This window comes from Panthera tigris, chromosome B4 (assembly GCF_018350195.1).
Source record: "Panthera tigris isolate Pti1 chromosome B4, P.tigris_Pti1_mat1.1, whole genome shotgun sequence".
Classification (NCBI taxonomy): domain Eukaryota; kingdom Metazoa; phylum Chordata; class Mammalia; order Carnivora; family Felidae; genus Panthera; species Panthera tigris.
Window position 1 is genome coordinate 106,832,041 of NC_056666.1, and position 576,716 is coordinate 107,408,756.

Sequence of the window (576,716 nt, forward strand, 5' to 3'; positions counted from 1 at the left end):
TGGTCACTAGCCACATGTAGCTACCTGGTACTTTTAATACAGTTAGTCTGAATTGAGAGATGATGTAAGCATAAAATACACAGCAGAGTTCAAATATTTAGCATGAAAAAAGAATTCAAAATTGCCCAATAATTTTATGTTGATGTGTTAAAATAATAGTATTTTGGGTTAAATAAAATGTATTATTAAAATAATTTCTTTTTTATTTTTTAAGATGTAAGCACTTGAAAATTTTAATTGTAAAGTAATTTAATGACATGTATATTTAGCATTGTATTTCTATTGGATAGTATTGATTCGGAGGCTATTGTGTGACATAACTTAGGTAGGGTGTATCATTGCAGAAAATAATTGGGAAGATAGTAGACAAAAGATAGTGACCAGAGAAAACAGGGCACAAAAATTCTAGTTTACAAAAAAAGGAAACTTTGATTCTGCTAAACATAGTGAATATTATGAAATAAGAAGGAAAAATAACCTCAGTTTTGGTTCTAGACTTTAAGATGGTGTAATTACATTTAACTCTGCGTTAAAATTAACATATATATATATATATACACACACACACACACATATATGTATATATATGTGTATATATATATATGTACATTTAAAGTTTGTTTTGTATTTGTTTTTAATAAGAGACCATCTCATAAAGTCCGGTCAAAGTCTTTTATGTTACCAGTGGTAAGAAATAGAATTAGCACCCACCTTGTAGTCTTTATGTTATCTCAGGCTTTACATATGTATAGCTGTTAATTTTCAAATGGCATGACTTGAACTGTGACATAAATAAGGTCTTTTAATGGGAACCATATTATATTTGGCATCTTACTGTATTATAAATCCAGTTTTAATCTACATAAAACACAAAAGCCAATAACAGTTGTGTAAATGAATACATTCGGAAACAGTAAATATAATGTTTATAACTTCTAAAAAGCATGTAGTCAAAAATGCTTTATTTTTATTTTAAATGTGTGTGGGGGGTTTGTTTGTGTTTTGGGGTGGGAGAGCACAAGCGGGGGAAGGGCAGAGAGAGACAGGGAGACACAGAATCTGAAGCAGGCTCCAGGTTCTGAGCTGTCAGTGCAGAGCCCAGTGTGGTACCTAAACCCATGAACCTGTGAACCACGAGATCATGACCTGAGCGGAAGTCAGACGCTTAATCAACTAACCCACCTGGGTGTCCCAATCAACATATGCTTTAGGTGGTACTACCTGACCACCATCTTTCCTTCCCCTCCAAATAGTATGCAGTTCTTCTGCTGTTCCTAGGAACCAGAATTTTACCTAAGTCAGAAATTGAAATGAAACCTTCCATATGACTTTTCACTTATGGCACATCCCTGCCAGCACTTTAGAGCAAGAGCCCCCTCTAGTAGATCTGGAATGGCCACCTGCAGAAGGGATCATGAAGACTCTAGAGCTCTGTGAAGAAGAACGCGTGGAGCAGCATGAAAGAAGGCCACTACTAGGAAGGTCTGCTTTAGCATTAGGAGTTTAGAGTAAAGGCTTCTCTGGTACTTGTTTGTCATCTTTGTTTTCAAACAGTAACTAGCCAAGGAGCTACAGAAGATCCTTTATAGGAAGCTTTCGAGAAAAGTGAGCTAATTAATATCACTACAGGTAAAGTTTTCCTTTTTTTTCTTTCTTTTTTTATTATTTAATAATTTTGAGAGACAGAGAGAGACAGAGCCTGAGTGGGGGAGGTGCAGAGAGAGAGGGAGACACAGAATCTGAAGCAGGCTCCAGGCTCTGAGCTGTCAGCACAGAGCCCCATGAGGGGCTCAAACTCACAGACCTTGAGATTATGACCTGAGCAGAAGTTGGACGCTTAACCAACTGAGCCACCCAGGCGCCGCTAAAGTTTTCCTTTTTGTTTTTATTTGTATTTAAAAATTTTTTAACGTTTATTTATTATTGAGAAACAGAGAGAGACAGAGCGTAAGCATGGGAGGGGCAGAGAGAAGGGGAGACACAGAATCCAAAGCAGGCTCCAGGCTCCCAGCTGTCAGCACAGAGCCCCACGTGGGGCACAAGCTCACAAACTGTGAGATCATGACCTGAGCAGAAGTTGGACACTCAACCGACTGAGCCACCCTGGTATAACCACTTTTTCAATGCAGAGGACAAGATGAGAAACTACTTCAAGTCTATGATTTCTTTATGGAGAACTGAATGCATCTACCAGAGGTAACCAGGTGAGTAAATGTAAAGCTGTTTTTTAAATAAATAGGTCATTAGAATTTCCTAAAAATAATTTTCTCTTGTGAAAGCTATAATAGAAATGTCAAACTTATTTTTGTGATACATAGAGAATTGTTATAGAATTGTTTTAGATCAGCATTCTACAGTACAAATATAATATGAACTACTTATGTAATTTTAAATTTTCTGATAACCACATTACAAATGTAAAAAAATGTAACTGATAAAAATTAATATATTTTACTTAGCCCAATATCTCCAATACATTTCTTTTATGAAGTGGAATTATGAAGACATTATCTTACAGGAATAAAAAAAACTTCAGCCATACTAGACCCTAAAATTACAATGTTTGAGAAAAATAAGATGATTTCTCACTGATATGTATCAAACATAGAAGTAAAGGTAAATCTGTTTCTTATCTCTCCTTGAATCATTCAAATTTTGTCTAGCCACGGACCTTCTGTTAACTTCGGAATGAATCTGATACTTAGAATAACTCAATATAATACATAGAACAAAATAAGAAATCAGCACAGCAGTTTTGTTCTGCTCAGTACATGTTTCAGAATGAGGCCTATGGAAGAAAGTGAAGAGATCATATTTTTTGTAATCTGCCTTGTGTTCTGATCCTTACTCTGTTATGTCATTTCAAACAAGTAGCAAACTATGAGCCTGCTTGCTTACCATTAAATTAGGATCTTAACTCCCAGGGTGCTGTGAGGTCAAGTGACAAAGTATATGAGAAGCCCCTGGCTCAGAACCTCGGGTATCATGAGGACTCATTAAATGATAGACTTGGCAAAGAAAATCTTTCCAGATCCATCTTCCAAAATTAAACCAACAACTGGATCAATTCCGCATACCTTATTTAGCAAGTATTTCTATGAAATGATGGAAAATATTTTTCTTTTTCTTTTTTCCTTTTTTTCTATTTTTTAATTTATTTTTTTCCTTTTTCTGTTTTTTTTTTTTTTAATTTGAATTCAAGTTAGTTAACATGCAGTGTTGTCATGGTTTCAGGAGTAGAACCCAGTGATTTATCTCTTACATATGACACCCAGTGCTCATCACAAGTGCCCTCCTTAATATCCATCATCCATTTAACCCATCCCCCTCGCACCTCCCCTCCAGCAACCCTCAGTTTATTCTCTGTATTTAAAAGTCTCTTATGGTTTGCTTCCCTCTGTGTTTTTATCTTATTTTTCCTTCCCTTCCCCTGTGTTCATCTGTTGTGTTTCTCAAATTCCACAGATGAGTGAAATCATATATCTTTCTTTCTCTGACTGACTTATTTCACTTAGCATAATACCCCCAGCAATTGCACTACTAGGTATTTGTCCAAAGGATACAAAAATGCTGACTTGAGGGGCACATGTACCGCAATGTGTCTAGCTGCGCTATCAACAACAGCCAAATTAGGGAAAGAACCCAAATGTCCACTGACTGATGAATAGATAAAGATGTGGTGCATATATATATACGTATATATATATATACATATATATATATACGTATATATATATGTATATATATATACACACACACACACACACTCATACATATATGTGTGTATATATATATATATACATGCATACATACACAATGGAGTACTGGTGATGAAAAAGAAGGAAAACATTTTTAAAAGATCTTTAAAACTTGCTTCTCTAAATTTGCCTTGAAATGGCAACAGAATTCAATGCTTCAAATACATATATGTTGAGCACTCTCCACTGAAAGGATGTAGAATACTTAGGAAATGTAAAAGACATACATTTCTAATAGCATGGTCATTTATTTTTTCACATGGATAAGTAAAACAAGCATTTCTAGAAAATAGGTTAAAACGCCACCACCACAACTCTGTAGGCAGTGTTCTGTGTTCCAAAATAGATCCACAAAATGTTTCCACTTCAAACCAGGTCCCAAAGGGGATGCCAGGTAATTGGCTAGACTGGTGCACTTTTCCACTTGTCATCCCCTTCCCTTCAAAGGGGGATAACTGGCTCATTGTCTCTCTAGGGAGACAAAGAAAAGCATACCCATCCCTTGATTTTTTTTTTTTTTTGATTAATCAGAAACTTGTGTTTTGGGGGCACGTGGGTGGCTCAGTCAGTTAAGCATCCGACTCTTGATTTTGGCTCAGGTCATGATCTCAGGATTCCTGGGTTCAAGCCCTGAATCAGGCTCAGTGCTGGCAGTGCAGGCCCTGCTTGGGATTCTCTCTCTCTCCCTCTCTCTGCCCCTCTCCCGCTCTCTCTCCAAATAAATAAATGAACTTTTAAATAAAGAAACTTGTTTTCTTATCTTCATAAATATAAACTAACTTTAAATATAAAAAGAAATGTTTTGGGCATGGGGAGTATTAGTTTCAAATGAGAATGGACAAGAAAAAGGTGTTTTCATATTCTATTTAACTGCCCTTAAAGGATGAATTGATATCAAGGAAAGCATTTTAGGCAAAGGATACAGCCTGAATAAATACCTGGAGACAGCCAACAGTGACATGTCTAGGGAGCGGAAGATAGGACAGTCCAGAGACTGGATTATTGGACAGAACTGAGAAAGCCTGGTGAAAGAGAGGGAATTAGTAGGAAATGTGATTGGGAAGTAAAATTGGATAAAGTACCCTGAGATCTGTCCTGCCTATAGATTTTAGATGGAAAACTGCTATGTGATGGTTTTCAAAAATAGTAAGACAATGTTATTATTACTAATAATTACAGAGATAATCTCAAAATAAAAATAGACATGATCAGGGGGAAATTTTAATCTAATTCAAATATGAAATGATCACAGTAAAGTTACCCCCTCAAAAGTCCCTGATTAATGGATGCACTATTTTTTTTTATTAAGTTAAGGGGGAGAACACTTGAATGACCTACAAAGGTGTTAGCCTGTGGAAGTCTGTTGAGAGTTAGTTTTACATATGCTGATGTTCTTAAATCTAATTGAAGCCACTTCCCAGTATAGACATGGGCTGAACTCTGTAAATGCTTTCCTCACAAGGATATTGATACAGAGAGTGATATCCTAAATAACCTGCTCTATGCCAGGGAATGGGTTCGTTCCATAAAGGCTTCAGGAACACTATGCTGAGTCTTCTAAATTTAATAATTCCTAGAAAAAGCTAGAATTTCTATTATTTACTTGGAATATATTAAGATCAAAGAATTGTAAGGCCTCTGTCTCAGTTGGCTTGGGTTGCTGTAATAGAATACCATTTATTTGTCACAGTTGTGAAATCTTCAGTTCTGAGATCAGGCTGCCAATGTGGTCAGGCTCTTGGTGAGGGGCCTCTTGCTGGTTTACAGATGGCCACCCTCTTGCCATATTCTCACATGGCAGAGGACAAGACCTCACCTCTCTTCATCCCTTTATAAGAGTATTAATCTCATCATTAGGGCTCCACTCTCATGATCAAAAACATAACTCTAATCACCAACCAAAGGCCCCACTTCTAAATACTATCACATTGGGCATCAAGGTTTCAACATATGAATTTTGAGGGGACACAAACATTCAGTCCATAGCTGAATGTTTATAGTCCTAAAACCATGGTTTTATAGTCCTAAAAACCATATAATTTATTTAAATGATAAGAATTGTATTTCTAATAAATAACTTCAATGTACTATTTTTTTTGAAGTTTATTGATTATTTTGAAAGAGAGAAAATGATTGGGGGAGGAGCAGAGAGAGAGAGATTGAGAGAGGAGAGAGAGAGAGAGAGAGAGAGAGAGAGAGAATCCTAAGCAGGCTCCACACTGTCAGCGCACAGCACCAAGAGGGGCTCCATCTCAAGAATGGAACCCTGAGATCATGACCTAAGCTGGGACCAAGGTGCTTAACCCACTGAGCCACCCAGGCGCCCCCGGTGTAGTCTTGTTTTCAATACATGACTCATAATGGAAATATTTTATTAGGAGAAGCTGAGATTTTAATAGTTAACTGTATTTGTTTTCGGTTCTACGGACCGATGGTTAGTGATAGAGCTGGGAACAGGACCCCAGTCTCCGGAGTCACAAAAATCCTGGAAAATTTATTAGAGATGATACTTATGTTTACAACGTGACCGACTTACAGTCTGCAGCAAATGCACTTACCTCAAACCAGTACACATGTCAGGACAGAAGGTCCTCAAGGAGCTTTGTTTCACATATGTGATCCTCTCTCCTTCTCTTTCTTAAACGATAATAATTAGAGGTATCATTTTATTCATTTAAATAGTCAAGTTTTCTTTTTTAAAATCACTTCTGATTCCATAGCACAACTTGTTTATTTCTACTATGTCCATAATCCTTACCAAGTGCCTTCCCATTCTGAATTTTAAAAATCGTAACAGTAAAAACAGTGCTTATGATATGGCCAAGCACTGTCTCCAAATGTTTGAGATACAATAACTCTTTTTATATTCACTCTCATCCTTTGAGGTAGGTATTATTCCTGCCCCCCCTTTACAGAAGATGATACTGAATCATAAATGGTTACATACCTTTCTTAGCATCACACAACCAGCAGGTGGTAGAGGTGGACCCAAACCTAGTGAGTGTGAATCTAGCCTGTATTTTACTACACTTTTGATGTTATAAACAAAATGGATATGCACATATACGTTATCACCGACATTGCGGGTAACCAGTTAGCCAAACTTGCCATCAATAGGTAAAAGTTACCTAAATAACAACAGTACAGGCAGGCCAGAGTGATATTATGGTAATTTGACAGAGAACACTTGCTTTAGAAGTGTAGTCTTCAATTTCAGCTCATAATTAAGGCAAAATATGAAAAAACATTTTTCTCCTTCGAGAAAACTAATCCTAATTTTGAAATTAATAGCACAGTAATTTGTTGTGAAGGAATCTTCACAGATGAAATACTATGTTAAGCGTGAAGGACACCATTCAGAAGCTTTGATTTGGAAGAGGCTCGTACAGCACAGATTTACCTCTGTCACCTCTCTTGCCCAAGAGCATGCAACTTTGAGAATCAGCTCACTTTAATCACAGAGAACTTTCTTGTTAAAACACTTGCTTTTTACATTAAAAAACCTGTTTTCTAACTGAAGCCAATCCATCTGGGCCCACCACTGGGGCTAAACTGAAAAAATGTAGTCATTCTTTTGCGGATGTTCTCTTCGCTAAAGATCACTAAGTGCTCTAACCATTCTCTGCATGACATCTTTTCCAAATGCCCTTTGACTCCACCCACTGTACACTAGAGAAGCTCAAAATGCTCAATTTCTCTTGGTAAAAATAATGTTAGGGCGCTTCTTAGTTCTCTAGACTTCTGCATAGTAAAGTATGTAGTGAGGATTGATCTTTCTTGATAGGGGGTGCTTTCTTTCTGCTAATGTAAGTGAAGTTTCTTTTACCTGCCTTAGCAACTAAATCATGCTGTTAGACTCAAAATATCCTCAGATCTTTAATGTATGGGCCCTTATAAGCCTTGCTTCCCCTCTTCTGCATTTACTTTCTTAACCTTAATTTTAAACTTTGTATTCGTCTCCGTTGACTTAATTCCACTATTCCACCTTCTCCAGAATATCTGCCTCCCAATTTTTCTTGTATTCTCAATCTTCATTCCTCTTAAGAATACCTACTTTATCAAACTTTGTAAGTGCGATATCTATAGTTGAGCTTTTGGAGAAAATATTGAATAAAGGACCATGTTTAATAGAAAATACTTGAGGGAATTTTTTAAAAATGATTTAAAGGATTCTAGTGTTCACTGATGGAACTAAAAAGTTGCATGAGATACTTAGAGAAGCCCTTCATTCTACACCATCAGCCTCCACTCTGACTCAGCAGTTAGAGACACCCACAGAAGCTTATGTAGCTTAAATGAGACATTCATTGCTTATAGACCGATTTTATTTCATGAAAAATAAAATTACACTGATAAAGCTTCTCTTATTCATTTTCCCAAGATTTATATTACTTTTTAAACTTGGAGACAGTATTCAAAGTTGTATTAACCTTAGAAATGCAGTTGTATTAACATGCAGAATTAAAGGATGTTCTTAAAACAGAATAATCCCTTATTGAGATTTTGCGTAATTCAAGTGTTGAACAATTCTTCATGCAGCAAAAGAATGACTGTAAGTCCCTCTACCCAAAAGTAGCACATGTGAATCAAATACAGTGCCAAAGAAATAATTTCATTAATGTTAATCAGAAATGAACTTTATTTGAAATATTTGAATTCCCTAAAATAACTGCATTAAAGAGATTCCCCCCCCCAAAACAAGTTCCTTTTAAAATTAAAATCTTCCTTAAGAACACAGCTGATCCTACATACATATATATATATTACATATGTATAATATATATATTATGTATGTTATATATATAATATATATATAATATATATATTGCACAAGTGGTCGAAATCTCACAAAAAGTCTAATGTAAATGAATTGTTTACAGCCATTATTTTCTTTTTGGTAACTTGAAAAAGAAACACTCCCTTAAGTACTTGAAAGAATAGCAGTAAATTTTCAATGCTTGTTATACTTGAACTTTATTGATAAATTGTGCATTCATGAGGTTTTGTTATCTCAGAGCGCAAACTGTGAAGGTAGCAAAGTGTTTAATTGCTCTGACTTCATAACAAAGGAACATGTGATGTGGAAGCTGAAAAAATGACGTAATCCGCTGATGTCCTGGGGATTCCTTTTTAGCACAAGCCTTTGAAAGTGTTAGGCTATCCCCTGCTCTAGGGGTAGTGCGTCAGCTCTGTTTAACAAAAAGGATATCAAAATTACAGTAAAGGTTAAGAAACGCTTACTGTAAATCAGGATCTTAAAAGGGACTAGACTATTGCCTGCTGTTTAACGTATTCACCAGGAACCTCTTGCAGTCAGGCTGAAACCTGGCTTTCCCCAACCAGGAGAGGGGCTCACTCGCTGTGGAAGGCAGGTAGAAAGAAGAGTGATGTGTGCGTTACTTTACACACATGCATACACGCTGTCCAGAAGGGTTAGTTACAAGTCTTCTGCTTTATCCCCTAAATCTGCAGCAATTTGCGATATGGATTAATTCTGATCGCCAACTTGTGAAACAAAAAGGGCACTGTCCTTAGCAGGGGACGGTTGGATGATCTATTTGCCAATATCAATATTTGGATGGAAAGCTTAAAATATGTTGTTTTTCCAAGAGTTAGACTTTAAAGGAGGGAAAGCACCACTGGTGAAATATTAGCAGCAAATCGGTTAACCACTAACTTCTTTCTGTAGTCGTGGAGGCGCTTTTAAGTTTGCAGGAGAAGCGAAACTTCATTCTCTTTGCTCAGAATAGAGACTCCCCCACACATGCGCTCCTAACCGAAGCGTCGTCCCGGCCGTAGGTGATTTCGCACGCAGCCTGGAGGTCAAAGCAGGCGCCGTTTGGAGACTCTGACTTCACCCCGCTGGGCAGGCCAGGGCAGTCCCCTGCGGCTCCCCCGGGCCAGCAGCCCGGACGGTCGTCCTACGCCGAGGTGCGCACCAGGTGGCGGCCCACCGGTGTAGGGGGGCGCCCCGACTTGCCCCCGGGGAGTTTGCTCCGCTCACAGCCTGTGCACAACTTCCCGACAGGAGAGCTTTGGCGTGAGGCCGAACTGCGACAGCCACCGGGCTAGGTAGGGCACGGGATCCGGGGTGCGGTCTGAGGGGCAGGGACGCCGCGAGCGGCCACTGGTCGCGCCTGCATCCCAAGGAGGGGCGGCCCGCGGGCTCGGCTTTCCTTCTGCGAGCCGCAGAGTGCATTTGGTTCCCCAAATCTGCGTACGACACTTCGCGAATTAAAGCACACTTATCAAAATTCACATCAGGAATCCACGTTTGCCAGGGGCGGACAGGACAGGTTGGGAGGAGAGGAGAGTGAATCATCTTTACCTTTCCCTATAGTTCTTTAATGGTTTTTCGAATAAAAAGAGTTGGCGCTCTCTCCCCTCTCTCTTAATAATCCTGGGTGTAACGAACACGTTTGTGTTTTTCTTCCTTCTGTCGAATCTGTAAAGCACCGCCGCAGAGAGGTTAATCCAGACTGCGCGTGGTTTTCAGCAGCTCCCAACCAGGTGCGTTCTAAGCGCACCGCTTGGTCTTGCGAGCCCTGCGCTTTTCCGGTCCCGCGAGGTAAAGGGTACTCGTGGGCGGGGGACAGGTACAGTACGTGGGGGTCTATCCCACAGAGAGACAGCTGCTTTCTCTTTGGACCTGCGTCGATTTCTTAATCGTAAGAAATTTCTAAATCGTAAAACGACCTGCTGCGTCGTCTCTTAATCGTAACCCCTGGTGGGGGTTGCTTAATGACCGTGGACTCTTACACTTACGTTGTATACAATTCCAGGGCAAAGGGGTAACGTCCGTCGTGTTATTTTGCCTCTGTCTATATTGAGACGTGCTTTAAGTCGTTACCTGAAACGTGAAAACGTAATGCGTGGATGTGTATGCACAACATCTCAAAGAGAAGCAGCCCTTGTCTTTAAGACTTATCCACATAATCAGCAGGAAAAATGGACCTAAAATACATTGGATGGAACTTTAAACAACTCCTGCCTCAGATGAAATGGTGGGCGGCGTGTTATAGGCGAATGATTAATTGCCAGTAAAATCTGAGCAGAAATTCAATACAGCTTAGTGTAATTATAAACGATTTAAAAGCACATATGTCCTAGAAGAGATCTTACTTGAACGCTCTTTTATTTTATTGTATTCACAACTTCCTGGAGCGATGGTAACAGCTATAGTGAGAAATAAAGGTGACTCCATTATCGTGGCTGAATTATGACGTTTTTATGTTTGTAATAAAATACATTTCTCTAGCAAATGTAAACAATGTCATAGTAAATGTAAACCATGACATGTTGGATAAGTCAAAATATTTCCACGTGGGGAAAATAGTCTTAGATTTTTTTAGATTTAATTTGGACCCTTTAAGAAAACAGAAGTCAAATCCATTTCTCTATTTAAGAAAAGGGCAACTATGTGAAAAACTATTACTGAAACAAGTTGAAACTCAAAAACAAGCACAGGTCTTTGAAAAATCACGTGAGTTTCTAAAATACCAAAATACTTAATATTACTATTGAAATCACAGGTAAATTTAATCTATTGTAGTTGAGAGCTTTGTAACAGGACACTTGACAGACTGACAGGATTGATTAAAATCCAAATAATTTCCTTTCAGATTGAAAGACAGAAGCTTCAAAAACGTGACGAAGTTACAAATTAGTCTGTAGGTATGTTTTCTGGAGTAGATGATGATAGATTGGGACATGCATTTAAAAGAAAAGCTTAAATAGTTCTTCGTGCATGTATGTATTTTTATTTTGATGGAAACCTCTTGAGCTGCTTCGTTGCAAAATATATTTCTGTATCTGTTATGTCTTCAGAGCTGTGGGGAGGCTGAACATGAAGCCAGGAAGGGAAAACAGCAGCAGAGCACACACAAACACGAAGCCACCTGGCTTCTTGCCATCATACATGACATTCAATTATTTTAGTACTTTTTCATGAAGTATTCCCTCCACCCATCTTTCCCTCCCCTCCCCAGACCCTTGCTTTTCTACATTTGGCATGGTTCATCTGATTCAGCACGCATTGTTCCTAGCTGTACTTAGCAATATGCCTCAAACTCTCGCCACAAAAAGAAAGTGCTAAGACTAAAGTTCTTGCAACGCTATCTTGACAGTCCCACTATTGCTATAGAAGTGTGACGTTTCTTTCAATACGTTGAGAAAGAAAGGAACTAGAGTGATCTACACATTGTTTCAACTGCAGCTTTGATGTATGTACTCAAAATATTTTTCATTTCCCACAATATATTCTCTTGGGGGAGGGGAGCATTAAAAGCAGCTTTTGGACCGTGAGAATTTTTTTTTTAATATAAAATAAGTCAAGCTGACAGAGAGCCAATCTCTTATCTGAACTTGACTTATCTGAATTTACATGTGTGTGTCCCTGTCTGAGGGAATCAAATAGTCATTTCAGTGGACCTCTCAACGAGTTTTAACTTATTCAATTACTTCAATTCTAGGCTCCAAAGGGAGCTAAATAAAGAAAAAAAACCCACCCCAAATTGCTGTGTTTGGGGAGTGGGCATCTAACAACAACAGCAACAACCACAAACTGATTGCAGGAATGTTAGATGTAACTTCAAATCAGAGCGTCAGAGTCATTTCGCAAAATAACCTTTCCCCTGTTAGCATCTGATGGTGCCAGGGGAATGAGGAGAAAACAGTGTTTTGGAAGAGGGTGGCACTTGAATCTACAGTAGGTCTGAAGCCCATCCTTTGGCTTTCTGGACTGGACACATTACATATTGACGCCTTCCGCAGGCACTGCGCTTCATTCCCATCAAGGACATGTGACCGAACCAATGTCAATGTCTACCCAGCACTTAGAGGGCTGAAGGAGCTGGCATCCTAAGATGTTCTAAGTTTTGTAAGGCTTTAAAAGAAATTGCTGGCTCCCCATCTCCGTCCCTTTCCTACCCACACTTTCCACCATGCCCATTGAGAAAGTTCATATTTGAAGGAAGCAAAGGAGAAAAGGAGCTACAGAAGCTTTATTCCTTATTTCTAGTAGATTTCTTGACTGACATGAAAGATGGGGAGCAGAATCCTGAGTTTAGAACCAGGCGTAGAGTGTAGAGAGAAACAATACCCTCAAAGACAAAATAGAAAGGTGGGGCAAAGAAGGGAACGGTAGCCTGGGGGTGTTGGACTGAGCCTGCTGAGATAAAATCCCTATTAGGACCTGGCTTAATAAACTGGGTCTTACTTGCCAGCTGATGGTTCCTCAGAACACTGACCCCTGGAGTCCTGGCCAAGCTGACTGGTTGGAATTCAGAGCTGGGATAAGGAATGAGGATTAGGAGGGGTTTTAAAAGCCTGCTGAGGAGAGAAGAGTTATGCCCGGTTTGGGGAGAAAGTATGTATGGAAGTGTTAAGGTCAGTTGCCAAGAAAGTTATCCTCAAAGCATCAAGCAGAAAAAGCCTAGGTAGATCTCACAGAAGGAGAGAGACCCTCCAATCTAATTTCAGCTCTCTTCATTTAATGAGTATTATTTTAATTAGTATTATTCTAAATGTATTATTAATGCTCCAATGGCTAGAGCTGTGTCATTACCATAAACTCCTTCTCAAACTCTCAAAATCTATTTAATGCAGCTTTTGGCAACCAGAGACCCAATTTCTTGCCAAAAGCTGCAGATTAAGCATTCGTTATGGGAGTCTGCCATTAGCTGTTCCTTCTGTTATGGGCACAAGTGGTTACAGGTCTCAAAACACACAGCATTCCGTGTAACAGATTTGCATTTGCAGGAGGCTCCAGGGATATTAAGTGTGGTTGGTAACACCTTGCACCCATCGGTCCAACCACTACCATCAGAAATGCGTTTGAGGTATGGGATAGGAACGGTTTACTCAACAGCTATCCTCCTTGGCTCCCCTGTCGTTTCCTCTATGAGCTGGATCTTTACTGGTATACGAGTACTCTAGAGCTTGCATCATATGTCTTTCATTTAAACTACATCGAATGTTTTTCAGGAAATTTAGGGCTCTTAAGACGCATATTTATAAACAAGCTGACAGAGCTCTAGGACATAACTAAGTTTATAGCTAGGAGTTGTTTGTATATTTCCTCAAGTCAGCAAGGCGTTATTCTTGCTGCTGTTAAAAATTTAAAAACTTATTAAATGACCGTTTCTTTTATCCTCTCCATGTTTATTATAGAAAGTCAGACTTTCAGAATATCTCTGCAGGTAAGGTACAGAGGGGATTAGGAGAGAATCAAAAATCATCAACCCACACAGAAATGAGTGGATAACTCGACACCCAACTTTCCGACTGGGGCAGGTAGAAAGTGCCCAGGAAACACACTGTTGCTAGTCAGTCTTAAACGCGGTCCAGACGCCTAGGGCACCCGCCTGCGTTTCCTTTTTTTTTTTTTTTTTTTTTTCCTTCTGCCGTCGATGCCAGGATTATTCCCGCGCCTCCTTGCAGTCTGGCTATCTCCTGGAGCGCAATCCCGGAAATTTTTCTTTGACCGCTCCCACTTGAGATTTAACATTTTGCTGTAGGTGCCGGTTGCAAGGCTCAGAAGATAGCAGTAACAATACAGAACGAGCCATATAATTCCAGGAGCAGTGTCAACTCTCCAGAACCCGACAGCTCGCTCAAGGCCATGCTGAGCGAGGCGCCACGTGAACTGAGCTGGTGCCCCCACCCCTCCTCGGAAGAAGCGTCCTGGAAAAACAGAGGCTGCTGCTCCGGGCCACCCGCTCCCGCTCCGTTGGTCCCGATCTGGGTGTTCAGGGCCGGCACGCTTCTAGGGCAGTGCTAAGGGGCAGCTCAGAGGTGCGCAGCGTTCCATGGTCGTTCCTCCGAGGCTGCGGCCTGCCCTGGCCTCGAAGAGGGTCTACCAGGGAGTCTTGGGCCAGCCAATGCCCCAAAGAGGCTGGAAATTCTCGAACCCATCCGACGCCTGCCAGAGTTGGACCTGGCCTCACCACTCGCAGAATCGGGGCTGCCCAGTTTGCCCAAGGCCGCGGCGTCGGTGCCAGGCTGGCCTGGGGAAACGCTACGGGTGCGGAGGCCTGTGCGATAAAGGCTGTCAGGACCCTCGAAAAGAGTCCTCCCTGGGAAGGTGCAGTCCACAGACCCCAACTTGTGGGACCTTTTCACCAAATTTGCCAGTTCAAGAGCCTGTTGCAAATGGCTGCCTCTTCGTGCCCAAGGCGCTGAACACATTTCCCTCAGACGCCGCGGGCTTCTCGGAAGCCAGGGTCAATCGCAAAGCCACACGTAGGAGGTTTCAATCCAGCAGTGCCTTCCTGCCCTCAGGGAGCTGCCAGCTCCCCACCCACCCTAGCATCACCCCGGTGCCGAGCGAGGCCCCGGCCTGGCCGGCGCCCGGAACGCCGCCGCGCTTGTGCGCCCAGGTCTTGCGCGCCCCTCGCTCCCCACACGCGCTGTTCACAGGGACTCCGCCGCCACTCTTTAAAACATAATTGTTTTAAAAACCGGGCGGAAGGCCTTCCTCTTTCATAAGCCCCTTTGTGTAAAGAGCCTCCCCCCCCCTCCCGCCCCCGGCCTATACTAAAGGGCCCTTTGGAGGAGGCACTTTTCCTAGTAGGTTTTCTTAATCTGGATCTAATGATAAAACCGTGGACCAAGGGGGAGCGGTGGGGAGGAGAGTGAGGAAAGGGATTGGTATTGGCATAATGCTTTCAATGCCCCTTGCTCGGCTCCCCTCTCCCACCCGTCGCCAGCACGTCCACACGCCGCGGCATTCCAGAAAGAAAGGAAAGGCCATGGGCTCCTAAGCGCCAAGAGCACCGGGACGCCGAGCTCCTCCGGGTTAGAAGCAGAGCGGCCACTCCACCACCGCCAACCCAGTTAAGAGCTGCCAATGTTTCTGGCTTCTAGGGATTCCGATTTATGTGGATCTTCCACATAAACGATTTACGGATGAAATGAAAGCCCTTTAAAGCAATACTTCCTTTCAACTTCTTAAGACGCCTCTAAATCTTTCTGGTAGTGAGTGGCCGGCGTGGGGGCGGGGTGGGGACCGGGTGTCGGGCGGGCTGCCCGGAAGGGCGCAGAGAGTGGGGAGTGGAGGGTTAACTGCTTTGCGATCTCACCAAGCTCTTCCGAAATGCCATTCCACTGTCGCGGCGACAATGTTTCTGGGTGTCGGGGCCTCGTCCCTCCTGGCATTTGTCTGAAATGGAGCTGTCTGTCTAACCTAGGCCTGGACGCGCCCTGCCCGGGGAAGTGAGGGAAGGTGGGGGTAGGGTGGGGGCGGAGGGGGGGGCGGGGTGGAGTTAGTCGCCTGCCTATTTTCATATTCATTAGAACTGGGAGGTTGCCCGAAGAGCCCAGCTGAGTTTCAAGATATAAAAGCGACTTCGGGTGCCCCCTTTCCAGCCGGGACGTATTAAAGGGCTCGGAGCCGGGCAGCTCCCGGCGCCGAAGCGCTCGCTTCCCCTTCCCTCCTCTGCCCTCCCTTCTCCCGCCCACTTGCTCCCTCCCCCAGCGCGCTCCAGCCTCCGCGCCCCTGGAGCTCCGCAACAACCTTCCAGGATTATGGAGTTTCTGAGCGAGAAGTTTGCCCTCAAGAGCCCGCCGAGTAAAAACAGTGACTTCTACATGGGCGCAGGAGGCGCATTGGAGCACGTTATGGAGACGCTGGACAATGAGTCCTTTTACAGCAAAGCGTCGGCGGGCAAATGCGTGCAGGCCTTCGGGCCCCTGCCCCGCGCAGAGCATCACGTGCGCCTGGAGAGAGCCTCGCCCTGTCAGGACAGCGGCGGTGAGTCGCCAGCCCGAGCCACGGCCGCCCTTCCGCACACCCAAGTGCGGGGACCGGTGGGGAGCGGCTGGCAGGGAGGAAGGGAGGAAGGAAACGGGGAGAGAGCTGGAGGGCGGAGGCGGGCGGGGGAACTGCGAGCGTTTTAAGGAGTAGTGTTTTGGCTGCAGCCGACTTTAAGGGGCAACGGAAGGATTAGGCACCGGATCGCGTCTGCGCGGTTCTCCTTTGGCTGTCGAGTGTTGTCCCTTGTGGGTCCCGGAGACCCTCTATCTGGGACCCAGGCGTAAACTGATAGGGCGGTAAATAGAGTGTAATTGAGTCAAGACAGCGCGCTTCCTCTGTGAGCCGGCCGCGCTGCCCCCGCAGGAGCTGAAATCGATCACCGCTCCTTGAAGGACGTCAGCGTCGTCTGGAGTAAGACGTCTTTGAGCTCCTTTAGATGAAAAACCTTAAAAAACAGTTTTCCCAAGACGTATAGGTATTTTTCTTTGTGAAGCTGGAAGGTTGCTATGCTGGGTTAGCTTGTGGGAAGTTGTGATTTCTGATTGTTTGGGTTTACAACACAACGCACATAACATTTTTGTTAAACACCAAATCGCTTTCAGTAGCTTCGGGTAAAGAATCTCCAGTATAATCCCTCGCTCCCCAATACCGTATTGTCTATTTTTCTGACTCCACATTCAAAGTCACCTAAGAACCCTTTCGGAATGCTTCTGGGTGAAATCTTCAACTTTGAACGGCCAAGTATCTCAAAGTCAAAATGTTATCAAAACAAACCATCTATCTTTTCTATCTTGTAACCCAATACAAACCTATTTTTTTTCAGATCGCGACAGCTAAAGCAAGTTTACAATTCCAAGAGGACTTTTCCTTATCATTGTATATATTCCACAGTTAAGCTGTAAGGAGCGGGTTGCTTTAGAATAACAAACGAATTAAGTGTGAAATATTTACAACAAGCCTCCCGCCCCCTATTTTAATGGAGGGTCAAAATCTGGCAAGGTACTGGCTCATAGGGGCTGATTTTCGAAAACTTGTACACAGTAAGTTTAAAAAAAAAAAAAAAGAAAAGAACTCCTATATTTTACTTATTCAGCGTTGCGGATTACTTTTGACTTGCAAAGTTAAACCAAAAATATAGGCGGGAACGATAGAGAAAATCAGCTAAATCGTTTCCAGTCAAGTATATAGACAGACAGATGCAGTTTTTATTTTTAATATGCTAAACTTTGCCTTTCTGGTTGTATTTCAGACTGCACTATCTTTATTTTTGGAATTCTTTTATGTATACGTAAAGTTATTTAAATGGACAGGATTTAAAAAAAAAAAAAACGCATGACTCTCTTGTCCTCTGTTAACTGCTGGGTAGGACTTCATCCTATTTTAAATTGTCGGGGATCCAAAATAAGAAGAGAATAGGTGATTGTTGATACGTTGACAACTTTTCAAGGAACATCACACTTTTAGGATGAATTTTAATAGGACAGGATTAAGTAAGTTGGATGTGTGCAGCAGTTAGCTAAATTCAGGAAAGTTCCTGTCTTTCTCCTGAGATGCCCTCAGCCTCACGACTGCTTCCCCTCCCCCCTCCCTAATTACCGAAGTTCCCTATTTCATTCTGCTCAAGAAGACAAAACCGTATTGTTAATCAGTCATGGTTCTTCTTTATATCTACTTTTACATCACATCTTTTACATAAAGCATATTAGGCATTTAAGTTATATAGTGATTAAAGTTCAAGACATTTGTGTAATGATTAGAGCAGTTGCTAAGATACATTACGAGAAAATTTAAAAACAGACAAAAACGAAAAAAAGTGTGACAATTCATTGGAAATTATTGTTCTGGCTGGGTTCACTTTTTTTTTTTTTTTTTTTTTTTTTTTTTAGTTTTTCCAGTTTCATTATATGCACCCATTGGATTTGGGTGTGTGTGTCACCATATGATGTATTTTTGTTTTATATCATACAGCAAGCATGCAACCAAAGCTGGAGGGAAATCACTGAAGTTAAAACACCTCTAAACAGACTGGGAGATGACATCTTTTGTAATCTTTTCATAGATGTTTTGATTTCTCTGCTTTAGGGAAAAAAATAAAGCTTTCTGTCTTATAACATATTTCATGCACGAAACATAAATATCACATATTTAGAACCACCAAATGAGCTTTTACACTAAAGTCTACTTAAATCTTAGGCTGTTCTATAGGAAGCACTTCCAGAAACTGATATGAAATTCATTTTTTAATTTAGTAGGTCACTTTTTGAAAAAAAAAAAAGATTAAAAAGCAGAAAGGAGTATAAGTCAAAATATTCAAAGCATAGTGGAGACAATATCATATCTTAAATCTATAGTGTGTACATTTTGTGTGGAGCAGAAAGATAAGTTGGGAAGAGTCTGGATTTGTGTTTACAGATATTCCTTAAAATTGAAATATCTTTCTTGAGCCATGTAAGTAGCTTGATTTTGTCTGCTGTGAATAAATTCATACATGATTTACATTAAATTTGGTTCACTTTTCAAAAATTGTGCTCATTATTTTTTTAATCTAGAGCATCTTTTAATTTGATCACCTTAATGTGATTATAAATTATGTGCATAAACATTACATTATTCCTGTAAAATAGAACTGTAAATCTGGCAAATAATGACTTCCATGTACACATTTTTAAATGGCCTTAACCCTGCCCAAAGTGGATTAATAATTGTGCACAGTGGGATGACTGAATTAATACTGGCACAAGAAATCATTAACAGACTGCTTTCCTGATGCTCTAAATTCTTTCAACGTAATTTCTTCACCGAAATGTTCCACAAGCCTGAGAATTGTTGTTTTCCCCCTCTGGGTACAGTGAACTATGGCATCACCAAAGGCGAAGGACAGCCTCTTCATCCCGAGCTAAACAGAGCTATGGACAACTGTAACAGTCTCCGAATGTCTCCCGTGAAGGGGATGCCAGAAAAGGGAGAACTAGATGAACTTGGGGATAAATGTGACAGCAACGTATCCAGCAGCAAGAAGCGGAGACACAGAACCACCTTCACCAGCCTGCAGCTCGAGGAGCTGGAGAAGGTCTTTCAGAAAACCCATTACCCGGATGTATACGTCAGAGAACAGCTTGCTCTGAGGACTGAGCTCACGGAGGCCAGAGTCCAGGTAGGAGCCAAATGAAGAGCGTGGGTGTGCGTGTTGGGGGCCGGTGTGTGGAGATACTGTTAGAATAATTCAGTGGTTGCATTTTGCCAAAAGGAAGAAACTGATCCTCTAACTAAAGACTAGAACCATGTACTATAGGCATGTAGGTCTACTAAAATGTCTTTTTCCTTGCAAAGGATTTAATCATTCACACAAATACATAAAAGAACATTGGACTGACTACATAGATATACAAATTAACGATTATTTAAAAAGAAGGGAATTTCACAAATAAATCTGATTAAAAAAATTTTTTTTAAAGTGCAAAAAACCCAGAATCATAGCTATCTATTTACTAATACATTTGTTTTATTTTATTTTATTTTTCTATTTCATCAGCCATTAAGGTTCTTTTTAGGTTATGTACCAGGTGTTGGTAAGTTATTTGTGCAATGTCCCATTAATCTGTAATGTTATTGAGGTTGGAGTTATAATAAATCAAAGAGAAAATGAAACAATCTCACAAATTCTTGACTGTTATATATACCGTAACTTATTTTCACTATGCATAAAGATCATATAGCTCTCTTATAATTTTTCTAGATCCTGTAGTTACCAATAGTGCCGTTCCATTTTAATTTTTGAATGTAGATAGCTTACATCCCTTTTGCAGAGGCAATAGGAATAAGGATCTTGAAATGATATTAAAATATATACTCAATTACATTTATAAGTTACATTCAAATTATCAAATTGGATGGTCCAATATACTAAACTTTTAAAATCATTTGAAAAAGGAAAGTTATACTAGGTAAAGTTCTATTTCTTAGACATATTTTTATTTTTACTAGAGTTGGTATGCTTAAACTATATTTTATTACATCTCAAGTAACATCAATTTCAGGGAATGGCCTGTTTCTTTGTTTTTACTACGCTAAATGGGAAAATACTGAATTTTGCAGTTCCCATAATATGTAAGAATAGACTAATAAATAAAATAGTGAGAAATTTTGTTCTGGAAGAGAGAAGAGTAAGAGTTCTTCTGAAGATTAAGCCATTGTAAGGCTTTACATCATTAAGATCACCATCTGGGGGTGTGGTATACCAGGCAGCAGGATTTTTCTTTAGTTTGTGGAGACAAATAGCTACTTTATCGTAGTTCAGGAAGTAAAGATACAGAAAGGTGATGCTAATGAAGAATTTTAGAATTGTCAAGTATTAACACTAGTCCCACGTGTGTGGGTTTTTTTTTTTTTTAGTTTGTCTTGTATTTATATATTTAAATTAGTTCTACTTGTAACCATAAAAAAAAAATATGTTTATAGAGTGATCAGCTGGGCACAATGGATGTTTTCTCCTTAACGTTTCCTCAACTCCTGATTAATTTTTGTCTAGAAACATGCACAGAGAGCCAACCTGAACCTAATTTACTCAGGTTTTCTCTTTCCTGCTTTTCATATCAGAGTGGTAATTCACACCTATTTTAAGGAGATTATAAAGACCTTTTTCTCAGTGAAAAACCGAAAAACAAAACAAACAAACAAACAAGAACCATTCAATACTAAATTCCTTTAGTTTGCTCCTGGTGCCTCTGGAGACAGCAAGAAAATGTTTTGTTTTGTTGTTGATGTTGTTTTGAGCCCTGGGCACTGTGTGTAATACATCTTTCCCATCAATGTCCTAAGAAACCACACTGAACAGATAGCTCTCATTGCCTTCTTTTAATTGCTGGAAAGTATAAAGTCCCACCTTAAATTCTCAATACGTGCTTACACATATTAAACTGAAGGTTAATATGTTTCTATAAATGTGATGGTAAAGATATAGAAGATCACAACTGAATATGAAAAAAGAAAAAATTTCAAGTAAATTTTAACAATTTGCATTTTCACATTTGACTTCCAGCTTCTTTTCTGTTTTTTGTATTCTGGATACAGTTTTGTAAAGACTGAAGAGCTTCTTGACAGCTGCTTGTGAAATGTCTACTCAGAAATATCAAATGATGCATACTGAATATAATTTTCTGTCTTTCTTTAATTCATTAAAATATTAAAGTGAAGATTCTGGAGAGCTCCAAGTGTGAATTAGTGATTATTTAACCCTCTGAAGGAGGTGGTTGTTATGATAAATATCATTAATACATAATTAGAGAAATTTGGATGACAGCTTCATGACCTTGTAGAGGCTGTACTAACTCATAGGCTTTCTTAATACTTGGTTATAACTTCCGTTGTTCCTTTATTGTCTATATTACCTGTAAGTCTTTTAAATTAGGGAAATGATTTTGAAGATTTCTGAGCATTTTCTGTAAGGGAAGATGAGTATTATAAGTGGTATAATTTATGTAATAAGCACCCTTGTATATTTTAGAACCAGAGTTCAATTTCAGATGGTTCCATTTACCTGTAGTCTTTTTTATGCTCAATATAGTATGTAATCTTAATATTTTCTGTTACTGAATAATCATGATATTTCTGCCATTGCCGTGTGTTTTGGATGTAATCTTGGTGTTTAAATTTTTCTAAGATTATCTAAGTATGGGTACAACCCAGAAAAGGCGTCACTTTGTGACATGTTTTAAACATAATTGTTTTGACAGACCCAGATATTAATTTGGTTATAGTTTGGCTGGGTTAATGTTATGTGCATAACCCCAAACTAGAAAGTTATGAATGTCTTCCATATTTGCAGCATTCTCTAAGAGGAGCATTATCTATAATAATTTGGAGACATAAAGAGTCTTCAAAATCGTATAATCGAATTCCTTTTTATTTTCCAAAATGAAAAAAAAAAAGCCCAGAGCTGAGACATATTAAATAATTTTTAAAGTATTTCATCCCTTTCTATTAATTTATATTGCCTCTTATCAGGTTAAAATAAAAAGTAAAATTTGTGGATACTTTTCTGACATAAATTTCTTTATTAGTGATTTTGTTGACCTGGTTTGTGTCTTTCCAATTTATGTCTTTTAATGTCACCATTGCATTATCAAATATTTCTCAGCTGACATTCTACTTTTTAAAAAATTAGGTTTGGTTTCAAAATCGAAGGGCCAAGTGGAGAAAAAGAGAGCGTTATGGCCAAATACAACAAGCTAAAAGCCATTTTGCTGCCACCTATGATATATCAGTTTTGCCAAGGACTGACAGCTATCCACAGGTATGGTAAACTTCACAGAATACTGATCGAGAGAAACAGATGTGGTTTGTACATTCTTAAAAGGGCTATTATGATTGGCTTCATTATAGCTAATAGTCAAGAATGAAAATTTTAACCCCCAGAAGAGTTTTTGCATGTTTTTAAGATTTTTATTAGACTGAAATATTTATTTTGTTATTTTCTTTCAGAGCCATTCATTCAAAACTATTTTAGGGTCTCTTCCTTATTGCAACCACTGAAGTAGCCTCACTCATGGTCTAAGGCTTTTAATTACTCTAGATTTTTAACTATTCACACTCACTTCCTTTGTTAACTTTTAAAAATAAATAAAGCGTTGCTTGGCATGCTGTCTCTGTGGCTAACGTTTTATGAACTATCCCATAACCTAGTGTCAAGTGTGGTCTATGAAACATTCCGTCCCATTTTAAAAAGATCTCTTTTCCTATGTTGTCTTTTCAGCTTTGAAGTTACTCATTGTTTCAAGGAAACATTTAGCCCTTTGTTACTTAAAGCATACATAGAATTAGTACTGGACATAATTTTAAAAATTTATCACATTAAAAAACACATCCATCCTTTTATAATGGGAGCTCTCATCTCATTTTAAAGAGTATTTAGACATTCATTTTCTTCTAATTTTTTCCATTTAACTTAGAAGGTTTTTTTTTTCTTTTCTTTTCACACATATAATTAAGACAGTTTTTCCTAGTACTGAGTAATAGTATTCAGAACTGTATTTGATACATGATAAGGAACACTTGTATTCTAAGGAACAAGACATTTGTTATTTCATTCCTTACTGGTGAAGGATATGCATTGTTAGAGACCATTTTGGTTTTTTTTTAAGTTTTTTTTTTTTGAACGTTTATTTTTGAGAGACTAAGAGAGAGTGTGAGTGGGGGAGGGGCAGAGAAAGAGGGAGACACAGAATCTGAAGCAGGCTCCAGGCTCCCAGCTGTCAGCACAGAGCCTGATGCAGGGCTCCAACCCATGAACCGTGAGATCATGACCTGAGCTGAAGTCAGATGCTTAACTGACTGAGCCACCCAGGTGCCAGGAGAGCATTTTAAACACAAATACATGACATATATGCCGGTGGAATACTGTGATAGTTCAGTAACCGGTTCTTCGCAATCCCAGACTTACGGGTATTCATTCTCTTCATCTATAAATTCATACCTTGTGAGCATGAATTCATCCTTAAGTTTTGTGGGTCCTTGTATTCTGATGCCTTTTATGATTCTTAAAAACTTATTCGGAGACCTTCACTCTTCCACATAAATTCACCCAATTTATTAATGTAATATTATATGTGAGTAAAAGTCTTAGAGATCACCTAGTGCAATCTTTCTAAAAGTCCGAGACCCATGGGAGTTAAGGAATCCTTCCATGATTCTGTTCCTTCTAGGACAGTCTATAAAGGGCTGTTACCGTTAAGCCTTTCCACTGCAGTTTACTAGAAGACCAGCAATACCTTTTGAATAAATGTCCGTACCTGCCTTTAGAAGAACCTTGTTTTACTTACTCTTCAAAATTTATCTGAAAGTAGTTCCTTTATTTTTTTTTCTCCAGTTTAAAGCATGTGCATACTCCTACTTACCATCATAGGGCTAATGAACTTGTATTCACCAAATACTGCTGAGTATCCTAGTTGAGTTCTGAACAAAGTGCCATGAGGAAGTTTCCTTGGTTGGCTACAAACTCCATGAGAGCAGGCAGTACAGTGGTATCCTAGTTATTAACACACCATAGTCCTGACTCTACCAGGCATTGTTCTAAGCAGGTTGTATATATTAACTCATTTAATCCTTACAACAACTTTATGCAATAGGTGTTATTAATTATCCTCATTTATCGTATGAAGAAACAGAGGCACAGAGAGGTGAGGTTTTTACTCACTTTCACTAGTGGAGAAGCCCAGATTTGATCAGAGGCAATCTGGCTCCCAAGTGCAAGATCTTAACCCTCACAATAGACTGTTTCTCCCAATGACTATGTTTAAATGGTTGAATAATTAATAAATGAATACCAAAGGAGCATAAGGCTTAAGTTGCATTATTCAGGTCTGCAGTTTAGTTCAGGTGAGCAGACACTTTACTCAGAATAAGTGAAATAATGAAAATAATAGAGATAGCATATAGTTTATAAAATTTTGAACTTTCACTATGACGAATTTAGAAATAATAAAGTTACAAACTAGTGAACTCCTTTCAAATGGACTTTAGTCTTACTAAATCTGTTTGACAACACCTATGATATATATATGTATGTGTGTGTATACATATTTTTTTGCAGCTTATTATTTTCATCTTCATTCCTTTCCTTGCAAACCCCATTTCAGTTTATGTGTTGTTGTTGTTGTTTTTCCCCCCACTTCTCTGTGCTTTGCTGGTGTTGCCTTATCCTTAACTTCCCTTTCTTCTTCTGCACAACATAGAACATTTAGAACAGTGCCTGGCACAAACGAAGCTCTTTGTAAGAGCTTAATATTATTTAATACACTTCGTCATGCTTTTTTTCTAGGATTGTCTTGCCATCATGTTATTGTGCCTCACAACTTTAGATGTTGTCAGTTAACAGAATGAGGTAAGTAGATCGAGTAGGAAGGGAGATGGTAAAATCACATTATACATTTGATAGTCTTTTTCACCCCCACAAAGAATCAATTAAAAATATCTCCTCACACATCATGGGAATTTTGCATGAATTCTCCCTGTGGTTTTTCTGTAATTTATGTTCATTGGTTATACCACCTCATAACTTAAGTATGGCAGCAAAGATATCACATGTTGAGGTTGTTTTGACAGTATAATTCATCAACAGTAATAAAAATCACTACTGTAAAATCCATAGTAATTTTTTATATTGAGAAGTCATTAAATGTTTGGTTGCCAAAAATACTGAAATCAAGTGTCTCTCACTCCCCATTGTGGGTATTGGATAAAGTCAAGAAAAGTCCATTTTAACTTAAATATGTGGTTGGCTTTCTTATTTTGCAAAAAATAATTACGCTAAGATCTTGTCTCTCAAGCTTTAGCCTGAAGGAATTTTTTTTTAAGTCATGTGTCTTAAAAATAGAACTTATAATCAGAAAAATAGGGACCAAAGTAGAACTCAACAATTCAATGCCATAAGGCACTGATCTTGGTTACTGTTTCTAACTATGGAAAAACATTATTAATTACCAAAAAGTTGGAAACAAGAAAACTGTTTTAGAAACAGGACAGAAATAAAAAATTAACAATTTGGCAGGAAAGCAAAAGCATTCACAGAAATACTTGAGAAAACAGAATTGGGTGAGAAAATTGTATCAGGTCTGCTCTGTGAGGATAATAATCTTGTCAACTATGGAGGTATCTATATGTATAACATATAATAGGTTTAGTTATGAATGCTAATTAACATTTTCTAAAGTGTTCTAAATACTTCGTTTCCATTCCTCCCATTACAAAATAGTAACAACCGCCCTGATAGTAAAAACAATACCTACCAATTGAGGGCTTATTTTAGGTCAGGCTTCTTTCTTACAGCTATTAGTTCATTAAATTGAAGTCCACGGGTTCAGAGCTCTTTATGCAACATTATCTCTGTGACCCATCACTCAGCAATGAAATAGTTCAATTTTGACCCTAAAGTACCAAATCACTTCAGAAAGCAAAAATGCTTTCATTTTTTTTAAATGTGTAAAGTAATGATATAAAGCAGTTTAAAACCGTAGACACTTTTCAGACTGTTTTCAGGTATTTTTCTTAATCTTGTCCATATTTGATAGCAAACAGAAGTGTGATACCAGTAGTATACTTTAAGGTAGTATGTTTTGATGTACTGTTTTTTTTAAAAGCCCTTTATTTGGGCTCACAATATCAGTTGTCATTTGGCAACACTATGAGTTAGTTAAATGAAAGTGCTTGACTACTTGGTGTTCTCCAATATTTTAAATAGCAACCACATGCTGAACCTATTCCTTGTGCTATGCTGAATCTGTTCCCTCTGTGTTGAATTCCCTTCCCCTCACCTAGACTGTATTTCCTCCAGGAAACCTTCTCTCAATTCTCCTTCAATCAGCACATGACTTTCTCCCTGGCAAAGTGGTAGACTGTATACGGTCCACCCCATTTATAATATAAAGTATTTATATTTTAAAAAGATTATTCGGTACTTAACTTTGTATTACAACAGTATTAAGCAAATTATGTATACACTCAATAGATGTGAAAAAAAGTAGTTTCACTTCAATATTCTGGGGTACATTATGAACCCAAAATTAATCAATTCCCAGGAAAACAGCTGATTTCTGAATCTCTGCCATTAACCACCTCTGTGGTGTTAAGCAGTTAACTTCTCTGAGTCTCAATTTCTTCCTCTGTTGAACAGAATAGATTAAGAAGATTTTGCAGAATCCTTTCGGCTTAATTCTTTTTCTCCCAGAGTTACTCGTATTTAGGCAACAAATATATGCTAGGTACTGTTTTAGGCATGGAGGTTATATAAATTATCTAGACAAAATCTCTTGCTTTTTGGACAGATTACAAACTAGGTCATATTCATACCAAATTCTGCAGACACTTCCTGATGCAAACTATACCCAGCAGATCAAAAAGGCCTTTGTGTCTTTGAATGAAAAAAGCAAGCATCTATCAACAGTAGATTCTAATTTGCTTCTAATTCATTAACGCCAAAGCATTTCTTCAAATAATTATTTTGTTGAATAAAATATTTTGTCAAGGTATAAACATCTCTAGAGGATGATAGCCAGCCTTCATTCTTATAAGAAACCCTAGTTTCATGCCCTCAGGTTTGGCTCAGATCACATGTGCATTAACTTGATCATTTACTTGCTGGAAACTTTGGATACATTTCCTGACTTCCTTATCTTCAGATTTCTTTATTGGTGAAATGGAGGTATTGTTGGTGCTACAGCTGGTGGTGCGGATGATGATAAGGACCATTATCCTAATACTTTTTCTGTTAGTGAGAGGATTATATTAATTTCCTGTCTGTGTAACTAAATCATGGGACTTGAAAAGGGCTAAGGTGTTAATGTTTGACTATGAGCTTCACAGTCAGGTACTTGTGGGTCCATATCCTGCCTCTGCTACTTAACAGATTTTAGACCTTTGGCAAATGAATTAACCTCTAGGAATGTTTCTCCTCATTTATAAAATGGGTATAAATGTTCATATGATGTTTGTGAGGATTAAACATAATAGTTTCTGCAAAGTACTTAGGACATTGCCTAGTAAATGACAAGTACTCTATAAATAGAAATAATTCTATAATAGCCATTAGTCATTATGAATTCTACAGTAGAGATATAGCTAAGTGGTGTGAATGTTCTGTTATTGTAGCATTTAAACTAATCCAATTTTTTAGTAACTTTACTATTTGAGGATCTAGGGAAAGACCAAATTCAGTTATATGTACTTTCCTCTTTAAATTGGGACAACCAAATATGGTAACTTAAGGAATGTTTGAGTATATTCTTAATCCACCAAAATTATTTTCTCATGAAGAAAAATATTTTCATCAAAAATTTTAGAAGGTTTGAAATTTTTTCCCACCAAAATTTTCGATGTGGTTTTACTTAGTGGATAGTGAGAATCACAACTAATTCAATGTTTACCTAATATCCAAGGGGACCCGTGCAGTACCTTGCTTTCTGTTGTTTAATTGATGACTTTATAAATATATGCCACTTGGAGTTAGAATATACCAGAAGTGGGATTCAAGTTATAAATAACTGGTAGTCATTGGAGTAATTTAAAACACCAATTAAAGCTGTACAACATTTCTAGTTTAACAAAGTCTGTTTCAAATGTTGTAATCATGCAGTTTTTTTAAAGGAAATGTTAAAGTTTCTATAAGCTAGTGATTGCGAAAATACTGTTCACTCCCCCCTTCTTCCATCATCAGTGCTTTCTGTTTTTTCCCCAAACATTTGAAAAAAGTAAATAACCAAAAATCTTTTTTAAATGTTCAAAATATAGCTATACTTGATGCATTGTATAATAAATATTCTCATATCTATGTAACAACCAGTGAAATGGTCCCATAGTGATACAGTGAGGCTTCCCTTATGAGGGATGGAGGGGTAAAATATTAACATCATTAGGTTAGCAAGTCATATCGATATAAAATTGATGATTTAATTAAATGTATAAAAATATGTACATGTTGTATATAAATTTGTATGAAGAATATTTCATATATATGTATAAGTGTATATTTAACTTAAGTTCTGTGTAGCATAAAGGCAGGTCTTCTCAGCATCATTTAAATGAATATGCAGCTGGACACAAACGGAATAATTTTTATTTTGTTGAAAACACAAACACTTTTTTCTTCAGAGATGAAAAAAATTACCCTGCAAAAGAAGCAAAGTGCATTCAAGTCTTAGATTATGACTATAGACATACTTTTTGAAAAACGTGATATTCAATTTAACATGACTTAATGACTTTAAACACTAAGAATTACTTAGCTGATTGTTTTTTTGTGGTTTTTTGTTTGTTTGCTTTTAATAGGCAATTGGTGTTAAAACATTGAATTTATCTGAATTGGTCATAAGTATTTTATATTTTGAGAGGAAAGAACAAATTAATAAATTGAATAGATTTCCAAAATAAATAATTAGAAAAAATGTAAAAATAAATTATTGAAGAGTGCCATTGCTGTTTATACATATAAAAACTACTTTGCGGGTGATAGAGAAGGACCGGGGCAAAATTAAACCTGGGAAATCTGTGGGTTAAAACCTGTAGTAGACATTGTTATTGTTAGTGTGAACCTACGCTATATAGTTTAATACAGAATTTTATGCTTGCCATATTTATTAAGCCTCATGTTTGTGTGTTTTTTTAATTCTAAATCAAGGAGCATTAAATAAAAAAAATTACACAAACTCACAGTTGATTTAAAATCACAAAAATAAAATTCCGACTTTGTGGTTAACACATATACAAGATGAAAATAATGGATAAATTTAGTCAGCATTTTAACAATAAATTCAAAGCTCGTATATGACACCAAGTGGTAATCTCTAAGTTTCAAAATATTTTGCGCAAATTAAAACATTTGCATATTTGATTCATGTTTTAAGTTATTAATTCACAAGGAAAACTTGATTTATATTTTAATCTTTGTTTCTTATAATTGTGGATTTTGCTTTAATTGGGAAATTGTGTCATTAAAAATGAATCAAGCACCATCAACAATGGCTGTCATGCATGTATTAAAATACATGAAAAATAGTGTTACAAACAATGGAAATGTGACTTTAATGGAAAGTCACTCTTACTTGTCCTAAATCCCTATACACATTTCTAAGATGGAATTTTATTTAAAAAATCAAAGTAGTAGTCAATACTTAACGTATGACCCTTTCTGATAAATAATTACTAATCACTTTAGCATAATGATGCTATATGTTGAAAAGATGTATTTTTGAAATTTTTGAAATGTAAATTGATTTTTTTAAATTAATAATTATATATTATCTGAAATTTTGTATGTGAAAATTACACCTAATAAGTAGGCACTGATGAAAATGTACCCTTATTTCTATCTTAGGTAGTATCTAAACATGCTCAGATTAATGCTTTTCCCTTCATAATTAATTTCAGTTGAGATTTCCGCCCCCTCTCTCCCCCCAGATGGACAAAGTATCAGTGTTTGAGACTTATTCACTTTTTCTCTGATAGCAAGTGAGGCTTACTCACTGGCAGTAAATTCACTATTTATAAAAACGTTTATACTCTTTCTCCCTGCCAGGAACTTACTGATGTGGTGACTATTGATGTAGTTACTATAAAAGTTAATGGGACCCTGAAATTAGTCAACAGCTAAAGTATCCACAAGTTGCTAAGCAAGTTATTAATATTATATCACCTTAATTTTAAAGGAAGTGATATACTACTAGTAAGGAATATAATGGCCTCTTAAAAAATTAAACTGCTTTTGCAAAATGTGATGTTGGCATTTTTTAAGAGACCATATAAAAAATCTGGTAAATTAAATTATATAAGTGCTAATGTGGTAATAAATATATATAGTAGTATTGAATAATATATAAAGTGGTCAGTAAATGTAAACATTCTGTCAAAAAGGAATAACCAAAATCAACTTTTGGATTTTAATGCAAAAAGTTATTGTTTAAACATTATTACAAACATAACTTTGTGAATCCCTGATTTATATCTTTTTAAAGCAACCTTTAACTCCCACAGGGAAGTGTGTAGGCATATGATGGGAGGGCATGAGGGTAGCATGGTGTGTGTGTGTGTGTGTGTTTTTGTGTGTACATATGGACGTCAGGGCCAGGTAAGAACAGTCTATATATAGAGGAAGAGTAAGGTTAAATAAACTTGCTTTGGTAGAAAAATATTAGTTTTATAGTGCTTTAAAATTAAGGAACGGTTGTTACTCATTTGTTTTCACGTTATATACTAAATTCTGTAGGGTAGTGTCTTCTAAATAGCACAAACATTAGGATATAGAATATATAATGCTGTCATGAAACTATTTGATGTTTTTTATACATCGTGATACTTTGCAACTAACAGAAAGACTAACAGACTTGCATTGTTTAACATTCTTTAAAAGTACATAGTGTTGCTTACTGCAGTAAAGATCAGCAAATATATTAAAAATATACACCAGGTTTAGTTATACTAAATTTTTCTTAGTAGTTTTGATTTTACAAAGAATATATTTGTATCAAGTTTCTAAGGTAAAGGTAAATGAGATTTATAATTTTTATCCATTGTTTACCATATACTTCAAGTCATGATGAATATATATCCACAGTGAAGAATTGTGTGTGTGTGTGTGTGTGTGTGTGTGTGTGTGTGTGTGTAAAATACACATATATATTGACTCATTCCTACGTGTTACTTTTAATTCCTCAGAAGGAAAATGAGTGTTAAATGAATTTGATTTCTGTTTGGAAAGAATCAGACAAAAAAACCAGCTTTCCTCCAAAACTCAAAGCATGGAATAATTAAGTGTTAACTTTTTATTTGATTAGAAAAACATTAAGGAGCAAATGTTCAAAGTAGAGTATAGTTAAGTCAGCTGAACTTCCATTCATGCTAATGGGAGGCTGTTGGCTACGTTCCCTGGACAATGCTTTGAACGTACCCCTAGAACTTTTTAAAATGTTGTGAAGCACATTAAAGCATGGAATGTTTTTTAGATTTTCTACTCCTTTTAAACAGAATAAAGAAGAAAAAATGTAAAGGCAGGCAGACTTTTTTTTTCTTTTTTTTTGGCACATGGGAAAGAAGGATGTGGACATTATTTAATAATGGTGTTCCTGGTTGTGAGTCTCTTGAATGTTATACAGTTAGAAGCCCATTAAAACACCCCCAAATTTATCTGATACTGGACATTGCCATTGTAGATGTCTTAGAAATAGTTCAAAAATGAAAAGTAGTGATCCTATTCAGAAAAACATTCTTCCATTTCAAAATTTAACAACAAATACAATATTTCTTTTAATGAGTCAGCAAGGTTTTTTGTGGCTTCTCTGTTGACAACAGTTTTAGACAAAATGACTTGTACATTCCAGCACATAGTTCTAAAATGACCACTTATATAGGGTGGCAGAGGGATGGAGGGGCCATAGACTGAGCCCGCCTTTAGAGCACTAGATTTCTTAAACTGTAAGCTCTAACAGCTTTGTTCTTTGATCAAATACTGCCTTTGGGGAAGCTTAAGAAAAGAGATTTGTGTCATAATTGCCTAAGATATTTGAAGATTTTCATGTGTAAGAAGGATGCTGCTTATTCTGTATCATTTTAAAGAACAGAAATAGAATCAATAGACAGAGGAAGATAACAGCTCACTTTTTTACAGAACTCTCCAAAAGGGAATGAAACATTTTTAAACAGGTGAGCTTCTTATCACAGGAACCAAACATAGTTGAAAATTTACAAGGGCTTCAGTAGTGTCTCCTAATCCCAGGTGATTTTCAGAATTCATGTATTATTGTCATTATTTTAATACAGATCCCATAAACCACACCCCACGCTTGATGAATTAGAATCCTCAAGATATATCGGTAATGAAGAATAAGTATTTAGTAGGAAAATAAAACAACCTAGGGAAATACAGTCAACAGGGTCTGGGGATGAAATTTTCACAATAATTGTCAAGATTATACAGAATGGTGATTATAGAGCTCAAATCATGAAACAAATTTAGATATACAGTATTAGCATAAATTGTCCATAAAATTTCCATTACACCTCCAAGATGGATCAGTTCAAATTTCATATTCTTAAAGATTTTAAAGTCCTCTAAAAAATTGTATTAAGTGCTTATCATATATTGTGTTAGGCTGAAGGATGAGAAAAGGGTTACGAGCAAACATCGGGGATTTTGCTTTCAGAGAATAGAATCTATGAATACCCCAAAAGTTGGGATTATGAATGTGTAAATAAGCAACTTCAACCTATAAGACTAGTTTTTATATCATTGTAGCATTTCTTAAGATTTCCTGGGTTCATATTTTACCTCCACAATTGGAGTTACATGTCTTGGGTAAGGTTATTAAACTCTCTGTTCTGTTTTATGTTTTACAAAATGGGGATACTAAAAAACAAGGAAACATCTTTCAGTGTATTGAAATGATTAGAAGTCTTCACAGTGCATTTAATACCATGTCCGACATGGTAATTAATTAATAACCATTAGCTATCATGAGCATGATTTTGATTGTCGTCATCAGATGTTTAATCATCCAGAGGGAATGCTTCAGAGGAAGCAAAGTCTCAATTCACTGGGGATATTGTCTTTTATGCTTTGCATCGAACTTTCGATATCAAAACCAACGAAAACCCTAAAGTCAAATGAAGACATGCCAGAAATTTTTAAATGAAACAAAGATATGGGAGTGGAGGAGATACAGATCAAGGAAGTAGGACACATCAGTAAAAATGTGCGACAGTATTACTACCCATGGGAATACCTGGGTATCTTTTCAAATCCAACTAAAATATTGCTGTAGTAACTTGCTTCACCAATCTATTCTGTTCAGAAAACATTTCTTTCTATATGCTAGAAATTCTTTCACCAAAAGTAACACATTTAACTTGCTAGATCATGTCTAGGTAAGAAGTTTTGATCAAAGTAAAAATATTTGTCCAGGTCATCAAAAGTGGAAAATTTATTTTCAATTTACAGGTAGATTAATGTGAATTATTTTAGGCATAGAAAACTTCTTAAATTTACATTCATAGATTACTTTCCTTGCCTTTACTGTCCTAATTTTCCTTTTTTTTATACCTACTTAGTAAATATGTTTCTATGCATTTGGAATATGAATAGATGGTTTTAATAGTAGATTTCAGCAATACTATGTGTAAATTGAGGAATCTTTTAACAAACTTAAAATGTAGTCTTTCTCTACCACTATTTTGCCTTTCATTTATTTTTTTCAAAAATAAGCAAGCAAGTTCACTTTCATTTCCTGAAAGCCCTTTTGTCAGACATGTGACTGTGGTTTTTGCAGTGTAGCACAATGTTTGATTGAATGTCAGAGGAAAATCACCCAGATCAAGTTAGAAGAGCTAGGTTGACAGAGTAATGACATTAACAGTCCTTCTTGTTGGTCTGAGATACATAACTCAGCAATCAGTGGCACCAATCATTATATTTTGGCTAAAGTGGGATTCATTTAGTAGAATCAGCCAGAATTAAAACAACATAGCCCACGACGACTTAAAGATTAATAGAATGTGCAAATCATTGTATATATATTTAGACATGTCTCACAGATTTAATATATTTATATAAATACACATATACATATTCATATAAATATAAATATACATACACATATTTATATAAATATACATATTTATATAAATGTATATACGTATTATATAAATATACATATATATTTATATGTATATATCTTGAGTAACAGAGTAACATCTCTACCAGTTTAATGTAGAAGATTCATTTACATTTTACGCTATTAATTGAAAATGAGTTGTCTTAAAAAGTACGATTTAAGCATGGGTGTGTGAGACTACATCAGGCCTATATGTAGTAGACTGGAATTTTTATGTAAAAGTAAATATAATAAAACATAATTTGTGTATATGTTAAAGAGAATCAGTGATTCTATTCTAATTGTCATGATTTTAAAAAAGGAAACCGGATGTGATAAACATGGTATCTATTGTAATAACATAGCAAAAGGCATACAGGTTTTAAATTTCATCTTCTAAGGCGCAAACTCTGTCCCATGTTCTACCATTCAACATTTTCCCCCAGCTCCTGCTGTTTGTCAGGATTTTTCTCTGTGCTTCTCAGTAATTCATGTGATCACTTTTTTTTCCCCTGCCTTGTTTAAATAGCTGGTCTAAGACACCTCCTAATACAAATTTCATTTAGTGTTTCCTTTACATGCTAGTAACTTTAGATAAATTTGTATTTGTTGTTTCCTATATAGATTTAATAAGAAATGTGAATTTCCTGGGTTCAAATGACAACCTAGTTTTCAATCTTATGTAAAATGTTATATATAGTACTTTAACTATACTCATAGGATATTTTTGCTAATACTAGCACATTTTTCTCAGTTTTGCTTTTATGATTTGGTAATGCTCATGTGTTTGAATTTTAAATTATTTTACATGTCATAATTCCATTGCAACCTGACCATATCACCTGTAAATCATAGAACAAATGTTTAAAATATGTATAGTTTTCTCAGATTCACAGAGCTATGTATTTGAGGCTCTAGGAAATAAAAATCAATGAACGGGTAAACATTTCTGATAATGAATTTGATTAAAAGTCTCTACAGAGTAAATAGCCTAATATCAGGAATGGTTTCCAACAAAAACTGTCACACTGAGTCTAACTATGGAACATTAAAAACTGCGATTGTGTCATTTTGCTTAGATGAAGACTATATTTAAACTTAAAGCCGTATTTTAAACTGCTTTTCCAAACACATGAATTTGTCATGAATCATGACTAACTCGTCTAGATTTCATATTCAAATCATGACTATAAAAAGAATACTCAAGAGATTGACATGTTTTGAGAGTATTTTGTGTGGTCAAGTGTGTGGGTTTTGGTGATCTATTACAGTATAACAAACTGGAAGAATCTTTCAAGTAATTATTTTTTAGTAATCCCTTTATGTACTCAGAATATAATGACAGACCACCCAATGGGAGCAAACAATGAATTGTTGACAAAATTTAGTAAACACTGTTTAACAAATGTAAGGGGACAAAAGTGAGAATGCGTAAATGTAATATTTGTTGTTTTATATATTCCAGATTCAGAACAATTTGTGGGCAGGAAATGCGAGTGGCGGTTCTGTGGTTACTTCAGGCATGTTACCACGTGACACTTCCTCGTGTATGACACCTTATTCTCACTCGCCTCGGACAGATTCCAGTTACACAGGGTTTTCACACCACCAGAACCAGTTCAGCCACGTGCCCCTCAACAATTTTTTCACTGACTCTCTTCTGACTGGGGCTACCAATGGACATGCATTTGAAACAAAGCCAGAATTCGAAAGGAGGTCTTCCAGTATTGCAGTCCTTCGAATGAAAGCCAAGGAGCACACTGCCAATATTTCATGGGCCATGTAACATACAGTACTCTTTTATTTTTCTTTTAATGGCAAAGTAAAACATTCTATTTCTCATATTTAAAGGATACCACAATAAGCTGCTGTGTGTGGAATTGCTAAAGGTCAAGATATACAGTGAGACCAGCTTAAATGAATAGTCGTTATTATTTAACATTAAAATCTAAGAATGAACCTCTGGGAAGACTAAATAGATTTACCATCCATCAGTCTCCACAAACGCTGTTTTAGTAGTAACATTTTTTTTTCTATTGTACAAGTCGATGAAATACGATCATGCAACTTCTTAAAAGAATAAATGTATTAAACAAATTCCTCTGTTATAGATTGATTTATGTCAGTTCTGAATAACAAGAAATCCCTTGTAAAATAATACCTGATAAAGGAGGAAATGCACTGGGGAACAGGTCCAGATACCAAAGCTGTCAGGTAGATATTGAAGCAGCATGTTTCGGGGAGTTCACTGTTATTTCTCCCTCTCTGGCTGCAAGACACAATGGCATAGCCCCTGTTGCTGAGAATTTATCTTCAGGTCTCAAAGGTTTTTTACCTATGGATGTTTTAGTGAATTTCCATTCCGTGAAATAGCACTCTCCTACAATGACCAGCATTTGCATGAAATATTTGGGCATAGTTTCCTGAAACCATGTGGCTAAAGGTGATAACTGAAATATTCCAGTGTGATTTAAAATCTAGTCAGGAGAGTAGTTTCTATAAATGCCATCTTTTACGTGAAAAAGCACCGACTCAGCAGAAAAGCCAACACTGACTCACCTCACCGATTTAGTATTAACACACTAGAAAAAAAAGTAAGTTACAAAACCTCCTGCTTTTAAGCTAAAATTGTGTCGATTACACTGTACACACAAACATCTAATAAATACATGAAAAGAAGGATTTTTGACGTGTAACATTATGCTTTATTATATTATGAAACATTTTCAGTTAAAAGAGCAGCAAATCTGAATTTATATTTAATTCATAGGCTTATGCCAGTGCACATGTGTGCGTGTTTGTTTTTTGATATATAAGCTGTAAGCATTTTTTTGCTACTGTGGTTTTGCATAGGGAATTAAAATGTCAGAAGGCTCTCTAAAATTTCTGGTGGAAAAGAAAAGAAAAATACTTTGCATCTGGAAAATTGCTAACCCCTTTGATTTACTTCTCCTCCCTTTCCCCTGTCACATTCCAAGCTTTTTCAGATGAGTGAAATGTCAACCTCCTTAAAATACTCTTAATTCATAAAGGCAAAGTAAATTAATTGAAATGAAGATGGCTCCCATGGCTTGGATCACAGCAAGGTCTGCTCTTTGTATGCTCTTAGAATCTTCCCTGTGGCTCCTCCAGCCTTTAGGAGTATGCTTGGAAGCCGTAAAGGCTAAAGGACAGGAATAAGTGAATTTTAAAAATTAAATTTCAGAAAAAAGTACTTAAATCCAGTGTCTACTTCTCAGTGGGAAAATATTTACAGCAGTTAGACATCTTTTGTAATAAAAGTTTGAAATCAAGCAGATGATGAGTGATGTCCTAAACAAACATTCCTTGACTTCATAATAACTCTCTTCTTTATTTTGTGTGCTCTCTTTTTAGTGTTCTTCCCAGGACAGACTTGTTCAACTTTGGCCCTGAGAATTATGCTTACATGCAGGAGCTCTTGTTAAGGGATTGTTTAGGCAGCTGTTAAATATCCTTCATGTTTTAAAAGAGAATGACTTGTTTTAATATATTGATATGACTGGTCAATAGGAATTTGTGAACTAAAACAGAAAAGGAAAATGTAAGATTTTCTTTTTAAAAATTCCCAAATTGGGAGGCATTGGGGCTCAGTTGGTTAAGCAGCCAACTCTTGATTTTGGCTAAGGTCATGATCTCACAGTTCGTGAGATCAAGCCCCACGTCAAGCTCTGTGCTGGCAGCACGAAGACTTCTTGGGATTCTTTCCCCCTCCCTTCTGCCTCTCCCCCACTCGTGTGCACACACACACACACACTCTCAAAATAAATAAATTTTAACTTGTTTTGATGTTTACTTATTTTTGAGAGAGAGAGAGCAAGCAGGGGAGGGGCAGAGAGAGAGGGAGACACAGAATCTCAAGCAGGCTCCAGGCTCCAAGCTCACAGCACAGAACCCCAGGCGGTGCTCAAACCCATGAATCATGAGATCACGATCTGAGCCGAAATCAGATGCTTAACTGACTGAACCACCCAGGCACCCCATAAATAAATAAACTTTAAAAACAAATAAATACTCCCAAATTAGTAGAGTTTATGTTCATTTTCTTCTGCTTTCTTAATTGAAATTTTAATGTCCCTTGGCTAATACATTATATTTTTAAAATAAGGGACGAAACTCATTTTTGAATCCAGTTTGAATTTCACTTCATCCTTAAGTTTTCCTACTGGAGAACCTACCAGAAGGGAACCTAAGGGAAGAAGTGAAATTCAAACTTGATCATCTCCTAGTTTTCTCATTATATTGTAATAATTCATTGGAGCTTCTGTAACTCAACTTCTTTCAATTTTAACAACCTCTTTTTAATTGAAGTTCTATATCTGCAATGCTTTGTATAAATTTAATTTAATCAGCACATTCTTTTTTTTTTTTTTTTAATGCCTACAGTGTGTGAAGTACTTTCTGGGATAATAAAATAAATAATAGAACTATGGTTTTTGTTCTTGATGAGTTCACAATCTTCCTGGACAGACACACCCATAAAGTTTGTATCCTCAACCATGCCTCACAATTTATGATGGCAATAAGAATTGAATGCATTTTTTTGTGTTAACATTCTGACCTTTCCTTTTCATTGGCTGAATTTTATTACATATTTAAATTACCAAAATATAATAAAATGAACTTCTGATGTAATAGGATAAGATAAAGCTAAAACAAAGAATGCATAAAATGCACTTCCTGAATTTTCTCTTGCTGTTTCTGAACTTAGCTTAAACTAAGTTTCATATACTAGAATTCATATCACTTACAAAAATGTTGAACTTACTTGGGCGCCTGGGTGGCTCAGTCGGTTGAGTGTCGGACTTCAGCTCAAGTCATGATCTCACGGTCTGTGAGTTTGAGCCCTGCATTGGGCTTTGTGCTGACAGCTCAGAGCCCGGAGCCTGCTTCGGATTCTGTGTCTCCCCCTCTCTCTGCCCCTACCCTGCTCATGCTCTGTCTCTCTCTGTCTCAAAAATAAATAAAAACATTAAAAAAATTTTTTTTAAATGTTGAGCTTACTTAAGAGAGGAAAAACTAAGGAGTTTATAATTTACTTTTGGGGGGGGCTCAAATTATTGACAGTATAGAACACTGGGATTTTTGGTCCATTAAGTAGTTGATCCTCTTGGATGTTTGTTCCCATGACATTCCCATCCCCTATTTGCACCTTCTGCACATTGTTCTTGCACAGATGGTTTACAGGATGGTTCTTGTACTCTTTCTCCTGAGCAGTTTGGTTAAGGTTTGGTTTTCATGAGAGGAGATAAATTTAATGGACAATGAGGTAAGATTTGCTGTTTCTTTCATAAACATAAAATGAAATTTCAGAAAACAGTTTGTGGATTTTTGAAGATATGTAATTTACTTAAGAATATTAAATAGTGATTCTTTCTTATACAACTTCTTATGAAATCAGAAAAAGAAAGCCACTGTAATCTTTGCCCTCAGTCTTGACAATGTATCTCAAAAGAATCACAGAGTTACTTAACCTATATAACCTTGAGGAAACTCATGAAATTGAGTATACAAATTACTGGAGTGTATTAGTTTCATCATTTCAATAGGCTGTTGATTTTTTACCTCCAAGGAAAGGGAGGGAGGGGCATACCTATGCAGTGAATACAGTTCTTACAAAGATGATATGTTGTTTCCTTTTAGTGTCTTTACTTTCTTGTCTCAAATACTAGCTGCTTATTTGCATAGCACCTCCCTGTGTTTTATATGATGCTGTTTTCTATATAAGGTTGTAGTTTTAGTCTATCAGCAGCTAAACAATGCCTTGGCTAAAAGAGAAGTGGAAGGATCGACTATAATGTTTGTGTAAGCTCTTTGACAAAGTTAAATAATTTTCTAAACTTACCAGTGACCTTGCATTTGTTTTTCAATATTTAATTGAAATAGAATTATAAATGATGAGTAATGGTTAGATATAATTTTTAATAATTAATTTGGTAATTTTTTATTTGCTGCCAAATATTTTAGGAGAAATATAGAAATGATCTTATTTTTAAAATCCCAGTTGGGCTAACTTCTTTTTTTCTCTGATTGGAATATGCAGATATATTTTTATTATTTAAAACATAATTGCTAATTTTCAGCCACCTCTACTTTAAGAAATTAGGCATCTAAAATTTCAGCAGACATTATTTCCTTATAGCTATTCATATTTTGCATTGAAGAAGCTTTTTGTAAGGAAATCTATTTAATAAAATGCTACATTAAATAGTACTTTTGTTCTTAGCCTCAGAGTCTCCTTGCATATATTTTATACAAGCCGGGCAGTAATGTCACTAACAATCCAAATGAAAACAAAACCAGAAATGAAATGCCTAGCAGTAGAGTCCTCACTGACGGCAGGAATCCTCAAAAACAGGTTAAATGTGATTCTGGTTTTCAGGGTATAGAAAATGCTAAAACAGGATTTTGTTTTGTTTTAATAACTCTCCTTTGTAAACGAACATATTGCCATTATTTATCCTAGAAATATATTACAAAAATGGTGAACAAGTCTTCAAGACATGGGCTAGCTAATTCTTCAGTTTTACTGCATAAAATAAGACAGGATTGAAAGAAGCTTTTTCTTTCCTTCCTAGCCTTAGAATTGTATATCACTATGCATTCTTTAAGTTCCAGGGGCAAATAAATGACTTCACTTGAGTATTTCATCATGACACTATTTTATAGCATGTCTGGCTTTAGAGACACTACTTACTGAAGTTTTTCATGCATCTTCACAAAATATACACTTGTAATATTTTCTTTACTTATTTACTTTAACATACACTTTAAAGACTTAAGAGAATAACTCAGAATAATCACCAGCATTGTCAAAACATGATAAGTTTAGTAGAAGGCAAAAGGAGCCCCCTACAGGCTGTTTATGCTGTCCAAAGGGTGGACGTGATTCAAACTCCCCAAATCACTAGAACAGGTTCATAACTTATGTGGGAGTGGAGTTAAAGGATAGAAGTCAGAGAGAGTCCATATACTGAGATGCAAAAATAGATCCTTAGTTTCACTAACCCTAGAATGAAACTTGGCATTTTCTTGTATTTATGAATATGGACAACGAATCTCAGTAGTATGGCAGTGATTTTTGTCACCAATAAAAAGAGATATTTATAGATATCTTGAAATAATTATAATTTAAGTTTATCACTTGATCAGGATAGTTTTCAAACTTTTTTAGCAATTGTCAAACTACATCAAAATTAGGGTAATTTCTAGCTCTCTTGTTGGGTCTTGTTGTTTAATCTATCAGTAAAGATGCACAGACACTACATCCTGGAATTAGTTTTATAAATATTTGGACACCCGTATTTCAATATGAGTGGTTTCCCTTTTAAGCCTATTCATTAGATGTACTGAAATACATTCTCTAAGAAGGGGTTCTCACAAGACCACTAAACTGCCAGAGGGCCCCATGGAGCAAAAGAGATTAAGAAAACATTTTATGCACCAGTGTCATTTCCCCATATCAAATAATTTTTTTCATCCCAGAGGATGACCGTGTGTTATGGAAGGGGTACATAAAATAGGGTACATAATAACTCATCAGATTATCTCTTACTAGCAGAGGGTAGGATTGAAAGAGAATGGGGCTTTTTAAGGCAGGCAGCCCCATAGCATTCATTGTTGAATGACTGAGGCAATTTAATGAGGATCACTGAGAAGCTAGGATGCATTGGACAGGAACTAGGTGTTTGGGAAGAGGGCGAAATGTTTGGGTAGTATCTTGGAAAGACTATGGCCTTAGAAGTTTTAGTTCTTTCATTTTTTAACTTTAAAGCTTTAGGCAGATCATTCAATTCCTCTGAATTCTAGTTTTCTCACTGGTTAGTGAAAAAGTTACATAAAGCTTTAAGTTAACAAGCCACCTTCACATTTATATTCTCCTCTGACTTCACAGTTTTCTGACAATGGACATTATTATCATCTGCATCTCACAGATAAGGTAACTTACGGTCAGAGAGTATAAGAAACTTCTAAATCCAAAGCCTCTCCTTCTGCCTTCTTATCCCATAGGCTTTCCCTAAACTATGAAGAAAAAATAACTGAAATATACATTTAAAAATAATTTATTGTGGTCTGGGAAGTGCTTAAATGACATCCTTTTTTTTTTTTACAGACTCTAATTTTTTCCTCCTATTGAGTCAATGTTAATTTTTTCTTCATTTTTTAATCTTTAAATTCAGTTTTCGATTAACAAGCAAAATTATTGAGAACCTCCTTTGTGCCGAAACCTTAGAGAAACTAACATTCTGGCAGGAGAGGTGAAAAGGTATAATAAAATGTAGCCGCAAAATGACTTGGAAATGGCTCATGCAAGTTACTGTTGGAAATTCAACCCTTTGTAAGTCATGGAAAGCTGAAAAGAAGAGGTGTCTTGAGTCAGACATTGAAAGATGAATGGGGTGGGGGGGGGGTGCCTGGATGGCTCAGTCAGTAGAGCATGCAACTCTTGATCTCAGGGTTGTGAGTTCAAGCCCCACCTTGGGTGTAGAGATTACTTAGAAATAAAATCTCAAAAAAATAAAAGGAAAGAAGAAAAAAAAGAAAGATGGATAGGAACTTACAAGAGTACAACATTTTACCTCTTTTTCTCTGAAGGAGAATCCAAATCCATTTTGAAAAGCTATGTTCATGCTAGTTGGCCTGGTGTGAGCCTGCTTGGGATTCTGTCACTCTCGCTCTCTGCCCCTCCCTGCTGGGGTGCGAGTGTGGGTGCACTTTCTCTCTCTCTCTCTCAAAATAAATAAATAAATAAATAAACTTAAAAAAATGAGACAGGTGTGCTTGTTAAAAAAATATTTGCAAATTTTTGCTTATATCATACCATAATTTTTCTCTAATTTTAAATATTTATGTTCCTTATTTTAATTTTATTATTTTATTAATTGGACCAAAGTTCTCAGACTCAGCAGAGAAATAATTTGTTTTATTCAATAACGTTTTACAAGTTTCTACTCTCAAATAATTCAACGAATATGTGCCAACCTCATAATATTACAACGTGGAAGTTGTGAAATAATGCAAGCCCTGACCTTTGTGTTCAGGGGATAGTCACTTTAGTTAGATGGGGGACACTTGCTGAAAGTTGCCTAATATGAAAAGAGAGCATACATATTTTAATAAGTTCTCTCTATAAATATATAACAGAAAAAAAAGGAAAAATTCTAAGTACCACTTCAAAATACACATCTGCAAAAAGTTGATAGAAAAGTTCAGTAAGAAGAAGATTTCAGCCTGATATACCCCTTGATCTCTGACCAAGAAAAAGAGAAGATTCTGAGGTCATTGCAGGAAAAATACTCCCCACTCTATGAAAGGGAAAAGAAAAAGAAGCTGCAGCTGGGTGTTGCTTTTGTGTCTTTAATTTAACCCTTTGTCTGCCTCAGTATGGCCAAAGCTTGTCTCACTCTATACAAAACTCTGGCCTAAATTCTATAAACAGAGGTTTAACAGAGGAATTGCTCTCTTATCTTGATGCCTCTTTTCCCAGCTGTGAAATTGATCGATGTTTTTAGAGCCCCAAGAAGCCTCCCCTTGTTGATATGTTTTCTGGTTCAAAGGGGAGAAAAGGCAGGAGAAAATTATTCTGAGAAATACCTTAGAAGAAAATTTTAATGACCTAGGAAGGGAGCTATATAGCTAGACATTAGTCAGAGGGTAAACTGTTAATTCAGTTCATGTAGTAAGAATGAAAATAAGAGGCAAGAGAGAATTTACTAGGCTCTTGGAGTTGTGTGACTTAGATTAACTTTTTGTAGCTCGGTGAAAATTTCCTAGATTTAAAATTGTGTAATATTTCGATTGACTTTGGGTGTGATCACTAACAATTTAGCAGAACAGAATCAAGATTCTGATCCCAGATGTGTCACTGATAATCAGTGCCACCTCACCTCCTGGTTCTCAGAGTTCAATTCAATTCAGCAAATATTTATTGAGTGCTTATGGCTGCCGACTTTTGTAAGTCAGACAAAAATAATGAGATGTTAGTAAAATGTGACAAGTCTCGAGTAAGACAGCACTACTTACAGAAAGCCATTATCATCGTTGGCATTTTAAACAGAAGTTCCACTTAATTGCATTAATAACACCAATAGGGTACCTTGCTTTGAGGTACAATAACTTCCACACTGGATTTTGATTTCTATCTGCTTGCTGGATACAAATCACAGTCCCCAAGGTCTGACTTATGAGTAAAATAACACCACCCCCCCTTTCTAGCATCAGTTATGCACATCCTTAATAGCTCGCCTGAAGGACAGCATTAGCCATTATATAAACTAATTGGGTTAATTCTGCTCTGGAATTTAGGCAAATAATGTAACTGAGATAAACAGAGGGTCACTTATACGTCTACTTGTACACATTTATCTACACTTCTTATTTATACTACTAAATGCTTAAAACAACACTAGGCTATAAATTTGCCTTTTCTTTCTGATTCTCTTGGCAGGGTTTCTTACATGCTTAACTTTTAAAGAGTGGAGTTCGGTCTCCTCTCAAATAAATAAGAGAGCAGTGGAAGGAAAAAACTGCAGCTACAAAGTAGTTCTAACCCATTAAACGCAGATGGCTCACAGGGGGTTTAATCATCAGGAGCGAACACACATCACGCTGAAATATAGAGCTGTTTTCTATCACTTGTTACCATTTGAATGTCTGTCTCAGGAAAGTGAATTCCATATATCTTCCTGGCCATCAGTTGCCCTTTGAATACTCCTCTCTCTGATGTAGCTAGATTTCTCTTCAGAACTTACTGAGATGAATGAGCTCTTGCCACACGTAGAAGTGAAAGAAAACATTTCTTTCTCTGCCAGAACAGATGAGATTCGTCATTAGGAGAATGGATTTGACCTTGTAAAGTGGACCAAAGCAATTAACAAACAAACCCCTTTGGGGCAGATCGCCTTTATCCTAGTCCTCCAGCAGATTTTTTTTTTTTTTAATGCACTCACAGTTACATTGCACAGACTGTGGAATCTGCTCACCTGAAAAGAATCCAAACTGTGGGGTAAGAAATCATCTCTAAGAGATAAGAAAAAATCTCTTTCATGCAAAGAGTATTTCATGGATGGATACTTAAAAACATCATATAGATTTAACCCATAGCTATCATACATCAATTATCAATGATCAGAAATCATTAAAGAGATCCATAAAGCCAATTCGATGGCAATGTATAAACCAAAACTAGAGATAAGCATTAGAACCTATTATAAAACAGTGGGAAACTCCATTTGAGGATGATTTATAATATCTAAGGAAAAGATCGACTGCCTTTTGCATCTCTCTCCGCAGCTCATTAATTATCTATCAATTTCCTAATTCATGATCTCTTTTCTATAGTTTCTTGACCTGACTCCATATCTTTCCCTTATTCTTCTTTTATCTATTTTCCTCCTTCCCAGAACTGATACCTAGCTAAAACCCATTCTTGACGTTTAAAGTCTGAGTGACATTCAGGAAAAGAGCAGCTACCAGTCGCTTCAAAGCAGCTTCCTTGCTTTGCCTGGAGTGCACATTCAGCCGATGCTATTAAAGTGATTGACGTAATCTGGAGTAAATCCAGCTGATAAACCACAGAAATGCTGCTCATCTGTGGACCTGCAATACTTTGGTCTTTTGCTATTTCTTTTGTCTTCCTGACTTTGTAAACCATTCAGCAATTTGGACACTTAGATACAGATTAAAAGTTATTGTTTTATCCCACAAATAAGAAAGTCAGTTCAAGGCATTTGTAGAAAGGAATTCCTTCTAAAAATTTTGTGTGTGTATTTTGCTTATTTTATGTTTTACTTGGCAAAATCTACCTTTGAAAAGCAAACAAAGTATAGGTAATGGTGAAGGATATCAGACTAGTAAAAGATCTGAGATCTCAATGCATTTTTAAAAATTCAGAAACTTTACAAAATGTGTTATGAAGAGAAATATTAAATTCACTTATTTTATTATTATTATTATTAATTATTATTATTTACCAGTAGATGGCACTGCACAGGTGTAAACAAGCGGTCTACACCCATGTGATTTGGGGGAAGAGAGGATCATCAATCATGCTCACTGGTGTGCAATGCCTTCCACTAGCCTTTCTTTCATAGGGAAAGTGTTGTATCCAAGAGTCCCAACAGGTGTGTGTGAGGGAGGAACATAAATTCATGAACACTAATTTTATTTATCAAAACAGGGCTTACTATGTGACAAATGAGTAGGTCCTCTTATTTCCTTTTTCAGATAAGAAAACTGAAGCAGAGAGAGGTTAAGATTACCAAATGTGAGGCAGAAGGTAAAGCGGTAGGACAAGGATCGGCTCAGGTATCTGATATCGTTGTGTTCTCTCTGGTTTGCTCTCTCTTGATTTACTAACATGGATTATTTCTTCATCTATTCAATACACTTGAAAACCCAAGGTATAGAAGCTGATAGATTCCCATCAGAAGACTAGAGAATCTTAAGGGCAAAGGGGTAATATTGAGGGAAAACAAAGAGGTCTTCAAGAGGGAAGGGATATGGGGGCACCTGGGTGACTCATTTGGTTAAGTGTCTGAACGGCTCAGGTCATGATCTCACTGTTCATGGGTTCAAGCCCTGCACTGGGCTTCCTGCTGTCAGCATAGAGCCTGCTTCAGATCCTCTGTCCTCCTCTCTCTCTGTCCCCAACCCTCTATGCTCTCTCTCTCTCTCTCTCTCTCTCTCTCGCAAAAATAAATAAACATTCAAATATTTAAAAAAAAAAAAGAGGGAAGGGACTTATTGGTCTATTAAGAAGAAACACCATTAAAGAAGAGGAGAGGATGCCATACGTAAAATTCACCACTTCACAACCTTACTGAGATGCTGCGTATTTTTCAAACATATATTCTTTAAAATTTTCTTAAGTTTATTTATTTATTTTGAGAGAGAGAGAGAGCACAAGCAGGGGAGGGTCAGAGAGGAGAGACGAATTCCAAGAAGGTTCTGCAACATGAGTGCAGAGCCTGATGCGAGGCTTGAACTCACGAACTATGAGATTATGACCGGAGCCGAGATCAAGAGTCGGATGCTTAATTAACTGTGCCACCCTAAAACAAATATTCTTAATATGGTTCAATTATATTTTATTTGTAGCCAGTGTAGAAAATACTTTAAATACTTTTAAAACTTAATGAGCAGATTATAACTTGGTCAGTGTCAGACATCATCCACTGCAGTAACTCTTGCCTCCCCTTTACTTCGGGCATCTACATTCCTCGTGACGGCTCAGAGCCTCAGCCTATCCAGAATTGTGCCATCATGAAATCGGGAATCCCAGCTTCTCATTCTCTAGCAGTACCCTACGTCATTCAAAAGCCTTAACTTAGTTTCTTCCATGTGCCTATTATCTACCTTCACCGAATCCTCCAGTCCTTGGAGGGTTCTTTTCTGACGCTCTCTTCCATATCTACTTTCTTTCCTATCCCTCTTCCACCTCACAGACCATCCTGTCAACTACTCTTTGGCCAATACCGTCAGAGGCCTGCTGTTTTCCTGTTATCACACCTGCCTCCACCTGGGCTAATGAACTCGCTAAAAAGGAATGTGTGCAGATTAGCTCCATTAAAAGAATGTATACTATCTCCACTAACGTGTGTCTTTAGTCCCAAGGGGAGCTTTGCATGACTAAGTACAGTCATTCCTGCTTCCTATTTTTGGCCATAAACATTATGAAGCTGTCTACCCTCCAAATCTTTCACCTTTATGCTCTCCCACTTCACTGCACCTTCTTCACAAGAAAAAAAGGAAAAAGAAAGCCTTCCTAAGGCAACTGTCAATTTCTTACCACTACCGCTACAAATATACTATATTCATAAGTGGTTTTTCCTTCTGATTTATTTTAGGGAAAGAGATATTCCCTTTTTTAAAATAAATGTTTATTTATTTATTTTGAGAGACAGATATATGTGTCTATATATAGAGAGAGAGAGTAGGGGAGGGGCAGAGAGAGAGAGAGGAAGAGAGAGAATCCCAAGCAGACACCATGCTGTCAGCACAGAGCTCTATGCAGGTCTCAATCCCATGAACCATGAAATCATGACCTGAGCCCAAATCAAGAGTCAGACACTTAACCAAATGAGCCATCCAGGTGTCCCGAGATATTTCCTTTTTAATTCTTATCCTCATTTTGCATTGTATCCCTTCCCATCTTGTCATTCTCCTGTATGTTTAACTTCCCCTTTCAGCCATTTACCCAATTTCATTTGTTAAAAAATAGTAATAATAAAATTTGGTAAAACAATCTTCATGCCTCTTCACTGCTTCCAGATTTGCCCAAAATGTGCTATGAATGTATATGTGCATTCTACATCCTTACTTTTTCACTTACTCATTATTCAAACCTCTGCAGTAGGTTTTTGAGTTCTACCAATCCATGAAAATTACTTTTTTCAACATCAACAACCTAAATCCAATGGTCACTTCTCAATTCTTCTGATCAATTCTGTTTTGGATTGAATCGTGTCCTCCTAAAAGTCCTAACCCTCAGTGCCCATGGATGTGGCCTTATTTAGAAATAGGGTCTTCATAGACTTAATAAAATTAAGATAAGGTCATACTGAATTAGGATGGTTCTTAATGCTAATGCCTGCTGTTGAAGAGAGAAATTTGGGTATAGACAAATAAGGAGAGAATATCATCTAATGATGAAGGCAAAATTTGGAGTGGTGTGTCTGCAAGTGAAGAAACCCCAAGGACCGCCAACAACCACTTAAAACTAGGAGAGAGGTGGGGGACAGATTCTCCCTTGGAGCTGCCAGAACTGCAATGCCTATCAACACCTTGATTTCAGACTCAATATATTCTAGCTGTTTTAAATGACTAAGTGTGCAGTACATTGTTACAGCAGCTTGCAGAAACTGATACAAACTCTCAGATCCATTTGGCACTTCTGATTGTGACTACTCCTTCCTGCTCAGGGGAGCCTTCCATGTGGGCTTCTATGGTACCACATTCGTCCAGTCATCCTATTCCTTCTCCCTCTTTGCCCCAGCCCACTCTTCCTCTATGCCTAAATGTCGGTGATTCTGGGTGCTCTACTGCATCCTCTTCTTTTCTCACTATCAGTATTCTTTGCAGATGTTTTTACTGCAGGAAAAACAGGTCTATGCCCTTGACCACATTCTAGTTCTCCCTTCTGAGGAGTTGAGCTATGTATCTGATCACCTACTGGCATGCTCCAGTAGAGACACAGAAAGCTCAAACCGAACACAAAACTGCAAACCACTTCTGCTTTAAAATAGTATATGAAAATATTAAAAATATGATATTTAATATATAATCATATATAATTAATAGAATTTATTTATTTATTTATTTATTTATTTATTTATTTATATTTTTAAGAAATCTCTACACCCAACATGAGGCTCAAACTTACAACCTCAAGATCAAGAGTCATACGCTTCACCTTCGGAGCCAGTCAGGTGCCCCAGTAGAATTTATTTTTAAAGCACTTTTATGTTCTCACAAAAATTGAGAGGAAAGCACAGAATTCCTATGTATCCTTCCTACTACTAACATCATCTGGCATTAGTGTGGTATATGGGTTACAACTGATGAGTCAATTTAGATATATTATTATTCACTAAAGTCCATAGTTTACATTAGGGTTCACTCTTGGTGTTGTTCATTCTATGAATTTTGACAAATATATCTACCATTATAGTAGTATACAGACTAGTTCTGCTGCCTTAAAATTTCCTTTGTGCTCTGCCTATTTATCCATCCCTCCATCTTAACCACTGGCAATCACTGATCTTTTTACTGTTTCCATAGTTTTGCCTTTTCTAGAATGTCATATAGATAATTATTCAGTATGTTGCCTTTTCAGATTGGTTTCTTAGCAATGTGCATCTGAATTTCCCCTGGGTTTGTGTGTGTGTGTGTGTTTGTGTGGTTTGATGGCTCATCTTTTTGTTAATAAACAATATTGGGTGGATGTCATACTGTTTATCCATTCACTCAGCAAAGGACATCTTGATTGCCTCCAAGTTTTGGCAATTATGAATAAAGGTGCTGTAAGTATGCATGTGAGGACTTTTGTGTGGACATAAGTATTCAAATCATTTGGGTAAATACCAAGGAGCACAGCTGCTGGATTGTATGGTAAGAATTTGTTTAGTTTTGTAAGAAGTTGCCAAACTGTTTTCCAAAATGGCTACCAAAATGGCTACTACATTGCATTCCCACCAGCCATGAGCAAGAAGAGTTCTTATTGTTCCCCATTCTCACAGCATTTGGTATTGTCAGTGTTTAGGATTTTGGCCATTCTAATAGGCATATAGCGGTATCTTATTGTTGTTTTAATTTGTAATTCACTAATGACATTTGATGTTGAGTATCTTCTCATATGCTTCACTGGTAGAACTTTGGTGAGATGTCTATTCAGATCTTTTCCCCATTTTTGAAATTGGCTTTTTTGAATTGTTGAATTTTAGGAGTTCTTTGTATATTTAGATATTTGTCATACGTGTGTTTTGTAAAGATCCTGTTCTCCTTTTGTATAGTCTGTCTTTTTTATTCTCTTGACAGCATCTTTCACAGAGAGAAATTTTAAGTTCAATGAAGTCCATATTATCAGTTTTTTTTTTCTTCTGAATCATGCTTTTGGTATATCTAAAATGTCATTGCCAAACCCAAGGCTACCTAGATTTTCTCCTATATTATCTCTGAGGAGTTTTATAGGTTTGTTTTTTACCTTTAGATCTTTGGTCCATTTTGAGTTGATTTTTGTACAAAGTGTAAGGTCTAGGTCTAGATTCATTTTTTTTGTGTATTGATGTCCACTTGTTCCAGCACCATTTGTTACAAAGACTATCTTTTCTCCCTTGAATCACCTTTTCTCCTTTGTCAAAGGTCAGTTGACTACATTTGGCTATGTCTATTTCTGGGCCACCTCTGATTTTCATCTTCTATTATTCTAACTTCCCCACTAGAAGCCTGAGGGATTCTTTACCCCAGTCTCTTCTCTCACATAGTCCTGTGCTAAGCACTTCCCATGTATTACTTCATGTAATACTACAGTAATCTTGTGCTATTGTTAGGATCAAATGATAGCGAGAACCTGAGTTTAGAGACAACTCTATGTATATAAATAGACTGAAGCATCTTTTTTCCTAACCCCTCTGGTATATTACCATGCACAGCTCACAAGCAGCAGGGCAATTGGACTTCTGGATACGAACTCCAACCATTACACTAATTTCTAAATATATTTTGAAATCATTAGTATCTCTTCATCCTTATTGCCATCATCTTAATTCAAGCAACATCACCTTTCAGTAAGTTTACTGACAGTAATCTCTTAATGGGTTACCTGCATCCAGTCTGGCTCTGTTCCAGATTGTCATTTTTCAAGCACAAATCTGATAACATTAATCATAAAATCATCTCATAGTTCCCCATCACCTCTAAAGAAAGCAGACATTCCAAGATATGTTTACTACCCACCCCCCATCCAAATATCAAATTCTGCCATAATGACCTGTTTATACTTCTCCATGGCACTGCCTGTGCTTAAATCTGCATCTTTCTGCATATGGGTCCATTTGCCTCTGTTGGTGGTTTCTGTGTCTTCATCTGTCCCCTTTCCTTCAGACTGCAACTAAAACGTCATGATCTAGTAGAGTTTCTAGTAGAGTTTTATTTAGCAAATAAAAATACAGGACACCTAGTTATAAATATTGAATGATCATACTTACATAAGGAATTATTCATTGTTTACCAAAAATTCAAACATAACTGGTCATCTTCTATTTTCTCTGGCAACCCTATGTCCTAGGGAAGCCTTATTTGTCACCCCATCACCTAAGATTGGGTTAAGTGCCCCTCTGATCTGTTTCCATAGCTTCTTAGGTGTACCCCATCACAGTATTCACCACTTTTTTAAAAGCTTTTTTATTTTGAGAGAGAGAGAGAGAGAACGTGGGCAGGGCAGGGACGGAAAGGGAGAGAGAATGGCAATCAGGCTCTGTGCGCTGCTAGTGTGGAGCCTGATGCTGGGCTTGAACTTGTGAACCATAAGATCATGACCTGAGCAGAAATCAAGCATCATGCTTAATGGACTGAGCCACCCAGTCACCCCAAAGTGTTCACTTGTCTATTGTTCATGTAATACATCCATCTCTGCCTTCATCCAGAAATTGTATCTTTTCTGGCAGCATGTTTCCAGTATCTAGGCATCCAATGCTTGGTGCTCAACAAACGTTTATTAAATGTTTTTAAATAAGTGGATTCTACACATCTAAATCTAACTCTTTGTCATTGTACTTGCTATTAGCTCTAGGTACTATTAAGATACATCTCACACCTGATTTTGATATACTTAGTAGAAATTGCTTCTTGTATTTAACTTTGAAATTCTTGGCTTAGAATTTGTGAAATTATATAAATTATCTTTAAGTAATTCCTAGCCAGCCTCAGGACCCCTTACCATAAAGACAATGCACAGTGCAATGATAGGCTGTCAAGTATGTGACTCATCTAGACAGCAGCAAGACAGTGGGCTCCTCTCCTTCCCAGAAGCTGGAAGTGATAGCTGAGATGCCAAATATTGCCCATTCACCCAATCTAAAGTGTAAGAAAAAAAAATCATAATTTTGGCATTAGTCATCCGCATTAATATTTGTTGTCTACAGTGTTTCAAGGAACACGAATTCCTCATGTTGACAGTTGGTTCTTCAAATGCAGACATATGGTGGGTTTGTTTTTCAGCTGGGTAGAACAATTTTGAATAGATTTCTGTCTTCTAGGGATTTTCAGAACTTCTAATATGTAAAGACGAATCTTCAGGAGGTGATATAAATACAGGGGATTTTACTAGTCTAACTAATCAGAGTCTTTTCGTTAGTTATCACCTAATTTGGGAATACTAATGTAGATTTTAATGCTCTCCTCGGGGTAAATGAGTATATCGACCAGATTTTATTGTTAAAAACAGGCTCTTTGGAATGCCTGACTCAGAGATGTGATTACATAATTTATCTACTAGACCCAGCTTTATTAGGTCACGTTCATCTGTTTTGAACTAGAGTGCCAAAACGTTTCCAAAATAAATGTCTTCAGGATTTAGCGTACGTGAAATAAAGTTTGTATTTGACACAGAAATTGGTAAGCCCATAAAGAGCTATGGAAAATCCTAGAGCAGTTATATATAATTCAGATTGCCGAATATTTAGTATTATTGGATTTTAAAACAAGAACTTCAAAGGTAAGATACAATTCTTACTAATGAAAAACACATGTGATATGGCTGAAGCCTCCCCAACCCACCCACCCCCACCCTGCCCCATAGGCAACAGTTAGGGCAAGACCTGGTGTGTGATCAGAGCTCCCCACCACCTGTGGGCTGCAGTGTGAGGGCCCTGCCTTCAACATCGTACTTACCTCCATTATTTGAATGAGGCTGAGCGTTACCAGAGGGTTAATATAGATCGTGTTGCATCTGAAAGGTGGCACATCTGCTATTAACCTAGAAGTGAGTATGAGTTTCTTCCTATTATTATTAAATATCATACCACTGATATTTAAAAATAATAATTTCCATTTGTTCAACCACATATATGTCACATATGCCACTCTGCTGGTGGCTTTACGTGACGATAGTGACAGCAGATGATTTTTTTTGTTGTTGAACATTTAGTGCGCTATACACAATGGTGTTTTCTCTGCGTTATTTCACTTAATTGTTGCAATAACTCTTTGAAGTCGATCTCACTATCTACATCCGCTTCACAGATGGTGACAACTCAAGTGACCTCGGAAGGTATAGTAAGCAGCTGAGACGGGCTTTGCAATGATGTCTGTCTGACCCTGCTTACAATCTTAAGCAGCACTATGTCCCGTTTGGATAGATCTCAGAAGATAATGCAACTATTCTTATCATTTTTTCTAGTGGAAGAAACCGAGGCTGAGAAAATATATCTATTTTGCCCAGGGTGTTGAGGGAATAGGTACTGGGACAATAAAGGAATAAATTATGTGAAACCGTTAAAGTAAGCAGAAGCAGGGAAGGTAAGGTCTAGGACAGTAACCTGCAGTTTTGGCCACGTTGAGAGGTGAGAAGTAGAACCAAAAAACGGAGTAGGATGAATCTCAAAGGACAAAGAGATCTTCCTAACAATTCCGTTGTGGACTTTAAGGAAGAACTCCAGCGATTTAAACTCGATGATATTTTCTATTTAATTTGCAAACTCTATAAATAACAAAATAGGCTTAATGTAATATGATGGTTTGTTCCTGCTAAAAGCATTAGGAAATAGACCACTTGAGGTCAGGGTAACACCAAGAAGAATTTCCCAGCACTAAAATGAACCACATTGCAAACTCTTCCTAAGTGCTTAGCAACGTCCTGAAATGGCTCCATTTATGTGAGACTTGAAAAACCAAAGGGGCCTCTTGTGAACTTTTCAACCACAGAGAGGAGTGTGCTTTAAGAAAATATATTCAAAGTGATATAGCAAGTGCTGGATATAAGCTGGTGAGTCTCCTTACTTGTAAACAAGTGTCAATAAAAGGTATTCTTCCTGTTGAAAACCAAAATGGTTCAATCTTCAGACATTAAATTTCTGAAAGCCATAATAATGAGATATTGTATGTTTAATGTTCTTTGTATTTCATAATTGGTTTTTAATTTCTCCCATTATTTTTTTCATATATGTACTACGTCATTAAAGATCTTGTGATTCATTATGCAACATCCTATTGAATGACTGGGTAATATAGATCGATATTAATAAAAATGAACATTTAGTGATATCAGACACTCGGCTAAGAGGCTTTGGAATATAGAAACTAAAAATTTGTCATGGTTATTGCTTGACTTCAAACAACCTCCGTTTCAAGCAAACTTCCTTGGAGAAAATGTTGGCTCCAGCTCCCACAGCCCAGATGCAGGTGAGATTATTAATAGCAGTTGGTATATCACAAAGGTCCATATAGCAAATTATTATTATGCTAAGCACTTCATCAACAACTTTCAAAATCACTCCCATAAGGCAGCCATTATTATTATACCTAGTTTATAGATGGGAAAACTGAGATTTAGAGAGGTTAAGTCATTTATCCAAAGTAAGACAGCTAGTCAGTGGTAGAGCCAGGATTCAAACTCTGGCAACCTGACTCTGCAAAGCAACACATGTAAACATTACGGTATTTATGTCTCCCATGGAAAGAGCATTGTTGCGAAACCAGTGCTGACATGATTCTGACCTTAATTCCTGCCTCTTGGATGCGTCAGCTATAAAATGAGGGGACGATCGAGCTGACTCCTGAGATCCATTGGAAGTCTAAGGTTCTATGATTGTCTCTAATTGTTTTAGCAAAACCTTAGAGAAATGGCTACTTGTGCAATATCCAAAATGGATTATATTATAAATGGAAAAAAATATAGAGAATGAATGGAGATTTATGAAAGGGGAAGTTAAAATCATACATATTAATAATGTATGAAGTACAGTGAACTCATTTAATGTTCCCTCTACATATGAAAAAATTGCTTTTACAGATGCCTTTGGCAACTGCATACCTAGACTGTGGAACTTAAACCTGGAAAACATTTACTTTTTTTGGTTTTGTTTTATGTATTTGAATTCAGACAGCTAATATGGAGTGCCCTTTTTCTCAGTTATATTCATAACTAATGGTAAATTCTTTAGAAACATTTTGCCAGAGAGACTTTAACCCCCTGATTTTAGAATGTGCTTGTCTGACTTTCTTGGGTGTGACCGAAGGACTTTAGTCTTTGTTTGGACTTTCAAGTGAACTTTTCCTCTTTGTAACTTCATCTTCCATTTTTATGAACAGTCAAGCATGTTTTACTTTACACTGTGATAAGGGGATCAGAAACAGCTTCCCCACATCTAAGACGATCTTAATCAATTGCAAGGAATACATGAGTGGCATAGTGTGGAAGCTTCCTGCCTTGAAGAGGAAGAGATCTCCTCTGGATTATTACTTTTGATTTCATTGATAGAGGGAGAAAATTAGGTAACCTTGAAAACAAGGTACTTTTGATTGTGATCCATTTTGAGAGGACATGAGGTAAATTGTCACCCCCCTCCCTTGACCTTTAACTAACCTTTCACTTTTAACATATGTTTTGAAGTGCCAGCCATGTTGATTTCCATGGCTGTTTGGGTACAAGTTTCAGAGAAACTTACTGCCTCCATGTCTTTAATCACTTTTTTGAACTTTGAATATAAGAATTTAAGATGCCTGTAGGACTCACAGAAGACTGGCCAAGTGGCATTGACTACAAAAACTTACCCTAAGGTGTGTTAAGTAGCCCCTCACTCAGCGACCGAACTATGAGGTATTATTACTCAGGATACAAAATGAGTAGTGTAAGCTCACAGTGCATGCATGGTGATGTGGTGATTGAATCACAGAATCTACTGGATATCCTGAATTCTTCTTTGTGGCACAGCCACGGGAAGGCCCAGTTGTTTTGGGGGCGTCATTTCGGTGTGAATCAAGCTATTGTGTGCTGATATTTCTGCCTTTCAATGCCATGAGGAATGAGAGATGAAAAAAACAAATGTATAGCTAATGTGATAGGAAACTGACAGGGCAAAAACGAAAGCAGAGTATGAAGCCTACAGTTTTTGCTCTTTCACCGTGGAGTAATCTAAAAGTGCAAATGTGCAATTAATCATAAGCACAGATAACATGGCCCTCAAAAGAGGAGACTAGCAAGGGTTAAACACATTGAATTCTCTCACTTTCTCTTTTGGCTCCTGTTAAGTCACTTTGATTCTTTTTTTCTATTGTCTTTGCTACCAATGCCCCCACCTCTGAAAATCCTACCACATTATTATTATTTTTTTTTTTTTTAAAGAAGATGGAAGGTCACAGGAATGGAATGAAAATCAAGTCTCACTAAGGTCCAGGCTCTGGCAGCCTTCCAGGAATGCTTTTCCAAAATACCGGTCTCAAGTTTTCATTGTCGAGGGGGAAGGGAGAGAGGGGATTTGGGAACACTGAGAACCTCTGGGGATTATCGCTTGCTCAGACACCTCATTACAGAGCTCTAGTGGCAGCTCTAGCCACAGGAGAGCCCAGGAGGCCAGGGAGATGATGAAGAGGACTTCATGAAAGCAGGGGTGCAAAAATAAAGGGGAAAAAAAGAAGAAAAAGAACAAAAGAAAGACAAAGGAATGTTTTTCATTTGTGATAGCAATGGTGTTAGTTTTCCATCTATGTGCCACCAAAAAATCACCTACTGTGCATTGGTATCTAATTTCGCATGAAATAATCAGTATAATTATGTTGATAAAATATGGTGATAAGATTTGCAAACTCAGTGCATTAAAAAAAAGTGTCATTCTTTGCTCTTCTGTGGCTTTCTAATAGGCAGTAATACATTACACAATGAATGGCTTATAGGAAGTGCTCAATAAAATTGTTGAATTAATTTAAATTAAATGTCATGCATGGGCCATATAGCTTTTCATCAAATCTGAACATACTTTCTGTCAAGCAGCATGCTAAGTCTCATGGAGAATATACAGGAATACATTCTTCGACAGAGATTCTGCCCTCAAGGGGCTTACGGTTTAACTATGATCATGATACAAGTTTAAAAGAAAGTTTTATGTAACGTTAATTACATTAAATGGATCTTGAGTGAATGAGAAAAGAATCATGCTACCTTAAAAGCATTTAAATCAGATTTTTAGTTGGAGGGATAGATAACTTTAGCTTTTTAAAAAACTCGAATATCTATGAAGAAACTAAAGTTTCATTATTAAGTAAATATACGTGTGTCACTACCTTGCAGAAGAATTCTCTCGAATAAAGACCCCAATCCCTTTACTATAACAGCACAGGTTTAAAAGCAGCTCTCAATGTGACACATGTGTGCTTGTGTGTGCGAATGTGTATGTGTGTGGTTGTATGTGTGCACGTACATGGGAGAGAAGGAGAGTAAAAGAGAAAAGGATGTTCTTTTTTTTTTCTTTTTTTAAGTTTACTTTTTGCTTTGAGAGAGAGAGCATGCGAGCGCCATGGGTGAAGGGGCAGAGATACGGAGAGATGAATCTCTCCCCAGCAGGCTCCATGTTGTCAGCGTGGAGCCCGAGGCAGAGCTAGGATTCACAACCTGTTAGATCATGACCTGAGCCAAGATCAAGACTTTGATGCTTCACCAATTGAGCCATCCAGGTGTCCCAAAGAAGGGGATGTTCTAAAACCTTGCCAAATGTATCTTTCATGAGTTAATGACTAACATTAGTGTCAAGAAAAAGCTGTTCCTAAATACCCCAAGTAAAGCAAGATAGAAAGGGAAATTTCTCCACCTTGGAATAAAAATGTTATCTCTTCACCATGTCTACCTGGTTTACTGCATCTCTGCATCTGGTCTTACCCGTAAAGACCTATTGTTCATCTCTATACTGCAAGAGACTGTACAACTCCCATGTGATCAAGTCATTTCTCTGAAACTTATCAGTGTCTTCAAGTGCCTCAGATTACAGTCATAATCCTATAACATGGCTGGCAAGGCCTTCTGGGACCCCATATCTGCTAACATCTCTAGCCTCTCTCACTCGATGTTCCAGCCAGTGGTCGATTGTTGCAGTTCTTGGATGCACTGTAAGCTCTTTTTGGTTTTCAGGGTTTCCCATAAACTACCTTTGCCCAGAAAAAAAAAATGTTTTCTTTCTCTCCTCTGTGTCTAACGATCTTCCTAAGTTCTAACTTAAAAGTTACGCATGAGGACGTTTCTGCTGACCCCTTGCTGACCCTTCCTTAATGTGATTCTGTTAGAATCTCTCTAGCACCTTCTGCTTTCCTGGTTAGAACAATTGTCATACTTGGTTAAAGCTATTCCTGTAAGTGTCTATCTGCTCCCTACACTATATCTTTCCGTAAACATAGGGATAATGTCCATTTGTTCACAGTATTTGGAACATCATAGAAATACAATATTTATAGAACTCATTCATCCAACAAATATTTGTTCATTGATGCTAAGCAGTGTTCTAGGTGCTTGGTATACAGCAATGAACAGAATGGACAAAATCCTCTGTTCTCATGGAGATTCCATTGTAAAGGAATAAATAAAAACAAAGTAGGTTAGAAATGAAGAGTGTTAAGTTCACAAGCAAAGAGGAAAAGGGGGATAAAAGAATGTTGCTAGGATGGAAGAGAATTATAACTGAGATGTTTAAAAAAGGCCTCACGGAGGGGCACCTAGCTGGCATAGTCAGCGGAGCCTGTGACTCTTGTTCTCGGGGCTGTAAGTTCGAGCTCCACATTTGGTGCGTAAATTGCGTAAGAAAAAAAATCCTAAAAAAAAAAAAAAAAAAAAAAAAAGAAAGAAAGAAAAAAGAAAGCCTTATGGAGAAGATTACTTGGAGCCACAGAAGAGGTCAAGGGGATATTGGGAGGCAGGATGCCACCACACAACAGGTACCTGCCATGTCCTGACTGTCCCTGTTGTGAAGAACATCATGAGACAGGAGATTAGACAGCGAACGGGACCAGATCGCTAAGGTACTTACCAGCTATTGAAAAACTCTGACCTTTTGTTGACTTTTTATTTGGAAAAAATGGTAGATTGGTAGCAGAGTTGCCAAGATAGTAACCGAATTCCCTCATACCCTTGACCTAACTTCCTCTGTCCTTAACACCGTTCATAACCATAGTGCTTTTACCCAAATCTATTAACATTAGTACAACGCTATTAACTAAAGTACACGCTTTATTCAGATTTCATCAGATTCTCCATCGATGCCCTTGGTTTCCTGCTCCAGTTCCCATGCAGGCTGTTGCATTGCCCTTTGTCATGTCCCTTAGTCTTCTCTTATCCATCTCTTTATCTTCTATCCATCTCTTCCCTTAACCATGTCTTTATTCAAAGACATTTTCTTAGTCTTCCTTTGTTTTTTACTTTGAAGTTTTTAAAGAGTACTAGTCAAGTACTTTGTGGAATATCTCTATATTTGGGTTTGCCTGTTTTGTTTTTTTTTTTTTTTTTTTTTCTTCTTATGTGAGTGGGATTATGGGTTTCTGGGAAGAATACTTGAAGAGGTGAATGCCATTCTCATTATATCACATATATATCAGGTGGTACATCAATCATATCAACGTGGTTCATCACTGCTGATGTTAGCCTCGATCACTTGCTTAAGATGCTACCTAATTTTTCTTTCCACGGTAAAGTTACTATTTTTTCCCATTCTATACTTTATTTGGAAAGGGAATTCAGCCCCACTTCCTGGAGGGAAGACTATCAAATAATTTGTGGAATATGTCGAAACTGCCACAGAAATTAGTAGGTATTTGGTGGAGATACTTTGAAGCCATGCAAATATCCTGTTTTTCCTTGAAGTCTTACCTACTAATTATAGTATTCAGTAATGGACCTTGCTTGCAGTAATTATTACTGTAATGTTCTAATGGTAATTTTCTATTTCCCTCACTTCTTCTGTATTTATTTTTTGGAAATTCTTCCAAAAAGAAATTGAACTACATATAGAGTACATAATGTTATATATGTCCATTTAACTATATACATATATTTAAACTATGTGTAACTTTTCACAATAATTCCATTTCTACTTTTTAAGAGAAATGGGTTTTGCGCATTTTAAAGAGAACCTAATTGTAAAAAAGTAGTTAGTATTCCACATGTGAACTCCAGTGGGGAGTTCTCTGTCGACTTGAATCTGACCAGGTCCAAGCAAGAGGTGACCTAGACTGCTACCTGTGGTTAATGTGTCTCCTAAATACCACCCCAGGGGACATAAATATTGTTCTTTGAAGAGTGCTCCAAAAGGTGTAAAGCTTGATATTTACCTGATTATGGAGTAGAATAGCTCATAAAAAAAAAAAAAGAGTCCTTGGAAATCGTGACATGTATTACAGTTCAGTGACGATTATATCAGATGTATCTTTACACCAAATAATAAAAATATCGACACTTTCTGAATCCCAGTCATGGACATAGGCACAATGCTTGAGGATACCATGCTGAGCAAATAACATTAATAAAGAAGTTCCATGGGACTGAAATAGGCTTGGTAAAAACTATTCACTACCTTGTTGAAATTACAATTGTCTTTCATCGTTTATCATCATAAGCCAAAAGGAAACAAACTTAAAATAAAGTAACTTCCTTCAAATTATCTTAATAAATATCTTTGTATAGTTCATTTTTATTCAAGATACACGTGCGTATATTCAGTGGACAATTGCTACAGGAATTTCAGGATGGTTAAAACATAAAAGCTGTGTCACCTAAAACTTACTAGACACACATAAAAAAAAAATGAAATTTTCCTGGATGCACACAATCGAAGAAAGCTTTTTAGTGTGAGTCACATTGTCCTGGTGCCTAAGCCCAACTGTCCTCTTACCCTCCCCACAGACAGGACCTACAGATGTTTCCTCTTGATGTTTCTTGGAAAGTTCTTTTTTCCCTCCAGTGATCCATACACATGCTTTTCCCTCCTTTTTCTTCCTTCTTTCCTTCTTTCTTCCATTTTGTCAAAACTTGCGTTCCTTTCAGCTTTTGACTCTCTCACTGACTCCATGTAATTCCTCCCTGTGTTTCCTTAGCCCTAATAATTCTATTTCTCCATTTACTTTCTTCTTTTCTTCAGTCATTGCAGGGGAAAGAGAACCACCCGATCATAAAATACATCTAACACGCTCACTTCGATCACCTACATGTCTTTCTTTTCTTGTACAGTGTGCACACATATGCACACTGGTTCTTTACAGACACAAACAAGTGTGATTGTTTTTTCTGTACCAGTCACATCAATCACAGACTACCCCCTTCTTTTTTTTCTCCTGACCTGACTGATTAAGTCAGTCAAAACATCAAACTGGTTTATATGACTAGACAGCATCACTCTGTGTCTTGTTTGTTATGACATGCCACGGTTCCCTGACATTTTTGTAAATTTTGAGTTATGACATTTTCTTTGAAATCCGCTGCTACTATTTCTTAAGAAAGATATCTGTGAAGTGTCTGGCTTTCAACTGCCCAGTTGGAAATCATCACTCTCTCCCGAATACTTCTGCTACACTTTGATCAGACCTCCATTATTTCATGTGTATAGTTAGCTGAACATGCAAATGTTTCCTCTGCTAGGTTATACATTCTTCAGGGAGTAATTTGAAGCAATAATTTTAGTATTTCAGAATATTTTTTATTTAGTAGGTGCCCAGGTACATATTCTATAAATGGGTGAATGTTTACATTCTAATTTTCAAAATTAAAATTCTGAGTTAATAAAACCAAAATAAAAACAGATTGTAAACAAATGGCAACAGGAAATAGCATACATAATTTCAAAGAAAAATAGTCACTATGTAACTGTCAGGTCTTATATAAGATCATATGTAGCAAAAACTGGGATTAGTTTATTTTTGCCTATTCCTCTCCCTGACTACATCGATCCATAGGAAAAGATTAAATATAGGAGAATTCTGCTTATTTATGGAAAGAATTTTTAAATTTTTTTTTATTGAATTAAAGGCAATGCAAGTTTTTCATAGGCCAACATGCTTTGAAGCTTTTACTTAGATTTAAGTTTATGTAACTCTTAATTGGTAACATGTGTTCTGTGCGTGTCTATGTATAAAAATGTATATACAGTGTACCTATAGATATAGATATAAAAATGATACAAATCCTCCTCATATGTTTATATGCTTCCACTTTACAGCTTCTAAAATTTACTATATCCATCCCAAGTACTATAGTATGTTGACAAAAATCATTTAAAAATGTATTTATGCTTTTGTCTCTCTATATCACATAAGCACATTTGCAGGCAGAGGAAAGAATAGAACAAGAAGAAAGAAGAGGAAAAGAGGAAATAAATATGTATGTGAGTGAATGCATTTGAGGGGAAGCACATTATGTTTGTGCCTCTGGTAGGGGATCCACGAACATTGGAATATATGAACAATTACATCTATATGTTTGTATCTCATTCTCTATGTATCCATATCTAGGCCATCTGGTAATTTAAAATATCTTTTTGCTTATGCATATGTTCTAATTTTGTACATAGGCACATTTTATGTTGCCAAAAGTGACAATTATTAAAAAATTAAGATGTTAATATTCATGCTACCAGTGAGACAGATAATGCGAAGTTTAAGTCTCAGTATTACACTGGAGCTAACTAACCAAAATGTAACTAGAAGCTTTTTCTACTGTGAATGAATTTTAAAGTTATAGTGCTTTTGCTTTCTCAAACACAAAATAAGATATCAAATTGGAATAATTATGTAATTCATCTGACCAAGCCAGGTTTTTATTCTTAGGACAGATTGTGCAATGTACCCTTGTAACTTAAAGTGTATAAACAGCCAAAGACTTAAAACTTTTTATTACATAAAACATTTGTTCAGTGAAATTATTATTTTTTTCAATAATCTGATTTTATGTTACATACCAAAGGAACAACCATGTGTATGATTTGCAAAGCATAAAAACCAAATGTTTTTCTCCAAGCAGGATACCTGAAAGTCAAAAATACCACAGATTATTTAGTAAAATAGCATATCCAAGAAGCAGTCTCCATCTTCCTTTTTAATTCTGAATTCTAAGTAAGTCTTTCCTTTTATCAGTAGTTCCATGTTGTATATCATCATAAGCAACATCTCTTAAATCCCTAGTATAACCTGACCAAATTGAAAAGTTTGAATCCTAAACATATATAATCAAACAGCAAAATATTTGTTTCTGCGCTAATGGAAGCATAAATGATTTATTCCTAATATAAATATGAACATTTCAGTTTCAATAAATTAACTAGAAGTTGTCAGCCCTGAGTATAGTATAAGGAAAGCTTTTATTGTAAAGCACATAGAAGAAAGAATATCTATTTAAAGTAGAATATTTAGGCATTAGTCTGAAACAGATTCGTTGCTATAATTTTATTCTGCTGGCATTTAAAGGATGTGAAATAGTAGATGTCACAAAAATAAATAATGGCATATCTGTTTTCCGGGATTTTATTTTAAGACCTGAAAAGAAAATCTTAATCAGTCATAGCTTCATATTGATGAATCTAATTCTTTTAGCATTTTTCAATACAGAAACTAATTTTTTAAAGTTTAGACAAATAAATGTCTTTGATAATCAGGCTATAAACAAGATTATTAGCCATTTTTTTTTACTGAATTCAATAATTTTCAAAACTTGTGTGTCAGAATAGGGCTGAATTTAATTATAGAAATAGTCCATAAACCATGTCCTATAATATTTATGGATTAACCATACATTAGCTTTAGTGAGTATAATTTTTTTCAGTCTAATTGTTCACTGTAACCTCATTGTTTCTTCTTCATGATGTACACACACATACACTCACGCTCATTTTATTATAGGGACAAAAGACAGGGAAAAACTCAAAACCTTATTTCAGTCCTATCAGTTTTTCTTCTGGGAAAAGTGTACTGAAGAAAAGAATGAACCTATGCATTCACTAAAAATAGGACTTGGAGATTTTTGAAAAATGATCTTCTTTGAAAATTGACCTGATAACAACACTTCCCAATTTAGTATTAAGGCCATAATGAACACACAGATCTACACAGTTGTCTGCACGAATGACACCTGTGTGTCCTTCTAATGCTTACTCTCATCTTTAGAACTGCCTTTTCTCATTGCCTTGTGGTCTTCATTGAGTTTCTCCCTTCTGTACTGTCTCTCTCTCCATCTACCATCATCCTCTTTCTGCTCCTTCAGGAAGCGAGATTGGAAAATGATGTTTTGGATCAAATGGGGGAGATGCAGAATATAAAAGGAAAAAGAAGAAGGGACAAGAGGGGAGAAAGTTGCCTTAGGATAGATACTGAATGACAAGGGTGTGCAAAGTAGGATGTGGTACACATTCTTCTTTCATTTCCTCTGTTATTTCTTCCCGTCTTTAAGATCACTTGAGTACATGTAGATAATGAAGTATAGGAAGAAACACAGATTGTTTCAAAACAAACATCTAGTTCAGAAATTTATCCATGAGAAGAGAATTCGGTATCTGAGGGATTCTTAAAAAAAGAAATCTACACTTAAGAAGAATGTGACACTCTGAGCTTTGTATTTCCCTAAAATAAAGCTGTGAATTCTTTTAAAAAAAGAATGTGACACTATATGTTCATCTAATCAGTTATCATTTTCAAATGATTAATCTATTTTGTTCCAATTTTAAATATCTCCCTTGTGAATATAGTGTGATCTGTTTCAATTGTTGTGGTTGGTACATTGATAGTATTTAGTTCAAGGCTTCCTACTTTATAAGTACATTACAACTTCCAAAGGCATTGTGTCCTAAAAATACCTTCATAATTGGGTAGACTGGAACTTAATAGACCCTTTATTTTCTCCAACAGTAAAGAGTGTTAAAAATGGTGGTTAAGATCTCAGGATAATTCACAAAGACACATTCAGTCTGACAGTGCAGGTTGGATTTTTCCTAAACGCATAAGAGAAACATTTCCTAAGAAAGAAAGATGTGCCTAATTTTACAATCACACCAGCAGACGTGAGGCAGTTAGATTTTACTGGCTTCTGTAAGGTATCTTCCTTTTGTTTTTCCCTTTCTTTTCTCCTCGCATCACCTTTATTCCTTCTCTTTCTCCCAAACTCACGGTTGTGGGACATAAACCAGCACGTGAAGACCTTTTCATCCATAGAGTGAAATCAATTTGTATCTTCCCGATTTCATTAAACAGAGACTACCTGTGTAAAGTAACAGGATGGAAAAGAACCAAACAGTTACCTTGTTCTACCAATGACAGATTTATTTAATGATGAGGATTTTATTTTTCCTTGGATTTTCTCAGGCAGCCAGTTGCTATTGTGTGTGTTATGTCAACTGGAAAGGATTTTGATTATATCTGGCTACGCAGGCTGGGGCATTTATTACATGGTCATAACACAGTGCAACGTGGTGCTGAACTTCTGAGGAATATGCATACTGCATGTGCTTAGGGCTTTGTACATTCATGGAGGACTGGATTACAAACAACCGTTTTTAGATTTCCTTAAAAAAGGCAAATTCTAAAACCAGAAACATTTCATCCTCTCCTGATGTACTTTATAATTCTTTTATGACAATGATGCTCTGTTTCATGTCTATAAATTTTACTCGATTGCATCCTCAATTTCACTTTAGATGCAGTCTGTATGCATTTAATATCACATCTCTAGATCTGGTCAAGGCTTTCCCTGAAACTTAAAGGAAATAGTTGAAAGGAAAAACCCAGAATATAATATCTTAGGAAGACTCAGACTTGGTCTGGCTGTGTTTAGATTTCTTCCCAATTTTGGCTCGGTTTTAAGCTTTATTGGCAGACTCATTCAGAACTGTGGCTTTATCCTCTTTTTTTTTTTTTTTTTCATTTGCCTAATATGATTTGTTAAAACATTCTCTGTTTATTTCTTCTTGCTTAACATTTTTCCACACAGCAGGCATAATGAATTTTTGTTTATGATGGGCCGTGCTGCCTGAATTATGGTATGGAATCTGGATTTAGTTTCCTTGGAAAGGTATTTGATTGCTCTTTTAGCGGATTTTTGCTGCTTCCGGTGTTCTCTTAGACGTGAGTGTTTCGGAGGTTGGTTGCTTAAGAGGAGTTATTTTTAAGAAAAACTAGGCGGTATCTGGAAATAAATAACTACCATAATTTATTAGAAATAGATTTCTTTGTATAGGTGTAATCATATTCCCTACAAAACTATCTCTGCATGTGGATTGTGAAAGATATGATTTAAAAAAAATGCATCCTTTTAACTGGTGTTCATCAAAACTCTTTAAACTGCCATGTGCACTGGGCCTGGTGGATGCTGATCCACTACAGAGAACACATACTGAAATATACCCTCCCTAAAAATAGCTAAGGAGATCATATTTCTTTGTACAAGGAATACTGATATGGGCTACATTTTGAAAAGAAAAGTTCTTAGTTTGTAGCTGAAGAAATAATTACACCTCTTTGCGGTACCTCACTGTAAATTGAAATTATATAAAATAAGCTTCTAAAGAGATCAAACTACAGTTTCCCGGCTTCTGTGTCACCAGACCACATAAATGGACTTCACTTGTTAGAGCTTTCCATAAGAAGAATATTCGCTAATTTGTTCATTTTTGAAATACATACTGGAATGGTATGCATTTTCTTTATCAATTATTATGTTATTTTTCTTGAGACACAAAAATAAATAAATAGATAAATAAATAAAGCCCAAACCGTCCAACCCATTGTGGAATTATTTTTAGTTTATTTACTTGAGAAATGACCATACAAATATCTGATGACTTACAGAGTTCAGAGCATAGATTTTGAAGGTTGGCTGATCTCAATTGGAATGCCGGTTCTACCTCTGAGTAAATTACTAAATCTCTGCCTTGTATCAATTTTTCATCTATAAAATAAAATTAGAAATGCAAAACTTGAAATATTGTTGTCTGGACTAAGTGATGTAATGAATACAAAATGACTACTATTACATCTGGCAAATATTATATGTTCAATAAATGGTGGCTAGTGGTACTTTTATTATGCATTCAGTGTTAATTACTAGATCTTGACAGACATTTTGAAGTAGAAGATGGGCATCTATGACGTGTCCTCTGAAAATATGTACCTTGCATTTAATGACTGGCAAACAAAATATGAATCAGCAATATAGAAATGACATTTTAAGACAATCCTGACATAATATTGTAGCATAAGGTAATTTTCCTCTGATGCTGACCCTATTCAAGATTTTGCAACATCGACTCAGGATCAAAGAACTTGAAGAGAATTTCAGTGATTAAATATGATTAAAGCAGTGAAAAAAATAAGACCAGGGATAAATGGAGCAAAAGACCTATTTGTGGGTATTTTTCATTCCCTTGAGTTGAGAGTTGCATCATTTCCACAGTGTAGCTGTTAAGAGCCCAGGGTTTGAGGTCAGACTGCCTGGTTACGATCTTCTTACTAATTTTGTGATCATAGGTTGGTTTCCTTTTTGCTTCCATTTCCTTGCCTGATATAAGATTGACCTAATGATAATACTCCACAGACTAATTTTTATGTTTCCATATGTTAATACATGTAAAGTTTTAAAAACAGTACTTACTGTGGAGAGTAGGAGATAACAGGCTTTTACCTTTGGAATGAGTAACTCATTAGGATAAGAATTCCAGCACAGGGAATATAGTCAATGGGACAGACAGTAGCTACAGTTGTATAGACTTGTCTGGGAAACTAATGTAACATTGTGTGCCAACTAAAGTAATTAATTAATTAATACATATACATAGGAGGTACTCAATAAATGTACCTAATAAAATATATAGGGAGGACAACAATTTCTTTCTTTTTAAAAAATGTTTATTTATTTTTGAGAGAAATAGAGACAGAGCATGAGTAGGGGAGGGGCACAGAGAGAAGGAGACACAGAATCTAGAGCAAGCTCCAAGCTCCAAGCTGTCAGCACAGAGCCCAATGCGGAGCTCCAACTCATGGACCATGAGATCATGACCTGAGCCGAAGTCAGACACTTAGCCAACTGAGTCGCCCAGGTACCCCGAGAGGACAACAATTTCTATATTTATCTTACTTATACATACAAAAGTCAGAAAAACGGTGAGGACATTTTTCTCATAAAAATGACATTCCTGTGTTACATATGAATCTGATATTTTTTCTTTACATTACTTTCCAGAGAAGATCAGCATAAAAATAAAACCAAAAATTAGTATTAGTGGGCCTACACAATTTTATTTTTCTTAGCATTTTCATATATAATTTTTAGAAAAGAAGAACATAAAATAACGAAAAAAAGTTAAAGCCCCTGTGTTTTTATTGTTTTCCCTTCCTTTTACTGTTTTTGGAGATTTCCCCCTTCCTTTTGATGTTTTCTGCTATACTAAATTTGATGCATACTGTTTTACAGTTCTTTTTCATAATTCTAAAATTATGAACTCGAAAAGTTGAAAGTTTTTGTAACTTATTTGTTAGATAAACCCAATACAACCAAATGAATCATTTGACTACAAAATACGATTTGAAATAGTATGACATCTATAGTCGGTTTTTGTGCACTAAGTATGAACAGGTTATGCTGCAGTAATAAACAGCTTCCAACTATAATGGCTTAAAACAGCATGTCCACTATGGTTTGACTAGAGTCACTCAAGAACCTGGGCAGAGATTACACCCATCACCCCAAATACTGCCAGCTGTCATGCCAGAGGGGTAGAGAGCTAAAGAGGATCTCCCATTAATAATTAATACTTAGAAATGGCACACATTACTTCCACTCACAAACAAAACTAGCCACCTGGCCCTTCCCAGCCACAGAAGGTATAATCCTGCTCTGTACCTCTCGCAGGGAAGATAACTGGAAATATATTTGGTAAATGGCACTAATGATTGTCGCATTATACTTTACTGCAGAAATATTATTATGTGATTACAGGGTGCAGTGCCCAGTACCTGATTGGGGTCTCATAGATCACACATTGTAAAGACCATATTTTTTTTCTAAAATCTAAAAGATTTTTGGATCCCACCAAGAAAAACATTCAGAAATGGAATTAAGAATTAGTACTGTGTTGAGCTCTAGGAATCCGAAGAATAAGACATAATCTCTATTTTCATAGGACTCATAGTCCAATGAAAGACAAGGACGCGTAGCCGCAACTTTCAATACAATGCATAATGCACTGTGGTAGAGATTTAGTGAGAGTGTGATTGCAGTAGAGGAGGAGGAGTGAGTAGGTAGGCCTGCACTAAATAGAATGGCTTCAGATAGAGGTTGCATTAAGCTGGGGTTTGAAGCATGGCCAATAGGTAGATAAGCATGGAAGGGGATGATAAGCATCTCTGATAGACTTTAATAAAAATGTTTTTGTTGTTGGTGCCAGGGTCTATGCTTTGCTCATACACTGTATATGCATAATTCGATTGTTCACGCAATGTTTGGGGCATATTAAATATGATGGTGGTTCCACCATGGGGAAAGGATAAGAGGTAAGCCTGAAATAAAAAATCCATGTCCAATCATAAAGAGATGCTGTAGTAAAGCAGTTTTAGTATTATTCTGTGGGTAGCAAAGGCACTCAGCCAAGTGTTTTGAAAAACTTGGGGTGTGAAATGTTCTATTCTTTGAAAAGATCCTCTTGAACCAAAAGATGTGATGTAGAAATGTCAATTCATTGGGAACAGCGATTTATGAAAAGAGAAGTACACCTTTTGTTTTTGCATTTCGGTGTTTTTTAATCATGTCTTTTCAATATAGAGCTTATATCCAATATTAAACATGGGAACTAAAATCTTAACCATCTTTACGCTCATTTGAGTAAAAGGTCTTATGGAGGTATTCCTCATGTTTGTGTTTAGATTTGGTTGACGTCAACTTGTCCTTATGTTTGTTGCATTTCTGGAGTCCTGTCTGGTGTTAAACGCATTTGCCACTGTCATTCTATGTTTTAATTCTTGAAATATGTGGGTAGAATATGATGGATGAACTCTGTACAAGAAGTGGTGTAAACACCTCTTAAAAACCACAGCTGTGCTTGCATCCATCCTTGAAGTGAAATTGCAGGAAAATCTCTGAAAATGAGGAAAACATGAAAAAATGGAGCAGTTTACATTTATAGAGGAAACACTTCATTTAGAAAAAGGTATGGTATATTTGAGAAATAATGAAGTCAGAAATTCATCATTATATTTTGCACATTTTATATGATTATAGAATTCACAAAATGTATAGTCCAGTAGGATCATACGCTCCTAACTCATGGGGGCTGTTTCAAAGTTGTTCGAGCTTATATTTTTTAATTGTACATAAAGTTTAAAATGCTTTTCCATACGTTAAGTTCAGTTACTAAATGCTAAAGTTATTGAGGTCATAAAAGTGAAAATTATGTCACCTCTTCATCAAGTAGATAGCACTTGAGAAGTATATTGTACTTAACCAATTAAATAAAACATAGTAAAAATACTACGATATGACTTTTTATTATGGACTTTGTTTTTAGTAAAAAAAAAATCACTTTGTAAGAAACTGATTAACAATTGCTTACGAAATACAATTTCCTTCCTATTCATCTCATCCTATAGACCAACATAGACTGGAACAGTGGAATGAGCTGGAATTTTTACTGAAGTGGTTATGGGTTCATATCCAGTTTGTCACTTATTAGCTATGGTCCTAAGCAAGTTGTTTAAATTCTGAAGTCTCCGTTTTTGCACATGTAAATCAAAGATTGTTACATCAGTATGTTAAGAAACAAAATTCAACTGAGGAAACTTCAAAGATCTTACTGGCTTTATTTAGTGATTTATGAATTAAGCAGTATCCCATTTAGCAGGTAGAAAGCAGCTTGCAAGAACTGAACAAAATGGGAGACTTTCATAGGCGGAAGTGTATGGGGACAAGGAAATAACATATCACCTTATCTTTCTTTGGAGGAAGGTAAGGTCTGTCAGGTGGATTTCCTCACTATTACTGACCAGCACATTCCGGATTGCTAGTTTAAGACTGTATTCCTGGGAGAAGTTAAAATTATAGCTAGGTTAGGAAATATGGATTTAGCCCACGTGACTCCATTTTGAGTCTGTTGTCTCTCTCTCTTTTCTTTTTTTAAGATAACCTAAAGAACTGTGCCTGGGAATGAAATAATGCATAGTCACCTAGGTGAATAAAAGTCACTCACAGATGAAGAGAACTATCATGCAGTTCTGATTTCACAGTTAATGGCCTGGCACCTCCTCTCACAGAAATCCCATCTCCATGTTTGTCTTTATTATTTATTTATTTATTTGTTTGTTTATTTATTTATTTATCACTCCCTTTTTTATGTTTCAAGTTTTTATTTAAATTCTAGTTGGTTAACATATAGTGTAATATTAGTTTCAGGAATAGAGTTTAGTGATTCATCACTTACATACAACAGCCAGTGCTCATCACAACATGTGCCCTCCTTAATTGCCATCCCCTATTTAGCTTATCCCCCACCCACCTCCTCTACAGCAACCCTCACTTTTTTCTTTGTAGTTAAGAGTCTCTTATGGGTAGCTTCTCTCTCTCTCTTTTTTTTCCCTTCCCCTATGTTCATCTGTTTGGTTTCTTAAATATGAACGAAATCATATCGTATTTGTCTTTCTCTGACAGACTTATTTTTCTCAGCATAATACTTTCTAGCTCCATCCATGTCATTGCAAATGGCAAGATTTCATTATTTTTGATGGCTGAGTAATATTCCATTATACCTATATACATATATATATACACACATATATATTATACATATGTATATACATACATACATATATATGTATATATATACATATGTATATATATATATGTATATATATACATTATACATATTTATATATATATACACACATTATAGAAAGAGCCCAAATGTCCATCAATTGATGAGTAAAGATGTATATACACATACATACACACTGCATCTTCTTTATCTATTCATTTGGACATTTGGGCTCTTTCTATAATTTGGCTATTATTGATAATGCTACTATAAACATTTTCAAAATGTTATTTTCAAAGAAGTCTGGAAGAAGAATATTAAAAATAGAGGAATCATGTTGGATCCTTTTATTTTTTTATTATTTTTTTTTAAATTTGTTTATCTTTGAGAGAGAGAGGGAGACAGAATGCAAGCCAGGGAGGGGCAGAGGGAGAGGGAGACACAGAATCTGAAGCAGGCTCCAGGCTCTGAGCTGTCAGCACAGCCTGGTGCAGGGCTCAGACCCATGAACTGTGATATCATGACCAGAGCCGAAGTCTTAATGCTTAACCAACTGAGCAACCCAGGTGCCCCCACATTGGATTCTTTTAAAAAAATAGAGTCAATTGACGTATCCGTGGAATAAGTTGTACTACAAACAGAAAGTGGGGATATCAATAAAAAACAACAGAATGCCATGGAGATAGGTCAGGATAGAAGTACAAAATACCAGTTTGAAATTGGTATCAGTGGTGTTGTGCTTTATTAATAAGAAATATATGCTTGGTCTTCAGTTAGTTCCTGCAACTCCTAAAACACTTGGAATTTCCTTTGATAAGAGTAGTAAAGGTGTCTTTGGTTATGTTAATGAGGAGACTTTTGAAAAGCCCTCAGGTAACCTAATGATGGGGACTGGTTGCCAGGGTAACCAAACATAGGATTATAGGGTTGGAACTTTAGTACCACTCCCCCTTCATCTCCAACCTCCATGGAGGGGAGAGGGACTAGAGGTTGAATCAATTGCCAATGGTCAACGATTTAATCAATCATAACTAAGTAATGAAGCCTCTGCAAAACTCCAAGAGGGACAGTGTTGAAACACCTTCACCTTGGTGAACACATGGAGATGCCAGAAGAATCATATACTTGGATTGGGCATGAAAGCTCTGGGCCCTTTCTCTGTGCCTTGCCCTTTGGCTGTTCCTGAGTTATCTCTTTTTATGATACACTGGTAATCTAGTAAGTAAAATGTTTCTCTGAGTTCTGTGAGCTGCTAGAGCAAATTAATTGAACCTGAGGAGGGGATCTTGGGAACTTTCTTGTTTATAACAAGTCTGTCAGAAGGACAGGTAACAACCCGGGTTTGTGGTTGGCATCTGAAGTTGGGGGCAGGGAGCAGTTTGTGGGACTGAATCCTTAATCTTTGGAATCTAATGCTATCGACAGGTAGATATGAGTTAACTTTACGACACTCAGCTCGTGTCTGGAGCATTGCTTGTTAGTGTGGGCAACCACCTCACCTCAACATGCAGTGGAACTGGGTCCAGAACACAATTTAGGATCGAAACTTCACATCAGATGAGCCCCACAACATTGTTAGTGCTTTGAAAAATACATGCTCCAGGATGACATTCTGTCTTCCATTTCCAATTTCTTTTTTTGACCTAATACCTCTTGCTTTCCCGTTCAAGCAATTTTTATTCATTAAATTATAAAAAATCCTGCATTTGAACCTGCTGATAACTTATTTCCATCTTGATTCTGTTTATAATCTTGAGTTCTAACCTTGATGCTACAGTTTCCTGGTTCTCCCCATACTGCCTTGCTCATCTATTCCTGGTCACCCATCCTAAGTGTTTTTCCTCTGATTGTTTCCTAAACCTTTGTAATTCCCAGAATACTACTCTCTATATTTTCCTCACACGTTGAGTGTACCTCTAGCAGCATGGTTTTAACTATCACTTACCTACATATTTATTCCTAGAAAATGAATATTTTATGAGTTCTTTATCATGAAATTAGAAGTTCTCCGTGATGCAGCTGTTTCTTTCTCTCTCATCTAAATTTATTCCACAGCAATAACAGAATTCATTCACAATGGCAGATACACTACGTATTCATGAAAATAACTTCTTTCCTTCCTGTTTAAAAAGATGGAATACATTTCTCAGCCTTCCTTGCAGATAGGAGTGGTCATACCACGGTATTGTAGGTGAATGGAAGTGAGGACGATTACTTCCAGAACCGGTGCATGAAAACCTCCCGTGGGCTCTCTTCTCTTTCTTTCAATTTGATGCCACAAAGCTCGAAGACCTTACCACACATTGATGGTGGTGGAGATTTCATATGGAAGGATCCCGGGTCCCCCAATCACCACTTTGTGAAGAATCTCTTTGACATCAGGAGCACAAGCATGAGAAAAAATAACTTCGATTAGGTTTGGCCAATATACATTTTGGAGGTGGGCTTGTTGTAATAGTTAGCAAGATTTTGACTTATGCACATGCCATATGGAACCAGAACTCTGTGACTTTGTTCTTGCAATCCCCTCTGCCTAGAAAATCAGTTTCACCATCTTCATTATTCAAGATCCAACATGGGTATTACCACTTTTGGAAAAACTTCCTTGGGACCCATGTTTTCGGGTAGAAGCTTCTTGTTCCCACAGAAAGTAAGCTAAGCCTTCTTAGTATGGTTCAACGTGAGACTCAGATTACATTCACCTATTTTGTGAGCAACCGTCTCAACCAAGACTGACATTTCATAAAGGGTAGGAAGCAAAGCAGTTGTTTTGCATCTTCAGCCAAGCTTGGCATTGTGTTCCTGGCTGAAGATACAGAATGATTGCAATAAGGTTGCAATAAATTCTTCCTGGACTGACTTCAACGCAATTTCCTCACCAATAAAAATAACATAATAATTCAGACCCCATATGGTTACCATGTTGATTAAGTGAGGCAATATATGCAAAGCACCTGGCACATAGCAGGTGCTTACTAAGAGTCCTTTTCATTCCCTCACAGAGCCTTCTTAACTACTTTGTTTCATAGTTTCATCTTTTTATCTTAATTGTCTTTAGTTGCAATACCATTTATTTCTTAGTTTTTTGGTAATTATTTTATGTATATATTAATTATCTCTCCTCATCCAAACTGTGAACCACTTCTCGACACAGCTATGCTTTATCCTTCTCTCCAACCCCATTCCACCTTGGACAGAGGAGGTGTTCAATATACACTTTTTAAGTTGGCTGAGATCTCCCTATATGTATTCTATTATGTCGCATTAAAAACAGCTCCAAAGCCTGGTCTTCATGACAGAAAACAAATCTTTGGCCAAGAAATAAGCCAATGCATAAAACATGCTGTCAACTTGGCTTTCATACTAACTTATGCAGGTGTGTCTATGTTTAGGGAGTAGAATATTATGGAATATCAGTGCCAATTTAGAAGGGAGAAGAGTGGTGATGTGTGTGTGTGTGTGTGTGTGTGTGTGTGTGTTTGTGTGAGTGTGTGTATGTTACAGATAATCTGCAACACATAAAACTTTCTAGTGCTTAGAAACCAGTTATGGGATTTAACAGCTATACTTCAAGAGTATGTACTTCAGGTTCTGACTCTAGAACCATATGAAGTTTTGTCAAGACTTGACCTTACACGGTCAAAGATCTCCCTATTTTATATGTTCTAAATTCCTCCAGGACTGCATCCTCTTTTAAGCCCACCCTTCTGTAACAACAATATTCAGCATTGATCAGTTCAATTTGCACATGTTGTCAGAGTTGTGACATTAAAGAAATTCTGGGAATTGGTCCAGTTTACTGACAGTGATGGAAAGGATGGGTATTCAGGATTGAGGTGGAGATGAACTAATATTACAAGAAGTAACAGCACAAGAAGATGAGGTAATATTATAAGAAGTAAGAGCACAGACTCTGGAGTCACACTACCTCAGCCCTGGTACTGCCCCTTGCTATATGAGGCAAGTTTGTTCATGTTTGTTAACGTATTTGAGAAGTATTTATTAAGTGCCTAATATGTGTCTGCACTGTATTAGTTGCTCAGGAAAAAGCAATGAGCAACATAGGCAGAAATTCCTTCTTGCCACAGAGCTTACATTCTAGTGGTGGGGGGATGGGCAATAGATAGCAATAACAAAAATCTGTAGAATGTTAATAAAGTTTTCTGAGGAAAAATGAGATGAAAATAAGGAAGATGGATAAAGGGTGTGAGGGTAAATGAGTATGAATTTTTAACAAGGACATCGGGAAAGACCTCACCGAGGAGATAGCATTTGACAAAAGTCCTTAAGGACGAGGGGAAGAAGATTCTACAAATATAAGGGAAAAAGCTTTCTAAGAAGGGAATAGAAAGAGCAGAAGTTCTGAGCAACATAAGAGAAATGGAAACTGGAGAAGTTGTAAGCCCCTTAGGGCCTTCTGGGTCATTTCTGGTACTTTGGTTTTATTTGGTTGGGTTGGGAAGCAGTGAAAATGTTTTGAGAATTGTGTCCTGACATGACTTATGTTTTCACAGGATCATTCTGGTTGCTGTATTAAGAATAGGTTGAAATGAGGGTGAGGGAAGAATCATGAGACCAATTAGGAGGATATTGCAAAACTTTAGCCAAGAGTTTAAGAGAAGATTTGACCATACGGTAGCAAAGATATTATAATAAAAGGTAAGTTCTGAAAAGATATTTTTGAAAATAGAGTTAGTAGGTTTTGTGAGTAGATTGTAGAATGAGGGGAACGAGAGAAGACAGTCATGTATAACTCAACATTTTTTTTGCTTGATTAAGCAGAAGGGTGGTCAACATTTGCTTATAGGGAAAGGCTGTAGAACACATTTTGTTGAATAAGGAAAGAAGCTAGTTCAGTTTGCTAAGTTTGAAAAGCCCATTAAACATCCTAGACAGTACTATATAGACAGTACTGTATAGACAGTACTATACATGAATGTTAAATTCAGATAGAAAGATTTGAGGATACAAATAAGTCAGATCAGCAGAGAGATACTATTTAAATGAATAAGACTGGATAAAGTTAGTATGTGAGTATGTGTAGGTAGAAAAGTTTAGGACCTGTGAAGTGTACACAGTGATGGGACCTGCCTCAATGGATCATTGTGAAGATTAAGTTATACATGTAAAATGTCTGTACAGAGTAAGTCTTCAGTGAATAGTGAAGGTGATTGTTTAATAGATAGAGACATCCTTATTTGGATATCATGACCCCCAAATTATGTTGTTGCATGAAGACTGTATGTTATTTGATACAACAACCTTCTCATACATAGTCTTCTCTCAAACATATTTTCCTACATATTCTGTAATAAAATAAAATAATTGACACTTAACATTAGAATTGGAGTTGAACAATGTTTTTATTTATTCTGAGCTTTCCTTCCAAGGCAAGTGGTATTTGTTCAGTATCTCTGTTGCATACATCTCTCATTTCATTTGTCTCTAGATATAATTTGTGTGTGTGTGTGTGTGTGTGTGTGTGTGTATGTGCGTGTTTTACTCACTAGATTATGAAATTCTTGAGGCTACAGATGTGAGGTTGCATAATTTATGCAGGATCTCAAACACTACTTAATAAATATTTGGTGAATGGGTAGAAAGGGTGGGCGGATATCAACTATGTGTTAAACATTATACTAGGGCTCTTTGATGTGATGATTTACATAATCCATACAAGAGCCTAGCTAGGGTGGCATTATTAGCTCCATTTAAAGTATAGAAAGGGGTACCTGGGTGGCTCAGTCAGTTGAGCATCCAACTCTTGATTTTGGCTCAGGTCATGATCTCAGGGTTGTGGGATCAAGCCCCATGTTGGGCCCTGTGCTGAAATGGAGCCTGTGTGGGATTTTTCTCCCTCTCTCCCTCTTTCTCCCTCAGACCTCTCTCTGGCTCATGTGCTCTTTCTAAAAAAAGAAAAAAAAGAAAAAGGAAAAAATTATGCACAAAGTTAATTGATATGCTTGAAACTAACCATCTAGTTAGTTGTAATGTATTATACCACAGGTATACTCTAAGGCCCTCCTGTTCCTTGCTTCATCCCCAAATCTCTTGTTAATACAAAAGTTTCTTTCAAAATAATTTTGGTAATGGGGTACCTTGGTGGCTCAGTCAGTGGAGTGTCTGACACTTGATTTCAGCTCTGGTCATGATTCCAGGGTTGTGGCATCAAGCTTCTCACTGAATGTGGAGCCTGTTTGAGGCTCTCTCTCTCTCTCTCTCTCTCTCTCCTTCTGCTCCTCTCCCTCTGCTTAAACTCTCTCTCTAAAAAAAATTAAAAAATAACTATGATCATGAAAGATAATCATTGATCCTTGACTTTAAAACTTTCAAACATGTTAAGTTCACTAATTAAAATAAATCTGTAATTAGTTCACTAATTACTAGTTCAGTAATTAGTTCACTAATCTATGCTGTTAGATAACCTTAATCAATAGCAGCCCTTACATACCTTAAGTCCAAAAATAAACTATAATAATATTATTAAATATGATTAAATATTATGTATATAATCTGAATGATAACAAACCTACAAAAAATTAAAAGTACACAGCATACAGAATGTTTTTTTCTAAATTATTTAAGTGCAAAGTCTTGAGACAATATCTCAACATCCTCAAATACTTTACTGTATATCCATTACCAACATTATGCTATATAACCACAATATGAGCATCACAATCAGGAAACTAACATTGATACACTATTACCATTTAATCCTCAGACAGCATTCAGATTTCACTAGTCATCTCAATGATGTTCGTTAGCACAAGAATCCAGGTCAGAATCATGTGTTATATTTGGCTGTCATTTCACATTTTACTTTAGTGTTTTTCAGAATGGGGCAATTCCTCAACTCTTATGATCATGACACTTTGGAAGATTACAAGCCATTCATTTTGCAGAAGTGTCTTTCAAACTGGGTTTATCTAATGTTTGAAATGATTAGATTCAGGTTATGCAACACAGGCATCACCACATTCTTATTGCATCCTGTTATATAGTGTATAATTTCAACTAGTTCCATGTGGATATTCATTTTGATCATTTGGTTAAAGTAGATTTTTCCACTGCAAGGTTAATCTTTTGCCTTTTATAGCTAATAAGTATTTTGTACATACCATGCTAATATCCTAGTCCTCAACAAAGTTTCAACTAATTCATCTTTTTACTTATAACAAAATAGTCTCAGAGTTTCTTCTACTTTTCAGTGTGTTATAATCTGCTTTTATCAACTATTTTGATGCTCGTATTGTCACTGATTTAGCCAATGGTAACCCCATTCAAGCTGGCTTTTGTATTCTTTGACATATCTCAATCATTTATGAATCATTTCCTGCTTCCTAGTACATGAGAACGTTACAGTCTCATTTATGTTTTCTATTTTCCTTGCCCCAGCCTGGATAAAAATGAGAAAAGAAAAAATAGACCAGCAAGTGATATTTTTAAAAGTCAAAATATACATGCTCATTGCCAATTTATCATTTTAAAATTTCTTATGAAACTCTTCTTTGTGTTATATACTTCAGGTTTTCAATTAAAGCTTTTAGCAAATAATACGCACAGAGCCAGCTTTTGGAAATTTTTTTTTCAACTCCCAGTTCCTAGGTTGTTTGTATTATTTCACTGTGTATTCTAAACATAAGAAGCAAAGAATTTGAGGGCTGAACGAGGTCTTAGGGGCTGTATAATCCCAGCCCTCTCCCATTGCAGAAATATCTCTGTAGCTTTTTAAAAATGTTTTTATTTATTTTTGAGAGACAGAGAGAGACAGAGCATGAGTGGGGGAGGGGCAGAGAGAGAGGGAGACATAGAATCTGAAGCAGGCTCCAGGCTCTGAGCTGTCAGCACAGAGCCTGACGTGGGGCTCAAACCCACAAACCATGGGATCATGACCTGAGCCCAAGTCAGACACTTAACTGACTGAGCCACCCAGGCAGCCCTCTTTGTAGATTCTTGATTGACTGCCACCCAGTTTCTTGAACCATTATGGAGACAATTTCACTACTTTTTGACTACCTTTCTCTGAATTACATAGTTCTAATGTTTCAAATCGAATCAAAACACCTATTTTTCTGACTTCTACTCATTAATCCTAGTTCTACATATTCTTGCAAGAGAGAAAGGATATAAAACATTTTTTACATAACAGCCGCCCAAATACTGAAGACAGCTTTCATACCAGCCTTCTTGGCCTTCATGCCTTCCTTGATCTTGGTAAAATATCTCGTTTCCTCATTTACAAGACATGTTCTCCTCATCCTTCATTTTCTTACACTATGAAAATATATTAATCTAGTAAGAAGAGAGAAAATACCTCCAAGACTACAATCTTTCTATTTGAATTTAATAATATAAAATTGTTATTTATATCTGGGATGTCTAAGAAACCCATTCCCTGGGTTATTTCAGTAAGAATGAATCTCAGTTGGAACTGGGACCCACCTTGCTACAAATTCAGGAATTTCTTGGGCTGCGATGAATAATGCACTGGGAAGTCTACCATCTGATATGGCTGTTACAGATAGACACATTGCAACATAATCATTTTCTTAGTATTTTAATAATGTATTGCATTTTTTAAATTCTGTATTTCCAATCGTTTTTTATCTTTCGTATAAATGTAATTAATTTCAAATGTGATACTCAAGAATTTCCTTGAAGGAAATTTTAAATTGATTCCCAGAAGTACATTAAAGATGAAAATGTGAGAAAGGTTCAGACCACTAGAAGAACTTTAATTAAATTCCAGACCCATGAGCCCTCTGCTGACAAGAGCTTACTCCTGATCCCTAATTTGAAGCCTTGGGATTTTAGAAAAAACGTATTCAATTCCACTGCCATGGAGGTCCAGCGGGTGACTGCAAACTACAGTGAGAAGGAAATTGTGATTCCCTATCCCTAACTTTTAAATATATAGCTTCTTAAAATTTTGCAACATGTTTTGATGCATTTTATCTTTTCTCTTTTTTTAAGTGATACTTTTAAATGACAGAGTAAATCATCTCCTAAAGGAATGAAGCCTTTCCCAAAGTAATAACCTATTTGTCAATTAAGAGAGTATGGCAGTCAGATACTGGTTATTTCACTTTACATTTCTCAACAATATAGCTTAATTTGGTAGTTTTGACAATTGTGATTAAAAGTTTTGATACTTTTAAGAAATAATTGATCTTATGTAGGAAAAAAGGATTTTTTAGCTTATTCTACATAGAATGGTTTCATATATGCATATTTTCCTTACCTTCTATTAAGATTATTTAAATTTGGCAATGAAGTAAGAAGAAAATATTTCTTAGCATGTTTCATGACACACGTTAGTATCTTTCTAACTGAAGAATGGTCTTTCAAGATTGTTCCTGTAAGGCTAAACCACAACAATAATAAAGAAATATTAGCATCAAGACCAAATAGAGAACAAATACTTAGTGATTTGCTTAAACTCTGATTCTTAAATCAGTCTATTAACAATAGTTGGCAAACTTTTTTCTTAGTTATGTCTTATTGAGACAACCAGATGCACATGTACCAAAGGATTCTGCAAGATACATTTTTTTGAAATTTAAAGTTTACCATTTCCTATATTTGCATATTTCCACCTTCACTAAAAGTAGGTTTTCATATAATGGGTTTCAAACGTTTAAATAAATGTAACACAATATTAAATATCAGGAAAGAATGAAATTTAAATATCCCAAAGTTGATTGAAGGTGGCAATTGTGGAAAAAGGAACAGGTTTACTACTATAAGTCTTGTTCTTAACAATTCACTCATCATTATTAATAGGTCAAAAGTTTTAATTTCAAAATTTATCAGATATTACAAAGATAATGTCAAGTGATTTTAAATGTTTGATATAGTAACTTTTGTTCTGAATTATTGGAAATTTACTGAAAATTTCATGGTTTTAAAGTTTAGTGTATTTTTATTTTTAGGTAATGCCCAGTTCTGCTGCATGTCTCCTGCCATTTGTGTCCTGGAGACATTCTGCTTTCCTTCCCTAATGAAGTGCATTAGTCAAGAGCTCAGTGACCTCTGACAGGCTCAGTACGGGATTATAGCCTGACAGAAGGCAGCTGGAAGGAATACTTGACAATTCACACTTAGAGTAATCCCTGAAAATTGCGGGGCAGTTATGAGGAAGTAACAGTTTGGCTCCCTTGTGAAAAAGACTAATAAAAGAAATTTCAAGTAGAATTTGGGACACTAACTATAGTCTCTAAATTAAAACGAATGATCAAGTTCCCTAAGCACCAGTCAATAGGGAACACATTTTCATGAAGAGATTCAGTCAACAGCCCTATTTCAAGCAGCAATCACTTTAGTCCATTGATAGAAACCTCATTTAGCCCATAGATTATCTATAATTGACTAACTTCTTTAATAGAGTTTTAGCACATCTTACATGTAAAAACATTTCATCAAGGTCTCACAGAGAATAATAGTTGTAATCAGAAATATCAAACGGTCATTTTCTGTAAAAATTATCGCAAGAAATCAATAATACACATTTTCTTGATTTGTATTTTTCTAACATGCTAGTTAATCTAAGACGTGTTTTTTTTTCAAATAGTAACTGTTCTGCTATAATTTTTCTTAAAAACCCATTGTCCACCTAAAAGCAAAAATATTTTGCAAAAATAACTTTCAAAGATAAAATAAGCTAAATGATTTTAAATCATCATACATATTACATTATAAGGTACTATATAACATATAATTAATAATATACATATATTTTTAAAATATAGATACTGTGGTTTCTCTAGTAACCTCCTTCTCTCTGTCTCAGACTATCAGAGTTTTCTTCTTGCTACCTGTTACAATTTTCTTGTAGGTGTTCATGAAATCCATCCCACAACAGAAAAATGAAAACATTAGAATTCAATTTCCTTGGAAAATTCACTATTAAAAAATGTTTACCTATTTATTTTGAAAGAGAGGGAGAGAACAAGCAGGGGATGGGCAGAGAGAGAGAGAGAGAGAGAGAAAGGGAGAAAGAGAATCCTAAGCAGGCTCCATGCTGTCAGTGCAAAGCCCAACAGGGGGCTGGAACTCTGGAATCCTGAATCATGAGATCATGACCTGTGCAGAAATCAGGTGTGGAATGCTTAGCCGACTGAGCCACTTAGGCACCCTGAAAATTGACTATTTTAACTTTGAATTTTCACCAGGTACAATATATGTTGATTGATTTATACCTCACTGGCACCAAATAAATGTGTGTTGGATAAAATGCAAAGAATTCATTGGCATTGTTCTCATAATTGTTCAAACCACAGTGAAATAGTTTTCCCAGGTCATTTAACAAATATTATATGGCATCCACTATGTGACAATCACTCTGCTAAATGCTGAATTTTGTTTTGCTAAATGTCTTAAAACATTTTTTGCTCTCTGGTAAACCCAAGGTTTAGCCTCTAAACTTACTCTGAATAAGCCTATAATGAGTTTTAAGAAAAATGGTTAGGGGTGTCTGGGTGGCTCAGTCAGTTGGGCAACCAACTCCTGATTTCCATTCAGGTCATGATATCACTGTGGTGAGATCAAGCATTACCCACCTTTTTGGGCTCAGCACTGGGCACAGAGCCTGCTTAGGATTCCCTCTGCCCCTCCCCAACTTGAAAAAGAAAAAGAAAAAAAATGGTTAACAAACCCATATTTAATCATATTAATATTTGGCACTTTGTAGTACTCTTTGTGCACAGATGGAAGAAACTTCTTCCCAAACAAAAAAACCCACGTGGAATTCTTGATTTTCTACCTTAATCTGCAAACCTAGTGTCTAATTTATTTATCTTTAAAAAATATTGATTCTCTCAAAGAATATCAGAAAACTCACTCAATTATGACCCTAATGAACTATCAGAATCAAGGCTGAAGGTCCACAACTAGATTTGCTTATTCTGATGGTCTGAAGATGGCTAAAGGAAAAGAATGAGGCAGGATATCGACTCAAATAATGCGTGAGCCACTGGTTTCTTTCAAAAGATTTTGAGGTGTGCTAACCACTTGAGTGTCGGGGGAAGTTAAGTCTCTGCAGTAACTACCAGGGAGCAATGGCTGTGTAACAGTTGTAGGGTAACATGGTAGGTGGAGGGGTCTCTCCGGTCTCTCCTCTGGTATGTGCATTGAGAGCTACTGATTTAATATATGTGTCTCTTTAGGTAAGAGAAGTATTTGTTAGATGGCCAAACTCAGAGTTGTTACCTTCAGTGTAATGTTATTCAAGAGAATGGCAAAATCTTGTTTACTTTTTCACTTCCCCACTCTTAATTTACATTTTTAAGAAGACATTAGCCAGAAAGATCTATTCTTCATTTAACAATTTGCATTTACTTAGATCAAATGGGAGCAATATCATGCCTACATAAGGCTTGCAGGATAACATACAGTGTATCACATTCGGGGTTCTTGCACATTACTTTAGGTGATTTGTTCTCACCTCACAGGTTGTTCATTTTGACTTTTTTTTCTACAGATTGATGTTTTTTCCATTCATGATGAGATTCTCAGACAGTCACTCTGCTAGCTGGGTTAAGAGTCCTGGACTTTATAGAGTAAGACACTTAAAAGATAACTGGTCTTGAGCTACTTGTTCAATTGCTTCAAGGTCTGCCTACTTCTCTCACTTGTAAAATTGAGATTAAAATCTCATAATTTAGAAGATTGTAAAAGATGAACGAGTGATCACAACTGCACATACTCCGTAAATTTGAAAGCCTCCTATTCATTTAAAATATTAAGTTTTACTGTTTCTTCTTTTAATCTACTTATTTATTTTTATTTTTTAGGTTTCTTTATTTATTTTGAGAATGAGCAAGCAGGGGAGGGGCAGAGAGAGAGGCAGAGAGAGAATCCCAAGCAAGATCCACACTGTCAGCAGAGAGCCTGACTAGGGGCATGAACCCAAACTGTGAGATCATGACCTAAGCCTAAAACAAGTCAGATGGTTAACCAACTGTGCCACCAGCCTCCCCTCATCTATTTATTCATTGCTAATGTATGTACTGAAACTGAAACTAGATTTAAGGTCTTTTTTTTTTTCAGAGAACCTTTGATATAATACTATTTAAAAGACATTTTCTATGACTCTGAAAAAAAATTAATACTCTTAACACTGAGAGGTTCGTTTTTTTTGGATTTTATGACCACACACTCACTCATACATTATTTTTTTTCTATAGCAGTAGAGGTGACTGAAAATAATAATGAAAAACACAAAAATTATTTTCTGTTCTGAGCACATCCAATATGCTATGAGAAGTTTTGTGTGAAGCTGATTATTGCTTATAATTTTTAGGAAATGATAAATACAGAAAAGAAATTCTCAGTTGCATTTAATACAAAGCCAATGGACATCTAAATACTGCTTACCAAGAATGCCACATGATTTTTAGCTATTGTTTCATAGGTGTTTAAAATTCCCTTTCTAACCTCACTTTTAAAATGTTTATGCACAACTGATTGCTTTGTTTTTTTAAGCAAGGTATCAATAAAAATGTGAAATCTAGCTTAAAAAACTATATATTTCAAACTTCAGTTTCAGTGAATACCTGTTTCCTTTTAGATGTAGTAAAAAGTTCTGTGGTTCAATTGCTCAGTGGTGAGTACATTTCTTTCAAAATATGCTCAGCATTTTAGGGATGAGAATATGTTATTTATGTATGTATGTTTAAAAGTTTATGTAATTATTTTGAGAGAGAGGGAAAGAGTGGGCAGAGGGAAAGAGACAGAAGGGGAGAGAAAACCCCAAGCAGGCTCTGCACTGTCAGTGCAGAGCCCAACACAGGGCTCAAACTCATGAACCATGAGGTCATGCACTGAGCCAAAATCAAGAGTCAGATGCTTATCTGAAGAGCCACTCAGGTGCCCCAAGGGGTGAGGATCTGTCTTCTAAAATGCTGCTATAGAATACCACAGAACTGTGGGCACGGCTCAGACCTAACAGAGTTTCCTTCATTTGAAATCAGCCAATGTTCCTTTGCCCAGTTAAATTGGCTTTTTCAGACCTCATAACCTTCAATGCAGCAAAATCATAATGAATAACTTGTATATAAGAGTAAGATTGATTATATCATGCCATGCTTTTACTGAAAAAAAATAAAATATATGTGTTGTTTACTATTGAGTTTTATTAGGTCCATACTAGCATTTCTGTGATGTTCGTTTTGCATTTCAAACTCATGTAGGTAATCAGAGTTGATGATACTGATATTCAAGGTTTAGCATGTATATCTGGATGTGAAGAATAAATTATTAACTTCTTTATCTCATTGAGAACTGGGTGTAAAAATGCTGTAATTTTCCAGATAAAGGAACCTCAAGATCAGAGACCATTTTTATTTTTAGTTGTCTGTTAGCATCTAGTATAATGACTAACATGGAGTAATGCATACTACACGTTTGTGGAAGGTTTCATTGTTAAACAGGAGGCAAGAGATTGTTGGCGATGATGACTGCAGTCTTAACCTGCTAGCTTTCCATAATCTCACACATTATTGCTTTGCTCAGATAATTATCTTCTGAACCCTAACTATTCCTAGTGTGCTCTAATTTGACTTCAGGGAATGTGTGCTTCATTTCATGGAATGCCCAACTGCTTGATATCCTACAGACGTGGATAGAGACCATATCAACTGTCTTAAAATATGATCAACCTGATACCATTGCCAATTTGTTCAAAATTGATTGAAAAAATTTAATCTGGGTTTTATATAAAGGCAATAAAGTGCATAGCAAGATTTTTCTATTTCAGGGAGAGGAGGAAGAATACCTTATATTTACATAGTACTTTCCCATGCAATTTATTTAACTAATATTTATTCATTAAAAATGAATAAGACAAAGCAACTTTCATGAAATTCTATGTAAAATTGTGTATGCAGGTATAAACTTACTTGACAAAGGTTTTAATATCTTTTGTAAATCAGATTTTCAAATGATTTTCTGACATTCTCTTTTCCCCAATTTAGAATCTTTGATGTTGGAATTTTCTGAATAAGGCAGCAGAAGAAAAGAAACCTTTAGCACAAGGTATAATGTGAGTAGAGCTCTGTGTGCAAGTTTAGGATGTGTTTTTAAAAAAAAGTTACATCACTTGGAGTGGTTAGAGAGTAGGGAATGATGGAAGACTGAGAGGAAGTTTGTCAGATGTGAAAAGCCTTATGGTTTAAAGTAATGAATTTAAGCTATATCCTATGACTAAGAAGAGTAATTACAAACTTCAAAGCAGGAAATAACAGTGGACTTCTTTTTCTTTTTCTTTTTCTTTTTCTTTTTCTTTTTCTTTTTCTTTTTCTTTTTCTTTTTCTTTTTCTTTTTCTTTCTCTTTTTTTCTTTTTCTTTTTTCCTTCCTTCCTTCCTTCCTTCCTTCCTTCCTTCCTTCCTCTCTCTCTCTCTCTCTCCTCTCTTTCTTTCTTACTAAAAGATGGTGTGGGAGGCCCCTGAGCAGTTCAGTCAATTAAACATCCAATTTTTAATTTCAGCTCAGGTCATTATCTGACAGTTTGTGAGTTCCAGCACTATGTAGGGCTCTGTGCTGACAGCACAGAGCCTACTTGGGATTCTCTCTCTCTCCGTCTCTCTCTGCCCTTCCCTTGCTCTCTCTCTCAAAATCAATCAATCAATCAATCAATCAATCAACAAACTTAAAAAAGAGAGAGGTGGGTGTAGAAGGTGTACTGGTGTAGGAGTAATTAGAAGGAGCAGTAAGGATACTGTAATAATTTTAAAAATGGTGGTCAGGTTGCCTAAGGGAAAATGATCAGTGAGAGTAATGTATCAAACAGGAGGAGTCAAGGACAAGGACAAATTCTTGGTGAGGCCAGAGAGCATATGGAGTTCAAGGAAGAAAGGGAGGACAGTTGGAGAAGTAGAAGAACTATGTTGAAGATGTGTATGGATCTAAGGGGAAGCATTCTCACTTCTGACACACACAAACCATTCAGTCATGGCTGAGAAATTTACGGAATGTTCCCTTTAGGGGTATCCAATATCCAGAGAGGTCAAATTGTTTAAGGATTTACACTAACTAAAGACCATTACAAGGCCACTGGTGACCTCTCTGAAAGCAAATATAACAGATTTGTGGGCACAGAAGTCATAGTTTAGAATAATGAAGAGTAAATTAGACCTGAGCAAGCTTTCATGATGATGATAAACTGCTCTTAGAAGTTTAGCCAAAAAGAGAATAATTTAATTCAAGAAATATTTATTGATTATCCATTTGCATCAAGTTCTGTCCTAACTACTATGTTCCCCAGTGGGGTTAGAGCCTGGTGGAGAAAACAGGGACTTAATGAGAAAGCTGAGTGTTAAGATCATGTAAGCACAAGAGGACAGGGGCTAATGTAACAAAGGAGCTGACCTACTTTAGATCAAGGAAGACCTCCCTGGCAAGGAGACAACTAAAATCCGGAAGTTTTATGAGTGGGAGATAACTAGCAAATATGCTGTTACAGCATTAAAAAAAGGGGAAAGAATATTACTGGCTGAGAAATATGCAAAAGGATAGAAAACAAGACAGATGATCAAGTTTTTAAATTGCAAGATAAAATCATACCCATACAAGTTTAGGTGTAACTTTCATGGACTAACCACCTCATGTAAAAAATAGAACAATACCAATAATATCGAAGCACTGTGTGTTCTGATTCTTGGGTATCCCTCCCTCTTTCTTCAGTATATACAAGTAGGAACATATATATTACATAGTCAACATATAATTACTATTATGAATTTGCTGTGTACTTGTCTTGCTTTATATTAATATATGTGTATATGTCTAATTCATATGTTGTTCAATGTTAATTTCTCAATTTTATGTAAATGGAATCTTATTACATATGTTATTTTATGATTTTCTTTTTTTCATTCAACATGATGTTTTGAGAGCCACCCATACTTATTCTTGTAGCTGAGGTAAATTCATTTTCATTAGTGTATAGTTGTCCACTGTAAAAGATATCAAAATTTCTGTGTCCATCTATTAGGTATTTTTGTTTGTTTTCAGAATTTTGCTTTACCAACAATATAGCTCTAAAATTCTTTTATATCACTTGTTGCCTAAGTGTGAAAATTTTCTGAGGCATTTACCTAGGAGTAGAATTCTGGGTTATTGGATATAAACATGCTTAGCATTACCATGTAATACCAAAATGTTTTTGAGATAGTTTTTGAGGACCTGAAAGAATTTGAGATTATTGGAATAGAGACAGAATGGTTATGAGGAAATAGAATCAAGGGAAAATTTTTCAGTGTGTGTGTGTGTGTGTGTGTGTGTGTGTGTGTGTGTGGTTTATACGTTTTCAGCAAAAGAAACATATAAGCATATTTATGAGAGCACATGGGAGGACACCAGTCGAAGGAAAGATTCTGATGATAAAAGTGAGAAACTACATGATTAATGCTACAAGGTCCCAAAGGAGGCAGGAAGGAGAATATGAGTTCAAGATCATAAATGAGAGGGAAGAAACTGAAGCTCAGAGACATCAAGAAATAGAGATCTAAAGGCTAGAGTGCAAAAACAGAGAATAAAAAGAATCTTCCAGTTACACTCGTGGTGTTTCTTTCCATTGGTTAAAACTGGTAACAAACAAAGAGTGCAATTTTGTATATGCACTATATATGTGTTACAGGTTTTCCCATGGACTAACTCAAGTCAACAGAGAAAAAAACAGTGTAAATTAAGTCCCTAAGCACTGTGTAAATATTTGAAAGCTTCTCTCTTGGAGTTATTCCTTGAAGAATATCTCTTGCAATTGTGCTAGTCACTGTTTTCCACAGGCATTAAGACGGGTCAGTTGCCGTTGTAAAGGAACAGAGCTATATTCTTCAAAAGGATGCATATCTGCTTAAATATTCTTTTCCTTATACTATTGCTTTTATTACAACAATAGTCAGGGGAACTGTATTTGACCTTTACGTTGAACATTACCCACACAAGGACCAACTTGGGAAAATTCAAACATTTGAGATGTGTCCATGAACAGCTATTTGAGTCAGGTGGAATGACTGTATCTATTAATCAACTGCTCATGAAGAGGTGTGCATGATGGCTTTTACACATTTTTGCAAAATCCATATGTGTGTATGTGTGTATATATATGTATATAACATTCTGGATGTATATTATCTATAAATGTATATTTCATATATATGTTTATATCAAATATGTATAAAATATTTGTGTTATCTTTCAAAACTATTGTTAATTCTTTTAGATGGTTAGACTTTTAGGGAAAGTTAATTTTTCTGAAGTTGGAACATGTGTTTCAAGATTCTACCTTTTGCCTGAAGAAATGGCTTTACAGGGACCTTTTTAAAATGTGCTGATAGGTAAAAATTAATCAAGAGAAGGATAAATGTTTCCAGACTTTTGCTACTGTTTGTATCTAGGCTAGACAAGCCTATCTTGGGTTATTATTATTCCAGTCTGCCTAATTTTCTTCTCATTTAATGACTCTGTTATATGTGTCTGCTTTGTGTTTTTCAAATACTTAATCATCTACTTGTTTTGTCCCAAAGAAACTTTTTTATTTATAGATGCAGCTTGAATATATATGTGTTGCTTCTTCACTATTTGATACTCCTTGAGGATAATCTCACTAAAAAATACTTCCTGTTCCCTTCCCCTTGAAGTCAATATTCATGCCTTGTTTGTGTTGCTGTTGGAGGTCAAAACAGCAAAAATCCTATATATCTGCTGGTCTTAGCTTTAGTTAGAAGCAGGCAGCTATAAGTTTGAAAAACTCTACATAATTTATATGGTGTGGGCAATATCTTTAGCAGTCTGCATGAAAAAGATTTCGAGTAAAGGCTCACTGCTCGTCCACTCTAATGTAACACCCTCTATATCTCATATGAGGTCATCAGAATCACACATGCATTTATTCCTTTGGAAAAACTGCCATGTGAGGAACATATTAAAGCTCAACATGATTTTTCCATTGCTGCCAGCTCTAAGGTCACAAACAACTCTAACCTTAGCTGGAAAGATAACACTTTATTTCTTATGGTCTTTTAAGAGGAAGGGTTTCCATTTTCTTTATAACCCAGGTCACCTTAGAAAAGATTTGTGATTACTATTTAAAAGAGAGTGTTTTAGCTTCTGGCTAAAACTCCTGATTTTTATACCAGTTTGGTTTCAGCATCTCTTCTGTCCTTTGTTCCTGGTGGGGTACAAAGGGCCACAATACATCATAAAATGATATTTTCTACCTCCACTCACCCACTCCATAGATGTGCTTGAAAATACAAGTTAGAAGAAAAAAAGTTATACAGAATTCATGTGCCCAGATTTACAGTGGGATTTTGAAAAGATCCTATTGCAAACTAAAAAGTTATAAGCTGGCCTCCCCAAACTGGTTGCTGATAACCTGCTTCATCTGTCTTATGTCTGGGAGCCAAGCTTCACTCAGAGATGAGGAACCTTTCCAACTCTGAAGTCAACATGAGAAGAAACAGTGATGGTGTAGGTAGGAGATGATTTATACACCTCCGACTCCTCTTACGTTTCTCAGACACCCATGGAAATATTTCAGTGACTTTTGTGCCTTATTTATGCCCAGAATAGTTTGACTTTTTTTTTTTTTTTTTTTTTTTTTTTTTTTTGCTTTCAGTAGATTCGTGACTACATTGACTCTAGGGGCTCATTTAATGAGTTCTTTTTTTAGAGAAATCATATGGGAAATTTTCAAAGTATGTTCTCAGTCATTCTCTCATTTAGGTACATTAGACAATTACACATTAAACAGATTAAATAAAATTACACCGTTTTCCTATTGAAAAAACTGAAGCTGAAAGTAATTAAAATAACCTTTTCAAGGTCACATGATTAATAAATTATAGAGTGGAATTCTAGATTCCTGACTCTTAATCCAGTACTTTTTATTGTGTACTCGATGTTATGTTGAAATATGAAAAATTTTTCTCAATTCACATTTAGAATCTTACCCTGACATTTCATGTTTAATGTCTTTCCTGGTTAAAATCATGCTTAAACAAATTTGCTTTAGCCAATTCTCAACTGCACAAAAGCCCCTTTATCTGCATTAGTATAAATCAATTAACCTTCTTTACTTTCTGCTGAAAGTTCAAAACGTCAAATGAATTGGCCATTAACTTTGACTGTGTGCCCAGTGTACTAACAACAATAAAAACAAACATCTATCTGATGTGCTGAATGTGCTATTATTATGAATTCAGTTTTCTTATGCATTCCTAACGGAGGGCCATTGGGGGTTGGCCCTGGTATATCGTACAGTGGCAAGGTTTTGTTGATAGAGAAGCTGTTACGAGATATTCCACTGCAAGAAAGACTATGATCATTTCGAATAGTTTTCTCTCCCCAAGGTTTTATTGAAATTCCAACTAGTTAACATACAGTCCATTCGAATGGTTTTTAACTAGTCTTCTTCCAACAGGAAGGGGCAAGAATTCCAGCATTCTGTGCACCAAACAAGTGCATATTCAGAGTGAAATTCTCACAAGTACATTATGGGAAGATGCAATTTACACAGAGCTTAGCAAATGACTTATTAAATTTCATTATTTCTCTATGAGGTATAATAAAAACCATCAACTTATTTCACTGAGCAAGAGGCCATCTGTAGCTGTTTGAAACAACTAAAATTAGACACACTGCAAAGAAGTTAGCTGGAGTTTCAAAGATGGCATACTTGAAGTTTTCCTTCTTCCCTTTTCTCCTTCCCCCTCTCCCTTTCACTTCCTTCCCTCTTTCCCCTTTCCTGTTTCTTTTTTTTTTATTTTTTATTTTTTAAAATTTACATCCAAGTGAGTTAGCATATAGTGCAGCAATGATTTCAGGAGTAGATTCCTTAGTGCCCCTTACCCATTTAGCCCATCCCCCCTCCCACAACCCCTCCTGTAACCCTCAGTTTGTTCTCCATATTTATGAGTCTCTTCTGTTTTGTCCCCCTCCCTGTTTTTATATTATTTTTGTTTCCCTTCCCTTATGTTCATCTGTTTTGTCTCTTAAAGTCCTCATATGAGTGAAGTCATATGATTTCTGTCTTTCTCTAATTTCACTTAGCCTAATACGCTCCAGTTCCATCCACATAGTTGCAAATGGCAAGATTTCATTCTTTTTGATTGGCGAGTAATACTCCATTGTGTGTGTGTGTGTGTGTGTGTGTGTGTGTGTGTGTATACCACATCTTCTTTATCCATCCATCCATCCATCGATGGACATTTGGGCTCTTTCCATACTTTGGCTATTGTTGATAGTGCTGCTAAAAACATGGTGGTGCATGTGTCTGTTAAAAACAGCACACCTGTATCCCTTGGATAAATGCCTAGTAGTGCAATTGCTGGGTCATAGGGTAGTTCTATTTTTAGTTTTTTGAGGAACCTCCATACTGTTTTCCAGAGTGGCTGCACCAGCTTGCATTCCCACCAATGATGCAAAAGAGATCCTCTTTCTTCACATCCTTGCCAACATCTGTTGTTGCCTGAGTTGCTCATGTTAGCCATTCTGACAGGTGTAAGGTGGTATCTCGCTGTGGTTTTGATTTCTATTTCCCTGATGATGAATGATGTTGAGCATTTTCTCATGTGTCAGTTGGCCATCTGGATGTCCTCCTTGGAGAAGTGTCTATTCGTGTCTTTTGTCCATTTCTTCACTGGATTATTTGTTTCTTGGGTGTTGAGTTTGATAAGTTCTTTATAGATTTTGGAGACTAACCCTTTATCTGATATGTCATTTGCAAATATCTTCTCACATTCTGTCGGTTGCCTTTTAGTTTTGGTGATTGTTTCCTTCACTGTGCAGAAGCTTTTTATTTTGAGGAGGTCCCAGTAGTTCATTTTTGCTTTTGTTTCCCTTGCCTCTGGAGACGTGTTGAGCAATAAGTTGCTGCAGGCAAGATCAGAGGTTTTTGCCTCCTTTCTCCTCGAGGATTTTGATCGCTTCCTGTCTTACATTGAGGTTTTACATCCATTTTGAGTTTATTTTTATGTATGGTGTAAGAAAGTGGTCCAGGTTCATTCTTCTGCATGTCGCTGTCCAGTTTTCCCAGCACCACTTGCTGAAGAGACTTTATTCCATTGGATATTCTTTCCTGCTTTGTCAAAGATTAGTTGGCCATATGTTTGTGGGACCATTTCTGGGTTCTCTAATCTGTTCCATTTATCTGAGTGTCTGTTCTTGGACCAGTACCATACTGTCTTGATGATTACAGCTTTGTAGTATAGCTTGAAGTCTGCGATTGTGATGCCTCCTGCTTTGGTTTTCTTCTTCAAGATCGCTTTGGCTATTTGGGGTCTTTTCTGGTTCCATACAAATTTTAGGATTATTTGTTCTAGCTCTGTGAAGAATGCTAGTGTAATTTTGATAGGGATTGCATTGAGTATGTAGATTGCTTTGGGTAGTATCAACTTTTAACAATATTTGTTCTTCCTGTCCAGGAGCATGGAATCTTTTTCCTTGTTTTTGGTGCCTTCTTCAATTTCTTTCATAAGCTTTCAATAGTTCTCAGCATTTAGATTTTTCACCTCTTTGGTGAGATTTATTCCTAGGTATTTTATGGTTTTTGGTGCAACTGTAAATGGGATCGATTCCTTGATTTCTCCTTGATTTTATTATTTGGGTCCTTACCTTTTTCTTTTTGATCAAACTGGCTGGTGGTTTATCAATTTTGTTAATTCTTTCAAAGAACCAACTTCTGATTTCATTTGTCTGTTTTACTGGTTTTTTTTTGGTGTCGATAGCATTAATTTCTACTCTAATCTTTATTATTTCCTGTCTTCTGCTGGTTTTGGGTTTTATTTGCTGTTCTTTGTCCAGTTCCTTAAGGCGTAAGGTTAGGTTATGTATCTGAGATCTTTCTTCCTTCTTTAGGAAGGCCTGGGTTACTATATACTTTCCTTTTATGACAACCTTTGCTGCATCCCAGAGGTTTTAGGTTGTGGTGTTATCATTTTCATTGACTTCCATATACTTTTTAATTTCCTCTTTAACTTGTTGGTTAGCCCATTCATTCTTTAATAGGATATTCTTCAGTGTCCAGGTATTTGTTACCTTTCCAAATTTTTTCTTGTGGTTGATTTCAAATTTCATAGTGTTGTGGTCTGAAAATATGCACGGTATGATCTAGATTTTTTTGTACTTACTTAGGACTGATTTGTGTCCCAGTATATAGTCTATTCTGGAGAACGTTCCATGTACACTGGAGAAGAATGTATATTCTGCTGCTTTAGGATGAAATGTTCTGAATATATCTGCTAAGTCCATCTGGTCCAGTGTGTCATTCAAAGCCATTGTTTCCTTGTTGATTTTTTGATTACATGATCTGTCTGTTGTTGTGAGTGGGGTGTTGAAGTCTCCTACTATTATGGTATTACCATCAATGAGTTTCTTTATGCTTGTGATTAATTGATTAATATATTTGGGTGCTCCTACATTTGGCGCATAAATGTTTACAATTGTTAGATCTTCTTGGTGGATAGACCCCTTGATTATGATATAATGCCCTTTTGCATCTCTCTCTCTTTTTTTTTTTTTTTTTTTTTTTTTTTGCATCTCTTGATACAGTCTTTATTTTAAAGTCTAGATTGTCTGATATAAGTATGGCTACTCTGGCTTTCTTTTGTTGACCATTAGCATGATAGATGGTTCTCCGTCCCCCTATTTTCAATAAGAATGTATCTTTAGGTCTAAAGTGGGTCTCTTGTAAACAGCATATAGATGGATCTTGTTTTCTTATCCATCTGCTACCCTATGTCTTTTGATTGGAGCATTGAGTCCACTGATGTTTAGAGTGAGTATGAAAGATATGAATTTATTGCCATTATGATGCTTGTAGAGTTGGAATTTCTGGTGGTGATCTCTGGTGCTTTCTAATCTTTGTTGCTTATTCTATTGCTATCCTAATCTTTGTTATTTATTCATTTATTTATTTATTCTCTCTCTATACATATTTTTTCATCTTTCTCCCCTCAGAGAGTCCCCCTTAAAATTTCTTGCAGGGCTGGTTTAGTGGTCACAAACTCCTTTAATTTTTGTTTGTCTGGGAAACTTTTTATCTCTCTTTCTATTTTGAATGACAGCCTTGCTGGATAAAGAATTCTTGGCTGCATATTTTTCTGATACAGCACACTGAATATATCTGCTACTCCTTTCTGGCCTGCCAAGTTTCTGTGGATAGGTCTGTTTCAAACCTGATCTGTCTTCCCTTGTAGGTTAGGGGCTTTTTTTCCCCTTGCTGCTTTCATGATTCTCTCCTTGCCTGGGTATTTTGTGAATTTGACTATGATATGCCTTGTTGATGGTCAGTTTTTGTTGAATCTAATGGGGGTCCTCTGTGCTTCCTGGATTTTGATCTGTGGTTTTCCCCAAGTTAGGAAAGTTTTCCACTATGATTTGCTCGCATAACCCTTCTACCCCTATTTCTCTCTCTTCCTCTTCTGGGACCCCTATGATTCTGATATTGTTCCTTTTTAATGAGTCACTGATTTCTCTAATTCTTAAATCATGCTCTTTTGCCTTAATCTCCCTCTTTTTTTCTACTTTGTTATTCTCTATAAGTTTGACCTCTATATCACTGATTCTCTGTTCTGCCTCATCCATCCTTGCCGCCGCTGCATCCATCGGTGATTGCAGCTCAGTTATAGCATTTTTAATTTTATTCTAGCTATTTTTTACTTATTTTATCTCTGCAGAAAGGGATTCTAATCTATTTTCAACTCCAGCTAGTATTCTTATTATCGTGATTCTAAATTCTGGTTCAGACATCTTGCTTGTATATGTGTTGGTTAAATCCCTGGCTGTCGTTTCTTCGTGCTCTTTCTTTTGGGGTTAATTCCTTCATTTTGTCATTTTGAAGGGAGAAAAGGAATTAATGAGGTAGAAAAATTGAAACTAAAAAAATTAAAATTAAAAAATAAAAACATACACACAAAAATTGAATAAATGATGCTAGATCCTAGTTGTGTTTTGGTCTGGGTGTTGAAAGTGGTTTGACCGATTAGAGGAAAAAAAGAGGGGGGGAAGAAAAAAGAAAGAAATCATTTGAGTATTTGAAAAATTGAATACACTGAGGTAGACTAAAATGAGATGATGGGAGTAAAATAGAATTTGAAAAAATATACAAAAAATTAAAGAATATAGTAGAAAAAAATTAAAAAATATCTAATAAAATTAAAAATAAATATGAATTTTTTCTGTATTCAAAAAAAAGAAAAACGAAAAAGAGAAAAAAGATTTAAAAAAGAAAAAAGAGGAAATCGTTTGAAAATTTGAAACAGTGAATACACCTTGTAGACTAAATTAAATGATGGCAGTAAAATAGATTTTGAAAAAATTTACATAAAAGCAAAAAATATAGTAAAAAAATTAAATAAAAATATTTTTAATATAAATTGAAAGTAAAAATTAAGTTTTTATTTTTCTGCATTCAAGAAAAAGAAAAGAAATGAAAAATAGAAAAAAGAAAAGGAAAGAAAAAAGAGAAAAGAAAAGGAAATTGTTTGAAAATTTGAAAAGGTGAATACACTGAAGTTGACTAAAATAAAATGATGGAAGCAAAATAGAATTTGAAAAAAGTTACACAAAAGTAAAAAACATAGTAATAAAAATTAAAGAAAAATATTTTTAATAAAAGTTGAAAATAAAAATGAATTTTTTCTCTTTCTGTATTCAAGAAAAAGAAAAGAAGTGTAAAGATAAAATAAAAAGAAAGAAATTTGAATAGATGCACCTGCTAAAAGATTGAAGTAGGACTGGAGTTACTTCATTTTCCCCTAGAAGTCAGTCTATGTAGCGCTTTATAGTCCATAAACTAAGCTCGTGGTGAGACTTGTGTTCTTGAGGAGCAAAGTTGGCCCAGTTGGGTGGGGCTCAGTGTAATGGCTCCGCTCTCCACTAGATGGTGCTGGTAGCCTACTGGGGTGGATTGTTGCGGTGCTTATAAGTGCGTATGCGCATGCGCGGGGGCGGTGAAAAATGGCGCCACTCACCTACCCAGTCTGTTCTCCCGGATCAGTAATCGCGCATCTCTCCTCTGTCTTCAGCTTTTGTCCACGCCCCGCTTTTTCACTGTCTGTGACCAGGCCCCAGGTAGTACCTCTCTCCCAAATTTTGTCTCAGATGAGGCTGTTTTCCCCGGGCCCCTTACTTCTGAAGGACTGCGGCTTTGACCTGTCCTGCCCCTCTGCGGAAGGGTCTCACTGAGCAATGACATAATGAGCAATGGCTGAATGTCGGCTGTACCCAGGAACGCTTGCTGGACCCCTCTGCTGTCGGTGCCCCAAGACACCAGGTGCCAGCCCGCCTCAGAAAACGTTCGCGAGAAAGTGTAGCAGCAGCGTTTCAGGGATTATGGAAAATCACAACACACATCTGGCACCAGGCTTCACTCTTAAGGACCTTGTTCTAGCATCAGCGAATGTGGCCATTTTCTGGGGTCTGCTGGGACCAGGTGGCTTCAACAGTCTCTACCAAATGTCCTTCCAGCAGTGGAACTGCTTTTCCCTGTGTGGCCCAAGAACCTCCCGGCCTCCACTCTGTTCCTGGGGATTCGCCCTTCTCACCAGAGCACCTCCAGGTATCGAGCTGCGGAGTTGCAGACTTTGCGCTCCCCTTGTTTACAGTCTTAATGGAATTTAAACCCTGTCCTTTCTCCTTTCTCCCTTTTTAGTTTAGTCCCTGTGGCTGTTTCCAATTTTCCACTTTCTCTCCAGCTGCTTTTGGGGAGGGGTGCTTTTCCCATATTCTCCCCCCTTCCCCAGTCTCCGTCTCTCTCTGCCCGCAAAAGTGGCTCCCTACCCTCTGCGGCTTTTTTGCTCCCCAAATTCACCTCTTCATGCCACGTACCTGCTGAATTCTGTGGTTCAGGTTGTGCAGATTGTTGTGTGAATCCTCCAATCAGCTTTCTAGATTTGTAGAATGATTTAGTGTTGGTCTGGCTGTATTTCATGGACGCGAGACACACAAAAAAACTTACATGCTATTTCGCCAACTTGGCTCCTCAGGCTGTTTTTTTTTCTTTCTTGATGAAAGAAATGTTGAATCTCAAATGCAAACTGTCACAGTTTTATAAAGTTCAGAGCATGTTATATAACTGCATATACTTTCTCCATTTTTTTGTTCTCAATTGGTTAACAGTTGACTAACTACCCTAACATACCACATGGTGTGTAACATGGTCCTCCTACCAAGGCCTGATTTCTTACTGTTTACACAGGCAACTCACTGCATGAGTTCTTCAAAATCTGAGCCGGTCTACACCTTATGCAAGGAGGCAAATCTCCAGATCAAATGCTTGAATGTCTTGGGACTCACAAATGCTCTAAAAAGTGTCTCAGTGCTTACCCTTAACTTCTGAACTTCTCTCTTCAAGGATTTGTAATCAGCAGTTCATCAACCAAGGCATGGTTTCTTCTTGCCTGGCTTGTGCCAATAAGTAGCTTCCCATTCGGATTTATACCTTCTGTGTCTCTCTTCTAATAAAGTTTCCAAGGTGATCTTCTTAAAATGTAAGCAATCGAGTAATTTCTTGCTTTAAATCCATCATGGGTTTCCCTTTGCACTTGATGGTAGACACGTTTGGTTGACCTGAGGACCTTATATGAACTGGCCCCTGAATATCTCTCCCACTGAGGTTCGTTCTTTGTTCCTACTTGTCACTATGGTTCTGCCACTTGGCTTTGTTTTATTTTGGAAATTCTGTGCACGTTCCTCCCGCTTCTGAAAAGCTTTTCCCCTGCCTCTTGCTAAGGCTGAATTGTGCTTATCTCTAAGTCAAGGATGGGCAAAGTTCTGTAAAAGCTCAGTAAAAAATATTTAGTCTCCTGAGTCGTACAGTCTCTGTTGCCAACTCAGCCTTGGGAGAGTGAAAGCTCTTAATGAAAGAGCAGGTTTGTGTTCCAATAAAGTTTTATTTGTGGACACTAAAATTTGAATTTTGTATAATTTTCATTTGCAGTACTTCCCTTAAAATTTTTTTTATGGACACTTAGTGCCTCAGTTGGTTAAGCCTCCCACTCTTGATTTCCACTTAGATCATGATCTCACGGTCGGATCTCACAGGTAGAGTCTGCTTAAGATTCTCTCTCTCCCTCCCTCTCCCTCTGCCCTTTCCACACACATGCATGCACACTCTCTCTCTCAAAAAAAATTGTTTTTATTGTTAAAGAAACATTCTTAGTTCAAGGGCACCAAAATAGGTGGTGTGGCTTGCAGGCCCCTTTGTGTAATGTTTAACTTATAAGTCATTTTGTAAAAACTTTCCCTAACTTGTCTAAGTCTATTCCTTAACTTCAGCACTGTCACTTTAATTTATATTACCTTTTTTTTTCTTTTGGTAATTATTTCCTGATATTTTTTTGTTTATTTATTGTCTTTTCATTTAGTTACATGTTTCCTGATTTTTTTTTTAATTTTTAAATTTTTTTATTATTTATTTATTTAAATATGAAATTTATTGTCAAATTGGTTTCCATGCAACACCCAGTGCTCATCCCAACAGGTGCCCTCCTCAATGCCCATCACCCACTTTCCGCTCCCTCCCATCCCCTATCAACCCTCAGTTTATTCTCAGGTTTTTTTTTTTTAATGTTTATTTATTTTTGAGAGAGAGAGAGAAAGAGAGAGAGTGCAAGCGGGTGAGGGGCAGAGAGAGAGAGAGACAGAATTGGAAGCAGGTTCCAGGCTCTGAGTTGTCAGCACAGAGCGCAAGGCGGGGCTGAAACATATGAATCATATGTTCCCATATGAATCATATGCCCCTACGTGTTCCCTGATCTTGACTGTTCTGTCAATCTCTATACACTAATTGTATAGTCACAATTAAAATAATGCCTGGTACGTGGCAAATGCTCAGTATTTGTTGACTAAATTAATTAATTTTGTTAACTCATTTCAAGTACTTTAAAAACCGAGCTATGTCAAACTATTTTATGTATTTTAAGACACTGAGACTGGAACTTAACACAAACATCCTGTTATCTTTCTCACCGTGTCCTGTCTTCAAGATAAATTTGAGAGAATATTTACTCTTATTTGTTCAATCTACAAATAACAGTGTGCATAACAGTGCAAAACCCCCCCCCAAAAAAAACAACAACCCACAACACCATGTATACATTCACACTGTGTACCATATTTTGTTTATAAAAAGGTCATAAAAAGAGACAATGCATTAGAATAGTCTTAAGAAGACTTTTATTTGACCTTCTGATTACAGTCATTGTCACAGAAATGGATTCCTGTGGTATCACTTGAAAGTCTCATGACATGTCTTTGAAGGCATGTCTGGATAAAGAACCAGGAGGCAGCAATAATTTTGGTGGTCAGTGTTGTTGTTCATCTGGTACCTTACTCTTCCTGACCCTTTCTCAGTAGCAGAGCCTCTGTGTGACTGTGAGCCCGGGAAAGCTGACCCTATTTTAGCCTCAGAGTGAATATGAGTGAATATTGATTAGTCTTAGCCAATCTTTTTTTTTTTTAATGTTTATTTTTGACAGAGAGAGAGAGAGAGACAGAGCATGAGCAGGGGAGGGACAGAGAGAGAGAGGGGCACAGAATCTGAAGCAGGTTCCAAGCTCTGAGCTGTCAGCACAGAGCCCGACGAGGGGCTCTAACTCACAGACCATGATATCATGACCTGAGCTGAAGTCAGATGCTTAACTGGCTGAGCCACTGGCCAAGCCACTGATGCTTAACTGGCTGAGCACCCCTGTTTTTTTTTGAGAGGGGGGGAGGGGCAGAGAGAGAGAGGGAGACACAGAATCCAAAGCAGGCTCCAGGCTCTGAGCTGTCAGCACAGAGCCCCACACAGGGGCTCGAACTCACGGACCCCAAGATCATGAGCTGAGCCGAAGTCAGACGCTCAACCGACTGAGCCACTCAGGTGCCCCTACTCCTAGCCAATCTTGATAATTTCATCCTCCCTGCTAATGGAATCACCAGGCAGGGGCCAATAGCACCGACAGGGGTTTGTTAGAGGCTTTTGTGAGATATGTTCCTCCTTGTCAAAAAAGAGATGCTGCCTGGGGAGCTAGAAACTCCTTTCCAGTTCTGTGAAATAACGAAACATTCTCTTGACTAGGCTAGTGATTTTCTGACTGTAATGTGCATCTGAATCACTTGGGGATCTTGTTACATCTAGGATTTTAATTCAGCAAATCTGTACTCTCCCAAGTGAGGCTGATGCTGTATTTCCAGGGCCTACACTTTAAGTAGAAAGGCCTTAGGCGTCTGTTTTGACCTTCTGAGAGCTGAAAGCACCTTACACAAACCAAATCTGCGTTAAAGAATGGGAAGCTGATTTCTCTCTGTCTCCATTTATATTAGTTATACTAATAAGTATAGATTATATAACTTTATGTTTTAATCAGGAAAAAAAAAACAATGACTCTGCCTCTCTCTGAAAAAAGTAGTCAAGCCACTAGAGGCTGTCTCCTGTGATAGTTATGTGAAAATAAAAGCTTTTGTTGAAACTTTAGCATTGTGTTTATACTTGATAGTGATATAATTTTTTCATCATAACTTTTCAAAAATGATAAATGTTGGAAACACATCAGGTGGATTTTGAAAGATGCATTTACTAATAGATATGTTCATTTGGAAATTCAATCAATTAAAAGGAAAGTTTGCTCAGCTAAACTTTGGGGTAGGCATGCAAACTACCATTTTTTTGTTGTTACACTAAATTTTTTTCAAGTGTTCTTTTGGAGTTATGTCAGCATAGACTGAAATGTATCAGAGCAGAGACAAAAGAAGCAAGATAGTAAAAAAGTGAAGATACATTTAAAAACTAAGAAAAATCCCATTTTCTAATTTTAGGCCTTTAATTTTGGTATGTTAAGGCATGGCTTGTCTGGAACAATGCAAAGATTGTAGAGATGCTGTTTTAAAATGAGCATGAACAATGAACAAAATTGCATCAGTGCCAAGAAATTCACCTGGGAAGATACAAATGACAGCTTGAGGATGAAAACTGTTTGCATCTCATGGTAAACACAAGATGACTTTCTCCAATTATTGCTTGTTACTTGCAGGATATAATATTCTTTGTATATATTGCAATTATTACTGTCAGTGCAATATCATTTGTCTAATGACTTAAAAATATGTTTTGCATAACGAAAGTGACTGTGGCAAAGAAATCTAATTTCGTCACATTCTTTTCTTTATATTTTCCAAATCAAAATAAAGGTTATGTCAGAAGCAAAAGTTCATTCTTTTCTGAGAATGAGTAACAAGCTAGATTAGCAGCCAACCCACATTCACTGCCAATTGATGGGTCACGAAACAAGTTCAGCAATCCAGGAACACAATGTTAATTTTGGCCAGTCTTTAAGAATGTTTGTCCAAATATTCAGGGTGGAGCTAACTATAGTTTTTTTCTTTATGCTAGCAGGATGCTTAAAATAAACTCATCTGCAAATCTTCCTACGAGCACTTATTCTCTGATGAAATTGTAAGAGAACGTTTTTTGAAATTTCATAAATTTTCCTAGGCATTTAGTCAGATACATTTCTACAAAAACCTAGGATTTGGTCTAAAAGAGACAAGGAATTGGGATGGTTGTCTAGACCCCACCTTCTTAGGCAATCATTACTAAGGACAGATTTATGTTTTCTTGATCCTATTGAATCAATGATAGCTCAGTCCTCTCTGAATTGTAGAATGCTTCAAGTCTCTAACTCTATGCTGACTTTGAGTGCTGTAGATTTATAGACAGCGATATCTACTGCTGTACTCAGTGCTGGATAATTCCCATGCTCTTTTGCTTTTGTGTCGTATGGCTTATTTACGTGTTTTATATACACACTGCATATTGCATAATTTTAATATTCTATTATAGATATTAAATAACAAATGTATTTTAGAATAAGGATTATAGGCCAACATAGAAATATCACTTAATTCTTTAATAATTATAGTCACATATGCTCACAAAGGAAAAATGTTTAATAAAAAAATAAACAAAATTAACAAAATGTTTTCTAAATATCCTTAAATAAAAAGTTGAATAAGAAGCTCAAGAAAGAGTCTACATCATCACAAATGTTGTGGATTCATGCTGCCAACATAGTTGATTGGATGCAACAATGATAAATATGTGAAAACAGATCATTTTCATTTAAAACTTGTTTGGATGCACTGTATAAAACAAATGTGCTGACACTCAGCCAACTGGAGCAGACAAAGTTATACATGCTGGGCCCTATTGTGTAATCTCATGCTGGACTACTCTTGTTTCTTTATTGCAAAAGCTTAAAAAAAGTGGTTGGAAGCAATGAAGTTAGAATACTAGAATCAAAGATGTTATTATTCCATTTAGATACAAAGATTCCATAAATTTTTCAAATTCCCTATTGCATTTATGACTCTAGGTTTGATTTATCGAAAGAAAACATTTAACAGTCTGTACTAAATTATTATTTTAATATGGCTAAATGATGAAGGCCTGGCAATTGAACATCACATAGTTGGAAGATACAGAAAAAGCTGATAATGTCTGAATGTGTTTAGCTAAAAGTCTTGTTTTCAGGACCTTCAGATGAAATTTGCTTGCAGTTAGGGTTTTCATTTTCTATAGTAAAAGAGCAGGTGAGCAAATCAATAGATCTTTATTTTAAGTTTAAAAAGATGCCGTAGGCCATTGTTAAACTCTAGTTTACTATGGCTTTGGCAGAAAATTAAAATTATATGATGCTGTTTTCTCTTTTAAAAATCAATAAAAAGCAATTTTATTTGAGCTGTGATTTTCAAAATTATAGCCTACTGGTTTGGATTCATTGTACAACCAATTCAGTGATGAGCAGCATATGACCATTATTAGGATAGCTTTTGCAGAACAAGCTGTTAAAAGAAAAATGAGTTTAGATATCACAGGCAGCCTATGTGTACTTGGCTTTCTATATTTAAAGAGCCACAAGTAAAAATAATAATAATAAAAATCTACACTGAAGCTCATTTTGTGTAATAGCATTTCCTGGGATAAAAGACTGTAAACCTGTATCAAGTGTAGAACTGGCCTCAACAATTACACATGACACACACTTTGGGCCAGGTGCTGTGCCAAACACCTGATAGAGATCTCTCATTTCATCATACAACAGCCCTTGAAAGGTAGGCATTCTTTTTCCCTCTACTTTAAGGATCTGAAAACCGAGGCTTAAAGTGGTTCAATAACTTGCTTAGCGTCAAATTACTAGCTAGTATTATAGTCAGATTTGAATCTAAGCAGTCTGACTCCAGGATGTAACATAGTTGTTCTTAAAATGTTGTCTTGACCCCAGGTTTGAAGTCCCGAACTAGAGGCTGGTTCGTTCCCTTCTTAATCGGCTGATTAAGTCCACATATCAATGACATTCCTTTTCGGCGCCTCTGTGCACCAGCCCTAATCGCACTAGTGCCCAGTACTGCACAACCAGAAACAGCGTCTTTGGTGGCACAGGTGAAATTATTCAAATTAGCCAATTGCCAGGGAGCCTGGGAAGCCTAACCCCACTCCCCTTGCCTTACATAAGCTGCCTCCCTACAGCTCCAAATGGCACTTCCCCTGTCCCAAAGTGCAACTCCGCACGACCCACCAACACTTCGGGTCTGTAAATCACAGAGTTCTGCCTTTCTATACCAGTATCATGGTTTGTCCTACCATCAAAAGAATCTTTCGGGTTGCCTGAGTGGCTCAGTTGGTTGGGCCTCTGACTCTTGATTTCGGTTCAGGTCGTGATCTCACGGGTTTTTGGCTCGAGTTCCAAGTCAGACTTCACTGATAGCAGGAGCCTGCTTGGGATTTTCTCTCTCCCTCTCTCTCTGTCCCTCCCCCACTGTTCTCCCTCTTTCTCTCTCTCTCTCAAAATAAATAAAAACCAAATCGGTAAATCTTATAAACACAAGAGTCTACTCCCTCAATCTCTACACTTCCTCACATCCAGATGTTGTACAGTGAGGGTATTTAAGTAGTGACTCATTCATTTAGATCTGTAATTATTATGAAAATTCTAGACCAGGACTATAAATAACAAGCCTGCTAATTCTTTTTTTCATATTCACTAAACTAGTCTGGATTCATATTAACTATAATTAGTTATAAGCATTCTACCTAATACTTTTCCCACACATATCAATGAAGGTCATATTTAAGGTAAAATTAATTTAATAGGACAAAAGAGAGGTTACAAAATTTAAGAAGAAGAGTAGGCTTATACTTTCTGGAATGTTTATGAGTAATAAATTGATAAGGAAATCAACCACAACAGGAAAATAATTATAAAATTTAAATAACTCAATACAGTACAAATATAAAATGACTCAAGTAATTATTTCAAATAGGCCCCTTATATTTGGATACTTAGAGATAAAAGCATTAGTGTTGGTTTTCTTTCTTGGGTGTGAGAAAGAAGTGATTGTGGTGAGTAACCTCCTATGAATTACTTTAATAGTCTAATACAGAGTTCAGAAACTATTACCTTTAAACGGTCAGATAGTAAAAGCTTTGGGGCCATATGGTGTTTGTCTCAAATACTCAGTTCTGCCATTAAACCAGTGCACACGTTTGGTCCAATAACGTTATTTACAAAAACAGGCAATGGTTTGGATTTTGCCCATGGGCCACAGTTTGCTAAAAACTGGTCTAATACTCTGAGTTACTATTCTAGCTTCCTTTCTTTTCCATGATTGACACATTACTATAGAAGGGGATCCCAGTTCAGGAAGTATGAGGTCCACATGTTAGGGATGAGGTAAGTCTAGAGTTAACCAGCCAAAGACGTCTCTTCACAACAGTATAATCATAATTCATTGAGACTTTTAGGACAGTTGGTTTAGATCACATAGAGAAAGAGGGTGTTTTAATATGATACTGGCAGCTCTAGAAGACCACCAATTTTCACAATAAAGTTTACCTGACCTGCTGCTCTGAACTCTCCATTTGGTCATTTGTAAAAATGAATGTGTACCCGCTAAAGTACGTGTCATTCCTGTGCAATCAACTATCAGCTGGAACTAGAAATGAATGATTATCTTTTGTATGTGTGAATAATAGTAATGGTAATAAAAATAGTAGGCGCTAGTTACAGAGTATTTACTGTGTGAGATTCTGCCTTATTCTTCAAGACTCAGACTCAGTCTGTCCAGAAAACCATCTCTGATGCCATGGATTGGGTTCTACACCCTTCTATTCTTCGCGTCTCATCACACCTTGATTTTCTTGTACTACAGTACCAACTACACTCGAAGGGTCTTACTACTAATTTGCTCCTAAACTGGTAATAAGTGCTGTGGGTCAGGAACCCCCTCTAGAGACTAACAGTGCACCCCTGGAGTCTAGCACAGTGCCGGGCTCCTAATAAACTCCCATGCTGTAAGTGCTTTCAAAGAAATGAATGAGCAGCTAGCTACATGGAGCCCCAGTAGAGCAGGCCTAGCTGTCGGAGGCCTTGAGAAACTGAAAGAAAAGGCTGAATCCTGGGGTAACATCAAGGCTCAGCTGCATGAAAGAAAGGCCCATCACTCTGAATCATTCTAGCACAAATTATAGGCTTTAAAAAATGGTTTGGGAATGTTACATTTTTGAGTTTCCTGCACTGGAAGATATCTTAAATTTCACTTTCTTCTCTGGGCAGCACTCATTCTGAGTGTATGTTGGTTAGTTCACTCAAGTGAAGGGGAAAGCCAGTTTGAAAACAAACCACAAATCAGATTGCTTTTCTACCCTGATTCCTTTTCTGCTTGTGTTTATCACAGCTCCAGAAGTAGGATGCCTTTAGAGATGTGTGTGGATAGGCTACCAGGAATGAAATTTCAATTCCAGTTTGGCACTAAGTGAACCACTCGCCCAAATGTCTTTTACAATGTGCTGACTGGAATGCTTTGACCATAAACCACTGGTAATAGCAAGAAATTAGGCCCTGGTTAGAAACATATTACTGCATTGCCAAATCCTTCTGTGGAATTCAACTACTACATATTTTTAGGTTAAAGAAAACTAGATCTCTGCACTTCAGCCAAATCTGGCTTGGGTTTCAAACTACCTCAGAGGGGAAAAAAAAAAATATTCTTAGCCGATTGTTCATTTGATACGGTTTGCTTCACATGGAGATATATGCACAATGTATTTGGTAATTGAACATCTTTTCAATTAAAAATGTGATACTTACTAATTAGAAGTTATTCTAGTTAGTATTCTAGTTATTCTCTGGGGTTGGGGGAGGGGAGAGAAAGGGAAGTGGACAGGATTTATGATGTTTTAGGGTATTGGAAATGGGGAGGTAGGGGCTTGAGAAGAGAAAAAAAAATATGAGAGAAATAAACAGACAAACAATAACAACAACAGCAACTTTGAAGACTCCAGAGAAACATCTGGCTAAGTGTAGGACCTCACGTTAGGGAACACTCCTGTTAGATTAGTACCAAGGCCTCTAATTCTGTTAGGGCTTGTTTGGTTTTTTCCATAGAACACCGATATCCCTTCCACACCAATACTTTTCATTTCTCCTGATTTGTCCTCCTTCCCTTTATCCTGAAAACATGTTGATGAAAAAAGACATCCTGGAATATCTCCCCTACACTCAGTTGGGTAAGATATCAATGTGAAGGAGGCTTGCATTTCTCTAGGAACTTGCTGTCCTCAGCATTGTTTAAATGAGCCTATCAGGAATACTCGTGCCTCAGAGAAACAGCTTATTAATTTCTAATGGAAGAAACAAAACATTTCTAAGGCAACAGTTTGTGCCAAGGAGAGCTCACTAATAGTTTACTTATTCAACAGGCATCTATTGCGTGCTTGCCATATGGAAACAGGTGAAAGGAGTAATAATAATAATAAAAAGACATTATACTTCATCGTCCCTTCTCTAGAAGAGCTTATTTTGCAGTAAAAATTTCCAATTTGACATTTTAAAATTATAGGATCACTGAGAGATTCTAGCTCCCAAATTCCATTATAGATTCTTATTTGTGATACACCTGACCTTTGTATGCATTTTACCTACTTGGTCATTTTTATAATTGATCTTAATTCGGGGTTTCTTATTTTTGAGATCCTTCCCCAGTCATCTCTGACAATTAATTTTGCTGACGGCTATACGTAATCCTCTAAAGTGATTTGTGTCTACATGCTCTGAGTTTATTGCCAATCTGAGAGATTTTAGTGAGCAAGGATGAATATATTCTCAGCAAAAAAAAATTCCATTTTCTTTACCTGCATAAAATACTTTTACTTCCATGATAAAACTGCTAGTATGCTTATCCCTAGTATTTTTTTTTGTTTCAAAAATTTCTCTTGTATTTAAGGAATGAAAACGTTCCAGTTTTAATTCATGATTTATTGAAATCACAAGACTTGAAATTTAGACTAAGTCATAGCAATTATAATGGTTTCTGCTTATTCTTTTATTTTTTTTATCATTTTAAATGTTTATTTATTTTACATTGTTTATTTTACATTATTATTTTACATTGTCACTCTGTGACAGAGACATAGAGTGTGAGCAGGGGAGGGGTAGAGAGAGAGAGAGAGAGGGAGACATGGAATCCAAAGCAGACTCCAGGCTCTGAGCTGTCAGCCCCCAGTGTGGGTCTCGAACTCATGGACCTCGAGATCATTATCTGGGCCAAAGTCAGATGCTCAACTGACTGAGCCAACCAGTACCCCTGCTTATTTTTGTTTTAAAAAGGAGGTTTTTTAACTGAAGTAGACTATACATACAGATAAATGTACAGAACAAAGCTATTTCTTATTTCTTTGGACTAATTAGCACAGACATAGGTTGCATTGCACATGCAAGGCAATATCGCTTTTTCAAAAACCTAAATATTTAAAGTTTTGGATTCAATCCCCTGGTTTCCTTTCTTAGAAAGCAAAGGTTAGAATAAAATACCACAGTTTCCCTAAATTTAAGCCATGCTCCCCCTTTTTAAAGAGAACTTTAAAGTACTCAGACCATACACTGTGAAGGAATGTAACATCTGTACATAGGCATGTTTGCACTGGGAAAGAGAAAAAAAAGTCCCCATCTTTCTGAGCATTGTTATTCGGAAGGTTTTCCTCAGCTGTTTGTGGAGGATAATCACTAGGCCAAAATGTCAAGACACTAATGGTAACTGATACCGATGATGTATCTTTGTGCACACTCCTTGGAGATAGACATTCTCTTTGACAGCTAATATTTCCGTTAATTAACGGATACTTTATCTACCAGCTACAAGAATAATAAAGAGTTGCAACATACTTAGTAATAGGTTCAGTCACACACACACACTCAAACTTCAATTTATTTATCAATCTATGTGTAAATACTTAATGTAACTGATTCATTAAGGTATATAAGGATTTTCGAGGGCAAGTTCCAATTATTTAGACTACAAAGTTTGTAAGGACACATTATAGTGTAGCCAAATGAACACTTAAGTTGTAATCAGGAGATGAGTCCTGATTTATATTCTACTACTGTTAGCTCTGTGACTTTTGGCACATTATTTTAGCTTCAAAGTCCTTGGTTTCCTTGTATCTTCAATTTCCACCTATTCAGTGATTCCTTCATGGCTGAGAGCCTTATGTAGGGGCAAATGATCTTGTTTGAATGAATTTAGTGCTTTTAAAGATTACCTAACTAATTGGCTTATGTAAATTTATCCGTGTATTTCCTTCATGAGTTTAATATTGCTTTTTGTTTTTTTTCTTTTTTTTCAAGTTTATTTTTGAGAGAGAGAGAGAGAGAGAGAGAGAGAAGGCAAGATGGGAAGGGGCAGAAGAAGAGGGAGACAGAGAATTCCAAGCAGGCTTCACACTGTCAGTGCAGAGATGGACTTGGGTCTCAAACTCACGAACCATGATATCATGACCTGAGACAAAATCAGGAGTCTGACAATCAACCTACTGAATCACTCAGGTGCACTGTTTCGTTTTTCATAGCAACATCACTTCTGATTGTTTAACTGCTTTGTATATTTTGACATAGGTGCTTGATTACCTAACATTTGATTCAGGATAGGTACAGAGTATTGATAGAAGTAGCAAAGATGAGCATAGAAATCCATAAAGATGATTGGGTACTTGAAGTAGAGCACGGAAAAGATAATTTAACCTTCTATATTCATTTTTTAACCTCCTTATCACCATGTAAAGAAATTGGCCTGTAACTATGTCATTTTAGGCATTTGGTTACTTATTTAGACATTTAGAATTACTATTTAGGAAACCAAACTCTGAATTTTCTCTTCACCTTTTACCTGAATTTGCAATTAGAACTTAATTATCATATTGAATCATTAGTATTTATTCCTTAGTTTACTTGACCTGTGCTTGATATTTATACTCCCTTGAATTCCTCTCCTTCCCCCAGACATTTGAAATCTCTTTCTTTTCTCTCTGGCTGTTTTGATCAGAATTCTTTGCTGGTTCACCATCCTCTGCCTGCACAATCCATATTGATATACTCCATAGCTGCATTCTGGGATATCCTCTGACTTTACCCACTCTTGGGTGAGTTTACGACTTCAGTACAATGCCCTGCAAATACATATCTCTAATTTTCAAACCAGCTCTGGATACCTACTTCTAACAGCACCCTATGGCATTTAGATCTCCTACAAGACCCTCAAATTCAACATGAACACAAGTAAAAGTTAATTACCTGCCCCACCCCAACAACAAATGCTCATCCTCCTTTCATGTGTATTTTTAATACCAGCATGACATCCATGCAGTCATCTAAGAGAGAAATCTGTTACCTATGTTATTCTTTATTTCCCCATGGTTTGCTAGTTATAAAAGCAGACTCTGGAGTCTTTGTCTGAGTTTGAATTATACCTCAACAAGTCCTCTATTGACTATTGGTGTGACCTTGGGGGAGATACTTGACTGCTCAGTGCCTCAGTTTCCTCATCCGTAAAATGGGGATGATATTGAATGAATATCCTGGGGTTGTTCTGAGCATTAAATGCATTATGTAAAGTCGTTAGAATGTTATCTGGCGGAGAATGAATGCTCAGTGTTAGCTCTTATTGTCCTCGTTGGCACTGACATCATTACCTTCAGGAGGTATCACATGGCTGACGACCATTGGCGGCTCCTAGGACTTCATGATCTCCATCTAGATTGTTGGGCTATAAACTCCACAATGTTCTCTTGCCTGCCATCATTCTCTGTCTCAACTGATGCTTTGCTTTGCCACTTTAGTGATTCTGTACAGTTTTTAAAATGTGCTTATATTTTTCTTATATTGCTTGTATGTTTCCTTACTTGATTGATGTTTGTAGGGTGTACATTAATACTTTCTACATTTTTATGTTTCCAGTGTTAACACAGAGCTAAAACTTAAATCTTTATTAAACAAAATGATGAATGATAGTTTATTTAGAACTATGATGAAATGCAAGGTTCACAATTTCATGGTAATCAAATTAGGCTTACCAAATAGAGCCCTGAACAGACAAAGAATAAAATAAAGCAAATGGTGCTATAACCCTGTGTATATTTAAAACATATAATTAGTCAAATTGTTGGTGAGCTGTAATGGCTAAAATAATCTTTAAGTTTAAACTCCATAGTCCATTTAGAAGAATCTTAACACAGATTATTGTAGGAAGTCTCTAAGTCTAATTTAACACTTTTCTGTCAAAATACACCCCCTCTGGGTAATCTTTTACCATTGCATGAGGCTAATTAGAAGCCACTTTTTAATGTTTTCCTAAAGAATTAAGAATCCATGATAGGCCCTCTCTAACTAAGCCTGCTAGGAAATCCAAGATGAACCTTAGTGTCTGTTGAGCCCAGAATTAGGCCACAGACAAATATTTGACACCTCCCTCTTTGCTGGAGAACCCAGACAACACAGCAGGCTCTCTCATTAGATAAGGTACAAGTCAAAAGCCACAATCCAAGCTGTATTCGGGCTAGTCAGCATCTAATTGACTGCTAATCTTCCAAGAAAACAGAAATGGGGGAACATTCACAGCTATGACTATTTTGAAAAGACTGGGATTTAAGATAATAATTTCTTCTGAGTTTGTTCTTTGGGAATATTCTGGCTGTGCCCAGGGATTCATTAATTCAATCAGTGTGAGCATCAAGTCCACATCATTCTGGAGAAAACTGTCAGTGTACTCAATCATAATTTATCCCAATTCAAATTTGGACATGACTATAAAATTATACACAGAGTAACAATCCTGAAAATTGACTAAATGATGGGTTTGACTGGGCTTGACAATTAATTGGGGCTTTCTGAAAGAAGAATTGTATATTTTTCTCTGGCAGTCAATTACTGCCTGAGATCGAAAAGTCAATTTTCCATGGATTTAGATGCCAAGAACATTTACTTCTAATAGAATCAGGATTTATGCATAGCTACCTTAGTTATAAATACTAACTTGAAATTGTAATACTCAGTCCGTATGGGAATAACTCTGTAAGGGAAATAATTTATGTCTTCTGAAATCATTTCAATTTCTGTTATCCTTCAGTTCCTATATTAGACTTTAAGTTTGCTCTTGTGTATGCTTCTGTCCTTTACTAAATTACATGCTTCTGAATTGAGAAACTGCCTCCTGAATGTATTTGTATTATCTTCCCACGTGCTTTTAACATATTGGACACATAAAGAAGCCCAAAGTTTCCATTTATACCTTTAACCCTCAAAGCCACCTTATGGGATACATATTATTGTGTGTATTTTATAAGTTAAAAATCAGAGATTCAGAGGGTTTAAAGAATGCTTCACCCGATTTCACCAGGGTAGAAAATGTAGAGGATGGAAAGGCCTATGACTCTTTCCACAATGCAATCCTGTATTATGTACTGATTATTACCAAAGGCAAGCACTTAAAAAAAAATAGCGTATAAGTCCCAGAAAAGTCTTTGGTTAAAAGTTACTCAGCTGAATAATTGAAAGAATTTCAAGGAGTTTGATAAAATTTATGTGGTACACTAAATGTCCAAGATCAGGTCGGAGACTTAAGGAAGACTGGGGAATGAGGATTTGCCATAGTGTGGGAACTTAGTATGAAGCTACAGTAAATAAGACAGTGTTGTATTGGCTCAAGGAAAGAAAAAAAAAATGACAAGCAGAGTTCTCAGAATTCTTTTTTTTTAATGCTTATTTGTTTATTTTGAGAGAGAGAGAATGAGAGATCATGAGTGGGGAGAGGCAGAGAGAGAGAGAGAGAGAGAGAGAGAGAGAGAGAGAGGAGTCCTAAGAAAGATCTACACTCAGCACAGAGCCCAACTCAGGGCTGGATACCATGATTGTGAGATCATGACCTGAGCAGAAATCAAGAGTTGGGCATTTAATGGACTGAGCCACCCAGGTGCCCCCCACAAACAAATTCTTAACAGGGATCCCAGGAAGAGACCCATTTTGTGACTGTGTACCATGTCACCTTAGCTAAGTCAGAATCGTCCCTTAGAGTTCCCATAGTTTTTCTGGGAATGACATTTTCAAACCTTCACTCCTTGTACTAGTTCAAGGGCCGATTCACATTCCCTTCAATAATCATTTCCTGACCACTTTAACCAAAAGCGGACACTACCTCCTCGGTACCTCTGTAATACCTGCTCTATCCTTTCTTCAAGAGAACAGAACTTCTGTAGGAGATTTAGTTGGATGCCTTATTTCTAGGAAGTAATAACGGGGGAAAAATCCAAACAAAATGTAGAAAGCAACTTATTCCTAGACCATGGGGTTTAAAAATGTGCCGTTATTTTTATTGGACAGATTATAATGTTCTACCGAGGACATGTTGAAGTAATACCACAATATTTAACCTTCAATTTAAGAAAATAACCACAAAAATTTATCATTCCAAGGTTGCCGCCTGGTTGGACATTTTATTAACATAACATTTTAATATGTAGAATAGATTTTCTCAAACTTTGTTCCTTAAGATATTAATAGATATTTTTAGAAAGAGAGAGAAAAGAAGAAAGTAAATTTAAACACATTTGAAAATGCTGCCAAATATTAACTATCTCTTGGCTACTAACAATAACTATCATACAACATTCTCTGAACAACTTAGAGGTAAAGAAGGCCTGCATTTATTCAAGCTAGTCTTTTCCATACTTATTTGTATGCAGAACACATTTTTTTTTACAAATTTCTTAAATTCAAGCATTTACAGTAGAAAATTCTTATGTGTTCTCTCTCAATCTCTATAAAATTTCATTTATTTTTTTGAGTAAATAATTCATATATATCATATATATACACTTATTTTTGTATATATATTCTGCCCTATGCTTTATGTTTTTAACTTTAAATATGTATCACAGATTTCTTTCCACATTGGTATATAAGGGGCAACTGTATCATTTTTTAAAGCTGCATAATGTTCCATTGAGTGGACATATTGTGTAACTTTTTCATCCATTCCTTGAATTTGTATAAATATATTGCTTTAAGATTTTTGTTATTACAAAACAAATGTCACAATGAATAAGCTTATGTGTGTCATTTCATAGGTGTGCCAGTTTATTTGTAGGATAAATTCCAAAGATTTCTAGGTCAAATCATGGATACATTTGCAATTTTGTTAGATATTGCCAACTTGCTGTTCCCAGAAATCACATGCTCCACTACCACAACCTATTTCACCAGAGCCTTGACAACAGAATGAGTTTTCAAACTTTGAATTTTGTTAATATAGTAGAAAATTATAATTTAATTTTTATTTTCTCTTACTGTAATTGGTATTTGGGGGGATATGAATTCTTCCTTTGCCTAGATTCTTTTTTTAAATTTATTTATTTAAATTCAGGTTAGTGGACAGTGTAGTATTGGTTTCAGGGGTAGAACCCTGTGACTCATCACTTACATATAACACCCAGTGCTCATCCCAACAAGGGCCCTCCTTAATGTCCATCACCCATTTGGCCCATTACCCCACCTACCTCACCTCCGGCAACCCTCAATTTGTTCTCTGTATTTAAGAGCCTCTTATGGTTTACCTCCCTCTCTGTTTTGATCTTATTTTTCCTTCCCTTCCCTTCCCCTATGTTCATCTGTTTTTTTTTTTTCCCTTAAATTCCACATATGAGTGAAATCATATGATATTTGTCTTTTTCTGACTAGTTTATTTTTACTTAGCATAATACACTCTATTTCCATCAATGTTATTGCAAATGACAAGATGTCATTCTTTTTGATCACCAAGTAATATTTCACTGTGTATGTTTGTGTATGTATGTGTAGATAGATAGATAGATAGGTAGATGATAGATAGATGACATCTTTATCCATTGATCAGTTGATCGACATTTTGGGCTTTTTCCATAATTTGGCTATTGTTGATAGTGCTACTATAAACATTAGGGTGCATGTGCCCCTACAAATCAGCATTTTAAAAAAAAATTTTTTTTTAACGTTTATTTATTTTTGAGACAGAGAGAGACAGAGCATGAACGGGGGAGGGGCAGAGAGAGAGGGAGACACAGAATTGGAAGCAGGCTCCAGGCTCTGAGCCATCAGCCCAGAGCCCGACGCGGGGCTTGAACTCACGGACCGTGAGATCGTGACCTGAGCTGAAGTCAGACGCTTAACCGACTGAGCCACCCAGGCACCCAAAATCAGCATTTTTGAATCCTTTGAATAAATACCTAGTAGTACAATTGCTGGGTCGTAGGATAGTTCTATTTTTAATTTTTAACTAACCTCTGTATTGCTTTTCACCAGTAGCTGCACCAGTTTGCATTCCCACAAACAGTGCAAGTGTTTCCCTTTCTCCGCATCCTTGCCAACATCTGTCGTTTCCTGAGCTGTTAATTTTAGCCACTCTGACAGGTATGAGGTAGTATCTCATTGTGGTTTTGATTTGTGTTTCTCTGATGATGAGTGATGTTGAGCATCTTTTCATGTGCGTGTTAGCAATCTGGATGTCCTCTTTTGAAAAGTGTCTATTCATGTCTTCTGCCCATTTCTTCAGTGACTTATTTGTCTTTTGGGTGTTGAGTTTGATAAAATCTTTACAGATTTGGATACCAACCCTTTATCAGGTATGTTGTTTACAAATATCCCATTCAGTTGGTTGTCTTTTAGTTTTGCTGATTGTTTTCTTTACTATGCAGAAGTTTTTGTCTTGATGAGGTCCCAATAGCTCTCTCTCTTTTTTTATTTCCCTTGCCTCTGGAGACATGTCAAGTAAGAAGTTGCTGTAGTTGAGATCAAAGAGGTTGCTTCCCATTTTCTCCCCTACGATTGTGATATTTTCATGTCTCACGTTTAAGTCTTTCATCCATTTTAAATTTATTTTTGTGTATGGTGTAAGAAAGTGGTCCAGTTTCACTATTCTGCATGTCTCTGTCCAGTTTTCCCAGCAACATTTGTCCATTAGATAATCTTTCTTGCTTTTTCAAAGATTAGCTGGCACACATTTGTGGGTCCATTTCTGCATTATCTATTATATTCCATTGACCTATGTGTCTGTTTATTCTGCCAGTACCATACTGTCTTGATTATTATAGCTTTGTAATAAAACTTGAAGTCTGGAATTGTGATGCCTCCAGCTTTGCTTTGCTTTTCAACATTACTTTGGCTATTTGGGGTCTTTTCTGGTTCCATACAAATTTTAGAATTGTTTGTTCTAGCTCTGTGAAGAATGCTGGTGTTATTTTGATAGGGATTGCATTGAATGTGTCTATTGCTTTGGGTATCTTAGACCTTTTAATAATATTTGTTCTTTCAATCCATGAGCATGGAATGTTTTTCCATTTCTTTGTGTTTGCTTCCATCTCTTTCATGAGCTTTCAATAGTTTTCAGCATATAGATCTTTTACCTCATATTTATTAATGAGATGAGCCCTTTGTGTGATATAAGATGCAGTTATTCTCTGTTTTTCATGTATCTTCTTACTTTGCTTCTGATCATTTTTTTCACTATGAAGAAATCTTGGTATGTGTGTACTCAAAAATGTTTAATTTTTTTTTTGTACATATGGCTGCTCGTTTCTATACTTGATCTTAGCAAAAGGCTGAGAAGCAGTACTGTGGCTGTTTGTTTCTAAATTTTGGTTCTAGAAAACTGCATTTTCCTAAGTGACTCCATGATCTTCTATCCCACATAATCCTCTTACAATGTAACTGAATTAGTTTGCTAAGACTGCCATAAGAAAGTACCATAGGCTTAATGGATTAAATGACAGAAATTTATTGGCTCACAGTTCTGGAGGCCAGAAGTTCTAGATGGAGATGTAGGCAGGGTTGATTTATTCTAAGGCTTCTCTCCTTGGCTTGTAGATGGCTATCTCCCTCTGCTTTCACATGGTCTTTGTCGTGATTTCCTCTTTTCATAGGGAGACCATTTATATTGGTTTAGGACCTTCCCTAATGATCTCACCTAATCCTAATCACGTATTTAAAGTCTGTTTCTCCAAAGACAGTCATATTCTGAGGTCCTGGTGATTAGTGAATTTTAGTGGAACACTGTTTAGTCCATGACAGTGGCTTTGACATTCCTGGCCCTGAGAAGTGGAATCTGTTTCCTCCCTTTACATCTTGATGGATCTTTTGACAACTTCAATCAGTAGAATATGGCAGAAGTGATACTATGTGACTCCCAAGGGTAGGTACTAAAAAGATATAGCTCCCAGTTGAACCACTCTTTTTGGAATGTCAGGCTCAAAGCCATTTGCCTTTAGCCTTTATACCCAAGGGAGAGTTTGAGTAAATGTGAATAAGTTTTATGTGGAATGTTGTTGTGTGGAAGTCTGATGCCAGCCTTTTCTTCTTTCTTATATATGCGATGTGATCATTTTTGCTTGGCTTTTAAATTTGGAAGTGCAATAACTTTACAAAGAGATGTCTCATTGCTCTGAATAAAGTTTCCTTGATCACAATGTCTTTCAATGTATGGAAGCAATATGATTCTTCCATTTCAGAGAAATTTCTTTTTTGTTTGTTTGTTTTTAAGTTTATTTATTGAGAGAGAGAGAGAGAGAGAGAGAGAGAGAGAGAGAGAGCGCACATACAAGCATGAGCTGGGGAGGGGTAGAGAGAGAGGAAAGAGAGAATCCCAAGTAGGCTTAGTGTTGTCAGCACAGAGCCAGACACGGGGCTTAAATCCACAAATTATGAAGTCATGATTTGAGCCCAAATCAAGAGTTGGATGCTTAAGCACTGAGCCACCCAGGCGCCCCTCAGTGCAATTTATTTAATTATATATTGAACTTTTTGTTTGGTTTCATAGTTTCATTTCTGCTTTAGGAATTTCAGTTATATGTACAACAAATTACCTTTTCCTATCTTTTATGTTTATTATTCTGTGCATTGTATGTATGTATATATGGCTTCTTCAGTATCTACTCTCTCTTATTTCTGTAATTTAAGCCTTTATTTCTGATATTTTTTACTATTTTACTTCTATTTCCTTCCTTCTACCAGTTTCCACTTTCCTACTTCTGTTGTTTGCTTGTTACCTACAGCAGCCTGTACACCTATTCTGAGCTCCTATATTTCTGGTCTTCCATTATATTGACAATTGCTACATTAAGGGGATTTTTTCTTGTTGTGTGTAGTGGTATTTATGTTGTAATGTTGGATTATGTTTCCAAATGCTTGTGACAACTTTTTATTCTAGTGAATTTTCTCATATTTATGGCAGTTTTATAATCTTTAATTTTTCTTATAATGTATGAATTTTTAAAACTTCCAATAAAATATTTATATTTAAGAGAGATGGATTTATTTGGATAAACTATTAGCAGATGATTTCTATGTGTGTATGTGTAGATTGGGGGGAACAGTGGGCAGGAGGGCAAGGTTAGGGTCAGGATAGCTTCCAAATTTGCAATCCTGGCTCCTTGTCCCTCTAGCTATGTAGGATTCTCTAACTTATTTAAATTCTGTGGTCTTTGCATAATGGTGCTTATTTCACTGGTTTGCTGTGAAGAAAAAATCAAGCAGAGTTCTAGTTATATAATGAGCATTCAGTATATGGAAATTTTTGTTCTAGCTTTCCTCTGACCTGATTTGACTGTGCTATAAAAGTTACAAAATGGTTGGCTTCTATCGTAGCATACATTTAAGCGCAGAAAGCAAATAAATGTTGAAGTCTGAGTAGCCAAAACTTTGCCTCAATAATTCTGTACTTTTTTTGGCATCAACCTCATTGTCTTAGACAGAAAGCAGATACCAGCTTTGGCCTGCTCCATAGGGAAAGTCTGATACTTGTTAATCATCTCAGTGAATGGAAACTTACAGATGATGGAAGAGGAATGAATGAATATCATCTTAAAAATACCAGTCCTCATCACAGGTAGCACAAACAAGATCCTTGGCTTTAAATGCTGAAAGGTTCTTTTGACATTAAATGCCCTTTGGGGCATATTTATTGATCATCTGTTGCATTTTTCTATGAGAGTCCAGTGGAACATATTAGATCAGTTGGCATGAGATTAAAGATTACAAGTTTTTGACTGATGTATGAAATAATTGATCATTCAAATGTATCCCATCAATAAAAACATACCTGCTTACATTTAATAATGGAAATAAAGTGTTTTTTTATATTGGGTGATAGAATGGCTTAGTTAAACCAAAACAAATAAAGAAGATATAAATTAATTAAAACTAACTAAATCTTTAAAATATATACAAAAAGAAAATTAGCACGTAGACTGTAGTGGAAAAGTTATTATCTATCCTTTATTCAAAAGTAGAATTCTAAGTTAAAAATTGTATCTAATTAAGTTCATTATTTTTCACATATATAACTATGTGAAATTATTTTAGGTACCTGTGTATTTTTTCATCGAGAATTATGTTATCTTGATTCTTATAAAACAAGACATTTATTGATAAACCTTAATAAGAAAATTTTACATCAGAATATTTTAGGAAATAACTTCCAACATAAACTTTAGAAAACTTAGATAATTTATGTAATTGAACTGGCAGCTCAAAAAAAGAAAGCCAAAATTTATGTGCTTTGGCTACTGTATATCAGTAACTTGCCTAGGAAACAACTATTTCATTCAAATATTTTTTAAGGGGAGAAACTAAAATAAAATCAGAATTTGTTTTCAGTTATTGGTAATTGAAATATTCATAGTGTTTATCCAAACATACAGATTTATTTTTGCCTTTTGGAACTGAAGCTAAAAGCTTGGTGAAAATGAACTTCCTCTTCAAAGATTTACAATACTTCATGTTTTTCCCCCATGGAAACAAAATGCTGAAGTATCATTTTCCCTTTAAGAGTACAGGATTCGTATTTTAGAGCCAAACCAAACTAAAGCCATCTGGGGACTTGCCATTCTTCACCTTTCAATTTATTCACTGAGTAGAAATGATGACCCACAGATCGTACGGTTTGGCAATTTTAAGTTCACCTCAGCAACTGTTGAATAAATGAATTCATTTGCCCACGTGATTTTTATCTGTCTTTACTATTTTCAGTTTGTTTTCTATAGGTCTATTAATTGACCCAGCATACTGTAAGTTCTTAACAATATATACTTCTTTTATTATTATTAATCCCCATTCCTAGTACAGTGCCAGTCACAAATTATACATTAATAATTATCTGCGAATTCAATAGGAAATGATGGCCTGTAAGCCTTAGAAGTTTTCAGCTCCCAAGTCAAATAAACATCCTCTTTCCAAATTCTTATTGCACCTAGCTTGAATTGACACAATACATTATTACAGAGATCTCCTATGTTCTTATGATACATGTTTTCTCCTCTTTGTGCTTGGCCAGTCCTAAACACCCAAGAGTTAATGGTCACTGGGAAAGATAATGGTTGTTACCCATGGAAGTCCAGCCACTTACAAATGATTGACTAAAAAATGGAGTCAAATAAATAAAAGAATTAAAAATTGTGATATACTATTTTGAAATATATTGGGTACTGAGATAGAATGTAACAGTAAGACCTGCTCTTGATTGGGTAATCAAGGAATTCTCTGAGGAGGGAAATTTAAAAGATGAAGAATAAGGAGTCAGTCGTGTGAATATTTTGAAGTCACTGTCAGTATTAAGATTTCTTTTCAGTATCTTAATACATAGCTGTCCTCACTGCCTCTCTATTTTTTATGTTTTTGAAGTGCCTTTCCTTCACCTTTTCCATCACTGTTAGATTTTGCTACTAAAACTTCATTTTTGCAGTTTTATTTTATTTATTTTTCTTTTTTCAAACTTTTATTTAACTTCTAGTTAGTTAGCATATAGTGTAATATTGGTTTCAGGAGTAGAATTTAGTGATTTGTGACTTACATATAACACCCAGTGCTCAACACAAGTGCCCCAACTTAATGTTTTTAGGAACAAACTTTTATTTTTACTTTGACTTCCCTTCCAAGCCTTTCTCTCAGCAGCCTTTACATATCTCTTAAGAGCTCTCTACCCAACTCCCAAATCCTTTAATTTTTGATATTATTCTCTTATTCTATTGCTTTGCTGTTTATTTTATATCATCTGTGTCATGATGGCTTCTTTAGAAGCTGATACCACCTTGGAAAGATCTGTTGAGCTACATGCTATAAGAACTATCATGAATTTCTTTTTTTAAAGTTTGTTTGTTTATTTATTTATTTATTTAGAGAGTGAGAGAGAGAGAGAGCCAGCACACACAAGTGAGCCAAGGATGAGCAGAGAGAGAGGGAGAGAGAGAATTCCAAGTAGACTCTGTACTGAAAGCTCAGATCTCACAGGGCTTGATCTCCTAGACCATGAGATCATGACCTGAGCCAAAATCAAGAGTTGGATGCTTAAGCAACTGAGCCACCCAGGTTCCCCACGAATTCATTTCTTAAACCACTCAGTGTCACAAGTGCAAGTGCATTGTTTAAGGTTGGATTCCCCCTGGGGAAAAGACTGGGATGGATATTTACATGCAGTCAATTTGTTGGGGAGTGCTCTGGGATTAACTTCTCTGAGGGACAGAGGGAAATAGGGCTGGGCAAAAGGAGGGCTTTAACTGTGATGGGGTTGTAACAAATGTCCCAGTTCATAGGATGCTCTGGAGCTGGTATAGCTCTACAGAGCCATCCTTCCTTGACACAAGGGACCTGGTCTTTAAATGTCCATATTGATCAGTCATTAGATGTAGACTAGGAGACATCACCTGATGTGTGAGTCCCTTTCGCTGAGACCATTTTTTAGGGAGGGACTTCAGTTGAGACCATCAACAACCAACATCCTGAGCATCAGAGTAAATGAGTCCCTCATTCTGAAGAGGGGTTCAGAATTCCAAACCACAGTGTGAGAAAAAACAAAAACAAAAACAAAACCAAAAAGATTTCCTCAGCCACACTATGTTTTTAACATCAGAAATTGTAGACTGTTGTCAAATCTAATCATATATTTTACATATATTAAAAATAAACAGTAAACAATTCTATGTACAAATATCTTTTATTTTCTTACAAATTATTGATAATTGCAAACACAAAATATGTAAGTCAACAGTTATAGTTTGAAATATTTACACACATCTTTCAGATATTAAAGAATAAGTAGATTGGGGCATCTGGGTAGCTCAGTCAGTTAAGCATCAAACTTCGGCTCAGGTCATGATCTCACAGTCCATGGGTTCAAGCCCCACATCAGGCTCTGTGCTGATAGCTCAGAGCCTGGAGCCTGCTTCGGATTCTGTGTCTTCCTCTCTCTCTGCCTCTCTCCCACTTGCACTTTGTCTCTCTCTCAAAAATAAAATAAAAACATAAAAAATAAGCATATATTAAAATATAAGCAGACCATATAACTTAATTATAAATTCAAACCAATAAACCCATAAAAGACTCAACACCCAACAAAAAGTGAATGCATGAGATGTTCACAAATATTGATCAAATTTTAGGTCACAAATCAGTATTAAATTCCTAGAAATTAGCATTCTACAGAATATACTGTCCTACCTTAACACAATAAAATGGATAGCTTTAAAAAATCCCAAATATCTGGAAGTTCAAAATCATATTATAAATGACCCTTGAGTAATAAAGGACAAGGACAGTGATGAAATGCTTAGCACTGAACCACAGTAAAAACAAAATAAATCAAAACAAAAACAAACAAAAATCTCACCAAATTTGAGACATTCTGCTAAACAGTGTCTACGGGAAAAATTATAGTTACAAATACAAATATCAAAAAAAATTTTAAGAGTTTTTTTTTAAATGTTTATTTATTTTTGAGAGAGTAGGAGAGACAGAGCTAGAGAGGGGAAGGGCCAGAGAGAGAGGGAGACACAGAATCCGAAACAGGCTCCAGGCTCCGAGCTGTCCGCACAGAGCCTGATGCGGGGCTGGAACTCACATACTGTGAGATCATGATCTGACCTGAAGTTGGACGCTCAACTGACTGAGCCACCCAGGTGCCCCCCACCCCCATTTTTTTTTAAATAAATAGGTTAAGAATTAAACTTTTTTAAAAAATTTGTTTTTAAATCTTTATTTTTTAGAGAGAGAGAGAGAGAGAGCACGAGCGGGGAGGAACAGAGAGAGAGAGGGAGACACAGAATCTGAAGCAGGCTCCAGCTCTGAGCTTTTAGCACAGAGCCCCACACGGAGCTTGAACTCACAAGCTGTGAGATCATGACCTGAGCTGAAGTTGTATGCTTAACGGACTGAGCCCCCCGGGCGCCCCAAGAATTCAACTTTTAAAAAGCTTAAACAGAAACAACCGAGTAAATAAGAAAAATTACAAAGACCAAGGAAGAAATAAATAATACGGAGAACTACAATATAAAATCAGAGGAGGGCTGCCTGGGTGGCTCAGCTGGTTGCGTGTTGGAATCTTGATTTTGGCTCAGGTTATTATCTCACAGTTCATGGGATTGAGCCCCGCATGAGGCTTTTTGCTAACAGGGCAGAGCCTGCTTGGGATTCTCTCTCTCCCTCTCGCTTTGCTCCTCCCCTCTGTTTCTCTTTTTCAAAATAAATAAGTAAACTTAAAAAAAAAGGAATAAGAAAACTAAAAGCTGTTTTTTAAAAAAAATTAACAAAATACTCAGACATTTGTCAGTGCTTATCATGGAAAAAAGAGAATATAATCAGGGCACCTGAGTGGCTCTGTCAGTTGAGCGTCTGACTCTTGATTTTGGCTCATGGTCTCATGATTCATGGATTCGAGCTCCGCATTGATAGCATGGAGCCTCCTTGGGATTCTCTCTCTCTCTGCCCCTCCCTTGCTTGCAATCCTTTTCTGTCTCTCTCTCAAAGTAAATAAACTTAAAAAAAGAGAAACTAATCAATTAAAATACAGAATAATAAAAGAAATAAGTACAGATATAATGATTACTTAAACATTGTAAATGATAAGTATGAAAGAAATAAATTTTAAAAACCATGCACTGGAAATTTGAAAACATGAAATAAAAATTCTGAGAAGTACTAAATTAAAAAACAAAACAAAACAAAACAACCAAAAACCATTAGCCATTAAGGAAAGTCCCAGAAACAAATGGTTTCATAGATACACTGTATCAAATTCCAAGAGACAGGTGTCATTTCTTATACAAGATTTTCCAGAGAATAGAAACAAATCTGTTGTGTCCATTTTGTGATGCTAGTAATATCCTGATTCCAAAACTTGATACAGCACAAAAATGAGAAAATTATAGACCTCCATAAGTTGCAAATATACATTCAACAATTCTAAATAAAAGCTGAAGTTAATAGTTATTAAAACAATATATAAAGATTAGAAAGGGAAATTATAGAAAAGCAAGGATAATTAATATTAGAAAAATATATTAAGGTTGACTTAAGGATTTTTTTTAACTTGTTTTATTTTTTAGTTTTTAAAATTTATATCCAAATTAGTTAGCATATAGTGCAGCAATGATTTCAGGAGTAGATTCCTTAGTGCCCCTTACCCATTTAGCCCATCCCCCCTCCCACAACCCCTCCAGTAACCCTCAGTTTGTTCTCCATATTTATGAGTCTCTTCTGTTTTGTCCCCCTCCCTGTTTTTATATTATGTTTCCCTTCCCTTATGTTCATCTGTTTTGTCTCTTAAAGTCCTCATTTGAGTGAAGTCATGTGATTTCTGTCTTTCTCTGACTGACTAATTTCACTTAGCCTAATACCCTCCAGTTCCATCCACATAGTTGCAAATGGCAAGATTTCATTCTTTTTGATTGCTGAGTAATACTCCATTGTGTATATGTACCACATCTTCTTTATCCATTCATCTGTTGATGGACATTTGGGCTCTTTCCATCCTTTGGCTATTGTTGATAGTGCTGCTATAAACATGGGGGTGCATGTGTCCCTTCGAAACAGCACATCTGTATCCCTTGGATAAAAGCTTAGTAGTGCAATTGCTGGGTTGTAGCGTAGTTCTATTTTTAGTTTTTTTGAGGAACTTCCATACTGTTTTCCAGAGTGGCTGCACCAGCTTGCATTCCCACCAACAATGCAAAAGAGATCCTCTTTCTCCACATCCTTGCCAACATCTGTTGTTGCCTGAGTTGTTAATGTTAGCCATTCTGACAGGTGTAAGGTGGTATCTCATTGTGGTTTTGATTTGTGTTTCCCTGATGATGAGTGATGTTGAGCATTTTTTCATGTGTCATTTGGCCATCTGCATATCTTCTTTAGAGAAGTGTCTATTCATGTCTTTGGTCCATTTCTTCACTGGATTATTTGTTTTTTGGGTATTGAGTTTGATGCCTTCTTTATAGATTTTGGATACTAACCCTTTATCTGATGGATTTTGATTCCTGGTTTTGGAGAAATGTTAAATGCTTTGCAGTTTTAAGCAAGGGAGTAAAATTTCAAATTCACCTTTTGCAAAGACCATTCTATTTGCAATATTCGATATGAGTTGATGTAGAATAGAACTGAAGGTTTAGGGATTATTTAGGGCACTATTGTACAATCCAGGAAGAATTGACAAGAATTTTAACTGTAGCAGTATCACTGGGTATGGAAAGATGGTAAGGGAAATGAATAGGATATATTTTATCACCACACTTGGATTCCTTATGAGTGCAAAGGGGTATAACCCACATATAAGCTGGGATAACAGGTGAAATCTAGGATTTCCCAAAGCTAGCAAGAATCTGTTGTCACCATGGATATGACAGACTTTCAGAAAACATAATATGCAGGATTGACCAGTAATTAAATGTAGGAGTCAAGGGAAAGGAAAGAGTAAATAATGACTCCCACTGGTGGATAGAGGAAATAAAGGAGGGAAGTTTGGAGGTGCTGGAATGGGTGGGAAAGATAATGAGTTTAGGCTCAAAGTTACTGTGTTAAAGGTGCTTGTGAAATATCCAGGTGGAGAAGAAGACATTGAATGGAATTTTCTGATAGAGATCAGAACTCTATACTGAAGGTATGAAGCTGGGTGCCTTCAATATGCACATGGAAGTTCAGTCTCTGGGAGTAGATGAATCTTTCCAAAAAGTAAATATTGTTTTGTGTAGAAAATACATAGACATCCTCTAGTAGAAAGAAACTCATTAAATTTTCTGGGAAAGAGGCAAGATTCTCAATTCATGGATGTGTGTTTAACCAAAAATTACATAGTTCCTTTTGAGTAATTTTGCTTCCCTTACCCTAAGAATTTTACTGAATTAAAAATATAGTGATTATAAGATATTTCTTGACCTTTCTGTTTTAAAATAACCCATATATTTATATAAGTAGAGCATATGTTGCTATGTTGCTGAATGCATTACAGATATAGTATGCATTATTAATTGCAAAAATTTCAAAGAAGGTGTAGTTCTGTTTTCTTCAACATGGATTGCATTTATTTTATTTTATTTTATTTTATTTTATTTTATTTTATTTTATTTTATTTTATTTTATTTTATTTTGTTTTATTTTGTTTTATTTTGTTTTATTTTGTTTTATTTTGTTTTATCTTATTATTTATTTTTTCATCATGATGAATGTAATCTTTAATCCCCATCACCTATTTCACCCATTCTATCCTACCTCACTTTCCCTCTGGTAACCATTAGTTTGTTGTTCTCTCTAGTTAAGAATCTGTTTCTTGATTTGTCTCTCTTTTTTTTCCTTTGCTCATTTTTTTTGTTTCTTAAATGACACGAGTGAGATCATATGTTACATATATTTCTGATTCACTTATTTCACTTAGCATTATACTCTCCTCCATCCATGTTGTTGCAAAATGGCAAGATTTCATTCTTTTTTATGGCTGAATAATATCACCTCTTCTTTATCCAGACCCTGGGGCTGCTTCCATATGTTGGCTATTGTAGATAATGCTGCAATAAATACAGGGGTACATATAGCCCTTTGAATAGTGTTTTCATATTTTGGGGGTAAATACCCAGCAGTGTGATTCCTAGACCTAAGCCTGTTCTATTTTTAACTTTCTGAGGAACCTCCATACTGTTCTCTGCAGTGGCTGCATCAATTTGCATTCCCACCAACAGTGCAAGAAGGTTCTTTTTTCTCACCTCCTTGCCAAACTTCCTGTTTCTTGTGTCTTTTATTGTAGCCATTCTGATAGGTGTAAGGTGATCTCTCATTGTAGTTTTGATTAGCATTTCCCTGATGATGAGTGATGTTGAGCATCTTTTCATGTATCTGTTGGCCATCTGGGTGTCTTTGGAGAAATGTATGTTTATGTCTTTTGTCCATTTTTAATTGGATTATTCATTTCTTTGGCATTGAATTATACCAGTTCTTTATATATTTTCAATATTAACTCTGTATTGGATATGTCATTTGCAAACATCTTCTATTTAGTACTTTGCTTTTTAGTATTATTGATTATTTCCTTCATTGTGCAGAAGAAATTTTATTTGATGTAGTTCCAATAGTTTATATTTGCTTTTGTTTCTCTTGCCTCAGGAGACACATCTAGAAAAATGTTGCTAAGGTTTATGTCGAGAAATTACTGCCTGTGCTCTCTTTTTTTATAAATTTCTTTTTTTTAATGTTTTATTTATTTTTGAGAGCGAGAGAGAGACAGAGTGTGAGTAGGGAGGGGCAGAGAGAGGAAGACACAGAATCCGAAGCAGGCTCCAGTCTCTGAGCAGTCAGCACAGAACCCAACACGGGGCTCAAACCCACGAACTGTGAGATCATGACCTGAGCTGAAGTCTGACGCTTAACCGACGAGCTACCCAGGCACCCCTGCCTATGCTCTTTTGAAGGATTTTTATGGTTTCAATGTCTCACATTTAGCTCTTTAATCCATTTTGGGTTTATTTTTGTATATGGTGAAAGAAAGTGGTCCAGTTTCATTCTTTTGCATGTGTGGCTGTCCAGTTTTCCCAACATCATTTGCTGAAGAGACTCTTTTTCCTGTTATATATTCATTCCTTCTTTGTTGAAGATTAATTGACCAAACAGTTGTGTTTTTATTTCTGGGTTTTCTATTCTATTTTTTGATCTATGTGTCTATTTTTATGCCAGTACTTACTGTTTTAATTACTACTGCTTTGTAATGTAACTTTGAGTCTGCAATTGTGATACCTCCAGTTTTGTTTTTCTATTTCAAAAATAGAAATAGACTTTGATTATTCAAAGTCTTTTGTGGTTCCATTAACATTTCAGAATTATTTGTTCTTGTTTTCGGAAAAATGCAGCTGGTATTTTGATAGGGATTGCATGAAATCTGTCGATGGCTTTGGATAGTATATATATTTTAACAATATTTGTTCTTCCAACCCATAATTGTGAAATGTCTTTCCATTTGTTTGCATCATCTTGAATTTCTTTCATCAGTGTTTTGTAGTTTTCAGAGTACAGGTCTTTCACCTCTAAGGTTAAGTTTATTTCCAGATATTTTATTTATTTATTTTTGTAATTATAAATGGAATTATTTTCTTAATTTCACTTTCTGCTGTTTCATTATTAGTGTATAGGAATGCAACAGATTTCTCTACATTGATTTTTGTATCCTGCAATTTTACCAAATTCATTTATCAGTTTTAGTAGTTTTTTTTTTTTTTTTTTTGTGGAATCCTTCAGGTTTAATCTATATGGGATCATGTCATCTATAAATAGAGTTTTGCTTCTTACCCATTTGGAAGACTTTTAGTTCTTTATATTGTTTAATTGCTGTGGTTAAGACTTCCAGTACTATATCTAATAAAAGTGTTGGGAGTGGATATCCTTGCCTTATGGCTGAACTTAGGTGAAAGGCTCTCAGTTTTTCATTGTTGAGTATGATGTTTGCTGTAGGTTTTCATATAAGGTCTTTATTATGTTAAAGTATATTCCCTCTAGACTTACTTTGTGGAAGGTTTTTATCACGAATGGATGTACTTTGTCTAATGCTTTTTCTGCATCTATTGAAATGATCATATGGTTTTTATCCTTTCTCCTATTGATATGATGTATCATGTTGATTATTTTGTGAATATTGAACCACCTTTGCATCTCAGGCATAAATCCTACTTGATCTCAGTGTATGATTTTTTAGATGTACTGTTGGATTCAGTTTGTTATTATTTTGTCGAGGAGTTTTGCATTTATTTTCATGGGAGATATTGGCCTATAGTTCTCTTTTTTATGGTGTCTTTATCTGCTTTTTGTATCAGGGTGATACTGGCCTCATAGAATGAATTTGGATGTTTTCCTTCCTCTTTTGTTTTTTGGAATAGTTTGAGAAAAATGGGTATTAACTCTTTTTTAAATGTTTTGTAGAATTTGTCTGTGAAGCCGGCTGGTCCCGGACTTCTGTTTTTTGGGAGGTTTTTGATTACTGATTCGATTTCTTTACTGGTAATTTTTCTGTTTAAATCTTTCTTCTTCCTTCTTCATTTTTTTGTAGTGTATATGTTTCTAGGAATATATCTCTTTCTTCCAGGTTGTCCAGTTTGTTGGAATATAGATTTTCATAATATTCTGTTACAATTGTTTGTATTTCTGTAGTGTTAGTTGTTATTTCTTTTCTCATTAGTTATTTTATTTGGTTGGGTCCTCTCTCTCTCTCTCAATCCCCCCATGTCTCTTTTTTTATGAGTCTGTCTAGAGATTTATCAATTCTGTTGGTCTCTAAAAAAAACCTAGCTCCTGGTTTCATTGATCTGTTCCACTGTTTTTGTTTTGTTTTGTTTTTAGTTTCTATCTCATTTCTTTCTGCTCTAACCTTTATTATTTCCTTGGTTTTTGCTGGGTTTAGGTTTAGTTTGTTCTTTTTTGCTAGGTCCTCTTGGGGTAAGGTTAAGCTGTTTATTTGAGATTTTTCTTGCTTTTTTGATGTAGGCCTGTATTGCTTTAAACTTCCCTTCTAGAACTAGTTTTGCTGCACCCCAAAGATTTTGGATCCTTATGTTTTCATTTTCATTTGCTTCCATGAAATTTTTACTTCTTCTTTGATGTCTTAGTTGACCCATTTATTGTTTAGTAGCATATTATTTAACCTTCATATATTTGTGTTCTTTCCAGATTTTTTTCTTGTGGTTGATTTCTAGTTTCATGGCATTGTGGTAGGAAATGATGCATGGAATGATTTCATTTTTTTTGAATTTGTTGAGACTTGTTTTGTGGCCTGATATATGATCTATTCTGGAAAATGTTTCAAGTGAATTTGAAAAAAATGTGTATTTTGCTGTTTTAGGATGGAATGTTCTGAGTATATCTGTTAAATCCATCTGGTCCACTGCATGATTCAGAGCCACAGTTTCTTTGTTGATTTTCAGTTCAGATGATCTGTCCATCGATGTAAGTTGAAGAAGGCATTGTTCTTGAATATTCCATCTGAAGTTATTTCTATTAATAAAAATATTAATTTATAGTATTTGGTTGATGACTTATTTTCTGCCAAGCACTGTTCTAGGTGCCTTATTTGAATAGTCACATTTAAAATTCATAACTTATTGGTGATATTATTAGTGAGATACTACTATAAACTTTATTTATGATTTAAGAAAACTGTAGCCCAGAAAGATTAAGTAACTTGTTCAGATTTATCTCCATTAGTTTCCTCATGTTGGGGCATCAATAATCAAAATTTTTGATCATCAAATGAAAGTAAAGTTTTCTCTTTTATGTAAAAGGAATTTGTATAATTTTTATGAAAAGAATTTTTGCATTATAAAAATTCTTGGAATTAAAGTCATATTTAACATCTTTAACTGCCTTCTCCTCCAGATCCAAGCAATAGCCAGTTCCACTTCCTATAGCAGATCCACTTCCCTGTCTTTGTATACCTTGGCCTGTTACTTTTTATTCCTACTGTCTCTGTTATAGGTTGTTGCTTTCTCATTATATCTTTTAAACCACGCTAAGAACTTCTTAACTGGTGTCCTACTCTTCAATTTGTCTCCAGTTTAATTTATTCTTCACACTGCTTCCAGATAAATCTTTGAGATAAATGGACATAATCATGTGATTTGCAATTTTAAAACTCTTCTAAGACTATCTTTCCTGGTGAATTACATTTCTATCTCGTGAGTTTGACATTCAATACCCTCCATACTGTATCCTACCTATGTATTAGCCAATTGAGACAGCTTATACCAGCTCCCAAGAGTGAATGTTAAATTTTCAGAAATTTTATGAGCAAACTGTCAAACAGCCATTATAAAATAATTGCATTATGTAAACCTATAGCTAAATATTTTATTAAAAACAAAGGCAGTAAATACTCATAACTGTAAAATTATGCCTCTGAGTTTATGTACATATATTGTATCTGATGGTGGACGTATTCTACAATGGTACGCTACTTTGCATCTCTAACTGCATTCAGAATGTGACCTTGGAAGATTAAAATCACCACTATGGGGATATTTACACCATGGAAATTGGAAAACACTGCAAATCAGGATAAAAATGTGTTTATTTTTTTTGAGTGTCTGGAGCCAGGGTCAGCAAACGATAGCCTGTGGACCAACTGCCTGTTTTGAATCAGAATTCAGCCAGGCTCTTTCCCTTATGGGTTGCCTATGAGTGCTTTGCTCTGCAGTAGAGAGTAGAATAGTTTTTTGTTTGTTCAGTTGTTTGTCCATCTAGACTATTTATTTATTCATTAATTTATCTATTTATTGAAGTATAGTTGTTAAATAGACTAGTTTTAACAGAGATGGTTAAATATGGCTCCCAAAATTTACTCTCTGGTCCTTTAAGGAAACACTTGCTGATGAGGGCTCACCATTGTAGCAGAAAAAGGAGCTAAAGATAATAGGGAAACAAATAGAAGGGGTTGTATTCCAATTATACTTTATTTGGAAAAACACATGGCTGGCCAGATTTGGCCTATGGACTGTACTTTGCTGAGCCCTGGTCTAAGGCTGGTCTATGACTTAAGGAAGTAATAGAAAAAACTGGTAGCAATGCAGTTCAAACTTAAACATGTATCATATCTGTAACCCTTACCCTCATATCATAACAAAGTGAGAAAATATTATTTTGGTACTCAAAAACTATAATCTGTATTCAATTTCAGTGTTCAAAATCTATAATCAACGAAGATGTTGCTCATGTCATTGATGAATGAATGAAAGTTAGCATACATTTTTATTGTTTTACTTTCATCTTACTAGGTAATATAAGCAAAAATATTAACAGTATTTGTATTGAAATTACACTGGATTGTCAATTGCAACTACAGTTTGGCTTTGGATATAAGAGTGCAGGAAAAACTGATGAGAGTGCTTTGAGAGTCATTTGGCTGTATGGAAATTTAATGAAAAGTATTTTATATTTATTTATAATATTGTGAGTTATATACCCTTTTGCATTAGTAAAATTTATTGTAAATTACAGTATATTAATATACATATATATATTTTATTTTATATGCATACTTTATTTAATAGTTGTTAAACAATTGCCAGCAGATTGCTGTATATGTGTTTCTAGCTTCTCTCCTTCATGTACATACATTCAAATTCAAGTGAATATGTACTCCTTCATGGGTGCATTTGTATTTTTCCCTCCTTCCTGCGCCCAGGTTGCTCCTTTCACATGGAATGACTTCACGATCGAATTCTGCTCATCATTACCCTATATGTTCTCCAAGACTTGGCCCACATGACACCTTTATTAAAAATTCCAATATCTCCCAGGTTACATATTTATTGTTTATGCCCTACTTACTTATGGTGCTATTTTTATATTTCTCTATAACATTTGTTAAAGTTCTTTGTGTATCTCCCCAATGCTTGATTAAAAGTTCCTGGAGAAGGTATGCTCTGTCTCTTCCATTTATCACTCGTTATGGAATCCAGTCATATGTCTTATGCATAGTGTTTACTGTCCTTTATTGAGCTGGGTTGAAGAGGCACTGTACAAATAAACCTGCTGGGATATTTTTGTCAATCTTACTTCCTTCTCATAAGTCCCTTTAGTAAAACTAATCTATTCACTTTCTTCTAAAACACATCATTTACATGTATGACCCTTGTCCCTGTTGTTTCTCTAACACATAGGTTCATTGCCTCATGCTGTTTGGGCTGTCAAAATACCATAGACTGGATAGCTTACAAAAACCAGAAATTTATTTCTCACAGTTCTGGAGGCTGGAACATCCAAGATCAAGTCACCAGCATGGTTGTGTTCTGGTGAAGACCCTCCTTCTGGTCATAGCTGATACCTTCTCACTTTGTCTTCACATAGTAGAAGGGGCAGGCAAGCTCTCCAGAGTATCTTTTATAAGAGTGCTAATCTTATTCATGAGGATGCAGTCCTCATGACATAATCAGTTCCCAAAGGTCTCACCTCCTAATTCTATGACCTTGAATGTTAGGATTTCCTATGAATGTTGGGGGAGGGGGGCCACAAGCATTCAGACCATAACATTAATCTATTTTTGTCTTCCTCTCTGAATTCCAAGTTGAAAACCAAAGTTAGTTCCCATCTCAAGTGGGAAATATGCTCTGAAAATAGGAGCCAAAGGAGAGTTTCTTTGTCTAAGCTTCAGTATGTTTCATTTATTCAGTATTCTTCCTAAATTTTATGTGTAAAAATTTTATCTGACTAACTGGATGTAGGTTTCTTGAAGAAAGGAATTATGTCTTCCTCATCTTCACAAAGCACAGAGTACTTCCAAAGCACTCAGGATAGAGCCTTGCACTCAGACACTGAATATAATGTTTCACGAACGAATAAATTTTTCCTAAGTTTCTGTATTCCCTACGGTGTTTAATGGTGCTGAACATATTGTAGTCACTCCATAAATAGTTGTTGATTGATTGATATGTTAATGAAACATAAAAACCAAAAGTGGTTGAAAATTAGACTTATAATTTATTGAGATGCAATAAAACTATCTTCGGTTTCTAAGTATTTTAATACTTTCAACTGTTGTTTCATCTTTACATCATGGACAAATTTTTATGCAATGTCATGAGGCTGTTGTCTGCTTGAATTTATAAGACACTTAAAAATGCTCAGGCCCCATAGCAATGCCAGGATCTAGGAAATCTGCAGTCATTTATGATTAATGATGCTCTGTGTTTTGTGAGGGATTATTAAAAACAGGAGTCTATGACTTCACTGTTTCTGACAATAACTTTGAACACGGGGTCAGTCCTTCAATTTTAACATGTCTTTGTGAGATTAAAAGAAAGTAAAAACATTGCATTGGGAGTTTCACCCAGATGTGACAAAATAGGAGACACAAGTTTTCAATCTGTTTCTTCCAATGAAACGTCACCTCATTCATAGAATATTGATGATGAGCAAATGTTACTGAAGGGCCAATCTAGTCATCAGAAAAACATAGAGTTCAGGACACTATCAGGCATCACATGGTCAATTCATAGAAGATGTTAACCAAAAGACTTAAGAGCAACTTAAGAGCTGACTCATAACAAATGCAGTTTAATATTTGCATTTGCCTCCAGATGAGTAACTGGAATGAGAGTTATCAGGTTAAAAAAAAATCAAAGTATTCAAGGTTCTATTGAAAATATAAGAGAGTACTAAATGTTTCCTGAAAAAGAATAGTTGTTTAATATAATGACCATTTTTATTCAATTACTTAAAAATAATAATCATGTGCTCCAGCAAGTAAAAAAAATAGGAACAGCATGATAGTTTGCTTTTAAATGGACACTTGAGATTCAAGAACACACATAGTTCTCCCTCTGTTATCTTATTTACTTGAAGATGTCTCTAATTTGCCTATAATTATTTATAATAGGTTATTTGATTGCAATGATTTATGTTTTTAAAAGGAATATATGCTTTTACAAAAATTAATTCAAACTTTTCCACTCTGCTTACTGACAGCACTTTATACTCCATAGGAAATAAGAGCTAACTTCTTATAAGCATTGATGTAGCCTTCAAAATACACTGTTGGGCTGAATCCCACCTCTGCTAGCAGCTTAGAAGCACTCTCCTAATTGTCAGGTAGTATGGCCACGATATTGAGCATAACTGCACGGTGTGTAACTTCTTCTGGGTTATATGCATCTCACTGGTTGCTAGGCCGCAGTCTGACCTTAAATTTGTATGAAAAATTAAGTGGAAGACCAACGATTGAGTTGTGGTTTTTCTCCATTTAATATGATTGCCCCAGAGTCTGGCAAGGAAAGAAAAAACCAGCTGCTTGATAGGAATTGTCACTTTCCAGTCCTTCGGTGAAACAGTACTAGAAAGGATTTAGTTGGAGCCAGCTCACAGCTAATTCTTCTTCCTGAAAATGTGATGACGTGAGGAGAGACAGGCCTAAAGGATGGAATAATTCAAAAAATTTCTTCCTCACTTTATTACTACAAGTTAACTTCTATTTTTTTAAGGGTTCCACTTACCCTCATTGCTTCAAAGCAGTAAAATGATGTGTCAAAGCTATACAGTTAAATGAAACAGTCCTGGCCTGTAAGAACAAAGATCCTATCATGTCACGTTTTCAGCTGTTACAGTAACCCCAATTTAAGATAATCAAACAGGAGATATCTGAAGAAAGAACACCCATTCATAACTATGCAGTTCAAAACCTTCTTTTCTATTAAACTGAGCAGGATTTGTGAATTAGAGGGTGTTGTACGCATGTGTTGAAATAAAGCTCTTTGCAGTTAATGTTACAAAGGAAGTGAGTTATAGGCTTTTTAATAAGACACATTTCTCTTTAAGTAATGAGTCATGGTGTTGCTTTCCACCAATATAACAGTAGTCATCAATTTATGGATTTTTTTGGTTGCTCTTTATTTTAATTATTTGATCTATTTTTCATCCATACCTTCAGCATTTGATCAATCATTAAAAAAAGTTTTAATGTTTATTTATTTTTGAGAGAGAGAGAGAGAGAGAGAGAGAGGCAGAGTATGAGCGGGGGATGGACAGAAGGAGAGGAAGACAGAATCCGAAGCAGGCTCCAGGCTCTGAGGTGTCAGCACAGAGCCCAATGCAGGGCTCAAACTCACGACCTGCGAGATCATGACCTGAGCTGAAGTTGGACGCTCAACAGACGGAGCCACCAAGACGCCCCAACCAATCATTTTAAAAATACTGTACATTGTAAATATATCCAAATGTTCTGGGTGTGGATATCAAAAAATTTTGTTAAGCACCAAGAACTAGAAAGTACAAGAAATTGGCTCAAAAACACTGTTGATTGTATTCTCTCATTATATTTGGTGGGCCAAACAAGCTAGAAGCATAATAGAAATGTAAGGTACCTTGCTGTGTTTTAGAAATCCTCCTAGAGGGGCACCTGGGTGGCTCAGTCAGTTAAGCGTCTGACTTCAGCTCAGGTCATGATCTCGCGGTCCGTGAGTTCGAGCCCCATGTCGGGCTCTGTGCTGACAGCTCAGAGCCTGAAGCCTGCCTCAGATTCTGTGTCTCCCCCTCTCTCTGCCCCTCCCCTGCTCATGCTCTGTCTCTCTCTGTCTCAAAAATAAATACAAACATTAAAAAAAAATTAAAAAAAAAAAAAAAAGAAATCCTCCTAGAATGCAGCAAGTGAATCAGCAATATACATTGTACCCCTCCTCACTGCCAAGGAATTCAGTTAAAAAAGGTTTCAATGCACTAATGGCTTTCATTCATTTACTTCTTCCTACCATAAATATTTATTGAGCACCTACCATGATGAAGCATTATTTTAGGTCCTGAGAGTGTAGCAATAAAGAAGGCAGGCATGAGCCCATTCTCATGAAGAGTAGCATTCAGTGATGTGGAATGGATCACAAATAAGTAAGTTGCAAATAATAAAAATATAAGGAAACGATTAGCCCTTCTGACCACCACCCCCGTGGAGGTGATTTATAGCTGAGATCTGAATGACGACATGGCACCAGTATTGGACTGTCTGTATAGAATATTCCAGGCAGTGAATGCAGAGGCCCTAGGGGAGTACGTATGTTTGAGGAACTGAAATAAAGGTACCCGTGGTTACAGTCCAGTGCGACGAGGCAGAAGAGGTATGGGGAGATCAGAGTGGGAGGGGAAGCCAGATCACATACTACCTCACAGGCTGGGGCAAAGGAGGTTGGCTTTTCTTTAGCTGTGATGGAAAGCCCCTGAAAGATTTTAAGGAAAGGATAATACAATTTGATTGATGTTTTTAAAAAGATCCCTCTATCAAGTTGTTACAGAAGAGGTAATAAGGCAACTGTAGTTGAGGCAGATTTTTTTACATCTATTTTAAATATTTTTTTAAAATTTATTTTTTAGAGAGATGGGGGAGAGAGACAGCATGAAAGCAGGGGATGGGCAGAGAGAGAGAGAGAAAGAGACAGAATCTGAAGTAGATTCCAGGCTCCGAAATGTAAGCGCAGAGCCTGACTGATGCGGGGCTCAAACTCGTAAACCATGAGATCATTACCTGAGCTGAAGTCAGAGGCTTAACCGACTAAACCACCCAGGTCCCCCAGGCAGAGTTTTAATCACTCTCTTATTGCTATAGGGTAGACTGCGCAAGACAACCTGCAGAAGGACAGGGATTTGAGCGTGTAATGGAATGCTGATAAGGTTGTCTTGTTTTTGTTTTTTTTTTTTAATCTGCCTTTCATGTGTGCTGTGAACATTGCCCTGCCTCTTTTCCCTGAGATGCTGTTTCCCTCCACTTCCCAGTCTTTTGTATCTACAAGCTGTAGATACTCACAAAGCATGAGATCATGACCTGAGCTGAAGTCAGATGTTTATTTCTATAAGTACATCTTCAATAATAAATCATAATTTATAATGATATGTAATAATAGTAGCTATAGTAATAATTGCTATAATAGCTACAATAATAACAATAAGAATAACAATATAATATTTGAAGCTGATTCCATTTATCCTAACATTGAAGCAAAAGCTATTCTTCTCATTGACAAATAATAAAGATTCAAAGGAGTCAACACACTGACCATCTGCTTAGTAGGGAGCCAGGGTCTGAACACTGGATTTTCCAACAGAAATATTCCTTTTTGTTTCACTATACTAAGCTGCCCTTTTAATCAAGAATTCTTGATTAAAAGATCTTTTTTTCTTTTCAATTAGAGATCTTGGCAGACATTGACATCTAAGAAAAGAATGCTTCTGTATATGCTCACAAGTGTAGGAAGGAGTATCAGTAGGTAAAAATTGTTTTAACTAGTGCTAACATTCTCACTCTTACAAAATATGCAATAGAATATGAAGATGAAATATCAGAACCTTCTTTTAATGGGCCAGGAGAGAGAGGAACACAGAGTAACAATTAATAACATGTAGTTGTGTTAGTGCCTTTTCAAGCAAAAGTCTGTATGTTTCAGCTTTACATCCAGTACGTGAATACAGTGTGGTGCCATAAAACTGCCTTGGTCATCATTATCTCCTTATTTTGTAATAAATGATAGCCATAAATGCCAAAGCAAAATGGGTCAGATAATTAGCTGTTTGTCAATTTCCCGCTTTCATCACTCCATCCCTCCATGGCCACATAAGATAGTAAGAGCATAAGAATGATGCACATACATTTTCTATGAAGACTGATTTGCACATACTTCCTGAAGAATTCTTCAGATAGATAGATAGATTTTTTTTTTGGTGGGGGGGGGGAGAGAGAGAGAAAGAGAGCGTGAGTGGAGAAGGGGCAGAGAGAGAGGGGGACAGAGGATCTGAAGTGGTTCCTTGCTGACAGCACAGTCCAATGTGGGGCTTGAACTCATGAACCATGAGATCATGACCTGAGCTAAAGTCAGATGTTTAACCGACTGAACCATCCAGGTGCCCCAAGAATTCTTGAAAAACCATTGGATTTCTTGTATTGCACTATACCAGGAACCCCTTTCAGGCCAAAGGGAGTAAATTATGGTACCCTAGTCTCTTCTTGGCTGTTGGATTCTTGTTATAATCTTAGCCCATTGAGGTAAACAGAGATTACTTCTGAATCAATAACTTGAGACTGAGTTTCATAGGAAGACTAGCGGGAATGTTTATCAGTCACTTCATTTGTAAATTGAATTGCCTACTAAGGGGTTAGCTTTGATTTTGTATTAGCACATAATGGAAGAATTAATTCAAACAATGCCCAATTTCAAAATAGATTTCACTTTAAACAGAGAGAGGTTGAGGAATATGGCCACTTTAGATAGTTTAAAGTGAAAATATTCTACCTCACCTACATAACAAAAGTAGATCTATACTTTAATTTACTTTTAAAAAAATGGGAAAAGTGGGTGAAAAAATTTTCTGTATTTTTAATTGCAGCATGTAATTTATATTTTCTTAATATTCCTTTTATACGGATTTTTCACTTCTGCTAGTGAAAAGTTGCATAATTTGGATTCGTTAAATAACTTATATTTAGTTTTCAGAAACAATTGATTTACGAAAATCTTATGAGTATTTTGAAACATGTTATGTAAAATCCCAAAGCCGTTTTTTCACAAATATAAAGCTGGATCCAACAGTTGAAAAAATGAGTTGGTCATTCTATCAAAATTGACAAATCTTTATTATTTATGATTACTCACAGCCTGTCATGATTCAATTATACTTAAAAGAACAGTTTTAGTGTTGACTGTAGCCTGTTTGCATTACAGAACAACTCATATTCATTTAATACTTTGATTTACAGTTGTTGAATTACTATGGAATTTTAAAAAATTATATAAATGCATATTTTTAAACAATAATGTGAAAGATTATACTTCAAAAGAGAACCTACTACATATGAACCTACTACTACTACTACCTTACCATATGGAAAATGAAATACCCAGTCATCTAATTGCTTGGACTGTATAACGTCAGATACCAAGATATTAAGGAACATTGGCATGTTATGAAGTATCACCATAATGAAATTTTTATTTTACTTTTTACTTAGATTTTGGTCGTCATTTAGAAAGAGTATTAGATTTCAATTCAGTTAAATATATACATTTTTATTTTGTATCCCTTATGCTATGTTTTTTATTCCCTGAATATTGTTTGCAACAGCGTTATGTAAAGGGAGCAGCACGACTCTCTCTTCGTGTTTGAATGGAGATGATTTTTTTTTTTAATTTTTTTTTCAACGTTTTTTATTTATTTTTGGGACAGAGAGAGACAGAGCATGAACGGGGGAGGGGCAGAGAGAGAGGGAGACGCAGAATCGGAAACAGGCTCCGAGCCATCAGCCCAGACAGAGCCTGACGCGGGGCTCGAACTCACGGACCGCGAGATCGTGACCTGGCTGAAGTCGGACGCTTAACCGACTACGCCACCCAGGCGCCCCTGAATGGAGATGATTTTTAATGGGGGTTTACTTTGTCCCCCAGGGTACATTTGATAATGTCTGGAGATATTTTTGGTGGTTTTCAATAGTGCCAAGTTTGAGAAACACTGAAGTATTGACGTATTAAAGAAACTTAATACTAGAGCATGCAATAAAGATGAGACAGTAAGAACGTGAGCATTAAGAAGTTAGGATCTGGTTCTGTTTGGTTAACAACTTGTCTTGCACATTGTAGAAACTCAGTAAATATTTGTTGAATAAATACATTCATAAGCAGGTAAAATACAGACAATTGTTCCCTGAAGATTTGTTCAGTTTTTTTTTTTATATACAAAAGGAGGCAAGTAATTATTCTTTTCTATACCAAAATAAGTTAGCAATCATTGCTGTAGGGCAACATATCCTATTCAATGTATGGGAAGCATTTTTAGAATTATGTTTATGACACACTTCAGAATACATGTAAATGAAGAGTTGAAATATGTTTCAGCTTGTTCTAGTATAAGGGATGTATTAAGATGGATTTGGAAATATATACATGTAACCATTTTATTATACTGTGAAATTATTGCTCATTCTTACGGAAAAATAAAATTTGTGGACAGGACCGTTTTGCAATTTTTAGCCATAAATGACAGAATTTTTATATACCCCAGGCACTAATATTACTTATAAATTTATACCATACACCACTTTAAGTTAAACTTTTTTTTTCGTTTTATTAAAGGGAGTGATCAGAGTCAAAACCATATGCTGTGGCTTTTGCCCTATGGAACTCTCAAATGTACTGCAAGAATAATTATTCCTACTTAATGGAGTTACCAAAGAGAATGTGGTGCTGGATGGTAAGACACATGTAATCTAATGAAAACCCTCTGTAAGTCCTCTAAAGGCTTGTGTTAAGGGTTTTGAGTTTTGTGGGATTTCTCTTATTAAAAGACTGAATAGCAGTTGAAATCTCTAAGAGAATAAATGGTTGCTAAGGATTGAAAATCTTTCCTTCTCAGGGGAGTCCAACATGAGTGTATAATGAAGAGTTTCCTTTGGGAAATCAGTGTCTTCATGAGAGGGAAGGAGGGAGAGAGACATCAAGGGAGGCGGGGAGAGGGAGATTTTGATTATATTTCTCAAAACGATATCATGTTGAAGTTTTCTTTATTTGGAAACTAAAACATAAATGTAGATCTTCAAATCATTTTCTTTTCATTAGCCTCCTAGGTGTCTTTCTACTCACAGTCTCTTTTCTATCTAGCCCATTTAGCCCCATCCTTCAAAGCTTTGTCTGTTGTTTGTTTTGTTTTCAAAAGCACAGATCTGGACAGGCCTGTCCCCAGCCTCAAAATATTTGACCCCCTTAGCATGGTAGAAACATTCTTTTTAAATCTGCTCCCTACCCTTTTTGCCAACTATGCTGCCACCACTCATGCACGAACCACACATATCTCCCTCTGCCTGTAAATGTCATGCTCTTTAATGCTTTTCTTTTCTTCCTTTGTAGCTAGGTAATGTGAAGATATCCTTCAAATGGCAAATCTTTACAAATTTTCCTTAAAAATTCTTTGAATTCACTTCCCTATGTTGTTAAAAGAATTCCTACATACCTATATGAAACAATTCACCACACTCAACTAAAATCATGTGTTTGGGTATTTATTTTCTCATTAACTGTCACATCTGTGAAAGAAAGGGTGTGCATTATTAACCTTTGTATTCCTACTGCCAATGCCTGGTACATAAGTGTTTTAAAATTCAAAGGTGAGCCACCTATTAGAATGGCTAAAATTAAAAAGACTAACCAACTCAATCAGTCAAGGAAAGATTGCAAAAGAGCTAGAACTCCCATACAGTGCTGATGGGAAAGGAAAATAGTACAAAAACTTTGGAAAATAGTTTGGCAACTTTTTAAATAGGTAAACATATGCTTATAAATAACCTGGCCATTCCCTTCCTAGACAGTTACTCAAGCGTATGTCCATACAAAAACTTGTACGTGAATGTTCATAGTATCTTTATTTTAAGAACCTCAAACAGCAAACAACCCCAATGTCTATCAACAGGTAAATGGGTAAACAAACAGTGGTATACCCACATGATGGAATATTGACTTACAGCAGTACAAAAGCATGAACTATGGAGAAATACAATAATTACAATGAATCTCAAAATAATTATGTTAACTGAAAGCAGCCAGACAAGACCTAGTACATGCTTTCTGGATCAATTTTAATTTGATACTATGATACACTTAAAACCTCCTAAAATGCAGGGGTGCCTGGATGGCTCAGTCGGTTAAAGCATCCAACTCTTGATTTCAGCTCTGGTAATGATCTCACGGTTCCTGGGTTTGAGCCCTACATAGGGCTCTCTGCTGTCAGAGCAGGGCCCACTTCGGACCCTCAGTCTCCCTGTCTCTATTGCCCTCCCCTGCTCATGCTATTTCTCTCCCTCTGTCAAAAATAAATAAGCATTAAAAAAAAAAAACTCTTAAAATGCAAACTTCTATGGTGACAGAAAGTAGCCTCATGTGTGGTTGCTGGGTTGGGGTGAGGTGAGTAATGGAGAGTTCAGGAAAGGATGTAGAAAAGGATTGTGGAGATTTGAGGAAAGTCTCAGGATCTTAGGTATATTCATAATCTTAACTTTGGTGATGATTTCATGTGGGTAAATATATGTAAAAACTTAACAAATTGTATGTCTTCAATATGTACAGTTTGTTCTGGGTTAGTTATACCTCAAAAAAGGTTTTTTAAAAAAGAAACAAACTCAGAGGACCTCTGAGTCAGCTAAGCATCTGACTCTTGATTTCAGCTCTGGTCATGAGGCCCACATTGGGTTCTCAGCTGACAGCTCAGAGCTGGCTTGGGGTTCTCTCTCTCCCTCTCTCTCTGCCTCTCCTCTGCTCTCTCTCACATGTGTGCACATGTGCTCTCTCTCAAAAAGAAATAAATAAACAATTTAAAAAGAAACAAAATTAGAAGATGCAATCATGAAGAAAAGACATTTTGCAAGTAATTTACAAAGTAGATGCTTTGGGTTTTTTCAAGTGGAACTGAGTATTTATAATTATTGACATGATTTGACAACATACACTCTCCTTTTTCAATAACTCACAGAATGAGACAAACACTATACTCCCTTAAAAATATATATTCTTCTTTGTTAATCAAACATATGATTACTTAATATCTATAGTTACCGTGGTGTAATGGGTAGAAAAATTGAATTGAGAATAAGCCTCATAATTCTACCACAGTAACTATGTAGCCTGTGAGTAGGTAACTTAACCTCGTTGGGCATTAGCACCTCATTTTGTAAAATAAGGTTGTTGCTATGGAGTGAATATGGGTCAATAAATATTGAGGTAATTTTTCACAAAAGCACTTGGGAAAGATGTTAATGATGGAAGTGTTAAAAGATAAACTGAAGTACATTGAAATTTTCAAAAGTTTCTTTGAACAAACATCGATTTAAATCAGGCAGCACGAAACCCAAGGTAGGTGAGGGCATACTATTGTGGCCATACTGGGGGTGGGCAGTACGGCTTTTGTAGAAAAGTTTTGTCTTGCAACCCTGGGAGCTTCCTGGGTGAAATCTGAAATTGGCCCTCATACCGCAAGGGCAAGGAGAGACTGAAGAAGGAGGCAGACCACCCCCAAATTGGTGGGCAGCAAGGGTTAATAAGCAAGAGAACTTATATATGAGGCTGATCTCCACACCTGCCTGCCAGAATCTTAAAAGTTTACATAGAGGCCCAAACTGGGTTTAGTCATGTATATGGCCTAGGTAATCTCAACAATACATTACTCTCTCAAGGTTGCATATTTTAAAAAAAATTAAAAAAAAATTTTTTTTTGAGAGGGGACGGGTAGAGAGAGAGAGAGAGAGAGAGAGGAGGAGAGAGAGAGAATCCTAAGCAGGCTCTACACCATCAGCACAGTGCCTGATGAGGGGCTCGAATCCACGAACCGTGAGATCATGGCCTGAGAGGAAATCAAGAGTTGAACACCTAACCTACTGAGCCACCCAGGTACCCATCAGATTTGCATATTTAAAAACATCTTCCACTGTGGGAATGGGGGGCAGAATATACCTTGCAAGGACAGGGTAAGGGGCGAGGAGCCTCTTATTGCACAGGTCTGGCTCTCAGTCTCCTCCAAACAGATGCAGATACAAAGTGACTTGAAGTGATTTGGCTATTGTTTAAGTCATTGCCTTATTTGGGAAAGCCTAATTGGCTGTTTGTGATTGGTTACTCTTAAATTTTGTTTTCTGCAATGAAAGTGCATTTACAGGAATTGGTTCTGGCTTAGGTTTCACTTGGCTTCCGAAGCTTACCAACACATTAGAGCCACCTCAGTCTAATGCCCTCCTTATTTACTTACTTTAATAGTAGATAAGGCGCACCTGGGTGACTCAGACAGTTAAGCATCCAACTTTAGCTTAGGTCATGATCTTGCGGTCCGTAAGTTCCAGCCTGGTGTCAGGCTCTGTGATGACAGCTCAGAGCCTGGAGCCTGCTTCGGATTCTGTGTCTCCCTCTCTCTCTGCCCCTTCCCCGCTTGTACTGTGTCTCTCTTTTTCTCAAAAATAAATAAACATTAAAAAAAATTAAAAAAAAAACAACAGTAGACAGTGTGCATTTTAAACTCCAAAGCAGTTTAAAATCCAGAAGGGAAATGACATCATGCACAAATAATTTTAAAGAAGCGCTAGGTGCAAGTAGGGTATACTATAAGCAAGGCGCAAAGCCTCCCTTTCCAGGGAGAGTGGAAAGTTTGTGAACATTTCACTGGATCCAGCCCTTGAAGGATGCGTAAGTTTCCAATAAGGTGGAACTGTGGAAATGGTTTCCATGGAAAGGTGGAATTGTGGAAAGGTTTTCATGTGGAAATGGAAAGAAAGAAAATCTAAACAGAAGTGACTGGTACCAGTGCACAGAGTGGGTTCGATAAAGGGGACTTACTCATGTTTACTGGAGCAGGCTATTGTTAAAAGCAAATAGGAATATGGGGTGGTCTGGAAAAGGTGCCAATTACCAAGGCCCTTGAATGCCATCATTAAGAGGTTTAGATTTGTGTTAATAGAATCATGTTTCAGAAAGCAGGTTCATGAAATTCTGCACTTAAGCAAAGCCACAGAGTAAACATGAAAAATCTTTTACTCTACCTAGTCTGGAGAACACTGATATTCAAGAACAAGGTAAAGCACATAGTTGGGTCATCTGGTTTATGGGGAAGGTGATTAAACTCGGTTTACACATGTTGGTTCTGAGGTACTAGTAGAATGATTAGACACACATGACCATTGGGAAATTGATATTAAGAATTTTACTGTATGTATGTATGAATTTACGTGATGCTAAGAATTTTAGGCTAATCTAAGGCTAGAGAGGTCATTATGAATAAAAGATACACTATTTGTGAATGGTTTATAACATACAATTGTTTAAAAAAAGCCAACAATTTTATATATCCATTAGCTCATGTAAATTCTCACAAGTTCCTCACCGAGGCACGTTTCAGTCTCTTTAACTGGTTTTAACTCACATCCCTGACCTCTAAAGGTGAGGATGAGCCAAGGCTTGGTGGTCTTTGATCCTCTTTTCTTATTATACTCATGTCTTAGATGATCTTGCATCCAATCTTGCCTTGAAGCACAATCTTTATGTTGAAGATACCAACATAAATAGACTTGGCTGGACTTTCTCAGAACTTTGCATGTCTAATAGATATTTTGAACTTAACATAGGAAAAGGCAAATCTTGATTTTACTTTCCTCACCCACGTTTCCTTCTGTTCTTTCATATCTCAGAAAATGGCAACTCTTTCCATTCAGTTACTGAGGCTAAACAAAACAAAACAAAACAGAAGCTATTCTATACTTATTTGCCTCTCTCACACTTCCTCTCCAACCCATAAGTAAAGGCAGTAAGCTCTACCTTCAAAATATATCCAGAATTCATCTATTTCTCTCCACCTTCACTGCTACTACCCTGGTATAAGGCAACATTGTGGCTCATCCGAATTAATATGTTAGTCTCCTTTCACTCTTGACCCATTTCAGCCTATAATCCATAGAACAGTCAGAGTTGTTCCTTTAAAACATTTGTCAGATCAGGCTGCTCCTCTGCTAATAATCCTCAGAATAAAAAAGTTGAAATCTCTACCCAAATGCCTAATGACCTCTTTAACCCCATCTAATATCTCTGCCCTTTGTTCCAACCAGGGATACATTTCTTGCTATTTCTGGAACTCATTGAGTGGGCTTCAACCTTGGGGCATTTACACTTGCTGTTTCTTCAACCTGCAATGCTCTTCCCTCTTATATTCCCAAGGTTCACCCCTTCTCTATCTCTAGGTCTCTGCTCAGATGGTGCCTGATCAAAGAATCTTTGCTTAACCATCCTACATAGAAACAAATCAAATGAAACAACAACAAAAGCCTCTCAATTCTATCACTGACACACAGTAGGTGCTCAGAAATACCCGAACAGATACTCAGCATTTCAAAGCATAGTCTGTATGTTGAAAACGAGTACCATGTGCCCTAAATGAAGTTTCTAAGTTTTACATCCAGTAAATTATAGACATGGATTTTGAACTGATTCTTCCTGACTCCAAAACTTTAGTTATTTTATGGAAATTTAAGTCTTAATGGGTGACTTGAAAATCTTTGAAGAGAAATATTTGAAATGTAGGAAGAGATGGGATTATACAATGGTTAGACCATGTACATGGACCAGAGAGAGACACTAGGGTAGGGATTCTTAATTTTTTTCAGGTCATGGATTCCTTTGAAAATGGAAGGAAACCCTTTGGCCCTCACTCCCCCAAATACATGTAAGCATGTACCATAGTCTTGCATAATATAGCATGTAATTTATAGACTCTGTATCATGCTCTAACCGAAAGGGAAAGAAGATAGTAGAAGAGGGTGGTTTGCAGATATTTTGTGCAGATTATTCTTTTGGGAATTTTGAGAATAAATATAAAGGAATGGCTTTCTAAGTATAAAGACTATTCTGACTTCTCTGTTTATGCCTAAATTATTCAAACATTATGTTCCCATCGAGTCAAAATGGAAGGGAAAAAAGAGTTCATCTATTATCCTCATTTTACACACGAGACAGCAGGGGCCACATGGCCTCAGTTGCTTGCTCGTGTACTTCCAACTGGCTAGTTGCAGAGCAGAGATTAGATTTCATGTGTCCTGAGTCAAGGCCCCTGCTCCTTTTGCATACCATGCTGCCTTCTCTGAAGAACTGGGTTATCCTCCTGTGCTTCTTAGCTGTTCTCAAGGTGCTTTAGTATACAGTGTTGGTGTGTTTCTTCATCAAAATGTATATTGAATATAGATGGTGGACAATGCTTTACACTGGAATTATTCTTTTGCATTGCTGAAACATGCTGGAAAGTCATTTTGTAATTAGTTCATGAGTTTGAGAAATTTACTGGTTAGTTATAGCTGAGGAAAAAATAATTTGATGGTTAAGCGAGAGCTTAAGTATCTAGACAAGGCTTAAAAATACTAGCGCAAGAATTTCATTCCATTATCCAGCTCACTTCAATCTGCAGTTTGGTTTTCATTGTGCATATGGCTGAAATGGTGCAAGATTGTGACATTGTGGTCAATTGTGCAATTATGAGGAACGTTATACATTCCAGATCTTTGGAGAAACACTACAAAATGTCAGTGCATATTCACTCATTTGGAGAAGCTTAAATGTCTAAAATCTTCAAGATCTGATGGTACTACTGAGGCACAATTAAAAGAAATAATTAATTCATGTATTTATCTGTGTAACTACCCATCTATCCATTTATCCACTGATTTAAAACGGGTTTTGCAGGTAAAGTGGAAATCCTCAGACATTATTCATGAGGTCTCTTAGAGTGACTGACAAGACTTCCCAGAGTGCTAATGTACACTCTGCTCCAGCTTATCAGTTAACTAGTGAAATTTAACACGAATGGTGTCAGCTTTATATTTAGAGTGTAACTGTATAAACAGAGGAAGCCACTAGGAGAACCTTGTTTTAGCGTTTTCACCACATTTAAATTCTTAATTTGTCCCTTCAGTTTAGAAAAGACCATTGCAATGTGGTTCTGCTTCCAATTAATGAGCTTCGGGACAGATTAGGTTTGCCTCACTCAGTCTTTCCAAAATAGACTAACCTTGAATCACACAAACTAGAAGAAAAGGTAAATACTCTGTTCTGATTCAAATTAACTTCAACAGAGAAGACAAATCGAGGTTGTTTTATTATAGCCTCAGCTAAGAGTCCTAAAAGTTAAAGTTGATAAAACAGACATTTTTTTTGAAAGTTAAAAAAAGAGAAATATGAGTTTGGCATACTTGTTACTTTTATTAAACTTTTTTCCCACTTATCTAATGTTTTCTGTTTCTAGCCATTCAATAAAATAGTAGCGGAAACTAATAGCTTGTATCACTCTCATAAGGTTGAAAATACTTGGGTGATTTTGTTATTGAGTTAAATGAATCCCAAGGAGCCAGTTTAAAAAAGCCCCTAATATATTAAGTATCGTAAGCATATTATGAGATTATACAAGGAACATAATTGTATATATATTTGTAAGATCACTAAATATATCTACTCCTCTATAATCATTTTTTGGGGATTTCATAGAAATCAGGACATCTGACAATATCACAGTCTAGTTTCTCTTCCATGAAGGTAGTCACCTGTCTCCCCTTAAGCCCATCCCCACATTCACATCCCAAAATACGAACTACTTGTGAGGGAATCTAAAATGGCATCAATTTTTATCTTAATCCATTTTGGGCAATATTTTTCATGTGTTTCCACTTGAGTCTGATTCATTTATTCTTGAATTCTCTGACTTCAAAAATGTTTTGATCATGTTGACAAGCACATGCACATTCTAGTCTCTTCTGTATCTGTATCTGTATCACAATGTGGTCAAAGATAACATGAGATGTAATCCTTAAAGTATCTGGTGTAACCTTTGTTTGATTTCTCACAAATATTCTGTATTTTTCTCTCTGATAGGCCTAATTGTGTAGTGCTATATTATCTTCTCATATATAAGTAAGAATTTATGGGGAATCTTGTTAAATCAGACCATTTTAATGCATGGTGGGTCATATTATGTCCTCCATAACAATACACTACTAAATATAGAAATACCTTGATATCATTAGGACATAGGTAATCAATATTCACCTTCTCCAACAATAATAATAATAATAACAACAACAGGAGTCTAAATTTTCCAAAAGAACTGGAAGAAACATGTGTCCTATGTATTAACCAAATGTGATAAAAATATTTTCATTGATGAATTTGCAACAAAATAGAAATATTTTGCGTTTTCAATTATTTCTGACTGAAACACAGTCTTCTCTTTATAAAGTACTCAGTCACGCTGTAATTTCCTGCATATTTAAATGTTCATTTTGTTAGAATTAGCAAGTATTGTCATCCTTACTCCCAATGTGATGAGATGAAAACGTCTCCACTGTCTGAATCATTTATCCATTAGTGGCACTGAAATAAAACCATACCTCATAGAGAAAATTAAACTCATACCTGATTTATACAAGAGAGGAATGCAATATAGCGGTTGGTGTTTAATTGTTAAGCATTAGATTTTCTTTCAGTAGCAAATAAAGCAAAAAGGAAATTCACTGATTTTGGTCAAATTACTCATGTTGTTAAAAAACATTGTTTTTATTATTGTTTCACATAAGTTACTCAGCCTGGGTTAGGGCAGTCAACACAGTTGTAAATGAAAATATGTTTGAATTAAAACAATTAGGCTTGGTTTTCTTTGTCGTGCATCTCACAGCAGGTATTCAAGCACAGCCCAAACTTGGATGTGCTGACACCTGTAATCAACACAAAAGGTCTCTCTCAAACTAACAAATCATCCCTCCCAGTGGAAGTATAAACAAAACCCTAATTGGGGATTTTGCTAACTATTCTCCCCTGCTGTGAATACTAGTTAGTATCTAGAGTTTAAGCAGTAACCTCAGCTATAATTTATAATTGCCAAAAGATAAGAGCTAATTCTCTTGATTCAGTCAATATTACTGTGTGCTTAAATTGAGTCTACCATTCAACAATTCCCTAATTACCAGCTAGTATCAAGCATCTTGAGATGGCTTTTTAATTGCAAGGAGACAAGTAATTACAAACACATATAGTGCTGCTAAAGTGCGATAGTGTCCTAAGCACTTTTACATATGTTAGCTTATTTAATCTTCACAAACTACATTTGGGCTAGATACTAATATTAATTTACAGATAAAGAAATTGTGGCTATGTAGTGGTTTGTTCTAAGCATCACAGCTACTAAGCAGTGTAGGTAAGATTTGAATCCAGATTGTCTGTGTCCAGGGCTTGCGTCCTGCCTTTGTCACTAAAAATAAAGATGTAAATAAATAATAAGTAGCCACTATTCCATTTTAGACAATTGAAATGAACACATTTGCTGGCCAGATTCTTCACGCTAGCTTCCTGGATCTTATGCTTTCCCCCGGGAAGGGCTTCACGGATTCTGAGATCCATAGTTTGCCAGAAAGGAATATCTTTGATTAAAACAATTGATTTTAGGGAATAGACAAAATCTAAGTGCACAATGAATTAACACAAATAAGAAGCAAAGGTGGTACTAACTCAATAATCAACATATGCTTCATTTCATATCAGGGAACATTTCTTCCTACACCATACAAGAATGTGACTTTTTCCTCTATTTCTCTTTTTTTTTTAAAGATTTTTTATGTTTATTTATTTTTGAGATGGAAACAGCATGAATGGGGGAGGGGCAGGGAGAGAGAGACGAGACACAGAATCTGAAACAGGCTCCAGGCTCTGAGCTGTCAGCACAGAGCCTGACGCGGGGCTCGAACCCACCAACCATGAGATCATGACCTGAGATGAAGTCGGACGCTTAACCGACCAAGCCACCCAGGCGCCCTTTCCTCTATTTCTTAATGTGACTGTCAATATGCCTTAACAACTACATTCTTCTGTTCCCTAAAGTATTCTTGGGCTACAAACTAAGAACTTATGAAATTTTCATTAACTCTTTCAGGTATCATACTAGTGTCATCAATTTAAAATTTTTTTTTTTCAACGTTTTTTATTTATTTTTGGGACAGAGAGAGACAGAGCATGAACGGGGGAGGGGCAGAGAGAGAGGGAGACACAGAATCGGAAACAGGCTCCAGGCTCCGAGCCATCAGCCCAGAGCCTGACGCGGGGCTCGAACTCACAGACCGCGAGATCGTGACCTGGCTGAAGTCGGACGCTTAACCGACTGCGCCACCCAGGCGCCCCATCAATTTAAATAGTGATACAATTTTATCCGAAGCCTCATTTACTTTTTAAGGTCTTGCTACTCTGTGGCTATCAGTCAGCATCAGTATCACGTGGGGGCTTGTTGGAGATGCAGAATCTCAGGCTGCAAAACACAAACCTGAATCGGAATCTGCACTTTACCAGGATAACCCAGGTGATTCATCTGTAAATACGGTTTGAAAAGAAGTGGTTTAAGTCACTCTGTTTAAAGAGGGGAAAAAGCTGAGGTTTCAATTACCATTAGGTAAATTTATAAGAATTGGATATATTTCTCTTCTGCTTGTACAATAGAAAAAGAATAAATAAATCTTTGCAGAAAATATATATGACTTTGTAGGCTACTGGATTAATTAATGAGATTCCCATTTTATTTTTACTTATTATTAGTTATTAATTTTCAGGAATGCTAGTGGGAGTAAGATAGGTGTGGGGTGTTAATTATGAACATCTATGGTTATAGTTCATAATTATGAACTTCTCTGGTATGGTTCTGATTTCTTAAAACCCACTCCATCCCCATTTCCAGTCTTCGTGGTTCGGTGGGACTGAAATCTGAGGGTACGTCTTTGACCCTGGCTTAGCCAATAAGAGTATATAATGATTGGTCCAGGGGTAGCACGTGATCCCACATTGACCATTGGGAGTTTTACCTAGGGTTTATCCCACCTCTGAGTTTGGTACCTGAGAGGCTGATCCAGTTTGCTGAGATGGTGAGCACTAAGGACCAAGGAAGCCTGGAGTTTCCGTGGTTCATCATTGCCACTGTAAGGGTGGGGGACGCTGCCTGAAAATGAAACCTATAGAGAAAAAAACAAGAGTATTTTCTTGGTGATGTTTGGTCAGACACCTGAATCCAGTTACAGCTTTGAATCCGTCACACGGACTTTTCAGGTATGTGGGACATGTCCATTTTTTTTAATTGAGATATAGTTGATATATAACATTATATTGGTTTCAGGTGTGCAACATACATGAGTTGATATTTTTATATAGTGAAATGACCACTACAATAAGTCTACTTAACATCTGTCACCATACATAGTTATATATTTTTTCTTCTGGTGAGAACTTTTAAGATTTACTCTCCTAGCAACTTTCGAATATGTAATGCAATATTATTAATTACAGTCACCATGTTGTACCTTATGTTCCCATGACTTATTTATTTTATAACTGGAACCGTGTGCCTTTTTCCCCTTAACACCCGTCTCTCCTCAGCCACCAATCTGTTCTTTGTATCTATGAGCTTGGTTTTTTGTTTGTTTGTTTAGAGTTCACATATAAGTGAGATCATATGGTATTTGTCTTTCTCTGACTTATTTCACTTAGCATGGTGCCCTCAAGGTCTATCCATGTTGTCACAAATGGCAAGATCTCCTTCTCTTTTATGGCTGAATAATATTACTCTGTGTGTGTGTGCTTCATCCATTCATCTGCCGATGAACACTTAGGTTGTTTCCATATCTTGGCTAGTGTAAATAATGCCTTCGTGAACCTGAGTATTATGTATCTTTCTGTTAAGTGTTTTTGTTTTCTTCAGGTGAGTACTCAGAAATATAATTACTGGATAATATGACAAATCTATTTTAATTTTTTGAGGAACCTCAATACTGTTTTCTTTTGTGGCTGCACCAATTTGCATTTCCACCAATAGTGCACACATGTTTCCTTTTCTCTGCATCCTCGCCAATGCTTGTTAAATTCTTGTCTTTTTGAGAATAGCCATTAAGAAGTGTGCAGTGTGATCTCATTGTGGTTGATTTGCATTTCCCTAATGATTAGTGATGTTGAGCACCTTTTCACAAACCTGTGGACTGTTTGTCTTTGGAAAAATGGCTATTCAGATCCTCTGCCTATTTTAAATTGGACTGTGTTTGTTTTCTCTGTTGAGTTATAGGAATTCTTCATATATTTTAGATGTTACCCCTTATCATATGTATGATTTTTAAATATTTCCTCCCATTTGGTAGGTTGCCTTTTCCCTTTGTTGATGGTTTCCCTTGTTATAGATTCTCACTTAAAAAAAAGTTTAAAAAAGCTTATCTATGTATTTTGAGAGAGAGACACACAGAGAGAGAGAGAGAGAGAGAGAGAGAGAGAGGCAGAGGGAGAGAGAGAGAATGCACATGCGTGAGTGGGGTAGGGGCAGAGAGAGAATCCTGATGTAGGACTGGATCGCAGGAACTGGGAGATCAAGACCTGAGCCAAAATCAAAAGTCTGATACTCAACCGACTGAGCCACCCAGGTGCCCCTGTGGATTCTCATTTTAAAATGTAGCTATTTTCTAGTTTCTAAAAAAAATGTTTTCCATTTTAAAATCTATTTAATTGACAATGTGTTTGTATTTAGCTCATTCCAAAAAGATTTAAAGGTGATTTACTAAGACACAAGCATAGAGTGTGTGAGCTTTTATGAAGGCATGCTGCCTGTATTTGCTATGTTGCCTCTCTTTAGCTGTGTGAACTTGATCTAATGACCTCTCTTTCCTGTATCAGTTTTCTTATTTGTGCCATGTGGATACTACTGTCATTCTATATACCTCTTAGGGTAATTAAGAGGTAATCATTGATCCATATTTTAACTACTTAGTATAGTCCTAACATATGATAAGTGCAATGAGCTTTAGGTACCAGTAGGATACAAGAGTAGAGCTATATGAAATTAATTCAAAATAAGCAAGGAAAATGGGAGAAAGTAAAATAAGGATTGGAGATTCCTTAAAAAAAACAAAACAAAAAAACCCCCCAAAAACCCAAGAAAACCCCTATGACCCAGCAATAGCACTACTAGGAATTTATCCAAGGATACAGGAGTGCAGATTCATGTACCCCAATGTTTATAGAAGTGCTATCAACAGTAGCAAAATTTTTAAAAGAGCCCAAATATTCATCAACTGATAAATGGCCAAAGAATATATATATAAATATATGTGTGTATATATATATATATATATGCACACACATACACACACACACATATGTATATGTATGATGGAATACTACTCAGCAATTAAAAAGAATAAAATGTCGCCACATTTTCAACAACGTGGATAGAACTGGAGAGTATTATGCTAAGTGAAATAAGTCAGTCAGAAAAAGACACATATCATATGTTTTAACTCATGTGGAATTGGAGAAACTTAACAGAAGATCAAAGGGGAAGGGAAGGAAAAATAAGTTACAAACAGAGAGGGAGGCAAACCATAAGAGACTCTTAAATATAGAGAACAAACTGAGGGTTGATGGGCATGGGGAGCTGGGGCAGGGCAGAGAAAATGGGAGATGGGCATTGAGGAGGGCACTTGTTGGGATGAGCACTGGGTGTTTTATGTAAGTGATGAATCAAAGGAATCTACTCCCGAAGCCAAGACTACACTGTATACACTCTGTTAGCTAACTTGACAAAAAACAAAACAAAACAAACAAAAAAAGGACATTTTCGTTCTCCGACCTTCCCTTCCCTATACCAGTTTCCCCCATGGTGCCCTTCCATACAGCATCACCTATGCCCAACCGGTTTATATCACCCTGTTAATCCCCTTCATGGCATTTATCAGAATTGAAAATCATCTAATTTACTTCCAGAGTATAAGCTCCATAAGGAAGGCCCTTCAGTATTTTTGTTCAGCCTATATTTCTGGTATCTAGAACAGGGCTTGCCATAAAGGAGAAGCTCAATAAATATTTAAATAAATACATGTATGTTCACATACCAGATGTAAATTAAAACCATAAAATACATGCCACAAAATCCTGCACCTACCAGAAGCAAGCCCAACTATTTGCTCTCAGTTTCTTACTTGTTAAACTAGAGACCATCAGTTACTTGATTCATAACCCAAAATGAAAATTAAATTGTTTCACATTTATATTATATTTATATTATAATAAATATTCTCACAAGCAAGAAATAAAATTGCCAGATAATATTTAAACAAAAAATTATGTGTAAAAATAATTTACCTAATATATGCCTTTTTCTAAACGTGTAGTCTGTTTCCAATTTTTACAAGTACCAGACTTATAACTGAGGTATTTTCATGTTTAACTTTTTAACGTGTTCACTATAATTTATTTTGGATAGATCACCAAATTGAAATTGAGGTTGGAGGGTTTAAGAATTTTAAGGTGTCTAATAAAAATTGTATACTTTAAAATATTGCAAAGAGCCCACTGGACACAGAAATATTTTCTCCAATCAACTCATCAGTACATTTTGGCTTTTAGATAATTAGATATGAATATACTTGTTAACTCTGAAAATGGTTTTCATTTGTAATCTTTGTAATTAGAGAAATTGTGTTTCTGTTGTCTATACTATCACTAGGAAAACTATTCATGACAGATATCTTGCCATGGCAATCCAATAATTAATTTTCTACATGAAGTAAATAGTATTTTCCTTTAATACACACTATAATAACATTTAATGAATACCCTATTTTTCCTAGACTAGGAATATGTAACCTTTTAAATTTTTGACTGTATTAGAAAACGTTTAGAAACACGAAACAAATTGCAAAATTTTAGTAGCATAGCATAATACAAATTTACATTTCACTCACCTAACATTCCAATGTAGGTATTTTTTTTAATGTTTATTTATTTTTGAGAAAGAGAGAGCAAGTAGGGAAGGGGCAGAGAGAGAGGGAGACAATCCAAAATGGGTTCCAGGCTCTGAGCTGTCACCACAGAGCCCAGCGAGGGGCTCAAACTCAGGGACCATGAGATCGTGACCTGAGCCTAAATCAGATGCTTAACCAACTGAGCCACCCAGGTGCCCCACCAATGTAGGTATTTCTGATTGGGACTGAGGAGGACCTTTGTTCCATTAACTACACTCAAGGACCCAGGTTGATGGAGGTTCTCCCATCTCTGAAAATTGCTTCCCACAGTCACCCTGAATATCAACATCCAAGTGGTGAGTTGGTGAAAGAGAGGGTAGAGAAAACATGCCCTTTTTGGTCTTGTCCCCAAAGTGACAAATCCCTTTACCACCATTCTACTTGCAAAAACTAGTCATATGGCTTTACCTAAGCTTGTTTGTATAACCTTGGGAACATTACCTAACCTTTCTAAGTTTCGGTTTTCTGAAATGAGGAAAACACTCGCAATCTGTTCCCCTGGCAATTGTGAAGTTTAATGCTTATGAATAAAGTACTTAGCTCAGTGTCTGACTCATACTAAAGGTTCAATTAACAACAATGCTCTTATTATTGTCACTTTTAGTATTAGGTAAAACATACAATTTAGACATATATTACAAAAATGTTTTTAAATTACATGTAATTACATCTAATAATTTTAAAAGAACTCCAAGAAATAAGAAAAAAAAAAAACTTACCTACCAAAAAAAAAAAAAAATTGTGGTCTCAGACCTCTCTATAGTACTAAACACCAGAAAGGAAAAAGGAAAAAAAAAATGTTGTGGCCAACAATTTGATCACTGGACTAATGTATAAGGCAATAGGGAGACATGTTTATATATGTAGTTACCTGGAAAATAAAGTATATGCTTCATTTAGAAGAGGGCAAGAAGATTACATTCTAAAAAGCTGAATTTAGGAATGAACAAGATATTGGATAAGAAGGGATGGTGATCAATTCTAATATTTTAAGTTAAGTCTAAGGATTACTACAAACAGTCCAAACTAACTAAAGATTAAGAGTAGTTATTGAAAGATAATATGTGTTGTGAAGTTAACGAAGTAAGTTTGAAGCCTGCCCTGATTTAAATAAAGGAGATGTGTGAGGAAAGGTACCAGGAAGGCTGCTCTGCTGAAAACAAAGGTGGCAGAGAATGAGCCTGAGGAGCAAGTGGGGACCAAAAAGCAGGAAAAGCCTTTGTTAGTGTATTGGAAGCATGCATTTTTAGCAGCTGCTACATGATGAGATCTGAGCTTTCAAAGAATCACCCTAGATGCATTTTGGCAAATGGACTGGAGAAATCTAAGAATGGATGGGGTGAGTCCAGATAGTACGCTGTTAAAGAAGTTAAAGTAGAGTGGCACCTGCGTGGCTCAGTTAAGCTTCCGACTTTCACCCAGGTCATGATGTCATGGTTTGTGGATTCAAGCCCCACGTCAGGCTCTGCACTGACAGCTCGGAACCTGGAGCCTGCTTCAGATTCTGTGTCGCACTTTGTCTCTCTCTGTCTCTCAAAAATGAATAAATGTTAAAAAGAAATTTAAATTAAAAAAAGTTGAAGTTGAAATGCTGATAGTTCAAACAAGGTGTTTGGCATTAGAGTAGAGAGAAATTGAGGCGATTGAGAATATTTTGACCATAGGAATGGTAGAACTTAGTAATGGGTTGGGTATGTGGATGAGAGCGATGTGAAAGGTGATTCTGGGTGTATGGCTTGTGACCCTAGGTAGTGGGTGGTAATGCCACTCACTATGATTAGGGTTGAAGACTCATGGGAGAGAACTCGAGATTAGTTTGTCACAACCTGAGTTTGAGGGACTCATGCATGTAGAGGTGAACATGCAAGTGGAGAGGCTACATAGACATTTGGATGTTTAGATCAAAAAGATTTAAAGGAACTACTAAAAATGTAGTAAAAATGTTGATGCAGAGTCACATATATAGCTTAAAGTGGAGTTTCTCAACCTTGGCACTGTTGATATCTTAGGTGAATAATTCTTTGTTGTGCAGGGTCTACTGTGCATTATAGGATGTTCGGAACATCCCTAGCCTCTACCCACAAGATATTAGTAGCAACAGCCTAATAATGACAATGAAAAAATGTCTCCAGACATTGCAAATGTCTCTGGGGGTGGGAGTGGGGAGTACAAAATTATTCTGTTGAGAAACACTGGCTTAAATGATGGTGACTAACAACACAGTATAGAGTAATAAGAAAACCCTATAACCCTATTGAGATGAGTAATTTGGTTCTAAAATATATGGCTCAGGCAATTTTCCTTAATTCAAATAATTGTCACGGACACAAGAATGGATAACAGGAGGAGGAACACAATATGTTTGTATGTGCTATTGTAAATCTAGTTAAAGTAGGATCCACGGTAGGTGGAGAAATAAAGCCAGAAGGATTAGAGATTTCAAAATGGTTGAAGATGGAATTTATTGGAATAGAGAATAAAAAAGGTTCTTGATAATTAGTAAATTAAATTGAAATTGTATATCTTCTTACATAGTTGGTTAATCCTGCATATCCATGAATAGGCTTAAATGAGAGACAGTGATCTTACTTATCCCATTTTCAGAAAAAGCAGGGCTGGACTGCATCTCCACAGTCACATGGGCATTGATCACACCAGAAGCTTTCTTATTTGAGTTTTTGGTCCTGTTATTGACAATGAACTCTAATGGCTTCATGGAATATCTTAGTATCTTTGAAGGTTGATAGAATATTAGAATATCATTGAATCCTGTAGAGTAACATTATTTATTGATACTATTAACAGTATTTCCAATACATAGTTTTTATTCATTGATTTGCATAAATTTAGATTATGTCTGTTAGAAATATTTGAATGGTTCTGATTATTTTGTTGGTATTTCCTTTATTCCCTGAAATATATGCAAATATATCATTATTTTACAAACTGAAAGTAGTAGATCCTGAGGTCCTGTTAAATTATGCAACATTTACTCCTTTTTTATTAAAGTTCTTTTCTTCATGTACAGATATTCAAATGGATAGTGTTTTCTAAAGTACTGACATTAAACTTTCACTTGACCGTTTGTACTCTGGAATGCTCTTGATATTATACATTTCAGAGTTTCTTTGCTGCTTAACTTTGATTTGGAATACTCAGTATGGTGGGTTGTAATTTGCCAATAACTGCCAACTCCTTTGAAAGTGAGAGTGAAAAAAATAGAAATCTGTTTTAAAATGTAAAGATCTCTTTTTTTTTCCTTAATGACCAGAAATTTCTAAATCCTGTTTTCTAAAAACCGTGCCATTTTGAAATTTATCTGGCGGATAGCACTGCTCTGTTGCGTTACATGTGGTTGATGTTAGTCACATCCTTGATGTAACATAACACAAGCTGGCTAAGGTAATCCAATGTGACATATGACAGCATTTTGAGCCAGTCTGGGATATTTGAAAATATGCCATCTTTCAAAGACCATGGACAGATAGCATGGTGAGCCAAGATTGTGAACTCTGCTGCTTTTATTTTGAACAACCACAAAGGCAAGTTACTATGATAATTAACCGGTGAATTCCAACATGGTAGACTGTAACAAACACTAACAAAAGTGCATTGTTTTGATGGTGAGTTTATGCCTGAAACCCCTTAAGTTACATCATTAATAAAAACAAGTAAAGAGATGTGATTATGCATTATCACAAGTATGAAAAGGTAATGCAGAGATCAACTAACAGTATCTAGTAACAAAGACACAAAGAGATGACAAGTGGGCATCTGGTTCTTTACCATTTGTTAAAAGTGCTCATATCAAGTCAAGTATCACTGTAGTAGTGTTTGAGGAAAAACAATCTAGAAACATGAGCACACAGGCAAAAATGTATGTTTTCTACATATGTTGTTGCATTTCTCTGTGAAAAGTCTCTCTATACTCAGCCTAATTTATTGTGCAGGCTGTGGAGAATTTGAAAACCACGTTTTCTTCTAGGATTACTTCAAGATCAGCTCCTTTGGTTTTAAATTTGTTTCACATTTGTTGGAGCAGAAAATACTAGCACTAATAATACCTGATAAATAGTGATGAGTTACAGAAATGAAAATAACCTGGACACTGAATTAGAAAGAGGACGGAAGAGGAAATTGAACATAATATGTACATCTTAGAATGAAAAGGTAAAATTGAACTACAAGTAAAGGGTCAGCACAACTGTTCTTTTTTGTGAGATTTACCACTGAAAGTTGTAATATGTGATTGCCTTACTCAATTATATTTTAAAATATCTTCTTTCATAAAAATATCCTCTTATCTTTCCAGGTAAATCAAAATCATTAAGAATTCTGGTACCAATCTATTAATAATGTGATTTAAGTAAATGAGAAAACAGTTTACTTTCTTGCAAATTAAAAACACATACTTAAAACATACTTTGTGCATCTATAAAGATGTATATAAATAGATTTTTTATTTTTTCACATATATTTTAAAAACATTAAATTGAGGTTTCCGGAACTGCCAAGATGACATTATAGCATATCAAGAAAAGGCTGTTTTGTTTTGTTTTGTTTTTTACTAAGTACAACAGCAAAATTTCCTTATACTTTGATATCCCTCTTAAAATTTATAGTAATGTTTGTCTAATGCTTCTTCTTTGAAACTCAAAGGTACGTGTGTATTACAAAGATAAATTGGTTTATCCATTTTACAGAAAGGAAAATAGAAACTTATGGTTCTTGTAATTTATGGAATTTTAATTTCAATTCAGGTTTGAACTTGAATTCTGCTCTTTTTTATGGTTCTCATAAAATTAAGATTTTGTTAATGTGACCCAAGATATAGTGACTGATGCCAAAATTTAACGTGAAGATAAACAATTTAACATTAAATGGAAATTGGATGTCACCCTGATGTTATTATACTTTAATAATGCTGAAAGTGAACAAAGTAATTACCTCTCAAATTCTGGCTAATAATTAGATTAAAGGGGTGCTGTAGCTAAGAACATTATAATATTCTGTGCTTAGGGCTATAGCATGTGATGAAATAAAAACACGGTAATGCCAATGAATCTAATATAGAAGATCTGATATTTTTGATTTAATGGAAATAAAAATATTGCCAAATTTACTGCTGTTATAAAATTATCAATAAAAGCCTATTAAAAACAAAACAAAACAAAATAAAACTGTCCTTTTGGAGGAAACTGAAGGTTAAAAGGTGTAAACTGAGGAAAACCAAGGTCAAGCAAATTATTTTATTTGCTGGGCTGGTTTCGAAGATGTTTGAACATTTTGTGAATGCATCTATCAAAGACCTTTTGCCAACTATTCTAGACAGGAGTTGCCTAACCAAAAGGAGAGATAAGATACTAGAAACAGTATCGTTATATGCCTGCTGTGCCTACATTTTTATAAATTTTTCTCACAGAAAGGCTGTGAAAGCTATTTTCCCATTATATACACCACGGATTGCAGCTCAGAGATTAAGTGACTTCTCCAAGGCAATATAGCTAACATGTGGCTGACTAGGGATTTGAGCCCAGTTATAGAGTTGAGATTTGAATATTAAAAATATTGAAAAATATATTAATCTTGGAAGAGGTATAAGCAGATGACAAATGACAGAGGACAGAAATGCAAATAAAAGAGCAAAGGAGTTTTTCAGACTGATGGTCTAGCATTGGTAAGAGTCTACCCAGGAAGATTTGTGTGATTCAGTTGGATTACAGATAATTCTGTCTGGTTATCTAGTTGAATTAGGAATCTTCTACATCATGAGTTGGCAGCATTTTGGCCTTCTAAAGTACTTTTGGAGAGAATATATTGTATGGAGTTGGGCAACTCTGAATTCAGTTCCTTGATGGCTAGTTTACTTTCTGTGTTACTTTGGACGACATACTTAATTACACTGATCCTCAATGCGTTCCTCTGCAAAATGAATATTAGTGACACTTACTTGCATTCTGTTCAATTATACTGGGGTAGCAAACATTGCCAAAACTTTAATGGCTCACAACAAAGGTTCATTTCTTTCTTGGATTGCAGATCCTTTCCATGTCAGGCACACCTCTGTTCCCTGTGTTCTTCCTTTTGACAGAAGAGGCCTCCCATTCAGCATGTGTTTATCTCCAGGCATAGGGAAAAGAGATGCACGAACCATAGGATGACACTAACAGGGTCTCCTTGTATATTTTGTGCCTCACTGTCCCTGATCTTTAAATGGTCCAGGGGAAGTCACATACCCAAGCTTCATTTGAATGGGGCAGAAAATGTTATCTCATAGGGAAAGGCAGTGAATAATTAAGAATAATTAAGTCTACCATAATGCCCATATTATTATTATGATAATTAAATGAGATGAATAAATAGAGTGCCTAGCAGAGTTCTAGACACATAGTACATGCTCAAGAAATTTTATTTCACTTTCATCCCATTTGGGATCCAGAGTCAAGCTGAACAAATGCTCATGAAATATTGCAACTGTACATAACAATTTTCAAGTGTTCATTCTATGACCTTATTGAGTCATTGAAAAAATTACAAATGAGTGAATTATTGTTTCTCATTAGAAACTGGGGATTAAAACATTTAAAGTCCTATTGAAAAATCACAGTAAGTTAAAAACACTTTAGTCCTCCTATTTAACTCCTAATAGAGAATTGACAAATTAAGATCTGGCTTTTAAAAGTATATTATTAATTTATTAAGAATTCCTAACTTCTCATACACACAAACACACACATTAAACAATTAAATGAGCACTACTAACAAAATAGCACAGCAGTTTCAATTGGAAGCTGGCATTTGGGATAACAGATGAACATAAAATTTGGTAAGAGTTTTTTTCCAGCTTAAAAAAAAACCCTTTTAGGAATTTTGCAAACTTTAGCACAAGAGGAAAATTCCCTATTGAATGTTTCTGAAAAGGTCTCTTTTCTATGTCATGTGGTCAACTCCAGCAAGAGTTTTGTATGAGTAATGGATTTGGTCTTGTAAATTTTTGGATGAATCCTTGAGGAAAAAGCCAACAAGTCTTGCCTTCCCTCTATGAGATCAAAGACACCACTGTATTTTTGGTATGAAAAGGGTTTTACCATGTTGCCAAAAATATGCTGTTTCCCCATCAGCTGTGTAGTGGCCATGCAGTGATTGACAGACCATGAAGTCTCTCCAGGGTGGCTCCATTTCAACTTAATGGTAGTGTTTAGTTTGCAAAGTACTCTGAGTCTCTTTTGGATAAAAATTGTGACCATACACAAAGTTTTCCCTCAGCTAAGAGTCAGTCAACAAAACCCACTGTGTGAGGTGTTAGCATAGTACGAAGCAGCCCTTTGTGAATTCATGGGATACATTTTTATCTGTGGAAGACCAAAGTATTCAGATGATGATTTATCTGCCCCTTTTCTCGTAATAAATTCAATGGAGAAAAAAAAATAGCTTCAGACGAAGACTAAATTGGTTAAATGCTCCAAGAGAAACAAATTTGAGAATTATTTTTATGGGAAAAAATGTATAAGAAAGTCATTGGTAGGCCGTTTTTCATTATAAACTATTTAAATAATGGAACTTGCTATCACATGATTTTAACATACAATAGTTTGAAACACATCCTCTCATATAGCAAGTACTCAGCTGATAGGCAATGGACAATGACAAGTGGATATTAGTCATGTCTTATCAAGGGTCCCCAAATATATAAACTTTATTACAAATATGAGAAAATTTTGATAATGTTTGTAGTTTAGCATGTTTATTTTTTTAATTTCAATGTATTCAACATATTGTAATGTTAGATAACAAAAATAAAGTAAATTAACAAAAGTTAACTAAAAATACCTCAGTACTTGTGGGATACAGGCAGAGTATACAAATAAATAAGACTTCTTTAAAAAAGTGTACCCTTCGGGGCACCTGGGAGGCTTAGTCTGTTAAGTGTCCAACTTAAGCTCAGGTCACCATCTAGAAGTTCATGAGTTCGAGCCCAGTGTCGGGCTGGGAGCCTGCAGCCTGCTTTGGATTCTGTGTCTCCCTCTCTCTCTGCCCATCCCTCACTCACTCTCTGTCTCTCTTTCAAAAATAAACATAAAAAAACGTTTAAAAAAATGTACCCTTCAAACTGAGGTTCAATATATATGAGAGCATAGAGTCTAGTGGAGAGTCCAAGAAACCCCAGAAAACATCCTCTACTAGGAACTACCTGGTCTTACACCAGAGTCTACAACCCTCAGGTCTGCAGCATTCCTTGGCTTTCCTCTGAATCTCAGGTCTAGCTAAATGAAATGATGTGGAGAGAAAACACAGAAACAAAAACACACAAACACTTAAGCACGTTATGCTCCAAATCATGAAACTGAGGACATGACATCCTTAATGATCAGGACTCCTTGGTGACTGCATGAAGAGGTCACCTTCACCAGAGATCTGCTTTTTTGCTTCAGTTCACAGGAGCTATTTAAGATCAGAGGTAGAAAGGGGTTGCATGTTGTATTGCTTCAGGAGTAGGTTTTCTGCTCACTTTTGATGCTCTACAATCAAATGAAACAGTTTGGAATGCAAACTGAAACAGGAGGTTATGGAGGGGTGGCAGGCTCACAGCCTTAACTAGTTTGTAGTATGCCAGTAAGCACCCTTTTGTTCTACCTCTGATATTTGGGCCTTGTTCCAGGAGTATTTTTGAGCAAAAAAACAAACAAAAAAAACATAATAAGGTCTATGTGAAAATGGTAAATAAAATAGGGAAGTTTTGAAGATTTTTTTTTGCCTCAAATATTATGTATTTCATGAATTCTATTTCATCTGATTTTTCCAAGTTGCATTTTAATGTCTCCACTTCAGTTTGTATATATCTCATCCTAAATATTCTATAGCCTGAAGGGGTCATTTAGGTCTGTATTCTATGGTGCCTAATTCTACGTTTATAATGCATAAGTTATAGTTCAATTATTTAACAATATAAAGCTTTTAAGTGAAATTCATGAAAACATTTAAAACACACTAAATCTAAAGTTCACTTAAACAATTTTAATTTTATTGGCAAATCATTATGCTTTTTATAGTAATAAAATACCATATTGGTGTGTGTGGGTGTGTGTGTGTGTGTGTGTGTGTGTGTGTGTGTGTGTATACATACATATATATATATAGACACACACATATATATATATATATATACATCTTTTCTAAAGTGCAAATTTATAGACCTCTTTCTTCTAATTCCTCTTTTGCAAATGTCCAGTATATGAAAATAAGTTTATACTTGATATCAGAATGATCTGTGACAGAGAAAAAAAAATCCACGCTCTTTGGCAGAAATACATGCAGTAGGCTTCAACTGTTAGATTTTTAAAATATTTGAACGATGGTTATCTATAGCCCAATCTCTTCTGATGTTTGAATTTGCCTTATCACTGCCTGAATCATTTCTAGGAAATACTTTTTTTTTTAAGATTTATTTAAATTGGGAAGCTTTCAATCAGTTTTGCTTCCATTACAAAATCAAATTCTACCATTGACAGCAGTCAATAAGCATAGTGGCTTTTGCTCTTAACAATGTATTTATCTCTAGACTAATACTATTATTTGAGTTAGAGATTAATACAATATACTATTAACATATTAATAAAACAACTAACAAGTTTAAAATATGCTAAAATGAAACCCAACCCATTTTGTGTTTAAATTCCTAAGGCTTTGATTAAATCCTAATACATATCATCCAGCTGCATTGAATTCATTTGATGGGCACACTTGATAATTGTTCACCTTATACCCTAATCATCCATACACATTCTTTAATACTCTCTACTTGCTATTCCTTGAAATAATAAACTCAAACACCAAAGCAAAAACAAAATGAAACAAAACAAAAACAACAACAAAAACAACACTTAAACAGCAGTTTGAACACTGAAGAAAAAGTAGCATACTCTGAAAATAAAAACAAAAACCTCTAAAATAATATTTTATTGATCACATATAAACGTGTTTTCCTAAGAATTATTTCCAGTATGGGCCACCATATGGAAGTAGAAAGCCATTATAGGAATGAGCTAAGATGGTTTGTATCACCTGCATAACTTGTTTTGTTCTATGCCTTCAGGCTTCAAAATCCACTTCCCATATTTTTTTTCTTTCTTAAAAATAATGTACATCAGTTTAATTTATCCCAGGTCCTGACAGAAGGATCGGATTTTAAGCATTTAATGCTGTGGTTTCAAATCCAATTTCTCAGTGTTCATCGTTTCAAAAGTGGTAGAATTCAGTTTTTGAAAAGGTTCAACAACTTGGAGAGGATTGGCATACTTTCTAAAGTCTTACATTGATGTTAAAGGCAGCTCTGTACGGAGAGAGCAGTTTGGTCTGAATTTTTCTATAGTGCTCCAGGAAATACTAAACCCTTTGCCTGCTCCAACAAGAGTCTCTTCTTAATGGTGTCAACCTAGGAAAATTTTTGAAACTCATAAAGCATATTGAATAAATAACCTATTTACAGATTTTTCCGAGCTAGGGCACCGATTGGTTGGTACATTTTCCTAAAAGGAGGGTATCAATATATCTGCTTAAGGCTTGATTCCACTGCATGTGTTTAGAAACAACTTTCCTTAAGACCAATGGGATTTTTATCCATTCAGACGCTGAGGCATTAGGTCTCTGCACAGTAAATTCATTGTAGGCTCTCTTTATTGGTGGTGGGTGAACCTCAAAAGGTCAGGAGTCCAGGTTGCTTCAAATAAACATCCAGAATCTCAGATGCCTTTTTGAAACGGGCCCAAGTTTATTTGAACCTCTTTTCTGGTTTGGAAATCAGGCTGAAAATTTTACAGAAACAGATTTTCTTGTGAGATCTCAGAATGTTGTGGTTTAAGTAAAGTAATAAACAAATTTGAAAAATGAAAGGCAAAATTGGCTCAAACTCACCTGGTTTCATTCTGTTAAATGCCTGAAACTGAGTGGCATTGTGCAATATTTAAAAAAGAAAAAAAAAGACTTTGGCTGTGGTTTCACCTAGAATCATCAAACATTCCTGCTGAGGAGGTTTAAGAGAACTTTCTGTCACTCTGTGCTCCTCCATCCTTATGTTCCACTAACTTTTCATCTATTTTTTTGTTTGTTTGTTTATGTTCAGTTTGGGAGACTTTGGCATTGGTCTTCTATTTTTAAAGTGCTAATGAAGAGTAACTCTTTTGAGGTGGAATAATTTCCATTTATTTATGGGTGTGATCGCCTTGAAGTGCATATTTTGGCATTTGCATGGTATATATAACATGGAAATAAAGAAAGAATTTTTGAAATGCTTACTAATTAATTAAACACCAGGCATGAGTTAAAACTTTCACATACATCTGCCTTCACTGCCACAGCAAAACTATTAAGCAGGCATTTCATCTTTATTTTACCAGTGATAAAAAAGCAGTTTATGAAGTAATGGTAACTTGCCCAATTGTATAGCTCTGTTACTCTTAGCTAGGAAGTCACAGAGGAAGGACCGAAGCCGAGGATGTCTGACTGACTTCAAAGGCCATACACTTTACTACTGCTTTACAAAGTTTCCTGTATAGTTGTTTAGGTTTTCCCGAGACGTTGTTTTTGTAAAGCCCATTTATCCCTACTAATAACTTTAACCCTAACCACTACATATAAGAGTTTATATACATTAGATGTTAGCTGGAAAGAGTATTTGTGTTGTAGCTCTTAGATGTGAATAGGAAATTTCTATAGTTAAGAACGTCTCTTATAATCATGCCTTAGATTCGTGAAGCCCTGTACTGTGTACAAAGACCTTTTGTGTTTGTCATCTCATTCTGCTCTGTCCAGCTAGCCAGGAGGTGGGCAGATAAGGCATCTTGATCCACTTGTACAAATGAGAAAACCTGAGGCTCTGTGAAATTAAGATACGTTCCCAAAGTCATGAAACTAAGAGTCATCCAAGAGAAACTCTCACTGAAGTCTCTTACCTATGTGAATTGCTTTTTGCACATCAACACTTCAGAATTCTTCTGTGGTCTCCTCATACCTAGTTTTATTTTCTCACACTTAACCTCTTTTCAATTACACTATTTTCTCCACAGAACTTTTGCATATTTCGGCTCTGAACATATATTGTGCTTCTGATAGAAAGTGCTCTGCACTAACTGATAAAATCCAAACTACTTTTGCAAAGCCCAAAATAGTCTGGACACATGATACCAAAGCTGTTCTTGTGCTACCCATTTAAGTTATGTATCAAGTCTAAATTTAATCAAGGCCACATTTTATTTATACATTTCATGCATTAAACTCATTTAAACTTTTAGTCAGATTTCATTAGAAGAAATACTACCGTGCACATCATACAGTAGTAAAGCTAATGTACTTCAGGAATTTGAAAGGAGTTAGAGATCGGGGGTCTGATTTCAAAATTTCTTTTTCTTTCTCTGCTCAGTGCTTGCAGCAGGTCTGTGAGCGGCACACGGTTTGTTTCCTAGGACACTAATACAGTCAGCATGCTCTGTATAAACGTGTAAACACAGACATTCCCTGTAATCAGGGAGGTTGGTGTCTTAAGGCAAGATTATGTTTTTTTAGGAAATGCAATTTATGTTCAGGATTAAGTTTCACTTGCAGACTGATAACGTCTGAGGTTCAGGGAGATGATAATAAGTATTGTATCCTAACTCCCTGCCTGCATGTGAAGCCTTGAATCAGTCTTCCTGGGTAGCTTTCATTCTCCTGATCCCAAGTAAAATTACTTAGAGTCTTCATTTCTTAGCAAGATGAGGGAAGTAAATTATGTGAAAATACAAAACACACCTAAAAAACACTCAAGGCATCTATAAGTCTTATTGGTGTGTGTGAGGAAATACAGAAAGACATGAGGAAAAAACACAGATGACACCAGAGTGAAAATTCTTCACAAGTCAGGAAATTTACATTTATGTTAGATACTTTGGTATTCTTGAGGCTGAGGTGGGATTGGGTAGCGAATGAGCCATGATTCTTAGAATGTAATCATTTTTGTCTGCCTGTGGCATAGCTCTAATACTATAAAACAAGTTAAATATATGACAGATATTCTCTTTTTACATAAGAGTTGAAATAAATCCATTCAGAATGTCATGTGAGCCCTTTCTAGAAATTCTTCCACTGAAAAAACTGACTGCCCTTTGTTTTTCAAACCAATAAAGTTTTCACAAGTTGAAGAGCATTTTCCATGCCAAAAACATACATTTTTTTCACCTAATACTAAATTCACAGGTTTTCTTTTTTCTTTTCTTTTTTTCTTTTTTTACTTCCAGAGTCAGTGATCTGAGATTCCCTTATCCCTCCCTTTTACACAAATTGTGAATCATGCAAAAGAGAACTATGGCCTTGATCAGATGGCTGAGTTTTCTCCATCTTTAAAATATTTTTGCCCACAAATGATTAAGTATGTAGAACTGGAACTTTTTTGACAGCAGAGAAGACTGAGGTGCTTTTTTATCAGGGTAACAGGTACTGCATGGGGACGAGCCTTACCATGGAAACCTCAGTCTGCCTAGGCTGTGAGAGGGGATATGCCACCGGGCAGGCTGGTGGGGGCCGCTGGGGGACGGGGGTTGCTTGTTCTTGCAAACATATTTTCTAAATTACTAGTTTGTGTCACTTAGGAGAACAGAACTGGAAAATGCTGCTTTGAGCTGGTTTTTACAGAGCAAAGTCCTTGTGTAGCATTATAATAATTTGAGTAACTATGTAATGCTCCTATGGGCAGGGAATCAAGTCTGATAGGGCAAGGTCAACTCTATATTGTGATGACTCCTGCTGTTTTCTTCCAAGACACTTGAAAGAAAACATATAGCAGTTTAGAAAAAAAAATCCTTTATCCCCCCCAAAGTCCCACCTCCTCTAAAAATAGAATTTTATGATGTTCAATCTAATTTATTTTCAAGACCACTTATTTAATAAGAGGAATGTTCTCCTGGACTAAGATGCAATATAACTGTGTGTGTGTGTGTGTGTGTGTGTGTGTGTGTGTGTGTGTTTCATAGAGTCAAAGTTTACAGCAAAGGGCTAAGCATTGAAAATGAGGAGCTGAAATGGAAACTCTGACATCACTTTAGCTGCAGTCCCGCTGCCTTAACCGGGGAGAAAAATATTAGCCCTTGTCCAACTTACCTTTTCCATGAGGTGTAAAAAGCACCCTATACAAAGGAGACTATGAAAGCCGGAGCTACTCTGATTGCTCGCATGTTATTCATATACACGCCCGTCGTTTTAAACTGGCACTGAGTGAACCCGCTGATTCCAACCATATGGCGGCACGCACAAGTGCATTGAGAAGTTTCCTCTAGGGTGCCCACACAGTGTCCTACTGGCTTCCCCGGCTGCAGGAGAAAATAAAAAAATCTGCATTCTCCTATTAGGAGATTTAATCCAGATGCTCACGAGGCTATAGATTTAAAGAATGGATCTTGAACTTTAAGGAACATTAACATTTTAAAGCTTTGAAGACTTTTTGCTTTTTCCACTGGGTGGCGCACAAAGGCCATGCTGGTGAAGAACACTCAACGATTGGAAACTGGAAGTCTAATTTTTGAAATGTCTTAAGGGTGGATTAATTCACAACTACTACTCTTCTAATCAGATTACGAGTTTAGAGTGTCCAGTGTCACTCAGACTGTACTGGTACTGCATGCTGAGTGGTCAATAATAATTCCACAGCATAGAGGGCATGTAGAAACTTTTGAGTAGTGGAAATAGTTTATGCTGATCGACTAACATTTTTTGAGAGTAAATATTTTGTACTCTGTATAAATTGAATGGCCAAATGATCATGATAATTTATCTGCAATTGAGTTTTCCCCCTGACTTTTTCAGTTTTTAAGGAAGATATTTCCTGTCCCAGATATCTTTCAAAATTCCAGATAAACACCATTTCACATAATAGTAGTTCTTGGTTATGGACCACCATTAACAGCTCTTACAAACTATTCTCATTATTTCTAGGCCTGGAATTTTGGGGGCTGTGTGGTACCTTCATTTTAGTTTGATGATAATCAGTTATTGCATGCTACATGGGCCATCAACTGTAAATATGAAATCTTATGTAGAGATTTATGTTTTCTGCATATCAGCTCTGCAAACCTTATTTGACTTTTTTCTTGGCTACAGAACAAGCAGGATTACTAGTATATGCAGGGTGTGCATTAGGGCTAATCTCTTTTGCTGCCTCTAGGACCTAGTTATATGACCTTTGCCCCATCATATATATTTTGTCCCTAACCAGAACCAGCTATATGCAAAATGTTGAAGTAGGTGATACTGTCTTTGATAATTATGTTTTCTTTCCCTGGTCTTGTCTGCACATAACGTGTAGTATAGCTGATCAAACAAAAACACAAGTATTAAGTAGACTTGGGTTAGAATTGGATGTTCACTGATTACATGATCTTGGGTTATTTAATATCACTGTACTTCTAGTACCTACTTTAAAAATTGAGACTAGCAGTCATTATAACTCTGTAACTCAAAAGGGGGCTTTTGAATATTAAGTCATATCAAATGTATGAAGAACTTTGTGGTCTGGCCTATGATAACTTATCAGTAGATGAGAGCTGTTGTCATCAAGAATAAACATTTAAAAAACCTAACCTAACTGCAATAGACTGATTATAAGACACACTGCCCTAGGATCTATGCAGTCTAGCTCAGATAATAATTCATCTTTTCATTCATTCACTCACTCAACACATATTTATTGAATACCTATATATGACATGAATTTTTTGATGGTGATATGACAGCAGTGAACAGAAGAGACATGAATCTTGCCCTCATGGAGCTTAGTTTCATGGAAGAACTAAACTCTAAACAAAACACACCGTTCAAACACATTTTAAGGTTGTGATAAGTATCATGAACCAAGGATGGCATAATGAAAGCCTAGATGTACCCAGGGGTCACCCTTACCTTTGAATTAAAAAGAAATAGTCTAAACTTCTTTTATCATGTTTTCTGCAAAAAGGAATATCTTCTTCTTGGCTATGCAGATTCCTCCAGATTTGTTTTTCTGAGAATCAGCCTTTTCTCTAATTTCATATTCCTGCTAAAATATTTATTTCTTTATGATCTTAACTCCAAAACTGATTTTCTTCACTCTGCCTCTTATGGACTAAGAGTCCATAAGAGTACTTAGGCTTTCTAAAGCTAGAAAGGCTTTGATTAAAAAAAAATATGTCTCTAATTCTGAAATTGATCAATCAGTTTGCTCTGTATTAATGGCAATGCTGATACAAATGAAGATTTACAGTGAAGATCAATGATAGTGATCCCAGTCTGGTGGAGGGAGATTTTATGACAGAATTCCTTTCTTGTGCTTCTCAAATCACATCAAATGAATTTATTTACCAAGCTTATTTGCGAATTGACTTCCACAAACTCTGACAAATGAAAACACACATGTGCACGTGTGCACATATATGTGCATGCTCACAAATGCTGTCTCACACACGCACAACTTTTAACCAAACCTTTAAAAAATTCCACAAGGTTTAATCTTCAATTTAACCTTTTCTCCTTACTATTAAATGATGCCTCTGTGAAGAAGTAAGATTTATAAATTTGATGAAAAAATTCGGAAAAATTTGTTTTAGCTATCTCAATAACTATCACCTGATAATTAATGTAATTATTCAACATGAATAGAGCTAAAATAAAAAAAATAAAATGAATTAAATACGAACTTACTTCTCATAAGTTTAAGTCTTCCATTGTGACCATCAAAACTGGCTTCTTATATACATTTACTGGTAGTTTCAAAGAAGAGTGAATTTGGAGTCAGAAGGCCTGGGTTCTAATTATCCAAGAAACTATAAATAACTCTCTAAGTTTCTAGAAATGCACTCTCCAATATGGTAGTGAATAGGCATGTGTGGGTTATTTATGTTTTAATTTTAAATGATTAAAATTAAAATTTAAAATTTGATTTTTTAGTCACACTAGTCACATGTTAAGTGTGCAGTATTCACATAGGGCTAATGGCTACCATATTGGACAGCTCAGGTATAGACATTGAAGGATGTTCCTTTCTGCAGTACTGTAGTAGAATGTCTATCCTGACCTATAGTATCCCTTTTTGTGCCTTGCCTTATTCTTCATCATTTTCTCTTTTTTTAATTTTTTTAACATTTATTTATTTTTGAGACAGAGAGAGACAGAGCATGAACGGGGGAGAGTCAGAGAGAGGGAGACACAGAATCTGAAACAGGTTCCAGGCTCTGAGCCGTCAGCACAGAGCCTGACGCGGGACTCGAACTCACAGACCATGAGATCATGACCTGAGCCAAAGTAGGCCGCTTAACCGACTGAGCCACCCAGGCACCCCTCTTCATCATTTTCTTAATGATATGTTTTGGGGGACAGAAAATTTTAATTTCATGTACTTCAACTATTCATTCAACACTTACAGCTATCTGGAATTTTATTATTTGCTTACTTTTTATCGTTTGTCTACACCAACTAGAATGTAAACTCCATTCTAGTTGTTTTGCTACTAACAATTTATTGATTATAATTGCCCCCACCTTATCTACATTTGATCTACTTTTTCCTAGTATAGGAAGAAATGCAGACATTCTCAATAGATTAGGTTAAGCAAAACACAAATGAAGATATCATTATAAGAAATTATATGGCCCTATAATTTTGCTATTCTTATTTATAGCTCTATCCCTATTATAAAGCATAGCCACTGGCATGTGGTAAGGCACTTAGTAAATATTTCTTGAATGAAGGATTCTCTTTCCAATTTATTAGATAAGCAAGAAAAGATCATTCTATGGTCTCAAGGCAGATGTGGGACAGACATATAAATTTGCTGAGTATTCAAGTTCATAAACTTTCCCTAGGACAGTCTGTCTCTGAACGTAATTTTGAATAATAAGAACTAGGTGATAAAGTAGAATTTGTCAGAATTTAAGGGAAATTTACCATATCATGTGAGTCGAGTCTAATCAAAGAAGTCTTAGTCAGAAATGAGTACCTGATTTAAAAAAATAGGATTTCCAGACACTTCAGATAAAATAAGTTTGAATAACTGGCTTGAGGTATTCAAAGGGAAAATGGCTGAAGAGACGAAGAGTCTTCAAAAACAGTTACTGTATCTGTGCTCTGATACCAGAAGGGTATGCATTTATTTCATTGTTTTGTGTTAGAGTTTGCCGAGGATTTACTTGTTTGCTCTCGTCATATTTTCACTTGATTTTATCCTTCTGTGGCCCCGACAACATCAAGTAGAGCATCATATACAATAAACATTAAATACTGTTGAACTAGGTCAAGTTATTCAAACCAAAATAAAAATGGATACATCTAAAGAAGTAAATACTTCAATACAATTTTATTACAATTTGGATTTTAAAAGGGTTTAGGAAGGAGAGTAAAGTGGATACAGAAGAGATGCACAGAATAGGTAAAGTCAAAAAAATTAGAATAATTAGTGTATATTTTTCCTTATTTATTCTACCAAGGATTACTCTTGTTTTCTTGAAATAAGAAAGAATAGGGAAAATGTAGGTAAGGAGGATTGAAAAATACAATCAATGAAGAGTTTGTTAGGGGGAAAAAAACAAAGCCAAACAAAACCAAAACCAAAAAACACTAGAGGGCACTCTTATAAAATTTCGTGTTTTCTAGGACAAATGAGTGACATTTTGAAATAACCATAAAAGTTATTAATGAGACATCATGGAAATTTAGGGCTATCCTGAAAGGAAGCTAGAGATAGGGAAATTAATAAAAAGGAGAGGAATTCATGGCAATAACTTTAGTGTTACAAATTTGACATCAATGCTTGGTAAAATTCTAAAATATTTACTGAAATTATAAGAATTAATAATAATTGATCACTAGGAAACATAAAATCACTTGGAATAAAGTTTGTCAAGAACTGCAGTGGATCTGAGATTTTAGCCTACTTGCAAACTAACAAGTTAGCCTAACCTAAAGTCTAACTTCAGGTTAGACTGCCTCAGTGGCATAGATGTTGGCAGGAGATACAAAACTCTTGGGTTAGAGACCAGGAAAATTATTATTCATGGAAGAACAAACGATGTGAGCGTCAACTTGTTTTGTATCAAATCGCTTTGCGTTGGGTGATGATGAGGGCCAGATAATGCCTAAAATACAGTCTTATAGGAAGGAAATTCCAAGTTTAGGGAACCAGAATCTTTTAGTCAGGGCAATAGACATACCTGTCCTTTGCTCTTGAGACACTATTGCTGTCTTCCAAAGCTATTTGCTCTCAGAACATTCTTGAAAATATTGTCTGGAACAAGAGGAAGTTAATGCCTCTCTCTCAAGATATAAAGAAATGCAAGAGACCTGAGGAGAATTGTCTGTCAACAAAATTATGTGAAACTAAGATCGTTTTCTTTTCTTGATAGACATACTATTTCAGAATTCTTATAAAATACATACTAGTTTTATCCTTTGATAACATTTTCTTCTGACATGTTTACACATAAGATATAGAAAGCTGTATAGATGGATAGATGTTGCAAATGCCTGAATTTGTTGTTGATAGAAAAACTGCATACAGGATATTAACTTATGACAGCTTAATTTGTGAAAACCTGAAGGCATGTCTCAGCTAGTTATCACCAATATTGTAAACTCTGATATGATTTCAAGTGCCCTTTTCTCTGATCAATGTGCTATTTTTTTTATTAAATATATTTTAGCACCCCCAATCTAAATATTCTTTCAGTGAGGTTTCCAATTGTTCTCATTACTTTTTCATTGTATCAACCCATCATACCCTTATTTCTTTCACACTTTATATTCTGTGGTTTCTTCTCTCCAACTCCAGCCTGATTCCATTGCTTACAATGGAATACCATTGTAAGAGTAGAGAAAAAACAACCATAATTCACATGCACTGCAACACACACACACACACACACACACACACACACACACACACACACTCTTTCATGACGCAAATACACTCAGGGACATTGGTGCTGTCTTTTCACTTGTCCATAACTACAAATCTCAGATATGCTATTCACTTAACACTGATAAACCATTCCATTATTTGGTTCATATATTTTCTTTCTTACTCATTCTCTCAGAGCATTATGGCACACGTTCCTCCTCTGCACAGCCTTCTAATCATCTCTGAACTCAAATGATAATCTTTACTCATATTTAGTTGGAAAATAAAAGAAGATTAATCAGACTCCAGGAAGACATTTGTCTCCAGAGATTTGTAATGCTACTTAATATGTGGTCCAGGGGCTGATCTAGAGTTAACACAAGTTATAGAGAGACTAAGTTCCATTTAGTGTACATAAAAAGCTGTGTCCGGATGATTTTCAGTTAGTGAAATACTTCAGGGAGAAGCTAGACAACTATATCCATGCACTCTTAATGTATGGAAAAGAACTGGGTTTGAGTCGCTGTACTTGAATTTGAAATTATATATGACACTTGCAATAGTCTGGTTAAACCTAAATTTCTAATTCTTAAGTTAGTATAGAGAGTAGTTTCTGTATCTAAGTGGATGTTTAGAGACAGAAATCAGACTTACCAAAAATGAATAAAAGAAAAATAGTTACTTTACTTCATGTTGTCTACCCTCCAAACTTACCTGAAGGTATGGAAGAAGAAGATCTATAGAAAGGGTAATACTAAGGGTTTTAGATCTCATGTACTAGGCCTTCAGAGTGGGGTGGAGGCCGCAGGAGGAGGGCATGTTCTGCTATTAGAGGAGTGGAGGACAGAGGTGGTATTCTAGTAATCACACCGTACCTGAGAATTTCTGATTCAGCTCTTTAGGCCCACAATTCTACCAGCAAATTTTAGTTAATGACCTGTATTGAATCACATGTTGGGCTACCTCAGATTGTTGTAAAGTAATTCAATAGAATCTTCCCACGTGAAAGGGACTGGGGTTTAGCTTGTGGTTTATCCATGCACAACTCTATAGCATTTTATTGCTAAAGCCTAATTGTAATTCTCATTCATTCATTGATTCATTTATTCCTTCAGCATGTTTATTGAGTACCTGTCACTGTTCTGAATGCAGAGGATACAGTATTGAAAAATAAATAAATAAATAACAGGGACACCTGGGTGGCTTAGTCGGTTAATCGTCCAACTTCAGCTCAGGTCATGACCTTGTGGTTTGTGAGTTTGAGCCCCGTGTCGGGCTCTGTGCTGAAGAGCCTAGAGCCCTCTTTACATTCTGTGTCTCCCTCTCTCTCTGCCCCTTCCCCATGCACTCTCTCTCTCTCTGTCTCTCTCAAAAATAAAATAAAAACATTAAATTTTTTTTAAATAAAAAAACCAAACTTCTCTCTTAAAAGTTGCATTCTGATGAGGGAAGGCAGAAATTAAACTGGTTGAATAAGTAAAATATATCATGTGTTATATAGATATGGACAAAAATAATGTAGACAATGGGTGTCGTGTGTGTGTGTGTGTGTGTGAGAGAGAGAGAGAGAGAGAGAGAGAGAGAGAGAGAGAGAGGATTATAAGATTAAATAAGGTGGGCAGCAAGGCTTGAGAATGTGATGTTTAAAGAAAAGACTGAAGGTTTAGGGAATAAGGATGGAAGAAAAAAGGGATATAGGGAAGACTCGAACACACAGGTGTCTGGAGGAAGGGTGTCCTGGCAGAAGACGTGGTAAATTTAAACTCGTTAATCAGGGTCGGCTTCATGGGCGTACAGTCTGTGCTGTTGTATAAGACACATGCCATCTTGAAATTCTTAATATATTTTGAACACGGGGATCTACATTTTTATTTTGCACTGGGTTCCACAACGTATGCAGCCAACTCTGTCCTTAAGGCACTGTAGGGGAATAGTAGTGAGGTCCCCAAGGCTAGAGAGGAATGAGTGGGAAAGAGAGCAGTGAACATCAGGGATATGGTGAGGCCACACCTCTTGTATGAACTTGAATGACCTGAATAATGTTTTATCAGTATTATTCCAACCGCTGTGTTGGAAATAGAAATGAAGAGATCAAGGGTGGAAATAAAGTGATCAGTTTTGGGAGAATATTTGCAGTGAAATCTCAGTAAAACTTGATGGTGAGATAACAATCTGACCCTAAATTTAAAATACTGTTGTGGAGTACAGAGATTACTTAAAATAAAAAAATAAAATACCATTGTATTGTCCTGTTTTTAATTAAGGGCTTATAGGTTTCAGTGCATTTAGATGACAGTTTATGGACAAAGAGGAGAAAGACTTGTTATAAAGAATCATTTGCTGGTACAATGCAGCCCCCCCAAAAGAATTGTCTTATGTCAATGTAGCACTTATGACCTATACTCTAAAAGTCTCATGCATGTTAAAAAATTCCTTATAAACTACATGAGGTTATTATGATCATTATTTTAATAGGGGGGTTTGAACTAGATGATCTGTAAAGACTCTTTCCAATTCTTATTTCTTTGCTTTGTTCATTCTTTTGCCATTTAATACTATCCTAAATCTGATTTCCTTTTAGTTACTCTGGCCCCAGACAGACTGGGTTTATTTTCAACTTATATTTAATTTTGAGGGCTGTGGAATTGTCACAGGTTTTACATTTTTACATATAGTTATATATCTACGTATATTTCATCTATGAGCATCAAATGAGACAATGTATATAAAATGCTTTAGAAAGCCTAAATAACTCTATAAATGTAAGAGATTAAGTAGTATATTAGGAAGATTGCAGTTTAAATCTGTTTGAAATAGTTTGAAATCTTGCTTACATTTTCCAGCAGTCTGAGGGAACTATGTATGTACTCATTTACTATAGCTAAAACATAGAACTGGCTTTCATTTTATAAAATTAAATTTTTGGAGAAGGATTAACTAACAATTTTCTACATAGTGTAAAGATTGTTCTTCTGATATTGGCACTTGTACGCTGTTTAGAATTTTTCTGCCAAATGTGTAGTTTCTTGATTTTTTTTTCCTTAGTGAAAGAGAATTAATTTTCTGTGCTCATGCTTGTTTCCAACTTTCAACCTCTATTTACAAGCATGAAAATAAGCTCCCCCCTCTCTTAACAAAAATGTTAATTGAGTACTCATTCCCTGGAACAAGTTGTTGGCAATTAAAATGTTGCTTACAAATTTATCTGTGTTCTTATGATCCAGACAGTGATGTCATTTCAGATATATTTCTTTAGGAAGATGGCCATCTTTGCAAAGGTTAAGTCCTCCATAATTGCTCTTGATCCCAGTTTCAAGCATCAAGTATCAGCTCTTACTCAGATATCCCTTTGCAGTCCTCTCTAAATACCCAGAGTAGGTCATACCCCTTCACTGCCCTCAGTCTCTTCCTCCAGGACATGTCATGAATAGTTTGATCAACAACAACAACAACAACAACAACAGCAACAAAATAACAGTTGTCTCCCCCAGAGATTCTAAACTTGGTTATAATAGACACTATGCCTGTTTGTTCTTCCAATTCTGTCACATTACTTGACAAATAGGAGGTACTGTGCCTTTGGTCATTGAATAATTAACACTAAGATGCCTCCTTCAAGTGGAACTATTGCACTAGCATTTTTTGGAATAATATAGTATTTGAAAGGTATTAATAGCCAGGGAATGCTTTACTGGTTTAATTATTCAGTGTTGACTAGATATGCCACACTAAAATCTGTCACCCAGATGTTAGCATGTGTCTAGTGAGATCAGTGCGTCTTTGCTCCAGAAAGTTACTCAGGGATCCGAGCTCACTGAAGTTCCGCTGTGTTGGGACATACCGTCTCAGACCGTGGCTTCCAAGGTCACTGCAACAGGAAAAGAGAGAGGGCATGGGGAACTCACAGACCTTCTTAGAAGGGCTGGACTGGAAATGACAAGTGCCACTTCTGCTTACCCCATTTGGCTAGTACTTGTCACATAGCCCTGCATAAATGCAAGGTCTTGAAATTCTTCTTTTATGCAAAGGAAAGACAGGGAAACGTAGATGTGGTAAGAACCATTTTTATACTAGGAAAATTTCATTTCAGGTGTTAGAATGAGGGATTACATATGCAATAATAAATAGGTAAGTAGAGAGCTCATTCTTATAAAGCAAAAGGACTTGATCAGAGAATGCCATCTAAAAGGAAAAGTGCCATCTTGTTGGGATGAGCATGGGGTGTTGTATGTAAGTGATTAATCATGTGAATCTACCCCCAAAACCGAGAGCACACTGTATACACTGTATGTTAGCCAATATGACAATAAATTATATTAAAAACAACAAAAAACTGAAGCTGTTTATATTAAAAAAGTAAAAAATAAATAAAAGGAAAAGTACCATGAATAAACTTTATTAACTGAGCCGCAACAATCACCTGTCAGTAACACGACTAAATTTAAGTTTCTTCAATACTTCCATCTTTCCATCCTCTCTCTCTTTTGAACAATAAATTTGAAGCTTGAAATTTCTAAACTTATGGCATAGATTATTAAGTATCAGAAATATAACAGGCATTAGTGTTTTTTTTTAAGGATTGTATACTTTAAAGAACTTTCACGGGTTAAATATGCAAATAACCAATATATACAAAAATTATGAACTAATAAGCCTTGATAAAATCACTCAATCACTCTGCTTTTGAAAATATTTGAAATAGAGCATGGTAATGATTTATAGTGAAGGCAGGGACCACGATTATGGAGATGGACGGACAGTGTTACAAGCAAAGTCCCGTGCTGTGGGAACCTAAGTGACTATTGCAGAAATGGGAACATGTTTTTTCATAAAGAGCCTTGCAAATGGTAGCATAACATAGCAAAACCTAATCAGTTTTGACATTTTAACTAAATTTAGAGCTTACTAAGTACTTATTTTTCAATTTAGTCAAATAACCTACTAATAACACATGTTTTTAGCCAAAGTAGTTAGTAAAAGTAAGAAAAGTAGGCAAACTAGTGGAACATATAGTTTTACTTCAAATCATAACTAAAAGACTGTGACAGAAATGAGTGTGACCAGAAGTTGTTTTGGTTTGGAATCCCTGACCCCGTTTTGGTGTCAGTGTTAGAAATCTGCATATCCTGGATCAGCTTCTCACAGGGATGCCTTTCTGAATCAGACAAACTTGACTCTTTTACCCACATCTGATTCCGCCACAATTGCACATGCACAGACTAGGCATAAAAACCGTATGAGAACATTCTCACGTAAACCCTCAAACTGATATCAAAGATAAAAGTGTATATGCGACAGATACATTTATGTTCTAGAAATACACATTCTAGGAAAACTGGTTTGGCTCACTGCATTACCCTAATTCCTTCTTCATAGAAGGAAGTATTATATCAAATTACAAGTATGTAATGTTAAGTGAGCTTTGGCAAACTTTAGAGATGCCTATTTAAAGATAAAGACATGCTTATTTTGCTTATTGCTTTGTCATTTATTGACAATATGTTTTATATTATGGGTTGTAAGTAAATATCTTTTGAATTCAGATTGATACCAATTATACAATATGGTTGACATCTTACTTCGTATTATTTGTATTTCTATTAGAAATCCTCCGTGAACAGCAAATCAAGTTAGTTTTGATCAAACACCAATTATTAATGCTAAGGGTATAACTAATTCATTCAAATATTTATTGAGCACCTACTAATACCACTATTCTAGACCTTGGGTTCAAATCAGTTAAACAAGACCTCTGCCCTCATGGTGTGAAACAGTTGTTAACAATTATAAGTAAGTATCTGTATGGTAAGCTGGAAAATACCTAGTATGAAAGTAATGAAAAATGGATAGGACAGATTAGGTCTCTTAGAGAAGGTGCCGTTTGAGGAAAAACTTGAAAATGTAGCAATAGCTAAGTAATAACCTGCAAAACAGCATTCCAGGTAAAGAGACGAACTAGAGCAGAGGTGTGTGACTGGTATATGTCTCCTGTGTTCACAGAAAAGCCATGAAGCCAGTGAGACTGGGGTCGAGTAATAAAGGGAGAGAATGGTAGGAGTTGAGACCCAAGGGGTATCGGGGAACTGGAATTCTGACTTTTACTCTTGAGTGAAATGAGGAGCCTTTGCAGGTTTTGAGCAGGACAGTGGCATGATCTAAATAGTGATTAAAAGAATCATAAGCTGCAGGTCAAGAAAATATTGTGGGGAAGTAAGGACTGAAGCAAGATCAATTGTGAGGTGATGGTTGCTCAGAACAGGCTAATAGCAGGAGGGATGGTAAGTGACTAGATTTTGGAAACACGCTGAAAGTAGAGTCAACAGGATTTCTTCATGGATTGAATGTGGGGTGGGTTGGGGTGGGGTGAGGGGAGAGGAACAGAAAAACAGAGGAGCGGATATTCCAAGGGTTTTGACTCCAGAAACAAGATCAAGTTGTTTGGTGAAACAGGTTTGAGTGAGGGCTATGATCAAGATCAAGCATTCAGTTTTGGACACATCGAGTTTGGCATAACTTACACGTTTATGTGAAACAACGACTAGCTCTCCGGATATATAAACCTGCCGCCTTAGGAAATAGACTCACGCTCTACTAAGAATTTCTGAAGAAAGCAGATATTAAGAAGTTTTACAGGGATTTATGTGATTTCATTTCAAATAGGAAACTATTTTCTCCCCTCTGTCCTATATGCTGTATTTTATGGCTGTATATATATATATATCCCATAGGACTATTTATAGGCTTGCTGGTGGGAAAACAGCACCATCTTGTGGATAACAATGTACAATTATTTTAATGAAAATACTTTTTTCTACGTTCTAAAGGAGTTTAATTCTGAAATTATTTACTAGTATTTTGAAAACTCACACAAATTTCGGAGTGTATTTGTATAAGGTTATGTCTACTGGGTATCAAAATTACTGACCAAACCAGTAAGTCAGGCAACTGGATAATTCAAATAAATGTCAGTTCAGTAAATTACCTCACAAAATCTTCCAAGGACTCTGAGTAGTGACATTAATTATAATGTATGTAATTAGTCAATTTTAAAATATGAGATGCGGTAATTACATATGCACATACATATAATTTATTAATTTATTAATGTAAATTCTGCCTTTGACAGACTACTTCCTGGAAACTCATTAATTCACTTATTCACTTTTCAAATATCATTAAAAAACATTTTCTGCATATGCATAATTATATCAGGCCCAGTGAGAAACCAGAGAAATTATATAAACCTTATTTCTGTCCTGAGGAAACTTCTTATCTGGGTGAACTTACTACTTGTTAAAATTTAAGGAACTTTAAAATTGAAAAGTTATAGCAATATAATAGTAAATATAAAGCAGCTACTTATGAGTCAAAATGTTTGCTTAGACTATTGGTTTTCAAATTGGGTTCATTAAAGTTGCTTCAGGAATTCCACAATATTTTATCAAAAAATAGGAGAGTACCCAAAAAAGTTTGCTTTGGTTGTGAAAATGAGCATATGGAACATATGTAAATTACTGTATTAAGATTCAAATTTTATAATTCTTATTTTTTCACTTTAACTTTTGTTCTCTAAGCAAGGAAATACAAGTATATTTATTTCATTACATAGATTTAATATCATTTTTAAAAATAAGATGGGTCTCTTTTACAAATTAAAACAAATAAATGTGTAATTTACCAAGCATGACATAACTAATCCTGGCTGTTATTATCACAAAAAGGAACTCGAGGTAGGATAAACAAGAAATGAATGAAGTATTTGCCAAGAGAAGAGTGGAAGGGAAAGGGGAAGAGGTTAATACTCCTTTGAATATACCCTTTTATAAAGCTTTGATTTTGAGCTATGCAAACATTTTCCATGTTACGAAAAGTAGTATAAAGGGATAAAGAAAACCTTAAAATTAAAAATTGGCAAACTTAACATGATATCAAATTGACAACCAGTCAGAAGAAAATAGATAATTAAACTATATTTTGAACAATACTTTGATTATACACCCACAACTTCAAGGAAATTTTGAACTTTAGAAAGGTTGTTCCTCGTAGTGGCATTGGCATAGGGACTCTTAAGCAATTTCTGGTGACTTTCAGGATAAAGCAAATGCGTAAATATATAGGTGCGGTCGTGAACTAGTATTTCCACTGTGAGAAAATTGAGATACAAATTTGGAGTGGGGAAAGTTTGAGTAAGATATCTGATGATAGATTTTAATTGGAGCTATTAAATATGAGCTCATGTAAATATATATATATATATATATATATATATATATATAACCATAAGTGTGTATGTATATATATATATATATATATATATATAGGCACACAAGTAAAACCTTGGTTTGCAAACATAATCTGTGCTGGAAACATGCTTGTAATCCAAAGCACTTGTATATCAAAGCGAATTTCCCTGTAAGGAATAATGGAAACTCAGATGATTCGTTCCACAATCCAAAAATATTCATATAAAAATGATTACAGTACTGCAATATAATACAAAGTAATAAAGAAAATACAAAATATAAAGAAAAGTAAACAAATTAACCTGAACTTAACCTCTGAAAACCTTGGTTTATGAGAGGGAGACAAGAGAGAGGAGGGTTATTGTGTAGGACAACTTTCAGACTTTCACTATCACTAACAGAATCACTGCTATCTATTGGCTCAATGGAGTCTTTTTGTTTTTGCACAACTTAAACAAGAACCCTATCCAATGACATTTGCTTTTGCCTCCTTTTGAGAATTTTGTGGAAATGTGACATTGCATTGTCATTAAACAGATTCATCGCTCACACTGCTACAGCCTTATTTGGGTGGTGCCTTTTAACAAAATTTTGCATTGTTTCCCGTATTTCACACATCTCCCTAATCTCATTTGAAGTGAGGGATTCCTTTGCCTTTTTTTTCCTCCTCCTCTGCAGACAAGATCTCCTCCACAACCTCTGGCTGTTGCTCATGATGCAGATCCATCAGTTTGTCGGTGGTCAGCTCTGGGCCATGCTCCTCCACCAGCTCTAGAATGTTGTCCTCATTCACCTCCAGTCCCATGGTCTTCCCCAGGTACACAATTTCATGGACAACTGGTGGCGCCTGTTCATGAGCAAGCCCCTCTAAGTCATGTCCAAGAATGCAATCAGACCAAAGTTTTTTCCAAGCAGAATTGAGGGTTCTTTTGGTGACCCCTTTCCAGGCTTTATTGCAGACCTTGAGGCAGTTCACATTGTGGAAATGATTTTTCCAAAACTCTCAGAGGGTAAGGTTTGTTCCTTTGGTCACCTCAAAGCATCGCTGAAATAGTGATTTGGTGTAAAGCTTTTTAAAGTTCAAAATGACCTGCTGATCCATGGGCTGGAGGATTGGAGTGGGGTTGGGAGGAAGGAACTTGACCTTAATGAACTCGAATTCCTCCAGTAAGTCATCCTCAAGGCCTGGAGCAGGAGCAGGAGCATTATCCATAATCAGCAAGGCTTTGAGTGGCAGATTCTTTTCTAAGAGGTATTTCTTCACTGCAGGACCAAAGACCTCTTTGATCCACTCAACGAACAAGATATGAGTGACCCAAGTCTTGCTCTTGGACCTCCACATGACGCTTAACTGGCTCTTCTGCACCTTGCATTTCTTGAAGGCTCACGGATTCTTGGAATGATACACAAGCTGGGGCTTCACTTGAAATCCCCACTTGCATTAGCACAAAACAAGAGGGTGAGAGATCTTTCACAGGCTTGCAGTTGGGCATTGCATTCCCTTCTTCTGTAATGGCATCTTTTCTTCTTTGGCATCTTTTCCCAAAAAAGCCCCATCTCATTGATGTTAAAAACTTGCTCTGACAGGTAACACTTGGAAACCACGAGCTTTCGGAACTCGGTAGTGAATGCCTTAGCTGCCTTAGCATCCGAATTCGCAGCGTCTCCATACCTCACAACACTGTGAATGCCACTTCTCCTCTTAAAGTTAGCAAACCATCCCCTGCTTGCCTGGAAGCCTTTGTTTTCTGTTGACGTACCTGGCAGTTTACTTGCGATGTCAGTGTACAAGGCCTTTACTTTCTCGCAAATAAAGCTCTCAGTCACAGTATCACCTGCTGGTTGCTTCTCGTTTATCCAAACCAGAAGCAACATTTCTATATCTTCCAGAACACGTGGCCATTGGTTTGATATTCGTGTGACTCCTTTTGCTGCATCTATGCCCCTTCTTTCTTCTTTAATATTGCGCAAATGGTCGATACAGACTTTTTATAAAATCTTGCAATTTTGGCTACTCACATATCTTGTTCATACTTCTGGATGATTCTCTTCCTAACTTTCACCATAATCATCTTCCTGGCACCTTTCTTTTGAAACTTTTTCTGCATGGAGACCCTTGTATATGCTGTCATGGATGTTGACTATAGTACAGTATTAATAAACTCCTGTCATGTACTGTATTTAATGGAACTGGCAATAAGGCAGCAGAGGAAAGGGTCTATATCTGCAGGCGGCCTGACCTAGAATGAAGCAAAGCATTCCTAAGCTTACCCTCCTATGGAAAAGTAAAGGACTGTTCATAGTGACAAAGAAATACACTAAGTGCCAGTTGTGGGCACCTGCCAACATTCTGAAAAGTCACTGATTTCTGCCAGACACCACAGCCTGAGACCAAGAATCTGAGCATGGGAGACAATCACCCACAATCCCAGAGCAAGAGAGAGAGAACCATTGGCTCAGTTGTGATCATGTGACATTTGGTGGCATGTACTATTTGTATTGCAAGACATCACTTGTTTATCGAGGTAAAATTTATTAGAAATGTTTGCTCATCTTGCGGAATACTTGCAGAACAAGTTACTCATAATCCAAGGTTTTACTGTGTGTGTGAATCTATATCAATAACTATATCTGTATCTATATGTATATCTAAATCTATATGTATATGTATATGTATATCTATATCTATATGTATATCTATATCTATATCTATAGAGATAGAGATAGAGATAGATATCTATAGATACACATGTTTATTGATATATATATATATATATATATATAACCTCCAGCTATCAAGTTCTAGCCACAGAAGGATGTAAAACCAATGAAATCGAAGTAGCAGTGATCACCTCCTGCTCTGCAACCCCTGAACTCCATCCCTTGATCTTGGTTTCTAAAAACGATGTTCATTCAAAGGAACCAGAGAAGCATGAAGTAATTAATGATTTCGTTTCAGTTTTGGAGCAGGAAAGGGATAAACTGAACCTGAAATATAATTTTGTGCCAGAAACTAAAGAAGATTAAAGACTAATGGGTCCTTTGCAAAAGATAGAGGTTCCATTCTGGTAGACTCTCATCGTCCAAATGTAGGACAGTTTGAAAAACAAAGAATAAGGAAACTAATGAATTACATTAGTATATAATCTAGTAGTAATAATAATAATAACCTAATACTATAAAATATAATCTAATAAATTAGATGGAATGATAGAATTATAAAGTTCCCAGTTTGTAACTATCAACTTAAGAACAGATTCAGGCAAAGGTCATTAATATGTAGTAAAACCCTGTGTTTTAGAGTTGTTTGGGTAACATGATCACATGGTCAGAAAGTATTACCACTAATAACATATGAATTACAGAGGGAAAAGGGAAAAAAAGTACCTTGAGAATGGAGAAATCTAGCAGACATCACCTTTACCAAGTGATCAAGTTTAACATCATCAATAACATCATCAAACCTAAATTATATGCCTCCTGAGATGATGAAGTAGGAAAAACTCCCTAAAAATATTGTTGACATAAATATTTAACCTGAATTGAATCATGAAAAAAACAAGTAGACCCATCTACAAAGTATTCCATAATACAACTGGCCTAGACTCTAAAAATATGAATGCCATAAAATATAAAATAAGAGCTGTTCTAGATGAAATGAGCTAAAAAGACAACTAAATATAATATTTAATTTTTCACTCAATCATTGATCGGAGGAGAAAAAGAGCTGTAAACTACATTGTTAGGCTACCTGGGAGATTTTTTATGTAAGATTGTCACTATTGCATTAGTGTTAAATTTTTTGGGTGTGATAATGAAAATGTGTTCTGTGGTTATATAGGACAATGTCCTGGTTCTTAGGAGATAAGGCTAAAGTATTGTGGTGCTTAAGTAATTAAGGGTAAAGTCTGTCTGTGTCTGCAATTTATTCTCAGGTTTTTCCAGAAAAACGACAAAACTATCTGTATCTATGTCTATATCTGTGTCCATATTTATACTTCTATCTTCCCTACATTTATATCTATCTGTGAAACAGTTGTTAACAAAGGGCAAATCTAGATTAAAGTCATGTGGGAGTTCTTTCAACTTTTATAGGTTGGAAAACATTCAAACTAAGAAAATTAGGAGAAAAGTGCTCTCACTTATTACATAGATTTTTTCTAAACTGCCTCATAGTTTAGAAATAAAATAGGCCATAAAAGCACACTGATAATTGAAACCAATATTCAAAAAATGTTAGGCTATTTATTCAAAAAATTTTAATGTGATAAAGATCCAGACTTCCCTGAAAATCCTTTGACCTTGCCGCGTTATGATGTTGCCTTCACGGCATATATAATCATAAACTTCGAACTATCTTGGGGAATACTAATTCTATTTATTTAATCTCCTGATCATAACTCTCTTCTGAATATAACTTTTGCGTTTCACTGATTTTTTGATTTTGTTAATTCTCAGGGCACTTTGAGTCTATAAAATAAAAGTTTTGAGGTAAGTGGAAGTTCAAGTACAGAAATGTAACATCTGACATTATGTGCATATATGACCTTTTGTGAAAGCCCACAAAATGCTTTCTGAATTAATAATAATATATAAATTTGTTATTGAAGATTTAATATAAAGTTATCTTCTGATTGTATGATATTATAATTCAATTATTCAATGTATCCAAATCCTAATCATTCCAGAAATTTCAGCTTTTGCTATATAGTTTTTAATTAGAATTAAAAAAATGAAAGAATTCTATCATTGGAGGTATAAATACATTTTAAAAATTTTATTTAAGTAATTCAATATTTAAAAATTGTCTTCAAGTAATTTATCTATGCATGGATTGCTTTCCTCCTTCATGATTCCTAGCTTCTACACCTTGAAATGAAAAGTCTCATTCACTACTGGAGGGATTTCTGAAAGCTTTTACTTTGTTTCTCTTGCTGGGATAACCATTTCCTTTGCGTTAATTAAATTCAGCAGACCTGCTTTACATTCCACCTTGTTTTAACAGAGAAAGCATTGAGGAAAGGTACAAGGAGGGAAATGGGGGATATAAACAAGGGAAAACACTCAACAAGTGCAATAAAGAATGGACACAAATGTTTTGGTATCTTCAACTGAGATCACTCTAATTTGGGTGAGGAAAATTTTGTGGACCCTGTAGGGAAACCATGATGTATAGCAGGATGTTGGCTAAATTCCTCTGCAAAATTCCCTGTATAAAAACTCTAGATTGAATTCAAGTCGATAGAGTGAAGATTCAGAAAATAAGAAAGTTGTTGGTTGGTAACAGGGAGTAACTAAAATTATATTTATATCTCTATATCATGATTAATATCTATGTTAATATAGATATTAATATGTTAATATTTTATATATTTAATACTTCATATGAGTTAGTATGTTCACTTGACATTTATTCAGCATCTGCTATATAATAAGCATTGTACTGGACAAATTTACATAAAACAGGTGACCCTGTTAATAAAACCAAGTGGGAAGGAGAGATTATCATGCTGCACGTGTTGAGATCTCACCCTACAGATTTTTAAGATTAAAAAAAATGTTTATTTATTTATTTTTGAGAGAGACAGAGCACAGGCCAGGGAGGGACAGAGAGAGAAGTAACACAGAATCTGAAGCAGTCTCCAGACTGAGCTGTCAACACAGACCCCACACGAGGCTCGAACCCACAGACCGTGAGATCATGACCTGAGCTGAAGTCAGATGTTTAACTGACTGAGCCACCAAGGTGCCCCTTTCAGGCCTTTCTTGATGGTAGCTTTGCTCTTACAATTCTCAGATATGACCTTTTATCTTAACTCATATATGGAGAATGTGAAGTTAAAACAATGTTGTTGCTAATACCTTAGCCTGCATATTGTTTTCTGTCCTAAAGCAGTCAAATTTATTTTTAAAGAAATAACAAGATAAATTATTCATAGAAAATGGCAGCAAACTTGACATAGGAGAACCTGTAGGAAAAATGACTTCAATGCATTTTTAACAATCCTAGTGGCACAATGGCACCTTTAGTACAGTGACCCAGTAAGTGTATTGAGCAAAATCAGGCAAAGGGATTTAATCATAATTTATTTCCGGAAAGAATGCAAAATCATTGCTCTCTACTTTTCATTTACACCAATGATTTTCATGCATGCTATTTTAAAGTACATAACTGCTTTATAAAGTCATTATCTATTTCTCTGACCTCTTCTGTGGCATTCCAATCTATTCAAAGTGAACCTCACCAAAGATCCAAAATCAAAGTGCTTTCACTGTAACTTATTATTTGCATTTATTCAGTTTCCAAGAACCTAATTTAAAAGAGAAGTTCAGGCACCAGTTGTATATTTAATGGCAAATAGTCCAAAAGGAAAATAATCTAATAATTCTTGATATAAGATGAATCTAAAAGCAGGACTTAAAATATAGCTCATTTGTCTTCTGTTTTCTTCAAAGATACTGTTTCTATACCATCTTCTGATATTGCTTTACTTCCAGGGAGAATAAAATATTTAAAGTATAAACATTTATAATCCTATCTTGTCTGCTCCCTAAGGAGGGGTGGATCCTGATAGAAGAATCTCTTTATTTGTTGTAGATGGAGAGGCAAATATTAGAATACTGGGGAAATACTAAATAGCTGTATATCAACATGTGTATCTTGGAGAGATGGAAATTCAAGTGGCAGAGAGAGGTAAGGTCTATATTCAGCATGAACTAAGAATGTGGGGTGACAACACGGTGACTTCATCCCAGCCCTTCATCCTCTTTAGGGCCAGCTGTGACTGAGAATACATGAAGAGTATGAAACTTTTGTTTGTTTATTAGTCATTTCTGTTTCTTCACATGTGTTTATATCTTTTGTCCTGATTATTAAAAATAAGCATTTTGGGGTGCCTGGGTGGCTCAGTTGGTTGAGCATCCAATTTTGGCTCAGGTCATGATCTTGCTGTTCATGAGTTCGAGCCCCGCATCAGGGCCTGTGTTGACAGCTTAGAGCCTGGAACCTGCTTCAGATTCTATGTCTCCCTCTCGGCCCCTCCCCCGCTTGTACTCTGTCTTCTCTCTCTCAAAAATAAACAAACATTAAAAAAATTATTTAAAAAAATAAGCATGGGGCACCTGGGTGGCTCAGTCAGTTAAGCATCTGACATCAGCTCAGGTCATGATCTCCCAGTTCGTGGGTTGGAGCCCTGTGTGGGGCTCTGTGCTGACAGTTTGGAGACTGGAGCCTGCTTTGGATTCTGTGTTTTCCTCTCTCTCTCTGACCCTCCCCTGATCATTCTCTCTCTCTCTTTCAAAATAAATGAAACATTAAAAAATTAAAAAAAATAAGCATTCAATCTTTTATTCTTTTTACTTGTAGGCATTCTGTTGCCTAATGACTAGCTCTCTCGATGTCCTTAGGCCCTGCTCAAATTCACTGCATGCAAGGCAGTTCATTATTTCTGTTCACATACCACCCTCTTCTAATGACTAACACTTTTGTAAATAGCCTCATTCACCGAGTTGTAGAAGATAAACATTTTAGAACCTCTTTGGATCTTTCTTCTCCTTTATTCTGTAAGTTGAATTCATGACGTCCTTCTAATTCTACCCCCTAAATTCCTCCATTCCATGGCCACTGTCCGACTTCAGGCCCTCATCTTCTCTTACCTGGTCCATTTTACTAGGATCATGTTTAGGCTCTCCATTTCAAGTTGATTGGTTGTCTACATCAACCAATCTTTACCAGTCTTACTTCCAGTCTACTCTTGACCACTCTTCAGCCAGACTAAGCTTATACAATCTTTTTCATGATTTTGTTCAATCTGTTCTTCAAACATGCCTAAACATGTTCCCCCCTCTGGGTCTTTGCACACTTATCCTACTCTCTTTCTTGAATGCATTTCTCACATATATATTGTCTGCACACAGACTGTTCTCATTCCAGGAATCTTCTCAGATGTTACCTTATTAGAGAAGCCTTCCTTAGCCACACTTGTCTAAAATAGCATTCATCTCTATGGCAGTCTTTACTTCCTTACTGTTTTATTTTACTTCTTGTCACTTCATGGCACTTCTTACCAACTAACATGTTATATTTTTGTTCATTAATTCGTTGTTTGTTTTCCACCACTAGAATTAAGATCCTTGAGGACAGGGACTTCATATTGTTGTATACCCTGTACCAAGAATAGTCCTTGCTTTCTGGCAACTGCTCAAAAAAATACTTGGGAATGAATGCATGAATTAAGTTCTTTTCGGTGAATTGAATGTGTTTCTCCCCTCTTTTATGTCTGAATGACTCATTTTTCTGAGCAGACCAAAATCAAATTCATCTTCCCTAAGCCACCATTTTTTTCAACTGGAAAGATTTCATGTTATTATTGCACATTGTAAATAACTAATTCAGCATACTGTTTATGTATGACTTTTCTATTCTTACTTGTTTTTCTCAATTCTGAGTAGAATATAGAATACTAGAGATGATGGATTGTGTACTAGGGGCTCAAAATGAGCCCAAATTGGTAATGATCCTGAATTGATAATGCCAATTGTGTTACATGACCAGAGGCATCTCATCACAGTTACTTGGGTGGGGCCCAGATCTGATGAGAATTTTCATGCTGGCTGCCAGGGCTATTCCCCTCTCTGCTGTTTCAACCATTGTTACAGTGGTGCCTCATTGCATGCTGAGAATAAGAATCACTCCCATTCCATTACAGTCTTAGGTACAAATTTGTATTAAAAAAAAAAAAGTGTGTCTTCATGTTCTAATAACAACAATTAAACAAAAAGCATTGGGCTCTGCACTTTCATCTTTGTAACAGAAATTTGCCTCTAGCAATAAACACTGATTACATTTTCTCAAGTGGAGTGCTGAATGCAAACTAGGTCCCCACACTAACTGCTCAGTAAAAGTTGTTGACTAGAGCCCCCAAAATGATTACATTAATCATTGAATAGTCTATAAATTAAAAGCAAGTACTAAATATAAGGAAACATCAAAATAATTTCCCCCTCTTTGCAATATTCAAAGTACTTTCCCCTCCTGCACTCTGGATAGTCAAAATAACATTTATATCACATACAATGATAATGTTGTATCGTTACACACAGAAATACAAAGGGGCTATGGGCAGCTGGGCTTGTTCCTGACTTGATATATCAAGTTAACTCATTCTATAGGACATAGGGAGATTAATGTATCCAATCCACCTTCCTTAAAAGATCTCTACTGCAAATGAAGAAGAATTATATTCTTTCTGCTTCTGATTGAAATTTTTTAGAACTTCAACAGTTTAATCTGAGGCTTGAAATTAGGCTTTTCTCTTAAATTGTTAAGTTGTTCAGGAAAGCATCTTCTGAAATATTTTAAATAACATGATTGCCTGACAATTACTACAAACACACTGAACAATTCTCTTCCACTGAGAAGAAACTGAGTGCTTGCCAAAAAAAAAAAAAGGGTGTGTGTGTGTATGTGTATGTGTGTGTGTGTAAGAGGGAGGATGAAGGGAAAGAGGGAAAAGGAGGAAAGGGAAAGAAGGAGGGGGAAGAGAGGGGGATAGAGGGGGTCGGGGTGGGGGGCCGGGCTGTAATATACTGGAGTAACAGTCCAAAAACATAATAGCCAGAATACTTTTCTTTCTTTCTAACTTGCCAAATAATCTGAAAAGCCACAATTTTCCTGTGGCTAAAACCATAGAAAAACCTACTTAATTCTCTGTGGTTCTATAGGTCACAAAAAATGAACCCTAAAGGAATGGAGTCATAACATAATGAAAAGTTTTCTCTAATAACTTTATTCTTGAACTCTCAAATTAGGCGTGCATTCACACAGGCCTCGCCTCAATCCGCCATACCCACCCTCTCTGTTGGGTATGTCTAGAGCTCTGTCTGTGCTCCCTGTTGGCATCCTAATATTACTTAGATTTTTACTTGTTTTCTGAATTTGAAACTGCGCTCATCCTGTGGGTTGGATTGCCGTGACAATTAACGTTTTGAAAGTTTTCTCTTGGGGCGCCTGGGTGGCTCAGTCGGTTAAACGTCCGACTTCGGCTCAGGTCATGATCTCACGGTCTGTGAGTTCGAGCCCTGCGTTGGGCTCTGTGCTGACAGCTCAGAGCCTGGAGCCTGCTTCAGATTCTGTGTCTCCCTCTCTCTCTGACCCTCAAAAGAGACATTCATGCTCTGTCTCTCTCTGTCTCAAAAGTAAATAAACATTTAAAAAAAACAAAAAAAAAAAAGAAAGTTTTCTCTTAGCAGCACTTCGTCCTCACTTTCTGCCTCCATATAGTAATCAGTGGCAGTGCTTTCTTCATTTGTCATCGTGTTGGGAACAATCACTTTCAAAAATACTTTGTTGTGAACATTTTCAGTGTAGAGACAGCCACTTTCTCCCCTTTATCTGTCATATGGAAATGAGTTGGACTTCTACTATCATTAAGAATTATACTTTTATGACTTGAGTTCTCTGTTGTCAGACTGGAAAAAGAAATGGTGGTCAGAACTGGTTCTTGTTTAGTCTTTCATTTTGTATGAGGTAAATGAAATGATATTTAAAGCAGTTCACTTATTTTCAATTTTGGAAATTTTTTTAACCCAATGTATATGATACAGCAAATTTAAAATACGCTCTAGATTTAGAAAGCTGCAGCAAAGTGGTTGTAGTCCAAAATAAATGGCTTTGTTACTATTGTCCTTGCACTGAATGAACTTTAAATAAAAATTATTTTTTTTGAGGGTGCAGTAATACAAGAACCAGCAGCAATCATTGATATTTATGAGCACTTACCATTTGTCAATGACTGTGCTACATGCTTTACATGCATTATCTCAATTTATTTTAACAACTATGGCATAGGCCCAATGATTCCTATTTTATAGAAAATCTTGATATTTATAGAAATATATACTTTGCTCATGTTCGTACATTTAATAATTAGTAGATTATAATTGAGACTCGGTCCCATAATGGACTTCATTATATTAATAAAATGTTACAATAATGCTATGCTAAGTTGCAATTTCAGATGTATCTGAAACAACTAAATCATAATAAATAATCATAAACAAATATGGAAGACATACTCAAAGGGGGAATGGAGATTGCTTAAGCATTTAATCTAACAAAATTGTGAAATTTCATTGCAGGCTTTCAAAAATATCAGAAAATGAGACCTTATTAAAAGTATGGATTTTTGTTATAATTTTATAATAGAAATTACATTGTATTTTATATCAAGACAGCAGTAATACTTTCTTTTTGGAATTGTAAAGAGTTTTGTTGCGTGAATCTTTGTTTCATCCTTTGCTAATACTAGAATAATAGTAGGAGAGATGGTAATTTAATGGGACACATAAGAAGAAACTCTTAAGGGTAAGTGGTTGAAATCAGAGACAATTTGCCCTCCAAAACTGGAGACGGTTTTGGTCGTCACAACTTGAGCATTTCTTTGTCTTAATTTTAAATAATCTTAGTTATTTTAACTCAGTAGTTACTGAAAATCCTGTTTCAGGATCAGACAGTACCAGTACTATAAGATTAATTTACTGTGTACAGGAGAGCAACAATATATGTGGAAACAACTTGGATACATTTTGATGACATAAATGAGTGATTTGGGTGAACTATTTTATTAGAAGTTATGTGTATACTCAATACTGAAGCTCATAGGACTATAATATATAATTCATCAAACTTGGCGATTCTTTTAGGCTCTTGCAGTTTTCAGAAAAGTAAAAGGTAGGTGAGAGAATTTTATTTTTCAGATTCATGTGTAATAAAGCAAGAAACATGTCCCAGCAGGTCTTGGGGAGAAACTCAAATGTGAGTCAAGGAGTTGGATAATTGGTTCTTCTCTGGCAGCCTCTATTTTCTTCTCAAAATTAGGTATCTATTGTTCCCTACAAGATGTCTGCCATTGTGGGCAACTGCTAAGCTACCCTCTGCTTTGGCTTTTACTGTTACTGCCGAGACTACCCAAATGTCCCTGCTGTCTTTGGTTCTGTCCATAGCTTTGAATCACTCATGACTTTACCTCCCTCAGGACATACCCAACTGTAGTAGCATTGGCTTTGGGGAGCCAAATAATTCTTTGTTGTTAGAAGGAGGCTGTTCTGTACATGGTAGGGATGTTAGCAGCATCCTGCCCTCTGCCCACTAGGTGCCAGAAACACTGCTCAAGTTGTGACGACCAAAACCGTCTCCAGTTTTGGAGGGCAAATTGTCTCTGATTTCAACCACTTACCCTTAAGAGTTTCTTCTTATGTGTCCCATGTCACATCCTCTCTCTCCTTCCCTCCCTCTCTCTCCTCTCTTTCTTTCTAAGTCTTGTCTCTCCCTGTCTCTTTCTGACTCTCTCCTTCTCTCCCCCTGCCCCCAGCCTTCTCCCTCTCTCCTACTCACAGCTAAACTCAGTTTCAAAGAAAGAAACCTTTCCAGATAGTGACAGTATGACCAGCCAATACCTTGCATGGTCTTTCCATTAGAGTTAAATAATATCTAGCCTTAAAGGATGTTAAATAAACCAGATTAGTGACACAATTTCCCTTTATTCTGTTACTGTTTATAAGAATTTATTTTTGTAGGCTTTTGTGGAAATAATATCTTTAGTTGTGAAGAAAAATGTATTTAAAGTTCAATCATTCCTTCATTTTCAATTGTTTTTTTAAGTCCAAGTAAAATAAAACTAGTTTTAAACTTAAAATAGAATTCTCATGTGATTTAATTTTTTGCAAAAGGAATTCTATCTACCACTTCTATCAGTACATACAGATCTTCTAGTTTAACATATAATTTATATTCCAGAATGCCTAGGTTCAAATTCAGAAGGATACTAGTTGTCTCATCTTGGACATTTACTTAACCCATTTATGCCTTAGTTTTCTTATTTTTTTTTAATTTTTTTTAACGTTTATTTATTTTTGAGACAGAGAGAGACAGAGCATAAACGGGGGAGGGGCAGAGAGAGAGGGAGACACAGAATCTGAAACAGGCTCCAGGCTCTGAGCTGTCAGCACAGAGCCCAACGCGGGGCTCGAACCCATGGACCGTGAGATCATGACCTGAGCCGAAGTCGGCCGCTCAACCGACTGAGCCACCCAGGTGCCCCAGTTTTCTTATTTTTAAATGGAGATAAAGTTAATACCAACCTTGTGGGGTTTTAAGAATGATTTAATATTTACTTAAAAATAACCTTTAAGTGTCTATTAAATGAGCAAAGGAATAAATATATCCATTATCCCCCAAATCAGACATGGGTGTCTTCATGTATCAAACTCACCACATTGTGTATTTTAAATTAGTGTAACTTATTGTGTTGATTATACTGCAATAAAGGTGACATTTTATGTTTAATAAAATATATATTTGTAAAAGTGTTTACCTAACCACTAACATGGTTATTTCTAGAGAGTGGTAATTTGTATGGTTTGTCTAGAGTTTAATTAAAGGTTTATTAAATTTAATTAAACTTATTATCTGCATTGCTTAGATTATTTACAGTGAGGATATCAACACAAACTATCACTTTCTTAGAAGGAAGCGTTTTAAAAACAATAATATCGTCAGTATTCATTTTTAATTCTTTACCATTTGTCACTTTTCTTTAGGATGCTGGTACAATATTTCTTATCCAAATCTCTGAGCTCTGTTATTTCATCATGTTACATTTGACAGGTGCACATCTCAGAGCTGACTTACTTTGCCTCTCTAAATATGACTGTGAAACACTGCATAACTTTCCCATGTGTTGTATTTCTTTCCTGCGTTCAGACACAATGCATTGAGTAAATGAACCCCTCCTTATATTTAACTTAATAGCATGTTAACTTAATTTAAGTGTGTTGTTGTTTCCTGTCTACAGAAGGCAACTGCTATTAACCAATTTTGGCTTAGTGATTTTTCACATTGAGGAAGTGCCTCTCCTCTTAGCTCCTCTGCGTAAGGTTAATTTTATTTCCTGTATTACTGACTTCTTTTTGTTTCCACAAGCTGTGCGCGAACATGACATTTTTCACAGAACTGTCTCTGAGTGGGCCCAACTTTATCAATTTCTACAGCATAATGGCAAAAACCTCCTCCTGTTCCTTTCCCTAATTCACACAAAGTGATCCTTTCATACTTGAAGCTGCAGATAGCTTAAAGATTATTTATTTATTTATCTATTTATTTATTTTTTTAAATGTTTTAACATTTACTTATTTTTGAGAGAGAAACAGAGCACAGGCAGGGGAGAGGCAGAGAGAGAGGGAGACACAGAATCCAAAGCAGGGCTCCCAGTTCCGAGATGTCAGCACAGAGCTGACCAACACAGGGCTTGAACCCACAAACCGTGGGATCATGACCTGAGCTGAAGTCAGATGCTTAACTGACTGAGCCACCCAGGCGCCCCTGAAAATCTTTCAATGAGACTGTTGATTACAAGACTAAATATTTCACCCATAATATGGCTACCAACAGGCTTATAGCCTCATATATTTCAACATTTTAAGTGATGTCTGTGTTAGTTATTCTTTTTTTTTTTTTTTTTTAATTTGAGAGAGAGAGGGAGAGAGTACACATGAGCAGGGGAGAGGGCCTGGTTGCGGGGGGGGGGGTGGAGAGAGAGAGAGAGAGAGAGAGAAGGGAGAGAGAGAGAGAGAGAGAGAGAAAGAGAGAGAGAATCTTAAGCAGGCTCCATGCTCCATGTGGAGCCCGACGTGGGGTTTGATTCCCTTGGGATCAAGACCTGAGCCCAAATCAAGAGTCTGATGCCCAACGAACTCAGCCACCTAGGTGCCCAGTGTTAAATAGTTTTTCAAGTTACTTCTGTTTTTTGTTACAAAATGTGTACATTAATTGTAAACATTTAGAAAATGCAAATAATTATTTTATTGCATTATTTCCTCCTGATATTGGCAATACCAGTGGCTGTTCCAGTGCCTGCTTTTGTGTGAGGACACAGGCTATGGGGGAAGGTGGAGGGGCAGAGGTGTGCTGATTAAAAGAGTCCTCTTTTTATTTACAAAATCAGCAAACAGAGAACAGCCTTAAATTTCCTTTTTATTTTTATTCTATATAATTTTTTTTGCCTTGGGAGCAACTTAGAACCAGTATATCTCAACTTTGACACAATTATATTTTTATTCAAAACATACTATTTGACCAGCTGGTCTTTTTGTCAATAGCCCTGGTTCATTAAGGTATCATTTTGATTCCCTGTATAATTCTGTTCCATTTCACTCCTGTAGTTACTTCCTGAACACTTAATTCTTTCTCTTTTATTCTCTAATTATATCTCTCCCATGGTTTTTTTGATGATTATTAATTTTGAGAATGAGAGACAGAGACAGAGAGAGGATAAGTAGGGTAGGGGAAGAGAGAGAGGGAGAAAGGATCTCAAGCAAGTTCTATGCTGTCAGTGCAGAGCCCAATGCAGGACTGGATCCCATGAACTTAAGATCTTTAGCTGAAATCAAGAGTTAGATGCTCAACTGACTGAGCAACCCAGGTGCCACTCTCCTATTGTTTTTTTTTATTATTATTTATTTAAAAAATTTTTTTTAAATGTTTATTCATTTTTAAGAGACAGAGCATGAGCAGGGAAGGGGCAGAGAGAAGACACAGAATCCAAAGCAGGCTCCAGGCTCTGAGCTGTCAGCACAGAGCCTGATGTGGGGCTCGAACTCACGAACTGTGAGATCATGACCTGAGCCGAAGTTGGATGCTCAACCAATTGAGCCACCCAGGCACCCTTCTCCTATTGCTTTTTAAAGATGCTTGTGAGAATTCTCATCCTGATTTTCAAAAAAACCCCATGGTCTCATCCGGAGGCTGCCTCTGACACGGTTCTTCTACTCCACTCAGGTGAATTATCATGTGGCAAGTGGACTGGCCACATCATTCACTGTATTTGATTTTTACTTTGTGTTAGTTTTTTCCATGTTTGGATACCTTCTTTGGCCTCCTTGGACGCTTTCTTAAACCAACTTTTGCTTTAAGGCTCATTCCAAGTCTAGTTTTCTCTAAATGTCCTCTGAGGGCACACTTGTTCTTGTCCTACTCTGATTATCTTTAAAATTAAACTCAGAATTTAGAGATAGAAGAACAGTTAGGGATCATGTAGTTCAATCTTTTGGTGAGGCGAAGAATTTAAGTGAATTTGTGTCAGCAGACTAGCAACTGTAGAACTGAGATCAGAGTTTCCATTTCCAAATTTTATATCACATGGCCATGCTCTTTCCCCATGCAGTTTTGTGTTGCTATTTAGTCACATACTACTCTCTGGTATTATTTTATTGTCTCATTCTGTGAGTTCTGTTTCCCACTGTGGTAGAGGCTTATTGAAAATTAGACCAGTATTTGCATACACACACACACACACACACACACACACACACACACACACACACATATATATACACACACACACACACACACAGTGCAGCCCAGTCTGAACTATGGAGCTGCCATATGTGTGCAGCTCCCCACTTTCTCTCTTGCTGTATGTGCAGGAGTACCCTAATACCAACTATAGACTTAGCAGAGGTCTGGTTTCTTTCTTTTTTTTTTTCTATTAAAGACTTTGTTTTTTAGAGCAGTTTTTTGGTTCGCAGCAAAATTAAGAAGGAACAGAGATTTCCCATTTGCCCCCTATCCCCCACATGCACAACTTCATCATTATTACCATCCCCCACCACAGTAGCACATTGGTTATAATTGCTGAAGCTGTATCGACACATTATAATCACCCAAAATTCATAGTTTACATTAGGACATTAGGGTTCACTTTTGAGGAGATGTCTGTTCTTAAAAGTTTTTATTATGAGGTCTTTGTATACCCAATATAAACTCTGTTAAAGAAGTCTATAATTCTTGGTAAGTGTTTAGTTTTGAACAAATATTAGAGTATAACATTTTTTTCCATGACTCTCTTCTACCTCTGACATCCTGAATTCTTATTAATCAGGCCCATTACTTCTTTTCCTTTTGCTTTCCTTGACAGTAAGAAAGGGCAGTCATCTGTATGTGTCTTCTAGGGTGTGCTTTTTATCTCCCTGGTCCATTACTTAATTCTTATTACGATTTGTTTGGTCATGATATTGTGACAAGCAGTGGTCTGTGTATTCATTAGATGGAGTATATCTCTGTAGATACATGTGTAGGAGTTTTTACTCTCTTTTACCAGTCTCACCACAAATACAGAACTAAGCCTATAAAGACACAGCACGTGTGTCTTTCGTGGAGGGGAGGTTGGGAGGCAGCTGCTATTAAAACAGTTGTGTGGAAACCACATGGCTGGCTCATAAAACACACTATGTGGAGAGAGAACAGGTTTGAACATAAAGAAGTCTTACAGGGATTGCCCTTTCACAGGCGAGCAATCCCTGTGGAACATCAGGTTAGTAATCTAAACTATACTTTACTATTAAAACTACTCAGGCTTCAAATAAGTTGTCTTAGTCATTAATTAAATCATAAAACCACTGAATAAACTAACTGACATCTTTGTAAAATGAGGATTTAATTATAAACTTTAATCTTGGCAATACTGCTTCAATGAAACTTAAAACTGTTAACATAAATGTGTACACTCAATAAAAGGCAACCTTTTCACTTATTAGCAACACTTCCCTCACTTAAGGGGTTTCCTTTTCTTAAGCTTTTGGCACATTTACCCCCGTCTCCACTTTATAGGTCCTTAGGAGACATGTGTACTTTTTAAAATATGGACTCAACATTCAGAAGCCTCTCAAATGACTTCTAACTAAAAACTTATGTTTAATCAAAATTTCAATTTGGGGAAATACAAGACATGTTAAGTAGCAGCCTGACACATTCTTTTTTTGCCTGTAATTTATTTATTTATTTTTTACTATAAGCTCATAAACCTTACTACCTTTAACAAAAATGAGTTAGAAAAATCTTGCTTGCCTGCTGCAGTATCCCTTCATGTTTAAGACTCTGCTGGGAAAAGGATGGTCTTAGAGGAAGCGCTTTTGCACTGCGGTGATCTGAGGCCGTAGCACAGGGCGCACCTGCTCTAGCACACATTCATCCCCTGAACATCTTCTTTTACAGCAATAGCTCTAGATTGGCCTGTTGCAATAGCTCTATACGAGCCTATCCTGGGGTTTTGTTTCAATTGATGAAAGTAGTCTAACTTTGCTAATATTCCCGAAAGCATACAATGGCTCTTACGAAACAGATTTTTTTTTTTTTTTTGGAAAAATTTTGCTCATTTGGATTACCTGTTAAGTGGCAATTGGGCAAGATGTTTTGCTCAGCAGTCATACAGGCTCCCAAGTGGAGGGAGTTTCTGTCATCTTCAACAAAGGGTCTCAGGGATACCCTGTGGACCACCACCCTTGTCAGCTTGAAGTGAAAAGTGCGTTGAGCATGTGTGATATGACAGATTTTCATAAACCGATCTTGGTAGTGGTGCATACCATTTCTGCCTCCCTTTTATTGGCTAATCGGTCGCATGGCCATACTTAAGTACAAGTGAAGTAGGAAACCCTGGTCTAGCTCTGTGTCTGGGAAGAAGAGACACTCATGGATTTGGGTGAGCCACTGGTTGTTTCTGCCATACCCATTCAAATTCATTCAATCTCTGTTGGTGCAAAAAAGGAATATCTTATGATTAAACAGATCTTAAGAAAGTTTGATCTTCTTAAAAAAATGGTCTTCTGAAATGAAATTTATTTAGTTAACCTCCTTGATTTTAATTGAAGAAAATAGACCTGACTTCTCTCAATGAAATTAAAATCATTGGGATCAAACATATATAACTTCAAATAGATGTAATTTACAACAGATTTAATAAAATTTGCAATCATATTTTCTATGTTTGGGGAAAGTCAACCACCTCTCACCTCATGTAAACCTGTTTTCTTCTATCACATCCTTTACTGACCATTATAGAGGTCAGTCAAAAATTCAATGTCTGTAGGGGCACCTGGGTGGCTCAGTGCGTTAAGCGTTTGACTCAGGTCATGATCTTATGGTGAATGGACTCGAGCCCTGCACCAGGCTCTGTGCTGTCAACTCCGAGCCTGGAGCCTGCTTCAAATTCTGTCTGCCTCTCTTTTAGCCCCTCCACTGCTCGTGCTCTGTTGCTTTTTGTCTCTCAGAAGTGAATAAATGTTAAAAAAATATATTAAAAAATTCAAGGACTGTAGTATTGGCTTGAGCTTCTGGGTCTTAAAACTCATTAGGGTTCCCGATGGGACCTTTTTTTTTCCCTTTCGTTTGGGGGAAAAAAAGTAGGATGAAGAGCTCTACTGTTTCTAGGATGTAAAGGACTGACATGTTGGTGGAACTGAAGGATTCAGAAGACTTCACACCAAGTTCAGTCTTCTGTTATTCAAACCAGCATGGTTTATGTCACGACATAGCAAGTTGTGCCAAATTCACTTTTCCCTCTTCTCCCTTCCTTTTACTGTCCACATTTAGCAAATAAGGAATACAAACGCTTAGAAAAAAGTTTTTTCAACAGGACAGATTATCTACTGCCCCTGTGATGACTCTAAACAATGAGTGCTTCTGAATAACTGTCTCTTCCCTATTGTTAGCAAAGGTAGCTGTTTCAATGGGGCCTTTACTCCACCTCCTGCAGTAATTCCTGATAGTGATTCCACAGCAGCTGGATTCTCAAGCCCAGATTACTCCAAGACGCCCACCAGCTCTTTGCTGAGCTTGCTTCTGGTAGCTACAACTTTGTACAAGTCTTTAAAGAAAGTTTCTTCAGTGGGGAGACCAGCTGTTCCAATTTGCTTGGGCCGATGAGTCTCCTAGGGTTCTAAAATTGTGAAAATCCCCAGCAAACTGGGCTGAGGTGGTCCCATTGTAGTCTTACCTCAAGAACTGCTAGGTAACAATAGAAACACAAACTGTAATTCCTTGTCCCTCAGCTTCACTTTAATTACTCTGAAGTGGTAAACCTTAGCTCGCTTGCCCTTGGCTCGGTTGGAAGTAATTCTCAAATTGTGGTCCCACACCACCTGTATCAGAATAGGGATGATTTTTAAGAATAAAGATCCTATGGTTCTACCCCAGATCAACTGCCTAAATCATAGCAAATGGCATCTAAAATCTCAAATTTCTAATAAGGACCCTATGGTGAAAGTTGAATGTATGTTCTATCATTTGGGCTTTATTTCCTTATGGAATCCATCTATGGAGTGCCAAGAAATACCTCTTTTCCCAACTGTCTGGATCAAGTTTAGGTAACTATAGTGCTTGACAAAATCCTCACACTTTATTTTTTAAGGCACTCAACTTTATTTAAAAAATATATATATATAGGAACTTAGGTAAATAAAGCTCCAAGTTATAGTAATACACCAGGAGTTTACCAAATTCTTCCCCTGTGCAAGAATGTTTGGTATATAAATGGAATTTCAAATATCTTTGTCTCAATGCCTCCCTCTACCACCCCCCCCCCCCCAACATAGTCATTGAACTTCCAAGCTCCCACCAGGGCTACCTTTCTCTTGTACTTGCTGTAGCAGCCATTATTAAAATTGACTTTACTACAGTCATCAATACCACCGTCAAATCTTCTTGAGGGAAAGCTGCATTTTCTTTTTCAACTTCTGGTTATTTTCTTTGCCATTTTTTTTCTGTCTCACAGTAGTTACCCCAGTGAGTGTTCTCTCCACCCTGGAATATGAGGTGTATGGTGCTTCTCACCTTGTGTCAGGCATGGTATGTACAACTCTTCTGAGACAACACAACAGGCTTCTTCCTCTTCCTTCCTCCTTATCCTCCTCTAAGCTGGATAAAGTTTTCTGTGAGGGGAGAAAGAAGGCAATGATAATCATTATCTCTGTCTGTAGGTTTCAATTTCTTTCCTTAATTTCCAGGTATTAGCTACACCTTTCCTTTGCTGTACAGCATGCTTTCCCCAATTTTCCTATGTGTTATTTTAAGAAAAGGCTGCAGAAGTCAACAGCCTGTTTTGGTCATAGTAGATCTCTCCACTAGATGGCACTCTTAGGTTAGCTTTGTTTTCAGTTTCCTTCATTGCGGTAGATTTTCACACTGAAACAAGAACAGAGGCCCATGATTTATATTTCATGATTTACTTAGCTGATTACAAGGACTAAAATATTTCACATTGTTTCAGGAATATAATCATCTTGTACTATTGAATCTGAGATATACTGTAGTATATTGGGGGGCAGGCATGGGAGAGGTACACTTTAAAATGTAGGCAAACAGTAGCAAGTACCAGAACTTACAGGGAGAAGAAATGGAAGTTAAAAAAAAAAAAAAAAAAAAGAAAAGAAAAAAGCCATGAGTAGTAACCATATACAAGTAAAATTCAAGGTATAAAAAGGAAAAAGAGTCTTAAGTTGGATGCACCTGTTACAAAAGTGATATTGATTTGAAAGAAAGCCAATCTCAAAATTGGTTAGTAAATACTTTAATTGTTATGTTACTGATGACTGTGGCCTGGGAGACAGTTTCAGATTGCTCTGAGGAACTTCTCAGAAGATCATTAGCTACGGGGGATATTACATACAAAAGGAGAAAGGGTATATACATGCTTGTAAGAAGTTCTCCAAATACTTGTGTCTTCATTAGTACGGTAGGATTTCAATTGGTAGGGAGCATTAATATTAAAAAAAATATTTTCAACATTTATTTATTTTTGAGAGACAGAGAGAGGCAGGACATGAGCGGGATAGGGTGGGGGGAGAGAGAGGGAGATACAGAATCTGAAGCAGACTCCAGGCTCTGAGCTGTTTGTTAGCAGAGACCGATGCAGGGCTCAAATTTACAAACTGTGAGACTGTGACCTAAGCTGAAGTCCGACGCTCAAGCAACTGAGCCACCCAAGCTCCCCAGCATTAATATTTTTAAAATTAGTCTTCTTTAAGTAGTAATTAATAAATAAACACAAGGCACCTGGGTGGTTCATTTGGTTAAGTGTCGGATTTTTGGTTTCAGCTTGGGTAATGATCTCACGGTTTCTAGCCCTTCATTGGGCTTTGTGCTGACAGTGCAGAGCCTGCTTGGGATTCTTCCTCTCCCTCTGTCTCTTCCCCTCACCCACTCACACTGCCACTGTCTCTCTCAAAAATAAATAAATTAATTAAAAAATAATAAAATAAAATAAACACATGCTGGATGACTTTGCTTTCATATTTTAGAGTTTCCTTGCTAAGATGGCTGATTTTCTGCATTTATAGGGGAAAGAGCATATTTATTTTCACATTTGTAAAGAGAGAGAAAACTGATGGCAGAACTGGGGTGGAAGCAGGATTGGGACATCAAATGAGGTTTTAATACTTCAAGATGATAAGGGATAATAAAAGAGAGGATTTGGAATCCAAAAGTACAAATTAGTGGGTATTAGTGGCCTTCAGCTTGTGAAAAACAATTTAAAAACTGATTTAATAAAGTATGGGTTTATTCTTCAACCCACCCTACTCACTGTTGTATATTAAATTTGTGATAAACTCTTAATTTAGATTTTGATAATAAAAATAAAATATATATAATAAAAATGTATAAGTGATAAAGGCCATTCTAGATTTTTAAGTCATTAAATGACTGAAGGTCTTGACTCTGTTTCACAGTGATGATGTCCTTGAATATTAATCATTAATCTCAGACGTACTAAAACTAGTTAGGTTTGTTTTTTTTTCAGTTTTTTATTTTTAGTTGGAGACATTTTTGTACTTTATTCTGGCCTTTTAAATGTGTATATATAGTCTGAAGCAGCTTCATACGTTTCTGTCATTTATAGGGAATCATGTCAGAGAATGAATACCCTCCAACAGACTGTTCTTCCAGTTTTAAAACATGTAAAACATTGAAACCACATAAAAATTAGCAATTACCAAATACATTTGGAAAAATGGCTTGCTGTAATGCTTTTCTTTTTTGTTAGAGTGAAGCTTTGGCTTGGTTGAAAGGCAGATTTATATTGCCACTTCAAAAAAGGCTATTTGTAGAGTTTCCAAATAACAAACTAAAGTAATACTATTATCGTGTGTGGACACCTGAATAGCACAGATGTTGCAATGATGTGAACTCACTGCTCTTTATTTCTGACTACTTTTATGTCTTCACTTTATCAATGTCTGCAAATGTGTCTCTAATTTTCATTTCAAGTCTGAATTAAATGCAAAATTTGACAAAGCTGGTTGAATGTTTTTGTTGTTGTTGTTGTTGTTTTTAATCTGAAGACTTTTAAGGTTTTATATTTAGATTTGGATGTATTGCTTTAGACTTCCCAGGATGGCATTTGTAATCTTTTTTTTATGAATTGTTCTATAGCCATAGGCCTAGAAATAGAGAAAGAAGTAAAAACAGAAAGGAGGGAGGAAGGAAGGAAATGAAAAAAATGAAAAAAATTAGAAAGAAGAAAAAATGGGAGAAAAGAGCATCAAAGGAATGGAGGAAAAAGAAAGAACACAGTGACTTCTGCTGTTTCCACCTCTTTCTTCTCTCTCACCTCTTGGAATATGAATATAGAAAGAGAGCCTTAATTAGGAGTGGGCACATTAATTAACAATTGAATTACTTGCTTTACACAGTAGCAAATACTTCAACCTTAGGACTCTTTATATAGATGATTCACAAGAATGTTATATTGATAAATTATAAATGTAATTAAACTATAAATACATAGATGCTGCTGATTTGTGTACATCTTCTAATGAAATGGTTTTCTTAGTCTACATCAAATAGTTTACAAAAAAGCCTCACAGCTAAGAAACATGTCCTACTTCAAATCCATTTATAAACAAATTCGTGGCGGGGAAGAAGAACTAAGTTGGTGGAATGTTTGGGGGAACCTAGGCTTGCCTTGTCTCTCAAACATAGCTAGATAAGTATCAAATCATTCTGAATACCTGAGAAATCAATCTGAGGACTGACAGAACAAACCGTACAACTAGAGGGAGAGAACAGGCCAGGTCATAGAAAGTAGGAGGTGTGAAGATGTGATTCGGGGAGAAATGGATCACAAATTCTGTGGAGGGAACCCTGGTTTGTGGAAGGGGGGTGAGAGAGAGAGAGGGGGAGAGAGAGAGGGAGAGAGAGAGAGAGAGAGAGAGAGAGAGAGAGAGAGAAAGGAACACATATATTGTACAAGGAAAACATTTCCCCAAAAACATACACTGGGAAAATGAGAGGGGCTACTTTTTGTGAGTTTTTACAGTGAGTAGGACTCAGAGACTGGAGTTTTAGAGGTCTACAGAGCCCTGAGGGTATTGAATTGTTCCTATGGAGAAGGAGGGCAGATAGCCTGGAAGCAGATGGTGCAATCTGAGGATCCCTTGGGACACACTGGAGAGACAATTTCCTCTTTTGCAGGGTAACTGGGAGAGGTGGTATTGCCTCTCTGGGGATGAAAGAGCTGGCAGGTGCCATTACACTCCCTTGTTCCTCAACATAGGTGCAGAGACACCTGCTGAGGGTAGCTAACCTAGACACTGGCTCTTTGCTGCATTTTACTCTGAAATCCACCCCCTTGTACTTTAGTGCTACTGCCCTTGTGGGACAAACCTACAAACCTGCATCAGTTCCAACGTGGTAAGACCCTCTCCCAGAGGACCAGCATGGGGCTATCAAGGACAGGTCCCTAACATTTAGTTTTAAAGCTCAGCTGGCCTGTCTGGGATAGAACACAAGTGCACTGCACTGCCAGGCAGGGAGATGGTCCAGACACAGATAGGTTAAAGGCAGAGATCTGAGGGGTACTTGGAATATATGAGAGAAGATTGTTCACTCTTCTGGGAGGGCTCCCTGGATAGTGGTGGGCATGAACTTGTCTCTCCAGGGACAAGGGAGAAGGCTGGTGCCATTTTCCACTTCTGCCCCTTAATATAAACTAACTTCAGTAAGCAACATAGCACCAACAGTGGAGGCCTAAACTTCTACATCAAGCCCAACACCCCCCACCCCCTTTGCTCTGCAGTTGCTGCTTTTCTCAGGCAAGTGTGTCTGGGAACCAGAGCAATGGACTCCTTCCCCAGAAGACCAGCACAAACCCCCCTCCACACCACCTGCACACACCATATCTACTTACAATAGAGTCCTACAAAGCATCATCTCTAGTGGAAATAGTATCAGATTATTTTATCAAGCTGACCAGAGCACCCCTATTTGAAACTCACCAGACTCTGGCCAAGGCCCAAACACTTCCCACTATAGGCAAAAAGAAACTGTATTGAGGACTGACCTGAGGGAGAGAGCAGTCAAAACACTGCAGCAGAGTGCACACAGCATACACCAGAGACACTTCCTGAAACACAAGGCCCTGGACAGTATACAACCTCTTCTTCATAAAGGCATTAATCTCAGGAGCGGGAAACACAATAGGCTTTCCTAATACACAGAAGATAGAAACCCAGACAAATGCCAAGACAGAGGAATTCATCCCAAAAGAAAGAAAACAAAAAGTTCACGGTCAGGGATCTATTAAAAAAGATGTAAGTAATATGCCGAATCCAGAATTTAAAGCAACAATCATAAGGATACTGACTGGGCTTGAGAAAAGCATAAGACAACATGGAGTCCCTTACCTCAGAGATAAAAGACCTAAAAACTAGTCAGTCTGAAATGAAAATTGCTATAACCAAGATGCAAAACCAAATGAATATAATGACTTCAAGAATGGAAGAAGCAGAGGAACAAATAAGTGATATAGAAGATAAAATTATTGAAAATAATGAAGCTAAAAAGAAGAGGGAAAGGAAAATATTATATCATAGATGTAGACTAAGAGAACTCAATAACTCCATAGAGAATAATAACATTCATATGATAGGAGTCCCAGAAGAAGAACAGAGGGAAAAAGGGCAGAAGATTTATTTGAGGAGATTCTACCTGAAAACTTCCTAATCTGGGGAAGGAACAGCCATTCAAATCCAGAAGTCGCAGAGAACTCCATCAAAATCAGCAAAAGTAGGCCAACATCAAGACATATCATAGTTAAATTTGCAAAATATATAAAGATAAAGAAAAAAGCCTAAAAACAGCAGGAGAAAGAAGTCCCTAACTTACAAGGGAAGACAAATAAGGTTAGCAGCAGATCACTTCACAGAAACTTGGTAGAAAAGAAGAAAGTGCCATGATATACTCAACGTGCTGAATGGGAGAAATATGCAGCCAATAATACTCTACCCAGCAAGGCTATCATTCAGAATAGAAGAAAACATGAAGAGGTTCCCAAACAACAAAAACTAAAAGAGTTCATGACTTCTAAACCAGCTCTGCAAGAAATATTAAAGAGGACTCTGTGAGTTGGAGAGAAAGATCAAAAGCGACAACAACTAGAAAGGAATATCTCGAGAAACAATGACAAAACAAGTAATAAAATGACACCAAATTCATATCTATCAATAATTACTTGGAATGTAAATGGACTAAATGCTCTAATAAAAAGACATAGGGTGTCAGAATAGATTAAAAAAAAAAAGACCCATATATATACTGCCTACAAAAGACTCATTTTAGACCTAAATACACCTGCACACTAAAAGAATGAAGAACCATTTATCACACAAATGGACGTCAAAAGAAAGCCAGAATAGCAATACTTACATCAGGCAAACTAGATTTTAAACCAAAGATGGCAACAAGGGATGAAAAGGACAGTATATCATGATAAAGGGGTCTATCCAACAAGAAGATCTAACAATTTTAAATATTTACGCCTCCCTGCACTGGGAGTACCCACATATAAAAAAAATAGTAACAAACATAAAGGAACTCATTGATAACAATGCAATAATAGTAGGGGACTTTCGCATTCCATTTATATCAATGGACAGATCATCTAAGTAGAAAATCAACAAGGAAACAGTGGGTTTGAATGACACACTAGACCAGAAGGACTTAATTGTTGTATTGAGAACATTTCATCCTAAGGCAGCAGAATACATATTCTTCTTTAGTGCATGTGGAACATTCTCCAGAATAGATCACATAGTAGGTCACAAATCAGGCCTCAGCAAATACAAAAATTGAGATCATACCATGCATATTTTCCAACCACAACACTATTAAATTTGCAGTCAACCACAAGAAAAAAAAATTGGAAAGAACACAAATACATGGAGGTTAAAGAACATTCTTCTAAAGAATAAATGGTCAACCAGGAAATTAAAGAATAAATTTAAACATACATGGAAACAAATGATAATAAAAACAGGACAATTCAAACCTTTCAGATATAGCAAGAGTACAGTATATAGCAATACAGGTCTGCCTCAAGAAGCAAGAAAAATCTCAAATATGCAACCTATCCTTACACCTAAAGGAGCTATACAAAGAACAACAAACAGTGTCTAAAGCCAGCAGAAGATGGGAAATAATAAAGATTAGAGCAAAAATCAATAATATAGAAACATTAAAAAAAAAAACTAGTAGAACAGATCAGTGAAACCAGGAGCTGGCTCTTTGAAAGAATTAATAAAATTGATAAACCCCTAGCCAGACTTATCAAAAAGAAAAGAGAAAGGACCCAAATAAATAAAATCATGAATGAGAGAGGAGAACTCACAACCAACACCACAGAAATACAAACAATTTAGAGAATATTATGAAAAATTATATGCCAACAAATTGGGCAATCTGGAAGAAATGGATAAATTCCTAGAAACATAAACTACCAAAACTGAAACAGGATGTGTAGAAAACTTGAACAGACCAATAACCAGCAACAAATTGAATCAGTAATCAAAAATCTCCCAACAAACAAAAGTCCAGAGCCAGATGTCTTCCCAGAGGAATTCTACCAGACATTTAAGGAAGATTTAATATCTATTATTCTCAAACTGTTCCAACAAATAGAAATGGAAGGAAAACTTCCAAACTCATTCTACTAAAAAAGGGAATTACAGGCCAATATCCCTGATGAACATGGAATCAAAAATTCTCAACAAAATCCTAGCAAATCAAATCCAGCAGTACATTAAAAGAATCATTCACCACAATCAAGTGGGATTTATTCCTGGACTGCAAGGGTGTCAAATATTTGCAAATCAATTATGACACATCACATTAATATAAAAGGATAAGGAACGTATGATTCTCTCAATAGATTCATAAAAAGCATTTGACGAAGTCCGGTATCCACTTTTGATTAAAACCTTCAACAAAGTAGGGATAGAGGGAACATACCTCAACATCATAAAGGCCATATAACAAAATATTGACAGCTAATATCATCCTCAAAGGGGAAAAATTGAGAGCTTTTCCTCTATGGTCAGGAATGAGACAGGGATGCCCACTCTTACCATTACCATTTAACATAGCACTGGAAGTCCTAGCCTCAGCAGTCAAACAACACGAAGAAATAAAAGGCATCCAAATTGGCAAGGAAGATATCAAACTTTCACTATTTTCAAACAACATGATACTCTACATAGAAAACCCAAAATACTCCACCAAAAATTTCTAAAACTGATACATGAATTCAGATACAAGATCAACGTACAGAAGTCTGTCACATTTCTATACAGCAATAATGAAGCAGCAGAAAGAGAAATCAAAGAAATCAATCCAATTTACAATTGAACCCAAACCTGTAAGATACCTAGAAATAAAGTTAACCAAAACTGTAAAAGCTCTGTACTCTGAAAACTATGGAAAGTTTATGAAAGAAATTGAAGATAACACAGAGAAATGGAAAAACATTCCATGCTTGAGGATTGGGAGAACAAATGTTAAAATGTATATACTACCCAAGCAATCTACACATATAATGCAATCCCTATCAAAATACCACCAGCTTTTTTCACGGAGCTAGAATAAGCAATCCTAAAATTTGTATGGAACTAAAAAAGACCCCAAATTGCCAAAGCAATCTTGAAAAGGCAAAGCAAAGCTGGAGGTATCATGATTCTGGACTTCAAGCTATATTACAAAGTTGTAGTCATCAAGACAGTGCGGTACTACCATAAAAACAGACACATAAATCAATAGAACAGAATAGAAAACCCAGAATTTCACCCACAACTATGTGGTCAACTAATCTTCGACGAAGCAGAAAAGAATATACAATGGAAAGAAGTCTCTTCAACAAATGGTGCTGGTAAAACTGAACAGCAATATGCAGAAGAACGAAATTGGACGATTTTCTTATACCGTACACAAAAATAAATTCAAAATGGATAAAAGACCTATATGAATCCTATAGGAGAACACAGGCAGCAACCACTTTGACATCAGCTGTAGGAACTTCTTACTAGACACATCTCTGGAGGCACGTGAAACAAAAGCAAAAATGAACTATTGGGACTTCATCATGATAAAAATCTTCTGCACAGCGAAGAGAACAATCAACAAAACTAAAAGGCAGCTTAAAGAATAGGAGAAGATACTTACAAATGACATATCTGATAAAGGGTTTGTATCCAAAATCTATAAACAACTTATCAAACTCAACACTCCAAAAACAAATAATCCAGTTAAGAAATGGGCAGAAGACACGAATAAACATTATTCCAAAGAAGACATCCAGATGGCTGAAGGACACATGGAAAGATGCTCAACATCACTGATCATCAGGGAAATACAAATCAAAATGGCAATGAGATATCACCTCACACCTGTCAGAATGGCTAAAATTAACAATGCAGGAAACAACAGATGTTGGCGAGGCAGCAGAGAAAGGGGAACCCTTTTACACTGCCTGTGGGAATGGAAACTGGTGCAGCCAGTTTTTACTCTGGAAAACAGTATGGAGGTTCCTCAAAAAGTTAAAAATAGAACTATCATATGACTCAGCAATTGTACTAGTAGGTATTTACTTAAAGGATACAAAAATACTGATTCAGGGGTGCTTGCATGGCTTAGTCGGTTAAATGTCTGACTCTTGATTTCTGCTCAGTTCATGATCTCACAGTTTGTGAGATCGAGCCTCAAGCTGGGCTCTGTGCTGACCATGTGGAGCCTGCTTGGGATTCTCTCTCTCTCTCTCTCTCTCTCTCCCCCTCCCTCCCTCCCTCCTTCCCCCCTCACGTTCTCTCCCTCTCCCCTATCTCAAAATAAATAAATAAATAAATATTTAAAAAATACTGATCAAAGTTATACATGCACCCTGATATTTATAGCAGCATTGTCAACAATAGTCAAAATCTGGAAAGAACCTAAATTCCCAATGACTGATGAGTGGATAAAGATGTGGTACATACCCAGTGAAATATTATTCAGCCACAAAAAAGAACGAAATCTTACCATTTACAAGGATGTAGATGGAGCTAGGGTGTACTGTGACAAGCATAATAAGTGAGCCATAGAAAGACAAATACTGTGTAATTTCACTCAGTTGTGGGATTTAAGAAACAAAACAGATGAACATAGGAGAAAAAAAGAGAGGCAAACCAAAAAACAGACTCTAACTATAGAGAACAAAATGAGGTTGTTGGAAGGGAGCTGGGTGTAGGATGGGCTAAATGGGTGATGGATATTAAGGAGAGCACTTGTGATGAGCACTGGGTGTTATATGTAAGCGGTGAATCACTAAATTCTACTCCTAAAACTAATATTACATTGTATCACTAAATATTAACTGGAAATCAAATAAAAATACAAAACTAAAATAATAATAATAATAATAGTAATAATAATAATAAAATTTAATTAATGAGTGAAAGTAGTTTCACAGGGAATGTTCTTGGACAAAGAGATTTATTCAAAGGACCATCAGGCTCCCCAGCATCCCTAGTATCACTGTAGAAGAAACAACTGTCTGGGACCGCCGTAGATACTCCTGAGTTCTTGAGTAGTAGCCAAGTTAAACTGTTCTCCATCTTCTAAATATTTCTCTCTTCAGCTCAGATTTTCAGAAGAAAAGTTGCCAAATTAAGGAGAATATGGGCTAGCAGAAATTCTCATCTTTTTCAGACCTGTTTCCTTTGTGTAACAAATATCCTAAAGTTAAATTCATAAGTAATATGCTTCATCTGCTGATATAAATCACATAATGCCCACTTATAATTTAAAAGATAATAAAAATATAGATGATAAATTATCTACATTTCCATATATAAATAGGCACAAGTGTAGTAGAAAACAAAATAGTTAGATATTTGCACTTAAACACAAAATCATCATAAAGCAACAGCTAAACAACGTCAATAAATACGGGGCTTTGTTCTGGCAATTAAAATACCATAACACTACTAATAATTTTGATCAATGTCCTAATTTTCTAAAATGGTGAACAAGTTAAAGCTCCAGAAAAAAATAAAAGTACATTTTTTTTCCTTATTAGACTTGCATTCCTGGAAGAGTTGATGTGTATTAAAAATATTTTTTAAATGTAAGTTTTTATTTGCAAAGGAGAGTTGGGTTCATGTGGGTGACACACATATCAAAATATTCTCAGCATAAGACCACTAGGTTTCTTTCAGAGCGAAATACTAGTTGCCCGAGTTGGAGGTTTCACTCTTCACTTCAGACACTTGGTAATACTTGGAGAACGGAAGGACAACAGACATAAGAATGAAGATAAACCAAAGAGTAGCACAGCTACAGGTTTTCTCATCACCATGATGGCTCTCAGGTCCCAAATTGGCCTCCCACTTAGTAATACAGATCGGCTGCTGGCCTAAACAGTGAGGGACCTTAGGCCAAGTTAGTTGTCCTTGAACAACATTTGTCCCTCCTAATAGCTGAATACAGCACCACTATTTAAATTAAATAGTACTGTGTCACTCTTCCAAGAACAGTTGGCTACCCAAATTAGAGATTCCTTGGAGAAGAGAATGGAGAGTGTTGCTAGCCCCAAACTATCTATCACCAAGAAAGAGGTGGTTCTGTATAGTAGTTTAGAATTAGACAAACCTGTTTTCAAATCTTAACTTTGCAAAGTACTGAATACTGTTCAATATTTACTTAATCACTCTGCAATTTCCTACCTTTCCTTTATGGTGTCATCATAAGGATTCAACAAAGCACAGCAAGTGGAAGCTAACCTTCTTAATTCTTTCTGTTCTCTCATAAAATATCCCAAGACCAGAAATAGAAAAACTCAGCAGGGATGTGATGACAGGAAACATAAGACAGAAAGAATAGTCAGTTTTCCTGGGAGAGAAGAAAGAAAGGAGGATGTCAAACTGGAAAAGAGATGATCAATTAAGACCTAATTCCACTCTCAAAATTAAGATTTTGTTCTTTTATTTGTCTAGGTAAGAAGTGACTGGAACTCTTGTTGCTTACATGAAGGGGACTAGAGGGAAGCCATTATTGTCACCATTTACTGAGTAATTTCATTTGCATTCCTTTGTATTTTATTTTGTTCTTTTAGTGGATTGAAAAGAATAAAAACATTTGGGAATACTTTTTTGTTAGATTAACATCACTATGGATGTGGCAACATCATACAGTATCTAGTATCTATTGCTTAAATTTCACAATTTAGGGGCTCCTGGGTGGCTCAGTTGGTTAAGTTTCTGACTTCAGCTTAGGTCCTGATCTCATGGTTTGTGGGTTCGAGCCCCGCATTGGGCTCTGTGCTGACAGCTCAGAGCCTGGACCCTACTTCAGATTCTGTCTGTCTGTCTCTCTCTCTCCCCATTCTATCTATCTTTCAAAAATACATAAACATTAAAAACATTAAAATTTCACAATTTAAAATTGACATCGACAATAAGAAAAAGGTATTTTATATAAATAGAAGGTTAAAGTTTCATGACATTATAAAAATAAACATATTGACATATATCGTTGAAATTAGGAAAAAATATAAGTCATGATTAATTATGCCCTAACAATAATGATTAATTCTGCCCTAAACTACAATTTGATTATCAGAAAGGGAATCCTCATTGATATGTTAGTTCATTTATTTAAACAAATTTAAATTCCTACTCTAGTTTAGGCCCTGTGCTAAGTGCTAGGAATCCAATGATAAAATAAAGTTACAATACGTGCCTTCAAAGAGGTGACATCAAGTGCTCAGTACACTCTGTTTAGAAACAAAAAAATGATGGATTTTTACATGGAGTTTACCCACATAGGCATATTTTTCCTACTTTTCCAGTTTTCCTTTTTGCATTATACATCAGTCGTATAAAGACTAGGCATAAAATGCCTTTAGTAACTAAAACTCATTTTAGTAAAAAAAAAAAAAACTCACAAAATAAAAATAATGTGGTTTATTTAAATTTTTTTTCTTTTCCCTCCAGGACTAGAAAGTAAAACTGTCAGGTAATTTGTAATGTGCAGCAAACTTCACGATGAATTTGGCACAGCAGCCTGCCTATTTCTTATGGCTCAGAGCAGGAAATAATTTCTATCCAAAGTTAGGAGGAAATTTTAAAGACTGTCAAACATCCTTTCTGGAGATCCCTGCTGTTAAGTGTTAGAATATCATGCTGTGAAGTCCACACTGTGATGATTTAACAATGAATGAATTCTGAGGTATTCTGGTTGACCCTTATTCTGATGCTGGGAACTAATGATTCACTCCAGCAGTGTAACTAGAAATTTAGGGCCTTCAGATAAAAATGAAGAATGATTCTAATTCTTAGTTGGAACTCATGGCAGCCTCTCTTCAACTCTCGTTCCCAAACCGGAGCAGAAATCTAGATGTGACATGGTTCCTGAGAGATTGGAATTTTTTAGCTGGAAAATTTTTAAGGGGCAAAGTTAATTTTACCCTTCACTTGAATCTGAATTTCATATTGAATAACACATGGGGGATTTAGTCGTAAATGTATGGAAAATAATAACTTTGGTTTCAGTGAACTTCTTAGATATTTGTTAAATTATTTAATTTCATCAAAAACCAGTGGTTCAGGAAATGTCTAAAATAAAATAGGAACTGATATAAAAACGTTGCTTAAGTTCAAATGAAAATGGTCTATAGTATATACTTGTTTCTGGAAAAGTTACTGTTCATAAGCCTTTGTTTTCCTCTAAAGAGCCTCTATAAAGGGCCTCTCATTATATGTCCCCAAAACACATGATCAAGTTTCTATTGTATGTGGTTTTTCAACGTGACAGTTACTGAAGTCTTAAAAGTAAGGCGGAGTGCTAGGCATTGGCATCCCCAAAGTGACTGTGATATGATACCTTTTTTCAATTTGGTCACGTCTGGATTTAGTAAGATAGATAGTAGATAGTAGTACTAGTATCCAGATAGATAGTAGTCTATCTGGATTTAGTAAGAGGGACAGAGCTGTCTCCTGAAATCATATTAAACAAGAATTTCCTGTCTGTGTAGATCACATGTGAGCTACCCATGAACAGTTAGTTTTTCCTCAACTGCTCTGAAAAGTCAAGGTAAACGTTCCTCAGGCTCTATGTGAACATTTAGGTAGATCATTAGAATCATTAGCATAGTGAAAACATGTATTTTGATTTTCTTCTGGTTCTTGGCACATGGTGTTGTTTTGAAGTTATGACTACCTGTTTTCCCAGACTTTCCAGGGACTTGCTCAGCTGCACCGGTTTCCCACATTGATGCCAGAGTGCCTGAGCAGCACCTGTGATTTGGTCATTGGTCTTCAACTTCAACTGCATGTTAAAATAACATGGAGCTTTAAAAAATAGCAAGGACTAACACCCACTCTAGTTTAAGGCAAAATCTGTGGGGCTAGAGCTAAGGAATCACACTTTTTGTTTGTTTCTTCCCTACGGTGATTTTAATATGTAGCAGAATTCAGAATGTCCTTATAGTCATTTTCTCCATCAAAATGGGTTTAATCAGATCACTAGTTCATTCAGAGTTAATGCAATTTAGGAGGAAGGTGTCTTGTCATATTATAAATTATATGAATCTTATTCTAAATATCTTCCCTCCAAACTATGGGAGAGTGGGCTAGTCTCTTTAAATCCAGTTGTATTGCTGGAAACTTGAGGACCACTTAGTCTAGCCTCTCACAGGTAGGTATCACATCCACAGCATGTATGACATCTTCTCACACACTGATAGTTCACTTCCTCACAAGGCAGCTTATTATATTAGTGGGAAGATTTAGCCATCAGAAAACTCTTCTTATGTCAAACTGAAATAACTTATCTCTATAATTTCATTTATTAGTACCGATAACATTTTTCTTGAATAATATAGACTGTTATCTGAATTTCGCTGGTGACCATTCAGATAGTTGAAGAGGAGTCCTCAGAACTTCTTTGTGTCTTCTTTTCTATAGATGAAACATTTTTAGTGCTTTCAACTTTTCCCTTTAGATGTGTGGTGGTTTGAAAATGGAGTTACAAATTCTTTGACATTTTATCCATCCAGAGGTAGGGTGTGTATCTGAGTGAATCTGGGTAAGTTTGTGACTGGGAGTGCCATGGCAATGATGTTCTAAGAAGTACAAGGTTAGGCCTTTAAAAGCTATGCAATGGCTTCCTTCTTATTCTATTGAACCCCTGATCCAGCAGGTAAGAAGTCTAGTCACTGTGAGGCCGCCATGATGAGGAAATCACGGAAAGGCGTTCCAATCCACACTCCTAGCTGAGCTCCACCTCCTTGCCCTCCTCAAAAAGGCATCATCCATACCAGCTAAATCTTACTGAGTGCAGTCATTGCTACATGGGACAGAAAAAACCCCAGCCAAACAAAACGTTTGGCTCACAAAACGTGATATAAAATATGGTTGTTTTAAGCTACTTAGTTTTGAAGTAGTTACTCATCAACAGACACAGATATAAAATGGCACATTTGTTATATATGCTTTAATATTTTGTGCATCTTTTCACACACCTATAGGAGTACAAATCATCTCAAAAAAGAAAACGTTCTCATCTTTGTTTACATACCAGTATGCAGTTTGACTCACAAGATGTTTTCAGCCAAAAAATACAAAATATATCGCTTCAACTTTGTTGTGACAGTCACTGAGAAGTGTCAGTTGTTTATTTTTCCTATTTTCTATTGTCTTCTTAATTTATCTTTATTTGACGTTCTGTGCGATGGGCTTGAATTTTAGTTTGTGAGAACAGAAAGGCAAGAAGAGAGAAAGGCCACAGTATTTATAACACTTTCTTGAATCTAATTTAGAAGCTCAAAACTCACCATTAGATATTATTTCAATTAACTCAAAAGGAAAAATATGATGTCTCTGGGATTGAAAAAAAATATTAATTTTGATCCTTTGTCTTTGGTATTGATATATATGCTATATAAATGTGGTCATAAGAAGTAAATTAACAATCAATTAAACAAGTGATAAGGAGTTTCAAATTTAGCAAATATTTAAATATTTGCTACAGCCATTTTTACAAAATACAGCAAAAATATTGTTGTGGGAAGTTGAATTTTAGTTTCTGTCTGTATGGTTTAATGAGGACACACATACATGCAAAGAGACACCACAGATACACATGCATACACAGAAATTTAGAATATAGAAGAGAAAAAGTAATTTGTGCCAGTATTTTTTCCTCCAGGAAAATATGTGCCTTTGAAACATTTCTAATTGTACCACTAGATGGAGCTCCTTGTTAGAAAGTTAGCTACCCAGAGAACTTGAGGGTTGGGAGGGAATATATGTACATATATATTTATTGTATATATGGCTTTTCCATTACATATTCCTTTGAGAATATTAAAAACTATTAGACCTTTATTTATCTTTTTAGAGAGAGAGAGAGAGAGAGAGAGAAAGGAGGCAAGGATAGATAGCAAGTAGGAATGACAAAAGGTGCTTGGATTGATAGTAAATTGCTTTATCTAGAAGATGATATTGAACAGGTTCTGGAAGCATATTTAGAGATATTAGCAAAAAAGGAGGTATTACAATTGAAGGGGGGGAAGAAAAATGGGTTGCATTGACTTAAGTATGGGTATAAAGAGACATAAGATTTAATAAAGTGAGGTTTAAAAATGTGAAGGGTGCCTGGCTGGCTCAGTTGGTAGAGCATGTGACTCTTGAACTTGGGATCATGAGTTCAAGCCCCATGTTGGGTGAGGAGCATACTTAAAAATTGTAAAAAAAATAATAAAAATAAATGTGAGACTTAGTAACCATGCCATCTCTATTGATACCCAAGCCTGGGAATAACTGTATGGAAGATTCAGTGGTGAGAGTTCTCAGATAGGAATTCTCCCAACTATCTCTTATTAACTGAGGATATGTTCTTTATGGGCACCTGGGTGGCTCAGTCAGTTAAGCGTCTGGCTTTGGCTCACGTCATGATCTCGCAGATGTGAGTTTGAGCCTGGCATCGGTCTCCCTGCTGACAGCTCGGAGCCTGCAGCCTGTTCTGGGTTCTGTGTCTCCTTCTCACTTTGCCCCTCTCCTGCTCGTGCTCGCTCTCTCTCTCTCTCTCTCTCTCTATCTCTCAAAAATAAATACTAAAAAATATTTTTAATGAATATGTTCTTTGTCAGTGCTAGAGACAATAACTTCTAAATATGAGATGCTTTTTTAATAAAGCCACAAATGTCTATGTCCTTTATTCTTACAAACTCCCACATGTTCAAGAGAAGGTAGGAAGAGAGAAAACAATTGTTTTGCATAAAGATTTTTGCAAAAAGATTTTCACCATTTCCCATCCAGATATGCCCAGTCATAGCCTATCTCTGTGTGGAAAGGATTAAAGAGAGTGAGAATGTACAGGTAAGTCAGCAGGAAAGCAGGCATTGCTTTAGGCTCTGGAGACCTAGAGCAGAGAGCAACAGGGAAAAGGACAGCTCTGTTAGACTCTTCTAGAGAACATTGTGATGATAGGATTGAAGAAGAGAACTGAACTCACCCAATAGAAATGTCTATTTTTTTGTCTATTGATGGTGGAAAATACTGGAATTAGAGGCTGTGTGGCAGCGATTAGCTGAGCCAGGAGCTCCCAAGTGTACTCAGAAGCTACCATGCTCTCCCAATGCATCTAGAAGAGTCTTTGACCAGAGAAATTTGGTTTCTTATTTCCTGGATGATGAGAGGAAGTCTAGATAAGATGGACATTTGAGAAAGGGAAGAAGAAAGGAGCAATGGGAAGGGAGATGACAGTAAACCAAAGGCTTGCAGAACTTGATTTTATCAATTTTAATGCTCTGCTTAGAGTCAATACCAAAGTCTAATAAAATATTTGGTCTGTCTGGTCCCCAAACCAATGTTATTTTTCATTATTATACTAAGTGAGAGAAAAAGGTAATTATAACTATGAGTACAGAAGGAAAGTAAAGCTATGTTTTATGTTTTATATTGGCAGAAAGTCTAGTTATGTTAGCACTTCAATTTGGAACAAAAATGATTCAGAACAAAACTCAGGCTCTTTCCTTTATTCCGTGGATGCCCTTAAAATATTGTCAAGTTGCCCTAAATAGGTTCTAGGTCCTAATTTTCATTCATTCATTATCCAGTGTTTGTGGAGGCACTGTAGTAGACTTCTTAAGGCATCTAGGCTGGCCATGACTCCCTTGCCTTGAAGTATTTCTGATAATTAGCCATTTATGTGCTGCCCTAGGAGATCAAACATAAACTCTTCCATTACGTCTTTGCCTTGTGTTAGTTCCTCAAAACACAATTATTCTCAAGTGGAAGTCACCCTTTTCTGACATCTTAATAAGTCATCTATATTTTTTTTACTGCAGTGCTGTACAATGAAAGAAATGCTCTCAGAATGAATATCTTAGAAGAGCATGTGAAAATGTACATTTTCAACTACTTTAATTCTACCCATTAGAGGACAGAAAGAAATATAATTTTGAAGTGATGGCTGTTTAGATGAATCATTCTTTCCTTCCTTTCCCCAAACTTTCCTCTATGACAATTCAATGTAAATATGGAAAATTACATAGACTGAGTTCCTACACCGTGGGGTAAGATGACCAACCTTTAATAAGAGAACTGAATTTTTATTCTATCAAGAATCTGAAGAGTCTAAAATCTCCAATATGGGAAACAAAGAATAATGATTAAGAAAAAATGGTGTGACATGGGGCTTATTCAGTGGGATTTACAGGTCACATAATAAATTTAAAAATCTTGAGTCACTGTTTTGGGGAATCTTACAAATGCCTATCTCTACAGACAGAAAATCTGCAAAGAACCTTTCATCTTGCTTATGTAATTCATTATTTCCAAAATAATTAAATTACTGATTGTCACTTTTCAGTTTTTAAAAGCATCCACTTATATGTTAGAATAATGGTTAATCACTACATCTATAGCCAGAGATCTAAGATAATTTGATAGTGACAAGTACTTTTTATAGTGCAAAGTAAAATTAGTTTGTATTAGATGGTAGCAAGTCCACGCTTATTTGGGAAGCCATCATTGTAATAGTTGTTTGACAGCAGGAAGTGCTTATTAGTACTGACCCTATATGGTCAGATAGGATATTAACTTAACAGTGAAACCAATCAGCCACCCAAGTAAAGAGAAAACAAAAGGTAATGTTATTTTCTTTTTCAATATAATTTGAAGCCATCAAACTAAATAGAATCTCAAAATTAAAAACATTACACAAATGTGTTTAATCGAGACTAAAATATATAGAGGAAGTGAACAGGAACCAAAAAAGCATTTCTAATGCAAAATTATTCTAAACTGGCAACAGTGAACTTCTGCTGCATGGAAATTGGGAAGTGACATTGTTTCATGTCAATAAGAGAGATGCCAAATACTTTCAGTGCAGAGTTCAGAAAGACATAATTTGCCATGGAAACCTTACCCAATCCCAGAGAGAGTGTGTGTTTCCATTCCAGTCAGGAAATCTCTGAGATTCTAATTCTTTGTAGAATCCAAGAGAAGTCACATGCCTGTCTTCATTCTTTACTTTAATTTTACCAAAAATTTGAGTATTATATATCAAGCACTAAGCTAGATAATAGAGGTACTGTTGACTTGTAATATTGTGTTGATATACACAGATAGGAAAAAGAAAACATAGACTTTCCATGTCCTATCTTACCTTGGAAGAGTATGTCCTACATACCATTATTTTATATACATATAGGAAAGAAAAGGTGCTGCCAGTTAAAGTATGACAGGCTAAGATTTGTAAAGCACACTGCTGTTTTAGGGGAAATGTCTCAAACATGAAAAAAAAGATGTGAGTCATGGTACGTTTTTCTCACAAGGGAGATTTGAAGGATAAATATATTTGCAGTTCTTAAGCCCAGCATCTTCTATGGAATGTTACATAGAACAAGTAGCTAGGCAGAATTTGGATAGGGGCACCTGGGTGGCTCGGTCGGTTAAGCATCCGACTTCGGCTCAGGTCATGATCTCACGGTCCGTGAGTTCAAGCCCCGCGTTGGGCTCTGTGCTGACAGCTCAGAGCCTGGAGCCTGTTTCAGATTCTGTGTCTCCCTCTCTCTCTGCCCCTCCCCTGTTCATGCTCTGTCTCTCTCTGTCTCAAAAATAAATAAACGTTAAAAAAAATTAAAAAAAAAAGAATTTGGATAAATGTATCTAAGAAACGATAACAACTACATAGATAAGTAAACATTCTGTGCTCAAAGAAGTTTGGGAAATGATGAATTAAATAACATTAAACTCTATTGTAGGATTCATGGAGACTTTAACATTTGAGAATCGTTGTGAATCTCTAAAAGGTACATAAAGTATCTATTGGTTACCAAAATTGCTTGACATAAACGAATCATCTTTGTTTCGTAAGACATGTTATGGCATTAGGCTCACTTGAAAATATTAATGCACTCAGAATTTAATAGCAAACAGTCCAAATTTATTTAAATTACTTCTCTAATTTTTAGGTCCTAAGAAATACAACAACGTTAATATATAAGTAAAATGCATACTGTCTCTTCCTGGGTAGTACAGTATTAGTATGTCTATGCCATATTTCATGCAACTTTCCTAGGCAATAAGGAGAACTCAAAGATTCCCTTTGTTCTGAGGAACACTTGCTAATATTCCCCAGCCTTTTGCCCCCTGGAAAGAGATCTCCATTAGAATGATGTTCCCCCTCCTTGCTCTGCCCCTTAAGTCATTCCTCTTCACAGGGAAGCAGTGTGTTTGGAATAGGATTTGCGTGTAACCATCTTGTTCCTCACCTTTCTTCTTGGGAAACCAACATTTTAGGAAGAATAAGGACACCTTTTCCTATCTTTCCATTTCTCTCTGAAAGTTGGCATGGTGGTTGGTTCAGAAGAATTCTGAAAGCCCTAAGAAATATAAATGCTTCTTTTATTGTGATCTTAAAAGAATCCTTAGGGGCAGTCGCCTTGTACCCCTCCTTTTCTCTCTGAGACTTTTAATTCTTTCCCTTCCATTTTTTGTGTTCTGTGTATAAAATCTTTAAGCATAAGAATTAGTAGCTTAAAACCATTTCATCTCTTCCTAATGTGTATAAAAGTCTAAAATAACTTCTCTCTTAACTCTTCCTTCTCTCTCTCTTTTGAGGGGAAGATTTCTGGCAAATTCTAAGTTGGGAAACATCAGTCGTTGCCACAAAACCTAATTGTAAATCCAGTGATTACTTTGAGAGACAATTGCAAAATAGTAGCCTAACTCTCTAGAAGACATTTAATTTTAACTGAATCATCCTAACGTTGTACTGTACTTTGAAGAAAATTATCAGGTTATTGATGTTCTCAGTACTGAAAAACTACGAAAGTTGAAATATTATAAGCAGTTGGTATTTTGTTTTGGGAATTTTGCCCAGGATTTAGGAAAATTAAGGAGGCATTTTTTTCCTGTTGGACCCCTGAGTGTTCAGTGTTCCATCTTTGAGAGGTTTAAAATCAAGGCTGATAAAGGCAGCATTAAAATTAAAACACACTATGCAAACAATAGTTTACATTCAACCAGGTTAAGGAAATAAGAGATTCTTTTAGGATAATTTTAATTTCTCAGTAACTGTTTATCTTATTTACACCATCATTTTAATTAGAATAAAAACATTCTTTATATGGTCATCAGTATAACTAAATTATTTTTTTCTTTCAAGGTTTACGTGGATAGTTACTCTTATCATTCTGGAAAGCCTGGACTAAAAGTTAAACTGCTATCATGTAAAGAAATTTTTTTAAGTTTGTCTGTTTGTTTGTTTGTTTGTTTATTTTGAGAGAAAAAGAACCTGAGCAGGGAGAAGGGCAGAGAGAGAGAGGGAGAGAGACAATCCCAAGCAGGCTCTGCACTGTCAGCATAGAATCCTACATGGGGCAAGATCTCACAACCATGAGATCATGATCTGAACAGAAATCCAGAGCCGGATGTTCAACTGACTGAGCCACCCAGGTGGCTTAAAAAAAAAAACAAACAGAAATTCTTCCATTTCTTATTTGTATGGATCAAAATATAAATGACTGAAACCTGTTAAAGAGATCCTACTCATAGCACAGTTCAGTACGGCTATCAAGGGAATATGTGAACACACATTTAAAAAAGTGCTTTAAGCTCATAGAAACATTTTTTTTTCCCTACAAAAGTCTTGAAAGTAGGAGACAAATTATTGGACATCAGTGTATTATCATTTGGTGAATATGACATAAGATCAAATTCTATTTCATTTAGAGTTTAAATGATAATTTTCTCTTTTTCCCCTTCTCTTCACACTTTATTCTTTTAGAAGCCTAGAGTATAACGTGTTATATAGTTTAGCTTACAGAACTGGCCACTTGATGACATGAACTATAAATCACAGTATGAAATAGCTTTTTCTTGGGCAATCAGAGAAAAAAAGAGAGACAATGGCTGCCTTTATTTCATTTTATTTCAGTCTGGTGAAAATTAGATGGAACAAAGGCTTTAGCTCTAAGTGGACATGATTAGACACAGTCTGCATTGGAAAGTTAGAGGATAAAATTGATGAAAAGCACATTTTGTTATTAGGGGATTTCCATTCTTAAATGCTAATGCCTTTAAACAATGATGAACTGTGCAAATATAAAGTTATATAATAACTATCATTTAAGAAAAACTTTAAATTGTGGTGTCTAAGTTGGCATGGAGGGACATCTCCCATAGCAATTATAACCCCCCACCCCAGTTGAGTAGTAGGAATATGTGTAATAAAAGTATGTTGTATGTCTACACTCTACGGACAGCAGATACAGATGAGAAACTATTATTTAGAAAATAGACAATGGGATACTCTCCACTTAAAAGCAAATAAGTAAATGTAAGGTGTTCAGAAATAGACCTTTGCTTCTCCCCTACCCACCTTACCCATGTACACAAATAAGCTCAGGGTACTGGGGATTGGAATTTAGTCTATGGTAACTTAGGTCCCAGAAAGTAGAAAAAATATAGATTATTATCTGAAGCATATAGCCTTTTAGGGGAAGAAAGTCCTATATATAGTACAAAATACTGGTCTCCATTTGGAGAGATAATGACTTGATTTACATATTTTACTAGGATTGAATTTTACTAAATTAAGGTTTTCAATGTTCATGTATTAATAAAGACACTTCATTAGGCAATTTGGTGTGCTTAACATATACTGTGACTAACACTATTATTACCTTCTAATTAAACACTAGGAGATGCTCATCTAAATTGACTTAATCATAGTTTAATTACTATATACCAAGGCACACCCGTTTCAAAATTCAGACCCATGCTGGCCACATAATAGACTACAAATACAGTGTGATCATATAAGGCTGGATAATAAATTCATTTATTTGATGTTTGAGAAAATATTTTAGAAAAAGTTCCTAAGCCAGTTGTGATGAAGAGAAGAAATCAATTTTTTCAAGTTAAGAATATTAATTTTGCAGACTCCCATTTTTTTAGTTTGATGAGCAATTAGTTTAGAACCAATTGAACTATTGACTTGCAGAATACAAATAGAGACTCATGTCAACATATCCTGATACCTGCAGATTCAACAACTGCATATCTAATAGTTCTCTTCCATAACATCGAAATAAACAGAAATGAAGCAAAATATTTTTACCTTTCAACGTTTTAAACAAGGAAACTTATGATGTGAAGCGTTCATCCATATGAGGGACAATCTCCCATATTTTCAAGATTCCATCTCAATCCTTCTCAAGACAGTAAATGGTTTGGAGAATCACCTTCCTAGTTAGAACAATCAATTGTGGGATTGGAGGCCTCTCTTGTTAGGATACAGGTTTAAATATATTCAAGTCTGAATTGTTTTAGCAAGAATGATTTTTATTTGAGTCCAGTAAAAAACAGTTTTTTGGCTAAGTCCATGTTTTCAATTTAATTCCCTAAATGTTTATAGAACACATAGTGTTTCTTAAGCACAGTATTAAAGATTAAAATCAGATCCAGGCACCAACCTAGAGACCTACTAACCTATGATCTTTCAGTCAGAATGCTTTTTCTTAAAGCAAAGCCTACTCTATGAAAATCATAGTCCATGGAAGCTTAAGCACAGAGGGAATTCCAACATCAAAGTCAAGGGCATAGATCCAATATTCAATACCACTGTCTGTACACAATCTAAAGTTCCTACACTCAAGTCCAAGTTACTCCAGAACCTGGTGCCCCAGTCACCCACATGTCTGCTTTCCAATATGTACCCATTCCCTCTTTTTCTTGTCTACTGCCTTCAAGAATCTTCCCTAAAGACTCTAATCTGATCAGATATTTTCATTACATGGTTCATTTCATCCCAGTCGCTAGCTGCAAAAGTCCTAACTTCAATTTAAGACCCAGATGAGGTAATATATCCTTTGAAACCCCTTGCTTCCTCAGGGAATATTGTCTCATTCTCTAACTTTACACTGTTTATTGCTTATATTACTGCATTTGTGTTTACCACATTATGTTGTAATTCAAAAGTATACAAGTCTGTCTTTCGTTTAGAGCAAGGCCCCTGGGTCTAACTTTTATATCTTTAGTTCTTAGTAGAGTGTCAGATATGTATTGTCCAAAAAGTGTTGAATGTTGATTGAGGATGAGTTTTTTTTTTTTTCCTTCCTCCTAGGGGTATTCATGCACTGATGGAAACCCAAGCATGAAAACAAACAAGCAAAAAAGACTATAATATAAGCATAAGAGCTAACTTTTATTAAGCCCTGCCTCTCTGCCAAATACTGTACTAAAACATTTTTAGGAATGATCACACTGAATCCTCATGCCAATCTGAGAAATAGGTGTTATCTTTATGCCCATTTTATAGATTCCCCTGAGTACTTCTCACATGATATTGGCATTTCTTTGTTACTTCTCCATCCAATCCACTCAAGACTGCAAGCTCTTTGAAGACATGGAGTATGTTTCTCAGTGTTTCATTCACAACATCTAATAGATAACCAAAATGTTTGCTGATGCTTTTGTTAATGAATTCATGCACTAATCAAAGGATTCTTTTTGCCCAGTGCTTTCAAGATTATTATAGCACACATTTATACAATGCTTATGTGGTGCCAGATGCTGTCCTAAGTGCTTCACATATATTAGTTCATCAAACCGTCACCACATCCTGTGAACTAGCTTCTCTTACTGTAAGCTGGGTAATGTTTTTCAGATGAGAAAACTGAGGCACAGAGAGGTAAAGCCATTTGACCAGGGATTTACAGCTAGTTATCTACCTTGGGTACTGCTCTTAAAGATGAACTAAGATAAAAACACAGACTATGAAATCAGCCATATATACCAGCTAAAAGGGCAACTTAAGAAGATTATAAATGGTTCTAAGTACTGTGGTGGTCACTTTTCATCTTTCTTACCTGTTGAAGTCCTTAGCCCATACTGATCATTTTTCTTCATTTTGGTTCCACATCCTCTTAACTCTTTTTTATTGAATCAAAGTTAGTCTGCTCTCTGAAAAAAAGCATATGCTTACTTCCTGAAACTGCTCCTTAAAGAATAGGATCTTGGTTACAAGTACCCAGATTTTAGGCCTTGTACCTCAATTGTCTTTTCAGTTTCTGTTCCTAATTAATATGGCACAAAGCTGTGTAGAGTAACAATTACAGGAAATGTGAGCTTTCAAATGTAAATATGGCTTTTGTGATAATTAGGCTAGTGGGTTTTGTAGCTCTTTGAATGTTTTAGTAGGGGAAAAGTAATCTTCTATGGAGATTTTCTGCATTGTTCAAAATTTCTTTCTCTAATATAGTTATTTCGTAATTGTTTCACAATTATCCCCATCTCAAAGAAACTATCTGCCCTTCTGTGCTCAGCCCAACCAGCTAAAAAGTATATTTTCCTGTTTACTGTTTCACATCCATTAACACTGCCATATATTAACACTCCTGTCCCATATACTATTTATCTATTTTGTGGTACCTTTTTCTCTATTGACATGGACCCCGGATTGAATAGCAATGATCATTGATTCATTATTGACAAATTGGTTCCTAATGATTATGAGTAGTTGAGAGAGTGGTTCCTTGGTGAATTATAATATAATTGACTCTTAATTGGTTTTCCTATCGCAGTAAACACATAATGTAGTTATTTACTGACTCTAAAAGTTACGTTACTATAAAATAATATGACATTCTAGTGAATATTTAAAAACCATTAAGGTAAAAAGTTAAAAAGTGTTGGACATACAAGAACACTACCCATTTTTGTAATCTTGGCATTAATTTTGAATCTAAAGAAGGCTGAACATACTATTGTAGCTCCTTAAATGATCCTTGTACTTGTTTTCTATGGCTGAATAACACATTACCACACATTTAGAAGCTTAAAACAACACTCGTTTCTTTGTCAGAAACATGGTTTTCTATGTCAGAAGTCCAGCAAGATCGGGCTAGGCTCTCTGCTCACTCACAGGGTGGAAATCAAGATGTCATCGAGTCTTAGTTCTCATTAGGAAGAGCTGGAGGAGGATCTGCTTAGAAGTTCATTCAGGTAGTTGGTAGAATACAGCTCCTTAGAGTTTCAGTCCTGAGATCCTTAATTTTTGCTCTGAAAGAGTTTCTAGAGGCCTCTCTTAGATTCTTTCCATATGGCCGCCTCCGCCTTCAAGCCAACAGTAACATAGCAAATCCATCTCTTGTTTCGAATCATTCATTTCCACTTCTGCAACTAGCCAGAGAAACATAATGTTTTTAAAGGGTTCATGTGATTAGGTCAGGACCACTTGGCTAATTTTCCTATACTAAATTCAGTCATTCCATATCACATAACTTAATCACAGGAATAAAATTCAGTATCTTGAGGATGATTTGGAGCCTGTACACCAGAGGTTGGGAATCATGGAGGCAATTTGGAATTCTGCTTATTACAGTCCCCAAATAGACAAAATCACCTCTGAATTTCAAAGCATACTCTTTTTCTATCCCATGAGGGATCGGAAATTTCCTCATATCTTTTCTGATGGTGCCATGTAGTCATATTCTGACAACTTTTGCAGTGCTAACATTTTAGGGCTGGCCAAAGAAAAATAAATAATATCCCTCTCCATTTGTGTGTTTGCTTGTGTTCTTTTTACTATACATACACATGAACATCTGAAATATTGGTAAAACTTTTAATGAATATTAATAGTTAAAATCTGCTGACAGTGCAGCTACATGAACTGTGAATAACTAGAGATTTATGAAAAGACTAGATACATATATTGCTGGAATGACAAAATATTTTAAGATTCTATATTTGCTGGTTGACATTAACAAAAAGTAAAACAACAACAACAACAACAACAACAACAAAACAACTAGACTGAATAGATTAAACAAAAGCCGCTTATTTTCTTGCAGTTCTGGAGGATAGAAGTTCCAGAGGAAGGTGTGAACAGGGTTGATTTTCTCTGAGGTCTCCTTGGCTTGCATATGGTCACCTTTTTGGTGTCTCTTCACATTGTGTTCCTTCCTTGCCTTTTACATTCCTGGCATCTCCATATGTGTCCTAATCTCCTCTTCGCAAAAGGACACCCTTCAGATTGGATTACAGCCTACTCTAAAGGCCTCATTTTAATTAATTTACTTTTTATTTTTTATTTTTTATTTTTTTAATATTTATTTATTTTTGAGAGAGAGAGAGACAGAGCATGAGCAGGGGAGGAGCAGAGAGAGAGGGACACACAGAATCTGAATCAGGCTCCAGGCTCTGAGCTGTCAGCACAGAGCCCGACGTGGGGCTTGAACCCACAAGCTGTGAGATCATGACCTGAGCTGAAGTTGGATACTCAACCGACTGAGCCACCCAGGCGCCCCTCCTCATTTTAATTTAATCATATCTGTAATGGCCTTACTCCAAATACCATTACATTCTGAGATACTAGGAATTAAGACCTAAGATAATGAATCATGGGGAGGGGTACAATTCAGCCTATAATGGATTCTGAATAAAATATATCAGATGTCCCTTCAGTTTTTATAAACATAGTGCAGTGAGGCCTGCAATTATCAAAATATGGGAATGATCTGTTACACATGACAAATTTTCTGACTTATATATGTTTATCAAGATAACAAAGTGAGATCTGGGATGTACAGTTCTCAAAAAAAGATGATTTTGTTTAGATTGGCTTATTTATCTCATATGCTCTTATCAAAGATTCACTCATATGTAAATTGTTCTAGTTATCAGATAAGACAAAATGTATATTTTCTGAAATATGAATTAAAACGGTCCAAGAAAATTATTTTTTATAATAGAAATTTTCTGTGCTAACCTCTGCAACAATGTAAAATTGGAAAGAAAATAAATATTAGAGATTTGCAAGACCAGCAAAATGTAGTCTGTTTTTCTCCTTGTTCCATGTATATAATATTAGGCATTGTTTTTTAGTAATAAACACATCATAAACTGAGTCCACTGTCTGTCAAAATACCATCCGTCAGCACAAAAATGGGAAATAATTTAAGAAAAATTTCCTTTCTAATGTAAATTACATCATATTGCATTTTAACTAGAGTATACTGCTTTCATTTAAAGTTAAACAGGATAGATGAAGAATTTACCATTGTTTACAGAGTTCTAGGGAGTTTCAAAAAGTCCCTACCATAGCCCCAAGTCCAAAGGTCAATTAGATAATTATTAAATAGCTACTATAAACTAAGTTGTATTTGTTTGCAATTGCCATTGTAACACATTAGCACAAATTTAGACTCAAAATAACAGAAATTTATTCTCCTGTGACTCTGAAAATTAGAAGTCCAAAATGAGACCAACAGGCTAAGATCAAGGAGTCATCAAGGTTGCTTTCTTCTGGAGGCTCCAGGGTAGAATATGTTCCTTGCCTCTTTCTCTTTTTTTTTTTTTTTTTTAATTTTTTTTAATGTTTATTTATTTTTGAGACAGAGAGAGACAGAGCATGAACGGGGGAGGGGCAGAGAGAGAGGGAGACACAGAATCGGAAGCAGGCTCCAGGCTCTGAGCCATCAGCCCAGAGCCCGACGCGGGGCTCGAACTCACGGACTGCGAGATCGTGACCTGAGCTGAAGTCGGACGCTTAACCGACTGAGCCACCCAGGCGCCCCTGCCTCTTTCTCTTCTAGTGGCTTCTAGTGGCTTCCAGAATTCCTTGGCTTTTGATCCCATCACTCCATTCTCTACTTTCTGGGTGGCATGGCCTTCTTCTCTACCATGATGAAATCCTTATCTACCTCTTGTGAGGACACTCACAATTATACTCAGGGCCCACCCAGCAGCTCCAAGATAGTCTCCCCAGGTCAAGATCCTTAATAATGTAGGAAAAGTCTCTCTCTCTCTCTTTTGCCATCTAAGTTCACATTCCGAGATTCTGGAGCTTAAGATGTGGGGTTCTTTGGGCCCATTATTCAGCCAACCGTAGCAGTGTTGTTCTGTATTACCATTAGAGACGTAAAGCAGTAAGGAGATAGGTCCTTCATGGGTAGTTAATATCCATGGGGACACAAAAGGGCCTTCTGTTATGAAATAAAGCATAACGTAGTCTGTGTAAGATGAGGCTAAAATCAAGTACAATTAGTTATTAAAACAATGAAGAAATCATTTGGAAGAAGCTTGGAAAAATGCATGAGCAAGGACAGAAAAGTTAAAACAGGAGAGGACCATTTATAGAATTGGATTCCTGGGTTAGAAAGAACAATTGGAAGGCGGAAACATATATGAAGATGTCTAATTCCTTCTACTCTGGCAGGTACACAGGTAGGCCCTAAGTGATTATCTATGTAAAATCAATGAATGTTTGAAATGGGAATGAATGAATTTATGGACAAATAGTATGTTAAATAGATTGGAAGTTAAAAACGAGCGCCACAAATTAGATTCAATGTGAGTAAAAAGTTTTTGTGGATTTTTGAGCACAAAGGATATAATGTATAATTATACTTTCATCGGTTACGTGCAATTCCTCCAAGCGCTCAGGATACCCTTCCTTCCCATGTTTAAGCTCCACTGTGATAAGAGGGTCTAACCATACACACACACACACACACTTTTCTGAGAACCACTTTCTTCTAGTTCTATTTAGAGGAAAGGAGATAGTCAGTTTCCTGGGCACCACTCTGAACTTAAGGCTTCTCTCACTGCAATTCTAAATCTGTGATGACTTTTGTAAATCACCACCAAACTGAGGCTGTCATGTATAATAGTCTTTACAGAATATTTTGGGGAAAATTATAAAAGAAGCAAAAACTAACCTCAAAGTCAATGCCAGATATGCTATTTTATGGAAATGCATGAGCTATTCCTCACCACAAAAAGTTTTATACGGGCAGTTTCCTTCTTTATGCCCTGGCTTGGATCTACCTCTTTCTCAAAAGTTCCTGTCTCTGTGTTCCAGATTCCTCACGTCCTTCTCTCCCTTGTTGGCTTACTGAAATGCAAAATGTTTGTCCTTTCTATTTTGAGACCAAAGGCATGTTCTGCTTGTCTCACCCTTGTCTATCTGTGATATACACTTTCTTTATTTTATTCAAACAAAAGTTTGAATTACAGCTCAAAATTTGAGTTGTATCACTCTTTTAGAGAGCATATATCATGATACTTGGTTGGCTTTTGTTTTGTTTTTTGTTCCTCCCTATAACAAAATGAAGGTAATAATTTTTTTTCAAACTTTACTGGGAAGTGATGTACAAGATACTTTGAAAGGGCAAAAGGCGATGAGTCTTTGTTTAGTAGAAGCAACATAGATTTATGGTTTAGACTTTTGGTTTAATATACACTTCCCCCATACTTAATGAGAAGAATTCAGTCATCTTATTCATCCATAAAATGGGATAATAGGCTTATTCTGAGGGTTTAAAGGTGTGATATCTAGGGGTGCCTGGGTGGCTCAGTCGGTTAAGTGTCCGACTTTGGCTCTGATCACGCTCTCACTGTTCGTGGATTTGGGCCCCACGTCGGGGGCCCTTTCCCACTCACACTCTGTCTGTCATCTCTCTTTAAAAATAAATCAACATTAAAAAAATATACATATATATATATATAAAGGTGTGATATTTAGCATCTAATGCATAATATGTCTAATACATAATACAACATGTGATAACTATTTTAGGACTAGAGAGTTTTGCTTGTCAGCTGGATAGTCATTCATACATGAAGTAACTAGACCCCATTCAAGGGGGAAGAACTGAGTAATGGAAGTGAAAAGGATAAATGGGAAATGCAATTTGGGGGAAGAAATGGCAGTTTTTTGTGACTTCTAAGAGAATAAAAGAGAGAGTGTTACATTAAGGGAGAACAGCAATATCACTGAAAAGTCAGTGTATGTTCCAATTTGATCTTTGAATGAAGAAGAGGGAGAGGTCAGTATAGCTTTTGAGTACATGGTTGGGAGGAAGTATGATATGCATAGTGAAGAAAGACTAAAAATAAAATAAGTGGAGTAGAGAAATGAAGGCACACCGGAAGGAAATACGCATCAGCATGGGAGTGGTAATTGGTGAGGTAAGTGGAGAGAGGTAGTGAGGGTACAAAGCCAACTGGAGTAATGGATTCACACTATGAGTCACAAGATGTCACGCAGGAAGTAGGGCAAATTGGGCAATGAGATCATCAATAAGAGAGCTTTTGTAGGCTTTTGAGCTAGTAAAACTATCTGATCAGTCTTCAGAACCTATTACTAGTCCATTTAAAATGTCTCTCAGATTCACCATTTCCTCCCTATTTCTAGAACGTTCATTGTCATTACCAAATTCTATGCACATGGTGATAAATTCTTTTTAACAGTCTTTCCCCACATCACTCTCCCCCAGAATTTCTCCCCTCTCCAGTCCTTGCTGTATGCTATGTCAATTAATCATCAGAAAACCCTGTTATCATGACATTTGTTATGGTGAGCTGTATGCTGGACTTAAGTGGCAACAGTAAACCAAGGCCAAAAAAGCAGAGGAAAACCATGCAAATATCTTGAATCAATAAGCACATCCTTGGATGCCTGAAGGCATTTGCTACATGTCAGATTTAGGGTTGAGGATTTTGTTTTTTAAATGTCCTGCTCACCAATACTAATGGTTCTTGAAAATTACTGTTCATTCAGTGTCTGCTTCATCTTACAAGAGAGGGCCAATTTAAGACATGTGGAAGGCCGACAAGCACAGAATAGAAATAAGAACAGTAAACTGTAAATAAAAAAAAAAAAAGAAATCTATCACTGCATCTAAGAAGAATAACAGAGATAAAAGTTTTTAAATTGATGAGGACAAGCTCAAGAAAGTTATTGCCATAAACCATTTTTGGAATGCAATGGTAGACAAGAGATGAGAAGGGGTTGATAATTATATTTAATGTATATGTGTATATATGTATGTATATAATATATGTGTGTTCTATATTTTAGACTAATACTGAGCTGTCTAAAGGTGGGTTTGAGTTTCTTTCATTGTGTTAAGTGTTTTCAGTGTTCATGAAAGTGACGTGTTTTGTGAAAATAATGTAGGAATAGAATGGCCATGAATTTAAAGTTGAGGTTTTATCTTTTTTTCAGTATTTTCCTTTGATGAGCGACTCAAATAAAAATAATTTTATAGATTTTATAAATGATTTAAAACTAAGATGGTTTCCTTGAGAATATAACGCTTTATAATGAAATAGTTACTGGATTAGAAATCAAGTGCAGGCACCTTCACTTGTTTGGTTGAATGAAATTTTGTCCCTCATCTGTAAATGTAAATCTGTTGAGATCCTTAGGGATAAATCTGTTACTTTATGTAATAGTATCTTTGGATTTACTAGAAGTAAAACACCCTTTATAATCTCTATACCTTTTCAATGAATATTATTTTTTGGATGTTTTTCCCTGAAGGTCTTTAAACAAAGTATAAGCAAGTTTTACGTTGGTTCCAAAATATAAATTATGCTTTATTAGCTGCTGAACCAAGAACAATTCACCACATTATTTTCAAATAGTTGTCTTGTAATAATATCTGTTCCCCAAAGAATTGGAGCTGAGACTTGACTCAGCTTGGAGGTATGCACTATAGATCTTATGAATCATCTGCTCCTCCATAATTTTTATTTTTTCTACGTTAAGAAGCTTAGAACACATTGCTAGTTTTTTACTAATGAGTCATGATATGTAATGAGTTGTACGGATGTCTAGATTCATATGAATGACCTTTAGTCTGATCTGTCACTGTGCACTCCAAACTCATATCCCATAATTGCATGGAGATAGTTTTTTTTTTTGTTTGTTAATTTTGCAATCTTTCAACTTAATAGTTTACTAAATTACACCACCTGCTATTGCAATTTGGCTAGTAAATTTTCATCAACATGTATGCAGTTTTTTCTTTTTAGCTATATGTCACATAGGTATTAGGAAGAAATAAAATGGTCTCTTAATTAACATATCCTAATTATTCTGAAAAAAAAATTAAAAACCACTAAAATAGATGACCTCAAAGCAGGTATATATTTTTCCCTTTCAATTTACTTCATATTATCCATCTTTCTAGTTTATACTTTATATCCTTTATAACACTGTTACACTCCGAAATTAGCTTGTTTATTTACTTATTGTCTGTATTCCTCAGTATAATGTAACATATCTGAGTAAAGGGAACTTCTCTATCTTGTTTAGTGCTAGGTCATCATTGCCTAGAACATCATAGAATCTGTCACAGAATGCTAGATTTTAAAGCTGTATTTAATCACAATATCTAATAGTCCTCTTAAAAATTATGGGAATATTTTATGAATAATAAACAATAAACATATTGAGTATAATATGAATATAGTAAATACATTTTTATATACCTATAAGTATCATGTGTCCATATTTTAATCATTTTCAATTCAAATAGAGAATTAAACAGTCATTTAATTAAAAAAGAAAACAATTCCTAGAGATTACAGAAGATCATATGTTCAGCATGAGTTTAGGATAAGGCACAGACCTTGCTTTAAGGATATGCTCCTCAGAGAAAGACAAAATAAAGGAACTGCTAGTTATAAACCAAATCAGATTGCAAAGAGTTAGGAAAATGTGGAACACACATTCAAATTAAGAAGCCATCAATTGTCTTTAAGGTGTTAAACTGAGTCACATTAAAACTTTTTAAGAGTATATTTGAACAAAAAATTGACGAATCAGGCAGCATCCAGTCCAGCACAGAGAAGAGAGCTCCAAGGAACTGTGTAAAATGAGACTTTTCTAGACAGAAGGGAACAGGAATAGGAAGTTATACTCAGCAAAAGAGCACGTTGCCTGGGGCGCCTGGGTGGCTCACTTGGTTAAGCATCCAGTTCTTGATTTTGGCTCAGGTCATGATCTCATGGTTCGTGAGGTCAAGCCCACATAGGGCTGTGTGCTGACAGTATGGAGCCTGCTTGGGATTCTGTCTCCCTCACTCTGTGCCCCTGCCCCGCTTCAGGCATGCGTGTGATCTCTCTCATTCTCAAAATAAACAAACAACCTTAAAAAAAAACAAACAGGTTGCTTATTGTAGGATTACTTTCCTTTAGGGGCTGGCAGTGGTTTGTGGTGCAGATTACCTGACTAGAACAGATCAAGTAATTCTTGATTGGTGTAAGATTCCATTTCTGGGAGAGTCAAAATGTAATTGAGTCAAGTTTCAGTTTGGCAATGGGGGGTTTAGTGTGAGTGACTCTACTTTGGACCTGTTATCTTGTTTTAACAATGGAAAAAGTATCTTTGAGGGAGTAACTAAATGATTTTGAAGATATCTTGGGATGTATAAGGGATCTATGAGTAAAGATGAGGTAGCGGAACATGAAAAGAGTCAAGAAATATTAGAAGCTATTAAATGTGTTAGAGAACTGAGTTTGGTTGGAGTCATGTAGCAGATAAGGTCAGAGGAATGGTTTGAATGTTAGTGCACCAAGTCCTCCATTCCAGCTTGAGGAAGTATATTTAATTTATTTAGAAATATTCAATGATTTTCTGTTTCCTATCATGGGAATTGTAAGAACTCTGCTTCATGAGGATCAGTATAGCCTTGATCAGCAGTTCTGACACAACTGAAGTGTAACCTGAGGTAGGAGAGGTGGCTGAAATCGGTCAGGTGAGGTTATGATGCATTGCTCATTTTGTTACATGTATTCATTAAACCTGAGCATATCAACAGCAAATGATCTATTCCCACATTCCACTGTATTTTGCAAGCATACTTCCATGTGACCTATTACAAATTTTAATCATTATTAGAAATATATTTGGTAGCATTGATGGTGTGATAGGAAACTGGTTTCTTCCTTGAAACCGCCAATTTCCAATGTGTCAGGTTATTGTTTTTTTAATCTTATTATTTATAGTGGCTAAACTTAGGGTGAGTGTTCTCCAGAACCACTACATCCTGGGACAGTATGCCTCCTCCTCGCAATGAAGCCTATGGGGTCACAAGTTAGGGGTCCATGTCCTACCCTTCCATAATTTACATACTATTCAGTCTTATTTGGTCATTAGTTTTGACTGATAATACTTCACTCACTCTAAAACATTCAGATAATACTAGAAGCTTTTGCTTGAGAGGTGGAAATATACTTTTCATTTTCTTGGAATCCCCATTTTCCAAGACCTTTCAAGTCTTTTATTCCTAACTTTTTGTAAGATTAAAGTAGATTTTTTGATTCTTTTGTGGAAGTATTTTAGCAGCACAATTGGGAGACTCTTGTACCAGGGTAAGCCATGGAGTCATTGAAATGCCAGTGGCTTGCTAGGTCATGTCATCTTATACCTGCTCCCAGGTTATTTGGAGCTAAGCATTTATCTCTTTGACATTAGAACACCATTTAATCTTCCTGAGGCACACTTATCAATTTTGACACATGGTCACATACTCTTGGTCTTTTATAATTAGCCCCATTCTTCAGCTGGTTACCCTAGGTTCTAAAATTGAATGAGACAGAAAAGATCCAGATGAGTTTATGAAATTATAGAATATTAGCAAATCCTTTCATTTTATTGTTTGGAATGAATATATAATTCAAACCTTAAATGGAGATAATAGCATACATAGTCAAGATTATTTTGTATTTGCGTGGAAATAAATATTTGATCCTTTTGTCAAATTCTGTAAGAGTAACTGGCTAACAATGATAAATATATTCAAACAGAATACTGATTGAATCATTACTAAGCCAAAGGATTATTTACCTATGCTCTCATTACTAAGCCAAAAGATTATTTACCTATACTCATTCTCTGAATCCTGATTTCTTTATCAATGCTTTATTTAGATGGAAGTTGGACATACATACAACTGTAGATTTATATGAATGTATACATTCATACAAGTGTAGAAGTGTATACAATACACTAAAAGTGGAGGTGCATATTAGGTGATACAATTATATTATGTTTTGCTTTATTTGAGATACTCTGTTTATGGTTATTCTTAGGCATATGGTGGTTAATATTAAAACGGATTTTTATCATTCCAATTATTAATTTATCACATCAGTTTTTAAATTTGATGTACATTTTCAGGGTTATTATATGTATATGTTGATGAGTAAGACAAAGAAACAAAACTAAGGATATTTGCTTTTTTGAATTACCAGTTATATGTTAAAAATAAGTGAAAATGTATGCATGACTTTGACTTAACAGGAAACTGTTACCCTAGATTTATCATGTGATTGAAAGAAACAAAACAATATACATTAACTTATGTACAGAATCTTAATGTTAGATACAAAAACCATGGCCTTCAGAAATATAATTTTCAACATTTTGAAGTACGTAATTCCCTCCATAATCTCATGCTTCTATTTCATTTAATGAACTATTTTATCAAAAATTCAATTGTAAACCCTTTAATATTCCCAATGGCTTTTAAATTAATATCAGTATTCATTTGCATAGTGATTATGCCTGAGAGAATCATAAATTCTTTTTTTCTTTTTCTCTTGTTGTGGCTCAGCAGTGGATTGAGAGCAATCATGATAATTGTTCAACCAGTTAAGACTCAAAAAACTTCAGGAAATAAAAACCTTTTCACCTTTTCCAACCATTATTCATTCAGAACAATGTGAAGATCTGACTGACAATATATTTACTGTAACAAATCTTAGCATCAGTGATGGTAATACAGCAGGCGTTAAGTGCTTTTCATTGTGGTGCACATTATGGTATACAATAACACCTAGGCAGAGTATTCTTATCAAAAATAATTTGAGTTGGAGCTTTTAGATACTATTTTCTGCTTATAAGAAAAAAAGAAGATAGAGAAACCGGTAAGAAAATTCCTCTGTTACACACTGAACATCGTTGTGCATAACAAAATGTGGATCATTGCATTTGATATTGTTTTGTCCCTTTCTTGTTCATTGCCAAGCATAATGCTGTAGTTTAAAAAAATCAGTCACCGTACAGTAAGTTATGACTTAGATTTTTATGGAATGTAAGGTTCGCTTATATCTGAAATGCACCACACCCTTGGGAGGCAAATGTAGCTGTGCTCACATTAAAGATGAATCTGACTCTGGGAGAATAGCCGTGCTCTCTCTCTCTCCCCAAATATAAAGCATTTATTAAATGTAACAACTTTTCTGAGGGATTGGTCAAGTAGTTGCGGAGGGGGGCAAGTTGGAGTGTCAGGGAACTCAGTGTGCTAGGGACCAAAGCTATTGATTTGGCGGAAATCAATTTCTGTATGAAAGTTCACAGAAATTTTTCAACCATTTAGTTGGTTTGTATATCATCTTTAACAAGTCATTCGTTCATTTAATGAATATGAGTGTCAACTATGGACCAGACAGCTTTGAGGTGTAGGGGAAATCAAGAGTCAAGGAAATATTCCTACCCTCAATTTGACAATTTAGTGTCAAACAAACCTTAAACTGTTTCTTGAAAACCTGCATAGAATTTATCAAAAGGTGATGCATTTTATAGAGAAAAAGAAGGCTGGGAAACTAGGTGAAGGGGTTAATGAAACAGAGGGGGTGCAGGGAAGAGATAAATAATTCAGGTATTATGGAAAGCCTCTCTAACAAGAGTTTTGAACTGTGCCTGAAACAAGTTAAGAATTAAGTTATCAAGGTCTCTAGAGAGAAGCCTTTCCAGGCAGAGGGGAGAGCAATTGTAAAGAATTGATGCCGACATGAGCTTGCCAAGCTGGAGAAGGAGCAAGATATGTGGCTGGAATGGAATGGACCAAAGAGAAAATAGCAGGAGACAAAATCAGACAAAATCAGCTGAGTACTGGATCATCAAGGGCTTTGGAAGCCATTGTAAATCACTTTCAGTCTGAGATAAGAGGGCAGTGGGGAGTTTTGTCAAAGGAGTGATGTAATTTGTGTCATGTTTGGTGCTTTTCAAAAGCCTGTATTTCTGATTGTGTGGTGGTGGTGGTAGTGGTGGCCCGAAACAATAAGAGCCTCCAGGAGAATTCAGTGGCTTGGACCAGGTGCTTAGTGGTGGAGACGGTAAAGCAATAGTCGAGATTCTGGGTATACTTTGAAGGTATAGTCTAAAGTAATTTACTGATATATTGGATTTCTGAGAGGAGGCGTGAAAGAGTTAAGTCAAACCTCTAAGCCTTTGAATTTAAGCACTTGGGAGGGTGAAGATGACATTTACTGAGATGAGGAAGACTGTGAAGAATCAGCTTTTGGCAGAAGGATATCAGGACAGAGAAAGACAGAGAAAATCAGACAGAGAAAGACAAATACTGTATGATCTCACTTATGCACCGAATCTAAAAGCAACACAACTCATAGAAATAGAGAACCAATCTGTGGAGGAATGGGGGGTGGGGAAATGGGGGAAGGTGGTAAAAAGAAACAAAAACAAAGAAGAGAGTTCTGAGGAGGAAGGCCTAGAACATTTGAGAGGTCAGGAAGATAAGGGGAACACTAGCAAAGGAGATTGATAAGGGGCATCAGAGATGTAGGAAGAAAGGCTAGAGGGGGTGAAGTGGAAATTTCAGAAACCAAGTTTAAGAAAGTGTGAGGGAGCCAGAAAAGAGGCCTGTGAGGTAGAAGGAAAGCTGAAAGGATGTTGTACCACAGAGGTTCAGTGAAGAAAAAGAAAGTGGTCATTTTGGTGGAATGCTTCTGATGGTCAGGAAAGATGGAATCAAATATCGTCTTTTGAATTTATCCATAGGGAAGTCATTGAAGACCTGTTTTGTTGGAATGGTGGTGCTAAAGATTGTTTGGGATGGGTTCACAGGAAAATGGGGTAATGTCTTAGTTTTCTAGTACTGTAAAATAAATTATCCCTTAGTTGTAACTTAGTGGCTTAAATGAATACCCATTTATTAGCCGACAGTTGTTTCTAGATCAGAAGTCTGGCTTGGAATGACCCTCGGTCTGGGCTCTTACCAGGCTGACATCAATGTTTCACCCAGCTTATATTCTCATCTGAAGCTCAGGCTTCACTTTTAAGACCACCTAGTTATGGCAGAATTAAGTTCCTTATCGTTATAGGATGGAGGTCCCTGTTTCCTTGCTGGCTATCAACTGGGAACTTTTCTCAACCTTTAGAAACCTCCTTCGGTCCTGGCCCTGTGACCATGTCTGTCTTCAAAGCCAGCAGTAGAGAATCTCTCTCATGTCAAATCTCTCTCATATTCTGAATGTCTGACTTCCTCTCCTTGTGTAGCTGGAATAAAATTCTCTGCATTCAAACGGCTCTTGTGATCAGTTCTGACTAACATGGATAATCCTTCTACCTTAAGGTTAACTGTGCTATGTATCAAAACCTAAGCAAGAGAATTAAATCCATCATATATGTGGTCCCAGGGATTATGGAGATGGTATATAACAAGAGGGCAGGGAGTCTTAGAGACCATCGTAGAATTTGAGCTACTACTGGAAAAAAGCAATTGGGAGTTGTTCATTTTGTCTATAGAGGAGAGCAGAGCAACAGGGCAATAATTTGTAGTAAAGTGGGGTCAAAAGGATATTTTAAAGAGGCAAGAAATAGCAAAATATCTGTATGCAGGTAAAAATGGTCCAAAAAAGAGAGAAAAGCTGATGTTTCTGGAGAGACCGGAGCTGTTTGGATATTTTTGAGGAGACAAGGAGGGATGACATCTAGGGCACGTGTGAGGATGCTGCTCTTAGGACACAAGAACGAACAGATCCTCCATACTAAAAAGAGGACCCTTCGTTATTTTGCCGGGAGCATGTGTAAATTTTCTTCTGTTGCTTCTTTTTAATTTATCCCACAGTGAAACAAAGAGATTTGTAGGTGAGATGAGAGTGGGGAAGCAGTGCTAGAGGTTTGAGGAGAGTATGAAAGGCTTCGAAATGGAATATTTACAAGCCAACATATAAAATAATCATGAAGATAATTTTACAAGGTAAAATTTGCAAAAAAGAAAATCATTTTATGTTGTAGAATAGGTTTTGTATTTGTGGAGGAAGAGGAAGGAAGGGAGGGAGGAAGAAATAAAGCAAAGGAGGAAGGAAGGCAGAAACACCTAGACATTTACTTGGCTGAATGTTATTTTCCCATCACAACATTATTAGTTCTATGAGAATAAGTGAAATACAGTCCTAGTGTAAAGAATTAAGGAGAATTTTGTGAATATTTCATTAAAATGTATGGTGATAAACAAGAAGAGATATGAATCCAGAATGTCAGAAGGACAGCCCCTGGAAGACTTCATATATAAAAAAAAAAAAAAAAAAAAAAAAAAAAAGAAAAGAAAAGAAAGAAAGAAAGAAAGAAAGAAAGAAAGAAAGAAAGAAAATGTTTGAGATGGTTCTTAAAGGAAAAGTAAAGATTTGTCCAGCAAAAATAGATAGTATTATTTATAGTTCTTCTTAATTCTGATGAAGAAAAAATATCATTGGGGAGATAATGCAACAGAGTAAAGAGAGTAAAATAGAATAAATCAGGACAAAGTCAGGAACCCAACACTGCAATGATGATTTCAAGTATAGGCCAATCAGTGAATGATCTTCCTCATTTACATGTCTCTATTGGTCTCTTGATATTATAATAGAAAGATGCCCTGAAGAGAACTTAGAATCAGGATAATAATAATTCATTAAACTTTATTAATATTTCATGATTGTTTTAGTAAGACTTAGATCCCCATTTTTTCAGATTAAGTGAAATAGGCAAAAATTATTCTGAAACAAGCTATTTATAAAAGCCAATTATCATAGACTGTTCTTGATCTGATTTGTCACGTGTGACCTCTCTACTCAATACTTTTCTATTTAAATGAGTAATTATTTGCATATGCTGCTTTTCTTGTGAGCAAACGTAATTGAAATGCCAACAGAGAGTGCCATTTCTTCCACAGTAATTGTTGATGTAAGTTTATTGACTATTTGATTATCTGCATTTTGAAAATGCTAGTTGATATTTAAAATTAGACCAGTAATTCTTAGTATACAACTCTTAGGTATACAACCCATTTTCTTTAAATTTTATTTAGAAAAAGACACTACCAATAAATAGGATATATATACATTGCCGTGAACTTTATTACTTCTCCTATTCGTTGAGCTCTTCAATAAAAGCAACATTTAGAATACTTTTGAAAGCACCCCTGAAGCTTTCATTTTTGAACTAAAAAAAAACAGGTTTGATTTTTTTTCTCATTTTTATTTCTGGATAATAGCATAATATTGAAAGAAATGTCAAATAAATGCCACTGCAAAAATTGGGCTTGTCATTCTCCTAATAGTTTAGAAAATAAGACCATCATGATTACTTTCACTACTGTAACATGACTTGAAGGGAAAAAAATGGTTATAGAAAAACTATAAATCCTATTCTCATGTACTCTTGAATCCACAAAAATTTAATTCCATTTTTGAATAAGAAGAATATATCAATGTATAACACATACGTAGTCTTTTCACTTAAGGAACAAAAATCAATAATGTGATTTGTTTTCTCTTGATATCTAGGCAAAGAGCATCAACAGAATGTGTAACTCTTTTTCTTTTTTTCAAAAGCAAATGATTACACTAATTGAATAGTATCTGTAACCAATAACCATCACTTATTGGAAATATTAAAAAGTTAAAACATTTTAACAGATAAATCTATCAAAATGCACAACTCTGATTGTTGAGAGAGGGAAAACTTAAAACACTTCTTGCAACTTAGAAAGAAGAGTTTTTGCATTTTGTTCTCCTCAGAGTTAAAATAAAAATTATGCTTAATTTCCATCAAGAGCATCCATATTATACATAATATACATTTCCAAATAAGTATATATGGAATTTTTGTAGAATCATGGTAACTTTAAAAATAAAGGTGTTCCCCTTTTCTGTGTCTTTCACAAGCATTTCTAATTTTATTATAGATTAATACTGAGGTAATTCTAACAGTTTCAAACAATCATTCATTTTGGAAATGTGTAATGGGTCACTCTAAGCCCTAGTGCTATGTTCATTGTAAGAAATGCGTCTTAGATTTCAAAGAGCTAGTAGATTTATCTGCACTAAACCAATTCTTTATGCCAGTGTGGTGGTGTATATCTCCTAGAGCAGATTGATGATTTCAAAATTCAATTATATGTCTGACATTCAGCTGATCTGACAAAAAATACAGCAAGCAACTTACATGAGTGAAATTGTATATGCCTAAACAATGAAAATGCTGCATAAGTCTTCTGTTGAATAAAATTTTGATTTTGGCTATGTTAGTTTTAAATATATCAAAGGACATTGTTTTTATACTATAGTTATCTTCTCCTTATTAGGAGGAGAAGATAAATTACGAAATTAGAAAAGAATAATTTTGTTAGACCATTTCAGTTCCTAATTAAAAAAATGTTAAAGACCTTAATTATTTCATCATGAGTTAGATTTAAGCCATAGCCATTTAAAAAGACTCAGGCATCATGAGATATATAATAATGAGACATGTACCAAAGTTAAGAGTTGAAGGGACCTTAGCATCATCTTGATCTGTTCTATCCAATATGATAGCTACTACCACTTGTGGCTATCAAGCACTTGACATGTGACTAACACAAACTGAAACATGCTGTAAGTATAAAGTACACATCATGTGTCAATGGTTTGGCATAAAAGTATATGTGAAATATCTCAATGATTACTTTTATATTTATCAAATGATGACATGGTAATATTTTAGATGCACTGAGTTAAATAAATTATATTTTCAATATATAAAAAAAGAATCAGAGGTGTGATTTACCTTTGGAAAAGACTTTGGGAAAAAAATCTCTTTAGGATCTTGGATGAGTTTCTGTAGGCTTTTGCTTTTAATGAAACGAGGAAAATTTTTTATTTTAATGGACCAACATGACACTGTGCCTATAAATGTAGTTTGTTTTCAATAGTGTAGAGTGAGGCAGATTATCCAGAAGTCTAAGTACAGGATGCACAAATAACACTATCTTTGGGAAAGACCCAGTAAAGCTTGGCCTGGCTTTTTGTGCTGCTCAACCTGGAGTTGAGGTTTCCTGACCGAGTCTCAAGGTTATGTAAGTCTAAGTAACCTGAATGTCCTGGGTTGTGTATTGTGTTCTGATAGTTACTTTAATGAGAACAAGGGCCTAATCACAGTCCCATGGTTTTCCCCGAAGGGAATAGGCATTTCCATTGTCAGTCATCTTGGAGAAGACATGCCCTCAAAAGGAACAAACTTTGAATTAGTTGGTAGGTGATGGGGCTGAAGAGAATGAACCATTTCTAATTACTTTTGGATCATTTCTGGTGGTAGTGATGGAGAGAGGGAGTCATAGAAAATAACTTAATTCTGATTCAGTAGGTATACCTCAAGTGAAGCCCAGAATCTATGTTTATATCACGCCCTCCTCCCCACCATCTATCATCCATGATTCTATGAAGATAGCCTGTGTACTATACTTTAAGAGATGCTAAACTTAAAGAATAGAAAATTTAGCATATAAAATAAAACACAATTGGACAATAAAAGTAGCTTTTACAAATGTATTATTTTAGCATGGCCCCTGTGCAAGGATGATTGCAAATTCGTGAAGCATTGCATATTTTTATGAAATATTTTTCACCTATTAACAAGAAGGAAGTGGGTTTATTACATATCAAAATGGAACAAGATTTTTGTTAAATCAAAAAAGTGCAGAATGGTGTATACAGTGTACCACCATTTGGGTAAAAATAAATGAATAAACTGTAAAAAAAAAAAGTGTGATTTTGTCATGTTCAAAAATGTCTACCTTGTTTCCTGTGCCAAAACTGCGTGTTGAAACTTTCTAGAGATCTATCTAATCAAAAAATCATAAGATTGAACTCTTTCATTTGAAATAGCTACTGTTCCATTTCATAAATGTGGCTAATATGGTGAAATTCTTGTTCAAATTCATTTAGGGTCCTCATTATTAGTCTGGCTTTGGGGAAAACAAAATATGCTGAAATGAAATCCATTGCCTTTTGTTCTAATCTTAGCTCTGAGAAGTAAAACAAGTCTCTTGACTCTCAAAAAGGGAACGTGTAATATCAGTGGTACACAGGATGATGAAGGTTGCCCATAGACATAGCGCTTTTCACACTTACAGTTCATACTTCAACACATTCTGGTTCAAAAATAAAACGTAATGATCCAGTATGTAATATACAGAGGCAGTCTTCAATTTGACTAGAAATTAATTTTAAAAGTTAGTTTTCCCTTGATAAGTGCAAGCTAGTAATTATTTTTTGCTTTATGCCATTTAGTGCATACAAGCAATTTTAAAGTAAAAGAAATATATCAGTTATTAAACAATGATAAATATCACAGAAGCAATTATCTTTTATTTTTTCTTGCAAATATTTAAACTTTTTTGACCATGTATCATGGAAATAAAAAATATTCCCAAATTAATTTTTGATGTCAAATTAAAAATGACAATGAGCTTTTTAGAGGGGAGGTCAAACACTTAGGTTCATTGCATTAAAATTTGTGTTGTTCTCTCAAAACAGAGATGGATCCAAATATATTTCGGAACTCTTACTGCAGCCACATCATACTCAAATTACTTAAAAAGTGCCCCCAAAGAAGAAACTTCTTGCTAAAGGGCAGGTCCAGGTGGTCATTTTTGTATTATATGATACTCCACCTACCCCTGATGGGGGATGATCAGTCCATGATAGAACTATTCCCTAGAGAATGAAGAATGGATTATATTTTCCCCTTGATAATTTCAGGAGAAAAATGAGGTTACTCTGTATGTTGTTGCTTGTGGGGTCTAAGCTGAAACTTAATGTAAAATTGGACTTGAGTTTACAACTATGGCAGACCCAATTATGGGAAGTAGAGACCTTGAATAAGCAGAATAGGTCGACCATTAGAGAAGGTAAGAGACATTCAGAGAAGAAAAAGAAGGTAGTGAGCCAGGGAGGCGGGTGGACAGAGAGGAGGTGAGGAGTGGAGTGGGGGTGGGGGAAGAGGAAGAGAGACAAAGAGAGAAAAAACGAGAGAACCCAGGGCTGGCTGGCTGGCTGGCTTCATGGAAATGGGATCTGTTTAATCACACAGGACCCCACACACAGAGGGGCCCTCACTTGGTTTAATGTTCTACTGTAATCCACTTGAAATTGTTCATTGTATTTGAACAAAGCACTCTACATTTCCATTTTGTGCTGTACTTTGCAAATTATGTAACTGGTCCTGCTTGTTCCTTTATAGTTTCTTCTCTTTGAGTAGCCAGAGTAATTTTTTAAGCTATAAATCCAATCATGCATTCTCTTACATAAAACTCTCTATTTTCTTCCTGCCTTCTCCAAAACTTTTAGAATAAAATCCATGCTCCTGACTTTTGCCTGGGAGATGCTACATTATCTGGCTCCTGCCTCACGGGCCCTGCTGTTTTCCTTTCCACTCTTGCCGTGCGCGCGATGTTGTCCTTTATGCTCTTCCCACAAGCTGAACTCCTTTTCTGGGTCTCTGTTCCTTCTGATCTTCAGTCTAGAAAATGTTTTCTTCAGTTCTCTTCATATCTCACTTTCGATAATGATTCAGGTCTTACTTCTCACATACCCTCGTTAGTGAGACATCCACTGAGCAGTGCCTTTTATGAACCATCTACTATATTGACTTCATTATGTACATTTACTTGTTATTTGTTTACTTGTTTCTGGCCTGTCTCCTCAGCCAGCCTGCTCCACCCCCACTCCACCTGGTGTCATCTCCACAAAGGCAGGGATGACATTTGCTGGGATGCAGGTGTGGCCAGTATACCTACACCAGTTCACGGAATATGGTAAATGCTCACATTTATTTCTTGAAAAGTGAGTGAAAGGAATTAGAATTCCTAAAGAAAGGGAAGATAATTTGGACCTGCTTCAGTGCCCAAAGTGTTTGTGAACACTTACCCCAATAAAAATGCTGTAGAATTGTTTATTGGGTCAAAAGGTTAAGGGAAAAACTAGAAAGCAGGGAATAGATACTAATTAATTTAGAGATACAGTTTATCAATAGAGAATATAGTTAAGAAATTATAATTTTGATGTCATTTATGCAAGATTATCAGAGAAGTTTTATTTATTTTGCTTGAACAGTCTTTCTTTTTCCTTTTACTATGTGTGAACATCTGGGAGCAATATCAGAGATAGTGCACAAGTGTTTATGCTTTGGGAATTCTCATGATGAGTAATCTATTGTTACTTTTATGTACACACTTGTGCAATGATAACATGTGATTCAAAATATAGTAATGTTCCAAGAATGTGTCATTAATAACATATTCTCTCATGTCATCAGCATATTTTTACTGAACTGGGCACACCTCAAAAACATCTTAAAATGTGTTCTGAAGCTCTACATTCAGCATTTTCTGTGACAACACATTAATCTCGTGGTTTTTCAACTGGCATGTCACAAAATTCAAATGGACTACATGAACAGACACAGTTCCGATGGCACTCCTCTTTTTTCTGGAGTTTGTATTAATCATCAGACCTCAGAGAGGGAGAAGAAAAGCTAATATCAACTAAAGCTAACATATATGGAGGGCTTACTGTGTATTTTATTTTATTCAATCCCACAATAACCCAAGGGGTCATTTCTCTATCTTCTTTACATAGAGTGCAATGTACTAGGGCTCAGTAAATGTCATATGAATCTTCACAACTCTATAAACGATGGCCAATAATTTTCCAAATATGTGTAACTCATTTGTGGAAGAACAAAGATTATAATCCAAATCTGTGTGACTACAACACTGAGTTCTGTTATATCATGATGATTCTCATAAAGAAGTTTCAGACCAGATTTTTTAAGCATAGCTCTGAGTGGGGGTTAATTGATTCTATTAGCTTTTCTAATACTGTCTTTTTGTGTGTTCTTTATGACTCTCAACATCAAAATCCCTATCATGGACAATTGCTGATCTTGGTCAAGGCATCTTCCTTAATATCACCTCCTTCTCTATAATTACCTCTCAGATCAGTTCCTTCCTTTTTAGGCCAAGTGTATCACTGTCCATCTCTATGTTAACTATGATGCCTATCCTTAACGTTTTCTTTAAATTCTCCTTTTCTTGGAATAGCTGAAAATTTACATTCTCTCTGTACTAGTTTCCTAGGGATGCCACAACAGATAATTATAAACAGAATGGTTTAAAAGAATAGAACTTTATTTTCTCACTGATAAGGAAGCCAGAAGTCCAAGGTCAAGATGTTGAGAGATTTAATTCCTTTTGGAGGGTCTGCAGGAGAATCTTTTCCATGCTTCTTTCAGGTAGTGGCCAACAATCTTTAGTATTATTAGACTTGTAGATACATCACTCCAGTCTCTGCTTATTTCTAGAAAGTCTTCTTTATGTCTCTATGTGTCTTTCCTTTTGTTTCTTTCTTTTTTTAACGTTTATTTATTTTTGAAAGAGAGAGACAGAGACAGAGTGTGAGTGGGAGAGAGGCAGAGAGAGAGGGAGAGACACAGATCAGAAGCAGGCTCCATGCTCTAAGCTGTCATCACAGAGTCCAACGCTGGGCTCGAACTCACGAACGGCAAGATCATGATCTGAGCCAAAGTCGGATGCTCAACCAACTGAGTCACCCAGACGCCACTGTGTGTCTTCTCCTTTTTTATGAGGGCATCAGTCATTGGATTTGGGGCCCACTCTAATCTGGTATGACTGAATTTGAATTTAACTCATTACATCTGCAAAAATCCTATCTTCAAATAAGGTCACATTCTGAGGTTCTTGATGGGCATCAATTTTTGGAGGACACAGCTCAGCCCACCACACTCCCCGATAACCCAGCGGCTCCCAAAAAGGAAATCTACTTTTCTCATTTCTTCCTTCAGTGAGACAAGCTGAGGTTGTCAGCTATCTTTTTGATTCAGACAATTGCTTGTAGATCATCATCATCATTCTGTTATGTTAATTAAATAGCTTCTCTGTTGATAACTCTGTGTGGCACTTTGGGCACTACCCCTTCTCATTATAGACACTCACCAACATCTAAGACACTCTCCCATCTTCATCGATGGCTTGACACTTCACCCATAATCTTTCTTTCATCCTCCTTTTCTGTCCTTAACAACAGGATGTTCACATTAGTATTGATGAGCTCTCTGACTCCAAAGTTGTACCATGTCCCCAAACTACAGATTTCCATTCTGTTTGTACCCGTGACTTTACTTACAGTGTCTGTTTTGTATCTTAATCAAGGCTTCTGTCAGAGTCTTGAACTCAGAAATCTGACTAGAGTCTTCAATCTGGCTCTTGTCCATGTGTCTTCATTCCTAGACCATAATTTTTATCTAAAAGCATGACCTCTAGTCCTTCATCCACCACTACCAGTATCTCACTCCATTTATTTTCTGACTCTTTAGCCTCTTTCTTATTCTGGGATCTATGATCAAACATTTGAGGAAAATTTTGCTTTTCCTATATATAAGAGTTGGCTAAGCATTTAATTTACTTAACTTATTAAAGAGACCACAGAAGTAGAAGGATCAAATCTTAGGAAATAACCAAAGGTCAAATTTAATTGTCAACTTCTTTATCCATTTTGTCCCTCTCTAATTCTTTTTTTTTTAATGTTAATGATTTATTTTTGAGAGAGAGGGCAGGGGCGGTGAAGGGAGAGGCAGACAGGGAATCCCAAGCAGGATCTGTGCCATGCGCACTGAGCCTGAGATGGGGCTCAAACCCACAAACTGTGAGATCTGACCTAAGCCAAAATTAAGAGTTGGAGGCTTAACAGACTGAGCCACCAAGGTGCCCCTATTCCTCTCTAATTCTAAAATTCTGGTGAAAAGAACTGATTCAAATTATTTTACATAGTTTCTCTCTTTCCAAAATAAATATATTTCTGAAATTATTTCTAGGAGGTAGAAAACTTCTTTCTAGGAAAGAAAATGCTAACCTTAAGAAAATACTAGCACCAAAAAGCTTCCAAAAACATAAATAAACAGATATGTACTAGATGATTATTAATAAAATGAATGGGTTCTATGAGTTTTTCACAAATTCTTCTATGATGCTTAATATTCTGAGTCCTATTTATGCCTAAAATAAATATCTGCTTTAATATTTATAATTCAACAGGTTTTAATTTTTATTATTTTTTCTGAATAATATATAATAAAATACCGTTAAAATACAGTTACTGCTTAAGTGGATTTTCAACCCCATTTTTTAACTCCTATGCTCTTTATAGGTTTTCAGAATAAACTGTTTTTTCATTTTATTGAGGTGCATAATTAGAATTAATCTATACAACAATGCCGTAGGTACGAGAATATTTATGACAACAATAACAATAGTAACCAACAAAAGCAACAGTAATAATAACAAAATAACAATGATAATGAAAATAAAAATAATTTATTAATGTATCTTTCAGGTATGCACTAAGATTTCATATACTATTAAATCTGCTCCAAGAAACTCCACTTCAGAATGCTCAGTAATTTCCCAATTATACAAATGAGAAAATATGTACAAGTTAATTGCTAAAGATTACTACTAATTTGAGAACTAGGATTTGCACTCATGTTTGCCTGCTACAAGGTCTGGACTCTTAATCATGACACCTCATGACAAGCTAAATCCGTACCGAAGTTTTTATAAAGACAATGTTAAAATAAGCTTCATGTCATTCCTCTATTAGGAAGTCATGTCATTGTGAAGGTGTCATCTTCAGATCAACTCTGTGAGAACCTAAACTCATTCCTCCTCCAAGCAGTCTGCGTTAAAAAGCATCCTTACCTATGTTCCTATGGAATTTTTGTTTTTGCCACACACATGCATAAAAAAAAATACAGAAATTCTTATCCCTTTAACATTCATTAGACTATGGAGATAATAAGGCTCTGGGGTTATCTTAGTCCCACGTTTCTTCTTTTTTTTTCCTTTTTCTTTTTTTTAAGTTTAAACTTAAGCCAGGTGCCGTATTTCAAATTGTAGCCAAACCTCAAGTCTGACACTTGGAAGATTCTGCCTCTAGCCTCTGAGGAGTACAGGCTAAGTCTCTGCCTGTGAGGTCAGGTTCACAGAGATTTAATTACATGCTGTTTCAAAGGAAGAGAAGCACAGCATGGAAACGTGAGTGGGGTGGGACCTACCTGGGTTCAAATTAGAACTGTTCCATCAAAATTGTGTGATTTTAAGCAAATTAATCTCTCTAAAAGAATCATTTTTCTTAATTGCAAAATTTAATCTAGTCATGTAATCTAGTCAGAGTTTGTGCACTTAGTAGTAATAGAGATAAGGCACCTAGCATCTTTCTTTGAAATGAAAATGAAAGCATTATAGAATAATAGTTCTCTTCCCAGTCCCTATGTTAGCAATAATAGATGAGTGAGCTTTTTTTTTTTTTTTTTTCTCCTGGAAAAGTTTCTCCCACTGATACTGAAATCTATTTAATAGAAGGCAGTCTTTCTTACTTGTCTCTTAAACCTTAAGTCCTGGCACAATATAATTATCTAAAGTAGAAATAAATTTGTGCAAAACAGATAAAATAGGATGAAGATCTGATCCTTACTAGTGTGTGTCATAAAGCACATACTTATGTAATGTTTCATTAATTCCAATCCTTTATTGATGTATTAAACTCCCAAACACCAAGCGAAACCTGGAGAAGAGACCTCTGTTAATTGAATAGGAATTTAATTATGTCAAAAAATGGCCCTTGTAAAGTTAGTGCTTATTAGTCTCATATTTTTATTTTAGCTTTTTATAAAAATGTTTAGGAATAGATGTGATTAAAGGAGAAAACAGTTGCAAATTCTGAGACATTAGGATTTTTACCATATTCCTTGCAAACAGATTTGGCTTGAAAATGTATCTAGTTTCCTTCTCCAATTCTGTCAAACAAAATAATGATTAGCCTTAAAAGTTTCAGGGTGCCTGGGTGGCTCAGTTGGTTAAGTGTCCGACTTCCAGCTCGGGTCTTGATCTAGCAGTTTGTGGGTTTGAGCCCTGCGTTGGGCTCTGGGCTAACAGCTCAGAGCCTGGAGCCTGCTTCGGATTCTGTGTCTCCTGCTCTCTTTGCCCCTCCCATGCTCATGCTCTGTCTCTGTCTCTCAATAATAAATAAACCTTAAAATTTTTTTTTCTTAAGTTTATATTTCCTTTTAGCTACCTGAAAGTTTGTGTTAAAAAAAAACACAAATTTTCTTTATAATCAGCATATTTTTGTAATCACTTTGTAAAATACAAAAATTATTTTCCTCTCAAATCAGTAAAATAACTTTCCTCAGGATTATCTCAAATATTTGTTAGGATTTTGTACCTGGTACAAATTAATTGATAAATTATTCTTCTTTTCAGTAAATGGAAATTTAAATCATCCTTTGTCATATTTTTCTTAGGAAATTTGATTATGAGAATGTATCCAACTTTTAAAAAGATTTTTAATAAAATATTTCTTTTATGAAAAGCAATTTTTATGTATAATTTAACACCCACTTAAGTCTCAAAAAAGAATCAAAAACATTTAGGATCATCATTAAACTGTTCATCCTCGAATATGACTAATTAGTTTAACACTAAGCTTCAGTTTCCCTTTAAATGATTCTGGAAAAGACCTTAATTGTGCCCTTTCCATCCAAGCGAACTGAAAAAACAATGAAAAACTGGCAGTGTATGTAATAAAATCATTTTGTTGATAATTTGACCTCACTGCTGATAAGGGAGAGGAAGTATTTATTTATTATTATTATTATTTTTTTTTTTTTCTGTCACCAGGACGACAATTATTGCTTAGCTTTCTGAAAGATAACTTAATTGTGGATTTGGATTCTGAGAAGTTGTCAGATACTAAGAAGTTTTTCAGCGAAGGATGAAACCAGGGATCATTCAACCACCTTTGTTCCTTTCTAGAAATGAGGGATGGATCCTAGAGGCTTTTCCCTAGAGGTGCCTTTTTTTTTTTAAGCTTATTTATTTTTGAGGGAGAGACAGAGAAAGCAAACAGGAGAAGGGCAGGGAGTGAGAGAGAGAGAGAGAGAGAGAGAGAGAGAGAGAGAGAATCCCATGTAGGCTCTGTGCTGACAGCGCAGAACTAGACTTGGGGCTTGAATCCATGAACCCTGAGATCATGACCTGAGCCGAAACCAAGAATTGGACCCTTAACTGACTGAGGCAACCCAAGTACCCCTAGAGGTGTCTTGTTTAAGAGTTGGCATGAGTTCCCAGAGTCTCTGATCTCCCATCAAATTGTAACCTGGTGATTATCTGTTGACCTCAGATTCTCCTAAAAGAATCTACTCTGAGAGTATCCTTTGAGATTAAGAGATGTTCTACACTTTCATAAATTGCAATCCTGCACCTGTAGCTGTTCTGCTCATAGAGTGGCACAGCTTTTTCTAGCCTGGTCACAGAGCTGCACCCTGAAAATGCAAAATAGATGAAAGAGGACTGTGCTAGTTCAAAGGGTGGGGACAAGGTCAGAGTCCTCCTCAGACTCTCCCAGTGCCTGCTAGCTCCCTTGTTGCAGTCCTGTCCTCAACTCTGAGAGGTTCAGGTGCAATGAGTGGCACAGTGTGGAAACCACTGAGCCTGTTCTTCTGCCTTCTATTTCTTGTCTCCTGGAAATTTATTTCAGATGCATACGTGTGAATCCATTCTCCCTCTCCAGAGAATGTTATTTTAAAAACAGAGTTGGCAGTTACATAAAAGAGAACAAATACTAATATGGAATAGATATAATGCAAATATCATATACTTTGATATGTCAATACCATGATTGAAATGATTCATTCACGAGTTCTAATAATTTTTATTAGGTATATACCACTTGACTTAGGTCTTTATTCTTGCCAAGTATTTAAATTTTTTAAAACTGTTTATTTCTGAGAGAGAGAGAGAGAGAGAGAGAGAGAGAGAGAGAGAGAGAGAGAGAAACAGAGTGTGAGTAGGGGAGGGGCAGAGAGAGAGGGAGACACAGAATCCAAAGCAGGCTCCAGGCTCTGAGCTGTCAGCACAGAGTCCAATGCGGGGCTTAAACTAAAAAACCGTGAAATCCGACCTGAGCCGGAGTTGGATGTTTAACTGACTGCGCCACCCAGGCTCCCCTCTTGCCAAGTGTTTTAAATAAATAAAAACCCTTGGTGGCATATAAGTTGCCATACTTCATGAACATATGATCAATCTTATGTGAATCTTATGATTTAGGAACATGTGTACACAGTGTTAACTATAAATTCTATAGGGTAGTTAACACTGTTTGTGTTAAAAGAGTGTCCCTGGAGGGTGCCTGGGTGGCTCAGCTGGTTAAGAGTCAGACTTTGGCTCAGGTCATAATCTCGAGGTTTGTGGGTTCGAGCCCCTCATTGGGTTCTGTGCTGGCAGCTCAGAGCCCAGAGATTGCTTCAGATTCTGTCTGTCTGTCTGTCTTTCTCTCTGCCCCTTTCCTGCTTGTGCTCTGTTTCTCTCAAAATAAAATAAAACATTAAAAAAAATTTAAAAAGTGTCCACTGGAGATAGATTTTCTACATTCAAATGTTTGGGAAGTTTATGTAACCTCTTTGTGCTCACTTTCCTCATCTATAAAATAGAGACAGTAATATTACCCACTTATAACTGGCAGATGTAAATGAAGTATTACATGTGATTCAGTTACTATTCTGCTGGCACATAGAAAAGTAGTTGCTATAAGTAGTTGCTAATGGTATTACAAACAAGCATGTAAGATATTGAGTATAATGAAATCTGAAGAATGAGAGGTCTTATTTCAGGAAATTTCCTGAAGAAGCAAACACGTTTGAGAATGGAAATTGATGCATTATTGCCAAATATGTAAGAATGCTGGGCTGCTGTTTACTATAAGGCTGTGCTCATTTTTCATCCATCTTGACCACTGAAAAAATATACTCTGAACTAGTGTGCAATAGAGAAGGGAGACAGTCCAACACTATTAAACTTTGAAGACTGAGATTAAACAGAAGCATTTTTAGTTTCCAAGGATAAGACAAATTGTATTTTCCTGAGCTCATATGGGGTATTGATTCCTTAAGTTTAAAGTTTCCTTTAAGCGAAAACACGTTACTGAATGACTTCTCCCTTCTAAGATTCCATTAAAGCTAGTTTAAGTAGTGTGAATCATTCACTCTCTAATACATCAGTGTTTGATATTTCATTACATCTAGCTTGCCCTCACCTTATCTTTTCTTTATTTCTTATGTCATTACACAATTGTCAACTGACAATCTAATGCCTTAAAACTTGTGTTAGATATATGGAGTCTCTCTCTGTCTCTCAACAATCATTTTTAACGTTTTATTCAACTGCTAAAAAAGTTTTTTTATTTTATTTACTGCCCATGGAGAGGAGAGGGACAGTTTGCTGTCCCTGGTGAACTCATAAAACCCCTCTAGTCTACCCATTTCCACAGCACCACACCGATCTTATTCGCGGCAACCTAGGTGGTTGTGGTCCAAGAGCTGTACTGTCATGCCTATGCGACCTACGTATCTCCTTAGGTCTATCTCTACCAAAGTTACCTGAGGCACCACTGGTAGTACAAAACTCAGGAGGCTCTTAAAAACCATACTTCTGTGGTCAGAGACTGAACTAGGGACCATTTGGACCTGTCCACCTGCCTCATAGCTGGTTGGACAGCTGATGGTGATGCTGCCTCTGGGACATGCTCATTGGATTCCCCCAGCCCTCCTGCCTCCTAGTCCACCAGCTCTGCTGCCGCCGATGATGGGCACATCTCCACCAAACCCTCATTGCCATAACGTATTATTGTATCCACACAGCTACCTCCTTTCAAAGCCATGGGACCTAGATTTGTGGGTTGGGTGCCATATAATTCAATGATCTAATCGTTCTAACATTCAAAATTCAATTCTTATTGTTGTTCAACAACTAGACTCAAAACTTTTGTTTTCCTTTCTGGTCCAAAACTTGGCCATGAATTATAGATTTCTATTTTACAAATACTGTGCATGGCATTGGCAAATGTAATATAATCTGATAGCACCCAAGTATTTTTTGGGTGCTTTCATTAAACTCTTTTCCCACAGAATAGTCTTAAAACTATAAGCTTGATTTATAGTTTTATTAAATGATTAAATGTTTAAGAAATATGGTTAAGTGATTAAATAAATTTGTTAGTAAAGTTTAATCAAAGACCCCTTGTTAGAATTTTGAGGTATTATGATGTATCATAAAAATCCATGATTAATCAAGGTGATACAAATTTGCAAGTCAAGATAGAGAATTCCTCAGTTTGGTTTATAAATAAGAAAGTATACAATTTATATTTTCTAATTCTTTCACATCTACTACCCTAAAACTACTGCCACATACAAAATATATATGCAACCTCTACAAAAGTCTAATGCTCTATTTTCTTTGAGGGCGCCCTAGTTCTGGAATTGATAAAAAAAAAATCATTCTCTGCTATACTTAATTTTAAAGTATTTTAGGTCCTGTGATTCAATTCAAGACTGAATTAATTTATGATTTATAAGGTATGTAGAACTTCACTAGAAATTAGAGGATTGATGGCTTTTACAGGGAGCAGTTTTTTGGATATCACTGTAGTGAATTTAACTTTATTTTTATTGGAATTCCATATAATAATGAAAGAAATAAAACATATGCTTATCTTGGAAGGAATACCCAGTAGAGCATCCTAATCAACTGAGAATTTTTAGAGCTCCATGTCTGTTTTTATTTTTTCTTGCTTTATCTTGAAGGTAACAAATTCCATGTGACTAGAAAATAAACATTAATGTAATTTTACAAATCATGTAAGTTACTGTAAAAATGCTAAAATTTATTAATAGAATGATGGAATGTAATAGCTTATCACTGAGTCAAAATCATGCTCTATATGTATAAATTAAGCTTGATGGAATTTTATGGCCTAGCAGATGGATAATTATTCTCAAGTATCTTTCTTTGATTCATTATGTATTCAAAATTCATTCAGAGATTAATGACCAAAGGTGCCATTTCACTGCCTGATGACTTGAATCAGAGTCATCAGCGGCGATTATTGCAGAGGTTCAACTCTGTTTATGAGTTAGCTGAGATGTAGGTATGTCAGGTGCCTGGGGATTAGGTGACATTTTCAGACTCAATTCATACTGTCTTCGGGAGGTAGATGAAGTCAGGTCACATATTCCATTTGCAGTTTTTACTACTAAAGTGTACAATTTTACCTTTTCTAACATTTATTTCTAGATCTTTATGTTTAAAATGATTTTAAAATACTTAGAAAATTTTAATAAGAAAAATAAAAATGTTTCTATTTTCTGTTGAAATGAAAACATGAAACTCTGTTCTGAGAGCCTGAGTGTTGATCCAACCACTCATCCTGGAAGATAAGAGTAGCTCTGCCCCAAGACAAAGAGGCAGCTATTTCAACGAATGGGTCTCCCCTCATTCTCTGAACTGTTCTTTCTCGCTTTTGAAATCTCTACTATGAATTTTATCGATTCAATATTATTTAGTTTATTCTTGTGAGTTAATTGTCTCTCCCTACATATGGAATTTTAGCATCTTGAAGACAAAGGCCATTTCTTATTTTTCTTATACCCGTATTTGTGCATCCACAATCTCCCTCTCTCTCTGTCTCTTTTCACTTAACAATAAAATGATAAGGCATTTTAAGAAAAGTTTGTTTATTTTAACATATCCATATTATTATTTATATTATTACTTACTCTGGTTACTTAAACATTGGACCTATGTATTTTGTATTTCTTTATTTGATTGATAACTATGGTTTGCCTTCTGGCAGAATAATAAAGAATACTGTCTGATGGAGGAATGGGCAGATAAATCACCAGAGCAAATAGACAGTTGCATGATTAAAAGTTAGGTAGTATATACTGAATGTTTTTCAATTTCATCAAATTATATTTATCCATTTTATTGCTATTTTAAATGCTAAATAACTGGAAGGTAAATGTTTTCATAGAATCATAATGCTAAAAAGGACCTCACCAATTTTACATTTTTCTTTAAATTTGAATAGATTCTATCTCAGCCACTTCAAATGGAAACACACTAATAGATACAATATATGAACATAACTATGTGTATATATCTGTATAAATATCTGTATTGAAAACACAATATAATTAAAACATTTTTAATGTTTACTTATTTTTGAGAAGGAGAGAGAGAGAGAGAGACAGAGACAGAGAGACAGAGAAACAGAGCATGAGTTGGGGGAGGGCAGAGAGAGGGGGAGACATAGAATCCAAAGCAGGGTCCAGGCTCTGAGCTGTCAGCACAGAGCCAGATGCAGGGCTCCAACTCATAAACAGACAGATCATGACCTAAGCTGAAGTTGGATGCTTAACCAACTGATCCAACCAGGCACCCCTATTTTATAACTTTTTAAAGTTTATTTATTTATGTTGAGGGAGAGAGTGCAAGTATGGGAAGAGAGAGAGAGGGAGAGAGAGAATCCCAAGCGGATTTTGCACTGACAGCATGGAGCTTGAAGCAGGGATTGATTTCACGAATTGCAAGATCATGACCTGAGCCAAATCAAGAGTCAACGGTTATGATCTTGTGGACATGATGGTAGAATGACAAGTTATATTGCTCCAAGGTTAAAATATTTAATAGTAATTACAAAAAATCCTTTTCAAATGTAGACAACAGAGCATTTACATGTGAAAATATTATTTTGTTAATACATATTTTAATATGCTTTAATAATACTTTCCCTTAACAACTGAGTTTTATCCATATTTTAAGATAGTTACTTTTTTTGTTAAGATATTTTTGCTATAACAAAGTTCATTACTTTATGAATATTATGTAATCCTGAAAAATATTTGAGAAGTTTGGAAACCTTGGTTAGCAAACATCAGTTTTTAAAATCTACAAAATGGGAGTAGTAAAGAACCAAATGATACTTTTTAATAATGCTGACAATTACGTACTTCCATTTCTTTTCCATGGCACATGATGGGATTGCACTTCCCAGTTCCCTTGAAGTTAGCTGGGACTTGTGTATTGTTTTGGTCAATAAGCAGAGCTGATATATGACACTTCCATTTGAAAACTTTAAGAGCCTGTGTGTAAATTGCCACACTCAGTGTTCCAGACAGTGTCTTCTCCATTAGATTTAAATGTTGGAATAATATGAACAGAGCCCCCAACCAAACAAGAGTGAATGGGTAGAAGGAGCAAGAAATCGGTCTTTGTTGGTTTACCACTAAAATTTGAGGTTACTCAATAATGCTGTATAACCTAGTCAAAGTATGAGACAATACATATAAAGTGTAGAGCTTAGTATTCAGCACAGGTGTTATTACTATTATAAAAGTTTCACATATGACTAACATAGACTAAATGCAACGTAAACACTATTGGCCAGTTAGAACACATAAAACAAATACTAAGGGTTGATCATATGCCCCTAATGTTAGTTTGTAATACGGGAGACTGGTGGTACACTCTCTTTCCTCATTGCACGCTGAGTTTTTCCTAATGATAGTGAATATAATTATTACAAAATTATACGGGCATCTGGGTGGCTAAGTTGGTTAAGTGACCTACTTCAGCTCAGGTCATGATCTCGCGGTTTGTGGGTTCAAATCCTGCCTTGGGCTCTGTGCTGACAGCTCAGACTGGAGCCTGCTTCAGATACTGTGTCTCCCTTTCTCTCGCTGCCTCTCCTCTGCTTGTACTCTGTCTCTCTCTCTCTCAAAAATAAATAAATCACTAAAAAGTTTTTTAATTAAAATATTATAATTTATAAGGGAAAACAAATTTTTGAGAGAATATATGTAAAGATACTGATATGTAAGAGGATATAGAAAACAGAATTATGGGAAAGGCAATACATACATTTGTTTATTATCTCAACAGCTCTTTAAAACCATAACTCCAACATCTAGAATAGTCGCTGGTTCATATAAATTTGTTGAATGAAAGAGTGAAGGAATGAATTTGACAATTCATACCAAAGCCTGTTTTTTTTATCATTTTCAACATTATATGCCTGTTTTTGTTAGTGGAAATTTTATATTAGCTAGATTGTTTTTCTCTGCAGCTTTAACTTCTGCTGGGATGAAAAAGATATTTTCTTTAATTTTGCATATTATTCATATCTCTATCTAGTTGTAAAACCTCATGTCTAAATTCTTATCATTGAAAACTACAAATACATTTTTGTAGCCTATATATTCAGGTGATACATTTTCATTACACCTGAAATAGTTCTTTTCATTGAAGAACTGTAGAGGGTAGTAAGAAGTATAACTCAGGAAAACTAAACACATAGCACAGAATTAATTGCGATACACTCAACAACTAATTTGAGCAGGGATTTAGGTACAAATAGTTGAAAGAAATAAAACTTTTCATCTTTAATCATCAGTATGTCTTTAGTAAGAATTTGGGAAAATAAAAATATAAATATCAGCATTGGGATGAGAGAAGTGTTATCTTTTACCTCATTTGTGAGTGGGTGGTAACCGAAGTTGATAAATTAAAAAAAAAAAATAAGAGCTCATTCTGGAGTTATGGATTAACCACCAAAATTTGATAATTAAGATAAAAAAAATAGAAATGGCTAGAAGAGTTGGCTCATGGGAAGGGAAAGAAGAGAAATGAAAACTATAGCTTTTAACCATATGGTCTTCTGTATTTTATTTGATAGAATGTGCAAGTATTGTTTTGATCTAGCTGCCTACTTGTCATCTTCATCTGTATATCTCAAATGCACCTCAAATGAAAAAAGTATCCATTGTTGAACTCATAGTCTCTTTTTCCATTGTCTCCCATATCAGTTAATGGCACAAATCCATTTATCCAATTGTCCTCGACACTCCCCACTCCCTCATTCCCCTTGTCCAAATTTTCACTAAGTCCTATCCGTTATTTTGATCCATTTGAATACCCCCTGAATATATAGTTTTCTCTTTTTCTTCATGGTTGCCTTTATGCTCTGCTGTTTTCTATTCATGGAATTGCGTTCTTATCAGAGCTTCAGGGGTATTTCAAACTGCAGATGTGATTATGTTTCATACTCTTGCATAAAACACACCAATGACTTCTAATTGTCCTTAGGATACAGAACAACTCCTTTTCCTTAACATAATCTAAGAAGTTCTGTGTTGTGAAGCAACATGACCATCTTATACGACTCCTACCACTGCATGCTTCACTCTCCGTGCTCTGGTGGTCCAGTTTAACTTTTAAAAATTCACATAGTCTTATCTTTTCACAGAACCTATGCACAGCTTCTTTCTTCTACCCTGACCACAACTCACCCTCACTCTGTTCAATTGGGAAACCAATTCTGCCACACCAGTCCCAATCGTGTTCCTCTGTTGTATGCTTTTAAAAACTACATTCCCTGGAATTATGATATTTGTCTAGCTTCTCTTGAGCACCATGCTGAATGAGAAAGTTACTGCATAGGTTTTGTTTACTATTGTTCACTATTTTACACTATTTATACTGCTCTAGCAATTAATATATAATTTTAATGACTTACCAATTATAAGGAATCAAAATTATTTGTTATGAATCAATATATGGCCCACTGGTCACACATTCAAGCAATAATGCAGACTTTCTCAGTCTTTCTTTAAATATTCCTCCAAGTTGTAAGGTTTTTGCTTTTTAAATTTCTTGCTGGACCTGTGTTTCCACTATTCTTCATTGCTATTTTACAGCCTTATGCAATTCTGGGACAGATTGAGGTAAATGTGTTGTATGCTGGAATGCCTTCTACTGCTTGAGATTTGCTGGGTCCCTGTGGATTTAAGGAGAAATAATTTCTTCCACATTTAGTGCTGATTGCAGCTTTTCTCTATTCTCAAATGTTCTTATGGTCATTTTCTCTATGCTACATACCCCTGAAAAATAAATACTTATATCCTGTTGGTTTATGCAGGCAATTAAGCCAATTTTTAAATTTACATTTTCCAGGTAATTATATTTAGGCTACTAGCTTCAATGGAGAATTTTTACATTTATTTGTAGATTATATCTGGTGTCATTGTCAAGAGTAGTATATTGTGTTTTGTGAACTAAGAATCTACTGTTTTATAAATTTTGAAATAAAGCATAAGCCTGAAGACAGAGTACATGATTGTCTAAGGGAAGAAGATTATATCTTGTTTGAGGAGGAAAAACAAATAAAAGTGAACCTTAGTGATGCTTCTGGGCTTGTGGTTTTGGTTTGGAGCTATCCTGGTGCAAATGTTTGGTTCCTAAATAAGAGGTGAGGGAAGGATTTGTGAGCTTACACAACTAGCCTTTCTATATTTAGATGGAAGAAAAAGCACAGTATAGAGATTTTAAATTACCCAAGACAGTAGTGTGTTTTAAATGTATATATTTAAAAATTTTTACCCTTCCTAATTGCCCAATATTGCTGCCCCACATCAAGGTTAATTCAAAAAACAAAACAATCTCATTGTTTTCTGTGTGTTACCAATTGGCAATCAATCTTTCTTTCTAATTCTGAGGCAAACTTATGGATTAATGTTAATTAGATAAAACAGTTCCCAGGAGAGAACTGTAGATATAAAACTAAATTATGTTATGTCAAGATTTTCTGTTATATTTCAAGTTGAATGAATAACAAAAGAAATCACAAAGTTTCCTTAGTTAGACAGATGTGGTATTTTGACATGAATAGATGAAAAAGATCAAAGAGACAGAGATAAATTTCCACTTTCTCCTGACTTTTTCACCAAATTGCAGTTGGGTTTGACAGAGCTCTTTTCTTTTGCTAACTCCCACATCCCATAAATTTGAGCTGAATTCTCCATAAATGTCAAAGAAGACACAACTTGCTACTTAGTTTTTCTTGCATTTGCATGAATGATCCAACAAGGTATTTTCCAAACTGAAGGAAAATGCTATAATCCAGCTACAAATTAGGAAGCTATTACATTGTGGAGATAGTTCTGAAATGACTGCGAGAATCTGTATCTGTGTTGTGTCAATTCTCTGGAGAGCCCAGGACTTACTCTGCAGACAGATTTCGTTCTTTGAAATATCATTACAAGTTTCATTTTTATAAAAAATATTCAATAGTGTTTATGTATATGATTCTTCTTTATTGCTTCTTTCTTTTGGAATGAAAAATGCTAGGATAAAAAAAAGAGATTAAAATGCAAGTCTCTAGCCACATATAAAAATGATATTTCACTGGAAAATAAATGTAGACTAACTTTATGTCTGATCAAATAAGTAAATCCTATATTTGGTTTGGTAGTTAAAAATGAATAAGAAACTTTTAAAAAATTGCTACTGTTCTTAGTTAATGGACTAAATTATAAGTGAGACAAATGAACTGTTAATGCCTATTATATTTTCTTTATTTTTTATAAGTTGGATTATGGAAGGGCAATCTTATTTATCTTGAAGCATCAAAATCCACATAACCAAAAACAAATTTGCTTTTAGGAAATTTGAACGGATCCCTCATGGCATTTACTTTTCCTTCATAGAAAGCGCTAAAATTTCATCTGGCAGATATTATTTTAGGTTTTTAAGATCACCAGTAAACATTTATTTAGTAAGTACCTACTATATCTTAGACATTTTTCTAGGCACTGATGGTTCAGGAAGAAAGCATGGTCTCTGATGTTGAAGAGTATATTTCAGAAAAGAAAGACCTGTAATACATATTTACCATACAATGTAATGAGTACTTATATAGTGGCACATATAAAGAGAGTTCTGTTAGAGTTGAGGGGATACTATCATATTCTGCCTGCTGTACATGTGAGAGGAATTATACATGAAAAGACATCAGAGTAATTCCATGGCTGGAAGGGAACCACGAGCCAAGCAGTACAGGTGACTTACACAAGCTGGAAAAGGAAAGGAATGGATTCTCTCCTGGAGCCTCCAGAAGGAACCAGACTGCCAACATTTGAGTTTGGTCCAATGAGCCTGATTTTGGACTTCTGACCATCAGGACTGTAAGATAATGAATTTAAAGTGTTTTAAACTACTAAGTTTATGGTGATTTGTTACAGAAACAGTAAGAAACTAATATAATTACTAATAAATGGTGGTATACCTTTGCTGGGTAGAGCATAAACATCTGCTGGGAAGTGAGCTGTAATGTTTAAAAGCTAATTCAAGTCATTCTCAAGTTCCCTTTTAAGGAAGCTTGTTGCTACCTATTCTCTTCTTTCAATTCTTGTGAGAATCATCAGAAAGGGTAAAAACAAGGTTACCTTTTTACAAAGATCAACATGGATAGAGAGTGTAAGCCTCAGACACAATGCTTTGCTCATTTATACTGCTACTTCAAGGTCTTGAGTAAGATGGATCATCCTGGGTACTACTGGAGCTTGGAATTATCTTTGTCATCACTCTAGCAAATATCACTCTGTAACCCTTTGTCTGTGACTGCCAGACAAAATATTCTAGATTAGTTGAAACCTGTAGACTGCAAACTTAAAAGTAGATGATGTAGCAAAGTTTAAACTTAGACATTAGTACTGAATTTGAAATGTAGAATGTAATTGATGGGTTATTTTGGGCCTGAGCAACCCAACACCTGAATTCATGATCATCCTGAGGAGAATTGAACTTACAAATACATAGGCCCTTATGACTATCACTCTGGGATAGCCTGAAGCAATAGAAATATGATTTGTCCCCTTATTGGACCAAGAGAATCTTCCTTCCTTCCTCTCGTCCTTCTTTTCCTCCTCTCCTCTCCTCTCCTCTCCTCTCCTCTCCTCTCCTCTCCTCTCCTCTCCTCTCCTCTCCTCTCCTCTCCCCTCCCCTCCCCTCCCCTTCCCTTCCCTTCCCTTCCCTTCCCTTCCCTTCCCTTCCCTTCCCATCCCTTCCCTTCCCTTCATTCCATTTCACCTCCTTCTCCACTGGTAGGTAGTATGGGCTGTATTATGCTTGGAGTATATAAACGCCATGACACTTAACTCCCTCTTTGGCTATGAATCTCCCTCCCACTATTTTTCCTACTTTGATCTGAAGATAGGAAATAGCATTAAATATCAGAATTTTCTGTAAAATACTGAGAAAAAATATATATTTCATATATACATACATAATTCTATGTATACACATATATGTAACAAATAGCTACAACCTTATAAACAAACATGAAATACAAATAGTAATGATTTAAAGAAAAGTCAATGAATATAACAGGAGATAGGAGTGTAACCTTGTTTTAACAAGATTTTTCACCAGCCAAAGTCTATGAAGAAGAAAGAGCATCAGCATGGCAAAAATCATTAAAGTAGAAAGCAAAAAATAAGAAAAAAAAAAGAATAGAGAAACAGTTGTAAAGCCAAGTCATTTGAAAAAGACACAATTTTAAAGAAGAATAGAATAAGAAGATAGATTGGGATTTAATACATTGACAAACACAATGTAGACTATAACCCTGGGGATTGAATTGAATGTGAAAGAATCAGAAGTTGTGCTTGGGTGAACAAGTTATAGTAACCAGACGGAAGCAACCGTAAGCTTTCTGAATTTGAAATAACAACTAGAGACTTTTTATTGTTCAATGGAAATTGATAATAAGCTGTGCTTCAGTGGATCCTACCAGCCCAGACTGCAAATAAGATGTGTCTCAATACCAATGTTGAAACCATATCTGATTCAGGAAGCATCTCTTCTTCAGTGACTGTGAACTCAGAGCTTCCGGGGAACTTTCTTTAATAATCATTGTTCAGGAAGATACTGATAATGGGGACTTGTCTGAGACTTTGTGACACCAATGCCACCCACTGCATCACAATACTTGCTGGCAGGTATGTTAAAGAAAATAATGTTTGGAATGCAAATGGCATTTAAGCACATACAGACAAATTATGTATGAAAAATAACACTCAAATTTTACTCCATTAGCATAAATATTGTTCACTCTTTTCCTGGTCATTTTTAAGCTTTCGGTAAAAATAAAGATCTTCTTGTAATGCGGTTTAAGCCACCAGGTTTCATTGTAGTTCTCCCTGCTTTCCCAAACACATTTAATGCTGATATATTTTTCTTAATTATCTTGGTTACTGCAGAAATTGGGCTGTTTTGTCTCTGAGCCTTGAAGTTTCCCTAGCTTTAGTTCACTATAAATCATCTTGAACTTATGTAAATGTAGTTTAGCCATATGCCTCTGGCTTCTGATCAGACATGTTTTGAGTAGAGTACATTTTGGGTTTTGTTTTTTTTTTTTTTTTTTTTTTGCCCTGGACTTATAAATCTGTTTAATAACTGAACCACTTTCCTGCTCTGGTACCTTCTTCATCTCCTTCTCTTTCATATGATTTGTACCTCGATTTAATTACCTCTCTAAAATTTGATTTCCCATCATTTCTCATGTTCCTCAACATACCCACAATTATCGCTTAACCTTGGTGGACCCACCTCTGCAACCTATACCTTTCAATTATGAGAGGGGCAAAGATGAATGTTTGAAAGGGGAAATCAGATTTTTTTTCCCCTAGAGGAAGATTCTAAGTTTGCTCTCAGAAAACCTCTTTCAAATAGAAATATGTCAAGGAAAGATAATCAAGGGATTCCTTGTAGTAGGATTTAACTTAAGAAAAAAGTTATGATAAAACTTATGAAAGCCGAAGCCATCACTATGGCATGGGTACTGGAGTATGTGGGTGAGCTAAAGAAGGCATGGAGAAGTAATCCTGTGACATCTTTGGTCTTCAGGCAAATTGGACTTGTCACCAGCTGCAGCTAAAATTGTTGGGGCTTGTGGGATGTGTGTCTTAATTAAATGAAAACTTGAATTTGCAAAGATAAGAGCAGGTACCCAAATTCAGCCTTGAGGAAAAAAAAAAAAAAGAGGGTAACCTACTCGAAAAAAGAAATTAGAGAAGTGAACCAAAAGTAGATGCACAGCATGCGATTTAACCAAAGTAGATAATTTTCCTACACTTAAAAAAAAAGTATATTATGGATTATATTGAGGACACAGTATGGGATCTGAAGAGTTCTGGCCAAATAGCCAAAACCTATGTTGTATCCAAACAATCATAAAAAGAGTCAGCATATAGCATAATAAAAAAGTCCTGACCATGCCTGATTTTTTTTTCTCAAGCACAAATTACCACATTATTGCGAGAAGGAATTTGTGATTAGTACGGACATATCTGTGCTATACACACTGAAATTAATTACAAGTGTGTATCAGCCAGAGTTCTAGTAGGAAACAAAATTTACTTCAGGTGCTTAAAATAAAAAGACTTTGAAAAAGGGCTATCTAAGTCAGTGTGGATTTTCGGTTAAGAAAATAAACAAGGAATGATGAGATAATGAGAGAACAGCAACCATGGATAGCTGATGCCAGTGCCAGAGGCAACTAAAATCGTGTCGCACAGATGGTTGCAGAGAACCACAGTCAAGGTAGGACAGACTATTGTCAGAGATGTGGTGTGAAAGCAGGGAAGAAAGACCCACGTTTTATTTCTACTGACCTCCTGTCTCCCACTAACTGATGTCTCTTGACCAGTTCCATGAAGCTGGTCAGCAGATAAGCCTAGTGTACAATATGTGGTCCTTAGAATTCAGCATCATGGGGCGCAGCATATTAGAGAAGGGTGAATAGAGGACCCAAGCAGAGGAAACACCTAGAACAAAATGTAACTGATTTGACTTAGTAAATTTGTGTGATACATTGAATTACAAGTCCTGATTTTCTATTCCCCTATAACAGTCTTATAAATTCACATTGAACTCACCTTCCCATCTTTTGACTTTGAGCTTTTCCATGTGATTTACTTTGGCTAATGTTAGCAGATGTGATACAACCAGAGGCTTAAGCTTTCTTGCACAGTTTGGCTTGCCCTTTGTACTTTGGCTGTTGCCAGGAGAGTACACCCTCCTAACCCTTCCACTTGGGTCCCTTTCAACTGTTGCCCCAAAATAATGCATGGAACAGGGTCCCCTAACTGACTCACAGACTTGCAGGCTGACACCTAGCTTTTCTAGTTGATCCACAAATGTGAAAATAAATGATTGCTTTTTTAAGCCACTGAATTTTGCATTGGTTTGTTACACAGCAATGCTGTATAGCTGACTGAAACAGCATGCATGGTGCTCATTGCATGTATTAACCTTTAAAAATTATGACTATTAAAATAGCAACTCAGATAAATTGAAGGATAGAGCTACCTGAAACTGAGAGAACCAAACTGCTACTGTGATCACCATTTAGAACTATCCTTGTGTCCACTCTTAAGTACCATTTTAATTCAGCAGATGGGATATTGGTGTTATAACATTAGTGCCCTGATAGAGTCCTATCTTGCATGAATTACTGCAGAAACACTTATTCTTTTTTTACTTATGTTCTTATTTTAGTGATATAATATTATAAAAATAATATTTAATATACATGTATGGTATATGTATAATGGTATTATAGATTACTGGAGTCCCCTTCCCAATGCAGGCGCTAGAACATTTTAAGTATTAAATTTCCTCTCCTACTCTATTCCCTTGTCTTTCTCTCTTCCTGATTAGTGAAAGTAATACCAACCATAGTCTTTGGGTACTTTATTTATTTTTTGATGTTTATTTATTTTTGAGATAAACAGAGCATGAGCAGGGGAAGGGCAGAGGGAGAGGGAGACACAGAATCTGAAGCAGGTTCCAGGCTCTGAGCTGTCAGCACAGAGCCTGACATGGGGCTTGAACTCACAAACTGTGAGATCATGCCCTGAGATGAAGTCCCACGTTTAACAGACTGAGCCACCCAGGTACTCTGGTCTTTGGATTCTTTAAAACAATTTATATGTCATCTATATTGTTTCTAGGTGCTCTGCCTTATTTCTGTTGTTGTATACTATTCAGTTGTAATTATACACCACATATTATTTAGTAAGTTTCGTGTCAGTGGATATTCACAATCTCTACTTTCCTTGCCACAGTGTTGTATGAATGGGGATAGTCATAGTGAGAAAAGAAAGTATAACTAAACTTATTGGTTAGTTTCATCCTGAAACAATGTGCAGGATCATCATTACCATTTTCAGGAAATGTGAATTATTCTATTAAGAGTTTTTGAGCTCATATCACATAGATCTTGAGTACTATTATCTCTCAGATTATAATGAGCCTAATAAAGTTGCTATCAGAAGCAGATAAAAAATCTGTCCCTTGAGAGATTTGATATATTTACGAGATGAAATAAACTCGCATTTATTTGACACTTACTAGATGTACAGGATGTTTATTAAACTTCCTTTTGCTGTAGGTGTAATTGAAGAGGTCTTAATGGGTGCAGAATACATGTTAATATTTATACAACTAAGAAAGATATTTTCTGCTGGTACTCCAAGAAACAAAAGTGTTCCCACAGTGCCTAAAAATTCAATGGAAAGAAAAATATAAATACTTTAAAGAAAGCTCAAGCTCAGGTTAAGAAGAGAGACAGTAGGCCACCACAAAATTTAGACATTTCTATTCACAAGCAAGACTGAGGACTGTTATTTTGAAGAGCCTGGTAGAGGAAGGCAAAAACCACTTATAGAAATCAATTAATAAAAATTCAGAAACAAAGACTTTATGGGGTAATGCACAAAACTTTCTATGATTAACAAAAAGAGTCCTGAAATAATAAACAGATCCTCTAACCATGGTAGTTGGGGGCAGGATACTGTGGGGCTCTTCAAAGATAATCCTCTTATGCTCTTTAATAAGAGAAACACAAAGTTCACAAAAATAATTATCAATAGTTTTTATCTGATGGAAGTGAGACTGACTTCATAACCCCTCTATATATCCTTTCTAGTCTGTCATCTATCTGTGTGTGTGTGTGTGTGTGTGTGTGTGTGTGTGTGTGTTTATTCCAAAAATCAAGTTTAGTCACTTTCATAGACCCCCAAGATTAAAAAGAAGGCTCTAGAGGGGTGCCTGAGTGGCTCAGTCGGTTAAGCATCTGACTTGGGCTCAGGTCATGATCTTGTAGTTCATGACTTCGAGCCCCGTGTCAGGTTCTGTGCTGACAGCTCAGAACCTGAAGCCTGCTTCAGATTCTGTCTCCCTTTCTCTCTACCTGTTCCCCACTCATACTCTGTCTCTCTCTCTCTCTTTTTCAAAAATAAATAAACATTAAAAGAAATTAAAAAAAAGAAAGCTCTAGATATTGAAATATATAGGCAGTGCATGGACAGGGTGAACACATCCTCACTATTGGGGTGGAAGTTCTGTGTTCATTGTGAGCACACTGAGGGCAGCATATTCTTTTTTTTAAATATAATTTAGTGTCAAATTGGCTTACATACAACACCCAGTGCTCATCCCAAGAAATGCCCTCCTCAATGTCCACCACCCCTTCCCCCCGTCCCCCCATCCTCAGTTTGTTCTCTGTGTTTAAGAGTTTCTTATGGTTTGCCTCCCTCCCTCTCTGTTTGTAACTACTTTTTCCCCTTCCTTTCCCCCATGACTTTCTGTTAAGTTTCTCAAGATCCACGTATGAGTGAAAACATATGATATCTGTCCTTCTCTGACTGACGTATTTCACTCAACATAATAACTTCCAGTTCCCTCCACATTGCTGAAAATGGCATGATTTCATTCTTTCTCATTGCCAAGTAGTATATGGAAAGTGCCTAAATGTCCAGCATATCCTTCTTACACAGTAATTTGCAGCTCAGCTCTCTCCGATGTGCTACAAATAACATTGTCACATAGCAAGTCAGAAGCAGAAGCTACAGAGCTTCAAAACGTTAGTTTAGTTCTTTTGCCTCCACATCTTGCTGCCCAAGTTCTTATCCTGTTAACATCTGCTAAAAAGAAAATGTTGAGACCCTTTGCTCCTAAAGCTATATGTCTGTTTGCCTTAGGTAACCTGAATGGCCACATGCTCATTAAGATAAAATCACTTCCAAAGAGAAAGACTGTACTTTAACCCCAGTTAACTATCTAAACTGTATGCCACTGCTCACAACAGAGATTGAGTCAAATTATGAACGGACGGAAGCACATTCATGATCCTTAAAGGAAAACCAACTCCTACACATGCCATGTATTGCTGTTAGACAATCGTCATCATCTTTTCATCCATTACATTATATGATATTCTTTGCCGGGACAATTAAAAGCCCTAAATTTATAAGGGGCTGTTATACCAAAGATGTGTTAAGCTGCCAGCCATCTGGAGGTGAGTTTCAATTTTAGCCCATGGGATTAAGGATGCTCATAATCGTTGCTGTTAATATTGATGAAACATTCCTGGAGTATAGATCGGTAGACAAGAAATGTTTGACAGTATACTGACGTGATTAGGAGCACCCTGAGAGGTTTCCGGGGGCCGGGGGGAGGGCGGGGGGACTTAGGTCTTCTTTCCTGGAAATTGTTGATAGACGCCTTGCAGTCTGGTATAGTGAAAAATCTGTCCTTCCTCAATCAGATATATGATCTAATGTCTAAGGTCCATTCCAAGCCTCTGTCAGAGAACTAAACTCAAGACAATATAAAGAACAGAACAAATACCTTTTTTTCATATCCCTTTAGAAGCCTATTACCTGCAACAAGAGATTAATTTGAGCACCTGTTATATGAGTAAAATAGATCATCTCACAATTAACTAGCATGCATATTACATGTAGTTAACCTGACAGCTAGTATCCTTATCATTTATCCTTATCATAATTCAAACTAGATTTAAAAAAGAAAAACTGATCTGGTAGTAAAACTTGTGTTATGATTGCAATGTCTTTCTATGGGGTATTGTGGATGATGGTGATGATTTTATGAGATAAAATACTACATTTGGGAAGTTCTTGGCACATGTGAGAAAGACTCTTCTAATAAAGTTAATAAAGCTTTCCCTTTTCTATATTTGATTTAATACAGGGGTCAGGCTTTACTCTATTTTGATATGTTTCACATACTCTAGAAACTTTTAACAGCAGCCCTTTTAAAGACACACTCCTATCCCAAGCTGCTTTGCTCTCCAACGGCTTCCACATCAACTCAGATCTTTCATTGTTTCCTTTTTTTTTTTTTTTTTTTTTTTTTTTTGTACCACTCTGGTTCAGTGGTAGTTTCATCACCTTGAAAGCACATTATATCATTTGGAAAACAGGCACCATGCTGATTTCACTTCTGTGGAAATATGCTATACTGCACTCACCCCATAAGCTCTTCAACATGACACGACGCTATGAAAATACCTTCACTCTCCCTGTTTCAAACAAACCTTTGCAACCACAGATCAAGACTTTTGAAAGTTCACTTCCTGATTTGCAGCAGCTCATTGAATGTTTTCCCAGTTTCAAACACGCTGTTGCAATGAAACAGTGAAGCTTCTAATGTTTGAAAAGCAGCAGGATTTCACTTCTTTAATGAAGAACATTCAAATTTGCAGCCCCAAGCTGGCAGTGCAGGGGGTGTCGTGTTTCCCACAGTCTGTTGTGAGGCCTGCAGGTGTAACAGCCCTGCCACAGATCTAAATGAGCACCCCTGCTCCTATATGGTGCAGAGTTAAGGGTTTTTCTCCCTCTGTTCTACCTGCTTGCTACAAATCATTCTCAGAAACCCATTTAGAAGAATGCACAAGTAATCTAACATGTCTGAGTATTGTGTGTGTGTGTGTGTGTGTGTGTGTGTGTGTGAATCTCCTAATATTCCTGACCATTAACAGGTGAACCAAGTATCATTCTCATGCATTTAATAAGACTGTATCACGTTAAACACAGACCAGAAGTCAAAGCTCCCCTTTCAAAAGTACACTGCAGATACTATTGCTTTTGATTAACTTCTATCTCATCTTTTACCTCTCATCTAAGCTTACACAGGAGATACAAAGGCAACAGTAGCACAAACAGGATATTTAGAATCAGAAGACCAAGAACAATAATAGCTTGGTCAGCTGCTTTCTGTTTTATCCTAAGCTTCCTAAATTTCTAAAGCTTCTGTGTTCTTATCTGTCAAATAAGGGGAAAATTGGATTACTGTGAGAAATAAATGAGATTATGCCATCTATCAGTCCAGTGAGACTTTCAGCCAACATCTCTCTGAGACCAATTTACTCTCTGGATCAGATTAAGAGGTATAACAATTAGTGAGACTAAATACTGATCCAAAGGGAAAAGCACTATGCTAATCGTAAGACATTATGCTTTTGTGAGATGTCTTTGTTACAACCTAAGGTGGGAGTTCAGAACTAGCTAAGTAGTCAGGAAGTAGTATTGATAATAGTTTCATTTGTAATCACATACAACAAACATGTGGTAGTGTAGGCACTAAAGTGTGAAATTTGGAGAAAATTGTCTTGTAGTAGAGAGTCTGGAAAAAAAATCAGATGTGAAAAAAACATTTTCTTCTTGTTTCAATTCTGGAAGGTACAAAAAAAGTTTGTGTGCATCAGTTTATTGTTTGTAATGGCAGATAACAGCTACAAGATTATATTGTTGCTTAATCTCTAAAGCTGTTACATAAATGCAAACCTACCTAAATTTATCAAATGAATGGAAAGAAATATACCTTCCATCTTTAACTGTATCAAAAGAAAGTTTAATATCATTCTTTTTTTTTTCTTTCACAGTAAAGCTGTAGCTTATAAAGATCAAAGCAAAATTATTAAATAGCAACTGAGTCCAGCCCTGTGCTAGGGTTTGTAAGAGATGTTAAAACAAGTTGAAGTACAAATTTTGTTTGTAGGTAGCTTGAAATAAGTTTGAGAGAAATAACCTTGACATATATGAAATAACTAAAATACTGTGTTACATATTCGGATAGTACACAGACTTCCCTAGATTGCGAGCTTTAAAATACTTATACAATAAAAAAGTGATCATTGAAAGATAGAAATTTCAAAGGATCCTTGTCGAAAGGATAAATTCTATAAACAACTCACAGGCAGGGCTGATGTTTTAGTTTCCTTTGTATCTCCCGAGTACTTAGAAAAGCATCAGTTCTGTATACATACCCAGTAAACGTTGAATGGAAATTGAATCATTTGCTATGAAATAGCTTAGGGATATACTAAAGCAGAGAAGTTACAGTCCAGATGGAAAGAAACAGTTGTGGCAAACCTGTGTCAATGCTTTCAGAGTAGTGCTATGTACAAGGCATAGCAATGGCACAAAGGAGAGAACAATCACTTCTCTTCTGCAGTCTCTCCAAGGAGGAATCTAGTAGTGAGGTACTGGGATTTCTTCTGGAATGCAAGGAGCAGAGCATTACAAAAAAAAAAAAAAAAAAAAAAAAAAAAAAAGTGAAATAGTAGTTTTACATTTGGGGGATATAAGAAACTCAGTATGTTTCTCAGGATCCACATAAGAGTGAACACATATGGTATCTGTCTTTCTCTGTATGGCTTATTTCACTTAGCATAACAATCTCCAGTTCCATCCACGTTGCTACAAAAGGCCATATTTCATTTTCTCATTGCCAAGTAGTATTCCATTGTGTATATAAACCACAATTTCTTTATCCATTCATCAGTTGATGGACATTTAGGCTCTTTCCATAATTTGGCTGTTGTTGAAAGCTCTGCTCTAAACATTGGGGTACAAGTGACCCTATGCATCAGCACTCCTGTATCCCTTGGATAAATTCCTAGCAGTGCTATTACTGGGTCATAGGGTAGATCTATTTTTAATTTTTTGAGGAACCTCCACACTGTTTTCCAGAGCGGCTGCACCAATTTGCATTCCCACCGACAGTGCAAGAGGGTTCCCGTTTCTCCACATCCTCGCCAGCATCTATAGTCTCCTGACTTGTTCATTTTGGCCACTCTGACTGGCGTGAGGTGATATCTGAGTGTGGTTTTGATTTGTATTTCCCTGATGAGGAGCGACGTTGAGCATCTTTTCATGTGCCTGTTGGCCATCCGGATGTCTTCTTTAGAGAAGTGTCCATTCATGTCTTCTACCCATTTCTTCACTGGGTTATTTGTTTTCCGGGTGTGGAGTTTGCTGAGTTCTTTATAGACCATGGGGGAGAGAAGGGAAAAAAAAAGTTAGAGAGGGAGGGAGGCAAACCATAAGAGACTCTTAAAAACTGAGAATAAACTGAGGGTTGATGGGGGGTGGGAGGGAGGGGGAAATGGGTGATGGGCATTGAGGAGGGCACCTGTTCGGATGAGCACTGAGTGTTGTATGGAAACCAATGTGACAATAAATTTCATAAAAAAAATTAAAAACAGAAACTCAGTGTGGCTGGGATATTGAAAAAATATTACTATATTTCAGATAAGCTCAAATATTTCAGTGTTCAGCAGTGGAAGATGTGTAAATAAACAGGTAAGAAAGGCTTGCATGGAATAATATGCATAAAACATTCGAGTAGTCATGATGAGGAGTGGGAGTAATAGGGTGGGAAAGTGAGGCAGGTATCAGGAAAGGCCAGGCACCACCATGGCCAAGTTCTTAAACTCTAGTATGTATCAAAATCACCGAAATTAAAATGATATTGTTGGGCTCTCACCCACAGTGTTTCTGGTTCAATAGGCCAGGGGTAGGGGTCAATCATTCGAATTTCTAAGAAGTTTCCAGGTGATGCTGATGCTGCTGTTCAGGAACCACACACAAGGAAACATTGGTGTAAAAAAATAAAATTCTACAAACAGTGTAGGACTAGCTGATGAAAAGTTTTAAATCTTGAGATCAAGAGTGTGGACTGACTGATCTTATGAATATTAATAAGTCATGTTGCCTTCTTAAACTCCATAATTCACAGATTTAAGGTGTGTAAATATAAACCAAGAATTAGTTTCCATTTCAGAAACAACAACTGTCAAAAATATAAAAGCCCACATCTTTAAATTTTAGAGACAATGTGTAAAATGGAAAAATTCATACATTGCTAGTAGAAGAGTAGGCTGGGGTGTGCCTGGCTGGCTCAGTTGGTAGAGCATGTGGCTCTGGATCTTGGGGACATGAGTTTGAGCCCCACATTGAGTGTAGAGATTACTTTTAAAAAATTAAGAAAAAAAGAAGTGTAAGCTGGTATAACACTTTGGAAAGAGATTTGGCTATGTCTAGGAAACTTGAATATGTTCATATATTAAGATCAGAAATTCTAGGGGCACCTGGGAGGCTCAGTCAGTTAAGTGTCTGACTCTTGTCTTTGGCTCAGATCATGATCTCATGGCTCATGAGATCGAGCCCAACACTTACTGAGTGGATCCTGCTTAGGATTCTCTTTCTCTTTCTCTGTCCCTTCCCCACTGGTGCTCTCTCTCACTCTCTCTCTCAAAATAAACAAATTAATTAATTAAAAAAAAGAAATAGAAATTCTACTCCAAGGCATATTCCCCAGAGGAACTCTCACAATTGTGCCATTGGAGATCTGTATAAGAAAATTCATTATAGTGATGTAATAATATCTATCTATCTACCTAGAGATAGCTGTCATATCACCAAGAAAATGAATAAATAATTGTACATGGGATTCCACTGAATAATTTTTTAGTTAAAATGAATTAAAGATATATACATTACTATGGATAAACATCAAAACCATAATGTTAAATACATACACAGTGCCTTCTTATAGCACATAAATATGTGAACAAATTCTGTTTGTTAATGGTGAATACATACACATCAGTGTATAAAGTTACACGGAATAGCATATGCCAAATTCAAAAGAGTGATTACCTCTGATATTGATGGAAATGAAATTGGAGACAAATATATAGAAGTGTTTATATTCTGTCAGTAATTGCCTTCTTCAGCTTGGTGGTAGATACCTGTTTGTTTGTTTTTAAAATATTGTCATCTATATTTGTATGCAAGAGTTAGTTTATAATTCCAAAAATGAGAATGGCATAAAGAAAGTGATGGTTTAAAAATAATGATATAATAAGTTGAACCTATTACACATTATGGATTGAGTGGGAGTGACAGGTTAAGAGACAGGCAATTAAGATGCCTGTTGAGTGGATACTGTTCAGATTTCATTTATAGCCACTGAATTTCTTGTTATTTCTATGACCTTTCTAAACAACGGTTAGCACAGCACTCCACTTGAAGTGAATGGTCAGTATTTTTTCCAACAACTTACGTAAAAGAAAAATTTATTGACATTATTAATAATTAGCTCTATTCGGGTGAAATTGTATTTGCTTATCTGGCAGTGCTTAATATCTTAATCAGAATGGAGAGGAGGAGTGGTGTGCAGGGAGAAACTCAATCACACTTGATTCTATAAAGTTAATTACAATAATAAATTAAATATTATCTTTAAACATTCAGTAATTTTCTTGTGCATAGGCATGTCTGACCAACATTGTTAAAAACTGGCTTCACTTGTACAATTAATTTTATTTTTAACTTGTGGTTATACTAATATTCTGATAATTGTCTTTGATGAAATAAACAAGATAGGTAAGAATCTCCAGGAAGAATAAAAAAATAATCTTTCAGTCAATGAATTACTTAGGGGTAATTTGTCAGGTGTTTCTGCTCTTATGCCTTCTTATTAGTCTTACTATCTTCACTTCTCAATGGCTTTTATGTATTACTAGTCACATTAAGATTGGTGTTATGTAACCAATTATCAGAATTCAGTGACTTAAGCCTGGACAAACATTTGTGAATGATGAAATCAAACAGAGGGACAATTCTTGAGTAATTCTTGGTTTATTTTCTGGATTAATGTCACTTAGACTTTGTTATCCATATCAACTTTTCCATGTTAAGCCAACGTCCACATTAGAGAAAATTACTTTCTCCTCTTATTAGCTATTGTTGAGGTGGCCAGTGATGTAATTTTTATTTTAAGCCTACCGAATAGAGCACCGGAAAAAGCAAAGTTTGTGTTACATAATCACATAATGCGTTTCAACATCTAACGTAAATTACTTGGAACCATAGCTCTTTGGGAGTAATTGAAGTGTTGTTTACCCGTTTGAATTTCCTCTGTGATTTTAGAAAAACATCTAATGTGGTGATAATATATATCAAAGAAATTCAGTGGTACCTGACAGCTAGTGAATGCTTGAAAACTCTTACTTTAATGCGACCAAGTGAAACATACTTAAGATGTTATGAGAAATTATGATGATGGCAATGGCCATAGTTTGAATGCTAAAACTAGAACTGATGAGTGGGTATCCAGGCTAAATTAAAGGCAAATGGAAGTAGAGATTCTAACTTGACCCATTGTTTAATTATCTGTCTTTTGAAAAACAAATAATTTAAATGATTGTAGATGAATACTGAGGAGCAAGTCCTCATATAAGGCAGAATAATATGGGGATAGAGAGCATGGACATGGGGACCATACTCCCAGGGTTCACACCCTGGTTCTGCCACGTAAGCTGTGTGACCCAAGGCATATAACATAGCCTTCTCATGCCTCACTTTCCTCATATGTAAAAATGGGGATAATCATAGCACCTATTGAATAGGGTTGATTTGAGGATTAAATGATTCAGTGTCTGAAAAGCAAACTAAAACAGCGTCAGGTAGTAATTACCAAATAGTTATCTGTTAAATAGGTACATTAACAGTGAATATAAACAGCCGGTATGGCTAAAACTACTCTTGAGATTATGAGTCCTGTTGTTGAGCAGCTTATTGAACTCTCCATATTTGTTTGTCATTTACTTTCATGGCTGCCTTATATTTTTCTGTTTTTTCTCCAAATTTGGTTGTAAACTTTATAGATTAATAATAGAAGGAATTAAAGGTTAAATAATTACTATATAAGTTAATATTTCTTTCCTGACAAATATTCCAACATTAATTTCTAGGAAGTATAATTAATGAACTATAAGATATGTAAACAATAAGATATGTAAACAATATGTAAACATAAGCTATGTAAACAATAGTCAGTATATAAGATATGTAAGCAATAGTCAGTGTATAAACACTTCTCATCATGAGAGAACACTAAACTAGCCACTCATTTTTTTAAATAAAAGAATCATTAAAATTGTACTGTCTTTAACAACATTTTCCCTTCTACACATAAAAGCTTATCAAATTGTTAATTTTATATACATCTTTATCCTTGGAGCAGCAAGGGGAATTTGTACAGTCTATCAGATAGAATGGATCATATGATGCTGGGTTTGTGCTCAGTACAAACTTTTTAAATGCATCATGTCCTCATTTTAAGCTAGGTCTTGGGGCACCTGGGTGGCTCAGTCAGTTGAGCGTCTGACTTTGGCTCAGGTCATGATCTCACGGCTCGTGAGTTTGAGCCCCACATCGGGCTCTGTGTTGACAGCTCAGAGCCTGGAGCCTGCTTTATATTCTGGGTCTCCCTCTCTCTCTCTCTGCCCTCTCCCGCTCATGCTGTCTCTCTCTGTCTCTGAAAAATAAATGAACATTAAAAAAAATTTTTTTTAAGCTAGGTCTTGACTTAGGATTTGCAAGAATGGCATCTGATAGTTTCTCCCACGGCTTCTTCAGCTTCCCCACGTACACACATTATAAGTTTTTTTTTTAATGTTTATTTATTTATTTTGAAAGAGAAAGAGTGTGTGTGCAAGCAGGGGAGGGTCAGAGAGAAAGGGAGAAAGAAAATCCCAAGCAAGCTCTGTGCTGTCAGTGCAGAGCCCGATATGGCACTAGATTTCACGAACCGTGAGACCATGACCTGAGCAGAAATCAAGAGTCATACGCTTAAACTATTGAGTTGAATGAGCCACCCAGGCACCCCCACATGTTATAAGAATTAATAGGTATTCGGCTACAATTATGTGCTAATTACTGTTTCAAGTATTTCATATATATTAAATAATGTTTATCTTCACAGAAACCTTTTGAGATGTCTGCTATTATTATCCCAACTTTACTGATGAGAAAATTGTGACAAAGAACAAGTTAAGCACCTTGGTCAAAATCCTAAGGAAAGTGGCAGACCTAGTATTTTAACACAGGCAATTCAACTTCAGAAAACATGCTTTTAACCTTTGGAATATATAATCTCTCCCACATTTCATGCATAGGGTATAAGATACAAGCAGTGGCAGTTAGTTTCTGAAGTGGTTGCACCAAAGTCCATCTTTGGGAGCTGGTACCAGAGGGATATAGGTGTATACACGTATACACCTAGGTTGAATATAGGTGTATACAGTTATTGATACGACTAACATCCTAATGACACAGAAGTTCAACCTTGGAATCAATGCATTTTATTTGTAATATAAAATAATAAATCAGGCTTGAAAAAGTAGGTAAACATACATACATAATATTTTCGTTCAGTATCTTTTAAATCTCCTATTATTGATCTCTATGATATTATGTCCTCTTTTAACAACATAGTTTTATTACTTTAAAGACTTAAAGATATACACTTTATTGCATATCCAATCAATATTAAAAGCCATAAAAGTATTTTCTTTAAATGAGTAAAGCAGGCAGATATCTATAATGTGAAACATCTGTTCAAGAGAATGAGGTTTATAGGCTTTTTTTTTTTTAAAGCTTTCTAGACATATCTTTATTACAAGTTTTCTTAAACACTTCACTGCATACATTACAGACTGGTCATCACCTATAAGCTTCTATTAGCAATGAGCCGTTATTTTAATGTCTTCTCTTGTAAGCTTTACTATTTCTTCGGTCTTGAGTCATGTGTAAGTAAAACATGGAAAAATTATTGAGATTTCTACAATAATAACCTATTCTTGTTATTACAAGGAACTCCATTATGTGAAAAAACATATTGTTATTCCAAAACATTCCAAGTATGTTTCATACAAAGTTTTTTTTTAATTAAAAAAAATTTAATGTTTACTCATTTTTGAGAGAGAGAGAGAGCGAGTGAGCAAGAGCAGGGGAGGGGCAGAGAGAGAGGAAGACACAGAATTGAAACAGGCTCCAGGCTCCAGATGTCAGCACAGAGCCCGATGCGGGGTTTGAAGTCACAAACCACGGGATCATGACCTGAGCTGAAGTTGGATACTTAACCAACTGAGCCACCCAGGCACCCCCCATTTCACACAAAGTTTTAAGAAACATTGCCACTTTCTGTTTTTCTTATTTTTATGAGATATTATTTTAAAGCTTTATGATTCTAAAACTGAGAGTGACCAGAGTTACTTAAACCAATGCCCCAATGTTTTAAAATTGTCAACCTGTGTTCAAAGCAGATTATTTTTCATTGCTAGTATCTTGGTTTGTGATACAAATGAAAGACTTGACTGAAAGATATCTTTTCATGTTTGCAACTGGCTGTTTTCTACTCTAGTATTTGAAAAGAAATCATGAGTATATTTCCATAATGAAAGATATAATTGTATGATCTCTAAGAGTTAAGATAAACGCATGCTTTGGAATAAAATGAAAACAATTTGGATTAACCAAAGTTTTCCCAATAGTCTTGGAAATAGCTCAGAGAAGTTAATCTTGAAATTTCTCATGAGGGGCAGGTACTGCTCTGTGGTAGTAAACACTGTTCTTATATACCACAAAACAGGTGTGATACTTATATACCACAGAACTGTTGAATATTTTTCATATGAAATATACAACCAGAGGGAAAATGATTCATGCTGGTGAGTACAAATAAACACATTATTTAATTTGATATTTTGAGACATTGTGGTTCTTTAATTTTTAAACAGCCCTTTTTGTGAAAATAAAACATACATCACTAAGAATTTTTTAAAAACAAGTTTTTAATATATGTTCTGTTTTTTTTTATGGAATTTAAATTGCTATTGAGGAAAGGCCCAAAATAAATAAAGTTCCCTAGTAATATCTCCTATGTATGTCTGCACTTAGGCATTTTGGAAAATATTTAAAGAAAGATTATAATGACAGGGTTATTTTTGGTGTGTGTGTGTGTTTTGTTTTGTTTTGCTTTTTACTTTTTATTTTATAAGATATATAACTTATATTGGAGTCATATAAAAATATCAGGAAGAGGGGTACTTTGATGGCTCAGTCTGCTGAGTGTCTGACTTTTGATTTTGGTTCAGGTCATGATCCCAGAGTTGTGAAACCGAGCCCTGTGTCACGCTCCATGCTGAGTGTGGAGCTTGCTTAAGATTCTGTTTCTCTCTCTTTCTCCCTCTGCTCCTTTCCCCTGTTCACATTCATTATCTATCTATCTATCTATCTAATCAATCATCTATCTATCTATATCAGGAAGATATTCATAACAATCAGAAGCAACTGTGAAAATTCCACCTGGTGCATAAAATCACAAGATTACAAATGAATTACCCTAACATAACACTCAGGAAAAATCCCTCATCAAAATGAGATATTGCCACACTATAAAATTTAAATTAACCACAATTATTGAGTATGATTATGCTTAAGTCAAAAGGAAAAAAAAAACAGCCTGCAAGAATATTTTTAGAAGTATATGGTGTTTGTATCAGGATGAAAATATCATTTCTCTGGATAAGAGTCTAAAAATGAAATTAGGTTGTTTTAAATCTTTTTTATTGGTGATTGCTAATAAAAATATATGACTAGAATGGGGCACCTGGGTGGCTCAGTTGGTTGAGCATCCGACTTTAGCTCAGGTCACGATCTCGCAGTTCGTGGGTTTGAACTCCGCATCAGGTTCACTGCTGTCAGTGCAAAGCCTGCTTCAGATCCTCTGTACCCCTTTCTCTGCCCCTACCCTGATCATGCGCTCTCTCAAAAATAAGTAAATAAGCAAAAATTATGTATGACTAGAAAAGTCAATATCGATGGTAAAGACATTAGGATACATAGCAAAATTTTGTATAATATGGTCTGAAGTATATCATGATCTATGTAATAAGAAAATTATAACTTTTGGTTAGTGGATATCATTTTTGTTGTAAATATTCAGTAATTTTTCAGCAACCTACATAATTTAAACATAAATTAATTGAAAGTAGGAAGCTTAACGATGAGCTGGAGAAGTAGACAGTGAATCTTTTATGTAGAAAGTAATCACAGTAAAAATGAGATGAGCTGTTTCTTACCTTTTATGAGCTAAATAGATTTATGTGCACAATCTACATGTGGTAAAATATTATGCCTTGTAAGGATAATTTAATTTTCCTTTCTGGAGAAGCTAAATGGACATAAAATCTGATTTTTCATTGATGGAGATGGAACATCATTAGATACTATGCCTGTTTATTTTATTTTATTTTTTAGTAAATATGGTTTAGGTGACTGGAAATGCTTGATTCTTACATAAGTATTTTAAATACGTACCTCTTCCTTATAGGGAGACAAACTTTGTACAAGAGACATGAAATCTTTACTAGGAGAGAGTGCAAGATTTAGGGTCATTTATCTGGGAAACATCACTAATAGTGAAAACAACCCCATTTGCAGTGCATATGAATTCTTCATATGTGTTTAAAAGTGTGCACTTCAAGAACTTAGCACACATGAACTAGAGATATAAAAGCTGAAAGATTCAAGTATGTAATACCCGATTGGTGATAGGGTCAAATAATTGTAGTGATGGTCTAAATGATCTCAGAATGTGGTCAGGATAGCCTCATTCAGAGTGGAATATAGATTTTTCAGAAAGTTCAAGCTTAACAGCTTATAGGACAGTTACTTCATGTGAGATATGTCATACTTAGCTTGGAGAACAGGAAGTACTCACAGAATGAATGAAAAGAGAAATATTAGAAGATGAGTAATACTGGGATGATTAATGCCCATTTCTTGTTAAGTGTTTTTCCTTCATACTTTTCTCACTAGTAGGTATATCACATCCCTCATACTATTAATGTGCCACATTAGTCCCTTTTGTCACAAAAATGTTTGGGACTTGGAGAATTTCATATTTAAAAATCTAGCCAGTATGTTTATCATCATGTAGTAAATCACAATCCAGCCCTTGTCTTTGTTAGCTATTGTGAAAGCTCTGATGAAAAGATTAATGGTTTTATCTTCTCTAATTGAACTGGAAGGCAGACATATTATACTCAGTGTGCAACATGAGTGATGCCATTTATATTTCACTTTCACCAACAATATTGAAGCCAAAGGTGTTAATTCATGAGAATTGAGTGAGACAATTATGACTACATTGGTTTTCAATATGACAGAAGGAAGATGTCCAAGAACAGACAGCTGTAGTCTAAATTCCAGGTATTTCCATTTAAAATGATCTTCTGGGGGTACCTAGGTGTCTCAGTTCATTGAGTGTATGACTGAGGCTAAGGTCATGATCTCATGGTTTGTGATTTGAGCCCCAGGTTGGGATCTCTGTGGTCAGCACAGAGCCTGCCTGGGATCCTCTGTCTCCCTCTGTCTCTGCCCATCTCTGGCTCATGCCCAGTCTCTCCCTCCCTCTCTCTCTCTCTCTCTCTCTCTCTCTCTCTCAAAAATAAATAAACATAAAATAAAATAAAATAAAATAAAATAAAATAAAATAAAATAAAATAAAAATCTTCTGACTCCCATTTTCTTCTATTGTAGGATATAGTCTGCCATTTTTTTTTAACCTAGTACTAACACTACTTCTGATTCTAGTAATGGGACACTGATTTTCCTTTACATGCAGTTGGGAATGTCTTCTCCAATATTTGTATCTGATTGGCATGGCCAAACAGAGATCGCTTTCCCTAGCCAAGGTGTGGTCAGGTTATCTCTCTCAGGAATATGAACTTTGAGTCAAATGTAAATGCAAGAACAATCATTTTGTTTCAATGAGCTTATCCAGTGGTTCCTGCTACCGAGATTTCAAGAACCATTCTAGTTCCTATCCTCTCCAAAACCTAGTTCTTCAACTTTTTCTTTTATTTTGTGACATAATCTATTTACTTCCAATAATTTGGTTTTTGCTGAATTTAGCTAGAGTTGATTTACTTTGCTTTCAAGTAAAGAAACTTAACTATTACATTTATTCATTACCACCCCATCTACAATTCTTTCATTAATTCACTCATTCATCTAATGAATCTACACTGAGGAGCAGATGTCTGAAATGCAATTAGGAAAACATACTTCCTCCCATAAGGAATTTAGTATCTGATGATTATAAACAAGATATCAAATATTTTAGGCTTTGTGGGCCATATTATTTCTCTTGCAGCTACTCTGAAGGTATAGTACAGAGCAGTACTAGATAATATGTAAATAAATTGGAGTGAATGTGTTACAATAAAACTTTAGTTAAATATACTGGAATGATATGTGTATTTCATACATTTTTATATTCTTGAAAAAAAAATTTAATTTTTTTAACGAAAAAAACTACGAAGCATTTTTAGCTTGTAAGACACGCAGAGATAAGTAGTAGACCAGATTTAGCTGATCCCGGAGATGGACAGAAAAAGAAAACAGTTACTTGTAAGCAGTTAAGTAAGGAGGGCTGTTTTGGTAGTATACACAAGGTAGTGTGGAGTTGTAGAGGTATGACCCTAACTACGTATTTGAAGGAAGAAAGAATGGAGGATGCCTTTCTGAAGGAATTTCATTAAGCTGTACCTTGAGAGTAGAGCAGAAATGAGGTAACAAAAGAGGAAACAACAGTTGTTCAAATCAGAGGGAACAGCAGTTCTTAATGCCCACAGGGAAGACAAAGGATTGCACCCTAATGTGGCTGGGCACATGTCCTGAAGAGTGTGAGAGAAGGAAGTAGTTGGAAGAGGGGACTGGAAAGTAAAGCCAGAGTCTTAACAATGGCCTTGGTGCTTAGTTATCTTGTAGGGATACTGAACATGTTCTTATTATTGCACCAGCAAAAAGAGGCAATTTCCAAAGTGACTGGGCAAGATGACCTTTGAAGGAAAGCTATTAAGAATCAGTCACTATAAGATTAAATGAATATTGTTGTATTTCCTAATATTTTATGTTTTCATTTTGTATGCTATTCTTATGTGAAAGAAGATAAAACAATTTTAAGTTCCTCTAAAATGTTAATTTTGACAAATTTGTAACTAGGTTAAGTGTTTTAGATTTCAATTTAAGAACAACAAGGAATCATTGAAAGCCTTTAAGCAGGAAAAACATGATATGATCTTCATTTTTGAAACACAACTCTACTTCCCAACATAAGAGGAAGGAAAGCAGATTTTTCAGGGAAAAGAGTTGGATTTGACATATTGAGGGTGATGTGCTTTTAGACTTCCAGATAAAGACACCAACTAGGTTGTTGGATATACCAGAAAAGATATCTGGATTAATACATTTGCTATATGACATAATGTTCTGGAAATTCCTCATAATTAAATTTGCTAAACACATATAATGTGTCAGCCATTTTGCTAAGATCTTTGCATTCATTTTTCATTAATCTTCACAAAACCTAAAGAGTATTGCTATTATTATTATTATTGCTATATTATTAGTGAGAAACTAAAGGTATTATAGGTTATGTAAGTTACTAGAATTATTAAAGCTAAAAGTAGATGGCAACGATGTGATTCATGCAACGGATTTGTTAGTTTCAAGAAGCAACACTCTTAATTACTATGCTGATTTAAACAAGTGTAATATGAGAAACGGCTTCTTTCCAGATTGAAGTAAATAATTCAGGGGAGAAAAGTCAGGCAAGACAAACAGAAAGTCAGGAAGTGATGACGTTTGCCAAGTCTTTTAAACATTTCTAGTAAGTGATGCGAATAGTAGAATGATTGATTTTAAATGTTATTCCTGTAAATCTACCTAAGGTTATCAGTTTAGATTCCATGAAATTTTAATATACTTGTGGGTCCTTTTACACATTGTCCAGGAATTTGCCCAAATTAGCAAATTTGCCCAAATTATTAGCATATTGGCCCAAATTATCAGGTGTTACCTGATAGACTTTCTTAACCCAAATCATGACTGGCAATGGTTCTTTTGACCATTTATGGGTACCTAATTCAACATTATAGTTAATACTAAGTGTAGCAGGCATATGATGTAATGATGACACGGTATCTACAATGATTATGTTCTCCAGGGTTAGTATGGCAGATAAGCTTAGAACAAGACTTTCCCACGTAAACAAGAACATTTATTCAAACACAGCAAGAGGAAAATAACCACCTCTCTCTCTCTCTCTCTCTCTCTCTCTCTCTCTCTCTCTCTCCATCAAAATTGAAAAAGAATATGTTGGATCCTAAGAACTACATTAATGTATAAATTATACAGAATATACTCATCTCCCTTTCCTGCCCACTAATATAATTTGTAATGCAGTAATAGCCATCATTTTTTAGAGTTGTGTTGCCCATAAATGCTCCCCATCTTCTCCTCTCTGTAGATGCTTTAGAATGATCCATGCCATTAGGTAATAGGTGGCTTTCTTTGCTATATATATTTCACATGGTGAGTGATGTGAGTAGGCAGAGAACTGCACACCTCCATTTGGACTAATGTATAAAGGAGCTATTAGAACTAAAAATCAAATGTGGGACTCTTTCTCCATCAAGAAAAAAAATAGTTTAACAAATTGGGAGAATCTTAAGTTCTCTCTATATAAGAGTTTCTTAGTTTTGAAACTGTTAATAATATTTTGGACTGAGTGAAATCTTTGTTGTGGAGGACTAACAAGTTTAATATCATCCCTGGACTCTACTCACTAGTTTCCAGTAATATCTGCTCAATCATGACCATCAGAAATGTCAAACATCCTCCATGGGGCAAAATTATTCCTGGATAAGAACCACTACTTGATATAAAATATCCTAAATCATAATAGTGCCCATAATGTATTTACTTCATATTTTTGCCTCATTTGTTAACATTATCTAATCAAATGATAAGGACTTATAAGATAATAATGGGACATGTTTTATAGGTGAATAAGATGGAGTTAGTGAGTATAAGATGTAATAACTATGTCAGATTAGATTAAGATACTGGGAATTCTGCCACATGAAATGTTGATAGGTGCATTTGATTTAATACAATTGGTTTTGGGGATTTTTCTGTTCTGCAGAAACATTAATCTTCAGGTAGATAAGGTTAGAGGATATATGTATGAGAAATGAGGGAGCAATAAAAATCAAAAAGGAACAGAAGTTTAAAAGAATTACTGTGCAAAGGAAAAGGGAAAATGATTGGAGGTGGGAGAATGCAATTCTTAAAGCTCTTCTTCCAAGAAACAATGGTCTCTGAGTTCACTTCAGAGAAAATTTAAGTTACATATGGTGGAGTTCACTGTTTTTGTTTAGCACAGATTGATGTGCTCTGCATCCGACAGGAAAACTATGCAATTTTGTTGGACGGTTAGAATACTCTCAGTAAATAACAGTAAAGTTTTACTAAAATAAGAGAAATTGCCTAACATGCAAGATAATTTTCATTCGAAATGTCAAAAATTCTCTGCAAAAACTGTTTACCACTGAAACAACCTCAGCTCCTGGATAGATTTTTGTTTTTGTTTTTTGTTTTGTTGAGATGAAAAAGAGAGTTGTTGGAAAGATATAATCACATTTTTTAGCAGACTGAAAATAAATTAAACCTGATATCACAGTTTTAAATTCTCAAATGAGTATCTCTGCATTTCAAGGAATGAAAATGCAGCAGATATAGGACATTATTGTGTTGATTATTTATTGAAGGCATACTAATTTCAAACATACATATAGCAGTGCCCCAAAGTTTTCCGTCACAGTTTTGGAACCACTGAAAAGAATATTTACCTGAACATGATTTTATCTTCATTATTAAAAGCCACTTATGAAGGCACTTTTGGGGGTGCATGGATGGTTCAGTCCATTAAGCATCCAACTATTGATTTCAGCTCAAGTCATGATCCTTTTGAACATTGATAGAAGTTATTTTTATTTTTTTTAAGATTTTATTTGTAAGTAATCCCTACACCCAACATGGGGCTTGAACTCACAACCCTGAGATCAAGAGTCTCATGCCTTACCGACTCAGCCAGCCAGCATCTCCTGAACATCAATAAAACTTATTATTAAACTGTTACAAAATTAAAAGTATTTTAGAATCCTATTATTATAGAACAACTCTAAACTTATTACAGATTTTTTTTTTTTATTTTAAGTCAACTGGCTCCCTGTGTTTGGAATCTAGACAAATGAGATTAGATGTGCTAGGTGCTGTTCTACTAGTCCTGGATGTCACTGATAATATGCATATATACTCTTGAGAAATGAGTAAGCACTCACAGATTAGAGGCTGTCTTTTGCGGGCCAAATCTTAGCTTTGTGACTTCTTTTGGTAAGTTATTTCACTTCTTTTACGCTCAATTTCCCCTCTGAAAATGGAGAAAGTGCCCCTATTTTATAGGGGAACTGTGAGCATTGAGACAGAGAACAGTGCTTAGGACAGAGTAAGTGTCTAATAAATGTCATCATTATTGCTATTGAATCTTTCCAAATAACTGCTATTTCTTTGGTGCTTGACCTCCATTACATTTTTTAATTATTTGTGAAAGAAATAATACTTTTCAAACGTAACACTTTCTCCAATCTTACCTTGTGATTCCATTTAAGATTTTGTGTAGTATTTATGCTTGAAATGAGTTCCCTATCTGACAAGCAGCACCACGAGTTTCCTGTAGTCACAAAATTAGAGGTGTCTTATTTTCACATGGCTCCTGATTAGGCTTCTTTTACCCGGAGGGAACTGTGGCTCTCCAATGCATTGGCTTCTCTTTGTTGAGTCTGCTGACCACCAGAGCCCCCTGTCTCAGTTCAGTGCAGATGAGGAGCCCAGAATGTCAGAGTTAGCACCATCATCCCTTGTATTTGAAGATTTTTTTCTGAAATTTCTGTAAGTAATCAGGGCTTTTTGCCCTGATAATTTATTCTCTATTGATACAAATTGCAAGAAATTCTTGGGCTTTTATTTTTAATAGATTTAATTTATTTACTTCATAAATTTTCTATCAACAGCTCACCTGCTATTCACACAAAACTGTAGTGTTACATGTGATATTTAATTTGTGCCATGTGACCCAAGATAGAACAGGGAGCATGCTGGTATAGTCATGTTTTTAAAAATGGGCAAGTGCCTACAAGTTGTGATACTTCCAAATTCCAGGATAAACCTGGCATGGGGCCAAGCTGTTGCGTTCTATAATTTAACGTTATTTGAATGTCATGATATTTTCATTTTATGGCTTCTCAAGTATACCAAAATATGTATATACGTGTGCGCTATATTTGTGTAAACATCATAAGCAACTGAAAATAAATATTTAACCCTTTAAATTATAAGTTCTATATAAAAGCTGTGGGCAGTAACATTTTTGTAATGACTTCACCGCAATTATGTTTTAGTGACTGTTGCATTAGTTTTCTACTGCTGCATAACAAATTACTTCAGATAATGGCTTAAAACACATGTTTCTTATTTTGCAGTTTGCATGGGCAGGAGTCTGGCAGCTTAGTTGGGTCCTCTTCTTAGATGCCGCAAGGCTGCAATGAAGCTGTTGGCTAGTGTTACAGCCTCATTGGAAGCTTGGAGCCCTTTTCTAAGCTTGTTCAAGTTACTGGCACAGTTCAGTTCCTTGTATTTGTAGGACTGAGGCCCTCAGCTTCTAGAAGCTGTCTACACAGATGGTTTAAAAAGTGGCTCTTGCTTCTTCCAGGCCAGTGACAAGCATCTCTGCTGCTTCAAGTCTCTTCTTTTATAAAATGCCTGGACCCTTAACTTTTAAAGAACTCACCTGGTTAGGTCATATGCACCCAGGATAATCTACTTTTGATTAGAAACTTTAATTATATCTTTAAAAATCCCTTGACTTTCTGTCATATTGTATTGGTTAAAATAATGGAAAGGTGGAGAATATCTACAAAAAAAAAAATCTACAGCTAACATACTTAATGGTGACAGACTCAAAGCTTTCCTGCTCAGGTCAGGTACAAGACAACAATGTTCCCTCTCGCCATTCCTTTTCAACATTGTACTGGAAGTTCTAGCTAAAGCAATAAGATCACAAAGGAAAATTATACAGATTGTGGGAAAGAAGAAGCAAAACTCCCTTTGTTTGAAGATTACATGATCATCTATGTGGAACTGAAAGAATTGACAAAAGAAATGCCAGGAACTAATAAGTGATCCTAGTAAGGTTGCAATATACATGGTAAATATACAAAACTCAGTCACTTTCCTAAATACCAGGAATGAACAAGAGGAATTTGAAATTAAAAGTACAATTTAATTATATTAGCAACCAAAAAGTTGAAATACTTAGGTATAGATCCAACAAAATAAGTATATAAACTATATGAGGAAAGCTATTAAACTCTGATGAGCAAGATAAAAGACCTTAATAGATGTAGAGATACTCCATATTCATGGATAGAAAGACTCAATATTGTCAAGATATAAGTTCTTCCCAAATTGATTTATAGGTTCAATGCAATCCCAATCAAAATCCCAGCAAGTTATTTGGTGGATATTGACTAAACAATTATAAAGCTTTTATGAGAGAATAGCCAACACAATATTGAAGTAAAAGAACACAGTTGAAAGACTGACTATCTGAATTCAGGACTCAAGACTTTGAAAATCAAGACAGTGTGGTATTAATGAAAAATTAGACAAACAGAGCAATGGAACAGAATAGAGAACCCAGACAGAGACCCACATAAGCATAGTCAATTGATCTTTGATAAAGCAGCAAGGGCAATAAAAAAGAGCAAAGTCTTTTTTTAACAAATGGTCCTCGAACAAGTGAACATCCAGATGCAAAAGAATGAATCTAGACAAAGACTTTATATGCTTCACAAACACTAACTCAAAGTCAATCATAGACCTAAATGAAAAACTATAAACTCTTGGATACAACACCAAAGGCAAGATCCATGAAAGAAAGAATTAATAAGCTGGACTTCATCAAAATGAAGAAAAAAAAAATGCTCCGTGAAAGACAGTGTTAAGAGAATGATAAGAAAAGCCACAGACTAAGAGACAATATTTGCCAAAGACACATCTGATATCCAGACTATACAAAGAATTTTTAAACCTCAACAGTAAAAAACAAACAACCCAGTTAAAAAATGGGCAAGAGAGCTAAACAGAAACCTCATCAAAGAGGATATACAGAAGGCAATTAAGCACATATGAAAAGATGCTCCACATCATATGTTATTAGGAAATATCAACAATAACACACCTATTAGAATGACCAAAATCCAGAACACTGACAGCACTAAACACTATAAGGATGTGGAGTAAAAGGAACCCTCATTCATTGCTGGTAGGAATACAAAGTGGTACAGCCACTTTGGAAGACAGCTTGGCAGCTTTTATAAAACTAAACATACTTCTACCATATGATACAGCAATCATACTCTTTGGTGTTTATCCAAAGGAGTTGAAAGCTTATGTCCACACAAAACCCTGCATACAGATGCTTATAGCAGCTTTATTCATGATTGCCAAACCTTGAAAGCAACCAAGATGACCTTTTTTAAATGGGTAAATAAACTCTGTTATACCTAGACAATGGAATATTATTCAATACAAAAAGGAAATAATCTATCAAACGTGAAAAGACATGGAAGTACCTTAAATACATATTACTATGTGTGTAATATGTAAAAGCCAATGTGAAAAGGGTATATACTGTATGTTTGCAACCATATGAGATTCTCGAAAAGGCAAAACTGCAGAGACAGGAAAAGGATCACTGGTTGTCAGAAGTTGGGGTGGGGAACAGAAGGATGAATAGACGGAACACAGAGGATTTTGTAGGTCAGTGAACATACTCTTTCAGTTACCATAATAGGGACTTGGCATTGTACGTCTGTTTAAATGAGTAAGTGAACTCTATGCAAACTATGGACATTTTGTGATAATGATATGTAAGTGTAGATCCATCAGTTTTAACAAATGCATCACTCTGGTGGGGGATATTGACAATGGAGGGGAGATGTAATGTATGTGTGAAGGCTGGGGGTGGATGATAAATCTCTGTAACTTTTCCTCAATATTTCTGTGAACTGAAAACTCCAAAAAATTGTCTTAGTGAGAAGAAGAAAAAAAACAAAAGCAAATGCCTGTCTGCTTTCAAGGGGAAGGTACTACCCAGAGGTGTACCAGGGGTGAGAATCATAAGGCTCATCTTGGTTTCTGCCAACTCATACAAATTTGTACAACCTAATGGATCTCCCTTGTGCCTTATTTTACACAACTGTCATGCAAAACCACTCTGTTCACACTGCTGATCCACTGTGTATATTAGGGCACACACACACACAAAAAATAGCTGAAAACTAGTTTCTCCTAAAATTAAATACAAGCTGTGAGTACTCAATATTTTTTTCCAGTCTAAGTTTTCTATTCTCATCATAGAAATCATTGTAGCAGCTTAAAAACACTGATTGAGTTCAAATATATAATTATACTATATGCAAAATATTCCATAATGATGGTCATATAAATGATCCAGGTTCACTTTTTATAATGTAAATGTTACTTGCCATTTTCTTCACACAATGAGCTAAGAAATGCAAAGAAAAATATGCTTTTTTTTGAAGTTCAAAAAATTTTAATATTACATAAATAAGTTTGCTAAAACAGATTTTGATCTTAGATATGTTCTTAAAAAGCAAAGCAATTAACTTTTTTAATTTGAGAGTATCAAGATATTATGAAAATTCATCTTTTTTAAAAGTACAGGCACTCTAAAACTTTAATTTCAAATATACAGAACAGAAACAAAACTGATGCCCAAAGAACTGTCTTCTGGGGCATTGAGAATGTGTTCTACTTTAGCACAAATCCTTAGATTTAGAGATTTTTTTTCATAGATTTACAATACTCCACACTTAATGAATATTTTGAGCAACTGGATAAACCATATTGGTTTTTTATGTACAAATAAATTATTCCTTGTAGCTATTACAATTCTTCTGAAAGCCTCTAGAAATCATATTGCAATGCAAGTACAAATGAAAATATGTAAGATGCTAAGGTCATAGATACAGTTCACCACTACTGGTACAAATTTATATAATTTACCAGAGCTTTCTTTCTGTGCCTGACCATACACAGCTGAACACTCCGGCCTATCTCAAGTCCATTTTCAGCTCAAAAAAAGTGGTTGATTGATGATGAAAATAAGTTATCCTTTTCCCTGCTTTGATTTTCAGGGGGAAAAAATTAAAAGAAAATAAAAACCTTCTCTACATGGAACATGACATTTAAGATTACGGTCCCCTTACATAAATATAGTAGGCTAACCTTAATTTCTATGAACTTTCATCAGATGAGTGTGTGTGTCTGTGTGTGTATGTGTTAGGTGAGTAGTTATTTTTAAAATGTAGCTGTTTTGAATGTTTCTTGTTCTTCAAATTCTATCTTGTTTACTGCCAATCTATTTTTAATGACATCTTTTCTCTCTAGTCCAGTATTATTTGGCTATATATATATATATTTTTTTCTAATTTTCAGTGTTGCTCTTTTCTTCACCTATGGAATTGGAATTTTCATTTATTTTTCTTCTAAAAGAAATGCTGTTGTTACAAACTGATAAATTTTTGACATTGGCAATAGTAAGAATATTGAAAATCAAATTTAAATTTAACAGAACCAGTACCTAAAGATTGAAACTTATCTTACTATCTATGAACATGTTCATCAGAATTCCATATATTCAAAGATAATACCTTTTTTTGCAAAATGTAAGAAAAATTATATTTTCCTTTCTGTTTCTTCATTTCATTTGGTCCCACTATAGGAAAAAGTGAAAACATGATGTGAAAGCACTTTAAAGTATATAGTACTGTTATGGATTGAATTGTGTCCCCTAAAACTTGTATGTTGATGTCCTAATCCCCTAGGTACCTTACACTGTAAGCTTATTTGGAGATGAATCCTTATAGAGGTAATCAACTGAAAATGGAATCATGAGAGTGAATCCTACTCTAATATGATTGGTTTCCTTTTAAGATTCCATGAAATTAAATTCTGATTCCATTACGTACTAGCTGTGTGTTTTTATGCAGGTTACCTTATCAGTATTCATATCTACCTACATAACTTGTGGGATCTAGTGCAAAATGATCACCTTGTAAAATAGGCAGGAAAAAAGTATTGTTAAAAGTACTAAAATAGAAAACTTTGTTTTTTAGAAATGTTTTATAACAAACAAAATGTAAAAAAGCTGTAAATGTCTTATTTTTATATATTACAACAATAATTTAATGAAAATGTTGTTTATAAGAACTTAATTTTTCAAGAATATATTTGAAAATGACATCAGTCAATATTTGCAAATGTAAGATCACAAATAATTCTTGGTAATTTTTCATTTTGGAAAAAAAATTCTGCCGACATAACTAATAGAGCGGTTAAAGATATTTTATAAACTGTATTAACATTGGGATTAATTTCTGATAAATTATTTAGAAACATACTTGTTAGTGGATCTAGAGCTTATGATCCTCATGGAACAATTATTCTAAAATAGGTTTAATTCAGTGCAAATCAGTTTCACATAACTCTAAATTTAATTTTAAATTTAAATAGACACAATGATATTTTAATGTTTCCTCCCACACTTCCTGTAATTTGTAGAGTAGATTTAAGAAACCAAAAGTGGACTCCGAATGTGTGTATAATTCCAAATATTATTAATGCAATATAGTAATGCAATATATTATTTCTAAACTGTCAGTCAGGAGCAAAAATTAATTTTAAAAATGTTTCCTCATTAAGGACTGATGATTTAAAGCTTCGTATGGAAATCAGGCTTCTTTCTGCCCAATGTGAAAACTTTACACTCAATTCCTATTTTCAATGCTGTGGGTATTTGCTTTCAAATGTTACTGCAGTTTTTGAAAGTAGATATTTTAAGCCCTTGGAAGAACTCTAATCCCTTCCTGATAAGCTTTATTAAAATGTCCGTGTGTACCCTTTTATTTTGTAATAACATACTGACATCGTATATGGCCTCAGCACCAGCAGTTCTTGTCAGAGGGTTACTATCTGTGTACTTACCGGGGGGAGGGGGGTGCTGGGAATGGACAACCAAGCCATTCTCCCAACACAGGGCCCAGTGCTGCTCACATACGGGGACTCCCCTCTCTCTTATAGCTGTGGCTACTGTGCCCAGGTCCCACGAGGTCCCACCTGGCCAGCTAGGTACGTGAGGATGACCCTAATTGCTCTGAAGCCTACACCTGTGTGCTAGGACACCAGGGCAATTGCTCAATGCCCATGTGCCTGTCAGGCCTTGATCCTGTGCTGGAATTGGCATGTGCAACTCCCAGGCGATCTCCTTTGCTCAGTCACGTGCTCCCTTGTCTCCCAGACTCATTTGCAGTTCCAAGATAAGAATATTAAGCATTTCAAGTGGTGACACCAGAGCTATAAACCAAGTATAGGGCTCTTTTGAGAACAAGGCCCTATGCCTGCCCTGTCCATGTTTGCCGGCTAAACTAAGATTAGAATAATAGTACCTACCTAGTAGGGTTGGTGATGATACTAGTTTATATATATGACAAATTTATAAAAGAATCTGATTCATAGCAAATGTTCAGTAGGTATTCATTCTTGTATTATAATGACATATAAAACCCAGTCACTGTCTCAAAAGTGTTCATAGGCTAGTTAGAGAGAAAGGCATGTGAACAACTTATTGTGACATTACAATAATAAACATCACTAGGCATTGAGAATATTAAAATGTCTTGTCTACAAGGGATTTATAGAGGTGACACTGAGAGTCACATATAATTCAACATAATGAGTATAATTTCTATTTCCATGGAGGATGTAGAAGATCTCAACAGAATGTTACTTGTAACATCAAATGGGGAAAAATAGATAGTCTATAAAATCATAACTTTTCTGGAACTCATCAGAGAGCCAACTAGGTGAACTAATTTCTAAAAGGTGACAAGTTCCTTCAAAAAGACACTGAGTATGCAAACTCTTTTGTCTTTAGCAGACTATGGGAAGAAGAAGTGAAAGACATAAACATGGGTAAGAAAGGAGACAACTGAAGTTTTAATGAATTTAAAGATTAAGTGTTGGCTAGCAAAAGAATTTAGAAGTCCTAGAAACGTCAGACACAAAGGTCATCTACACTTCCCTCATCAACTGTTTAACATAAGCCTCCATCTTATGCATGTAAGAAAGCGTGGGATCAGGAAAGGGCACCCAAAGAATCAGCTGCTGGAGGATAGATATGAAATCTAGACTCTTCTCTCATGGGAGCAAAATCTTTCCACTGCTGTGGATCACGGCCAGAATTGTATACTTTTGTAGTGAGGTAAAACAAAGCTGCTGGAGGAGGGGCAGGACACTCACTTGCCCAAGAGCCCCCATTCTTACAAGACAGGGAGAGATGAAAGGAAAGCTGAGAAATCCCACCCTGACACCAAAGTGAACAGGGCTTACCTAAGAACTAGGCTGGAACAGAACTGAGAAACCTCTCGGCCCCACCAGGAGCCTTGCACCAAATGATAAGCAACAGCAGTCAACTGCTGGTGTAGCTGCAGAAGCACAGAGACCCTCTCTGTCACACCCACATAAGACCTGCTCAAAGCTGATGGCGGAGGGGCAGAAAGTGAGAAGAGCCCTCCAGCTTCACATTAAGCTAAAGGCAGCCACCCTTCCTCACCTCAAGGACCCAGAATCATCTCCACCCCGGTTAGGCCATAGCAGAAAACTGCCATTAGATGGCACCAGATCTCAACCAAGCCCCAGACAGGTCTGGGTTACCCAGCTCTATGCCCGGATTCCTCTTGCTAGATGCAGAGCCTAGCCCGTCATTTCATTATTTTTGTCATATTACTACTTAATACTAATTTTTTTCTTATTTGCCAGCTGCCATTGTGACATTGGATATCCTTTTCTCCCCCCTTCTCTGTTTACTAAAATAATGTATTCCAACTAAGTATGTGACTGCTTGGGAGGAAGAGATCACACACACACACACACACAGAGCACTCAAAGATGAAATAAATTTCCTAGCCCAATTTCTCAAGAATAAAAATGTTTCTGGGGTGCCTGAATGGCTCAGTCAGTTAAGCATCAGATCCTTGGTTTCAGCTCAGATCATGATCTCAGTGGTTCACATGTCAGTCTCTGTGCTGACGGCACAGAGCCTGCTTGGGATTTGTCTCTCTATCCCTCTCTCTGCCCCTCCCTATCTTGCTCTTTCTCTCTCTCTCTCTTTGTCTTTCTCTCTCTCTCTTCTTTCTTTCTCTCTCTCTCTCAAAAAATAAATAAACATAAACAGAAGAATAAAAATGTTTCTGAAATACAGTGGCACACAAGAAGAGAGGATGTATTGCATGTTTTAGTGTGGTTTCTCATGATCCTCAGGGATCCCAATGGAACATAAAACTATTATTGACACATATACATGGTGTTTTGCCAGATCTGGAAAATTCAATTCTTGAGATATCATGGATAAGTAAGGGAGGATAGCTGCCAAATATCTTAAACATAGCAGTATTTTTTTTCCTCTTTGCAGCAACTGTTTACTTTTAGCAGGCATTGATAACCTTGCCTAAATCGATTAGTACATAGAAAACTATGTATTTATTTCCTCTCATTTTAATTTGGTTCCAAGAGAGAAAAAAATATATAATTTTTTTAATGTTTTATTTATTTTTGATACAGAGAGAGAGCGTGAGAGGAGGAGCAGAGAGAGAGGGAGACACAGAATCCAAAGCAGGCTCCAGGCTCTGAGCTATCTGCACAGAGCCTGACACGGGGCTCGAACTCACAAACTGCGAGATCATGACCCGAGCCAAAGTCAGACGCTTAACTGACTGAGCCACCCAGGCGCCCCCAAAATATATATAAACATAAATCATCAGCCCTCTGGTTTAGCCTGATATCGGACCAGTTTAGAAGTCCTAAGCAGAGGGAATGAAAAGAGATATTTGAGTTCAAAGATTAAAAAAAAAAATAGTGAAAAAAAAGTCATAGTCATTAGTTTAGTTCCTGGACCTGAGCCAATTTTCAGATCCCTATGTATTGTTGGAAGAGGTGGTCAGGTCTCTAGAAGGAAGTGCCCTGCAACATGTATATCTTGTAATGATTACCTGGTTTAAAAAATAATTTTTAAAAATGAGACATTTAAAGTCTTTCCCATTATATATTTGATGAATATATATGTTCATATATATTCATATGTATTCATATATATTTATATATATTCATATAATATATATATTCCCATTATATATATGATGATTCCCGGTTTAAAAAATAATTTTTGAAAATGAAGCATTTAAAGTCTTTCCCATTATATACTTGATGAATTTCCAATAAGCAAGAATTTACATTTCTTGTTCTCTTCATCATTTAGTTCAGAGTTGGGTGTCTTAAACCTCAACTTACATTTCTTGTCCTGACCTCTAACGCTCTATATGAATTTGCCCTTACTTGACCTCTCAACCTCTTCTACAGTTCTCTTTTGTGATCAGCACAGTAAAAATGGACTAGCCCCTTACTCCTCAAGCATATCCAACTTTGCTCAGCACTTAAACAAGGTCATCATGTGGCTTATTTCTTCTTGTCTTTCATTTCTTAGCTTAAGTGTTCTCTATACAGAGAATCCTTTCCTGACCATTCAGTGTTAAGTAGCTAGTACCTGTTCTATATGGCAGGAAGATCCTTAAAAACCATCATAGCACTGGTGATATGTGACAGTTATGTTTGTCTTTCCCCAGTAGAATGGAAATTCCAGGAGAGTAGATATCTTGGCTATCTGTTCTTTGCTATACCTTGCCACCTAGAATAGAATTGAAGACAAGATTTTTGAATAAAAGAAACCTTCGTTTATGCACTTGTTAAACCTATATCCCTATACCTTTTAATAGTATTAGGTATTAAATATGAGTTTAAAATTGTCTCAAAAATACAATGCACTAGGGGTTTTGCTTCCAGAAGTGGTGGCCATGGTGATTTGTTTCAACTCTTGTACTGAGAAGGATTAAGAAAGTGTGTGTGTGTGTGTGTGTGTGTGTGTGTGTGTGTGTGATCACATTGTGATGCTAAGACCTAGCGCTTGGTATTTGTCTCTACTTTTCCTTTTGTGGGATCTGCCAGTTCTGGAAGAGTGATTGAGATGTGAAGATGCCGATGAGAGTTTCTGAAAAATTTACAAGAATCAAAATTAAAATTGGGTTCAGTGGTCAACAGGGGGCATTGGTAAGTCACCCTAGATTTTGTTTAAAATCCTAATGGTCTCCACCTGCCAAATAAGGGTAAAACCCACTTGCAGGGGTTAAAGTGAGAATTCTAACTTCAATTCCTACTAATAGTAAGGTGATTCTAGTTTGTTGATGACCCTAGCCACCTGCAGAAGCAAACACAAATCTGCTTCAGAGGAAATACAATTTTTTTTACACCTTGAATTCTCTTTATATATATTGAACCTGGCAAACAGTAAAGAACAATCAGGCAAATGAAAAACAAGAGAATGGAGAAAAAGGAAACAACAGTATTCAACTACAACAAACCACTGCTGCAATGGTTTTAGAAAGTAACACATACAGGAATGCCAAAATACTATCTGAGCCTCAACCTGAAACTGAACTCTTAATCTCCCCCCAAATGCATTCCACCATGGCCTTCCTTATTGCTATCAAAGGTACCACCATGTTTCCATTGAACAGCCTAAGATTTTCTGTCATCTTTGACTTCTTTCTTTTTTTGTCATACCATGTATATAATTGGTTAGGAAGCCCTCACTCTTGTTTACAAATACAGGTAAATACATAATCTGACCATTTTTCATCACTTCCACAGCTACAAGCTTGTTATCCTGTTCTTACTGAATTGTCTGTAGTCTCAATGTTACAGTCAGGGTGACTCTATTAAAGCATACATCAAACTAGATTTTCCTCTACTCATAATTTTGGCAGCAGAATTAGGTTTCAGTCATTGTAAGTGAAGATTATCCTCTGTTGATCAAGGACTATCAACTGCTGTTGTAAGTAAGCAATGTCTTAAAAACTATCTTGGTCTAAATTTTTTTTTTGCATGGGCTTGCCTTATTACTTTTATCATTTTTGCTTTTGCATAATGCTTTCTGATTAAAGTAGCCTCTCATTGGGCACCACAGTGACATTTTATCAATCTGTGTTAATCTATTGATCGTCTAAAGGCAAACAAACTTGGATATATGTGGGTTTTAGCTTTATTTTGGGGGGAAGCTTGCCTTTGTGTAATGTTTCATTGCTAAAGCAATTTCCCACTGGACTCCTGTTGGACTCTTTTATTAATATATTTCAATCTATTGATAGTTGAAAGATAAATAAACTTGGATATAAATAAATTCTGAAGTAAAGAACTGTAACGGGCAGAGTTGCTAGAAACTAGAGCACAACCCTAATTAATATATGGTTATCATTTCTTTTGTTCATAAAGCTAAGCTTAGAGCTACATTGAAGTTCAAGGTTGTTAAATTTTGAAAGTGGAATTTTCACTACAACACAGTTTCCCCTGGCCTCTCAAGTACCTTTTTTTTTTCTTTTCCTTATCTTCCCAAACGGAAATTATAACAACTCTTTATGTTTATGTAACTGAACTAAAATCAGAATAATAAAATAGAAACTAAGACTATATGCCCATTTTACATAAACTTTTTTTTTTTTAGCAAGATGACTAATACATTAGTAAATCTAACAACCTTGGTTACGATAATCATGACCTGGACCCTCCTAGTCCACATCCTGAATCAGCTCTCAGACGTCACCTAGAGCTGAGCTTGTGACATGTCAGTGGAAAAATGGAAACCACATTTTGATATTCAATTCTGGGGAGGAAACTGTTGTGCCAAAAACAATTCTCCTCGTAATTTTTCATTTCAATTATCTGCAGCATAATGGCTAAAGGGTGTTTTCTTCTCTTTTGTTCTGATTTGGTAAGGAAGTACAAGGTAGGTCAATATAGGCCACCTGAACACAGCTGCCAAGACCATTCCTTATAAAGAGGATGAGTTTTGCACAATAGGGGGTACAAACACATTTCCTTCCCCTGTCAAAATTCTGTCTATCTTTGGATAGGAAAACAGCCCCCACTATGCTTTCCCAAATTAGATGGTAGTAAATGTATAGAAAGAAGGCAAATTATTTCTTTAAGTATCATGCATTATGAGATAAAACATTTGAAATTTGCCTTGATAGCAATGTTTGTTTTTACTCGTGTTTTTAGATTTAAAAACATCTTAGTATATATTATATTCTCTATCTGTGTCCTTCTCTTAATAATTACTTTCCTCTTTATATGCCCACAAAAGTGACTAACTTAATTCTATGGTTTATAATGATAAAATATTGTTTAGCTCATTACAACTTAAGTAAAAAAGAAAACGTAAAAACATTTGAACAGATTTATTTTCCTATATGGTTTCTTTTTACAAAATAACAATGCTTTATATACAAGATCTATTTTCTGAATAACATTTACTAAAATTCTAATTTCTGTACACTTATAAGTATTTTGATACTCAACTCAACTTAGAAATATTAGAACAAATGGAATCCATTAGGCTGGATTTAAAATTCTAAAGTTTAGAAATATTTTGTCAGTTGTATTTTGCAACTTGCAAATTGTAAATTTTTTCCTTAAACACACAAAAAGGCCACTTGGAACTCTTTATAAACTATATTTATAGTCCATTCAAAAAATCTCTATGTTTTTATGTTTATTATTTATTTTTGAGAGAGAGAGAGACAGAGTGCAAGCAGGGGAAGAGCAGAGAGAGAGAGAGGGAGACATAGAATCTGAAACAGGCTCCAGGCTCTGAGCTGTCAGCACAGAGCCTGATGCAGGGCTTAAACCCATGAACCACGAGATCATGACCTGAGCTGAAGTCAGATGCTTAACCGGCCAAGCCATCCAGGAGTCCCATTTCATTCAATAAATCTTGATTGAGTGCTGCTTTTGTATTGGAACTACTTCTTTAATACTAATGACAAAGCAAGAAAAAAAGAAGGAACTTCCTGTCCCCAGGTGACTTAAGATAAGTGAATCTAATTAAAGAGAAAATATCAATTACTACAGAGATACATTGACTTTCCTTGTACATTGAACTTTTTCTCAAAGTGATGAAATTTAATGTTTATTCCACTCCCTGTCCACACACACCTTTTACCTACACATTGAATTGATCTTTTAAAATTGTTTGGAAGCAAACATAGGTTTTATCTTTCTGAAGAGGATTTTTTCATTATAGACACAAAAGAGGTAATATATCATTTATAATTCATAGAGCTCTTACTCCCTTCCCCATTTCTTTGTGACACATTCTGTTCCAAATAAGTCAGTGCAGAATACATTTACTGCCCTCATAACCTATGAGCAAATCTAGAAGTTGGATATGTGTGAAATAGTTCTGATTTTTTCATTGGCCTAAATATTGATGTAACTCCCCAAGGACAGCACCAGATTAAACTTCTATCACTGAACCACCTTTATTTTGCAGTGTGTGCAGTTCACATACTTGCAGTGATTTGAATGGCTTGCTAGACAAGAATGGTGAAATCAAATTCTTATGCTCTGACTCATCTTTGTACTTATTTTGATTAGAACTTTCCTGAGGACAAAGGACATGCCTTCTTCATCACTTTTAAATAATTGAATACAAATCAAACAAAAGGCGTTACAACAGTAGTTAAACAATTCATATGCATTAAGTTATTTGTTGTTGACTTATGTAACTAAATGTTGGGGAGGTGAAAACAGGACTGTGCTTTCAGGTGAACTCAGGGGAATTCCTTAGTTCCCTATGACTGAAGGGTTGGCAGTTAGTTCCACACACAGTATATGAAACCAAAGCAAGTGCCTCTGAGATTCAGTCTAGATACTAATTCCTCCAGAAATTGACCTCTCTTTATCACTGGCCATACTGCTCATACTCTCATACTCTCTCCTTCCCTCAGACCAAACCTCTTCTTTATTCTCCCATATTTCCTCTTATTTCTCTTAATACATGGTTTATAATTGTGAGTTGTAGTCCCACATAGACAATGAGCTCGTCAAGGGCAGGAAGTATGTTTTATTCTTCTTTGCAGACTTGTTACCTAGTGTTGAATACTTTGAATTAATTAATATATTCCTATGCTTTAGAGTGTTGCTTGGATGAATTGAATGAATGGATGAGTGAATGAGATGGTCATCATTTTGGCTGAGTAGTCTTTCCTTCAGACAACCCAGTCAACTCTCTGGAACGATTTTCATTCTGTCTTCAGTATGGTTTTGTTTTCTGGCTTGATTGTAACAGATAAATCTGAAATTCAGACAATTTAAATGTATTGACACAGAAGGTCACTGAGCAGAGCTATATCTAAAATTCCAGGTGATTTGAAAGAATGAGACAGGTAGCTAGTAGCTAAAAGCTTAGTCTTTTGTGTCAAAAAACCCCAAAAAACAAAACAAAAAAGCAAAAAAAACAAAAAAAAACCTAGGTTACAATATGTCTTCTATGTGGCAGACATAAGGTATCTTTAGGTAGCATACATAATTTTTCAGAGCTTCTCCTTTTGAGTAATGCCTGTTTTGTAATATTGCTGTGAAAGAATATATATGCAAGGAGCTTACTCCAGTGCTTAGCATATACTAAATGCAACAATCTTACATATATCATAAATATAAGCATTATGGCTTTTAAGTAATAATAATAAATCAGACGGATAGGAAAGTCATAGGATGAAGGAAACATGAATGAAGAGCAATGGGTGTGCATATGACAGGGTGTAGTAACAAGCAAACAGTAACTCATGAAGTTATAGATCCTAGAAGATAATTTCATGATGGGGTTTTTATATTCACAAAGTGGCTGTGGCTATTGTGAGTAAATATCTATGTGTACCTGGGACAGATCTGCTTTACTCTATTTGTCTCACTTTAACTGTTAATAGCTTTCCATTTCATTCTCAAGATTGTTAGAATTTGGATGGTGAATTGTACGGTTACTAAATGATGGCACATGTGCTAATCTGGAATATTTTAGGAGAAACTTTCTGAAATATCTAATAAGCGTCATACAATGAAAATTTGCAAGAGCATGTGTAGATAAGTTTCGTCTTCTGTATACAAAATCTAGGTTGTTCGGCACTTCTGCTCTATCCAAGTAAGACCATCTTGAATGCAAATGTCTTTTTAGCAATTCACCTCAGTGTTCTCTTGCTACCCTGACAAAAATGTAATTTGCATGGCTAGAAGTAAAACATACCAAATGACTCCCTTGGGTTGCATTTTTACTTTTTCTTCTTTTTTTTCACCAGCCTCTGATAACTTATCCCCACATTCAACTTATTTTAAAAAGGCTTGTTTTCCCCCTTTATGATCTGAAATCCAGGAGTTGAAAAATAGTGAGAAATGTCCACCTTCTTTCTTCCTCCATTTCTATACAGAATAACATCCTTTCCAATTACAAGTATTCAATAAAGGAAAAAAAACGTTGTGATAGGATATTCTTCCTTGTTTTTATTTACCAATCTTTGTTAGCAATGTGAACATAGTCATGTTACTTCAAGTGATTTCTACAAGTCTATTCTCGGCATTATCTAAAAAACAAAACAAATACAAAGCATATTCATGAATATCACCATCTTTGCAATCAAAGGTATTTATAATCAGGAAAGCAAATATAGGGGCACCTGAGTGGCTCAATCGGTTGAGCATCTGACACAGGTCATGATCTTGCAGTTCGGGAGTTCAAGGCTGGAAACAGGCTCTGTGCTGACACAGTGTGGAGCCTGCTTGGGATTCTCTTTCTCCTCTTTCTCTGACCCTATCTCACTCGCAGTCTCACTCTCTCACAATAAATAAATACAGTTAAAAAAATTAGGAAAAAAAAAGAAAGCAAACATGAAGACTGCTTATCTTAAATATCTCAGGTTTTGAAAATACGTTCCTTCGAGGTATTATGTAGCAGCTTTCTCACTGTAACTGTTAAATTGTATTAATGATAAAGCAATATCAGATTATGGTAATGTACAAAAGAATAGCATTTTAAACTATTGTTCATGGAAATGCAGAGAGAGATTCAGATCACATTATTAGAAATTCAATAATTTTCATATGATATTCACATTATCAGAAATTTGCAATTGAAAGAGCTGTGGGGAATTTGGTTGGCAAGTAATAAACACAAATTTGTAGTTATTATAATTCCAAGAAAATTGAAGAAATTCAATAGTATTTTAAAAGACATTTTAATCAGTGGTGATGGCTTCTTAGAGAGGGAAATGATTGTGAAGTATTGATGTGCTAACCCATCTCTGTAAGTATAATAAAATTATGCTGAGTTGAACATTGACAGACTTTATTTTCTTGTTTTGAGGTAACTATCCAATCTGTTTAAGCATAAAACTCAGTAAACTTATAGGTAATGAGTAACTATTTGACTGTATTTTAGACCAATTTTAATATTCCAGATACTCAGAATGTTCAAAGTTATAGCGTTGTCACAAAAAAATACATTAACTTTGTCCTAATATTATTTAATAACCAATTTTTCAGAAAGTATTACTTTTAGAGGTTTTAATCAGTTATATTGAAAATTAAGTGAAATGTTTTTATTTTCAAACCTTTCCACTTTCTACTAATCTGGCTTGGTTTTCAGTTTTGGATCTTCAATGTCTCTCATATCACATGTTGGATTTCTATTTGTCGACCATTTTTTAAACAACCTGCAACTTTTCAGTTTATTCGTTGTAGCACTCTGCTATATAACCATTCTGGGCAGAGCAACTCTCTAGAAAGGTTTAGAAATATCCAAGAGTCCAAACTAAAATTATCAAAAGATTAAAATCGAAGTAGAAATAGATTTCCCAATATGCCTGTACTTACTTCTTTGGATTATTCAGGGCATTGAGTCAAAGTATACACAATGGGGATAAAGAAAAGTAGTTGTGAGGTAGTAACATGAGATAATAAGGCAATCCTCCCTTCCACTTGACCAATCATCCAAACAAATGCAATTCAGGAAAAAAATAATTATAAAATATACCACAGTTTTTCATCATATCCCATTATTTAATTGCTATTATGATAGCAGAAGTTAACTTTGGATTCCTTAAGATATTTGAATTAATAGTTAAAATACATATTAATCAGCTCAGCTTTATGATTATGTGTATACAATTGGTAACAAAGTATAGATATTTATGATTTCTAACATCTTCTTAGAAGTGGAAATCCTAATATCCTAATAACTGTAGGGTTTTTTTTTTTTTTGTGGGTCACACAAAGGTGTTAATTAAGCCTGAGAACCTTGCAGAAACTTGTGGTGGGGATCCTGTCTGGGAAGGGGAAGACGCTGGAGGGCACAGGGGGAAAAGAGCTTAGGGAGGAAGGCAGGAAAGGAGAGGCCTGGGGAGGCAGGGAGAGAGCAGGGAGAGAGAGAGAGACTACATAAGGATAAAAAGATGTTTTGGCGATGAAAAGTTGAGTCTTGGGTTGTAACTGCCCTCTCCCTCTTCTGTCTTCTACAAAAAATTTGCTCATAAACTGTTCAATGTTTTTAAAATGGCCTTTCTTCTGAAGATAAAGAAAAAATGCTGAGCCCTGTTCTAAAGTTGACCCAGGCTAAAACCAATGGATATGTAGGAGATCTACTGCATGCTTTTGTGTTTATCTATCTATCTATTCATCTGTCTATCTATCTATCTATCTATCTATCATCTATCTGTCATCTATCAGAGAAAGAGAGATTGAGAGGGAGAAAAACCAAAAGCTAAAATTAAGTGACAGCTTTAAAATTTCTCAAATGAATACAACGCACAAATTTAAACAAAGAAGAATTGTTGATGTCTGTATTTTGTTATTATCTACTGAAAAGGGCATGATCAGATTGAAATTGAAGTTAAAGGAAATGTTACAACATTATTTTATATTGTACCATATGGAATATTCATAGAAAAATAAGGAAGAGAAAAAATTAAAAATTAAAAAAAAACAGTAAAAGTCTATATCAGTTAAGGAACTGAAGCAATTAATGTGATAGTGATCATTTTAAATTTTATTTTCAGCTTTGGTCTTGTTTTTATTCTCAAAACTCAAAGAATAAAGGGGGGAGAGAATAGTATGGAATAGAGGAAATGGAGAGATGGAGGAAAGGAAGCTAAAGTAGCTATCAAAATAGACTGAGATGTCTATTCAAAAGATTATGTTTTCTCTACCTGTTTTTCTCCCTGAACATCTTAACGCTTTTCCTTTATAGTGTTCACCGCATTACGATTAATATCTATTGGTATCTCTTTTCCTTCTTTGGACTGAAATCTCCATGAAGATGTACCCAGTGTCAAAATCATGGATGTCTTGCTCCAAATATGTTTTTTTCTCATGTTCTGCATTAAAAAAAAAAATTACCACCAACCCATCTAGGAACAAAACCCAGAAACCTAGGAGTCAGTGTGGACATCTTGCCTTCTCTCACCCTTCATATATAATTTGTCATGACATCTTATTGATTTTAATGCCTAAATATTCCTTGAGTCAAGATTTCTTCCCACTACATCACAGCATCATTGTAGCAACTCTCTCCTTGACCTCTAACTGGTTTGCTTGTATCTGTACTGGGATCCAGGACCCCTCCCCCAACCACAACCCTTCCCCTGACCCCCTGACCAGGTACCCAGTCAATTTCTACATTTGCAACCAGAGTCATCTTTCCAAAATGCAACTCCTACATTGTATCTTCTTTCCCTAGAGTGAAGACTGGCCCTCAGCTCCCTCTTTAATCATATTTCACATCTTGCACTCTCAACCTTGTACTAGTCACATGAATGATTTTTTTCCTTTATAAAAGGAATGGCAGGCTGCATCATAATACCAGACTGGCCCCTTTACCAAAAGTGCTTTTCTCTCCGTTTCACCTTCTTATCTGCTACTTATCCTTTAGATTTTGGCTCAAGTGGTACTTACATGGGTTAGACTTCACTGAATTTTCACTTTAGGTCAGTCCCTTATTTTAAAGGTTTCCTAGCACTATATACCTCTTTTTTTTTTTGCCACATTTGAAGTTTGCCAATAGTTTGTGATTAGTTGATTAATGTCTACTTACCCCAGTAGAGAAAACTACAAGAAAGAAGGGAAGGTATCGCTTGTGTAGCTACTGGAGTGTGTGGCTCAAGAAATATTTATTGAATGAATAAATGCATAAACTAAGGTCTATATGTTTTATAGAGAAAGAAGAATTTAGGCCACAATGCCTTCTTAGTAAAATTTTTCTTTTTAGCCTTTGAGTCCAAAAATGAAATGGGGAAATAATGAATTGCTCAATATAAAATTCCAAAATTTCTTATGTGGGTAAAAATAAAGAAGTGACAGACACATAGAATAAGAGGTGACTGGCTACCTGTGGCTTGAAGAGAATGCTAGCCATCCAGAATGGTTCCTGTAACATTCAGGGACGGCATATTTTTTTTTTTCCTTTCTAATTTGCTCATAATAGCTTTCATTAATCCTTTACAACCTGATTGAGTCATGACATTTTCCCCAAATACACCCCAAACTATCCAGTGTTAATATTGCCAACAATGTTTGAGTATAACATACGAGAGTGTCTGTCTGTGTTTGTGTATTGTGGTTACTATGGTTAGGAGATATTTCCTGAGAATGGTCTTTTAAAGTAGCTATCAAAATCAGGTAAACAGCTGTTCCAGAGTTGATAAGGCTGAGAAAGTAGATAGCATACAGCCATTGTTGCCAATGGCTACCACAGTTGCAGGATAACTTGAATATTATATTTTCATATGAAAGTACTTTTGTTAATACCACACAAATCAATTTATAAGATGCATGCTAGCAATCCTGTTATAGGAAAAGAAATCATAAAAAAATTAAAAATAATATTCGAATATAATAAAAATTATTGGATATATAAAAAGGAAGTTCAACAAATAAAATGGGGAGAGAATAGTATGGAATAGAGGAAATGGAGAGATAGAGGAAAGGAAGCTAAAATTATAGGGAGATAAGAAAAGAAGAAACATTCATGTCATTAAGACTTCATGTCAAATTTAAAAAATAGATATATGATCACATCTCATCAGCATAACAATAAAATTAAATTGCTTAAGTATTATAATTATGTCTTGATTAAATCGGTCCTGCTCTTCTCTCAAGTACAAAATTAATGACAAAATTCTAGTTGCTAAAGGATCAAATGTTTGAAAAATTTGTAAGAGCTTCACAGAACATATAGCCGTATATTACAAATGAGTTAGAGCAAACTCAACCTGTTTTATTATTGAAGTTTATAATCTTAATTCAGGCACAGATTTAAAAAATCAAATACCTCATATAGTAAGCATATTAATCCCATATCTTCCCTTTAAGGGCAGTCATGGAGATATTATTTACATACACGGGTATACATGTACTAATTAAATCTCATGCACTGTGAATGTATTTAAAATTCCAAGTTTTGTTTTGTTTTTGCCCTGAGACACCTAATACTCAGGAAACACTTGAGGTATTATAAGAAAATGACATATAATGTTTTATGGCAGCTTTCCATAAGCCAAGAGGAGAGGTCGCACCAGAAACCTTCCTTCTGGCACCTTGATCTTAGACTTCCAGCCTGCAGATTGTGAGAAAATTAATTTGTGTTATTTAAAACACTCCATCTCTAATATACTGTTATGGTGGCCCTATCTGTCTAACACATATACCATCATATATTATTTCATAAATTCACTTGAACTATAGCCCTTTTATCTACCAGATCTAGCATAGACATACATATTTAATGAGGACAAATAAATAAATAAAAATGTGCAAATATAAGGTCATAACACTATAAAAGAAGACCTGTGCTAAAGGTACTAAAAGGTATTTTAGTTCCTTTGGTGAATCTCTTGTTCTTCTTGCTTTGGAAGTGTTTTCTATTAAATTACTTTTAAGTAATATCCGTGAACAACATATGAATGTCTTCCCTCATGTATTTTGGCAATATACTTGCAAAAGTGATGAAGCAGAACAGCAAAGAACAAGAAAATTAAGACTTATTAAGTATCCTTTTTGACGTAAGCTGTAGTAACTTCTTTTCAGATGTCTCCTGATTGGAGCACCTGGGTGATTCAGTCGCTTAAGCATCCAACTTCGGCTCAGGTCATGATTTCTCGGTTTGTGAGTTCAAGGCCCAAGTCGGGCTCTGTGTTGATAGCCCAGAGCCTGGAGCCTGCTTTGGACTCTGTGTCTCCCTCTCTCTCTGCCCCTCCCCAGCGTGCATTCTGTCTATCTCTCTCTCTCAAAAATAAATAAAAAACATTAAACTTTTTTTCTTAAAGATATGTCTCCTGAGGCAAGGGAAACAAAAGCAAAAATAAACTGTTGGGACCACATCAAAATTAAAAACTTCTGCCCAGTGGAAGAAAAAATCAACAAAAGTAAAAGGTAGCCTGTGGAATGGGAGAAGATATTTACAAATGTAATAACTGAGAAAGGGTTAGTATCCAAAATATATAAAGAACTTATAAAACTCAAAAACCTAAACCAAATAATCCAATTTAAAAATGGGCAGAAGACATCAAATGATACTTTTCCAAAGAAAACATACAGATGGCAACAGACACATGAAAAGATACTCCACATCAATGATCATCAGGGAAATGAAAATCAAAAGTACAATGACATACATACCACCTCACACTCGTCAGAATGTCTAAAATCAACAACACCAGAAACAACAGGTGTTGGTGAAGATGTAGAGAAGGGGGAACCCTCTTATACTGTTGGTAGGAATTAGAACTGGGGCAGCCACTGTGGAAGAACATGGAAGTTCATCAAAAAGTTAAAAATAGAACTACCCTAGGACCCAGCAATTGCACTACTAGGTATTTACCCAAAGAATACAAAAATACTAATTCAAAGTGATACATGTACCCTAATCTTTATAGCAGCATTATCTACAATAGGCAAATTATGGAAACAGCCCAAGTGCCCATTGATTGATGAATGGATAAAGAAGTGGTACCTATATACAGCAGAATATTACTCAGCCATAAAAAGGAATGAAATCTTAGCATTTGCAATGACATGGATGGAGCTACACAATACTATGCTAAGTGAAATAAGTCCATCAGAGAAAGACGAATACTTAATATCCAGGTGAAATAACTGATTAAAAAACTGCTTTCAAGATATTGCACATTCTTTATTAAAGATGGTGATTCCTGCAAAGATGGGAAGCGAATGAGATGAGCCCTCTGACGACTCCAGCTTGCTACCTTTAAAGACATCCCTGGCTGGTGCAGGGAGAGGGAATTCAGTTGGATACAAGAGACCCTGAGTTGAGGAAACAGAACTGAAAGTCTGAGAAGAGTAGGTGGCTAGCATTCACAGGGAAGGCTACCAGAAAGAAGAGAGCTTCTCACAAAGAAGGCTGAAGATCAGGGGATGCCTTCAAGGGGACCTCAAAGTAGTGATAGGCTCTCTTGAGTGGGAAACTAGCAGGTCTGGGAGTGATTCATCTGAAAGGCTAAGAGGGAACATTATCTGATGCTCACATTGGATGGAAAATAAATCCTTGTATCATCAGCCAGACTGGGAAATCTCATAATTCATAGGAAATTACAAAGAGTATTCACAAAGGTCTTTCCTGAGCAGTGGGAATATTTAGTCCAAAACTCTAGGCCTGTCTAACATTATCTGGAAAGCAAAACTAAAAATAAATGTTTCCAACTTTATCCCAGAACAAAGCTCAATAAATTTTAAGCAAAAGATATGTAGCTTCCAACAAGGTAAAATTCACAATATTTGGTATCCAAGAAAAAGTGATAAGGTGTGAGAAGAAGCAGGAAAAGGCAGCACATAAGGAGGAGAAAAATCAATCAACCGAAGTGGATGCACAAATGTCATAATTGGCAGACAAAGAGAGTAAAACAGTTATAATTATATTCCAAATGTTTGAAAATGACTTCTGTCATGGTGTTTAAGTTAAAAGCATGGACACATATTTACTTGTACCAACCTTAAAAACTAAGTTTTCAAAACTAAAAGATGATTAACATGACAAGAAGCAGAAAAACTGATGCTATAACAAGTGATATAGGCAAAAACATGAATGTAATTTTTTTATTAATGAAAAGAATTTTTCTATTTTTATTATGGCTTTTATCTGTTAGAATGGCTATCATCAAAAAGACAAGAAAGGTGAGGTGAGAATGTGGAGGAAAGGGAACCTTGTGCACTGTTGGTGGGAATGCAAACTGGTGCAGCCACTTTGGAAAACAGTATGGAGGCTCCTCAAAACATTTAAAATAGAACTACTGTATGGTCCAGAAATTCCACTTCTAGGTGTATATCCAAAGAAAATTAAAGTACTATCCCAAAGACATATCTATACCCTATGTTCATCTGCAGTGCTGTTTATAGTAGCCATTATGTGGAATAAACCTAAGTGTCCAACGATGGGTGGATGGACAAAATATGATTTATATATAATGGAACACTATTCAGCCATAAAAAAGCATATCCTGCCATTGATGACAACACGGATGGTTCTTGATAGCTTTACACTAAGAGAAATAAGTCCGAGAAACACAAACACTGTATGATCTCACTTATATGTGGAATCTAAAACAACACTCCATGGAAATCATAGAAAACTCTTAGAAACAGAGATCACAGGAACTTAGAGATCAGATTTGTGGTTGCCAGAGGCAGAGTGAAGGGGCTGAGGGAGCTGGGTGATAGTGGTCAAAAGGTACAAACTTCCACTTATAAGATAAATAAGTTCTAGGTATGTAATGTACAGCACAGTGACTGTAGTTAACAATACTGCATTATATATTTGAAAGTTGCTAAGGGAGTAAATCTATAAAATTTCATACCAAGGAAAAAAAATTGTAGCTACGTGAGGTGATGGATGTTAACTAAACTTATTGTGGTGATCATTTCCCAATATAGGTATATATCAAATCATTATGTTATACACCTTAAACTTATAAAATGTTATATGTCAATTACATCTCAAGAAAACCGAAAACAGTATGGCTTTTCAAAGCCAAAATTTTGAACTTATGTAGTGGATGTCTAAATTAAAAATATATTTGCTTCTCTCTACACAATGCAGGCTGGCATCATGTTGTCTGCACCCTGCCTGAATACAATAATGAAAATTTAAGGAAATGGGGAGTGCTTTGGAAATTAGAATCCATACTTAATTTTAGGATAATGTGTCCTCTAGCTTTCAGATATTGAAAGAACATTTTAGTAATCATTACATGCAGATATACTGCCCAGTTATAAGCTGGTAGGTTTGAGCATTGTATTTTCCTTGTTTATTCAGACTGTCAGTAGGAGGTCTGGATTTGATATTCCTTAGAAACAGTTCCATTCAATAACTAAAATCATTTTATTCCCCTTTTCAGAGAGAGAAATCAATTTTTATAGTCACACACAAATGCCATGAAGACATCAGTACACTTAATTTTCAGAAATAGTAAACTGTAAATAGAATAAGTGTTTTCATATTTCCTGTATTGATGTTGTAAAATATCATACAAGTAATACTTGTAAAAGGTGAATTTAGTCAGGAATGTCCGTGAAATCCATATAACCAGGAAGTTAATTCACTCTTTCAAAAAACGTTTGCATTTTTTGGTATGAGTCATTAACATATAACAGTCACTAACTTTGCCTGTGTTGTGAAGGATGCAAAGACAGAAGATAGAAAGATAAGTGATATTCTTATCTTTAGCAAACTCATAATCTACTAGGGTTATTGAGGAGTCTCCATAGTAAACTATAATGGAAGGTCAGAAGGAAATAATGGCAATAAAAGAAGTATAACCAATAATTTAGAAAAGCCAATGTGTACCAGTGGATTCAAAGATGATTTCATACTGTAGGTGGCATTTGCATTGGAGTATGGTAGCTTAACCATGAATAGGCAGAGGTCATAAAAAACATTAAGGCCGAGAGAGAAAATGGTCAAATTTAGGGAAGATATTTGAGGGAGAGTATTTAAATTCTTTGTAGCTAGAATACAAATGATTTAAAAATGTTTAAACTTATCTACATCATGGTGTATGAAAAGCAGGCAAACTCATCTTTAAGATAAGATTTAAAGATTTTTTAAATCTTTAAGATTTTTCTTTAAGATGCTTGAGACGGAGTTACAACCTTTTAAAAAAAATCATAGCTAACAATAGAGCATAAATCGGTTTGAACCACCCCCCGCCCCCCTCAGATCCCTTTAGTGCTCAGGCCTGACTTCCTAAGTCTAATCCATATGCTGATGGATTCTGAGACAGTAAGATCCAGTGTTAAAACACCAGAGAAACTGGAAGCGGGTCATTAGAGTGAAGAAGTATTTTTCCCCACAATCTCGTATTCTATGAATAAATGACTTGGGAAACAAGCGCTTAAATAAAGACCTTGGTCTCTAAAAAATGTATCTCACAGGAAGTCCTATTTTCTAAAAAAAGAGACTCCTTTTCTCCTGCTAGGAAATCTGTCATGGAAGTCTCCACCAATAGCTAGTAACTCTAAATGGAGTGATCAAACTTATAAGTTAAGTATAAAAGCATGTCTCTTTAACAGCCTTTACCCTTAAATTTTGTACCACTCTCATATTAACTGATAACATTCTTCATCTTTTGTTGTAAAATAGAAATTATCAAATAGGAACTTCTTTCTATTTCCATCAGCAGATCTATAAACTTATTTGTGCCTGAATCAATCTTGTTCAAGTTCCCATCTCTTGTAAGTGTCAATCCTGGTAGCAGAGTCTAATGCCCCGATTTGTGGCATGTATCCCATTGCCTCTCACCTTCTCAAGAACTTTTTTCATTATTATATCTTTTTTCTCCTGAGCATCCAATCTGTCCTTCAATTTTTCCTTTGAACATTCAATCAATCTCTAATATCTCCCATTTAAAAAAAAATTCTCTTGGCCCCACATCTTCCTCCAGAAACTATACTATTTCTCTGCTCCCCTGAATTTCTAACCTCCTTAAAACACAAGGATCTCAAAAACATATGGCAAATTTATTTCCTCATTGCCTATCACTCTTCAATCCTCCCATATCGTCAAAGGCAATGAACACTTTGATCTGTACTCAGTATGGTTGTTCACTCCTGCCTGTAAATACTTCCTTTCCCATGTATTCAGGACATATATCTGCTTTTCCTCCTCTTACCCCAAGCCAAAATTATTTTATTTTTCTTTCTGACTATACCTTCCTAGACTCCATCGGTAACTTCTGTCAATAAATCTCTGCTCAGGGCCCAGGGAAGAGTGAACAGTAGATAGTTCTGCCATCATAAGTACTCTCTTAATAACCAGGTGCTAAAATGCCTAAAATTTGAATGAGGATACATGATTGTGTCTACTTACCTGTCTAGGCAAGGCTATATAGTTCATATCACCTAAAAGCCAGATGAATTATTTAGTTGTAAAGCATATTTTCTCAAACTTGGGGATTATTCGCTCATTTTTTTAATTCAATAAGTAATATTTAGCACTTGGCACGTGTCAGCATTGGTATAGATCCTGTTGTTTCTAAATTTCATTTTACTAGAATTACTCATCTTTATTTTTTGATAGAAAATATGATGGGGGCTGATCTTGAAGGTCCACTGTAATGTTCATTCCAAATAATAGATTTTTAAATAAAATCAAGTATCCCATAGATCCTAGGGTAAAAAACCAGATTGACAAGGTCTCTCCCATCAAGGAAGATAAGAGGGTAAAGGGGGGGGTGGGTAAGGAGATTGGATGTGTTATACAGAATTAACAGCATTATCAATATTGATTATAGATTGGATTTTCATCAATCATGCAGACTTTAAACTCCCCAAGGTAATGTATTGTTTTCACCTAGAAATATATGAAAACCAGATCTACCTAATGTTGCTAAGTCTCAATACCTCAAGAAATTCTTGTAATCAAAAATGAGGGGAGATCTTTCTTCATTTTAAAATCTACCATTTTAGACCACAAGGAATAGAATCTGATGGTTGAAGGTAAACACCATCAGTGGGATACTTGATTTTATTTTGAAACCACTATTTGGAATGAAAAGTATAGTTCAACCTTCAAGATCAGCCATCCTTCACATTTCCTGCCAAAAATAGACATGAGTCTTTCTGATAATAAGAAACTTAGAAACAACTTGTGTAAAATACGTGCCAGGACTCCAATTACAGAGTCTGTTGAAGCAGGTGCTATAAGAGTATATTAAGAATGTGACTTTGCCTGGTTTCTCAGCACTGCGGGGGGCCTTGCCCCCATGTCCATCTGGGCTTGTGGCATATGTATAAATGACATGACTTATTTCACATCAGAAGATGCCACTAATTTAATAAGCCAGAATATCAGCATAAAATTAAAGAAGCTTTTCTTAGTGTGAACATAGCTGGATCTCTTCACCTTTCTTTGCCTCTCTTTTTTCATTGATAAAGTATGACAAATAATGACCATTGTAACATACCAGATTGTCTTGAGAGAATTATAGGATAAGCATTATACTTATGAGTTATTTTTTAATTTTTTTAAATATGCTCATTAGTTCTTATTAAATTATAGAATACATTAAAATATGACCATTTCAATTATAATATTAATAATAATGTTGTGTGCCTTCCAGATTTTATTTAATTAAAATTTTTTATTTGTTTAAAATGATTTGCTTTTTAATTATGCTTTATTACTGTTATTACATATACTTGGAAACTGCTTTAAATTGTTTCTTATAAGACTTCTTAAATGTAAAAATTTAAATCCATATGAATAGCTAATTTGAGCATGCATGTGGTGGAAAGTGAAAATTTATTCCGTACACCTATTTGATTGAGATTTTGACTACAAGTTGTCATGATAGTCAAATTAAATAGCCCCAGTTTGAATGGTGTTAGACCTCTTTAAAAGATGTTTTTGTGCATTTGACAAATAGCAATTACTAAGCAAGCACACCAACAGTGATAAATACTCTACTTTCAGCCTGTCAAAAACTAACTGAAGACCAAGAGGAAACGCATGGTAGGAAACATCTGTTCCTTTTCCAGGCCTGCTGAGAGAGGATGAGGATACACCTTCTGACACTAAATAAATAAATAAATAAATCATAACTCATAAAATAAAATTCTAAAAGGTTTTTTTTTCCTTCACATTACTTTGTTAAACTAAAGAGCTACTCTATAATTTTAAATATGAGGTGGATATTTCCCAATGGTTAGAACATATTTTAAAAAGCACTGAATAATTTTCATCTCCATTATTTTGGTAAGAGAGATTAATGGGAAACCAAAGATAGAACTTTACTTTAAGGCAAAAGAAATTGCCAAAGTGTATCTCTGAGGAATACGACTCTAAATGCAGTGTCTGGTGACTTCTTTATCTTTAGTATTAGGAAACTATTCATTTATAAGGTAAACTTAGACAATGAAAGATATTTATATTGAAGTTCAGTTATTTTTGGGTATGCAATATTAAAACAGAAAATTACATGTAATTGGTCTCTATTCAAGTTAAGAAAGGTAGTAACTGAACTAGGTCCTTTCTCCCCAAACCAAGAAAAGGTGCTGAAGGTTTTCCTTTCCACACCATCAGTTCTCTTTTGTACCATCAATGCCTTTCTGGGTAGCTGTCCTGTCTGTTTGATGGGAGGTAGAGTGGTGAAGATGGGAGGTCTAAGTCATCGATGGAAGAGGTTGAGCACATCAGTGTTTCCCACAGGGTAGGACTGGACATCATTCCTACTTAACTCATTAGCTGACTGCACATGACACTTATAAATACAAAAATTGTTATATTCTTGCCTGGGATGATGTGCTATACTCATTGGAATGGTGTTAGGATGGTCTGCTGAGGTAGACTCAGATTACACAGGAGCTACTTGGCATTCCTCATGTGGAGACCTGACAGTTCTCGATGCTGACTACTGGGATTTTCAGGTCTGATCCCCTCCCCTCAAACCCCTCTCCTTGGTCTCGTTTCTTCTTTTCTCTTCTTGCCTCAGCCTAGGCAGCCCTTAGGTTGGGTGGTTTGGTTCTTTTGTTATTACATTTATAATTTGTTTTACTTTGCATAATATTCATGCTCTACTCCCATCATGACTTGGCCTTTTGAGCTCCAACGTACCCAGCTCTTGCAAATGGAAGTTTACTTTCAAGATTATTGTCTCTGCTATAAGTTTTAAAAGACTAGTTTGGTACCCAAAGCTAGATTTTAAATATTCTTTTTATGAGCACCATGTAAGAAATATACACATTCTACTCTGGAGGTTTAGCCTCAATAGGGGAAGGGATTCATGGTATAAAATAAATAATAATAATAACAATAACAAGAAGGAGGAGGAGAAGAAGTCGAGAAGAAGGAGAAGAAAGAGAAGAAAAAGGAATAAGAGGGATAAATTTGTTAATATACAATAAATATTCTCCCACTACACATACTGGTACACTTTAGAAAACAGAATAGCAAACCCAAAACAAAACAAACAAAAACTTGAGTAGAAATAATGCAGTGAATCAGCTGTTGCTACTAGTTTTTACCACATTGTTAATTTTTTTAATGTTTAATTATTTCACTCTCTTTTAAGTATATGCTCTAGGAAAGTTCAATGTAATTTAAACACAAGGTGAGAAAAATGAATTTTAAGGAGACAGTATTCAAAATGAGAATATACTATTGCTCATGTTTAAATAATGAAATAGTAGACTATAGTAGCCTTATTTTTTTAATTGTCTAGGTAAGTCTTGGTAGCCAAACTTTTGTCAGATTTGACCAGTTACAAACAGGGCAGATATCATAATATAAGACTGTGAATGGATATGCACAGGCCCAAGAACGATTGCTTTAATGTTGATGTGAGGTCCTGGGGCTTCTGATGTACTAAATGTTATTTCTTTAGTTGCTGGATTGAAAAAAGTCTGGGGATTTCAGAGAAGTGTAGAGAAGTATAACCTGAACCAAGGTAGCTAAAACAGCGGAAAGTGAACTCAGTGGGCTGGGGCTAACAGCTGTTTGCCTACCAATAGGCAATACCAATGCCTACCGGCTGACTATCAGTCTTGGTTATCAGTCTTTGTACGAATTTTCTTCTCAGCCCCAGATGTTAGCACTATTGCATGTCTTTCATCTTTTTTTTTTTTTTTCCTAAATCAGATATATCAGGTTCAATTCCAACTCTTGGGCTAGGCAGGAAATTAATCTCAGTCTCAGCATGGAGGGGAAATGTGCTCACATTGTCTACTTCTCCCTTGCTTCTCCTCCCCATCTCACCTGACTTCTCTCTCCAGAGCCTGTATGATTGTTGTGCCATGGATAAAGCTAATCCTACCCAGAGATCCCACCACTTTAGGATGCATAGCATTGAAGTGGGCTTTTGATCCCTCTATTATCTCTCTCTTAAGGATTTTAGTTCACAGAGCAGAGACATTCCCATCCTTCACCTCAAAGCCTAGCCTCTTTTTCTAACTTTCTGGTGGCATCCAGTTTTATTCCTCCAGCAGTGAGCCTGTAACAAATTAGGACTGTTATTTACTAGAGAAAGATTTGGTATTACCTAGTATTTGGAATTTTGAGGAACTTAATGTTGATTGACAGTAGGGAATGGAGATTCTTTGAGTTTGTGGAAAGGAAAAACACAACACATGAAAAATGATGTCTGTCTGTCTTTATAATTCCCCCCAAGTACATAATAAATCATCCTGGTCACTAATTCTTAGTCCTCAAGATCAAAGACTGTATTTTATTTGTATATTTTCTCATAGAGTACCCCTCAGGTGGCATTCAGGAAATACTTGTTGAATTAAGTAGAGAAGCAATCTTATCCTGTAACTCCTAGCTGGTTTACTTCTTGGCCATTGCAAGCATTTATTTTCATTTGAATCAGCTGTTCATTTTTGAAAACAATCATTTAAGTGTTGCTTTGGAGGTTTGTTTGATAAGAGGGAGTTAGTAATTCTAAAACATTAGCATTAAAATTAAAACCTTTTGTTAAAGATCCTTTAAAAGGTTCACTTTAAGGTTAAAGGTCCTTTAAGGGTTCGCTTAAGCCCTGATCTTAGTTTAAAAGACTCAGTTTCTTACAGTCAAAAATATTTCTGAAAACAATGTATAAATAAATAGGCACTGTAAGTGCTACCAGGGTCCTTCTGGTATAATTAGGGAACAGTAAAATGAGTAATAAATTACTCTCATGTGATTAATTCGCCTTTTTACCACTTGATTGTCCTTGTTATATACCAAAATAAAAGCTAAGTAAGGAAAACTGAAATTTGAAAGGCAAGTAATTAGTTGAATTCACTCAAGCATTATATGTGCCACCATCAATAACTCTGAGTAGGTATTTATTCATTATCATTCATTTGGTGAAGTAATTGAGGTTTTTTTTTTTAAGTAAACTCTACACCCACTGTGGGATTAGAACTCATGATCCCCGAGATCAAGACTCACCTGCTCTACCAACTAAGTCAGTCAGGTGCCCCTTGAGTTTTTTTTCTTCTTCTTTTTTCTTAAGTTTATTTATTTATTTTGAGAAAGAGAGAGCATGGGAGACAGAATCCCAAGCAGGCTCCACACTGTCAGCTCAGAGCCCGATGTGGGGCTTGAACTCATGCACCACAAGATCATGAGTTGGATGCTTAACCAACTGAGCCACCCACCCAGGCGCCCTGAGTTTTTATTCTACACATTCTTTTGCATATATGATGGCTTAAGTTGGGTTATGGTATTTATAATCAGAGCCTTAACTAATACAAAAGGAACAGCATAGAGGGTTTTCAGGTACAGATGTGGATTTTGAGTTTTCTTTAATGGAGATTAAAGGAAAGAGACTGAGGGAATCCTAGCTGTTTGTGAGGTTTGTGGGAATTCTGTAGGACATGCATAGTGACAGTAGGCTGAGACTAGAAAAGGCAAATCTATTATACAGAGAGAATTGAGAAAGAGCCTGGAAAATGTCTGACCAGCACTGTCCTGCAGAAATACAATACAAACCAACTAAAATTTTTAAACATTTCAGAAGTTACCTTTAAAAAAAGGAAAAAAGAAGCAATTTTAATAATTTTAACCAATATGTCCAATATAGTATCATTTGTATGTGTATTTAATAGAAAATTATTAATAAGAAATTTTACATTTTTTTCATACCATGTCTTTGAATCTGGAGTTTATCTTTCACTTATACACCATGTCAATTGAGACACTAAGTTTTTATCAGAAACACATAATCTGTATTTAGGTGTCATAAAATTTACAATTAAAAAAGGTACATTTACATACGTTGTTCCAGTTTTCTAAAAACTGAGTTATTGATACTTTAATTTATTTAATTAAAAGCAAATTTTCAGGGGCGTCTGGGTGGCTCAGTCAGTTAAGTTTCTGACTTTGGCTCAGGTCATGATCTCACGGTTTGTGAGTTTGAGCCTGGCATTGGGCTGTGTGCTGACAGCTCAGAGCCTGGAGCCTGCTTCGGATTCTGTGTCTCCCTCTCTCTCTGCCCCTCTCCCGCTCACACTCTGTTTCTCTCTCTCAAAAATAAATAAACATTAAAAAAAATGTTAAGTAAAATTTCAGTTTCCAGTCACACTAGCTTCGTTTTCAGAGGTGAACAGCCACATGTGGCTACTGGTTCCCATACCGGTTAGTGCAGCTCTAGACTGAGAAATTTGAAGTGACAAAGGCAGCCTTAGAAAGAGAAACATTATGAAATGCTAGGCAGATACAGAAAAGAGCAGGGTGTGTAAAGTTTACAAGCTAGATAATCAGATGCTGAGTAATCCAATGTTAACTGTGTTAAAATTCACTTGCTCAATATTCAGCCCTTTCCAGTCAGAGCTATAGTCATATCAAGAACAGAGTATGATTTGAAGCAAATTTACAAATGTTTTTAAAAACTCTAGTATAAGAATGCAGAGAATCTTAGATAACTCATAGATATCATTTAGTCCAATTCAAGAGTGCTGCTGCATAGGGACACTTGTACCCCAATGTTTATAGCAGCACTTTCAACAATAGCCAAATTATGGAAAGAGCCTAAATGTCCATCAACTGATGAATGGATAAAGAAATTGTGGTTTATATACACAATGGAGTACTACAGGGCAATGAGAAAGAACGAAATATGGCCCTTTGTAGCAATGTGGATGGAACTGGAGAGTGTGATGCTAAGTGAAATAAGCCGTACAGAGAAAGACAGATACCATATGTTTTCACTCTTATGTGGATCCTGAGAAACTTAACAGAAACCCATGGGGGAAGGGAAGGAAAAAAAAAAAGAGGTTAGAGTGGGAGAGAGCCAAAGCATAAGAGACTCTTAAAAACTGAGAACAAACTGAGGGTTGATGGGGGTGGGAGGGAGGGAAGGGTGGGTGATGGGTATTGAGGAGGACACCTGTTGGGATGAGCACTGGGTGTTGTATGGAAACCAATTGGACAATAAATTTCATATATTGAAAAAAAAAAAGAAATTGAGTCCCTCCTCTTAAAAACTGAGAACAAACTGAGGGCTGATAGGGGGTGGGAAGGAGGGAGGGTGGGTGATGGGTATTGAGGAGGGCACCTGTTGGGATGAGCACTGGGTGTTGTATGGAAACCAATTTGACAATAAATTTCATATATTGAAAAAAAAAAACCTCTAGTATAAGAATGCAGAGAATCTTAGATAACTCATAGATATCATTTAGTCCAATTCAGTTGATAACGTTGACATATGTCCAGAAAATGCTATCCACTTGTTCAATATCTCATCCAGTTAAGACAAAGAGCTAGAATGTAGATTGAGCTTATAGTATTTTTCCTGTTAAATAAGACAGCAACATAATATTAATATTAATGAATAACCTGCAAATACAATTTTAATCCATTTACATTATGCATAATCTAGTTTTCTAAACTACTAAACTACTCTCTAGATTAGCACTTGATGGTACTTTTAAAAATAGAAAACATGAATTTAAATCTTTCATAACAACAATATAAAACACAATTTGGAGTTAAAACTGTAGTGTTAAGTGTAACCAACCAAACATACCACTTAGATATAAGGAAGCTCTTAATTAAAAATGCCTTATCTGATAATTTGTGAGTCCGAGTCCGAGGTTATTTCCTGAACCAAGCTGAGCAAGAAATGCAGTTTGTCTGTTTGGCTTTGCACATGAACTTTAGTCCCAGTGGACTGAATGCATACATGACACACTTGCAATTATACACCAATTATTTCCACACCTTGTATGTACAGAATAAAGTATTGCAGCTATTTTTTTTTGTCTTTAGAGAATAACATTGCTAGGATTTCAATCTGTGCCAAACCGAACATGTTCACACACCCCAAATATTGCTCATTGTTGAATATACCCTATGCCACCTACCTTCATTCCACAAATAAATGAATGAAGGTAATATGAGTTTTGGATTCTATTATAAATAAGTTATTCAACAGTTACTTATCTTGAGCACTGTGGTTGCACATTCACTTCTGATTAGTACATATCTAGAAATAGCCACTAGTTTTAAAAAGAGTTTATCCTCTGGCTCTTTTACCTAAAAGGTGAAATATGAGAAAAAGCAAAAATTATTTATTCAGAGCTTGCTATAGCAAGAGAGTCAGCACCATCACTCGAATTTTGGCAGAGACTCAAAGGTGGACAGAAGGGTGGGGAAAGTTTTATAGACAAGAGAAGCCTTCAGGAATGCCTTGATCAGTCTGTTGACACGGGGAAGCTGAATGTGGGCTAACTGGAAGCTGAAAATCCTATGTGTGATTAGTTACCAGTGTGTATTTGGCTTTCTCTGGTTGATCTTTAAATTGAAAGCTGGGGGGGCGCCTGGGTGGCTCAGTCGGTTAAGTGTCCAACTTCCGCTCAGGTCATGATCTTGCAGTCCGTGAGTTCAAGCCCTGCATCGGGCTCCGTGCTGACAGCTCAGAGCCTAGAAACTGTTTCAGATTCTGTGTCTCCCTTTCTCTGACCCTCCCCCGTTCATGCTCTGTCTCTCTCTGTCTCAAAAATAAATAAACATTAAAAAAAATTAAATTGAAAGCTGGGATAAAAATTAGGAAAGTTGTCAGTTATTAATCAAGTGCTGGTCATTAGGGACCAGTTGTTAGAGGGATTATTGTTCAACTACTAGATTGCTACTAGTGATGGTGGTCTGACTTTCTACGAGTCTGACATACAGATAGCAGACTGGCTTTCTGAGCTGGTACTGTAGAGAATAGGTTGGTTTCCTGGGCTTATTGGTGCAGATTGTGGGTCAGAATTCTATTTTTATATATGGTTTTGCCATTACCCATTTGCATATTCATTCAGTCTTGTAGTATCCATGAAAAATAATAACTCACTGTGATGCTTTTAACATTAATCAAATGGGAGATTTTTTTTTAATTAACAGCATTGCTTTTCTTCTTACACTAATTAGATTTTCATTTATCTCTCTTTTGTTATACTGTCATGCTGGGGTTATATGAATTCAATCCTTGCTAAGTTTTTTTTTTTTTTTTTTTAAGAAAAAAAAGAACAAAATATCTGCTTGCATGTAATTTTCTAAAGTTACCAATCACAATTAAATATTTCTTTGAGTCTTATATTTAAGAACAAGAAAGGAATTGAAACATAGGATAAATTGCTTAAATGGAAGTGCAGTGAAAATGCTTGGTGGAGACACTGACCGAAAGTGGTATTTCCAAAATTTAGTTCCTTATTTTCTTTTTGTTACAAATGAGAAAATACTGTGATAAAAAATTTCTTTCTTTTTAAAAATCTGATTATTTTAATGGTGTAATTCCTGAGGGGATAAAAATTTTATGTGAAATATTTAAAATTTAAGGAAAACATGGTTTTCCATGTATGTCATCTAAACATGATCAGACAAAGAGGGGAGATAACATAAAGAATGAAGCACGTATAAGAATTCAGTCAGTTGAATAGAAATTTTGTATTTTTCGGGGTTATGTCAATTAGAATCACAGATTTCTAAGACTAGAGATTTTATTTACTTAATGGTGGTTTATTTAATTAATTTGAAGTTAATGAATATTGAGTACCACAAACTAAGTGGTATGAAACAAAAGAAATTTATTCTTTCACAGTTCTGGAGGCTAGAAGTCTGATAGGAAAGCATCCACAAGGCCATGCTTCCTCTGAAGGATCTAGGGAAGAGTATTTCTTTGTCTTTTCTAGCTTCTGCTGGTTGCCAGCAATCTTTGGCATTCCTTTGTTGGTGACACCATAATTCCAGTCTTTGCCTCAGTCTTTACATGACCTTTTCCCCTGTGTCTGTATACGTCTTTGTATCCAAAATTTCCTCTTTTTATAAAGACACTGGCCTTTGGATTAGGTTCATCCTTGTCTAGGATGACTTCTTGATTACATCTGCAAATATCCTATTTCCAAATGAGTTCACATTTGCCGGTACAGGGAGTTACGGCTTCAACATATCTATTTTTGGAGGACACAACTCAAGCCACAACATTGTTCCAGGTGTTAGTGATGTGGGAAACAAAGGCAAATGAAATATTAAATTTCTTTACTGCCTACAGCCCATTGACGAGTCCTTGAAACTGGCAGAGTGATCTTTCTCTGGGAACTCAGTTGCCTGGATGTTGACACTTTGCTAAGGCCAAAAGGCCATCTTAGCCTAACCCCTCAGGATCCTGTACATCTACTTTAACATACAAAAATTCCTTTGGAAACTTCTTTTATATCTACCTCCTACATATGGCCCACTGATAAGCGTCTGAAAGGTGTCATGACTGAAGGTTTTCTAAACAGTAATAAATGGCCTTTTGCTGTCAATAGTTGGTCCCCTGAGGGTCCTGAAAACCTTATTTCCAAAATACCTTGGAGGCTTGTGCTATCCCTAATTCCCTTCCAACTTGAAAGTATATGATCAGTCACCCCTCACAATCCCAGTGCAGCTGTTTCTGCCCATGGGTTCTGTCCTGTGCTTTAATAAAACCCCCTTTTTGCATGGAAGACATCTCAAGAATTCTTTCTTGGCCATCAGTTCCAAACCCCACCATTTTCCACATCATTAGCATCTGCTGATATTAGATTTCCTATATAGAGCTTTATCTTTTCAGCTTAGAGCTTTCATTCTGATCAATGTTCTGGTATTTATAAAATTTTCAGCCTGAAATACTCCTAAGAGACTAGATAGATATTCATATCATTCTTTGTTACCCTTACCAAATGTCAGACACTGTTCTAAACATATCATATATAAATATATATTATTTCCTTTAATTTTCACAAAGACTCTATTCACTACTATTATTACCCCATCTTACACAGGATTTGTGAACCAAACTAAATCAACTTGCTTGCTCACAATTATTAAATTGTTTTAGGTAGCTATAATTAAATATCATTGAGAATCAACATTGATACAGGTGGTGTGAATTATAATGAATGCAAGTCTTCAAGTGAATTTTGTCTCATAGTTAACAGCAAATAGGTACAAAAATAGTCAGACCACCTGTTAGGTATGCTTGATGAAATCTCAGCTCTCTATTATTTTAAGCACTTTGACAGCACATATCATGAAAGTTTCATTCAAGGCAAAAGCAGCAATATTACAGGCAGAATAGCAGAAATCAGCTAATTTTCCATTTGGACTCAAATGAGAAAATTCTCTAATAAGTGTCTTAATACAGTGCCAGCATAAAGTCGTCCCATTCTGGGACATCATTGTGATGGGTACAGATGATTAGATCTGTTACATTCATTATAAGATATATGTTCCTGTATAAGATTTCTACACAGTCTATGTATCTTGAACATTATTCATTCCACCAAAGAAACTCACTTTCTTTAAACTTGTTTTAATGTTTATTTATTTATTTTGAGAGAGAGAGAGAGAGAGAGAGAGAGAGAGAGAGAGAGCATGAGCACACACATGAGCAGGTGAGGGGCAGAAAGAGAGAGACAGAATCTCAAGCAGGCTCCAGGCTGTCAGGTGCAGAGCCTGACATAGGGCTCAAACTCATGAACCATGGGATCATGACCTGAGTCTAAATCAAGGGTTGGAATCTTAGCCAACTGAGCCACCCAGGCGTTCCCAAAGAAAATCACTTCTAATCGCCAATTAATTATTCTTCTGGTGTTGACAAACAAAAGAAAACAGCACACAGGTTATTTCAAGAACTTACAAGAAACTTGACCAGTGTACACAAAAATCAATTTACAGAGATAAGATTTGAACTACCCACCTACAATGCATTTTTCAGAAATCAAAATATGGTGCTTATGGAATGATAACGTTTAAATATAGCTTTATTTGTAATAGTCTCAAACAAGATGAAAAAACCCATACACAGAATGTCTATCAACAGGTCAATCAACAACTTGTGGTAAGATATATCTATTCAATGGAATAGTCAGCAATAAAAAAGGAAACAAACAACTGATGCACTCAAAATATGGATGAATGTCAAATTCATTATATTGGGTGAAAAAAAGTCAGGGAAAAAAAGAGGTCATATTCTATTTTTCATTTCCATACAATTCTGGAAATTGCAAAGTAATCTATAATAACAAAAAGCAGATGAATGATTGCCTATAGTGACAAAAGTTACCTTCAATATGTACATTTTATGTAAATGAAACTTCAGTAAGTTGTTAAAGAACATAATCATCAAGGATTGTCTCTAAGTTTGAGAAGAGAACAACCCAAAGGGAACAGATGAAAGAATATTAGTTCTCTAGGTTTACAAAATCCCACAGATTTAAACAACAGAAGTGCATTTTCTCATATTTCTGGAGGCTAGAAGTCCAAGATCAAGGAATCAGCATGCTTGGTTTCTTCTGAGGACTGTCTCCATGGCTCGCAGATGGCTACCTTTTCTGTCTTCACCTCCTTATCTCTGTGTCCATATTGTCTGTATTCTAATCTCTCTTTATAAGGACACCAGTCATATTGGATTAGGGCTCACCCTAATGACCTCATTGTAACTTAATCAAATCTTTAAGGCCCTATTTCCAGAAACACTCATATTCTGAGGTATTGATTGGTGTTATGGCTGGTGTTATGGGGAGATAATTCAAGTCATAACAGAGGTAATACCCCAAGTTTTCTGCTCCTTTCATATTCTTCTCTCATAAAGAAAGCTCTGAAAGAATGATCCTCAAGCATCAATGTATACACACACCAAGCAATAAATATTTCTGAACTTCTAATAATGCCAGCCATGTTTACTTTGGAATTCAATGATCCACTTACCATCAATAATCATATGTCAAGTTGAAATGCCTGAATCCATGCATATATATTATAAATCACATTCCATTACACACATCACAGTCTTTGGATTGGACTGATTTATAAATGCTTGCCTTTACATTTCCCAGCATAACAAGTTATCAATCTGATCAAGTCAAATATCCCTACAGGGAATTTCCTCTTCTAATATGCCTCCCCACTCAAATATTTCAGCTAATATATGCATATTTGCCACTGCCTTGTGTTTAGCCCTATTCTACTTCATGTGCAACTGGGACATTATCTCATCTGGTATTTCCCTTAGTTTTACGGCCTTCTCCTTTGCAATATGCAACATGAAACTCCTTTGAACTCCCTTTCAGAGTTGCCTTTGCTGAGTCTCCCTGCTGCCCTGATTCCCACTCTTCTTGAGGGAGAAAATATTCTTGGCCCCTACTTGTAGAAGAGGGTAATCAGTTGGAAAATCTCTTTATTAGGCCACTGCCATTCCTGCCAGTGAATAAATTTAATAACTGCTGGGGTACAATGATACAAAAGCATGTGGATGCTCATTCTCTCCCTGAAACTGTGTGCTAAGATAAAGTCTGTGACTCATTGCGTGTTCAGAACATGTCAGCCTGTCATTGGCCTGACTGACTTATATCAAGTTGTATGGAAGCCAAAATTCTCAGAGCCATTAATAGGACAAACTCAGCATGTGTCCAAGGACTGAATCTTTTCTAAAATATCTCAATGCCTTAGAAAAAGAACATGAATAAAACATAATGGATTAGTAGATATAAAATAATGCCCATTAATTATTTTTCACAGGGATCAAGATTGCAAAACTAAGCTGTTACTCCCTTTTTTTTTCTATTCACCGCCTGAACAAGTTTTACGCCTCAGTTTCCTCCCATGAAGTATTAACATTCCTGGAAAAGGATATCATACATAATAATGATGATAATGACATTGAACATATGAAAGTTTATTATAAATTCTCTGTGCATTCCACACACGAATGAAACTAATAATTATATTCTCTATTAGTAAGTACCATATAGAATCTCTAAAGGAATTGCAGTTTTTGTAGCCAGAAATTGCCAGAAGCAATTTCAGTCTAAAGATTAGTAAACTAAGCCAAGAGACATGAGATGAAGTGTGTTTTGTTTGTTTTAACTTTATCTGTGAAATTTGGTAATGGTACCTACCTTTTTATAGTTCCCGAAATTTTCATAAAATAATTTTGAGCAGATGAGAAAAATTTCATAGTTGATACTGTATGTAACAATATATAAAATAACTCACTGGATAGATTTTTTATATATATAAAGGATGATGGAGGAGTGGGAAGGGGAATAGAATTCTAGCACACATAATGTCAAAACGGTTCCACAAAGTCTCTCATTACCAGACACTAATGTTGGTAAACACTAATGTTGTCGGCCACAATCTCCACTTTTTTTCCCCCTTCAGATTTCTCATGTGGTATAAAACTTAACAGAAATACCTTCAGGACATTCAGTTCATTCACTCCTAGAAGCCCAAGACATCCAAACAATTCCTGTTCCCGGAGTTTGTTTCTCTCGTTATGATTTTTTTGAGCCTCTAATTTCATAGTCACAAAAAAAGATGCTAACATCAACATAGCCCAAACACCAAAGTGTCTAAAATTGCAAATTGATAGCACATTGCAATACCATGTTATTATGATTGAAGTATGCACACTGTTTCACCGATTTATATAACCTGAAGTCACAGTAAAGTCCTGGTTCTGAAACAGATACACACCTATAGAAATGGTGATACAAAGTTTAATTAAATGTGCCAACTCTGTCATATTTATAAAATATGAATATGATTGCAAAAGACTGTAGTGATATTGCTTCCCCCAGAATGTAAAATTTTTTAACGTTACCAGTCAAAAATGTGATAGGGTTTTTTTCTTACAGAGTTTTTTCCGTGTAAACCCAGTTTCAAATTCTAAATAAATCTAAGGGGTAGAGAAGATGAGAAAATAAGTTTTAAAGAAGACCCCAATAATTTTGCTAGAACCACCTGGTAATTTCAGTATTATTTGTATGGTCCCCTCCCACCCTCCTGGACTATTTCATACCCTTTCCTTTTTTCTTAAACTGAAAATACTTCTTGCTTCATTCAGTGCTGAGGATATTGATTTCTTTTCCACGTAGGCGGTGGAAAGAATCAGAAGAGCACTATTTTATGCCCCAGCATCTGCTAGCCTGCATTCATCTGCTTGTATATAGTCCTCAGTTCCCTGAAACCAATGGACAAAGGAATGGCCAGCCTTTCTCATCCACTGAAGGACATTACTTCAGTAATTTCTCCCTCTCTCTCACTATCAATTCTCCCATCTCCACTGGATCATTCCTATCAAAGCACACACATGCTGTCATATATCCACCTAAAATAACAAGTAATTTACTTTAATAAAAATCCAATTCTCTTGACCTTCATTTTGAGCTCCTATCCCATTTCTCTCATCCCTTTTACAGTAAAACTCTTCAGCAGTGTTGCATTTCTTTACTCTCTCCCCTTCTATTCTTCTTATGTTTTCTTTAACCCACAATAATGAGATCTTCATTCCCATTATCATTTTGAAATTGCTCTTTATACTACCTGGCAATTTATTCATTTAATAATGCATTTAACAAAAATTTGGACACCTACCATGTGTCACATCTCTTCAAAGGCAATGATTGGAGAGCCTCAGAATTACATTTTTCTTCCCTTCCACCCTGTGAATAAAATTTTAAACTCTCCATGAGAGCGGTGCTAGATATATCATGGTATTCTGTTAGCAAATGTACACAGATGAGCAAATATTTTGCCCCCTCAGTATCTTGTTTATCAGAGTAGATGGGAAGCATAGTAGTTCCAAAATAGACCCTGGGTATCTTGACCAGTGAATATGCTCAGTTGTGTGGCACTGCTCTTGGCCTGACTCACCTTAAATCTCTAAATTACACACACATCAAACATACAAAGAATCTCAATACACAGATTACTTTTTGTATGATTTTTTTTGATGTTTATTCATTTTTTGAGAGACAGAGCATGAGCAGGGGAGGGGCAAAGAGAGAGGGAGACAGAATCCAAAGCAGGCTCCAGGCTCTGAGCTGTCAGCACAGAGCCAGATGCGGGGCTCAAACTCACGGAAGTGCGAGATCATGACCCGAGCCAGTCAGATGCTTAAATGACTGAGCCGCCCAGGTGCTCCAACACATAGATTCCTTTTAATCAAGTTTATCTTCATCACTGCTTCAGACTCCAGGACAGCATGCTCAAATGCTAGACGGCTTCTGGCCATGACATGTCTTATGTTATATAACATTTTCCCTCCAATTCTCCTATCAAACACCATGACCATATAGACTTCAGATTCCCTGATAATTATGGCTTCCCTTCTTTTAATGATCTTTTATTACTTTTCTTGCAAATTCTTATCAAAAACTTTCAGTGGCTAGTCTAGAGAAAGAAAGCTGACTTTGGGTGCCAAGATGCTGCTTCAGGAAGATACTTAGTCTTTTTCAAAGACAGACTTTGCCAGGAATTTGTAAGGTAGAAGATAGCCCTCTTTTCTCTTCTGCTCCTCAAAGGGCTAGCTTTCTTCCAAGTATATTTTTAAAAAATGGAAATCACCTATTTAATCTTTGTTCACAAGATTTGGGTCCTAAATCTCAAATCTTTTATATTATAAACTCTAACAATCACTTTTCGTACTCTAGCTGCAGTGGGTAGATATATGCTTTGCAGTTTCGGGGATAGAGGTGTGGTGTGACCTAAAAAAGTCATTCTCTTCAATTGCAGTTGGGTGGTCAGGTCAATCTGGTGAGAACAGCCCTTCCAGCCAGACACATCAAAGCTTGGCCTGAAGAGCACCCTTTATTCCAAGACTCCAAATTTAAACCACTGATTTGGCTAAGTAATGGTCTCTAGCTATTAAGGAAAACATAAAGTGAGAGCTGCTCTGGAAAAATAATAACAAAACGAACACATAAAATGTGATAAGACGTTCCATGAAACAATCACAATGAATTGATTTGATTAGAAGTGTGAATACACGCACAAAAAATAACAAAACCAAAATTACAGAGTTCCTTTTATTGTGTAAGTTAAAAGCCTTATAACCAACAATAACAACACATTTTCCACTGAGTTATTTGTCTCTAGGCTGGCTGCCTTTAGGTAGTGTCATCGGTGTTTTTCAATCCTAGTTCTTTTTTATCTTCTTCAAATGGAAATAAGTCAAGCATTTGATATAAAGCAACCTTTAGAAATATTTAAAACAGGTTTTCTCCTCTGCAGAGTAGTAACAGATTTGAATCTTCCTAGCATACCTCCAACAGTTTATGCTGGCAACAATGCATATTTAAACCACAGATGGTTCCTTGCATATCACAGAGAAGTGGAGAAAAAAGCTAGTGATATACACCAACTGGGATTGGAGTTCTGGGAAAACTTACAAATTTCAGCAGAGTCAGTGGAGATTGAATGTTCATGAGCAAGGAGGAGTGGAAAAGTGAACAGGAGGAAAAACCCTAACATGGTGGAGGCGGGGGGAGGAAAGGAAAGGAAAGGTTAATATGGCAGGTGGTATGGGCCTGTTCCTCTTCCCTGAGGATAGAATAAATGCATTTCATAATTTTGTTGCTGCATAATGTGTACACCATTAGAAGAGTGCAGCAGGGATACAAAGTTCTGTAATGAGGCAGGAAGAGACTCATCTTGAGTTCACCACTGAGAATATCTTAACATTCTTCATTCAGTAGATAGCTCCCCTCTGCATACAGTCAAGCCTGTACCCCTCAGGTTAGCTTTCCTTTCCTCTCTGCGGATCTTAGTGTTTTTTTTCCTCATCTCATCATTAACTTATATCAGTTGTACAAACTTATTAATAAATATATCACCTCTGTAGTGTGTGGCTAATACTCTAATTTGCTCACCACTTTAACTGAACCTCCTAGTATGTGAAAAAAATTTGGAGCCAATTATAAAGGCTATGGAGTTTATTATATTTCAGTGCAGTTCAGAATAATCTTCTTTCTATAGCTCATTTGTTAGCGGGTGCACAATTCGTCATTTATATATTTGTATGTTTCCTCACCTGCAAACAGGGAAATTATAGTATCTACCCCCAAAGGCTTGGTGTGACTGTTTAATGAGTAAACAGTCACTGGTAGAGCAAACGCCCTTATTGGTTGCTCAGTCTTATGTTCCCTATTACTGTATTAATATGATTTACTGTGTGTGGATAATACTATAGGCTACTATGGAAGACTTTTCTCCCTCTGTAAAAATGTCAGTTTCCCTTCTTCTACCCTCCCTGTGCAGCAGATCATTTTAAAAAATAAGTATAGCTAGCATTTAGTGTCTTGTCATGCTCCAGGCTCTATTCTGAGTGCTTTAGAAGTATTCACACATTTCATTCGCACAAAGAGGATACATTGAAGACACTAATAGTATCCCAGTTTTACATGTGAGGAAATGAAGGCCCAGAGAAGTGAAAACTATCGTCCTGGGACAACGTAGTTAAAAACTGGTAGAGCTCAGCTTCAGACCCAGGCTGTCTGGCTCCAGGGTCCACACCCTTTACCACTTCTGCACCCCACTCTCTTCGCTTATTCTCACATTACCCTACCACTCTGTGTCAGCGCTTTATTCCGTCCCTAACTCAGCTGGCTTCTCACCTGATCTTTGACTTGACTACTTCCCATAGGCTCTCATCTTGTAATGCCTCCTTTTCAAGTATCTCCCACTTCACTGACTTTTTAACTCTTTTCAAACAACCAGATTCCTTTTGTATTTAAAATAAATCAACTTGGGCGGTGCCTGGGGGGCTCAGTCGGTTAAGCGGCCAACTTCGGCTCAGGTCATGATCTCGCGGTCCGTGAGTTCGAGCCCCGCGTCGGGCTCTGTGCTGACAACTTGGAGCCTGGAGCCTGTTTCAGATTCTGTGTCTCCCTCTCTCTCTCTCTGGCCCTCCCCCATTCATGCTCTGTCTCTCTCTGTCTCAAAAATAAATAAACGTTAAAAAAAAATAAAAAATAAATAAAATAAATCAACTTGGGGCACCTGGGAGGCCTTGATCTCCCTGTTTGTGAGTTAAAGCCCCACACTGGGTGGGCTCTGTGCTGACAACATGGAGCCTGCTGGGATTCTCTGTCTCTCCCTCTCTCTCCGCCCCTCCCCTGCTTGTTCTCTATGTCTCTCTCAAAAATAAAAAGGAAACTTAAAAAAAATTAGAAAAAAAATAAATCAGCTTGATCCTTTTATTAATGTCATCGTGTCTTGGAATATGTAATTTCTCCCTTTTCTGTTTATATTGAACTTCATGAAGACAAGTTTCATGCCAGCTGTAAATGACAAACAACGGTAACCACATTCTATCTGTCCCTTCCTTGTCTACTGTCACCACCCCAATGAAACTGCTCCTTGAAAGTCACTGTGATACAGGCAAATCTAAAGGCCTCTCTTGGTTCCCCTTTCCTGCATGACCTTTGGAAAGAGAACCCACAAAAACAGCTATTCTAGGCAATGATCAAATTAGGATAAACACTGGGGGAAACAGTATAAAATACTTCCTTAAAAATGTTTGTGTTCTTTGTTTTATTTCTATTTATTAGCTCTTCATGAACTATTTCTCAGGACTTATATGGTTCATTCTTTTATTTAAATTTTACCAGTACCTCTGGAATAACTCTTCCTTCTCTATATTTGAAGGGTTTGTTTATTTTTTTTTGGCTCATTATTTTGATATTGCCTTAGCATTGTTCTGTTGCCCCAAACTCTATCTTCCAAAAAAAAAAAATCCTTGCAAATAATGTAGATAATTAGCATAATAATGCTCATGGTCTCCATTTCCTAAAACAATTGACATTTTAAGAACAGTAACACAAGTTGTCATTAAACTGTAATAATCACCTATGGACTTTTCAGATAATAACTAATTTAAAAATATTCATAGGTTGATACTTTGTATTATTATATATATACATATGTAATATGTAATATGTAAATAGCTCCCATATATATTATATACATAGTTATATTAATAGTTTGTTTTAAATCTCCAAAGAGTTGTTTCAAATCAATTGCTATCTGCTAAAAGTTTAAAAAGTATTTTTTCTATTTTATCTAATAGGAAAAAGTGAATGACGTTAAATTTCTTTATAGGGCAGTTAATTAATTTATTTTATAGAGTACTACAACTAGCCATGACTGGAATGTTCATCATATTTTTACAATTCGCCACGGTGCTTTGGCAGTAACTGGCTATAATCTTTTTATCCTCTTCATAGAAACCCACATATATTAGATTTTCAATATATTATTCATAATATATATATATATATATACACACACACACACACACATACATAGGCTCTCATAGGCTCTCATATGTATATATATAATGTTAGATCTTGAGTTAAATTCTGCATCTTTCTTGATTGAATCAGCGTTCATGCAATGCCATTTCCTGACTTGGTTTTAGGTTCAGCTTTTAAAAGACATCTTTGTATCCCTTACAATATGTACTACAATGTCTGACACAGAATAAGAGCTCAATAAATGTTTGTTGAATGACTACATGAATTCATGGTGAGTTGAAAAGGAATAAGAGAGTATTTTCACAGTCTCTTTTGCTTCTCATCCCCAAATTTCATTTAAAAATGATGTGGTATTCCAGAAGAATCCTGGAATTTGAACTAAAACTAGGGAGAAAAAAGAAAGTCTATGTACACAGTTGTAATATCTTCTTCTTTCACCCAGTTCTGTCTCAGAAGCCAGGCTTTTGCAGGGAGCAATGGTTACATGGTCATAATAATGAAAATGGTGAACATTGATTTAAACAAAATTGCCCTAAAATAACATTGTATTCTGGTATCAGGGTTCTCTAGAGAAACAGACCAATAGGACAGAAATTTATATAAGTCATATGTATGACAATTTGTATAAACAATTGGCTCACACAAGTATAGAGGCTGACAAGTCTCAGGATATGCAGAGTAAGTCAACAGGGTGGAGACCTAGGAGAGTCAATGATGTGGTTCTACTCCAAGAGCTGGAATGTTCAAGAGTGAAGAAGAGCCAATTTTGCAGTTGAAATCTAAAGGTAAAAGAACCCAATGTCCCCGTTTGAAAGTAGTGAAAGCAGAAGGAGATATTTTACCAAATATATGGTCATCCTGTGGCTAAGTCAAGTTGACACAGAAAATTAACCATTACAGATTCTATCAGAGTGTAGTGTATGATGGAAAGGAGCTATGCACATGGGTGGGGAGGTGGAGTAAAAAAAATCTAAGCAGTTATTAAGCAAGTAGATAATTTAAAATTTTTTGAATCAGAAGTTGGCAGTAGAAGCATAATATTTGAAACTCTGTACTAGAACATTCCATAAAAACAGATGATATGAGCTTAGAACAGCTCCTGGCACATGGTAAGCTATTTTTCAAATATTAGGATGCTTAATTATATACCCTGTCTTTTATTTTAATTATATTTATATAATTCATGTATAAATGTTACAGGTATCTTCAATATTTAATATTAAGTAATTAATTTTTTATGAATGATGTATTGAAAATCTAATATATGTGGGTTTCTATGAAGAGGATAAAAAGATTATAGCCAGTTACTGCCAAAGCACCGTGGCGAATTGTAAAAATATGATGAACATTCCAGTCATGGCTAGTTGTAGTACTCTATAAAATAAATTAATTAACTGCCCTATAAAGAAATTTAACGTCATTCACTTTTTCCTATTAGATAAAATAGAAAAGATACTTTTTTAAACTTTTAGCAGATAGCAATTGATATTGAAACAACTCTTTGGAGATTTAAAACAAACTATTAATATAACTATATATATAATATATATGGGATCTATTTAAATGTGATGATAATAATAATAATAATAATAATAATAATGTTATTTGCCCAGAAACAGTATTATTAGCCACAACTAAAACAAATAGCAACTATCATATATTACACTGTTCAGCATTGTAAAATAAGTCATTTACAAGTCATTTTTTTGCAGTCTCAGGCACAGTACTAAGTTTTTTATATGACTTTAGCTTTTAAACTTCACAACAAGCACAGAAGGCAGATTGGGTTATCCTAATTTTTAAAGCAATGGAATTGAGGCTTACAGAATAAGAATGGTCATTTGATAATATGGTCTATCTGTCTGCCCTTCTCAAATCCCACTAAAATTAAACAGGTACTAGAGGGAGATCAAAAAACAGAAGTCTATTTATTATAAAAATTACCTAAGAAAATGCAACTGAACATCAGTCAATCGGTTTATCAACATTAGTGTCTGGTAATGAGAGACTTTGTGGAAAGGTTTGACATTATGTGTGCTAGAATTCTATTTCCCTTCCCACTCCTCCAAAGTGAGAGACTCTTTAAAAGAACTTTGAAAGTTTATATTATATTTCTAAAGTTAAAACCGTGATTTGTATGTACAGTCACTCTCAGGAGCTTTTGAACAAAAGACCAGATGAAGAGGCCTGAGGAAACAGTATAAAATTTGCTGTGCTAGTACAATTTAATAATCTCCAGATACTACCCCCACTCAACCCCCCCCCCCCAAATTTTTTTAAAAGCTCTGATTTATAGCATTTGCAAATTTCCATTATGTAAATATTTCCACTGTGGTGGTGGATTTAAAGTTAGCACCATGAAGTAAGTTATTGAACACAGAACTGAAAATTGATGCAGTCACCATTCTTGAGCCCTCCTGCAGCAAGCATTACCTTTCAATGGTAAAGTGCCAAACCGGGATGCTGTCAGAGGGAAAAGCATCCCATGAGAAAAAAAAAATCCAGCATCCAATACAAAGTCCTAGCATTATGTTACAACTGAATTAATCATATAAGGCCTCTTTATCAATTGCCTACTTCCCAATACCTGACACTGTGGGGACCAGAAATGTGAGGTAAGGAGTGCCGGAGAGAGGTGCCTGGATAGCTCAGTCAATTAAGGGCTCCACTCTCGATATTGGCTCAGATTGTTGATCTAGGTATCTACACTGGGGTCCGTGCTGAGCATGGAGCCTGCTTTGCATTCTCTCTCTCCCTCTTTCTCTGCCCCTCCCCTGCTTGCATTCTCTCTCTCTTTCCCTCCCTCCATCCCTCTCTCTCTCTCTCTGAATAAACATTTAAGGGAAAAAAGTGCCAGAGAGTGAGATAAGAAGTGTATTAAGAGAAAAAAAATGAAGTCAATCATGACTTTCCTCCCAAGGGCAGCCTGTGTAGTGGGCTTATTCTTGGTCACATCTATTTTGGATTTTCCTAATTCATACTTTTGATGTACTTCCTTCCCAAACTTGCTACAAGCATAGCTTTCCACAACTCAGTTGACAGTAACACTATCACGTTATAGTTGTTCTGGCTAAAAACATTAGCATCATTCATGACTCCTTTTTTTTTCTCACAGTTCACATTTATTCCATCAGGAATTCTGCTGACTCTACCCAAAAATGTATGTGGAATCTGATCCTTTTATCAGGTCAAAACTACTACCTGAAGTAGTTACAACATTGGTATTCCTATTTCTACTTTGCCTTTTAATTGTTCTTTTTTCCTTCATGGTAAACATTGCCTTCTAGCAAAAAAATATTAGTCCCTTTCTAAAAATTATATTTATTGCTCAGTGTCTATCTCCTCTACTAAAATGTAAGCTCTTCTAGGGTGGCATCTTTCTTTGTCTGTTGTTCACTGATGTATCAATATTACCTAAAACGGTACCTGGCTGGCGTGCCTGGGTGACTCAGTCGGTTAAGCAACCCACTCTTGATTTTCACTCAGGTCATGATCTCATGGTTCATGAGCTTGAACCCTGAGTCAGGCTCTGTGCTGCAGCCTGCTTGGGATTCTCTCTCTCCCTCTCTCTCTCTCTGCCCCTCCTCTGCTCTCTATCTCTTTCTCAGAATAAATGAATAACCATTAAAAAAATAATAAAAAAATAAAAACAGTACCTGGCTTATAGTAGACACTCTTTAAATGTTTGTTGAATAGATAAATACTTTTACATGTGAATGTAGGTGTGTGATTATGTATCACATACACATACATATATATGTGCATACGTATTGTGTATGTATTATTTGTATTGCAATTTACTTTTTTGGTGGACTGATTGTAAATATATTTATTTTGGTGTCTTATTAAACATAATGCTTGTTCTTTCAAAATCCCATTCTACAAAAAATCATGGCTTAACTTGCATCTATAAGTTTTAAGTCAGCACTTGCAATGAAGACCACAGAAAATCAGCACCTCAGACAGGCTATGGGGAAGATAATAGAGGAATGGACTTACATTGTTTATGAATATATCCACAAAAACAGCATGCTCTTTGTGTTATTGAACAGAAAGCTGGGTAAACTAACATCCTCATTCAAAATTATTTTTTTAAAATATGTACTGTATGCATGTATTTGTAAATAGTTTTGTGTGCACGTTTGTATGTGCACACAAATGAATGAGACACTTAAGGCTCTAATAAGTAGTTGAATTTTATTTAATGTATGTTATAGCTACTCAAAGAAAAGAGAGATAAATATGGAGTTTTGTGTTTTTATTTCCTTACTGTGCTGCTGTGATGGAGGATAGGAAGGACATGCTTGAAAAAGTTTTCTTTCCTTTTTGAAATACAATATCTATAAAAAATTATTAAAATTTCATATAACAGTTGAAGAAGTATTATCTTTGTTTAATTTCAAAACTATTGCACTTTGAAACATGGGATGGCTAACATGACATGAGGCACTACATGAGCTTTATAACATGAGGGACTACAGAGCTTTGTTTTTATTGAACATTGTATTATGGCTATTTCAGCAAAAAAGTCTAAGTTAGGCACTACTTATCTATATATCAAAAGGGCCACCTATATGAAAAGAATCTTAGATACCCCCAGAATTAAGGTAATTTATGTTTACAATTAAATGTAGGAATAATTAGCCCATCCCTAAATTATAGAATGAAGAATATAAATTCACATTACAGAAGCAATGATCTCATGTATCATTTACATTTAACTATAAAAAACACAGTGAAATGTATTTGCATTTTTGAAAGCTAGTCTAATATTTTAAGACTCAAAATTCATACCTAATCCACTTGGCAATTTCTGGATATAAACTTAATTCATTTGCTCCTTAATATGTCTATTTCTAAAAGAGAAAAGAAAAACAGATATTCCAAAGATATTATGGCTTTTTTTCCCAAAATTACATATCTCATGAATTCAAAATGTTTAAAGTTTTCTCTTATTTGGTTTTCCCCTGTTCCCACAGAATATAATCCACTTCTATGGTATTTATTCTTCTTTTATTCTTGACATTTTACCTCCAACCTCTTTTACAATTTTCCCTGAGTTTACTACCCATGTTACTTCTTCTTTTTTTTTTTTTTTTCTCAACTCAGCTTATATTCCGTACATATATCCATAGACTTCTTGGTTGGAAGAGTGAAAACTCTGACAACATCTATAAAAATCCATTGGTGTGCTGGTAAACTGGATCTCAAAAGAAAAAAGAAAAAACACTAATTTATGCTGTTTTCCAATTTCTCTTGGGTGAATATTTCCAGTTTGTTGATTTTAAACTAACAAATCAGCTGGAAAAACTCCTAAATATTTAACAATAGGGTTTCACATGCTGGTGGTAGCTGACTCAAGCACATTGTGCAGATATTTAACTATTCTATCTGGAATATTTTAAGGGACCTGTAATTACTTCACCAAGTACTCCATGTATTGATGAATAGTTTAAGGTTTTAAAAATTTTTCTCCTGGGGTGCCTGGGTGGCTCATTTGGTTGAGAGTCCTACTTCGGCTCAGGTCATGATCTCACAGTTCGTGGGTTCAAGCTCCACGTTGGGCTCTGTGCTGACAGCTCAGAGCCTGGAGCCTGCTTCAGATTCTGTGTCTCCCTCTCTCTCTGCCCCTCCCCCACTCATGCTCTGTCTTTCTCTCTCAAAAGTAAATAAACAGAAAAACATTAAAAAAATTCTTTTCTCTTATGTTGATCCAACATGGGTTTTCCATGAAAGTTACCCCTGGATTGGCATTAATCACAATTCAAAAGCTCTGCACCATAAATAGAAACTGCCATATGACAGTCGCTCAACCTTTAAGGCAGCTTCTATGAGTGTCTTTTCTCCTAGATTTAACATAGTTCCTTCTAACTGTTCCTCATACCTCATGGTTTCCATAGTCTTTAACAACCGATTATATTCCTGGGATGTACTATAATTAGCTGTCAGTGGGGCCTAGAATTAACACGTTAACTCCAGATGTGCTCTGGCCAAAGCAAAGAACCAGAGAATTATTACTTTGCTTTCCCTGGCCACTATAATTTTGCTAATGCAGTCTGAGGATTCATTAGATATTTTTGGCTGCCACATCACACAGTTGGCTTGTATAGAATTGTAAAACCAAATTTATCCAGCCAGGTGTTTGTTTTTACCTAAAATGCAGTTGAACCAGTTTTCAATCATTCTGCACTTGTCCAGCTAATTTCTGAACCTAGGTGTAGGAATTAACATCAATCACTCTTACGTTCCATCCTATTAATTAGGCTCTTCTTTTCAAACAATACAATTGAATCCATAGTCTGTCAACCTCTCCTATCTTTATGTTTGTGATATTTTCAGGTACAGAAGTATGCTTTCTCTCTTTTCATCCAAACTAAAAATAATCTAAAATGGTAAAGATGACAAAACTCAATTAAGGGGTGCCTGAGTGGTGGAGTTGGTTACGTGTCTGACTCTTGACCTTGGCTCAGGTCATGATCTCACCGTTCTTGAGATCGAGCCTCTGATGAGCTCTGCCCTCACAGGGTGAAGCTGCTTGGGATTCTCTCTCTGCCTGCCCACCCCTCTCCCCTCACTCTCATTCCTCCTCTCTAAATAAATAAATAAATAAATATTTGTTTGTTTGTTTGTTTGTTTATTTAAAAAAGTAAATTGAGAGCCTTCCTGCAGGAAGCAGCACATGGAAAAGCCTATTCTGAAAGCCTATTCTGAAAAGCCTATTCTGAAGGAGCTGTAGCCCAGAAAACACAATTAAGTTTTTGATATCATCTGAATGGACTCCATTCCAAGTGCATCTTTTTCTCCAAAATGCATTTTTTCATTTAAAGAGATAACAACTCCACCTGAAGGATCCAAAGCCCCTGCCCCAAATCCTTCAGACTTCAAAGTTACTCAGTTATTCATGTTCCTTTCTGAGATATCACTCATATTCTCATGACTCAGCAGAAGGAAACAGTTTGAGTTTTTTATAGATTTTGACAGATTGCTCCTATCTCAGATAAGAATTTCTTGGAAGATAATACCTTTCCCAGTAAGCTATGGGGAAAGTTTATGTAACCGACTATACTTGAAGAGAAGATCACTAATGCTTACTATAAGTCTTTTCTCCAGGGAACAATACTGCTTTCTCTGTACTTTTTTGCACTGTCTATTTATTTTGCACACATCAATGTAAATATATACTTGTAAAGGCCTATGTTGTCAGATGCTTCTATGGATGTGTGGTAACCTTATCTCCTTAACTCACTTCTTAAAATCAGGATCTCTTTTAATTATCTTGTGTCTCACAAAGAACTGAAATTGCTTAACAGGTTTTGGTTAATGTGTTTACATATGTATCTTAAGTGAGAATTTTCTCAAGGGGCTAACTGATAAAATTATATGATTGTACGATTGATTAAAATCTGTCTGGAAACATTGGTGTTTCTTTGTTGAAATAACAGCAAAGTTTGTCCATCATTCCCAAATGAATTAGATACCAGGACATAATTTTATCTTTCATTCTCATATCGCAACTCATATGTTAACAACCTCACTTCCCTTTTTATATGTAACTTATCCCTTCTTGCTTTTTGGTTTTATTGCTTCCAATTGGATATTTCTTGCTGTCCTTATTGTATCTATTCATGTTTCTCATATTAACCAAAGCTTTTCTAGGAAGTCTTTCCTTATTCAGCATACCTAATCCTAATCAATCAATCCTGCCTATGCATTCTCTCAAGCACTGAAGCACTCAGTGTGAAGCACACTAAATTAAAGTTATTAATATGTTGTTGATATTTTAGTGCTCATTATTTTCTAATCCCTTTTTCATGTTACCCCCTTTACATGACGACTTCCAACTGGGTAGAGGTGTGGTCGATCTCACCATATGACTCCCTGCTCAGAACGCTTCCAGGGCCTTTTTGATAAAGGTAAAACTCCTCAGAACAGGATACGAAGCTCCTGACTTCTCTCCAGGATCAAAGTGGATACACAGCTCCTCATATTCTACTCTCCTGACTTGCTCCACAAAGTTCCCAGGAGTTGCTATACTAGTTGAAACCTAGTGTGGTCCTTCTGCTTCCTGGAATGCCCAAAATGTCTGCCCAATTTGGAAGAGAATGTCTTCACCTTTAAGAGTTAGGCTCAGCTCAAGTATCCTATCCCGATGAAATGCATTCCTAGCCACTGTGTCTCACTTCACCATTCAACCACCTTTCCCACCAACGATGGATTTCTGTACGTGGTAGCTGACAGACCACACAGTCTTCAAAGTTACATAGACCGGTGTGAATCCAGTTCTACCGCTTCCAAGTTGTGCAGTTCCCATGAAGTTATTTAAGGATCCTAAACCTCAGTCTCCTCATTTGTCAGTGGGTATCGTTTCTCCTACTTAGGGTAGTTGTAAGGATTAAACAAGTAATGCATGTGAAGTGCTTAGCAGTTAGGCTGGCATAGAGTGAGCCCTCAATTAATGACAACTCTTATTGGACTATAAGGTTCTTGAGAGTGGGTTATCTATGAAATCAAGTGGCTGTTGCTTGTAAGTACTCAGAAAATGTTTATTAAATAACGAAAGTGAACACCCTCTACCACAGGGGAGCAAAGTATCTTCTGAGGATGAGATTTAAGAGGACGTAAGAGGTAGATTATTTAAATCTTTTTTAGATTTAGTTTTTGACTTGCTTTAATCCTGGCATATAATATGACCTCCAGATTTTTACTGGCCTTTTGACACATTTGTATGTGAATGATACATGAACTACGACTAGAATTTATATGCAGAGGAGTGGGAAAATTGGTATTAAAAATAAAAATTCTAATTAAAATATTTTTAGAGTTTATGAGAACAAACATCTTCTTTTCAGGTACTCTTCCATTAATTTTCAGATCTATGAAATGGTAGGAGGGGAACATTATGATGCCCATATGACAAGTTCCTTAATTAAAACATATGGCAATTGCAATTTTAAAAGTCCATTGTAAAAATCAGTATAGTTGTTTAGAACCAAATATGGCAAGCTTTTTGATGTGTTATAAATTGAAGCAGGCTTAAGTTTAAAATGATGTTCAAAAATACTAGTTTACTACTGGGATAATGTCTATAGGCAAAATGTAACCAATTATATTTAATTTTGAAAGAAAAAAATGCTATCATCTATAAGTTCAGAAACAAGTCTTTTTATTTACACAAAATCTCTTCTAGACTGCGTATCCTGTGTTTTTTTACTTATACATTCAATAATCTCCTAATGGCTTTTTCTAGTTTCAATCCTGACCTACCATAACAACTCTTTTGAAAATTTGGCCAATATCATCTCCCTAAAGCATAGTTCTGATCATATCCCATCTCCACTAGTAAATTTAAAGTATTCTCTGTGCCCTCAGAGTGAAACTTCGACATATGAGTGTGACATTTGATGTTTTTTTACAGTCAGGCCCCAAGCCATATTGAGTGTGCTTCCTTCAATATCCTTCACTGGAAAAATAGACAAAGCTATTGAGTTGGCATTTCCTGGTATCACCTATATTGTGTATCTTTTAAGATCCTTCTAGAATGGACTTCGCCCTCATCTCTGCCTTTTGAATTTTAAACAAGGCTATGAAACCACTCCAGGTAGAGTTATTCATACCTTTCTTTTTCTTTCCATAGTATTTAATTTGTACATCTATTGTGACCACCTCTTAATTTTTAGATGAGAGACATTCTTGAGAATTGAAAAGTGATTAAAATGTTTTTAATCAAGTTAAATTTTTTCAAAAGAAGTACAAATGATAAAAATACAAGAGAAAATTGTTTGTGTTTTTTATATGTTACATGAATCTATAAAATATTAACATTTATAGAAAAAAGCAAAACTTCAGATGGCATTAGTCTATAACCATGAGTTTATTATCCTACTTCCCATTACAAATTTGTTTTTGCACCCAAGTATCTATCATGATCAAGTGTCTGTTTCATATTTAGTTTTTTTTCTCACTTTATACCAGCATTTCTCTGGTTGTGTTTTCACTATGGTGACACAAATTGATAGCAATACATTGTGATGAGCTCCGTTTTTCTTTTGTGGTGATGGCCTTTTTACACTTATCATGAGAGGTCTTCTTTTAAAATAAAAAGATTTCTTTTTGTTTTGATTTAACTTAAAAAGAAAAAAATCACTTGTGATAACTCTAAATTCATAAGCTATCAAGCATCTGAACAATATGAATTCAGTGTCATGTGAGAAAGTCAGTTCTACTTAGGAAGTCTCCCATCATCTTGCTCAGAGCTTACCTTGCTTCCTACATTCATGAAGATGCTGAAATGGGCTCCTATGAAGGACCAACACTCAATGCTCAAATGATGGGATTTCTTAGTTTTTGAATTTCTCTCATTAATCTGAATGCATATTTTAAAGAAAGGAATAAATCACCTTTCACTACATTATTTCAAAAAACATATCAATCATCCCTAAATGAAAGGCAGGTATGCAGCATTAGGATTCTTGTATCCTACCTTGCATTCTGTATATATGGTTATGCATTTCATTCTCTCCTACTTGATCTGAGGTTCCTTTAGATTAAATACCTGCCTCCCCTATTTCTTTCAGCACTAACAGAACCTAATACATTACCTTACTCCTCAGAGTAGGTACGTAAAAAATGTTGAGATTGCATTTGATTAAATCTAATGACAGTATAGCTATTTCAAAGAGAGGGAAGATTTATTTATTTATTTGTATTGTTGTTTTATAATTATACACTGTAACATTCGTTAAAAGGCCCAAACAATTTATATATAGAAATGTATACTCTGACCAACAATAACCTTGATCACAAAAATTCCTCTACCAAAATCTCACTGCTATGGCAGAAAATGGTGAGTTTTCTTGCCAGCAAGAAACATTCACATAGAAATCAAATGATGAGAAATAGCCACCACCTGCTGCCTTTAGGCAAGCTTGAAATTAAAGCTTTCTATGTTTAGAGATACTACACATTTAGATAGCAATAGTGTGAAATTATCGTGCTTGGCAAAATTTTCCTACTTCATCTTCTTGATGTACAGATATCTTCGTGAAATAAGTCAGTCAATCACCATTCATTGGCTAGGTGACAAATCTTTGTACCTTTCTTTTATAGAGGTCACTAAATTTATTGATTGGTCTTTCCAGGGCTTCCTTCTAACTGTAAAGCTACTAATTTATAATTTTCAAAAATATATAATCATGACTCTCATATAAAATAAACACGAGGCAAAAATTTTATTTAACTCATTAATTAATGAGGAAACCAATAAGATGTTACAATCATTTAAAAGGAGAATTTGGCAAACAGGGCTTCAGAAATGCTGAAATTAATTTGCAGAATTAATTAGATATAAAACTGTTTAATCTTTGGGGCATCTAGGTGGCTCAGTCGGTTGAGCATCTGACTTAAGCTCAGGTCATGATCTCACAGCTCGTGGGGTCAAGCTCCTCGTCAGGCTCTGTGGGGACAGCTCAGAGCCTGGAGCCTGCTTCGGATTCTGTGTCTCCCCCCACCTCTCCCTCTCTCTCTGCCCCTCCCCTGCTGGCACTCACTCTCTCTCTCTCTCAAAAATAAATAAACATTTTTTAAAAAGTACTAAAACTGTTTAATCTTCAAACGGCAATAATAGGTAATATTTGGTGCTTTGTTTTCTAGTGCACAGAAATCAATTTCATCCTTCTTTACTAGGGCATACTGATTGAGCCACTATTTTTTTTTTAATGTTATCTTCTACTCTTACAGAGATGAAAAATGGCGTAATGAACAGTAAACCAGTTAATACAGCCTTGAAGAATGAGATAAAACCCAGAGGGTCCAGTAAAAGTTGTACTCTTCTTTGTCAGTTTGGCTAATTTTTTCCTGAGAGTGTATCTAATGTTGGAATGTGATCTTGATGTTTAATCTTTTTTTAGGATTTTTTTCTCAGTAGTAGAGCCTGTTGCAGTTCATTAACACACTATTATTCAACAGTTTGATTTTTTAAGGGTATTAACTTTTCTTTCAAATGTTTATTATTTATTTTTGAGAGAGAGAGAAAGAGAGGGAAGGAGAGAGAGAGAGCATGAGCAGAGGAGGGGCAGAGAGAGAGGGAGACACAGAACCCGAAGCAGGCTCTAGGCTCCGAGCTTTCAGCACAGAGACCCATGTGGGGCTTAGACTCAGGAACCGTGAGATCATGACCTAAGCTGAAGTTGGATGCTCAACCCACTGAACCACCCAGGTGCTCCTAAAGGTATTAACTTTGGATGGACAACATACTGGTTCAGGATTTAGCTAGTTACTGGAATCATTCAACTTAGGAGTGAACTCTTTTAGGAATTTCTCATTTTGTGTCTTTTCTGAGCTCATTCCTTTCAAGTCAAAGCTGTACCTTCCTTTCTCTGCTACTCTAGCTACTAAGGAAGGATTCATGATCTGTTTTAAACTATGAGCTTAGTGCCCAGTTTAAATTCAAAGCTAACTCCAGTTTCTAAGATCAGAAGCTCATTCTGTTTTCTCTTTAACTTCCATATCCAGAAGTTCTTTTAGGCTTCTTATACTTGGTCCAGGATAAATCTCTTTCCTGTCAAATAGAACCAGGAGTGGGAGTGGAAGGGGAGTTTAAACAGATTTTCTGTGACAGTGTAGTCAGTGGATCACTTATTCCCTAATGAAATCCAGGAGTAGTTCCATTTGTTGGGGGCGGTGGTGAGGGGTAGATACTTGTACTTAGAGCCATACCTTAGCCAAAGAGATAATGATAACACTTTTAAAAACACCTCAGAAAATATCTTCCCATTTCAAGTCAGAAGGAGTATTTGCACAGAGCTATATTTTCAAGGAATCAGTTTGTGGGAGTATAGCTATGGGTATGAAGAACGTATTATTTTACAGGCTAATCATATTTGATACTTGGTGACCTGAAGAATGACATTCCAGATTATTCACCAAGTATAAAACGTGATTAATTGCTCCTTAAAGCTACTTTCAAATATAGTAAAATCACACTCTATATAAATTAAACATGCTTTCCTGTGCTGTTACTTACAGTGGTACCAAAGGGGAATTAAAAACAGGTAAGAATGAAGGCAAGGAATGAAACTAAATGGCTACTTTAGTAGTCTGAGTAAGATACAATGATAACCTGGACTCAGGGCGGTTGCTATAGGAAAGAAGAGATAGTTGAAAAGCATATTTGATTAATTAGGTATGAGGGAAAATGCAGGGTCTAAGATGACTCAAAGGTGTCAGGATTCAGCATTTCCATAAACAGAGGTTTCATTAATTGAGGTTTTGTACATGAATTGTAGGCATGGAAGACAGGACATGATGTGAAATTTCATATTTACTATGTTCTGAGATACTACTAACTACTCTGGAAGGAAGATTCAGGGTCTAACCTTGGACATACACATTTGATGCTAAAACTATGAGTGGTGATATTACCAAAGGTGGTGTGTGGGTGGGAGGAAAGCACTGGTTGTTCAGGGACAGGAACCTCCTGAGAGAGCCAAAAATGAGACTAACAAATATGAGTCAAGAGTCCGTTGAGGAACTGGAGAGATAGGTTGGGGTCAATTGAGTCATTGGAAAAAAGTGCTTAGAATTGAGAGCCTTGCCTTGCCTGAAGGCAAAGAACCAGTTGAAATTGGGAGAAGTTAATGCATAGGATAAAAAAAAGATAAATCTGATGGGCAAAGATCCTAAAAAAGACAGAAGATGATGGATAGGGTAAGTTGGTTGAATTGTATAGGATGAGGAAAACTCATATTATGATCCTGAAAGAAAGTAAGCGCATGTGCAAGTAAAAATTGTTTTATACAAAGGGAGCAGTAGGTGAATTATTTCATGCCTGATGGCCTCAATTTTATTTAAAATATCCAAGTCAGGTTGTTATACACGTGAAGGTGGGTTTTGTGTAAAAGTCTAAGAGGAAGGGACACCTGGGTGGCTCAGTTGGTTAAGCTTCTGATTCTTGATTTTCGTTCAGGTCATGATCTCACAGTTTTGTGAGTTCAAGCCCCACTTCAGGCTCTTTGTGCACAATGCAGAGCCTGCTTGGGATTCTCTCTCTTTTTCTGTCTCTCTCTCTCTGTTCCTACTTTGCTGGCACTGTCTCTGTCTCTCAAAATAAATAAATAAAATTTTTAAAAGAAGTGAATGAGGAAGATAAGTATATAAAAGGTACTGAACAGAAAGGAAAATGTAACTAACCAAGAAAAATAGATGGTTGAGTGTTTCTGTAGTCCAGCTGCAATGAGATTCCATTAGTTTATAGTGGCCCAAATCTAAGCAATTCTGTGATTTTCTCCAGTAGTAGCAGAAAGTGTATCGAGAGGCTGAGAATGCTTGTCAGAGTGAGGCCCAGTGATTAAGCAAGCATAAAGGTAGGTCAGAGAAGAAAGTTCAAGATGAGACTAAGAGAGTAGGGCAAAAAGGCTCAGAGATCTCCAGGAAGTCAAAGCGTAGGTCATGGGAGTGGCTGTATGAGAAGACCATGAGGTCAGGAGGTGGGAAATTTGAGGTTTATGATTTTGTGGAAGAAGGCCCAGGGTAAAACCTTTGATACGAAGGAAAGGGAATTGATCTGAAGTTGGCCGGGTTTAAAAGCAGTAAGAATCTACAAAATTAAATCTATAGGTATGAAATCACCATGATTAAGTATAGAACATGAGACAGAGAAAAATATTGGTTCAGATACCAAAAGCTTTCATCAATGTGACAGGGTAACTGGGAGCTTTTTAGATTACTGTAAAGAGTAAAAATAGAGAATAGAGAATAATATATTCAGAGGCTGTGAACTCTAAATAGAGAATATTACTTAAAAATAGAGAGTAAGAGTTTGGAAGTCAATAATGATAATGACCCTTCCAAACCTTATGGCATGTAGAAAAAAAAATATTCTCTTTTTGGAAAAGATTTAAGAGTTTTCTTTTAGGAAGAGGGGTAGAAATTAGTTGGCTTTTTATTTTATGTTGTTTTATAAATTTTTAAAATATTAAACTAGTAACTCATTAGGCATATTTGAAAGGTGTGGGAAGGAGTGTGAGAGAATAAACAACTTTGTCTGAGAGTGAGATTGGGTAAATAGTATATAAAAGAGAGGTTTCCACAATTAATGATGATCAAGATGTAAAGACCAAGGTTGTAAAGCATATTGCAATGATCTGACCATAAAGTTTGGAATTCTAATGTCAACGTGGGCACAGAAACTCCTGGCATCTCAGCAAGGGATCCCAGATAGTGGCTCAGTGTTCTAATTCTTTTGGAGTAAGAGTTGAGAGAGTTTCTTGCTTCTAGTCTAGAGCATGGTGTTTGCCTTTATGAACCACTTTTAGATGTTCCCCTTTTTCTCCACTAAATGTTTTCATATGACATGTTTTTGTTTTGTTTCATTTTGTTTTGTTTAGTTTTTATCCAAGATCCTCTCTCTTGAGCAAGCTCTGGCTTTTTCAATATCCTCCTGTGTACACAGTGTATTCTAATCTAATGAGAGAAAAGGACTAAGACACCTCCAATGGGTATCTGAGTATAAATTCAAGAGCATACTGTGTTGGCTCATTTAACATGATACTATTGACTTAAGTTGAAGTAACTTCCAATAAAGCCCTAATCTTCTTTTTCAAGATGTATTATATGAGTGTGAATATAAAATATAGTTAGATTTGATCAGTTTGACAATATTATTTGGCATTATAAATCCATTGCACTGATAATCTTTTCCCATGTTGCATTTTCAAATGTGTTGATAAGTTGCAATCACCAATGCTAATTACAAATGTGAAATTAAACAAATATAGAGCCCGTGGCTTGATGTTAGAAGCCTCTTTTCAAGTTGACGTCCATTATGTGTAGTGATTTATTCACTTACATTTAACTGTACAATCGTATTTTCCACATTTCTGTATTATCTATAAGTATCCCATAAAAAATGTTGTAGATTGTTCAATGAGTACTATGCAGCTGTCTTTACTTGAGTCCAACAATCCCATAAATCTGCACTTCCTAGAAATTTTATCATATAATGCAAATACCTTGCTAAATCCATCCTCTGAATATTATTTTTTCCCTGTTTCACCCAATCTCTTCAACATTTCTCATAACACTAAATCTTTGGTCAGTTAGTTTTGTGGAGACAAATATTTTGACGAAAGATTTTAATATAAGGTTTCTGAAGTATCTTTAACTGGAGAGTCTGTGGAAGATTTGGGATAATAATAAAAGCTTGTGTCTAATTTATAAATGGTCTGACAATAATATCTTTCTATCCCTCAAGACTCAATCAAGTCATTTATTCAGCAAACAAAAAACTCATTGTCATATATATTAAGGTCACTTTTTGTTAACCTACTGTATGTATCAGGCTTGAAGCAGATACTGCAGATACAAAGACAAACTACATTTAGTTGTTATCCTAAAAAAGCTAAGAGTCTAATAACAGAATAAATATTTAAAAAGAAAGTACTGAATGATAAGGGACGGAAGTAAAACACTATGAAAATATAGAAGACCCGAAGCACATGCCAGCTGGAATTTCAGTCTAAAGAAATTCAAAGTGTTCTCAAGTTAATACTATTTATGTCGAGTCTTGTCTGTAACTTTCTTCATTATATAGAGCATTCTGTTTAAGGCAAACACTTCAATGAAGCATTGCATCAGGCCAATTTTGGCCCACCAACATGAAACTGCCACCCACATCTATATTCATCAACCAATTATTTTATATTTTCGTTGTGGTTGTGCAGTTGGGCTTAGTATAGTACAGTCCGAACATTCTTGGGCGTAGCTCAGAATGCTGATTAGCAATTGGGTTCAGTCTCAATTTCACATGAACCTGGGGTCTGTTTCCCCACATATATTGTGTAGCACGAAAGAAAATAGATGCATTGCTTTGTGGATGAGAAAGCAGGCCTAGGCTTGTTGACACCTATCTGTGGCTCCTTTCCAAGGGCTTATTTTCACAAGCCAGATCTCCATCCTTTTGTTGAGTTGAAAAATCCAAAACAAATAAAAAGCTAGAGGAAACCTCCTTTATGGAAGAAGAAGCCATGTGTGAAGAGTTTTCATCCACCGTGCACTGCCAATGTTGCTAAGTGTAAATAGCAAGAGCATTGCCTCATGATTGAATTTGCTTACAAGTGATTAAGGTCATAAATTGCACAAGGAAAACAAGCGCACTGCTGAAATAATTGCTCCAACACTAATTCCACCCTGTTACATCTTGCTAAGAATCCTTCGTCATCCATGCAGTCCTATCATGTTTATTGCAATTTTCAAGGCTGGCCTATTACGATATGTTTTTCACTAAAACTTACTCCTTTATTACCTTTAAGGATCAGGAGGACTGGGTAATGAAAACTTAAATTACTCCCATTTGTAATCCTGTTGCTTACAAGTTGGACAAAAGCTACTGAATTTTATTGGTATGTTTAAACGCCATATGAAAGAATTAAATGTATATGTTTTTATGCTACCGGCTCTATTACAATCTTCTTTTCTCAGTTTCTATGGAAAGGCCTTTCATCCACAGAACTACAAAATTAAGAGACATTCTGCAGTGAAATAAATTCCTTTCATGTTTTAAGTACTAGAGTGATTTACAACACCCCACTGAGATGAAGGTGTTCAAATTATCCCCCCACCCATCTTTCTTTTCAAGTTTAAAATGAACTAAGTGAATTTGCCTTTGGTGTTTTATAATGTCAATGAACTTTAAAGAGCTTTTGAACAGCCAGCAGGGACTAAGTCATCATTTTCTTTGTGTTCCTTATCCAATTGAAACAGGTCTCACTGATTCAGGCCAGGGTTTCTGAACCTGGGTGCCTCGATACTTCAGGGCATCATGGACACCGGTTCCCAAAAAACCTGCCCAACTGGGTTTTCCTTGAAGATGAATTCTCCTACATTGCTCTCCTGTGAGGAAGGATTACTACCAGAAGAATGGCTTATTGCACACAGCTGATTGGGCACTTCCTTCAAGGTAAGTCTCCACTCTCTCAAAATCTCTAAGGCTCCTGTTGTGTACATGACATTTTCAGAAGAGCTCCATCCTGTCATACCTGCACGACTGCCCACCACCCACCACCCATGTCCCATTCAATTTAGAAACCATCTCATTCTCCTCTTTCCTCAGGCATCAACAGATTTACAGACAACCATTGCTACTTTAGTTGTGCTGGAACTAAAGTACCTTTGATGACTGGAAGTTGAGCTTACTCATGAAGTAAGACTCTCAAAGCTTGAGACTTAATTCACCAAACTGGTACAGGGCATAACTAATATAAGAATAATAGTTCTTTTCAATTCTGAGACATTATTAGCTGTCACAAACCAAGCAGGCTTGGGCCTGTATCTCTGAGGAATGACAGACCTTGAAATAAACACATGCTGCTTCATGAATCTCCTTGAATCTAGAGAAACATTTTTTTTTCCAGGGTTGATATTATTTGGAAAAAAATAAAACAAAACTAGATAGTGCTATCTTGAAAGGTGTAGCTATTTATAGGTATATTATGTTAAAAGTTTCTTTTCATAATAAAGATGATAAGTATCTCTGAAAAGGTAAAAGCTATTCTAAACAATTACACTTAAAATTTTTTGTTTTGTTTTTTTTTTATTTTTTTAATTTTTAATGTTTATGTATTACTGAGAGACAGAAAGACAGAGCATGAGCATGGGAGGGGCAGAAAAGGGGGAGACACAATCCTAAGCAGGCTTCAGGCTCTGAGCTGTCAGCACAGAGCCAGACGTGGGGCTTGAACCCACGAACTGCAAGATCACGACCTGAACTGAAGTCGGATGTTTAACCGACTGAGCCACCCAGGCACCCCTCAAAATTGTTTTCTTAAAGTAAAGTCAAATTTATTTCTTAAAAGAGACAAATGTTATCACTCTGATTTTTTTCTAACATAATTAAATACAATTTCCCTTGCTCATCTGTACTATTGTTTTAGCCTTGATTATACTCTTTTATTATACCCGGTCTTTGATAATAATAATAATTTAGTCTGATTATAGTCTAATGCAAACTAGATTTGTATCCTGGATATTTAAATAAATGACTGAATTGTATTTTATTATAAATAACTATATTTCACAATTGGGTAAATTGCTTTATATGCCCTCAGGTAGTTATACTAAATTATGGAAGCTTTTGAATGGTCTGACAATAAGTTTTTGAAGGTAATGTAACTGTAAGTAGAGATAGAATGGTTTGTTAATCTGTTTTCAACACATACCTAATTGGGCATGTCATATTTTCACAGATAAATGTATCTTCCTAAATCCAAATATGTGCTAAACACACAAATAGCCTGAATTCCTAAGTAACAGTTTTGAAAACTGAGCTTACATAGGAAAGTATTTCAGTTAAGAAGAGGTGATGATCTCTCCCTAATAAGTATGCACATATATACCTTGGATTTAAAAGTTGTTTCCCATGCTAAGGCTGGCAGACATGAAAATGGCCCAGACAAATGAAATTTCAGTGTTCCCCACCAAGCTCTGATCCTTATATTTACTTTTTCTTTTTGTCTTCAGCACACTCTATCTGTTGATAGCATTTTAATTTAGGCTGATGGTGGTACTGTCTTCTGATACCATACAGGTGTTTTATGGGATGTTGAGTCCAGGGCAGTCAATTAAAATTGCGTTACAGGTTATTACCGATGAGAAAACAGGGGGTGTTTTCTTCAAACTTGTTTTCTTCCCTGAACTAAAGAACATATATGTGTTTATAAAAATATTATTATTCCTGGAAACCATTTATTCAGCTCAACAATGGTTTGTCTCATGTTATGATGTACAGGATATCAGGATATTCCCAAGTGAATGTTAAAGGAGGTATACCATGTTTAGGGAATGAAAACAAAAGCAAACCAAAAACCTACTCATTTGGATTACATATTTCTACCTCAAACAAGAAATATATATTCATAGAATTAAATAAGAAATCTGAATACAAATAGGTGATTTTCTTCACACTGGTCTTCTTTGTATGTAGTGTGGCATTATGAATTCTGCCTAAATATATCCATCTTTATATAAAGTGTGGTTGAAAACACTAGATAAGTGATTTGCATACTTTTCTACAAAGGGTAAATGGATATATGGCAATAATTTATTTAATCTCATCCCTGAAAAATACAATATGGGAAAATTGAGATGAGACTGTTGGTTATACATTGTTTAAAAAATTTCATTTGTAAATTGACCAAAATAACATGATTATTGCTAAGTCATCACTTAATTTTTTTAGATGGAGACAGATATGAAGTTATATCTGTTATTATTTGTTTACTTTTTTAGTCAGTTGGTCTGTTCTTGAATACTTTAGATGTTTAGTATATCTTCGACTTAGTCTTCAATTCACTTTATATGTGCTAATCTTATTCTACATACCAATATCAAGGTTTCCTAACCTGTTTTTCCAACCCATTTGTGTGTGTGTGTGTGTGTGTTTACTAGGCCTATGTGGAGACGGATGAGTGCTAATGTTTTATTTAGAATAAAATATATTTTTTGTAACCCATAATAAGAAATTTTAAGTTGCTGTATTAATTTAAATACAGATTGTGTATTCACCCAGTAATTTATTAATTCCTTCCACAAATATTTATTGAATGCCTTTTATCTTCTAAACATGTAATAGTAAATAATTATTCCCATTTCAATTCAAATCTAATTAAAAGATATCTACAAATCTCTTTTCCTCCTGATAACTCAGATTATATAATCCAATCCAAATATGTTTATTAGTCATATATTAAAAATGGTTTCTCTGTCCCAGAAATCCAATGGTCCCTACGAAAGAAAATTGCTGATTCTCTCTCTTCTAAATACAACATAACCTGGATTATACCTAATGCGCACCTAGAAAAAAATTCTCATGGGTATTCACTACACCCAGTGTTTTAGTTTTGTTTCATATGAGAGCCATGAAGAAAGATTTGCAGTTTTATAAATAATATATTTGACTTTATTTTACTCTTAAAGTGTCTAAAGATCTCTTCTAATCACCTAAACTATCATTTAACTGTAGTTTTTATGTTATTTTAGGGCCAAAGTTCATACATTTTTATACTTACTATTATTTTGATTAAGGATAATATTTAAATCGTAAGTAATTAGACATATCAGATAACTAATACCTATGTCATAACCGGCTATAAAAATTTCTAAAACATTTTCCTATAATAATATTATTCCTTAAGCTCATCAAATGTGTACTCATGCCCAGAATTTTCTTCATAATTTCTATTATTGGGCACTTAAAAAAACCCCACATATCTGTTATTATTTTAAAACAAAATACCATATTTCGATCATGTGGTCCAGAAATTATAAATTGAAAGTAAAGTATTTCTATCTGGTACTACCCTGACTTCTCTAAAAAATTAACCACTACCAAGTTTCTTATGTATTCTAAAATAATTTAATTAATATTCAAAAAAAAGACAAATATGCTTGTAATGATTCAGTTATAATTTTTATATGAGATCTGTCTATATAATTAATTATAAATGTTCTTTTGTATGCATAAAAGCTGTATAATATGTCATGGTATTGATGTATTATAAATCATTTCACTAGTTTTCTATTTAATATTGATTATTGGCTTTCTTTCTAGTTTGTTTTAATTATAGTGCTGTAATGAATAACTTTGAATATATGTTTTGATAATTCTTGTGAGTTTATCCAAGATTACATTAATATGCATGAAATGCTGGAACAAATACATGCATTATATATTTATTTTTTAACATTTATTCATTTTTGAGAGACAGAGACAGAGCATGGGTGAGGGAGGGGCAGAGAGAGAGAGAGAGAAATCTGAACCAGGCTCCAGGCTCTGGGCTGCCAGCACAGAGCTGGACGTGGGGCTCGAGCTCACAGACCACAAGATCAAGACCTGAGCCGAAGTCAGATGCTTAACTGACTGAGCCACTCAGGCACCCCACGCATTATGCATTTTGATAGTTATGACCAACTTCCCTCCAAAACATTCACATCCATTTACATCCCCACCAAAAATTTGTGACAGTGCTTATTTACTCTCACCAATACTGGATTTTCTCCAACTTTTCATATGTGTCTATGTGTTGGGAAACCATAGAATCTCATGTTTTATTTGTATATCTTTGTATGAAGTTGAAAATCTGTTCATGTGTCTACAGTTTTTTTTCTTTTTTTTTTTTGAAAACTACTCTTTCTTAATCTTTTCTGATTGTGATTGCTGTGTGTATCATATTATTTTGTTGTGGCTTTGTGTATATACACTAACGAGAAAATGAGCTATTTGCTATTTTAATTGCTCTATGCTGCCAGTACAAATTGACATTTTCTCCTTTTCTTAAAACTCTGTATATCTTTTCTATATAGAACTTTTAAGTTTTTATGTACCAGGTTATTAATTTAAAAAAGTTATATCTGGTTTTGTTTTGCTTGAAAAAGCTATGTCTTATTCTAAAATCATACTAATTCAACAAAGTATTATTACAGCATTTTAATAGTTTCATTAGTAATATTTAATTATTAATATTGATAAGTACATTTAATATTTCAATATGAGTGAAGAGGTAAGGAAACACTTTAAGCATATTTTCAATAAGTGCTCAGTAGTCACATATGGTCACTTATCTTGTCTCCATCTCCTTTCCAAACATTCCCACTCTTAAAATTTTTTTTTTTAATAATTACCTTTACTTTTAAGACAGAGAGAGACAAAACATGAGCGGGGGAGAGGCAGAGAGAGAGGGAGACACAGAATCCAAAATGGGCTCCAGGCTCTGAGCTGTCAGCACAGAGCCTGATGCAGGGCTCAAACTCGTCAACTGCGAGATCATGACCTGAACTGAAGTTGCATGCTCAACTGACTGAGCCACCCAGGCATCCCAAACATTCCCACTCTTAAATGCTCCCTTCTCTTTTTTTTTGCAGTATAATTCATGTTTCTTCTTTCTGTATTCCAACCTGCATCCACATCTTTCAAGGTGATCACCAACAGAGGCTCTGTTGTAAAGCAACCCAAGGCAAAATAAATCAACTGTTCTTAGTTCACCTATTAGTCGCTGTCTGAAGAGTTTGTGGTAGTCACAATTTAGTCTACCATGTAACATCACTACCAGTTTATAATGAAAGTAGGCAAATTCTAAGATCATATCTGCCACAATAAGACACTTAGTAAACAATCATTTATTATTATGCAGGCATGAAACTTTCATTCAGACTGGCAAGATTCATGTCATACTACTGTTTTTTCAGGGGCTGTCTCCGTGACATGTTCACTTGACATCATTCCAGAAAGCTCACTTAGAATATGCCAGAAGCAGAAATATTTTAACCTAGTTGTTACCAGGCAATCAGGAGTCCTTCTAATGATGGCAGCACATAAAACCATTTGGGAAATGAAATCTTGGGCTCCATTCCTAAACAAAGGCTACAGACGTAACTGGTTTCATACACTGTTCGTGAAAAAGGAAAGAAGTGTCTCTAAAGAATTTTAGCAAATCCACAGATCTTGGATACCTTTAAATTCACCCATGGGAAATTATTATATTATTTTATAATAACTTAATATGGATTAAGACTTTTCTGGTATAATGCTAACCCATAACCCTCCTGGGGACAGATTCTTGATTAGAATACTAACCACACCTGCATGGCTCAGTGGGTTGAGTGTCCCACTCTTGATTTTGGCTCAGGTCATGATTTCAGGGTTGTGAGACAGAGCATCAAGCTCCGCACTGACCATGGAGCCTGCTTAGGGTTCTCTCTCGGTCCCTTCATCTGCCCCTCTTTCCCACTTGTGCTCTCTCTGTTTCCAGAATAATAATAATAATAATAATAATAATAATAATAAAACGTTAACGAAAATTTAAAGAGAATACTAACTGCACCAACTGTAATTTTAACTGAGTCCCTCATATATGCCCACTTTTTAATGCTGAAGTACTTAAAAGTCAGCGTTTGTCACACGTATCCAATTAACATAATATAACAGCTAATTTTTTTGTTACATATTTTATATATGGAATTAACCTGGATTTTTTATGTTGAAATCAAGAAATGTAGAAGTCTAAGTTCCGTGACAAGTGAATGCTACCTATATTGTGTTGTATGAAACGTGGAATTGTGTGGAAAAAGAAACTCCAGGAAATTATTGAAGCCAGGAAAGATGATTCTTCACAATTTAGAGAGAAAGGATTTTTATGTAATTTGTTAGCCTAGAAAGAAGTGGTAGTTCATGATATAAGATAATTAGTTGAAGTGGTGATACATTCAGTAGAATTAGGAGACTTTTATTTAACAATTCCCAGGACAGTCAGGAAAGTAACTCTATCTGATGGTAACTCAGTATCTTTATTGTAAAAGTATTTTTAAAGAAAATTTTAAAATAATTTAGCTTCTATATTTCAAGAAGCAATGGAAGAAGACAGTTTTGGTAAGATGAATCTAAATATCCACATTAAAAAAACTATTCATAAGATGGAAATATATAGAAATATGTATATTCTAGTATTAATTCAGGGAAAACATCGGTTTTATATATAAGCCTTGCTGCCTGCTACTTCATATATATCTTATCTTATATAATTCCTATATCAATATATAAGCATGTATTAATTATTTATTATAGCATTCCATAAAGTCTCTTAATAACCTCTTGATCATTATCAGAAACTTTTTCCCTGGTACCTTGGTAGAATACTAAACTCTAATTTGGACATAATTTTTATGTTTTTTTTGTTGTTGTTTGTTTTAGTTTTTATATTCTCTTATCATCAGCAAAGTAGAGGAAAATCAAATATTTTTAACTTTTATAGGGTATTGTTGGTAGGGTTCCATACTCAAGGATGTTTCCTCTCCCTACTCTGGACTGTATTTTTCTTTAAAAAAAAAGTTTGTTTTTTTTATTTTGAGAGAGCACACAAGTGGGAGAGGGGCAGAGAAGAAGAGAGAGAATACCAAGCGGGCTCTGCACTGTCAACTCAGAGCCCCACATGCAGCTCAATTTCATGAACCATGAGATCATGACCTGAGCCAAAATTGAGAGTCAGATGCTTAACTGGCTGAGCCACCTAGGCGTCTCTCAACTGTAATTTTCAATCTTGTTTTATTCCAAAGACATGGACACCAAAAGTCAGAGAACAATCAAGTCATTTGAACAGCCTTCATTTCCCCTATCAAATAAGATAGTAAGACATATCTAGATTTCATGTGTTCTTATACTTTCCCTCTGCCCAAAAAGGAGGAACTCCTTACTCTATTTGAATAGTTCTTAACACAGAGCTGGTATTATTCAACTTTGGGACATAAATCAGAGAGTTGTTAAAGCTTATTTTTGAAAGGTAAGTTAAGGGACACCTGGATGGCTCAGTTGGTTAAGTGTCTGAGTTTTCTGAGTTCAAGCCCTACATTGGGCTCTGAGCTGGCAGCTAGGAGCCTGCTTGAGACTCTCTCTCCCTCTCTCTCTGCCCTTCCTCCATTCACACTATCTCTGTCTCTCAAAATAAATAAACTTAAAAAAATTTTTTTAAGGGCAAGGTAAGAAATACCAGTTGATTATTGTAGCAAAGGGACTGAATATTTTGATGCTTGTAATCCATAGCACTGTAGTAGAAATTCTGGCTTCTGATGAAATGTAGGTACATTTCCTTTTGCTTAATCTAGGATAAACAGTCTAAGTTTTTCTCAAGCTATCTATGGCAACATACATATTCTAAGCAAAGGGACATTAAACAGTGGACTTGCCGATTTTAGGCGATCTTCCTGTAGAGCTCAGTATTGGCACACTTTGGGGAAAATATTGTTTAAAAATATTAGCCAAATCTATGCCTAATTAAAGAAAAATAGAATTACAGAATGGGGGCTGGGAAGCAGCTGTCAAGCCCTATTTAGAGAATTTTCCTAAAGGACTCACTTATCATGGAGTAAGGCTGGTCCAAGGAATAAATTATTTTTGTTCCATTAAATTCCCTTTGAAGAAACAGAAATATATTGAGGCCTATTGGTATTGGTAGACTGAGCATAATGTTGCAAAGATTTTAAAGACAACCTAATTCAGCTCCTCTATTTAATAGGGCAGTTATAAATCCTTGAGCAAGAATATGCTCATCCAACCAGAGTTTAATTGAAGCTGTGGGTGGAAATCAGATCTATAAACTTCTTGTCTAGTGCAAGTTCTACAGTGAAAAACCACATTATTGGCATTTTCTGGTAAATTATAAATATGTATAGATATCTATATTTAAAGATGTCTAACCTGGCTAAGAAGAAAATAAAAGCCAAGTCTTACTGAAGGAATTGCTTTTAGGAAAAAAAATATTGAAACTCCCAATTCAGAGAATAAAGAGATAGAAGAATTAAGCAGCCAGTAGAAAGTCAAATGTAAGAATCAGAGAAAAGTCTAACATCTGAGTCAAGCTGCTCTAAGAGTAATGAGATGTGGAAATGATCTAAAGAACAAAAGGAAAAGTCTAAGGGCAATGATGATCAGAGGTTTGAGTGTTAAAACCAAATGAGCAGAGGAGCCCACATAAATACTAATTGAATTTAAGAGCTAAATTATCTGCCTGTCTAATATTGTTATCTGTAATTCATTTATTGACCAATATGTTAGAAAATAAGTAAGGATCATAATTATAATCATGTAAGCATGTTCAGATGAACAAGATGATTCCTTTTAAATAGAAACCAATCAACTTATAGGAAACCTTATGTTTATATCTAGAAACTATAATGATTTCATTTGATAGGTTGTAGGAGTTACCTTAATTTGTTCTGACAGAGTGGGTATGTTACTACAGCAATTATTATATAATTATAATAATTAACTGCTACCATAGCTATGTGCTTGGTTCTACAAGCATATTCTTGAAATTCAGAAACCATTTAGTTCCTACTTTTTAAAATTTATTTTTAAAATATGAAAATATATTTTTATGAAGATTACTTATTCCTAGCCCTAATTAAGTACAATACTTTAAAATTTATGGAAGGACAACCATATGTATAATCACTGACACTTAAAAAAATATTTACTTTAATACAAATAACAAAATAACGATGGATAACTAAAAAAAAAAAAACCAAGGCATTTAATTTAGAAAATTATTTCCTCCCAATTGCTTTATTTCAACAATGAAATAAATTCAAAAAAACAAATTAATTCTATTTTAGGATTTCAGTCTTTAAGATTTAAAAACTAAAATTTAATAAAAATTGCAGTTGGTCCACTACTGTTTTATTGGCTTTGCTTCTGTTCCCAACCTCAGAAAAGAGGTTGCAAGAATAAACAGAAACCTATAATCCTCAAGAAAAATAACTCTTTTCACTGTATGGAAACAGCAAACTAATCATGTGTCTAAAGAAAAGAAAGTCATCCAAATCAAACATCTTAGAGTTCTGGCAAGAATTCTTTACCTTAGGCAACTAAAGTAATTATCTACCTTTATTTAAGAATGTTTTTAAAACTCAAAGTAGAATGCTACAATCTAGTTAAGTAACATTTGTCGCTATAAATTACATGGTTGTTTTATTACAAGTGTGGTTCTCATGAGGTAGAATATAGGCAAACCACCAAAGGCATAATATGAGGGATGCCTACGCCAGAATAACTTCAGTGAAAAGATGTATGTGTACCCGTAAGGCAAATGGTATCTTATTGACATAGGTACACATCCTGTGTTATCTCTAAATTGAAAAAAAAATGAGGCTGGTAATGAGTAGCAATAATAATTTTTCACCTCAGAGAGTCCTGAGGAAAAATGTCGGGGGCAGGGGTGTGGATACAAAGAATAGCTCAAAGGGTAAAAATGAAGAGATACAGAGCTTAGAATCTATTGAATCTCTAAAAACTTATAAAATGTATAAAACTTCTATGAATCGTTTACACTTAGTATTTCATGAAGTTTCAAATAAGTGCATCCTAAGAGGCAGATCTAAAATTACTGACCCATAAAGAATGAGTTCAAAACTCACAAAGAAAAAGGAATAATTTTTTTTAAAAGCTCCCATATCCTTTAGAGAAGTCATTTCCTTTACTTGATAAATCAGTACTCTGCAGATTATATTATTTTCCTTATTTTCAAGATGAGGTGCTGTTACTATTCTAATGTCAACCCTCTTCCTCGAATAGAAAAAGGAATTACTTAGTTTCAAAGCCAAAGTTGAATACATGAATTTTGCTTTGCTGCTGCTGCTATCTTTCTACTATCACGACCATCACTGAATCTCCTCTTATCTCCCCTCCCCACTCTTTTGTCGAATTAGAGCTGGTTTATTACGTATTCTTCCATGACAGCGAATCAATCGTAAAGTTTCAACATGTCATTTACTTTCCAGATTTCTGACACTCCAATTTGCTTTAGCCTCTTTGTAAGAAATATTGCTTAGGTTAACAATTACCATGTTCAACTTTTCAGGAAGACTTGTGGAAATGGAAAAATGCCACAGCCTCAGGCAGGGTCTAATGTACTTTCTGCAGCAGTGATGTGTCTGCCCAAATGGGAAACCTGTTTTCTGGGAGTTGACTCCAAACCTGGTACCCATTGTCGGCCTAGCCAAGTTCTCTAGACCTTCATTTCTTTTTTGCCACAAGTGGAAACGTGTCACCTTGCCTTTCTCTATTTTTTTTTTAAGTTTTTCTATTTTTTCTATTTTTGAGAGAGGCAGTGTAAGTCTCTCAAGGTATTTTGATATCTTAAGATATTAAGATATTTTGCAAGCAAGATTTCCAGGACCTTGAGGCACTAGCTGCTATTAGAAAAAGGTCATTTATTACTGCTTAGTAAACACTCAGTCATGAGACATCTCAGATGTATATGAGTGGGCCATATGCTTGGAGTATGATGGCCAAGCTATTATCTTGGGTGGGGAGGGGTGGTAGAGATAAAGGAAATTTCCAAAGGAATTTTTATATGTTAAAGCAGACTTATAGGATCCTGGGGAGTCAAGATAATGTTAAACTAAGATTCCCTTTTGCCCTGAGCAAAGTGTCATCATGGGGGCAGCTGAGCTCCTAGAGGAATGTCACTCTGCCTGTCTCAAGGACTTGTCAATGGGCTGTAGAGAGTAAGGAAAAATTTTCATTTGCCTTTGTTTGCCACATCACTAAACACAGCAATTTTCCACACTGGTCTTCCCAGAAAAGATTGTATTTGTGGTAGTTTTTCATAGCTCCTAGTCCTTATAGGTAGAGACAGGTGAATACTATCTGGGTAGAAAAATTGGGAAGAGAGGCAATGCATATGCTAACATGTTTTAAAAACTCAATGTAGTGCTTCTTGGTAGGTGGAGCTGACATTAATACACTATTTTGCTACCTGAAATTAAATCTATAGTCATACATTTAGAAATCAATTGCATAGCATCCCTTCCTTTAGAGAAGATGATAAAATAGAAAATATTTATCAATACTGCCATGAATAAAAATGTAAGAAAGCGATATGTTGCAAGTTTTTGTGTTATATTGTTTTTCATTGATATGTTTAGAAATGTGTTACAAACTTAATATCTCTTCCTCAAGCACTTTTTTTTAGAGCCTACAGACTTCTTAACCTTTCTGATTAAATCCCATCCATTTTGTCTTTGCACCTGTTTCCTGGTGTTTATCCAACATCTCCCTTCTTCATTTCACCCTCAAAATAAAGATAAACTTATCTGAAAAATTATAATTAATAATTCATCTATTTTCCTACCTAACTTATCCCCCCCCCCGCCCCCTGGAAGTGGGTAAGTGATGAGAAATCCTTTTATAAATTATCATAGATTTAGATGAAGAAACCAAGGGGTGCCTGGGTGGCTCAGTCAGTTGAGCATCTGACTCTTGATTTTGACGCAGGTCATGATCCCAGGGTTGTGGCATAAAGCGCTGCATTGGGCTTTGCACTGAGCATGGAGCCTGCTTAAGAGAGAGCCTGCTCTCTCTCTCTCTCTCTCTCTCTCTCTCTGTCTCCCTTGCTCTCTCGCTCTCTCTCTCCCTCTGCCTCTCTCCCCTGCTCACATTCTCTCTCTCTAAAAAAAAAAAAAAGAAGAAATTTAAAAATTAAAAAAAAATAAATGAAGAAACCAAATTTTAAGGACACACTATTATAAAACAATGAGTGATAGAGCAGAGCCTGGTTGAGGAAGAATTATTCAGTCTTGGTCTAATATTTTTTATCACTCCTCTGAGTTCCTGTGAATATCAAGCTATATATTTATGTGTATTGCTAGATTTCTCCATTAATGTAACATGCAACAAATTGAAGCCATAAAGTTATACTCAGAGTCTTTGCTTTGTTTCATAAATACCTATCTCAGTTACAATAATCACTTATCATCAAAGGCGAGAAAATTATTTCCTAAAAGAAAACACTAAAAGGCTGCCAACTAGCAGCCTTTGCTTTATTAAAATCTTTGATATATATTAGTTTTGATTTATTACAGGTTACTAATGTCCGAATTGGCTTCCTTTAATCAAATCTTTAGAAAATTCAGTAACGGAACAAGCGGCAAAGATATATAAAAGTGGAAATCTTAGGATACAGCATATTTGTTTCATTTTGCAAAAAGATATGGTAAGACATTGCTATTGACAATGACCAATTAAATGAACGATTACTAGAATCATCTTATGCAGGCATCTGCTCCAATTTTCTTCCTGTGTTGAACTCAGAAGTGCTAAATAACTCACTTGAGTAGCTGGGGAAAACATGCCGTAGTTTCTTTTATAATTAGCTGTGATAACTGAATAAATTCTTAGCTTTGATTTATTTAATTACCTTTGATTTATTACCTTTGGATTAAATATGGAGTACATCCTCGGGGTGCCTGGGTGACTCAGTCGGTGAAGTGTCTGACCTTTGGTTTCGGCTCAGGTCATGATCCCACTCTTCCTAAGATGGAGCCCTATTTCGGGCCTCTGTGTGCTGACAGCACAGAGCCTGCTTGAGATTCTCTCTCTCCCTCTCTCTTTGCCCCTCCCCCCCGCTCATGCTCACTTGCCCCCCTTTTCTCTCAAAATAAAGAAATAAACTTTGAAAATAAATAAACATGGAGTACATCCTCAGTATAATAACATCATGTGCTCTACTAGTATTTAAACTACATACAAATATATCCACTTAACTTTAATTCATTACAGACTGGAAATAGGTCTATGCATCTATGATATGTTAATTGAGTGGCTGTTGTTCTTATTAGTATGTTTGAATAGATAAACATTTATTTTGTCTTAAACAAATTAATATTTTTAAAAAATCAAGTCAAAGAAATGTCCTAAATTGGACTCATCCTGTCACCTAGTCATTATAATTCTAAGAATTTATCATAAGAACATAATTAAAGACACTAACAAAGAGTTTGCTGCAATAGTCCCATTAAAACATTGTTTGAAATCACAGTATAGCAATTGGGAATTATTTAAATAAGTCATGACATAAAATACTTACCTGGTAGAATAGTATGAAGCCATTAACATTACTCTGTGTAATGACAATTTGTTACATATGAAATAAGCAAAATGTATTGCCAAGTAAAAATTTTATGTTACTACAGTGTATGCAAAATAAGATGTCATTTTTGTAAGTAAAATTTACTTACAAATGCATCAAAATTATATAAATGGTACATACTAAAATGTTAATAGTGTTTATCCTTGTATGGAAAGAATAGGGATTGATTGTAATTTCTTTCTACTCTTTTTTTTTTTTAAGTTTACTTATTTATTTTGAGAGAGAGTTGGGGAGGGGCAGAAAGAGGGGGAGAGAAAGAATCCCTAGCAGGTTCTATGATAACAAAACAGTGGATGTGGGGCTCGAACCCACAAACCTTGAGATCATGACCTGAGCCGAAATCAAAAGTCAGGCACTTAACCAACTGAGCCACCCAGGCACCCTTTCTTTTTACCCTTTTAAAATAAGAATTTTATTTACTAAACTTCCTACTAGGGACTTATATTACCTACATATTAATTATAATAACAGCAGAGTAACTTTGTAACTGGACTTAATATGCAATTATGTTGTAACTTTAAAACCAGTCAATCAAATTACTTCTGACCAGTGTGGGCTGTTTTAGCAACACACCCAAAATGCCTATTAATCTCTTAGAAAACTATACAGGAAATGTCTAGTTCATATATAGGTTGTTTTCCCAAACTTCACTAATAAATCATTTGGAATTCAGAATACATGTCACCTAGAAAAGCAATGTTATAAACAATTGTTAGGTTTTCAGATTATTCATTAATTCACCAAATACATATTAAGATCCTACTGTGTCAGAAACTATTAAAGTCACTGGGGAATGGCATTGTGGGGAATGTGATGTGTCTACAGGGCGAAGGATATGAAGGATTCCTGGCATCACCAGAAGCTAAGAGAAAGGTGTGAGAAAGATTATCCCCTAGAGACTTCAGAGAAAGCATGGGCTACAGACAACTTGATTTTGAACTTCAAACCTCCAGAACCATGAGAAAATAGATTTCTGTAGTTTTAAGCCACCCAGCTTGTCATGGTTTGTTATATCAGCCCTAGGAATCTAATGCAACATATTGAGAAAACAAGGAGGCTCTCCTTCTCCAAAGTTTTCTTCTTTCTTATCAGACAATACAGAATATTTTAACTCTCCAGTCCATACTCCTACTCAAAATAACCCTTCAAACCACCACCCTGCCCAGCTTCAGATGAGCTGCCTAAGACTCATGGTCCCTTTTCTCTCACTAGCTGAATAAAGCTTTAAGAGAGGTACTTGTCCCCTCAAATAATCTATCATCCCCAAATTCACTTTTATTCAACTCACTTTTACCTGATTGATGAACCAGAAAAAAGCTATCTATCATCCAGGGAGTTGTGCACCTCGGAAAATGAGGCAGAGATATAACCCTTCTCTTTAAATAATTTCATTCTTCAAATAATTGTATTCTCCCCAAAGAAAATAAAGATGGGAGCCAAAATGATCTATTAACGAACCTTGGGGGCACCCGGGTGGCTCAGTCGGTTACCAACGACTTTGGCTAAGGTCATGATCTCACTGTGCATGGGTTCCAATCTGCATCGGGCTCTGTGCTGACAGTTCAGAGCCTGGAGCCTGTTTCAGACTCTGTGTCTCCCTCTCTCTGCCCCTCACCTGCTCTCATTCTGTCTCTCTGTCTCAAAAATAAATAAACATTAAAAACAAAAAGAAACTATATTTTGGAACAGTTTCAAGAGAATAGGTGTTAACTTTTCCTTAAATGTTTGGTAGAAATCCCCCGGAAAGCCATCTGGCCCTGGACTCTTGTTTTTTGGCAGATTTTTGATCACTAATTCTATTTCCTTACTGGTTATGGGTCTGTTCAAGTTTTCTGTTTCTTCCTGTTTCAGTTTTGGTAGTGTATATGTTTCTAGGAATTTGTCCATTTCTTCCAGATTGCTCATTTTATTGGCATAAAATTGCTCATAATATTCTCTTATTGTTGTTTTTACTTCTGTTGTGTTGGTTGTGATTTCTCCTCTTTAATTCTCGATTTTACTTATTTGGGTCCTTTTCTTTTTCTTCTTGATCAAACTGGCTAGTGGTTTATCAATTTTGTTAGTTCTTTCAAAGAACCAGCTTCTGGTTTCATTGATCTGTTCTACTGTTTTTTTGTTTGTTTGTTTGTTTCGATAGCATTAATTTCTGCTCTAATCTTTATTATTTCCTGCCTTCTGTTGGTTTTGGGTTTCATTTGCTATTCTTTTTCCAGCTCCTTAAGGCATAAGGTTAGGTTGTGTATCTGAGATCTTTCTTCCTTCTTAAGGAAGGCCTGGATTGCTATAGACTTTCCTCTTATGACCACCTTTTCTGCATCCCAGAGGTTTTGGGTTGTGGTGCTATCATTTTCATTGACTTCCATATACTTTTTAATTTCTTCTTTAACTGCTTGGTTAGCCCATTCATTCTTTAGTAGGATGTTCTTCAGCTTCCAAGTATTTGTTACCTTTCCAAATTTTTTCTTGTGGTTGATTTCTAGTTTCGTAGCATTGTGGTCTGAAAATATGCACGGTATGATCTTGATCTTTTTGTACTTACTTAGGGCTGATTTGTGTCCCAGTATATGGTCTATTCTGGAGAACGTTCCATGTGCACTGGAGAAGAATGTATATTCTGCTGCTTTAGGATGAAATGTTCTGAATATATCCGTTAAGTCCATCTGGTCCAATGTGTCATTCAAAGCCATTGTTTCCTTGTTGATTTTTTGATTACATGATCTGTCCATTGCTGTGAGTGGGGTGTTGAAGGCTCCTACTATTATGGTATTACTATCAATGAGTTTCTTTATGTTTGTGATTAATTGATTAATATATTTGGGTGCGTCCACATTTGGCGCATAAATGTTTACAATTGTTAGGTCTTGGTCTATAGACACCTTGATTATGATATAATGCCCTTTTGCATCTCTTGATACAGTCTTTAAAGTCTAGATTGTCTGATATAAATATGGCTACACTGGCTTTCTTTTGTTGACCATTAGCATGATAGATGGTTCTGCATCAGCTTATTTTCAATCTGTAGGTGTCTTTAGGTCTAAAGTGGGTCTCTTGTAAACAGCATATAGATGGGTCTTGTTTTCTTATCCATTCTGTTACCCTATGTCTTTTGATTGGAGTATTGAGTCCATTGACATTTAGAGTGAGTACTGAAAGATATGAATTTATTGCCATTATGATGCTTGAGTTTCTGGTGGTGTTCTCTGGTCCTTTCTAATCTTTTGTTGACTTTGGTATATCTGGTATATATATATACCAAAATCTTTTGTCCCCTCAGAGAGTCCCCCTTAATATTTCTTGCAGGGCTGGTTTAGTGGTCACAAACTCCTTTAATTTTTGTTTGTCTGGGAAACTTTTTATCTCTCCTTCTATTTTGAATTACACCCTTGCTGGATAAAGAATTCTTGGTTGCATATTTTTCTGATTCAGCACGCTGAATATATCCTGCCACTCCTTTCTGGCCTGCCAAGTTTCTGTGGATAGGTCTGCTGCAAACCTGATCTGTTTTCCCTTGTAGGTTAGGGACTTTTTTTTCCCTTGCTGCTTTTATGATTCTCTCCTTGCCTGAGAGTTAACACCTATTCTCTTGAAACTGTTCCAAAAAATAGAAATGGAAGGAAAACTTCCAAACTCTTTCTATGAAGCCAGGATTACCCTGATTCCAAAACCAGACAGAGACCCCACTAAAAACAAGAACTATAGACCAATTTCCCTGATGAACATGGATGCAAAAATCCTCAACAAGATATTAGTCAACTGGATCCAACAATACATTAAAAAAATTATTCACCACGACCAAGTGGGATTTATACCTGGGATGCAGGGCTGGTTCAATATCCACAAAGCAATTAACGTGATTCATCACACCAATAAAAGAAAGAACAAAAACCATATGAAACTCTCAATAGATGCAGAGAAAGCATTTGACAAAATACAGCATGCTTTCTTGATAAAAACCCTCAAGAAAGTAGGGATAAAAGGATCATACCTTGAGATGATAAAAGCCATATATGAGCGACCCAATGCTAATATCATCCTCAATAGGGAAAAACTGAGAGCTTTCCCCCCTAAGGTCAGGAACAAGACAGGGATGTCCACTCTTGCTACTGTTATTCAACATAGTATTGGAAGTCTTAGCCTCTGCAATCAGACAACACAAAGAAATAAAAGGCATCCAAATCGGCCAGGAGGAAGTCAAACTTTCACTCTGCACAGATGACATGATACTCTTTATGGAAAACCCAAAAGATTCCACCAAAAAAACTGCTAGAACTGATTCATGAATTCAGCAAAGTTGCAGGATTTAAAATCAATGCACAGAAATTGGATGCATTCCTATACACCAACAATGAAGTGACAGAAAGAGAAATCAAGGAATCAATCCCATTTATAGTTGCACCGAAAACCATAAAATACCTAGGAATAAATCTAACCAAAGAGGTGAAAAATCTATACATCTTGAAAACTATAGAAAGCTTATGAAAGAAATTGAAGAAGACACAAAGACATGGAAAAAGATTCCATGCTCCTGGATAGGAAGAACACATATTGTTAAAATGTTGATACTACACAAAGCAATCTACATATTCAATGCAATCCTTATCAAAGTAACACCAGCGTTCTTCACAGAGCTACAACAAATAATCCTAAAATTTGTATGGAACCAGAAAGGACCCCGAATAGCCAAAGCCATCTTGAAAAAGAAAACCAAAGCAGGAGGCATCACAATCCCAGACTTCAAGCTATACTACAAAGCTATAGTCATCAAGACAGTATGGCACTGGCACAAGAACAGACACTCAGATCAATGGGATAGAATAGAGAACCCAGAAATGGACCCACAAATGTATGGGCAACTAATCTTTGACAAAGCAGGAAAGAATATCCAATGGAATAAATACAGTCTCTTCAGCAAGTGGTGCTGGGAAATCTGGACAGCAACATGCAGAAGAATGAACCTGGACCACTTTCTTACACCATACACAAAAATAAACTCAAAGTGGATGAAAGACCTCAATGTAAGACAGGGAGCCATCAAAATCCTCGAGGAGAAAGCAGGCAAAAAGCTCTTTGATCTTGCCTGCAGCAACTTCTTACTCAACACGTCTCCAGAGGCAAGGGAAACAAAAGCAAAAATGAACTACTGGGACCTCATCAAAATAAAAAGCTTCTGCACAGTGAAGGAAACAATCAGCAAAACTAAAAGGCAACCGACAGAATGGGAGAAGATATTTGCAAATGACATATCAGATAAAGGGTTAGTATCCAAAATCTATGAAGAACTTATCAAACTCAACACCCAAAAAACAAATAATCCGGTGAAGAAATGGGCCAAAGACATGAATAGACACTTCTCCAAGGAAAACATCCAGATGGCCAACCAACACATGAAAAAATGCTCAACATCACTCATCATCAGGGAAATACAAATCAAAACCACAATGAGATACAACCTTACACCTGTCAGCATGGCTAACATTAACAACTCGGGAAATAACACATGTTGACGAGGATGCGGAGAAAGAGGATCTCTTTTGCGTTGTTGGTGGGAATGCAAGCTGGTGCAGCCCCTCTGGAAAACAGTATGGAGGTTTCTCAAAAAACTAAAAATAGAACTACCCTATGACCCAGCAATTGCACTACTAAGCATTTATCCAAGGGATACAGGTGTGCTGTTTCGAAGGGACACATTCACCCCCTTGCTTATAACAGCAATATCAACCATAGCCAAAGTATGGAAAGAGCCCTAATGTCCATTGATGGGTGAATGGATAAAGAAGATGTGGTATATATATACAACAAGAGTATTACTCGGGAATCAAAAAAGAATGAAATCTTGCCATTTGCAACTACATGGATGGAACTGGAGGGTATTAGGCTAAGTGAAATTAGTCAGAGAAAGAAAAATCATATGACTTCACTCGTATGAGGACTTTAACAGAGAAAACAAATGAACATAAGGGAAGGGAAACAAAAAGAATATAAAAACAGGGAGTGGGACAAAACCAAAGAGACTCATAAATATGGAGAACAAAGTGAGCGTTACGAGAGGGGTTGTGGGAGGGGGGATGGCTAAATGGCTAAGGGGCATTAAGGAATATACTCCTGAAATCATTGCTTCACTATATAGTAACTAATTTGGATGTCAATTAAAAAAAATAAAAAATAAAGTTAAATTATAAAAACAAAAACAAAAACAAAAAAAAACAAAAAGAAACTTGGCCCCATGAAAGTAATAAGTCAGGAAAGAAATTAAGAAAAATAAAAATTGAAGTCAGAAAATTTTCTTTATCCGGGGAATTTTCCCTGTAACCAGAGGCATGATTATGAGGATGAAGGAAGAACAGAATGTTTTGAAGTTCATGAACTCACAGATTTCATATTTTCCCTTGTCATTAACTTTGTACAAATGGATTTCTTCGTAAGAAGGTTAAAGGAAGAGGGTTAAGTAAGGGAGACTTGTTTTTGTACACTAAAGTCAATAGATCAGGTGTTTCTACCCTGGGATTGGATGAATTTGTGATGACAGAGTGAGTAAATTGTAGCAATGCAATCACTTCTTTCAGCACCCTTGCCTTAACATCACTTAATAGCATTGTCTTTTAGTCTATCCACCAGTTTTCAGGACTCTTAGCAGGACTCATATTAAATAATCATTTATGTGATTTTCTTAAAGGGGTTGAATAGTAATAATAATAACAATAATAGAAATAACAACTGTCAGAGAACTCCTTTTGCAATTTATGCATTAAATACTAACTAACTTCTCTTTGTCCTTTGAGTTTTAGCTCAGGCATTGTCTCTACTAGAAATCTCTATTTGACTGACCATCCTCGGCTTGAAGGTGGGCAGAGACGCTTAGGACTTGAAGTGTCATGAGTTCTCTCAAGACACCAGCTATGTTTTTCTGTCTTAGCCCTTCTGCCAGTATTGTAATCATCAGTTTTCTTAACTCTTTTGCCAACTGTAGAGCATTATATTCTTTGGTTTATTAAAACTTTTTCTTCTTCCCTTTCTTCCTTTCTACAACAAATGAGTTAAAATATGGGTTCAATGAACCCAGCATTTGATGGACACTTACTGGATACACAGTTCTCTATTGAGTGGGCCCATTTTCTGGTCACTGAGATGGGCACTGGGAAATGCAGTGGTGAAAGCACAGAGAAGATCCCTGTCTTCCTAGAGCTTATGTTGAAGATGAGGGAGGGACTAGAATTAAACAAATCAATAAGCGAGATCATGTGAGACGTTAATTAGAATTATAAGTATAAGAAACAGGACAACGTAATAAAAAGTAACTGAGAAAGCTTGCATAGGAAGGCTTCTCTGAGAGAGGGAGACTTATATCCCAATGCTTTAGTTCCTTCTTTGCTAATTATTTTTAAGAAATAAATAAAGCTTTTATATGTTGTCGAAATAAGGAGTAAATGTAAATTGCCGTCCTTCTTCCCGGTGAACTTCATAACGTGTTTGATTTAGAAATCAAGGAAGAGTCAGGGGCATTGAGAATGGCTGTGTGGTATATGTTCCTTGCAAAGGTACCTGGCTGATGGGTGTGGTGGCTAAATTCAGACCACTTTCAGCTCACAGAGCTCTGCAACATGTAGAGGCTCACACACCCACACGAGCTCAGTCAGCTGGGAGGAAAAGTGGACTTGTTTTTTTCCTGTCTGGAGAAGTCACCTTTTCCTAATTCTTTCAGAAGGGTGCATCTTTTAAAATTCACACAAAGAATCCATAAGTAGTATCTATTGCCCTGGTAACCCTAATAGCCCTACTAATTTTAAGACTTTAATTAGTCATAAAGGGACTCAAGTGATTACTCTTAGTTCATCCAGTATAAAAATAATAGCTCCTAATGATTTTCTTACTACATTTATCAGAATTGGAAGTGGTTCCCTTTCTAGGAATAGCATAATCTTGGCTCTTTTACGATAAGCTAAAAGGAAGAGATTCAGGTTTTCAGGGTAACTAGAGACCAGATAAGAGGGCTCCTTCATTTCCTATTTAAAATATTATACAAGGGGAACCTGGGTGGCTCAGTCAGTTAAGTGTCCAACTCTTCATTTCGGCTCAGGTCGTGATCTCGTGGTTTGTGAGTTCCATACTGACAGTGCAGAGCCTGCTTGGGATTTTCTCTCTCTGCCCTTCCTCTGCTTGTACTTGCTCTCTCTCTCTCAAAATAAATAAAGATTTAAAAAATAATAAGAAAATAAAATATCATACAACATTTAGATAGTATCACATATAGATTCTAGTTCCAATGCAGTAATATCTAGATGTATATTGATTATTAGAGTTTTTATTTTTATAGGTCCAAGTATATCTGTATCCACTCTTATACACACACTCCCATTTACAGAGTGACTTTGTAGTTGGGCATGAATTTTAAAGACACTACTGGGTTTATAGCTTCTCTCGGTGCAGAAACGACTGGATGTAGATACATCCAGTCAGAGTTCCATACTTTGTTTAAGGTGGATTCAAAAACCAGGTCCCTCTGTTCATAAGTAGCAACTTTAAGCAATCAGCCAGCACAATTTTTGTACAAAACTGTCTGACAGGAGTTTTGTATCACGCATTTCATTTGTACTAATGTGCTATTTATCTCCATGAGAAGGAAAATAAAAAGCACACCTTACTTGAAATGTATTGAGAACAATTTCTAAGATGTACAGTTTTTTTCAGCTTTATTGAAGTATAATGTAGGGAGTGTAGAGCCACAAGGGGAAGGGGACGCTCTTGTACCCATTAAGAACTTCTTTGTTTGCTATAATCCTGTGGGACTCGTGAATGCAATCACCATTGGCTCTCAGAGCCATTTGATCTGGGGATCTGTTTCTTAGGCATCAAGTGCAAAAACTGAGGTACACACAGTCTTATGTACAAGCTCCTTCTAGGAAGATACTGGTGACCCAGAGCAGGCTAGAGGGAGGCAGTGGGGAAGATGTCTGCCAGTTTCACCAGTACCCAGGAGGATCCCAGCCAGCCCCCAAAGGACCATAATAGCTTTCAAAGTATGCAGATAGATCTCTTTCAGGGAAAGACTGGGGGATGTGCGCTTTCCTCTATTCCCTCCCCACAGAGCCTGATGGGATAGCCCCCGTGAGTGCTTAGGCACTCTTAACAACTGCTGTTTTATTTGGTGTCGTCTTGGGAGTCTCATGAGCCCAAGCCTCACTGGTTTTCAGATATAGGTGGAGATCTGCACCTTAGAGTGGGAGTGGGAGTCTTAAATGTTGGAGTATTAAATATGAGTTCCAAACCCTTTGCTCCTCAGGGTGAAGCTGGGAATTGGGAATTCCCTCCTAATTTTATGGCACTCTGCCAGGGGTGGCATTTAAGGTGAGAATGCATCTCGATCTTGCCTATCACTTTCAATGTGGATATTTTCTCCTTTGCTACTTTCTGGATTTCTTTCAGAAGTAGTTTCTCATTGCGTAGTTATATATTCAATGTGTCCATGGGAAGAGGGGAGTTTGAGAGCCTCCCATCTCATTCAACCCTCTTTCACAATTTCTTATTATATCTTCTTCCCTAAGGGAGAGTTAAAAAAAAATGGGGATTATACCTATAAATGGAACTTAACTAAGAATTTCTTGGAAACATATAATCATAAATAAAATTATGAATTATCTTATGACTCCTTATGCACACACACATAAAAAAACTATAAAACAATAAAGTAGAAAAAAAGAAAGCAAATTAAAATATGAATTTAATTTAGACATAAGATCAATGTAACATTATCTAAGAAACATCCAAATAAATCAGTAACCTCTATTATATTTTTGGTTACAGGTACAAAAAGTAGATATCTTTCTTCATGGTGGCTCAAATATGTTAGGTAGGTAACAAAGGAGGTAGATATCACTTTATCTAGATATTAGTTACATGAACCAAAGATGTCAACTTAACAAAATATGTCTATATCTGTTGGAGAATATAGATAATATTTTAACAATTTAAGGTACTATTTTATTTAGCATATTTTCTTTTCAATCATGTTTTGCCACAAAACCTTTTTTAAGTTGTTTCAATTTAAGTGTGTTTTAATAGCCTCCCAAGAAATACAGAGGAGATACATAAATAAGTCAAATTAATAATAATTTACTTTCCATTTCTTTTAATTACTGAAAGACTAAATTGAAATATATTAACCTCTGTGCTTATTTTCTTATAAAAAACTGTGGGTTATAATGCGTAATAAATTTTCTTTCCCCTGCATGCTCCCTCTGTCAGCAGAGCCAACCCTTTGGAAAATACACATCCACACATATAATCAGGACACATGTTTGTTCTAATGAAGAAACTAATAGCCAATCAAGGTTATGGATGTTTAATAATACTTTTTATAGTTACTGAAATCCAAAGTTAACTTACACTTTTGAACTGAATTCACTAAGACTACCGCAGTTAAAATGAAGAATATTATCTATGTGTTTTCAGAGAAACTGCTTCTGAGGCATGTAACTTTCTTTTGTCCAGCCTCATTAAAAGGCAAGCTCTCCTCATGTTTCTTGGATACTGTACTGCTCTGTGCAGCTGAACTGTCGTGGTTATATCAGCTGCTCAGTGTCCTGGGCTGGTAGTTGATTTGAAAGAAGCTTATCAGCTTGGTTTCAGAGAGGGATAAATTGATCATGTTGTTTCAGTCCCTTAGCTCTTGAAGGTGGGGGATTCAGGACAGAAACTTGTCTGAATTAAAGTCATTACACCTTCTCTTAACTAGTCCCACCAAATCCCCTTTACTGGTTCTCACACCAACGAATTCTTCCCGGTGATGAATAAAACTTTTATTTGCCTTTCCCACAACTTACTTCCAAGTATCCCTCTAATTATCTGGTTTCTTTCCCCAGCGAACAGCTTGTTCATAATTAATGCTAATTTTACTTTGGAAAGATTCATTTATCTTTTGCTTATACATGAGTGTTACACAAAACCATTGGAAAATTATTTCCTATGTATTCATCATGGGCCTGGCAATCAAGGTGATCTAGAGGCTTGTATTTTCACTTCTGATATCCTAAATGTTTTGCTGAACATTGTATTTCTTAGACATTTGTGCTTTTATCTTATGGAACCGGTAGTTACAACTTAAGTTAGTGATTTTACTGTCACAAACTTTTAAAAAAATTTTTTTAGTGCTTATTTATTTTTGAGAGAGAGAGACACACACACACAGTGTGAGTGGGGGAGGGGCAGAGAGAGAGGGAGACACAGAATCTGAAGCAGGCTCCAGGCTCTGAGCTGTCAGCACAGAGCCTGACATGGGTCTTGAACTCATGATCATGAGATCATGACCCAAGCAACTTTGGCTCAGGTCATGATCTCATGGTCAGTGAGTTCGAGCCCCACATCGGGCTCTGTGCTATCAGTTCAGAGCCTGGAACCTGCTTTGGATTCTGTGTCTCCTTCTCTCTCTCTGCCCCTCCTCCACTCATGCTCTGTCTCTGTCTCTCAAAAAATGAATAAATGTTAAAAAAATGTTTTTAAAAGCAGGATATGTTCTAGATGGGCTAAATGGGTAAGGGTCATTAAGGAAGACACTTGTTGGGATGAGTACTGAGTTTTTATACATAGGGGATAAATCACTGGAATCTACTCCTGAAATCATTATTGCCCTATATGCTAGCTGGGATGTAAATTAAAAAAATAATAAAGAAATATATGATTTAAAAAATTTAAAACAAGCAGGATATGGTGAACTTTAGATTGAGTAGAAAACAATACTAAATGATTTTAATTGAAATGATCCACTTCAGAGCTCAATTATTTTGATTGACAATTATCTTGAATACAACCATGAGATTATTTTAAACATTTGTTGTCATTTAATTGGAATTAAAATGAAAATATGGAATTTTTTGCACTCTAGCTATTGCATATATGCAATATGAATTAACCAAATTGTCATAAAGTATTAATACCTGTTGAATTTAAATTTTTCTTACTTGATTTTTATCTCAAAAAGTTTTCCAAACTTGCCCAAAATAAATCACTTCAACTATTGAATTAGTTTAATATCTTTGAATCAGAATATACTTTTGGAAGCAGAGTATGTCATTACTGAAATAGAATTCTGCCTCTGCAGAGCCAATTATGTTCAGTCTCTACTGATACCTTTTCCAGTAGAATCAATGGAAATGCTGTGTCAGTTGCTAACAAAGGCTGATTGATAAAAACTAATAAAGAGCTCAGTCTGACTTTCTTCTTTTCTAAAAAAGCCATTGTAGGCCATCCAAAAGGTGTTACACAGCTAATTTTTCAGTCAGCCAGCATTCTTTGTCTCCTAATGTTTCTTGGCCTCTGGAAAATGATTGTATCTAAAGTATTCATAAGGAGTTGAAATTTCTATTTGTGCACTATTTACATAAAGTACAAACCATATGCCCCCCAAATTTTATTTATCATTAAAAATTAAGTGCTTTTGTGAGTTCAGGAATAAACACAGAAGAAAAGATTCTAAAATATGTTAATATTTCAAATTAAGACAATTTAGCTGCTTGAATTGACTTTCAAATTCTCTCAAACTTAATAAAAAAGATAAAACAATAGCGACAGCTTAGAATTAGGAGTGAAGAGTGTCAAATTATGATTTCAATCTTCACGAAATGGCAGAGTTAACATATCGATAGGATTTTGAGAGGTGAAAAAATAACAGAAGAATGTACTTGACATTAAAAAATCTCTGGCTAATAGGCTTCATTATTGGCTAGAGACAAATAAGGTAAGTATTTCAAACTCTGCTATGTTTTCTCTAACTTTATTTTCTTCCCCCTCTCCTCTTGAATTATATAATTTACCTATCAGGTAAGAGTTTATCATTTGGTTGGAAAAGAAATTAGTCCTTAATTAACATCAAGGATTCAATACAGGATTCAAAATTCATGAGTAAAAAATTGAAGATTTAAATTCCAGTTGAGAAACGATAGTAGGGATGATAACATTGTAAAGAAACTCAGAGGTAGAATAAGGGGACATTAAGAAAAATTAGGACATCAAATATTACAAAGAAACAAACAAAAACACAATTTTATGAAAAGAAAAGTTATTGGGGATTTGAGTAGTTATTTGGGATGAAATTCACTTTCTACCTCTCGTTTCCCCTGTCCTTAATTGAAATGAGATTTCTGTCTCAGTATTTAAGACAGCATACAGAAAAACAGTCTTGACATGGCTGGTGAATGAAAGAGACTTGGATAGAAGTGCATTGTAGTAGTTGCCTGGATAACTCTGGTTACAGCCTCCTGGTTGCGGTCTATAAACCACTTCCTCATGTTGTTCCTGACTCACCAAAACTTGCTTATGTACCACTCCTTTGTGCTCTCAGAGAAGACTCTGCCTGAACTTATCGCAGAATTATTCTAATTGGGTACACCTCGCAGTCTCCCCATAGTCTCTCTTTGATGATTATATTCTTTTACCTACCATTTAGCACATAGTAGTTAGTTATTCAGTAAACACAAAAATCAAAGAATGGATGAAAGAATGAGAGAAGGAATGGAAAACATAGGGAAGGAAAGAAGAGAGGAAAGGGAAGGAGGAAAGAAACACATTCAGTGAAAAATCCACTGTAGGGAAGGGGAAGATTATCTTCCTTTTTAAAGTGAGAATCCACGTGGTAGGTAAGGTTCCATCTGCCCAACAAGACAAGCGATGGCCAAAAACATGGAATAACTGTTGCAGCCAGAGTATCTTCACATTCCCTGCAATGAGGAACAGTTCAGGAAGTAGATGTCTGGGGGTGGGGGTGGAGGGGGGACTGGATTTATAGCTGCAGCTGGAAAAGAAAACCAAACCCCATTATTTTCTGTGATCTCGGTAAGAGAATAATCTTGTTGCAAATATAACTAACTCAATTAGGAAGAAAAAAAGAGAAGGAAAATTCTGCATGCATGAGTCCAGTTTGTCTTTCAGAGATAGAAAGCTCTAATGCCAGGCTGTCCAGTTTAAGAAAACATTCTGGCACTTGCCAATCTCATTTATTAATTGTTAGAATTTTTTTTAAGTGTGACAAACAGAAACACTATTTACATATAGTTTATGACTTTCCACCACATACAAAAAAACATTGAGTTAGCACCATTTATTCAAAATGAAACAAAGTTTAATGAGCTGTGGAGTAAATTGTAGTATGGGATGTATTTTTAATTCACTTTTGAAATGGTACCTTGGACACAACAGAGAGAATGATATTTAATGAAATTAAGATCAATAAAGTCTATTAACTTTAACCCATATAGTAAATAATTTAAGCTGGTAATTGTGTACATGTTTTGGACACATTTGTCATAACTGTAGCTTTGTTACATTGTACAATAAATTTAGATAGGAATTTGAGAAGGTACTTTGCTTGCCAAAATTAAACTAGCTGAACAGGTAAATGCTTAGCTAAATTCTATATTCTTAGAATCAAGAATTTATGTAGCAAAATAGCTTTTAATAAGAGGAAGTAGGTTAAATTTTTTTTAACATTTATTTATTTTTGAGAGAGAGAGAGAGAGAGAGAGAATGAACAGGGGAGGGTCAGAGGAAGAGGGATACATAGAATCTGAAACAGGCTCCAGGCTCTGAGCTGTCAGCACAGAGCCTGACACGGGCTCGAACCCACAGACCGCGAGATCATGACCTGAGCGGAAGTCCGACGCTTAACCGACTGAGCCACCCAGGCGCCCCGAGAGGAAGTAGGTTAAAACACATTTTTAATGGAATTAGAATAGTAGTGCTTAATTTCACCACTGACAAGAACACCCTAACGTGGAATCTTAAATATTTCAGGTAGGGTGGACATTTTACCGTAATAATTTAGGTAACCAGAAAAAAAAAAACACAAATTTGCATTTATAAATAGTTTATGATATTATACTTAATAATTATTTGGGATTTCATAAAATGTTGTTTTCAATTTTTCTCTTAAATTATACTGAATTACAATGTACTCGTAACACTGATACACAATTAATTTCACAGTCGATAAGAGGTAAACATTATTTCCATTGACTATAAAATTGCAAATTACTTTAAAGTTTATAAAATTAAATATTTCTAAATAACTTGAATCTAATATTTTATTTCCTATTCTGAATTTGACAAATACAGAATTGTTTTAGCTAGTATTCTAAATGCACTTTAATTATTAAAAGAAGACATCTGAAAGTACCTAGTACATTAACATACAAAAACAACATTCAAGTCACCTGGTAGCTCAGTTGGTTGAGCATCCAACTAGATTTCTGCTCAGGTCATGATCCCTGGGTTGTGGGATCAAGCCCTGTGTCTGGCTCCGTGCTGAGCATGGAGCCCACTTAAGATTCTCTCTCTCCTCCCCATGCCCCCCCCCAAAAAAAGAAAGAAAAAATATCAAAGAAACAAATATATAAATCCAGATCTGTTGAAAATGAAGCTAAAGTTTTGCATTAGTCTTATCTAATTTAGATAATTGGCAAATATGGAAACAAATGTTTTGCTTACTGAGTTAATAATTTTGAAATTAACTCATAGATCTTATCACAGAACTTATTTCATCATGGATCTTATCACAGAACTTATTAGTAGATTAATTTAATAATAGAGATAGCAATAATAAAAGCCTATAATTTATTTTATTTTTTTTTAAACTTTATTTTATTGAGAGAGAGAGAGAAAAAGAGGGAGAGAGAGAGGTAGAGGGTCAGAAAGAGGAGGGGAGAGAATCCCAAGCAGGCTCTGCACTGTCAGTCTGGAGCCCCACATGGGGCTCAAACTCACAATCTGTGAAGTCACGACCTGAGCTGAAATCCAGATTCCCACGCTTAACCTAACCCACTGACCCACCCAGGCACCCCAAGCCTGTATTTTAATGATGACTTTGATTTCAAGTCAGGTATAGATTAGATAAATACCGTATGTATATAGGCAAAGAAATACAAAATAGTTCTAAATTAACGGAACAGAGGGAAACAACATATTTTTTGTAAATTTTGACAATTTTGTGTTTATTTAACTATATAGAATTTATAAATAAAAATATTTTTGATTTATGACATCAAAAGATATTCTTAATAATGTATAACCTAATATGACCAGATAAGACTTAATACAAAACTCTTAAAATCATAGGTCATGAAAGTATGTGACAGAAAAAAAACCAAAAAAATCCAAAATTGATTCATTTGTCTTGTCTCAAAAGTGGTATGAATTACCAATAAACTCCTTTATTTGAAGGGACTGTTGATCATAAAAATGGCTGGGATGGAAACCCTGTCCTATAGTTTCATTCCAATTGTATATGTAAGTACAGTCATTGTTGTAGCTAAGAAATGCCAGAAAAGGGGCTCCTGGGTGGCTCAGTCGGTTAAGTGTCCGACTTCGGCTCAGGTCATGATCTCGTGATCTGTGAGTTCGAGCCTCGTGTTGGGCTCTGTGCTGACAGCTCAGAGCCTGGAGCCCGTTTCAGATTCTATGTCTCCCTCTCTCTCTGCCCCTCCCCTGTTCATGCTCTGTCTCTCTCTGTCTCAAAAATAAATAAACGTTAAAAAAAATTAAAAAAAAGAAATGCCAGAAAAGAAAAACACTAGCTAGAAAAATGCAGCTGTAAGTTACTAATTCAGCCATACAGCTAAATGCCTAGGATAGTAATAGGCAATGTAACAGGTATTTACACAGCATCTGCTAAATAAAATGACTATCTGAACTTACTTGAATCCCGAGTGTGATGGGGAACTCATCACAATGCAAATGAGTTTCTATACTTTTAATTATTACTAATGGGTCCTTATTTCCATTACTTGGACAGAACTATTGTTGAGATATGCTGAGGCCTCATTAGATGGCCAATTAGAAATAGGGAAAAGTTGGAATTGGGAGGTACTAGAACTTGGGAAACTGATGTTGAAAGGAAGAATGAGAGGCACCTCAGTGGTACAGTTGGTTAAGCATCTGACTCTTCATTTTAACTCAGGTCATGATTTCAGTTTGTGAGATCAAGCCCTGCACTGGGCTCTTTACTGACACCACGGAGCCTGCTTAGGATTCTCTCTCTCTCTCTCTCTCTCTCTCTCCCACTCTGTTTCTTCCCCTCTGGTTTTCTCGCTCTCTCTCTCTCTCTCTCTCAAATAAACTTAAGAAATAAAAAGATGGTGACAGGCACAATCAACAGGCAATAATGCAAATCACATGTGCGTCTAAAGACATATACTGATTATGGGCTGATTCAAGAAGTTGTATTCAAGAAAATATTTTTCCTTTGATTTCAACTTTTTAATTAAGTTATAACTTCAATAACAGTAACGGTGTGTAATTAGTTTTAACTAATATGTAATGAGTTCTAACCACCCATGTAGCCTACACCCAGTTAAGATACAGAAAGTTACCTACTGCTAGTTTCCAGTCAGATCTTCCTACTCCCACTGTTTTGTGTTTTTTGTTGTTGTTGTTGTTTTTTTTCACCAGAAGAGAGTTTGGCTTGTTCTTGAACTTTATATACATGCAGTTAAAGAGTACGTACCCTTTATGTCTGGCTTTTTAAATTCAAAATCATGTTGCTGTGGGGTGGCTTAGTCAGTTAAGCGTCGACCGGCTCAGGTCATGATCTCACAGCTCGTGAGTTCGAGCCCTGCAGCGGGCTCTATGCTGACAGCTCAGTGCCTGGAGCCTGCTTCAGATTCTGTGTCTGCCTCGTACTCTGCCCCTCCCTGACTTGCACTCTGTCTCTCCCTCTCTCAAAAATAAACAAACATCTGGGGCGCCTGGGTGGCTCAGTCGGTTAAGCGTCCAACTTCAGCTCAGGTCACGATCTCACGGTCCGTGAGTTCGAGCCCAGCGTCGGGCTCTGGGCTGATGGCTCAGAGCCTAGAGGCTGCTTCCGATTCTGTGTCTCCCTCTCTCTCTGCCCCTCCCCCATTCATGCTCTGTCTCTCTCTGTCTCAAAAATAAAAAATAAACGTTAAAAAAAAATAAAAAAAATAAATAAACAAACATCAAAATCATGTTGGTGTGATTTATCCATATTGCTGCATGTATTAGCGGTTCAGTCACCTTTATTTCTCAGTTGTGTTCCACTGTATGAATACTTTGCAATTTATCCTCTTTCCATTTGATAGCTATTTGAAATTTCTTCAAGTTTTTTTGTTTATTGTGAATAAATCTGCTATAAGCAGTCTCGTACAAGTCATTTTATGAATGTAAGATCTCATTTTCTGTGTGTAAACTCCTAGGGGTACCATTGCTAGGAATTTGTTTTAGCTTCTCAAAAACTAGACAACTCTTTTCCAAAGTGGTTGTACCATGTTATGCTCCCATTATCAAGAATTTGATATTAATTATTTATCATTATCAAGTTTGTGCTGATCTCATAGAAAATTCAGAAAATGTTCCCTCCTCCTATGTCTTCCTTAAATACTTAATGATATTATAAGAATGGGGTATGACCTGGAATTTTCTCTGTGAAAAGTTTTTATGTTGAACTTATATTTTAACAAGTATAGGACTGTTGTATTAAGCTTTCCAATTTCTTCTTGTGAGATATATCTATTCGGAGATTATATTTTTCTGACAAGTGCTAAAATAGAAATTTGAAAAGTGAAAGTGTTAAGATTACAGATGACCTACTTTCTTTTAAACTTTTTAAAATTTTTTTAATTCTAGTATAACTGACACGCAATGTTCCATTAGTTTCAGGTGTACAAGATAGTGATTTAACAAGCTTATACATCATGCTATGTTCACTGCAAGTGTTGCTACCATCTGTCACCATACAACACAATTATAATATCATTGGCTATACTCCTTATGCTGTGCCTTTAATTCCCTTGACTTACTCATTCCATAACTGGAAGCCTGTTTCCTACTCCCCTTCACCCATTTTTCCCAACCTCTCACCCTCCTCTCCTCTGGCAACCATCAGTTTGTTCTCTGTATTTATAGGTCTGATTATGCTTTTTGTTTATTTCTTTTTTTTCCTTTCTTTTATTTTTTAGAGTCCACCTATGAGTGAATTATATGGAATTTATCTCTTTCGGTCTGACTTATTTCACTTAGCATAATACCCTCTGGGTCCATCAATGTTGTTACAAATGGCACAATCTCTTCCTTTTTTTCTTTCCCCCATCCTTTTTATGGCCACATAATACTCCAGTGTGTGTGTGTTTGTGTGTGTGTGTGTGTGTGTGTGCGCGTGCATGTGCACAGGCACGCACACACATGTGCACTACCTCTTCCTTATCCATTCATCTATCAATGGACAGTTAGGTTACTTCCATATCTTGGTTATTGTAAATAATGCTGCAATAGGGGCGCCTGGGTGGCTCAGTCAGTTAAGTGTCCGACTTCGGCTCAGGTCATGATCTCGCGGTCTGTGAGTTCAAGCCCCGCGTCGGGCTCTGTGCTGACAGCTCAGAGCCTGGAGCCTGTTTCAGATTCTGTGTCTCCCTCTTTCTCTGACCCTCCCCTGTTCATGCTGTCTCTCTGTCTCAAAAATAAATAAACGTTAAAAAAATTTTTTTAAAGTAAAACAAAATAAATAATGCTGCAATAAACATAAGGGTGCATATATCTTTTTGAAATAGTGTTTTTGTTTTCTTTGGGTAAATACCCAGTAGTGGCAGTAAGGAATCATATGGCCTTTCTCATCTTTTGAAGAACCTTCATACTGTTTTCCATGGGGCTATCCCAATTGACTTTCCCATCAACAATGTATAAGGTTTCCTTTTTCTTCATATCCTTTCCAAAACTTGTTATTTCTTGTCTTTTCAATTTAAGCCATTCTGACAGGTGTAAGGTGATATCTCATTGTGGTTTTGATTTGCATTTCCTTCATGATTAATGACATTGAGAATCTTTTCATTGTCTGTTGGCCATCTGTATATCTTCTTTTGAAAAAGAAAAACAAAGCTGGAGGTATCACAATTCCAAATTTCAAGATATACTACAGAGTTGTAGCAGTCAAAACAGTATGATATTGGCCCAAAAATAGACACATAGATCAATGGAATAGGATAGAGAGCCTAGAAATAAACCCACACTTATATGGTCAATTAAAAATAAAAAGTGAGGAAAAGACAGTCTCTTCAATATGTGGTGTTGGGAAAACTTAACAGTTACACGTAAAAGAACAAAACTGCACCATTTTCTAAAACCATACACGAAAATAAACTCAAAGGATTGAAGATCTAAATGTGAGACTTAAAAACATAAAAATCTTAGAAGAGAAACAGGCAATAATTTCTCTCACATTGACCAAAGCATCATTTTTCTAGATATGTCTCCTAAGGCAGGGGAAACAAAGCAAAAATAAACTATTGGGACTACATCAAAATAAAAAGCTTTTGCACAGTGAAGGAAACCAATAAAACAAAAAAGCAACCTAATAGATGAGAGAAGATATTTGTAAATGATATATATAAGGGGTTAATATCCAAGATATATTAAAAAAAGCTTATATAATTAAAAAACAATCTGATTAAAATATGGGGAGAGGACCTGAATAGACATTTTTCCAGAGAAGGCTTACTACTTTCTAAAAGAATGCTGTATCTTGGTTGAATGTTTGAGAGCTGCAGCTCCTAAAAGGAGGAAACAGAAGAAGGCAAGAGACAAGAAAGACATCAGGATTTCAGACACATTGCTAGGTTTCAGGGGGAGATTTCATCCCCTATGAGGAGACTGAAGCTAATTAAAGAAAGAGTAGATTTCTTTCTACTCTTTTTTGTTTGTTGATGTTTGTTTATTTTTGAGAAACAGAGAGAGTAAGAGAGCATGCAAGCAGGGGAGGGGCAGAGAGAGAGGGAAACACAGAATCCAAAGCAGGCTCCAGGCTCTGAGATGTCAGCACAGAGCCCAACACAGGGCTCAAACCCACAAACTGTGAGATAATGACCTGAGCCAGGGTCAGGCACTTAACCAACTGAGCCACCCAGGAGCCTCTCTTTCTACTCTTTCTATTAAGAGTAGTTACACTGGATGAGCAAACACAACAGAGTCTTAAAAAAAAAAAAAAGTGTCTGTCATGATGATTATGTCAACTGGAACACAGATGGAAATGATATAAAACATAAATTGGCTTTAATAAAAAAAAAGGGGGGGACTAATCTCAAAAGGTTAACCACTATATGATTCCATTTATATCATTTATATAATATTCTCAAAATAGGAAAGTTTTAGAGAAAGAGAATGAACAAGTGGTTGCCAGGGCTTAAAGAACATGGGGGTGGGTGGAGATAAGGTAAGACCATGAAGAGGCAGCACAAGAGAGTGGCTTTTTAATGAGTTTATGATGTAATGATAATACTTTATCTCAATTATAATTATAGTTATATGAATTTATATATATATGAAAAATGTCATAGACATTCACAAGGGCATAAAAATGAGTGCATGCAAAATATAGCAAAATCTGAGTAAGGTCTCTAGTTAAATATACTGTATCAGTCAATTTTCTGATTTTGATAATTCATGATAGTTGTATAAGATGTCACCTTGAGAAAAGCTGGGTGATCTCTACAGTAAACCACTCTTGTACAATTTTTGCAATTTCGTGTGAGTGTGTAATTATTTCAACATAAAAGTTTAAACAAATTAAAAAATAAAAGGGGAATTTATTGAGTCACACAAGTTAAATATCCAGCGTTATACTAGTACTGGGGTTTTAAATTATATTACTAGGACCTACTCTAAAATATGTTCATTTTGCTCTCTTTCATGTTGGCTTCTGACAAAGATTAAATACAAAAACAATAGCTTCCCAGAGTCAAGTATACTTTGTGTGTGCTGCATGTGTGGGGGTGGGGACGTTGGGTGGGGGGATACACAAGTATCTTTTTCTAACAATTTAAATACAGTAAAACCTTGGTTTGCAATCATAATTCACTCCAGAAACATGCTTGTAATCCAAAGCACTTGTGTATCAAAGTGAATTTTCCTATTAGAAATAATGGAAACTCAATGATTCGTTCCACACCCAAAAATATTCATAAAAAATTATTACAATCTGTAATATAATACAAAAAATAAAGAAAATATAAAATATAAAGAAATATAAAGAAATACTTTGAAAACCTTCCTGGCTGATATGAGGGAGACAAGAAAGAGGAGGGTTATTGTGTAGGACGACTTTCCTATCACTAACAATATCACTGCTATCTATTGGCTCAGTGGAATCTTATTCTTTACCTGCAACTTTAACAAGGAACCTATTTAATGACACTTGGTTTTGTCTTCTTTTGAGGATTTCACAGAAATGTGACATTGCATTGTCGTTAAACAGATTCATTACTCGCACTGCTACAGCCTTATTCGGGTGGTGTTTTCAGCAAAATTTTGCTGTTTCCCACATTTTACACATCTCTCTAAGCTCATTTGAAGTGAGGGATTCCTATGCCTTTTTCTTCTCCTCTGCAGACAAGATGCAGACATAGACTTCTCTATAAAATCTTGCAATTTTGACCACTCACGTGCCTCGTTTGTACTTCTCAGTGATTTCCTTCTTAATGTCCACCGTAACCATCTCCTTCTTCTCCCCACCTTTCTTTTCAACCTTTTTCTGCATGGGGGCCATTGTATAAACTCACATGAATGTTGACTACAGTACAGTATTAATAAACTCTTGTCATATATTTTATTTAATGGAACTGGCAAAGGTCTATATCTGCAGGGAGCCTGACCTAGAATGAAGTAAAGCATTCTTAAGCTTAGTCTTGTATGGAAAAGCAAAGGACTATCCGTAGGTGTTTTGAAGTAATGAAAAATACACTAGTGCCAATAGTGGGCACTTTACAATATTCTGAAAAATCACTGATTTCTGTCAAATACTGCAGCCTGAGACCAACCATCCAAGCATGGGAGACAATCACCCACAATCCCGCAGTGAGAGAGCGAGAAGAACCATTGGCTCAGTTGTGATCATGTGACATTTGGCATTACATACTACTCATATTGCAAGACATTGTTTGTTTATCAAGTTAATATTTACTAGAAATGTTTGATCAACTTGAGGAACACTAGCAGAACAAGTTACTCACCATCCGAGGTTTTACTGTATTTTGTGTCTATTTCTGCTCCCAGGAGATCTGCCTCATTGGACAAAATTAGGGCAGATAATTATCCTTAAGCCAGTCACAGTGCCCATACCCAGAGTATACTGTTGAGTCAACCACATAAAAACCACAGTGAATTGAGACGTGAGAGGGGTAACTCAAAAGTAACTCAAAGTGTTGTTACCAAAAGAGAGAATAGATGCTAGGTACCCTGCAAAACTACTAGGAGGGTGCGGAATTACTCAGAGCTCATCTCAAGCATCCCAGACACTTAATATAAAATGGTAGGCTCACTATCCCAGAATGCATTCAGCATCAAGCAGAAATTTTCAGTATGATATCTGACAAACAAGACAGGTTTAGAAACTGGGTGGAATTGGAGAAGGCAGGAAGTGATGCAGTGAGTTGGTGAATAATTTCCTCTGAGTCTAAGCACATGTAATATATGTTTTCTAGAGTTACAGAAAATACATCTAACATTTATTGCATTTAGAATTCTTTAAGTTAGGCAGATATTTTCCCCTGAAATCTCTTTTGTGTAAAGCTAAACTTTATTAACATTTATAGGAATCTCTTGTATGTTATAGTTTCCAAATACATTCCTTCTTAAAGAGTTTTAACTAACTTAGGTTAAAATTGAAAAAAAATAAATTAATTAATTAAAAGAAAAAACTGTGTATTATTTTAGACGTGGTCTTATAAGTACAAGGTAAAGCAAAACTCTTGCCTGTATTTCTGGACTCTGTATCCATGTTAATGAGGAATTTTTGTTGGCATCTTCAGTATATCATTGACACTGTATTTGCAGTTGATCAAAACACTTTGTCTTTCCTGTATTTACTCTTATTTAGTTGCATGATTACAATATTGGTCTTGTAAATTTTTTGTTTCATTTTTTAATAACTTGTTCTTTTACTTTACCTTTCAACTTTATTTTTATATTACATTTCACCTTTTCAGATTTTTCCTTTAAAGTTTTAACCACCTAGGATTGTCTTGCGATCTTTCCAATTTTGTATGTCATCATTATTCCTAGTGTTTTCTCATCAATAAATTTTAATGGTCATGTTATCTGTATCCAACTCTACTTGTGGCTATGTATCTGGGAGGTGAAACAGAACTTTCTCATAGATTTAACACTGTTGGGATCTGGCCATCAAGTTCACCTGAGTATTTTATTGTCAAAAATAGCTTGAACTCACTATGTGTTGAAGACAGCTGCAAGAACTCTGTGTTGATTTACTTAATCATCATAACAACCTCAGAGAAATAATGTTATCATCCCTATTTTGCAGATTAGAAAACTGAGTCACAGAGTTTATGGAACTCTCCCTAAGTCATACCGTAGTGAGTAGCTGAACCAAGATTCTAACCAAAGCAGACTGCCTCCAGAGCCTGTGAGCCTTACTTCTCATCATTTTCTCTTACCAGTCATGCCTGCAAGAATATGAGACAGTCTCTCAAAAGGCCATATTGACACTGAAGTGTCATTGGAATTGTGGAACCCGAGTCTGAATCACTAGCATTGTCACTATTTTCCCAATTGATTATAGTTAGCCATGACTGCAAAGAAATGAGTAGAGATGTATCAATATTCACTAAACCATGTGCTGTTGCTTTAAGCCTGAAAGGGACCCATAGGACATTCCAGTTACAGACTTACCTTTTATCATCACCTAACTTTTAGCTGCACTGCTCATCCAAGAACCTCCATTCTATTGTAATCTGGATAATCCAAATTTATTATATAAAATCTTAAGCCAAGTCTATGATCTTGTTTTGGTTACAACTCTGATACAAATATTTGCTTCACCATTTCAGGTCCAAGGTTTCCTTGCCCTCTTTCCTACTATTTCTGCTCCCAGGAGATCTGCCTCACAATTCTGCTCATATATTTCTTAAATTAAGAATTCCCACTAGTCAAGGGGGTTCTTCCTTTCATGTCACGTTTGTCCCAGCTGGTGAAATTCCCTTCACCTTCCACTTCCACAAGTAAAAGAAATTTTAACTAGGGCTGTTATGCTTAGCAGTAATTACCAATACTGTGTCTTCAAGGACCCAGACAGAATATGTACTCAGGCTTCTCAAAATCTGATTTTATCAAGGCGTTGACAATGAAATAAAGAGAAAAATAAATTGGGGTCATCAAAACTGAATGGCAACACATCTGAAGACCTGTATATTGAAATCCTGCCTATTATGAGCTGTCTTCATCTATTTTGATATGTGTTCTGTTCTCTTCTTCTATCTCCAAATACAATCATATAGTTAGAGCTTGTGTTGGTTAAAATTCTATTGGTAAAAGCATCAGAAACTCAACTGAAATCAGCTCAGAAAAAAAGGAAAGATTACTACCCTGCTTAAGAAACCCAGAACGACAAGAAAGCCAGAGACTGTGCTAAAACTAAAACAATTAGAGAACCCAATGCCACCATAACCCAGTGTTTCTCTTTCTCACATTTCCTCCTTCTCTCTTTTTCTTTTTTCTTTTTTACTGTGGGTTGGCTTTATCCTATCAAAGCTTTAAGGTATTGGAGGCTTGAACTTGGCAGCTCTAAGATCTCATTCATTTCACCGTCAGAGATTAACTGCCCCTTTTTTCTTTAATTATAAAAATCCTTGGGGAGGGGGGCGGTGGGGAAATGCTGATTGACCTAACCTAAGACTATGTCCATTCTTGTGGATAATGGGTTGGGTTTGCATGATGAAAATTTCCCAACACTACCTCAGAATGGAGTGGAGAAAGAGCTATTCCCACCATAAAGGGGGGAGAGTTGTTTCCTGGAATAAAGGAGAGTTTTTCAACAGACATTTGTTGCCCAATGCCTGCGCTCTTGCCTCTATTGCTTTGTTTTCTTCTTCTAGTCCACAGTTATGCAGAGGTTCCTCCTTTATGCTATATTCTCTATACGGACATGAGAAGAAACAATGCTTTCCAACTCTCGACTTTATCTGCAAAATAGTCATCTTACAACCATAAAGATCTTTGCACTATCTTTTGCTCAAGTCCCAAAGAACTCATTCTTTCCATTTTTCACCGAGCTCATAATGTTCACAGGCAAATAAAATCCCTGCCAGGAAACCATCCATGGCTACTTATAACCTACCCAGATACACCTAAATATTCAAAATAGATATATCTTAGGCTCTGGCTTTGGAATTTTTACTATGTAAAATTAAAAGATTATGTAGCATTCCCATACATTAAAATTTCAGTTTGAAGAATGTGAAAAGGATTAGGTATAAATCACATAATCAGTCAAGTATATGAATCACCTGTGTTGCTTAGTTAGTTCAAATGAAATTAAGATTGAAGTTATTTCAAAAAGTTAATTACTTTTAAGTAAACCCAAGACCATGGGTTACACCCCTAACTCTTACAGCTGGTCAAAATATCACAGATGGAAAATAGATACGATTCAAGTTCTTCAACTCCACAAAAAGGAAAGCAATAGAAAGCTTTCTTTGATATATTAAAATCCCTGTTCTCAACGTCATTTTCTCTACACATTGTAACTTACTGTGAGTTATGATGTATGTCATAAATGTTTCATACTAACAAGAACTACAGTATCAAAATTTGTAATTCCCTTTTCAGTAACTTTAGGTGGATCTAAGTTTATCCCATACTATTATACATTATTCTCATTTATGTCTTTCCAATATTCATCCTTGAATGGGACAGAAGCTAGTGACCTTGCAGTGAACATGTAGAATTAAAACCACTGAAGTATGGGGCGCCTGGGTGATCTCAGTTGGTTGAGCTTCCGACTTTGGCTCAGGTCATGATCCCGAGGTTTATGAGTTTGAGCCCCGTGTCGGGCTTTGTGCTGACAGCTCAGAGCCTGGAGCCTGCTTCAGATTCTGAGTGTGTGTGTGTGTCTCTTTCTCTCTACCCCTCCTCTGCTCACACTCTGTGTGTGTCTCTCTCAAAAACAAATAAATGTTAAAAATATTTTTTAAAAACACTGAAATATATTTAGTAGGGACGGGCATGACAATTGCATCTGAGAAAGCACATTGTGAAAAGTAGCAAAATGTGAAGCAGGGAGACAGTTTGTAGGATGCTGTAGTAATTCTGCAAACAGATGATGAAGGTAAGACCAGAGACAGCAGAAAGTTAATTAAAAAATAATTAAAAGGTAATACAAGTTCAAAAGTAGATTGAGTAGATACAACACAAGGCACATAGCCAGGCCACTTTAAAAATCACTCAGAGAAGTTCACTTCAGATTAATAAGAAATTAATTGTTAACCATACAGTTACCCCATGCAGGACGCTTTTGTGAACACTGCTGATATTGTTACAAACAAAACATTAAAATTTCCTGCTTTATTGAAGTTTACATTCCAGGTGGGACTGTAAAGAAAACAGACAATAGTAATAAAATGCAACATGTACTACATTTGCTACTGATAAATACTACAGGAAGTAATATCAAAGGAAAGTGGTAGAGGTATCTGAGAGCTGAAAATGTGGATATTACCAAAAAAAAGACCTCACTGAGAAAGTGGTTTTGAAATTAAAGTCCTGAAGGAAGCAAAGGAACCAAGCAAGAACACAGGAAAGAGAATTTCTGGCAAAGGAAATATCTCTGTGCAAGACAGTGGTGTTTCCTGGGCAGTGTGACTGGAGTGAAGGAGATGAAAACAGAAGATGAGGTCAAAGATACATGGGAGTTTCCGGGTCCAGGCCACACAGGGCCTTGTAAATAAATCCTGGTACAACTTGGGTTTTTATTCACAATAAAAGGGTAAGGCATTGTAATTATTTGAACACAGAGGTAGCATGATCTGACTTACTATTAATGGGATTACTCTGGCTGTTGTATTGACTTATAGGAGGAAAGAAAGACAAGGGTGGAAGAAGTCTCATCAAATAGGAAGCCATTGGAATAATCCAGGTGAGGAATGATGGCGGATTAGATCAGGCAGACAGCATTGGGATGATAAGAAGTGGGTAGATTCTGAATAATCTTTGAAGGTAAACTTAATAGGATTTGCTGATGGACCAAATAAAGGGACAAGGTAAAGAGATGGATAAAGAACTCTACCAAGGATTTTGGATTTAGCAATTGGAAAACAGAAGTAGGGGGCATCATTCAGCCCACTATAAATAAACATCATCTGTAATGTGAAAGTCAAACAAATCATTTCTGAAAAATATACTGGAATTATTAAACTACACGTATCAGACAGTATTATTCAGAATCTATGAAGAATATGATTAACAAAGAAAAGTTAATGAGATCTGGATGTAGAATATGATACTTATAACACTAACTGATTTTTTTCCTCTTAACTGTGACATAATCAGCAGATCATTTACCTTGCCTTTGCTGTTTAGGCTATGGATAGAAATGTGACTGAAAGGAATTATTATTATTTTCTCAGGAGGCTACATTAATTTATGTACAGGTAAAAATGTTATAAAATTTACAGAGAAAAATAAAATATTTTATTAATATTGTATATTACATAATATTATAGAATATTCATCTGCTTTGCAACCCAGCAATTGCACTATTATATATTTACCCAGAGGATACAAAAATACAGATTCAAAGGGGTAATGCACCCCAATGTTTATAGCAGCACTATCGACAATAGCCAAACTATGGAGAGAGCCCAAATGTCCATCAACTGATGAATGGATAAAGAAAATGTGGTATACATATACAATGGAATATTAATTAACCATCAAAAAGAATGATCTTGCCATTTTCAACGACATGGATGGAACAAGAATGTATTTCACTTAGCATACTAAGTGAAATAAGTCAGATAAAGACAAATACCATATGATTTCACTCTTATGTGGAATTTAAGAAACAAAATGGTGAACATATGGGAAGGGGGCAAAAGACAGAAAGGGAAACAAACAATGAGAGACTCTTAGAGAACAAAGTGAGGGATGATGGAGGGAGGTGGGTGGAGATGGGCTAGATGGGTGATGGGGATTAAGGAGGGCACTTGTTGGGATGAGCACGAGATGTTGGATGTAAGTGATGAATCACTGAATTCTACTCCATTAAGCAATATTGCACTGTATGTTAACTAGCTACAATTTAAATTTAAAAAAAAAAACAAAACTTTTTTTCAGGGCACCTGGGTGGTTCAGTCTGTTGAGCATCTTACTTTGACTCAGGTCTTGATCTCACAGTTCATGGGTTTGAGCCCCATGTCGGGCTCTGTGCCTAGCAGCTCAGAGCCTGGAGCCTGCTTCAGATTCTGTGTCTCTCTCTCTCTCTGCCCCTTCCCCACTCACGCTCTGTCTGTCTCTCTAAAAACTAAATAAACATTAAAATTAAAGAAAAAAACAACAACAAACTTTTTTTCTTAGCACAGTCTTTTTTTAATCTCTCATATAACCACAATTTTTAAACACCATTTTCTACAGTGTCAATATAATTTAGTCTTCCTTCTAGTTAGCTCATCAAATTTTGTGTTTTATAGATTGAGAATTTAGAAAAATTTCTTTGTGATTTTAACCACCAGAGGTTTTTTTTTTTTTTTTAATTTTTTTTAACGTTTATTTATTTTTGAGACAGAGAGAGACAGAGCATGAACGGGGGAGGGGCACAGAGAGAGAGAGACCCAGAATCGGAAGCAGGCTCCAGGCTCCAAGCCATCAACCCAGAGACCGACGTGGGGCTCGAACTCATGGACCGCAAGATCGTGACCTGAGCCGAAGTCAGATGCTCAACCTACTGAGCCACCCAGGCGCCCCACACCAGAGGTTTTAAATTCCACTATGATATAATAAAATAGTTTTCACATTTTGAAACTCTGCTGATATTTTTTATTTTGTTTTTCAGTGTCTGACTTTCCACTATAATACTTCCTCTTTGTTATAGTTAAATTTCAGCAAGATCAATAATTCTGAAAACAAAGATTGCAAAAATTTAATCTGAAATTAGGGCCTGTCCACGAGCACTTCAAACGCACACTTAAATCATCTTGTGTTGCATTGACCTACTCAATTTTGTAAACAAATTACTCACATACTATGTATTCTGAATTATTGACAAATGTGTGGGAGTTTTAATCACTGAAATACTTGTTTCTTCAGGCTGTTTGCTACATTGGTGTCAGTTTTACACATCATTTTGTCTGAAACTGCTAGACAAAATGTGTTAGATGCTCCCTGTACATAAAACTTGAGGCTACACATATGGATGTATTCAGGATTTGTAGTGCTGCTGTGAATCTGTACCTACCCTACAAACAGAGTCATTCTGATAAGTCCCACTTTGTACAATTCCCTTTAAAAAATAGGGTGCTGATATAATTGTGTTTGCTGCTTACGTGCATATATTCCTGACAAGAGAGAATTTCTATTTTTGCAAGGCTTTGGGACACCTAAAATCTGCCGCTTAATATTTTGCACATATAATGACAAGAAGAGTTTTTCACAGACTGGTTCTGATTCTGGTTCTTTATATTCCAAAGCTGTTTCTTCTTCCACTACCCACATAAACCTGGTAGTAGAATATATAGAGCATACTCATATTGCAATATTACCTCTGGCTTACACCTTTGTGAGTCAATGTGATGAATGAGAGAAGTCTTTCTGAAGGCCATTCTAACTGTAGCTAGCAATAACTTAATTATACACAGAAGCGACTATAAATCAAATAATAGTATACTACTGAACCAATTAACTAACAATTCAACTCAATTTCCCTTTATCCAGATCCAAAAAACTGCCTGTGACCGCTCCAAAGCCAACTATCAAAAGGGAGGTGTGTCAAAGACAAGGTCAAAATAATATTATGCAGGAAACTGTAAGTATATTATGCATCAGATACACTAAAATATAATTGTAATACATAAAAAAATGTGAGTTTACACGCAGATGAACTCACCATTTGTAGCACTACTATGGGTTTATGCCCTATAAATTAGAAATTGTGAAATAATTCCGTAAAAAATGGGGAAAATTTGGTACACTTATAATTGTAGTACTTAGCATATAAAAAGTATTAAATTATGATTAAGTTTGGCCCTACATCTCATGATGCCAGGTGAATTTTAAATGCCCAATTTGTATTCAGATAAAGTATAAAACTATAAATGTTACAACATGACATCTTTTCACAACATGTGGCATCCTCGATATTAAACTCAAATGTCATTCTCTTCTTATTCCTAAATAGCATCAGAATCTAAATGAAATCCTTGTACCAGAACATATTTCAACCTATTTTTAGTAATTTGGTGAAAATGAATTTAAATATTTATGAAGGTAGAATTTATTTTTAAGTATGTTTTTCACAGGCCTCTTTTATAAAACCAGAGTTTATAGGAAGATGTCAATCAAGGATCGTAATTTTATTCACTGCTATTTATTAAACCTTAAGCAGAACTATTTTCTATAAAAGGATGTTTTGTATTATGGTCAATTGCCAAGTGAGATAAACTGACTTAAAAATTCCCAGTCATTTCTGTTTCTTGTTGTGGGTATAATATCAGAATTCAATCAAGGAACTCCCCTTTACTCAAAGCAAGCAGTCTGGAGCTTGACCCCTTTCCTTTTGAAGTTCAACATTATTATAATATCTATGATGAGATTAGAAGTCTTGACAGAGGTCAGCTTGCAAATATGGACAGCAGGTACTCATGAAGGGGAATTCACTGAAAAGGTGGAAACATATGGATTGTTGACCTAGGCTCAAAATCAATTCATAGAACACTGTGTGGTTGAGACCAGATCCGCCTTCTGACCTAGCCATGCTGGCACTATATTTTTGTCAGGTGAATGGCTATGTATGTATTTAAACATGTAAAGTTTTTGAAATTGAAATGTTGTTTTAGACGCTTAGTTCTTCTTTATCCTGGAGTAACCATTGCCAATCATAGAATGGGGCATAGGAGGAGGGAGAACTTTTCTAACCTACTATGACCCAGTCTTAGAGATTGCAGACCAGCAAATAGAAAGATTATCTAATTCTCTATAGGTTTACTTGTTCTAAGTGTGTAGTTCTCACTGTATAGCTATAATCATAGGACAATAGGATTCTCTGACAACTTATGAGGGCTTTATGGCTTTCTGTCTTTCAGAAACAACAATCAATTGTTGTCTCAAAGCAAGAAAAAAGAATACAGGTGAGGAAATAAAGCCATTCTCTCCTCCTGGGAATTGGAGTTGGTATGATTTAATTTGAATGATCTCATATTGTTGTATTCTAAGCTGAAGAAGTATAGAACCTGATAAGTAGCCAGATGGATATCTGAAGGTTGGTATATTTAACTGTTGTATTTAAATGATTTCTACATCATTGTTGATTAATTAATGAATACTAATATGAATTAAATTTATAAGCCATCATGAAATGACATAGACTGTGGATGAGATTATCCAGAGAGTGCGTGACATGAGAAGAGTCAAAGATGATCACCTCGTGAACACCAAATTTCGAGAGCCTGCTAATTAAACTGAGAAGGGGTAGATAGAGAAAGAGATCAAACTATAAGAGAAATTCTGACAATAGAGTGATGGAATTTTGAGAAGGAGAAAGTAGCCCCATTGGCTGGATTTGACACCTAGAAACCCAAAGCCACTGGGGATTTGTGAAGAGAGTATGATGAAATGTTAAGGATTGACATCCAGAATAGAGTGAATGTGGGATGGAAGTTAGAGATGAGGGAAAGTGGCAGTAATTTGGTCCCTGAAATGAAAGAGAGATGCATACTGATATATATAATGTATAATATGTATGTATGTCTATAGAATGGTTAGATTAAAAAAAATCTTTAGAGTTGAAAAGATCTGAGATTGACACTTGGACCTGATACTTATTTTGCTGGATGACTTTGGGTTGCTTCAGTGTTATGATTTCTTAAATAGAGACATTAATGCTTTTTTTTGCAAAGTGCTTTAGGGAATAAATTGAATGCCATGTATATATACTTTAGCCAATTATAAGTACTTAATAAATGGTAGCTATTGATACTATTAAAAAGTATCAATTGATACTATTGATACTAGCTTAGATCATCCTTCTTTCTAATGAATTTAATTATTATTAATAATTATATTACTCAAGATTATGATAATGATACTAATAATAAGGGCTAGGAGAGGCTATCTCTACTAATTAGGTGGCTAACTGATGGGTAACTTGATGGCAAACATGAAAATTAGTTAACTTGAACATTAAGGAATTTATTGGAAGAGTGTGTTGTGTAACTTGCAAAATTAAATTTCAAAACTAGATGCTGGGGCACCTGGGTGACTCAGTCAGTGAAGCGTCCAACTCTTGATTTTGGCTCAGGTCATGATCTCAACAGTTGCGAGATCAAGCCATGCATCAGGCTCTGAGCTTGGTGTGGAGCCTGCTTAAGATTATCTCTCTCCCTCTCCCTCTGACCCTGCTCTGTCTCTAAAACAAACAAACAAACAAACACATGCACACAAACTGGGTGCTGAGATCAAGTAGGAGTTCCAGGAAGCAAGACATAGTCAAGATGCCAAAGAGTTGTCACAGAAGCCGTCTGCTCAGGACATTGCAGATTGGTCAGACTGCTAGAAATTCCCTGACACCTCCCCACACCCGCTGCTATAGTTCTGCATTGCCCATGCTGCCACTACTGCTACTCCAGGGCTGTTCAACCTCAGTACTATAGACATTCTGGACCAAACTTTGATCCGGAGGCTTTATGGTAAATTGAATGATGCTCAGCGGCATCTCTGATTGTTATTCATTAAGTGTTGATATCACTTCTTGAGCCTTGACATCAAAAATTTCTCCAGATTTTATGGAAGGACCCCAGTTGAAAACCGCTGTGCTTTGCAAATATCTCTAAAAGTAACTTTACTCTTTCAAAATTCAGACATGGAACAAGGCATTCACTTCATTATACTTGGGTCATTACCCCCAGAAGCTGAAAGGAAAAATAATATTGCTTCAATTTAATTTTCCATATATGGGATACCTGACTCCCACTTTAGATTCCCCTGTTACATATGAATTGTGCTAAAATATTGCTCCACAAAAACAGCAAATATCCATAGAGTCTCCTATGTGCCAGATATTATGCTAGGCCCATTTACTGTGATTTATAATCTTTACAACAACACTTTAAGGCAAATACTGTTAGAATTATTTTATTGAGGCACAAAATGATGTTTTAAAGACTTTACATCAAGTGTGACATCGCTCAGCTGAAAATCGAGTTTGTCTGATGCAGATGTTCATTATCTTCTATCATATCAAATTCAACTGCAGTTTATAACAATCCCACCTCAAGTTGCTATCTTTCTTTAAATTTTTCTTACTACTTAGAGCACATGGTTTTTAATTATATTAAAACTGTAACATCTCCATTATGGAGATGCTTCCATATGGTGTTTACTGTAGCACATAATCACAGGATTATTTTGACTTATTACCTCTATTTAATAAACCAAAGACACTGCCTGTATTTCTCATTCCAAATTTCCTTTCTACTGTCTCTCAAGTTAAAGTTGTTTTAGTGTCATGAATTAAAAAAAAAAAAAATCAGGTCTGAAAAATCCTTGGAAATGTTTTTTAAGATAACATCTAGGTAAAAAAAATTAATTCTAAGTTTTCTTTTTATGTTAGAGAGTTCATTTTTACTTCCTAATTATGCATAACCTTGCCAACTCAGAATTTCTCTTTCAAACCAGTAACCTAGAATCAGTCAAGTTGAATAAATCCCAATATAGAAGCATGCAGCCTACACGATTAGAATATCTTGAGGACACTGCCCAATTGGTCCATGTGTTTTTGTCTATGATGACCCTTAGTCCGGCAGGATTTATCTGTATAAACATAGTTGAATGAGGGGTGCCTGCGTGGCTCAGTTGGTTGAGCGTCTGACTTCAGCTCAGATCATGATCTTGCGGCCTGTGGGTTTGAGCCCCACATGGGCCTCTGTGCTGACAGCTCGGAGCCTGGAGCCTGCTTCAGCTTCTGTCTCTCTCTCTGCCCCTTGACCGCTTGCCTTCTGGTCTCTCTCTCTCTGTCTCAAAAATAAATAAACACTAAAAACTTTTTAAATAAAAAAATAATACACATAGTTGAATGGTCCTTTGTTGACCACTTATTTTTCTCCTACTGGGTAATCTCTGTGGATACGTTACTATCTTAGTCCATATGACAAGATATCACAGGCAGTGTGTATTAAACAAGCATGTATTTCTCACAGTTCTGGAGGGTAGGAGTTCCAAGATCAAGGAAACAACAGACTCAGTGTCTGGGGAAAGCTTGCCACCTGGTTTATAAATAGCCTTCTTTTGCACGTGCCTTAACATAGCAGAAGGAGGAAGGGATCTCTCTGGGGTCTCTTTTGTAAGGCTACTAAAACCATTCAGGAAGGCTCACCCTTATGACCTAATCACTTCCCACCTTCTAATACTATCAGGGTGGGGCTTAGGATTTTAACATATGAACATTAAATATAAACATTCAGGGCATTGCATTTACTTTCCTTTGTATTTAATCCTCTCCACATATATATATATATATATTCATTAATTGAATCTTATTTTTTCCTCAAATTTTTGAGTCACTTATAGGTGTTCGGCTTCCACAAATATAAACTGCCCCACACAAACATGCAAAAATTGCCAAACATTTAATACAGTTTTGTTTTCAATAAATGTTTTTGACTGCACACCCATGTACTTGCCAGAAACGTTACAGGATCCATCATGGATAATGATCATTTTTGGACTTACAAGTCTGTTGCTGTTATTATGACCCAAATCTTTTCATTCTCTGGTGAATATCATGTTTTTGGAGTTTTATCTTTCAGCATGAAATGTAGATAAGAAGAATGGGAGAGGCCGGCAACAGAAAGAGGCTTAATCTCAATGGATTTTGCTCTCTTTCCCACAACATATCCATATCAGCCAAGGTGCCAGAAACTAAGGGTAGCATAACAATATTAGTAGCCATCTTTAACTGAGTGTATACCAGGTTACAGGTACTGAGCAACATGCTATATATAGGCCTTATTCATTTATTACTCAAAACTGTTAGGATACCAATTTACTTTATTCCCTTTCTGTAGCTGAGGAATTTGAGTTATGATAAAATTGAATATTAGTAGTAGATCAGTACCAGGGCTACATTCTCACTGTTCCTTTCTAGTTCATGCATTTAGTTTACACTCTTGTTACAGCAGTGTTGTGTAGGAGACAGTTAACAAGTGGTTGGTAGTATGATTCGGACTAAAGGAACAAAAGGAGTTCAGATAAGTGACATCTCAGTAAGAATTCATTTATGAATATAATGTATGTACATGTATATGTATTTGACAAACGTGAATAACACTTGTTCTTCTAAGCCTTTTACAAGCATGAACTCATTTAGTGCTTATATTAGTGTTCTGAAGAAGGTTCAATTATTCTCATCATTTGAGAGGTGAGGAAAGTGAGACAGAGAACATAATAGCTTTCCTAAGTCACATTGCTAGTAAGTGGCAGAACTGGAGTTCCAAACTAGGTGATCTGGCTTCTATGGTCTTGCCCTTAATTAATTAATATTCTGTGCTGGTAGGAATAGGAGCCCCATATATTTTCACATCCTCACCTCTTTCTATACCCAGTCCCTTGCCTATCAGTTTTTCCTTCTCTACTTGATGTTCTCCATCAACTTACAAATGCTATATATCTTTAGAAAAATTTTAAAAAATCACATTACGCCCATTCCCTTCTTTTTATTTTTTGCAAATGCTGCCCTATTTCCCTATAGTAAAGCTCCTATAAAGCATTTATCTATAACTAATTAGTGTCAGTCTGTCTTCTTCCATTTCTTTCTGAACCCATTTCAGATCTTCAACCCCAGTACTCCATCAGAACTGCAATTACCAGCATCACCATTGACTTTTGTATTAGTCAATCTAGAGATGAATTTAGTCCTCTTCTTTTTTGACTCATTAACAGTTTTTATTACTTAAAAAACATTATTTTTCACATTTTCTTTCAGGGAACTACTGTTACTTGTTTTTCCACTTAACTTTCTGGTAGCTATATCTTAGTCCATTTTTCTGATCCCTCCATATTCCCCCCAACCTTTAGGCAGTAGGATGTCCCAGGGCTCAGTCTTTGGACCTCTTCTCCTTATATTTATCTTCTTTTGCTTATATTTACTCCCCATGTTGTCTGATCTAGTCCCATAGTCTACTAAGGTCTATATACAGATTACTCCCACCTTTTATTTCCCACCCATACTTCTTCCTTGAATTGCAAACATAGGCATTCAACTGTTTATTTTACATCTGCACTTGAATGTCTAATGAGCATCTCAAATATAACAGGTTCAAAACTGAGTTTCTGTTCCTTCCCCAACCCCCAAAACCCTATTCCTACTTCCACTCTCTCACAGACAACATTCCCCCTCCACCTCAATTCCCAAATCTCCAGTGGTTACCTGCTCTACTGGCAGTTGTCATTTCAGCATGTGGAAACGTCATCATTCTTTGTCTGATTACTTTATCGCCTATCCCACAGAATATCTTCTTTGCCTCAAAATATAGCCATAAATTCATTGCTCTTTCTGGCCTCCCGCTTCCACACTGATCCATATGGGTTTTGCAAACTTCCTGATTGTGTCTCTACTTCTTGCCACTCTAGTCTGTTTTCCACACAGAAATTGGAGTTATCCTTTCAAAACATAGTTAGATCCTCTGCCACAATTCTTCCACTGGTATTTGCACTCGTTACAAATAAAAGTCTAAACTCCTATAGGTTTCTAGGTCCTACTTGCCTTCTTTGACCACTTCTCCTATGACTCTCCATCTGGTTCTCTCTCTTCTTCCCACACTGACTTCCCTTGCTCTTCCTCGAACACTTCAGACATTCTCCGACAGCAGAGCCCATGTACCTGCTGTTTCTTCAAGTAAACAACTATATCTGCCCATGTCACTTACTCTCTCACCTCCTTCACGTCTTTACTCAACTACTGTGTCTTCAGTGACACCTTTTATAACAACCCAGTCAAACATTCCAATCCTTCCTTACCTCTGGGTCCTATTGTGTCCTTTGCCTGCATTATTTTTCTCCTTAAGGATTATTACCAGTGAACATATTATATTTTTACTTTCTTTTTAAATCATCATATGGAATACTAAAAGGACATCAAGGATTAATCTTTAATTAAATTCATCATTGTGCTTCAATCAAGGATATTTGTAAGAGACATTGGCCACCCTATGGATGTTTGGCATTGAAAAATACAGTAGCTGCCAATATAATTTCAGGCCACTGTCTTCATTCATGCTTAAGTATCAGCCTACCATTGCGTTTGTACTATCAGTGCAAATGTCAATACAAAGAAAAAGGCAAAAGTGTGTATGCATGTATTTTTATTCATCTTACATTATATCTTTACTCACAGTCAAATAATTAAGGTAATTTTTTATAAGAATGTTTGGCAAGAACTCTGCCATTCAAATCTTTTTCAGTACTAACTGTTGCTTTGTTGGTCTCTTCAGTGTATAGTCCTTTTAAAGCCTGCATATCATTCTGGAAATATAAATATAAAATAATGCCATAGGCAAGATCATGAGGCAAATGAGATATTCCTCTAAGTGAATGCAAATGTATTCATGAAGAAAGTAACATCTATACCAGGAAATCATAGCTGAGGTCAGAACTTTCAGTGGGAAATTTCTTAATGGCTCTTTCACTATTCAGAGAATAATCTTTTCAAAGTCTGATCATATTTGCAAGTATAGAGGCCTTCTGCCTGAGAAAAAATTTAATAAGAATTTAAAAAAGAAAAATGTGTTTCTTTCCTGTGGAAATAAAATTACTTAAATTGTCATTTAAATTAGGAGTCTCAACAGTAGCACTATTTGGACTCCACATTGGTGGAGGGAGGAGGCCTGCCTATACCTTGCAAGATGTTTACCAGGTACCTTTGGTCTCTACCCACTAGGTGCCAGTAGCAAATCCCCTTAGTAGCGACAATCTGTTTATTTTAAACTTGTTCAGTCATTTTAATATTCTATCTGCAAATTCGAAGGGGCTTTTAATGACAGGCTAGTGAATCTTGAACAAGGAGGGAAAATAATGTAACTGAATTGTTAGATATGCCAGTGAACTAATTAAAGTTCACTGAGTGCCTACAGCATGCCTGACAATGCTACAATTTGGTGGTTTACAGGTTGTGTCATAAATGACCTTCTTTAATATGCCATCACCATTAACAGCATCATTATGCTTGGCTAATACATGAGGAAATGGAAGCCCACAAAATGTTATGGCTTGATCGACGATACACGGTTGGTAAGTAGTGGGGAGAAATTTAGACTAGTTTTGTTTGACCTAAAGCCCATGCTATTTCTTTTACAGCAAGATTCTACAAGCACTAGAGAGTCTCTTGAACTTTTGAGTGAAAATGACATGATCAGAACCACACCTTAAGAAAATAAATTTAACAGTGGCTGACATGGGAAGTTTTTTCGTTTTTGTTTTGTTTTGTTTTGTTTGTTTTGTTTTGTTTTGTTTTGTTTTGTTTTAAAGGAGAGTCTGGAGGTGTTAAGGTAGGCCAAATCAAGAATGATGAAATCCTTGTATCTGAATGAAAATAGTAGCTGGAAGTTGAAAAGGAAGAAATAGAGAAGAGATATTATAGAGAGAGAATTGACAGGACAGGGTAATTGAATATTGGGGAAAGACAATAGATGAGTTCAAGATGATTAGGGATTTTCTGACAATTTGACTTGAAAGAATATATGTGTAGTTTTTCAAATATGAAGTATTTCTAAGGAAGATGTTAAAGTCAGTTTTGGACATCCTGAAGTGCCAAATGAAGAAAGAGGGCTCTGGGTGATGGTTTAAAGTGTAATACTGGGACAGGGAAAAAAAATTGAATTTGAGTTATAAATGTGAGAATAGTCTGCAATCGTTCTGCAATAGAACCATGAGATTCTGAAGGGTAGGAGTTGAAGTGAAGTGAGAAGAATTATGAACAGATTCTTGGGAAATGTTTACATTTAAGTGGAAAGAATTTTAAAAAAAGAATATGGATGCAAAAATAAAGAGCGAGTAGAAAAGTAGAAAGGGAAACAGGTTTTTATGAAATGAAAATCATCAGTTGCAAACATGGTAAATATTTTTAAGTAGCATATGACATACAATGTGAGTGCTATACCCATATCCCCTCACGTTAACCGGACTAGTACATGGCTGTTCAAATTCCAGCTCTCAGCACCTGTGTTACTTTGCCTGAGAACTTAAACTGGCTTGCTCACACTGGAGGTTAATCAGAGAATTTTCTGTCAACCCCAGCAGGCCTCAACCAATGAATGAGACTTAGTGAGTAAGTACTCCACTCCCTTGTGCCCTGAAGAGGATAACTGAGTCACACCTTCTACACTGATGATGGCAGTTTCCCAGCATGGGTACATTTAAGTTATTCCCAGGAGAAACTTGCCTGATAACAAAGCTTTATTGCCTGTCTTCTCCTACCATTGTCCTGGTCGTGTTTCCTGGAATCATTTACGAAACAAACCTCTTGTGTCCTTAAACTCAAATCTGCCTAGGATATTCTTCTGGAAGAATTCAAATGAAAGCAGAACATGACAAATGATAAAGGACACTGGTCTCAGGGACAGAACAGTCATTGCTGACTTTAGGAGCAGCCTTAACAGGTGAGTGGCAGATAAATTTGGTATAAGAAAACTCTGAATGAAAGAATGCTTGGACATACCAGGTAAGTGGAGGTGATGTAGAGGGAAGTTGAGAGAAGGATTTGATCTTGGTCTGAGTCTGGAGTGAATTTGATCCTTCTTCCTCTGACTAGAGTGTGGTGAAGGGGTTGTTGAGGATCTGGAAGAATTATGAACTCTGGAGTGAAATTCAGTCAATTCTTATTGCTGCCAAGGATAACATGATAAACCATCGATCAAGGTTAAAAATACCTTAAGACGGTATCAAGCAACCAAGAGAGCATTTTTATTTGTTTTGTTTTGTTTTTCACTCAGAGAGACAAACCTGCATTGGAATCCTGGCCTTACCTCACTGGGTGGCCATGTACATGATATTTAACGTCTCTCGCCATATTTTCTACATCTGTGAAATGGAGATAATAAGATTCATTAATCAAGGATCCATAGATGAAATGCACATGTAGAACTGCCTGGCACATAGTAAATAGTAAATATGAGCTGTTACCCCATCTGAGGGACACAATCCAGTTAAAAGTTGACGCATGAGCTCAGAGTGGCAATATTCAGCTTGGTGTTATGTACCTTAAAAAAAATTAGAATGTTAGTCTCTATTACAGACATCTTGAGATAAAAATATACCAATTTGTTCCAAGTTTTTCCTTTCCCAGGGGTTTTAACAGACTCACAGGTCCTATTTTGATAACCTACTGCATTTGTCTCGGCATGCACTTAAAAAAGTAACAAAAATAAGGGTTCTTCAGCCTCAGCTTTGTAGATGTTTTACATGGGTATTATTTTTCAGACAATGAATGGTATCTGATTATTCTGGGAAAATCAGATTTGACTTGGGGTTTCCTCTTTGGCTTTTATTTACAAATCAAAACAATGTGCTAAATAGCAAGTTGAAAAGAATTTTTCAAGCACATTGTTACGTCTCCAGAGGAAGAAGCTGTAACCTCAAATAAACTTCCTGTTCTTAATACATATTCTAATTTCTAAAAAAAATTTCTCTCTTAAAAGTAGATTTGACTTTATATGCTTTAACATTATTTTTGTTATTAGAATTCATTAGTTGTGGATTACAGCAAAAATTATTTTACTATTATGTCTGTAGCTATGAATCCTGTGAGTGTTCTGGCTACTCTATCTCCTAAACAGCAAGGAAGAGAAATAGTCACATGATCATTACACTTCAGACTTTACAGAGGTCAGTCACTCTTAGTCAACACTAACAGGGAGGAAGCAAAATGTATGACGGTCAGCTATGATGCATCTGGCCTCTGAATAGAAATATCTAGTATTCTTACAGACTGCAAGTTTCTTATCTTGATAAACCCAAATTAAGGTAAATTTCAATGCAGACAAAAATTGAAAGGTTATCAGAAAGCATTTTGACTGCATGGAATTGCACATGGAATTATATAAAAATATGCAAAGAAAACTTTTGTTTTGGCAATCATAATAAATAGGAATTTATACCCTTCTGTTCATTTCAGTTATTCAACAATTACTTATTGAAACTTACTATGTCATATGTTCTATATTGGGTACAAAAGACAAAAAATGAATACCTCACAGTGCCTTTCTCTCAAGGATTTAACTATCCAAAGAGACAATTAACCAGTCTATTTCCCCCTTATGAATGTAAATTATAAAAATGGATTTTCATTAGCCAGGAATTTATTCAGCATTAAAAATACATATATTTTTCTTTCTCTGTTTATGTGACTTCCAGAATTTTGGCACCAATCTAGGTTCTGGATTTAGCCATCATCATGTGTAGCCCAGACAATAATTACTAAAATAACCTCCTGGTGGATAGCTCCACCAGAATAATGCTAGACATTGTAAACTTAATGTTCTCTCCAAAGCTCTACCCTCAAGTTTTCTACTCAATTCATCAGTGTTCTCAGGTCCTAAACATATGAATCATTATCCTTTTTTTTAACCTCCCTAATCTAACACATCAGCCAATATGCCAGTTCTGACTACTTCTCATTTCTGCCATTTAACTAGTCCAAACACTATAATTTCTCACCTTGGTTTCTACATAGCCTCACAACTGATCTCTTAGTTTCCACTCCCACACCTATGTCTGCTGAGGAACTGGAGTAACTTCTAGATCATGTAAATTGGTCATATCCCACAAAACATGATTTATATAATTTGCCTTAACTTCTTCCACCTCTAGCCTGCTTTAAACACTTCAGTGGCTTCTATCACAATTAGAATAAAATGTAAACTCCTTACAACATCCCATCCCAATATCTATGACCTCACTCATTTCTTAATTTTATACTCTTTCAGTTGTTTACTGTGCCCCCCAACCTTACTCTTAACAATGACACTGATTTTTTTCTTTTCAAAATACAAGTCTTTTTAGCTACAATTTTTTTCTCGAAGTACTGCTTTAGCTGCACTCCATCTATTTTTGTATGTTTTATTTTCATTTTCAATCATCTTAAAGTATCTTCTAATTTCCCTTGTGATTTCTTCTTTGACCCATTGGTTATTTGGGAGTGGGTTGGTCTAATTTCCACATATTTGTGACCTTGCCAAATTTCCTTCTTTGACTGATTTCTAACATCATTTTATTATGCTTAAATAACATGCTTTGTAAAATTTCTACCCATTTAAACTGATGGAGACTTGTTTTACATAATCTGGAGAATGTCCCCTGTTCAATTGCAAAGAAATTATGCCTTTTGTTGAATGGAATGTTCTATAGATGTCTACCAAGTCTAGTAGTTTATGGTGCTGTTCAAGTCCTATTTTTCCTTGTGGATCTTCTTTCTGATTATTTTCACTACTGAAAGTGGGGTATTGAAAATTCAAGCTATTATTAAATTTTCTATTTGTTCTTTTAATTCTGTAAGTTCTAGTTTCATGTATTTTAGGGGTCTTTGGTTAATAATTGTTAGTAATAATTTTTGTCTTAAAATATAGATTCCCAGAAATACATTTTTCACTTTTCAACCCCCCTGTGGACATCAATTCTGTCAGCTTTTCCTTTTAAGTTTACTGGTCAACTTGTTTGCCCCAATTTTCATTGCTGCCCCAGGCAGCTACAATGGTAAAGAATTGCCCCTAATTGTTTTCCTAAATGCCCAAAGGGAAAGCTGTTCATCCTAGGTGAGGTCTGAATTAAGTCAAATGGACACATGTCCTATTATTGAAATTTTCCAGGCAACTTCAGACAGGTCAATAGTGACAATTCTCTAGAAATGAGACTTTGGAGGGATTCCAACCCTGTTCTTTCCTCTCTACTTGATGCTAGTTTGCTTCTGTTTACTATGATTGTGCACCTGTGGTTTCCAAGGCTACTAGAGAGCTAGGGAAAGGGGATGGGAATAGGGCAAGTTACAAGCACCACACGATTTGTTGAACTTACCTAGATTTAGCCATTTATCCTGAATAAATAAATGTCCTTAGATTGTTGCAGGCTTTTGGTTAGCTTCCAGAGTTCCAAAAATGTTGACTTTGACAGTTTTTGCAAGTGCTTTCATTACATGAGTAGACTAATTCTGTGTCCCATCTTAACACAAATAGAAGTTCAGCTTTCATCTCCTCTTGCTTGTTGAACAGAAAGAACTGTACCATGATCTAAGCAGTTTTCATATATGGTCCATCTCAGAAACATGAAGCCATCGTTAATGTTTGACCAAAAAAGGAAAAAATTATCAAGCCTATGAAAAGGTTCAAAGCAGAGGAATTTATCTCTCTAGTCAGGGTAAGATTGACCCCAGTGAAAGAGAGAACATACATTAATTGAAAGCCATTTTTATTTTTTAAATTTTTTTACATTTATTTTTCCATTTTATTAAAATTTTGTAATGTTTATTTTTTAATTTATTTTTTAATATGAAATTTATTGGCAAATTCGTTTCCATACAACACCCAGTGCTCATCCCAACAGGTGCCCTCCTCAATGCCCATCACCCACCCTGCCCTCCCTCCAACCCCCCATCAACCCTCAGTTTATTCTCAGTTTTTAAGAGTCTCTTATGGTTTGGCTCTCTCCCTCTCTAACTTTTTTTCTTTTTCCCATCCCATTTTTAAAAAGAAAAGTGTAATTTGAAAAGACAACAACATGTTCCGTCAAGGAACAGTTGATAAATGGCATCAGGATACTGCTGAGAGGCACAATTGGAGTTCATGATTGTCTAAGTACAGACCGTTACATGAGATCCTTTAACTGTTCAACTTTCTCTGGACATACATGGGTTATCCTTATTTATAGCTTTTTAAATTAATTTGTACAATAATGAAATCCACAGGCACCTGGGTGGCTCGGTCGGGTAAGTGCTTGACTTCAGCTCAGGTCATGATCTCATGGTTTGTGAATTCGAGCCCCGCATCAGGCTCTGTGCTGACAGCTCAGAGCCTGGAGCCTGCTTCAGATTCTGTGTCTCCCTCTCTCTCTGCCCCTCCCCCACTCATGCTCTCTGTCTCTCTCTCTCTCTCTCTCTCTCTCTCTCTCACAAAACTGAATAAATAGTAAAAAAACGAAAAAAAAAAAAAAGAAAGAAAACCAGGAGGCACAAGGATAAAGAATGGAATAGACACTATTTACGTTCAAACTTCATCTCTTGGGTCAACACTCTAAATGCCCATACTGAAGAGGACAGACTTTAGAAAGATACAAATCCCCACGATCTCACGGTCTGTGAGTTCGAGCCCCGCGTTGGGCTCTGGGCTGATGGCTCAGAGCCTGGAGCCTGTTTCCGATTCTGTGTCTCCCTCTCTCTCTGCCCCTCCCCCGTTCATGCTCTGTCTCTCTCTGTCTCAAAAATAAATAAACGTTAAAAAAAAATTAAAAAAGAAAGATACAAATCCTAATTCAAATTCCACCTCCTTTACTTAATAGTTATGTGATATTAACCAAGTTACTTACTATTTGGAAACCTCACTTTTCCCTTTTGTAAAATGTAGAGTTTATGAGACATAAACAAAATAATCTGTGTAAAGTTCTTAGCTCACTTCCTAATTCATAATGAGTACTACATGAATGGCAGCTGTAATTAGTGTATTGTCTATAGTAAATGTCTGTGCACATAAATTAGGAGTTCTTCTAATTCAATAGTTTTCATGATAATATAATTTAAAATAAGATCTAGTCCACATGTGAAGGAATCATATACAACTTGATAATAGTTAATGTATATGATACAATTACTAAGTGAGCATTATGAAACCACAGTTCTATCATTCCCACTTTTCTGTGTTATTGGAGAAAACAATCCAGTTTTTTTAAAATGAGAGACTGATAATTTTGTTCATTATCTTGGTGCTTTATTACTCTTGTCTCATGTCCCCATGATAAGTCTGAATTGTTTTCTAACACAGCATAATGTTTTTCCTCCTTTTTTATATTATGCTTGTTTTTGTTTGTTATTAGATCAAGTATACTACCCCGGGAGAGTCTTGCCATCATTCACTTTGACTTCTGTATCATTCTTCATTCAAACTCAAATATGTAGTTTACATCTGCAGCATTGTTATTGCTGTAGTTCTTTCTTTCCTAACAGCAACAATGATAACATCACTACCGTTCATGGAAGATTCACTATGACCTAAGTACAGTCTCAGGGATAGTAATAGCAATATACAATATTTATTTAGAAAGATCCAATCTCTGGGGCGCCTGGGTGGCTCAGTCTGTTGAGCTTCCAACTTTGGCTCAGGTCATGATCTCACAGTCTGTGAGTTCAAGCCCCATGTCGGGCTCTGTGCTGACAGCTCAGAGCCTGGAGACTGCTTCAGATTCTGTGTCTGCCTCTCTCTCTGACCCTCCCCCCGTTCATGCTCTGTCTCTCTCTGTCTCAAAAATAAATAAACATTGAAAAAAATTTAAAAAAAAGAAAGATCCTATCTCACTGATTTTGGAAACAAATATATTAAGGGATTATTATTCTTATTTTATGAATGAGAATACTGATATTCAGAAAAATATAGAGGTCAATGATTGGACAGCTTCAATTTGAATTTTTCCTTTTAGTTCCAAATACAAGTTCTTTCAACTTACCGTATAGCTACTTCCTATAAACACATCCAAAAAGATTCTTCTTGCAATCATAACTGTTACAAAGATCTTCAGTGATGTTGAAGTGACATTATAATTTACTCTTAAATGTAAAAAAATAAATAGTTTTAAAATAAGTGTTATCTCTAGGATTGTCCTGCATTACTCAGAACTCCGTTCTCGTTGATTAATTCTTCCTTTCTCCCCTCAAGCATATCTTGCCTTTCCTACCTTGTTCCTTTACCCACCGCATCTGATGTTAAATATACTTAATGATTTTATGGTCGTTATCATATAAATTATGCTATATTTCCCTCTCATGTTTTTTGTTGTTTTATAAGTTCTCAAATCACCCTGTGTCAGTTAATATGGTCACACACACAATACACACACACACACACACACACACACACGAGAAACACTACTGAACAAACCACCTGTAAACTGAATGAGTTAAAAAATATTTTATTTTCCCACAGTATGGGGGTTAACTGAAGGTAAGCAGACTTGGCTACATTTTGTGGCACTAATCTGTCTTCCTTCTACTGCAATAGTTGATTTGCTGGGCATGTTTTTGTTGTGATAATAATTCACAAGAGAGGGACCTCAATGCTGTCAGCACTTTTTAAACCTTTGCTTCTATCATTTCTACTAAAATTCTGTTAGCTAAAGCAAGTCACATGGCTGAGTCCATGAGAATAAGAGTGAGGCAAGAAGATAATTTTAGACAGGATTTAATATACCACCAGCCAGAAAGGTATTATATATTTCTATAAGGTACCCTAAATGGTCTGAGTCTTGGACAAATATGTAGACTGTATAGTTGGCATTTCATTTCCATATATGAATGATACCTGACATACAAGTCAGGGCCAATTCATCTCTGTCATAGTCCAGGAAGAGGCATCACCACAAAACTTACCATCAGCCTCACCTATTGAGAGCGAAATAATGTTAATTAAAAAAAAATTTTAAAAGAGACATAATTTTCAGATAATTTAGTCTTCCTCCCTACAATTAATGATGAAAGAAGATAGACGTAACTCATTAACATAGTATTCTTCTTTCTTGTTTACCACACAAATAAACCGATCATCTTCCTCCAGTCCACACTTCTTGGGTGGGTCTGATATAAAGAGTGGTTAATTTATTGGAAATGCATAGATGGGGTAAGATAATATAATTTAGTTGAAGATAATTTAATTTAACTTATCAGTCATCGGGGCACCTGGGTGGCTCAGTCAGCTTGGCCTCTGACTTCGGCTCAGGTCATGATCTCACAGCTTGTGAGTAGGGGCCCCACTTCGGGCTCTGTGGCGACAGCTCAGGGCCTGGAGCCTGCTTCAGATTCTATGTTTCCCTCTCTCTCTCCGCCCCTCCCCTATTTGCAATCTGTCTCTCTCTCTCAAATAAATAAACATTAAAAATTTTTTTAATAAAAAAATAGTCAGTCATCAAATTTCTCATGTTATTTCCAAAGTACCTCTTTAACAGTGCTCTAGGTGTTTCCTAACTATATTACATTTTCTGTCCCCAAATAATTCTCACTTCCATATGTTCTGCCCATAAGGAACTGCAAAAAAGTAGCAAAATAAGGCAAGGTGATAAATTGTGACTAATAGAAACTTTATGGTGATAATTTGACTTAAGATAAAGTTTAAATTGTGTTTACAAAACCGATAAAGCCAAAGCTTTTTCTTTTGAGATACATATATTTTTTTCTAAATTTATTTGGCCTAGAATAAATTTAGGGGACTGTGCTTTTACAAGACAACAGTTATTTATAGTTTATTCTTAGGGACATATAAGACTACAATCATCCAATTATTTATATATTCCTAGATACATATACATTCATCTTGAAAACATATATGTACAGATTTTATGACTCAATAGTTTTACATGTCCTTCATATGCTAAATATGCCAATAACACATACACCAAAAGCATAACCATTAATAACCTTATGAAAGTATAATTTATTTATTTATTTATTTAAAAAAATTTTTTTTAAACGTTTATTTATTTTTGAGACAGAGAGAGACAGAGCATGAACGGGGGAGGGGCAGAGAGAGAGGGAGACACAGAATCGGAAGCAGGCTCCAGGCTCTGAGCCATCAACCCGGAGCTCGACACGGGGCTCGAACTCAGGGACCGCGAGATCGTGACCTGAGCTGAAGTCGGACGCTTAACCGACTGAGCCACCCAGGCGCCCCTGAAAGTATAGTTTAAATAGCTTTATAAATAGTCACTCTTCCACTTGCCAGTATCTCTTAAAAATACGTAATTATCAGATTGATGCTATAGTAACTGTCAGTGTTACTAGTGGCAACCAAGGGAAATAATCTTGCAGTTCAGCAATTAAAAAAGGCTCATAATAAAAATTGGAAAAAAAATCTCCTAAGATTACTTCTAACAATATTATGAAAGACAGCAGAGAGGACATTTTGGAAATGTACAAATCTTGTGTCAGTTTGTTAACATGGTTCTAAGGCTAGTTTTAATTTTCCCAAAGAAGCTGAGCCAGAATAATTAATAGGTTCTAATTATTATCTAGATGTAGTTGTTGATTCATTATTTACATTATTTACATCATTTGAAGCAAGGTTGTATAACTTCTGATGATTTATTTAATTTTTAAAGGATGTGTGCTTCTCTTACAGTAGGAATACATATCATTTGGGAATACTTTTAATGCTGAACACAAATTATATCTTTGATTTAAAGCTGCAGTTTATTTTGAAGAACATATAAGAAACTAAGGAACAAAATTTTGTTTTTTAAATTAATTTAATGAAAACATGAAGAAACTTACTTGTTCAATTTCTAGATTCACTATTTTAAATTTTTAAATACTTTCAAAAATACAACAAGAGTCTGACACTTGCCTATCTATAGGCTAAAAAATCAATAGTGACTCATTGTTGTCATAGTCACTGTGTGTGTGTGTATGTGTATGTGTGTGTGTGTTCATAGATGAATTAGAAGAGGGCAATATTGAAGACATATATTCATCCAATTGTCCTTAGTTGAATTATTTGCAAAGGTGGCAAAATTTAATTTAAATTAAGTTTGAATTCTTGACTGTCCCTGTAAATGTAGCCCAAAGATTGTATTATGATGCATTCTTAAAACAAAAATTATTGTGTATACCAGTAATTCTCTGTCACAAGCCCAGCAAATCAGTTTGGGGACTAGAAATAGCCAATCCCTTTCAGACCATCAAAGAATTTACAAAGGTTGAAAAGACTGAAGATTCATCAATGTGTCACAAATAGCTATCATTCAGGCATTGAAGGAGTATCTGTCAAAAGCTTTCAGATGATTTTTTAAAAGAAACTAGTTAATTTCCAGCACTGAAAGAAAATGAAAAGGGGAGGGGCTTCCAAAAGAGAAAGTACACATAAAATCCTGGAATTAAAAAAAAAAAAAACTTTTATTTTTTTAAGTCATCTCTACACTCAAACTCACAACCCAGAGATCGAGAGTCACATGCGCCAGCCAGGTGTTCCTGGAATTTTTTTGATATGCTGGAAGATGATAGTCAATTTTCAACATGCAGATAATTTCAAGATCATGAACAAAGACTATGAGCAGCAGTCATCTGATGTTGTGCATACGTGTAGCAGTGACTCAGAAGATGATTTAGACTGAATAAGGAAGAGATTTAAATTTCATGATATTAAAAATGAAAATGGTCTGTGGTTATATGGAAACAAATACTCTGCTGTAGTTGTTGTTTTAAATGTTTATATTTAATGTAGTGCTTTTTTTTTTTCCACTGAGCTTCCAGGAAATGGCTGATGTCTTACAATTGATAGCGTTTGCAAATTGAGGAAACATGGTACTTATACTTCACAAAGCAAAATACCAGCAAAATCACATCATATTTGTAAATGCTCTTTCTAAAAGGATTGAAATCACATTTGTTATCTTGCAAAGGCAGAAATTTTTCATATGATTCTGTTTGATCCATTCATTTGTATAGAAAAATTTGTATCACAGATAAAGCATATGTGAACTTCATCTTCATCTAATTATGACAACATCAGTAACATATTTTCTTTTCCTATTTCTTCCTATACACCCCTCGGGTTATAAGGTTTATAGTAATCTCTTTTACTTTATATTTCTTATTGTACTAACAGGGCAACATACAGCTATTCCGGGGCTTCTCAACCTCAGCACTTACAAATATGGGTCCCATAATTGTGGAAGGCTCTCCTGTGCATTGTAACATAGTTAGCAACATCTCTGGCCTCTACCCACTAGATGTCAGTAGCAAACTCCCCTTTTCCCAGTTGTGATAACCCAGAGTACCTCTAGATACTGCCAAATGTTCTCTGAAGAGTAAAGTCACTTTAGCTGAGAACCATGAATCTATTTTAGTACTTAAGTGACTTAAAAGTTAACATATAGACCTATGACTCAAACCCTTATAGCTGGTGTGATCTTGGGCCTCAGTTTGTTAACCTCTGAAATGTAAATAATACATTTCTTGGACAATCGTTTAGAATTACATGGAATAATACATGTTTTAGAGTAACAATTTATACTTTTTACTGTAAAGATTTGAAAGTAGTATCTAGAGACAAAAGGAAAAGAGATTATATTACAATGTGTTTATGTATTATGATTTCAGCTCAAAAGTTTTGAAAATAATTTGTTATATCTTATAGAACCATTATCAGCATATTTTCTTCCTGCACCTCTTGTTCTTTTCATACATTTCCTTAGACCTAATACTTTGTAGGTATACAGAACATGTGACCACCTTCTTTGTTATAGTTCCTCATGTAATTAAGTAGAACTCAAGTCATACTTCACACTTACTATAATTATACTCAATTATGTGTGTTATTTTATGCTTTTATTATACACCCCACTACTCTTTTAACCTGATTTATTTCTCTTCATGCCTTGGCCTCCAGATTTTTTGCCGTTTGTTTACTTTAATAGAGAACTAGGCACTGGGAGTGATATCCATTTGGCTGTATCTTAGCTTTTATTGATCAATATACCTTAAGCCTATCCAAGTTCTTAGTCTCCTCTGTCCTAATTATTAGCCAACTTTTGGTGGTCTGGTTTGACTCAGGTGGTCTGGAAAGAATGGAAGCAGGAAGAACTATTCAGAGATGGTTTCAGTAATCTATAAGAATAATGACAGTGTGGGGCTCCTGGGTGGCTCAGTTGGTTGAGTGTTTGACTTCGGTTCAGGTCATCATCTCACTGCTCATGAGTTCAAGCCTTGCGTTGGGCTCTGGGCCATCGCTCAGAGCCTGGAGCCTGCTTCAGATTCCGTGTCTCCTTCTTTCTCTGCCCCTCTCCTGCACGCTCTCTCTCTCTCTAAAAAAAAATAAACATTTAAAAAATATAAAAAAAAAAAGAATGATAGTGCAATAAAGAAGAGATCACATGGATGCAAATCTGATTGGATGCTCATGAGGAACAAGATGGTGGCACCAGAGGTAATTGATGGTTTGTAGGACATCTATAACTTGTTAAATTAGGAAATAATGGGGGGAAAGAATAGCCAGAAATGATGAGGTGTTGAGTTTTGAGCAAGCTAAGTTTGAGGATTAAGTAGAAATTCCAGGCCCAAATATGTAGTACACACTTGGAATGGACATACATACCATCTAGAACTTAGAGAGTTTTTACCCAAAGCTAAACATTTAACATATATATATATATATATATATTTGCGTATATATATATTTGCGTATATATATATTTGCGTATATATATATTTGCGTATATATATTTGCGTGTATATATATATATTTGCGTATATATATATACATCTACATATGTATATACACAGTATATATACACACACGCACACACATATATGTGTGTATATATATTTATATATGCACATATGTAAATATCTAAATACATGTTGTGTGCATACACATATGTATGTATGCATATACACATGTGTTAATGCTTTAAGATGGATTCAAAAGATCAAATCCTCAGGCACTGAAATTATTAGTATCATGTAAGTCTTCTCAGATAGCCCTATGAATTTTAACATCTTGAATAAATGAATGTTACTTGTGAAAAAAATCAGCCATTATATGATGCTAATGGCAAGAAGATGACAATGCACTCTTAGCACATATTACTACGGTTCACAGACCATGACTTTGTGACAGCTGTATAATTTTAGTGAAATTATGAAGTAGAACAAAGCCTTTAATGTTGGAAGAAAATGCTTCAAAATCTTTGTCTTCAAAAGTCTTTGAACTAAAAGACTTTCTGTAATAACACAGTTGCTACTGGTGAACACCTTTTTTCAGATGTGTGTGTGTGTGTGTGTGTGTGTGTGTGTGTGTGTGTGTAGTAGGAGGAGCTGCCATATATTTCCTCACTCACATTAATTTCTAACTTCATTTATACTAGCATAGCTAGTTAGATCTAAATGGATGACCAGAACTTGCTTCTTCTTTCATACCTCCCAAAAGTTAATTCTAAGAATTTAACTAAAATTTCTGATCTTTCTACAAAAGTTAAAATCAATCCTTTACATAGTTTTCCTTCCATTGGTCTCTTTCGCTAATTTGATTAGAGATTATGAAAAAGACCAACACAAATGTTTGAACCAATACTTATATTTGATGATCTAACACAATGAAGCTTCTAACTTCATAAGGATAATGAGCTAGCTGTCAATCAAGAGCAAAGAAGATGATACTTTGAATTATTTTAAATTAAAAGACATTTGTTAGTACCATACGTACAGCTTCTTTTTACATAATGTAATTGTACAGTTTGTGAATTAATACTATGGAAAATCTACTAATGTAATATAAAATTACTGTATATAGTTGTAATAGACAGACGTGCATGTATACACACATGAAAAACTCAGAGTACTCGTTGGGTAATAATAAAAATGTTTATAAACCTCATAGTCCCTTTGAGTCGGTCTATCAGGGAGGTTTTTTTCCCTTGCTCTGGATATAAAGTAGGACATTTCCATGATTTTTGGTTTAATCTTAAATAAGGAAAAGTTCTGCTATTACTTTAACTCATAATCTTGGCCTCAGTTCAATTGTTAAAAGTGTCCAGTCTTATGTCACAATGCAAACTTTGAACATGCTTAAAGTTAAAACCACTCTCACCCAGAAGCAGTTTCTGCTAATGGAAACAAAAGAAGGGAGATAAGGTACTTCTTTTATTTTTTTCTTAGTTTAAGCTTCCATTGTTCTTCTGCCTGATTTACTTCAATTTCTGACTTTTCTGGAGACAAACCAAGAGAACAGCTAAAAAGCATGAGGATAAAAGTTCTTATTGTACTCACAGTGTTTGTAAAATGGCTTCATGCTCTCTGAGTCAGGTAAATGTTCTAAACTGAAAGGTTTCATCTATCATCTTCCCTCCCCCCCCCGCCCCGGCCTCACTTTTTATTTTATTTAAAATGGCAAGTTAATGTAATTGTATATATACTTATAGATATTCCAACTATCTTTTCTTTACCAATAGTACTTTTTTCTACCTCTTACTTTTTTGTACAAGCACATTCACCTTCTACCAAATTGGAAGCGCTTGAAATTCATCCTTATTTTTTTCATCCTTCTTCCTATGCATAGCAAATGTGTCTGTAAATTAAATAACAACAAAATTTAACTGTTGCATTGTTATCCCTAAGTACTCTGTATAAGTTCTAGGCTACGATTGTTCTAGGTTGTGATTCATTTTCTTGAATACTTTATTGTTCCTATCACTAGATAGAAACTAGAAACATTTTAGTGGATTTTCTGTAAAATGATGAATTTTCTTTCTAATGGATGTCCCCTATCAACATCACAGAGTATAATTGCCAGGATCTCATCACTCTTCCAAATGGTTGTTTTGAGCAAAATTGAAAATGATTAGGAGCCAGCTCTCTCATATAACTCATATCTAGTCAGTGGAAAACACCCATTTCCCCCACTATTCTGGGAATGAGCTCTACCAAAATGGGTCAGTACATTTCTGCCTTCCAGATGTTTCTACGCATAAGCAAGTCACTAGTTCACTGTGTCCTTATAATTGCAGCAGATGTGTATCAAGTGTTGTAACACTGAAGCTCTGCTGCCTTGACCTGCTGCAAAGAGGTCAGAATTTCCACCACTAGATTCTCTGCAAGGAGAGAGTCATCATAGCCCAGACATCTCCAAAGAATTCCTCTCATATCCTCTCTCCATTTCCACTGTATTGGTTCTGTGACTGGTACCTTTGATGTGGATGACAGATGGAGAGTGGTGAAGCAAGCCCTTTACCTTCCTTCTGGAAATGTGTTTCATGTTCTGACTTGTAATATGATATATGAAATCTCTTATAACTTAGTGTGTCACTCAATATTTCTAACGCAACATCCTGCTTCACTGAAGCAATGACTAATTGACACCAAGGCAAGACATGTACCTTATAATAGAGGAGATTATCTCTGCAGAATCTAAGAAAAAAGTTCCTACAAATACCTCACTCTCTGAACTTAAGAAAATATCTGAACTTCTCTCATGAGTAGTTTATGGCGGTAAAAATATCTGTTAAAATATGAACACAGAAATTATCTGCAATAATAATATAAAGAGTAATTGTTATCCACAAAATCTTGCGTTAGATTTATTTTGCATATTATTCATCAGTAATTGAAAGAACAATGTTTTGGGGCACCTGGGTGGCTCAGTCGGTTAAGCGAATAAGCGTCTGACGTCAGCTCAGGTCATGATCATGATCTTGTGGTTCACGAGTTTGAGCCTCGCATCAGGTTCTGGGCTGACAGCTCGGAACCTGGAGCCTGCTTCGGATTCTGTGTGTCCCTCTCTCTCTGCCCCTTTCCTACTTGTGCTCCGTCTCTCTCAAAAATGAATAAACATTAAAAAGAAAACAAAAAGAAAACACATTGTTTTAAAATGGTTAAAATGGGATCCTAGGTGGCTCAGTCAGTTAAAGCATCTGACTCTTGATTTTGGCTCAGGTGACGATCTCACATTTCATGGGATTAAGCCATGCTCTGGGCTCCATGCTCACAGTATGGAGCCTTCTTGGAATCCTCTCTTTCCCTCTCTCTCTGCCCTCGCCTGCTTTTGTGCTCTCTTTCTCGTTCTCTCTCTTTTGCTCAAAACTAAATAAGCTTTAAAAAAATAAAGTAATAAAATAAAATAGTTAAAACAGTTAAAACACTCAGTTTAGATTGGGGCAAGAGAATCCTGGAATAGTCAAAGTTGAGAGCAATGTCTCTGTCACTACCATAATGTAGGATATCTCTCTAAAAAGCTCAGAATTAACCATCTGCAGCATGAGAGCACTCTTAGGAGGGCATGAAAGCAGAAAGAACAATAGAAAATATGATGGACACAGTAAATTTCACTGAGGTTAATCTCTTCTGGTTTAATGAAAGAAAAGATTATAAGCAAAGTTTTCTTATAAAACACTTTTTATCATAAAATTATTTCTAACATGGACAACTCCATTATATTCAAGATATTCTCTATTAAATAACAGTATGAGAATTATTTTAGGGTATCCACCAGATATATATCCACTAGAAAACTATATTAATATACAACGTATATATAATCTCTATATCTATCTGTAATATGTATTTCCCAAATCCCCAAAGTGAACTCATTAGGTAATTTAGCCTAACATTTATAATAACAATTAAAAGTCCTAATGTCTTAACAAAGCACAGTTTATAGCTCACTCATGTAGCTTATTATGGCTCTACTTCACACAGCTATTCAGGGACCCCAGCTTCTTTCTTCTAATGACTCCACCATTCCATAGGGTTATTAAATCTTGCATTGAATTAGATTGGGATCTTCTGTATCTTGCTGGCAGAAGAGGGAAGAGAGAGAGTAAAGATGGAAAGAAATATTTAAGGAACTATGTCTAGATGGTGTACATGAAGTCTATCCACATCCAATTAGCCATCGCTTGGTCACATGAATGTAGCCTTCTTCTGTTCCCAAGAAGAACATGATATTAGGTTTAGTAAACACATGCTATTATACCTGCCATATTGAACATTGACCTCATTCTTTGCAAAAACAGTAAATTAATCATTAGAAAATAATTATTTAGAAACTGTTTCATAACTATGTCCTGGTTGTCACAGGCTGCAGTCAAGTTGTCAGTTGAGCTGCATTCTCATCTTGTGGCTCAACTGGGGAAGAATCTACCTCCAAGCTCTTTCATGGTGATGACAGAATTTATTTCCTTGCTTCTGTATGGTTAAGGGCCCTGCTGTTTTTGGCTATTGGTTGGACAGTGCTCTCAGATTCTGGAGGCTGCCCATAGTTCCTGGAAAACACTCCTAGTTCCTTGCCTGTGAGCTTCTCCAACATGGCTGCAAGAAGAGTCTCCAGCTCCAGTCTGCTAACCTGGAATGTTATACACATAATGTAATCACAACAGTAACATCTTTACACACTTCCTATGTAACATAATGGAGTCATGGGAATGGCATATTCTCACTTTTGCTACATTCTATTGTTATAAGAATGTCACTAGCCCTGCCCACTTTCAAGATGAGGGAATTACATAAAGATATGAACTCCAGGAGGGGAAAATCACTGGGAGATCACATTAGGTTCTGCTGCCACAATATGACTTGAATGATTAAAAGGTTATAAGATCTGAAAGAATCAAATAAATGGAGCCAGAAAAAAAATGTGTGTATATGTACTTAGCAGTTTTTGAGTTATGGGATTAAATATTTTTCCATTTTCCTGCATTCCATAGTTTCTGTTATGTGATTACATTATTTTTTAATAAAAAGTAACTACATTTAAAAACTTTACCAAAAGCAGAGCACTGGGGTGACTCAGTCGGTAAGCATCAGACTCTTGGTTTCGGCTTAAGTCATGATCTTGTGGTTTGTGGATTGGAGCCCTGTACCAGGCTCTGTGCTGACAGTGCAGAACCTGCTTGAGATTCTCTCTCTCTCTCTCTCTCTCTCTCTCCCTCTCTCCCTCTCTCTCTGCCCCTCTTCCCAGCTCCATCTTTCTCTCACAAAATAAATGAATAGACCTTCAAAATTTTTTTTCACCAAAGAGAAAGTATAATATTGTCACTCTACCAAAAAACCCGGTTCTTTCAAAGGTTACCACTGATCTTTAAATTATAAATACAGAGTGCTTCGTTGTTGTTGTTGTTGTTTTTCAGTTAAATCTGCAATATTAATATTTTTAACTGCTCTCCCAAGTCTCTGAAATACTTTTCCTCTAAACTTCCTTGGTGTTGTTTGATTCTGATTATCCAGTCATTCTCCAAACTTTCTTATCATAACTAGCACATTTTTATCTCTGACACTCTCAGTGAGGTACTGATTAAGGCTATATCTCTGATCACCTACCCTTGTCTCTCATTTATCTGTAGTAATCATATTCTCTCATCTGTTTCAATCATCAGTTCAATACAAATGACTCTTAAAACACTGTTTCCAGTAACTATATCCATCTGAAATTCCATACCTTTTTTAACTTCTATGTGAAAGTGTTTTTCTTTTAATTTAATGTTATGACTAGATATTTGTACCACATATCTTGCCACTGTGTCAAACTCTACAAAATAAAAGTCAGAATTTCTATCATACTAGCTCTTACTACCAAATTACTTATGTTTAATGGTGCCATCATTCTCTCATGCATTCAATAATTTGCATATATCAGTCTGTCTTCTTTTATTCTTTTATTATTTTATGTCTGGAGCCTAGTTACTACGCAGGATACAAAAACCACATGAACTTTGAGCCTTACTGTAAGGGAAGAATTTGGCAATTAACCAGACATGGAAGAACAAATGATAAGTTCCCTGGAATGGAATGAAAAGCATCCTAAGGATGTACATATATATCTAATAGGACACTAATAGGAAGGATCAGAAGATGCCTCTGAAGTCAATCTGGATATCTTAGGAGAAAGGACCACTGAATTTGGTTTTGAACTTTGTTAGTCTATCAGAAAAAAAGAAAAGGTGTGGGAAAAGAAAGAGCTTCCCTGATGGAAGGAATAATATTTATATAGAGACATGAAATCACTTGAGCAGAAAACATTCTTGACTTAATTACTACTCCTCTGTTTCTTCCCAAAGTCAATTGTCATAGAGTCCTTCACTCCACCTTCAGAATGTTCCTCCCACTTTTCATTTCCTTTGCCACCATTTGGTTTATACTTTCATTACCTTAATTACCTTCTAAAATTACTTTAATTACCTCCTAAAAGCCCTATCTCCAAATACAGTCACATTGGGGATTAAGACTTCAACATATAGGGCACCTGGGTGGCTCAGTTGGTTAAGCGTCTGACTTCAGCTCAGGCCATGATTTCATGATTCATGAGTTCAAGCCCCACGTCAGTCTCTGTGCTGACAGCTCAGAGCCTGGAGCCTGCTTCAGATTCTGTGTCTCCCTCTCTCTCTGCCCCTCCTCTGCTCATACTCTGTCTCTCAAAAAATGAATAAATGTTAGAAAAAACAACAATAAATAAAACGAAATGACTCCTGAATACTTCTGTTGTTTATTACCTGCCCAGTCAATGGTATTCTGTTACAGCAACCTAAACAGTCTAAGAATGATTCTGAAGCTCAGTTGGAAGAGTAAAGGGTAAAATATCCAAGGACATTTTGAAATGAAAAATATAAGAATTATTTGTCCTAACATGTTAAATCATAAAATATTATTTTAAAAATATTACCAGATTAAGAATAGACACAAGGACCAAGCATTACCATATTCCATCACTCACCATGTCTCCTATGTCTAGTTCTTCCCCTTTTAATTAGTTAATATCTCTGGTTACTGCTTTACTAAAAAGTATAAATTCCTGGCTTAAATAAGATATAACTTGATTTCCTAATTTAGGTAAAAAAATTGGATGGGAAATTCAGGGCTCTTATGGCACCTCCACATTCATTAGGATTTGAATAGCTTCTTTCTAGGCCTCAACAAGCAGTTGAGTGCCTGCCAGCCTCAACTGGCAGTTCCCTTCTAACATTCCAGGATGGCTATTCTAGCCGTTTCCTTCACATCCTCATTTCAACCGTGGAGGAGGGGAAAAAGTGATGAGGGTACTTATACATATTATTTATGCTCATATCCCATTGATTCAAAAATAAACACATGGTTAAGTTCAGCTGAAGAATTAGTCTTTAATTAGGCAGACAGCAATGTGCACAACTGAAAATTTATTTGTTGCAACAGAAGAAAAGATTAGCTGTTAGTGGTTGCAAACAGTTTTTGCTGAACTCTGCCCATTTAACCATTCAAATATATATGTGCACCTTCTTCCTACCTAAGAACAATTTTAAACTCTCCCCATAGGAAAATAATCCCAAAGCCCTACCCAGTCCTTTTATTAAGTTAAAAGTTTATTTTAAACTTCTCAAGTGGGTAAAAATGCTTACATATTTTATTCTAAATATTAGTGAACTTATAGGGAAACACATTCTCAAACTTGAAGAAAGAAAATTAGGATAGTTGAGTATTTTGAGAAAATCATTTGATATATGTATTATGAATCCCCAAACTTCAGATACTTTTACCTAATATAATCAATGATCTAGTTGCAGATTGTTTTATCCAAAAAAAAATGTTTAGTGATAATTTGGGATTAATATAAATACCCAAGAAAAGATAAATGATTACATAAACTACGAAACATCTACTCAGTGGAGCATTATACAGTCTTAGAAATCATACTTAAAGACAGTTTTTTATAAACATACCATATTAATTAATAGAGGAAAATATTAGGATGAAAAATTGCACATCTATTAATTTCTCTATAACTAATAGGTAGAAATCTATACATACAAAATTTTATGTTCTATGTGATAATCTCATTGGACCCATTGAGTTTTATTTCAGAACTTTTTCATCTTCCCCAAGTGATTATTAATATTTTTCTGAGGGTTTCTGAAGGTGTAGAATGCTTAGAACAGGTCCCTCACATTTTCCCTCCAAACCCCCTTGGTGGGTGTCATGCTGACTTTGTTGGAAATAATGCTTATAAAATCATCTTTCTCCTGGACCCAGCTAAACAGCTGGGCCTTAAAGGAGACAATAGTCACCTTTTTTTTTTTTCCATTCTGTTCCAAGAAGAGAAGACAGGACCTTCCTTTGAACTGAATGACTTACATCTGCTTCTCATCATAAAGTTAAGATGGTCTGCCTTTCCCAGCAGGAATATTTACATCTCCATACTACATACTATAGAGACCAGAATAAACTTTCACCTGCTGTTAAAGATGGAAAGATAGTAGATTGTTTTTTATTAATTTCAGATGAATATTTATCACCTACTAATTAGTAAATACTACTTTAACTGAATGTGCTCAGCTAATTCTCTGCAAAGCACTCTGGGGGATAGAAAAATAAAAGTTAGGATCCTGTCTTTAAATAATTAAACGGATGAGACTGACATATAATTATGCCTAGCGAAAAATGCAAACAATATGTAATTAGTTGCTAAATTGCATGGTATAGAATATAACTGTAATAAAAGAAGAGGTTAGACAGGATAATTTCTAAGGACCTTGACAGCCCTTAATGTTGGGCTCTTGCCATTGGTATACAGATACTTCAACGGATTGAAATGACTTAAATAGTTTGAGCACCCCATGCTAATAGAACCATAATTTTCTAAATTTTATGTTTCAAAATGGAATTTCCTTCCAGACTTTTTCCTTTAAAGTGACATTTATGGAAATCCAATTGATTATCCTTATCTTTTGATGTACAGTGTGCAGAATCCATGGTGATTTTGATCATATGTTAATGCAACAAGGCCCATCATCTCATATACCAACCACTGCCTACCATTTGTAAGTTGAGAATTACTATCCATATTTCACAATTGTTGAAAATAAATCCAGGGAGTTAAGATAGTTTGCCTGATCATACCATTGGTGATGTAAGAAACTGACAGAAGTTCCCAGAGCACTCAGGAAATGTCAGAGAATAGAAACTGGGTTGAGTGGGGACAGGGAGTGTGAAAGTTTGTTTTCAAATAGAAAACATTTCTTTGAAGAGTAGCATAAGTATACCAGAAATAAATCTAAGTTTGGAGAAGCAGGAAAAAAATGTCTCATATTGAACTTAAGAATGGAAAACCAACAAGGAGGAGAAATTTATGTTAAAGAACCAAAGCACAATAAAAAGTCTACTAAGAAGCCATAAACGACTGTAGCAGGGCTCATTCAATTTCTGCCCATGTATTTTCTCTCTATCCCCATTTATCACCACTTCTATTCCCATATACTCTGGTCAAAAATGAGCATTTTTACATGTTATGCGAATTACAAATTCTTTTCATGCTGAGTCATTGTACCTGATCTTTTTTGTCCAATTACTATCCTAGTTATAACTATGCATAGTGTATTCCTATCATAGAAGGATGATGTCATGAAAAGGCAATGTCAGGTTAAAAGAGAGAATTCTTACAAATTAAGAATATAATTACAGGGCACGTGGGTGGCTTAGTCAGATGAGTGTCCAACTCTTGATTTCAGCCCCAGGGTCATAGGATCAGGCCCCACATTAGGTTCTGTGCTGAGCATGGAGCCTGCTTAGGATTCTTCCTATCTCTCTCTCTCTCTCTCTCAATTCCTCTGCCCCTCTCCCCTACTTGCACTCTCTCTCTCTCTCTCTCTCTCTCTCTCTAAAAACAAAAGAATGCAATTACATAAAATTTTTTAAAATAAAGCTAATCTTAATTCTTACCCATATAACTGCTATTGCATTCTGCCTCAAAGGAACAAAGGGACATTGTCCAGAAAAACCTGAATTTCTAAGCTAAAAGATCTCCTGAGTACCCAGTAGATTCTGAAATCTAACCCTGGGGAAAATGAAAAGACTAAAAGCTCCAGAGAGAGAAAGAGCAATTCAAAAAGTGATAATCAAGGTTTTGTGAATGGGAAAGATATAAGGTTTCTGATCTACTAGAAATCAGTGAAATGATGCCTTTAGAGTAGTGAAAGAAAATGACTTGCAACCTAAAATTCTCTACCCAGTCTAGCTATCAATCTAGGAGGAGACTATAACAAAGGCAGTTTCAAATGTGTAAATTATTTTAAGATAAAATATGACTTGTATAAACAGATGAAATCAAAGATTTCATTTCACCCATTAATGATGTTAAAACCAGGTCAAAGGAGAACATGAATATCTATGTAATAGGAATGCTAAAATTAATTTTCAATTATGAAAAATGTTAATGCTTATAGCAATATTAAGTTATGTTTGAGATTATCTTTTCTCCAAGGCAAATCAATTGTATCTCTGCCCGGTACATGGAAACTCATTTGCATTACCGTGGAGATAATCATTTGAATGACTATCGGGTTTGTACACCTTGGCTTGTACCTCTACACAATTACAGAACAGTTTAGTCAATGGGAAGATTATCAGAGGAACATACTCCTCTAGATCAGGCAATCCCTGAAGGGTTTGCTAGATAATGTCCAGAACTCCACATATCAAGGACACTTGGTAATTTTTTGGTCCATTTCCATGTCTGTGACATTTTTTCTGACATGAGAGAGAGCTCTCATTTTAAATTCTCAAGCAGTTAGGAAGCTATTTGAAATAGGATATTTAACAAAACAAGGAGTAACCCAAAAAAGAATAATATGATGTTTCTAGAAAATAGGTGATCTGTCCAGATCTGTTGTTCCATTGCTACAGAAGAGCAGAAAAGCTCCAGGATAACATCTAAGAATCAATCACAGGAGGTAATTTTTCAGAAAGAGCAACATGAAAAATTTTACAGTGAAATTATATATTATCTATATGTAATATAATTTGAGATCAGTATTCCCATGCTTTGACAGATCTGTTAGTGCATTTAGAAGAAAAATAGCACTAAATACGTAGAAAATTAGACAAATGAAAAATGCAATTGTTAATGCCAGGAAAAACTATTTAGTCATAATGTCAGAAACTATTTAGTCAAAGCTATTTTATATGAAAATAAAAATAAATATAATACAATGCTTGGGTGGATAATAAACCACATTTATATATCATAATAAAATAAGTAATGTCTATTAATTTAATGCATACTTATGATACTACTACATTGGGTTAATGGATGGTAGAGGAAGGTGCTTGAAATAAGAAGTCTAAATCATCACTTACTATAACAGGAAATGAATAGGCGATGTCTAAATTAGGTAGATCAGGAAATAAAACTTTAAGAATATTACTTTCAAAATAATATTATTTTAAAATACTTGAAAAAAGTGAATGAAATGTTTGAAAATAATTGTGGAAAGAAGGTCTAGGTTGAAGTGAGAATTGAAAAGTGTGCTCTTAGTTTTCATTAAAAGTCTTAATTTTATTTTATTTTTCAATTATATGCATTTATATTGGCTTTTTTTTTATGTTTGCTTATTTATTTTGAGAGAGTGAGCATGAACAGGGGTGGGGCAGAGACAGAATCCTAATCAGGCTCCATGCTGTCAGCGCAGAGCCCCATGCAGGGCTCCAATTCACGAACCACGAGATCATGACCTGAGCTGACATGCAGTCAGATGCTTAACTGACTGAGCCACCCAGGCACCCTATATTGACAAAAATTTTTTAAAATAGTTCCAAGAAAAATGAATACAAATGTAACTAACTACATAGTGTGTGTGTAGTAGAAGCAGGATTTGATATATGTGGATGAAGCTGGGAAATTATTCTTGGTTGAGGTAATATTTGGTTTGGTACATACAGTGAGATTCAGCATTTCCGTGATAGAAAAGAGAAACAACGACTTTTTAGTAGAGAAAATATTATGTGAACTGATCTCTACCATTCAAATAAGTAATTATATTGAGTTATGAAGATAACTGTGAATATAATTTCATATTCAATTATCTCTGACATTTCCAGACTACTTACATAAAATTTAAATCTATATGCAATAAAATGCATAAAGGCTATATACTTTAAATTGTATCCTTGTTTATGTCGATTAGATTTGTCCATGTCTTTGCTTTTCTGATGTTCTAATATTTTAACTTGCATTGTTCAGGAGAGAACACAAAGAATGAAGAATGAATTACATGTGGATTGACATAAAGAACTTTCACATTCTAGTATGGAAAACAAGTCTTTAATATATGCAAGCATATATTTTCTTATAAGCAGATGTTGACATTACAAAATAACAAGTAATTGAGCACAGATGGTATGCTTGGCAGAGTAAAAATGTTTAAAGGAGTGTTAGCACTTAGCAGAAAGAACAGATTTCCTTTTCAGTTAGGATTCTTTCAGCATTAAGTATTCCAGATTTCTTTCTCACTAATGGCTCTTTGCAAAGGGAATGTTAGAGCTAGTATGAGAATAATATTATACTAAACATTAATGATAGATATAAAAGTGATTTTTATTCCAAAACAACCTTAAAGGAACAATGCTATATAGCTTAAGTGCACATGATAATTAACATTATATTACATATGACTTGCATTTATATTTTCTATATCTTTTGTCTGCAGTTTTTATTTTAGTGATATGAATAACATTCATTTCTCTTAGTCATTGAGTAAATTCAGTCTAAGCTTGCTATGGTGATAGCTTAATATTTCTGATAATTGCAGGGAATTAACCAGCAGCAGAACAAAATAGTGTCTTCTTTCTCTTATTAATATTTCCTGTTGAAAATATGTCTAACTACCTAGCCAAAATATTAATGGTGATAATTGAGGGAGAAAATGCTGGAAAAAGTAGTCTTAGTTTGACCTACGAGACAGATAATGGTTTCAAATTAGCATTCTGTATTGCAAAATAATGTTAATTATCATTTTTAAACATAATACCAAGACATCCACACCATGTTCAAAACATTGACTAAAAGTGTTAAAAATTACATTTGAAGTTTTTTTCTTTTTACAATGGAAGAGAAAAGGCAGACTATATTTCAAATTTCTGAGCTGTACCCAATTTTTCTATGTTCAGTTGAGAAAGAACTTGAATTATTTTGTCCCCCAAAGGCATGTCTTCCACACAAAGATTTTCCCATTGACTTCAAAGTAGGAGCCACAGGAGTGCATATTAACATTGAAACAGATGAAAAACAGATTCAAGTTTTGAATGAGCATGGCAAATTGAAAGGCAGCTAGTAGAAATAATCAGCAGATCAGTCAGGCTGACAGACCATTTGAATCTCTATTATATTAAAGTCAAATGAAGAGGATGAACATAATTTTTGCTATGAATGTGGAAAATTTCAGACAGTGGAAATGCACATCCATAAGACAGGGCAAAGAAGGAAGCGTTTAACTCCTTAGATGCAATAAAATTTTACTATGATTAATGAAACAAGCAGGATAATTCTCACATTTCATGCTAAATCTCAGAATACAAAGGATTTTGGTGCCCTAACAGTTCTTAATCATTCCCAGAGAACTTTGTAAATAATAATGAGCCTAGAAAAGTTAGATAACCCAGGTACTCCCCTCCTGAGTAGAAGTTACTTTTTTAGAGAAGGATATGTCTCCTATAAATCTCTTAAGAAGCAAGAGGATAACATGGAAGGTTTATTTTGGGGAGCGTTGATTCAAATTCTTTCTACATATTTCAAAATTTTCTTTTAACTCTAGGGTAAAGGATTCCTGATTAACTTGATTCATCAAATATTTATTGAACATGTTAAAAGAGTAATCTAGTTGCTGCAGAATAATCAGTGGGAAAGTCCCATGCAAAAGGTTTGAAGCCATTATAATGCAGGCGAACAGAAAGCGTGCCATTGGCAAAACAAAAATTTTGAAAAATTCCAAAAAATAAAATAAAATAAAATAAAAGCTAATGGAATTAAACAAATTCTTAAATCAGAACAGAGGAATCTACATTTGGAGGCCCCCAGGACTAAATAAGGGATTTCCCACAAGGGAGGTTTAGATAAGCTCCACATTCAATACCAACAAAAAACAGTTGCAGAAACAGCAATCATTAAAGTGTTCATTAAAGAACTCCATTCTAAATGCTTGTAGTCCTTCTTTTCCACATTGCCATGCAAACAGAAAAGTTATTTATGAGATATAGATGATAGAGCAATGTGGCTCAATCCCCTCTGGCAGTAGTTCTCAACCATGGTGGCACATTAAGCTAAGAGAGGGAGCCTTCACAAAGTACTAGTTCTTAGGGTGGACTCCTCAGACATTCTGATTCAATTAGTCTCCACAGGACTCGGTGTCAGTATTTTTAATCAAACTTCCCAGGTAGAAATTGTTTACAGTTTGGTGACTGATGAATCCCCAGCATCGAAAACAATTCCTCATACACAGTAGGAACTCAGCAAATGTTTGCAGAGTGAATGAACAAATGAATGAAAATCAGATTGCTTTTGGAGGGAAATACCAACAACTCGATAGTTGTATATAATTGAAAGATAAGGTCACAGTTCTAAAGGAAAAAAAGAAGTAACCCTAGAATTTTATACACAATTGAATTATCAATAAAATGTGAAAAAAAAGTAAACGCTCTGAAATCTGCATACACAATTTACAACCAAAGCAAACTAAATGAAAATATGGCTCAGGGCCATGCTCTGGGCAAATAAGAAATCCAAGTAGAGCACAGGATTTAAGAAGTAGCATTTGAGTACACCACAGATGTAACAAATAAAATCTGAAATAATTAAAAAGAGAACCCAGTAGATTGTGCCTCTTGGAAGATTCTCATTACTGCAGGAAATTTCTTTAAGATCACATTTCCTTTATTTGATCTGCAATCACACGATTGGTTTTATAACACATAATTTTATAAATAAAATTTAAATGCCAGTTATTACATTTGAGTTTTCTAATCAAGCCACAAATACTTAAGAAAATTACCAAAATAAAATATAATTGTTAATAACTGTGGCATAATAAGAAATATATTTGATTTTGGTCCCTGGTTCTTGGCATAGAGCTCCTTAAACCATTGGAATTTTCTGAGTAATGGAAAGATTTTGTAAATCATAAGAAGCCTTATTTGATCACGTTTGAGGTGACTTAGGATGGGGTCCTTCAACAGCCTCAGGATAGTACTGGTCACCAGAAATACCAAGTGATAGGTGGAGTGGGACTTTCAGCCCCACCCACGACGTCCAGAAAGAGGGGCTGGAGATTAGACTCTATAAAAACTGTTGAAGAGTGAGATTTGATGGGCTTCCAAATTGGTGAACACATTCACAGGCCGGCAGGCCAAAGCACCCAACTCCACGTGGGGAGAAGCTCTTGTCTTGGGACCCTTGATGACCTCCCGCATGTGCCTCTTCATGTGGCTATTCATTTGTATCCTTTATAAGAAACCAGGAAGTGGAGTGCGGTGTCATTCTGAGTTCTGTGAGCCATTCCAGCATATCAAACCATGGGATAAATTGTGGGAACCCCTGATTTGGAGTGAATTTCTAGCAGCACTTCAGTCAGAAGGACAGGGGCCAGGAATGGACAAAGGCATCGGAAGTGGGGAGCAGAATGTGTGACTGAGTCTTTATTGTGGTGTCTGCACCGACTCTTGGTGGTATCAGAATTGAATGGAACACTCGGTTGCCATCAGAAGAATCAGAGAATTGGTTGTTGGTTTTAGAACAATAACTTTATAAATTTTAAGGTAAGAAAAAGTGGAATATTAAAAAAAACAGAGTGGAGGTGTTAGAAAAGATAAATGTAGTAATAACACTATATTTTACATTAGGGAGTTAACATATAGTTAAAATTGACTTATCGTAGAATATGGGTGTAAATACAGTATTTAAAATCATGGGATGCCTGGGTGGCTCAAACGGTTAAGTGTATGACTTTGGCTCAGGTCATAATCTCATGCATAATCTCACAGTTTGTGAGTTCAAGTCCCATATTGGGCTCTGGACTGACATTGTGGAGGCTGCTTGGGATTCTCTCTGTCCCTCTTTCTCTGCCCCTCACCCACTTGTGCTTTTTCTCTCTCTGTCAAAATAAATAAACTTAAAAAAAAAACCATCATGGACACTGCCACAGAAAACCAAATATAAAAATAACTGTACCCTGAGTTTGTGGCGGGAAGGACAGTGAAAGTGTGCCAGTTGCTGGCAGCCAGTAGACAGACATAAAGAGTTGAAACATAGGTGTATAATATAGAAATATAAATATAACATTTAAGGTTATATGGGCAATTATAAAAATAACAAAAGTGGAAACATTTCTTGTTAAAAGTAATAACCTCGGGGCACCCAAGTGGCTCAGTCCAAGTGTCGGGACTCTTGATTTCAGCTCAGGTCATGATCTCACAGTTAGTGGGTTCAAGCCCCATGTCAGTATGACCCTCCCTGGGATTTTCGCTCTCTCTCCCTCTCTGCCCCTCTCCCATTCTCGTCTCTCTTTCTCTCTCTCTCCCTCTCTCTCTCTCTCAAAATAAATAAACTTTTTAAAAAAAAGTAATATCCTCTACCAAGTTGCAAGATCAGAGAGATTATTTTTGTTAAATATTCCTATGTCTTATTTTTACTTTTTACATGTATCACTTTTATAATTCAAATGATTAATTTGAAGTACTCTATGAATTGCAAAAGAAAGCACCGATATCTATAATAACAGACAGTCCAGAAAAATATCTAATTCTTACTATTTTATGATTATGCTTTGTAAAATGCACATACTTGAAAATATGTGCACCAAGCTATGTGTGTGTGTGTGTTCAAATTTCATTACATTATAAATGCTTTGCATTTTACACTTATTATTTATTAAAGAACTCTCTGTTTACTCCTCGTTAAGGTAGTGCCTACCTATTCAATTTTACAGGTAGATACTTTGATCTGCTTTTTTTCAAATATGTTGGAGAAGATAAAATGTATTAAAACCTTTTGGATTCTGTTCTAATTCTTCCACACAAATGCTTTCTTTGGATTATAGAATTATTCATAGAACATTGTGTAGTATAATGTTACAGATTCTGGAACTATTTCTCATTTAGAATTTATTTCTCTGCATTTAATGTTTTTTTTTTCTATTTTGTGACTGTCTTAAAATTATAGTTTTAAGAAAGTTACATAGTGTATCATTAAATTAATCAAGGGCCATCAGTGTGGTACAGTGAGTTACTAAGAGGGCTTTAAAAGCTACTTAAAACTTGATTAATTTTGATTTATAATGCATCTCAATCAAATAGAGTAGCTGAAGCACTAACTGTCATGACTAAAGTATGAAAAACTAAGGGGGAATAAGTTTGGAAAGTTCTTTGGAAAATACAATGTGTTCCCATATGCACATCCACATGAGCCCTTGTCTCTGTGAAAGTGTATGTGAGCTCTAATGGGTAATTAGTGGGGTATCAGGAAACTCACTCCAATATGAGTTTATGAGGATGGTCTCGGATTCAGAAGTTGCTCTTCAACAAAAGGATCTTTGCTTCTAAAACAGACTTTTTAAGAATAAAAAATAAAGGACTAAAAATTTTTTAAAACAAAGGGGGTGCCTGGGTGGCTCAGTCGGTTGGACGTCTGACCTTGGCTCAGGTCATGATCTCACCATTTGTGGGTTTGAGTCCCACATCAGGCTCTGTGCTGACAGCTCAGAGCCTGGAGACTGCTTCAGATTCTGTCTGCCCCTCTCTCTGCCCCTCCCCTGCTCGCACTGTCTCTCTCTCTCTCTCTCTGTCAAAAATAAATAAACATTAAAAAAAAATTAAAAAGAATATGAGAAAAATGTGTTGAGAAAAAACAAGGTAAATTTATAAATAAATTAAAACAGAACTAATTATGCACAAAAATGATATGAATGAGTTTACTTAGGCTGTTTGGTTATCTCTCAGTGGTAATAGTTCTTTAATCTGGGAAGTCGATGTGTTTATCAACTATGTTTTTTTAAGCTATAGCTTTCTTAGGTAAATTGCAGAAGTCTTATAGATTCCCTTTGCAGCTTAATCTCTATCCATTTATCCTATAACTTGAACTTGCTGCTGACTTCCTCAGTCCTACTTTTAAATGCATTTCTGCACACTTTTTTTTTCCTTTTTCCCATAATTTCATGTTTACCGAGCCCTCCATGAACTGTTATTTTCATTACTGTAGCTCTTTTTTTCCCCTCCAAATAGCTTTTGATTTTTCTGTTCAGGCATGTTCGTGCTACCATTATTTCCTAGGGCTATGTGATCACTTCAAATCTGCTTTTTAAATTTTGTTTCTGACTTCTGACTATATTCTTGGGAAGTTTCATTTACTTCCTCTAGGAAACCCTGTAGATAAAGGGTTGTACAGTCAACAGATTGTCACAACATCACATTGCCATCCCAGAACACAATATAAACATTCTCTTGATAATTCCTTGCTTTCTTTAAAGCATCCACTGAAAAAAAAAAACCTAAAAAATTGTCAAGCATCTGACCCTCCCTAGAGCAATAAAACCTTTGGACTCTCTTTGTCTAGTGTATATAAGCATCTCCATTTAACACATTTTTTCTATTTTTTATTAATATGAAATTTATTGTCAAATTGGTTTCCATACAATACCCAGTGCTCATCCCAACAGGTGTCCTCCTCAATACCCATCACCCACCCTCCCCTTCCTCCCACCCCACCATCAACCCTCAGATTGTTCTCAATTTTTAATAGTCTCTTATGGTTTGGCTCCCTCAACACATGTTAAAACCTCATAGCACAAGGTCTGATGTAGAAGAGGTTCCTTTGGGGATCTTGAAAACTATCTTGCTTAATAACTATTTATCAAAAGCTTTTTGTTCTGTTATTTTCATTATGAAAAAAAGATATTCATGAGTTGCTAAACAATCTTTAGATGCTTTCTCAGCTCATGTTAACTGAAGCTATGAAATAGTGTTAGGTGCACCTGCCATATTATATTTAGTGATTTAGAAAAATAAACAAAACAATAAAATTAAAAACAATTCCAAGGATCTTATCAATGACCTTGGTTGACCAAATATGACCAAAATGATGTGATCTAAATACAATAGTTGTTTCTATTGGGTTTTCAGGGGGACCCACCACCAGCTACACACACACACACACACACACACACACACACAACATACACACACACACACAACACACACACACACACAATACACACACACACATAACACACACACAGGCTTGCAAACTTCTCCTTTTGAGTTGCAACTCTTACATGACTCAGTTTGGAGAGTATAGTTATAGCAAATTTAACAAAAATATATTCAGTCAGAGTTCTAAGTTATGCCTATGGTCAAATCAATAAAGTAACTTTTAAATTCAACTGCTTGAATTTCACTACAGTGCAGTGTGGGCTTTTAATACCACATGTGAAAAAATAGACAAAACCCAGGAGATGAAAAAAAAAAGTACACTATTTGAAGATTCTTATACTGTGTGTAAAATGGAATGTCTTGTAAAGTTAAGTGTGCCTCTAACCGTACACAGACAGATGAAAGTGTTTGTCCCTACAAAACTTATACACAAATGCTCATAGCAAGTTTATCTATAAAAGTCAAAACCTGAAAACCACCAAATGTCCTTTAGCAAGTGAAGTAATCAGTAGACTGCGCTATATTCATACAGTGAATACTACTTAGGAGAAAAATAGGGGGCTCCGGGGTAGCTTAGTTGGTTAACTGTCTGACTCTTGATTTCAGCTCAGGTCTATATATCAGGGTCATGAGTTTAAGACTCTGAAGCTCAAGAGTCAGAAACTCAAGAGTCCAAAGCTCAACTGACTGAGGCACCCAGACACCCTTAAAATTTCTTTTTTCTTTCTTTCTTTCTTTCTTTCTTTCTTTCTTTCTTTCTTTCTTTCTTTCTTTCTTTCTTTCTTTCTTTCTTTTTTCTTTTCTTCTTTCTCTTTCTTTCCTTCCTTCCTTCCTTCCTTCCTCCCTTCCTTCCTTCCTTCCTTCCTCCCTCTCTTTCTTTCCTTCTCTCCCTTCCTTCCTTCCTTCTTTCCTCCCTCCCTGCCTCCCTCTTCTTTCTTTCTTTCTTTCTTTCTTTCTTTCTTTCTTTCTTTCTTTCTTTCTTTCCCTTCTTTCCTTCTTGTAGGCTTCACGCCCAGCAGGGAGCTCAGTGTGGGGCTTTAAGTCAAGACCCTGAGATCAAGACCTGGGCTGAGATCAAGAGTTTCATGCTTAACCAACTAAGCCACCCAGGGACCCTGATTTGAATATTTTAATATCACTGATATTAAATGGATCCATTTGATGGATGTTGAGGTAAAGGAAGGAGAAGTGAGAGATGAATAAGTTAGTAGCAAACTTATCTCTTTATTATACCAAAATGTGAACATTCAAGCAAGATGTGTATCAGTGAAATTAAAGTTGTAAAAAAGATAACAACAAAACCACAACTTTTCTTCCTTTTTTTTAAGGTGAGTGAACCATAGGCCAATAAAAATAATCATTGTATATATAAAAGATAAACGGGGGAAAAATCTTTTGGTTTTTCATTCAATAATAAATTCTTCCAACAATAATTCCATAAGAATAACAACAAGTTGTTTGTAATATCTTAGTTAGTGGTTAGATACAATGTTTGATCTTCCTGGATATGAAGAAATTCATAAGGAAAGTACATGCTCCATATCTCATTTTCTTGAAGATAATTTCAGAAAATGGTAGTAACACATAGTGAATAAATAATTAAATTATATTTCTCTCAAGCACTCACAAAATGCTAATTTCAAAATGACAAGTGTATTATGAAGTATGTATTAGAAATGTTTTAATTAGTATAGTACATTTATCTTGTGGAGAATGAAATTTAATTTTATCTTATTGTTCTGTTTTGAAGAGCACTTAAAATTCTAAATTTGCTAAATTACCTAAATCACTTTCTTAATAAAAATGAATCACCTCCTATTACCAAGATAATAAAAGAGCTATCATTCATTATTACATATGATAATGAGGCTGTCTGAAATGTTTGACTGATATAAATTGGTACTTTCATCCTTTATAAAATTAGTACAAAATCCAAAAAATTTATACACCATCTCAAAAGTTACAGCTCTTAATACCCACCTTTATTAAGTTAGAGCATTTTTTATGTTTGATAATTTTGTTAGGTGTCTCCTAATTCTTTAAACAGGTAATTAGGCCTAAGAATGATTTAGTAAAAGCATCTTAATTACATATTAGAATATTAAATTTAAAAAGTCCAGTTTTGCTTTTGGAAATTTTTTAAAAGACACAAAATCATTATTGTAATATTCATATGTTTATTTCACTAAAACTCCTATTGTATACAAATAATCAGCAAAACAGCTTTTTTGCCATTATTTAATATTCCCATTTATCATGATGGCAGCAAAATATCTTCTCTCAATTTTCAACTTCTTTCTTCTTTAGTAATATTCTCCTTACTTCCTGACTCTTGTTACTTGAAAAAAAAATCTATTTGTTTTAGCTACTGTGTATAGGTCTGACAAACAAAATCCCCATACAGGCACTATTGTAACACCAAAACAATAGAGACAATCATAGCAAAGGATTGAATTTAGTGAAAAGTAATAAACATTACTTAGTGTCAACATATGTATGTCGAATGGAAGTGTCAAGATAACCCAATTTTGTTTACTTGACTCTTTAGAAGTTAGCCTGTTGGTGTTTATTTTGTTTTTATTGTCTTCTTCATAGAACTTACATTCCAGAGTGCAAAAATGCTAAATGTCTGATAATATTTTCCATTTACCTATGAACCTTTCCAACAGCTTACAGTAAAATGTATGTAACTTTTACCTTCTTGTCTAAATATGATATTCTTGTTTGGCATAGAGTCATTCTAAAACCCCAAAGGCCAAGTATAGATTTTAAAATGAAGAGAAAAATCTAGCTTTACAAAAAAGGAAACCGACTTTCTAAAGGGAAATTTTAAAAGACTGTGAAAAAAATAATAGTCATAAATTATGAGGCTGAGGATAAACTAATCGTAGCAAAATGTGGCAGGAGAAAATGTCTCAGGTTCCTGACATGATCTCTTAAAATAGTAACAGTCTACGTAACTTACCTTATCAAACACGTTGAATACAATGCTACACATGGAAACTAAAAAATAATCAGTGTGAAATATTGGTTTGGAATCTGATAAACTTATTTTTCAAAATCTCCTCAAAATGTTCTTGTATTTAAAAGATACTCTTTTGGGGCGCCTGGGTGGCTCAGTCGGTTAGGTGTCCGACTTCGGCTCAAGTCATGATCTCATGGTTTGTGGGTTCGAGCCCCACGTTGGGCTCTGTGCTGACAACTCAGAGCCTGCAGCCTGCTTCAGATTCTATGTCTCCCTCTCTCTCTGCCCCTCCCCTGCTTGTGCTCTGACTCTTTCTCTCTCTCTCTCTCAAAAATAAATAAACATTAAAAAAAAAAGATAAAAGGTACCCTCTTTAGTTTTTCTGATACAACTTGAAATGAACACAACTGCAGAGAGGGCAGCTGAAGGAACTCAAAGAAATTGATGAGATAAATACTTCCAACATGGTGGCATGGACCTACCCAAACCTTTATTTGGGAAAAGGCTTATGCCAGCACAAAGGCTAAATGGTGTGTCAAACACAGGTTCAGGGGAAAAAAAAAAAAAATATATATATATATATATATATATATTTATATTTATATATATAATATAAACATATTATATTATATATTATATATATAATATAGAAAAATTTATATATATATATATATTTTTGTTGTTGTTGTTGTTGTTCCTAAAGGAGGGAACAAAATAAGTTTAATCCATGAATTTTAAAAAGTGGTATATAAACATGATTTATAATTTGGAAACAGAATCTGAGACTCAAGTTTTCTGCCTAAGAATATATGAGAATCAATTCACAGAAGTCCTGATGGATTGCTAGAACCATCAAACTTATCTTCAGTAATTGCTAATTACTGAATTAGTAATTACTGAAGCAGAGAGCCCAATGTGGAGCTTGAACTCACTAACTGTGAGATCGTGCTCTCAGCCAACGCTGGAATCTTAACCAGCTGAACCACCCAGCCACCCAAGAGGAGAGTTCTTTAAAGCAGAGGTGAATACAGGCAAGTTGTTTCAGCTAACAGTTCTATGAAAGTGGGAAACCAGACTTTCCCACTCAAACATAGTACTTCCAAAAAAGGCAAAGAATAAGCCAGGCAGACAGACCCAAAGATTGGGTGTAGGGCCTCAGGCTCATATCCTTTTAGTCTCTTCAATCAGATTAGTACCTCTTCTCCTCTGAGTAGGACTGAAAGGCAAAAGAACCATCCAGGAAAATCTCTCCACATTGAAACGAGAGGCTTGAGCATGAAGCATTCTCCCCTAACAGAACACTTAAGGTGTGTAGTCTGTCTGTTCTTCCAGAAGGAGCTACTGCTAAAGATAACGAGAAAGCTCTATTATTTTTCCTTGTCCAACCTTTAAATACGTCTCCCTCTCTCTCTCTCTCTCTCTCTCTCTCTCTCTCTCTCTGTGTGTGTTTGAAAGAGCAACTCTGTGTGATAGAACAAAGATTCCTTCCTTTTTGGCAGTGTTCTGGAGTGGAATACTTCCTGTTTTCCACACTAGAGCTAAGAACAGACCAAAGAAGTTAAGATTTTGATGAGAATAGGCTAAATCTTGCTGCTCGAATAAATCAGTAGAGTATGGCAAAGAAAGAATTAATGTTAGCAAGAGAATTGTTCATCCTAGAGTTGTTTCATTCTGATGGTAGAACAGGATTTTTTCCTTGACTTCAGCACTACCTTCTGAGCATAAAATATGAAGAAACTGATATTTTTTTCTCAGCTTGATAGTAGAGGGAGTGGGGGTATAAGCAGAAGACTGAGAGTCTGCCTCAGAGGATGATTGGGCTGGGGATATCCTCTCTTTCCGAACTTCCAAGGTATAGTTAGGTGGTTTGTATTTACGTCTGCAAAATACCCTCTCATCTTAAAAAAAAAAAAAAAAGTCAAGTCCACTCCGTCTTATTTCATATATATATATATGAAATATTCATGAATATTCCATATCATGAATATTCATGAATATTCCATATTTCATGAATATTCATGAATATTCCATATTTCATGAATATTCATGAATATTCCATATTTCACGAATATTCATGAAATATACATGAATATATTCATATATATATATATATATATATATATATATATATATATAATTTTTTTTCCCTGAACCTGTGTTTGACACACCATTTAGCCTTTGTGCTGGCATAAGCCTTTTCCCAAATAAAGGTTTGGGTAGGTCCATGCCACCATGTTGGAAGTATTTATCTCATCAATTTCTTTGAGTTCCTTCAGCTGCCCTCTCTGCAGTTGTGTTCATTTCAAGTTGTATCAGAAAAACTAAAGAGGGTACCTTTTATCTTTTTTTTTTAATGTTTATTTATTTTTGAGAGAGAGAGAGAGAAAGAGTCAGAGCACAAGCAGGGGAGGGGCAGAGAGAGAGGGAGACATAGAATCTGAAGCAGGCTGCAGGCTCTGAGTTGTCAGCACAGAGCCCAACGTGGGGCTCGAACCCACAAACCATGAGATCATGACTTGAGCCGAAGTCGGACACCTAACCGACTGAGCCACCCAGGCGCCCCAAAAGAGTATCTTTTAAATACAAGAACATTTTGAGGAGATTTTGAAAAATAAGTTTATCAGATTCCAAACCAATATTTCACACTGATTATTTTTTAGTTTCCATGTGTAGCATTGTATTCAACGTGTTTGATAAGGTAAGTTACGTAGACTGTTACTATTTTAAGAGATCATGTCAGGAACCTGAGACATTTTCTCCTGCCACATTTTGCTACGATTAGTTTATCCTCAGCCTCATAATTTATGACTATTATTTTTTTCACAGTCTTTTAAAATTTCCCTTTAGAAAGTCGGTTTCCTTTTTTGTAAAGCTAGATTTTTCTCTTCATTTTAAAATCTATACTTGGCCTTTGGGGTTTTAGAATGACTCTATGCCAAACAAGAATATCATATTTAGACAAGAAGGTAAAAGTTACATACATTTTACTGTAAGCTGTTGGAAAGGTTCATAGGTAAATGGAAAATATTATCAGACATTTAGCATTTTTGCACTCTGGAATGTAAGTTCTATGAAGAAGACAATAAAAACAAAATAAACACCAACAGGCTAACTTCTAAAGAGTCAAGTAAACAAAATTGGGTTATCTTGACACTTCCATTCGACATACATATGTTGACACTAAGTAATGTTTATTACTTTTCACTAAATTCAATCCTTTGCTATGATTGTCTCTATTGTTTTGGTGTTACAATAGTGCCTGTATGGGGATTTTGTTTGTCAGACCTATACACAGTAGCTAAAACAAATAGAAATTTTTTTTTTCAAGTAACAAGAGTCAGGAAGTAGGGAGTTGAGGTCGTGCAACTGCTTAAGGAAATCATCAAAGACAAGACTCACACTGGCTTCCTGACCTGCCATCCTTAGTATGTAATTTTGGACATTGCTCCTCTTCTGGAAACATTTTACGCAGAAAAAAGAGCAAAAGATAAGGCAGTTCATTCTTTCCTACCAAGGGACTTTACTTATAACTTTGGCTGGAACACAGCAACCCCCAGTGAAACTATTTTTAGCTGTGTGCTTTCACCAAATAAAAGCAGGGCTCTCTTAGTAAGAATATAACATAGCCACCATCATATTGCTTCTTGACAAAAATAAGTTACAACAGGGGCACCTGGGTGGCTCCATTGGTTAGGTGTCCAGCTTTGGCTCTAGTGATGATCTCATGGTTCATGGGTTTGAACCCAGTGTTGGGCTGTGTTCTGACAGCCAGGAGCCTGGAGCTTGCCTCAGATTCTGTGCTTCCCTCTCTCTCTCTCTCTCTGCCCCTTCCCCAGTTATGCACTCTCTCTCTTTCTCTCTCTCTCTCTCTCTCAAAAATAAATAAATAAACATTTAAAAAAATAGGTTAGAACACATTATAATGTTGTAAGGGTTTTCAAAATTCAGAATGCTCAAGATTTATCTAGAAAGTTTATTGAAGATGTAGCAGTCAAGTTCTCAAAAAGAGAGACTCTTATTCAGTAAGATAGAGCAGGGTCCAGAATTTTATATTTTAAATTATCTTCACAATCCATTCTGATACAGATCGTTCATGGATTATTCTTTGAGAAATACAGATAAACTGTAGTAAAGTTCTTTGCAGATCGTGTCCATTATCATTAGCAGAGTTCAAAGATCATTGATGGTTTACTTTATTTGAACTTTATGTTTCTACTTCCCATAATTGTATTCTTTTACTCCCTCCCAATATGTTCTGTCTTGTCTCTTTCTCTTTTTTTACATTTGAGACTATCTGATTCTTGCCTTTGTAATCCTTGCCATTTCTAAAAAATAATAATGATTAAGTGAACTTAATAATTATTTTTCTAAGTCACAGTCAGTCTAGAAACTATTACATACTTTTGGGAATACACTTGGTATCTATTACTTAAGGTAATTTTTCAGACTTTGAATATAAATTCAAAGATGGTAATGTTTTGAGTATTTTTTAAGTTAGATATTATATAAGCATCAAGTCCTCAGAATTCCTGGTGAAACAAGTGTCCTTTACTGTCTATCTCCTGTCTTAGGTTTTGGTACTGATTTCAGAAAATATCTTTCTTGGCCTTTCATTGAATAAATGCAGTCCACATTAAAGGAAGCAAAGGGGTTTAGAAGTTGTAAATTACTAAGCAGTTCCTCCCTCCTTGCTTACATTCAGTGATATGCTATAGAAGGCTCTTGTCAGGTAGTGAAGCCAATTGTTAGTGTCTATTTCTAGTTCCATGTTCAGTGACATCAAGTTGGTTGTTCGAAATTGGCCTTGGTAGATATGTTTTATACCAGAGAAATCAGCAAATGCTACAAATTAGGCTTATGTTTTGCTTTGCTTTTACTAGAACATTACTGTCAATAAAATTACTCATCTTTCCTCACCTTCAACCCCTTAGGAGTTTGAGTCTTGCTTCACACAGCTAAGAAGGCAAGCAGAAGGAAGGGAGGAAGAGAAAAGGGGAAGGAAGGGAAGAGAATAAAGGAGAAGGGAAAGATAAGGAAAGAAGAGGAGGAAAAGAAGGGGAGGAAAGGAAAGGAAGGTGAGAGGAAGGTGGGAACAAGGAAAGGGTAAGACTTTAGTGAAATCGGCAAAAATGTGGACCTGTCTTGTTTTCAATTTCATTCAAAATTTAAAAACAAACAACCAGAAAAGCAAACAAATTGGAGTATGAAGATCTCAAATACAATCTTTCTTAATGAAATAAATATTTTAAATATTATTTTCAGTGGAATAACAAGTTTCTACAAAAAGTTCTTTGTTACATTAAAATTGTTTTACTCATCCTTCTCCAAATAAAGAATCTAGGCATTTTTGAAGGATGGGACGAGCCATAGGAAAGGCTGGCATCGAATTTCTCTAGAACAAAGTGAGTCATATAAATGATTTACTATGTTCTGTAAGATACAGATCATAGGTTGCTGAGATCATCACAGTGGAAAATATTGATTTGCTTATAAGAAAGTAGAAAGTCAGAACTGAGTCAACCCTCAAAGAACACTAGAGCATGATGCCCTATAAAATCCTACAAAGACAAGCTGCATTGTTATGCAGCCTCCACACAGTCTGGTTTTGCAAGATGCCCTGGACTGATGCATAGAGTCAGTCATCCTCAAATCAACACTGTATATTAATAGTGAAGAAATAATTTTGTAATTACTTTTGTTTGTGTCGGTTCCATGGAATCCTCAAGGCAAATTGCATAGTGCAATTAAGGATGAACTACTAAATTAGCACCTCAAAGATAACAGTCCATAAGCTATTGATAAGTGGCATGCAATACATGCACTGTGGTTACAATTTTGTATTCTGTAAGTCAATCTAAATAAATATGGCACACACTACGCAACAGACTTGAAAAAAAGGATTTCAACAAGGATATGAATTTGGGGAAGACAGATATACCAAAGAGACATTGTAAAAAATAGAGTCACCATTCCTTCCAAAATAATACTATGGTATTGATTATTAAAGTGTATTCTCCTTAGGATGTCCAAATGGATTAATTGCAATATTAGTCAATAATTTAAAAATAACAGAAGGATTGAAGTAGATATTTCATAAAAAGATAAGGCAGTCATAAGAATCTATTAGCTGTGCATACATACACATTAAATGATCTTATTTAATTCTAGGTTTGTTTTTTTTTTATGTAAATCTGTCTCAGTGTATGTCTGGTTCCATCTACTTTCATCTGAACACCACACCTATACCTCTGTCAGCTTTGTACCTGTCCTTGGTTAGTGTGAAATCAGCCCTTTTTTAAAAATTTCTCTACTTCAGGTTAGGTTTCTGACATTTGATACAAATGAGATTAGGTGTGGACCTAAGACTCACATATTATCCCTAGAACTCTTTCTACCTACTCACCCTATTTCTCTCTGTTTTGGTCATATTCTCTTGCTCCATTTGGTAGGGAAAATGGACACTGCCAGCACTGAGTTAGCATATTTCCTGCACTGGGAATTCAAAAGCAAAGGAGTAATATTTAGCCATCCTGGCAAAGAAAGAATGTCCCAGCCTACTTTAAATCATGTGCCCATCTTTGAAAACAATCACTGTGAACAGGACAAGAGTTAGTCTAAAGGCCTAAATGAGGGCCTAAATCAGATCAGGCTCCTCTTACATCTAGGAGTGGTTTGGATGATATGATTGACAGCCTCACATTATCATGAGAAATGGAAATTTAAATATTCCCCAAAGAGGGATGTGTAGGGGGCGGAGCAAATCAGGAAATGTTCACTATTGCATGTAGCAAAATAGGCAGATTTGATTTCTGGTAATTTTTGGCTTCCCCACAAAAGTAAGGAGAATTTTAAAAGTTTTCTCCTATTCACACAGGAATAGCTGAGCGTATATAACATTTCCAGCTTGCAAAGTGTTCAAAGATATCATCATGTTTGCTTCAGGCAGTTTAAGGTTTTTGTCACTTATAGTGGAGAGACAGAATTCACAAGGGTGTAGTGGACATAATTTTTCACATTTAATTTAATTAAGTGTAATTATAATTATTCCAAATGAAATATCTGGGATTTAGAGATGTTTGCCCAGTACTCAAGGTGAATAAGAATTCTCTTTCAGAATTTGAGATCAAAATTTATGTTTTTCTTTTCTTTGTTTTTAAATCTTGATGTAAATCTTTTAAATCTTTGAAGCAGGTCCAATTGTGATTTCACTGCCCTATTTATTAATTTATATTTATTCTAATTCCTATATTATCATTAGCCTGTCTTTTGAGAGCAATCATGCCCCAAGGCAGGTAAGAATCCAAGTGTTGTATTTATTTCAAGGAATAGTTATAAACTACCTTTTGAGGAATTAGAGACAGTGACTCCATTTGCACTATAAGACTTCCTTGTTCTTTTTTTTTTTTTTCTCTTTCTTTTTTGAGAAAGAGAAAGAGAGGGAGGGAGAGGCAAAGAGAGAGGGTGAGAGTGAATCCAAGTAAGCTCCGTGCTGTCAGCGCAGAGCCTGGCATGGGGATTGATCTCACAAAACCTGAGATCATTACCTGAGTCAAAATCAAAAGTCCAAGGCTTACCCGACTGAGCCACCCAGGCATCCAGCCCTGCAACTTACTTGTTCTTGACTAATTTTCTAATTTGATTCAAAAGAAATAGAAAGTCACAACACTGTTAGGTGAACATATTGCTCAATTTTCTGTTCATTTTTTGGAAGAAAATCAGAATGCCATTAGCCCAAGACTTTATTCAACAAAGCTAGGAATAAGAATGCTCAGTAGGAGCATAGAGTCCTGAAGAAGGAAAGAGGAATTTTACAGAACTTTAGTAAGAAGGGTTATACAAAATTGAGCTGATCTGGGGAATAGTTGATCAAAATCAGTTCTGGAATAGGGCAAAACTTTTCTGCAGATTAGCAGTTATTTGTTGGTCAGTTAAAATTTATCAAGTATGATGACGAGGCAGATTAGGGGCTAAGGCCATGCATAAATAGGTTGAGAGGAAACAGCTTTGGCAGCAAGGACAAATGCCACAGTGGAAACGTATCAGTCTTTCAAGGTCCTTTACAATTCTTTTCTAGTTTATGGAAGTATGGACTCCTCTCCACATACTTGTGTTTGGGTACCATTGTCTAGATTGCATATGAATAAAATTCTATTAATGCAGATCCTTATTTATTAACAAGGAGCTCTAGCTTTTAGGATTCTTTTTAAAAAACTAAGTTATTGCACTTAATCTGATCAAAGTCTAAAACCTAACCAAACCAAAGCAAAGAATTAAAAACCTTTTTTTTTAATTCTTTGTCACTTAAAAATAATTAAATATGCACTTGATAACTTTGATCTGTGTTCTAATGTAACCTACAACTGGATAATAAATGAGTGTGTACAGCTTGCTTAATATATGAATGTAATATAATATATAACGTAATTTGATAGTTAAAAGGATGAATTAATATCATAATTTGTTGCCAATTCATCTGAAACCTATGTTACCTTTCAAATACATTATTTGGAAACTAGTATCAATAATTCCATTCAGTGGACATGGTATAATAGGGATCCAGAAAATATATGATAGTTGAATAACGTTCGTTTTGGAAATTCATTTTCTAATAATATATCACTGCAGTCCTGTCCATAGTACAATATGCTCAACTGATTTATAGTGTACTTTCTTGTATAATAGGATCAGGGTAATACACAGATGATATTTCATTACATGAGCCTAATTTGAAACTACTGATTGCTTTATTTAACAATTTAATGAAAATATGCCCAATCTGTTAGATATTTAAGTGTATTAACATGGTGACAAAACAGGTTTAACCAATATTTAAAGGTTCTCAGTCATCACCACGAAACAACATGGAAGGAAAAGCAAAGAAACCAAGAGATATCCATCTATGCAGTGTATACATTAGACCAACTTATCTTTGGGTCAGACTGGTTTTGAAAGCAGAGTGTTTGTATGAATAATAAGTACAGTCACCACAACAGAGAACCTCTCTGTTATGAGAATAACAAAAAATTAAAATATTTCAGTTATCTCATTTTTCCCACATTGGACTGAGAAGCATAAATATTTTACGTTGTTAATATTTCATTGTAATGCATACTTTAAACACCTTTTTTAGACAAACATTAATATAATACTTAGTACCATTGCACCTATAATGCATAGAAAACCATTTCTGTAATTCCAGTAATTAAGGTTTACTCAAACACAACTGTCTGCCATTGGATTAGATTTAAAAATCTACAGTAAAATTATCTGAAGTAGTAAGTTTGGGACCAAATAGTCAATTCCTCCTATGAGTGAACTTAAATGTTTCTTCTTTTCTGGCTGAGAGTCTCCCAGGAATAAATGCAGCAGATGAGTAACATTAATTGCTTCATCCAAAAAATAAAAATTTAATATGTGTCAAAGCCACAGGATACCCTAGCACACAGCCTTTCCTGTCCTGCAGAAACCCAGTGGCATTAACCTCTTGCCTGTCCATGGGTAGAATTCCACAGTGGTTATCCATACAGATTCTAGAAATAGCTACCTGGATTCAAACACCGACTCTGACACTCCCTGCCTTGAAGACTTTAGACAAATCTCTTGAAGTATCTACCTTAGTGTACTTACCTCCCAAAAGACAGAAATGAGAGGGAAAAAAAACCTACCTCATAGCATTACAGAAATGGTTAAATAGTGGCATATATGCAAAACTTTCTAAAACAGTACCTGGTTCATATTATGAACTGTGTTGTGTTCATATTGCTTATCCCTATCCTAGGTGCCCAGAGCATCTTTCTTTGAAGGGAGTCTTTTAAATAAAGTTTAAGGCATCAGCCTAAATCAGAGACAAAAAATGTGGGTGACTAATGACTAACTTGACAATCTCAAAGAAGTAGACTTAGCAAGTGTAGTGATTCCCATCAAAACCCAACCTTCCAGGAGCTCGCAAGGAGACAACAATTAAGGACCAGACTTTTATTTTCTTGCTCTTTTTCCTCTTCCCCAACTATTTTTAGAGTATTCTATGGGTCCACTTTCAATGTCTAGTATCAGACCTTAGTCTGCTCCAAGCAAACACAGCTGACTCTTGACCAATGCGGGGATTATGTGTTCTGACCCCCCTTGCAGTTGAAAATCCACATACAACTTTTCACTCCCTCTGAAGCTAAACTACTAGTAGCCTATGGTTGGCCAGAAGCTTTAGTGATAACATAAACAGCCAACTAACACATATTTTATTTGTTATATGTATTATATACTGTATTCTTACAATAAAGTAAACTAAACAAAATGGTATTAAGAAAATCATAAGAGAAAATACATTTACAGCACAGTGCTATGTTTTTGTTTTTTTTTTAAATCATGTGTAAGTGCCCTATGCAGTCCAAACCTGTGTTGTTTAAGGGTCAACTGTACTCAGAAAGTATTTAAATCTTGAAAGTAATTTTAGTTATCACTCTACAGATAAAATAACTCAATTTAAAATGATTAATTGGTTTTGAGTCATACAATTAATCATAATAGTTAATCCCATATTAGAATCAACTAGTCTTCTGATACCATTTCATACCCTCTTCCCTGTTCTAAGGTTTTGAATAGTAAAACTCAGAGATTCAAATATTTCCATTTGGAATCCTACTATATCAAACCAGTCAAGGATACATTCAGTAAAAAAAAGTGAAATGTGTGAGCTATGGAATATGAAAGAAATTACTACTAGAAACTACCATACTTTCCAAGTTGAAAGCAGAGGGTAAGACTTCTAATCCAAATGCCTAAGAATAATTCATATTCTGAAGTCATCAGAACATGTTTTCCTAAGTAAATTATGTTTGCTCCTTTGATGTTCTCTCAGTGTCAATGGTACCATCCTCTCAATGTGAATGGCGATCTGGGGCTTATTCTAGATTTTACCTTCTCTCTTGTCCCTATAACTTTGCAAGAAGCCCAATGGTTATACTTCAGACTTCCTCTCCATCTCCTCCTTACCCCCTTCCTTCCAAAATCTCTGCATTACCTCAAGCTGTCACCAGCTTTGTGTGGATTGTCTCCTGGCCTCCCTTCTCAATCATCTTGTATCAAAGGCAGGGAATTCCAAATAGAATGAAATATAAAGGTCTTATATATGTGACCCAATACACATATCCACCCGTATTTCTTTCTTTTTTTTTTTTTTTAGTGTATGTGTTTATTTTGAGAGAGAAAGAGAGAGAGCATATGTGCATGAGAAGGGGAGGAGCAGAGAGAAAGGGACAGAAAGAGAAACCCAAGCAGGCTCCACACTGTCAGCATGGAGCCCGCTGTGAGACTCAAACTCACGAACCATGAGATCAGGACCTGAGCCAAAACCAAGAGCTGGACACAACTGACTGAGCCACCCAGGCTGCCCTCTTTTTTTTTTTTTTTTTTTTTTCATTTTATTTATTTGAGAGAGAGAAAGAGTGTGTAGGGGAGAGGAGTAGAGGGAGAGAGAGAGAGAATCTTAGTCTCCACATTCAGTATGGAGCTCAGCACAGGGCTGGATCCCATGACCCTGGGTTCATGACCTGAGCCAAAATTGAGTCAGATGCTCAACCAACTGAGCCACCCAGGTGTCCCTCCACCCCTATTTCTTACTATTTGTCACCAGCACCCTGCCTTCTTCACTGTAGCCCTTTACAACTTCTTGTTGTACTCTGGCAGTGCTAAAATTCTCTCATGTTTCCATGCCCTTTTCTTTCTCTTCCTCTTCATTCCTTAAGATTCAAATATTTTCTCCTCTGAAATTGCATATTCTGCATTAGCCACGGGGATAATTATTGTTTTATTCTTGTTTTCTGCTCAGATCCCTTTCTTTACTTCTCACAAGAAAGAGAAAGACGGATGGCCCCAAGTTGGCCAGTCACAATATCCCACTTGACCAACAATGGTTATTGGTCTAGAATGAATTTAGCTTGTCCAATCAGAGTCCCTTTCTGCTGACATTTTTCTTTTGTATTAACAAGGAAACTATTTTTTCTGGCACATATGACAGGAACCATGTGAACCTAGGTCAGACAGCGCCCATATTCTTCATCACATGAAAAAGCCTGTCCGTAGGGTATAGAATGATGTCAAGTAGAAAGAAAACACAGATAGAAAGATAGTATTGGCAGAGTTGAATTCCTCTCTAAACCCTGAGGTGCCCAGAGATACCAGGGTTGCTATAGAACTTCCACTGTGAGAGCTTCTCCTTTAACTTCCCAACATAGTTACTTTTTTTTTTTTTTTTCTACAAGCGAGTTGCATTTCTGTCCTTGCAACCAGAGTCCTAATAACACTGCCCACCTTGGACCACATGCTATCAGAGCACTTTTGTTTTCTGTTTTATTGTATTTGCTTATTTTATTCCCCCAAAAAAGACTGAAAACTGTGGGGGAGGAGGAAGGGAGACGATGGTGCCTCATATCTGATTCTACAAAATATTAACACAATAAGTAATACATAATAATTAAATAAATATTTCAACAGATGACTTAGAAAAGCTTTTAAAAGAAAGCAATTTAAACATTACATATAATTATAAATTTTGAAATAATAATTTTTTGTAAATATTTAACTTTTTCCTCATAATAATATTATGAATTATAGTATTTGATTGCAGTGCATAAAGCCCAATGTAATCATTTTGCAGATGGAGTATATAGGTCCCAAATGATGAAATTTTACCAAGATCACATGGTATCTGACCATCTTCTCAACCTTACACTGGCAAGAGGACCAAAAAAAAAAAAAAGAAAAAAGAAAAGGAATATCCAAGTAAAAGTAATTCAAGAAATTGATTGCATAAAATTACTTCATCATCTTTATTAATGTCATTGCTTCCATTTATTTATAGATTCTATTATTTATATTTATTGTTTCTGCTTTTAACAATGCTTCTGCTTTTAACAATGATCCCAGGAATTAAAATTCTAACCACTATAAAAAAATAGATATCTTTCTCTTTTATACACTTACGTTTGTCCCACATAAAGTAAATCAAGTGATGAAGAGAGTGAGTCTTTCAATATGACACTCCAGGATACATAAATGATTCTTTAGTTTTTGACATTTACCCTAGTTATATACTATGAGCACCATCCATTGAAACGTTTTAAAGATTTTTTTTTCCTTTATTAGAAATAAACAGTGAACATTGATGTGAATCAGCCTTACAATAGTTTCTATGGGCAGTTCACAGAGTACTTAGTGAAAAATGAAATCGTTCAAAAATATGTGTAAATACTTTGAAGTTATAAAGAATTCTAAATCATATGAAGAGTATGTGAAATTTAAAAAGGTAACATTCAGGGTTTTTTTGAGTAAAAATATTTTTTATTAAAAAACATCTAGTTTAAGCTGTTGTTATGAAAATTCCATCAGCAAAATTAAGGATTAATTTCATCTACTGTATTTAGCATCTGCAAAAAACAATAGCAACAACAACAAAAAATCCCCTCTTTATTTAACTCATATACCACGTATAATTTTTCAATAAAAAGTTCACGATAACATCAAAGCATATCCTGTTTGATTAGTCCTTATTTCCTCCATTTCTATCACCTACAGTTAACCATCATTTCTCAGCTGAATTATTTCTTAACTAGTCACTGTGTTTTACTGTCTGATATACCCCACCTCCAGCTTTCTGTTATACATACAGTATCATAAGGATCCTATAAAACGTAGCTTAGATTTCGTTCCTCCTATGTCTTCTTGGCTTAAAGAAACTGTAGCCTGTATGATGACCTATCATGGCTGCACAATCTAGCAGTTACCTCTCAGATTCCCATGATGCTCTTCACCATCTTCCAACTACCCACTCTTCCTGACTGTTCTGTGAACACATCCGGCATCCATAATTCAGGGGATGTACTCTCTCTTCTCTCCAAAATGCTCTGCGACCTGTAATGTATCCACCTTGCTTATTTACTTCCGTCAAGTCCTTACGCAAATGTCACATGTTCAAAGACCTTGACTGACCATCATATATATTAGCCACACTCTTGTAACATGCTCTACTAGCTCATGGCAAGTATCACCAGCTAATATGTTGAAAGTTCATTTGTTTATTTTCCATCTCCATTTGCTACAATATAAGCTGCATGAGGGCAGGGACATTGTTTCGTTCACTGCCATATCCCCAGAAACAAATGAAGGCTCAAAACTATCTACTGAATGAAATAATAAATAAATGAAATAATAAATGAATGGAATAGTAACATCTATACTCTATACTGAAACATTTAAGAATATCTGTAAGTGTTTCTATCTATTGCCATTACTTCAGTCATTCTCATTTCAAAGTTTGCTGTTTTTATTCTAAATAATTTCGACGAATTGTACCATTGGAGTCAGAATTGTACCATTGGAGTCAGACTTTAAAGTAAATATGACACATATTTGTATTTTTTCCATTACCAAGTAATAGAAAGTGTATCCTTTCCAATTTGAACTATCAGCCAAGACCACTTTATTTATAGCCTTGTGAGAGCTTCTGAGGGAGGGGATCTAGCTCACCAGGTTGATGACCCACAGAAACGGTGAAGTAATAAACTTGTATTGTTTTTAGGCTGTTAAGTTTTGAGACAATTTGTTCTCCTGCAATCAATAACTAATAAGATGAAGTAAATTTTGCATGAATTTATTTGTGCACAGAACTTGAAAGATACATTTTTTCCTAGTGTTTCCTAAACACTATTTATTTATTTATTTACTTACTTACTTATTTACTTATTTATTTATTAAATTTTTCATTGCAGGAATTTATCATTAGCAAAGGACAGTTTCTTCCAAAATAAATTTTTCTTAACCCTCATAGCCATCATCACTCAGATCTAAGAATAATCAAAGCTTTTTGAAAACATTTTTCTTTTTTTCAGTAGAGGAGATGTTAGATAAATCATTCCATCACATATTACATGTAAAGGCTACATATTCCTTTGAGTTATTTTCTGTGGTCAGTTGGTTTTCCACATAATCTATTTCATTGTTTCTAAAAGAAATTGCTTATCTGTGGAACTTTCCATTTCCTATTTCTTCTAGAGCATTTTTGATTGTTTATTTTGTTTTTGGGCTTGCCATATCATTGGGATTAGGCTTTGCCTACAGAATCTCTCACCTAAGTTTATGTTCACTTTTTTTTTCTTTCTGACTCACCATTGTTTTCCTTTGATTTACCGGAATTTTTTTTTTTCTCAGAGTGATATATTAACTTTTTTGTTTTACTTGATGTAATTAAGACCTTATATTCCAAACAACAAAAACAACAACATCAACAAAAACAAGCCACTAGACCACTAAGACTGTACATAATGTGATACTTCCATGAAGTCACCTTAGCATATTCATATTAAAACACAATAGTAGGTCATTTGTAAAAACATGAAACTCAAGAGGAGCTTTTCTATGGAGAAAAAGAACAGACTGGAATTGAAGCTAATAGAATTTAGAAGTCACAAAATAAGCATCATTGACCCAGAATTTCTGTATCTAAACCTCCATGAAAGAAGTGGGTGGTCAATATTTTGACTAGAAAGAGCTCATGGGATCAAGTAAAATACACTCAGTTTTCAACAGATGAGGTTTGAAAACGGAGTCCTCAGATTTTAAGATAGTCTCATGCTAGAAATAAAGCAATTATTGTGCCTCTTCTTCCTACTGGTGTGTTACATTTCTATATAATTAAAGTTTTGCTGTTACCTGGAGGAATACCCTTCATCTCATTAAATTCCTGAAAGAAAACTACCATATTTCTTTCCTCCCATGACGTAGTGATATGTCTCCATGTATAACTATACCCTGGAGCGTAATTATGTGTCTTCAATATAATGCAAGTCAAACTATTAATTATTTGTCCTTGGAAGTCCTTACTTTCAGGTATAAGAAAATAAGAGAGAAAAAAACAACAGAATGAATTTTCAATCCTGAACAACAAAATAACAAGTTATTTTCTACACAGGAACTAGCCCCCAATTTAGCAGATATGTTCTATTTAAATGATTAACATCCTGATTTCATGCATGTTCAAGTATTAGTTTGAGCCAAGTGAGACTGCAAAGTTCTTAAGTAAAAAATGGTTTAATAGCAGTAATTTTATATTGCTGAACCTAGCAGAATACTTGATTTCCAATTATTCTTTTAAGAAACATTAGCCTACATTTGGGTTATCATTCACTTGAAAGGAATATTTGTTTCCCAGATTGTTTTTAAAACACCTTGAACACGTTTGTGTAAGAAGAGATTTCATCTTTTCCAAGCTTAATTATAATCATATTTTTCAGCATATGTCTAGACTTGAGGCAACATAATATTATATATAACACCAACTAGACTGCCTCTTGACCGAGGGGTGTGCCTGCAGCTGACACAGGCCCATATTTGTGTTCAGCTGTCTATGATTTTCTGTAAGAACATGATTCAGCCTTTTACCAGGACTGAGCTTCTCTTGTGATCAGTGGAACATTTGGCCAACTTGATTTTTTATTTCATTTTTTTTATTACAGATATAGCATATTCTCACTGTGGAGAACTGGAATATATAATTGGATCAAATGAAAAAATTAAAACAAGTTTTTACCTAGAACACCTCTGTTACTATTCTGATGTATGTTCTTCTAGTTTTTCCCCTATATTTACATAAATCAATATAGGTGAATGCATTATTTATTTGTGTGTGTGTGTATGTTTGTGTGTAGTTGCATAGAAAAAAATGGATGGTTGATGGACATACCTTATGTTAACATGCTCTTTTATGAATTCTTAGTACTGTAGTATCTATCTTTTGCTCCTCTGCATCTATGAACATTTTGGGGCAAACACTAATCTATTAACAATTGCCCCCTTATTTTAGAAATATGAACATCTGTATATCCCTTTGAATCTAGTATGCAAATGTGTTCTTCAACTCATGTAAAATCAAATGTAATGGAAACAAAGCTTTATCTACTGAGTTCAAGGCAAAATAAAATTAGCTGACTACTTAATAAAGTAAAATTAGAAAAAAATTAAAGATTCTGGGCTAAATTACTTCTCAATGACTATGAGAAAATAATTGCTAAAACTACATTTTAATTTGGATTAGATAGCCACTGTTACCTAAAATGTTTCATAAAATGCTATGTCAGTTGTTCTTTTTAGGTGTAACAGAGAAGAAAGGAGTTTAGTAACTAGGTAAGTTTGGACATAGGTATCTTAAGTAAAGGAGTTTATTTGTCATGGTTGTTTCTTAGTGTGTATTTCTTTTGTTCTTAATACAGACTCTCTAGCTCATTTTCTTGTTTTTTTAAGTTTATTTATTTAGTTTTGAGAGAGAGAATGAGAATAAGCGGGGGAGGAGCAGAGAGAGAGGGAGAGAGACAGAATCCCAAGCAGGCTCCACACTGTCAGTGTGGAGCCCAATGTGGGGCTCAAACTAACACCCCACAAGATCATGTCCTGAGCTGAAATCGAGAGTTGGATGCTCTCCCAACTGAGCCACCCAGACACCCCAGACTCTCTAGATCCTTTAATATGCAAATGCATACTGCAAATGTCCAGTAATGGAAAGTAGGATGCAATAATTCCCCCAAACTTTTGGCCAAGGAACTTCTCCACTCCCTATATTTATAAAATATGATTAGTCCTTCAGTGAAAAATTCTTGACATTCTTTTTGTATGCTTGGCACATTCTTTTTTGTAGCTTCTATTTAGTTGTCTGTCTAAGTTGGACTGTTAACCTTATGCAAATTTTCTAACATGATAACCTCATATGACTAAACTCTTAAATTCAGTAACCTTTACTCGTTAGTCCCCAAGGTATTTCAACATCAATTTCTACTGCTTAATCTTCAACTCTGAGATTTTCTTTTATCACCTCTTCTGTCCCACCTCTCTCACTTCTCTCCTTGATTTGAACAAATTTCCAATCACTAAACATCACAGTCCATATTTCAATGTACTTCTTTCTTCTTTCTTCCACCTTGGGTTTGTTTATCAATATAATCAATTGGAACTCTTTTAAAAAATGTGTATTTATTTTGAGAGAAAGAGCATACAGTATGTTGGGGGGGGGGCAGGGAGACAAAGAGGGAGAGAGAGACAATCCCAAGCAGGCTCCATGCTGTTAGCACAAAGCCAGACAAGGAGCTGGATCTCATGGACTGTGAGATATTGACCTGAGCCAAATCAAGATTGGCTTAGCCAACTGAGCCATCCAAGTGGCCCTGGAACTCTTTTAAAAGTCATTGTAATGAACAGCCTAGATTTAAGGCCACTGCTTTGTGTATTTTCTCCTAGTTACAGCAACAAGTTTTTCAATTCTAACAATGCCTTAAAATCAGCAAGTCAGAATATTGTATCTTTTTTTTAATATTTATTTTTGAGAGAGAGTGTGTGCATGTGAGCAGAGGAGAGACAGAGAGAGAGGAGAGACAGGATCTGAAGCAGGCTCTGCATGCTGTCAGTGCAGAGCCTAATGAGGGGTTCAAACTCACCAACTCCAAGATCATGACCTGAGCAGAAGTGACTGAGAACACTGAAATGACTGAGAATCTTTTATCTTTTACCTGTTCTTGATTGTACTGGATCTCAGTTGATCTACAATTTTGTATAGCTTTTGTTTCCTTCCTCAACCATGACTCAAGTTTTCAAACACTTTCTTACACATAATATTGGTGAACATCTCTCATATCTTTTCCTGTATATTCCCAACTGCAGCCACCCTTAAGCACCTCATCGCCTCCTGCCTATGCTTTTGCAATAGCGTCTATGCAGTATACCCTTCACAGTAATAATCTCAAAAATTTTTTGGTCATGTTATTGCCAATTTATTGCCTATTCAAATCAAATATAAACAAATGAGATACTTTTTAAAATCGCTTTTCCCAAGTATGTTTCCTTTAGCCAGACTAGACTCCACCGATCTCTTGCTTAGTCATTAATCTTCTTACTCCTTTGCTTATGACTTTTCTCTCTAGTTATAACTTTCCAAGTCTTTCAGGATCCAGAATGAGATTTTTGACTCATGCATTTAGTTTCAAATCTGACATTTTTGTTGTTGTTGTTATCCGTAAGGTTGAGATGATATCTCTCAGGGCTGTGAAACTGAAATGAGACAATGATTGTAAAGTCTCTCGCTAAATCTAGATCCTCAAAATGTTAGCTTCCTTTCCTAACTGATTTTCCTTCCCATATCGGCCTTCTTTAAATTTCTGTTATGTTTCCATTAAAATCATCATTTGATTCCTCAGTAAGCTCTTAGGAGGCTGCACCCCTGCCTTGAGTACTTCTTTTGTATCCACCATAGTACTTAACATGTATTACATTCATTGTTAGGATCATCAAATATTTGTTGAATGGATTTTGCTAAAGAAATTATGAAATCTTCTACTGAAGTACAAATCAAAATCTTGCAAGTTTAAATTGTGAAGAATCTCATGGGAACTCTTAATATGTATGTTAAAAAAAAGCCACCTAACTTTTAGTATTTAAAAAGAAAACACAAAAGGAAGGAAGAAGGAAGGAAGGAAGGAAGGAAGGAAGGAAGGAAGGAAGGAAGGAAAGAGAGAGGGAGGGAAGGAAGGATTAAAATCTTATTTTTGAAAAGCAAAATATGTATACAGTTTAATACAAGATACTGACATGAGAAAGTCAAAACTCTGGTTTTATTCTCTGCCTACAACATTAACCATATGGTAATATTGGGAGGAAAATACTCTGGTGTGCCCTAGTTTTAATATCTCTAAAATGTAGGTAAATTCTCTTTTAACTGTCTTTCATGTGAGTTATGGTGATAGGACAATATCAAATACAGAGAAATTTTAAAGCTTTTGTAAAATTTCAAAGAACTACTATACATAAAATGAGATCATCATTGTATATACCATAAATATTGTATAGATGTGTTTCTTCCCAGATTTCTAATATTTGCTTGATTCTTATGATTTCTTATTAGTCATAGTTTTATGTTTACATATCATTCATGACACATGATATGATCTACTTTCCTCCCCTGCCTCCCTTGCTGAATGTGCTACCTCAAGTTGAGGCTCAGCCAAGTTTGGCTTCTTCACCCACCCCTAGGGTTGTATGCATTAAGTTTCAGACTGTGTCTTTATTATGATTAGAGTACAGTAAACTCTCAATTATCTGTGATAATGGGTTACTTGGAGAGCCTAAATAAACAAATTGCTTTGGGGATCTGTCACCTTGAGTAAACTCTCCGATCCCTTGGGAGTGGCAGAAAGGGTAGGGTAGGAGAGGCAGGCCACCTGAGTCCTCACAGGGACCAGAAGCTGCAGAGGGTAGCTTCACAGGTAACTTCTGCAATGTCCCTGGGTCATTCCTTCTCATGGATGAAAAACCTGACAAAAGTCAGAGCCTCCAGCAGCAAACATTTGTTCAGTGGATGAATAAATGAGATTTACTTGGTGAGGCTTCATGAACGTGAAATAAATAAATACATTTCACAGAAGAAAGATGGTAGTAATTCATACTCTTCACTAAGGAGACATTTATCAGAGACATTTATCATTTATCATTTATCAGAGACAATTGTCTCTGAATTTGAGACATTTATCTCAGGCGGTCTATCAAATATAGTGACTGCAATAGGGCAACAAACAACAATGAAGCATTTTAAAACCAATGCTAGGGGGGCCTGGGTGGCTCAGTCAGTTAAGCGTGGGACTTTGGCTCAGGTCATGATTTCACCATTCCCGGGTTTGAGCCCCCCCACCCCAAAAGAAAATGACACTAAAGTAAATATTCTTAGAAAATTAGAATTGGAACGCCAAGAGCTACATTAATGCAAAGACTGTGAGGAAGTCCCTTTCCTAGAGACAATATGTGGAAGAAAAGAAAAGGACACTTGTGAGTTCAGAGGCCCGAATCTCAGTCACAATTCCATTATTAACTATTTACAAAACTTCAATTGTCTGGGGCTCTGTTTACTCTTTTATAAGATAAGACATTTGGAGCATACGATCTCTTAAGTTTGTTTCAGACCCCAACTGTACTAAGACGATGATTAAAGAAAGATGGGATTTTTGAGAAATATGTGGATGCCAGAAGGCAGTGGTATTTGGAAACATTGAATATGAGGATTTAGTAGAGTGGGGAATCTAGGAGATCTTGAGGGTTCCAATTTGGATAGCAGATACCCAGGTAACAGTTTTAGAGACATTAGATCACTGTTACCTCCCTCAAAAAGCAGGCAAAATGAGGAGAAAGCAGCAACCAAGGTGATTCACATGTTTGACAATTAAGCACTGATTGCCTGGGAGAGCTATAACCATTTTTTTTTTCTGTCTCTGACTTGTGTGTTCTTGTTCCACCATTCTAGAAATTCCCCTGGCATAATGCATAAAAACTCATTACTCACTTAGTATGGAGAAAGCATACACTCTTCAAGCCTCATTTAATCTGTATTTACAAGGAATGATGACTACTAAGCAGGGGCTTGAATTATGATTGTGAGATAGTGGGGTAAAGCATAAAGTAGTGACCACCCATGATCTCAGGTAATGGTGATATTATGTGCACTAAGGTGAAGACAAAGGCTTACACAGCCAGTTTCAGCTGAGCTTCATGGTGACAAAGGCCCACCTGAAATGCTATAAAAGTCTACATGGAATGGCATGTGATGGCATGAAGGCTTTAATCTTATCACACACTCCGATTCCATTATCTACAAAAAGCTCCTTGTTTATTTGTATGTATATGACAAGTGTGAAATATTTTAAGTTCAAAATAAGTAGATAATTTTAACTCTTAATAGCCATTTGATAATTTTTCATTCTCACTCATTGTAATTAATATTTGGTTTATATGTAATAGTCATGTGATTTTTCCCCTATGGTATTTTTTATCCCTTTTATCTCCATTACATCTAAAAAATTTTAAGATTTATTTATTTATTTATTTATTTATTTATTGTTTTATTTATTTATTTTAAGAGAGAGAAAGAAAGAGAGCAAGGGGGGATCAGAGAGAGAGGAAGACAGAGAGAATTCCAAGGAGGCTCTGTACTGTCACTGCAGAGCCCCATTTGGGGCTCCATCTCACAAACTGTGAGATCATGACCTGAGCTGAGATCAAGAACTGGATACTTAATCAACTGAGACACCCAGGTGCCCCATCTCCAACATATGAACTGCTAAAACAATATTTTTAAAACTTTGACATCGAGAAGAAGGTCAGGTTTGGTCTCTATCCAATTATATCACACCCACTGTGTAATTCCTTCCAGGCCAAAGTTCACTCACAAATTGTCTTTTCTCTAGCTCAACTAAAGCAAAGTAAATTTAGAGGAAGATGCTTCATTTGGAAATTGGGATCTTGATAATGCCATTCTTGATGTTATCTGTTATAAAATATTTGTTATAAAATAAAATGTACTATACTTACAATAATGCATATTTGCTCAACATGTTTTTAAAAAATTTTTAATGTTTTATTATTTGTCTTTGAGAGACAGAGAGAAAGAGAGTGAGAGAGAGAGAGAACAGGGGAGGTACAGAAAGAGAGAGAGACAGAATCCAAAGCAGGATCCAGGCTCTGAGCTGTCAGCACAGAGCCTGATGCGGGGCTCGAACTCACAAGCTGTGCCTGAGCCGAAGTCAGACGCTTAACTGACTGGGTCACCCAGGCACCCCAGAAGTGTATCATTTTTTTTTAATTTTTTTTTAACGTTTATTGATTTTTGAGACAGAGAGAGACAGAGCATGAACGGGGGAGGGGCAGAGAGAGGGAGACACAGAATCTGAAACAGGCTCCAGGCTCCGAGTTGTCAGCACAGGGCCCGACGCGGGGCTCGAACTTACGGACTGCGAGATCATGACCTAAGCGAAGTCGGACGCTTAACCGACTGAGCCACCCAGGCGCCCCAGAAGTGTATCATTTTTAATACACAATCCATCTTCTTGGCATTTTGGAGGAAAAAAGTATAAGTCACATCAAAAATAGTTGCCATACTCTTATGACAATAGTAGTCCCACAATAGCCTAATTTCTTCTATCATTTTCACCTCCGATTAAGAACTATCTAGAAATGAAACAATAACCCTCTGTCCTTGGGCACCCACAGTCTCTAGAGCTGACTTTTAATAAGTTTCCAATTTCAGATTGCCTTTGGCTTGGGACCCTAGAACCTTTTACATCTTTTTCAAAGCCAATGACCTCTCTTGGTAATCTTGAGACTGCTTGCTCTTCACATCCTTTTATTTTAGCTTGATGAAATCTTTAGTCACCAGGTCTACTAGAATCCATAAACCACACTCAAATGGCGTTGCTTTAGAATGATTTGGGTAGCTATTTGAAAACACAAAAGATGGGGCCACATTCCTGACCTCCTTGATCACATTCTCCAGGGTGAAATTCAGGAATCTGTCTTTTAAATAGCACTCTTTGTGATTCTGTTGTGGAGACAGGTTTGGGAACTACCACAGAAAGACTCATGGCTCAGGATGGCCTCACATGTAAATATCCAGCCCAAGGACATTTTCCTTTGTGATCTGTCCTCTTTTTAGCTGACAACTGTACATTTCACTGGATGGACTCAGGAGTGGGTAGTGTTGTTGGATGCTGATATAGCCTACTTGTTCATTTTTGTGCCCTTTGTCCTTAAGGTAATTTAGTTTTTGGTCAATGATCTATACTTGAAAAGCAGAAAAATCATTAGCAATGGCTATACCAAATATCTGCACATAACCAGGGGAGAGTGACTCATGAAAATTTCACATACATAAAAGGTAATGTTGAGTAGCATTTTAAAATCTTAGTTTCAATTCTAAAAAGGTATAAAACTTTTTCCACTCTCTTGTCTGAAGTATGACAAACGCTACTTAGAGTGGGGGGAAAAACCTTTAAAAATAGGACTTGGAATGGAAAAACCTTACTTTGAATATGTACCTGTATGAATGCCAGTGTATTTGTGCTGAATGATAGACACTATAATATGTACTTTCCAAGATACTTAAATTATAATAAGGAAAGAATGGATTTGCAGGAAGGGAAAGAGGTATGTTCATTTTGAATCTAGTTTGTAAGCATATTTTTCTCAAGAATACAAGTTTCACTGTTATTTCATTACTTACAATAATAATAGTTAACATTTATAGAACAACTCTTATGTTCCAAAATCTGTGCTAGCCCTCTTGGCAAATACTACGTGCTAATCTCTGTTAGACACTTGGGCAATATAAAAATAAAACAGGTTATTTTCCTCTCCACCTCTATTTCCAGCATAGGGTTTCTGTTGTGGAAACACAAATGATGTTCTCTTTTTCCTGGCCGTATATTGTTTAGCTAACATAAATGTGACTTTTTTTGTCTATCAAGGTCTGTGCTAATAATGCTATAGTCACACCCTAAGTAATTTGGAAATAAATGAGATAAGAGTGAAAATGTTGGCAGAGACAGAGTTTTGAGTTTTAACTCCCTCTTTTGTTAGTGGGCTATTTCAATTTAACCATGTGTAAGCTTTACCAGAGATAAAGAGAATAAGACCAAGAACAATAAGCAAATATCTAGTATTTGTTACGTATGTACTAAACCATTGAATGCATTACCTTATATAATTCAAGCTGAGAAAAACTGTAAGGGTTATCTAATTTGATTTTTTAACTTTTTCTTGTCTCAAAAAACATATATAGTTGGGAATCTGACATTCTGGGATTCAAATGGTTTGCTTACAGCATTTAGGCTTCTAGTTCCCAGTTAGATCTTCTCATTACACATCACTCTCTAGCTGTTTGATGTTGTAAAAGGCTCTAAAGAGCCTTAGCAAAGATAGAAGAGGGATATCATAACACAGGAAATTTTTTTAATGTGTTTAAATTATAAAAGCTCTATGTAGGTTTTAAATTTTAATTCCAGTATACTTAACATACAGTGTTATATTAGTGTATAGTGTATTAGTGTATTAGTGTATAACATACAGTGTTATACAGTATAGTGATTCAACACCTTCTATACATTACTCAGTGCTCATCATGATCCCCTCTACCTGCTTCACCCATTCCCCCAACCCCGTCCCATCTGCACCTCCCTTCTGGTAACCATCACTTCACTTAACCTCTATAATTAAGAGTCTAAATATTCTATATTTTAAAATATATTTATAAATTTTTTTAACATTTATTTATTTTTGAGAAGAGAAAGAGAGAGGTGGGGGGAGGGGCAGAGAGAGGGAGACAGAGGATCTGAAGCAGGCTCCGTGATGTGAATGCAGACCCCGATGTGGGGCTCGAGCTTGCAAACTGAGATCATGACCTGGGCAGAAATCAAGAGTTGGCTGCTTAACTGACTGAGCCACCCAGATGTCCCTAAAATATACTTATAGTGAAAAGAAATATACTAAGCCCAAATTATCACTTTAATTAAAAACTCTCGGCAAAAATTATGCATTTCCATTTTCATATGTGTTTGCTCTTTGGTATGCATGGGTTTTTTAAAACATAGTTGAAGGGCATCTGGGTGGTTAAGTTTGTTAAGCATCTGACTCTTGGTTTCGGCTTAGGTCATAATCTCAAGGTTCGTGAGTTTGAGCCCTGCATTGAGCTCTGTGCTGACAGTGTGGAGCCTGGTTGGGATTCTCTGTCCCTCTCCCACTCGCATATGCTCTCTCTCTCAAAATAAATAAATAAACTTAAAAAAAAAGGTGCTCTGTATACATTTTAATTACTCTCTTTTAAACTGGATTACATTATGGTATAGTCTCATCAACATCAATATTTACAAATCTCTCACCCAAATAATACCTCAGAACTTAACTAAATTCATGATCGTGCTTTTAATTTGCTGTTATACATAAAGCTAGATGAATACCTAAATGCATTTGTTTTCACAAATTCTGAAAGGTTTTCTTTCATTTATGATGAATGATAAGAATACTAATTGAAAACTATAATAAGTGTGGATTGTTGATAGATGCCAATATTTCCAAATTACTTTCTAATGATTTATAGCCATCATCATAAGCAAATTTAGGTGACTATTTCATTTATTTTATGTTCCAAGTGGAAAATTCTTCAGTAATCTGAATGGTGGAACTGGTGCCTGGTATCAGCTTGAATCCTAATGATGTCAAGAAGCATAAGAACTAAATACCAGGAACCCTGATAGAAATCAGAGTCACTATGGGTAAATTTAGTAACTGTTGGTTCTTTAATCCTCTACCTTTTTGTTTTTCTTTCTGGCCATTGTCTGGAATCTCAAATAATAACTTCTGTAAGCAACATTCTCTTATCTCGGAAGAATAACTAGTGTTTGAACCTATTGTCAAGCATCCCTATAGATAAGGATTAAACAATACTGAAGGGAAATATGCTTCCCTCCACTGACAATTTTTTTTGAACTTTGATTTAGTTGTAGCAGAAACTACAGAATAGTCATAATGAGACAGTGGTTTCAAACACTGATAACTTGATTAGTGCTTTCTCAAGCATCAGCACCTATGGGAGCATAATAACAAAGTTTTAAAATTCTTGAAATCAACTTGGGCTGGCTGAATTCCTGGCAAATGCAGATGGTGTCAATTATTACAAAAACAATCCTAAATTGGACCCCACCCTCATGTTTACCTCCTTTTTTTAGTGGAATGTTCTATGCATTTGTAGTCAATATGGTTCTTCTTTTATTTTTAAAAGATAAAGGCTGTTTTCTTTTAAATAATCATCAAACTCCAATATTACTACCTTGTTTGTAACTAAGGACAATATCACCCTCTCCCAGAGGGGTTAATAAGGGTATTTTTGTTTGTTTGTCCCTATGTAGGGTTGGAGGCGTGCTACTGACATCCAGCAGAAGGACACAGGGGTGCTAAATGTTCTGCAATTAATGAGTTGCATGCCAAAAACTCTGCTGCCAAAATGCCAAGAGAGCAATGTTGAGGAACATTAACAGGTTAAGCATTTTTGAGAGAGTGCACAAGCAGGGGAGAGGCAGAAGGAGAGAGAGAGATAATCTTTTATTTTAATTTTTTATTTCTTTTTGAGAGAGAGAGAGGGAGAGAGACAGAGCATAAGCAGGGGAAGGGCAGAGACAGAGGGACACACAGAATCCAAAGCAGGCTCCAGGCTCTGAGCTGTCAACACAGAGCCTGACGTGGGGCTTGAACCCATGAACCATAAGATCATGACCTGAGCGGTAGTCATACACCAATGGAATCACCAGGTGCACAAGAGAGGGAGAATCTTAAGCAGGCTCCATGCTTGGCATAGAACCTGATGCGAAGTAAATAATAGCAGGGAAGATTTACAATAAAATATTATTACATTAAAGTGGATTTCATTCTAGAAAGCAAGATATCAGGCCATAAAACCAGCCATCCAATATATAAATGAGGACACTTTTCATGACAAATTGAAACAGAGATGTATGAAACCTAATAAAAAGTTTTATTAGGTCTCATTTGCTACGTATTCTTATGAAATAATACCTGATCTTAACTTGTGTAAGTTAGGTCAGTAATTATAACTCCAAATAATAGAAAATTTATTTTTAATATGTCATATAACATACTCAGAAAAAACAAACAATATCACATGAAAGGGTATAACTATTTCTTTTATTATTCTGGATTAGTTACATTTGAAGAAATTATATATACTTTATATTTGTCACATCAGATTTTTAAACCAATCAGGTAGTATAAAAAGAAATAGCCTAATATTTTAAAAAATCTATATCTGGATTAAAAGGTATTCCTTTTGTCACTAGAAAAATACATTCTAAACAAAATGATAATTCTACTTTGAAAAACTATAAAATGCAGCCACAGAAATATATTTTGTCATGCACAGTAGATATTTAAATAATATAAAAATAAAATTTTAATGCATTAGAATAGCTTCTACACACTGAATGGCCATTTATTTTTTATTTTTTGAATTAGAAAGAGAAAATAAAATAGGTATTTCATCTAGGATATTTCAGGGTTTTTTGGTCTACTACTATATTCAGTTCTACAGAATATATTTTTGCCCTACATGCATACAATGCAGAGGAAAATACCATAATTTAACAATTTAAGGTCTTTTAAAAAGACAATAATTGCATTCCCTTAAATCAGTAACTGTGAATTAAAAATAAAGTTAAAAAAAACCCTGCCAATTTATTTTTTTTCATAATAACACAAAGACTTAGTGTCTCCCCTAAAGAATCTATAAGTCAGATTACTATTAATGCTTTAAGTCTGCTAAAATGCATATTTATATATAAAATGCATGACCATTATTTACCATGTTTTAGAAACAATTTTTAAAATGGTTGCAGCCTTCAAAATTTAGCATTTCAATGCAAAAATTCAGTATGGGCAAGGAGGTAAAGAGGTTGATTGGAGGGAGTATGGTTAACAAGATAGAAGATAAGGTGATAAAATGATAAAAAATACATTGGTAGGGGGAAGTCCATAAATAAATATAAGCTAAGCCGTAATATATGTGCTCCTCTATGAAAAGTACATCTAAAATAGTTCTGGGCTCAGAAATCTCACAACTGATTGAACAGAATAAATGTTTCATAGAAGAAATAACATGTTAAAAAGACAAAATGGGTACGTCTCAACGTATGACAGATGGAGGGGAAAAGAGGCATTCCGAGGGGAAGGATGAACAAGGTACAGTCTATGAAAATCAAAGTTGTTCCATGAAGGAAGAATAGTCAGCTTTGGTTTGCTACTTCTTAGCTGCATACACCAATTTCATAGTTAACCTGTCAGGTTACTCAATAATTTATAAACACTTTGTTTTAAAGATTCTCTACATGATTAAAACATTAACGTTTCTATCAAGTTCTGTACTTATAATTCAGATTCTCAATTTAATAAAGAATAGTTCCGTCTCCAGAGATGAGGGCATTATAGTTTAGTATATTTATTTGTATTATTATTCTAAATTAGAGGTGCACCATGGTGAATCAGAAGCTCAGACACATTTGTATAACAAAAGAACAACTAGAAATTCTAAAGTGAATTTAAGTCAATGCTTCTGCTTTCTGACAAGAGTTTTTAACATAAATTATTGTAGAAATATAGAAGTGTAATTCTTAGAATGTATCACTGTGCTTAACTATATATAAAAGCAGAATTCAAAGATTCTAAAATCTAGTCTAATACTATTTCTTATCAGAACTTCTTTTGAATTCAGACAATTAATTATATTATATAGCAGATAAGTAATGTTCTTTTTATTATTTTCTCACTGAACAGTAATCCAAAGAAGTGGCTTTCACTTTTGGAGAACAACATTGCAGTTGGTTTATCATTGATAATGATCTTCTGAATTTAATCCCCAGTAGTGAACAATGAATATATCAGTAATTTGCCTCATTGCTGAATGATTTAATGGGATTTTTGGAAATTTCTCTTTCTCAGATGACTATTCAATAACCTGCTTTTTTTTTTCACTATTAAACCCGTATTAGCCTTATTACTTACTCTATTATCACTATATTTTCCCTGGAATGGAAATTCGTACTTTCTTTACCAGCCAACTTCAACTAAGGCCTTTAGCATTATCTTGGTGCAAGAAATGATAACACAGATGCTCCCCAAAAGTGAAATACTAAAATATTATATGTATCTTCCCAAAGATTGGTGAAAAGCCTGGAGGATGGAGTAATAAAAAAGTAGGCTAAGAAACTGAGTTAAACATGCACTACAGTAAGCTTGGGAATAAAAGGGAAGAAAAAAGAAATACTGGATCTTCACCAATATCCATATATTCAAACTAAGTAAGACAATGTTCTTACTTACATGTGCACTGACATATAGGAAAAGTGTCAGGTAAAGAAAAAATAAACTGCAATAGTATTTAACAGTACAATAAAACAGTAAACTAATTGTTTCAATATGATTACATCATGTGTTTACTAGCAAGAAGCAAAGAAGGGAGAGAGAGAAAAAAAAAAAATCTTCCCACCTAAAAACCAGGTGAAACCAAACCTAGTCTCATACTATTGAGTGTCACTGAAGGAAGGATCTAAACAAGCCATTCAATTTGTTAGACATTTACCAGCAACCCTGGGGGAGGAGTGGGGTTAGAACTAGTACTTTTTTTGTTTGCACCTTAGATGAAGTTCTACAAACATAATCTGAATTCTAGTGTACTAGAATAAAAGATTTTTGTCCATGTGAGCTCCTCTCTGTAGGTTCAGAGACAAAATGCTAATACTTATGGCATATAGACCTCTATTTTACCCACACAAAGGACCCCAAGTTGCCTCTCTTCGACTTTTGCAGACAGGGCATAAAGAAACAGAACTGTGACCCTGTGATTTTCTCGGTAACCCACATCATACCTCACTCACAAAACAAACCTGCACAGGTTATTTGTTTGATCAGATTTGCTTTGTCAGAGAAAGGCCATGCATATTTCAATTTTATTAATTTTAGGCTTTAGAAAAACTGCTATTGTAATGCAGCACTTGGCCCTCTCTCATCCAATCCATCCATCCACTGCCAGAATTTGCACATATCCCAAAGGCAGCCCTTCCCACCTCCTGTCCTCTAGGTCTAAACAAGTAGAGAGGTTCAGAAAGTGAACAGAGATGATGTACATTCTAAGCATCAATGAGAAAAACCAAGACTTGAATCAATACACTTACTATACAATAGCTTTCATGTACTTTACAGATTTAAAAATTCCGATGATAGCGCTTTGAAAAAATATAGTACAGCACATTTTAATTTTACTTGTTCACGTGTCCAGTTTCAATATACTGACTGCACTATTAAGAATTAATTTTGTTTGTATAAATCATTTCCTGCAGAAGCTATAAAATATTATAATTCCCATCAAATCATTTCTGTTATACACCTGCAAGCTATTTGTGTTGCATTCCTAATAAACAGCTCATCGTCTAAACTTGTAATCATGAGGTCACTTTGGAAATCTTAAGTCAAAAATAAACTTACAAATTTCTCTAGCTTTTATTAACTTCCGAATACTTAACATGAATTACATCATTTTTCGGAACGTGATGTTTAAAATAAGGTTTCCTATTAAACAACCGTGAACGACGTTGCAGGAGCTCAGAAAGAAGCCATTCAAATTACGTTGACAGAAGCAGCACGTCTCCTACAGCTGTTTCTGAGTCCTGACTATGGTTAGAGCTGATACCAGTGTCTGAGTCTGTGTCATTTGTATACAAGTTAAGTGCTCTCGGAGTAAGGGAAGGACCGTCCCCACCGCTGTTGGGGACCTCAGATTCCTTCCCTCTGTTTTCCTTCAGTTGGCATCCATCTTTGTTGTTAAGATGAAGTGAACTGAACTCCTTGGCCAGGAATTCATATTCTTTTGCTTTCATCTGAAGCAATGAGTCAGTGTATTTAATCTCCTTCTGGATGCCACTCAAGTGAGAGTGGATTTTCAAACCGGCTTTCATGCTTTTCTCCAAATCACACTTAACATTTTCTAAATTAGAGCTTTCAAGTTCACTCGCAGCTGCCCCTTCTGCATCTTCATTTATCTCTGTGCAAACACTTTTTACCTCTTTTTCTATTTCAGCGGAAAGCTTATCAATGAGCATTCTGTAATATGCTAATTGCTCCTCCAGGTGTACAATTCCATCGCTTTCGGTCAGGTCGTCCGGAATCTGGTTTTCATCCGAATGCAAGTCCAGTTTTTGCTTGACTTCGCTGAAACTGGGCATTAAATATGCATCCTGGACATAATTTTCTCCATCATTTTCTACCCTATCGAGATGGAACTTCGCTTCACACTTCTCAATTTCCAGATCCAGCTCTTTCATTCTCTTGACTTGCTGATGAATAGTATGGTCCTGGGAAATAATCAGATGAACTAATGTCTCCATACTATCTCGATCATGGGACACAGTGTCCTGCTTAATTTTAGCCAGTTTCCGGAAAGTTTTTCTGACTATTCTCTTTTGTTTATCTGGCGGTAACGTCTTCATGTAATTTGCTGGACTGAGTTCCCACACTTTTTCTGTGTTTTGCACTAATTTGGCTTCTGCTGTTCGCCACAGTGGAACTGGAAGGAAAGCATCTGCTTTAACCAAAACAAATTGCATATTGGGCTGCTCCTCTCCCCAAGCTTTCCAAAGCTTCAGGATTCTAGTGAGTGGAGGAAGAGCCCGTTCTGAGCCTCTCCACTTTTCTATGATGCAGTAATCACTGGGCTTCCCCAGCAGAAATCGTTTCTCTCCCAATGTAGTCTCATGTTCCTCAAGCAAAGCCTGGATGACATCAGCAGAGGTGGTGCGTTTAGTTAGCCCACAGACAATCTTCTCTTCTTGGCAAACCCAAACCACAATTTCCTTCTCTTCTGAATCCATGTCTTTAGTGGGAGATCTGAAAGAAAAACAAAGTACATTATATTTCTGTCATCACCTGTGTAAACTCAGAAAGATGGTTTAACTTTAATACCCTTTCTAGATTTTATCCTTAATGAGAGATGCATTTGAGGCTAAGACTACATAAGAATCAGAAGTTTTACTGCAAGAAAAAAAATCAAGGAAAATATCGTAACTTCCTTTTATTTCTTAGTGGGCTCTGGAAAGAGCAGTTGTCGTCAAAGACAACTGAGGCCATTTTATCTATAGAAGCCAGAGGTGATATAACTATAATTAGAACTGCTAGAGTTAAAACAATAATCAAAGTATAAATGAATAAGGGAAGATAAAATAAGAACAGTTTTGTTGGAGCCTTGGGACTAAAGACCATGGTAACATAGCATAGGAAGGAATGGTGGGATGATGCTGAGGATCACAGAGTTAAAAACAGTCCATTATTGAAGCACGTGAGTGGCTCATTCAGTTAAGCATCTGACTTTTGATATCGACTCAGGTCATGATCCCGCAGCTCATGGGTTTGAGCCCCAGGCTGGGGTCTGCTCTGACAATGCAGAGCCTACTCTCTCCCTCTCTCTCTTCCCCTCCCCTGCTCTCTCCCTCTCTCTCAAAAATAAATAAACATTTTTTAAAAAGCCCATTACTGAAAATAGTCATTTTTTCATTCAACAAATGCTTATTATATGCCAACCGTGTGCCAGACATGTCTGAAAATACTAAAGCAGTACACAAAGGTGAGAACGGGTATAAATGTGTGATCAGTATAATAACAGGTAGTGGTAAATACTAGAAAGAAAATCAAACAGGATGAAGATATAGGGAATCATTTGGAAGAAAGAGAAGTCAATTTTATCCAGAGTATTTGGGAGATACTTCTCTAAGAAGATGACACTCGAACAAGGGCATACATTTTGAGAAGGCAATCAGAGACCTAAGGGAAGAATTGTAGAGTGAACAGAAGTGCAAATGTCACAAGGTACATTCTAGGGACAGAAAGAACAGGAAGGTAGTTGGAGGCTGAGGGTAGTAGAGTCAGGGGTTGTTGCTGGAGGGAAGGAAAGGTCAAGTGATAGGTGATGGGATCTAGCAGAAAGGCATACCCATTATGAGGAATTTGGGTTTTGTTCCAGTTTTAGTGAGAAGCCATGGGAAAATTTTAAGTGTAGGAGGGATATGATCAAATTTATGTTTTAAGTATATCTGGATTGTTTTTGGAATGGACTGTAAAGAAAAAAAGGAGCAAAAGCAGAGGCAGGAAGACTTAGTTGAAAGCCTAGTGCTGACATATAAGAAAGAGAGAAGAATTGCCTGGACTAGGGTTTTAGCTGCAGAGGTATTAGGATGTGGTCAGAGTTGAGACATACATACAAGTAAAGACTTGCTAATAATTTCCTTTGTAGCAAAGAGGGATGGGGAAAAATCAGTTTTCTGAAGAAAAAAAAAACACACAGTAAAAGAAGCAAGAAAGTGCCGTGCTTTGTAGGCTACACCTAGTAGAGAATTTCTGCGATGATATTTGCATCATGAGTGTAAATCAAATTGACCGTGTCTTTCATTATATCTATTTAAAAGAACGTTAAGAAAAGATGGTATAAAGTGAGTTATCATCCAAAATGATTTATGGAGACAAGATTTTTGAATAGAATTGGCTTGTTGTGAGTTATGTTACTTTATTTATGTAGCACCCTCAAAGCATATGACTCATGAGGCATGTATGGAAGAAATTTTCCCTGACTTCTAGAATCTTTTAACATTTAGAATTTACAGTATTTATGTTTTAATACCAATAGTAACTAATCCTACATTATTATCTTTATTGACTGTCCTGAGGTCATAAGATGAAGGAACAAATCACTGACACCAAATGACAAAGAGTCCCCAGTACAATTTAAATATCCAACTGTATCCAAATTATATGAACAAATATTCAAAAAATCATACTGGGCTACGATTATTCTCTTATAAAGTATTTCACATTTAATGACCCAGTATTGAATAATGTGATATTTGATAATATCTACAACTCATTTAATAATTTGAAGCAGTCAAAAAGTAGGTAGAATTTAGGATAACAGAATTGCTTTCATATTTCAATTAGTATAAAAACAGCACACAAATGCATTCTAAGCAAAAACAAATAATTACTCAAAGTAACTTGATACTAACTACTATCTGGGTCATGGGTCTACAGCACAAATTGCCTCTACATTAATCATTACCTTCATCTGTTTTGATCGTGTATATATAATACCCAAAATTAACAAACTTTGTTTTTTTTTACTTTATGAAGGTAGAAGTTCACTTACTAAAATGCATGATTTGAAAAGAAGAAAGGCACACTCCATGCACTTACTGTATGTTAAATTATAACTATTTCAATATGTATTTTTTGTAAGTAATAGTAAAAATAACAAAATTGAGTAATTGTAATTATCTACCTTGTCAGATGACGTCAATAGCTATTACATTAAAACTAAGACTGTAGGGCATCTTTATTTTATTTTTTAGTGTTCATGGTTAAACTCTAAAAACAATCTTACTAAAAATAAGTAGCACTAATTATAACAATCAGTCAGAAAACATTTAATAAATAAAACTGTTCTAAACTCTTTGCATTTATCGAGTTATTTAATCCTTACAAATCTGTAGGTAGGTAATAATATTGTCACCATTTTACAGATAAAGAAACTGAAGCACAGGGGTTTTTAATGACTTATTTAGTCAGTTAGTGGTGCATTGAGAATTTAAACCCAAGCAAGAAAACAAGCTCTAGAGTACAGGTCTAACCTTGATATTATAAAAACAAGTTTATTGGTTTGATGGTTTTCTTTCTAAGATTTTTTTTTAAGTAATCTCTACACCCAACATGGGGATCAAATTTACAACCCTAAGATAAAGAGTCACATGCTCTACTGACTAAGCCATCCAGGCACGTCTAGTTTGGTGATTTAGATATGTGGATTAAATTGGAAAAAAAATCATAAAATAAACTATTTTTTAAAGAAATGTATTATATAAATTTTCCAGAATGGAATGGAACAATGGAACTCTAATTTGCCGTTAGAACACTCAGTTGATCAAGGGAGGGCTTTTCCCAATGGCCAGCTATGGAGAAAAGTGTGTAAGACTATGTTACCTTCTGCACTTTTTCCTTATTAAGCATGTCCCTACTCTGATGCAGTACTAAAGGATTTCTGACAGGTCTGGCCATCTCTGTTGGCTGACAAAACTCATATATATAAGTCCTTACTGTTGTCTTTGAATAGTCCCCATGTCCTGTTCCAGTTTTTGGATGGGAAGCATAAGTTCTGGGTCTCTAAGAAAGGATGACACATGACCTGTAAACTCTTCAGCCCTACACTACAGCTGTGAAGAAGACTGGGAAGCAGAGGTCAGGAAATCCTTTGGTATCCTACCAAGAATAAGAATGACGATGTACATGACAATTCCCCAATACAGCCACATCCACATCTACTCCGCATCCACATCTACTCCACATCCACATCTACTCCAGTTGGGATCTTTTTTTTCTTTTGGAAGGATGGAGTGTTTCTCTATTGTGGCCTCCCCTAGATATCCGCTAATTTTCAGCTCATGTGGATAACGTAACCCCTATGGTCATTTTGCACAATCAAAAAAGATCACATTATTTCCACATTATTAATTCCATATTATTAATTCCGCATTATTTCCACATATGAGAAAATTAGTGCCTTTGTGATAAGCTCACATTCTGACTGGTTCCAAACCTTGCTTTTTTGTCGTTTAATATTTATTTCTTTATTTGAGAGAGAGAGCAAGCAGGGTAGGGGCAAAGAGAGAGGAAGAGAGAGAATCTCAAGCAGGCTCTGTGCTGTCAGCACAGAGCCCAATGTGGGGCTCACTCTTATGACCATGAGCTCATGACCTGAGCTGAGATTAAAAGTCAGACACTTAACCAGTTGGGCTACCCAGATAGTTATCTCTAAATATTTAGAGCCAGTTATCTCTAAATATTTTGAGGAATTTTTACAACCATTATTCAAACTTGATAATATTAAAAATTCTGCCTCTTGATTGAACACGTTTAAAAGTAATGACCAGTGAATTTCAGTAATAAACCTTCCATACCTAGCAGAAGATTCATCATGTTTAAATTCTACTTTTTAGCAGGCTTAAAGTATTTAAAAGTACTGTATTTATTTTATAGTAGAGCTCCAATTGAATTTCTATCCATTTATTTGGCAAATATTAGCTGACACCTCCTCTGTGGTTAACACAATCATGGAAATGCAGATGACAAAAAGACATGTATAATTTCAAAGGCAGTATTCCTGGCTTATTGCGAGAAACAATGCTAGGGTTGGGAAGGGAATACTTGCCAGTTGTAGTTTTAAGATTATTATTTCATCAGTGGTTTCTAAATGCTAGCCTGATGGCACCCAGCATCAGGCCAATGTAATTTGCCAAAATATTTATAAAATAGATATTAATCAAAATTACACCAATTTAGGAGTCTTAAATAATCACTACCTTGTAGAAATAATTGTTTTCATTTGATCACATACTCAACAGACATAATCATGTGATATAAAGAACTTAATACTAGGACTAGAACTCTTAAAATATTCCCTTCCCAACTTTTGTGATTTCACCATCTAGTATAAGTAATGACAACTGCAAATACATATGCAACAAAAGGTTAAAAATACAAACTTAGACTAGAAAAACTGGTTTGTTAGCAATATAATATCACAAACAGTTCTCACCTAGTGATTCAAATCTAGTAGTTGAGACATAATCTCCAATTTTAATGCAAAAGAAATACACAAGTAGCATGCCTAAGAGTGTTGTTTATTTGGTTTTACATTGTTTCGTTTTTAAAAAAAAATTTTTTTTAACATTTATTTATTACTGAGAGACAGAGACAGAGCATGATCATGGGAGGGGCAGAGAGAGGCGGAGACACAGAATCCAAAGCAGGCTCCAGGCTCTGAGCTGTCAACACAGAGCCCGACGCAGGGCTCGAACCCACAAACCACGAGATCATGACCTGAGCTGAAGTCGGACACTCAACTGACTGAGCCACCCAGGTGCCCCTGTATTGCTTTTGTACGTGTTTATTGGGGAAATAAGGGATAAAAATTTTACTGGACCTGAAACTTTACAGAGAACATACTATAACCACACAAAAAGTGAAAGGTAATAGAGCTTTAATTTATAAATGCCTTATCTCAATAATTCATTTCTATTTTCTATTTTTATCGCAGTGCTTTAGTTTCACTTATAAATAAACACATTGTCAATCTGATTAACAATATTTTTTTTCTTTTTCTTCTCAGCTCTCTATACTTTGCCCTTGCTCACTCAAAATTACTTAAGAGCACAAATTATTTTTTTTCATGTATATTGGAAATGTGTTTGTTAATATTTGGTATTTTTAAGCCAACAAAGTTACTTTTACTTTAGGCATTTCTTGACTTGCAGCACCCTTGATTTTTAAGAACTCATGTGTACTATAGACAGTAACATCATCCCAATCCTACAGATGAGGGAACTGAGACAAAGAGAAGTTAAGTTACTTGCCAAAACTCACAAAACTAGAAGGTAGAAGTGTTCTTTCCAACTCTGGCTTTTGATATTAACTTACGACTAATCCCTGAAAATAAATTATAATAGCCATTATGAATACCTACTCACAAATATTTTCCTATTTATGAACTGCTTACACTCTTAAAATTATTTTTAAATTAATTGCTTAAAGCTCAATGCATTTTTCATATAAAATTAATTTTCCACCTAGTATAATCAAACTCCTGGCTTTATTATAAATATACATTTATAAATATAAATTTGCCTGCCTTCAAATCTGTAATTATTTCATTGACTTTCTAGGATAAAAGCAAGTATTGAGAGAGTCTTATGTATCTAAGTGTATAATATGAAAGGAGTAGTGACAAAGGGATTAATGGCAGATGGTAAGGTTAACATGGATGGAGGCTGCAGGAATGATTCTCTCTAGATAGTCTAGGAGGGAGTAACCAACAGGTGGACATCCAGATAAGAGGTTATATAAAAATACCATAACTGCAAGTGTATATTATTCATGTAGTTCAAATGGTTATAAACTGGGGTTTGCTTGGGTTATAGGATTTAAAATTTATAACTTTTAGATTACGTTGTAAAGTAAAAACATTTACTCAAAAATTGTACATGTATAAGAATAAAATAACTACTATGCTCACATTTAATAGACACCAATCTAAATTCTCCGTTATTTTGATAAATGTTCACTCATACAAACTGTAAGAAGATATGAAATTCTATAAACCAGAATTTAGTCAGATCATGGCTTCAAAGTACAGTACTCAGTGGGGCATCTGGCTGGCCCAGTCAGAAGAGCATGTGACTCTTGACTCTTGATCTTGGGGTCATGAGTTCGAACCCCATGTTGGATGTAGAGATTACTAAAAATATATATAAATAAACTTCAAAGTATGGTGCTAAACATTCCTCATATCTTATTTTCAATGAAATTTCCTGAATAAATAATATAACCAGGAAGATGTAAATCAGTTATCATATTGTCACATGTATCAAGGTTATTTACGTTATGGTATCCACTTTAAGGAAGCAAAACCAATGAATAAAAAAAAAATTAAATGCCTTACATAAAGTAGTGAACCTCAAATTTTGCTTCTAATTAAAAACAGAAAGATCAATAAAAATTAAGGAATTGTACAATGAAATATATTTGAAAAATTGAATAAGATTATATTGTGTTTTGACTTGAACTCGTTGGTCTATTTCAAGAATGATTAATGAGAAATAGAGGAAAATGCTATTAATATCTAAATATCTAAGTGTCTGTGACTCCCATCAATACAGAACTGTTTCATACAATCATCTTTTACTATGTTTTACTCACTGGAAACTGAATTAAAACTAAACTGAAATATCCAACAGATTTTACTACATATTCTAAATATATATTACACTATGTCTATAACTATGTAGTATACGTGACATTTCTTACTCGCATACGGTTTTTAATTATGTATTTTAATACTTTATTAAATATGATAATATTGCATATACCCCAAGATTCTCATGAAAATATTCTGTTTTCTCACTTATCACACCTCTGGTTAATTTATTTTAAACTAGGTTGAAAATTAGTTATTTATACAGAAGAAAATAACATTTACAGCATTTTATCACATGCTTCAAATTTTTTCCCTCTGAAACATTAATAACACTTATTTGTGAAGATGTGCAAAAAAGTGTAGTGGGAACAAATGGACCTGAAATTTTCAATTTATGATTTCATCTTAGCTATCACTAAGTCATTGTGAATTCCGAGAAATCATTTTTTTCTAATCCTCTGTACCCTTCACTGTAATACTGTAATATCCGACTCACATTTTTCACAAGGTTGCTACAAATATCACATAAGAGAATGAGTAAAAGAGCTTAGAGAATTGTGAAAAATGTACTGGGTAAATACAGGTTATTAAACTAATAACAAAATTACTGTTATTATTTAATGCAGAGAGGGGCGTAGTGTTTTTAGTATGCTTATTCAGCAATCTTACTGACCTTGCTATAGTAGTTAACAATATTATTTTACAAATACTTTCCAACCTGTCTAACAATATTTTTCCACCTGGTTCCACTTGTCAATTTTTTTTTTGCATGTGTACTTCCAGTATAACTAACTGTTTGGCAAATAAGAAACATTTAAAAACATCATTAATATAATCTATAGCTCACAGATGATCCAAGAATGCTTTTAATCTTTCTCTCATTTTATAACTCTCTGATTTTGATTAAAATTGTGCTAATGAGTTGCACTACACTAAAATATATATATTATTCTGCAAGAATTTCATTATTCAGTATGTGCCTTTTTTGGGATATCACCAAAAAATTAAGATTTCTATGCTAAGTAAAATTCTTCAACAGCATGTATTAACTTCACTAACAGGTACTTTTCCATATTCACGCTGAAATAATAATTAAAATTAAATACTGGAATTCTGAATTCACTCTACTGTCAAACCGGAAATTAAAAATATTTCTCCATTGATAATTAATATTAACATCACAAAAATAATCATACAGAATTAAGATGAGTTGGCTTGTAATTACAAATGCAATATTCACACACTCAAGTATTTCTTCAATATACTTCTATTGAGTAATTGTGCACAAAGCATCAGAAAATAAATTGTCTAAATCAGGAAGTTTTAAGATAAAGAATTTACTAAGATATTACAATGCCAACTTGAAGATCTCAGAAAATATATATTTACTGACAAAAAATTCAGTATGAAAGCAGAGAAAAATGAAGATAAATGGATAAACTTTGGCCATTTTTTTAAGTTTATTTATTTTGAGAGAGAGAGAGAGAGAGAGAGAGAGAGAGAGACACAGGGAGGAGCAGAGAAACATGAAGAGAAATAGTCCCAAGGAGACACTGTGCTGTCAGCGCAAAGCCCGATGCAGAGCTCGAGCTAACCAACTGTGAGATCATGACCTGAACTGAAACCTAGAGTCAGACACTTAACAAACTTAGCCACCCAGGTGCCCCAAACTTTGGCCATCTTTATTCAGCTATCCAGAGGAAAAGGGCACTGAAGTTGAGGCACAGGAGAATAAATCAAAGAGTAACATTTATTCCTAGTACATAGTAGACATTAAACTTTAATTGAAATTTGACATCTAAAACTAATTAGGACTTGGGGCACCTGGGTGGCTCAGTTAGTGAACCTGTGCACTCTCTCTCTCTCAAAAATAAACATTTTTTAAAAATCAAAATAAACAAACAAAGAAATAAATAAATAGATACATAGATAGATATCTGGTCATTCGTGCCGATTGCTGAATACAAAGCAAACATTATGAATATTCCCTTCAAATTATCTCTTAAACCTCAAAACACATTTCTAATCCTCTATCAGAAGATAGAGGAGTTAATTTTATTATGATATCACTGTGCAGTTCCATGCCATATCAAGGAACACAACTGGAACTGATACAGTATGAATACATATGTCATTCATTTTTGTGTCCTCTATTCTGATAAATGAAATACAAATAGCAATACAGAAAGAAAAAAAAAGTTCCTGCAAGGAGATTCTGATCCAGGAGAAAGAAGATTTTAAATGCCTCATAATAGATTTTTTTATAGGTACTATGGATGAGTATGAAGTTATAAAAACCATTCTTAGGCAGTTCTTTTGCAAAACACCGTACCCAAATAAATTATAACTCTCACAGGGTATGAAGTCCCGTCCATTTAACTCTTCAACATGTAGCTCACTGTATGTGGCACTCATATTAAAAACACATCAGTAAATAACACAGAGATAGAATAACCCAACAATGAAAGTTTCAGAAATGATGAATAGAAAAGAGAGCTACAAAACAATAAAGAAATTTGATTTCAGTATATTTATCTCAGGCTCAAGTCTGATAATACCTTGTAGGAATTCACATTTCTTTGAATTAAAGCATATAATTCATTAAAGAATAAAAATGGATGATGATAAAAAGCAAGTTTACCAAATTAAGTTCCATACCAAAGGTTATAAACTAATATTTGAGTTTACAAGCTTAACTCCATACCAATGATAAAATTTAAAATGCTGAGGATGCCATAAATAATCAATTTGGTTGCTGAATGTTTAAATTATAAGTCACAGGCTATTTTCAAAATAAAATATCATACTTTCAAATTTAATAGCATCTTTTCCCGATAATCAAAGTTATCACAGTACAACTATAACTAGTTTAGCTAATAAGTTACTTAGTTTTATCATTATTATGTTACAGAAAATTTTTATTTTGTATATGATTGGGCAGCTTTGTAATAAGACTAAAGGAATGACCCAAACACAAACAGAAATCTAGAAACAAAATTGGGTAAAGATAAAGGCTTAAATGTATTTTTAAAAAGGGATGCTTGGGTGACTTTTGGCTCAGGTGATGGCTCCATGCTGGGTGTGGAACCTGCTTAAGATTTCCTCCCCCTCTCCCCCTCTCCCCCTCCCCCTCCTCCTCTCCCCCTCTCCCTCTCCCCCTCCTCCTCCCTCTTCATCTCCCCCTCCCTCTCCCTCTCCTTCTCCTTCTCCCTCTCTCCTTCTTCCTGTCCCCTGCATCCCTTCTTGCACAGGCTCCTGAGTATAAAATCTCTCTCAAAAGAAAAAAAGGTATTAAAAATAAAAAGTTCTATATAAATTAACTGAATCCATACCAAGTTAGCTATCCTCCAAATAAGCTGTCCATTCTGAATTATGGTGTATGAGTTTTTATAACTTGCTTCAACATTCATTTGTCAATGAAACAGTAGTTTTAGCTAATGTGAATAAATGGGGAGGATAAAATGCAAGATAAGACGATCCTTATGTTCAGGAATTTGTCATATAGCTCAGAAGCAGCAAAGATATGCTTACAAAGAGAGATTTTGAAAATTCAAGATCATCTTAAACAATATTGAAAATCATGAGATACACTCTGAACAAATATGCTATGGAATTCCAAAACCTAAAAAAAAAAAATAACAAAACTTAAATCCTATTTAATAAATAATAATAAAAACAGTAATTGACCTCAATGTTTTCAATATATTCTCCACTTCTATAACTCTTTGTAGAAAGTCCGAGTAAATAAAAGAGGTTCAAGAGATTTAATTTGAGCAATATGTTGATTTAGATCTTGTCCATAGGGGTGCTTGGCTGGCTCAGTTGGTGGAGCTTGCAGCTCTTGATCTTGGGGTCATGAGTTCAAGCCCTATTTTAGGGGTAGAGTTTACTTAAAAATAAATAAATAAAAATATTTCAGATTTATCTGTAAAGTAGACCTCACACTTTTTTTTTTTTTAAGTATGTACCCAGTGTGGAGCCCAACAGGGGACTTGAAATCACAACACTGAGATCAAGAACCGAGCTGTGATCAAGAGTCAGATGTTCAACCCACTGAGCTACCTAGGTGCACCAAGAAGATCCTTTCAAATAGTAATTTCACATGATTTATGTGTGGACTTGGTAATTGAAGGACAGGTACTTAAAAAAATAGTAGAGTGACTGGGGAGAGGTGGGTGTGTGTGAGAGGATACATTGGATAATAGCTCACTTTGTTGAATGCTTAGTACATGTCAGGCATTGTTGTAAGGGCTTTATATATATTAACTCAGTTAATTTTAATAACAACCCTACCATATGGGTGGTATTGTTAAATCTATTTTACAGATTAGGAAACTGAGGCACAGGAGGTTAAGGATACACGCAAACACACACACACACACACACACACACACACACAGAAAAAAATCACTAGGTTTATGTTCTAATGCTAGTTTAGTTTTCTAGGAAGTAAGCCAAGCATACGGAGTAAGAAAAGCCCTCTACATAAAATAATTGCAGGGTAGCTATAATACATAATTCCCATAAACAGACAAAAGGCAAAGGAATGTGTAAAGAATGTGTATTGGAGACAATGGGGGTTAAGTAAACCAGGTTCATGGTTCGGATTCCGGAAATTGATTTAATCAAACTATAAATATTTAACATGTAGTATTTACCAGAAGAAATGTTGAGCAAATATCTAATCTCATTGGAAATTCTTATGCTTATTTCCCAGTGTTACCTGTGCCTGGCAAATAAGTTTCCTTGCTGATTTGTACTTTTCAGAGAAATATTTTATAACAAGAAAGCATATTCATTAAAGGAACATTGCTTAGCCTGAATATTTAGTTTAATGATAGTTGTGGTTCTGTCAACTTTTAACATGAGTTTTCCTGTGGGCAGCTAAGTCCATAATTGGTTTTGCATACTTGGTGGAAGATATTTCCTGATGATCGTGACTCTTTTAGCTCGTATCTGCCGGCAGCCACTTACTCTTCCCTCTCTAAACGTATTCTGAAATGTGTTGGCATGGCACTAGAGACATGTAAGAATTTGAATTACCCAATAGGATAGCTGAAAACACAAGATGAGACCCTTTATCCCTGATTTCCACTTTCTGAACATAGTCTATAATAAAAGGTAATAGCACACAGCTTCCAAATAGAAGCTTCATCTGAAATAATCAGCCCTTCAGATTAGTTGCAAATAAATTACCTAAAGGGCAATAACAACTTTACAACGTGTAGAAATATGAACATACCAGGGCCGGTGATGCCATTTTGTTTTTAAAAAGGAGATACTTGAAAATATCGCTGATAAGAGAATTGTTCATCCATGTCAAAAGCATCCTGAATCCGTTTACCTTCCCCAAACCTTAAATTTTAAATATGCTCCGAATTTCGCTGCCTCCACCTCCTCTAGAACTTTGCTTCAGAATTTATCCCTTCTTTTTTTTTTTTTTTTTTTATCTTCTACCTTTTCCTCTGGCCCTTCTGACTATCCTGTCATGTTGTAACCACCCTCATTTTGGCCACATATTCCCACCACCTATCTTTTGTTCACAAACTCAAATAGGAATCCACAGTCACTTTCTCTAGCTCTTCACTTTTCAGTAATAGCAACCCACAGTAAAGTGACTTCCGCCCCACCCACCCCCAACAGACACATTTCTTCTTAGGCTTATCGGAGATCTCCTGTCAAACCCAGCAGCCATTTCCGGAACTGATCTGACTTGACCTCTTTGTAACATTATGCACCGTGACCTTTCCTTCTCCTTCTTGCAGCAATCCATCTATTGACTTCTGGATTCTACTCTCCAAGCTTCTTGCTTTTCCTTTCTAGCTTCTTCTTCTCAGATCCTGCATGGACTTTGCTTCCTCTTCATATTCAATAAATGTAGGTATCATGCAGGGGTGGCCACAGAGTCTCTGCAGCTCCTGCCATCAAGAGATGGAATCTATTTCTTCCTCCCCGAATGGACCTTGGGACTTGCTGCGGCCAAGTAGCATGTAGTAAAAACCATGCAGGCAAGTGCTGGATTCCTGGTCTCAGGAAGTCTTGGCGCTTCTGCTTTCTTCCTCCTGGAATACCAACTGCTGCTTGTTGAAAAAGCTTGAGATGAAAGACCATATGGAGAGAGAGAGCCAGTTGTCTCATCTGAACTTAGCCCTGGGCCAACCTGCTGCTCATTGAGAAAGCCCAGGTGAAACCCGCAGAAGAACCACCCCCAGTTCACCCACAGAATCAAGACATATAAATAAATAAATAAATAAATAAATAAGTAAAAATTTAAAAATAACAAAAATAAAAATAAAAAATAATCCAGACAGTGGAAAAAAGGAGAGACGGAAACAAACCGCAAGAGACTCTTGATGATGCAGAACAAACTCTGGGTTGACAGAGGGAGGTGGCAGGGGAGGATGGGCTAGATGGGTGATGGGTATTAGAAAGGCACTAGTGAAGAGCACTGGATATTGCATGTTAGTGATGAATCACTGAGTTCTACTCCTGAAACCAATATTGCATGATATGTTAACCAAAATTTAAATTAAAAAATATCTCCAAAGAAAAAAAGAATCAAGACAAATAACAAGTTGTTTTCAGCCACTGATTTTTAGGATGTTTTATTATGCAATAGGTAATAGCTGATACAAATAAAATCCCCCAAGTTCCTGTGACTCATTTTTTTGTCTCACTGTACACATTTTGTGGGTAGGTCTAATATTGTCCACAACCTTATCAGTCAATTGTATGCTAATAATCCCAAATCTAAATATTTTGCCCTTGAGCTGTGGATCCATATTCTCAACCTCCATTTTTCATGCTTACTTCATATTTATAGTGTATAATCCATAGGAAACTCGAATTTTACTGGTCAAAACTAATTCATCATCCTCTCCACTCATATTACAAACTATTATTCACCTTCTGATTCCCCACCCTACTGACTGTAATCACCATCCCACCACCTTTTCTCTCAAGCTTAAAAACTTGGATCTTTCTAGATTCTTTTCTTCTTTTTAATTTTCTTTCTTTATTTTTAAAAATTTACATCCAAATTAGTTAGCATATAGTGCAACAATGATTTCAGGAGGAGATTCCTTAGTGCCCCTTACCCATTTAGACCATCCCCCCTCCCACAACCCTCAGTTTGTTCTCCATATTTATGAGTCTCTTCTGTTCTGTCCCCCTCCCTGTTTTTATATTATTTTTGTTTCCCTTCCCTCAGATTCTTTTCTCTATCTCATCCCCCTTTAACAACCAGTCACTAAGTCTGTCTTATTCATTCTCCCAGATGTCTCACATATGCATATTTATGTCAATCACCACTGCTATGATTCAGATAACTCTGTTTCACAACGGATTACTATAGTAAGTTATTACATATTGTCTTATTACAAACTTTTGCCCACTTCACATTTGTGCTTCACAATATTGCCAGGCTGCCCTTTTTAAACTGTAAGTCTACCAGTATACCTTCCTTCATTAAAATCTTTAAATGGTTTCTAAGTCCTTTTTCAATTTCTCTATCTTCCTCTCCTTCTCCCCGTCTCTCCTGTCTCTGCCCTTCCCCCTCTCTCTCCTGCTCTCTCCCTCTCCTTCCTACTCCTAGGATTCCTTACGTGATCAGATTCCCCCATATCATAGGCAAGCACTCTTTGATATGCATATTAATATGCACATAACTAGCTACCCCTAACTTCTCCCTGATCTCTCATAGTTCCAAGGGATGCCATATGTATCACCCTATGGATTTCTAGACTGGACTACATCTGCCATGGTTTTGTTTTCATTCTGAGATTTTCTATAACCTGTTTCCTTGCCTGAAGCTATCTTACTCTTCTTAAATGTCACTTTCACTAGGAAAATTCCCTTACCTTCTCTGAATAACCCCATTCCTGCCACCCCAGATAGAAATGGGTGCTCCTTCTTGATACGTTCAGTAATAGCATTTTCTACCTTTCTTTTTTCTAGTTTGCCAGGTAGGTCCTGGACTGAATCATTCATCTTTGAAGCCTAAGTGCCTAACACAGTCGATGTTAAATGTTCTTTCTTTTGTTTTGGTTTGGTTTTATTTATTTATTTATTTATTTATTTATTTTTTATTATTTTGCAGCAGGGAAGTAGAAGTGTGTTTGGGGGAAGTAAACAAAAAGAAATTTTCAGTCAACTAGGGCCTGGTAGTTACAGTCGTCCCACCACCTATTTTTGTAAATAAAGTTTTGTTGGTATATAGTCATGCCCATTTAATTATATATTGTCCGTGGTTGTTTTCATACTACACTGACGGAGTTGAGTAGTTGGGATGGTGACATTATGGCACCCAAAACCTAAAACATTGGTTATGTGGCCTTTACACAAAATGTTTGCCAACTCCTGACCTAGATGATTTACCTGCACCCAAAATCTAGATTTTATTTATCTAAATACTAAGACATTATTTAAACTCCCATATCTACATAATTCTACATATGACTCTCTAGGGGATATAAAGGTCAAAATAACCAAATCTTTAAACAGAAGAAATCTGTAATTCCTTAGAAGTGACGGCCATGCTTGGAAGTAATTTCAACTAAGGTGATAATTAAAGGATCACTAAAAGGATGGGCACTAAATGCTTCCTGGAGATTGAGTAGGTTTGACATAGGATTAGTCAGCTTGAAGGCCCTGACTGGGAAACCAATGTTTTGCCTTTTGAGCCCTGTTCCAGGTGCAGTATGCTCCATATTAATCAGTCCCATATAGATGTCAAGAGGCAGCAGAGTAGGCTGGATGAAAGGCTGCTTTCACAGTCCCAACTCAGGTGTGTTGTGTCCAAACACCAGGTGTTTGGAGGTGGAACATTTGCAAACACACAAATTACACCTTGAATTTTTCGCTCTTCATCCTGATGTTCTTCCCTTCCTAAAATTACATTTGCCATTTTTTTCTGTTCTTTATGATCATACCACTATGTTCCCAGTTACCCAAGCCCAAATTTATAGTTATCATTGATTCTTTGTTTTTCACCCTGATATTGTCTACTGCCCTATCCACTCAGTGTTGAATTCGGAAAAATTCTGCCTCCAGGGGTGCCTGGGTGGCTCATTCGGTTAAGCATCCAGCTCTTGGTCTCAGCTCAGGTCCTGATCTAGCGGTTTGTGGGATTGAGCCCCACGTCGGGCTCTGCATTGACAACGTGGAGCCTGCTTGGGATTCTCTCTCTCCCCCTCACTCTCTGCCCCTCCCCTGCTCACTCTCTGTCTCTCAAAATAAATAAACTAATAAAAATAGTTAAAAAATTCTGCCTCCGTAGTGACTCTTTTAACAATAATCACTATCTGACATGTCTTGTTCATTTATTGTTTGTTTATTGCCTGCCTGTCCACCACTACACCATCAGTTCAAGAGCTGAGATCTTGATTATCTTTCTCACTATTTCATCCCTAACATCTAAAATAACATGTGGCACATATTATAAGGTAAATAAATATTTATCATTGAATATACTTTAAAACGCCTGCCTTGTACTTTAATAATTTATGTATGTCTGTGTACCTGCTAACCAGCAAATTCCTTAAAAGCATGATCCATATCTGATTCTTCTTTGTTCTTTCATCATGCCCCCCAAAACGTGTGGTTAATTTAATATTTATGAATTTTTAAAAATCATCAAATAACCATCATCTTGAGTCATCACAAAGCAAATATATGTAAGTAGTTGCCAAATCTGACAAAGCAGGATAGTTGATGAATGTTTTGTTTTTAGAAGCTAAGGCAGATAAGTAAGTAGTCTGGTAGTATGCTCAGACTTTGTAAGGTATCATATAACACACACTGTCATTTCACTTAATCCTGGAAACTATAATCACGTTAAGTTCTCCTAACTAAACGTAGAACCAGTAAAGATGATCAACATTTTGGGGCGCCTGGGTGGCTCAGTCGGTTAAGCGGCCGACTTTGGCTCAGGTCATGATCTCTCGGTCCGTGAGTTCGAGCCCCGCGTCAGGCTCTGTGCTAACAGCTCAGAGCCTGGAGCCTGTTTCAGATTCTGTGTCTCTCTCTGTCTGACTCTCCCCTGTTCATGCTCTGTCTCTCCTTGTCTCAAAAATAAATAAAACGTTAAAAGAAATTAAAAAAAAAAAGATGATCAACATTTTTTTTAAAAAGTAACTTAGTCTAAATCTCATGCCTATTATTAATAGCTCTGGGAAGAAATTCTTTGACTTTCACTACTAGAATAGCCCAGGCAGTCAAGAAACCAAGGCTAATACATTGTGGCCCACTGCTAAAAAGTGCCTAACTTCCCACACTATTAAAAAGGATGGAATCTCAAACATCCACTATAGCCTCATAAGTACTGTTCCTAATTGTATACAACTATTTTCTTCATATGAGATTGTGGTTATTGTATGTCTACCCATGGATTTTCAATATCATCTTTCATGGCTTCTAGGCAAATGTAAGATCCTTACGTGCAGATCTGAGGGTGGGTATCCTCAGACTCTACTATGAAAGACCATGGTCTCCCCAAACTAATGCTCTGCTATTGGATGTTAAGTACCCTCAGTTAACCATAGCTGCAGGGAATTTTTGGAAAGAAAAAAATCAGAGTAAATGAAGAGTAGAGTAACTAGAAGTATTTGAGGTGGCTGTAAAAAATCCTAGTCATTGGTTGAGAACAAGCATGTACTGTGCAGTGTATCAGGAAGGCGTGGCCACAAAACTCCTGTCAACTGTATACCATAATTAGTGAGCATAAAAACTTGCTAAAGTTGGACCACTATCGCATTAACAAAAATTTAAAATATTTACAAAGCAGAATAACTCAGTTTTATGAACTGATAAACTGACCAATGTAATATAATTATTAGATTGTAAATCTAATACTGCTATATAGACACATCCTTAACTTTTTTCTGTGCACTTCCTCAATTGTAAATGCTTTCTTTTTACCAACCCCACCAAGATTATGGATTCTTGCCAAACTGACCATATTTCTGTCTGCTTCTCGATCCTTATCTCTTGATTATCCTATCTTAGTCAGTCTTACCATTGTGTGATTCAGCCCCCTCCTACATCTTTTTATACATCTTACTGTGTTCCCTACTCTTGTCCAAGCCTGTCACCTAACTGTGGGAGTTTAATAAATGCTATCTAATTATGATGATGCTCCTTTTATTATTATTTTTTTTCCTCCATGCACTCCTCTTTTACTTACTTCTACTTAGAGGCAATCAAAAACATTTACTGAGCACCTAATGTACCAAGGAACAGCCTTCTTCCACTGCAAGCAAGTATACTCTCATCTTCTTAATTGCATCATAAAGATTGTGATTTTACCTACCCTGTCAAGGACAGTTTCCCATGGAAGGGTGATTTAAAAGAAAGTTCATGCTTGAGATATTTAACTACAGTACTGTTCTCTCAATTAGTTTAATCTCTTAGGAATTAGGTTGTGTCTTTGCATGTCTGGTACAATACCAAATGCAGAGTTTACCAATCCTAAAGAGCTAAAATAAAAAGATAGCTACTCTTAACATTCATATATTTGTTTTATTAAACTAAAACTTGTGCATATCAAATAGCAAACACTCAATAATTCTTAGATAGTATAATTTATAAAGTAATCCCATTTTTTTATAAGTGGAAATAAACACTTTTGAGCTTTACCATAAGGCAACATTTTGTGGTAGAGGTTATGTGGCAGTGCATCATGTTTTAGGTAAAATAAAATTATACACGCACAAAAAAAATCCTTCTTTTAATGCTGTTATTAAAAGTTATCTTTAAAAGGTAAAAGCAAGGCAAGAGAATTAAATTCTACTCTTCAGAGGACATTTTAGAATCATAGAAGTTTAGAAATTAAAAGGATTTAAAAATCTAACTCAATCTTTCATTTTATTAGACAAAGATAAGACAGAAATATTTAAATTATGTATCCTTTCTTTTTATGAAAACTTCTCAAAGACACATAAGGAAACATCCCTTAAACTATGGTATGTTACACATTGCAAAATCATTAATGGTATCACAATTTGGCTCTAAAGAAGTGTGAGGATTGAACCTAAAAGCTGTTCAAATTCAAATATTACATCAAGCTCTAAAAATAGTTTTGTTTTCTTTTTTTTTTTTTAAGCAGGTTTCATGCCCAGCATGGGGCCCAAACTCAGGACCCTGAGATCAAGAGTCAGACTAAACATCTGACTGAGTCATCAACTGAGCTACCCAGGTGCCCCGGCAAAGATAGTTTTGTACAACTTTAGTAAACTCATTTCTAATCATATTCAGTAATTTATAATATACTTATTTGTATCTAAGGAGGAAAAGACATCAGTGGTAATACAGAAGTTCTGAGTTGAGATTTCAAGGCCCAAAATATCATACCATGTGTAAATATTAAAAACTTAGAGATATAGTTCATAGCATTTCAATCCTACAGGCCTGAACAGGAGTGAATATTTACTGAGATTTCATTACTATCTTAGTACTGTGCTGTCTTTTAAATATAATCAGATTTAGTCTCACACTAGGTGGTTTAGGATTAACACTATTTTATTTATTTATTTATTTATTTATTTTTTAATTTTCATTTTATTTTTCAATTGTTTTCAATTCAGATTGATTACTTTTTCACTTTTCCGATCTAGCTTTTCTTTTTTTTTTAATATGAAATTTATTGTCAAATTGGTTTCCATACAACACCCACTGCTCATCCCAACAGGTGTCCTCTTCAGTGCCCATCACCCACCCTTTCCTCCCTCCTACTCCCCATCAACACTCAGTTTATTCTCAGCTTTTAAGAGTCTCTTATGGTTTGGCTCCCTCCCCTAAATTTTTTTTTCCTTCCCCTCCCCCATGGTCTTCTGTTAAGTTTCTTGGGATCCACATAAGAGTGAAAACATATGGTATCTGTCTTTCTCTGCCTGACTTATTTCACTTAGCATCACACTCTCCAGTTCCATCCACGTTGGTACAAAAGGCCATATTTCATTCTTTCTCATTGCCATGTAGTATTCCATTGTGTATATAAACCACAATTTCTTTATCCATTCATCAGTTGATGGACATTTAGGCTCTTTCCATAATTTGGCTATTGTTGAAAGTGCTGCTATAAACATTGGGGTACAAGTGCCCCTATGCATCAGCACTCCTGTATCCCTTGGGTAAATTCCTAGCAGTGCTATTGCTGGGTCATAGGGTAGGTCTATTTTTAATTTTTTGAGGAACCTCTACACTGTTTTCCAGAGTGGCTGTACCAGTTTGCATTCCCACCAACAGTGCCAGAGGGTTCCCATTTCTCCACATCCTCTCCAGCATCTATAGTCTCCTGATTTGTTCATTTTGGCCACTCTGACTGGCGTGAGGTGGTATCTCAGTGTGGTTTTCATTTGTATTTCCCTGATAAGGAGCGACGTTGAGCATCTTTTCATGTGCCTGTTGGCCATCTGGATGTCTTCTTTAGAGAAGTGTCTATTCATGTTTTCTGCCCATTTCTTCACTGGATTATTTGTTTTTCAGGTGTGGACTTTGGTGAGTTCTTTATAGTTTTTGGATACTAGCCCTTTGTCTGATAATGTCATTTGCAAAAATCTTTTCCCATTCTGTCAGTTGCCTTTTAGTTTTGTTGATTATTTTCTTTGCAGTGCAGAAGCTTTTTATCTTCATGAGGCCCCAATAGTTCATTTTTGCTTTTAATTCCCTTGCCTTTAGAGATATGTCAAGTAAGAAAATGCTGTGGCTGAGGTCAGAGAGGTTTTTTTTCCTACTTTCTCCTCTAGGGTTTCGATGGTTTCCTGTCTCATATTCAGGTCCTTTGTCCATTTTGCGTTTATTTTTATGAATGGTGTAAGAAAGTGGTCTAGTTTCATTCTTATGCACGTTGCTGTCCAGTTCTCCCAGTACTATTTATTGAAGATACTGTCTTTTTTCCATTGGATATTCTTTCCTGCTTTGTCAAAGATTAGTTGGCCATACTTTTGTGGGTCCAATTCTGGAGTCTCTATTCTATTCCATTTGTCTATGAATTAACACTGTTTTAGAGATGAGAAAACTAAGTCCTAAATGGGCCATACAGAATAATGGTTAGGTGCATGGATTCGAATCCTGTTTCTGCCACTTATTATTTGTTGCACTGCTCTGTGTCTTAATTGCCTCAAATGGAAAATAGGAAAAATAATAGTACCTTCTTCACAGCATTATTTTAAATATTATGTAAACCACTCAGAACAGTGGCACATAGTGTTATAAGAAGAGCTAGCAAAGGTGGATTTACCCTGAAGCTAGCTAATGAAGCTTAAACATAAGTGCTGCCTCATTTGCATAGCTGTTTTCCCCAGAATAATCTTAGTAATACTTTACTCATAATTGTGTATTCTATTAAAGAGCAATCCTCCTCCAATTGCCAAACCTGGATTTTCCTTTGCATGCTATCATTATTGTTGTTCTTGCATTAAAAAGATTAAATATTTGCCCTAGGGCACACAATTAGTAATGGCAAATGGGAGATATAACCCAATGCCTACTGGAATCCTTCCTTCCTTCCTTCCTTCCTTCCTTTCTTCCCTTTTTCCCTCCCTCCCTCCCTTCCTTCCCTCCTTCCTTCTTCCCTCCCTTCCCTCCTTTCTTCCTTCTTCCCTTCCCTCCCTTCCCTCCTTCCTTCCTTCTTTTCTTCCCTTCCTCCCTCCCTTCTTTCTTTCTTTTGAGAAAGCACAAGCAGGAGGAAGGGCAGAGATTCAGGGAGAGAAAATCCCAAGCAGGTTCTAGGAGCCTGATTAGGGCTTGATCTCATGAAACCGAGAAATCATGACCTGAGTCCAAATCAAGAGTCAGATATTTAACCAACTGGGCCACTCAGGTGCCCCTGCTGGAATTCTTATTTTTCTGCCTAGTTCTAGAATTTTCCGTTTGTGTCATGAACTACAATTTTCTCACACAAAGAGAATAAATCCTCATATCATGTAAGAAAACAAATAGTTCCCAATCATATTTTCCTGTTATCTCAAAAAGAGGAGGCAATGTTCCACACTTTGCAGTGATATCTATAATAACCATTCACCATCATCTGCCAAACCTTACCCATATACATACATGGTTGCACTCAAGGAACATGAAGGGAAATAAGAGCGTTTCTTGAGAAGAATGACTTACCCTGCCACTTGGTTTGTTTTCTATCAGAAGCCTGGTAAAGTCTATTTGTCAAATAGGGCCATTCACCATTTGAAAGAGAGGAGCTGAGCCTAGGAGCAGGTATAATGAGAGGGCAACCTTGAATTTAAGGATTCATTCTTTAAGTTATCTATGCGTCCACTCAGTGAAAATGTACTGATGTACTCTGATCCAAGTACTGTATGGGGACCAGCTGTATTTGAAGAGTATATGTTGAATTCATTTATTCAATCAACAGATATTTGAGAACCTATTCACTGATTATCTAGGTCCCTGTTCTTACTGAGTATACTCAACAAGAATTTTTTATAGATCTCTTAAGTCACTTTATTCATAAAAACAGAGGGCATTCTAGCCTGCAGATATAAACCATTGAGGATAATTTCCCTTGTTTGTCAGAATATTTTATCCTCATTGATCATTCTTATTCTTAAAATATGTTGCTTATCACTGCTGAACATGTACCCAAGATTCTATTCTATCTACACGAAGTAATTACTTTGCCCTTGGGTGACCATTCACATTAATAATTTTTCTTAAATGATAATAAACAAATATGCAAATGTTGTCTAGAAGGTGTATTATTATAACAGGTTACACAGGAATGACAATCACAACCTATTTTTTTAAAAAAGGAAATGTTATATGTGTGTGTGTCTTTTGCCAAAAACATGTCTTTAAAAACTCCTAAGAAAACATACATTAAAGAATATTAGAGCACAGAAGCATGTTGAACAGTACAGATAACATATTGCCTTGTTTCAGAAACCCAATATGCTAGAGACAAAGAAATTCCCTATCAAGGACTGGTATCCGCATACACCCGGAAGAGGTAAATATATGCCCCTCCTTAGCTTTATTCTATTTTCAGAACTAAAATGAAAACAAGAGAGACACACTCTTGTGAATTTTTAGAACTATTATCAGATCTCCTGGAACTGCATACCAATCAAATAACAGCAAAACTTTCTGTAATGTGGTCCAGCTAATAAAGATGTTCTTTAAATCAAAATGTTAACCAGCTATAATTTTAAACATTTTTCTCAAAAAGTCCATTTAAGAACATTTCACCTTGACATGTTTCATGAATTGATGCAGTACATAATACAAGATCTTATAGAGGATTTTTAAGTTGGCTGATAGTTGTTTGAGCAACGATTCAAGATTTAACCTAGAGCTCAATTTCACTGCCTTCCCTGCTCTCGGTATATTTTTGCCAGGGATAAAGCATTCCAGTCATTGTTCCTAATGGGCTGTCTGTTGCCAACCAAGAACTACTTAAGTTACCAGGTATCATCAGGGGAAATCTCTTTCAGAAACTCCTGGGAACTAAAAAGATGCACATACTCAAATACGTGGCATTTCTTAATCCAATTTCAGGAACATTTTAAGTGTTTATTTGAGGTTAGACAAAATAGTACATGATAGCTTTCCATTCTGCTGAATTCACAAATAACCATACTTCTAATTTCAGAGAAAACATCCATCTTGCCAGCAACTTTTATCCTAACCGCAAAACTTATTTCTTCCTTCTGATGAAACATCTGTGGCATTGTTACTACAATTAGAAAATTTAAAAGGTTAATTCTGATCATGAACAGCAAGATTTTCGACTGGCTCCATTTCTTTTATTTATATGAAAGGTAGAAATGAAAAGCATACAAAGTTTGTGTGCCAAAATATAATCATTTGTGATCATACATTATTCTCAAATTCCCAAGAGACTGTTGCCTCATTTTTTAAAAAATTTAAATGCTTCTTAAAATTTAGAAAAGATTATCTGGTGGGGTAGGATTAACTTGGTGTCCAAATCTATAAAATTATTTGTGTATTTATTTGGGTTTTAGATTTTACCCTTTATGAAGTATTCACTTTTATACAATACCTGCTGACCTCAGATGATGAGCACAGAGTAAAATAGTAACAAGGTTTTTATAAGGTAATTTATAAAATTATATAAATAACTGTATTACCGATCCATAATAGGCCAGGCACTGTCCTACGCACAACACAAAATGGTGATTACACAGATATGGCACTGCCCTCTCTAAGCTTTAAAGTTTATATTTTCTATAAGATTTTCTGCCTCATGCTTTGAAAAGACAGAAAGAGAACAGATCCGGAAAAGTTCGATACAAAACTTTGCCAAAATTTCATGATCTCAAATTCCTGATATTTCTTCTAGTAATCTGTATTGTTTCCCTGCTGACAAAGATGCATTTATGGTCAAATTGTAGAAATTTTACTTGGAGAAATTTACTTGTAGAAATTATGTATCAGGAGATACACAAACACTGGAATTCTTCCTCTGCATTCTACAAAGAATTCTATACTATATATTTGAGGAATGGCTTATCAGATGAATGTTTTATCACCAATCACATTTGCTATCAAAGGATGAGTCACCTGTCATATAAGGAAAGATATTTAGTTCCTATATGTCCAAGTAAGATTATTTAAGTCATTATGGAATGCAGTAAACAAAATGATAGACTTAATCATGTAACTAAGTTTCACCTGTAGTTTCACCTTTGAAAAGGTTAAAAAAAAACAGAACAAAAAAACACACAAAAATATCTCATCTATAGCAATACTGGACACTGAAAAAATATATATATTTATTCTATCTCAAAACACCAAATGATTTATGTGCTGCTTAGTTTGAGATATCCATATTTTATCTTTCTGACCACTGCTGTGGCTTAAATTTCTCTTAAGGCTTGGAAAAATACAAATTCGTAACAGGAAACACTCAATTATTAGAGCAACTTACACATGTCCTCACTATTACCGCTTTCATCAAAACATGTTCACAATAAAGCATCACCACTGGGAACACCATTCCATTTTCTCAGAGAAACCTGAAATACTATTAAACTCCACATTTTTTATTGTTCTCTCCATTTTTCTCACAATTTTGTATAGAAAATATCATATTAAAAACTGTTATACACACCTCCCTGAATGAAAGCTAGTTTAATGGTAGAGGGTACAGTGGCAAAATTGAGATAGCGAAAGTGGACGCACTTCCCTGGGCAAACTCTCAGGGGTGCACACAAGGTGATATTGAACTGTTATTTGGCTTACCATTGACAGAATTCTAGAATTAATAGTAATCAAAATCAAAAACAAAAACACACACATGCAACAACCCTGAACTACACAGGTAGTCAGTATTCAGAAAGCATGCCAAAAACACAACTTGTTTTATAAAACCACGAACTTTTCCCCAAGTGATTTTTTATATATTTTGATTGCATTTAAACAAACATACTTCAAAAACAGTGCTACTGAATAATCACTTAAAAAGCAGGAAGACTTTCTGTTGGCAAGAGAAGCCTTCTGGAATATTTTTTAATGCATTGACAGTAGGAAAATACAAACTTATTTTTAATAGCCATTACTAATATATATTTTTTAAATAATCAGACATATGTCTTTATTGTAACCTATAGTTTCACTAATTACCAGAAATGCCATATTTGTGACACATTACCAAATCATTAGCAACTAAAACTGGTTTAGAAAGTTTTGTAGTACTAATTATTGTTGCTTTAGTTTCTTCAGAAAACTTAATCAACTAAATCATCGATACATTTGGAATAAAAACAGGTAGATATTTAAGCTCAAAGTATGGAACTTTACTTTAAAACTGTATCACTATATATTACCATGCAGACACCTTAAAATAATTGTATCATTTCCTACCATGTAATTGTATGCTTTTAAGTTTACCCTAAGTAAATTATGACAAGTACAAACAGGCATGATGGAAAGAAGAGTTATCGAAAAGCCTTTATTCCAAAATAAATACATTTTAAAAGAGTAAAGCCCATGTCTAAAATGATCCTCAAATTGTTTTGGCATAAAAATGTAACATTTGAAGTGTTAATAAAATACTTAATAGGGCTGAAACACACATACTAACTCAGTGAAAATCTGTGTGTGTGTGTGTGTGTGTGTGTGAGAGAGAGAGAGAGAGAGACAGAGACAGAGACAGAGACAGAGAAAAACAAAGAGAGAAATACATTTTTTTTACACATTTACACTATGGGCATTGCAGGCTTGAAATAGCAAAAAAAATCAAACCAAAGTAAAATTCTAATAATGCAGACAAAGGAGGACAGCTGACTGAATCCTCCTTTGGTGCCTACAACCACCTAAAGTTCCCAAACATACTGGAAAGAATCAGTTCACAAAAAGTTTCTCTACAAAGTATTTTCACTTTGGGAACTTTCCAGGTTTCAGGAATGCCCCACTCAAAGGGGAGCCAAAGCATTGTTTCCGGATTGTATCTACAGCTGTGTTTTTCCTTCTACTTAGTGGCCAATAAATTCTAGTTCTATCTTCATCAAAAATTTAACCCTTCCTATAATATGCTAAAACTCTGTCTGAACCAAAATGAAACGTGCCTTCCCACTTCTCTCAAATATGCCCCGCAACACAAAGAGAGATTCTGATGATGCTAGTTGTGGAACCAGGACTGGTCAAAAGGGGAACAAAAAGAATATATATGTTTTTGTTTTTGTTTTTGTTTTTGTTTTTTTTTTTCAGTGATCCTTGAGGCCACTGAGATCCCCGTTACTGGAATAATAACCTCACCAGTTGAGTATAAATACAAAACCTTATTCCCTAGAGCTTTTCCCCCTAACAGTTTTCATCATAATCTAATTGCAACAAAACATAACACTTTCACACAGAAGCCCCCGAGGACACACACGCTGAACTTTACCTGTTTTTATGCCGAGTCTTCAGCAAATTTCTTCCAAAGGGAGCCATGGTCCCCCAGGCAAGCGAATAGCAAGGACCGTATCTCAGAGTTATCTGGGGTGGGGGGTGGAGATATCTGGATTTCGAATTGGAGGGAGGAGGGCTGGAAGCTTCCTCTTCACCTCCTCAGACGGTCCTGGCTTTCAGCTCATTAGCAGCAGGCTCAGAGAGTTGCTGGTAGTTGTGCAATTGCTGCCTGACTTTGAACTGCTGGATTGTTGTGGCTGCTGCACCTTTGGAGACCTGCCCAGCTTCAGCTTCGAAGAAGGCGTTTGGAAGCAGGAAAAGAAAGAGAGAGAGGAGAGAGAGAGAGAGGAAGGGAGGGGGGCTGTATTGTGTTCTGTAGTTATTTGCAGACTTGTTAAACTTTAAGAACTGCCAACCCCACGGGCATGGTAATACCCATGGAATGGGAATTTCACTCCCTTTGGAAACCCCCCTCCCCCGCTTTCCACACCCAACCACACAAGGTGAACTGAACACATATAAAAGGATTAAAATACCCCCACCTCCCAACCAGCTCCAGTCTGTGAGAAGTAATCTGATCGTAGCAAGCAAGAGTGGGGGCCAAGAACTTTCTGTCTACCGATTCGACACAAAATTCCCCTGCCCAGAGGAGGGGGGGAGGGGGTTCAGGGCTCTAAAATGCGTGGAGGAGGAGCGAAGCCGGAGACTGGATCAAGGTGGACTCAGAGGAGCCCCCGAGTTCAAGATTCTAAGAGTTTCCCCCAACCCCACGCATCCACACTTTTCAAGTTCATTTTCCGAAAGTTGAAGGACCTAAAAGACCAAAGCGCTCCAGGGCTGATCACAGCACGGGCAGTCAGAACCAGACGGGATTTGGGGTGTTTACACCGACCCCTGCCGCATCTTTAACATTACTGAGATTTGGGGGCTGTGTGAGTTTGAAGGAAGAGCCAGCCAACTGTGTGCTCCTGCTTCTCAAGTAGTGAACTTGGAGGATTTCGTGGAACTTGAAGCGCGCAGTGAAGGTCTAGCGGTGAGAGGAGGCATCACCTGTTCCCACGCGAAATCGAACCCACGACCCGCGCAACCTGGCAGAGCTGGGCGAGTAGACGCGGGTGCGGGAGGCCAAGGTGCAGTGACCACCGAACTCCCTTGCGCCCGCCACGCCGCCGTGGGAAAGCGCCGTCCAAGGGCCAGGGCCCGCATAATTTCCCCAAGGACATCAACGCTAGGATTTCGGGCCCCCCACCAACTCCTTTCCTGCTGACCCTGGTCCGGCCCCATCACTTCCCCTCCTCCCACCAACGCCAGCTTGGCTTCCCAGGCTAGGGGAGGGAGCCAGGGAAAGGAAGTCTAAGGACTGTGGGTTCCGTCTGGCTCACACTATTTAGCTAGCGGATCTCTGGACCTTGGCAAAGAAGCAGGCATACACCTTCTTTGAATCCTCCTCACCCCCAACGACAGCAACCAAAAGTGATCTTAAATGTTTCTATAAGTTTTATATGCATTGATTTAGACAAGATTTCACAGAGCTCAAAAAAATCATTTCCCCCCGAATAGTTACTATCATAATTGCTCTCCAGTTCTCCATATTTTATATATTATATTTCTACATGTATACAAACACATATACATTTTATATGATGTTATTTTATTTTAAATTTGTTATGTATTTTTTATAATCGAACTTAAATATTATATATAAATTCCAATTGTTATAAATTAGAAAACATTACAACAGCTAATCCCTCAATTCAATGACTTTCTCTTCTATTACTGGAAGAATGGATAATTTTAAGAAAATATACTCATCTTTTATTTTATTTTTTGAAGTTTATTCATTTTTGAGAGAGAGAGACAGAGCATGAGCAGAGGAGGGGCAGAAAGAGAGAGAGACACAGACACACACAGAATCCAAAGCAGGCTCCAGGCTCTGAGCTATCAGGACAGAGCCCCAACTCATGAACCATGACATCATGACCAGAGCTGAAGTTGGAGGCTTAACTGACTGAGCCACCCAGGCACCCCAAAAATATACTCACCTTTGAAATGGATCTATGGTAGTGTTACCAGAGAAAGCCTTTAAACTACTAAAAGCAGAAGTGATATGTTTTGTTTTATACATATATGTTACATACACACACACAAACACACACACACTTTGTATACAACATAATCGAGTATACATTAGTTTCAGTTTTTTATTTTATTTTACAAACACATCACAAAAACAATGATTTTAACTATTATGGATGATTGTCCAGTTGTTCTAAATTGTTCAAAATATAATCCCCTAAAGCTATACTGTTTACTTATTAATATAATGATTAATATAGTTACTGATTAATATAATGATTGCAGTCAATTTACAAAGAATTTTGCATTTACAAATATCTCTGTGTTTCCTGTAGTTTCGGTTCTCCACCCTTATTAACATTACTTGTATATACAGTTTTCATTTTTCATTAAGAGAGTTTTAATGGAACAAGAGGAAACAACATTACATCTTTATTAGCATAATCTTATGTTGAGTTTCAAGTTAGCACAGATGAATCTCATTTAGGATGTTATTATTCCTCACATAAAATATTCTATTAATACTATTATGACAAACCCTTTGATGGGTAAGAATTAAACACAAAGTCTTAATGTCCTTTAGATATTAGAAGCTGAAAGGAATAGAAAACATGGGCACTAATACTTAGATCGAAAAATAAGCAAGTAACAAATTAGAAAAAATAATAAAATCATGTTCTAAAATATGAACTTTATGGGCACTTGGGTGGCTCAGTCAGTTGAGTGTCCTGCTTCAGCTCAGGTCATGATCTCATGATCTCGTGGTTCATGGTTCGTGGGTTCAAACCCACACATTCACACATGGGCTAGATGCTGTCATCCTGTCAGTGCCCAGCCTGCTTCCGATCCTCTGTCTCCCTCTCTCTGCCCCTCCCCCACTTGTGCTCTCCCCAAAATAAATACATATTAAAAAATAAGGTAAAATAAAGTAAAATATCAACTTTATAAGTAATCAGATATTATGTGGATAGATTGAAATGAGGTCTTATTTTGCACCCACCAAATTGCATGATTTTTAAAATGATGAGGCCCAACTCTGTCAGTATGATGGTCAGAGTGGACTACTCCTCATGAGTAGTGCAGATAGCCCTATTCCTTGTAGAAATGAATTTGGCTATATGTATCAATAACCTTCAAAATATTCGAAGTCCTTTATCCAAGTTTAATATATGAATTTTTCCCAAGGAAATAATCATTTTCATAAAAAACCTTATGCTTATTGACATTCATTTGACAACTAAATGATATATTGTTTACAAAATGTTGACACATAGTATTAGACAAAGTACTATTTTTTGTACATGGTAGAGAATAGTGTGAAAAATTATCTCAACTTGAAAATAAGGCAAACTAATGAAAGTGTATCCTTTCAGTGATATAGTGGAGCATTGTCTAAGAGTTCCTCCCAAAGATTCTGCAATTCTCTGGAATAACACATCTTTTTAAACTCACTATTTACTATTGATTGGGCCCAGACTCTGTGAGATTAGGTGTTAAATTGCTTTGTTTTGTTTTTAAAGGTATATTGCAAATGAATTTCGTTCAGGTTATGGTTTTATTGCCCTATAGGATATCAACCAATTTAATTTTTTTTTAATGTTTATTTTTGAAACAGAGACAAAGACAGAGCACTATCGGGGGGAGGGGCAAAGAGAGAGGGAGACAGAATCTGAAGCAGGCTCCAGGCTGTGAGCTGTCAGCACAGAGCCTGATATGGGGCTCGAACTTGTGAACTGAGAGATTACAACCTGAGGCAAAGTCAGCTGCTCAACCAACTGAGCCACTCAGGTGCCTTGGACATCAACCAAATTTATACCCAACCTATTTTAATTTCAGCATATTTTTATTTTTATTCTTTAAATTTATTTATTTATTGTTGAGAGCAAGAGACCATGTGTGGAGGAGATGGGAAGAGGGAGAAAGAGAGAATCCCAAGTAGGCTCCATGCCCAGCAAGGACTCTTAGGCAGGACTTGATCCCATGACCCTGGGATCATGACCTAAGTGAGCTAAAACCAAGAGTCAAATGCTCAATTGACTGAGCCACCCAGGCACCCCATAGATTTCAGGTTTTTTTTGAAAATTGTACTTTTAATAACTCTAAGCTTGCATAAGTTTTTTTTTCTGAACCAATATTAGTTTTCATAGAAGAAAGATGGTTACTTATCTCTGCAATCCCTACTTTTCTTAAAAGGTGTAATGTGTAAAAATGAGTTTTGATGGTAGAGAATAGAATAGTTAGAATGTCCTTGCACTCATCTATGAATATGAAGCTCAGGCAAAATAAAGAGCTATTACCTTACATATTTAGATTAACATATGAAAAATCAACAATGGAAGATGGTACATTATGTGTAACGAAAGAATGAATACTCTCCAATCAAAGGAAGATTATGTACTCTGTGGCTGAGTTGCTATCAATAGCTAAACAGTATGAGAATATGTATTCTGATGGAAAACGTGTTTTGAAAGAGCAAAGAAAGAAACGAAGAAACAGAAATTAAGTATGTCAACTCTTCGTCTAGTAAACCCAGCCTCTCTTTGTATTAGAAAGTTTTTTTAATTGAATTTTTCCCCAGTTGTATAGAGATAAAATTGGCATGCATCACTGTTTAAGTTTAAGGCATACAGCGGGATGGTTGGACTTATAGATATTGTGAAATAATTACCACAATAAGTCTAGTTACCATCCATCAACTCAATAGGTACAATAAGAAGAGAAAGCAAAAAAGAAAAATAAATATTTTTCCTTGTGATGAGAAGTTTGAGGAGTTACTCCCATAACAACTTTCATGTATATCATGCGGCAATGTTAACTAAAATCATCATGCTCTACTTTATATCCCTGATACCTATTTATCTTGTAACTGGAATTTTGTACCTCTTGACCACCTTTTTCCAATTCCCCCTTCCTCCACTGCCCCCCACCTCATTTCTCATAACCACATTCAAGGCTTTCTGTTATTATGTGAACTTGTCTGCCTTTTAGCTCTAGCACATATGATTTCATTTAAAGAGTAGTAGATATAGGGATTTAAAGGTCATAAGTTTTGAAGCTACGTCGACAGGGATCCAACTCATAGCTCTGCCACTTTCTGGTAAAGATCATGGATAAATTAATTAACTTAAGCCTCAATTTTCTGATCTCCAAAATGAAAAAAAAAATGATAATAATGCATTCTCATTTTCCATTAGATGCAAATTTAAAAGAATTTTTTTTCGAAAATACTGTTTTGTGCCAATGTGTTGTATTCTTATTACCAGAAATTTACTCTTCACATTTTAATGATTACTTTGGCTTACTGGTATAGTTATCATACACATCGGTGCTGGTAAGAGCCAGTTTTCCTCAGGGCCTGTATAAAAAAACAAAAACACAGTAAAGCTGAGATGCTAGATCTTGGCTTATACACAGATACTTAACTCTGAGCTCATTTGTCACCACTTACATGGTAATCTGTGAGGAAATAACACACTACATGGCTTGCTATAATCAGTTTATCTGATTTACTCAAAAGCCCATTCTCAATTAACGGAAAAATAGATATGGAGCCTGTTTTGTTTTTGTTTTTGTTTTTGTTTTTGACAACTGAAGACTCAGAAATAACTAAAACTGACCAGAAGAGTAAAATCAGACCCGGAATGAGAATCTCTGGACTATCAAGACATGGCAAAGGGCACTCTACTCATTAGAGCATTGTTTATAGTGGAAGGTAGAAAACCACCCCCAAAAGTTAGCAGAGAATAAGTAGCTAAACTGAACTCCAGAGCCATTATTATTAATATAATTGTGATGGCTCCAATGAGTATCCATCTTCTGAATTTCCCTCCTGTCTTAGTTGTTCCTGATAATAGAAATCATGTTTAAAAATTGGAATGGATGTGACTTTTCTCACAGAATGTTTTGATTAATGGAGTTGGTGTTATGGGTTGTGAAATAACCTATCTAAAAGATTAGAAATAAGTATCTTGTGTAGTTTAGGAAAAGCCCAGAAGCAGAGATTCCATTTCATCCCTTGAGTTCTATATTCCTTTGCTTCTCCAGAAAAGTTTAGAATGGCACTTCTAAGCTTTTGTAGGACTTATATAATAATGCGTCTAATTAGTCATCCAGCCTCAATAGGCAGCTCCAACCTTTTAATTAATTAAACAGTATTTGAATAGCTGACTAGTTGGGTGTTGTCCAGATACCTGTGTCCTAAATAAAAAGCCAAATTTCTTCACTTACTAGCCTTGGCTTTTATTAACTCTAATGAGATAAAGTGACAAATCTGTATAAGGGTGGTTGCTACTGGAAATTGCTCAACTTCAAAGTGTTCAAAGTGTTGTGAAACACAGATACTTTAATAAAATTAGATAGGTGCATGTCAACGTATGAACACCCTCAAATATACATTCACTTACTACACAAAATAATAGAATCATTATATCCTGTTGTAGTGCTTTGCACAAATCACTTTTATGCCTGACATCTCATAATTATAATCTGCTCAGTAAAAAGAACATATTATTTCAATTGTATAAATAAGTAAACCAAGGTTTGAGCCATGGGATAAACTGATTTCACTATTGCTCAAAACAAAGAACAGTTAAACTGGAATCAAAGATGATTTTAGGGTAGGTAAGAAACAAATCAACTCTGTTTCAAATCTCTCATTATATAAATGAAGAATTTGAACCTCAGAAAAAATGCTCTTGCTCATGAACATGTGTTAGCATAGAGTAGAACCAAGAATAGAACTTGTGGACTATGTCAGTAACTCAGATACAGGTTTTCAGTTAACATATAAAACAGAACAAGATAAAAATCTAGGGATTTTTGTAAGCAGACCTTACAATTCATCCATGCCAGGACTCATTTTTCTACTAAGGGAAAGGTTTTTGAGTTCAGAAGAGAATAAATGAATATCCAAACTTCACACTTCACACAGTAGTAGGCTTGAAAGACAATTCTCAGTGTTCTTTTTAAATTATATAACTGTATATACTCAGTCTCTTTGCAAGTATTTAAATAACATGGGTGTGAATTTCACAGGGCTAAATATCCTCTATTTCCAGTTTTACAAAGAAAGGAAATAGTTGTAATCCATTGATAAGAATTTTCATGAATTCATGAAACATTAGTACAATTAAAAAAAACAGTAAGTCTTATAAAGATATATGATGTGCAAACAAACTAGATATTTGTTCATTAAATTTTAATGTGTCAAAGACTAATGATTTTAGAATTCATAACTCTCCTTTAACAAATATGGGATAGATAGGGAAAGAAAAGGTATTATCATGTTTCCAGTTGAGATATTAAGTTAAAATATTAGTTAAGATATTAAACTACTAGTTTAAGATATTAAACTACTTTAAGTATTAAGGCCAAGCAAAGGTTGATTCAGAGAATTGGTTACGAAGGTGTTGTAAAGAATGGAGAAACAGAAGCAGAATACCAAGAAGCTGCTGGCATATTTGTGCTGGAACCCATGAGCCAGCAATGACTTCTTAGGCGCTAGAGAAACTTCTTTGACCTTCCATTCCTGTTAGAAAGTCTGCTGTTTTCAAAAGCCCTGAAGTAGGTACTCCAACAGAGAAGGGCCAATATTTGCATGGTTCTTGGCTCCTCCTGCTTTTCAAACCTCTGCTAATATTTCTCAATGTTAGAATTTAAGGGTAAGTTGTCACTTAATCCTTTAGTTTGGCAAAGTGTCTCTGAAATACAGTTTGTGGACTTCTAACCCTGTTGGCACAGGAGGAAACACAGAAGGATATGGAGCTGAGAATAATTAAATCATGCACAGTTTGACATTTGGTAGTTTTGCAATATATTGTTATCTGGAAGATTACAATGACAAAAGACACATCTTGTATGTATGAACTAAGTGAGGATAAAACAATTCAGGACCGTGGTACATACTTCCAAAGGAGAGAGGCTGAATAAAGGCAAAGCTATTGGATATGTCTGATTATATGATTGATGTAAATTTAAAAATATAACAATGGGTGCTCAGAACTTGATAGTAGACAACTTCTAGTTAATATTCCCTTCCCTCAGGAAAGGAATGTACTAAGAGAATGAACTACTGCCATATGATGTCATTCCTACTGACTTAGATCATGAGTCCTGGAATCAGACATATCTGAATTTGAATTTGGCTTCTGTTATTTAGTGGCTCTGTGATATTGGGGCATTGAGTTATTTCAACTCTCTGAACCTTATTTTCCTAACTAACCTCAAATGGATAGAATCCACACCTAATATTATTGTTGTGAAAATTGCAATAGGTTGCATACATAGTACACTTAACACTTGACCAAGTACATAGTACTTGACCAATAAAGGTTAGCTCGATCTCCTGCAGTTCCTGCCACCTTGAGTTTGTATGATTCAGTTTAAGATTATTATGTTAGAATGGATTGTTCCTATACAGAATTAGGATCACTAATTTTCTTTTCTTACCTCTTCAACTATTCACACACGAAAATGCTAGAATTATTACTTGTAAGGAATTAAAGTTGGTGATCAGTCTTCAGGTCTGACTAGGTTATAGATAGCATCAGTAAATATTAAAGATGAGTAAGCATTTTTACAGGGGAAATAATTTAAATATTCTTCAATATAGAGCACTTAAATATGTTACGAAGAATAATCATTTGTTGGTTTAAGACCATGGGGTTTACTTCAAATATTATTAATTCCAAAATAAAAATCTTATATCTGGTTTTCCCCTTTGATATGCATCATGTGAGAGATTAAAATTAATTTGTGGTAATTTGAAGTGAATATTGTGTAATAACAGATGCTAATGATTTTTTAAATGTTTGTTTATTTTGAGAGAGAGAGAGAGCACACACGCTAGTGGGAGGGGGCAGAGAGAGAGGGAGAGAGAGAGAGAGAGTGCACACTAGTGGGAGAGGGGCAGAGAGACAGGGAGAGAGAGAGAGAGAGTGCACACTAGTGGGAGAGGGGCAGAGAGAGAGGGAGAGAGAGAATCCCAGCAGGCTTCATACTGTCAGCTCTGAGCAAGCCCGATGTGGGGGTCCATCTCAGAAACCCTGAGATCACGACCTGAGCTGAAATCAAGGGCCAACACTCAACCAACTGAGCCACCCAGTCACCCTTAGATGTTAATGGTTTTTAACAAAGGTTAAAAATAGTTAAATTATTACTGTTGAAAAGATCCAAACATAATCTTAAATTTACCACTCATTACTTCTTACCATGTATTGTTCATGTTTTAAAAAACACATTGACTTGAAGCTAATTAATTATTTGATATAATAAATATTTATTGGATGACTAGAGTATTGGAAGAAAACCTACTATTCAAAGATGGGAAGGCGCAGTTCCGGCTTTTAAAAAGCTTGACTAGAACAGGAAAAACAATTACAATATAAAGGATCATTGCTTGAATTGAGCTATTCAGAAAGTACAGTGGTGACATGGGAGGGAAGCAATTAAATCTATTAAGGATAGTTGAGAGAAATTTTAGTAAGTCTGAGAAGGAAGTATTAGTATTGCTATTTTATAGATTTGACAACAATAATGGTTTAAAATTATAATACAATTACTCGCCTCGCCTTCGGATTTTTTTTCTTAATTGATACTTAATAAAATATGTATTAATTAGATTTAGGAATGTTTTATTTTTAAACTTATTAAAGGTTGCGTGAGTGCAAGTTTAATTCACTATACCAGCAGCCGCCTTTCCTCTGATATGGAGAGCATATTAGCTTCATATGTGTCAAAACACTAATACCAATTGTACCGTGTCCCCCCAAAATTAATATGTTGAAGCTCTGATCCCCAATGTGACTTAATCAAACATAGGGCATTAAGGAATTATCTAAATGAGGTTACATGAAGTCATAAGGGTGGGGCCTTAATCCCATAGGGCTAGTATCCTTATAAGAAGAGAAAGGGACACAGAGCTCTCTCTCACTGCAAGCACACACAGGAAAGGGTTATATGGACACAGAGAGAAGGTGGGAGTTTACAAGCCAGGATGAGAGTCCTCACCAGAACTGAATTTTCTGTAACATTGATTATGGACTTCTAGCCTCCAGAACCTTGAGAAAATGAATTTCTGTTGCTTGAACCACCCAGTCTGTGATATTTTGTTATGACAGTTCAACCAGACTAATATAACAATAACATGAAGCATATGAACTTGGACTAAGTTTCCTTTAGGAAGAACATCACAGTATCTTTTCCCCTTTGGGAAAAAGAAGGAAAAGCTACTTCCTGTTACTTCCTGTAATGTCAAATAGTATTCTGGGAGAAGAGGTGGATGAGTTGGCATCTGGATCTGGGAGCCTCCTGGGCTGTTCAGGGTTCTTGGTTCACACCTTCTTTTTGAGACTCAATGTTATAGACTTTCTCAATGAATAAAAGTGCCATTCTGGACTGAAAGGGTACGAGAGTTGCTAAGAGTGATTCAAATTCAACTGTCAGGAAGTTTGCAGGTTGTATCCTCCTCACTAGAGTACTCTATGCAGCCTTGTAAGGGAAGACTCCTGGAAAAGTTAGACACAGCTGCCATAGCTTTTCGAATTCTAGCTAAGTTTTTTAGTGTAGGTTAGGAAGAAATGTATGATTCTCAAAGTTGCCTTTTCTACATTTTCAGGGATCTGAGCTTGTTTGCAGTGGGCACAGATCTGACTTTGTGGATCCAGTCTTTGAGGCCAAAACTTTGCGAGAGCAAGAGCAACACGGGCAGGTAAAAAGAGCTACAAGTAAGCTATTCACGTTTTCAAAATTCCCTTCCCAGTATTCTATTAGCAGGTCTGCTTTGTTTTTATAGATGAAGAGGAGGGAAGTGAAGGAAAAGTAGCTGATATTAGATTTCATGATGAATATAGGCATTTACTCAAATGATTAATAGGAGATATATTGAGATGTCGTTCCACTGCTACCCCAATCTAGTGACTTAGATCTTATAGATTTTCATGTAAGTGTAGGAGAATGTTTAAATAAATGTCACCCCAATTACAGATAACTCCGTGAATATTAAAAATAAAAAGTTATATGTATATACAATTTGAAGAAATGATAGCAGTAATCACTTTCCTTCCAGTTACCCTATATATCAAGGATTGCTAAGGACAATGCCTGAGGTTGTTAAGCACGTGATACTAATGAATATAGTGGCCTGGATAGCTCTAGTGGATCATCACTATGCAGAATGTGGGTCCATTATTTCTATATATTTTTTATTTTTTTTCAAGAGAATTCATGAAAATCTCGATTTTTAAAAAAAGTTTTTATTTAAATTCCAGTTAGTTAACATACATGTAATATTCATTTTGGCGTATAATATGGTGATTCAACACTTCCATACAACACCCGGTGCTCATCACAAGTGCACTCCTTAACCCCCATCACCCATTTAACCCACCCCCCTACTCACCTCCCCTCTGGTAACCATCAGTTTGTTCTCTACAGTTAAGAGTCTGTTTCTTGGGGGGCGCCTGGGTGGCTCAGTCGGTTAAACGTCCGACTTCGGCGCAGGTCATGATCTCACGGTCCAGGAGTTCGAGCCCCGCCTAGGGCTCTGTGCTGACCTCTCAGAGCCTGGAGCCTGTTTCAGATCTGTGTCTCCCTCTCTCTCTACCCTTCCCCTGTTCATGCTCTGTCTCTCTCTGTCTCAAAAATAAATAAACGTTAAAAAAAAATTTTAAATAAAAAAAAAAAAGAAGATAACACAAAGAAATGGAAAAACATTCCATGCTCACGGACTGGAAGAACAAATATTGGTAAAATGTCGATACTACCCAAAGCAATCTACACATTTAATGCAATCCTTATCAAAGTACCACCAGCATTTTTCACAGAGCTAGAACAAACAATCCTAAAATTTGTATGGAAACACAAAAGACCTCAAATAGCCGAAACAACCTTGGAAAAGCAAAGCAAAGCTGGAGGCATCATAATTCTGGACTTCAAGTTATATTACAAAGTAGTAGTGATCAAAAGAATATGGTACTAGCACAAGAATAGATACTTAGATCAATAGAATAGAAAACCCAGAAATGAAACCACAACTATACGGTCAATTAATCTTCAACAAAGCAGGAAAGAATATCCACTGAAATTTTAAAAAATAAGACATCTTACGGGGCGCCTGGATGGCTCAGTCAGTTAAGCATCCAGCTCCCGTTCTGGTCATGATCTTACGGTTCGTAGGTTTGAGCCCTGTGTCAGTCTCTGTGCTGACAGCTCAGAGCCTGGAGCCTGCTTTGGATTCTGTATCTCCCTCTCTCTCTGCCTCTTCCCAGCTCGTGCTCTGTCTCTCTGTCTCAAGCTCAAAAATAAACATTAAATTTTTTTTTTAATATGCCATGTTACCATATTAAATGCATGGCCAAAATTATTATTTTAAAGATTCTAAAGCCAAATACAATATTACTGAATGCAGAGACCAACCGGAGTATTCCAGGTTGAGATCTTACTATAAATTAACAATAATCGATTAAGGAGAGCTATTCAAGGCCACCTGACAAACTTCACTGAAAGAAAATTAAATTCATTATTATATATAAAGAAATAAGGACTTAATCAAAGAGACATTAGCCAGCTACTGAAATGTAGAAAAGTAGAAAGAAATGACTTGCCCAAGCAATGTCAATACAAGTACCGCCCATCCCCAAAATCAATACATCAGATCTTGCTATAGTAGACTCTGTATAAAAATATAGCTGAGAGACTGAGTGTTTGGGTTTTTGAGCCAGACTCCATATATTTGCATCCTGCTACCATTTACTAGTTATTAAAGCTCTCTGTGCCTCAGTGTCTCTGTGTGAAAAACGAGGATTATTGTGATATGTATACATCAAAATGCTGTGAGAAAGTAATGACTTCATAAATATTGGCTATTATTCCTTTAAGGATGAAATATTAGATTACCAGAGCCTGGTGCCAGAAACCATTCTTATCATTGAATGGTCTTTGTGCTGATTTCATTCTCACAGAACAGTTCCTGATTATAATAGACGTGGTGTGCAGTGAAAGAATCCTTGGCTTGAGCATGTGAGAGCAAACACTATGGTAGTTAGAGACCTTAGAATAATTTAAGAATTGCTATTCTAATTAAAGTACTTTATTATCTGGTGAGTTCAGTTATTATGAATTAGTTGCCTAGAATTTTATTATATCTGGAACTAAGACATGATCCAGTTCTCTGGACCCTAAACCATGGCAAACTCACCAAGATAGATGCCAACCAAACCGAACTATTGGCATCTAGGGCAGTTAGAATATTCTTTTTTTCATCAGTAGATTTTTATTTCAGATTTTCTCTTTGCAAACAGTGTAAAAGAACCATCGCTCTTTTATTCACTGTTTAATCTCCAATCTTTAGCTCAGTGCTTGACAAAAAGTAAATTGTCAATAAATATAAATTGAATGTATTAACTAAAACTGAATGATTACTTGAAAAACAGATTCTTTATATCAGTTTGTTTGCTGTTTACATTTATCTAGTTTTGGTCAACATGTTACTTAGCGAGGTATTTCATTGATGGTCCCATTTAACTGAGTTCCAAATATTAAGTATTTTGCTGTGTTTTGTAATTGGAGCAGGCACTGAAGAGTGGAAGATGAGAACAGGAGAAAGGAAAAGGAACTAGCTTTTTGAGGTAATATCTTTCACTGGGTTGAGGATGAAGAATTGCAATAATGATGTGTGTGTGTGTGTGTGTGTGTGTGTGTGTGTGTACACACACACACTGCCAGTTCTGGCCACAGCAGAGTCATGGACATCAGGTTTATTGTCCTGACATAAAAAATCAGCAAAATAGGATTAAATATAGAAAAGAACTCTTAGGAGGCTTTAGGAAAAGCACAGTATCTGACTATACTTCCTGAAGGATGGATAACTGGTGAGCTGAGTCCCTTGTTCGCCCTGGTTTTTCCTCTGAGCACTTCTCAAACCACAGCACCAGGAAGAAGGGCCCAAAAGGAAGACAGTAGCCTCGCTGGACAAAACAAACAGTGGTCCCATTTTGGAACTGCTGAGGCTTCTGGGACTCTGTGGCACACGTTAGCAGAAGTGAGAGAGTTGCATAGAGAAAGAGTTTCAGAAATCTGCATATTTCAGACATTTGGCTAAACACAAAACAATGGTACAAGGCTTGACTCCACAGGCCCACCACAGAATAATTGTTGGAAGGATGAGGAAAGAACAGAGATTCTAGAATTAGCCAGGTGTTGGGAGAAATTTGATTTCCAAATCACTGGAGGTCACACTTTAAGAATAAGAACGGTGCCTGAAAGCAGTGGTGTCTCAAGTCTGGTCCTCAGAACAGCAGTGTCAGCATCATATGAAAACGTGTTAGAAATGCTCAATCTCTGCTCCAGCCCTATCTACTGACTCAGAAGCTCTGCAGATGGGATCCAGCACTCTATATCAAATTAAAGTTCACAAGAAAACTAGAAAATATTTTTAAATGAATGGTAGGATACAAATTATCAAAATTAGTGGAAAAATAACTAAAACCATGATTTGATGGAAATTTATAGATTTAAGTGTTTATATTACAAAAGAAAAAAGTCTTGAACTCAATATTCTAAGCCTAACATTAAAGAAAAAAAAAAAAAGAAACAGAAAAGGAATAATCCAAGCCAAAAGTAAATAGAAAATAATAATAAGACTGAAAATCAGTAAAATAAAGAACAAATAATGGAAAAAAATAACATAGCCAAAAGTTGACCATTGAAAAGATAAATAACACTAAAAATTTTCTAACAAAATTGATCAAAAAAATAAAGAAAAGAAAAACACAAACAATGTCAACAATGAAGAAGAGAATGTTGCTATACATCCTCCAGTCAATAGGAGATAATAAAGAAATATGAGCAGATATCTATGAATGCTTGATAATTTAGATAATTCAGTAAAATTCATTGAAAAACATTAATCACCAGAACCAGAATAATCCAGCTGGGTTCTATATATGCATTTAAAAACAGAGATATACTTACTGAAGCAACATCTTAAACTAGTATTGTCATCAAACTAATATTGACAAATATTGTCAGAATTTGCAGACAATTTCTTAGCGTGATCATGATGGAAGACAATTATTGAGATGTGTTAGTCTTAATATTTATGTTCATTTAAACTGTTGATTATCCATGTCTTAAATAATCTGTGGTACTCCTTCAGCCTCTTGCAAACTCACATGAAAGGACTTAAAATAAGCACCAGATGACCTTTCTGTTATCTCCCATGATTAGTTTTAGCTAAAGGATAGATTAGATAAGATAAATAGAACATATGAATAAGACTAGATTTGTTTTTTAAAAATTCAAAATTCCACCAGACCAAAGTATTTTTACTGGTAGAGTCTAACGAATGATAAAACAAGAACACAACCTTATACAAACTTATCAGAATATAGAAGAACAAAAATAATTTCCCACCTCATTTTATAAGGCCTGAAAAACCTTAATACTAAAATTAGTCAAATATATTCCAAGAAAACAAACAAACTACAGACCACTATCTCTCATGAAAAAACATGGAAAAATCCTTTAAAAAGTACAAGGAAATTATATTCAATAATATGTAAAAATATAATGAGAAGACATAGGAAGGTTTATCTCAGTAACAAAATGTTGATTTATTATTTTTAAAAAATCAGTACATATAATTCATTACATTAACAGAATGAACAAAATCCATATGATCTCTTAATAGATGTGAAAAAAGTGCTTGACAAAATTAAATACCCATTAATGATAAAAACTCTCAGCAAATTAGAAGAATAAGGAAAAACCTGCAATTAGCATAAAAGTTAATTGTGAAATATTGAACTCCTCTCACTTGATATCAAGAATAGGTTAAGTAATTCTGCTCTTGCCACTGTTGCTCAACATTGTACTAGAGATTCTAGCAAATTCAATCTGGGAGAAAAAGAACACAAAGAAGCAAATGACTTAAAGTTTAGAAGGAACACATAAAGATTACTTTAATGATAGATACTATGATTGTTTAAGAAAAACTTAAGAAATATACAAAAAAGCTAGTAGATCTAATAAGTGAATTTAGCATGATTGCGGGACACAATGACAAAATACAAATATCTATCTGGAGTCTATATGCTAACAATTAACAATTAGAAGATAAAATTTAACAAAACAGGCCACTAGTCTGAAAACTGCAAAACATTACTGAGAGAAGTTAAATTTAAAAAGACCCCCCCAAATAAATAAAAAGACCCAAATAAATGGAGAATATGCCATGTGGAAGACTCAATATTTCAAACATATCTATCATCCTCAATTTGGTCTCTAGATTTGCATCAAACCTGATCAAAACAAGGTTTTAAGATTTAAACAAAACCCAATTTTAAAATTGATGGGAAAGCACAGAACCTAAAGTAGCAAAAATGATTTGGCAGAAGACAAAGTTGAGGAATTCATACTTGTTGATTTCAAAGCTACTGTAAAGCCACAGTAATCAATAGAGTATGGCATTAGATTTCATCAAACCTTCACACTTTTGTTTATTGAAAGACATTCTTATAAAAATAACCAAGTTGCAAACTAGAATAAAGTATTTGCAATACCTATATATGCTCAAAAAAAAAAAAACAAACCATATAACGTAGCAATAAAAAAGACAAGCAATCTAGTTAAACAATGGGTAAAGACCTGAAAAAATACTTCCCAAAGGAAAATATAAAAATGTTTACTATGCACATAAAAGAGTTCCACATCATTAGTCATCAAGGAAAAGCAAATTAAAATCAGACACCAATTTATACCCAACATAATGGCTAAAATTAAAAAAAAAAAAAGGCAACACCATATATTAGCAAGGATATTATTGGTGGAATTTTAAAATGGTACAACCACATGGGAAACTGGCAATTTATTTTTAAGTTAAGCACACGCCTACTCTATAACTCAGAACATCCATTCCAAGTATTTTATACAACAGCAATAAAAATATATGTCCAGGAAAATACTTAAACGTGAGTGTTCATAAGAGTTTTATTTCTAATGACTCCAAACTGGAAAAACGCAATATTCCTCTCATAGAGAATGTATAAACAAATTATAGTATATGTCTACAATAGAATAATAGCAATAAAGAGGTACAAACTGTTCATATGTGCAATAACATAGTCTGAAAAACATTACACTGAGAAATAGTAGACGCTCACAAAAAAGTACACAATGTTTGATTGCATTTACATGAAAATCAAGAATAAGCAAAACTAAGTGTTTGCTTTTGGTATCAGAGGAATTCACTGAGAAAATTTTCAGGTGTGACAGAGATGATCTTCATCTTTAATGAGTTGTGAATTGCATAAATTCATTAACCTTTACACTTAAGATCTATGCCTTTCACTGTGTGTACATTATACCTCAATTAAAAAACAAGCCACAGAGGAACAAAAGTTATATATCGAATTACCATTAAAAGATCTGGCGAGGGTGGGTGATGGGTATTGAGGAGGGCACCTTTTGGGATGAGCACTGGGTGTTGTATGGAAACCAATTTGACAATAAATTTCATATATTAAAAAAAAAACACTAGGGGATTTTACATTAAAAATAAATAAATAAATAAAATTAAAAAAAAAAGAATCTCTGAGATGGAGTCTAATGTAAGATCTCGTGAACAGATAATAGAATGATCTGAAAAGATTAACATATGTAAATGTCAAGTAGGAAGTTAGAGGACAGGGGAAATTATAAATGAGAGGAGTGTTTTTAGCTTAGAATCAGATGCATAAGCTAACGTATTGAATGCTCGGTCCATACACACTTTGTGATATATGGTACCCGTATGTAATTACATTGCCATGTTTTAGACAGTAATTATTATTTTTATATTTACTGATGATGGAAAAGTTTCAGACAGTTAAAATTTAAAGACACTGCTCAACAGTTATTGGCATAAGACGTAAACCAAGACTAGCAAAATGGTGGATCTTGAGGTTGAATTCAGACATAGACATTTCAACTTGTCCTGTCAGGGAGAAAGATTTCTTGTCTCCTTCAAGGGTCCTTGTAGCTGGGGTAAGACTCAGATGGACATGAGACAGACTAACAGGAGAAAATCAAATTTAATAACGTACATACAGGGAATTCATACAGTATAGAAATCCCAAAGACAATCAGGCAAAATGAGGTATAGATGTCGTCTTGAACTAAGGAGAATGGGAGGGGGTCGGGAAAGGAATGCAATGCATAGGGCAATGAGAAGAACAGATGTTTGGTAATTAGATGTTTGCCTTGCCATACGGTTGTGTCACTCAGACAAAGTTTATTTCTGCTAATAACTCTTGTTCTGGGAAAGACCCCCAATTTAGATTCTTTTACATGGTTAAGGGAGGGGCAAAAGTTTCTGCTGAGCTCATAGTGTCTCAATTGCCTTCCGCTCAGAATACTATTCAGGCCAGAGTGGCCCACCTTGGCCCCTAGAGTTTGCTGAGTGTTGTGGAAAAGAAAATTGAACTAAATATTTTCATGTAAAGATTGTGACATTTCCATAAAAGTCTGAATTTCTGTGAAATGTTGAAAAATTGGAAGATTTGCCACTTGCGTCTATGTTTACATGTATATATGAAGAAAAATAATTTAAGCTCAGTTGCAAGTAGCTAACTCCCTTAAATAAGATTTTTTTTAAATTTTTTAATGTTTATTTATTATCGAGAGAGAGAGAGACAGAGCATGAGCAGGAGAGGGGCAGACACAGAATCTGAAGCAGGCTCCAGGCTCTGAGCTGTCAGCACAGAGCCCAACGCGGGGCTTGAACTCACAGACCCCGAGATTATGACCTGAGCCAAAGTTGGTCGCTCAACCAACTGAGCCACCCAGGCGCCCCTCCCTTAAACAAGATTTAAGTGGGACATATTACCTGCCTGGTCCCTGTAGGCATTTGAGTGTGGGTCCTTGATTTATAACCATGGTTATCTGACATTAAGGCCAGAGAGGACATAGCAAACAAGGTGATGATATTATAACATAAGGGGGAGACAAAAGATCATATGAAGAGAGAATACATGATTTAGAAGCTAACAGATTTGTGTTTTCTGAAAGTTAGCAACAGAAACTGATAATGCCAAAAGCAAGACATTTCATACAGAAAAGGACAACAGGAGAGGACTTTCCAAAAGGAAAGCACGTGTTATAGTGACTAATACCCTTTGGATGTTTCTCAACTCGTTGTGGAAATGCTGTACTAATAATAGAGAAATTCACAGAAGATTAATTAATTTCTCAAAATAGCTTGACTGATGTTGGAGAATAACCTTTCTCTTAGCATAAGAAGTGAGGTTAGACTGAGCAGTCGTGACCAATGTGATGAAAGGTTGGAAGGTGGAGGGAATGTGTAACCCACTTAGAGTATCTAGGTCTGTATTTCCTTCCCTGTAAAATTAAAGTAGAATATAGCTGTTCCAAACAGCCCTTTTTCATTTCCTACATTCTTTGATTTAATGAGTGTGGATGGCATTCAAACATGCTCTAGTACCCCAAAGAGTGCTTTTCTGGTGTTTTTATTCTATACATACCAGTGCTTCCACCTAGAGTACAAAGTGGGAAATGTTCTCCTTCCCAGGCCCACTTGGACTCCCCTTGGGCTGTAAGTAACTTTGCTTTCTCCCTCATTCTTTGTTCATATTTTCTCATTCTCCACCCCAGTTTAAACAAGTCAATGCATGTAGAGCCCACTTAAGTTCTACATAGTCCTTATAACAGGAAAAAGGACGCTGACATAAAAAGTTTCTTTATTTGTTTAATATGCATAAAACACATCTAAGCCCAGAAAGGGAGAGAAAAAAGGCTAAACTGATGAATTACAATCAATTTGAAAATACAATACAATCTGACATTTTTAGTAAAATTTAGTAATGTACTTTTAAAGTTTAAAGTGTTAGCTTGTCTTTTAATTGGCATATTATTTTCTCCAACATGTTAATACCAGATATTCTTTAACTTGTACCTGGATCCAGTATTAATATTAGAAAGATTAGCTGTTGTAATAGAAAGCATTGTTTAGTCTCATCCAGGCTCTACTTAATAAATCCTCTTATCCTTATTTAAATTCTCTACCGCCTTTTCTATTGTTTTTTAACCTACACAATGGCAAAAAAAAAAAAAAAATCACTCTGTGCATCTTCTTTCACAGTATGCTCTGTTACATGAAATCAGATTAACCTGATGACAGTGACTGTCATAGAGTAGGTTCTCAATAAATAAATTTCAGGTTTAATCATTAGATTACTCTGAAGCCTGGGGTATTGGTTATGGTGGCTATTTCTAGGCTCAGAAGGCTATCTTGTTCCCTCTAGACCTCTGCCTCTAACTAATTGACCTTACCTGCACTTTCTGCACAAATTGGCTCACCACACTGGAAAGAACAATATGTGCCTTTAGGACTACCATACTCTCAATTTTTTTAATTGTAATTTACAAAATGTCAATTATACTTTAAAATAATATTCAAGACTCCCTTGAAGAAAAGCATTCTCTCATACCACGTGGCTAGGAGTCTCTCCAAAAGCAATTTGCTTCCTGGGTTTCATTCTTTATAGATTGGAGAATGAATATGTCCTTGTGAGAGGTAAGGGAGAGATCACTACCCTAAAACCATCAGGGAGAGGTACTTAGAGTTGCATTAGTTTATTCATTCATTTAACAAACTAATTGCATTAGTTTAATTCATTCAATTAACAATATTTAATGAGTTACTACTAGGGAAAATCATTATTTTGTGTTGTGAAAATATAAGAAATAACACACACACACACAAAGATTATTATTGTTACTTACAAAAGACAAAATATTTTTTTTTTTTAACGTTTATTTATTTTTGAGACAGAGAGAGACAGAGCGTGAACGGGGGAGGGTCAGAGAGAGAGGGAGACACAGAATCTGAAACAGGCTCCAGGCTCTGAGCAGTCAGCACAGAGCCCGACGCGGGGCTCGAACCCACATACCGCGAGATCGTGACCTGAGCCGAAGTCGGACGATTAACTGACTGAGCCGCCCAGGCCCCCCCAAAAGACAAAATATTAATGGACAAATAAAGACTATAGAGATTGAATGGGGTAGCACTGGGATGGGTTTTAAAATGGAAGGTTGTATCATTAGCCAATTAACACCACAAAAAGGCTGCATTGCAAACCACCCTAAAACTCAGTTACTTAAAACAAATTGTTTAATCCCATTTTTATGTGAGTTAGATAAGGCGACTCAGCTTTAAGCTCAGGAAGCTCAGTTTAACTGCAGGTTTGCAGGACAGCTAGTTCAGCTTTGATTCATTTTTCTCCTCATTTGGGGACCATCCAAGAAAAGTTCTTCTTGTGGCAGTGGCAAAAGAGCAACGAGGCAAGCCCTATGCTGCAAACACATTTCAAGTCTTTGTTTTCCTTTTGTCTGCTAACACGCCATTGACTAAAGAAAGCCTCATGGCCAAAGTCATGGTCAGAGAGTGGGAAAGAATATTCGACTCACTCTAGGAGGAAGCAGGGAATGAATATTTGCTAAACATTACAGTGTTCATTGAAAATCTTTGAGGAGAATGGTTGGTATGCTTGAGAAGGAGCCAGAGGCCAGTGTGCTTGACATGGACAGACAGAAGGGAAGAATGTTAGGGTATGACAGTAGAGAGGGAAACAGAGGCCCACTCGAGATGATCCAGACCACAGACAGAAATTTATTCTAAGCACAGTAGGAAACATTTATAGGATTTTAAGCAGAGGGTAACGAGAATATGTTTACATTAAGAAAAGAGAGAGAGAGAGAAAACACATTTCTGGCTACTGTGTGGTTACTTCATTGAAATAGATCAAGGCTGTCGGTGAGAACACTATCCTAGTGGCTCTTTTGGCAACTCAGGGGAGCACTGACGGCTTACACCTGCATGTGATAATGGAGTGAGGAAAAGCACTTGGATTCGGAATACATACTGGTGGTGGACCTACACCTCAGGGGGGTTTGATAGCTTGGAAATGATAGGGAGTGAGAAAAAATTATAAATAGCTTCTAGTTTTTGATGTGTGCAACCTAGTGAATAATGCTTCCAACAACCGAAATGGAGAACACTAGAGAAGAAGGATATTTTTAGAAAGGTGTTCGGAGGAAACTAAACTTGTTTTTGGAGGTAGGTTTGCTTAATGGTCTTCTAAGTAGGGCTGCTGAGGATGTGACAGAGAATATGATTTGGGTTGTCAGGGATGCAATTTGGGAGGTTGTTAGGGAATAGATAGAGTTCAAAGCAGTGAGACTCTTATCAGGATCACTCGGGAAAGAATCTAATTTGAAAAAATAGGACCAAGGAGTACTAATAACATAAACCATCATGTTCCAAATTCAGCACCTATTACCTTCTTAAGGTAAAGAAAGAAAAAGTGTTTCAGTAAATCTGCTCTTAGCAAATGGTAGCTCTAGTGCATCTGTTCTGTTTTGGGTATTACAGGTGCTACAGAAATTTTCTCAGACTTTGTAACATTTCAAAAAAAAGGTAAAATTTTTCTTTGAATAAAAATCCGTCCTAGTTTTTACTCTAGATTACATTCTAGTTTGTAAAACTAAGAAAAACAAAAGAAGAAAGTTGCTAGAGACATTTTTTTTCTGTAATGTTTTCATTTTGATCTTACTCTAAATGGAAATTTATAAGACAATTATTTGAGCATTACACATGGGCTGTAGTGATTTTGTAAGCATCTCAATATTTTCTTTGATATGAGAAGATTATAAGTATGATCAATAGTAACTAGAATGTGGAGCATCCTTAGTTAAATATGGCAGCTCATTAACGTGTGGATTGTAGGCAAAGCTTGTGTTATAATTGGAGTTAAAGTTGCAAAATACGCTTGACTCCAAAATCCATCATCAGTTTTTCCAAGTTAATTACCTATAAAGATGCAAGAGTGGAGATAGGAAGAGCCAAAGGGAAATGAGCTTGGAATTTACAGAGATTATGGGCAAGGCATGGTTACACATAGATGAAGAAACTGGGCATTTGGTTTACATTTACCTAAGTCTCCAATGTCTGGGTTACATGCATTTCATGTGTATGATAGTATATGTGGGTGTGGGTGTGTGCGTGCACATAACTGTATGTCTGGAAAATGGATTTTAATTGAATGGAAAAATCAATTGAGTTTACAAAGAGATTGACATCATTGTTTGTTCAGATGAATCAGAGTTACATTTCCAACCAGAGGCTCATTTAGAGGAATGGAGTAAGCCCACAACTTATCGTAAGTAGTCAGCTGATGAGTGCACATGATCCCAGGGTGTTCTTCATAAATAATTTTTGAAAGTTGACGTTCCCATCTGGAGGGGGGGGGAGAATGACTAGAGAAAAAGTTGAGAAAACTGACTTAGTTGAAGGCTCACATCAAATATTAAGACTAGTGACAATAAAGGAGTTTTAAATTGAAATTAAAGTAGAGATGTGGCTGAAAGAGATGGTACAAATGGAAACATGGAAAAATATGTGAGAAATTTAAAATAATTACTATTTCAGTTCAATTTAGTAAATATATGTTGAATAGACTGTAAGCCTTGCAAGAATACAATGATGAATACTATCCTATCCTTCTAGAAGTTTATAGTCATAGAGGAGGAAAAATAATTTTCCCTCTACACTTCTAAGTTCTTGGCTAAGAAACCCTGTAATAAAAGACGGATTAACAGGAGAAAAACAAACAGAAGTTTAATAACATGCCTATCTCCTGTATACATGTGAGATATCCATGGGAGATAACTCACCCAAATGGCCAACCTACCACCTTAAATGCCATCTCCAGCTAAAGATATAAGACAATGTTGAGGCAGATGAAGGAGTCAGTTATGGAAGACTACCAAGAAAAGCACCATAAACAAGTGTAAGGCAGCTGTGCAGATTTAAGTCCTTCTCCACTGATAAGAGTTTCTAGAGAGTTTATCATCTTTCTCTCTCTGGTACAGAGAGGGAGGCACCCTTACCAATGGAGATTTTCCTTATTAACACAAATATCTCTTACAAAAAGGTAACTTCTACATGTTTTTCAGAGCTTCTGTGTCTGCTGTTTCTTAAAAATAACCATTTCAAGAGACTCAATATGCCAAAGGGACATATTTTGGGGTGGCAAATTCTCTTCTCCTTCATGGTTTGTCACAAAGAGATGGGCATTTAGTAGAAACTGGGGAGAGTAGTAGATGAAACTACTGTCAGAATTCAAACTCGGAAAGGTTTACTTTTATAAGGCCATAAAATACAGTCTTTTAAAAAATGAGAGATAGTGTCAGAAATGACAACACGGAGGTCAAAGGGAAGATGGGAGGCAGATTCCAGATGGTAGAAACACCACAGGGAAAGTTTTAGGTATTAAGGTATTAAAATCCTAGCGAGCTCAGGAAGCTGTTGATGAGGATGACAAAGCCTCCACAATTACAGGAAGAAATCATCTGGAACAGAAGAACTCATCAAGTTGTTTCTGAGCCTTCCCATCTCCAAATAAAATAAGTCTGTTCCAGACCACTCTTTCCAAATGCCAATGTTTCAGCCATTTCTGTGGACGGTTTTAAGTAATTACCTAATAACAATCTGACTTAATTCGCACTAGAAGCTCTGAAATCTACACAGGTAGGGATGTTGTGATCTACAGGTACCCAGATAAACTTATTTAGATGTGTAAATATACAAACCCCTTTAGAGTTAGCTACTTGTGGTGACCTCAAACTGGAAGGCCAACGCATCAAGACTATCAAAGGGTGATGTTCAAACTCCATAAGTTATTTTAAGAGCTAAATAAATGTTAGCGGGATTTTGGGCAGAAAGCCTTTGAGTTACAAACAATTAGGGCACCTAGGTGGCTCAGTTAGTTAAGTGTCCATCTCTTGATATTGGCCTAGTTCATGAACTCACCATGAGATCATGGTGAGATGGAACCCTGTGTTGGGGTCTGTGCTGACAGTGCAGAGCCTGCTTGGGACTCTCTCCGTGCCCTTCCCCTGCTCTCTCTCTCTCTTACTCTCTCTCAAAATAAATAAATAAACTTTAAAAAATAAAGTAAAAATAGTTTACCCATTTTTATAGGAAAACACCTCAAATCTTGCTTTAAAAGCATCTCTTGGGTACTTTCTATAATATTTTTTAAAGGCAAATATCTACACATAGCCTACTCTCTTAAATCATTTAATTGGCTTTTCTATTGCTTGAAGTCACCAGAGCTAAAAAAAAAAAAAAAAAAAAAAAGGAAGGGGGTAATTAACAGATTTTTTAAAATATACAAATTAGAGATCAGATAAAGTTTATCTATATCATAATTTTACCACAAAAATTTACGTATCTTTTTTTCCTTTAGAAGAAAAATAGTTTCTAGCGTCTATTTGATTTTGGATCATTTGACGTTAGTTAACACATTTTCCCTCAATTCTTTCAGATTTATTATATATTTAAAACAATTCTCACATTTACAGCTATATTCAAGTGATATTTTGTCAACATTCACTTGAGCTTTATTTATTAATCACATGAGGACAATAGGAATCGCACTTCCTTTTTACGAGTAGGCTGCTATCACACATTTTTTAAAGATTATTCTTTGTATTGGCAATCCAAAAGCAGATAAAACAACTAATTTAACTATCACGCAAAGAATAATAATATAAAGTTCCTTTATTTTTTTTAATCAAAGTGGCTTTAAGGGATTCTATCACTAAGATAATGAGAAGAAAGTAAATATAATCTTCAGAATTCTAATTAAGTGTAAATAAAAAAACCTTTTAAATTTCTGTTGCGCCCTCTTGTGGTAGGAAAGCAAATGTTTAGAAGTATACATTTCACATTTCTTTGCCAATTAATTACCCTTCATTGAAATTTTTTCAAGTGAGTCATGTTCAATATTGTGTTTTATGTTAAGTTCATAAAACAAACTAAAAGTAATAGAAATATCACCTATTGTTAAATTCCTGAACATTAAATTATATGAATGATTCCCTGCTATTTTAAATAATTACTAAATGTTTGGAATTTACCCTTTTTCTTAAGTTTAAAGTAAAATAGAGAAGTTACTATCATAGAATATACCGTAAAATATAAATCAACTCTCTATAGAGAATAATCCAGATTATTTTGTCTATCATTATTACATGATTGATATATTTAAAAAGTGAACAAGTCTCAGACACTTTTACCTTCAAATATTCACATTCCTAACAGCATGCCATTTTCAGATCATTCCATGTATCTTGAAATACTTAATGCAAGAATAAAGCTTCACTTCAAAAGAGCAATTATTTTCCTGAGAACCTAGGAAATGAGCATCATTGTGGCTTACAAAGTAAGATGTGAAGACACTGTCTCAGAAATCTGACTTTGGTAGATGGTGGTTATTTAGGATTGTTTCCTTTCCAAAAGTACAATTTCACTTTTATAACAGGGAAAAAAAAATATGCAATGGTGAAAAACAGTGAGAAGGGGTTATAAGAAGATTAGGATATAGCATCCAATGAATCCAAAAGGGGCAGAGCAATGCAGACAGAAAAATGAGTAAAGTATCAGAAAACATCAATCAGTGATATAATAATATGCATTTCCACCTATTAACAGACAAATAATTTACAGTTGGATTTCATAGACATGACATTGTTTTTCTAAGACGTTTAACCAAAATTCAACATACACAATTCAGTCATTCTCCCAGTTACTTAAAATAAAAACTTACAATGTGTTAGGAAATAATGTCCTATTCCTTAGAGCTACTAGTTTTTTTTTAATGTTTATTTTTATTTTTGACAGAGAGAGAGACAGAGCATGAGCCAGAGAGGGGCAGAGAGAGGGGGAGACACAGAATCCGAAGCAGGCTCGAGGCTCCCAGCTGTCAGCACAGAGCCGGACGCGGGGCTTGAACTCAGGAGCCGTGAGATCATGACCTGAGCCAGAGTTGGACACTCAACCAACTGAGCTACCCAGGCGCCCCTAGTTTTTCTTTTTTAATTGTATTTTTTCTTAATCCCTATATCTTAACTGATTCTCTGATCATCTTCCAGTTTCTCCCTTTTTCTAGCATTCATTATCTAAAACCTATATTAGTCCCTAAATCACAAAACATTTGCTCACAAGTGTGGGTTATCAGAAAAGAACCCCAGGGGCGCCTGGGTGGCTCAGTCGGTTGAGCTTCCGACTTCGGCTCAGGTCATGACCTCACAGTTTGTGAGTTGGAGCCCCGCATCAGGCTCTGTGCTAACCGCTTGCTCAGAGCCTGGAGCCTGCTTCAGATTCTGTGTCTCCTTCTCTCTCTGCCCCTCCCCTGCTCACGCTTTGTCTCACTCTGTTTCTCAAAAATAAATCAATGTAAAAAAATTAAAAAAAAAATCTTTTAAGAAAAGAACCCCAACTCCTTAAGCACTTCCAAGCCTTAAAAATAACTGATTTCATGTATTTATCCTGGAGATTGTATTTATATTAGAAATATCAGATCCCTTGCCTCACAAAATCAAGATAACAACTTCTTGGAGTCAGGAATGAGAGGAAATGGGGCAAAAGAGATCCTGTAAGTTTTTTTCCAGTATGCTCTATATGGAATTGCTTTAGAATGACTCCTGTGCGTCAGAATTCCGGAGCAATTAGGGAAGATGTCACTTTCATTTGAAGTTCAGAAGTGGGGGAGGAGAGTGGGGGGGACAAAGGAAAAGGGGAGGAGGAAGTGGAGAGAGGAGAGGAGGGGTAGAGACGAAGGAGGGCACATCCTGAAAAGATAATCCCTGTACTATCATGACATCATCCTTCTACATGTATATATAGGGAATGGCCAAAGCATCTCTCATAGTTCACTTTCAAAGTCAGCTGAAGGCAGAGGAAGAGCTAGAGAAAGCCCCTTTCAGAGCATCTGTGACGTTTATGGACTTGGCTTGCTAGAATGCTCAAGATGATGGCAGCAATGAAAATCCAGCTGGTATGCATGATACTTCTGGCTCTCAGCTCCTGGAGTCTGTGCTCAGGTAAGCGCAGCTGCATTTCACAATTCCCTGAAGTGATTTCTTTTTTCTTTTTTTTACACTGTGCTGCTACTTATGTTAATGCAGCCGGGAAGAAGAGCTTCTCCTTTATTCTGTATTTGCTTTTTAGTGATAGAAACTGAATATATTCATTCTCTGTCTTTATGATTACAAAAACTGAAAGATTTCATTTCTCTTTTTAAATCTGCAAGGTAATAAAAAGATTTCAATGAAATCTTCATGCTCTCCCTTTGGAATGTGACCACCAGAGTAGGGAAAAAAAAATATGTAGAACTTAAATTAGGCTGGTCACTATCTGATGAGAAGTACAGAGGCAGTGCCTGTCAAAGTGCAAAACCATAGTTAGAATCCATTCCATTCAAAATGCTTTTTTCTCATCCTCAGTCATTCTCTTAGGAAGCAGTGGCTTCTCCCTCCCCAAAATTATTTTCTGAATGGTGTGTATATGTTAAGATACAAACAAAGTGAAAACTGATGTTTAATGAGTAAATGAATGAACCATTATTTATAGAAAATTATTTCTAAAAAACATAAATATTCCAAGTACTTTTTGAAAATACACTTTATATAGTCTATGTGACAAATAAACATCTTATTAATTTAATTTTCTGCATGCTGTTTAAGTTGATATAAAATGTAATTGGAAAATTGGCATGTTTACATTAATAAAAATTCTTTACCTATAGATTGTTTTGCATGTGATAATTGAGAGACCATGTACTGCTCAATATCTATCAATAACTTACCTTGAAAATAAGATTTAAATTTAAAACAGTAACATGAAATGTTGCAATATGTTCCAATTAATGTTTGAAAAATAATTGAATGATCACACCAAAGTGGAAAAAAAAGCATAGGGAATAAATGCAGTAAGATCATTTAACCTGTTTTATACTTTCATATTTTATAAATATGACATGAAATGTTTAATTCAAACTCCTGCTGATTTTATTTAAATTATGAAATTACATCTAGCAGAAGATATAAATGTTATTTCGAAAAATCTTTAATTTCTTTTGATCGCTAGAAAAGATCTTGAACTGACTTTGCAAAACATTTCCATGATATAAATAGCAAATTTTCTACAATTATGATTTTAGCTATTACAGGAGGTTAAAGGTATAGTGAGAGTGTATGAGGAAAACTGGGTTATTGATTAAACACTGTGTTCATTCAGTCTTAGAACTTCTTGATGTAATAAGCCAAAATTTGTAGGGAATTTGGTGTACATTTCTCATAAATGGCTAAAGGGATTTGTCATTCCTTTGAAAAACAGATTTGGCCTTGAACAAAGAGGAGAGAAAGATCTCTGGTGTAATTTAATTCCTAGATGCAATGTAAGAAGTGGTTCCTCTAAGTGTGACACTTCTTTTTAATAAAAGTGTGTAGTGCAAGGAAGATAGTCATTGTAGCCCCTGCTTTGTTTTATGACAGATCAGTGAGTATGAATTAAGTCATCTTGCGATGGTGTTCTATAACTTTATTTCTATTGCTTATATATAGTACTCTCTAAAGTTTTCCTCTCTGCAATATATTCATCAGTGGAAACTGGAATGGATATCCTAAAAAACGTCAGAAGTCCATTTTCAGCACAACTACACATGTACTGAAGGACAGCTCCACTTTTGCTTAACAAATTTACTTAATAGCCTGTGATTAAATAGCTAAGTACATATTTCTGAATTCTTATTTAAAGTAGAAAAACGTATCTTTCAAAGTATGTTTTGTAAAACAGCATCTCATGTTGACTAAATCTCAGTATCTTTCTTCTTCTAAAATTATCAGTAAACAATTCCTTTTGGTTTGTCTTGAAAAAGTCTGTTGCACACACCTTTTCATTATAGTGTGTTTAAAATATCAATATGCATATAGTCTATATATGTTAACTATTGCTGGCAAAAATTAACCAGCATTTTTGATGAAATCTCTATTATATGATATAATCAGCTTTTTTTTTTTTAATACTGAGATTCAGTGATTAAACAACTTCAATACATCAATAGTTCTCTTGGCATAAAATCATGTGTTTATATTCTTATAAGTGCTTCTAATATTCTAGCTGCCGGTTAGCCCAGAATAAAACCATAATTATTTTTTGAATATTATTTTAAGGATAATAAATACATAGGAAAACAATAAGCCTCTAAGACTAGTTTTTTGGGATTAATCTAAAGTCTGTAGGTTACAATATAATTATCTATGATTATATAGTAAACATGTGGTTTTGATTTTACTCAGATTCAGAAGAGGAAATGAAAGCATTAGAAGCAGATTTATTGACCAATATGCATACATCAAAGGTAACTTTTTTTCTTTAACCAAGGATTGAAAAACCTGTAAGCTCTTATTATAAACACGGTGTCCTTTTCCTATAGTTAATAACTTCCCATCAAGACTGAAAAGTTCATAGAGAGGCATTTACTTTTTCAGAAAATTTTCCTTGAGTTCAAAAGAGTTAAGGGTGTTGATGTGACAGGGACAGAAATTATAGTGACTATCAATCAGTACATTGCAACTTTAATTAAGTAGTCACATATTGTTTATGTGGAGATGAAAATGTATTTAAAGGAATCCTGTTTCCATTCCTATCACATGGTGTATGGCAAAGGGTATGCCTCAAGTTAAGTGTATACATGAAAGCTAAGTGACATTTTAGCCTTTTTTGTCATATTGGCAAGAGTAAAATGGAGTTCTAAGTTAAAAATGAAAGTTCATGACAATTCATGAAAGAAATGTGGTAGAGCCTAAAGATCAATAGACTGGCAAACAGAAGCTTGGAGATCTGATCCTGCATCTGTGACTTATGAACCATCTGATCTTAAATAAGGGGGTTAGTTAACATCGCTTGCCTTTGCTTCCTTATTTTTAAGGGTTGGAGTTTATGATCTCACATTTACATCAAATCCATGCCTAGATTTACATTCTCCCTATAACAGAAGTGTCATCTACACCTGCTCATTGCTGTTACTGAACCAACTGAGACTTTGTATACCGGACCCTTTTGTTCCTCTCTTGGGGTCTTGAAAACAAGGTGCCTAGATCCCAATCTGTACTTAGGAATAAAACACAATTACAATATATGTGATTACCATGCTACCACACAGTGCTGATTTCCCCAGAGTGAGTCAATTAGTGGGTATCTAAAGGCAGAAATAGAGAACCGGGTTCTCAACCAAAAGATGTTTCTCAAAGAAAAATAAATTTTGAATTGAGGCAGACCCCTGGTTCAATCACTATTATAGCCCTAGGATATTAAGGCAGAGGATTCAACAGATGTTATAGTAAGAAAGTAAATGCTCAGACGTTCTGTCTAATTTCTGAAGCAATACCCCAACTCAGGTCTTGTACTTCAGATTTCTCTTCCTTAACTGAGTGAGCACATTCCAGGTACAACGAGCCCTATTATATTTGTAGAATTATGTGGGTATAAGGGGAAATAGTATTTGGGAGCGTGGGGGTATTATTATCTGAAATCTAACAAAGATACATTGCCAGCTATGATCCTTAAAAGACATTTGTGGAAAATTTAAGTGCATATATTTTCACCATTGCCCAGATCTACAAAAGCTGAATGGACTGAGACCAAATATTTTCTTAATTTGATAGCTTTCATATCAGGAATGATCAGATTTAGTTTAGTCATTAAACCTCAATAACCAAATAATAACCTTAAGACAATGGATCCTTTGTTGAATACTCAGTCAGAACAGCAATGGTGACAATGATATCACCCCAAAAATAGGAAGACAGGTGAAGTCAATCGTCTATGTTTAAAAATGGGGAAGGTTAGGAAACGACTTAATTTCACAGTAGAGATGTTACTTCCGTAATTCTAAATTTACACAGACACATCAAAGTCCTAAATAATCCCCGAAAGCTAGTATAGTTTCAAGAGTGCTAGCTACCTTGTGAAAATGTGAAAGTAGAGTTGTGATTCCTTCCCTAGAGTTGCAAGGGAAAAACAATCCCAATTTATGGAGTGGGTTAGTTTTTCTTTTAAAAAGAAATACATAAATGGGACGCCTGGGTGGCTCAGTCGGTTGAGCATCCTACTTCGGCTCAGGTCATGATCTCGCGGTTTGTGAGTTCGAGCCGAGCCCGCCTTGAGTTCTGTGTCTCCCTCTCTCTCTGCTCCTCCCCTGCTCATGCTCTGTCTCTCTCTCTCCTTCAAAAATAAAAATAATAATGATAATAATTAAAAAATAAATACATAAAAATACAGGCATAATAAATTTTTTCTCTTTTATTTAATCTTGGAATATGTCTCTAAACAGATCATGGAATGAAAATTGAATCCCATTGCCTCCTTTCAATTGAAATAAGCAAAATACAGTCTATAATGAGAAAGCACCAAGAAGCATAATTATTTCAATTTTGCTGTTAGGATGGGAACAAAAAGCTCATTCCTTATGTTTTACAGAACTACTATCATTTCTTTCTCCTTGACTCAATTGATTTTTGGTGTGTGTAGCGTTCTATGCAAATGAAACCCCAAACTTATGAGCATTTTAACTAAACTACTCCATTTAAAAATTTAAGAGAATAATAATTGATATTGGTAGAACTAACTCCATTATGAACAGCTTCAGAAAGCTTCAGGTTTCTTCTTTCCATTTTAAAAATAAAGTATGTGAAGAATTTCACTTGTGAAGTAAAGCTATTTAGACATTAAAATATTAATGTGAAAATTTGCTTAAGCAACAGAAGGTTGAGAGAAGAGTCCAAAGCTTGAAAAGTGGAAGATATTTTTTTTTTCTCACAATACGGTTCTCTTTATTACCAGTGCTAGTACTTTCCTATTGTTCTATTCAGAAAGAGAACCTGGTATAGGATGTTTTCTTCAGGATCTCAAAAAGCTGCTATAATGTTGTAATTTTCTATGATCAAATTTAATGCCTTGTATACAGTAGGAGTTTAATAAATATTTTTGAACTAACAGTGAGAATCTAGGATCCATTATTAACCGTCACATTTTGTATTCAACTATAAAACTTCAGAGCTTCACCACAGATGACTTTAATTATTTTCTGTTCTGTGAAATGCTTGAATTCACAATTTGCTGGACTTATCTGAGTTCAGTGTATTACAGGGGATAAGTCTTCGTCTTATGGATTAGCTCCTATTTAATTAGGTAACAAAAATTTGACCAGAATCTTATTTAGTATTAAAAAGTTAAAATCAAGTAATGGTAAGTAAGAGCCACAAATATTCTCATTTTCCTTATCTTGAAAAGAAGAGATGATATTCTAAATTTCTTATCTACAGGCTTAGGTCTATTATAAACATGTGTATAAAATAATGTAATAAGTAGAATGTTTATTGTTAAAGAAAGATTATTCATGACACTAGCTAAACATAATAGGGAAGACTTTATTCAAGAGGAATTACTGAAATGGGAGTTTTGCAGAGACTGGGCTCAATTCCAAATACAACAATGGCAAGTGTGCCTTTATAGCCAAGAAGCAGAGTGGGGGTCAGTGGATGGAATAAGAGGAAACATTAAGGCTAGAAGGAGTCTTGCTAGAAGACACAAGATTGTGATATTAGGGCCAGAAATTTCATCAAGTATCTGATATTTGATCAGATATCTAGGGTGATCAGATACCATGGGTGAGGCATTTGCAGTAAACAGGCTCAGCAAGATTCTTGCTAAAACTGGGCTAAGTGGCTTAAGGACTGAGCCTGAGGTTGGGACCTAGTCAAGAAGTGGACTTAGAAGAGCCTGATTCTAGGAAAGAGAGTCTTTACCATTTTTCTGAATGAAATGGTTGAGACCTTACACAAAATGTTCTCAAATACATGATGTCTATCTACTTACACATTCTTCAGTCAGTCATACTTTCTCAGCTGTGCTTTTAATGTGACTTTAAATAATCGTATTATTGAGTCATGTAGTGACTATTTTAACTAGCAGAAAGAAATGAGATGATTAATTCAGTTTCCTCAGAAAGAAAGAAAGAAAGAAAGAAAGAAAGAAAGAAGGAAAAGAATCAGATAACATTAGTCCTGACTGGACTTTATGAATAAAGCTTTCTGTGGTCAAATTAGTTTGGGAAACTCTTGACACTGCATTGACTCCATTAGAAAGTTACAATGAATATTTGCAAGTAAAAGGCTCTGAGGATACCGACGTTCAAGAAATCTTTACATTTCCTTTAAATTCAAGTTTTCCAATTTACTTGACAGTGGAACTCTTTTAAAAACAGTGAGTGCAGAACTAGTGTTCTAAGAAGTACACTTTAGAAAGCCCTCCATTAGGGGCTCAGTCAGTTAAGCATGGGACTCAGGCTCAGGTCATGATCTCATGGTTTCTCGCTGTCAGCTCAGAGCCTGGAGCCTGCTGCAGATTCTGTGTCTCCCTCTCTGTCTGCCCCTCCCCTGTGCTCACTCTGTCTCTCTCAAAAATAAATAAATATTTAAAAAATAAAAAGAAGAAGAAAATGTAAAATTAAGGTATTCCATTAATTGGTATAATATAAGGCATTGCTGCCAGGTAATGGAATGGAGCATGTTGTCTCTAAGTTTCCCATAGCAGAAAAGTTTAAGCAATGGCTGGAAAATCTTATTCAAGGAGCATAGTTGAAAGTACTTCCAAGCTGGTTAAAACCACTGTATATTACATTATTATATATCGTAATAATATTTGTAAGTAAATATCTTTATACTCATATATTTGCATGTTCTTAGGATAAAAGCTTAATCAAAGGGTGTGCACGTTTTCAATTTTAATGCAGTACATCCTTCAAAAAGTTATAACAATCTACACCCAGATCAACAAATATCTAGAAAAGGAAGTGTCTGTTTCTCCATGTCCCTATAACTACACCAACAAATGTACCTAGCCTTTGAAAGTCTTCTGAGCTGATGGTGGCCAAATTCTTTCCACATATTTCTTCTTTGATGAGTGATCTGTGACTTGTTTACTTATATCATTTATCCAAGGTTTAAAATTTTTATTTTTATTATTTTTTTAAATTTGTGGATTCAACAGTTTCTTTTTGAAGAGCTCTACCTGTGTTAAGGATATTAATATTTGTGGCAGCTTTTACATATAGCTTGCTTCTGGTGTTAGTTCAGGCTGTTAATTTTCCAGAGATGTTTTACACATTTATGTGTTTAAAGTTATCCTTTATTTTGTGGATCATGGTTTGGATATTTGCTTAATAATCTAGGTTTATAGAGTAAATTCTGTATAATTTACACATTATTTTATTTTTACTTATATTTAACCCATCTGCATATTGTTAGACTACTATATGTCAATAGAGTTATAAGTAGATGTAAGTCCAGGTTTCCTGATAGCCTACTGTCCCAAGGATTTCAAATGCAAACTTTGCTGTATGCTATAAACTCATTTGTACTTGGACTAATTTGGGGGATATTATATTTTCTTCTGTTGGGTTTAATGTTTACTCTTGTTTTATTAATTCTCTCCTTTGATTACTGAGTCTTTAAAATAAATTTCAATAACTGGTAGAGTAAGTTCCTCCTCATTACATTTTTAGTTTTCCAAATCTTCTTGCTTATGCTCACACATTCATACTTCCAAATTAACATTATAATTACTTTGCCAAATCCCCACCGCCAAATTCCAGTCTTCCCATATTTTCCAAATTGGAACTTTGATTTGCAATTGCATTACAGTTGGGGAATAATTCAGAGAGAGTTGACATATGATAGTATTTTTATTGAATCTTCCCATCGTGGTTGTGTGGTCATTCACGTGTGTGTGTGTGTGTGTGTGTGTGTGTGTGTGTGTCTTTAAGAAAAGTGTATGCTTTCCTTCATCTACGCCCTTTGCAATTTTTGTTATTTTTTCTTATTGCACATTTAGTTTCTCCTAAGTCCTTATGTTTCCTTGTTTATTACTATTGGCACACAGGAAAATTATTGATGAAAATAGTGGTTTCAGACCCTATCTTATTAGAAAAAAATAGTAATTCTAGAAAATATTATTATTTGCGAATAAATAAATTGATCAGCTGTGTTGCTGTTTGTGAGAATTATCAATGTATGGAATAGATTAGTGACCCTACATTATTGTAATTGTGCAAATCTATTAATATCATCATCGTCCATGCTCCATTAGACACTAAACTCTGGTAGAGATGCTGTTTTTAAAATCTTATCTGTGATGTATACATATATATTTACACATTTACACTCACTATTATTTCAAAATTTTTGCTTTGCTTATGTATGTGTGCCTGTGTATAACTGTGTTACATTTTTAAAAAATAGCATGTATGAGGAACTGGCACTAATCAATTCTGTGATATAAAGTTACTAAACTAATAACAGTGTGTTTATTAGGCTGGAGTAACAATGAGGCCCTAAAATGTAATGGCTTCGCGCAATGGAAATTCATTTCTTATCCATATGATACAAGATTTAATTACCTACTTTTAAAAATTTTAAGTACCTGTTTTTTTTCTATATTTCAGACCAATAAAGCAGGTGTTTCTTCTTGGAAAATGACCCTTCTAAATGTTTGCAGTTTTGTAAATAACCTGAACAGCCAAGCTGAGGAAACAGGGGAGCTTCAAGAAGACGAGCTTATTACAAGAAGGAAATTTCCCACTGCCTTAGACGGCTTTAGCTTGGAAGCGATGTTGACAATATACCAGCTCCAAAAAATCTGCCACAGCAGGGCCTTTCAACACTGGGAGGTAAAGCAAAAACAAAATATGAATATAATTATCGTTATACTAGTTAGCTCTCATTTGTACTGATTTTTTTTTTCACTGCGATCATTATCATAACAGGAAGACTTACAAATTTTAAAGAAGAATAAACCATGTGTTGAGGTTAACATTCCTTCAGATCTTCAAAGTGTCCTTCAAATATTTGGAGTTTGGCAAAATATTATTACTTCAGTCTTAAAAGGGGGGGAGTAATATCCTAAGGCAGATTTGATCCACATGCTTTTATTGTGCTTAAATGAATGGCATACTCAGGCAATTTGTGGTGGTGGTGTGCCTACAAAATTTAAGGACTCAAAATGTGTTCTCAGAAACACAAAGTCATGTGTATTATCTATAAACAAACACAAAACATAAAACACAAAGTTTCGATTTGTATTTGAATATATTTAGCAGATAAAACTGGAAAAAATCCATATATGTATATATTCCTATTTCAGTTGAATACGTGGATTTCAGGCATCTTTAGCATCTAAATTAGGTCCACTAACAGCCAAGACAGCCAAATCCATTATACGCAACTACACTTAAGTAGTGGATGAGTCGGTTGTATTTAAGGCCATGCTAGTGATTTATTGCCTTTGGTTTTAGAATATTTGTTAGTTTGAAGGAGGGAAAGAGAAATGAAATGCTTTATTGTTTTATTTATTTTTAAATGTTTGTTTATTTTTGAGAGAGAGAGACACAGAGTGAGTGGGAGACAGAATCTTTAAGGGGGCTCCAGGCTCTGAGCTGTCAGGACAGAGCCCTACGCCGGATTCAACCTCATGAAGGGTGAGATCAGACGTGAGTCAAAGTTGGACGTCCAACCAACTGAGCCACCCAGGTGCCGCAGAAATGAAAATGCTTTAAAGAAAACAAAAATTCCCAACAAAGGTGGGGAGGCACCTGGGTGGCTCAGGTGCTTGAGCCTCCGACTCTTGATTTTGGTTCATGTTTTGTGAGTTCTGAGTTTGAGCCCCATATTGGGCTCTGTGCTGATAACTCAGAGCCTGCTTGAGATTCTCTCTCTCTGCCTCTTCTTTTATCCTCGCTCTCTCTCTTGAATAAACATTTAAATAGGTAAGTAAATAAATAAATTTCCCAACAAGGAAACCATTTCTCTCATATTAATCTCTAAGAGAGATTTGCTTCATCTTTTATATTTTGGGTTAACACCAACATTGGGACAGTGAGGGTGTCTTTGCTGCTAATATAACAATCCCTATACACGACTATCACAAAAATACCTTGTGGAAAAGAAATGCAAGACAGAACTTCTAGAGTTTATTCTAACTTGCAGACAAAAAGACGTTTTCTAGATGAAAGACCAAAAAAGCTAGGCTTAATTTACTACTCATCTCTTAATTCTAATTCCAGCTAAATAACTTAGTCTTCAAAATATGGTTTAAGTCAATAAAACTTGGAAAATGCTAATTTTAACATAGGGAAATGTCAATTGTGTGCTATTTATCCAGGGATTAAAAACAACAACTCAATAAACTATTATACACACAAATCAGGTGCTCATAAGATTAGAACTTTTGCTATTTTAAATGTTATTGAGTGATTTAAAACAAAAACTATAATATCATTCAGAACATACTACAAATTATAGATTATGTTCACAGACAAACATGCAATTAAGAAATTAGGTTGTCTAGCGGTAGTTCGTTTTCCTTCTCTGAAACTGAATAGCTGTGGGTTGAAATAAAGTACTTGGTGATAGGATTCAGTTCATATGCATTAAAATTAAAAACTTAACCTCCTGTTAGTTTTTCTTATAATGACCCTAAAGTTTAGAGGATAATCACAAGTACAAATAAAATTTTTATCTTGAACATTTTTTAAAATTTCATATAAATTATGTGCAAAATTCTGGGAAGAGTTCTAAATATTTTCTGCTAGCTGAAATTTGTGAATCGCAACTATACCAGAAAGAAGTATTCAGAACTAATGTTAGAATGTGGCATATTTAATGAGATTTGGTAAGATTCTACATGGAGATGAACTCCCTAACGTTACTGAATCTGAATTTGCTTCTAATTATTAGGCACCACAATCTAAAGAGACCTTTACTGTTTCGCATGTGTTAATTTCTACAACAACTAAGCTAAGCAGAGCAAACAATCCTCTCTCTGAGACTGAGAAATGGATCTTTGGAATGGCTTTCAAGACAAGTCAGTAATTAACTTCAAGAAATATAAAATCCTATTGCCTTTTAAGGCCAAACATGACTTACTGAATTCAAAACTCTATGTGTGTTGTGATTTATGATATATTTTCTTAACATTTTAGTCTCTCTATCATAAATTAAAGCCTGAAACATACTCGAAGATGTACTAGGTATGTTGCTTCAGTTGGAGGTATCAGTGTATGGCCTTGAACAGAGAATCGGAAAAACCACGTTCTCATCCCGTCTCAGTCAGTTGACAGTCATCTGTCCTTGGACAAAACATTTAATTGTTTTAAACCTCATATATCTTATCCATGTATGTCTTACTGTCTGAATAGCAAATGAGATGAAATGTAGCAAAATACCCTGAAAGACATGCCACATGTACGTTTGATTCATATTCTGCCTCTCTTGCAGTTAATTCAGGAGGATGTTCTTGATGCTGGAAATGACAAAAATGAAAAGGAAGAAGTTATAAAGAGAAAAATCCCTTACATTCTGAAACGTCAGCTATATGAGAATAAACCTAGAAGACCCTACATACTCAAAAGAGGTTCTTACTACTACTGAGACGATAAATATTTTATTTATATGTGATTGTGATTCATAATCCTTCACTTAAATATCAAGTTATACTTGTGTGGTAATGTGACAGTACACAACTATTGTGTCTCTTCTTACAATCGTGGTTTATTGGATGTGATTTTTCTGCATTAATATAAATTGGGCTAAATGTTTTAAAATAAATCTAGATCTTGAGCATGATAATGTGTTGTGTATAATTGGAGTAGATATTAATTAAGTCACATAAAGAATGTGTTGTAATTTTGCAAAGCACTTAGTGGTTTGTTTAAACAGTCAAAATGTTGGACATTTTTTTAAAAAAAATTAATATTCATTCATTATTTTGGTAGAGACAGAGGGTGAGCGGGGGAGGGGTAGAGACAGAGGGAGACACAGAACCTGAAGCAGGCTCCAGGCTCTGGACTGACAGCACAGAGCCCGATGCGGGGCTCAAACTCACGCACCGTCAGATCATGACCTGAGCCGAAGTCGGACGCTTAACTGACTGAACCACCCAGTCACCCCAAAATGTTCGACATTTTAAACCAAATTATGAAGGATTATAATGGAGTCCTATGGCAAAGTCTAACCTGTACAGCATAAACCCAAAACAAAGTAATAGTACTTCTTTTATTATTTGTTATATATATATATGTATATATATATATATATATACATATATATATATATTTAATTGAGAGAACTACATGTTCTTTTCAAGACTCACATAACTCTCTCAGATATGGGGAAGGTAATAGTGATAAAATAGGATCATCTTAAAAGGATGATTAATGAACTATTGTTAATTATGCCTATCTTAATGAATGATCTTCAGCTGAATTTGTCTTTCTGTTAACTAAACTTAATGGCTAGTAAAAAGCAGTGATCCATCAGAACCATGTTTCTCCGAAAATGCACTTCCATTTAGAAGAGTTACCTTTACTGACTTCCCCCACACACACTTTGATACAGTAAATCATAACTTTAGTTTTAAATTCATTGAGGAATTTGTGTGACTATTGTTTTTTTCCAAGTAGAAAACATGTTTGAGCCAGAAGGAATACTTGAAATAATTCCTCATAAATTTCGTTTAAGACCATACTTACGGACTCATAAGCCCTCACGGTCTATACATTCTGCCAATAGCTGTGGGTTTTTAGGTTCTCACTCTTGTAAGTGTCTTGAAAGTCCTCTCCTCACAGGGCTGCAACCTAGTTCATAGTCATCCAAGAGGAAAAATATCAGGATTTAAGTTGTGGAATGAAGGAGGCTTCAGAACTTCATGTACCTTTGATAAGATTGCCTAGGCTAAACCCTCACTCAGTAGGATACAGCAACAGCTCGAGTCTCTGAGTTTTTCTGGTAAAACCATGACTTCTAATGACTGCTAGCCAACCATCTTTCACCATCTTATCAGCTTCAACATTAAAAAGTACCAAAGACACTGATCCTAAGATAAAATTTACTTCCCAGTAATTAAGAGTACTACTCTGGGGGAGCCTGGGTGGCTCAGTGTGTTAAGCATCTGACTTTGGTTCTGGTCATGATCTCACTGTTCAGTTTGTGAGGTTCAAGGCCCAAATCTGGCTCCCTGCTTTCAGCACAGAGCCTTCTTTAGATCCTCTGCCTCCCTCTCTCTTTGCCCTTCCCTGGTGCGAGTTCTCTCTCTCAAAAATAAATAAAGATTAAAAAAAAAAAGAGTGCATACTCTTGAGTCAGGATGTCAGATTCAGCCCCACTATTCACTAATAACCTTGGACAACTTTAACCTCTGTTTCTTCAACTATAAAATATGAATAATAATTGGGTTTGGAGGGGAACAAAATGGTCTCATACACATAAAATGCTTAGAACGGAGCTTGGAATATATTTATAACACCCTATATTTAGCAGTTCTTCTGGCCACTTTCATATCATTTTTTTTCTTTCTCTTTCAAAAACTACAGAGCATAACACAATTTCATGTGAATCCTCTGTTTTCAGCAACTACTGATGTCTTAATTACTCGCTTCATCCAATATCCTTGAAGATTTCCACATACATGCACAAGAGCCAGCCAATAATCTCCCTTCTTAGCTCCTGACATCTATACTTTCAGTAATAAACATTTTATCCAGAGATGCCTAGGAAGCTCAATCGGTTAAGTGTTGGACTCCTGATTTTGGCTCAGATCATGATCTCATAGCCTTGAGTTTGAGCCCCACACTGGGCTCCACGATGGGCTTCAAGCCTACTTAAGATTCTCTCTCTCTCCCTTTGTCCCTTCCCTGCTTTCTCTCTCTCTCTCTCTGTCTCTCTCTCTCTCTCTCAAATTAAAAAAAAATTAAAAAAAATTCTATCCTGTTCATCATCAATCACTTTATGGTCATGCCATAGAACTTTTACTACCAATACCTTCAACCTCTCCAAAATCTCAATTATAAGCATTCTACACTCTACACATCATCTTTTCACTCCAGTTCGTATAACCTAACACTCTCACTCTGACAAATCCATTATTTCAACTTCCTTCACTCTTAATACCTTTTGCTTATGGCCTTACTTTGCAATTTACTTGGCTTAGATTTTGTGAGCCAAAACTAAAATCACTGTCTTGAAACCCTCAACATCCTGATCTTCTATCCTATATGAGCCTTTGAAAACACCCAGCTAGAGACTACATGTAGATAGGAATGATTAAGTTGAAGCCAATGGGATATTGAGTGGAAAAAAAGTGTGTTCAACTGGTGGGTCTTTTATAACTTAAACAGAAACTTCATTCCCTAAACTTTTTTCCTCATGTTTTATGTCTTGAATATGAATTGATTTTAGCCTCACAAATGAATATCATTTTCTTGAGGATGGCATTGATTGATAGAGCTTAATCCTTAAACAACTTTGTGTGGAAAAGCTGCCTCACCATCCGGAGCCAGCCATACTGTTACTTGACAGAGAAATGCATTCTAACTTACTTAGAGCACTGTATTTTTTAACCTCGTTGATACAACATCTCAACCATTATTTTAATTTTTACGGTCGTTTCCAGGCCTTCTCATGGTTTATTTCTTCACAGCAATCAGATCTCTGCACTTATGTATATCCTGTCTTAAATAACCTTCATTCATGAGTCAATATCTCCACTTGCTCTATTTTTTTTTGAATATTTGAAAAAGAAAAAATAAAGTCAATGACAGCCATCACCTGGGACCTGGCCTTAGGTTTCTCCTGTTAAACACTAACAATTTCACTGAACTAAAAGTTAAGACTGGGTCACTCTAACTGTGATGGCAAAAGACAATCAACAAGCTTACTCTGAGGAAATCATGTCAGAGCAAAACAAAAACAAGAGCACTATAAACCACAAAAATGATCAAACATCCTCCTTTACCACATAATTTGAGTGATCGCTGCTTCTTTAGCAACTATTGCATTAATTTTGCTCTGTTCTTCCACTTCCTGGATAAAAAGTATTATAATACCTAAGCAGAATTGCCCTTGCTTTTTGATAACACCCAAACCAGAGAAAATATACTTCTGGAATATTCCCCAAAGCACTCAGCACAAGCCTAAGTCTTAAACCCTCTTATTGAGAGGCCACATGATTTCCCAAAGAATGAGATCTCCAGTATCAATAAACCTAACTTCATGTGAGTGTATTTCCAGTGGTCTTTGACTGGTGGACATCAGTACAACACATAACATAACTTGGAATTATATAGTCATTTATTTATTTACTTATTTATAGTATATCACTCTTACTAGAATGTGTAAGGCTCTGTGAGGACAAGGATTTTGTCTTCCTTATTCATCATTGAATTCCCAAGTTTGAGCACTAGACCTGGTAAGTATCAGCAAGGACTGGTTTCATGACTGAATAAATTAGCAACCAAAGGACTCTTTCTGTTATAACAATAGGGTTTAGACATAGTTTCTACAGATTTTGAAGTCCTAAATTAGAGATTATATTTCAGAAGGATGAGTTTGAGCTCAGGTATCTACAAGAGGTCCCTGGTCTTACATGAAGCAACAGTGAATCTGAGATGTTGAAGCTCACATTCACTTACAGTGGCAGTCTGGGGGGTATGTCTCTCATTTTTTTCCAATGCTGGTTTTCATAGAAATAGAAAAAAAAAATCACAGAAAACCACCCCCTTCCCTGCAATACCCAAAGAAATCCTAAGAAAGAACAAAGCTGAAGGCATCACACTTCCTGATTTCAAATTATGTTACAAATCTATAGTGATCAAAACACTATGGAACTGGCATAAAAACAGACACAGACCAACTGAACAAAATCAAGAGCTCAGAAATAAACCACGTGTAAAGGCAGAATCAGACCTATAAATACAGACAACAAACTGATGGTTGCCAGAAGAAAGGGCAGAGAAGGGATGGGCAAAATGGGTGAAGGGGAGTGGGAGATACAGGCTTCCAGTTATGGAATGAATAAATCATGTGAATAAAATGTACATCATAGAGAATATAGTTAATGATGTTGTAATAACATTGTATGGTAACAGATGGTAGCTACACTTGTGGGGAGCATAGCATAATGTATAGAGAAGTTGAATTCCTTTGTTGGACACCTGAAACTATGTAACATTGTGTGTCAACTATATTCAAATAAAAAATAAGTTAATAATAAATTAATTAATTTAAAAAACACAAATAAACCATGTGTATGCAATCAATTAATATTTGATAGGAAAGTCAAAACTACTCAATGGGAAAAGGATAGTCTCTTTAATAAATGGCACTGGGAAAATTAGATATTCACATGCAGAAGAATGAAAATGGATCCCTACCTTACACCACCCACCAAAAATTAACTCAAAATGAATTAAGACTTAAACATAAGACCTAAAACCATAGGTCTCTGAGAGAAAAACATAGGGAAAAATTTCCTTGACATTGGTCTTGGCAATGATATTTTGAATATGACACCAGAAGCATAAGAAACAAAAGCCAAAGCACAATAGTGAAATGTACCCAACTAAAAATCTTCTGCACAACAAAATAATAATCAAATGAAAGGTAACCTATTGAATGAGAGAACATATTTGTAAACCATATATCCAAAATATGAGAAACTCATTTAACTGAGTAGCCAAAATAACAAACAAAAACAAAACAAAACAAAACAAAACAGAACAAAACAAAACAAAAACAAACAAACAAAAAATCCCAAACCAAATAACCCAGTTAAAAATGGGACCTGCATAAATTTTGTTTTGCAAAGAAGGTATACAAATGGCCAACAGGTATGAATAAGTGCTCAACAACACTATTCATCAAGGGAATGCAAATCAAAACAATCGTGAGATATCACATCACGCATGTTAGGAGAGCTATTATCACAAACCCAAGAGATAAATGTTGCCAAGTGTGGAGAGAAAAGAATAACTTTATTCACTGATGATGGGAATGTAAACTGGTGCATCACTACAGAAAACAGTATATACCCAAATGAAACAAAACCATTATCTTGAAAATATTCCTATGTTCACTGTGGCATTATTTTCAAAAGCCCAGGAATGGAAATAACATTAGTGTCTGCCAACAGATAAATAAAGAAAGAAAGAAAATGTGATGTGTGTGTGTGTGTGTGTCTGTATGTAATTTACTTTACTGTATATGTATTTTGTGTGTGTATATATATGTGTGTGATTATATATATATATATATATACACATGTATGTATATATATATGTGTATATATGTGTGTGTGTGTATATATATATATATATATATAAAGAAATCTTGCTATGTGCAATAACATAAGTGTACCTTTTGTAAGACATTATGCTAAGTGAGATAAACCAGACAGAGGAAGACAAAACTGCATGGTATCACTTATATTTGGACTCTAAACAAAAACTGAACTCCTAGAAACAGAGTAGAAGAGTAGTTGCCAGAGGCTGGGCTGAAGGGGTGAAGGAAACAGGGAAAAGTTGGTAAAGGGTAAAAGCTTTCAGATGAATGAAGTCTGAGCATCTAATGTATAATATACGTAACAATGATAGTTACTAACACAGCATTGTACCATTGAAATTCACTAAGAGAGCAGAACATAAATGGTCTTATCAAAAAAAAATTTTTTTAAGTAAATATGTGAAGTAATGGATGTGCCAACTAGCTTATTGGGGGAAATCCATTCACTCTCTCAAATCACCATGTACAGTTTAATTATCTTTCAATTTTGTCAGTTTTATCTAAATACAGCTGAAGAAAGTAAATTCAGTCCTTGCCCCTCATGCCTTCGGAGTCTGAATGTTTTGAATCAAGCATAGATTTTAATGCAAATTATACTAAGAATTGCTATAATATATGAAATATCTGTTTCAAATATCTACTTTAGAAGTGATAATAATATTTATAAAATAAGTTACAAAATTAGAAGTCTTATTATGTTTCTGGGATTTCATTTGCATGTTCTCTTATTGTAAATATATATTTAAAATATTATATAAATGGTACAATATTATATAAAAATATAAAAATACAGTATTATTTAAAGGGAGATATTATTAACCCTATTTTACAAATGACAAAACTGATTCTGAGGGGACATTAAATGACCTGTCCAATTTTGAACTGAGGGTAAGTGACAGAATCAGGATTTAAACTCAAGTGTGCTTAACTCAAAGGCCCATAATCTTGTTGCTACACTCTTGTTTACCCCAGCAAGAACCCACTATTGACAACATCCTTGGTTTTAGATAGTGAGTTTCCACATTTGAAGTTTTATGTGAATATTGGCTAAAAAACAGTTAAAAACATTCTTCTGGTAGATGAAGAAAATGAACGCAATATTTCTGAAAAATTAGTTTCCAATTTTGTATTAATGTGCTAATTATGTACATTCTCAAATGAAACATTTCCGTTCATTCTAATTATTTTATTATATAATTATCAGTAATTGACAGATGAATCGTTTGAAAACTTAAATATTTTTTAATGTTTATTTATTTTTGAGAGAGACAGAATGGGAGTGGATTAGGGGCAGAGAAAGAGGGAGACACAGAATCCGAAGCAGGCTCCAGGCTCTGAGCTGCCAGCACAGAACCTGACATGGGGCTCGAACTCAGGAGCTCTGAGATCATGACATGAACCGAAGTCGAACGCTCAACCGACTGAGCCACCCAGGTGCCCCTGAAAACTTTTTAGAACATTACTCTTTCAAATACATTTGTTATATTATGCATAAATATTTCTTTCGCTGTTTTGCCTGCTGAATAAATGTTTTCTGTGCAAAATATAATCATTAAATGGCCATACAGAAATGTCAACAAAATTCTAATCTGCATTTTAATACATGTACTATGAAAAGAATGGAAACCTTTTTGCCTTTCTAACGACTGAAAAGGTTAGCTATTATTCATTCCCACTTATTTGCCTATGAAAACAAAATTCAGCTTTTTACTTAGGGCCAGAAAATAAAGATCTTGAAAAGAAAAGCCATTTATTTTCCCCAAATGGAAGAACTTTTGTTGTACCAAAAATAACTTAAAAATTAAACTGTTTGATCCTTTACAAATTTTTTATTGCTTGTAAAACACAACAATTAGTATTATAAAAACATATCTCGGGGTTCCTGGGTGGCTCAGTGGGTTAAATATTCAACTTAAGCTCAGATCATGATCTCCTGGTTTGTGAGTTCAAGCCCCACACCAGGCTCTGTGATGACAGCATGGAGCCTGAAGCCTGCTTCAGATTCTGTGTCTCCCTCTCTGCCCCTCCCTGCTCTCTCTCTCTCTGTCTCTCCCTCTTTATCTCTTTCTCCCAAAAATGAAAAAAAAAAAAACATTAAATAAAAACCATGTCTCTTTCAGAATCTTGACATTTAAAAATGTACTAATGTTTTCAAAAACTTTATACCCTTACTTGATTTTATCTCCTGTTGAGATGTGCACTGCAAATAAGCCAACTTGATCCTTCTTAGAAACCAGATCGCTGGAGAATACATAAAGAAGAGGATTACCACTGGGTCCAATTAGCAAAGGGTGCCCTTCCTCACAGTGGGCACAGCTCTGTGCTCAGGTACATGGCTAGGTTAGCAGAATATCGTCAACTCTGTGGCCACCCATCCTCTCTTCCAGATCCTTGTGCAGGGCACATCTTGCTCAAATGTAGACACTGGCCATCCTGAAGGACTTGCTTGCCAATTCAAATATCAACTGGATATTAATTTGAGTCTTATTTTACACTAAAGGAGGAAAAAAATCCTGTACTGGAAGTCCAGCTTTTACTGATTAATAAATATTAACTTACTGATTCATGATTGAAGTGACAAATTAGATTTTAAGAAAGAAAGTTAATTCCAAGTCTGTCTTTATGGTATAATTATTTGGGGAAGTCAGAATTAATTCTGGACAAAATTGCAATTGAACAATTTTCTTCTCTTTATCTTCTGCCACCATCTTTCATCATTTTTTCCTCCTCTGGGTAGCAATTTAAAATGAGTCACTCAGACCTGTCCATTGCCCCTTAGTAAATTTATTAGCAGGATTTCAATTAGTTTCTCTTGGAATCAAAGCTTACAGGGAAACATATCATATTTTGAAATCATTCGTAGCAGCTACAGAAATATTAAAACACATTAACCTCATTCATTCATTTAGTCTGCAAATGTTTCCTGAGCCTATGCCAGGTATTGGGGTGGGCACTGTGGATAAAATCTACGAATGGGCAGACTGAGTTTTCTCCACCAGGAGCTTACAAGCTCTTCTGCAAAGTCCCTCACCCTTCAGGTTCTGCTCTCTGTCCTTTCACTGATCCTGCATCATAAAAGCCCCAAATGAACTGTTCCCTCTGAAACAGCTTCTCCTCCTGTTGCAGAGGGGTTATGGGTACTGGTGATTACCATGTTCTCCTTGATTGGCTAGAGAGGCAGGTGATCTGTGACCACACCTGCCACACTTAGCTTCCCAGATATAATGAGGTATGAAATAGTGAAGTGACATGTTTTAGCACCCTCGTGCTAATTTATTACAAAACTGGGATTAGAAACAAGGTCTCTTTGTTCCTCAGGTAGGCTCTTGACTAAGAAAGAACTTGCAAATAAAGCCAGTTCATTACAAACTTTCAAACTAGTCTGCTAGGTTGAGGTTACTTTGCAAGGAGAGCAGAAGCCCCAGTTTGGAGCAGGGAACTTGAGTGGGTCTTCTCATTCCTGTGGACACTGACACCAGATCAGTATTTCACAAATGAGTATTGGATTCTTCACCCAAGGTTCTATTACTCTATTGCAGATTTAGTAATTCAGAATTTTTGAGGGTGAAGGTTGATATATAATTTTTTTAACTGAAGCATGATTGACACATAAGGTTCTATGGTTTCGGGTATATATCATAGCGATTCAATGCTTTTATATGTTACCAAAATGATCTCCATGATAAGTGTACCAACCATCTGTCAGCATACAAAATTATTACAATATTATTGACTATATTCCTCATGTTCTACCTTACATCCCATGACTTATTTATTTTATAACTGGAAGTTTGTACTGGAAGTACTTTCATTTTTAATAAGCTATCCAGATGATTTGGATACATAGTTAAATTTGAGAAACACCGCTGTTAGCCATTTTTAGAGATTTATTTCCACCTGATAATTTATTTGGTTTAATAGATTTTCTTTGTATCATGTTCCAGGCTAAATAATAATAAAAAAGAAATCAGTATTAACTCAGATAAGGAAACAGATGTAGAAAATTCTAGTTGTATTAAAATTTCCTTTCATGGTTAAAAAAAGATATGTGTCAAAGTACTAAAAATCTTTTTTTTTTTCTTTTCTTTTTAAAAAAATTTTAAGTTTATTTATTTATTTTGAGAGAGAGAGAGAAAGAGCAAGCATGAGTGGGGTAGAGGCAGAGAGAGAGGGAAAGAGAATTCCAAGCAGGTTTTGCACTATCAGTGCAGAGCCTGATGCAGGGCTTGAACTTATGAACTGTGAGATCATGACATGACCTGAGCCGTGATTGAGAGTCAGACGCTTAACCTACTGAGCCACCCAAGCACCCCCAAAATACCAAAAATCTTAAAATCACTAAATAAAGCTTTATTGTTACCCTCCATTAACATTCATAAATGAAATATGAAGAAGGAATGTTAACAGGAGACTTGTGTATTTTAACTCATCTCCCTTGATTTATTACTCCACAAAACTTTCATGCCACACTGAGATCGGAAATCTGCTGGGTGTCACATGTGGGGAAACTTTTCATTTAGTTATCAATTTTTCAGTTTTCCCCTGGAATGATTGTTGATGGCACAGAAATACTCCTGAAGCCAGTGGAACTTAATATAATGAAGCATTCAGACACTTCAGTTGACAGGATCAAAATAATACAAGGCTTTAAATTTTCACACACTGATAAAACTTAAAACTATAATGAAAATGAGCCTGAACTTGCCTTCTGCCCCAAATGTGTTTGAGTGTAAGAGCACATCTGAATAAACCACAGAGTCTATATATAGCATGACGCATGTTACACACTAGGATATAATCTGTTTCTCTCTAGCGTCATCTTCCCTCATTTTCTTTTTAATTTTATTTATTTATTTTTGAAAGAGACAGAGACAGTACAAGTGAGAGAGGGGCAGAGAAAGAGGGAGAGAGAGAATCTCTGACAGCGCAGAGCTTGACGCAGAGCTAGAATTCACAAAGCTGTGAAATCATGGTTTCAACTGAGCTGAAACCAAAAGTCAGATGCTTAATACACGGAGCCACCCAGGTGCCCCTATCTTCCCTCATTTTCACATTCTGTGCATTTACAGTGATTTTTTTTCTCGTGTTCTTTGTTCCACACCTTTTCTTAGGCCATTTTTCTACCTACAGTTTACATCTACCTTTATCCAATTGATCATGCCCCATTTTTTTTTTTTAACTTTTATTTATTTTTGAGACAGAGAGAGACAGAGCATGAACGGGGGAGGGTCACAGAGAGAAGGAGACACAGAATCTGAAACAGGCTCCAGGCTCTGAGCTGTCAGCACAGAGCCCGACGCGGGGCTAGAACCCACGGACCGTGAGATCATGACCTGAGCCGAGGTCAGACGCTTAACCGACTGAGCCACCCAGGCGCCCCTGCCCCATTCTTTTGAAACTAAGATGCTTTTTTCTTTCTTCCTGGAAGCTTTTTCTTTTTCCTTTCCTTTCCTTTCCTTTCCTTTCCTTTCCTTTCCTTTCCTTTCCTTTCCTTTCCTTTGCCTGTCTTTTCTTTTCCTTTCTTCCCTTCTCTTCCCTTCCCTTCCCTTCCCTTCCTTTCCTTTCCCCTCCCCTCCCCTCCTCTCCTCTCCTTTCCTTCCTTTCCTTTTTCTGAAGCGTTTTCTAACCTACCAGTTCACCACCCAGAGGTCAGTCAGGTCTTCTCCTGAACTGCTCTAATACTCCTTTATGTCCCTGTTGGCACATTCACCACTTATTATATAGCAATAGGCTGTATGTTTCTCTGAAAATTGTCCAAATGTCTTTAAGTTACATATTATGCCTTGCTCATCTCTCTGTCCCTTCACAGTTCCTCACACAGTTCTCGGCACACTAATGAAGATGTTTGTTGAGTGAGTAAATCACTGTCTAGCTAAGATAGATGACTGTCAATCATGGCAATCTCTCACCCTCAACCTACTTCTTTGTGGATAATCCTCTAGAAAGATGCCCTCTAGGGAAAACCAGATCTACCTCTTTCTAGACTCAACTGCAGGATTCGCTTTGGAGGGAAGGATTTTACCTATAGTAGCTCTCCAGTTCTTACTTCAGAATGGCCATGGAGCCCACCCGAAATCTGGAGTGCCATCAGCACCTTAAAGAACTAGTGGCTTTAGGGATTCGCCTGTAGCGCTCAGTGTGGAGTGAGTAGCATATAAAGCAAACTCCTTCTTGAAAGAGAGCAATCCTAGTTGTCGGAGATCCATCCAGGAAACATCTTAAGTTTAATATCTTCTTACAGAGTCCAGCTACCTTGGTCAACAAATTGCCTCCACCTGTATCGTTACCCTGACAGGGACCAACACAAACCAGTTTTTCCCTATTTAAGTGCAGACTGTCTGTTCAGAAAATCTTGCAGTGCTTTGAAGCCTTTTGCAAATGATGCCATCTGATTTTTATCTTGTTTCAATTTAAATCACTTCAGACTTTTACAGGGCATTCAATATATGGATTTTCACTTTAAGAGAATTAAAACAAATACTGAAATACTATCAGTGGGAAATATAAGCTCAATGAACCTAAATAAGCGTTTTGGTGTTATTAGCAAGGTCCTGGGGAAAAATAAAGGGAGATAATTTAAGCCATTTCTTGCAATATTATTATTGGAACCTCTTGAAAGGAGGTGTAAAGCAACCTAATGGGCAGCTTCATTTACCCAGGCACCGCCTCATGAAAGACAAAGCATCTGACATTTACAAGAAGAGGCTTCATATCCCTCAGATTGCAATTCAGTGAGTGTAAAAATACCCTCAAAGTTGTGCTTGTGAAGCTAATTCCTGTTCGCTTAAGAACTTACCACTTCTCTAGTAGATAGACGCCTGCTGTTTAACTGTCTTCAAGGAAGCAATCTGACTCATTTGCCGTTCCTAACCAATTTTTAATCAAGAGAAAGCTGCCTACAGACAGAACAACTTAGAGATGTTCACTTTATTTCTTCCTGAAATGGCTTCCTGCTGCCTAAAATGTGCCAAAATGAAACTGATAAAGGGCTGACAAAATATTTTCATGAAATCTCTGGGAAACACTCACAGAGACACCAGAGCAGCATGGGTATCCAGAGAAACTGCACCATATTCAGCATAGTGATGTTAATAAAGGACTCTTGGGGATGGTAGCACCTAACCTGAGTCACTAAGAAAGAAGTTAAGAGCAGTGATGAAGGAAACATTTAATGGAATCGGAGGCATAGAGAATATGGCCTCAAAAAGCCAAAAGTTTTCTTATTTGATCTACCATTTAGATTCCTGGTCATTAACCAAGATGGGACAGTGTTTCCCAGTGTGTGTGTGACTAGAACTTTTAATCCCCCAACAAAAAAGTTAGAAGATGTTGCATCATTCATTCCTGTCTTGGAAAGTTACAAAGCATACCAGAGTATTCAAGACTCTGAGAAGTTCTGCAGCAGAGAAATTTGTTTAATTTTATTTGCCTACTGTTTCCCAAACTTCTTAGCAATAGAACCCTACTTTAACACTAATAGCCAAAACAACCTGAAGAGCATGCTGAGAAAGGGAATAAAATCTACATTTTCTTATATGGCTCATGCCTTGGGAGGACCAGTTTAATTTTATCTAGGTATATATAATGCTGCTTTCCTAAAAGCCTTTTAAAATGTTGAGGGATTTGGCAACAAGAAAGAGAATGGACTAGAATCACATTTATTAATACTATTGTTATTCAAGTATCCATAAGGGCATTTGGAAAGTACTGTATCCAAGACAGAATATGAAACTCATTAATTAGAGGAAACACTAAAACATTGTCAACTTTCAAAACGAAATAGGAAGGTAATAAAGGCTGAACTTCACCCTATTTTATTATCATAGGCACTCTCTCTCATTCCAATAGCAATCAGCTTAAAAGCCTAATTCCTCCATAATACTGTGTGCATTTGTCTGCATCAGATGGCAAGAGTGTTAGAGGTGAAGATTTGGAATGAACATATTTTAAATAGAAACTTTAAAAAACAAAACAAAATGGAACAAAACTTAGCTTGGAGAATTGTTAGAGTTATTCCAAACTAATTTTGTTTTCCACCAGCCACCGATGACCTTTTCATTTTAGTTCGGTGGTTTTTTTTTTTTTTTTCAGTCCTACTTTGAGAAATAACATAATATGTAAACATGCTGAGACCAGAGTCAGAATTTCTATGTATTCATGGACAAAGAACCAACATGTGTTTTGGACATTTATATGAACTACAAAGGAGCACAGCACCTTCAAAAACATCTATGATTGATGCTAGGAGACTATGGTGAATTTTATTTTGCCCCGTTCCCAGGACCAAAACAGTCTTTGAAATAAGTATGTATATAGTTCTATTTGGATCCTTCAGCCAGATGCCAAGATGAAAAGTATCCAGTAGATAGTTGTCTACTTCTTTGAAAAGAATCTCTTCATCTCTTTGTAATGGACCATACATCAACCAGGTCACCTCTATGCTTTTGACAATAGGTGATTTCTGAGAAACATTCTCACTGTACCTCTTATTGAAGCAATCAGCATGCTGCATCAATCCAGAGTTCTCGGTAATGATGCAGAGCCTGTGTTGCTCCATTATTTGTGACTAAAAGCTAAGGGAAAACAGTTCCCAGCAGCCCTCTGTCTCTGCAACAAGGTCACATTCATTAACTGGGGAAGGGGTAGAATTCTACATTCAGCTGAATGTTCTGGCCCATAAGTCAGAAAGTTTTCCATAAATATGTAAAAGAAAATAGCTTCTGTGATTTTATAAAGGAGTGGGGAAATGTATACCAATATGAGAATTGAGAAAAAAACCTTTTCTTCTTTCAAGAGCTCAATGACAGCAAGTGATGAAAGAACTCAATATTATAAAATAACCAAAGGAAATATCAACTTAATAGCAAAAGGAGAATTGAATGAAATATAAAGTTCAGTATACTTTGAAGTTTTGCTCTAAAATAAGGAAGGGTGATCCAAGTTTTACCTTTAGGTTGGGATGGCCTGAAAAATATTGTTAGTTGACACTGACTTTATTTATTTGATAGAAAAATACTTATGTGAAAGTTGAAAACAGTATGAAAGTATTTTCATCCAAAGTTTAAACAGAATAAATTTTCAGTAAAAAAAAAACCAACTGTTCAATTAATGTATAGATATTTATTGTATTTGCTCACTGAATTTTTCCAAAATATTTACATATAATACTATTTCCATAGGATATTAATTATTTTTTTAAGTTTACTTGATAGAGGAAGCCCCATCAGGCCTAGTGTGGTCATTCCCTTCAAGATATTGCTAAAAACTTGTATGTGTCCTAGGACTATTCATCACATTGTAGGTTCAGTGAAACTCTACAGTTCTGATGCCTGGTCATAATTAAAAGTCACTTCCAATAAGCAATTATATCTCAAACCCAGATGTGAGCTCCAAAGAGATATACCTTGCAAAAGGTAGTTTTATAACCATCTAAGGTAATTAGGGTAAGGTTTCATAGAGACATGTTTAAGATATAAGAGATATAGAAAAACCCATTATGAATTGCCATTGACATGAAGGACCTCTCCTGGGGCAGGAAGAATATCATTATCAGCTACTAAATTTTGTCTACTATGAGGAATTAGAAACTTGGGAAACCACACCAAACACCAAACTGGTAACTCTTGTATGCTCTTCTGAGTCGGCCATAACTTCTTTAGGATTTGACTCCTCATTTTTTTTTTTAACAATTTGTTTAATATTTATTTCATTTTTGATGAGAAAGAGAGACAGAGAGAGAGAGGGGTGGGGGGGCAGGGGGAGGTCTGAGAGAGACACACACAGAGAATCTGAAGCAGGCTCCAGGCTCTGAGCTTTTAGCACAGAGCCTGACATGGGGCTTGAACTCACAAACTGCAAGATCATGACCCGAGCCAAAGTTGGATGCTTAACCAACTGAGCCACACAGGCTCCTCTGACTCTTCATTTTTGACAAGCCTCTGGCCTGCTACTCTGAGAAAGTATTTAATTTTTTTCCACATTTATTCATTTTTTTAAACATAATTTATCATTTATTCATTTTTGAGAGACAGAGTGCTAGTGGGGGAGGGGTAGAGAAAGAGGGAGACACAGAATTCAAAGCAGGTTCCAGGCTCTGAGCTACTGAACCCATGAGCTGTGAGATCATGACTGAGCTGAGTCAGATGCCAACCAACTAAGCCAGCCAGGTGCCCCTGATAAAATATCTTACACGAAGTTTAGAAAATGCTCTGACAAGTTAATTCACTATATTTTAGGATTCAGCACCACCCATGATATGCTGCTATACAATGCCTTTCACCATGTGGAAAATATAAAATATAGAATTTCCTAAACATATTGAACCAGAGAACTCTCTTTATTGGGACATTTCTTGACAATGTCCATGCATACACATTTTGAAAAATATCCCCTACACCTACACTAACTTAATTACTCCCTGAATCCATTGTATATACCAGGCATGGTTGCGGTACTAGGAATACAAGGAGAACAAGTTATCCAAGGTCACTACTTCGTGAAGTTTCTTTTCTAGACACAGGAACAAAGATAATGATAAATAAGAAAGCAAATAAACAGCAATAAAATTTAACTTAGTAAATTGGCTTACGAAGAAAAATAAAACAAAATGGCATGAAAATTATGGGGGCTACGTTAGGTTGGGTGATCAGATCCTCCAAAAGTATATGAAATGGTCACTTCCTGAGTTAAAATTTCAGATTTAAAACCCCCCCATATACTTAGGTTGAATTTACAAATCTTTGTAAATCTTTCATAGAGATTTTGATGAATTTCTAAATGATAAAACTTTTATTTTTTATGTGTAAACTCTTTACTGGGAAATATAATGCATAAACATGCATAAAATCCAAAGTACAGCTTCATAAATTCTTAGAACACAAAATCTCATATAATCATAACCTAGCAGAAGAAAGAGAACACTGCCAGAACCCCAGAATCCTGAGCAATGATCTACCCTTCTCTGAGGCAATCACTGTCCCGACTCTTCTGGTAATCACCCTCACTTTTTGTTATATTTTTTTATCATCAAAGGATGTTTTGCTAACCCCTCTTTGTATCTTAGCTGTGCCTATCTTGTATATGAAATCATGCACCACGTACTCATTCATGCTTTGCTTCTTTTGCTCAACATTGATTTGCAAGAGCCATCTATGTTGTTGTACATGATTGTAGTTCATTTCCTTTTTTTTTGCTGAATGGAACTCACCACATACTATCCATTTTCCTCTTGATGGACTTTTGGATAGTTTTAATCTTTTGTTACTACAAGTAATGTGGCTATGAACATTTTTAAATGTGTTTCTTGATGTGCATAGTTACATATTCATCTAGACTGAAACATGTATCTAGGAGTGGGGTTGCTGGCTCTTAGATTATGCATTTCTTATATTTTCTAAAGAAAGTCACCTGCTTTCTAAAGGTGTCATACTAGGGTTCCTGAGTGGTTCTTAAGGCTCTGACTCTTAATTTCAGCTCAAGTCATGATCTCATGGTTTGTGAGATCAAGCCCCATATTGGGACCTGCACTGAAAAAGTGGAGCCTGCTTGAGATATTCTCTCTCTCTCTCTCTCTCTCTCTCTCTCTCTCCCTCCCCCACTCACACTTTGGCTCTCTTTCAAAATAATTAAATAAACATTAAAAAAAATAAAGATGTTGTAAGAATTTATAATCCCACCAGTGATATATGAAAATTCTTCTACATTTTTTTAAAGTTTATTTACTTATTTTGAGAGGGGGGAGGGAAGGGCAGAGAGAGAGGGGACAGAAAGAGAATCCCAAGCAGGTTCTGTGCTGTCAGCACAGAGCCTGACTGGGGCTCAATCTTGGAAACCGTGAGAACATGAACTGAGCTGAAATCGAGAGTTGGATGTTTAACCAACTAAGCCACCCAGGCAACCCTGAATATTCTACATTTTTACCAATACTTACTAATTGTCAGTCTACAATTTTAGTCATTCTCACTCATATACAGTTATATTGAATTTAAAAAAAATTTAATGTTTATGTATTTTTGAGATAGAGACAGAGCTTGAGCAGGGGAGGGGCAGAGAGAGAGGGAGACACAGAATCTGAAACAGGCTGCAGGCTCTGAGCTGTCAGCACAGAGCCTGACATGGGGCAGGAACTCACCCACCGTGAGATCATGACCTGAGCTGAAGTCAGACGCCCAACCAACTGAGCCACCCAGGCGCCCCTTGAAATTTGCTTTTAATTCACATTTCCCTAATGACTAACAAAATTGAATGCTTTTTCATATCTTTACTGGCTATTTAAATATCCTCATTTTGACACTTATCACCTAGAAATCAATAATATTAAAAAAAATCTCTTTTTACACTATTGCATGGTACTGTAAATAACTTTTAAGTAGAATTGCTGTGTCTTTCATTCTCATGATGGTATTTATAAAGAAATAGTTATTTTTAATTCTATTGTAGTCACATTTGTAAATATTTCCTTTATGATTAATCTTTCTAGTGTTTAAAAAATCATCTACTGTCTTGTAAATTTTTCTGTAATTTTCTAAAATCTTTATTATTTTACCTTTTCTGGTTGGATCCCAAATCCATCTTGAGATGATTTTTGTGTAAATATGGAGAAAAGATAAATTTTCTTTTTTTTCCATTGGATACTCATTTTTCCAGCGTCACTTATTAAGGATAAGTCTTTACTCCCACCACTATTCCAAAGTGTCAAATTTATCAAGAATTGTGTTCCTTTATGCTTGGATAATAGTCTGGATTCTTTATTCATTTCCATTGGATAATTTTCTGTCCTTGAAGCAATAAATATATTTTCATAAGTAACTTTGTAATAGCTCATTAAACAAGTTTTCTTACTTTTTATTTTCTTTCTAAAGACTGTTATTCTTAGAACTTTACATTCGATTGAAAATGTAGAATACGTTTGTCAAGTACCACACACACACACACACACACACACACACACACAAAACCTGTAAGGAGTTTTATAAAAATTGCATTAAATCTATAGATTACTTTGGGAAAAAAGTAGCAACTTTATACTTTTATACTATTGAGTCTTCCAATCCATATACATGACTGGTCTTCCAATTCTTTTATCTAATTCTCCTTTAATCCTTTTCAATAATTTATTTTTAGAAATTTTTACATAGAGGGTGCACCTGGGTGCCTTAGTTGGTTAAACGGCTGACTTTGGCTCAGGCCATGATCTCAGAATTTGTGGATTCAAGCCCCTACATCAAGCTCTCTGCTGTCCTCACAGAGCGCGCTTCAGATCCTCTGTCCCACTATCTCTTTGCCTCTCTCTCATTCATGCTCTCTCTTTCTCTCTCTTTCAAAAATAATAACTTTTAAAAAAAGTTTTACATAAATGTCTTACAAAGTTTTGTTTAATTTATTCGTAAATACTTGATTGTAATTGCTCTCGTAAATAATAACATTGTTTTTCTACTTCATAGAAATATAATTTCTTTTGTAGCCTGATCTATTCAGGCCCTTTGTCCGTTTTTTTTTTTTTGTTTTTTTTTTTTTGTGTGTGTTTTTTATTAGATGGTTTGCCTTTTGTGAGTTTAAATAGTTCAATATATATTCTGGATGTTAATCCCTTAGTAGATAGGTGATTTGCTAATATTTTTTTCCTGCTCTGTGAGAAGCCTTTTTACTTTTAATCATGTCCTTTTCTGCATAAAAAAATTTAATTTGACCAAGTCAATTTGTCTACTTTTATCTATACCTTTGGTATCACATTCAAGAAATCTTTGCCAAATCCAATGTCATGAAGACTTTCCGTTGTTTTTCTTTCTTTCTTTTTTTTTTTTAAAGAATTTTATAGTTGCAGCTTTTATCTTTACATCTTTGATCCATTTTAAGCGAATTTTTGTATTTGGTATTAGGTAAGCGTCCAGCTTCATTTTTTTTTTTTTTTCATGTAGACATCCAGTTTTTCCTGTATGTATTTATTGAAAAGACTGTCCTCCCATTGAATGGTCTTGGCACGACTGTTAAAAATCATTTGGTTATCTATGTGATCATTCTTTTTTGGACTGTCTGTCCTATTACAATGGTCCATATGTCCCTCTTTATGCCAGTACCACACTAGTTTGAGTCCTATAGCCTTGAAGCAAGTTTTGAAATCAAGAAGCGTGCTTCCTCCAACTCTATTCTTCTTTATCAGGATTGTTTTGGCTATTCGGGATTCCTTTACGTTCCATATGAATTTTAGTTTGGGATTTTATATTTCTGCCAAAAACTGTGTTGAGATTTCAGTAGGGTTTGCTTTGAATATGTAGGGTTGACCTTTGAACAATGTGGGGTTAGGGCACTGACTCTGCACATTTGAAAATCTTATTTTGTATGCTATATACTGTATTGTATACCATATTCTTAGAATAAAGTAGGCTAGAGAAAAGAAAATGTTATTAACAAAATCATAAGGAAGATAAAATATATTTACAGAACTGTATTATATTCATAAAAATAAAATGGTGTATAAGTAGACCTGTACAGTTCAAACCCATATTGTTCAAACGTCAACTGTAGATCATTTTGGGTAGCATTGATATCTTAATAATATTAAGTCTTCCAGCCATGAAAACAGAAATATTTTCATTTATTTATGTCTTTAATTTCTTTCTGCAATGGTTTGTATTTTTTATCGTATAAGACTTCACCTCCTTGATTAAATTAATTCATATGTATCTAATAATATTTAATGCTATTGTATATAGAATTGTTTTTCTTAATTTCCTTCTTGGATGGTTCATTGTTAGTTTCTAAAAATGCAGGTGATTTTCGTGTGTTGACTTTGTACCCTGATATTTTGCTAAATTTGTTTACTAGTTCCAACAGTTTGTTTGTCTTGTGGAATCTTTAGAGTTTTATACATATTAGATCAAATTACTTGTAAAAGGATTGTGGACCCACAACCATTTACCCTGATTGTGTCTCCATTTTTCTTTAATACTTTTTATCATAGTTAGACTGGGTTAATATAAATATTTGCAGACAGTTTTAAAGGGATAATAAACAATTGAAAAGTAGTTGGAAGAATGTTGATAGAAGTGTGACCAAGCTTCTAAATACATCTACTTTGTAGTTTAAGGGGCTTATTATAGGTCAGATTCAAATCTTTGAACTCTCTGACCATGGAGTTCATCTGTGCTCCTCAATTGACTATTGCTCTGAGTAATTGTGAATATTGGGGCTTACTTCATATGTATTCTGGTTGGTCTCCAAGACGCTCCTTTGTAATAATCCAAGATGAGTGAGGGGTGCCTCAATGACGCAATCAGTTGAACATCCAACTCTTGATTTCAGCTCAGGTCATGATTTTATGGTTGTGGGATCAAGACCTATGTGGGGCTCCATGCTAACAGCACAGAGCCTACTCGAGATTCTCTCCCTCCCTCCTTCTGCCCCTCCCCTGCTCGCACACACATGCATTCTCTCTCAAATAAATGAATTAGCTTAAAAAAATTAAAAAGATGAGTCAAAGGATAGGATATACTTCTAGATTTTTAGTTATTTTGGAAAATAGTCTTTCCTGATCTTACCAGAGTAGAGAACCTGTAAGTTATTCTAGTATTCTTGGTTATATCATTATATGTTCCATTTATTTTAAAGTCATCATTGGTATAATTTTCTGTTGTGATTATGTATCTAGAAATAATTTCATAGTCAGGGGTATAAGGCAGATGGTTTTCTTACACATTTTATAATTTAAGGATGTGGAAGGAGGAAATATGAAAAATAAATAAATAAATCAATTACATGATCTTATTCTTGAATTAAAAGTAAATTTCAGAGAAGCACAGAAAATATGCATAAGACTGTGAACAAAAGAAAATTTAGAGATTAATTTTTAACTATTTTTATTTTTTGCATTATATTGCCATCTAATGGTTATAAGTGGAATGAAAAGCAAAGCTTTTATTACACTTTGATGTAAGAAAGCTTTATCATAGTCAAGAAATACTGAAAAGAGTCAAGAGATAAATATAATATCCACATTCTTTTTGGTAGATTATCTTAAAATTAACCAAAAAGTGGTTACATACTTGTATTTTGGTTTGAGAATGAATCAAGTTTAGTCCACACACATGTATATTTATGGATGTGTTACTATATGATTAACCTTTAACTATTTATCATAAAACTGGATTTTTAGAATCTTGACCAGATTCAGGACAGGGATAGATAAATAGATTAGAAGAGCTTGCAAATATTTCCTTCTTTAATACTACCATAATCATTTTGAGCGTACCATCATTTTTCAGAATAAAATGGAAACCCAGTTTCTTCTCCCTTCTTGTTTCTTGCATATATTTTAACGTTCTTTTCTTTTTTCTCTGTCCATCTGCTCACAGAGGTGGGCACTAGTTTGCTGCAAAGTAGGAGAGGAAATGGCTCAGAACCAGCAATGAATGTCACTCAGTTTCTGTTGAACTACTTACCTAAAGAGAAGTATACACTATTGTCATGAATGTTGATTTCTTTATCAAAACTATACTGTCTGGTACTTAAAAAGCGTATATGCCTCCTGTTCAATAATCCTACCTTTTGATGTTAAAAGAGTATTTTTCTCGTTGGTTATAAGGAGCCCCACCAGTTGAGAATCTCCCTGCTGGACTATCAGAAATATGGTGCTAATACCAAACAGTGTCCCCTGTCCTGGAGTTTGTAAGCTCACGCAAACAAAAGGGTGTCAGTTAATCTTGTCACATTGTGAACCAGCATTTCTTGTAACATTATAGGTAATACAATTTGAGTTGCATGTGTACTGAGCATAAATCACATGATATAACATGAATTTTAAAATAAAAGTATTGCTGTTTGCATCTTTATTTGCATCTTTTTCTCACATTTGAAATAAAAGTGAAGAGTTCCATTTAATGGGGTTTAATTGTACAAATTGCATTACAAAACCACAATCCTGGAGTTGCTCACTCCTTACTTAATAGTATGTCAGATTTGTATGTTATATGTACAATTCTCTGATGCTTGGAGCAGGTGGAAATTGTGGGAATTATGATATATTTAGAAACCTTGATAGATGTCCAGAGAATAATAGTTTGGTATAACGTAAAAAGTCACTATTAAATAATCAAATAAGTATGGTTCAAAGAACAAATGAACTGATAAGGCTGTAGTGGCGAATGTCTGTAAAAAGTTTCTTTCCCTCTATGAACACAAATAGGCAACCTAAGAAATTATCTTACTTTGTCCATTAGTGGAACATTTTTTTCTTTGGCACTTCAAGTGGCAGCATCCCTAATAGTCTACCCTGATTAATTCTCTACATATAACAACTAGTTACCAAAATTAGCTAAATAAATAAATAAGAGAGAGAGAGAGATTGATAAGTGTCCTGCTAAGAAGCATACAAACAGAAAATTGTTAAAAGACCTTTAGGCTCTAAAGCTGTAATAGTAATAGATGTAGTGAGGCTTCTCATGTCTTTCTTAAAATCATATTGCAGGACCTTCCCCATTTGCTGTATTCTGAACGCTGTTTAACAAGACAGACTACAGTATGCAATAAAGGAAGAAAAAAATTCGTATCTTTGGCATGCAAGGTAGGCCCAGGGTCAGTGAGTTATTGCCAATGGAAACATGTAAGAGAGCATTTTGAGGCACATATTAGTGAAATCCTTCTAAATTGAATGTGTAAGGACTACTGACACTAAGATAAAGTCTGATGGAAAATTCTATCAATACTTCTTCTAATAAGCTATACTAATAGAAAACTAGAATTTCAACATGAAAACACTTTTAAGTAAAATACTAAATAAACATTTATGTTTATACTTATGGAACACTAATGACTACACATCAAAATCAATTCAGAACTAAATATTTCAGTGAAATAATAGGGTTTTTCTGGCTCTAAAGAAAGCTGACATTGCTCTACAAACAGCAAACTCATGATCTGTAGCAAAGTACAGTTAACTCTTGAACACTTGCAGGGGTTAGAGGCATTGGTTCCTCACACAGTCAAAAATTCACATGAGAATTTGACTCCCCCAAAACTTAGCAACTAATAGCACACTGTCAACCAGAAGCCTTATGTATACAGCATACCTTGTATCCTATATGTATTATATATACTGTGTTCTTACAATAAAGCATGCTAGTGAAAAGAAAATGTTAAGAAAATTGCAAGGAAGTGAAAATATATTTACAGTATGGTACCGGGTTTATTAAAGAAAATCTGTCTGTAAATGGACCTGTCCAGTTCCAGCCAGTGTTGTTTAAGGGTACTGCATTTGCATAAATTTTCTATTGCTGCTATAGCAAATTGCCACAAATTTAGAGGCTGCAAACAACATAAATTTATTCTCTTGTTGTTCTGAAGGCCAGAAGTCTGAAATCAGTTTTTCTAGCTGCTAAGTCAAGGCATCTGCAGGCTGGTTCCTTCTGGAGGCTCTGAGGTGAGAATCTCTTTCTTTGGCTCAGCTTCTAGTGGTTGCCTATATTCTTTGCTTGTAGCCCTGTAGCCCTTCCCTACATCTTCAAAGCTCATCACTCCAAACTCTGCACCCATCATCACATTGCCTTCTCCTCTGCTTTTTACTCATCCTGCCACCATCTTATGAGGATTATAATCACATTGGGTCTAGCCAGATAATACAGAATAGTCTCTCTATCACAAATCTTAATTTATTCCCATCTGCCTAGTCCCTCTTGCTATATAACATAACATACACAGGTTTTAGGGAATAGAATGTGGATATATTTGAGAACCATTAATCATCCAGCTACAGTCCATATGCAGCAGAAGTAGATAAATATGAATATTTATTTAGAGGGCAATGATTTGGGGGTCAGGTAGCAAATCAAATTCTGATAGAGGTATTTATGAAGATTGGTAATTATAAATATCAGTCTCCTATTCAAATATTCCAAATATCGAGTAATACATTATAAGCACTTACATTTTAGTAAATTTTTGTTCAGTTCTTACTCTATCTTATATTTCATATTTTATTACATCAAAATTAATTTAAAGAAGAAGTAAGAATTAAAATATATAGTTTTTCTATATTCTCACATATTTCTGCCATTTTCCTTTCAGGTAAATATGTTTTAATGGGTTTAGCATACTTTTCCTTTACTTTTATTGAAAATTCAAAACTCTAAATTATAAAGAAAGTAAGAATATGCTAGAGGGGAATAAAATTAGCAAGGAATGTAGGTAGATAGCTGTCTACATTGAAGGCAGTTATGGAAGCGTGTTTTTCACCACTAGGTGGTAATGTTAATCCACAGAATTGTAAAAAAATAGCTGTCCAAAGATTTCATTTCTTTTGGAAGTTTAGTGAACGTTTATTATTTTTGGATTAAATTTTTTAAAGTTTGTTTGTTTGTTTGCTTGTTTGTTTATTTTGAGAGGGAGAGAGAGAGAGAGAGAGATTGAAAGGAGAGGGGCAGAGGGAGAGAGAATCCCAAGCAGGCTCTATGTTGTCAGCAGAGGGCTTGATCCCAGGAACTGTGAGATCATGACCTGGGCTGAAACCAAGATCCAGACATACTGACTGAGTCACCCAGGTGCCACTGGACCAATTTTTACTGTAATGTTTAATTTTGTCAATCAGTGGTTTCTCACATAAACACTTTGCCAGTGCATTTCAATATCACATACACATATTTTACTTTATGTAGCCATGTTTTTAAAGTGCAAAAATACAGCAGTTTTAGGTAATATTTATACAGGTTTTTTTTTTTTAAATTCTAACTTTCTGTTTTGAAGTATCATAAAGTTAGTGCAACCAAACTGCAATTATCCAGGCTCTTTCCCGTTGAAGATAGAGACAAGTATCAATACAAAAAAAATCAGTTTCAAAGAATAGTATTTTTATGCATAGATTTTTATGATGTTAAATCTTCATAATGTTGAACAACACCTATTTTGTTGTTCCAAATGGATATTTTTAAAATCAGATAGTCAACCATATAACACATTTCTGTCATATTTTCATGACTTAAAAAAATTACAAGACCATTATCTACAATAAATCTTTCTGCTGCTGTTAGAATATAAATTCTCATACTTTCAAAGGATAAATTTTGACAAAAATGTCAGCCGAGCTGCATTTTCTAGGCCATAGTGAGTGTTACCATCTTTGCCAGAGGTAAATCTTATGCAAATACAATTAAAGGTACTTTTTTCTAATTAATTAAAATCTTTTTTTTTTTTTTTTTTTACAAAGAGAATCCGAATATCCCTAATGGTAAAGGGTTGAACACCTGATCTGTAGTTCTAAAGGATTGTATTCATAGTGCCTTTATTTGTGTGCTAGAAGCAAATATAATTCTTTTCTGTGGGCGGGGGGTGGGGGGATAACATCATTGCAGGCCTCGAAACATATTTGAAAATTTCATATTCAATGCCTAACGTAGGCAGATCCTTGTAATGAAACCATCATAGATAGTTTAAAATAAATGTCCTGTATATGTTCAAGGAAATAATAAACAAGAGTGAGAAATGCAGCAGAGGTCTGTAAAAATAACCCACCGCAACAAACAAACAAACAAACGACTAGAATTCAAAGTACAATCCGTAAAATAAAGAACACAATGAGTGGTTTAGATAGATTAGAAAGAGCTTTAGAAAATATCAGCAACATTAAAGATAAGTCAGAAAAAATATGTAAAATGAAGTACTGGGAAACAAGAGCTTGAAAATTATAGAAAAGGGTAAAAAGAGACAGAGGGGATAAAGATGATGTGTCTAGATGTGTGCTTTAAGGGTTTTAGGAAGAAGGTCTTAGGAAAAGAGCAGAGTGAAATGCACATGGCAGTGGTCAATATTGTTTCATGAGACTTGTATTTTCTTTGTGTATTTGAGACAATGTATAGTATTCTGGATCTTTACTTAAAGACAAAACAAAACTGAGAACTACTCTGTTAGATTAAGCCATTCACAGTAGCAGAGCTTAGCTCTTTCCCAAAGATATTAAGCTTTCATTCCCCTTGGCAGCAATTGCGCAGGAAGCATTTGTCAGTGGACCAAAGAGACTTCTAAAATTCTCTGACCATAATAAGGAAGTGGGCTATAACATCAAGAAGGCCCTTTGAATATCCCGAAAGTTTAAAATGGAATAAAATTTAAATGTTTCCTAGATTAGTTACTGCATGTGTAACAACTTCATCTTAATTACAATAATTTGTAATGTTGCTAAAGAGATCAGTTGTTATTTTAGCAGCAGAGTAGGTACCTTCAGATACTTCCATTGCACAGAGTTGTCATGTGATCTGGGTTGGGAGCTCCTGATAATCAGGAGGCTCAGTAAATAACAAAATCCAGCTTTTCAATGGTATCAGCTACTGGACTCCAAGTCAACCACTCCATCTAAAGTAAGTCATAAAATTATAGGTGTGGGTGATGAGGGAGCACAAGGCAAGCTGAGGGCAAAGCTAGCAACCCTCCTCCCCACCCCCTCACCTTCCCACCGCCTGCAGGTGTGATATTCCTCAGGCACTCCTGGCTGCCCAAGAACAAAGGAAAAGGAAGACAAATGGTTAGCTGATAGAGATCACAGTCATGCAGGACCTGAGTCTCCATCAGTTTATAAGTATCTTAGTAAATTACAAGACAAAAGGCAATTTTATCAATAACCTAATCTCCAGAAACCGATAGACTCAGCTTCCTGGAGCCCCAACATCTCCCTTCCATAGTGACATGGGGAACAAAGGCAAGAAGGAAATGGCAGGTAAAATTACATTTTCTTTTAACCTGCAGCCCATTGACAAATACTTGAGGCAAATACAGAGTATAACACTTCTCCAGGAACCCCTTATTTTCTAACGTCTTACTAGAGGGAAACGACCTTAGCTTGACAATAGCAAGGCCTCAGGTATCCTAGGAAGTCTCTTAAGCATATCAAATTCCTTCTGGAGGCCTCCCTTCTGCCTTCCCTTCCCCCAACTTCACAGTGTATAACCAGTCACTCTTCACAACCCCAGTGCATCTCTTTCTGCCCATGGGTCCTGTCCCGTGCTTTAATAAAATCACTCTTTTTTGCACCAAAGACATCGTCAAGAATTCTTTCTTGGCCATCAGCTCTGAACCCTTAACACTCCAAAACCCCATCATGGGTTTTGCTCTGCATTGTGTGTTGCAGAGCTATGGGCACCCAATATTATCAAAGAGATAGAAGAGGTAAAAATTAAACTGTTCTTCAACAGAATTCCTTGACTTAGGCTAACCAACATCTCTTGCTGGTGGATCTACTTCCAGAAGTCACTCCTTGATATGTTCACACTGTTTAACATCCAGGCCCACTCTACCCACTTATCACACTTGGCAAAGGCACTAATGCCCCAGGTGTTTCTCCCTGATGCTTCCTTCAGCCAGAGACATTGCTGGCCCTACTTCTCCACATAAGATTCCATGCTCTACCCACTTCCTTTGTTTCTCCGGATGTCTGTCTATTTGTAACCGATCATTTTTGCTGCTACTTTCAGTCATTAGCCAAGTTCCTGAAGTCATTTCTAGACTTCTAGTTTGTTTTAATTTTTCATGGTTTTCTGAATTTTTTTATTTTTTATATATTCAATTTTGGGGTGAAGGTTTGATGTTTTCATCTAGATTTATTCTGCTTAAATGTAAGCAAAATACCATATATTTTGCAATTTTATGATATTCTTTTTATATAAAGCATTGTCACTGCCCTCACTGGATAATGTGATTTTTGGATGTATGACTGCTTACGAATTGAAATTAATTTCTAAAAATGGCTGAGGAAACAAATGTCTCAGTCTTATATAAAATGAAGACAACAGTGTCCAGATTCAGGACAATTGCAAAATAGTGTATAAGGGCTTTGCCAACCACAATTCTATAAAACTATAGAATTTTTATGATTATAGTAACTATAAAAGTACTATTAGTATAAGTGTTGAATTGAGACTGGAATTAATAAAAAATAGCTTGTTGATTCAACACACATAGTTTATCTTCTTTGAAACTCTATGCTTTTTTTAGCTAGTCTCCAGTAGGATGACACAATGATATAGTAGCTGGAACATGTTACTTTACAGATGGAAAGTGAACTCAAGGAAATAATATGACTTGCCCATAAGTGGTAAGGACAGAATTGAATTCAGATCATTAAGCATTGAAACGGGGAGGGGCACTGAGGGACGACATAGTTCAGAAATCTAAGTAAGAATCCCAGATCTGCTATTTAGTAGTGTGACACTGAACTATTTTTCTCATTTGTAAAATTAAGACACCAATATTTCACATTCTTGTGTTGAGAATTTAACAACAGATGTAAGTTCAAAAACAGAAAGACAAACATACAGAAACCTAAAATATCGCAGTACATTGGGCCTTCAGTAAATTCTCTTCTCTTCTTTCCTCTCTCCCTCCTTTCTCCTTACTATTTAACTTATCTTGCATAGTATTACTATCCTGTTTGATGCACCACTATAATGGTAGAATATGTTAATTTTCTATGCTGAAACATTTTCTTTAGTGGTAAGGAATTTATTCTGAAGACTTTCATAAAAGAATTTGGACCAGGGGCACCTGGGTAGCTCAGTCAGTTAAGCCTCCAACTCTTGGTTTTGGCTTAGTTTATGATCTCAAGGGTTCATGGGTTAAGTCCCACATCGGGTTCTGCACTGACAGTGCAGAGCCTGCTTGGGATTCTGTCTCTCTCCCTCTCTCTCTGTTCCTCCCTTGCTCATTCTCTCTCTCTCTCTCTCTCTCTCTCTCTCTCAAAATAAATAAGTAAACTTAAAAATTTTTATAAATTTTTAAAAACCTTGAATCAAACACTCTTAACTTAGATGGGTTTCCTTTTGCTGTGATCTGAATATGACCAAGCATTAAATTTTCTCAAGCGAAGGGAGCAAAATAATAACAACAATAATAATTTGAAGCAAAATCATGTAGTGAAGTAATTCTCTCACTGACTTGACTGGTAGTGAACCTGTCAATTTTATGTTCTAGAAAGTTGTAGTAGTCCTTTTTGTGATGTTACATTTTATTTTAACAGCAAAATATGTTAAGTAAACACATTTTGTAAACTTATGTAAAAATGCATAAACATAGTATCTATTTATACAGAAATCAGTTCAGAGTTACTCCATTGTAACTCCAATGAGTTTATTATAAATTGGAACACTATTTTTATAGTTTCATACATCCCATGAGTCTTAGAATTAAAATCTGTGAGCAGAGAGGAACCCTATTGTTGATTTTCATTAGCATTCTAGTCATGTTAAAGCCAGATTT

General features: G+C 35.8%; 3 protein-coding genes and 1 long non-coding RNA gene across 5 annotated transcripts; 3 read left to right on the plus strand and 1 right to left on the minus strand.

Annotated features, from left to right (window-relative positions):
- Positions 1 to 19,315: 19,315 nt before the first annotated feature.
- Positions 19,316 to 36,698, plus strand: ALX1 (ALX homeobox 1). Its single transcript, XM_007085596.3, has 3 exons — positions 19,316 to 19,666; positions 22,676 to 22,804; positions 36,106 to 36,698. The coding sequence occupies exons 1-3, from the start codon at positions 19,316 to 19,318 to the stop codon at positions 36,424 to 36,426; spliced, it is 801 nt and encodes a 266-aa protein (XP_007085658.2). The 3' UTR covers positions 36,427 to 36,698.
- Positions 36,699 to 73,851: 37,153 nt separating this feature from the next.
- On the plus strand, positions 73,852 to 323,741 carry LOC122240128. Of its 2 annotated transcripts, none has more exons than XR_006219468.1 (6): positions 73,852 to 74,119; positions 77,416 to 77,560; positions 87,877 to 87,944; positions 103,707 to 103,876; positions 143,125 to 143,242; positions 323,648 to 323,741. It is a non-coding gene; the product is annotated as an uncharacterized LOC122240128 (long non-coding RNA). The 2 variants fall into 2 exon arrangements; XR_006219469.1 differs by having other exon boundaries at positions 87,877 to 87,937.
- A 155,569-nt stretch (positions 323,742 to 479,310) lies between these two features.
- RASSF9 (Ras association domain family member 9) lies at positions 479,311 to 507,747 on the minus strand. Its single transcript, XM_015539071.2, has 2 exons — positions 507,337 to 507,747; positions 479,311 to 480,571 (listed from the first exon to the last, which is right to left on the minus strand). The coding sequence occupies exons 1-2, from the start codon at positions 507,381 to 507,383 to the stop codon at positions 479,311 to 479,313; spliced, it is 1,308 nt and encodes a 435-aa protein (XP_015394557.1). The 5' UTR covers positions 507,384 to 507,747.
- Positions 503,391 to 546,803, plus strand: NTS (neurotensin). The gene is made up of 7 exons (XM_007085598.3): positions 503,391 to 503,436; positions 518,032 to 518,124; positions 520,986 to 521,041; positions 535,162 to 535,358; positions 537,615 to 537,676; positions 543,821 to 544,045; positions 546,651 to 546,803. The coding sequence occupies exons 4-7, from the start codon at positions 535,277 to 535,279 to the stop codon at positions 546,801 to 546,803; spliced, it is 522 nt and encodes a 173-aa protein (XP_007085660.1). The 5' UTR covers positions 503,391 to 503,436; positions 518,032 to 518,124; positions 520,986 to 521,041; positions 535,162 to 535,276.
- The last annotated feature ends 29,913 nt before the right edge of the window (positions 546,804 to 576,716 follow it).

Excerpts from the sequence above, each read along its gene's own strand:
- ALX1 (XM_007085596.3), top strand. The coding sequence starts at position 19,316 with ATGTTCCACAAGCCTGAGAATTGTTGTTTTCCCCCTCTGGGTACAGTG. Across the intron at positions 19,667-22,675 it reads TCACGGAGGCCAGAGTCCAG|GTTTGGTTTCAAAATCGAAG; the intron begins GTAGGAGCCAAA and ends TTAAAAAATTAG. Across the intron at positions 22,805-36,105 it reads GGACTGACAGCTATCCACAG|ATTCAGAACAATTTGTGGGC; the intron begins GTATGGTAAACT and ends TATATATTCCAG.
- NTS (XM_007085598.3), top strand. The coding sequence starts at position 535,277 with ATGCTCAAGATGATGGCAGCAATGAAAATCCAGCTGGTATGCATGATA. Across the intron at positions 537,677-543,820 it reads CCAATATGCATACATCAAAG|ACCAATAAAGCAGGTGTTTC; the intron begins GTAACTTTTTTT and ends TCTATATTTCAG. Across the intron at positions 544,046-546,650 it reads GGGCCTTTCAACACTGGGAG|TTAATTCAGGAGGATGTTCT; the intron begins GTAAAGCAAAAA and ends CCTCTCTTGCAG.
- RASSF9 (XM_015539071.2), bottom strand. The coding sequence starts at position 507,383 with ATGGCTCCCTTTGGAAGAAATTTGCTGAAGACTCGGCATAAAAACAG. Across the intron at positions 480,572-507,336 it reads AAGACTCGGCATAAAAACAG|ATCTCCCACTAAAGACATGG; the intron begins GTAAAGTTCAGC and ends TTTTTCTTTCAG.